Source organism: Rhinopithecus roxellana, chromosome 8 (assembly GCF_007565055.1).
Source record: "Rhinopithecus roxellana isolate Shanxi Qingling chromosome 8, ASM756505v1, whole genome shotgun sequence".
Lineage (NCBI taxonomy): Eukaryota > Metazoa > Chordata > Mammalia > Primates > Cercopithecidae > Rhinopithecus > Rhinopithecus roxellana.
In genome coordinates this window covers 4706668-5215288 of record NC_044556.1, presented here as the reverse complement: position 1 = coordinate 5215288, position 508621 = coordinate 4706668, and the positions used below count along the sequence as shown (strand labels likewise).

Genomic DNA, 508621 nt, shown 5'->3' with positions numbered 1-508621 from the left:
TGCCTCCCAATGTGCTGGGATTGTAGGTGTGATCCACCGCACCCGGCAGGGGGCACAGCTGTTAACAGGACAGCCCAAGTTCCCCCCTCCCCCACTTGGATCCCCCAGTCTACTAGGAGATGTCAACTGTGCAAGTGGTCAGCTCTGGGCATTATGCCCACAGGGTCCTGGTGGCATCTGGAGGGTACCAGGGTAGCACACCATGCCTGTTCTCTTTCCCTGGTGTGACCTATTTGGAGGATGAGGAGCCAACAGGTGGCAGTTTGGGGACCTGATTGCCTGAACCATGGGCCTTGCTCTAGTACCTGATTGTGATGTGATAAAAGGCTTACGACCAGGGCAGGGAGCAGCTGCTGGGCAGCCTTAGACAACCATCAAGCAGCCAGGACAGAGAGGGGCAGAGCAAGTCAGTGTTGGCGCCCCTGCCTCAGACCCCTATCATCTTGGGGAACAGTAGCCCAGAGGTTCAGGAAGATGTTAACTTAAATGTTCAGGGTGCCCCAGTCTGTTCAGCATGGCTGAAATCCACACTCCGTATGCTTCCTTGAAGAAACTGTTATCTTTACTCAATGGCTTCGTGGCTGTAAGTATGTCACAATCCAGGCCCCTGGTTTGTTGCAGCCCTTCCTCCACGGTCAGCTCCCTGAAAGACAGAAATAAGTTGATCCAAATTGGCATCGAGATCTGTGGTTCCCTAGAGAAGCAGGGGGGATGTAGGGCAGACGGAGGAGGACGAGCAGGGAGCTTTGGGACCTGCCATCAACCCAGAGCTGGTGAAATCCAGCACAGATGAGTGTGATCTGGGGGAGCCCAGGTGGGTGATGGAAGAGCTTGGCTCCAGGTCAAATCCTGCAGCTGACCAAGTTGTTTGGGAAGGCCAGGAGAAAAGGTTATTTTCTGAATCTTTTAAATTTGTCAAGACATTTTTTTCCTTACCACACAAGTAACCTGAAATGTACATTGCTAAGGAATTGCCAGGCCGGGCATGGTGGCTTACACCTGTAATCCCAACACTTCGGGAGGCCAAGGCTGGCGGATCACGAGGTCAGGAGTTCGAGACCAGCCTTGGCCAATATGGGGAAACCCTGTCTCTACTAAAAATACCAAAAAAAATTAGATGGGCGTGGTGGCACACACCTGTAATCCCAGCTACTCAGGAGGCTGAGGCATGAGAAACACTTGAACCTGGGTGGCAGAGGTTGGCAGTGAGCCAAGATTGCGCCATTGCACTCCAGCTTGGGCAACACAGAGAGACTCCGTCTTGATAAAAAAAAAAAAAAAAAAAAAAAAAAAAAAAAGAAGTAATTGTCTTCATTGTAGCATAGTCTAAGGAAAACCTGCCAGGAAAGAGAAGGAAATGAAATAGCACTCCTCCTCTTCACTTGTATTGTAACATTTTAAAGAGAATTAAGGCCGGGTGTGGTGACTCAAGCCTGTAATCCCAACACTTTGGGAGGCCAAGATGGGCAGATCCCTTGAGCCAGGAGCTCAAGATGACTATAGTGAGATCCCCATCTCTATTTAAAATAAATAAATAAATAAAGTGTTACTGGAACATGGCCATGCTCACTTATATGCAGATTGTGAACAGCTGCTTTTGGGCTACACCAACAGAACCGCATAGTTTCAACAGACACCCTAAGGCCTGCAGAGTCCACAACATCTGGGTTTTTCAGAAAAAAAAAAAAAAAAAAAATTACTAATCCCTGTCCTATGACATTATTTATTTTATTTTATTTTTTATTTTATTTTATTTTGAGTCGGAGTCTTGCTCTGTCACGCAGGCTGGAGTGCAGTGGCATGATCTCAGCTCACTGCAACCTCTCCCTCCCGGGTTTAAGCGATTCTTCTGCCTCAGTCTCCTGAGTAGCTGGGACTACAGGCGCCCGCCACCATGCCTGGCTAATTTTGTATTGTTAGTAGAGACAGGGTTTCGCCATGTTGGCCAGGCTGGTCTTGAACTCCTGACCTCAGGTGATCTGCCTGCTTCGGCCTCCCAAAGTGCTGGGATTATAGGCGTGAGCCACTGGCCTATTTTATTTTTTGAGACAGGGTCTTGATCTGTCATTCAGGTTAGAGTACAGTGGCACAGTCATAAGTCGCTGGAGCCTCGACCTCATGGGCTAAAGTGATCCTCCCACTGCAGACACCTGAGTAGCTGAGACTACAGGCACGCACTACCATGCCCAGCTTTTTTTTTTTTTTTTTTTTTTTTTTTTTTTGTGCGATGGGGAGAGGGTACAGATGAGGTCCTACCAACCTGGTCTTGAACTTCTGGGCTTCCAAAGTGCTGGGATTACAGGCATGAGCCACTGCACTCACCCAGTTCTATTTGTACACAACTAACAGATTACTTTTCTTCCTTTCTGATTTCTGTTCTAAAGATGTCTGGCATCCTCCTCGTCGGCCTGGGCATTGGTGGTAAATGTGGAGGGGCCTCCCTGACGAGTGTCCTCGGGCTGTCCTCCGCATATCTCCTTCACGTTGGCAACCTGTGCCTGGTGATGGGATGTGTCACGGTACTGCTTAGCTGTGCCGGGTGGTATGGAGTGGCTAAAGAGAGAAGAGGCATGCTCTTATTTGTAAGTTGGATCTGCACACAGACCCCAAAACTGCCTCCCCACACATACAAATCTTTTTTTTTTTTTTTTTTTTTTTGAGACAGAGTCTCGCTTTGTCACCCAGGCTGGATGCAGTGGCACGATCTCAGCTCACTGCAACCTCTGCCTCCCAGGTTCAAGTGATTCTTCTGCCTCAGTCTCCCAAGTAGCTGGGATTACAGGCGCCCACCACCATGCCCTGCTAAGTTTTGTATTTTTAGTAGAGACAGGGTTTCGCCATGTTGGCCAGGCTGGTCTTGAACTCCTGACCTCGTGATCTGCCCGCCTCGGCCTCCCTAAGTGCTGGGATTACAAGTGTGAGCCACTGCGCCTGGTCTTGAATTGTTTCAAACTAGAGAGGCCAGGGTGGCCTGGGGTGGAGGATCGGGGGAACAGAGACAGCCCCTCCCCTGCAGGGTACAAGGTCAGGAGGAGGCTGAGCAGGCTCCCAGACCCTCTCTCCCACTGTGTGTCTTTTAGTGCATCCTGTCAATGGTTATTGTCCTCATCGTGGAAGTCACAGCTGCCACAGTGGTCCTTCTTTTCTTTCCAATTGTAAGTACAGCCCTGCTCCTCCCACGTAGCATTAGAAAGATAAAGAACCAAAGCCGGGCGTGGTGGCTCATGCCTGTAATCCCAGCACTTTGGGAGGCTGAGTCGGGTGGATCACCTGAGGTCATGAGTTCGAGACCATCCTGGCCAACATGGTGAAACCCTGTCTCTACTAAAAATACAAAAAATTAGCCGGGCGTGGTGGTGGGCGCCTGTAGTCCCAGCTACTCGGGAGGCTGAGGCAGGAGAATGGCGTGAACCCGGGAGGCGGAGCTTGTAGTGAGCTGAGATTGTGCCACTGCTCCAGCCCGAGCAAAAGAGCAAGACCCCGTCTCAAAAAAAAAAAAAAAAGATACAGAACCAATAGAAGTCCGCCTCTCCCTGCCAGGCACCCACGATCAATTGTGGGGACCCATTGATGAAGGGGCCCATCACACGTGCCACTTTCAATGGAGTGAGAAGCTGAAATCCTCAGCCTGCCTTTCCAAGGCCTCACAAAGCCTGTCGAGTTCATTTAGTTCATCTCTCTTGGGTTTGGTGGCAGGAGAAGGGGAGATGATCAGAAGTGTTTGCATATTGACTGGGGTTTGAAATGTATTCAAAATAGAGAGACAATTTAGCAAAATCCATCCAAATGACAAAAGCTTCAGCAGTTTGACCTGGCCGTCCCATCTCTGGGAATTATTCAAGGGCTCACTTGCTGGTGTGCAGAACCACATTCATGCCAGGGCATGTGAAAGATTGCAAGGAGGGCCAGGCGCGGTGGCTCACGCTTGTAATCCCAGCACTCTGGGAGACCGAGGCAAGTGGATCACAAGGTCAGGAGATCGAGACCAGCCTGGCCAACACGGTGAAACCCCGTCTGTACTAAAAATGCAAAAAAACTAGCCAGGCGTGGTGGTGCATGCCTGTAATCCCAGCTACTCAGGAGGCTGAGGCAGGAGAATCGCTTGAACCCAGGAGCCAGAGGTTGCAGTGAGGTGAGATTGTGCCATTGCCCTCCAGCCTGGACAAGAGTGAAACTCTGTCTCAAAAAAAAAAAAAAAAAAAAAGAAAGAAAGAAAAAAGAAAGATTGCAAAGAACCTAGTGAGTATGAATAAGGGTTTAGGTGAGTTAAAATACATCCATACAGTGGAATACTGTACATCAGGTACAGGGAAGGAGGCGGCTCTCTGGGCACCAGATGGAATGCTCTCCAGGGTAGATTGCTGTCTTCATTGGCATCCTCCCCAGAGGCTGACCCTGAAACAAGAATTCAAAGGCATGTGGTTTGTTTGGGAGGTGATCCCAGAAAACACCTGCAGGGGACATAGCAAATGAGGCAGGCAAGGGAAGACAGCCCACAAAAGGGGATGCTGGGCACAGCATAGAACATGCACCTAAGTTATTCCACTCAAGTGGAGAGGGAGTTGGGATGTTGATCCACCAACTCCCACCAGCCATTGATGGAGGTCTGCTCCCAGGGGGCACGTGGGCTCAGAGGCCAGAGAATCCTCACTTGCTGGCACTAGGGAGCCAGACCAGTGGGCACAGAACTGACAAGGGCCACAGAGTTATGAGCAGCTCACCAAGAGCCCCTGGTACTCCTGTCGAGAACAGCCAGATGCAGAAAAATGAGTGCAGCATAAACCAAGGAGGAAGAATAGTGAAAATATACTTTGCTTTGACACACATAGAAGAACATCTCTTTGGGGACACAGGAAACAGTTAACAGTCATTGGCATGGAGTGGGAGGAAATTTTTGGCTGGGAGGAAGAGGTGGGAGAGAGACTTTTCATGGTCTACCCTTCTGTGCATTGTCAATTTCGAACCACGTGCCTCTATCATCACTTTGCGAAAGGATTTTTTAAACCTTTATTTAAAAAACAGAAAATTAAATGTGCCCCTTTTGTGCAGAGAGAGATTCCGTGGAGATGCTATTCAATTCTTTAATGGAGTTACAGCCACATCGTGGGTGCAGCAGGGTGTGGGCGATTCCAAAGAGGAGATGATTCAAATTCGTGTGTGACGGGTACAGAGAGAGACGCTTGGCTCCAGACCCACGCGTCTCCCTGTTTCCCTCTCTTGGGCGGGGTGGGGGCACAGTAGCCTCCGTGTGTCTTCCTCTAGCACAGACCCATGAGCTGAGGGTAGGAAAAATGAAGGCAGCACGGGGAAGCCCCCACCTCCCACTCTATCCTCAAGAACCTCTGCCAATGAACGGGCCACTCTTGCTAGTTGGGGTACTGACCGCTTCCTGTCCCATCTGTGAGGTTCGAGATGTGGTCTTGGAGCACACCTTCGTGACCCTGAGGAACAATTACAGAGGTTACAACGAGCCAGACGACTATTCTACACAGTGGAACTTGGTCATGGAGAAGGTGAGGCTCACTTAAAAAAAAAAAAAAAGCGTGGTAAAAGGTACACAACATGAGCGGGCAAAGTGGCTCACACCTGTACTCCCAGCACTTTGGGAGGCCGAGGTGGGAGGATCACCTGAGGCCAGAAGTTTGAGACCAGCCTGACCAACATGGGGAAACCCCGTCTCTACTAAAAATACAAAAATTACCTCCATGTGGTGGCAGGCATCTGTAGTCCCAGCTACTCAGCAGGCTGAGGCAGGAGAATCGCTTGAACCTGGGAGGCGGAGGTTGCAGTGAGTTGAGATCGCACCACTGCATTCCAGCCTGGGCAACAGAGGGAGTCTCTTTAAAAAAAAAAAAAAAGAAAAAAAGAGCCAGTCATAGTGGCGCCTGCTTGTGGTCCCAGCTACTCAGGAGGCTGAGGTGGGAGGATTGCTTGAGTCCAGGAAGTCAAGGCTGCAGCGAGCTATGATGGCGCCACTGCACTCCAGCCTGGGTGACAGAGCGAGACTCTGTTTCAAAAAAGAAAAAAGATTTAAAAAAAGATACACAAATGAAATGTATCGTTTAACAATTTTTTTTTTTTTTTTTTTTTTGAGTTGGAGTCTCCTTCTGTCACCTAGGCTGGAGTGCAGTGGTGCAATCTCAGCTCGCTGCAACCTCCACCTCCCGGGTTCAAGCAGTTCTCCTGTCTTAGCCTCTCAAGTCGCTGGGATTAGAGGCACCCACCACCACACCTGGCTAATTTTTGTTTTTTTAGTAGAGACGGGGCTTCACCATATTGGTCAGGCTGGTCTTGAACTCCTGGCCTCAGGTGATCCGCCCGCTTCGGCATCCCAGATTTCTGGGATTACAGGCATAAGCCACTGTGCCCGGCCTAAAATTTTTAGTAGAGATCTTTCAGCATGTTGCCCAGGCTGGTCTTGAACTCCTGGGCTCAAGGGATCTGCCTGCCTAGTCTTCCTAAAGTGCTAAGATTTTAACTGTGAACCACCGTGCCCAGCCCTATTTATTAAAAAAAAAAAAAAAAAAGCCAGGCGCGGTGGCTCAAGCCTGTAATCCCAGCACTTTGGGAGGCCGAGACGGGCGGATCACGAGGTCAGGAGATCGAGACCATCCTGGCTAACACGGTGAAACCCCGTCTCTACTAAAAAATACAAAAAACTAGCTGGGCGAGGTGGCGGGCGCCTGTAGTCCCAGCTACTCCGGAGGCTGAGGCAGGAGAATGGCGTAAACCCGGGAGGCAGAGCTTGCAGTGAGCTGAGATCCGGCCACTGCACTCCAGCCCGGGCGAGAGGGAGACTCCGTCTCAAAAAAAAAAAAAAAAAAAAAAAAGTTTTGCTCGCTATGTTGCCCAGGCTGGTCTTGAACTCCTGACCTGAAGTGATCTTCCCGAATTGGCCTCTCAAAGTGTTGGCATTATAGGCATGAGTCACCGCAACTGGCTGATGCCTTTCTGCATGCTGGTTTTGGCTTCCCAAGCTTGTGATGGTACAGAATGTCTCTCTTTCATTCATTCATACAGTCCTCCCACGAATATTTATTCAGTATCTGTTATGAGTCAGGCACTGTTTAGGGTTTTTGTTAGGGCACAAAAAGATCCTTGTCGGTGCTGGGCACAGTGGCTCACGCCTGTAATCCCAGCACTTTGGGAGGCTGAGGCGGGTGGATCACCTGAGGTTAGCAGTTCGAGACCAGCCTGGCCAACATAGCGAAACCCCATCTCTACTAAAAATACAAAAATTAGTTGGGCATGGTGGTGCATGCCTGTAATCCCAGCTACTCGGGAGGCTGAGGCAGGAGAATTGCTTGAACCCGGGAGGTGGAGGATAGCTGAGATTACAGGCGTGCACCACCATACCTGGCTAATTTTTGTATTTCTAGTAGAGACAGGATTTCACCATGTTGGCCCCATCTCTACTAAAAATTCAAAAATTAGCCAGGCGTGGGGGCATGCGCCTGTAATCCCAGCTTCTCAGGAGGCTGAGGCAGGAGAATCACTGAGGAGTTCAGCTTTTTTTGTTTTTAGAGACAGGGTCTTGCTCTGTTGTCCAGGCTGGAATGTAGTGGTGTGATCATAGCTCACTGCAGCCTTGATCTCCCGGGCTCAAGCGATCCTCCAGCCTCAGCCTCCTGAGTAGCTGGGACTACAGGCCATCTGCCACCATGCCTGGCTAATTTTTGTATTTTTTGCCGAGATGGGGTCTCACCCTGTTGCCCAGGCTAGGAGTTCAGCTTTTACCCTGAGTGAGATGGGAGCCAGGGAGGGTTCTGAGCTGTGATAGGATGTTTGTAAGAGGACATTTAGCACAGTCTCTGGAATATTGTGACCACACTGGACAGTAGCCATGGTAACCATGATTTCTGATGTGTTTATTATATTATTATTTTAAAGAGACTCTCCAAGTATTTCTTCTCTCTATAGCTAAAGTGCTGTGGGGTGAATAACTACACAGATTTTTCTGGCTCTTCCTTCGAAATGACAACGGGCCACACCTACCCCAGGGGTTGCTGTAAATCCATCGGAACTGTGACCTGTGATGGACGCAATGTGTCTACAAACGTCATCCACCAGAAGGTAACTGGAGATTTTGTGTGTTGCCTTGACAGACCCCTGAGGGCTGGTGACTTTATTTTTATCTTATTTTGAGACAGAATTTCACTCTTGTTGCCCAGGCTGGAGTGCAATGGTGCAGTCTCGGCTCACTGCAACCTCCACCTCACAGGTTCAAGTGATTCTCCCGCCTCAACCTCCCAAGTAGCTGGGATCAAAGGCATGTGCCACCAACACACCTGGCTAATTTTGTATTTTTAGTAGAAATGGGGTTTTACCATGTTGGCCAGGCTGGTCTCGAACCTCAGGTGATCCACCCACCTCGGCCTCCCAAAGCGCTGGGATTACAGGCATGAGCCACTGCACCCAGCCTTTTTATTTATTTATTTGTTTATTTTGCGATGGGGTCTCACTGTGTCTCCCAGGTTGGAGTGCAGTGGTGCCATCTTGGCTCACTGCAACCTCCGCCTCCTGGGTTCAAGCGAGTCTCCTGCCTCAGTCTCCCAAGTAGCTGGGATTACAGGTATGTGCCACCACGCCTGGCTGATTTTTGTATTTTTAGTAGAGATGGGGTTTCATCATGTTGGCCAGGCTGGTCTCAGCTCAAGTGAACTCCTGAGCTCAAGTGATCCTCCCACCTCGGCCTCCCAAAGTGCTGGGATTACAGGCATGAGCCACCACACCTGGCCTTATTTTTAGTTTTTAGAGATAGGGTCTCACTCTGTTGCCCAGGCAGGAGTGCAGTGGTGTGATCATGGCTCAATACAGCCTCAAACTCCTGGGCTCAAGTGATCCTCCTGCCTCAGTCTCCCAAGTAGCTGGGATCACAGGCACGTGCCACCATGCCTGGCTAATTTTTTAAAATTTTTATTAGAGGCCGGGCGCGGTGGCTCAAGCCTGTAATCCCAGCACTTTGGGAGGCCGAGACGGGCGGATCACGAGGTCAGGAGATCGAGACCATCCTGGCTAACACGGTGAAACCCCGTCTCTACTAAAAAATACAAAAAACTAGCCGGGCGAGGTGGCGGGCGCCTGTAGTCCCAGCTACTCGGGAGGCTGAGGCAGGAGAATGGCGTGAACCCGGGAGGCGGAGCTTGCAGTGAGCCGAGATCCGGCCACAGCACTCCAGCCTGGGCGACAGAGCGAGACTCCGTCTCAAAAAAAAAAAAAAAAAAAAAAAAAAAAAAAATTTTATTAGAGACGGGGTCTTAGTATGTTGCCTAGGCTGGTCTCAAACTCCTGACCTCAAGTGATCCTCCTGCCTCAGCCTCTCAAAATGCTGGGATTACAGGCATGAACCACCACACCCAGCCTGCTAACTTTAATAAAAATGGCTTCTTTGGGGGGACCTCTGCAAAGCGGGTCAGGGAGAAAGAAATCAGCTCCTATTGAGTGTTCAGCTTATTTTGACAACACAGCTCAGGGACTTACGGTTACCTTCTCTTAGAAACTGAGGCTTGGGGAGGGGACATCACTAGGTCAAGATCACAGAGCTTTGGCAGAGTTGGAATTTGAAGCCACATTGGCCTGAGTCCATTGCCAGCACCACACTACCTGCCCTCCAGAGACCTTAAATGGAGCAGTAACCATGAAAAGTGATCATCCTAGCGGGAGAGAGGGCCAGCCACGTGATGGAACACTCACTTTGTCAGTTTTGTCCCATCATGTCCCTTGAGGTGGGGAACTACTCTTGTCTCATTTTGCAGATGAGGAAATTGAGGCACAGAGAGTTTCTTGTGTCCAGGGAGTGGTGAGCTGGGTTTCAAGCCCCACCCCAGTTACCCCTTAACTTCTGCCATGAGTAATGAGCACAGAGATCTTCTGTGAGGGAAGAAATAGAAATCAGAGCTGCGGCAACATAGCAAAGTCCCCACCACAACAACAACAAAAATTTTTTTTGAGACGCAGTCTAGCTCTATCACCCAGGTTGGAGTGCAGTGGCGCAATCTCAGCTCACTGCAGCCTCTGCCTCCTGGGTTCAAGCGATTCTCCTGCCTCAGCCTCCCGAGTGGCTGGGATTACAGGCTTGTGACACCACGGCCGGTTAATTTTTGCATTTTTAGTAGAGACAGGATTTTACCATGTTGGTCAGGCTGGTCTTGAACTCCTGACCTCAGGTGATCCACCCACCTCGGCCTCCCAAAGTGCTAGGATTACAGGCATGATCCACCCTGCCTGGCCAAACACATTTTTTTATATTAGCTGAGTGTGGTGGCACATGCCTAAAGTCCCAGCTATTCTGGTGGTTGAGGCGAGAGGATCACTGAAGTCCAGTTGTTCAAGACCACCCTTGGCAACATAGCAAGATGCCGTTTTTACAAAAAATTTAAAAATCAGCTGGGCATGGTGGTGTGAACCTGTAGTCCCAGCTAACTGGGAGGCTGAGGCAGGAGGATCGATTGAGCCCAGGAGGTCAAGGCAACAGTGAGCCGTGACTGTGCCGCTGCACTCCAACCCGGGCCACAGAGCAAGACCCTTCTCTAAAATAGAAAAAAAAAAAAGAAGAAGAAATACGAATCATTCATTCCTTCATTTGCACTGAATGGCTCCTGCAAGGAAATAGGCCCTGTGGAAAATCAGCCAGGCTGAGTCCCAGGCAGGGGCCTCAGAGACAGACACGGGCCAGACACTGGCCCACTGGGGCCTGCACAAACTGCCTGTCACCTCCTAACCTTTCCCCCTTGCTCACTCTGTTCCGGCCGTGCTGGCCTCCTTGCTACTGCTCAGAAACACCAGGCACATGCCTGCCTCACGACCTTTGCACAGGCTGTACCTCTGCCTAGAATGCTCTTCTTTCACGTCTTCCTAACTCTCAAGTCTTTACTCAATTGGCACTTTCTCCGTGAGGCTGTTCTGACTTCCCATCTATAAAAGGATCCCTCATCCCAACGATCATGCTCTGTCTTCATATCCCGTTTCTGTGTCTTTCTAGCATTTATCACCACTTTACAGTATTATCACTACGCTTGCCATTAGCTGTTCTCCCCATTCAAAGGGCAGCCCCCTGAGGGCAGGAATTTTGTCTGTTTTATACATTGCTCGGTTGCCACTGTCCAATTCAGTGCCAGGCACTCAAATATCTATTATGTGGCTAAGTGTGATGGCTCATGCCTGTAATCCCAGCACTTTAGGAGGCCAAGGCAGGAGGATCACTTGAGGCCTTGAGGCCAGGAGTTCAAGACCAGCCTGAACAACATAGCAAGACCCCCATCTTCATAAAAAATTTACAAATCAACTGGGTGTGGCATTGTGCGCCTGTAATTTCTGCTGCTTGGGAGGCTGACGCAGGAGGACCGCTTGAGCCCAGGAGTTCGAGGCTGCAGTGAGCTATGGTCATGCCACTGCATCTGCATCTAATCTGAGTGACAGGACAAGACCTGATTTAAGAAAGAAAAAAAAAAACCTATTATGTGAAAGGGGGCACTGCACAGTGACAACAGCAAGTGCAATGTGGCCCAAGCCTCCAGAGGTGAGATGTGCCAGGGGCCTAGAAGAGGGAGCAACTCTAGAAGTGCAGGAAGGAGGCCGGGTGCGGTGGCTCACGCCTGTAATCCCAGCACTTTGGGAGAATGAGGTGTGTGGATCACCTGAGGTCAGGAGTTCACCAACATGGTGAAACCCCATCTCTACTACAAATACAAAAATTAGCCAGGCGTGGTGGTGGGAGCCTGTAACTCCAGCTACTTGGGAGGCTGAGGCAGGAGAATTGCTTGAACCCGGGAGGTGGAGGTTGCTGTGAGCCAAGATCGTGCCATTGCGCTCCAACCTGGGCAACAAGAGTGAAACTCCGTCTCAAAAATAAAATAGTGCAGGAAGGAGAGAGGATGCCCTGCCTGTGCACTTTGCCTGGTCTCCTAATATCTCTGAGCCTCAGTTTCCTCATCAGTAAAGTGGAGGAAAGAAGAGTACCCAAATCATGGGGTTATAGTGAGAAATGAGTAAGAAAATATGTGGACCAAGAAGCCACTGAATACATGTCAGCTGTTCTGTTCATATGTAAAGAGCACTTAAAAATAACTAACAGTTATTGAATGCTGGCTACATGTCAGGCCACTGCAATGTACTTCATGTAGATTCCTTCTTTCATATTTATATATTCATTTAGAGACAGGTTCTTGCTCTGTCATCCAGGCTGAGTACAGTGGTGCAAACATGGCTCACTGCAGCCTTGACCTCCCAGGCTCAAACGACCCTCCCGTCTCAGCCCCCAATAATCTGGGACTACAGGCACACACCACCACAACGGCTAATTTTTGTATTTTTTGTAGAGACGGGGTTTCACTATGTTGTCCAGGCCAATCTCGAACTCCTGGGCTCAGGGAAGCTGTTAGCCTCGGCCTCTCAGAGTGCTGGGATTACAGGCGTGAGCCATCGTGCCTGGCCTTATTTATTATTTATTTAGAGATGGAGTCTTGCTCTGTCGACAGGCTGGAGTGCAGTGGCACAATCTTGACTCATGGCAACCTCCGATTCCCTGGTTCAAGTGATTCTCCTGCCTCAGCCTCCCGAGTAGCTGGGATTACAGGCGCCGCCACCTTGCCTGGCTATATATATATATATATATATATATTTTTTTTTTTTTTTTGAGACGGAGTCTCGCTCTGTTGCCCAGGCTGGAGTGCAGTGGCCGGATCTCAGCTCACTGCAAGCTCCGCCTCCCGGGTTCACGCCATTCTCCTGCCTCAGCCTTCCGAGTAGCTGGGACTACAGGCGCCCGCCACCTCGCCCGGCTAGTTTTTTGTATTTTTTAGTAGAGACGGGGTTTCACCGTGTTAGCCAGGATGGTCTCGATCTCCTGACCTCGTGATCCGCCCGTCTCGGCCTCCCAAAGTGCTGGGATTACAGGCTTGAGCCACCGCGCCCGGCCGCCTGGCTATATTTTTGTATTTTTTGTAGAGATGGGGTTTCACCATGTTGGCCAGTATGGTCTTGATCTCCTGACCTCATTATCCGCCTGCCTCCGCCTCCCAAAGTGCTAGGATCATAGGCATGAGCTACCGCGCCCAGCCTATTTATTTTTGAGACAGGATGTTGCTCTGTCCCCTGGGCTGGCGTGCAGTGGCATGATCATGGCTCACTGAAGCCTCAACCGGCTGGGCTCAAGCGATCCTCCTGCCCCAATCTCTCAAGTAGCTGGGACTACAGCCGCACGCCAGGCTGATATTTAAATTTTTTATAGAGAGGAAGTCCCACTATGTTACTCAGACTGGTCTTGCACTCCTGGGCTCAAGTGATCCTCCCGTCTTGGCTTCCCAAAATGCTGGGATTATAGACATGAGCTACCATGGCTGGCCTTTGATTCTTTTACTCCTCACAAAGTTCATGTAAGGCAGATCCAGTGGGTACCATTTATAGATGGGAAAATGGAGGTACAGAGAGGTATAGTGACTTCTCCAAGGTCATACAGCTAGTAATAATCAAGGATGTCCAACCACACTTAATCGTCACACTGGAACATTAGCACAGAGAAGTAGAAGGGAATCATCGTTACGTTCTGTTGGGGGAATGAGGAGGACAGGGAAGATGCTAGGGTGGCAGGGGGCGGGTGGCAGTCAAATGAGATGGAGGGAAGGCCCTCATGGCTCTCTCCCCTTCACCTCAAAGAATCTGGGAGGCATCTGGGTGGCCCAGGGAGTTGGGGTTGATGGGGATTTGCAATCCATGAGCCCCTAACCAGTTCCTGCTTGTTTTGGCATTTGTTTCCTCAGGGCTGTTTCCATAAACTCCTCAAAATCACCAAGACTCAGAGCTTCACCCTGAGTGGGGGCTCTCTGGGAGCTGCAGCTATACAGGTAAGACCCGGCCTCCCTAGGGGATACTGAGCTGTTTTATTAAGGACCTACTGTATGCCAAACACTGTTCTGGTCACTGGGACACAGCAGTGAGCAAAATACAAAACTTAAAAAAGAAAAGAAAAGAAATAAACTCAACAAAGAAGAGCAAACTAAACCCAAATCAAGCAGAAGGAAGATACTAGAGTGAAAATAAATGAAATGGAGAAAATCAATAAAACCAAAATTTGATTCTTTTTTTTTTTTGAGGCGGAGTCTCGCTCTGCCGCCCAGGCTGGAGTGCAGTGGCGGGATCTCAGCTCACTGCAAGCTCCGCCTCCCGGGTTTATGCCATTCTCCTGCCTCAGCCTCCCGTGTAGCTGGGACTACAAGCGCCCGCCAACTCGCCCGGCTAGTTTTTTTTTTTTTTTTTTTTTTCTTTTTCTTTTTGAGACAGAGTCTCGCTCTGCCGCCCAGGCTGGAGTGCAGTGGCCGGATCTCAGCTCACTGCAAGCTCCGCCTCCCGGGTTGACGCCATTCTCCTGCCTCAGCCTCCCGAGTAGCTGGGACTACAGGCGCCCGCCTCGTCGCCCGGCTAGTTTTTCGTATTTTTTAGTAGAGACGGGGTTTCACCATGTTAGCCAGGATGGTCTCGATCTTCTGACCTCGTGATCCGCCCGTCTCGGCCTCCCAAAGTGCTGGGATTACAGGCTTGAGCCACCGCCCCCGGCCTGTTTTTTGTATTTTTTAGTAGAGACGGGGTTTCGCCGTGTTAGCCAGGATGGTCTCGATCTCCTGACCTCGTGATCCACCTGTCTCGGCCTCCCAAAGTGCTGGGATTACAGGCTTGAGCCACTGCGCCCGGTCCAAAATTTGATTCTTTGAAAAGATAAAACAGGTAGGGCATAATGACTCAGCCTGTAATTCTAGCACTTTGGGAGGCTGAGGCAGGAGGACTGCTTGAACCCAGGAGTTCGAAATCAGCCTGGACAACATAGTGAGACCACCCATTTCTACAAAAACAAAAATTAAAAAATTATCCAGGTGTGGTGGCACATTCTTGTAGTCCCAGCTACTTGGGGGGCTGAGGCAGGGGGATCACTTGAGCCTGGGATATCAAGGCTAGTGAGGCATGATTGTGTCACTGCACTCCATCCTGAGTGACAGAGTGAGATCATGTCACAAAAAAAAAAAGATAAAATTGATAGAACTTGAGTAGACTGACGGGGGAAAAAAAGGGAAAGATTACTCAAATTACTAAATTAGGAATGAAAGAGAGACATCACTACTGACCTTACAGAAATAAAGCAACTATAAGGGAAAAGTGTGAACCTGTATGCCAATAAATGAACCTAGATGAAACAAATTCCTAAACACAAACTACCAAAACTGACTCAAGAAGAAATAGAGTATCTAAATAGATCTACAACAAGTAATGAGTATCTAAATAGATCTACAACAAGTAATGTGACCAACACGGTGAAACACTGTCTCTACTAAAAATATAAAAATTAGCTGGGCGTGGTGATGCACACCTGTAATCCCAGTTACTCGGGAGGCTGAGGCAGGAGAATCACTTGAATCTGGGAGGTGGCGTTTACAGTGAGCCAAGATTGCACCACTGCACTTCAGCCTTGGTGACAGAGCAATACTCCAGTCTCAAAAAAAAAAAAAAAAAGAAAAAATTATTATATCTTAATAAAAAGACAAGTAACCCAACTAAAATGGACAAAGGATTTGAATAGAAATTTTTATCCAAAGAAGGCATACAGATGGCCAGTAATCATGAAAAAATGCTCTACCACCATCAGTCATTAGGGAAATGCAAACAAAAACACTTTATTCCCACTAGGAAGGCTGAAATAAGAAAGACAATAATAAGTGTTGACAAGGATGTGGAGATATTTGAACACTTACACATTGTTGGTGAGACTGTAAAATGGTGAAGCCGGCCGGGCGCGGTGGCTCAAGCCTGTAATCCCAGCACTTTGGGAGGCCGAGACGGGTGGATCGCGAGGTCAGGAGATCGAGACCAACCTAGCTAACACGGCGAAACCCCGTCTCTACTAAAAAATACAAAAAAATTAGTCGGGCGAGGTGATGGGCGCCTGTAGTCCCAGCTACTCGGGAGGCTGAGACAGGAGAATGGCGTGAACCCGGGAGGCGGAGCTTGCAGTGAGCTGAGATCACGACACTGCACTCCAGCCTGGGCAACAGAGCGAGACTCCGTCTCAAAAAAAAAAAAAAAAAAAAAATGGTGAAGCCACTTCCTAAAATGTTAAACATAGAATTATTATTTGTACCAGTAATTTCTCTCTTATGTTTATAATCCAAGATAATTGAAGACATGTATCCATACAAAAACTTTTATGTGAATGCTCATAGCAGGATTATTCATAATAATCAAAAAGTAGATAAAAAGTTATGTGGCAGTGGAGTCTGGGGAATATGGTCTGTAGGGTTCCAGGGAGGGCCAAAGTGGAGAGGATGGGCCAGGCACGGTAGTTCACGCCTGTAATCCCAGCACTTCGGGAGGCCGAGGTGACTGGATCACCTGAGGTCAGGAGCTCGAGACCAGCCTGACCAACATGGTGAAACCCCGTCTCCACTGAAAATACAGAAATTAGCCGAGCGTGGTGCTGGGTACCTGTAATGCCAGCTACTTGGGAGGCTGAGGCAGGAGAATTGCTTGAACCTGGGAGGTGGAGGTTGCAATGAGCCAAGATAGTGCCACTGCACTCCAACCTGGGCAACAGAGTGAGACTCCTTCTTAAATAAATAAATAAATAAATAAATAAATGGAGATGAATGCACTGTAACCACAGTGGCTCCAACTTAGCCTAGGCGGTTCTTCAGCCATCTGTAAAACCCTGCCCCTCACCTTTCTGGAACAGGATGCTCCCCTTGCCCCCGTAACTCCAGTATGATTCTGGTTTGGAGATCTCTAGCATTGGATCCATGTTTCTCTCTTCACCCATTTCAGTTGCCAGGAATTCTTGCCACTTTGCTGCTGTTTATCAAGTTGGGCTAACACCTAGGCCTAGAGAAGATGAGACACCTGGGCCCACCTGGCTGCTGGAGAGTCAGTCTCAGTTTTATTTGTCTGTGGCACTTACTGCTTCTGGAGGGGAGACTGTTAATAAAAGATTTGGGAAACACCTGTCCAGCCTGACTCCTTTCTCCTTACTTTCATTTTTGGCAATGATTTTACCTCAAAATACCTGAATGAGAGGCTATGTCTTTTCTCAAACAACTTTCCTGTTTTGTAAATTATTATTGGGGTGTGTATGTGTGTGTGTTTTCTCGAGAGAGTCTTGCTGTGTTGCCAGGCTGGAGTTCAATGGCACGATCTTGGCTCACTGTAACCTCCTCTGGGGTTCAAGCAATTCTCCTGCCTCAGTCTCCCAAGTAGCTGGGATTACAGGTACTTGCTACCATGCCCAGCTAATTTTTTGTAGGTTTAGTAGAGATGGGGTTTCACCATGTTGGCCAGGCTGGTCTTGAACTCCTGAGCCCAGGTGATCCACCTGCCTCAGCCTCACAAAGTGCTGGGATTACAGGCATGAGCCACTGCACCCAGCCAGTTTTGTAAATTATTCTGTGAAACATCTAGAACTTTCACAAAAGCCAAGAACATTCATCCAATGAAACATACACATATCACCCAGGTTCAACAATGCAAACATTTACATATTTGCTTTGTAAATCCCCTTTTTACCCTTGATAAAGTATTTTTCCATTTTTTAAAAATTGTATATATTTATAGGGTACAATGTGACATTTTGATATCTGCACACAATGTGGAATGATTAAATCAAGCTAATTAACATATCTATCAGCTCACTTATTTTTTTGTGGTGGTACATCTGTAACCCCAGCACTTTGGGAGGCCAAGGTAGGAGGATCACTTGAGCCCAGGAGTTTGCCCAGGAGTTTGAGACCAGCCTGGGCAACATAGCAAGACCCCCCCCGCCCTTTTTTTTTTTTGTGTGTGTGTTAACATGGAGACTTGTTCTGTCGCTCAGGCTGGAGTGCAGTGGTGTGATCTCAGCCTATTGCAACCTCCCCACATTCTGGGTTCAAGCAATTCTCCTGCTTCAGGCTCCCGTGTAGTTGGGATTACAGGCATCTGCCACCACACCCGGCTGATTTTTTGTATTTTCAGTAGAGATGAGGTTTCATCAGGCTGGTCTCAAACTCCTGACCTCAAGTGATCCGCCCGCCTCGGCCTCCCAAAGCGCTGGGAATACAGGCATGAGCCACTGTGCCTGGCCTGACTCCATCTCTACAAGATAACAACAACAAGAAAACCCTCCAAAAAACAAACCCCAGACAATGTCATTTCTTCCCTTCGTATTTCAGTACACGTCTCTAATAATATGTTCATTTGCATTCACAACCATAACACCATCATCACATCTAGGATCATTAACATTGCTTGTTTGGCCTCCCTTAATACCTAGGCCATCGTTGAGTTTACCTAATAGGCTCAAAAACTTTTTTTTTAACGGGACAGGGCCTCACTGTGTCACCCATGCTGGAGTGCAGTGATATGATTGTTGCTCAGGGTAACCTCTAACTTCTGGGCTCAAGGGAGTCTCCCACGTCAGCTTTCCGAGTACACGGGACTACAGGCATGCGCCGCCATGCCCAGCTAATTTTTCTTTTTTCCTTTTTTTTGAGACGGAGTCTCGCTTTGTTGCCCAGGCTGGAGTGCAGTGGCGTGATCTCGGCTCACTGCAAGCTCCGCCTTCTGGGTTCACGCCATTCTCCTGCCTCAGCTTCCCGAGTAGCTGGGACTACAGCACCTGCCACCACGCCCGGCTAATTTTTTTGTCTTTTTTAGTAGAGATAGGGTTTCACCGTGTTAGCCAGGATGGTCTCAATCTCCTGACCTTGTGATCCGCCTACCTCAGCCTCCCAAAGTGCTGGGATTACAGGCGTGAGCCACCGCACTGGGCCTCTTTTTTCCTTTTTTTTTGGAGATGGAGTTTCGCTCTTGTCCAGGCTTCAGTGCAAGGGCACGATCTTGGCTCACCTCAACCTCTGCCTCCCAGGTTCCAGTGACTCTCCTGCCTCAGCCTCTTGCCTAGCTGGGATTACAGGCATGCACCACCATGCCCAGCTAATTTTTGTATTTTTAGTAAAGACAGGGTTTCACCATGTTGGCCAGGATGGTCTTGAACTCCTGACCTCAGGTGATCCGCCTGCCTCGGCCTCCCATGGTGCTGGGATTATAGGCATGAGCTACTGTGCCCGGCCTATAAACAGCCATCTTATTCTTAGTGTCATTAACTCCAAACACAATGAAGACAGCTGCATACTGCTCATCTATCAACTCAAAATCCTTATATTCCACGAAAGAGCATTGTTCATTGGATCAAAAGAGATAGCTCTTAATGAGTTCTGTTTCCAGAAGTGTACGCTTATTAATGTCCACATGCTCATTGCACGTAGAAAGTTGAATCTGCCCTTGTTTATTCACCATGGGAAAAGAATTTTTTCCTGGACAGTATTTTTCCAAATATAGTTCAAAAGTTATGGCAAGAGATGGCTATAAGTGGAGCCTGTGCTGCTTGGGGGGTGATGGTCCTTGCAATAGCTTTTCCTGGAGTATACCTCCCCCTTTCCTGCAGAAACTTGCTCCCCAGCTTTTTATTTTTCCCAGCTTTTTATTTCACTCTGTCACCCAGGCTGGAGTATAATGGCACGATCTCGGCTCACTGCAGCCTCCGCCTCCCGGGTTCAAGCAATTCTCCTGCCTCAGCCTCCCAAGTAGCTGGGATTACAGGTGCCCGCCACCACGCCCAGCTAATTTTTGCACTGTTAGTGGAGATGGGGTTTCACCACGTTGGCCGGGCTGGTCTCCAACTCCTGCCTTCAGGTGTTTTTTTTTTTTGTTTTTTTTTTGTTTTTTTTTTTTTTGAGACGGAGTCTCGCACTGTCGCCCAGGCTGGAGTGCAGTGGCTGGATCTCAGCTCACTGCAAGCTCCGCCTCCCGGGTTCCCGCCATTCTCCTGCCTCAGCCTCCCGAGTAGCTGGGACTACAGGCGCCCGTCACCTCGCCCGGCTAGTTTTTTGTATTTTTTTAGTAGAGACGGGGTTTCACCGTGTTAACCAGGATGGTCTCGATCTCCTGACCTCGTGATCCGCCCGTCTCGGCCTCCCAAAGTGCTGGGATTACAGGCTTGAGCCACCGCGCCCGGCCACCATTTTGGTTTTTATTATGGCATCTGCCAGGAATCTGCATTCCTAACAAGTTCCAGGTGATGCCGATGCTGCTGGTCCAGGGAACACACTTTGAGAACCACTGCTGTGGGTTCTTCCTCCTACTACTCTTTAACCTCACCTTCCTTTGACTTGTTGTAGAAAGAATGTGAAATGCTGCTGGGCGCGGTGGCTCACGCCGGTAATTCTAGCACTTTGGGAGGCCAACGCCGGTGGATCACCTGAGGTCAGGAGTTTGAGGCCAGCCTGGCCAACATGGTGATACCCCGTATCTACTAAAAATATAAAATTTAGCCAGGCATGGTGGTGGGTATGGGTAATCCCAGCTACTCAGGAAGCTGAGGCAGGAGAATTGCTTGAACCCAGGATGTGGAGTTTGCAGTGAGCTGAGATCGCATCACTACACTCTAGCCTGGGCGACAGAACAATACACCGTCTCAAAAAAAATAATAATAATAATTGTGAAGTGCTTGAGGAGTGCCACATGTTCTGGGTTCACTGCTTCTTTGTGGTTTCAGTTATTTACCCTGTTCCTCTTGCCCCCATATTTCCTGAAAAGCATGAGTTACTGGCACTGGCTGTAGATTAGAATCACCTGAAAGCTTTAACAAACTACCTAAGCCTGAACCACAGATCCTGATCTTCTAATGTAATTGAACTGGGCTGTGACGTGGGTCTGGGGATGATCCTAGTAGTTTTTAAGATATACTCATGGTCACAGCTGAGCATCAGTGAACTCAGGGGTTCATTCAATGACCATAGCATCCTGAATCAATTCTTTCAGTAGAGGTTGCGAAATGGTGGTTTATCTAATTCCCCCCACCCCCCCCCTTTTTTTTTTGAGACAGAGTCTCACTCTGTTGCCCAGGCTGGAGCGCAGTGGCACGATCTCAGGTCACTGCAACCTCTGCCTCCTGGTTTCAAGCGATTCTTCTGCCTCAGCCTCCTGAGTAGCTGGAGTTACAGGTGCCTTCCACCACACATGGCTAATTTTTGTATTTTTAGTAGAGATGGGGTTTTGCCACGTTGGCCAGGCTGGTCTCGAACTCCTGACCTCAAGTGATCCTCCCACCTCAGCCTCCCAAAGTGCTGAGAATACAGGCTTGAGCTACTGCGCCCGGCCAGAAATAAACTTTTTTACCCACACTTCTGACACCAAATATGTGGGGTTTTCCACACTAAGTAATTTTCTAATTCTCTGTGGACACCCGCTGGGTGTCCTACAATTCAATTCTGACATCAATTACCCAGAGTTGGCGTGTGACCCCATAGATTTAAGGGCTGAGTCCCACAAAACTGAGCTGCCCTCATTTCAGATGTATCAAGTATCGAGTTCCCAGGTTACCCATACTTCAGTCCAACGTGGCTACAAAGGCAGGGGGGTTCTCACAAGCCCCCTCCCTTTCAGGTTTGATAATTTGCTAGAATGACTCACGGATCTCAGGAACGTGTTTTACTTACTGCTCCTGGTTTATTATAAAGGAGACAACTCAGGCTGGGCATGGTGGCTTGAGCCTGTAATCCCAGCACTTTGGGAGGCTGAGGCGGGTGGATCACGAGGTCAGGAGTTTGAGACCAGCCTGGACAATATGGTGAAACCCCGTCTCTACTAAAAATGCAAAAATTAGCCAGGCATGGTGGCTCACGCCCTGTAGTCCCAGCTACTCGGGAGGCTGAGGCAGAAGAATGGCTTGAACGTGGAGGCGGAGGTTGTAGTGAGCCGAGATCACACCACTACACTCCAGCCTGGGTGACAGAGCGAGACTCCATCTCAAAAAAAAAAAAAGGAGACAACTCAGGAACAACCAAATGGAAGTGATGAAGAGGCCAATGTGTGGGGGATGGTGTGCAGCGCTTCCACAGCCCTTTAGGGGTGGGGGGGCACCACCCTTCCAGCACCTCCATGTGTTCATCAACTCAGAAGCTCTCCAAACCTGTCATTTAGGAATTTTTTTTTTTTTTTGAGACGGAGTCTCACTCTGTTGCCCAGGCTGGAGCACAGTGGTGCGATCTCAGCTCACTGCAAGCTCTGCCTCCTGGGTTCAGGCCATTCTCCTACCTCAGTCTCACAAGTAGCTGGGACTACAGGCGCCCGCCACCACGCCCGGCTAATTTTTTTTGTTGTGTTTTCAGTGGAGATGGTGGGGGGTGTCTCATCGTGTTAGCCAGAATGGTCTCGATCTCCTGACCTCGTGATCCACCCGCCTCGGCCTCCCAAGGTGCTGGGATTACAGGCGTGAGCCACCACACCTGGCCAGGATTTTTTTTTTTTTTTTTTGAGGTGGAGTTTTGCTCTTGTCATCCAGGTTGGAGCACAATGGCACGATCTCGGCTCACTGCAACCTCCGTCCCCCACATTCAAGCTATTTTCCGGCCTCAGCTTCCTGAGTAGCTGGGATAGGAGGCACGTGCCACAACATCTGGCTATTTTTTATATATTTAGTGGAGAAGGGGTTTTGTCATGTTGGCCAGGCTGGTCCTGAACTCCTGACCTCAAGCGATCCGCCTGCCTTGGCACCCCAAAGTGCTGGCATGACAGGCATGAGCCACTGCACCTGGCCAATCCCAGCACTTTGGGAGGCCAAGGTGGGATGATGGCTGGAAGCCAGGAGTTCAAGACCAGCCTGGGCAACACAGCAAGATCCCATCTCTCAATCAGCCAGACGTGGTGGTGCTTGCCTGTAGTTCCAGAAACTCAGGAGGCTGAAGTAGGAGGGTCCTTTGAGTCCAGGAGTTCGAGGCTGCAGCGAGCCATGATTGTGCCGCTGCACTCCAGTCAAGGCAATACAGCAAGACAAAGGAGTAGAGGAGAGGGGAGGGGAGAAGGAAAGGAAGAGAGAGAGAGAGAGAGAGAGAGAGAGAGAGAGAGAGAGAGCGAGCGAGAGAGAGAGAAGAAAGAAAGAGAAAAATGAAATGCTGGGGAGGGAGGTTGCAGTACTAAATCAGGGGAGGGGGCAGTGAGAAAGTGAGATTTGCACAGTAGCCCATAAGAGGAAGTTAGGGGCCGGGCGCCTTGGCTCAAGCCTGTAATCCCAGCACTTTGGGAGACCGAGATGGGCAGATCACGAGGTCAGGAGATCAAGACCATCCTGGCTGACCCAGTGAAACCCCGTCTCTACGAAAAAATACAAAAAACTAGCCGGGCGAGGTGGCAGGCGCCTGTAGTCCCAGCTACTCCGGAGGCTGAGGCAGGAGAATGGCATAAACCCGGGAGGCGGAGCTTGCAGTGAGCTGAGATCCGGCCACTGCACTCCAGCCTGGGTGACAGAGCGAGACTCCGTCTCAAAAAAAAAAAAAAAAAAAAAAGGAAAGAGGTTTAATTAACTCACAGTTCAGCATGGCTGGGGAGGCCTCAGGAAACTTACAATTATAACGGAAGCCAGACACCTTCTTCACAAGGTGGCAGGACGGAGAAGAGCCGCGAGAAGGCGGAAGAACCCCTTATAAAACCATCAGATATCGCGAGAACTCACTTGCTATCGGGAGAACAGCATGGGGGAACCAACCCCATGACTCAATGACCTCCACCTGGTCTCTCCCTTGAAACGTGGGGTTTATGGGGATTACAATTCAAGGTGAGATTTGGGTGGGGACACAAAGCCAAAACATATCAACTGTGACTACCTGGGGTAAGGGCCATCCAGGCAGAGGCAGGGGGAGCATCCTGTGCAAAGGCCTTGGGGCAGGGGCCTGGTATGTTCAGATAGCAAATACGCCAATGTGGCTGGAGGGGAGCAAGAGTGGGGAGGCAAGTGGAGAGATGGAGGAGGGTGGGGAAGTGATGAGTCAGATCATGCAGGGTCCTGGGGGGCCACAGGAAGGACTTCGGCATTTACTCCAAGTAAGGCGGGAGCCATTGAATGTTCTAAGCAGAGGAGGGCTGTGCTCTGACTCAGGTGTTCACAGGGGCCCTCTTGCTGCTGTGGGGAGAATTGACCTTTTTACCAGAAGTAGCTGAGGGAAAGTGTCCTCCCTACCTCCCATATAACAGAGCTTTCCAAGGTCAAGGTGGTGGCCGTGGGGCCTAGTGAGAGGCAGCCCCAGGCCCGGTGAGCTTTCTGCTGTGTCTTGAAGGGCGCTTGACTGACATCTGCTTAGTTGCAAATCAACCCCCCTTTCCCAGAAATGCACTTCACTAATGGAAATAAAAGCACCGACTACATTTTGGGCATGACGAATTTAATTTTTTCTTGTGGAGAAAAAGAGTACATCTTTCCAAACTGGACATCAAGGAATTGCTACACAGAAGAACCACATCCAGGATAGAAAGGACCAGCCAGAGCTCGTTCAGTAGTGTATTTCAGAATCGTCAGGGAGGAGCCAGTAGCGGAATTATCGTGTTAACACTGAGACCACATTTCACCCTTTGCTTTTCTAAATGAAGTAGGCGAGAAAGATGCTAAAATGTGATCTTGGGAGGAGTCCCCCAGTCCCCGCAAAAAGGAGGAGAAAAAAAAAAAAAAAAAAAACGGAACTCCAAACCGCTGTGGTCATGGCAATTTCCCATCAACACTGCCCATGTAAACACAAGCTGCTAAAAGTGAATGTTAAGAAGGAAGGCACTGGTTAGTGGGTGATCCTGACTTCAATCCCCTGGAGCTGGAGAGGGATTTTCCCACGGCCTTTGGTTTAATGTGTCTGTAAACTCAGAAAACCTCCGTTCCCCTGAGGTAATCTGCAAAAACATCAGTTTTCAGTCCCCAGGGACCATTTCCAATTAAACCTCACCCCCAAAATCATTCAATGTAACATTTGCCTGATTTTGAGAAGAAACAAATATTCCCATATTATTCCCAGTCTTTGAAAGAATACAGAAGCAGCTCTCTTGGCTGCTACTTGAAGTTGAACTCTTGAAAAATCTTATGTAAACAGAAAGCTTAGGCCAGGTCAGGAGTAAGAGGCAGTCAAAGCTGTTTCTTGTCACGCAGGCGATTTTAAGTTAGCTCCGCCCTATTCAAGACAATCTCATCCATTCCTTTCTTTGACAGCAGTTTAGAGACAATTGGCCAACAAAACCAGCCTGGCCAACAAGGTGAAACCCTATCTCTACCAAAAATGCAAAATTTAGCCAGGCGTGGTGGCAGGTGCCTATAGTCCCAGCTACTCAGGAGGCTGAGACAGGAGAATCGCTTGAATCCAGGAGGTGGAAGTTGCAGTGAGCCGAGATCATGCCACTACCCTCCAGCCTGGGCGACAGAGCAACTCTCCATCTTCCAAACAAACAAACAAACAAAAACCTCAGCAGGCCATATTGCATCTTAAGAAGTCTTTTTGAAGCTGCTTTAGTTTGACTTTAGTGTTAAACCAACTAAAAATTTTTGACTCCCGCCCACATACTCAGATACCCTCACTTTGTGTGTTTATAGGATTTGTCCATTTCACCTCAGTCATCTAATTTGCTAGTATAAAGATACCCTCGGCTGGGTGTGATGGTTCACGCCTGTAATCCCAGTGCTTTGGGAGGCCAAAGGAAATGGATCACTTGAAATCAGTTTGAGACCAGCCTCACCAACATGGTGAAACCCTTTCTCTACTAAAAATACAAAAATTAGCCGGGTATGGTGGCATGTGCCTGTAATTCCAGCTACTTGGGAGGCTGAGGCAGGAGAATCGCTTGAACCCTGGAGATGGAGGTTGCAGTGAGCTGAGATTGTGCCATGGCACTCCAGCCTGGGCAATAGAGCAAGACTCTGTCTCAACAACAACAAAAAAGATACCCTCACTCCAAAGTTCTAAGGGTAGCCTCTGGTATGAAGTAACTGGGGCTCCCTAGAAATAAATCTAAACTTGAACCAGTCTTTTCCCCTCACACATACCCCAGGGAAGAGTCTGAGCTCATGAAAGCTGCAGGAAGTCATTTTGGCTGCAGGGGCTGGGAGAGCAGACACAGCCTCTGAAACAGAGTCAGGGAGGTGGGAACATAAAACATCCGCTTAGCCATCCTAACAGTGCTGGTCCTGTTAAGGGGTGTTGGTTGGTGTTTGGGAGCTAAGAAAAGGTGCTGCGCCCCTGGAGTTTGGAATCTGATGGGCAGAAAGTGCCTCTTAACTGGAGGTCAAGATGTAAATCTTCAAACTGCACACATAACCTCTGAGCAGAAGCCCCCAGAGGTGGGGACCCCAGCTTCAGGGACTCCCCGGCACTGATCACAGCCCATCCCCGCCATTCACATAAGGGCCTGCCGCTCTCAGGCTATCTACAAAGTACAAGCGGTGACAGCAAGTTACTCAGTCCTACCTCCTCACCCCTTCTGCCCAACCCCCAGCATCCCTTAGAAGTGACCCCTAGTTTGAGACTGTGGTGAGCTGTGATTGCACCACTGCACTCCAGCCTGGGTGACAGAGCGAGACCATCTCAAAAAGAAAAAAAAAGAAGTGACTCCTCCATTAGCAAAAACTGTTGGCCGGGTGCGGTGGCTCAAGCCTGTAATCCCAGCACTTTGGGAGGCCGAGACGGGCAGATCACGAGGTCAGGAGATCGAGACCATCCTGGCTAACACAGTGAAACCCCGTCTCTACTAAAAAAAAAAAAAAATACAAAAAACTAGCCAGGCGAGGTGGCAGGCGCCTGTAGTCCCAGCTACTTGGGAGGCAGAGGCAGAAGAATGGCATAAACTCGGGAAGCGGAGCTTGCAGTGAGCTGAGATCTGGCCACTGCACTCCAGCCTGGGCAACAGAGTGAGACTCTGTCTCAAAAAAAAAAAAAAAATGTTACATCCCTGGGCCCTGCCGCTGACAAGGACTGGAAATGGGCATTGGGTGTGGAAGGGCCTCCCTCAAGTCGGAGGAGCCCAGGTGCATACATCAGAAAGTTGCCGACAACTGCCTGCGGTGGCTGAGAACGTTGCTTCATTTCCTTTTCTAGCAGGATGTATGATTGGGCAAGAACTTGCTTAAAACACAACCAGCTAAACAGGGCCTAGGAGGGAGGGCCCAGGCTCCTGGCTCTGAGGTGAATTAACTTCTGGCCGAAAGCCCAGAGTCGGAGTGCTAGGGGTTGGGCGAATCTCTGCCCTGTCTAATGTGGTCCATAGTTCCAGAATTCAATTCAGGATCAGAGATGCGGTGACACAGCAAAAACAGTGGCAGGGTCGTGGGTGATGTGGCTCTTGGGGGAAGTTTGGAAGGCACTTCTGGGGTCCCTGAAGCTGGGGTGTTGAGGGGATCTGAGTCCTTGTCCCTTCTACAATGGGGAAAGGCCGCTTTAATGCTGCTTTTTGTAAGTAGAGGGTCTGCAGGGGTCAAAACCACCATCCCACCTTGGAATCCAGAAGGTTCATGGGGGCAGGCTCAGAGACCAGCCTGCAGGACCTGAGAAAGAGGCGCCGCCTTCCCTGGATGAACTCCAAGAACCCACACTGTGCGAGGAAGAAGATGAACCATCTTCCACCAGCTTGGAAATATCAGTCCTGCCCAACCCAGAAGAGACCTGGAAAATGGTTCTAAGCTAGAAGGCACCACGGATGCCCTCCATCAGACAGAGTGGGACGTGTCGCCCATGGCCACCCTCCTTAACACACCCTGGAAAGCAGCAAGCTCATGCACGTCAATGTCCCCGGGCCCCTGTCTGCCATGCAGAGCTGAGTCCCCATGGTCTGTAGCCTCTCACCGGGGCTGCCTGAGCAACCTGGCAGCCACGGCGACATCGTGAAAGAGCGAGCCATGCAGGAGTCGGGGGGCAGTTGACAGAAGGGAAGGGAGTGCCCTGAGCTTGGAGATAACCATTGTGGCTCATGCCTCAATCACAGTCCCTGCCGAGGCAGGAGAGGGGTGGGTAGGGGGTTGGGGGCCATCTCTAGCAGCTGCAGCTGCTGGGCTGGGGGGCTGGAGCATCCCCCACGGCCGGGCCTTTCCCGTTGCTGCCTGAGCTGGAGCTGGGTTCCAGGGACTCGTTCATCTTCTCGCAGATGACATCCACCAGGCGCTCGAAGACCTGCTTCACATTGATGTTCTCCTTGGCGCTGGCTTCAAAGAACTCGAAACCTGGATGAATGTTAAGGTGGGAACACTTGTAAGACCCCCGAGGGGCAGAGTCTCAGCTGTGGCATCACAGAAACCTGGCTTCTAAGCCTAGTTCTGCTCTTTATCCTGCTTTGGGACCTTGGCCGTGTGCCTTTGCTGCTCCAAGCCTCAGTTTGCTCATCTGTAAAATGGGAACAATGATCCCATCAATGATAAAAATCTGTGGCAGGCCAGGCGCAGGGGCTTATGCCTGTAATCCTAGCACTAAGAGAAGCTACGGTGGGAGGATCACTTGAGGCCAGGAGTTCAAGACCAGCCTGGGCAACAGAGCAAGGCCCTGTCTCCACAATAAATTTTTTTAAAAAGTAGACAGGCGGCCAGGTGAGGTGGCTCACGCCTGTAATCCCAGCACTTTGGGAGGCCGAGGCGGGCGAATCATTTGAGGTCAGGAGTTCAAGACCAGCCTGACCAACATGATGAAAACCCGTCTCTATGAAAAATACAAAAATTTAGCTGGACGTGGTAGCACGCGTCTGTAATCCCAGCTACTCGGGAGGCTGAGGCAGGAGAATTGCTCGAATCTGGGAGGCAGAGGTTACAGTGAGCTGAGATCACGCCACTGCGCTCCAGCCTGGGCGACAGAGTGAGACTCTATTTAAAATAAATAAAAAATAGATGGGCATGGTGGTGTTTACCTGCAGTCTCAGCTACTCGGAAGGCTGAGGCAGGAGAAGGGTTTGAGCCCAGGAGGTCAAGGCTGCAGTGAGCCATGATCACTTCACTGCACACCAGCCTGGGTGATGGAGCAAGACCCTGTCTCAAAAACAACAAAACGAAACCCCGCGGCTACAGCCACGGTCTGGACCATCGTAAGAATCTCTCTGTCACAAGGCAGTGGCTGCAAGAGTGTAGGTGGGAGGGTACATGAAGAGGTCTGCTGCCCAGCGGCCATGGCAGTACCCACAGGTGGCTGTAGCTCGCCTTCCACCCAATCTCTGCTGTACAGAAAGGCATGGTCAGGAGACCCATCAAGTCACATTTTTCACTGCCTTTTTTTTTTTTTTTTTTTTTTTTAAAGAGAAACTGTCTCTTTCTATTGCCCAGGCCAGAGCGTAGTGGTGTGAACATGGCTCATTGCAGCCTCAACCTTCTGGGCTCAAGCAATCCTCCCGCTTTGGCCCCCTGGGGCTACAGGTGCACCCCACCACACCCGGCTAATTTAAAAATTTTTTATTTTGTAGAGGTGGGGGTCTCACTATGTTGTGCAGGCTGGTCTTGAACTGCTGGCCTGGAGCAATCCTCCCGCCTAGGCCTCCCAAAGTGCTGGGTTTATCAGCGTGAGCCACCACGCTGAGCCTCCTGCATCCTTTTAAGGCTGCCTGAGGGTCTGCCTGAGAGGAGCTGTCCCTGAATCTCCAGGCAGCCCCACCTGCCACATCACTAAGGTAAGCCAGGAATTCAGACAAAAGCCTGCCACATTACACGTGGCCAAGGGTTAAGTGGGTCTGTCTTCTCTGTGTGTCATACTGCACTATAAAAATGGAATCATAATGAGTTAGGTATGTAATTATCTGTGTATTATCTATCTCCGCTACTAGAAAGCCAGCTCCAGGCAGGCAGGATTTCCGCCCATGGCTGCACCCAGTGCCTGAAATGGAGAGGGTGCTTAGAAACTGTCTGCTGAATGGTTGAATGAATGAGTGGGTAAATGAATGAAGAGCAGTGGCAGGACATTAACTTCGATCTCCTACTGTGAGCCTAGAGATATCAAAGCCATCCCACTGTCTTCCTGGGCAGACTTGGTGTTTCCTTATCCACATGTGGCCTTGCCTCATACAATCTGTGTTCTTTATTTTTCTTTTTGTTGAGATGGAGTTTCGCTCTTGTTGCCCAGGCTGGAGTACAATGGTGTGATCTCGGCTCACGGCAACCTCCGCCTCCCGGGTTCAAGCGATTCTCCTGCTTCAGCCTCCCAGGGAGCTGGGACTGCAGGTGTGCACCACCATGCCCGGCTAATTTTTGTATTTTCAGTAGAGACGGGTTTCACCATTTTGGCCAGGCTGGTATCGAACTCCTGACCTCAGATGATCTGCCCGCCTCAGCTTCCCAAAGTGCTGGGATTATGGGCATGAACCACCGCGCCCGGCTTATTTTTCTGATATTAACCAGGCTTGGTGGTATGCGCCTGTAGTCCCAACTACTCAGGAGGCCAAGGCAGGAGAATTACTTGAACCCAGGAGTTCAAGACCAGCCTGGGTATCACAGGGAGACCCTGTCTCTAAAATAAATAAAAAGTTTAAAAAGGAAAAAAAAAATTTTTTTTTGATGTTATTCAATAAGAGAAATTTACTGTAGAAACTAGAAACTACAGAAAAGTATTGAGACAGCCTATAATCTCAGTACTTTGGGAGACTGAGGCAGGTGGATCACCTGAGCTCAGAAGTTTGAGACCAGCCTGGGCAATACAGCAAGACCCAGTCTCTAAAGAAAATATAAAAATTAAGGCCAGGCGCGGTGGCTCAAGCCTGTAATCCCAGCACTTTGGGAGGCCGAGACGGGCGGATCACGAGGTCAGGAGATCTAGACCATCCTGGCTAACACGGTGAAACCCCGTCTCTACTAAAAAATACAAAAAACTAGCCAGGCAAGGTGGCGGGCACCTGTAGTCCCAGCTACTCGGGAGGCTGAGGCAGGAGAATGGCGTAAACCCAGGAGGCAGAGTTTGCAGTAAGCCGAGATCACGCCACTGCACTCCAGCCTGGGTGACAGAGCGAGACTCTGTCTCAAAAAAAAAAAAAAATTAAGGCCGGGCATGGTGGTTCACGCCTGTAATACCAGCATTTTGGGAGGCCAAGATGAGCAGATCACTTGAGGTCTGGCAATCGAGACTAGGCTGGTCAACGTGATGAAACCCCGTCTCTACTAAAATGCAAAAATTAGCGGGCTATGGTGGTGCACACCTGTGATCCCAGCTACTGAGGAGACTGAAGCAGGAGGATCACTTGAACCTGGGAGGTGGAGGTTGCAGTGAGCCGAGATTACGCCATTGCACTCCAGCCTGGGTGACAGAACAAGATGCTATCTCAAAAAAAAAAAAAAAAAAAGTTGGCCGCACGCAGTGGCTCATGCCTGTAATCCCAGCATTTTGGGAGGCCGAGGCGGGCAGATCACGAGGTCAGGAGATTGAGACCATCCTGGCTAACATGGTGAAATCCCATCTCCACTAAAAATACAAAAAATTAGCCGGGCGTGGTGGTGGGCATCTATAGTCCCAGCTATTCGGGAGGCTGAGGCAGGAGAATTGCTTGAACCTGGGAGGTGGAGGTTGCAGTGAGCTGAGATTGTGCCATTGCATTCCAGTCTGGGCAACAAGGGCGAAACTCCATCTCAAAAAAAAAGAAAAGAAAAAAAAAATTGGGATCAAATCCTGTCTCCTGCTTTGTACTCCAATCTTGTGTGTGTGTGTGTGTGTGTGTGTGTGTGTGTGTGTGTGTGATACAGGCTCACTCCATCACCCAGGCTGGAGTGCAGTGGCGCGACTTCGGCTCATTGCCACCTCTGCCTCCCAGGTTCAAATGATTCTCATACCTCAGCTTTCCAAGTAGCTGGGATTATAGGCACGTGCCACCACACCCAGCTAATTTTTGTATTTTTGGTAGAGATGGGGTTTTACCATGTTGGCCAGGCTGGTCTCGAACTCCTGACATCAAGTGATCTGCCCACCTCAGCCTCCCAAAGTGCTGGGATTATAGGCGTGAGCCACCGAACCCGGCCTGTACTCCAATATTTTAAACATAATAACAGAAAGTGAGAATCTCCCTTTACCCTGAGACCCCAGATATAATCTGTAAGTAGGTGTGGGAAACACTTCCAAGTATTTCAGCCCATGGTGGACATAACTAATTTTACCACTTCCAGGCTAACTGGGGATCCAGGACCCTGCCCCACAGAACAAAGACCCAGTTTCTCCAACAAAGCAATGGCAAGAATAAAAGGCAAAAGGGATAGTTCAGAGGTCAGCAAACCTCCTCTGTGAAGGGCCAAATGGTAAATTTTTTTTTTGTTTTTTTGAGATGGAGTCTCGCTCTGTCACCCAGGCTGGAGTACAGTGGCGCGATCTCAGCTCACTGCAAGCTCCGCCTCCCGGGTTCAAGCGATTCTCCTGCCTCAGCCTCCTGAGTAGCTGAGATTACAGGTGTGTACCACCACACCCGGCTAATTTTTTTGTATTTTTAGTACAGATGGGGTTTCACCATGTTGACCAGGGTGGTCTCGATCTTCTGACCTTGTGATATACCCGCCTTGGCCTCCCAAAGTGCTAGGATTACAGGCGTGAGCCACTGTGCCTGTCAAAAAAGATTTTTTTTTTTAATTAGGCAGGTGTGGTGGAGTACACCTGGAGTCCCAGGTACTTGGGAGGCTGAGATGGGAAGATCGCTTGAGCCCAGGAGATGGAGGCTGCATTGAGCTATGATCGTGCCACTGCACTCCAGCCTGAGCACCAGACAGGGACCTTGTCTCAACAAAATAAAAAATAAATTAAAAAAATAAATGGTTGGGAGGTCGAGGCGGCTGGATCACCCGAGGTCAGGAGTTCCAGACCAGCCTGGCCAGTATGGTGAAACCCCATCTCTACTAAAGATACAAAAATTAGCCAGGCGTGGTGGTGTGCGCCTGTAATCCCAGCTACTCAGGAGGCTGAGGTAGGAGAATCGCTTGAACTGGTGAGGTGGAGGTTGTAGTGAGCCAAAATCGCACCACTGCACTCCAGCCTGGGCGATAAGAGCGAGACTCCATGTAAAAAAATTTTTTTAAGAAAAGGGTATGGCTGTGTCTCAGAAAAACTTCATTTATAGATACAAATTTGAATGTCATATAAATTTCCCATGTCATATTATTTTTTTTTAACCACTTAAAAATGTAAAAACCAACCAGGTGCCATGGCTCATGCCTGTCATCCCAACACGTTGGGAGGCTGAGGCAGACCAATTGCTTGAGCCTGGGAGTTCAAGACCAGCCTGTGCAATATAGTGAGACCTCGTCTCTACAAAAAATAAAAATAAAAAATTAGCCAGTGTGCTGGCTTACACTAGTAGTCCCAGTTACTTGAAAGGCTGAGGCAGCAGAATTGCTTGAGCCCAGGAGTACGAGGCTACAGGGAGCCTTGAACTTATTTTGTAGAGTTGGGGTCTCACTATGTTGCCCAAGCTGGTTTCCAACTCCTGGGCTCAAGCAATCCTCCCTCCTCAGCCTCCTAAAGTGGTGGGATCACACCACTATACTCCAGCCTGGGTGAAAGAGTGAGGCTCTGTCTCTATTAATTAAAAAACAATAAAAACAAAATGGCTGGAGTTGCATAGCGAAGTGTTTACAGATACAAGGGTTCAATGTCAAGGGTTTCTCAATTTTCTAGGAAAAAAAGGAAAAGTATTTTGGGGGAATAGATGATTCAAGATTGAATAAATGTTGAGATCTAATTAAGCTGAATAATGTTTTATGAAAGTCTATTTTACATTCCTTTCTACTTGTGAATGTATTTGAAATTTTTTTAGATGGAGTTTCACTCTTGTTACCCAGGCTGGAGTGCAATGGCGTGATCTCAGCTCACGCAACCTCTGCCTCCTGGGTTCAAGTGATTCTCCTCCCTCAGCCTCCCAAGTAGCTGAGATTACAGGCGTGCGCCACCACGACTGGTAATTTTGTATTTTTAGTAGAGATGAGGTTTCACCATGTTGGTCAGGTTGTTCTCAAACTCCTGACCTCAGGCGATCTGCCTGCCTCAGCCTCCCAAAGTGCTGGGATTACAGGTATTAGCCACCACACCTGGCCAAACATTTCTTATTTAATTTTTTTTTTTTTTTTTTGAGATAAGGTCTTGCTCCGTCGCCCAGGCTGGCATACAGTGGTGCAATCTTGGTTCAATGCAACCTCCATCTCCCAGGCTCAAGCGATCCTCCCACCTCAGCCTCCTGAGTAGCTGAGACTACAGGTGTGCGCCACCCTGCCTAGCTAATTTTTGCATTTTTTTGTAGAGATGGGGTTTGCCATGTTTCCCAGACTGGTCTCAAATTCCTGGGCTCGAGTGATGTACCCACCTTGCCCTCCCAATGTGCCGGGAGTATTTGAACATTTTTATCACAAAAAGTTATTATTTTCTTCCTTTTTTCAGACAGGGTCTCACTATATTGCCCAAGCTGGTCTCAAATTCTTGGCCTCAAGCAATCCTCCCAATTCAGTCTCTAGAGTAGCTGGGATTACAAGCACATGCCACCATTCCTGGCAAAAGTTATTTTTTTAAAAAAAGGTGTAGGCCAGGCCTATAGAAACCAACCAGGTGCAGTGGCTTCATCTCAAAAAAAAAAAAAAAAAGGTGTTAAGAACATCTATTAATCAAGCTGACAGATTTCTTGCCACATGTGTCCAAAGAAATATATGTAAAGATGATTGCTGCAGCTGCATTTGTCAGAGGAAAAGGCTAGAAATAATCTCCATGGCTGTCAACAGAGGAAAAGGTTAAGGAAACATGAAATGGAATAGTACACAGCCATGCAAAAGAATGAGCCAGTTCTAGGGCTGATGGAAAAAGATTTCTAGGATATATTATTTAGTAGAAAAATTGAAAGTGCAGAAAAGGGTACAGACAGCAGGGAACATCTGTGTAAAACAAAAAAAGTAGCCAATGTATTGTCAATGCCTGTGGGTGCTCAGGATATTTCTGGCAAGAGATACAAGAACCAGAGAAGCTGGGAGACCAGAACTGGAGGTGGGGAGTGAGTTACTGCCTTAGTCTCTTCCTGTGCCTTCTGAATTTTGCACATAGGGTGCTGGCTTGGATGGGGCTTATGGGAAAGCTGGGGTTAAAAGCTGATTGCAAGCATCAATTACTTTCTTTCTTCTTCTTCTTCTTTTTTTTTTTTTTTTTTTGAGACAGAGTCTCCCTCCATCGTCCAGGCTGGACTGCAGAGGCGCAGTATCGGCTCACTGCAGCCTCCACCTCCCAGGTTCAAGTGATTCTTCTGCCTCAGCCTCCCAAGTAGCTGGGATTACAGGCGTCTGCCACCAAGCCCAGCTAATTTTTGTGTATTTTTAGTAGAGACAGGGTTTCGCCATGTTGGCCAGGCTGGTCTAGAACTCCTGGCCTCAGGTGATCTGCCCGCCTCAATATCCCAAAGTGCTGGGATTTCAGGTATGAGCCACGACGCCCGGCCACAAATAAAGTTTTATTGGCAAACAGTCACACCTATTCATTTATGCATTGTCTGTGGCTGCTGTCATGCAGAGTTGAGTAGTTGCCACAGAGACGGTATGGTCAAAAATATTTACTATCTGGCCCTTTAAGAAAAGGTTTGCTGACCCCTGGACTAAAGGAAGAAATCTTATCTACTATTCTGCTGTTTGGTCTTTCTGCTTAGCCAGAGACCTTGCCATATCAAAACATAAAGAACAGCCGGGCACCGTGGCTCATGCCTGTAATCCCAACACTTCGGGAGGCTGAGGCAGGTAGATCACCTGTCAGGGGTTCAAGACCAGCCTGGCCAACATGGCGAAACATCATCTCTACTGAAAATACAAAAATGAGTCAGGTGTGGTGTGCGCACCTGTAATCCCAGATACTCAGGAGGCTGAGGCAGGAGAATCACTTGAATGCAGGAGGTAGAGGTTGCAGCGAGCCAAGATCATGCCACTGCACTCCAGCCTGGGTGACACAGTAAGATTCCATCTCAAAGAAAAACAAAAACAAACCATAAAGAGCCGCGGTGGCTCATGCCTATAATCTCAGCACTTTGGGAGGCCGAGGCGGGCGGATCACGAGGTCAGGAGATCGAGACCATCCTGCCTAACACGGTGAAACCCCGTCTCTACTGGGCGCCTGTAATCCCAGCTGCTCAGGAGGCTGAGGCGGGAGAATGGCGTGAACCCAGGAGGTGGAGCGTGCAGTGAGCTGAGATCGTGCCACTACACTCCAGCCTGGGCGACAGACAGAGATTCTGTCTCAGGAAAAAAAAAAAAAAGAACATCCCCTTGGCCGGGCGGGGGGGTGGCTCCTGCCTGCAATCCTAGCACTTTGGGAAGCTGAGGAGGGAGGATCACTTGAAGCCAAGAGTTCGAGGCCAGCCTGGGCAACATAGCAAGACCATGCCTCTACACAAAATTTAAAAAAGGCCGGGCATGGTGGCTCACACTTGTAAATCCCAGCACTCTGAGAGGCTGAGGCAGGCGGATCATGAGGTCAGGAGATCGAGACCATCCTGGCTAACACGGTGAAACCCTGTCTTTACTAAAAATACAAAAAATTAGCTGGGCATGGTGGCATACGCCTGTAGTCCCAGCTACTTGGGAGGCTGAAGCAGGAGAATTGCTTGAACCTGGGAGGTGGAGGCTGCAGTGAGCTGATATTGCACCGCTGCACTCCAGTCTGGGTGACAGAGTGAGTCTCAACAAAATAAACCTGGGAGGCGGAGCTTGCTGTGATCTGAGATTGCGCCACTGCACTCCAGCCTGGGCAACAGAGCGAGACTCCATTTCAAAAAAAAAAAAAAGTAAAAAAAAATAATAAAAATAAATAAATAAATAAATAAATAAATAACATCCCCATCCTTTTCCACGGCTGCATAGTATTCTACCATGTGAATATACTTTATGTCCACTTGGTTCTCCAACTGTGAGACACTTGGCGGGGATCTGTAGGTTTCACTCCTACTAATACTACTGCTACACTCCACACACCACATCCCACATGGGTGAGGATATCTCTAGGATCAATTTCCAGAAATGGTTTTGCTGGGAGTTCCTGTGCATGGATACCCTGCAATTAAACGGGACATGTGGCATACACATGGGTATTTTCCTGGGCAGATCCTCAAAGGGTCAGTGACTGGGTTGGACCCTGAATCTGAGGATGGGGATGAGGGTTTGGTTCTGGGAGACCCAGGGCCTGTGGCCCAGGCTAGGTACTAACCAAGGTCATCGGCGAGCCTCCGGCCATCCTCGGCAGGCACGACACGTTCGTCCTCCAGGTCACACTTGTTTCCCACCAGGATGACCTGGGCGTTGTCCCAGGAGTACGTCTTGATTTGCGTGGCCCTGCAGAGTTACCAGTTGTGAGCCATGAGCCGGGGGGGTTAGGGATAAGAGGAGAGGGCAAAGATCAGGGGTCTGTGGTCAGCAACCACTCACCAGTCCTGCACGGCGGCAAAGGATTCCTGATTGGCGACGTCATACATGAGCAGGAAGCCCATGGCTCCCCGGTAGTAGGCTGTGGTGATGGTGCGGTAGCGCTCCTGGCCCGCTGTGTCCTGGACAAATGGCAGTGACAGTTGGCTGGGAACTACCTGTTTCCCAGTCCACCCCTGTCTGAGAGGGCCACTGCCCTGTGTTCACAGCACCAGTCTTATGGGGGAGACACAGACCTGCTTGTATAACCTCCGGTCTGATGGAGAATACACAGACCCTGCCCTCACAACCCCAGTCTGACAGGGGAGGCATGGATTCATTATTAAGGGACCTCCCCAGTCTGATGAGGGAGAGACTTGGGCTTGCTTGCCCTTGAGGGGTTCCAAGTCTCAGGGTTCAGTGGCCTCTCATAGATTTATGAGCCCCTTTGACCTCGTCTCTAAGAACCAACTTAACAACTGCAAATAAGAACCAACTGGGCCAGATGGTACCATCTTGACAGGACACCTTGGTACTCTCGCTACCATGATGATTGCTACCAGTGGCTAAGTTGGGAGAGGGGGCTGGGTGTGGCTCTGCAGACCAGGCCGGTTCAATGGGGGTCCCAGGGGTCCCCTCTAAGAGATGGTACCCAAAACTCTTTCCCATTGGTCACCAGCACCTGGGATCTTTCTCTTTCTCTTTATTTCTTTCTTTCTTTTCTTTCTTTCCTTCTCTCTCTTTCTTTTCTTTCTTTCCTTCTCTCTCTCTCTCTCTTTCTTTCTAGATGGGGTCATGCCCTGTCATCCACGCTGGAGTGCAGTGGTGCAATCATAGTTCACTGCAGCCTCGAACTCCTGGGCTCAAGCAATCCTCTCGCCTCAGCCTCCTAAATAGCTGAGACTACAGGCTGAAGCTACCAGGCTGGGCTAACGTTTAAAGTTTTGGTAAAGATGAGATCTCGCTGTGTTGTCCAGGCTGGTCTGGAACTGCCAGGTTCAAGTGATCCTCCACCTTGGCCTCCCAAAGTGTTGGGATTACAGGCATGAGCCACCACGCTTAGTGTCACAAGTACTTCAAACGTGTCTTAGGTTAGTATCATCTCCACAATCAGACCCCCAGGAATAATACTGTCTCCCACCAGGCACGGTGGCTCACGCCTCTAATCCCAGCACTCTGGGAGGCCAAGGCGGGTGGATCACGAGGTCAGGAGTTCAAGACCAGCCTGGCCAACAAGGTGAAACCCCGTCTCTATTAAAAGTATAAAAAAGTAGCCGAGTGTGGTGGCGTGCACCTGTAATCCCAGCTATTCGGGAGACTGAGGCAGGAGAATCGCTTGAACCCAGGGGGCAGAGGTTGCAGTGAGCCGAGATCGTGCCATTGTACTCCAGCCTGGGCGACAAAGCAAGACTCCGTCTCCAGGGAGAAAAAAAGATATATATATACTGTCTCCCTCAGAGTCCCCCCAACCAGGGCAGGGCATGTCCCCTCACCCTGAAAAATTCGCCTAGTAGATAATTCCTCTGTACTCTTCACAACTACCCCAAGTGCACATCCCAATTCTGGGCTATTTCCCTTCACTTGAGAACCCTCCCCACAGTCAGAAGAACTGTCCAATGAGGCTGGGTGCCGTGGCTCATGCCTGTAATCCAGCACTTTGGGAGGCCAAGGCCGGTGGATCACTTGAGGTCAGGAGTTTGAGACCAGCCTGGTCAACATGGTGAAACCCCACCTCTATTAAAAATACGAAAATTAGCCGGGCGTGGTGGTGGGCACCTGTAATCCCAGCTTCTCGGGAGGTTAAGGCAAGAGAATTGCTCGAACCCAGGAGATGGAGGTTGCAGTGAGCAGAGATCGCGTCACTGCCCTCCAGCCTGGGCAACAGAGTGAGACTCTCCATCTCAAAAAAAAAAAAAAAAAAAAAAAAGAACCCTCCAGTGAACTTTCCTGAAGGGACCCCACCCCCAACCCACAGCTAGCCTCCCAGTCTACCCAGATCTGCAGCTTGATCCTCTTGTCATGGCGGTAGACGGTCTTGACCTTGAAGTCAATGCCCACGGTGCTGACGAAGGCGGGTGTGAAGGAGTCGTCCGCATATCGGAACAGGAAGGAAGTCTTGCCCACGCTGCTGTTGCCGATCAGTAGTAGTTTGAACATATAGTCGAAGTTCTGATCTGCTGCATCCCGTGGGCCTGCCGGGGGGTCTCCAGCTGATGCCATCTTGGCACTAGCCTCCCGGGACAGGGCGACCTGAAATCCTCAGGGAGAGGAGACGGGCGTCCTGCATGGGAATCAAACACCAACAACAGCTCCTGTGGATTCAAATCTCAGCTCGGCCACTTGGAGGCCAAGTGATGCTGGATGTATTGCTTGCCCCCTCTAGACCTCAATGTCCTCTTCTGCAAAATGGGATGTTTCTCATAGTCCCTTCCTGAACGAGTAGTTAGTTGTGAGCCTAAAATGAGTTTCTTTCTTCTCTTTTTTTAGAGACAAGATCTTGCTCTGTTGCCTGAGGCTGGAGTGCAGTGGCGTGATCATAGCTCACTGCAGTCTTGACCTCCTGGGCTCAAGCGATCCTCCTGCCTCAGCCTCCCAAGTAGCTGGGACTACAGACATGCCACCACATCAGGCTAATTAAGAAAAAAAAAAAATGTAGAGATGGGGTCTCACTATGTTGCCCATGCTGGTTTCAAACTCCTCTGCTCAAGCAGTCCTCCTGCCTCAGCCTTCCAATGTGCTAGGATTACAGGCATGAGCCACCGCGCCCGACCTAAAATGTGTTTCTTTATTCATTCAACAAATGCTTACTCTCTGCCAGGCCCTGTTCTCTGTGGAGATCCAGCTATGAATAGCACAAGAAAAAGTCCATCCTCGGGGGGTCACGTTCCTTCCAGTGGGAAGGTATTAACACACATAACGGTCATCAGACAGTGCCTGGTATACAGCTAGGACACAAAAAAAGTGACTGCTGTTTAATCTTCACACCCTGTGGCGTAACTGAGTCTTTATTGGGGTGGAGGGTGGGGAGACCTTTCCTGTCTGGAAACCCAGAGGCCTAGCAAAGGGTTCCAGTGCAAGGCCGAGGGTAAGGGGCTCTGGCCACTGCAGAACTAGATTCTGGAGAAGGCGCAGGTGTGGACTTCGCCCCCGCATGTCCACCTGGTGTGGCCCAGGTGTAAGCTGGAGTGGGGAGGGGAGGGGAGGACCTGCCAGCTGGATAAGCTGGAGAGAGCCCCCGACTAAGGGTTGGGTGTTGACTTTGGCAGGTGTCAGCCACTGGGGCGCCTGCCCTCCCCTAACTCATGCCAAATACAGCCCCTTCCCTGAGTTCCAAGGGGAAGGGGTTTTCTACAGGGCCCAGGTTTAAAGTCCAGTTCTACCCCCTAAATGGGTACTGCCATTTTCTATTTGTCAAAGGGGCCGGGCCTGTCTCCTGCCCAAGGCTGACTCACTCCAGCCCCAGTCCACGGAGGCAGGATTGAGAGTCCTTATATCCAAGGAAACCATCCCAGTCACTTAATTAACACAACCCCACCACCACGACCACTGCCGCCCACCCCTGATCTTTCTAGGCAATCTGTTGCACAGCTAGGCTCCTTGAATCTGCCCACACTCCAACATGCTGCTTCATCCCGGCCCATGATGCTCCCTCAACCCTCATAACCTCTCCCAGGCCTCAGTTTCCCCAGCCGTCTATGGCCGCTGCAGGAACCGCACAGAGAGGCTGCAGAAGGCCTGGATGCAGGCAGGGCAGAGGCAGAGAAAGTCCTGGCACAGCTATTTCTCAATCGCCTTTGGGGCTTTTTTCCATTTTAAACGAGGACCCAACCGGCCCCACCCCGTGTTCCAGGAGAACGAGTTTAAGGAGGGGAAGAGAAGAGGCAGGAAACCTTTCCCCACGCAGGGCAGGGCCGCAAGGCTGGGGCCCCCACCTCCCCCAGCCTCAGCTCACCTGTGTGTCAGTCGGTCCCGCCTCTTTCTAACCATCTGCCGACCCTCCCTCAAGCCTGGCCCTGGAGGGCTCGCCTCTGTCCCCCTTCACTATATTCGGGGCGCCCGAGCCAATGCAGGTGGACTCAGGAGCTTCCCCCATCACCATATGGTCCCAACGCCTGTCCCCAGCTGGGCTCTCTGCCCCGCCCGCGCCCCATCAGCGCTTCCCAAGTGCCCAGCTGGGTGGGGGCGAGGGCGGAGGCGTTCCCCGCAGCCCCGCCTTTGTTCCCCAGGCCCCCTACCCTCCTCCCAAACCCCTGTACCCCACAGACCTGCTCGAATGCGGAGGGGCGGGGCAGGCTGCGCTCCTTCCCAGGGGTGACCTCGCGTAAGGGGCGCCGCCCGTAGGGATTCCGCCTTTGAACTCGCTGCGGCCTGGCCCTGGCCGCGACCCCGGCCCCGCAGCCGCCGAAGCCAGCAGCCTGCAGCCACCCGGATCCCGCGCGGGCTCCGCCCAGGAGGCGGAGGAGGGGCCGTTCCCGGAGCGGGGGATGGGGGAGGACGGAGCCGGGCCGAGTCTTGGGCGGGGCTTACAGAAAGCGGGTGGGAGGGGCTGGAAGCTGCACCAAGCATCTAGAACCCGTCCTAGCCAAGCAACAGCTCATTTTCCCAACTGCGTGTAAAGAGCTCCTACTATACGCATGGCTGTTAAAAGCACGGAGTCTGGGGCCTGGTTCGAGTCCCAGCTCCACCACGTTCTAGTCTTGTGGCTTTGGACGCGTTACTTAACCTCTTTGAGCCTCAGTTTCCACATCTGTCAAGTAGCTCATAGCAAGAGTACCCAACCTCACAGAGTTGTGGGAGGATTCTGATCTGAGTTAGTATTTGTCAAGTGCAACGCCGGCCTTAAAGTAGACTAGGCCAGGCGTGGTGGCCTGTAATAACAGCAGTTTGGGAGGCCGAGGCAGGAGAATCACTTGAGGCCAGGAGTTTGAGACCAGCCTGAGCATCGTAAGGAGACCTCATCTCTACTAAAAATAACAAAAATTAGCCAGGTGTGGTGGCATGCGTCTGGAACCCCAGCTACTCGGGAGGCTGAGGCGGGAGGATTGCTGGAGAGATGGAGGCTGCAGTGAGCCTTGATTGCACCACAGCATTCCAGCCTGGGCAACAGAGCAAGACCCTGTTTCAAATAAATAAAAATAAATGAGGGCTGGGTGCGGTGGCTTATGCCTGTAATCCCAGCACTTTGGGAGGCCGAGGCAGGCGGATCACTTGAGGTCAGGAGTTTGAGATCAGCCTGGCCAACATGGTGAAACCTCATCTCTACTAAAAAAAAAAAAAAAAAAAAAAAATACAAATATTAGGGGCTGGGCACGGTGGCTCACACCTGTAATCCCAGCACTTTGGGAGGCTGAGGTGGTGGTCAGATCACCCGAGGTCAGGAGTTCAAGACTAGCCTGGCCAACATGGAGAAACCCTGTCTCTACTAAAAAATACAAAATTAGCTGGGCATGGTGGCGCATGCCTGTAATTCTAGTTACTTGGGGGGCTGAGGCAGGAGAATCGCTTGAACCCGGAAGGCGGAGGTTGCGGTGAGCCGAGATCGTGCCACTGCACTCTAGCCTAAACAACAGAGCAAGACTCTGTCTCAAAAAATAATAATAATTAAAAAATAAATGAGGTTGGGCACGGTGTCTGATGCCTGTAATCCTGGGAGGCTGAGGCAGGAGGATTGCTTTATCTCAGGAGTTCAAGGCCAGCCTAGGCAACATAGAGGTCCCGACTCTACAAAAAAAATTTGAAAATTAGCTGTCCACAAAAAGAAAAAAAATTAGCTGGCCATGGGGGCACATACAGGTAGTCTTAGCTAAGAGTAACCAACCTCGCATAGGGGGCGCCGCCTGCAGGGGTTCTGCCTTTGAACTCGCTGCAGCCTGGCCCTGGCCGCGACCCCGGCCTGCAGCCAGCGAACCAGCAGCCTGCAGCCACCTGGATTCTGCGCAGGCTCCGCCCAGGAAGTGGAGGAGGCTGAGGCAGAAGGATTGCTTGAGCCTGGGAGAGAGCCTTCAGTAGGTTATGATTGTGCCACTGCACTCCAGCCTGGGTGACAGGGCGAGACTTTATCTCTAAATAAAGTTAAAGTGGGTTGGATCCCTTTGTGAAATACCCAGGCTTTGCTGATGTTGGAGTCCCAGCAACTCCACCTTACTCAATTTGCTGAACTTCTCTGAGCCCCTACTGCCTCATGGGAACAAAAGTAGCTGCCTCAAGAGCTTGCCACATGGATTAATGGGGATGAAGTGCATTAGTTAGGAAGAGCTGGGTTATGCTTAGTAACAAGCACCCCCAAAGACTTCATGGCCTAAGGTTTGGTTCCCATGATGGTTGTTTTGTGAAGGGAAAATGAAGCAAATTATGCACTGTTTTGTAACACTTCTCCTTGGAAGGGACACATGCCACCTCTGCTCACATTTCATTGGCCAAAGCAAGTCACATGGCCATCCCCAATGTCAGTAGGGTGGGAAATATGATTGTCCTCTAGGATCAGAACCATCTAGACCTGGTGGCATGTGCCTGTAGTCCCAGCTACTTTGGAGGCTGAGGTGGGAGGATTGCTTGAGTCCAGGAGTTGGAGGCTGCAGTGAGGTATCATCATGCCACTTCACTCCAGCTTGAGTGACAGCGCCAGACCCTGTCAAAAACAAAACAAAACAGGCTGGGCGCAGTGGCTCACGCCTGTAATCTCAGCCCTTTGGGAGGTCGAAGTGGGCAGATGGCCTGAGGTTGTGAATTCAAAGCCAGCCTGGCCAGCATGGTGAATGAAACTCCGTCTCTACTAAAAATACAAAAATTAGCTGGGTGTGGTGGCAGGTGTCTGTAATCCCAGCTACTCTGGAAGCTGAGGCAGAATAATCGCTTGAATCTGGGAGGCGGAGGTTGCAGTGAGCCGAGATCGCGCCATTGCACTCCAATCTGGGCAACAGAGTGAGACTCTCAAAAAAAAAAGACAAAACAGCCGGGCGCGGTGGCTCATGCCTGTAATCCTAGCACTTTGAGAGGCCAAGGTGGGCGGATCACCTGAGGTTGGGAGTTCAAGACCAGCCTTACCAACATGGAGAAACCCAGTCTCTAGTAAAAATACGAAAAATTAGCCAGGCGTGGTGGCACATGCCTGTAATCCCAGCTACTCAGGAGGCTGAGGCAGGAGAATCACTTGAACCCAGAGGCAGAGGTTGCAGTGAGCTGAGATCGTACCATTGCACTCCAGCCTGGGCAACAAGAGTGAAACTCCATCTCAAAACAAAACAAAACAAATGATACATGATATGTCAGTGGTTAACAACATGTCTGGTATACAGCAGGTGCTCAATAAGTGGGCATCATTATAGGAGAGGCTTACAGGCTAAAATGGCCGACACTCCAAATCATGATGCTTCATGAATGGGGAAACTGAGGCCCCTGGCTCTACCCTTGCCTCCCCCTCCCCCTGCTTCTCATGGAGGTGGGGGTAAAAAAAAGACAGCAGCCATTTCTGAAGAAGCATTTATTAGCATGCAGGGCCCATGCTAGAGGCTCCTTATTTCCAGGGCAAGGCCGGCGAGACAGAGCCCATTGCTCAGGACGCAGCCCAGATTGCAAAGAGAGGACAGCCCATGGTAGCGGAAGAAATTCTGGCGGAGAGCACTGTATTTGGGGTCCTTCTCTCGCAGCTGGCGGTAGGGATCGGGACCCTGGTGGCTGCCTGGTACCTCCCCACCCAGGCCTCGCTCCTTCTCCACAGTTTGCAGGGCCCACATGGCAGCTGTGGTGCGGGGCTCCAGCCAGCGGGCGTTGACAGTGGCCAGCATGAGGCTCAGGAACAGCAGGTAGAGCTGGCAGGGACAGCAGAAGAGAAGGTGAGCCATGCCTGGGAGGCCAGACGGGCCCTAGGGAGGGCCTTTCTGTATCCTCAACAGCACAGGGGTGGGGGTGGGGACAGCACTGGATCAAAAAGCCTGCCTCCCCCTCTTTCCTTGAACCCAGATTGAGGGACCCAAAGCAGAGTTCCAGCTCTTCTACTCTGAAACTGGTAGCTCTGAAGGAAAAGCTCTATCCCCACCTCCTCTATTCCCCCCAAAACCTCCCGAGCCTCCTCTCTTCTGATACTCAGACTGGAAGTCCCCAGGCCAGGATCTCTTTCCTCAGTGGCCACAGCCCAGACCCCAGAAGCTGACATTGGACCCACAGAGAGTGAATAAAAAGTCTTTGAGTGGCTGGGCACAGTGGCTCATGCCTATAGTCCCAGCGCTTTGGGAGGCTGAGGTGAGTGGATCACTTGAGGCCAGGAGTTCAAGACCAGTCTGGGCAACATGGGCAAAACCCCATCTCTACTAAAAATACAAAAATGAGCCAGGTGTGAGGGCTGTCCCCCTGTAATCCCAACTACTCAGGAGGCTGAGGCATGAGAATTGCTTGAACCCGGGAGGGAGAGGTTGCAGTGAGCCGAGATTGCACCACTGCACTGCAACCTGGATGACAGAACAAGACCCTGTCTCAAAAACAAAACAAAATAAAAAGTCTTTGAAGGCAGGCATGGTGGCTCAAGCCTGTAATCTGTAATCCCCGTGCTTTTAGAGATAGGGGTGGGAGCATCACTTGAGGCCAGGAGTTCAAGACCAGCCTGAACAACAACACAGCAAGACCCTCATCTCTTTTTTTTTTTCAGACTGAGTTTCACTCTTGTTGCCCAGGTTGGAGTGCAATGGCGTGACCTCGGTTCACTGCAATCTCCGCTTCCCGGGTTCAAGTGATTTTCCTGCCTCAGCTTCCCAAATAGCTGGGATTACAGGTGCACGCCATCCAGCTAATTTTTGTAGTTTACTTAGTAAAGACAGGGTTTCACCATGTTGGCCAGGATGGTCTCGATCTCCTGACCTCGTGATCCGCCCACCTCGGCCTCCCAAAGTGCTGGGATTACAGGCATAAGCCACCGCACCCAGTCTCCCTATTTTTTTAAATTAAGAAAAATGTTTTTGCCATTCTCAGATTGCTATAATTCCATCTCCATTTTTTAAAGTATTTTTTAAGTAACTTCTGAGCCTGTTTCATTAAAATAAATAAATCAAAGAAAGAAAAGGGCCGGGCGCGGTGGCTCAAGCCTATAATCCCAGCACTTTGGGAGGCCGAGACGGGCGGATCACAAGGTCAGGAGATCGAGACCATCCTGGCTAACACAGTGAAACCCCGTCTCTACTAAAAATACAAAAAAACTAGCCGGGCGAGGTGGCGGGCTCCTGTAGTCCCAGCTACTTGGGAGGCTGAGGCAGGAGAATGGCCTAAACCCGGGAGGCGGAGCTTGCAGTGAGCTGAGATCCGGCCACTGCACTCCAGTCCGGGCGACAGAGCGAGACTCCGCCTCAAAAAAAAAAAAAAAAAAGAAAGAAAAAAAAAATCTGTGAAGTTCTAATTACCCATAATCCCCTCCTGTCTCTATGAGATTATTCTTGAAACACCTGTCAGATCTCACTTTCCCACATCTATGGAACATAACGCAGGCAAGGGAAGGCCAGAGTAGAGAAATCTGAGATGCAGAGATAGTTTCTTGCCTTGTGGCCAGAAAAATGTGTGGAAGGCGGTAGGAAACCGTAAATTCCCGGTTGGGCTGGTTTTTAAACAATAAACTGGGGTCAATGTACCAGCTAAGCTGAGTCACCACAGCTTGGCAGCAGGCCCAGCCAGCGGGAGGAGAGGGAACAGCAGCTAGCGGGGAGATGCTGGGGGATAGACAGGGCTGCTGGGGACTGTTGTACAGGCTGTGCACTGCTCAAAGGTATCCAGAGCCCAGCTTTGTATCTACCAGGAAGAAGGGGCTCCCCTCCTCTCCCCTCCCTTCCTCTCCCTTCTCCTTTCCTCTCCTCTCCTTTCCTTTTTTTTTTTTTTTGGAGACAGAGTCTTGCTTTGTCACCCAGGCTGGATTGCAGTGGCGTGATCTTGGCTTGCTGCAACCTCTGCCTCCCAGGTTCAAGCAATTCTCCTGCCTCAGCCTCCTGAGTAGCTGGGATTACAGGTGCACACCACCATGCCTGGCTAATTTTTTTGTATTTTTAGTAGAGATAGGGTTTCACCATGTTGGTCAGGCTGGTCTTGAACTCCTGACCTTGTGATCCACCCACCTCGGCCTCCCAAAGTGCTGGGATTACAGGTGTGAGCCACCATGCCTGGACTTTTTTTTTTTTTTCCTGGAAAAGGTGTAGCCATAGGCGCTTATTGGGGTCCTGGGAATAAGTCTCCAGAGGGCAGTGGCACTCAAAGTCACGTACCTGGCTGGCCTCCCAGAATGTGAGCTGAGCCCAGGCATGCTGTGAAGCCAAGATGCAGAGGTTGATGAAAGCACAGCCCATGGAGATGTGGAAGTAGAAGGGGAAGAGTTTGCTCTGCACTAGTCCGAAGGTATGTCGGGGAAGGCCTCGGAAAAGCAGGAAGCCTGCAGGGTATGGGGACCACAGTGGTGTTAGAGCACTTACTGCCCTCTTATTTCTGTCCCCACCCCAGGTACCCATAACATCCAAGCTGAGGGTCCCTACCTGAGACGAAGGTCACCCACATTTGCATGCCCCAGGCACCTGACAAGACCAGTAGATGGACCATCTTAATCAGGCCTCCTAGGTTCCCGCCTTCCTCCATCTTGCAGTCCTGGGAAGGAGGCACCGGGTGGCTCAGAACTTTACCTTTGCCTCGTGCGTGGCCTTCAGACCCTGTGAACCCGCTCGGGGACAGGGTTACGGCCAATCCAGCAGAGATTCTGGCAAAGCAGCTCAGGAATGAGAGTGAGAAAGGCCCAAAGCAGTCAAGGCCCAAAAACAACCCTCGACCCCATCTCTCCAAATGTCAGCCCTCAAGATCTCAGGCTCTCTGGACCTCAATCTCCATGACAGTTCAGAGGCCCCCAAATTTCAGCCCCAGCAGCTCCAGCTCATAGCCCTAGGTCTTCAGAGATCACTCCACTAATTCCCAAACATCACCCCAGGGACCCAGTTCTGACATCCAAGACCACTCTTCTCATAAAATAATCCCGGATATTAGGTGAAGATCCCGAAAACCCCGAGGAAACCCCAAATCTCATCCCGAGGACACCGATCCCACCATTAGGAACCAAGACCTCAACCCGCAGCACCCGGATTCCGAGAACAGAGACGTCGGGGCCAAATGGGCTGAATTCGGTACCTCACTCCCACGCCCCCGGGTGGACAGCGACCCTCCTCCGCCGCGTCCCCTCGTGGGTTTCCCCCAAGAATTCGTCCCGCCTCCCAGCTGAGCCCGAAACCAATCGGATCGTAGATCTGCACCTTTCTATCCCGCCCTCTTGGGTATTGACTAATCGTAGAATCACCCCCTGGGATCCCACCCCCTCCACGGGCTTTTATCCAATTACACCGCGGCTACTAAGCGCTGCTGAAGCGTGAAGGCGCCAATGAGGCCTTCAGCTACTCTGGCAGGGGCGGAACTAAAATGCCGGCCACACCCCTCTCTGTGACTCCTTCAGCCTCTGAGCGTTTTAATGCGATGGTGTCCCCGCGGGATCAAACTTCACCGTCACGGCTGAGGACTGGCTTCGTGGTCCCTGATGGGAGAGCATGAACAGGTGGTATGTGGTAGGTGGGGTTCTGGAGCCTGGCGGGTGCAGAATTCACAACCCAGGGGGCGGAGCCAGGATGATGACCCCGCCCCCTTCCCTAAATAATTCTCCCAGGAGGGACGCGGAAGCAACAACCGGATGGGACCGGGAGAGAGGAGGCACGACTGGGGACCTAAGCTGGCTCCCAAATGCCTCTCCTTTTCCCCTGCAAGCCTCCCAGGCTTCCTATGGTCCCTAAGTCCCAGGTTCTCAGCGTGACATTCCAGAGCAGACACAACTTCCCATTACTCTATACCAGGCACTGGCATGGATTAATTTATTTAATCACAACATCCCAGTAAGGTGAATATTATGACATCTCGTTTTTATAGTTGGGGACACTGAGGCAGGGAGCGGTTCAGTAACGAGACCAGTATTACACAGCTTGAAGGGACAGAGCTAGGATCTGAACCTAGGCCATCTAGCTGGAGAGTTTCCCTGCTTAACCATCATACTCTGCTGCCCCTGGAAGTGAGGACCTTCCTGAGGCAGTGACTCTCAGAGGGGCAGCTTAGGACATTTCAGGCAGAAGAAAAACGTGTGCATCACGGGGTGTGTGTCAAGATCTAGTGAATGCTTAGGGGATGCCCGGCACTCAATTAGGTGCTCAGAAAATAGGAGCCTAAAAAAGGATTAAGGAAGATTTTACCGAAGATATGCTGAATAGTTTTTTGTTTGTTTGTGTTTGAGACAGAGTCTCACTCTGTTGCCCAGGCTGGAGTGCAGTGGTGTAATCTCGGCTCACTGCAACCTCCGCCTCCGAGGTTCAAGCGACTCTCTTGCCTCAGCCTCCCAAGTAGCTGAGATTACAGGCATGCGCCACCACACCTGGCTAATTTTGTATTTTTAGTAGAGATGGGGTTTCACCATATTGGTCAGGCTGGTCTTGAACTCCTGACTTCAGGTGATCCACCTGCCTTGGCCTCCCAAAGTGCTAGGATTACAGGTGTGAGCCACCACGCCCAGCCTAAGTAGAGTTTTGAAGAGCGTGTAGGAGTCTTCCAGGTCAACTGAATCAGGCAGAGGGCCTGGCAAGGGCGACAGAAGAGAAAAGTCTAGAGGATTTGGGGGAAGAGACTGAGTGTGACTCAGGGCAAGGTGCCTTTCACCTGGAAATTCCTCCAGGCAGACCTGCCCCAGATATCTCCATCTGTGCCATATCTGGCTATACTAGAGGGGGAGGGGAGTCGGAAGTGAGACCCAGAGCTCAGCTGTCTCCTGTTCCCAGCCGTTCCCAGCCTCTTCTAGCACAGGCCTGGGCCCCAATTCAGCTAACATCTATTGAATAGATATGCCCTGCCTCTCCTGCTCACACTCTATGGCTGGCATTCACCTGTGGGGCCAGGTCCAAGTTCCTGGCTTGGCCATGGATACTTTACTGGAGCTGCTCTGCTAACCTCCTGCTGCTTCCTCTTGGATCTCGATTCAGCCATCATGAATTTACCAGCATAGAGCATGTGGTTCCACACCTCCAAGCTTTTGCACATGCTGTTGCCTGCCAGGAAAGCCCTTCCTTTAAGCCAATGTCAAGGTCCCTTTTTTCTTTGAACTCTTCTGAGGCCTGATTTTTTTCTTTGAGGCCTTCTGGGTCCTTCTCACTGCCCAGCCCAAACCTTGGGGGCTGGGATAATCTTTTTTTGTTGTTTTTTATTTCTGGAGACCGAGTCTCCCTCTGTTGCCGAGGCTGGAGTGCAGTGGTGTAATCTCGGCTCACTGCAACCTCCACCTCCCGGGTTCAAGTGATTCTCCTGCCTCAGCCTCCTGAGTAGCTGGGATTACAGGCGCCCATCGCCACGCCCAGCTAGTTTTTGTATTTTTAGTAGAAACGTGGTTTCACCATGTTGGCCACACTGGTCTTGAACTCCTGACCTCAAGTTGTCCTCCCGCCTTGGCCTCCCAAAGTCCTGGGATGACAGGCATGAGCCACCACTGCTGGCTGCGCCTAGCCTTGGGATCATCTTTCATCCAGCTTTGGCTCCTACCATAACTGAGAAGCCTTGAGTTTAGGGCTGAGGCCTCTCTGGCATGTCAGGGAGGATCTGGGGGCACTGGGGACATGGGGAGTTATCTCAAAGCAGCCCCTGCTTCCCTACTCACAGTGACCCTCTTTTGGCCGGCCTACCCCGGGACCCTGACTACTCTGTGTCCTGCCTCTGCTCACCTCCCTCACCCTCCAGCGTGTGTTTGCCTCCTAACGTGAAGTGTGACAAGTACTGGGGTTCGTTGGGGGACTGCCATAGGGCTGGGGACACTGGGAGGGGCTGGGAATGTGAGGAGTGCCCTGCATTGTCCCTCAAGGAAGCCCTTACCCCTAGGCTCTTCCTCGGACAAGGCTCTGGAGCGTACAGCTCACTGGTCCAGGACCCCAGAGCCAGAGACCTTGGGATGTCCTGCTTCTGGGGACACAGTGAAGAGTGCAGACTGCAGGCCAGGGTGGGGCTCGGGGCCTCCGCCACATGACGCTGCCCCCTCCCGCAATCCAGACCTGCAGAAGGAGTGCTGTAATGACCAGGACGTTTTGAAGAGGCATCACAACATAGCTAAGGTCACCCCCACCCAGGAAACCCCTTAAATGCCAAAAACCACTGTAATCTACTGCTGTGGGGCTTAGGGAAGGGGCTGTAGGGCAGAGGGACCCCCATGAACACACCCACTGTGTTTCTTCAGCACCTAGAACAGCGCCCGGCACTCAGCAGGCCCTCACTAAGCAAGTCTTGAATGGAGGAAGGAATGGATGGAAAGAAAGAGTGTGGCTGTGTGTCTTCCATGGAGATTTGACTGTGATTGTCTCTCAGCCACATAAGTGCACTTCTGAGCGTGTGTAGCCCAAGGGGGAGGTGCATGAATATGCCCGGAGTGGAGCTTTGCTTGTACTTGTGGTTTGGGACACCCAGAACTGAGGACATCCAACTTTTGTCCAGCCCTCCAAACTGGGTTGAGGTTAGCAAGGAGGCAGCTCAGGGACAAATTTCTACTCCCATCTCATCTCTCTTCCCTAGAAGCCCTTGGAGACCAGCTCCTCCAAAGTCAAAGGTGAGAAATCTCCTTTCCAACGAAACTGTATGGGGAAGATCTGCTGGTTTCCACCTCTACCCTCTGCCCCAGCATCAGCTGACCCCCTGCCATGGTCAGCCATTCACTCCTGCCCAAGACTGAGTGGGCCCCTGTTCCATATCTTACACCCTGTTCCTACAGCTACTCTGAGCCTCTGCTGACCTCTGCCCTGCCCTTGCCCCAGACCCTACCCCTTACAGCCCTGGTTCACCCTGTCCTCTGCCCACAGCCAAGACCATTGTGATGATTCCCGACTCCCAGAAGCTCCTGCGATGTGAACTTGAGTCACTCAAGAGCCAGCTACAGGCCCAGACCAAGGTGAACCACCTTGGCCCTGCCCCCAGCAACCTCTCTTTCTCCTTGCCCTCCCCTCCTTCCTCCCACCCCAAGGCTGACCTCTTTCCCCCAGGCTTTCGAGTTCCTGAACCACTCAGTGACCATGTTGGAGAAGGAGAGCTGCTTGCAGCAAATCAAGATTCAGCAGCTTGAAGGTGAGGACTGGCCAGAAATCAAGGTCAGGCTAGGCCAGGCATGGTGGCTCACGCCTGTAATCCCAGCATTTGCGGAGGCCAAAGAGGGTGAATCACTTGAGGTCAGGAGTTTGAGACCAGCCTGGGCAACATGGTGAAACCCCATATCTACTTAAAAAAAAAAAAAAAGAGGCCCGGTGCGGTGGCTCAAGCCTGCAATCCCAGCACTTTGGGAGGCCGAGACGGGCGGATCACGAGGTCAGGAGATGGAGACCATCGTGGCTAACACGGTGAAACCCCGTTTCTACTGAAAAATACAAAAAAACTAGCTGGGCGAGGTGGCGGGCGCCTGTAGTCCCAGCTACTCAGGGGGCTGAGGCAGGAGAATGGTGTAAACCCGGGAGGCAGAGCTTGCAGTGAGCTGAGATTCGGCCACTGCACTCCAGCCTGGGCGACAGAGCGAGACTCTATCTCAAAAAAAAAAAAAGAAAGAAAGAAAGAAAAAAGGCCGAGTGTGGTCACTCACGGCTGTAATCCCAGCACTTTGGGAGGCCAAGACAGAAGGACCACCTGAGGTCAGGAGTTCGAGACCAGACTGACCAATATGGTGAAACCCCATCTCTACTAAAAATACAAAAATTAGCCAGGCATGGTGGCGTGCACCTGTAGTCCCAGCCACTTAAGAGGCTGAGAAAGGAGAATTGCTTTCTGGGAGGCGGAGGTTGCAGTAAGCCGAAATGACATCACACCACTGCACTCCAGCCTGGGAGACAAAGCAAGACTCCGTCTCAAAAAAAAAAAAAAAAAAGTCAGGCTGGAAGCTGGTCCTGTTGGGATCAGCTGGGCCAGGCCAGGGTGAGAGAAATTGGGAGAGTCTGGGTTCTGGGTCAAGATTAGGACAAGCTGGGTTCTGGGTGGGATCAGGGCTCAGTCAGGGTCCCACACTGTCTGCAGAGGTGCTGAGCCCCACAGGCCGCCAGGGAGAGAAGGAGAGGCACAAGAGGGGCATGGAGCAGGGCCAGCAGGAGCTGTATGGGGCCCTGGCCCAAGGCCTGCAGGGGCTGGAGAAGACCCTGCGTGACACTGAGGAGGTGCAGCGGGCCCGCACCACTCGCTGCCTGCAGCTGCTGGCCCAGGAGATCCAGGACAGGTGGGGGATGGCGGGAGGGCAGCCTGGAGTCCATGGGAGGGAAGGGAGACCCAGAACTGGGGAATGGAGGCAGGATGGGAGAAATGGCAGATGCCTGGGGGAGGGGAACTGAGGGATGGTGGAAAGCCTGAGGAACAAGAAGAGGGGATGAGGCCGGGTGTGGTGGTTCATGCCTGTAATCCCAGCACTTTGGGAAGCTAAGATGGGCGGATCACTTGAGGTCAGGAGTTCGAGACCAGCCTGGCCAACATGGTGAAACCCCATCTCTACTAAAAATACAAAAATTAGTCGGGCATGGTGGCGGGTGCCTGTAATTCCAGATACTTGGGAAGCTGAAGCAGGAGAATCACTGGAACCCAGGAGGCAGAGGTTGCAGTGAGCCGAGATCGCACCACTGCACTCCAGCCTGGGCGCCTGGGCAGCAGAGCAAGACTCTGTCTCAAAAAAAAAAAAAAAAAAAAGGAGAGGAGGAGAGGCTCAGGGGAGACAGGTGGCTTGTGGGGGCGGGGGAGTGGGAAACTGAGAGGCCAGAAGGCAGAGCAGACAGAAAGCTGGAGGTGGGATGGAAAAAGAGGCCAGGGGGGCCGGGCGCAGTGGCTCAAGCCTGTAATCCCAGCACTTTGGGAGGCTGAGACGGGCGGATCACGAGGTCAGGAGATCGAGACCATCCTGGCTAGCACGGTGAAACCCTGTCTCTACTAAAAAATACAAAAAACAGGCCGGGCAAGGTGGCGGGCGCCTATAGTCCCAGCTACTCGGGAGGCTGAGGCAGGAGAATGGCGTAAACCCGGGAGGCGGAGCTTGCAGTGAGCTGAGATCCAGCCACTGCACTCCAGCCTGGGCGACATAGCCAGACTCCGTCTCAAAAAAAGAAAAAAAAAAGGCCAGGGGATCAGAAGGGGGGATGGCAGGAAAGACTGAGAGGACAGGAGGCTGGTGGTGTAGAAAGTTGGGGACAGGAGGTGGGGGGGGTGGAGGCCAGGTGATAGGAGGCTGAGTGGGGTGGGAGAGGCTAAGAGAATGGGAGGCTGGGGATCAGAAGGAGAGGATGGGGATGAGGGTAGGGGGATTGTAGAAGGGGAGGGAAAAAGGGCAGGGAGGTGTGAGAGGGGACAGAACTTGGGAGGATAGGTGGAGGGAGGGACAGATAGGGGCATGGGAGGTCAGGGGCCAGGCAGGGAGTGCAGGTCTAGGCTGCACTGTCCCCTCAGCAAGAAGTTCCTGTGGGAGGAGCTGGAACTGGTGCGGGAGGAGGTGACCTTCATCTATCAGAAGCTCCGTGAGTGCCTGGAGCCCACATCCGGTGGCGGGTGGGTGGTGGGGTTCCTTCTTCAGCCCCTGTCCCCCTGAGCCCCCTCCCTCCACCACAGAGGCACAGGAGGATGAGATCTCAGAGAACCTGGTGAACATTCAGAAAATGCAGAAAACGCAGGTGAAATGCCGCAAAGTGAGTGCAGAAGATGGGGACCCTGGGGAGGAGTGGGAGACAGAGGGATGGGGATTTCAGCCAGCTTCCACCATGAGATTGGAGCCTGGGTCAAATCTCAGCTCTGCCACTCACTGCTGTGTGACTGTGGGCAAGTCACTTGATCTCTCTGAGCCTCAGTTTCCTCATCTATATAATGGGTGTAATAATAACTCATCTTGGCTGGGCGCAGTGGCTCATGCATGTAATCCCAGCACTTTGGGAGACTGAAGTGGGTGGCTCACCCGAGGTCAGAAGTTCGAGACCAGCCTGGCCAACATGATGAAACCCTGTCTCTAACAAAAATACAAAAATTATCCGGGTATGGTGGCGTGTGCCTGTAATCCCAGCTACTCAGGAGACTGAGGATGGAGAATCGCTTGAACCCAAGAGGCGGAGGTTACAGTGAGCCAAAATCATGCCATTGCACTCCACCCTGGGCAAAAAGAGCGAAACTCCATCTTAAAAAAAAAGAAAAAGAAAAAGAAAATTCATCCTGTTGGGTGCTGTGGCTCATGCCTGTTATCTCAGCACTTTGGGAGGCTGAGGTGGGTGGACTGCTTGAGCCCAGAAGTTGAAGACCAGCCTAGGCAACATGGCAAAACCCTGTCTCTACAAAAAAACAAAACAAAACAAAACAAAACAAAAACAAAAACCAAACAAAACAATGAAACAAGAGGACGTGGTGGCACACGCCTGTAGACCTGGCTACTCAGAAGGCTGAGGTAGGGGGATCGCTCGAGCCTTAGAGGTTCAGGGTGCATTGAGCCCTGATAGTACCACTGCACTCCAGCCTGGGCGACAGAGTGAGACCCTGTCTCAAAAAAAGACAAAAAACAAAAACAAAACCAAAAAACCCCACTCATCCCTACCTGATCAGGTGTCTGTATTAGCTGAGTATTATGCACTTGAATGCAGCCTGGCATATAATAAGTGCTATAGAGCAGTCACCTTTTACTATTGTCATCATTATTTATTTTGTTTTGTTTTTTGAGATGGAGTTTCGTGCTTGTCACCCAGGCTGGAGTGCAATGGTGCGATCTCAACTCACTGCAACCTCCGCCTCCCAGGTTCAAGCAATTTTCTTGCCTCAGCCTCCTGAGTAGCTGGGATTACAGGCGCCTACCACCACACCCAGCAAACTTTTTGTATTTTTAGTAGAGATGGGGCTTCACCATGTTAGCCAGGATGGTCTCAATCTCCTGACCTCGTGATCTGCCTGCCTCAGCCTCCCAAAGTGCTGGGATTGCAGGCATGAGCCACTGTGCCCGGCGCTATTGTCATTATTATTATGATTGCTGTTCTCTCATCCCTCCCCACCCCAGATCCTGACTAAGATGAAGCAGCAGGGTCATGAGACAACTGCCTGGCCGGAGACTGAAGAGATACCGCAGGGAGCCAGTGGCTGCTGGAAGGATGACCTCCAGAAGGAACTGAGTGATATATGGTGATGCTCAGCCGTCAGTCTGACCCCCAACCCTCATCTGAACCTCTTTCTCCAGCGGGATCTGGCAGTGACCACCAGAATCTGGAGCCCACCTGAGTCCAGACCTCCCTCACCCCCTAGGACTCACCCCCACCACGGCCCCCAACCTTAGTCCTACTGCTGTCCACACCCTGAGCAGTCTGGAGTCTCCCAGGGCCCCCAGCTCCTCATCTTCCTGCAGGTCTGCCGTGCACGTGCTGCAGAACTCCATAGACGGCCTCACCATGTGCTCGGGGGCCCGTCCCAAGGCCTCGAGCCTCAGGGGTGAGGGAGACTGAGAATTGCTCAAGGGTGGGAGGTCATTGTCTAGCTTCACTCAGGGTGACTATGTTCAGAGAGCCTATTTGGGAGTCACATCTGTTGGGTGTTATTTTATGGCCACATTAAGTAGTATTCTGAGGTCACATTAAGGAGTCACTGGAGGTTTCATCCAGGAGTCATTCATGGTCACATTCAGAGTCACTTGGATCTTATAGGAGTCCACGGGGACTCCATGCAGTGGCTCATGCCTGTAATCCTAATATTTTGGGAGACCAAGGTGGGAGGATTACTTGAGTCTAGGAGTTTGAGACCAGCCTGGGCAACACAGTGAGACCCCATCTCTCCAAAAAATGTAAAAACTAGCTGGGTGATGGTGCACCTGAAGCTGAGCACGCCTATAGTCTCAGCTACTCAGGAGGCCGAGAAAGAAGGACCGCTTGAGCCTGGGAGGTCGAGGCTGCAGTGAGCCATAATCGCACCACTGCACTGCAGCCTGGGCAACAGAGCGAGACCCCATCTCAAAAAAAAGTGTCAGTCAGGTAAAATTCAAGGGTCATTGAAGTCATAATTTGGTGTCACATTAGATCACATTCAAGGGACTTGGGGGTCATGGTTTAAGTATCATTGAGGTATACTATGAAGGGACACAGGGCCTATGTTTGGGGGTTACTCAAGGGTCACATTCAGGGTACCTATCCCTCCTGCAGGCCACAAGGGGCACCGGTGCCTGAGCCCTCCACTCCCCTCCTGGGACTCTGACTCCGACTCTGACCAGGACCTCTCCCAGCCACCTTTCAGCAAGAGCTGTCGCTCCTTCCCACCCGGTGCAGATCCTCCCCAGTCCCCGCCTCCACCCATTTCCCTCCTGACCTGCCCTTGACTCCCACGGTATAGACCCTTGGAACAGGCCCAGATCCCGATCTGGGCATGCGATCCCTGACCTGCAGCCCCGGAGTCCCCTGGACCTGGCCAGGCCCTGACCCACCCTCTCTCTCCACAGCTTGAGCAGCCGGGACTGCTCTCCCTGAAGACCCCTCCAGAGAGAAAATAAACTAGCTGAAACCCTCCTCTAGCCCGGACTGTTAGTCCTGCTGCTTCCTGTGCCTAGGAATCCCCCTGCCTTCCCAGTTTACTCCTCATTGGTCGGGGGGAGGGCTGTAAAGACCCCAGGGGTCATTCGGGATGTGTGGGCTTGGAATCAGGGGACATTTGAAGCCAGATTTAATATATGATAAGGCAAGGAGTCATTCTGTCCAGATACGAGCGGCCAGACAGACTTCCACACTGGCCACAGAGACTTCCTTTCTGGGGGGCCCTGGCGAATGGGGAAACTGAGGCCCAGCGAGGGAGGTGCGCGGCCCAGGGACATGCTCTGAAGCCCCGCCCTCCTATTACTCTCGGAGCCCCGCCCACCCCAGGGTCCTCCCTCTCTACTTCCATTCTTGGTTCCTTCCCCTAATCGATGCTAACATGCCCCGCCCCCAAGATCACGGAGGCCCCGCCCCATCCCGCTAATGAGGCCCCGCCCTACGGAGGCTATGCAAGTGAGACGCCCGGAGGCCCCGCCCCTCCCTCCACCTCGGAGTCTGCGCGGCGCGGCCCGGCCCGGCCGACCGCGTCTGGGTCTCCGCGTCTGCCAGCCTGGCCGGCAGTCCGTCTGTCCATCCTGCCGCGCCGGGGCAGTCTAGGCGGAGCGGGGGCTCAGGCGGCGGTGGCCTCGACGCGGTGAGAGGAGGGGCTGGGGGCGCCCGTCATCCCCTCCCGTGGGCTTCCCACCCTCGGTGTCGGTCCCCGATTCCTGAGGGTCGGGTCCCTCTGGGTCCAGCGCGGGGAGGGGTGGGGGAGGGGAGGCGGCGAGCTGGGGGAGGGGACGGGACTGGGGGAGGGGACCCCTGGCCGAGGAGCCCAGCACTGGTGGTGAGGGTGGCTGTGGGTAACTGTGATTGTGTATGGTTGTCATTGTGTGTGTGTGGTTGTGTAACTGCCATCGTGTGGCTGTATGACTGGGATTGTGTGGCTTCGGGAGGTCCGCGGGTGTGTGTCACTGTCATTGTGCGGCTGTCGTTGTGGGTGTCACTCTGATGGTTTGTGTGTGTGTGTCTGGCTGTGCTGTGGCTGCCATTGGCCCCCTGTGTGGCTGCTGTCTCTGTGTGTGACTGTCTTGGTGTGTTCGTGTGGCTGTGTGCATAGGACTGTCATCGTGTGGCTGCTGTTGTGTGTTCATTCTGATGGTGTGTATGTGTGTGTGGCTGTGGTCGTGCGCCTTGTGCCTTTCTCGTGTGGCGTGAGTCTGTGTCATGGTCCATGGATGTGGCCATGTGGTTGTGGATGGCACCGTGTCTCTCCCCTGTGACTGTCGGTGTGAATAAGAGACTGTGTGTGTGTGGCTGTCGCTGAGTGCCTTGTAATTGGGGGTGTGACGCTGTGATGGGTTCTGTGACCCCCATTGTGTGCGGTGACTCTTTTCTGTGACTCTTAAGTGTGTTGCAGGCCTGACTGTGGGTCCCTGACTCTACAGTGAGGCGTGGGGGCTTGTGTGGGACTGTGATGTGTATAGGGTCTCCTGATATGTCCCTCTCTGGCCCTGGGTGGGAGTGGTATCTGGGTGTCTCTGACAGGCTGTGAGCCCACTGTGTGTGAGTATGCACTGACGTGTATCATGTGTGTTGGACACCTGTCTGAACAAGGGGGCCCCTCTTGTTCACTGCAAAGTGGCGCCCAGCACAGTGCCTGGAAGTGGGCAGGTGCTGGGTCTTCACTGTGGGATGGGTGAACACTATGCCATGGTTTTGTGTGTGTGTGTGTGGGGGGGGTGCCAGGATGGAGGCTGCAGCTGGGTTGTGCTTCCTAGGGGTGACAGCATGGGTGACTATGGGTATCTGGCGACCATCACCCCATATCACACTGCAGAATGAGCGTCGTGGTTGGGGTGCTGGACCCAGAGTGCCTACCCTCGCCTGCCTGGGCCTCGGTTTCCACATCTGCACAATGGGGGTGACCATCCCTGCCCTGCTGGCCACCAGTAGCGGCTGTGAGTCTTCGGGCGTGGATGCAGCCTGGGGGAAGCCATAGGGCGCTTTCACAGGTGAGATGGGGCTGGGAGAATGGGTGTAAGCAGGTGTGACTGTGTTGATCCCTGAAGCGCTGGGGACTGGGGATAGCCTTGGGGGAGGGAAGAGGAGAACTGGGAGGCAGACCGGCTGGGAAGAGGGGGAAGGAGGGAGAGGCAGCTGGCAGAGAAGGAGGGCTTGGCTATCAGCCCAACCAGACACGAACACCACAGCCCATGGGGACAGAGAGAGGGGCTCCTGTGGAGGCCATGGAGGAAGAGACTCAGGGGAAGGGTCTGGTAGGGATGGGGAGCCCCTCGGGAAACAGGATGGGGTCCCCTAAAAACTAGTGGGGACCCTTCTAAGTGCCATGGGGGAGGGGTTCCCATGATGCTGGGGAGTCTCTTCTAAAGGCCCACCTCCTAAAAGGCATTGGGTCAGAGCCTCCCATGTAGGCTGTTAGAGGAAGGGGACCCCTGTAGAATATCGGGGAGTGGTATCAGGGGAGGCAGGTGTCCCCAGTAGGGTCAGGACCAACAGGGCGGGACCTGGATTGCAGAGGCGTGGCCAGAAGGCTCAAGGGGCAGAGTCAGGGCTTGCCCAGGTCTTCAGGGCCAGGGGTGTGGCCAAAGGACTCAGGGATGAAGCCAGGGTCCCGATGACCTGAGACTTCCCCTAGGCACACCCCGGGACTCCCACTCCCTCCCCACCTCTGCAGGCCTGGCCTTCACCATGGCGGGAGGGAGACCGCATCTGAAGAGGAGTTTCTCCATCATCCCCTGCTTTGTCTTCGTGGAGGTGAGGACCCCCGTACCTCTCCCAGAGAGGGCGTGCCTACCTCTGTCTCTGTCCAACCTCAGTCTCCCTATCTGTACTCACTTTTCCATCGCTGGGATCTCCCTTGCTGTCCCCTTTCTCTTGAGAAGTGGTTATGAGCTTGGATTGAGAAGTGCCACTCCCCGGGGTCCAATCCCTCTCTGCCCCATCCACACTGCAGGGTGGTGGACACCACAGGTACCCTCCTGAGCCTCAGTTTCCTCATTCATAGAATGGGCATCAGCAGAGTCCCAACTCCTAGGGCTGTTTTTTTTTTTTTTTTTTTTGAGATGGAGTTTCGGTCTTGTTGTCCAGGCTGGAGTGCAACGGCGCGATCTCGGCTCACCGCAACCTCCACCTTCCAGGTTCAAGCAATTCTCCTGCCTCAGCCTTCCCAAGTAGCTGGGATTATAGGCATGCGCCACCAAGCCCAGCTAATTTTGTATTTTTAGTAGAGATGGGGTTTCTCCGTGTGGGTCAGGCTGGTCTTGAACTCCAGACCTCAGGTGATCCACCCACCTCGGCCTCCCAAAGTGCTGGGATTACAGGCATGAGCCACCGAGCCCAGCCTTTTTTTTTTTTTTTTTTTTTTTTTTTTCAGATAGAGTCTCACTCTGTCACCTAGGCTGGAGTGCAGTGGCATAATCTCGGCTTACTGCAACCTCCACCTCCTGGGCTCAAGCAGTTCTACCTCAGCCTCCCGAGTAGCTGAGACTACAGGCGTGTGCCATCATGCCCAGCTAATTTTTTTTTTTTTTTTTTTTTGAGATGGAGTGTCGCCTGTTGTCCAGGCTGGAGTGCAGTGACGCAATCGCAGCTCACTGCAGCCTCCACCTCCCGGGTTCAAGCCATTCTTCTGCCTCAGCATCCCGAGTAGCTGGAACCACAGGTGCATGCCACCACGCCTGGCTAATTTTTGTAGGTTTTAGTAGAAATGGGGTTTCAGCCATATTGGCCAGGCTGATCTTGAACTCCTGACCTTGTGATCCAGCCGCCTCAGTCTCCCAAAGTGCTGGGATTACAGGCGTGAGCCACCGCGCCCAGCCTATGCCCAGCTAATTTTTGTACTTTTTGGTAGAGATGGGATTTCGACATGTTGGCCAGGATTGTCTAGAACTCCTGACCTCAAGCAATCCTCCTGCCTCAGCCTCCCAAAGTGCTGGGATTACAGGTGTGAGCCACCACGTCCGGGCTCCTAGGGCTGTTCTAAAGATAAAATGTATTAATTCATGGGCAAAGCTTGGCACGACCCCCTGCCCACAGTGAGGGTTAGACCTGTGGTAGCTGCTGGTACCCCTACTCCTCTGATTTCTTCCCTTGTGGGAGGGTCTCCCCACCTCCCACTGTCTGTCTGTCTCTCATCTGAGCCTTGGCCCTAGTCTCACTCTCCCCATGTCCATCTCTTCTCTCACTCTCTCTACAACTCCCTTCCCTTTTCCTCTCCCTTCTTTCTCCTCTTGCTTTTTTTCTCCTCTTCTCCCCTCCTTTCCTGGTTTCCCTCTCTCTCTCTCTTTTTCTTTTCATTCCTTCCTTCTCTCCCTCTCTCTCTCTCTTTCTCTCTTTTGAGATGGAGTCTTGCTCTGCTGCCCAGGCTGGAGTGCAGTGGCATGATCTTGGCTCACTGCAACCTCCGCCTCCCGGGTTCAAGTGATTCTCCTGCCCCAGCCTCCTGAGTAGCTGGGATTACAGGTGTCCACCACCACGCCTGGCTAATTGTTGTATTTTTAGTAGAGACAGGGTTTTGTCATGTTGGCCAGGCTGGTCTCAAACTCGTGATCTCAGGTCATCCACCTGCCTCAGCCTCCCAAAGTGCTGGGATTACAAGCATGAACCACTGTTTCTTTATTTTCTTTTTTTCTTTCTTTCTGTCTTTCGGCCATCCCTTTTCCTTTCTTTATTTTTTCTGAGACAGGGTCTCCCTCTGTCACCCAGGCTGGAGTGCAGTGATGCCATCATGGCTCACTGCAGCCTTAACCCTCTGGGCTGAGGCAGTCTTCCTTCCTCAGCCTCCCAAGTAGCTGGGACAATAGTTGTGCAGAGATGAGGTCATGCTGTGTTGCCCAGGCTGATCTCAAACTCCTGAGCTCAAGCGATCCTCCTGCGTCGGCCTCCCAAAATGCTGGAATTACAGGCATGAGCTGCTCGCTGCACACGGCCTCTGTGTTTCTATCTCCTTCTCCTTCTGTTTCTCCTAAGCCCTGACCCTTCTCTCACCTCCTTTCCCCATTTCTCTCAGTCTCTCTCCCCCTTGTCTCTGTCTCTCTCCATCTTCTAGTTTCTGTCTCTAACCCATGTCTCTCCATCTCTGTATCTCTGCCTCTGTGGCCTCAGCTGGAGCCCTGACCCTCTCTCTTCTCTCTCCACCACCTCTCCCCGCCCTGGCTTGGTGGCAGTCGGTGCTGCTGGGCATCGTGATCCTGCTTGCTTACCGCTTGGAGTTCACGGACACCTTCCCTGTGCACACCCAGGGATTCTTCTGCTATGACAGTACCTACGCCAAGCCCTACCCAGGGCCTGAGGCTGCCAGCCGAGTGCCTCCTGCGCTCATCTACGCACTGGTCACTGCTGGGCCCACCCTCACGGTGAGACAGTGAAGACTTCCTAGGAGGCAGGTGGGCCAGGTGAGGGTGGGTGAGGGGATGGGCTGGAAGGCCAGGAAGACTCCACCTTGGTCTTACCCACAGATCCTGCTGGGGGAGCTGGCGCGTGCCTTTTTCCCCGCACCACCTTCAGCCGTCCCGGTCATCGGGGAGAGCACCATCGTGTCCGGGGCCTGCTGTCGCTTCAGCCCCCCGCTGCGGAGGCTGGTCCGCTTCCTGGGTGAGAGATATGGCCTGGGGTCAGTCCCATGGTAATGGTCGGGAGGTGGGTATAGAAGGAAAGAGTCATGGGCCTGACAGTCATCATAATTCCAGGCCGGGCGCGGTGGCTCACGTCTGTAATCTCAGCACTTTGGGAGGCCAAGGTGGGCGATCACCTGAGGTCAGGAGTTCAGGACCAGCCTGATCAACATGGCGGAACCCTGTCTCTACTAAAAACACAAACAATTAGCTGGGCGTGGTGGCGGGTGCCTGTAATCCTTGAACCCAGGAGGCAGAGGTTGCAGTGAGCCAAGACTGCACCAGCCTGGGCAACAAGAGCGAAACTCCGTCTCAAAAAAAAAAAAAAAAAATTCCAGGGAAAAGCTGGGCATGGTGGTGCATACCTGTAATCTCAGCTACTTGGGAGGCTGAGGCAGAGACTCAGCTACTTGGGAGACTGAACAAGACCCCACCTCTTTAAAAAAAAAAAAAAAAAAAAAAAGAGAGAGAGAGAGAGAATTCCAGCAGGGAAGGAAGAGGACCTGGAATTACCATGGTGGGGATGTTAGGAAGCAACAAGGGACTTAGGCTCAGGCCAGATGTAACGGAGGTTCTAGGGATATGGGTGGGGCCTAACCCAACCATGATGGCAACTGTAGGAAGAGGGTCCCAGAATGCCACAAGGAGAGTCTCAGGCACAAAAGAGAGACACAGGCACAGGACAAACACCCTGGGGCCCCTGGGTAGGGAGATGAGACCCTGACTGTGCTTTAAATGGGGTCCCAGCCTCAAGTGGTGGCTGTGGGAAAGGGGGAGGGGCAGAGCTTACCTATAATGGTGGTCCCAGGGGCAGACGGTGGGAGACCCAGCTCTAACTTACTAGTGGCCCCAGGAGGAGAGTGATGAACTCAGTAGTAGCCAGTTTAAGGGCAGGCAGGAAGCGCCCCAGGTATGCCATTAGGGTTTTCCCTAGCCGTCCTAGGCATGGGGTGGATCCTGATGTAATGGTGTTGGGTTGGCTGGGAAGTCCAAGCCCAGCTATAATGGGGCTCCAAGGGAGGACCCACCCCTGACATAGTGGTAATCCTAGAAAGACAGGGGCCAGATAATGAGGGTCTCTGGGGGCAGGAGGTCTCAGAGAGGCTTCATGGTGGTCCTTAAGGAAGGGGGATGTTGGCACAACTACGGGGTCCCAAGTGTGCTTTAATGACAGTCACAGGAAAAGGGAACTAAAAGGCCCAATGGAACCAGTGGGAGCATCAGGGCCCGCCGCATGAACCCCTTTCACTATCCCACCCCTAGGGGTCTACTCCTTCGGCCTCTTCACCACAACCATCTTCGCCAACGCGGGGCAGGTGGTGACCGGCAATCCCACGCCACACTTCCTGTCCGTGTGCCGCCCCAACTACACGGCCCTGGGCTGCCTGCCACCTTCTCCGGATCGGCCAGGTCCCGACCGCTTTGTCACTGACCAGGGTGCCTGCGCTGGCAGCCCCAGCCTCGTGGCCGCCGCGCGCCGCGCCTTCCCCTGCAAGGACGCGGCCCTCTGCGCCTACGCAGTCACCTACACGGCGGTGAGCCTCGGGAGCTTCGGGGTTGGAAATGGGTGTGCGGGCTGGACAGCGCCCAGTGGCCTGGAAGCCGCCAAAGCTGGATCCTCTGCTCTTCCACGCCCCTGGTGCTGTTGGAAGCTCTTGCTCCACGCAGCGGCCTGTTGGAAACTCTAGTTCCTCCTCCCAGATCCTAGCCACGCCCCCAGCCAGAGCCTATCGCTGTCCATTGCCTCCGGCCCTTGCTCTCTGGCCACGCCTCCTGAGCCAGTAAAGCGAGAGAAGCTATTGGCTCCACCCTATGGGATCAGGACACTATCCCTGATGTGCAAGACTCGGAACCCCTAGAGCCTAGCCAGGCCCCCAGGATGCTACAGGCGCTAGATATTAGCTGGGAGACTGGGTAGATGGGATGGCCTCCTGGAGCCCTTGCCCCTCTCCTTGGGACCTTGTTCTCTCCCGTTGTAGCCCTGGCCACACTCTTTGCTCTTAACTGCTCTGGGATTTCTAACTCTGTCCTCTGCTTTTTCCTGCTCACACTGTTGCTTCAACTCTTTTTTCTGGCATCCGGGTTTATGCTCCCACCCTGTCAGTAGTCCCCTGGGGGTCAGGGGCTCCACCTCCTACAGCTCCTGGACCTGCCCCCTTAGCCCTGACTCCACCCTCTGGTTCTGTGGCCACGCCCTAACCCAGGAAGTGTCTGTCCTCATCTGCGACTCCGGACCAGGGACATCTGGGCCCCAGACCTTGTCCTCTGCTCTTGGGAGCTCTGGCCACACCTAGCCCTGCAGGTGGTGCCCATGAGACTCCAAGACCTCAATCCCTGACCCCTACCCCCCTTTGACGTTTTAGTCACGCCCCCTGGAAAAGCCCACTGGGGAGTCCATGACTCCATCCCTGGAACCCCTGGCCACATCCTCCAGCCCCAACGCTCTGGCCATGCATTCTAGCTCAGAAAGGAGCGTCCACTTGGGTTCAGCGACTTGCCTCCACTTGTCCCCTGACCAGTCTGACTCCCCGCAGATGTACGTGACTCTCGTGTTCCGCGTGAAGGGCTCCCGCCTGGTCAAACCCTCGCTCTGCCTGGCCCTGCTGTGTCCGGCCTTCCTGGTGGGCGTGGTCCGCGTGGCTGAGTACCGAAACCACTGGTCCGACGTGCTGGCTGGCTTCCTGACAGGGGCGGCCATCGCCACCTTTTTGGTGAGTCCCCTCCTCAACCTTCCCAGCATGGAACCTTCCCATCAGCTCTCTGACCCAAGAAGCAGGACCACATGATGGAGAAGGGTGTGGACTGTGTGACCTTGGGCCAGTCCCTTAACCTGACCCTTCCTGGATATTCTCATCTGTGAAATGAGATACCAGGATCAGGGTGAGTCAAGGCCTTGAATGCAAATTTTAAGAGGGTGCCCAAACACTTAGTAATCAAGATTAATAATATTTTAACAAAACATTTTAAAAAATCAAAGTTAATACAAAACTATCATAATGTACAGAATATAAAAATTCTAAATAAAGACGAATCAAGACTGGGTGCAGTGGCTCACGCCTATAATCCCAGCACTTTGGGAAGCTGAGGTGGGTGGATCACTTGAGGCCAAGAGTTCGAGACCAGCCTGGTCAACATGGTGAAACCCCATCTCTACTAAAAATACAAAAATTAGCCAGGTGTAGTGGTGCAAGCCTGTAGTCCCAGCTACTCGGGAGGCTGAAGCAGAAGAATTGCTTGAACCCAGGGGATGGAGGTTGCAGTGAGCCGAGATCGTGCCACTTCACTCCAGCCTGGGTGAAAGAGTGAAAATCTGCCTCAAAAAATAGCTGGCAATGGTGGTGCACACCTGTAGTCCCAGCTACTCGGAAGGCTGAGGCAGGAGAGTCGCTTGAACCCAGGAGGTGGAGTTTGCAGTGAGCTGAGATCACACCACTGCACTCCAGCCTGGGTGACAGAGTTTGACTCTGTCTCAAAAAAAAAAAATAAATAAATAAAAATAAAAAAAAATTAAACCCTGCCCCTGTACAACTTGGTCTTACCTGCTTTACCCTAGTCCAGGCTCTGTGGGATAAATAATAATTGCACCTACCTCATAGTAAGATGGAACCAACAGTGCCTAGCACATACTATGCATTAGCTGTTTTTGAAAACCTGAGCCTCAGTTTCCTTATTGGAAAATGGGGATGGTATTTCCATAGCTCCTATGTGACTGACCCCAGGCCTCAACACTGTCCTCTGCCTCTGTTCCAGGTCACCTGCGTTGTGCACAACTTTCAGAGCCGGCCACCCTCTGGCCGAAGGCTCTCTCCCTGGGAGGACCTGGGCCAAGCCCCCACCGTGGACAGCCCCCTCGAAAAGTTAAGTGTGGCCCAGGTAAGGGGGGCCGGGGGCTGCTCCCGGCTGGAGAGGGTGGTGGGTGGAGGGGGCCAAGGAGGCAGGAAGGAAGTCAGGCAAGAGGTGGGGGTCTCAGAACCATGGGGAAGTGGAGGGATCACCCATCTCTGTGGACACAGGTCCTGGGGGGACAGCCCCAAAGAATGAAAGGGAGCACCCCCGTCTTCTTCCCAAGGGGACACGGTTAATCATGAGAACTGTGGTTGTCTTTTCCATGGGGTTCTTCACCTGATGAGCTCCTTGTGGCTGTGGCCGGTAGGGCCCAGGGGGCCACTAGCCCCTTCCCTCTGTCTCTTTGTCTCAGGAACCCGAGGTCTGCAGGCCGCATTCGACACCGGCACGGCTCACCCCATCCAGTGAGTGTTGGGGGAGTGGGGGCTAAACAGGGGGACTTCCAGGTGGGCAGCTACTGCCCCAGAGGTCTCACCTAGGTTTTTATGCTGCCTCCCAAGTTTTCTGATCCCCTGATATCTGGCTTCTGACCACCAGAGTCGCAGAACTGCGCCCGCCGTGGCCACCTGATCCCCAGCTGTGTGTCCTCCAGGGCCCCAGCCATGTGTTCGTCGCCCCGTGTGCCCCGCCCTCGATTGAGGTCTGAGCCGACGCCCTTGCCCCTGCCCCTACCCCTGCCAGCGCCCACCCCCAGCCAGGGCCCCTCGCCTTCCTCCCCTGGACCTGGGGGGCCAGGCGGGGGTGGTGGACGTGGCCGGAAGCTGCTGCTGCCCACACCCCTGCTGCGGGACCTGTACACCCTGAGTGGACTCTATCCCTCCCCCTTCCACCGGGACAACTTTAGCCCTTACCTGTTTGCCAGCCGTGACCACCTGCTGTGAGGCCCGACCACCCACCCAGAATCTGCCCAGTCCCCACTTCTTCCCTGCCACGCGTGTGTGTGCGTGTGCCACGTGAGTGCCAAAGTCCCCTGCCCCCCAAGCCAGCCAGACCCAGACATTAGAAGATGGCTGGAAGGACATTTGGGAGACACCTGCCTCTCTGGCCCTCTGAGATATCCAGATGGGCACAAATGGAAGGTGGGCCCTTGCCCCTACTATTGCCCTTTTAAGGGCCAGAGCTTGACCCCATTGGCCATTGCCTGGCTAATGAGAACCCTTGGTTCTCAGAATTTTAACCAAAAGGAGTTGGCTCCAGCCAATGGGAGCTTTCCCCTCACTTCTTAGAATCCTCCTGCAAGAGGGCAACTCCAGCCAGTGTTGAGCGACTGAACAGCCAATAGGAGCCCTTGGTTTCCAGAATTTCTAGAGTGGGTGGGCATGATTCCAGTCAATGGGGGACCGCCCGTGTCTAAGCATGTGCAAAGGAGAGGAGGGAGATGAGGTCATTGTTTGTCATTGAGTCTTCTCTCAGAATCAGCGAGCCCAGCTGTAGGGTGGGGGGCAGGCTCCCCCATGGCAGGGTCCTTGGGGTACCCCTTCTCCTCTTAGCCCCTCCCTGTGTGCGGCCTCTCCACCTCTCACCCACTCCCTCCTAATCCCCTACTTAAGTAGGGCTCGCCCCACTTCAGAGGTTTTGGGGTTCAGGGTGCTGTGTCTCCCCTTGCCTGTGCCCAGGTCATCCCAAACCCTTCTGTTATTTATTAGGGCTGCGGGAAGGGTTTTTTCTTTTTTCTTGGAACCTGCCCCTGTTCTTCACACTGCCCCCCATGCCTCAGCCTCATACAGATGTGCCATCATGGGGAGCATGGGTGGAGCAGAGGGGCTCCCTCACCCCCGGCAGGCAAAGGCAGTGGGTAGAGGAGGCACTGCCCCCCTTTCCTGCCCCCTCCTCATCTTTAATAAAGACCTGGCTTCTCATCTTTAATAAAGACCTGTTTGTAACAGAAGTTTGGCCACCTGCCTTCCTCCCTCGGGTGGTGGGGGGGTGCGGAGGACTTTCATCGTGGGTCTATGGATGTCTGTGGAGCTGGGTGTGGGTGTACTGCTGCAGTGTATCTAAGGACGATTGTGGAGAGGCAGTGCGGTTTCATGGGGCTCGAGACTTGGGCTGAAATCCTGGCTCAGCATTCTGGGCTCTGTGGCCTCAGGAAAGTTCATTCACCTCTCTGTGCCCTTGTTTCTTCATCTGTCAAAGGCAAACAGTCGCTCAAGCCACCAAGGCACACAAACCCACATCAGGAGCCATACATGCCCCGTGTGTCTCAGACCAGGGCACAGAGGGCACAAGGAATGGGGTGAGGATACCCTGGGGGTCCTGAGAGGGATGGGGGATGCTGAGGGGCACTAAGAACCTCCAAGCTGAACACCTGGATGCATGGATGAGAGCAGGGGTGCGGAGTATGAGATTACACCAAGACCCAACCCCTCTGAGAACTCAGCAGATAGATACTGGGGATGTTCAAAGAGTCAGGGAGAGGGAGCCACAGGACCCCTCCTGCAATCGGGGCTCTGAGGGTCTTCAGATAGGGCATTTGGGACCTAGAGTCACCCAGGAACCAGGAAAAGGGAGTCTGTTTCCCTTCTCTCATTAATTAATTCATTCATTCAGCAACACTGTAGAACCCCTACTGTGTGCCAGATGGTCTTAGTCTGTTCCAGCTGCCATAACAAAATACCGGAGACAGGATGGCTTATTTATTAAATTATTTAAAAATAAATGTCTCTACTACTATTAAATTTATCTAATTATTAAAAAATACGTTTCTTATTTATTATTTATTTTGAGATGGAATCTCACTCTGTTGCCCAGGCTGGAGTGCAGTGACGCAACCTCGGCTCACTGCAACCTCCACCTCCCGGCTTCAAGTGATTCTCCTGCCTCACTCAGCCTCCTGAGTAGCTGGGACTACAGGTGCACACCACCACACCTGGCTAATTTTTTGTATTTTTAGTAGAGATGGGGTTTCACAGTGTTAGCCAGGATGGTCTCGATCTCCTGACCTTGTGATCCGCCTGCCTTGGCCTCTCAAAGTGTTGGGATTACAGGCGTGAGCCACTGTGCCCGGCCTTATTTTTATTTTGTGTGTGTGTTTGTGTTTCTTGTGTTTTGAGATGGAGTTTTGCTCTGTCGCCAGGCTGGAGTACAGTGGTACGATCTCGGTTCACACAACCCCCGCCTCCTGAGTTCAAGCAATTCTTGTGCCTCCACCTCCCTAGTTGCTGGGACTACCGGCGCCTGCCACCACACCTGGCTAATTTTTGTATTTTTGGTAGACAAATACTTTATGGGGTTTGACCATATTGGCCAGGCTGGTCTCGAACTCCTGACCTTGTGATCCGCCCACCTCGGCCTTCCAAAGTGCTGGGATTATAGGCATGAGCCACCACGCCTGGCCTATTTTTTTTTAATAGAGATGGGGTTGTGCCATGTTGCCGCAGCTGATCTTGAACTCCTGGGCTCAAGTGGTTCACCCACCTCAACCTCCCAAAGTGCTGGGATTACAGGCATAAGCTACCACCCTAGGTCTAACAGAAGTTTATTGCTCAGAGTTCTGGAGGCTGGGAAGTCCAAGATCAAGGCCCCAGCAGATTCGGTGGCCGGTGAGGGCCTGCTTCCTCATGGACTCACTCTAGTCTCACATGGCAGAAGGTGGAGAAGTTCTCTGGGGCCTCTTTTATAAGAGCACTAATCCCATTCATGAGGACTCCACCCTCATGACCTAATCACCTTTAAAAGGCCCCCCACTGGCCGGGCGTGGTGTCTCACGCCTGTAATCCCAGCACTTTGGGAGGCCGAGACAGGAGGATCACGAGGTCAGGAGATCAAGACCATCCTGGCTAACACGGTGAAACCCCGTCTTTACTAAAAAATACAAAAAACCAGCTGGGCGAGGTGGCAGGTGCCTGTAGTCCCAGCTACTCGAGAGGCTGAGGCAGGAGAATGGCGTGAACCCAGGAGGTGGAGCTTGCAGTGAGCTGAGATCCGGCCACTGCACTCCAGCCTGGGCGACAGAGCGAGACTCCGTCTCAGAAAAAAAAAAAAAAAGAAAGAAAAAAGGCCCCCCACCTCCTATCACTGTGGGTTAGGATTTCAACATATGAACTGGGGGACAGGGTACAAACTTTCAGACCGAAGCATAAGTGTTGTTTAGTTAGGCATAGGGTGGGGGTTGGGGGGATGGGAGGTTACAGCAGTGAACAGAACAGACACAAACCTCTGCTGTCATAGATGAGAGTATTCTAATATGTAAGACAATAAACAAGGTAAATGGGGCCTGGTCTCTACACCTGTCATCCCAATGCTTTGGGAGGCCAAGGCTGGAGGATTGCTTGAGCTTAGGAGTTGGAGAACGACCTGGGCAACATAGTGAGACCCCCGTCTGTACAAAAATATATATATATTTTAAAATTAGTTGGGCATGGTGGCACATATCTATAGTCCCGGCTATGCGGGAGGCTGAGGTGGGAGTCACTTGAGCCCAGGAAGTCGAGACTGTGGTGAGCCGTGATCATGCCACTGCACTGTAGCCTGGGTGACAGAGCGAGACCATGTCTCAAAATAAATAAATACGCAAGTTAATAAATATAAAAATAAATGAGCTAAGTACAGATTCACAATTCCAAATTTTTATAGAAGTCTGAAAACCAGGCCAGGCGCAGTTGCTCACACCTGTAATCCCAGCACTTTGGGAGGCTGAGGCGAGTGGATCACCTGAGGTCGGGAGTTCAAGACCAGCCAGGCCAACATGGTGAAACCCTGTCTCTACTAAAAATACAAAAATTAGCTGGGTGTGGTGACACACGTCTGTAATCCCAGCTACTTGGGAGGCTGAGACAGGAGAATCACTTGAACCTGGGAGGCGGAGGTTGCAGTGAGCCAAGATTGCACCACTGCACTCCAGCCTGGGTGACACAGTGAGACCCCATTTCAAAAAAGAAAAAGAAGTCTGAAAACCAAAATCCTTTCATAACTCATTTATGGCGAAACCTAACCTGAACTGACCTGAGATTATGTGTAGCTTTTATTTATTTCACTTGATGTGAATATTCTTGTGTTTTGCTGAAGATAAAGTGATTTGAGGATGTTAGTCCTGGTCCCACTGGGGGTATGAAACACATAATATTTACAGCCTATTACTTTTTTAAAATCTGAAAAATCCTGAATTTCCAACTCCAGGATCATGGATTTAGCTAAGGGATCTCTGATATCTTAGATATTGATATGTGATAAGGAGAACACTCAAGCTAAGGAAGGCGATGTGACAACTGTGGGATAGGGACATGGTTTGCAATTTTTTTTTAAGGGATAGGGAGGGTCTTGCTCTGTTTGTTGCTCAGGCTGAGCGACGGGTGGAGTGTAGTGGCACGATCCTAGCTCACACTACAGTCTTAAACTTCTGGGATCCAGTGATCCAGTGATCCCCCCAAGTAGCTGGGACTACAGGCACATAACACCATGCCTGCTAGTTTTTAAAATTTTTAGTAGAGACAATGTCTTGCTATGTTCCCCAGGCTGGTCTTGAACTTCTGGGCTCAAGTGATCCTCCCACTTCGGCCTCCCAAAATGCTGGGATTACAGGTGTGAGCCGCCATGACTGGGCTATGGTTTGCAATTTAAAAAAAAAGTGATCAAGGAAGTTCTCTCTGAGACGACACTGGGAGGAAGGGAGCCATGCAAATATGTGGTGGGGAGACCTCCAGGCAAAGAAGGTCTTTGCAGAGCAAGTGTGAAAGGCTTGAGGCGGGAATGTGCCTTCTGTGTTCAGGAAACAGCAAAGTGGCCTTTGTAGCAATTGGCAAAGGGTGAGCGAAGAGGAGACAGAAGAGGAGGTTGGGGAGATGGTGGGGAAGTTTGGGAGATGGTGGAGCTTATCGTGGGCCACTGGGGGATAAGATGAGAGCATCAGAGAGCTGATGGCAGAGGAAAGACTGCATCATGAGGCCCCCTGATTGACTGACCAAGGCTCCTGTTTCCAGAGCTTATACACCTGAGACCCGTGGTCTCTCCTGACGCACAGCTGTCTCCACTGGGGCCAGGAAGAAAGCAAAGCTTCAGCACAACGGACAGCGCCACCACCCAAACCAGCAGGCCCTGTCCGTGATGCTGCCCTGGAGCGCCGGCCAAGAATGGTAAAAGTGGGGGAAGAATCAGGTCCCATTCAGGAGGGTGGTGACAGCAGCCCTGGCCTTGCACCAACTCCCATACTGGGATAGATGATCTTAGGTAGAGAACACAGGCTGGCTTGTACCTGTTTGGGATTGGCTGGGCGTCGTGGCTCACCCCATAAATGCGGCACTTTGGGAGGCCGAGCCGGGCGGATCACTTGAGGTCAGGGGTTTAAGACCAGCCTGGCTAACATGGTGAAACACTGTTACTACTAAAGATACAAAAAATTAGTCGGGTGTGGTGGCACGCGCCTGTAATCCCAGCTACTCAGGAGGCTGAGGCAGGAGAATCGCTTGAACCCAGGAGGCAGAGGTTGCAGTGAGCTGAGATCATGCCATTGCACTCCAGCTTGGAAAACAAAAGCAAAACTCCATCTCAAAAAAAAAAAAAAAACGAAAGGCTGGGTGCAGTGGCTCACACCTGTAATCCCAACACTACAGGAGGTGTCTAGGTAGGAAGATTGCTTGAACCCAGGAGTTTGAGATCAGCCTAGGCAATGTAGCAAGACCCCCATCTTGAACAAATAAAGCGTTTAGGCCAGGCGCGGTGGCTCACGCCTGTAATCCCAGCACTTAGGGAGGCTGAGGCGGCAGGTCACCTGCGGTCAGGAGTTCAAGACCAGATTGGCCAACATGGTGAAACCCCGTCTCTACTAAAAATACAAAAATTAGCCAGGAGTGGCAGCGTGCGCCTGTAATCCCAGTTACTCAGGAGGCTGAGGCTGGAGAATCACCTGAACCTGGGAGGCAGAGGTTGCAGTGAGCTGAGATCGTACCATTGGACTCCAGCCTGGGTGACAGAGCGAGACACGGTCTCAAAAAATACAAACATAAAAATAAAAAATAACAGCAACAAAAATCAAAAGCCTTCTCAACATGTCCCTGTGGGTCTCACAGCATCTCAATCTCAAGTTGACCAAAACAGAGCTCTGATTTAGAATGTCACAGCACAACTATCCCAGTCACAGAGCCCTCTCCTGTCTCCTCATGACTCGACTAAAAGCCAACTTTCTGCCAATGCCTCAGGGCCCTTAAACTTTCTCCACCTGGAATGTTCTTCCACTGCATATTTGCACAATTCACTCCCTGACCTCTCTCAGGCCTTTTCTCAAACGTCACCTTCCCAGCCTGATCCAACCACCCTATTCAAAATTGAAAAAACAACTGGCCTTCCTTCTAAATTCCCTTCATTGTGCAAATTTCTTTTCTTTTCTTTTCTTTTTTCGAGATGGAGTCTTGCTCTGTCACCCAGGCTGGAGTGCAATGGTGCGATCTCAGCTCACTGCAACCTCCGCCTCCCGGGTTCAAGCGATTCTCCTGCCTCAGCCTCCTGAGTAGCTGTGATTACAGGCGCCTGCCACTACACCCAGCTAGTTTTTGTATTTTTAGTAGAGATGGGGTTTCACCATGTTGGTCAGGCTGGTCTCAAACTCCCGACATCAGGTGATCTGCCCGCCTCAGCCTCCCAAAGTGCTGGGATTACAGGGGTGAGTCACCGCGCCCAGCCCCTTGTGCAAAAGTCTTTTTGTGCAAATGCCCCTTTGTGCAAATGCTTGTCATGTGCTCACACAGTGTTTAAATTCCTCATGATGCTTAGTGGGTCTTTATAGGTCTCCCTCACTTGAATGTCGGCTCCACCAGGACAGAGATTGGTCTGTTGTCTGCTCACTGTGGGGTCTACACTTACTAGAATAGGCCCTGATGCATAGTACATGCTCAATAAATGTTTGCTAAATGAATGAACTTATTGCTTGAGAATGCCAGTAAACTAAGGATAGGCACAGAGTGACACCAAGTCACCTAGTTCCTACCCTGTAGCCCCGGGTCCAACCCTACCTGCAGACAGGTACATTCCTCCATGATTCTCCTCTATGGTAAATCTTCTTCTGTCAAGATGTGAAGATAGGCTGGGCACAGTGGCTCACGCCTGTAATCCTAGCACTCTGGGAGGCCAAGACAGGTGGATCACCTGAGATCAGGAGTTTGAGACTAGCCTGGCCAACATAGTGACACCCCGTCTCTACTAAAAGAAATACAAAAAAAAAAAAAAAAAAAAAATTAGCGGGCATAGTGGCGTGTACCTGTAATCCAAGCTAGCTGGAAGGCTGAAGCAGGACAACTGCTGGAACCTGGGAGGTGGAAGCTGCAGTGAGCCAAGATCGCACCACTGCACTCCAGCCTGGGTGACAGAGTGAGACTCCCTCTAGAAAAAAAAATATATATATATGAAGACAAAATTCAGTGAAAGAAGGACTGTGTGCATGAGAGATTTGCCAAATGTCTGCATCTCTGCTGAATATTCTCAACTCGGCCGACATTCATGAGCACCTAGTGTGTACCAGGTGCCATACTAGAAACTGAGGAGCTAGCAGTGACCAAAAATAAAGACCCTATCCTCATGGAGCTAGTGGGGAGAGATGCCATCAGATAAATGGATAACATTAGAAGTGAACGTTATTTAGAGAAAAATAAAGACGGCTGGGCACAGTGGCTCACGCCTGTTAATTCTAGCACTTTGGGAGGTCAAACGTTTGAGATCAGCCTTGCCAACATGGAGAAATCCCATTTCTACTAAAAATACCAAAACTAGCCGGGGGTCGTGGCATGCACCTGTAATCCCAGCTGCTCAGGAGGCTGAGGCAGGAGAATTGCTTGAACCCAGGAGGTGGAGATTGCAGTGAGCTGAGATCACGCCATTGCACTCCAACCTGGGTGACAGAGCAAGGCTCCATCTCGAAAAAACAAACCAACACAACAACAATAGCTACAAAAACAAATAATCAGTTAAAGAGTGAAATGTGTGTAATTTGGGGCAGGCAGTCCAGGAAAGCCTCTCTGAGTCTCTGAGTAGATGATATTTTGACTAAAGACCTAAAAAGAGTGCAGGGAAAAAAAAGTCGGCTGGGCACAGTGGCTCACACCTGTAATCCCAGCACTTTGGGAGGCCAAGGCTGGCAGATCACCTGAGGTCAGAAGTTCGAGACCAGCCTGACCAACATGGAGAAACCCTGTCTCTACTAAAAATACAAAATCAGCCGTGCGTGGTGGTGCATGCCTGTAATCCCAGCTACTTGGGAGGCTGAGGCAGAAGAATCACTTGAACCTGGAAGACGGAGGTTGCAATGAGCCAAGATCATGCCATTGCACTCCAGCCTGGGCAACAAGAGCAAAACTCCATCTCAAGAAAGAAAAAAAAAAAGCCAGAAGGATATCTGGAAGCTGACTGCTACACACACAAGATCATCAAGTACAAAGGACTTGTGGTGAGGCTGCATTCAGCATGCTCCCATGTATGTAACTGGACTCTGTGATGTGGGTGTTACTACTGACTATTTGTGTATTTTTGTTTTGTTTTGTTTTTGTTGAGATAGGGTGTTGCTCTGTTGCCCAGGCTGGAGTGCAGTGGCACAATCACTGCTCACTGCAGCTTTGACTTCCCTGGGCTCAAGCAATCCTCCTGCCTCAGACTCCCGAGTAGCTAGGACTACAGGTGCACGCCACCACACCTGGCTAAATTTTTTTTTTTTTTTTTTTTTTTGAGACAGAGTCTTGCTCTGTCGCCCAGGCTGGAGTGCAGTGGCACGATCTCGGCTCACTGCAAACTCTGCCTCCTGGGTTCATGCCATTCTTCTGCCTCAACCTCCCAAGTAGCTGGGACTACAGGTGCCACCACCATGCTTGGCTAATTTTTTTTCTATTTTTAGTAGAGATGGGGTTTCACTGTGTAAGCCAGGATGGTCTTGATCTCCTGACCTCGTGATCTGCCCACCTAAGCCTCCCAAAGTGCTGGGATTACAGGCATGAGCCACCGCACCTGGTGAAATTAAAAATTAGCGCCTGGCTAGTTTTTAAGTATTTTGTAGAGATGGGGTCTCACTACATTGCCCAGGCTGGTCTTGAACTCTTGGCCTCAAGCAATCCTCCTGCCTTGGCCTCCCAAAGCACTGGGACTACAGACATGAGCCACCATACCAGGCCTGTTTGTGCATCTGGAGTGTTGAAATGTGAGGTGAATCATGGCTTGTGTATCTGCTGGGGGATGGGGACTAAGGTGGGATGTTTGACAGCGCAGTGTATCGGTGTGCTTCACTGTGTGTGTCTACGTGTGTAGTGGCAATGTCATAGTTACGTGTTTTGCAAGAGAAAGGGTGTGGGGGATGAATGTGGGACAGAGGTTGTATGGGATGCTTTGTGTCAGGATAGGGCAAGGTTGGAGCATGTGGATGATGGAGATTCTGAAAATAGAATATATTCAGAGATGCCGTGGTGTGTGTGTGTTTGTGTGTGTGTGTGTAGAGGGGTGTGAGGGTGCCCAGCTCTGTGAGTGGGTGTGTTGGGGGATGTCGTGGAGCTGTTTTCTGGTCCCAGAGGGAGAGAGAAAGCCCAGGAAATCTCACTTTCTCCCTGCCCCTGGGTCTCCAGGCAACGGCACCACTTTGGAGTTACCAGGAGACAAGGTTGCCAGGGCAACACAGGCGTGAGTGGCAGCTCTGGGACGAAGTCTGGGTGAGAAGATCCAGCCAGGGATCATGATCATTCACTTTGTTCCTTCCTTTCTCCCTGTTTCTTATCAATCCCACCTCCCTTCCTTCATTGTCTTACCGAGCCTGTATTTGAGAACCTACAAATGTGCTAGGTGCTATTCTGGGTACTGAAGAACAGAAGTGAATAAGACAAACAATGTCCCTGCTGTATCTCTCCTTCAGTGTTTCAGCTCCTGTCTCTTTGTCTCTCCTGCTCCCTTCTTTGTCCTGCGGTCCTGCCTTCCCCCCGTACCACAAGGAAGGCCCCAGAACCCCTTAGCCAGTGAGGAAGTTGAGAGCATTCATCTCACAGACTTTCGGGGATGGCTGTTGATGTTTTGCACACGAGTGTCCCTGAGCCTGTGTCCCCAGACACACACTCCTGCCCATACTCAGGTGCACAGAAAGACAAGCACACAGCTCATCCCCCTCTTCAATTCTCAGTTGTCATTTGATGACATCAGCAAAACCACACACAAATACATGCCGATCACAATACTCCTCTGAGATATCATAAGCCCCATTTTACAGGAGGGCACACTGAGGCTAGGAGACTTTAAAGAATATGTCACTCATTCTGGCCTACTCCTCAACTCTTAATCCTTATATTTGTCTCATTAGCTGACAATAACAGTATTCGTGCTGGTTCCCCCAGCAGCCTCCCTCAAGGAAGGGCCTCATTTCCCTATTTCCCTCGAATGCATCCTTTCCTCCGCATAGGTTCTAACCCTTTGCCCATTCACCAGAGGAATCGAGTTTTGATGGACAGATTCCTAGACCAATAGAGAAACTAAGTGAACTGTACCGAAGCCGCCTCGGCTTGGGCGGGACTAAGACTGGGAAGAAGCCGCCAATTGGACTGAGCTACGCGGCGAATGGCGGAGACGCTGAGGCGGGTGCTGACCAGGGACGGTGCGGCCTGGTCCGGGGAGGAGAACACGCCTGTCGCCGGACCGCCTTTGCTGCTGCTGGGCGCACCAGGATCTGGAAAAACAACGCTGCTATTTGCAGCGGCCCTAGAGGCGGCGGGGGAGGGCCAAGGCCCAGTCCTCTTCCTGACACGGAGGCCTCTACAAAGCCTGCCCCGCGGGACCGGAACGACTCGAGATCCAATGCGACTCCAGGTAACTGTGCGGTGGGAACGGAGGCGTTCTAGCCAATGGTGGAGTAGATCCGGGACTATTGAGTGACAGGTAGACAGGCCAATGGAGGGGACGGTGGAAGGGCGGGCCAGGGCAGCCACGATGGGGCGAAGTCAGCCAGGCGCAGTGAGGGGTGGCAACACGCGGAGCTTAGTTAAGATTGAAGTGAGAGCCCATCCAATGATGGGCGGTGTTAGCAAGAGGCGGTGCCCAGAGGGTGAAGTCAGGCCCACCAAGGGGCGGGGCCAAGGTTGGGTCCATTCAGGACCAGAGTTGGCTCCTCTTGGTGTCAAGGATGAGGTCAGACCGAGAGTGCTGGGGGAGGGTTTTCCGTGGGAAAATTGCCCTAGAGATTTGGCCAAAAACAAGCAAAAATGGCTTGCCCTCAACTAATACTCGGCAGTGATGAGTGCTGGAAAAAGGGACGAATACAAGAATATTTAACCACTCTGAGCTGGTCCATCCTGGAACCAAGGAAAGTATGCAAGGAGGCAGGGTTACTCTTGCGAGGAGTCTGGCTTCTTGTGCTGAATCCGGCCCTTTCCTTCTGTTTCTCCTTCTAGAAGATCCGCTTCCAGTACCCACCCTCAACCCGAGAGCTTTTCCGGCTCCTGTGCTCTGCCCATGAAGCCTCGGGGCCAGCCCCCTCCCTTCTGCTGCTCGACGGCCTAGAAGAGTACCTAGCGGAAGACCCAGAGCCCCAGGAAGCTGCCTACCTCATTGCCTTACTTCTAGACACAGCTGCCCACTTCAGCCACCGGCTTGGGCCTGGCCGGGACTGTGGGCTCATGGTGGCCCTCCAGACCAAGGAGGAGGCAGATAGTGGGGACGTCCTGCTCCTGGCACTGCTCCAGCGGTATTTTCCTGCCCAGTGCTGGCTGCAGCCAGATGCACCAGGTCCAGGAGAGCACGGCCTCCGAGCCTGCCTGGAGCCAGGCGGGCTGGGCCCCAGAACAGAGTGGTGGGTGACTTTCCGATCAGATGGAGAAATGATGATTGCTCCATGGCCCACCCAGGCTGGTGACCACAGCTCAGGCAAGGGTTCAAGCTCTGGAGGCCAGCCGTGAGCTTTGGTGTGTGACCACCTCTCTGTGCTTCAGTTGCCCATGGCTACTTACCTCAGGGACATATGCAGATCCAAAGACCTAAACAATGTAAAGTGCTTTTTCTCTTTTAAAAGTATAGCATTATCTTGTATATATTGTACCCAATCAATATATTGTTTAGTTTTGTTGCTTTAAACTTTATAAAAAGAGCTTCAGGCCAGGCGTGGTGGCTTACGCCTGTAATCCCAGCACTTTGGGAGGCTGAGGCAGGCAGGTCACCAGAGGTCAGGAGTTGAAGACCAGCCTGCCCAACATGATGAAACCCTGTATCAACTAAAAATACAAAAAAAAAAATAGCTGGGTGTGGTGGCAGGTGCCTGTAATCCTAGCTACTCGGGAGGCTTAGGCAGGAGAATAGCTTGCACCCAGGAGGCGGAGGTTGCAGTGAGCTGAGATTGTGCCATTACACTCCAGCCTGGGCAACAAAGTGAGACTCCATCTCAAAAAAAAAAAAAATTTCATGATAAACATAATCTTCTGAGACTTCCTTTTTGCACTCAACGTTGTTACTAAGACTCAGCTACATTTTTTTAGTTCATTCGTTTTTCCATATTGCATATAATTCCATGGGTGACTATACCCTGATTTCTTCATCAGATTGCCTTATTTACTGCTGTGAACATTCTTGCACACATGTCCTGGCAGGTGTGTGTGTTTTCAGGGGCTGAGACAGGTGGATCACCTGAGGTCAGGAGTTCGAGACCAGCCCGGCCAACGTGGTGAAACCCTGTCTCTACTAAAAATACAAAATTTAGCCAGATGTGGTGGCTGGCACCTATAATCCCAGCTACTCGGCAGCCTGAGACAGGAGAATTGCTTGAACCCAGGAGGCAGAGGTTGCAGTGAGCTGAGATCGAGCTACTGCACTCCAGCCTGGGTGATGGAGATGAGACTCCGTCTCAAAAAAAAAAAAAAAAAAAAAAAAAAAAAATCAGCCAGGCTTGGTGGTGCACGCCAGTAGTCCCAGCTACTCGAAAGCTGAGGCAGGAGGATCACCTAAGCCCAGGAGGTCAAGGCTGCAGTGGACCATGTTTGAGGTACTGGGCTCCAGCCTATGTAACAGACCCTGTCTGTAGTTAAACCAAAACTCCCATTGAGTTACTTGTTGACACCAAGTGTCATCAGAGTACTTTCTTAGAACATGGCCTGATTCAGAATTATTGTTATTGTTGTTAGTTGCAGAGACTAGCTAGAGGCCCGTTAAACAGCTTTGCTCTTCCTGGGTGGAGAACTAAACTAAGTTTCCCAGCCTTTCATGTGACTGGGGTCATGTGACTCTTCCCAGCCAATGAGGTGTGAGAAGAGAAGAGGAAGTCCATTTCCGGGCCAGATCCCTCAAATGGCCCATTGAGGGTCATTGCTACCCTTTTTCTTCCCTTGCTGACTGGCAGTTTGTAGAATAGGGGATCCATCTAAGTACCCTAAGAGAAGGTGGAGCTACAGACTGGAAGAGTCTTATCCTCTGACTCATCCCATGGATGGCTGCCCATTTGAGCTAAGTTAGGAGAGAGAAATCACTTAGTATGGTAAGCCACTAAGATTTAGGAGCTGTTTAGCATACTATTTTATATTATGATTAGTATTCAGATTGCAGGTTCAGCTTCTGAATAAGCTTAAGAACTTTAACTTCTACCCCATGGCCTATGCCCAGGGGAAGATGGGACTTACAGGGTGTTTGTAAAAATCATGGTAGAAAAACTTGCATACATATGTATATAAAGATAGACAGATTTTTAAAAAAAAACTATACATATTTAAAGATACTGCAAGGTTGTGATTTCCTGAGCAGGATGGATTGGGCAGACAAAGTCAGCAATGCCCCTACTCCTGAGAGAGGCCTCGCCCTCCCTGTTCAGTAAGTCTTGAGTCTGCAACTGGCTCTCGGAGTCATATTGGATCCCCGATCATCTGCAGCCTGGTGTCCTAAGAGCAAGCCAGATAGCTAGGGGGTAGAGGCTCAGCGGCTGGGATAAGGCTGTTCTCATAAGGGTTGGAGTAGGGGCTGTCGGATAAGCCCCCTTGGGCTCCCTGGGAGTCCCCTGAGCTGTAGTCAGTTGAGATGCCAGAGTCAGATACGACAAGGTACAGGTACTTTAGGTGGGGTGGGGTAGGGGGCAGCTCAGGGGACAGTGCCCATGGACGCAAGAGCTGGGAGCTGGGGTCCAGGATGGTGTACTCGAAGCTGGCAGCAGAGGCTCCCTCTGGGCTAGGCTTCGAGGCCAAAGCAGATGAGCAGGAGGATGCTTCTGAGCCTTCATCCATGGCCACTGTGTCCACACTGCCAGCAGGCCCTGGGAGGTCCTCACTGGGCGGGTTCCGGGGCAGCAACCATTTGTCCAGCACCAGATAGGTATCCTGGGCATGCCCACTGCCCACCGGCTCCAGCAGGGGGCCCTCATCATCTGTCCCCGGCTCCACTGCCTGCATCGTCCCCCAGCAGCGCTCTGAGAGGACTTCCAGGGAGGCAGGTGGGTCCTCTGTGAAGGGGGTGCAGGGGCTCCACCACAGGCAGCCGTCGTTCTGGTACAGCCACAGCTGAAGAAATAGCACCAACCTGCTCAGAGAGGCCTGCAGTTTGGCTGCAAGAAGCAGGGAAGCCCAGGCACTGAGAGGACAACCAGGTCACCTACCTGGAAGTTACCCTTGTGGGTGGTGAAGAGGCCTTCAAACTCGCTCTCTGGGCTCGGGATGCCAGGCCAGATCTTCTGCTTCAGAGCCCTGTTGAAGCCCATAGAAACAGTTATATAGACATGACTCATTGAACACTCACCAATACCCCCTCCACTCCCAGTCATAGGGGCACAGATACTCCTGGTCCCTGTGATCACAATGGAGGCAGAGGAGTGCATCAGGGCTGGGGGACAGGGTGTTTTTCTTTTTTTCTTTTTTCTTTTTTTTGAGACGGAGTCTCGCTCTGTCGCCCAGGCTGGAATGCAGTGGCCGGATCTCAGCTCACTGCAACCTCCGCCTCCCGGGTTTACGCCATTCTCCTGCCTCAGCCTCCGGGTAGCTGGGACTATAGGCGCCCACCACCACGCCCGGCTAGTTTTTTGTATTTTTTTAGTAGAGACGGGGTTTCAGCATGTTAGCCAGGATGGTCTCGATCTCCTGACCTCGTGATCCGCCCGTCTCGGCCTCCCAAAGTGCTGGGATTACAGGCTTGAGCCACCGCGCCCGGCCGGGACAGGGGTTTTGACTGAAGCATCAGCAAGGCCCTACAAAAGGGTAACTGGAACAGGGTATTGAAGGCAGGAGTTGAAGGCCACCCTGGGAAACATAGTGAGACCCCTCCCCCCCCCAAAAAAAATCAAAAAACCAAAACCCTGGCCCAGACTTTTCCAGGAGGTCCATGATGTCACTTCATAGATAAATATTATGTTGTTATGTTACCTTCTGGAGTAATGAGAGAAGGCATTCAGAATAAAATCCAAGCTGGGCACGGTCGCTCACGCCTATAATCCCAGCGCTTTGAGAGGCTGATGTGAGCAGATCACCTGAGGTCAGGAGTTTGAGACCAGCCTGGTCAACATGGTAGAATCTCGTCTCTACTAAAACTACAAAATTAGTAGGGCATGCACGCCTGTAATCCCAGCTACTCAGGCAGTTGAGGCAGGAGAATCGCTTGAACCAGGAGGTGGAGATTGCAGTGAGCCAAGACTGCTGCACTGCACTCCAGCCTGGGCAACAAGAGTGACTCTGTCTCAAAAACAACAACACAAAAAGACATCCAAACTCCTCCCCACAACCCTGCAGAAGGCCCTGCATTATATGACCCCTGTCACCTCCCTCATCTCAACATCTGCCACACCCCCTTACATACTGCTCTAGCCATGTGGCAATTCATTTTTTTTTTTTTTGAGACAGGAGTTTCACTCATGCTGCCCAGGCTGGAGTGCAATGGTGCAATCTCGGCCCACCCACAACCTCCACATCCCAGGTTCAAGCGTTTCTCCCACCTCAGCCTCCTGAGTAGCTGGAATTACAGGCGTAATGTGCCACCACGCTTGGCTAATTTTGTATTTTTAGTAGAGACAGGGTTTCTCCATGTTGGTCAGGCTGGTTGCAAACTCCGAACCTCAGGTGATCCGTCTGCCTCGGCATCCCAAAGTGCTGGGATTACAGGCGTGAGTCACCGCACCTGGCCCTGCGGCCCTGCCATGTGGCAATTCTTGAAGCTGGCTGAATGTTCCAATCTCATTCCCACCTCAGGGCCTTTGCCCTTGCCATTTCTTCTCCCCACTTTTCAAGCAGCTGCTTCCTTCCAACCTTCAGGTTTCCACTCTGATGTCACCTCCTCCTGGAGGCCTTCCCTGATCATCCTGTCATGTCCCCACATCCTGTTTGTTTCTGTGATATCACTCATTATAATTTATCATCAGATATTTCTTGGGTCCCTTGTTTGTTGACTTGAGATCCACAAGGTCAGAGACTTGTGGTCAGGCTCTGGCTTGTTCTCCATTCTCTCTCCAGTGCCTGGCACATGTTTGGCACTCAGTATGTATTTTCCAACCAAGTAAAGGAACAGGGCCATGAAAGACAACTAGAAGATTGCTTAGCGGACAAGGCAGGAAGGGTATTTCAGACACAGGGAACAGGATGGGCAAAAGCTTGGGGGTGTGAAACCACCTGGTGTGTGCTTGGAATTACAAATACCTCAGAATGGTTGGTCTGATCATAGTGTCTGAGGAGCTACACTGCAGGGGTGGGAGGCATTCAGGGGCTTAAATTCTTTCACCAAATTCATCTGGTTGATTTTACAAAGGTGATGACATTGGGGAAAGGAACTAGCAAAGGGACCCAAGAAATGGCAGCCCCTGATGCAGAAGGAAAATCAGGTGAAAGTCCCCAAGAGCAGAAAATGTTAAGGAACAGTCTGGGTCTAGTCTGGCATGCATCCCAGCCCTGCCACTGACGTGACTCCTTACTGCATGACCTTGGGCAAGTGCGTGTCTCTCTTAGCCTAGGTTTCCATAGTGAAAGAGGACCCTTGGCGAGGAGGAGTCTGGGCCTAGCGCCCGAATGGGGAGCTCACCGGCGGTGGGAGAGCAGGGCGAGCACGGTCAGCAGCACCAGGATGAGCACGAGGATGAGGGAGAGCGTCAGGATGAGGGGGTCCAGGTCTGAGAGGCGGGGAGGAAGTTAGGGCGGTGGGCTTGCCCGGTGGTTCGCCCCGGCTCCTCCTACACCCCTTCCTGGGGCCTCACCGCTAGGCGTCAGCAGCGACACAGGCTCGGACCAGGCGCTCCAGAAGCCGCCGAAGCTCGGCTCAGCCATGCGCGCGCGGACGGCGAAGGTGTAGCGCGTCCGGCCCCTGAGGTTGCTCAGCACACATTCGGTGCGGCCCTCCAGGATCTCCACCTGGGGGCGGAACCAGGGCGAGGGAGGCGAGTCAGACAAAAATAGAGCACGTGGGGGCGGGCCTTGGTGGAACCGAGCCAATCAGGGGAAGGAAAAACGGTACCATAGAATCGCAATGGGACCAATAAGAGTAGGGGGAGGAGCCCAAGAAAACTCGGGGCCCATCAGAGAGAGACTCTGGTACCAAGGGGCGGGACCCGGGCAATTTAATAACTAGCCTAGCACGCGGAGAGGGAGCCGGGCGCTAAAGGGGTCTAGGGTTACGGGCCAGAGGGAGAAGGGGTTGGGGTTCAGCAGACTTGCGAGGACATTAGGAAAGGGGGCGTGTCTCAGCACCAGGGTAATGGGATGTGGGATGTCACGGACCGGCCCTGGAGGCGGCACTGGGTGCGACCTCGAGAGGCGTGGCTGAGCAGTAGTCAGTGGAGCTTTGGGGGCTGGGCCGTAGGAGCTGGCCTCACCCTCTGCACGCTCCCTGCGCCGTTGCCGGCCGAGACGTCCACCTCGTAGCGGATGTGGGACGTCATGGGTGCCTCAGGCGGCGGGAGCCAGCGCAACACTATGTGGCCGCCCTCGTCAGCCAGCCGCGCCACCAGCCCCACGGGGGCGTCCAGGAGCACTGCAGGCATGGGGGTTGGTCAGGTGGGCGAGGACTGAGACCCCTCTTCTCCGACCACTCCTCCATTCCCAGAGCACTTACCTACTTCATTGATGTGGATGATACGGTGATATCGCGGAGCGCCGGAGGCTGCTGTGACGCGCAACTCTAGGGGCACGAAGCTCGACGTGTCGGCTGTAGGCAGCGAACACCAGAAGCGCACCGCACCACGAGCCGTGGGAGCCTGGTGCAGGCGACAAAGCTTCCATGGCTCATCCCTGTGCGCCCAGGGACCCGGGAGGGAAGGGAGCAAGTTGGGAGTGTGGATCGGGGAGTTTGCGTTCCCCGGCCTGTGGGGGACTGTGTGTGTTTATGTCTCGCCTTGTGTGTGACAAGGTCTTCCTTTGTCGCCCAGGCTGGAGTGCAGTGGCGCTATCATGGCTCACTGCAGCCTCAAATTCCGGGGCTTAAGGAATCTTCCCACCTCAGCTTTCCAAGCATTTGAGACCACAGACACGCGCCACCACACCGGTTTTTTGTTTGTTTGTTTGTTTTTGTTTTTTTGTTTTTTTTTGAGACGGAGAGTTTCACTGTCGTTGCCCAGGCTAGAGTGCAATGGCGCCATCTCGGCTCATCGCAACCTCCGCCTCCCGGGTTCAAGCGATCCTCCTGCCTCAGACTCCCAAGTAGCTGGGATTACAGGCGTGCACCACCACGCCCACCTAATTTTGTATTTTTAGTAGAGACAGGGTTTCTCCATGTTGGTCAGGCTGGTCTCAAACTCCCGACCTCAGGTGATCCGCCCGCCTCAGCCTCCCAAAGTGCTGGGATTACAGGCGTGAGCCACCGCGCCCAGTCTTTTTTTTTTTTTTTTTTAGATGAAGTCTCGCTATGTCGCCCAGGTTGGAGTGCAGTGGCGCGATCTTGGCTCACTGCAATCTCCGCCTCCCGGGTTCAAGCGATTCTCCTGCCTCAGCCTCCCGAGTAGCTGGAACTACAGGCGCCCGCCACTACGCCCGGCTAATTTTTTGTATTTTTAGTAGAGACGGGGTTTCACCGTGTTAGCCAGGATGGTCTCGATCTCCTGACCTCGTGATCCGCCCGCCTCGGCCTCCCTACGTGCTGGGATTACAGGCTTGGGCCACCGCGCCCGGCCTTTTTTTTTTTTTTTTTTAAGAGACTGGGATCTCGCTGTGTTGCCCTTTCTGGTCTTGAACTCCTGGGCTCAAGCAATTCTCCCCCCTCGACCTCCCAAAGAGTTGGGATTACGGTCATGAGTCATTGCTGGTCTCCTTTTGGATACTACCTCGAGAGGGCGTCCCAGCGCGGATGTAGTAAAGCCTAACCCTCGAGTTGGAGGCGTTGTTATCCCAGCCTGATGTTTGCGGTCGCGCTCCAGCGGTGATCGCGGGAGTGTTCGCGCCCGGGCCCATAGGGTGCGTGCCAGAACTGGACCCGCAGGGTTCCCTCCAGTGACCACGACTGGAGGCGCCTTCGGGCCTCAAACAGCCGGGGACGTCCGAGGCTACGACCTCCAAGGAGCTCTGCCCCACCCACTCCCTCCGCCCGAGGAGGCGCCCGCCGGATCGGACTCACTCGAGCTGGTAGGAGAAGTTGTAGTTGTCTGGGCCCACCCCAGCACTCGCCGCTTCCTCCCAGAAACACACCAAGTCCTCCAACCGCTCGGTGAAGCACAGAAGCTCTTCGGGTCCGCGGGCCGCCAGCAAGGCCGCTGGGGAGGGGCGACAAAGGAAGGGCATGGGGGTCTGAGCTCTGTCCTCGGAAGACAGCCCCCTCCTCTTCCCTCCAGCAGCCTGGGTGGACCCGATAAGAAAAAAGCCCCGCCCTGACATCTTCCCAAGCGGGGCCCTTGGAGGGGTCCGCAGAGGTGGTGCCCCCCTAATTCCCAGAGACAAGTTGCTCGCCTTACAGTCCCCCGCCGTCACCACTCGCGCACACCTGCCCACCCTGCGGGCAGTTGAGCTGGTCGCGGAGTTCAAGACCTTGAGCTCGGGGCTGCCAGCCCCGCCCCAGCCTAGGACTTGCGCGCGGCTGGGGGTGTGTGCGGAGAGGCGGGCCCCCTATCGGCCCCGGCAGGCTCCCCGCCGACCGATAGCGCCAACCGTGTACCCCGCCTCCCTCCCTCCACCGGGCCGGGCAAGTGATCTGGCGCCCTCACGCAAACCGTGTTTACAGTAACCTGTGGCTTGGCTCCTCTAACTCGGACCTGGGCTTTATCCTGCCTCCCCTAGGGAGGGTCGGCTGGGTGCCCACACCCCAGGGACCTTAGCACCAAGCCTGCGCCCTTAGGATTTAGCATGTCCCAGACTCCCTGAAAAGGTAAAACGGGAACCGTAAGCCTACTGTAGTTCTTCCCCAGGAGACGATCAGGAGTCTTGAATCCTAACATGTCCCACCCCACCCCCGCCGATTCAGGACCCAGTCTAAGGGTTCAGATGCCAGCTTGGCCCCCAGGACCCGGTCTGAAAGTCCAGAAATAGGCATAGCCCCCAGGACCTAGGCTGGGAGTTCAGGGCCCAGCATGGTCCTGCAGGCTCCAGTGTAGGGGTCCACACGCAGCTCATCCTTACCTTTGCTCTCGAACTTGGGGTCCGGGAGGTTGGGCGGGGGCGCCCAGGCGGCCCCAGCGAGCAGGAGACAAAGGGAGCCGACCTGGGGCCACAAGGACGCCCCAAGGTGGTCCATGATACAGCCCCCGCCACGGGGAGCCCAGGGCTCCTGCCCCTCCGTCCCCCGCCCCTGGCACAGTCCACAGCTGGGTCAGCAGCTGCCTCCGCCGGACGCAGCTGACCAGGCCCTTCCCTACCAGGCGCCTCTAAGTGGCAGATCCCCGAGGGGGCGGGGCCAACACAGCCTGGGTAGAGATAAGTTCTGGCGGGAGGGGGCAGGGGCCCTTCCCGGGCCCAGAAGCCGCTTGGGTGCAGGGGAGGGAGTTGGGCTGCAACAGCTCCCGTTCTGGCTTCAGACACACTTTTTTTTTTGCTATGTGGCCCTGGACAGGTGACTTACTTTACCTGAGCTTCAGACTTCTCACCTGTAAAATCTAGCCTGGCACATAGCAAACATTCCAAAAAATGTATCTACTGATTTTATCGCAGAAATCAACATCTCTTTCCAGCCTGGAAATAAATAAAAATTATTTTCTCTTTCTCTCTCTCTCTCTTTTTTTTTTTTTCTTTGAGACGGAGTCTCGCTCTGTCGCCCAGGCTGGAGTGCAGTGGCCGGATCTCAGCTCACTGCAAGCTCCGCCTCCCGGATTCACGCCATTCTCCTGCCTCAGCCTCCCGAGTAGCTGGGACTACAGGCGCCCGCCACCTCGCCCGGCTAGTTTTTTGTATTTTTTAGTAGAGACGGGGTTTCACCGTGTTCGCCAGGATGGTCTCGATCTCCTGACCTCGTGATCCACCCGTCTCGGCCTCCCAAAGTGCTGGGATTACAGGCTTAAGCCACCAAGCCCGGCCTCTTTCTTTCTTTCTTTCTTTCTTTCTTTCTTTCTTTCTTTCTTTCTTTCTTTCTTTCTTTCTTTCTTTCTTTCTTTCTTTCTTTCTTTCTTTCTTTCCTTTCTTTTCTTCCTTTCTTTCGTTCCTTTCTTTCTTTATTTCCTTCTTTCTCTCTCCTTCCTTCCTTCCTTTCTTCCTTCCTTCCCTTCCTCCCTCCCTCCTTCCTTCCTTCCTTTCTTTCCTTCTCTCTCCTTCCTTCCTTCGTTCTTTGCTTCTTTCTCTTTCCTTCCTTCTTTCCTCCGGCCTCCTTCCTTTTCCTTTTCCTCCTTCTTTCTTTTTTTTTCTTTTCTTTCTTTCTTTCCTTCTTTCTTCTTTCTTTCTTTCTTTCTTTCTTTCTTTCCTTTCTTTTCTTTCTCCTTTCCTTCCCTTCCGTCCTTCCTTCCTTCCTTCCCTCCTTCCTTCCTCCTTCCTTCCTTGCCTTCCTGTCCTTCCTTCCTTCCTTTCTTTTTCTCCCCTTTCCTGCCTTCCCGTTCCTTCCTTCCTTCCATTCCTTCCTTCCTTCTCCTTCCTTCCTTCCTTCCTTCCTTCCTTTTCTCTCTCTCACTCTGCCTCAGTCAGGGTGTTGCTCTGTCACCCAGGCTGCAGTGCAGTGGCACAATCATAGCTCACTGCAGCCTCTGTACTGAAGCAATCTTCCCACAACACCTGGCTCATTTTTAAAATTCTTTGTAGAGATGGGATCCCACTATGTTGTCCAGGCTCGTCTTGAAATCCTGGGCTTAAGCAATCCTCCAGCCTCCATCTCTCAACTACTGGGATTACCAGCATGAGCCACTGAAGCCGACCAATAATAATCCTTATAACGACCAGCAGTTGAGTGTTTGCACAGTGCTAGGCCATGCTCCTGGACAGTATGTATAATATGTGAGATTTTCATTTATGAATTTTTGGGAAAAAAATTTTACCACCCACATTTTTATTCTCTTGGGCTGGGCCCGGTGGCTCACGCCTATAATCCCAGCACTTTGGGAGGCCAATACAGGCAAATCACTTGAGATCAGGAGTTCGAGACTAGCCTGGCCAACATAGTGAAATCCCATCTCTTCTAAAAATACAAAAATTAGCCAGGCATGGTGGTGTGAGCCTGTAACCCCAGCTACTCGGGAGGCTGAGGCAGGAGAACTGCTTGAATCTGGGAGATGAAGATTGCAGTGAGACAAGATCGCGCCACTGCACTCCAGCCTGGGCAACAAACAGAGTGAGACTCTGCTCAAAAATTAATAATTGGCTGGGCGCAGTGGCTCACGCCTGTAATCCCCACACTTTGGGAGGCTGAGGCAGGTGGATCATGAGGTCAGGAGTTCGAGACCAGCCTGGCCAACATGGTGAAACCCCGTCTTTACTGAAAATACAAAAATTAGCCAGACGTAGGCTGGGTGCGGTGGCTCACGCCTGTAATCCCAGCACTTTGGGAGATCGAGGAGGGCAGATCATGAGGTCAAGAGATCGAGACCATCCTGGCCAACATGGTGAAACCCCGTCTCTACCAAAAATACAAAAATTAGCTGGGCGTGGTGGTCCATGCCTGTAAATCCCAGCTACTTGGGAGGCTGAGGCAGGAGAATCGCTTGAACCCAGGAGCCAGAGGTTTCAGTGGGCTGAGATGGTGCCATTGCACTCCAGCCTGGCGCCTGGCAACAGAGCAGGACTCCGTCTCAAAAAAAAAAAAATTAGCCTGGCATGATGTCATGCGCCTGTAATCCCAGCTACTCAGGAGGCTGAGGCAGGAGAATCACTTGAAACTGGAAGGCAGAGGTTGCAGTGAGCTGAGACTCCAGCCTGGGCAACAAGATCGAAATCCTGTCTCAAAAAAATAAATAAAAATAAAAAAATAAAAATGAAATAAAATAGCAATACTCCCACCCTGTTGCTAATAAGAAGGTGGGTTTTTTTTGTTTTTGTTTGCAGCCAATGTGCTTATTGTCACCTGACATGCATTTGATGTTTTGTTATTGATTTGCTGCTACTTACTACTCCATGAAAGCAGGCATTTTTTTTTTTTTAAGATGGTGTCGGCCGGGCGCGGTGGCTCAAGCCTGTAATCCCAGCACTTTGGGAGGCCGAGACGGGCGGATCACGAGGTCAGGAGATCGAGACCATCCTGGCTAACATGGTGAAACCCCGTCTCTACTAAAAAAACACAAAAGCTAGCCGGGCGAGGTGGCTGGCGCCTGTAGTCCCAGCTACTCGGGAGGCTGAGGCAGGAGAATGGCTTAAACCCGGGAGGCGGAGCTTGCAGTGAGCTGAGATCCGGCCACTGCACTCCAGCCTGGGCGACAGAGCGAGACTCCGTCTCAAAAAAAAAAAAAAAAAAAAATGGTGTCTCCCTCTGTCGCCCAGGTTGGGGTGCAATGATGCAATCTTGGCTCACTGCAGCCTTCGCCTCCCGGATTCAAGCGATTCTCCTTCCTCAGCCTCCAGAGTAGTTGGGACTACAGGTGTGTCCCACCACATCCAGCTAATTTTTTGTATTTTTAGTTGAAACGGGGTTTTGCTGTGTTGGCCAGACTTGTCTTGAACTCCTGACCTCAAGTGATTCCCCCCACCTCAGCCTCCCAAAGTGCTGGGATTACTGGCATGAGCCACTGAACCCAGCCAGGCAGGGATTTTTGCGTGTGTGTGGAGTCTCGCTCTTGTTGCCCAGGCTGGAGTGCAATGGCAGGATCTCGGTTCACTGCAACTCCCCGCCTCCCGGGTTCAAGTGATTCTCCTGCCTCCATCTCCCAGGTAGCTGGAATTACAGGCGCTTGCCACCACACCCAGTTATTTTTTATTTATTTATTTATTTATTTATTTATTTATTTTGGAGACGGAGTCTCGCTCTGTCACCCAGGCTCGAGTGCAGTGGCGCGATCTCCACCCACTGCCAGCTCTGCCTCCCGGGTTTACGCCATTCTCCTGCCTCAGCCTTCCGAATAACTGGGACTACAGGCACCCGCCACCACGCCCGGCTAGTTTTTTTGTATTTTTAGTAGAGACGGAGTTTCACCGTGTTCGCCAGGATGGTCTCGATCTCCTGACCTCGTGATCTGCACACCTCAGCCTCCCAAAGTGCTGGGATTACAGGCTTCAGCCACCGCGCCCGGCCTCGGGCAGGGATTTTTTTTTTACCCTTTTGTTATTTGCTGTATCCCCAGCATATAGAACAGGGCCTGGCACACAGTAGAAGCTCAAGAAATATTTTGTGGAGTTAAAGACTAGAGATGTAGAGAAAATCAAGCTGAGGGAGGTAGAGAAACAGCTGATCTCATGTTAGCCACTGGTACAACTGTGCCTGAGCAACCCTGTGCTTTTTTTTTTTTTTCTTTTGTTTGAGACAAGAGTCTCCCTCAGTCGCCCAGGCTGGAGTGCAGTGGCGCCATCTCGGCTGACTGCAAGCTCCGCCTCCTGGGTTCTAGTCATTCTCCTGCCTCAGCCTCCCCAGTAACTGGGACTACAGGCGCCCGCCACTTCGCCTGGCTAATTTTTTTTGTATTTTTAGTAGAGACGGGGTTTCACCGTGTTCGCCTGGATGGTCTCGATCTCCTGACCTGGTGATCCACCCATCTCAGCCTCCCAAAGTGTTGGGATTACAGGCGTGAGCCACCGCGCCCGGCCACCCCTGCGCTTTTAAAGAACGGAAGTCAATGCAAATCTCTTCCTCAGGAAATTGATATTTAGATTGTGCATGTATGTGAGAGGGAGGTAGAATAAACAAGACAGACACCTGTTTCATAACTTTGGTCACAATAAGTTATTATGAATGACAAACCGGCCCCAGAGTTAAATGCATGTTTACTGGAGTTCAATCAATATTTGAACACCAACCAGTTACCATGGAACCTTGAGTACGCTACTTAACCCTCCCTTGTCTCAGTTATTCATGTATAAAATGTGGAAGATAGCCTGGCTGACATGGTGAGACCTCGTCTCTATAAAACATGTTTGTTTGTTTGTTTGTTTGTTTGTTTGTTTTTTAAGTAAGCCAGATGAGGTGGTGCACGTCTGTGGTCCTAGCTACTCGGGAGGCTGAGGTGGGAGGATCACTTGAGCCCAGAAGGTGGAGGCTGCAGTGAACCATGTTCAAGCCACTGCACTCCAGCCTGGGTGACAGAGTGAGACCCCATCTCTACAAAACATTTTTTTGTTTGTTTTTTGTTTTGTTTTGTTTTTGAGAGATGGAGTGTTTCTCTGTGGCCCAGGCTGGAGTGCAATGGCACCATCTCGACTCACTGCAACCTCTGTTTCCCGGGTTCAAGCGATTCTCCTGCCTCAGCTTCCTGAGTAGCTGGGACTACAGATGTGTGCCACCATGCCCAGCTAATTTTTATATTTGTTTAGTAGAAACAGGGTTTCACTATATGTTGCCCAGGCTGGTCTCGAACTCCTGACCTCAAGTGATGCGCCTGCCTTGGCCTCCCAAAGTGTTGGAGTGTTGGGATTACAGGCATGAGCCATTGTGCCCAGCCAACTTTTTTCTTTCTTTTTTTTTTTTTTTTTTTTTTTTTGAGACAGAGTCTCGTTCAGCTGCCCAGGCTGGAGTGCAGTGGTGTGACCTCAGCTCACTGGAACCACCGTCTCCCGGGTTCAAGTGATTCTGCCATCTCAGCATCCTGAGTAGCTGGGATTATAGGCATCCGCCATCGTGCCTGGCTAATTTTTGTATTTTAGTAGAGACGGGGGTTTCTCCATGTTGGTCCGGCTGGTCTTGAACTTCTGACCTCCGGTGATCCACCTGCTTCAGCCTTCAAAAGTGCTAGAATTCAGGCGTGAGCGATCGCACCCGGCCAACTTTGTTTTTAAGTTAGCCAGGAGAGGTGGCATGCGTCTGTGGTCTCAGCTACTTGGGGGGCTGAGGTGGGACGATCAATTGAGCCCAAGAAGTGGAGGCTACAGTGAACCATGTTCACACCACGGCACTCCAGTCTGGGTGACAGAGTGAGACCCCGTCTCAAAAAAAAAAAAAAAAAAGTGGATGATAAGTGTCTCTTCCGGCCCAGACATGGTGGTTCATGCCTGTAATTCCAGCACTTTGGGAGGCCGAGGCAGGAGAATCGATTGAAGATAGTAGTTTGAGACCTGCCTGGGCAACATAGCAAGACCCTGAGTCTACAAAAAAGAAGGAAAATTCGCCTGGTGTGGTGGTATGCACCTGTAGTCCCAGCTACTCAGGAGGTTGAGTGGGATCACCTGAGTCCAGGAGTTCCCGGCTGCAGTGAGCTATGATCGCACCACTGCACTCCAGTCTGGTTGACAGAGCAAGACACTGTCTCTATAAATAAATAAATAGATAGATAAATAGATAAATAAATAAAATGTATAAAGTGAAAATAGTGTGTACTCCATAGAGCTATGGTGAGGATTAAATTAGATTGTGTCAAGTTCTTAAAACAGATCTTGATATACAATAAGCATCCAGTAAGTATAGCAATTTGCTTAAACTAGTTCAAGAAGGATGCTAAACTAACATCCAAATGGTCTTAAGAGGCTGGGTGTGGTGGCTCATGCCTGTAATCCCAACACTTTGGGAGGCAGAGGAAAAATATACCCATTTGGGCAAAAAATATCCAAATGGTCTTAAGGTCTTTTGTTTCTTTTCTTTTTCTTTTTTCCTTTCTTTCTTTTTTTTTTTTTTTTTTTGAATGGACTCTCGCTTTGTCACCCAGGCTGGAGTACAGTGGTGCAATCTCGGCTCACTGCAACCTCCGACTCCTGGGTCCAAGCGATTCTCTCCTGCCTCTGTCTCCCGAGTAGCTGGGATTACAGGTATGCGCCACCACGCCTGGCTAATTTTTGTATTTTTAGTAGAGACGGGATTTCACCATGTTGGTCAGGTGGTCTCGAACTACTGACCTCGTGATCCACCTGACTGGGCCTCCCAAAGTGCTGGGATTACAGGCATGAGCCACTGTGCCTGGCCGGTCTTAAGGTCTTAATACTCACAGAAGACCAAAATTTTAAAAAGCCTGTTGGCCGGGCGCGGTGGCTCAAGCCTGTAATCCCAGCACTTTGGGAGGCCGAGACGGGCGGATCACGAGGTCAGGAGATCGAGACCATCCTGGCTAACACAGTGAAACCCCGTCTCTGCTAAAAAATACAAAAAAAAAAACTAGCCGGGCGAGGTGGTGGGCGCCTGTAGTCCCAGCTACTCGGGAGGCTGAGGCAGGAGAATGGCGTAAACCCGGGAGGCGGACCTTGCAGTGAGCTGAGATCCGGCCACTGCACTCCAGCCTGGGCGACAGAGCGAGACTCCGTCTCAAAAAAAAAAAAAAAAAAAAAAAAAAGCCTGTAAAGGAGCGGCCAGGCACGGTGACTCACGCCTGGAATCCCAGCACTTTGGGAGGGAAAGGCGGGCAAATCACGAGACCCGGAGTTTGAGACCAGCCTGACCAAAATGGTGAAATCTTGTCTCTACTAAAAATACAAAGATTAGCCAGGCATGGTGGCACGCTCCTGTAATCCCAGCTACTCAAAAGGCTGAGGCAAGAGAATCGCTTGAACCCGGGAGGCGGAGGTTGCAATGAGCCGAGATCTTGCCATTGCGCTCCAGCCTGGGTAACAGACCAAGACTCCGTCTCAAATAAATAAATAAATAAATAAATAAATAAATAAATAAATAAGGAGCATGTTGTGTGCTAGTAATTGGTCTTTCATCAGACCTTATATGATACTTAAATTTATCTCTCTCTTCTCCCAACCCTCATAATTCCTGGGCATTCCCCATTATTGCTCCACGGATAATGTTTGAAAACCTAGCGCTTATTTTTTGCCTATTCACCAGAACTCCCCCTTCTCCTCGTAACAGCCCCACATTTAACGTCCACTTATGGACTCTCCCAGGCTCCACCCATGGACTCTCCCAGGCTCCACCCCTGCAATTCAAAGTTTCTCTGCCCGCTGAAAGGGTGGGCACAGGACCCGGGCCTGGCTAATCAGCACACCACATTCCCCTGAACACAGTGATTGGTTTAGGGGTGGACACATGACGCAAATTGGCCCAATGGGCGCCTGCTGTGGGACTTCTTGCTGGAGGTGATGGAAAGGAGGGGCTCTGCTTGCATGGGATGGGGGAGCTGTAGGGATATAAGCCTATTCCTCCACAAGCCTGCCTTGGAGTAGAGCTATATATATATATACATATGTGTGTGTGTGTGTGTGTGTGTGCCTTTTTTTTTTTTGTAGAGACAGAATCTTGCCCTGTCTCCCAGGCTGGAGTGCAGTGGTGTGATCTCGGCTCACTGCAACCTCAGCCTCCCGAGTAGCTGGGATTACAGGCACATGCCACCACACCCAGCTACAAGGAAAATTATATTAAATAAAATATGATTTGGGCTACTGTAACAGCAACTTTAATAATAGTGGCTTAAGTAAGATAAAAATTTATTTCTCTCTTATGTAACACTTCAAGTATCAGCAATCCAATATGGCAACTCCCTGGTCTCATAGGCCCAGGCTCCTTCTAGCTTGTTGCTTAACTATTCAGAGGATGTGAACCACCTAATCCAAAATGATCCACTCCACATCTTCATTCTGACCAGCAGGAGGGAGGAAAGGGAGAAAAGAAGGACACCCGCTTCCCTTTAAGGGCAGGCTCTGAAATTTGTTCACATCCTTTCCCTTTATATCTCATTGGCCAAGACTTAGCCAAAGGCCAGATATGACTACACCTTGCTGCAGAGGAGGTGGGGAATATGGCTTTTACTTTGGGAGGCCAGCTAAAAATCAGTGGTTCCATTACCATAGAAGAAGGTGATTAAATTTGGGGGGACAATGGACTATCTCATTCTCAGAGCAAATCAGAGCAAAGAGACAGCAAGAAAACCCTGATGACATCTTTTGAGTGCCTGGATGCAACTGTGCCTGAAGCCCTACTCATTGGACATTTCAGTTGCATGAGCCACAAATTTCCTTTTTTGCACATGCCTGTTTGAATTGGATTTTTGGTCACTTGCAACAGAAATAACTCTGATTAGTGCAATGAGATGTAAAGCCCCTAGTTGATGTCCTGTGCTGAGTAGGGGGTCATAAGTGGGCATTATTATTGTTGCTGTTACTATGTTGCAGTTGGCCCTACAGCTCATTCCATCACTGCCCTCTCTATCCTACTCCAATGCTGATAGAGAGATCACCCCTCTCTTTTCATCCTCACAATCTTTTTCTTTTTCTTTTCTTTTCTTTTCTTTTCTTTTCTTTTTTCAGACAGAATTTTGTTCTTGTTGCCCAGGCTGGAGTGCAATGGAGTGATCTCGACTCACTGCAACCTCTGCCTGCCTGGTTCAGGCGATTATCCTGCCTTAGCCTACCGAGTAGCTGGGATTACAAGAGTCTGCCACCACACCCGGCTAATTTTTTGTATATTTAGTAAAGATGGGGTTTCACCATGTTGACCAGGCTGGTTTTGGACTCCTGGCCTCAAGAAATCCACCTGTCTTGCCCTCCCAAAGTGCTAGAGCAACTGCACCCAGCCTTTGTTTTTTTTTTTTTTTTCTTCAGATAGAGTCCCACTGTCACCCAGGCTGGAGTGCAATGGCACGATCTTGGTTCACTGTACCTCCACCTTCTGGGTTCAAGCAATTCTCCTGCCTCAGCCTCCTGAGTAGCTGGGATTACAGGTGCCCACCACCATGCCCAACTAATTTTTATGTTTTTTAGTAGAGACAGGGTTTTACCATGTTGGCCAGGCTGACCTTGACCTCCTGACCTCAAGTGATCCGCCCACCTCGGCCTCCCAAAATGATGGGATTACAGGTGTGAGTAACCACACCTGGCCCTTTTTTTTTTCCTTTTGAAACAGGATCTCGCTCTGTTACCCAGGCTGGAGTGCAGTGGCGTAATCTCGGCTCACTGCAACCTCCACCTCTAGGGCTCAAGTGATCCTCATGCTTCAGCCTCCAGAGTAGCTGGGACTACAGGTGCAGGATACCAAACCTGGCTAAATGTTTGTACTTTTTTGTAGAGATGGGAGTCTCACCATGTTGCCCAGGCTAGTCTCGAACTTCTGGGTTCAAAATCCTTCCACCTTAGCCTCCCAAATTGCTGGGATTACAGATGTGGGTCACCACACCCAAACTCTTTTTTTCTTCTTTGCGCAGAGGGGTTATCTGTGACAGGAAGAGGAAGAAGGTGGGGGCAAGTGAAAGGCCCATCCTCACAGCCCCTATTGACTCATGGGTAATGATGTCCTTTTGTTTCTAATTCTGATGGAATTTCAGTGAGTCACTCTCCCATGTATACAGCAGAAAAGAGGCATATCGGCCGGGCGCGGTGGCTCAGGCCTGTAATCCCAGCACTTTGGGAGGCCGAGACGGGCGGATCACAAGGTCAGGAGATCGAGACCATCCTGGCTAACACAGTGAAACCCCGTCTCTACTAAAAATACAAAAAACTAGCCGGGCGAGGTGGCGGGCGCCTGTAGTCCCAGCTACTCGGGAGGCTGAGGCAGGAGAATGGCGTAAACCCGGGAGGCGGAGCTTGCAGTGAGCTGAGATCCGGCCACTGCACTCCAGCCCCGGCGACAGAGTGAGACTCTGCCTCAAAAAAAAAAAAAAAAAAGAAAAGAGGCATATCGGCCGGGCGCGGTGGCTCACGCCTGTAATCCCAGCACTTTGGGAGGCCGAGGAGGGCAGATCACAAGGTCAGGAGATCGAGACCATCCTGGCTAACACAGTGAAACCCCGTCTCTACTAAAAAATACAAAAAAAAAAAATTAGCCAAGCACGGTGGCAGGCACCTGTAGTCCCAGCTACTCGGGAGGCTGAGGCAGGAGAATGGCGTGAACCTGGGAGGCAGAGTTTGCAGTGAGTGGAGATCATGCCACTGCACTCCAGCCTGGGCAACAGAGTAAGACTCTGTCTCAAAAAAAAAGAAAAAAAAGAGGCATATCACCCCAAAAATGTTGGAGAAGGAAGTCCTAAACCATCTTTGTGTGATAAGATCCTTTATTTATTTATTTATTTATTTATTGAGACATGATCTCACTCTATTGCCCAGGCTGGTCTCGAACTCCTGAACTTAAGTGATCCTCTTATCTCCACCTCCCAAAGTACTGGGATTACCCTCCTGAGCCACTGTGTCCGGCCAGACAGGGTCCTCTCTGGCATCTGGGTTCAGTGTCATACCCGACCCAACACCTTTCTTAGGGCTCTTAGTTTTTGTTTTTGAGACAGGGTCTCCCTCTGTCCTCCAGGCTGGAGTGCAACAGCCCAGTTACTACTCATTGCAGCTTCAACCTCCCGGGGCTCTGGTGATTCTCCCACCTCAGCCTCCCAAGTAGGTGGTATTACAGTCTCGTACCACCATGCTCAGCACATTTTTTGTTTGTTTGTTTTTGAGATAGGATCTTGCTCTGTCACCCAGGCTGGAGTGCAGTGGCGCTATCTCCACTCACTGCAGCCTCCACCTTCCGGGTTCAAGCAATTCTCTTGCCTCAGCCTCCACAGTAGCTGGGATTACAGGCACATGACACATCCCCGGCTAATTTTTTTGTACTTTTAGTAGAAGACAGGGTTTTACCATGTTGGCCAGGCTGGTCTCGAACTCCTGACCTCAGGCGATCCGCCTGCCTCGGCCTCCCAAAGCGCTGGGATTACAGGCGTGAGTCACTGCACCCAGCCAAATTTTTGTATTTTTTGTAGAGACAGGATCTTGTTATGTTGCCCAGGCTGGTCTTGGTTCTTAGGTTTTACTCTCTCTTTGTTTGTGTGTGTGTCTGTATGTGAGTGTGTCTGTGTGTCTGTGTGTATGTGGTAGTTTTCCTTTATCTTGATAAAGGGTGAACGTGGCACACAGGCGCAAAATAAACAAGACTGACACCTGTTTCATAACTCTGGTCACTATTTTCATCTGCATCTGTCACTTCTGATGCGTCTCAAACATTTGTAACATTCCTCTGGGGAGGGATCTGACGTACCCATGCCCCACCCCTTTCTATATTTATGAGATTGAGCTGTCCACCAGCCACCCATGGGCTGATGTCTTTGAAATATGGATCTAGTACCAACAGGGTCATGAAAAGAGATGGGGTCCAATGGGCTACAGTTGGGGGGTGGTCCTGGGATACAGAGTATAGTAGCCTCTATTGAGGGATGGCAGCTTTCTAGGAGAGGAGTCACAAGCTCGCCTGGGCTTGTGTCTTGGGGGGAGGACACAGCTGCCTCAAGTTGGGGAGACAGACAGAGTGTGCCGGGTCCCCTCTTTCCGCCGTAGCATGAAGTCTCCAGGGGCGGCTGGACTCATGGCATAGAAGACGTTGGCATTGTCAGGAATCAGGAGCTCTGGTCAGGAGTGGAGACGGTGGTAATAGGCCCTCACAACCTTGTGTCACCCTCACAGAGGACCCGGGAACCTCCTACCACTCACCCTCGAACCTGAACAGCTGTGGGTCCCTCTGCAGCTACTGCCAAGCAAGCTCATTCTGCTCTCACTGAATGAGAGACATGAACCTGGACAACTTATCACTTGAAAACCTGCACCACCTCAAGCCTTCCCTTATCATAAGCCTGGGCAACCTCCTAACATTCTCCCCCTCATCACCGACAAGGCAACCTGCAGTAAAAGTTGGGCAAACTGGCGGGGCGCGGTGCCTCACGCCTGTAATCCTAACACTTTGGGAGGCCGAGGTGGGTGGATCACTGAAAGTCAGGAATTCGAGACCAGTCTGGCCAACATGGTGAAACCCCATCTCTACTAAAAACACCAAAAAAATGAGCTGGGTGTGGTGGCGCGTGCCCGTCATCCCAGCTACTCAGAAGGCTGAGGCAGGAGAATCACTTGAACCCGGGAGGTGGAGGTTGCGGTGAGCTGAGATCCTGCCATTGCATTCCAGCCTGGGCGACAGAGCAAAACTCCATCTCAAAAAAAAAGAAAAAAGAAAAAAAAAAAAAGCGACAACTTGCAGTAAAAATTTGGGCAAACTTAGACCACCTTAGACCACCCCCCCAAGACAACTTCCTGCTCACCCCACCCCTCCCCCACAACCACTTCCAGCCCATCTCATGTTGCTGTCACCTTGAACAATTTCCCACTTCCAGCCTGCACGAGTTGTGGCCTCACACTCAGCACCTGAACAACCTGAAGCATCCTGTCCTAATAGCCAGCCAACCTCATGCCATGTACTTCAGCGTGAATACTCTCAATCCCTTGCTTCTCCCTGTCAGACAAGACAATCTCATGCTTCCTTGCTATCCATTTGGCTCTCTCCCATCCCAAGTTCAGATAACTTCAGGGTTCCGGGGGTGAACAGACCTACTTCCTCACAAATCCAAGGCCAGATGCCCTTTAGTCTCCCATCCCTACAGGTTGAGCCTGAACAACCTCACCATGATGCTACAAACTTAAGATCAGACAAACTTCTACACTCCCTTCTCTCACTTGACCCTAGACATTTTTTTTTTTTTTTTTTGAGACAGAGTCTCGCTGTCTCGCCAGGCTGGAGTGCAGTGGCGTGATCTCGGCTCACTCCAACCTCCGCCTCCCGGGTTCAAGCAATTCTCGTGCCTCAGCCACCCGAGTAGGTGTGTGCCACCACACCCAGCTAATTTTTGTATTTTTAGTAGAGACAGGGTTTCACCATGTTGGCCAGGCTGGTCTCAATCTCTTGACCTTGTGATCTGCCCGCCTCGACCTCCCAAAGTGTTGAGATTACAGGCATGAGCCACACCGTGCCCGGCCTTTTTTTTTTTTTTTTTTTTAATAGAGACAGGGTCTTGCTCTGTCGCCCAGACTGGTGTGATCTCAGTTCACTGCAGCCTCCACCTCCTAGGCTCAAGTGATCCTCCCACCTCAGCCTCCCCAGTAGTTGGGACTACAGGCACATGCCACCATGCTCAGCTAATTTATGTAAGTGTGTGTGTATATATATACATATTTTTTTTTCTTTCTTTCTTTTTTTTTTTTTTTTGAGACAAAGTCTTGCTCTGTCGCCAGGCTGGAGTGCAGTGGTGCGATCTTGGCTCACTGCAACCTCCACCTCCTGGGTTCAAGCAATCCTTCTGCCTCAGCCTCTCAAGTAGCTGGGACTACAGGCACTTGCCACCAAGCCTAGCTAATTTTTTTTCGTATTTTTAGTAGAGACAGGGCTTTACCATGTTGGCCAGGTTGGTCTCGAACTCCTGACCTCAAGTGATCCACCCGCTTTGGCCTCCCAAAGTGTTGGGATTATAGGCGTGAGCCACCGCACCCAGCCAATTTCTGTACTTTTTTATAGATGGAGTCTCATCATGTTGCCCAGGCTTGTCTCAAACTCCTGAGCTCAGACAATCCACCCACCTTGGTCACCCAAAGTGTTGGGATTACAGTTGTAAGCCACCATGCCCAGCCCATCCTACAAATTTAAGGCTAGACAACCTTCTACACTTGCTTCTGTCACTTGTCCGTGGTCAATCTTTTTTTTTTTTTTTTTTTTTTGAGACCAAGTCTCACTCTGTTGCCCAGGATGGAGTGCAATGGCGCAATCTTGGCTCACTGCAACCTCCGCCTCCCAGGTTCAAGTGATTCTCTTGCCTCAGCCTCCCGAGTAGCTGGGATTACAGGCGCCTCCCGAGTAGCTGGGATTACAGGCGCCTGAACCATGCCCAGCTATTTTTTTGTTTTGTTTTTAGTAGAGACAGGGTTTCACCATGTTGGCCAGGCTGGTCTCAAACTCCTGACCTCGTGATCCACCTGCCTTGGCCTCCCAAAGTGCTGGGATTACAGGCCTGAGTCACCACACCGGGCTCTTTTTTTTTGGAGGGGGGGACAGAGTCTCACTCTGTTGCCCAGGCTGAAGTGCAGTGCTATGATCTCTGCTCACTGCAACCTCCGCCTTGCAGGTTCAAGCAATTATTCTTCTGCCTCAGCCTCCCAAGTAGCTGGGACTACAGGAGTGTGCCACTACACCCGACTAATTTTTGTATGTTTCTTGGAGACAGGGTTTCACCACATTCATCAGGCTGGTCTCAAACTCCAGACCTCAAGTGATCCGCCCAGCTTGACCTTCCAAAGTGCTGGGATTACAGACATGAGCCACCACGCCTGGCCGGACCCTGGACAATCTTACTGTCTTTTAAATTCTAGGAAGACGACCTTTGGTGCCTTTCTCTCACACTGAGCCAAGACAATCTCATGACCCTACATCATTGAGGTACAGATATTTTATGTCCTCTTACCCCCCTCTGATTATCTTACCCCTACTCTCTGCCTGAACCACCTCACAGCCCTGTGAACCCAGGTAACCTTGGGCTCCATCCTTGAGCCTGGTCAGTCTGCTCCCCTCCCTGCTGCCCCCAATCCTGAGCTCCAAGCCATCCCTGCTCACCCCTGTCCCCAGGAAGGACTTGAAAGAGCTGATAATCACGGGCCCAGGGCTGGGGTACATTGTGCTTCTGCAAGGCTCGCCGGACCACGCTGGGGGCTTTGTCCTGACTGGTCAGCTGGAAGAAAGGGGTGGGAGGTGAGGCGAGGGCCCCGGCCCCAAGGGCAGGGTAGCCCCTAGCAGACCCCCAGCCCAGCCCCTCACCAAGATGCTTCGATACAGGTTCCCGTGGTCATTGTCAATGCTGATGCGGATGACGCGGGCCTCCGAGCTCTGCTGCGCCGGGAGCGGGATTCGAGGGCTGCCCAGAGGCAAAGGCCCGGGTCTGGGCAGGTCCGGGCTCAGGGGCAGCTGCAGGCAGTAAGGGATGGAGGCTACAACTTGGCTCATCTGCAGATGCTGAGGGCTAGGAAAGCATGAACTTCTGAGCCACCACTGGTGTATTCAATAGCCCCACATTTAAAATCTCAAGAAAACATTGGCTGGGTGCAGTGGCTCACGCCTGTAATCCCAGCACCTTGGGAGGTCGAGGCGGGCGGATCATCTGAGGTCAGGAGTTCAAGACCAGCCTGGCCAACATGGTGAAACTCCGTCTCTACTAAAAATACAAAAATTAGTGGGGCTTGGTGGCGCATGCCTGTAATCCCAGCTACTCCGGAGGCTGAGGCAGGAGAATCACTTGAACTTGGGAGGCAAAGGTTGTAGTGGGCCAAGATCACGCCACTGCACTCCAGCCTGGGTGACAGAGCGAGACTCCATCTCAAAAATAAATAAATAAATAAATAAATAAATAAAATAATAAAATAAAATAAAATCTCAAGAAAACATAGTACTTCCCCCTACGCATGCAGAGCCTGGGACATGCAACTAGGGTACATTCACAAGCCTTCATATACACCACCCTACCATATACAGACTTTGGTTCCCTATTACAGAAACAGACGTGAATGGTGTTCATATACACACAACCCATGCTCATACACAAGAAATCCTGTGTACACACATATGCTGACAGTGGTTGGACACTCATAGCCCGTGCCAATGAACAACCCCACACATGATCTCGTGAATACTCAGGCCCACATTTCCTCTTCTGGTATGCAGATTCTTTTTCTTTTTTTGAGACAGAGTCTCTCTCTGTCACCCAGGCTGGAGTGCAGTGGCTCGATCTTGGCTCACTGCAAGCTCCATGTCCCAGGTTCACACTATTCTCTTGCCTCAGCCTCCGGAGTAGCTGGGACTACAGGCGTTCGCCGCCACGCCCAGCTAATTTTTTCTATTTTTTAGTAGAGATGGGGCCGGGCGCGGTGGCTCAAGCCTGTAATCCCAGCACTTTGGGAGGCCGAGACGGGCGGATCACGAGGTCAGGAGATCGAGACCATCCTGGCTAATACGGTGAAACCCCGTCTCTACTAAAAAAATACAAAAAACTAGCCGGGCGACGAGGCGGGCGCCTGTAGTCCCAGCTACTCGGGAGGCTGAGACAGGAGAATGGCGTGAACCCGGGAGGCGGAGCTTGCAGTGAGCTGAGAGCTGGCCACTGCACTCCAGCCTGGGTGGCAGAGCAAGACTCCGTCTCAAAAAAAAAAAAAAAAAAAAAAAAAAGAGATGGGGTTTCACCATGTTAGCCAGGATGGTCTCGAGCTCCTGACCTCGTGATCCGCCCGCCTCGGCCTCCCAAAGTGCTGGGATTACAAGTGTGAGCCACCGCACCCAGCCAATTTTTATATTTTCAGTAGAGACGGGGTTTCACCATGTTGGCCAGGATGGTCTCGATCTCTTGACCTCGTAATCCGCACACCTTGGCCTCCCAAAGTGCTTGGATTACAGACTTGAGCCACTGCGTCCAGCCTCTTTTTCTTTATAAACAGTGTCTCTCTCTGTCATGCAGGTTAGAGTGCCGTGGCATGATCGTAGCTCACTGCAGCCTCAAACTTCTGGGCTCAAGCGATCCTTCCACCTCAGCGTAGCAGGGACTACACCCAGCTAATTTTTTTGACTTTTAATAGAGACAGGATCTCACCATGTTGCCCAGGCTGGTCTTGAACTCCTGGCCTCAAGCAATCCTCCCACCTTGGCCTCCCAAAGTGCCGGGATCACAGGCAATAGCCACCATGTCTGGCATGGTATGCAGATTCTTAGGGACATACATGTCCTCAAAAAAGTGTAGGCTGGGTGTGGTGGCTCACGCCTGTAATCTCAACACTTTGGAAGGCCAAGGTGAGTGCATTGTTTGAGCTCAGGAGTTCGAAACCCGCCTGGGCAACATGGCGAGACCTCATCTCTACTAAAGACAAAAAATAGCAGGGCGTGGTGGTGCACACCTGTGGTCCTAGCTACTTAGGAGGCTGAGGTGGAAGGATCGCTTGAGCCTGGGGGAGGGGTGGGAGTTGCGGTGAGCTGAGATTGCACCACTGCACTTCAGCTTGGGTGACAGAGCGAGAAGGCCCTGTTTCAAATAAAAAGAGGGTGTGATGTGATTGCATCCTAGATGCCCCATGGGTAAGCAGTTACACAGGTCCAGATCTGAGTACGAGTCAGATTGATCAGTGATCACCCAAACAGGGCCATGCAGATGCACGCAATGCCCTGGATGGATAACCCAGGTGTTCAGTGTGTCTCCTGTATACACTCCTGGCCCCACAATCCTGTGTGTACACATATGCATGCACACACACGCACACACACACAGAGCCTGTGTGCCCACAGGCCCGTATGCACACACAAGCTGTCTTGGTACCTTGGTGCTGGGGCCCTGGGGCCCTGGAGAGGCCGGGGGACTGCCAGCAGGAGCATCTCTGCTTCTGGGACTTGAGGGGGGAGACCCTGGGGACACACTGGGGGAGATGCAGAGGCCAAGGTGGGATGGCTGTGCTGACTCCTGATCCCACGGTCCCTGGTCCCATCGCCAAGCAGAATGCTCACCTGGAGGTGGGGGATGAGGGGTTCCTGGGACTCCAACTAGGGAATGAGCTTTTCTCTCGGGAAAGCTTCCTAAGGATGGGGACAGGGGACGAAGCTAAGGCAGGAGCAGCCCCTGCTGATATCTGCCCACATCACTCCCCACACACACACCCCGGAACTCACGCACTGAGACGCTTGGTGAGGCTGATCCGCCGTTGGATTTGTGGGGAGCTGGGGCAGGAGGCAGCTGGTGGCTCAATGACCCGGGAGAGACGGTAGCTGAGGGGGTCAACATGTGGATGAGGTGGTGGGGGCAGGAAATACAGGGGATGAAGAGATAAGAGTTAGAAGCAGTTGGGAGGTGGGTTTGGGGTGTAAGAGGGAGCAACCAGAGGTGGCATCCCACATGTCAGGGTCAGGGTGGTAAATGAGGGTATTGAGCACCAAGGTCTTATCAGAGATGGGACAGGATGGCTGGTCAAGAGGTCACAAAGATATTCACAGGGTGGCACTAAGGAATCAAATTGGGTCAGGATTAAAGTCAGGGTCAGGACCAGGCGTGGTGGCTCACGCCTGTAATCCTAGCACTTTGGGAGGCCAAGGCGAGAGGATTGCTTTGGGTCAGGAGTTTGAAACCAGCCTGGCCAATATAGTGAAATCCCATCTGTACTAAAAATGCAAAAAATTAGCTAGGTGCAGCTACTCGGGAGGATGAGGCAGGAGAATTGCTTGAACCTGGGAGGCGGAGGCTGCAGTGAGCCGAGATCGTGCCACTGCACTCCAGCCTGGGCAACAGAGTGAGAGTCTGTTTCAAAAATAAATAAATAAAATAAAAAAGTAAAGTCAGGGTCAGACTGGGGTCCGGTCGCCACTGGGGTCAATGGTTAGGGTCACAGTTATATAGAAAGAAAGTACACAGTTGTGATAGTCAAGTTGGACAAATAAACATGAAAGTTGGAGTCAGTTACTCAGAACTGAGGGTCAAGGGTTGGGGTCAGAGAGTCAGATTCAGATGAGGGGTCATGGGTCAGATAGGACCAAACATGGGGAAGTCAACACTTGGGACAGTTGAGTTGAATGACCAGCTGAATGCTAAAGTTGAGGTTAGAAGATCAGATGGGGTCGGCTGGGCGCGGTGGCTCAAGCCTGTAATCCCAGCACTTTGGGAGGCCGAGAGGGCGGATCACGAGGACAGGAGATTGAGACCATCCTGGCTAACACGATGAAACCCCGTCTCTACTAAAAAAATACAAAAAACTAGCTGGTCGAGGTGGCAGCCGACTGTAGTCCCAGCTACTCAGGAGGCTGAGGCAGGAGAATGGCGTGAACCCCGGAGGCGGAGCTTGTAGTGAGCTGAGATCAGGCCACTGCACTCCAGCCTGGGCCACAGAGCGAGACTCCGTCTCAAAAAAAAAAAAAAAGAAAATCAGATGGGGTCAAAATTGAGGTCAGAGATCAATTGTGACTTTTTTTTTTTTTTTTTGAGACGGAGTCTCGCTCTGTCGCGCAGGCTAGAGTGCAGTGGCCGGATCTCAGCTCACTGCAAGCTCCGCCTCCCGGGTTTAAGCCATTCTCCTGCCTCAGCCTTCCGAGTAGCTGGGACTACAGGCACCGCCACCACGCCCGGCTAGTTTTTTGTATTTTTTAGTAGAGACGGGGTTTCACCGTGTTAGCCAGGATGGTCTCGATCTCCTGACCTCGTGATCCGCCCGTCTCGGCCTCCCAAAGTGCTGGGATTACAGGCTTGAGCCACCGCGCCCGGACTTTTTTTTTTTTTTTGAGACAGGGTCTTACTCTGTTACCTAGACTGGAGCTGCAGTGGTGTGATTTTGGCTCACTCCAATCTCTGCTTCCCAGGCTCCAGCGATCCTCCCACTTCAGCCTCCCAAAGTAGCTGGGACCAATGGCACTCAACACCACGTTCAGCTAATTTTTGTATTTTTTTGTAGAGATGGGGTTTTGACATGTTGCCCAGGCTGGTCTCAAACTCCTGGGCTCAAGTGATCCACCCACCTTGGCCTCCCAAGTGCTGGGATTACACGTGTGAACCACTAGGCCCAGTCTAGTTGATTCAGCTGGAGATACTGCAAGGTCACAGGTTGTAGGGGGGTCAGGGCTCAAGAGGGGGTCTTGGGAGGAGCTGGAGGTGTGTACGGAGTGGGTGGAATCCAGTTCGTGACCCAGGATCGGCTGGGGTGGGGCCAGAACAGGCTACAGGGTGGTCACCTCTGTTCCTCACTGAGCTGGCGCTGGGCATGCAGGGCAGCCAGGATGGGCGGGTGGGGGCTCAGGGTGTAGCTCTGACAGCGCCTCTGCAACTGCTGGATGCGGGCCAGGATCTCCCACTCCTGGGGGATGAGCCTCTGAGACGCTACCCTGCCCCACCCCCACCCCACCCTCAGGCACCACCCCCACACCCACTGTAGCCTCCACTCACCTTCCTCCTCTTCTCAAAGTTAATGAGATCCCCCTGGGGGCAAAGTATGTCTGAATTATAGCACCCAGGGTCAAGGGTCAAGGTCAGGGGCTGGGATGTCAGGTGCCCCACTGTGGGGCGGGGTCAGGAGTACAGGTAGGATCAAGGGTGGATATCGAGGCAAGTGGAGCTGGGGTCAGGGGTCAAGGGTCAGGGATCAGACCTCCAACATATCCGGCAGGGCTGTGTCCAGCATAACCAGGTCCGTGAGGAAGGTGCCAAGGTAGGGGACAGGGCCTGGCGGTGGTTTCTGCGGCCCCCAAAGCTCCAGTCACTCAGGGCCACAACTGACCCCATCAATCTCCATGCCCCTCCCTGAAGGTCCCACTTGTCCCCATCCCAAACTGTAATCACTCACCGAGGGCAGGCTGCCTGGGGTGTTGTCCTCTTTTTGGGATCCCTCAGTGGCCTCCTCCTGGGGGAAGAGAAAAACTGAGCAGGCCTGGGGTCCCCTCGGACAATTCCTCAGGGATGATGCCTGCAGACCCATTGTATATACCCTTTGTGCTTTGAGTAATCAAAAGCCAGTGGTAGGCCAGGCGTGATGGCTCATGCCTATAATCCCAGCACTGTGGGAGGCCAAGGCAAGCAGATCATGTGAGGTCAGGAGTTCGAGACCACCCTGGCCAATATAGTGAAACCCCATCTCTACTAAAAATACAAAAATTAGCCAGGTTTGGTGGCTCACGCCTGTAGTCCCAGCTACTTGGGAGGCTGAGGCAGAAGGATAGCTTGAACCTGGGAAGCAGAGGCTGCAGTGAGCCGAGATAGTGCCACTGCACTCCAGCCTGGGCGACAGAGTGAGACTCCCTCTCAAAAAAAAAAAACTATTTTTTAAAGGCCGGACATGGTGGCTCACGCCTGTAATCCCAGCACTTTTGAAGGCTGAGGCTGGTGGATCACATGAAGTAAGGAGTTTGAGACCAGCCTGGCTAATAGAGTGAAACCCTGTTTCTACTAAAAATACAAAAAACTAGCTGGGCGTGGTAGCTTGTTTCTGTAATCCCAGCTACTCGGGAAGCTGAGGCAGGAGAATCGTTTGAACCCGGGAGGCGGAGGTTGCAGTGAGCCGAGATCGCACCATTGCACTCCAACTTGGGCAACAAGACCAAAACATCTCAAAAAAAAAAAAAAAAAAAAAAGCCAGTGGTGAAGGCCCACTCGAGAAGCCAGATCGCCTTGGGTGGAGCAGGGAGAGAGCTCCCCCATGAGAGGTGGGGCTTGTGGGGTGGTGGCCCCCAGGGCTGGCCTTAACAAGGAGAGAATCTTTGTCTGCAGCTGGATGGCACAGGCCTGCCAAGGATCTCCTGGGTATCCTGAATTTGCTGCTGTTTATTTACTTTTTATTTTATTTTATTTTGAGATAGAGTCTCACTTTGTCACTCAGGCTGGAGTGTAGTGGCATGATCTTGGCTCACTGGAGCCTTGACAGCCCAAGTTCAAGCGATTCCTCCCACCTCAGCCTCCTGAGTAGCTGGGACTACAGGTGTGCACCACCAACGCCCAGCTAATTTTTGTATTTTTTGCAGAGATGGGGTTTTGCCATGTTGCCCAGGTTGGTCTTGAACTCCTGGGCTCAAGTGATCCTCTCGCCTCGGCCTCCCAAAGTGCTGGGATTATAGGCGTGAGCCACAGAGCTCAGCTCATGTGTTGTTCTAGGTGCTGGGTAGCTAACAGTGAACAAAAAATATAAAATTTGGCTGGGAGCGATGGCTCACGCCTGTAATGCCAACACTTCGGGAAGCCAAGGCAGGTGGATCACCTCAGGTTAGGGATTCAAGACCAGCCTGGCCAACATGACAAAACCCCTTCTCTACCAAATACAAAAATTAGCCAGGCGTGGTGGCAGGTGCCTGTAATCCTAGCTACTTGGGAGGCTGAAGCAGAGAGAATTGCTTGATCCTGGGAGGTGGAGGTTGCAGTGAGCCAAGATCGTGCCACTGCATTCCAGTCTGGGTGACGGAGTGAGACTCCGTCTCAATACAAACAAACAAAAAAACAAACAAACAAAAAACACAATGACGACAACAACAACAAAAAACCAGATGTGTGGTTTTGGGGATGATGGAGGCTGGGAAGGCCTCTCAGAGGCAGGGACATTTGATCAGAGACCAGAAGGAGGTGAGGGAGCAAGTTGCATGCAAACCTTGTGGGGTGGAGAATGTTCCAGGCCCAAGCATCTATTCTAGATTCACTGTAAAAACCACTGCATGAGTGCAATGAGAATCTAAATCTTGCCTACAAATAAGCCAGACTTTTGGACACACATTTTTTGGTTTTGCTTATCAAGGTAAAGTCCTCAGAACATTTTTTTTTTTTGTTCCCACCCTGTGCTATGACTCTGGCCTTAAGTAACCTTTTCTTTGTGATTTCTTGTGTTTTGCTGAGTGAATAAATAGGGCAGTCACTGACTGTGAACTGTAACGCAGGAAGGAAAGGAAAGAAAAACGTGCAACCCGTCAGGGACAAGGGTAAGGTCATTGCTGAGCAGTAGGGAAGGACAGAGTGTCCTGACCACAGCAGGGCGATTCTCCTTGCCTGGCCCCAAGTCCCTCCCCCAACTTCCCGGGCCTAAAATCTCCGGGGTCTGCATCCATCTCTACCTGGAAAAGAATCTCTCTGCTGCTAAGGTGGTTGTTCTCATCGGAGAAAATCTGCGAAAGTTTCCTGAAAGTAGATAGCGGTTCCCTGGGAGGACAGGAAAAGGGTGGTCAGGGGTCAGTGGCTTGGAAGGGTCAGACCTGGGATGGGGTAGGGAAGAGGTCCCGCCCCAGCTCACCGGCTTACGGCCCCCCAGCTGCGCTTGAGCCGGTAGATGGGGTTAGATTGCAGGGCGGACAGGATGGCGCGCAAGGAGGAGAGGTTCCGCAGTTCTCGACAGCGCTGCCGGGCGGTGGGGACGCAGGTCAGACCCAGGCAGTATCCACCTTTCATCCTGAAACTTCTTCTTTTTTTTTTTTTTTTAGAGATAGGGTCTATGGCCCAGGCTGGAGTGCAGTGGCTCGATCATAACTCACTGGCAGCCTGCAACTCCTGGGCTTAAGCGATCCACATGCCTCAGCCTCCTGCCTCAGTAGCTGGGACTACAGGCGCGTGCCATCATGTACGGCTAATTTTTATTTTATTATTATTTATTTATTTATTTATTTTTTAGACAGAGTCTCGCTTTAGCTCCCAGGCTGGAATGCAATGGCCCGATCTCGGCTCACTGCAACCTCCGCCTCCCAGGTTCAAGCGATTATCCTGCCTCAGCCTCCCAAGTAGCTGGGATTACAGAGGCACACCACCACACCAGGCGAATTTTTTTTTTGTAAGTCTAATTTTTTGTTTGTTTGTTTGTTTGGTTTTGTTTTTTGTTTTTTTTATTTTCTAATTTTTTTTTTTTTTCTTTTTTTTTTGAGACGGGGTCTCGCTCTGTCCAGGCTGGAGTTCAGTCTCCGCTCACTGCAAGCTCCGCCTCCCGGGTTCGCGCCAGTCTAAGTCTCAGCCTCCAGAGTAGCTGGGACCACATGAGCCCGCCACCACACCCGGTTAATTTTTTTGTATTTTTTAGTAGAGACGGGGTTTCACCGTGTTAGCCAGGATGATCTCGATCTCCTGACCTCGTGATCTGCCCGCCTCGGCCTCCCAAAGTGCTGGGATTACAGGCGTGAGCCACTGCGCCAGGCCTGTAAGTCTAATTTTTATTTTTTATTTTTTATTTTTTTTTAAAGAAACATTGGTCTCACTGTGTTGCCTAGTCTGGTCTCAGACTCTAGGGTTCAAGCGATCCTCCCTCTCCCCGAAGGGTTGGGATTACAGGAGTGAGTCACTGCGCCCGGCCTGATCCCATGACTTGTGACGCCAGATCGGACCCCTGGGTCTTGTCTCACATCGGACAAGCTACCAAGACTCCCACTGATGCCCTAGGAGTCTCTTCCTCCCTCCTCCCTCCTCCCTCGGGCTCCAGCCCCTCCCCCAGCTGCCCCTCCAGCTCCTACCTCCGACCTTGACTTCTCGGGTCCGGGCTCCCTACTTCTCCCAGCTCCCTTGGGACCTAGTCGTGCCCGCAGCCTATCTGCAGGACCCAGACCCTCCTCCCTGAACCCAAGTCTCACCCTAGGTATCAACTTTCCACCCCCTTTCCTCCCTCGCCTAGACACGCCCTCTCTCCGGAGCCCTCATTTCTTCTCCTTGCCCCAGGGCCCGCCCCTGCATCCCCTCCCCGCGCCCCCAACACACCTGGGCGATGCGGATCCACTTCTCCAGCCGCTGCGCCCTCTGCGGGGCGGTCAAGCCCGGCGCTCCGAGCACGGAACCCAGCACACAGCCGGTCACTGTGTTGAACTGGGCCACGGTGGCGCGCACAGTGGGGGAGGCGCCTGCAGCCCCGGGCCGGTCCCTCTGCGACCACACGGAGCCCAGGCACTCGTAGGGCCTCACCTTCGAGAAGAGCTCCTGGGCCAGGGGAGGGGTGTGGGATTGTTGCTTAGCAGAACCTGTCGCCTCACTGTGGCTCATCCCGAGCCCAGTCCGGGATCCTCACCAAGTCCATGAGGGTCAGCTGCTCGGCCACCTCCTCCACGCTGAAGTCCAGGAGCTGGGGAGCTTGAGGCATGAGTCCTTCCTCTTCCTCCGCGCAGGGCTCTGCAGAGTCTGGGTCAGAAGTTTGGGCAACTCTGGGAGGTCCTGATCGTTAGAAAGGGTTACAAACTCTTAAGTTTGAATCCAAGACTGGCTGTGTGACCTTGGGCAAGTCCCTGTCCCTCTCTGAACCTCACTTTCCTCATTTGTAAAACGGAGACTCTCTGAACTTTTTTTTTTTTTTTTTTTTTTTTTTTTTTTTTTTTTTCCTGTTACAGTCTTACTCTGTTGCCCAGGCTGGAGTGCCATGGCACAATCTCAGCTCACTGCAACCGCCGCCTGCTGGGTTCAAGTGATTCTCCTGCCTCAGTCTTCAGAGTAGCTGGGATTACAGGCATGTGCCACCATGCCCGGCTAATTTTAGCATTTTTAATAGAGACGAGCTTTCACCATGTTGGCCAGACTGGTCTCAAATTCCTGACCTCAAGTGATCTGTCCGCCTGGGCCTCCCAAAGTGCTGGGATTACAGGTGTGAGCCACCGCGCCCGACCCTGAATGTTTTTAAGGATGTAACAGCAACAGTAATGCTCACTAAGTAGCTAGTGTGGGTTTATTCAGTAACTCACCACACCAGTCCAGTGAGGGAGGTACTGTTATTTATCCAGCTTTTACAGTTAAGGAAAGGGAGGCAAAAAAAAAAAAAAAAAAAAAAAAAAAATTGTCACACCTTCGGTGAATGGTAGGCCAGGGATTTGAAGCCAGGTACTCAAAGGCCAGAGAAGAAAATAAAGCTTTGTAATTTTGAATATGTATTAGGATAAGATTAATCTGACCTCTTTTTTTGGAAAGAGGTGATATGACTTCCTGGTTCAGGGAAGGCTATTGTCAGAAAGTCTCAAACTCAAATGCAAACTTGTCCACTAGTTTGCTGTGTAAAGCATGTATTTTAACCTTTCTGTGTCTTTTTTTTTTTTTTTTAATGGATGGATTCTGACTCTGTCCCCCAGGCTGGAGTGCAATGGTGCGATCTTGGCTCACTGCAACCTCTGCCTCTGGGGTTCAACCAATTCTCCTGCCTCAGTCTCCCAAGTAGCTGGGATTACAGGCAAGAGCCACCACGCCCAGCTAACTTTTGTATTTTTGTAGAGACAGGGTTTCACCATGTTGGCCAGGTTGGTCTTGAACTCCTGAACTCTTGAACTCCTGCCTGCCTCGGCCTCCCAAAGGTGCTGGGATTGCAGGGGTGAGCTGTGTCTTCTTTTTGAAACAGGCTCTCACTTTGAAACAGGGTCACACAAGCTGGAGTACAGTGGTGTGATCACAGTTCACCGCAGCCTCAACCTTTTGGGGTCCAGTGATCCTCCTGCCTCAGCCTCCTGAGTTGCTGGGACTACAGGCACACCACCATGCCCAGCTAATTTTTTATTTTTTGTACAGACAGGGTCTCATTATGTTGCCAGGCTGGTCTCAAACACCTGAGCTCAAGCGATCCTCCCTCTTGGCTTCCAAAAGTTTTGAGATTGTGGGCGTGAGCCAGTGCACCTGGCTGTGGATTTCATTTTTGTTTTTGTTTAAGATCATGCATACCAGATTGCTATAAAGTGCTCAACAAGTATGAATAATTTTACTTTAGTGGATTTTGATGGTGGCGCCCCCTAAGGGAAACTTTGGAAGCTGGGATCTTGAATTGTGCCCTCCAGACATTTGTGTCTTTGAATAACCTGTTAGTGGCTGGTACCAAGGTAGTGACTTTTCTCAGTTGAGTGTTCACAGGTGCAGATCGAACTCCTTGTTCTACTCTTTCCCCCCTTCTCACTACTGCACTTGACTTGTCTTTGAGAAAGGTAGAAGGAGCCTGGCACAGTGGCTCACGCCTGTAATCCCAGCACTTTGGGAGGCTGAGACGGGCGGATCACAAGGTCAGGAGATCGAGACCATCCTGGCTAACACAGTGAAACCTCGTCTCTACTGAAAAATAGAAAAAATTAGCCAGGCGTGGTGGCGGGCACCTGTAGTCCCAGCTACCCGGGAGGCTGAGGCAGGAGAATGGCCCAGAAGGCGGAGCTTGCCGTGAGCCGAGAACATGCCACTGCACTCCAACCTGGGTGACAGAGCGAGACTCCATCTCAAAAAACAAAACAACAACAAAAAAAACACAAACAAAAGAAAAACTTGTTTGCAATAATCTGCACCTACCTACAACCTGACTATTTTGTTCATAAACACAAATTTATTTGGCTCCAAGAATGCAAGGACCATGAAAGTCTGGGCTTTGTTTTGTTTGCAAATTGCAAATGCTGTTCACAAGTTTGGAAAATGACGTCCCCAGCACCTATGTTGCTGTCTTTGCCTCACCAGTGTCCTCCCCTGCATTAGTTGGTGCTTTTTGCTGTCAGTACAACAGCACTGTGACACTACACTGTGACAGGCAAGGACAGGCAAAGACATGGGACAACCTCATCATGTGTCCCAGAGGGGCATACCCAAGCATTACCCACTGAACACATGGTTTATTGCTGTGTAAATTACTCATTTTCCTCCTCCTTTGTACTAGTTATGGCATCATACTATGATTTTATTTATTTATTTTGTGACGGAGTCTTGCTCTGTCGCCCAGGCTGGAGTGCAGTGGCTCGATCTCCACTCACAGCAACCTCTGCCTCCAGGGTTCAAGCGATTCTCCTGCCTCAGCCTCCCGAGTAGCTGACACTACAGGAGGTGCCACTATACCCAGCTAATTTTTTTTTTTTTTTTTAAGTAGTGATGGGGTTTCACCATGTTGGCCAGACTGGTCTCGAACTCCTGACCTCAGGTTATCCCCCTGCCTCAGCTTCCCAAAGTGCTGGGATTACAGGTATGAGCCACCGCATCCTGCCCCACCCAATACTATTATTTTAAAATAATCTTTGTAAATCTGTGTAATTACCTCTTTCCTCTTGAATTAGGACAGGTGGCATTGCAAAATATTAGTTTTTAAAAGTGGGTACTGGGCTGGGCACACCTATAATCCCAGCACTTTTGGAGGTTGAGGTAGGAGGATGGCTTGAGAGCAGGAGTTTGAGACCAGCCTGGGCAGCATAGTGAGACCCCATCTCTACAGAAAAAATTTTTTTAAAGTTGCGCATCCTGATGCACACCTGTAGTCTCACCTACTCAAGAGGCTTAGAGGGGAGGATCTCTTGAGCCCAGGAGGTCAAGGCTTCAGTGAGCTGTGATCATGCCATGGCATTCCAACCTGGGTGACAGAGCAAGAAACTCTCTCCCCCCTCAAGAAAAAGTGGTCACTGGAAAAAAATGCCCCTACATCTAATCAAACCTTTAAATGTTACAGCAATAATGGGGATAGAGAAACATGCTACATGACACTATGAGGAAGCGAACAGGTAAGTCCAAAAGAATGTGAGGCGTACCTCTGGACAAATGACCCATTTTTTTTGCCCTCTAACGGTTTCAAACAAGAGGCAATGGGGATCTGTTACAGAATAAAAGAGACTTAAGAACAAACAACCAGTCAGGGGCGGTGACTCATGTCTGTAATCCTGACACTTTGGGAGGTGGAGATGGGCACATCTCTAGAGGTTAGGAGTTCGAGACCAGCCCGGCCAACATGGTGAAACCCCCTCACTACTAAAAATACAAAAATTAGCTGGGCGTGATGGTGGGCACCTGTAATCTCAGCTACTCAGGCGGCTGAGGCAGGAGAATCACTTGAACCCAGGAGGCAGAGGTTGCAGTGAGCCAAGATCACGCCATTGTACACCAGCCTGGACGACAGAGTGAGACTCCATCTCAAAAAAAAAAAAAAGAAAAAGAGAGAGAAGCAAACAACCAAATGCCTTGAGTAGATCTTCTTTGGATTTCAATTTGAAGAAACAACTACTCCTCCTTCCCGCAGCTCTGTCGCCTAGACTGGAGTGTAGGGACGTGCTCACAGCTCACGGCAGCCTTGATTTTCCGGGGTCAAGAGATCCTTCCACCTCAGCATCCTAAGTAGCTGGGACTATAGGCACGTGCCACAACACCTGGCCAGAAACAACTGTCAAAAAAATGTAGGGCTGGGCATGGTGGTAGGCACCTGTGGTCCCAGCTACTCAGGAAGCTGAGGTGGGAGGGTCAAGAGTTCAAGCCCACCCCAGGCAAAATAGGAAGACCCAGTGTCCAAAAAAACAGGTTCAGGGGCAAGTGGGGGATTTGAATATTTGAATATGGACTGGGTATTTTTTCTTTTTTTGAAGCAGGATCTCGCTCTGTTACCTAGGCTGGACTACAGTGGCACAATCACGGCTCACTGCAGCCTTGACCCTCCCAAGTTAAAATGATCCTCTTGCCTCAGCCTCCCAAGCAGCTGGGACTATAGGCAGTCACCACCATGCTCTGCTAATTATTTGTAGACACAAAGTTTCAACATGTTGCCCAGGCTGGTCTCAATCTCCTGGGCTCAAGCCATCCATCTGCCTTGGCCTCCCAAAGTGCTGGGATTGCCAGCAGGAGCCTCTGCTTTCAGCTTGGACTGGGTATTTTTTTATATCAAATATTTCTGATTTTGTTTTAAAATTATAAACATGAAGGTTACTAAAAAATTAAAAATAAAAGGGCCGGGCGCCATGGCTCATGCCTGTAATCCCAACAATTTGGGAGGCCGAGGTGGGCAGATCACCTGAGGTCAGGAGTTCGAGACCAGCCTGACAAACATGGAGAAACTCCCCCCTCAACTAAAAATACAAAATTAGCCAGGAGTGGTGCTGCGTGCATGTAATCCCAGCTACTAGGGAGGCTGAGGCAGGAGAATCACTTGAATCCAGGAGGCGGAGGTTGAGGTGAGCTGAGATCCTGCCATTGCACTCTAGCCTGGGCAGCAAGAGTGAAACTCCATCTCAAAAAAAAAAAAAAAAAGCAAGCCTGTTGTCAGACGTGTGTTCCCAAAACATTTATGTGTGAACTGACATAAGCCTGGGATTTGTTTTAAAATCATCCTGAAAATATTTTTTTTGTGAAATTGATTATCGTTGATGATAGGCGATGGATGTCTGAATGTTCATCATACTATTCTCTCTACTTTTGTATATGTCTGAAATTTTCCATAGCAAAAAGTGAACCCAAAATAAAGTTCTTAAAATAAAATAGATGAGCATGGTGGTCATCTACTTTCTTCTAAACTACATGGTGCAAGTGTAGTCTTAGCTACTCAGGAGGCTCACTTGAGCCCAGGAGTTCAAGTCCAGCCTGGGCAACACAGCAAGACCCTGTATCTAAAAATAAAATTCATAGTAGGGTGCGGTGGCTCACACCTGTCATCCCAGCACTTTGGGAGACCAAGGCGAGCAGATCACGAGGTCAGGAGATCGAGACCATCCTGGCTAGCATGGTAAAACCCCATCTCTACTAAAACTACAAAAAATTAGCCGGATGTGGTGACACACACCTGTAGTGGGAGGCTGAGGAAGGAGAATCACTTGAACCCAGGAGGCAGAGGTTGCAGTAAGCCAAGATCGCAGCATTGCCCTCCAGCCTGGGCGACAGAGCAAGACTCTGTCTCAAAATAAAATAAAAATAACGGCCGGGCGCGGTGGCTCACGCCTGTAATCCCAGCACTTTGGGAGGCCGAGGCAGGCGAATCACGAGGTCAGGAGATCGAGACCACGGTGAAACCCCGTCTCTATTAAAAATACAAAAAATTAGCCGGGCACAGTAGAGGGCGCCTGTAGTCCCAGCTACTCAGGAGGCTGAGGCAGGAGAATGGCGTGAACCCGGGAGGCGGAGCTTGCAGTGAGCCGAGATTGCGTCACTGCACTCCAGCATGGGCGACAGAGCGAGACTCCACCTCAAAAAAATAAATAAATAAATAAAAATAAATAAATAAAATAAAATAAAAAAGTGTGTCCCAGAGCCTAGCACGTAGAAGGTTTTAAACAAGTGTTAATTTTCTCCTCTGACCTCAAGGAAACTACGGCAGCACTTTCCATAGAATTCTCTGCAATGGTGGAAAAATTCTCTAGCTGCTCTGTCCAGTGTGGTGGCTAAATACTCAAAATGTGGGTAGTGGGATTGAAGACTTGAATTTTTGACTTTGCTTGACTGGATTTTGAAAAAAAAAAAAAAAAAGTGGGCCAGGCATGGTAGCGCACGCCTGTAATCCCAGCACTTTGGGAGACCAAGGTGGGTGGATCACCTGAGGTCAGGAGTTCGAGACCACACTGACCAACATAGTGAAACGCTGTCTCTAATAAAAAGACAAAATTAGCTGGTGTGGTGGCAGGTGCCTATAATTTCAGCTACTTGGGAGGCTGAGGGAGGAGAATCTCTTGTATCCAGGAGGCACTGTTGCAGTGTGCTGAGATGGCGCCACTGCACTCCAGCCTGGGCGACAGAGCGAGACTCCGTCTCAAAAATCAAAAAAAAAAAAAAAAAGGCCGGCATGGTGGCTCATGCCTGTAATCCCAGCAATTTGGGATGCCGAGGCGGGCGGATCACGAGGTCAGGAGATTGAGGCCATCCTGGCTAACACAGTGAAACCCCGTCTCTACTAAAAATGCAAAAATTAGCTGGGCGTGGTGGCACACATCTGTAATCCCAGCTACTCAGGAGGCTGAGGCAGGAGTATCACTTTAACCCGGGAGGTGGAGGTTGCAGTAAGCCGAGATCATGCCACTGCACTCCAGCTTGGGCAACAAGAGCGAAACTCCGTCTCAAAAAAAAAAAAAAAGGTAGGGTCAGGCACAATGGCTCACACTTACAATCCCAGCACCCTGAGAGGTTGAGGCCAGAGGATTGCTTAAGCCCAGGAGTTCGAGACCAGCCTGGGCAAAATGGCAAGACCCCATCTCTAAAAAGAAAAGACCTGAATTTTATTTAATTTTAATTAATTTAAATAGCGACAGGGGCTAGTGGTCACCACACTGGACTACGGAGCTCTAATGACTTGGAATCAGCTGGAGAAATCATATATACACACACACACACACACACACACATATACACACACACACACACATATATATATACACACACACACACATATATATACACACACACACATATATATACACACACACGTGTGTGTATATATATATATGCCTTTATATATATAAATAACTGAGACTTTGTCACCAGGGATGGAGAAGTAGCTGCTACTTTGTAAATTGAACAAGAATGTGGCCACTATAATCTGGAGATTAAGCGACGGGGATTAAGGATAGAGATGCTTTTGTGATGCGGATCAGATCAAACACAGATGGGTGAAAGATGATACTTCCTAAGCAGGATGCAATTATTCAGCAAACTAATCTGTGTTGTTCCTGCCCCTGGGGACAGAGCTGGGAGCAAGAACAACAGGTCCTCCTCTCACGCACTCACAGTCTATGAGATGAGCGAAAGCCAATAATCAAGTAAGGAGGCTGCGCATGCACAATGGCTTATGGCTGTAATCCCAGCATTTTGGGAGGCCAAGGCAGGCGGATCACTTGAGTTTAGGAGTTTGAGACCAGCCTGGGCAACATGGCACAATCTCACCTCTACAAAATAATTAGCTGGGCATGGTGACATGCGCCTATGGTCCTAGCTACACAGGAGGCTGAGACAGGAGAATGACTTGAGCCCAGGAGGTGGAGGTTGCAGTGAGCGGAGATCGTGCCACTGCACTCCAGCCTGGGTAACAGTGCGAGACTGTGTCTCAAAAAAAAAAAAAAAAAAAAAATTGAAAAAAGAATTTCAAAAATAAGAAAAATTTTACAGGCTGGGTATAGTGGCTTGCGCCTGTAATGCCAGCACTTTGGGAGGCCCAGAAGGGAGGATCGCTTGAGCCCAGGATGTTGAGCCTGCAGTGAACCATGATGGAGACATGCACTCCAGCCTGGGCAACAGAGCAAGACCCTGACTCAAAAAATAATAATAATAATTAAAGACAAGTATCAAGGCAATGGTATGCAGCTAGAAACACAGGCATCCTGACCCAATGGCACGAAGGAGGGAAAAGTATTAGACATGTGCTAATACTTCAGACAAAGATTTTTTTTTTTTTTTTAAGATGGAGTTTCGCTCCTGTTGCCTAGGCTGGATTGCAGTGGTGTGATCTCAGCTCACTGCAATCTCCGCCTCCCGGGTTCAAGCGATTATTCTGCCTCAGCCTCCTGAGTAGTTGGGATTACGGGCATGCGCCACCACGCCCGGCTAATTTTGTATTTTTAGTGGGGACGGGGTTTCTCCATGTTTGTCAGACTGGTCTCGAACTCCTGACCTCAGGTGATACGCCCGCCTCGGCCTCCCAAACTGCGGGATTACAGGCGTGAGCCACCACGCCTGGACGACAAAGAATTATTTTTTTTTTTTATTTTTTTTTTTTTGAGACGGAGTCTCGCTCTGTCGCCCAGGCTGGAGTGCAGTGGCGCGATCTCGGCTCACTGCAAGCTCCGCCTCTCGGGTTCACGCCATTCTCCTGCCTCAGCCTCCAGAGTAGCTGGGACTACAGGCGCCCGCCACCGCGCCCGGCTAATTTTTTGTATTTTTAGTAGAGACGGGGTTTCACCATGGTCTCGATCTCCTGACCTTGTGATCCGCCCGTCTCGGCCTCCCAAAGTGCTGGGATTACAGGCGTGAGCCACCGCGCCCGGCCAACGACAAAGAATTATTATCCCCATTGTACAGATGAGGAAATTGAGACTTAGAGTTAAAAACCTTGCTTAAGTTTTGCAGCTCTGAGAGGGGAGAGAAAGTCTGTATGGGAAGAAGCAGGCAAGAAAGGCCTTCTCAGAACACGACTGGATCCAAAAACCCCTCACCTGTCCACACCTGAGGTGATTCCTCTTCCTGCTCTCGTTTAGCCTCCTCCAAAAAATCTTCCAGAAGCTTCTCTGCTTTTCGAGCCTCAGCGCTCCCTGGGGCCGCCCAGCCCAGAAAGGTTCGGACACTGCCCAGGTCCGAGTGGGCAGGGGGGTCTCGGAAATCCTGAGGGTGGTCCTGCAGCCAGGAGCCCAGCACTGACACCACAGCCCTGGCCAGAGAGGCAGGGTCTCAGAACTGGGTCCAGAGTAGGGGACCTAGAATGTGACTCCTGTAATGTTTTTTTTTGAGACAGAGTCTCACTGTGTCACCAAGGCTGCAGTGCAGTGGCCTGATCTTGACTCACTGCAACCTCAGCCTCCCGAGTAGCTGGGACTACAGGGGGGTAGCACCACGCCCAGCTAATTTTTTTTTTTTTTTTTTTTTTTTTTGTATTTTTAGTAGAGACAGGGTTTTGCCATGTTGGCCAGGCTGGTCTCTAACTCCTGACCTCCAATGATCCACCTGCCTCTGCCTTCCAAAGTGCTGGGATTACAGGAGTGAACCACCAAGCCTGGCTTGACTCCCAGTCTTTTATTACCCAACCTGCAATTTTCAAAACCCCAGGCCAACTGCTAACCTTTGACCTCCAGGATTTCTCTCCCAGCACTCCCCTATCTGGATGAAGGACCCACCTCAGGTTCTTGTTGAAGCTCAGATCTTGTATCGCTGTCTTCTTGATCTCTACCCTGGGAAGAAGTTCCCCAGCAGGTGAAGAAGGGGGAAGCTAGAGGGGCTTAGGAAGAGGGCTCTGGATTTGGGAGGTGTTTCCTGGTTCCACACCTGAGGAGGTGGAGGGGGGTGCCCAATTGGGGGTCTAGGGTGGGGAACATGGAGGTTCTGGTTCACTACTGACCCAGGAGGTGGGGGCGGCGGCATTGGTGGCAGCAGAAAGCCCAGCAGGTGGGCAGTGGGTACAAAGGTCCGGTAGGTGGCCAGGAAGGCGGGCACAAAGCTGGGGTCCTGCTCATGGTCTCCAGACACCAACTCTCCCACCAGCCGCTCCAGGCGCGCCGCCCTCAGCACCCTCACCTTGCTGGTTCGATAGTGGAGGAAGGTGTTAGCAATGGGGCTGGGGGCCTGCAGGAGGGGAGAGGCGGCCATGAGAGAGCAGGAGTGGTCCTCGCAGCACCCCTTCTCTAATCACATTCATCACTATCACCACTCTTTTTCTTTTCTTTTCTTTTTTTTTTTGAAATGGAGTCTCGCTCTGTCGCCTAGGCTGGAGTGCAGTGGTGCGATCTCGGCTCACTGCAATCTCCGCCTCCCAGGTTCACGCCATTCTCCTGCCTCAGCCTCCGGAGTAGCTGGGACTACAGGCATCCGCCACCACACCCAGCTAATTTTTGTATTTTTAGTAGAGACGGGTTTTCACCGTGTTAGCCAGGATGGTGTCGATGTCCTGACCTTGTGATCCGCCTGCCTCAGCCTCCCAAAGTGCTGGGTATACAGGTGTGAGCCACTGCCCCTGGCTTTTTTTTTTTTTTTTTTTTTTTTTGAGACAGCGTTTCACTCTGTTACCCAGGTAGGAGTGCAGTGGCACCATCTTGGGTCACTTCAACTTCTGCCTCCTGGGTTCAGACAGTCCTCCTGCCTCAGCCTCCAAGCTGAAACTACATGTGCACACCACCATGCCCAGCTAATTTTTATAGACAGGGTTTCACCATGTTGGTCAGACTGGTCTCGAACTCCTGACTTCAAGTAATCTGCCCACCTTGGCCTCTCAAAGTCTCCCAAAGGGCTGGCATTACAGGCGTGAACCACAGTGCCCAGCCCCTAGCACCACTATTTTTTTTTTTTTAGACAGAATCTTGCTCTGTCACCTAGGCTGGAGTGCAGTGGCGTGATCTTGGCTCACTGAAACCTCTGCCTCCTGGGTTCAAGTAATTGTCTGCCTCAGCCTCCCAAGTAGCTGGGATTACAGGCACCCACACCACGCCCAGCTAATTTTTTTGTATTTTTAGTAGAGACGATGTTTCACCATCTTGGCCAGGTTGGTCTTGAACTCCTGACCTCATGATCCACCCGCCTCGGCCTCCCAAAGTGCTGGGATTACAGGCGTGAGCCACCATGCCCAGCCCCTAGCATCACTCTTTCATGTGATTCCTCTGACTGCCAGCTTCTTGGAGTTATTGTTTCGGTTTGTTTTTTTTAGAGACAGGGTCTTGTTTTGTTGCCCAGGCTGGGGTGCAGTGGCACAATCATAGCTCACTGCACCCTCCAACTCCTAGACTCAAGTGGTCCTCCTGCCCCAGCCTCCTGAGTAGCTGGGCCACTGCTGGGCATCACCACGCACAGCTAAATTTTTGATTTTTATTTTTATATATAGAGAATCTTGCTGTGTTGTCCAGGCTGGTCTCGAATTCCTGGCCTCCTGCCTTGGTCTCTCAAAGCTCAGGGATTACAGGTGTGTGCCCCACACCCTGCCCACTTGAAGTTACTATTCCTCCCCATCCACAAATATCTCCTGCAACCTGCCCTGGAAACCCTCCCTCTCCCATGCCCTGTCGTCTACTCCCTCCCCCCGCCCCCACACATACACTCTAGTTCACCCCGGGCTTCCCTCAGCCCTCCTGTCGCGCTTCACTGGCTGCCCCACCCGCCCTCACCCAGCCACTTCTAAACCAACCCCTTTCCACCTTCCAGCCCCGGCCCTCTAAACCTGCCTTTCCTAACCCTGTCGTCCAGTTCTGTCCTTACCAAGTTGTCCCCAGGCTCCTCTCGGGAACTGCGCGGCCATCACCTGGCCCCATCGGATTTCCTGGATCTTCCCCCACTTACCTGGCCGCCCCCAGGCCTCCTTCTACCTGGTCGCCTCACCTGGTCGCCTCTGAGCCCCTCCCTTCCTTCCACCCACTGCATCTGGCGGCTTGTGCTCGGCTCTCCAGCTCCGCCCTCACCTGGTCGCTTCCGGCCCCGCGCCACCCACCAAACCCCCTCCTCACCTGGCTGCCCCCGGTGCCCTCCGCCGGGCTCAAGCGCTGACTGCGCTGTCGCCGCAGGGAGACACTGTACACCGCGCCGTCCTCGGTCTCTTCACCCCAGTCCTGCAGCGGTGCCTAGACGCAGAGGCGGACTCAGGGCACCAAAGGGGCACAGGTCCTGGGGCCTCGGCCTCCTTGGCGGCTTGGACTCGGGCTGAGTCTTGCTGCTCCATCCCCACGCCCCTTCCCAGCCAGAAGCTGCGAGACTTGGGCTGGGGTCCCAGGCTAGTACCCTCCTAGCCGCGGGTCCCCTCCTCCCAGGTCGTTAGGACATGTGGTAGCATTTGGGGATGTCCCAGGGCCCCTCCTCATAGAACCTGTCTCTAGCCCTTTCTGCCGACTGCGCTCAGAGACTCGCGCCCCTATCCCTAAGAGGAAGTAGTCGCTTCACTGGGTCAAGGGCCGTGAGTCCGCAGGAGGGGACTCCAGGGCAAGTTCAGATGGGAGCAGATAGCGTCCGACGGGAGGGCACTTGGAGTTTCTGGACCTGCGGGTCACCAGGAATGCGGGGTCCGGGGATCCCTTGTTCCCTTACCAGGGCCAGCTCTTTGCCTGCTGTGCGCTCCATGGCCGGCACCCGTCCCTCTCAGTGGCTCCGCTGAGTGAAACGGAAGGGCCGGCGGGTGGCGGGCAGTGGCCGGGCGCTGGGGCCAGAGGGGCGGGGCGGCCGAGCTGCTGGGGCTGGGCGGGGCAGGCCCGACCCAGCTTCTGGGTGCCTCCAGCTGGACCCCGCGCGAGCCCAGGAGAGGTCCTGGCTCTTCCGCTGGGTGCCTATCAATCTGTACCCAGGAGAAAGCACACATCTATCCCCAAGAGATCTTTTTGGTACCCCCGGATGTGGGGGAGTTCCTGTATGGGGGCAGGTGAGTGTTCCCAGACCAGAGTCCTCTGTCCTCCAGTGGAAGAGGTTAGCTTGACCAAGTGTGAGGGCATCTTCCACTTTTTACTATTATTGTTATTATTTTGGAATGGAGTTTCGTTCTGTCACCCAGGCTGGAGTACAGTGGCTTGATCTCAGCTCACTGCAACCTCCATCTCCCAGGTTCAAACAATTCTCTTGCCTCAGCCTCCCAAGTAGCTGGGATTACAGATGTGTGCCACCATGCCCGGCTAATTTTTGTATTTTTTGTAGAGACGGGGTTTTGCCATGCTTGCCAGGCTCAATCCTGGCCTCAAGAAATTCACCCGCTTCAGCCTTCCTTCCAAAATGCCGGGATTACAGGCGTGAACCATGGCGCCCAGCCTTATTAATTTTTAGAGACAGGGTCTCACTCCTGGTGCTGAGGCTGGAGTGTAGTGGCTTGATCTTGGCTCACTGCAACCTCCACCTCCTGTGTTCAGTCTATTCTCCTGCCTCAGTCTCCCAAGTAGCTGGGACTACAGGCACGTGCCACCATGCTCAGCTTTTTTTTTTTTTTTTTTTTTTTTTTTTGGTAAGAACTGGTTTTCACCATCTTCCCAGGCTATTCTGGAACCCTTGGGCTCAATCGATACACCCAGCTCAGCCTCCCAAAGTGCTGGGAATACAGGTATGGGCCACTGCACCCCGCTCTTATTTTATTTATTGAGACAGGGTCCGGCTCTGTGGCCCAGGCTGGAGTGCAGTAGCATGATCATAGCTCACTGCAGCCTAAGCTCCTGGACTCAAGTGATCCTCCCAATTCAGCCTCCCCAAATACTGGGATTACAGGCGTAAAACCACTACATGTGGCCATCTCCCATTTTTAAGCTCCATCTGCGTCACCAGCTGATGGGAGTCATCATGACCCAGGTTGGAGGACGCGGAGTCTGTGGCCCTGGATTTTCAGGGACAGCCATCTCTTGGGTGGTGCAGGGTCAAAAAGAGATGAATGCCAGGGGCATGGTCAGTAACCTTTATTGCGCAACTCTGAGGCCGGGGCAGACCCGACTGGGGAGATTTACTGTGGGAACGTCTGGCCTGGCCCCTTCCTCCCCTCCGGGCGCCGCTGGCCGCCTCCGCTCCCTGTCCAGGCCGCGTTCAGCCCTTGAAGGGGCCCCATGGGGCCTGCGCTAGACCCGGAGGGATCGGGGGCACCGATGGGGGCCGCCAGGTGGGTGTCAGGGCGACTCTAGGACCTCCGAGAGCGACGGTGCTTCTTGTGGCTTTCGATTAATTTCTGGGAACGGATCTTTAGCGATGCGCGGGTCACTACCTCGTTGTCCTCCTCCTCACTCTCTTCATCTACGGGGGGTGGGGGGGATGAGCAGGGAGCGATGAGGGATCCAGGTCCCCGTCCCTGGCACCCCTTCCCTTTATCACCCCACTCTACCCCCACCTTGGCCCTGAGCAGGGTATGGGACAACCTCCTGCTCCCCAACTTGGGGCCCTAACCGCACCCCTTCATCCCCCCACCCATACTGACCAAAAAACTTGTCCTTGGGAGTGGCAAGGGGCAGGGCGATGCGGGTGTTGTATTCGGGCAGCCTTCCCTCTAAGCTGGCGAGGAACTAAGCGGGGATGGGAAGTGAGAGAGGAAGGTGGGAGGGGCCAGGGGCCACCGAGAAATCACGTTCCCCTTCCTCCCTACCCCATTCCGAGATATGCCCTCGTTCCAACTGGAGACCATTGCCCACTTCCATCCTTCCTTCAGCAGGCACCTTGATACCCAGCTTCACCTCCTCATCACTCAGGTCCGCCCCTGGTCTCTGGGGCGCTGCATAGGCCTCTCCCCATCCCGATCCCCCAGCCGCGTCCTCTAGCCTCCCGGGACCCGCCGGCACCTCGTCTGGTTTCTTCCCTCGTGGCTCGGGCTCATCCCTAGCTCGTCAAACCTCACCCATTGTGTCCCCGAGACCCCTTCCTGGCTATCAGCTTGCACTCTGGTCTCTCGAAGTGGCCCCCAGTTCCCTGGTTTTCCGACTCAGCCCCACTACTCCTAGATCTCTGGAGCTCTGCCCCAGGGCTGCAGGGCACCTCGCGGTCAGCGATGTGGCGCAGCATCTCTTGCACGTCGTGGCTCCCGAGCTGCGCCTGCAGTTTCAGCAGCTTTTCCTCCACGAGGCCCAGCAGGCTTGGCAGATAGTTATCTGCCTGGGGATCCAGCTCCTTTCCCGCAAAGCGGCCGTCCTCCTTGGCCAAGGTAGAGCCAGGTCAGCCGAGAGGGGTGGGGCCTATTGGAAGGCTCCACCCAGGGGCGGGGCTTTTCTCTCGGGAGCTGGGCCTAGGAGGTAAGGGCCCACCTACAGGGGCCATCCTAGCCATTGTGGGCGGGGACTTAGATCAAGGCCAGGTCTGTGATGGGGGAGTCTCTGAACTCTAGCTCTATATGAAAAGGTTTCGGGGAGGCCTCTTGGGAACAGTAAGGATTCGAGGGAGACCATTGTGGGATGGCCTCCTGAAGAAATGGGCCTCTGCTGCGGGCAGGATAGGGCTTCTGTCTCGGGGTGCTCCAGAATTGCAGATAGGTTTTCGGGGATAGGGTGGTTTTCGGGGACAGGGTGGGACTTCTTTCCCTTGGAGGCGGAGCTTGAGACGGGACAGGGGCTCTGAAGTCTTGGGCTTCCTTGGGGAGTGAGAGCTTCCCCAGGGAGGTGGGGCGGGGACTCTGAGGAATGGGGTGGGGCTTCCCCTGTGGGCGGGGACTCTGACGTCCGGGACAGAGGATGTGGTAGGCCATGTTTTCCAGGGCAGGCGGGTGTGGCAGGAACCCCCGCTTCGTGGCTGCGCCTCTTCGGTCCCGTGTGGGCCTGGTGGGGCTTCCCCCGGGCGGGGCCTACCACAGTGATGTGGACCAGCTTGCTGGCCAGGTGCTCCAGGCTGTCCTTGGCCACTTGCATCGCCCGCAAGGCGCGCTCCAGCTGGTCCTGGGCCTCGGCGTGCCGCCGCTCCTCCTTCTCGAGACGCTCCTGCGCCTCGGCTTGCAGTTTCTGCTGGCTGCAGGGAGCCGGGAGGTCACCCCGGGGGCTCAGCCCGCCCCGTCGCCCTCCCCAGGGCCCTGGCGCCTCACCTCACCAGCGTGGCCTCCCCCGAGTACTTGAGGTCTTCCAGCTCCCGCTGAAGTTGTTGCTTCTCCTGCTTCAGCCTCACCAACGTCTGCTCATTCTCGCTCTTGAGCGTCTCCAACTGCGCGAAGGTGTTGCCCTGGGCCACGAACCGCCGCACCAACGACTGTGGGCCACCCAGCCCCAGTCAGAGCCAGGGGCCTAGAGAGGCGCAGGGGCGCTCCACCTCCTCTCCCCCACCCTGCGTCCCGTCGCACGCAGGATAGGTGGCCTGAGCTGGCGCCTTTTGCACAGCAATGTATGGGGACACTGTGGGTTGGACTCAGGGTGGCTTCAAGGGTGAGCAGCCCTGGATATATCGTTTTTGCGGGGCCCTTTCTGGCCTATATAAGGAATTTGAGTCAGCTCAAATTCAGGGGCAGCTGGACAGGCGAGCATAGCTTCTTTCCAAAAATCAACCTGCCATCAATTTCTGGCCGTGAATCTCGCCTGATCCCACAGGAAATACCTCCCTTCTTCGGAGCTATCTGCTCACAAGGCCCACATCTGGAAAGGGGCTGCCCCTCGGTGCCCCAGATGACCCCATAGGTGTCCTCCAATAGGTGGGAGTCCCGGAACTCCTCAGGGGTCGGCCCCATGGGGGGAGCAGCAGGTTGGCGGGCACCCAGAGGGAAGAAACAGGGTTGGGGTCCAGTGTTCACTGGCGGGAACCAGGACCCAAAGGGGACACATTGGTCTTAGAATAATGCAAAGAAGACGCTGTAAAGTGAGGGACCCGGCGCAGGGACCCCACTTGCCAGGATCTGAGCGGTCTACTGGGTCACAGACCAAGTTACAGACACTGGAGACAGAACAAGAGAGGAAACTCTCAGTTCTCCTAGAGCTGGCATGGCAAAGGAATTAGCACAGTTCAAGAGAGAACGGAAGGCGAGTGTAGAAATGACAACGAGTGTGGACAGCTCCTGGGGGTTTTGCTGTGAAGGGCAGCAGAAAAACTGAACGGTAGCTGGAGGGGGAAGGGATGTTTTTCAAGAAAGGAGTAGGTTTGTGAGCTGAAGAACTGACCTGGCAGAGAGGGGAGGCAGGGTGTGTCGGTTTCACCAGCCTGGGCACCCCTGGGGCCCAAGGCGGGGAGGGCTGCGGGCAGAACTCACGTGTGTCTCGGCAGTGCCAGTGGCGTCCTTGACCTTGCCAAAGATCACCTCCATCTGGTACATGCTCCAGCGCTGCCGCAGCTCCTCCTCCTTGGCATGCAGGCTGTCCTGGGTAGTGTCCTCAGACTGTAGCAGTAGGTGCTCGCGGTGCGTCTGCTCGTGGGTTGAGGTCAGAGCCAGGGTCAGCCCGTTTTGGGCGGGGGCTGGGGAGGGGGATCCAGACTGGTGCCTGGGAGGGAACAGGGCTCAAACTGGAGGGAAGGGAGAGGGCAAAAGCTTGGGGCCAGATAAAGGCACCCGGGCAGAAAGTGGGACAAGGTCGAGCGCGGTGGTGGCGGCTGTGGTTCACGCCTTTCATTCCAGTACTTCAGGAGGCTGAGGCCAGAGGATCGTTTGAGCCCAGAGGTTCGCGACCAGCTTGGGCAACATGGGGAAACCCCATTTCTACAAAAAATGCAAAAATTAGCAGGGCGTGGTGGGGCGCCTGTAGTCCCAGCTACTTGCGAGGCTGAGGTGAGAGGATCGTTTGAGCCCAGGAGGTCGAGGCTGCAGTGAGCTATAATTAGTCTGAGCGACAGAGTGAGATCCTGTCTCCAAAAAAACAAACAAACAAAAACACACACACACACACACACACATATATATATATATATGCACACACACACATACAAAACTACCAAAAAAAAAATACAAAAAACCCTTGGCCGGGCAAGGTGGCTCACGCCTGTAATCCCAGCACTTTAAGAGGCCGAGGCGGGCGGATCACAAGGTCAGGAAATCGAGACCATCCTGGCTAACACGGTGAAAACCCGTCTCTACTAAAAATACAAAAAAAATGAGCCAGGCGTGGTGGCGGGCGCCTGTAGTCCCAGCTGCTGGGAAGGCTGAGGCAGGAGAACGGCGTGAACCCGGGAAGCGGAGCTTGCCGTGAGCCGAGATCGCGCCACCGCGCTCCAGCCTAGGAGACAGAGCGAGACTTCGTCTCAAAAAAAAAAAAAAAAACCTTTGTGAGGGCTGGATGAGTGGCAGCCTCAGGGCAGGTGCAGGGGCGGGGCCAAGAGTGGGGGGCGGGGCCTTAAGCAAGGGTTGGGTTAGAGGCAGGGTCAGATTTAGGACAGGCAGTCTAGTCAGTTCGGAAAGGATGTGTAGGAGTCACTGAGCAAGGGGAAGGCTGGAGGCCATATCAGCCAAAATGGTGCTGTCGCGTAGGAGGGGAGGGGAGGAGAGGCGGGGTCAGAGATGTGGGAGGAGTCTTTGTACTAAGCGGGGGTGGAGTCAGAGAGGGGGCGGAGTTAGGAGAAACTTAGGAAGCAGGAGAAGGCCTAGGATGAGGTAGAGCCAGGGCATGGCTGGTTTGTGCCGGGCAGGGCTGGAGTCACAGGCGCGCACCCCTGGGTGCGCCCACCTTGCGCTCCATGCGCTCGTTCTCCAGTTTCTTCTCCTCGGCACGCTTCTTGCACTCACTTATGTAGCGTTCTCGCTTCTTGCGCTCTCGAACCAAGGTCTCCTCCAGGTACTGCAGCTGGTTCTGGAGGGCAGGCAGGGGAGCAGGGAGACCAGCTGGCACCTATCGCTGCCCACCGCAGGGTGCTGGGAGACAGATGGAGGCAGGGGCGTTGGGGAAGCTCAGGGACAGCTGAGATCAGATTCTCAAGCTGGGAGACCGTGGCAGCTGGGCAGGATGGCCGAGAGCAAAGGGGGTGGCACCTTGGCAATGTCCCGGGCATTGAGGGCCTCTTGGTTCACCAAGTGCAGTGCCTCCAGCTCATGTTTGGTCCTCACCACCTCAGCCTCCATGGAGTCCAGCCGGTTCTCCAAGTTAAGACTCTCGTCCTGGGGCGTGGTGGGGAGGGGTTGGGAAGATGGGGCAGGCCTGTGACTGCTGTCCCTAGCTAAGCCTGCCCTCCCTGCTTGCCATCTCACCTGAGCCCTCCTAGTCCCTACCATTAGATAGGCCTTGAGCTGCAGGTACACGCTAGTAATGTGCTCGGCCTCCTGCGCCTTCATCCGGGCCTTCTCCAGGCGGTTCTCCAGGTTCCGCATGGTCTGGAGAGCAGCAGGGCTGGGCTGAGGGCCCTCCGCACTCAGTCCCTCCCACACGACCCTCTGCCCTGCAGGCCTCACCCGCCCCTACCTTGGCCACCTCCGTGTGGCTGTCTTGCGCCTCCGCCATCTCCAGAAGGCGCAGGCTGTGCTGCAGCTGGAGCTCCTCCAGCCGCCTCTTCCGCAACACCACCTGGTACCGCAGGGCGTTCTGCTGCTTCACCTTCTCCCTCAGCTGGTGGTCTAGGTGCTCCAGGGCCTGCTGCAAGGAGGGGAGCGAAAGCAGGGGCCTGAACACACACCTAGCCCTTCTTCTCTTCCTTCTTCCTTATTGTGGCTTCCAGGACTCCTCTCTCCCGTTTTCTACCCACCTCCCTGGCCACTCCTTCTGTGCTGTTTTTGGAGAGAGAGCACCAGGGTCTTCTCTCTGTCTATATCCACCACATTGGTGATCTTACACTGGCTCAGGGTTCTACAAATTTAAAAAATTTTTTTTTCTTTCTGTTTTCTTTTCTTTTTTCTTTTCTTTTGATGAAGTCTTGCTCTGTTGTCCAGGCTGGAATACTGTGGTGCAATCTCGGCACACTGCAACCTCCTCCTCCTGGGTTCACGCCATTCTCCTGCCTCAGCTTCCCAAGTAGCTGAGATTACAGGCTCCCACCAGCACACCTGGCTAATTTTTGCTTTGTTTTGTTTTGTTTCGAAAAGAAGTTTCACTCTGTTGCCCAGGCTGAAGTGTACTGGCACGATCTCGGCTCACTGCAACCTCCGTCTCGCAGGTTGAAGCAATTCTCCTGCCTCAGCCTTCCAAGTAGCTGGGATTACAGGCATGTGCCACCACACCCGGCTAATTTTTGTATTTTGGGTAGAGACAGGGTTTCACCATGTTGGCCAGGCTGGTCTCGAACGCCTGACTTCAGGTGATCCACCTGCCTTGGCCTCCCAAAGTGCTGGGATTACAGATGTAAGCCACCTCACCCGGCCGACTTCTGGCCATTTTTTTCTTTTAAAAAAATTGTTTAGGCCAGGCGCAGTGGCTAACACCTGTAATCCCAGGACTTTGGGAGGTCAAGGCAGGCGGATCACGAGGTCAGGAGATCGAGACCATCCTGGCTAACACAGTGAAACCCGATCTCTACTAAAAATACAAAAAATTAGCTGGGCATGATGGCGGGCACCTGTAGTCCCAGCTACTTGGGAGGCTGAGGCAGGAGAATGGCGTGAACCTGGCGGGGGAGCTTGCAGTGAGCTGAGATCACGCCACTGCACTCCAGCCTGGGCAACAGAGTGAGACTCCGTCTCAAAAAAAACCAAAAAACAAACAAAAAAATTTATACAGGCAGGGTCTCGCTATGTTGCCCAGGCTGATGTCGAATTCCTGGGCCCAAACCATCCTCCTTCCTGGGCCTCCCAAAGTGCTGAGACTACATGCATGAGCCACTGCACCCAGCCCAGTTTTATTTTGTTTTGTTTTTTGAGATGGGGTCTCACCCTGTCACTCAGGCTGGAGTGCAGTGACTCGATCACGGCTCACTGCAACCTCTGCCCCTTGAGCTAAAGTGATCCTTCCTCCTCAGCATCCTCAGTAGCTGGGACCACAGACACATGCCACAACACCTGGCTACATTTTTGTATTTTTGGTAGAGACAGGGTTTCATCATGTTGCCCAGACTGGTCATGAACTTCTGAGCTCAAGTAGTCCACCCACTTCGCCCTCCCAAAGTGCTGGGATTACAGGCGTGAGCCACCATGCCCAGCCTTTTAATTTTTAAAATTATTTTTTAAGACAAGGCCTTGCTTTGTCACCCAGACTGGAGTGCAGTGGCACGAACATGACTCACTGCAGCCTCGACCTCGCCAGTTCAGGTGATCCTCCCACCTCAGCCTGGCGAGTAGCTGGGACTAGAGTCCTGCACCACCACATTTGGCTAATCTTTTGTATTTGTTGTAGAGTCAAAGTTTCACTATGTTGCCAGGCTGGTCTTGAACTCTTGGCCTCAAGCGATCCTCCAGCCTTGGCCTCCCAAAGCCCTGGCATTACAGGCATGAGCCACCATGCCTAGACTGTGTTTTATTTTTTATTTTTTATTTATTTATTTATTTTGAGACAGAGTTTTGGTCCTGTTGCCCAGGCTGGAGTGCAGTGGCATGATCTCGGCTCACTACAACCTCCACCTCCTGGGTTCAAGTGATTCTCCTGCCTCAGCCTCCCGAGTAGCTGGCATTACAGGCATGCACCACCATGCTCAGCTAATTTTTTGTATTTTTAATAGAGACGGGGTTTTGCCATGTTGGCCAGGCTGGTCTCGAACGCCCAACCTCAGGTGATCCACCTGCCTCGGCCTCCCAAAGTTCTGGGATTACAGGAATGAGCCACCACGCCTGGCCTTTATTTTGATTTTTTATCTTTTGTTTTTGTTTTTGTTTTTTTGAGACGGAGTCTCACGCTGTTGCCAGGCTAGACTGCAGTGGCACCAATCTCAGCTCACCGCAAGCTCCGCCTCCTGGGTTCAAGCCATTCTCCTGCCTCAGCCTCCTGAGTAGCTGGGACTACAGGCGCCCGCCACCACGCCCGGCTAATTTTTTGTATTTTTAGTACAGACGGGGTTTCACCGTGTTAGCCAGGTTGGTCTCGATCTCCTGACCTCGTGATCCGCCCGCCTTGGCCTCCCAAAGTGCTGGGATTACAGGCGTGAGCCACTGTGCCCGGCCAAATTTTTTATTTTTAAAAAATTTTATTTATTTATTTATTTTTTGAGATGGAGTTTTGCTCTTGTTGCCCAGACTGGAGTGTAATGGCGTCATCTCAGCTCACCACAACCTCCACCTCCCAGATTCAAGCGATTCTCCTGCCTCAGCCTCCCGAGTAGCAGGGATTACAAGCATGCGCCACCATGCCCAGCTGAGTTTTGTATTTTCAGTAGAGACGGGGTTTCTCCATGTTGGTCAGGTTGGTCAGGTTGGTCTCAAACTCCCGACTTCAGGTGATCCGCCTGCCTCGGCCTCCCAAAGTGTTGTGATTACAGACGTGAGCCACTGCGCCTGGCTGTGATTTTTTTTTTTTAAACCTGTTTTCCCTATTAGAATATGAGCGACTTTTAGAAGTGGAGACTTGGTCTGCTTTTTCACTGCATTTACTACCATGCCAGGATGCCAGATACAAGGACAGTTAGTAATAAAGATTTAATTGAATGAGCATACGAATGGCAGCTGCTGTGCAGGAAGGATTGGAGAGGGTGAGCCTGGAGTTCATAGGTGAGGGGACCCAGGCTGGAAATGAAGGAGGAGGTGGGGTGAGGGTGGGCAAACCTGGCCTGTCCTGTTCTTCAGGTATGGCTTCTCCCACTTCCATTCGTGAATCACTGCCTGGACAACTTTCTCATCTCCCTGCAAGGAGGGAAGTCCAGTCACCTTTCAGCATGCCTCTTCCACCTGAGGCCAGGTGCTACCTCCTTCCCCCACCCCCGCCACAGGAACCCTCCACCCACCCCTGCGCCCCTTACCTTGAGCAGGTCCAGCAGCTTTAGTTCCAGTGCCTTAGTCTCCTCGCGGAGCTGACTGATGGTCTCCTGGTTCTTCTTGATGTTCCACTGAGAGCTCTCAAAAAAAGCCTTCCGGTCACCCTCTGGCAGGCAGGTGAAGTGGACAGACACACAGTTACTGGGTGGGTGGGTGGGTGGCTGCAATATCCCAGAGGGAAGACCTTTTTTGCAATCATCCACTTTTATTTTTTGACACGGAGTTTCGCTCTTGTTGCCCAGGCTGGAGTGCAATGATGCAATCTCGGCTCATCACAGCCCCTGCCTCCCGGGTTCAAGAGATTCTCCTGCCTCAGCCTCCCAAGTAGCTGGGATTACAGGCATGCGTCACCACACCTGCATAATTTTGCATTTTCAGTAGAGACGGGGTTTCACCATGTTGGTCAGGCTGGTCTCGAACTCCCAACCTCAGGTGATCTGCCCGCCTCAGCCTCCCAAAGTGCTGCAATCACAGGTGTGAGCCACCATGCCCGGCCTCATCAACTTAATATTGTAAGAATGCAGTCGTCGATCAGCCTGAGCCTGGCCAACATGGTAAAACCCCGTCTCTACTAGAAATACAAAAATTAGCCAGGTGTGAGGCTGGGCACAATGGCTCTTTCCTGTAATCCCAGCACTTTGGGAGGTAGAGGCGGGCGGATCACCTGAGGTCATCTGCCTGAGTTCAAGATCAGCCTGGCCAACATGGTGAAACCCCGCCTCTACAAAAATTAGCTGGGCATGATGGCAGGTGCCTGTAATCCCAGCTACAGGAGGCTGAGGCACGAGAATCACTTGACCTCTGGAGGTGGAGGCTGCAGTGAGCCGAGATCCTGCCACTGCACTCCAGCCTGGGCAACAGAGCAAGACTCCATCTCAAAACAAACAAACAAACAAAACCCCTGTCCCTGGGTATACTCAGATAAGTGGTTCCAGGATCCGAGTATACCAAAATCCTTCCATACTTAAGTCCTGCAGTCAGCCCTGTGGAAACTGCAGATACAAACGGTTGTCCCTCTGTATACTCAGGTTTTGCATCCCATGACTGTTGTATTTTCTTTTCTTTTGTTTTTTGGGAGTGGGTCTTGCTCTGTCACCCAGGCTGAAGTGCAGTGGTGCTATCATTGCTCACTGAAGCCTCAACCTCCTGGGCTCAAGCAGTCCTCCTGTCTCAGCCTCCCAAGTAGCTAGGACTAGAGGCATGTGCCACCACATCCGGCTACTTTATTTTTTGTAGAGTCAAAAGTCTCACTATGTTGCCCAGGCTGGTCTCGAACTCCTGGCCTCTAGCAGTCCTCCTGCCTCAGCCTCCCAAAGTGCTAGGATTACAGGCATGAACCACCATGCCCGGCCTGCTCATCTCAATTTTTTTAAACTTGAAAGGATGAATGATATACGTTAACACATGGTGTTCAAGGATCAACTGTACTTCACTTTGAGCATTTATTATGTTTTGGATGCTGGACTAAGAGGTTTCCAAATGCCATATATCATGTGCCAGTAGGTATCCATATGCATAGGCATATCATACGCCTTGCACAGATGAGAAGACAGAGGCCTGGGCTGATTAAATTGCTTAAGGTCACAAGCAACCATGCAAGATTACCCTTTTTTTTTTTTTTTTGAGATGGAGTCTTGCTCTGTCGCCCAGGCTGGAGTGCAGTGGTGCGATCTTGGCTCACTGCAGGCTCCGCCTCCCGGGTTCACACCATTCTCCTGCCTCAGCCTCCTCAGCAGCTGGGACTACAGGTGCAGGCTGCCACGCCCGGCAATTTTTGTATTTTTAGTAGAGATGGGGTTTCACCATGTTAGCCAGGATGGTCTCGATTTCCTGACCTCGTGATCCGCCCGCCTTGGCCCCCCAAAGTGCTGGGATTACAGGTGTGAGCCACGGCGCCCAGCCTTTTTTTTTTTTTTTTTTTTTTTTTTTTTTTTAAGACAGAATCTCACTCTGTCACCCAGGCTGGAGTGCAGTGGCGCAATCCTGGCTAACTGCAACCTCCACCTCCTGGGTTCAAGCCCCTCTCCTGCCTCAGCCTTCCAAGTAGCTGTGATTATAGGCGTGCGCCACCACACCCGGCTAATTTTTGTCCTTTTGGTAGAGACAGGGTTTCACTATGTTGGCCAGGTTTGTCTCAAACTCCTGACCTCAAGTGATCCATCCACCTCGGCCTCCCAAAGTGCTGGAATTATAGGAGTGAGCCACCGCGCCCAGCCATGATTATCTCTTAATAATATCAACAAAAACAATAATAATGGCTTACACACAAGGATTCTGCAACCTCAGGATGACCAACTGGGCCAAATAATTATTTGCTATGGGGAGCTCTCCTGCGTTTTGTAGTTGGGCAGCACCTTCACCTCCGCCCGCTAGATGCCAGTGGAAGACACACACCCACAACAGACACGCATGCCACCACGCCTGGCTATTTTTTCATATATATATTTTTTTGAGACAGAGTCTCGCTCTGTCGCCCAGGCTGGAGTGCAGTGGCACCATCTCGGCTCACTGCAAGCTCTGCCTCCCGAGTTCACGCCATTCTCCTGCCTCAGCCTCCCAGTTAGCTGGGACTACAGGCGCCTGCCACCGCGCCCGGCTAATTTTTTGTATTTTTTAGTAGAGACGGCGTTTCACTGTGTTAGCCAGGATGGTCTCGATCTCCTGACCTCGTGATCCGCCCGCCTCGGCCTCCCAGAGTGCTGGGATTACTGGCGTGACCCACCGCGCCCAGCCTCATATTTTTAGTAGAGATGGAGTTTCACCGTGTTGGCCATGCTGGTCTCAATGTCTTAGGACATTGCCAAATGGCCACTGTGGGGCGAAATAACCCTTTTCTAACAAGAACCATTGGTTTACACCTTATGGTACTTTGCTATGTGCCAGGCACTGTTCTAAGTACTTTACACATTTCAGGTACCTATGTTGTACCGTTACTATCCCCATTTCACACATGGAGAAACTGAGAACAATTAGGTTACTCTTAGTCCCCCAAGGCTGACAACTATTATGCAGAGTCAGGATTCCAACCCAGAAAATCTGGCTCTAAAATCTATGCTCAGGCCAGGTGCGGTGGCCCATGCCTGTAACCCCAGCATTTTGGGAGGCTGAGGAGGAAGGACTTCTCGAACCCAGGAGTTCGAGACCAGCCTGGGCAGCATAGTGAGACCCCATCTCCACAAAAAGTAAGAAAATTAGCCAAGCACAGTGATGTATGCCTGTAGTCCCAGCTACTCAGGAGGCTGAGGTGGAAGGATCGCTTGAGCCCAGCTATTATCGAACCACTGCACTCCAGCCTGAACAGCAGAGCAAGAAGCAAGAACCTGTCAGAAAGAAAGAAGGCTGGGCGTAGTGGCTCAAACATGTAATCCCAGCACTTTGGGAGGCCAAGGCCGGTGGATCACTTGAGATCAGGAGTTCGAAACCAGCCTGGCCAACATGGTGAAACCCTGTCTCCATTAAAAATATAAAAATTAGGTGTGGTGGCACGCACCTGTAGTCCCAGCTAGTCAGGAGGCTGGGGCAGGAGAATTGCTTGAACCTGGGAGGCAGAGATTGCAGTGAGCTGAGATCATGCCACTGCTCTCCAGCCTAGGCGACAGAGCAAGACCCTGTCTTAAAAAAAAAAAAAAAAAAAAAAAAAAAGGCCGGGTGCAGTGACTCACACCTGTAATCCCAGCCAGCACTTTGGGAAGCTGAGGTGGGCGGATCACGAGGTCAAGAGATTGAGACCACCCTGGCCAATATGGTGAAACCCCTCTGTACTAAAAATACAAAAATTAGCTGGGCATGGTGGCGGGCGCCTGTAGTCCCAGTTACTCGGGAGGCTGAGGCAGGAGAATCGCTTGAACCTGGGAGGCGGAGTTTGCAGTGAGCCCAGATCGTTCCACTGCACTCCCGCCTGGCAACAGAGTGAGATTCTGCCAAAAAAAAAAGAGAGAGAGAGAGAAAAGAAATTACAGGAAAGTATGAAGTACAGTTCACTCGGTTCTGAACTCATGAGAAGTTTTAAGAGAGAGAGGAGGAAAAACATGAATCAAGTATTAGTTTTTGCCCAGAAACTGTTCACCTAGATTCATGCTGGAGAAATACCTTTGTCACACCATGCCTGGTCAGAAGATTGGATGGGCACTGTTGACCCCTGACCCTCTGTACCCTCTGGAGCCATCTTACCTAACAGTTGTATCTTTTTATGTAACTCAGCCACCTGAGAGTGCACAGAGGGCTTCCCGGCACCTCTGTGGAAGGATCCTCCCTTGGAACGGCCGGGGGGCCAAGCCTGGGCTGCTCCCTTGCCTCGGAGGTGGCTGGGTTTGCCCGAAGCCTCCCTGCCCTTGACCTTGGAAGAGGGCGTCGAAACCTGGTCCTGAGGAGGCAGGGCGTTGGCGGAGGCCGCCCTGCACAGGGGAGATGTCATGATAGGGTTGGGGCCGAAGGCCCCTAGGGGTTACGGAGACAACTAGGAGTCAGTCGCTCCTGTCAGGGATCCGTCAGCTCGGATTCCTAGGGCTCTGAAAAATGTACTTTCTGACCGCTAGGTGGTTGCTCTCCGCATCTCTCGGTTGCTAGGTAACCGCCTCCCGTCTCCCTCCAGTGTTTCCATGGAGACCACCCGCGTTCCGTGGCTGACACTGCGTTCTCATTGGCTGAGGCTGCATAGCGGGGCGGTCCCAACAGAGGGGCGGGGCAGAGCGGCGCTACAGGACAGAGGGTCTGGGCACTTTGGGGTCACGTGCTCATCCCGTTTCCTTACCCCCGCCCCCCTCAACCTTATCCTGCCCCTGGGGGTTCGTGGGCATTTTTCAGGAACTTTCTTTGCGGCTTGAGAAGCCGCCACTCCCAAGATGGAGGTACGTTGCGCCGCCATTAAGAGCTAGCCCTCAGAACCATCCTCTCTAAGGCTTCACAGTCCTGCCCAAGATGGCCGTCTCGGCTCTGGCACCGCCCCTACTCCTGTCTCTCCCAACATGGCGACCCTGACTCCCCGTTCCCGGTGCGGGACGTACGACCGGAAGTGACGGGTCTAGACATTTCCGCTTTCTTTCTGCAGCAGGAACCGTGGTTGCCGGACAAGAGGGGTGCGGTGGATACTGACCTTTGCTCCGGCCTCGTGTAGGTGTGAACGAGCGGGTGGGAGGGCACCTCAATTTCCTGCAGGGGGCAACCGGAGGGTGCATGTGTGGGTGTGGACGGCGGAAACTGTTAACCCCTTTGGCCTGTTGGCGGGAATTGGGTCACAATTGGGCACAGGGAGCGGAGGTTTTGAGATCTTGAGATCCTCGCCATTGATTTGAGCAAAGTGAGACTGGCCAGGATTGGGGAGATCGCTGCTTCTCCCCCCCATATTGGAAACAAAGTGAGGCCTCATTGCCTGGAAGCGATGAAGGAATCCAATTGGCTGGAAGTAGCCCTCTCCCATTGACCGGGATCCCCTTTCTTCCTGCAGCGTGTAGACACAGCGCATCTTCCCGCTGTCGGCTTCCTCCCCCAGAACCTGTTTCGGGCCTCAGAGCCTCTGGTGAGATGCTGCTGCCGCTCCTGCTGCTGCTACCCATGTGCTGGGCCGTGGAGGTCAAGAGACCCCGGGGCGTCTCTCTCACCAGTGAGTCCTCCTGTTCACCCTTCCCGCCAGGCTGGAGGTGGGAGGGGCCAGCATTCGGCCTTGGGGATAGGCATTTACAGCCTTTTGCCTCAGTTTCCCGGTAGTGCTCCGCTGGTAGGGGTGGGAGGACAGAGGTGGTATTTGGTGGAGAAGGCGCTTTGCTGCCCTGGGCTGAGCTTTCTGCATCCCACAGATCATCACTTCTACGATGAGTCCAAGCCTTTTACCTGCCTGGACGGTTCGGCCACCATCCCATTCGATCAGGTCAACGATGACTATTGCGACTGCAAAGATGGCTCTGACGAGCCAGGTGAGCTTTTTCTCTGTTCATCCATCAGACGTTTATTGAACAGTGTTCAGTGCCAGGCCCTGTCTCTGTGACCAAGATACTCCCTCTGCTGGCTCCCCCTTGAGTGGGCAGAAACAAGCCCGGAAGTCAGTGGTCAGTGGTCAGTCTTATGGCCCTGGGCAGCTGGAGGAGCCCAGAGTCCTCCTATTCCCAAGCCTAGGGGTCAGAAAAGGTTTCTCCAAGGAGGAGGTGAGGTTTCAGTTGAACCCCGAGGGTGCTGCAGATTGAGGGGCCAACATGGGCAACCCCTGGAAGTGGGAGACAGGGTGGAGCCAAGAGCAATCCGGCAGGAGACAGAGGTGAAGGGAAACCCTGGCTTTTTGGTTTTTTGTTTTTTGAAGAGACAGGGCCCTGCTGTGTTGCTGAGGCTGGAGTACAGTGGCATGATTGTAGCTCACTGCAGCCTAGAACTCTTGGGCTCAAGTCATCCTCCTGCCTTGGCCTCCCAAGGTGCTGGGGTTACAGGTGCAAGCCACCGTACCTGGATGAGGCCCTGTTTTGTTTTGGATTTTCTTTGAGATGGAGTTTCACTCTTATCGCCCAGGCTGGAGTGCAGTAGCACGATCTTGGCTCACTGCAACCTCCGCCTCCCGGGTTCAAACGATTCTCCTGCCTCAGCCTCCTGAGTAGCTGGGATTACAGGCATACACCACCACGCCCGGCTAATTTTTCGTATTTTTAGTAGAGACAGGGTTTCACCATGTTGGCCAGGCTGGTCTCAAACTCATCACCTCAGGTGATCCACCCGTCTTGGCCTCCCAAAGTGCTGAAATTACAGGCGTGAGCCAGAGCGCCAGGCAGAGACCCTGTTTTGAAGGACCTCAGTGAGAAGAGGCAGGAGGCAGCGCTGGAAAGCTTTGTTTCAAGCCCGGGGTGTGCCGGGTACAGCTCTTCCCTTCCTTTGGTCCTTATCTTTCTTGTGCCCTCTGTGTGCATGGTGGGTCGGGGGCTCTTGTCTATGGATGGATGGGACATGTCTGGCCCTCACCTGACTGAAAACCTTCCCTCCCTTCTTCCTCACAGGCACGGCTGCCTGTCCTAACGGCAGCTTCCACTGCACCAACACTGGCTATAAGCCCCTGTATATCCCCTCCAACCGGGTCAACGATGGTGTTTGTGGTAAGTGAGGATGCACCAGGATTCTGGAAAGGTGGTAGAGGGAGGGAGGGAGGAGGCACTGCCAGGTCTGATCTCGGCTTCTGCTTCTGCCGCAGACTGCTGCGATGGAACAGACGAGTACAACAGCGGCATCGTCTGTGAGAACACCTGCAAGTATGTGGGTGACAGTACCCCTCCCATCACCCCACCTCACGACTTTGCCTGGCTCCACTCAGTGAATCAGGCCCGCTCTCTCTCTGCTTTTCTGTATCGGGTGCTCTGTCTGTGCCAGGTGCCTTGTAAATCCTAATCCCTACCTTTCCCTCTAGTCTGGAAGCAGGTAGGATTGTTTCCTGATTCAACAGATGGGGGAACTCCAGTTTAGAAAGGGAAATGACTTCCCCAGGGTCACATAGGAGAGAGCAGAGCCGGCACTTGGACTCTTAACTTTCCATTGTCACGACCTGCAGCGGGCCCTGAAAACCTACACACCCACAGGCAAGTAAAGTATACAACAGAAGGAGGCTGGGCATGGTGGTGTCACGCCTGTAATCCCAGCACTTTGGGAGGCTGAGGCAGGCAGTTCACGACGTTAGGAGATCCAAACCACGGTGAAACCCCGTCTCTACTAAAAATACAAAAAAATTAGCCGGGCGTGGTGGCGGGCACCTGTAGTCCCAGCTACTCGGGAGGCTGAGGCAGGAGAATGGCATGAACCTGGGAGGCGGAGCTTGCAGTGAGCTGAGATCGCGCCACTGCACTCCAGCCTGGGTGACAGAGCGAGACTCTGTCTCACACACACACATACAAAAGTATACAACAGAAGGAGGCTGAGTATGAGGCAGTACGGAGGGATGGGGATTGTGGCATCTAGAGGAACAGTTATTCTCAATTCCTGCCAACTGATCCTTTTGTAGTTCATAAGCACAATGATTTATTTTTATTTATTTATTTTTGAGACAGGGTCTCACTCTGTCGCCCAGGCCGGGGTACAGTGGCGTGATGTCAGCTCACTGCAACCTCTGCCCTCTGGGTTCAAGCAGTTCTCATGCCTCAGCCTCCCAAGTAGCTGGGAATACAGGTGTGCCCCACCATGCCTGGCTAACTTTTGTATTTTTAGTAGAGATGGGGTTTCACCATGTTGGCCAGGCTGGCCTCGAACGCCTGACCTCAGGTGATCTGCCCACCTCAGCTTCCCGCTGAGGTGCTAAGCCACCGCGTTTGGCCACGATGATTAGTTTTTTATGCACGTGTGAGAGATGTGCCTCCCTTAAACCATGTTGTGACCTTGGCACATTACCTGTGTGACATGAAAAACTAAAGATTAAGACCCGTTTCATGGTGGCTCATGCTTATAATCCCAGCGTTTGGGAGGCCAAGACAGGAAGATTGCTTGAGCCCAGGAGTTTCAGACCAGCCTGGGCAAAACAGCGAGACCCTATCTCTATAAGAAGTAAAAAAAAATAAATAAATAAAAAGTAAAAATAAAAATTGGAAATTATAATTTAAAAAATTACTGGTTGGGCATATGGCTCACACCTGTAATCCCAGCACTTTGGGAGGCTGAGGCGAGAGGATCACCTGAGCCCAGGAGTTTAAGACCAGCCTGGGCAACACAGTGAGACCCATCTCTCTGAAAAAAAAATTTTTTTTGAGACAGAGTCTAACTCTGTTGTCCAGGCTGGATGGAGTGCAGTGGCGCGATCTCGGCTCACTGCAGCCTCCGCCTCCCGGGTTCAAGCGATTCTTCTGCCTCAGCCTCCTGAGTAGCTGGGACTACAGGCACCCCCGTCACCACATCCGGCTAATTTTTGTATTTTTAGTAGAGACGGTGTTTCATCATATTGGCCAGGCTGGTCTCGAACTCCTGACCTCGTGATCCACCTGCCTTGGCCTCCCAAAGTGCTGGGATTACAGGCGTGAGCCACCGCGCCAGGCTGAAAATTTTTTTAAAAATTAGCTGGGTATGTTGGTGTGTGTCTGTAGTTCTGGGTGCTCAGGAGGCTGAGGCAGGAGGATTGCTTGGGCCTGGGAAGCGGAGGTTGCAGTGCGCTAAAAAGTCAAAAAAAACCGAAGTCCTATCAGTCGTTGGCAGGTGGTGTAAACTCTCTGGATTCCACATCTGTTAAGTAGAAGGTGGATTGAACACAACCAACAGACTTTGTTTTTTTTTTTTGAGACAGAGTCTCGCTCTGTGACCCAGGCTGGAGTGCAGTGGTGTGATCTCCGCTCACTGCAAGCTCTGCCTTCTGGGTTCATGCCATTCTCCTGCCTCAGCCTCCCCAGTAGCTGGGACCACAGGAGCCCGCCACTATGCCTGGCTAATTTTGTGTGTGTGTGTATTGTTAGTGGAGATGGGGTTTCACCGTGTTAGCCAGGATAGTCTCGATCTCCTGACCTTGTGATCCGCCCGCCTCGGCCTCCCGAAGTGCCAGGATTACAGACGTGAGCCACCGTACCCAGCCAACCAACACACTTAATAACCAGATTGTCTTTTTGTCTGGGAGTCGTGATTTCTGTTGTTTCTGTCTTCTGTGGTTTTTTTGTTTGTTTGTTTTAATTATATGTAAAGACAGGGTCTTTATATGTTGTCCAGGCTGGTTGCGAACTCCTGGGCTCAAGTGATCCTCCTGCCTTGGCCTCTGAAAGTGCTGGGATTACAGGCATGAACCACCGCACCCGGCCGGTCTCCTGTCTCTTGAGAGTTGATATCTAGTTCTACCTCCTGGCACTCCCTAGTCCCTTCCCTGACCCCAGGGGCCTACAGACGCCACTGTCCCTCTTTCAAGGACAGGAATGAAGGATGCTGATGTTGAGAGAACCTGGGAGACTGGGAGGAGGGTTTGCTGTCATCTTTCCCAGCATGTCTTGGTGGGGGCCACAGCTGGATTGAGCTATTTTGGAAGAGACAGACGTGGTGGACCCTAAGTGCCCCGCTGGTGGTGCCTGTGTGTCCCCCCACCGCAGAGAGAAGGGCCGTAAGGAGAGGGAGTCCCTTCAGCAGATGGCCGAGGTCACCCGCGAGGGGTTCCGCCTGAAGAAGATCCTTATTGAGGACTGGAAGAAGGCGCGGGAGGAGAAGCAGGTAAGCAGCCCGCAGGGGCTGCCGCAGGGTGATCTGGGCCTCGAGGCCTCGTAGCATGGGCCTGCAAGGCTGGGGAGGGGTTTGCCCCGACTACTGTTCTGGGGCAAGTGACTGCCTTTCTGAGCTTTGCTTTCTCAGTCGTGTGCTAGGCGTTTCATCATTGGCTAAGTATAATAGTTCCTAAATGGAAGGCTGTCGGCTTTATCAGGGCCTTGGACATCAGACTAAAGCAGGCTAGAAGGGCCTCGCTGGGGACGGGAGGGTTACTTCTCTGCATCCTGGATCTGTGGTGCCATTTCCTGTAAGATGGGCTGATGTTAACAAGATAACGTCAGCCGGTAGCAGCTGGATTAATTCCATAGGGTGGGTTCTTTGGGGTCCCTAGGCATGTGTCTCTCCCTGCCTTGCCTGTGTACTGGACGGGAGGCTGGAAACCGACCTGGATCTGCCTCAAGGGATTCATTGCTAGCGGGGGGGACAGCCAGCCAGGGCTGCTGGACAAAGGGAAATGTAGGGTGGAGACTTCTTGCCCAGTTCCTCTCCCTCTCTGTCGTGGGGGCAGGAGGCAAGGAAGGCTTCTTGGAGGAGGCGGCCTCTATCTCAGATGAAATCTGTTGGGTAATTTGGAGTTAGCCAGGTAGAGTGTCCAGGCTGAAGGAACAGCATGTTTGAAGAACCGGAGGCAGAAGAGCGTTTGGAGGTCTGCATGTTGTCCGGGCAACTGGATCTTAGTAAGATAGGGATGGGGCAAATGGGGCTGGAGAATCAGCCAGGGGCCTGATTACGTGGGGCCTTGCGGGCTACATTGAGGCATTTGGGCTTCTCTCCGGAGGGCTGCAGGGAAGCCCAGCTTGGGAGAGAGACCCATCTTGGTGTGTATTTTGCGACATCCCCCTGCTGCCCTGTGGAGTAGAGGCGGGGAAGTAGTAGTCAGTGAGGAGGAGGCAGAACCGAGGAGAGCCGGTCTCTTGCCTTCTGCCCACCCAGAAAAAGCTCATTGAGCTCCAGGCTGGGAAGAAGTCTCTGGAAGACCAGGTGGAGATGCTGCGGACAGTGAAGGAAGAAGCCGAGAAGCCAGAGAAAGAGGCCAAAGAGCAGCACCAGAAGCTGTGGGAAGGTACGGCATACAGTGGCCAGAGGACTCCCCTTCAGTTCCTGGGTGGGAGGCGTCTGGGCCTGGGAGCCTCTCGCTCATTATCTGCTGTCAGTTTCAGCAGATTTTTGATCATGGTGCCCATGGCCTTGTGTGCCTTGAGGTTCGCTTGGATTGTGGCATATGTCAGGAGCCTCCTTTTTAAAAATTGTTTAAATAATTTTTTTTTTTTTGAGACAGTGTCTCCCTCTGCCACCCAGGCTGGAATACAGTGGCGTGATCTCAGCTCACTGCAACCTCTGCCTCCTAGGTTCAAGCAATTCTTGTGCCTCAGCCTCCTGAGTAGCTGGAATTACAGGCACGTGCCACCACATTTAGCTAATTGTTTTGTATTTTTAGTAGAGACGGGGCTTCACAATGTTGGCCAGGCTGGTCCCGAACTCCTCACCTCAAGTGATCCACCTGCCTCAGCCTCCCAAAGTGCTGGGATTACAGGCGTGAGCCACCACGTCTGGCCGCTTACATCCTTTTAACATCAATGTAGATTTTGTTATTTGACTTTAGCAGGACTTAACTTAATCCAGTGACCATTTTTCCTATCAAGTGTTTGGTATTTGTCTTCACTAATTGTAAGAGCTTTTTCTTGGCGGGGCGCAGTGGCTCACGCCTGTAATCCCAGCACTTTGGGAGGCCGAGGCCGGCAGATCACCTGAGGTCAGGAGTTCGAGACCAGTCTGGCCAACATGGTGAAACCCTGTCTCTACTAAAAGGAAAAAATACAACCGGGCGCCGTCACTCACGCCTGTAATCCCAGCACTTTGGGAGGCCGAGGCGTGCGGATCACGAGATCAGGAGATTGAGACCATCCTGGCTAACACGGTGAAACTCTGTCTCTACTAAAAGAAATAGAAAAAAATTAGCCAGGCGTGGTGGCAGGCGCCTGTAGTCCCAGCTACTCGGGAGGCTGAGGCAGGAGAATGGCGTGAACCTGGGAGGCAGAGCTTGCAGTGAGCCTAGATCGCGCCACTGCACTCCAGCCTGGGCAACAGAGCGAGACTCCATCTCAAGAAAAAAAAGAAAAAAATACAGCCAGGTGCAGTGGCTCACGCCTATAATCCCAGCACTTTGGGAGGCTGTGGCAGGCGGATCACGAGGTCAGGAGATTGAGACCATCCTGACCAACATTGTGGAACCCATCTCTACTAAAAATACAAAAATTAGTTGGACATGGTCGTGCATGCCTGTAATCCCAGCTACTTGGGAGGCTGAGGCAGGAGAATCCCTTGAACTAGGAAGTTGGAGGTTTCAGTGAGCCGAGATTCCGCCCCTGTATTCCAGCCTGGCAACAGAGTGAGACTCAGTCTCAAAACAAACAAACCAAAAATTAGCTGGGCATGGTGGTGTCTGCCTGTGGTCCCAGCTACTCGGAAAGCCGAGGCAGGAGAAGCACTGGAACCCGGGAGATAGAGGTTGCAGTGAGCTGAGATCTCGCCCCTGCATTCCAGCCTGGGTGACAGACCAAGACTTCATCTAAAATAATAATAATAATAAAAGAGCTTTATCTATCTGGGGTTTGTCCTTTTGTCTGCAACTGAAGATTTTTTTTAATTTATTTATTTTTGAGATGGAGTCTCACTCTGTTGCCTAGGCTGGAGTGCCAATGGCATGATCTCGGCTCACTGCAACCTCCACCTCCTGGATTCAAGTGATTCTCCTGCCTAGGCTTCCTGAGTAGCTGGGATTACAGGCACCTGCCACCACAGCCAGCTAATTTTTGTATTCTTAGTAGAAATGGGGTTTTACTATGTTGGCCAGGCTGGTCTCGAACTCCTGACCTCAGGTGGCCTGCTTTGACCTCCCAAAGTGTTGGGATTACAGGCATGAGCCACGACGCCCAGCTCTGTCTGCAACTGAAGATATGATTTCCCTTCTTTATTTGTTTTTGGTGCTAGGGCCTGGTGTTTTTTTTGGCAAGGCCACATTGCACGTAGAGCGGGAATTCACTGGCTCTGTCTGCCCCTGAACCTTTGCCATGCTGCGAGCTTCCTTTCACGTGGGTGTGGGCAAGCTCAGGCCTAATTTTCCTCAGGACGTGTTCTCAGTGTGCAGCTGTGGAATCATAGGGAAGCGCCGTGTTTTGACCCAGATTCCCAACGGGTGGCGTGGCTGAGCCAGGGCTCCGAGGACAGATGGCCTGGTTTGGGCCCCAGGCTACACCTCTCCCTGGCTGGGTGATGATGCCCAGGTCCCTTCACCCATGGAAAGGTCAGGGACCCCTCAGGCCCTTGTCTATGAGACTCAGAACAGTGTCAGCCGGGTCTGCCGGGACGTGTGGCATCTCCTGGGGTGACCCAGGAGAGGAAATACCCGCTGTTTTTATTCTGTTCGTAGAGGACCAAGCTGGAGCTTGGTATACAGTGGGAAGTGAATCCTGGTATACAGTAGGCAGTTAATCATTGGAGCCACTGTTGTGGCTGCTTTCCCCTCTGCTTAGGTTAGATAGAGTAGCGACAGACAAAGGAGGGACTTTTGGGACAGAGGCTCGGTCCCCTTCTGTCCGGCTGGCCGCTCTTCCTGGGACTGGCCCTGGGGATCCCCAAGATGCCCCCAGGACCGGACTCCCTCCCTGTATCCTCTCTGTATCCTCCCCATCTCCCAGCGTCCTTGGCCATGAAGTCTCATTCCTGCCAGCCCTGCCCCTGACATGCCTCTGCCAGGTGCTAAACCTAAAGTCTCAGTGGCCTCTCTCCTCTCCCCAACCCCATCTCCCACCTCTGACCGTCTGCGCACCCCATCCACGTCTCCCCAGAATCTTCCTCTGCTCTGTGCTTCTTCCTCGGCCCCCAGCCTGGGCCATCCCTTGTTGTCACCTGACTTCCGCCCTCGCCCCCACCTCTGTCCCAGCAGTGGCCTGACAGGGCCGCCCTCTGCCACCTGGCTTCCCACCTCCTTGCTCCAGCCCCACGGGTGGCCCTCCTGCCCCTGCACTCCCCACCCTGCCCCAGTCGCCCCCAGCACAACCAGGCTTCAGCCAGTCACCTTGCTCCTCGTCTGTCCTCCCCCGGTAAGGGCAGGGACCTTTGTCTCCTCCACAGTCGTGTCCCCAGGGTCCAGCATGGGGGCCAGGCACATAGTAGGCGCTTAGTGGCAAATGACCCTGTGGGGTGTGGGGGTTGGTGGGAGCCAGTGGGTGGGCAGGGGGTGACAGAGGTGGCTTCTTTACAGAGCAGCTGGCTGCTGCCAAGGACCAACGGGAGCAGGAGCTGGCGGCTGATGCCTTCCAGGAGCTGGATGACGACATGGACGGGACGTGAGTGTCCCCAAGTTGGAGCTGTGCACCCTTCCGTGGGCCTGGGTTTCCCTTCCCGCCACCCTCGCCTCTAGAAACCAGCCAGAGCTCCCGCTGGGTTCCCCCGGCGTGGGGTCCAGGCTGATCCCAAGCCCCGCGTGACCCCGCCTCTTACTCATGGATGGCTGGGTCCAGGATGCCCTGGGCGAGGAGATAGGGGGACCACTGTCTCCCCAGGAGCTGGGCACAGACCCTCAGCTTCAGGAAGTGTGGCTAGGCGTCCAGTGATCGGATTGCTTTTCCCAGCCCCACTCTACGCTCTGGGTAGAATCCTGGCTGTGCCTCTGAACTTGCTGGGTTACCTGGTGGAGGGTGGACTTCTGGGGGTGAGGGACACACAGGGAGCCTAGGAGATGTGGGGTGCCAAGGAGCAGGGGGCTTCAGAGGGACCAAATGGGCAGAATGGGCAAGGGTGGGGGTGGGCTTTGCTAGGTGGGGGACCAAGGTAGATGGCTTCAGTGTGCCGGGTTCTGAGGGTGGAAGGAGGTGCCACCTGGGTGAGTTGGGAGAGAGGTCATCAGGGATTTGGGGGTCCAGGATCTCCCAGTCCCACCCCTTCCTTTGAGCCCCTCTGGGGTCATGGAATCCTGAGGAAGGGGCAGGAGGGTGGGGGCCCTGCACCTTGAGTTCCTGAAGCAAGTTCAGGGTAGGCCCTGGCAGGGAAGAGCAGGTGGGCCATGTGGTGCCCCCAGCGGAGAGCCATTGGGGCCTCACCCTCCAGTCTGTTTCTGCCACACCCCCACAGGGTCTCGGTGACTGAGCTGCAGACTCATCCGGAGCTGGACACAGATGGGGACGGGGCGTTGTCGGAAGCAGAAGCTCAGGTACCTTGGCTGCCCCTTGGCTGAGAACTCTGGAAGCAGGGCCCCAGGGTGACCTCAGGGCACAGGAGGGGGACCAAGGAAAGCTCCCTGCTGGCCTGGAACGCCTCCTCTGGGTGAGCTGGGATGGATGGCAGCCACTCAGGGCTGCTTCCCACCTGGCAGGACCCGGGATGGAGCCAGGTCAGGCTGGAGCCTGTTTCCCCCGCCTGCCCCTACTCTCCCTGCTGTTTGAGTACCCAGTCCCCTTTCTCCCCTATCCTGCCCTATTTCCCTCCTCCCCCATTCCCCTCCTCCCCCACCCCCATCTTCCACAGTCCGTCTCCTTTCCTATTCCCCTCCTTCCCTGTGGCCACTGGCTTTTTGCTTCCCTTCTCTGCCCTCCCCTGAGTTTCTCCCTGTCCCTCTGCAGCCTTGGCCTCGGCCTCTCCCTTGGAGGGCCTGGCCCTCCCTGATCCTGGGCTCTCTCTTCCTCCGTCTGTACGTCCGTTGTCCATCCATCCGTCTCTCTGCCTCTCTCTTTCTGTCTCAGTGCCCCCAACCACTCCAGCCCGTGGCCCCCTCCTCCCCTCCCGTGGGCCTGTGCTGCCCCCTCCTGGCTGCAGTGCCTCAGTGGTGTGGCCCCGGCCTGGTCATAAGGGCCCAGCCCTCCCGTGCCTGGCACCACAGTGCGGGTGCCTGGGGTGGCCGGGAAAGGGGACACGTGGCAGCCTAGATCTTGACACCACCCCCAACACACACAGGCCCTCCTCAGTGGGGACACACAGACAGACGCCACCTCTTTCTTCGACCGCGTCTGGGCCGCCATCAGGGACAAGTACCGGTCCGAGGTCAGTGGAGAGAAAGGGAGGGGACTTGGTCCTCCTTCAACACTGGCCCCACCCCGCCTCACAAAGGAGCTGCCTCCGGTTCTGGCACCCGGCCACCCTGGCCAGCTGGGCGGCCCCAGCACCCCCCACCGAGGCCCCCCCACCCCAGCTGTCAGTCCTCCCTGCAGGCCCGGCAGGAGGGGCAGAGATGCCGAGGCTGCCCCTTGGGCTGTGGTGTGAGCCTGAGGGTGTGGGTGGACCCTGAGTCCACAGCACCGACCATGCTGCTCACCCGCCAGGCACTGCCCACTGACCTTCCAGCACCTTCTGCCCCTGACTTGACGGAGCCCAAGGAGGAGCAGCCACCAGTGCCCTCGCCACCCACAGAAGAGGAGGAGGAGGAGGAGGAAGAAGAGGAGGCTGAAGAAGAAGAGGAGGAGGAGGAGGATTCCGAGGTGCAGGGGGAGCAGCCCAAGGTCCGTGTTTGGGGGAGAAGGGGAGACAGAGAGGGTGGGGGAGGGGCTGCTCACTGACCCTGCCCCTTCCCCAGGAGGCCCTACTGCCACTGGCACCCCCGCAGCCGGCCAGCCCTGCCGAGGAAGACAAAATGCCACCGTACGACGAGCAGACACAGGCCTTCATCGATGGTGAGGGCGGGCGGGGGCCAGGCTCCTCGGGTGGGCCCAGCGTTTCCTGCCGTGGTGGCGTAGATCAGGGGAGATCCTGAGCTGAGCCCCTGCTCTGACTCGGCCAGCACAAGCCCCAGTATCTTGGGGAGTCCAGGAAGGGGGCCTAGGGTAAGCCAGTCCCACCCTCTCCAACCCCAAGGGGCCCTTCTGCCTCCCCAAGGGCCGCAGCTTGTTTGTGTCGCTCCTGGCGGGCCCCAGGAGCCCTGGCCCCAGTCCCTCCGGAGCCTCAAGTCTGGGCAGCAAGTCGGGGCTGTTCCGTAGCTGGTGAGGCCCTCAGGTCTGTCTGGGCAAAGCCCTTGGCCAGAGCAAAATCAGCATAGAGGAGGACACAGCCGCATCCGTGGAACCCCGTTCCCCATCCTCCTGGGTGGGGGTGAGGACATCTCTGACCTCCAGCCCTTCCCCCAGCTGCCCAGGAGGCCCGCAACAAGTTCGAGGAGGCCGAGCGGTCGCTGAAGGACATGGAGGAGTCCATCAGGTAGCGGGGGCTGAGGAAGCGGGACGCCCGTCCCACAGTGCCTGCTCCCTGGCTCCCAGGGGAGCCAGTCATGGGGAATCACTGAGGCAACCGCAGGCAGGGCCTGGCCCCTGCAGGGAGGGTTCCCCGGAGGTGGCAGGGAGGACAGCCTGGGCACCACAGCTCACCCAGGCCCTCCTGTGTCTGTTGTCCTGGGGCAGGCACTGGCGTCCCCAGCTGCCCTTTAACTGCTCCGCCTCCACTTCCAGGAACCTGGAGCAAGAGATTTCTTTTGACTTTGGCCCCAACGGGGAGTTTGCCTACCTGTACAGCCAGTGCTACGAGCTCACCACCAATGAGTGCGTCCCAGGGGTGCAGGGGCCCCCACCGGCAGGGTGGGAGGCGGGTGGCCCCGGAAGCGGCACCGGCAGAGTTTCCTGATGGTTGGGGAACCACCTGCAGGGTGGGGCCTGAGAGTGCTGCCCTCCATATTGAGGGGGAGCAGAAGCCAGGGACCAGGCTTAGGGTTGGTGATTGGAGTTGGAGGTGCCCTGTGTACGGGGACAGGAGGAGGTAGGGAGGGGCTGTGGGAGGAGGCTGGGATCCCTGCGTCCCCCCACCCATATTCGCTGGTCCTCCCTAGATACGTCTACCGCCTCTGCCCCTTCAAGCTTGTCTCGCAGAAACCCAAACTTGGGGGCTCTCCCACCAGCCTCGGGTGAGTGTCATGGGCTGGCCCCTTCCTTGTGCCTCCTCCTGGTGCCCGACACTGGCCCAGCCCTGAGCACCCTGTGTCTCTTGCAGCACCTGGGGCTCCTGGGCTGGCCCCGAGCACGACAGGTTCAGTGCCATGAAGTATGAGCAAGGCACGGGCTGCTGGCAGGGCCCCAACCGCTCCACCACCGTGAGTGCCTGCAGGGCGGGGAGCCGGGGCGGGGAGACCCAGGCCTGGCCCAGCCGAACCCTCCTGAGCGCCCGTCTGCCCATCCCCAGGTGCGCCTCCTATGCGGGAAAGAGACCATGGTGACCAGCACCACGGAGCCCAGTCGCTGCGAGTACCTCATGGAGCTGATGACGCCGGCCGCCTGCCTGGAGCCACCGCCTGAGGCACCCACCGAAGACGACCATGACGAGCTCTAGCTGGATGGGCGCAGAGGTGGGCGGGGAGGTGGAGTCTCGGCCTGCCCCAGCAAGGGGAGGCAGCGGGCCCTGAGGAAGCTGGACCCACATGGCCACTCTGTCAACCAACCTGTGTGCCCGTGTCCCGTGCTTTTTTTTTTTTCTTTTTTTGTGAGGTGGAGTCTCACTCTTTTGCCCAGGCTGGAGTGCAGTGATGCAATCTCAGCTCACTGCAACCTCCACGTCCCGGGTTCAAAAAATTCTCCTGTCTCAGCCTTCTAAGTAGTTGGGACTACAGGCACGCACCACCACGCCTGGTTAATTTTTGTATTTTTAGTAGACAGGGTTTCATCATGTTGACCAGGATGGTCTCGAACTCCTGACCTCAGATGATCCACCTGCCTCGGCCTCCCAAAGTGCTGGGGTTACAGGCATGAGCCACCGTGCCCGGCCATCCCCTGCCCTTTTTTTTTTTTTTTTTTTTTGCTGGAGTTTCACTCTTGTTGCCAAGGCTGGAATGTGGAGTGTAGTGGCGCCATCTCGGCTCACTGCAACCTCCACCTCCTGGGTGCAAACAATTCTCCTGCCTCAGCCTCCTGAGTATCTGGGACTATAGGCGCCAGCCACCACACCCAGCTAATTTTTTTGTATTTTTAGTAGAGACGGGGTTTCACTGTGTTAGCCAGGTTGGTCTCGATCTCCTGACCTCGTGATCCGCCCTCCTCGGCCTCCCAAAGTGCTGGGATTACAGGCATGAGCTACCGTGTCCAGCCATCCTCTGCTTTTTAAAAGAAGGTTTTGTTTTGTTTTGTTTTGTTTTTTACTTTTGAAAACAAATAGGCCAGGCATGGTGGCTCACATCTCTAATCCCAGCACTTTGGGAGGCTGAGGCGGGCGGATCACCTGAGGTCAGGAGTTTGAGACCAGCCTGACCAACATGGTGAAACCCCGTCTCTACTAAAAATACAAAAAAAATGAGCTGGGTGTGGTGGGTGCCTGTAGTCCCAGCTGCTCGAGAAGCTGAAGCACAAGAATCACTTGAACCAGGGGGGTGGAGGTTGGAGGTGGAGCCGAGATCATGCTTAGTGCACTCTTCAGCCTGGGTTACAGAGTGAGACTCTCTTAAAAAAAAAAAAAAAAAAAAAAAAAAAGGCCGGGCGCGGTGGCTCAAGCCTGTAATCCCAGCACTTTGGGAGGCCGAGGCGGGTGGATCACGAGGTCAGGAGATCGAGACACTCCTGGCTAACACGGTGAAACCCCGTCTCTACTAAAAATACAAAAAAAAACTAGCCGGGCGCGGTGGCGGGCGCCTGTAGTCCCAGCTACTCGGAGGCTGAGGCGGGAGAATGGCGGGAACCCGGGAGGCGGAGCTTGCAGTGAGCCGAGATCGCGCCACTGCACTCCAGCCTGGGCGACACAGCGAGACTCCGTCTCAAAAAAAAAAAAAAAAAAAAGAGAGAGAAAATGAACAAGGTCTCCAGGCTGGTCAACTCTTGGCCTCAAGTGATCTTCCCACCTCAGCCTCCCAAGCAGCCGGGACCACAGGCGAACACCACCGCGCCCGGCTGTCCCCAGCTTTCTAATCTGGTCTTTCTCCTGCCCCAGAACCTCAAGAAGGCATGAAGCCCCTGCAGTGCCGTCCGCCCGCCCCGCTGTCCGGGGCTGCCTGTGGCTCTGTTGCCCTCCTCTGTGGGGGCAGGACCTTTGTGGGGCTTCGTGCCCTGTTCTGGGGCCCAGGCGGGGCTGGTCCACATTCCCAGGCCCCAGCGGCCTCCAAAGATGGGTAAAGAAGCTTGCCCTCCCTGGGCCCCCCACCTTGGTGACTCACCCCACCACCCCAGCCCTGTCCCTGCCACTCCTCCTGGTGGGGACCAGTGAATGACTTGACCTGTGACCTCAGTACAATAAATGTGATCCCCCACCCAAACTTGCCTGTGTTTGTCTTGCTTTGCTGGGGTGTGGACCGGGGTGTGGGCAGGGGTTGAGCGCAGGGGATGCTGCTGTCTGCAGATCCTGCCCAGGCCTCCTGCCATGTGGGGCTCACTCCTGAAGATACCAGATGGATGAACCCTGGACCCCTTCCGTCTGAGCATCCATCCCGGCCCGTGTCCCACCCTCCCTGGGTCTCATCTGTGCTCTGTGGAGGCCAGGGGTTCCCTCCTGGGGCCAAAGCCCCGGCTGCAGACAGACCCAGGCCCAGAGAAGGACAGGGGCCCGGGTACCACCGCACAGGGTGCTCCTGCATGCTCCCCGCGCAGCTGTGCAGAGATGACCCAAGGCCTTAAGATTCTGAACTTTTATTTTCTGGCATGAAAAGTACAAATAATTAAACAATTCCATGTAAAAGTCTGTTACCGCGGCCAGGCCTGTGATCCCGGTAATAAATAGTCTAAACGCAACGCGAAGTGTTCTGGTTGGGTTTTTTTTTTTTTTTGTCTTTTTTTTTTTTTTTTTTTTTTTTTTTTTTTTTTTTTTAGTTTTTTATCACCTCCAACATGGACTCTGTCGTGATTTGAAACCTTCCGAATAAATAACAGGATGAAGGGAGGGGTGGAGGGGCTGAGCCCCCTCCCCCCTGGCCTGGCCCCTGCCCCCCAGGGACGTGGAAGACCCGAGTCCCCCTCCCCTGGGAGCCCTGGCCTGGCCCCCTGCGGGGAGGTGCTGGCCTCCAGGGAGGGGGCCTGGCTGGGCTGAGTTTTGTGTTTTAGAAAAAGAAGTCCCCTCCCAGTCTTGGGGGCAGCAGGGGCCTAGGCCTCGGTGCGGGGGAGGGGTGTGTGGGGAGGTGCCCCCTCTCTGGAGCCTGGCCCCCCCCAGGGTGGGGGACAAACCCAGCCCTTATTGCTCGGACGCCCTGCTGCAAGCTTCCCACGCAGACATGCGTGTTCCCGAATGCAGAGGGCGGAGGGGAGAGAGCCCCAAGGGACAGCAGGGGAGAGGGGTCCCTGCCCTGCTGGAGGGGAGGGGGGAGAGGGCAGGGAGGACTTAAAACCACAAGAATAAATAGGTTTGTGTATCAAGAACAAGCTAGGGATTTCACCAGCTAAATAGGACTGAAAAAATTCTCAAGACAAGAGCAAAAAGAATCCCATGGATGACCTGGACGTCGCTGGCCGTGGGGACTGCCCCGCAGAGCACACGCCCCCGCGTGCCACTCGGCTACCATTACTGTTATTAATAATTATTATTACTTTAATGATTCCACTTCCCCTTTTATAAATAAATTAGGCATAACCATGTCTCGGCAAAACTTAAAGAAACAAAGAGAACATTGTCGTTCCTTTGACTTGCAAACCGGATGAAGTAACAGAAATATACACGGATGTCCTTACAGGGCAACGAGGAGAATAAATAGTTAACATAGCAATAAGTTAAAACTACAAGAAGCTAAATTCAGCAAAAAAGTACAAGAAAGTTAACTGGTGCCAGTTTATGTCTTTTTTTTTTCCCTTTTTTTTTTTTTTAAATCTCTTCTGTGTGTTTTCTTTTTTTGTTGCTTTTTTTTTCCTCTTCTGTTTGTGTTTTTTTGTCGCTTTTTTGATTTTTTTTCTTTTTTGTTCCTTGCAGCAGAAGCTCCACAGACGTTTAATAACAACACCGGGAGGGGTGGGGGAGAGAGAGCTGGACAGTCAGATGGGGGGCGCCATAGCCAGACACCAAACGTGGGGACACCGGGGGAAGGCAACTTAACTATAGCTATAAGTCGGGGTTTTGCAATTCTCAGTTCCGATGGGGCCACTGAGGCGGGTGGGGAGCGGTGCGAGGGCTCCCAGGGGCTCCGGCCTGTGGCTTCTGTTGGAATTTTTTTTTTTAAAGAAAGAAAACTAGGGCGATGCAATGTCCAGACAGAAGCCGGGGGCCGGGGCTCGAGGTCAGGGGCTGTGTCCACTGCAATCTGGAAAGACGAAAAACCCAACAAACCGAAAGGGGGTAGGTAGGTGACAAGTGGACGGGAAAGGAGTGTGGGGCTGGGCCCTTGGGCCCGTCCACCCCACCCTGGGCCTGGCGGGGAGTGCCGGGGGGGCTTGCTGCTGGGTAGGCCCAGTCCTGGTGGGGGAGGCTCAGGACTGGGCCTCTCCCTCAGCTGCGTGGGTCAAGGCCTTGGCCCAGAGGGAGGCTGAGCCCCGGGGACAGGGGTGTCCTTTGGCCTCAAGTGTTGTGGGGGGGGCTGCCTCCAGCCCACCGTGCGCCAAGGTGGAACGAGGTATCGTGTGTCTCAATGCATGTGCGCTGCGTGTGCACGCCTGTGTTTGTGGGCGCCAAGGAGACCACTGGGGGTCCAGGAGAGATCTCTGCAGAGAACCTGGGGGCCAGGGCAAAGGGGCCAAGAGGGTGAGGGAGCATCTGGGGCAGGGTCTGGGGTGGGACCTCCTGCCTGGGCCTATGGGATGCTATGGGCATATGTCTGCGTGTTCCTGGGTGGTGTCTGTGTCTCTCTGTGTTCTCTGTGACCTGGTGTCCAAATTTGATATCCAAATATCTATCGCTACATTCACGTGTGCACGTGGACAGGTGGATGGATTCGTGTGCCCACATCTGTGGTCTGTGTCCACATGGACGTAGCCCCGACTTCTGTCTCTTTCTGTTTATCCCTGTCCACGTGTCTGAGTGTGGCCAACTAGTCCCTTAACGTGTCTGGGGCATGTCGCTGTGTCTGTCTGCGTCTGTCCGTGCGTCCCCGTGGTGTGAGTGTCTGCGTGGTTGTTCCTCTGTGTGGCCCCGTGGGCTGCCAGCCCCTAAGCCCTGCTCCCTGGGCCCCTGCCCCCCACCCCTGCCCCAGTTGGTAAACATAGCCTGCCAAAATATTTTCTTTTTTTTTTTGTCTTTTTTTGTGTTTTTTTTTTTTTCAAGTTCAAGAATCCCCAGTAAAAATTCTCCACGAGGTCTTTTTCCCTTTTTACAAAAATAGAGTTTTTCTTCCCCTCCCACCCCCCCTTTTTTTTTTCATTTGTTTCTGCTTCCAGCCCCACTGCCTGCTCCCCGCATTCCACCAGGGGGCACTGGGCTGGGGGTGCCCACACCCCTCCTCACGATTCGCTTTTTTGGGGATTTTTAAACCTGTTCCTCCTACCCCAGGCCCCACCTAGGTACTGGGGAGGCCTGGGCAAAGGGGTCTGGGAGGGCACCCCCTGAAGCCCCGCAAGCCATCCCATCGGGGGTGGTCGAGGGTGGGGGTGGGGGCACATCTCTGCATTCTTTTTAGCTGAAAAAAGAAACAAAAACCTTCACCATGAACCAAACCAAGACGAGAGAGTGAACAGCCCAGCCTGGGGTGGGGGCAGGAGGATGGGGCGGGGGATCCCCGGGCACCCCCCCATTTCCCTGCAGACCCTCCCACCCCGGAGTGCTCACCCTGTGGCTTCCGCAGGGACGTGGGGCCCTCGCGTCATCCGTGGGGCTGCCTGTGCTGTCTCTCTTGGGCCCCTTCTCTCTCGCTCTCGCTCTCTCTCTCTCTCTCTCTCTCTCTCTCTCTCTCTCTCTCTCTTTCTCTCTCTGCTGCCCGGGGAGGGGGTGGGAGGGCAGGCGGGGCGGGCTCACGCCTTGTGCTGTTTGCTGGTCTTGAAGGAGACCTGTAGCACGCGCTCGCCCAGGCGATAGCCGTTCAGGCTGGCGATGGCCATGGCCGCCTCGTCATAGTTGGTCATGGTCACGAAGCCGAACCCCTTGCATTTGTTGGTGGTGAAATCGCGGATGACCTTGACGTTGGTGACCGCCCCAAAGGGCCCGAACAGCTGCCACAGCACGCTCTCGTCCGCCTCCGGTGACAGGTTGTACACGAAGATGCACCAGCCAGCGCCTGCCGCGCCCCCCGACAGGCCCACGCCCGCCAGGCCACTCATACCGTCGATGGCGATCGGGGAGAACCTGGCGATGAGCGACAGGGGACTACTTTGGGGGTCACGCGGGCTCTGCCCTGACCCCCCGCATGCTTCCGACCCCGTTGTGACCCCTCACGCCTTCATGACCCCTGACTGTGCCATGACCTTAGAACGGTGACCCCTGAATGCAATTGTGTTTTTTTTTAAGAGACAAGGTCTCACTCTGTCACCCAGGCTGGAGTGCAGTGGTGTAATCATGGCTCACTGCAGCTTTGACCTCCTGGGCTCAAGCAATCCTCCCACCTCAGACTCCTGAGTAGCTGGGACTACAGGCAGGCACCCTCACACCCAGCTAATTTTTTTTATGATTTGTAGAGACACAGCCTCACTATGTTGCTTAGACTGGTCTCGAACTCTCAGGCTCAAGCAATCCTCCTGCCTTGGCCTCCCAAGTAGCTGGGACTACAGGTACACCACCATGCCCCACTATATATATATATATATATATATATATATATACACACATACATACACACACACACACACACATACACACACACACATATATATATGTTTTTTGTTTTTTTTTTTTTTGAGACAGAGTGTTACTTTGTCACCCAGGCTGGAGTGCAGTGGTGCGATCTTGGCTCACTGCAACTTCTACCTCCTGGGTTCAAGTGATTCTCCTGCCTCAGCCTCCCTAGTAGCACGCGCCACCATGTCCAGCTAATTTTATATTTTTAGTAGAGACGAGGTTTCTCCATGTTGATCAGGCTGGTCTCGAACTCCCGACCTCAGGTGATCTGCCCGCCTCGACCTCCCAAAGTGCTGGGATTACAGGCGTGAGCCACCGTGCCCGGCCATGCCCTGCTAATTTTTAAAATTTTTTGTAGAGGTGGGGTCTTGCTGCATTGGCCAGGCTGGTCTCGAACTCCTGGGCTCAAGCAATCCTACTGCCTTGGAGTTCCAAAGTGTTGAGATTACAGGTGTGAGCCACTGCACCCGGCTTTCCTTTTCAAATCATGTATTTATTATCATCAGCTCCATCTTCCCTGCAAGAGTTTGTTCCAGCCCCTGAACAACACCCAGTAAGCACTTGGGAGGTGTCTGTTGAATGAATTCATGAAAGGACAGAATTGGCTCCACTCACATTCCTCGATGGCAATCCGGTCCTTGGATTAAACCCCTCAGCTGGGAGAGGAGGACCCAAGGGCCTGAACCATTCAATCCTGACCACGAGGAACAAACTACTCTCTCCTTCTGGCCCTCTTTGCACAGGCTGTTCCCACTGCCACAAACTCCCTTTCCACTCTGCCTGTGTGTGGATGTTGCTTCACATGTGAGGGGGATCTCTGCTGCTGGGTCTCCGTCACCCCTTCTTTATTTTTTTTGAGACGGAGTCTCACTCTGTCGCCCAGGCTGGAGTAAAGTGGCATGATCTTGGCTCACTGCAACCTCTGCTCCCCCGGTTCAAGCAGTTCTCTGCCTCAGCCTCCCCACCACCACGCCCGGCTAAATTTTTGTATTTTTAGTAGAAACGGGGTTTCACCATCTTGGCCAGGCTGGTCTTGAACTCCTGACCTCGTGCTCCACTCACCTCGGCCTCCCAAAGTCCTGGGATTACAGGCAAGAGCCACTGCGCCCGGCCTCTGTTACCCTTTCTACTGCACAGCCCTCATCACTATTCATTTCTGTCTCCTCCCCTGCTAGACTGAGACTGAGATCTTCTTTTACATTTTTAAATTTCTTTTTTTTTTTGAGATGGAGTTTTGCTCTTGTTGCCCAGGCTGGAGTGCAGTGGCACGATTTCGACTCACCGCAACCTCCTCCTTCCATGTTCAAGCGATTCTCCTGCTTCAGCCTCCTGAGTAGCTGGGATTACAGGCATGAGCCACCATGCCCGGCCACATTTTTTAATTTTTGGAGACAAGGTCTCGCTCTGTCACCCAGGCTGGAGTGCAGTGGCACTATCACAGTTCACTGCAGCCTCCAACTCCTGGGCTCAAGCGATCCTCCCGCCTCAGCCTCCTGAGTAGCCTGAACTACAGGCATGTGCCACCACACCAGGCTAATCCTTTAAAAAAAAAAACTGTAGAGAGGGATCTCACTATGTTGCCCAGGCTGGTCTCGAACTCCTGGCCTCAAGTGCTCTTTGCCCCTCAGCCTCTCAAAACACTGGGAGCACAGGCGAGAACCACCATGCCTGGCTTCGATGTCACATCTCTCAATGGCCATGCTACTCCAAGACCCAGGCAAAAAAGACTAAGCCTGAAGCCCTCAGGATGAGCTGGGGAGGGGTGCATCAGGGGCATGGATGGTGAGGGGTGGGGACAGCGGGGCGGGAGCACTGTTACCTCTTGACGCCGTAGGCCATGTTGAGCAAATTGTCCAGCCTGTGGAGGCAGAGGAGGTGGTCAGAGGTGGCTTCCAGTCATGCCCCCCTGCTGTGACACCGTCGGCCTGCCCTCCCCACCCCCACCCAACAGGCCTGCAGCAGAGCCCTGCCCCCGCCTGCCTGCTCCCTGCCCGCCCGGCTAGACACCGCCTGGCACGGAACCGTGGTCACTCAGGCACCGCCTCTCGCCTGCCCCGCCACTGCCCAGCCTGCACTGCCCTCCTCATCCATCCTCCCCCTCCTGGCCGGCGTGTCCCCTCTGGGCCCAGGCGCTGGGCCTTTGCCTAACAAAGGCAACAGTAACTACCACAGCCAACATTCTCACAGCACTTGAAGGGGTGGGTAACTTGCCCCGATCACCCAGGGGCCCACAAGGGGCTTCCATTGTCTCCCCTTGGAGTGACTACGAGCTTGGACTCCAGGTCCTGGGTTCGAGTCTCTGTTCTGTTTGGGCCGGGCAAACCCCAACACCTCTCTGTGCCTTACAGTCCCCGTCCATAAAACAGGGACAACACAAGCTCTGTTCTCATCGGATTGCAGAAGAATGAGGGTGTCTAGCACACAGCAAAGACTCATGAAATATTTGGTATTATTACAGATGGGGAAACTGAGGCACAGAGAGATACAGTCACGAACCTGAAAGAAAAAGGGGCCACCAGAGCTGGAACCCAGTCAGATGACGCCAAAATCTTTTTTTTTTTTTTTTCTCCCAAGACGCAGTCTTACTCTGTCGCCCAGGCTGGAGTGCAGTGGCAGATCTCGGCTCACTGCAAGCTCCGCCTCCTGGGTTCACGCCATTCTCCTGTCTCAGCCTCCCGAGTAGCCGGGACTGCAGGCACCCGCCACCACGCCCGGCTAATTTTTTGTGTGTTTTTAGTAGAGACGGGGTTTCACCGTGTTAGCCAGGATAGTCTCGATCTCCTGACCTCGTGATCCACCCGCCTCGGCCTCCCAAAGTGCTGGGATTACAGGCTTGAGCCACTGGGCCCCGCCAACGCCAAAATCTTTAACATCAAGAATGCCAATTGTTGTGGCCAGCATACACTGAGTGCCTGCTGTATACGAGCGGCTGGACTTGGCACTTGACAGATAGGCTCCTTGGCCCCCATGTGTGCGCGCCCTCCCGGCATCCCTCCCCTTGGCAGGAATGGGGTTCATAGAGGGCACCTGCACGCTTGGGGGCACCGGGCCTGGGGCCGTCTGGGTGGGTGGCAGGGGGCTCACCGGAAACGCTGTGTCTGATGGTGTAGGGGGCCTGCGTAGCGCCGGGCGGACGACTGGTAGAGGTGGGTGAGCAGCGCCTGCCCTGTCTTCTGACTCGGGTTGTTCGCGAACTTGACTGTGATGGGCTCAGCTGCGCCCAGCGGCTTCTGCCCATTCAGTCCTTTGATAGCCTCCTCAGCCTCAATCCTCTTGTCGAAGCGGATGAATCCCACACCCCGAGAGACACCTGCCGGGGGCGGAAACGTCCATCACGGCGACCCTGTCCCCTCCTGTGTAACCCCACTCTTCCCTTCCCTGCTTCATGCCCTGACATCTCGGTCGGTTTCTCCACGTTGATCCCACCTGACTGCCTTTGCCCAGCACCCCCACCAGGTGCACCCTCCCTGACTGCCTGACCTGTGACCTGGTCCACCAGGATGCGGGACGTGATGATGCGGCCGTACTGGGAGAAGAGCTGCTCCATCTCTTTCTGGCTCATGGTCTTGGGGAGCCCGCTGACGTACAGGTTGGCATCCCGGATGGATGCTGAACTGGGTCTGGCATAGGACACCTGGGTGAGGGGGTCAGACAGACAGGGGTGAGGCAGAGACCCATTTCACAGATGGAGAGAGTGAGGCCACATCTAAACCATCACGGAGTTGGCGGAAGTGACCCATCCGTCACTCGATAAGTATCTCTAGAGTTGTCACCATGGGTGGGGCTGAGTCGGATATGGGAGAGGGGACACAGCAGTGGCTATAACAACTTGGCACTGCCGGGCGCGGTGGCCCAAGCCTGTAATCCCAGCACTTTGGGAGGCTGAGACGGGGGGATCACAAGGTCAGGAGATCGAGACCATCCTGGCCAATACGGTGAAACCCCGTCTCTACTAAAGAATACAAAAAAAACTAGCCGGGCGACGAGGCGGACGCCTGTAGTCCCAGCTACTTGGGAGGCGGAGGCAGGAGAATGGCGTAAACCTGTGAGGCGGAGCTTGCAGTGAGCTGAGATCCCGCCACCGCACTCCAGCCTGGGCGACAGAGCCAGACTCTGTCTCAAAAAAAAAAAAAAAAAAAACTTGGCACTGCCTGTATAGAATGATGGGGACCTGCCACCTGGGGAGGACATGTCTCCCTGGGGTGACATGTGACCCCAAGGGGCTCCTTGAATACCCAGCTCACATCACTATCACATGCTTGATAGTCCATTAACAAACATTGACTTTTTTTCTTTTTAAAGACAAGATCTCACTTTTTAACCCAGGCTGGAATGCAATGGCGTGATCTCAGCTCACTGCAGCCTCGACCTCTTGGGCTCAAGCAATCCTCCCGCCTAAGCCCCCCAAGTAGCTGAGACTATAGGCACCCACCATCACTCCTGGCCAGCCTTTTTTTTTTCTTTTGAGATGGAGTTTCGCTCTGTCGCCCAGGCTGGAGTGCAATGGCACCATCTCGGCTCACTGCAACCTATGCCTCCCGGGTTCAAGCGATTCTCCTGATTCAGCCTCATGAGTAGCTGAGATTACAGGCATGCACCACTATGCCCAGCTAATTTTTTTAATTTTTTTTTTTTTTTTTTGAGATGGAGTGTCGCTCTGTCACCAGGCTGGAGTGCAGTGGCGTGATCTCTACTCACTGTAGCCGGTTCAAGCAACTCTCCTGCCTCAGCCTCCTGGCTAGCTGAGACTACAGGCATGCCACCACCACGCCTAGTTAATTTTTTTTTTTTTTTTTTTGTATTTTTAGTAGAGACGAGGTTTCACCATGTTGGCCAGGATGGTCTTGATTTCTTGACCTTGTGATCCACTCATCTTGGCCTCCCAAAGTGCTGGGATTACAGGTGTGAGCCACCGCGCCTGGCCTAATTTTTGTAATTTTAGCAGAGATTTGGGGGGGGGGGTCTCACCATGTTTGTCAGGCTGGTCTCGAACTCCTGACCTCATGATCTGCCTGCCTCAGCCTCCCAAAGTGCTGGGATTACAGGCATGAGCCACCTCCCCCAGCCTCAGCTAATTTTCAAAAAAAAAAAATTTTTTTTTTTTTTTTTTGTAGCGACATGATCTCACTATGTTATCCAGGCTGGTCTTGAACTTCTGGCCTCAAGCAATTCTCCCATCTCGGCCTCCCAAAATGCTGGGATTATAGATATGAGCCACCATGCCTGGCCTATTTTTATTTTATCGAAAGGGGAATCTTGCTATGCTGCCCAGGCTAGGATGCAGTGATTATTCACAGGTGCAATCATACTGCACTGCAGCCTCCGACTCCTAGACTCAATCCATCCTCCCACCTCAGCCTCCCAAGTAGCTGGGACTACAGGCATGCACCACCACACCCAGCCACTCTTCCCACTCCTATGAAGAGTGGACCTAAGACACTGGCCCCTTCTCTTCCCAGCTACACTGGGCCCCCCAGGGACACTCAGATCTTTAGTCATCAGCTCCATCCAATAACTCCCAAATGTCCTCAGTCTGCACCGCTGGTGGCACCTGTGTCCAGGTGCCCCACATGAGGGGGTCAAGGGCACTTCATACACAGCATGGGTACTTCCAGCTCCTGCCCACCTCCAAACTGCCCTGACTCACTAATGGCAGCTCTGTCCTCCTAAGTGCTTGTGTCCCCAGGTTCAGATTATTCTCGACACCTGTTCTTCACATGCACATTCAACCCACTATAAATCCTGTAGGCTCCACCTTCCTCCTTATCCAGAATCCACACACTTCACCCCACTGCCACTGTCCCACCCTGGCCCAGCCTCCACTACTGATCACCTGAACCAGCGTAGCAGTCTCCATGCTGGCCCTCCTGCTCCCATCCCCCACTGTCTGTTCCCCCTACAGCAGCCAGAGGGCGCCCGTGAACACCTGAGCCAGGTCACATCCCCCGTCTGCTCAGAACTCTCTATGGCTCCCACCTTCCTCAGCAGGAAAGCCCAAGTCCTTTCCTTGGACCACAAAGCCCTGCACATTCTTCACCATCACACCCTTGCCCTCATCTTCCCCGACTTTCTGCCGCAATTACTGTGTTCCAGCAACTTGAACTTACCCCATTTTTCCCAAACACACCAGGCATGTCTCAGCCTCAGGGCCCTGGCATTGCCTGTTCTCTCTGTCTGGAACATTCTTCCCCTTCTTCTTTCTTTGGGTCTCAGTTGAAACATCCTCCCTGTCCTCTCTCATCTAAATTTGTCCTCCCCTCACCACCCCTATTACTTTCTCAAAGCACTTCTCTCAACTAGGAATTAGACATATTTTAGCACTACTATCTGAATCACATTATTAATTATAGTCCCACCCAACAATGAAATTCTCTGCAGGTGTTTAAAAAAGTGGTGGTTCAGGTGCAGTGGCTCATGCCTATAATCCCAGTGCTCTGGAAGTTCAAGGCGGGAGGATCAAGGGAGCCCAGGAGTTTGAGACCAGCCTGGACAATATAGCAAGACCCTCCTCCACCCCCAACAATCTCTACAAAAAAAAAAAAAAATTAGCTGAGTGTGGTGGCACACACCTGTGGTCCCAGCTACTCGGGAGGCTGAGGCTGGAGGATCACTTGAACCCAGGAGTTCAAGGCTGCAGTGAGCTATGATCACAACACTGCACTACAGCCTGGGCTACAGAGCAAGACCCTGTCTCTAAAAAAAAAAAAAAGAAAAAGATGGACATGTATATTTATCTCCCAGAGATGGTGGTGAGTGGTGAGTATGGTAAAATAGGGGACAGAAAAGTCTATTTACAAAGCAGGGAATATTGTGTGACCTTGTTTCATTGTATGTTTATCAATGTCCTGGAAGCATGGCCCAGAAGTCCACCTCTCAGATGTTCAGTGGGTGACCTGAGGACGAGGCTGGGGCGTGGTCATGAGCAATTCTCCCCCTTATCTATTTTTCCTCCCTCCCTCCCTCCCTCCCTCCCTTCCTTCCTTCCTGCTTCCCTCCCTCCCTCCTTCTTTCCTCCCTCCCTCCCTCCTTCCCTTCCTTCCTTTCCTCTTTCTTTTTCTTGTGAAGTGAGGTTTTTGTTTGTTTTGAGATGGGGTCTCGCTCTGTTGCCCAGGCTGGAGTACAGTGGCGCAATCATGGTTCACCGCAGCCTTGACCTCCCAGGCTCCAGCAATCCTCCCACCTCGGCCTCCCAAAGTGCTGGGACTACAGGTGTGAGCCTTTGTGCCCAGTCTCTATTTTCTATTTCTTCTAATTAACCTCTTGATAGATAGGGGTCTTTGTCAAGGGTCTGGCTTTTGTTTGGGACAGTGAGTTGAGACAGTGAGTTGTGAGAGTGTATGCCTCCATTTGAAATAACTAACTAAAAAATGAACAAAATAGATAAAGTAGTTTGAGTGCGAATGGGGGGGCGGGGTTCTGATTAATGCAATTTTGTGCACCTGGGGTTCTCCAGAAAAAAAAAAGACAGTCACATCAGCTGCTGTCATGTCTGTAATAGTGATTTTTAAAATCACAGCCATGGCAGGAATGGTGGCTCACGTCTGTAACCCCAGCACTTTGTGAGGCTGAGGTGGGCGGATTACTTGAAGTCAAGAGTTAGAGACCACCTTGGCCAACACGGTGAAATCCCATCTCTAGTAAAAATGCAAAAATCAGGCCGGGCGCGGTGGCTCAAGCCTGTAATCCCAGCACTTTGGGAGGCCGAGACGGGTGGATCATGAGGTCAGGAGATCGAGACCATCCTGGCTAACACGGTGAAACCCCGTCTCTACTAAAGAATACAAAAAGATAGCCGGGCGAGGTGGCGGGCGCCTGTAGTCCCAGCTACTCGGGAGGTTGAGGCAGGAGAATGGCGTGAACCTGGGAGGCGGAGCTTGCAGTGAGCTGAGATCCGGCCACTGCACTCCAGCCTGGGTGACAGAGCCAGACTCCATCTCAAAAAAAAAAAAACTGCAAAAATTAGTTGGTCATGGTGGCAGGCACCTGTAATCCCAGTTACTCAGGAGGCTGAAGCAGGAGAATCACTTGAACCCAAAACGCGGAGTTGCAGTGAGCCAAGATCGCTCCACTGTACTCCAGCCTGGGTAACAGAGCGAGATTCCATCTCAAAAAAAAAATAATAATAATTAAGAAATAAATCATGTCCATGCCGGGCGCGGTGGCTCACGCCTGTAATCCCAGCACTTTAGGAGGCTGAGGCGGGTGGATGACCTGAGGTCGGAAGTTCGAGACCAGCCTGACCAACATGGTGAAACCCCGTCTCTACTAAAAAAAAAAAAAAAAAAAAAAATTAGTCATGCATGGTGGCCGGGCGCCTGTAGTCTCAGCTCCGTGGAAGGCTGAGGCAGGAGAATTGCTTGAACCTAGGAGGTGGAGGTTGCAGTGAGCCGAGATTGCACCAGTGCACTCCAGCCTGGGTGACAGAGCGAGGCGCCATCTGAAGAAAGAAAAGAAGAAGAGAAGAAGAAGAAAGAAAGAAGAAAGAAAGAAAGAAGCAGAAGGACGAAGAAGGAAGGAAGGAGGACGAAGGAACGTCACTAGTACGGCACTGACTGAATGAACGCCTGAGTAAGAACGTCCTTCTGGCCCCTCCCCTACCCTCCCCTCCCTCCCCTCCCCGCCCTCCCTCCCGCCCCTCCCCGAAAGAAAAGAAACCCAAAGAAAAAAAAAAAAAAAAGCACAGAAAAAGAAGGCCGGCGCGGTGGCTCAAGCCTGTGATCCCAGCCCTTTGGGAGGCCGAGGCGGGTGGATCACGAGGTCAGGAGATCGAGACCCTCCTGGCTACACACGGTGAAACCCCGTCTCTACTAAAAATACAAAAAACTAGCCGGGCGCGGTGGCGGGCGCCTGTAGTCCCAGCTACTCGGAGGCTGAGGCGGGGAGAATGGCGGGAACCCGGGAGGCTGAGCTTGCAGTGAGCCGAGATCGCGCCACTGCACTCCAGCCTGGGCGGACACGCGAGACTCCCGTCCTAAAAAAAAAAAAAAAAAAAAAAAAAAAGAAAAGACAAGACAAAGAAGAGAAAGAAAGGAAAGGAAGAAAGGACGAAAGGAAGAAAGAAAGAAAGAAGGAAGGAAGGAAAGAAAAAGAAAGGAAGGAAGGAAGGAAGGAAGAAAGAAAGGAAAGAGAAAGAAAGAAAGGAAGGAAGGAAGGAAGGAAGGAAGGAAGGAAGAAAGGAAAGGGAAAGAAAGAAAGGAAAGAAGGAAGGAAGGAAGGAAGGAAGGAAGGAAGGAAGGAAGGAAGGAAGGAAGGAAGAATGTCCATATATTTGACAGTTTTCTCTTCTTTTTTTCTCTCCCACGGGTCTAGGAGCTGTGAGGGTACTTGCTGATAAATCAGATTTGGGTTGAGGGATTAGATTTGGGGGTAAGATCCTGGATGGGTATTGGAGGTCCAGCACCATCCAAGACACAGAGGAGGTTTTCACAGGCCCTTTCCCATCCTTCCATGACATGGGTTTCCCAAGGGCAAGAAGGGACCAAATTCCACCCACACTCAAATCTGGGATGGGGCCCGGCCCGTGGCACGTAGCTGGAGATATTTTGGGCAGCTGCCAGAGCGCCCAGGCCGGACTGACCACGTAACACCATCACACAGCAAAAACACCCAGGGACAGACAGAAGGCCATGCAGTGCCACCCCGCTGCACAGCCTCAGAGATGAAACAAGCTGGAGGGTGACACAGGCCACTGTCACATTCTCAGCAACGTTCAGGAGGGAGTCTCAGAGATTACAGTGAAGGTTGTAGAACCACATACCCATCACACTGCAGCACAAGCACACGATGTCACACCCAATCCCGCAGAGCAGGGCACAGGTAGACACACCCACACATCACTATGACACACAAACATCCTGCCAGAGCCAGACACATCACTGAGGCCCCACCAGGTCACAGCCGGAGTCACAGTGTCACATGCACCTGTCAAATAATAAGCACCTCATCCTGGGCCGGGTGCAGTGGCTCATGCCTGTAATCCCAGCACTTTGGGAGGCTGAGGTGGGTGGATCACGAGGTCAGGAGTTCAAGACCATCCTGACCAACATGGAGAAACCTCGTCTCTACTAAAAATACAAAATTAGCCAGGTGTGGTGGTGGGTGCCTGTAATCCCAGCTACTCGGGAGGCTGAGGCAGGAGAATCGCTTGAGCCTGGGAGGCGGAGGTTGCAGTGAGCCCAGATAGTGCCATTGCACTCCAGCCTGGGTGAGAGAGGGAGACTCTGTCTCAAAACAAAACAAAACAAAGCAAAAACACCTTATCCTACAGACACATAGGGATCTACCCGAAGTCTTAAATACACAGATCCACTTGACAGCAGCCACTCTATTTTTTCTTTTTTTTTCTTTTTGAGACAGGGTCTTGCTCTGTTGCCCAGGCTGGAGTGCAGTGATGCAAACATGACTCACTGTAGCCTCAGCCTCCTCAGCTTCAGTGATCCTCCCCGCTCAGCATCTCAGGTAGTTGGGACTACAGGTGCAAGATGCCACACCCAGTTAATTAAAAAAAATTTTTTTTTAGAACAGGGTTTTGTCACGCTGCCCAGGTTAGTCTCAAACTCTCGGGCTCAAGTGATCCTCCTGCCTTGGCCTCCCAAAGTGCTGGTATTACCGGTGTGGACCAGTGCGCCTGACCACAGCCACTCTCATAGACACTGTGTCCCACAACCATTGTATCACAGCCAGAGCCACAGTGAGTCACGGGACACCTGGATCATAAACATTGTGTCTCACAGCTCAAGATGACACACACACACACACATACACCACACATATACACACACATACACACACCACACATAAACACACATACACACACCACACACACACATGCACACACATACACCACACACATACACATATACCATACACACACAACACACACCACACACACATACACCACACACAAACATATACACACACCACACACACACACCACACACACACCATACACACACACACCACACACACCACACACACACATACACACACACCACACACATACACCACACACACACACCACACACATACACCACACACACACCACACACACACACACCACACACATACACACCACACACACCACACACACATACACACCACACACACATACACACACCACACACACATACACCACACACACACCATACACACACGCCATACACACCACACACACATACACACACACCATACACACACCACACACACATACACACACCACACACCACACACACGTACACACATACCATACACGCACACCACGCACATATACACCACACATACACACACACACCATACACACACACTACACACACACATACACCACACACACACCATACACACACACCACACACATACACCACACACACACCATACACACACACCACACACACATACACCACACACACACATACACCACACGCATACACCACACACACACATACACCACACACACATACACCACACACACATACACACACCACACACACGCGTACACACATACACGTGCACACGCTCACACACATATACACATACACACATACACACGCACGCAAATTCTGCATCTCAATGTCACTGGGGTCTGGGGTCCTCATGCCCTGGGGCTTCTGGGTCTATTTGGCCATGAAGGGACCCATTGGTGCACAACTTCGCTCCCCCACCCCAATTCCCAACCCCCCGCATCAGGAAAGGGAAGAGATTCCTGCACCTCTGTTCTCATGCGGAACTGGGGGCCAGATGGGCCACCCCCCCACCCTGGCTTCCTCCAGGGTCCAGGAGCAGATTTGCAGGGCAGAGCCCAAACACCACCATGCGAACCCAGAGAGGGGGGTTTCCATGACGACTCCCCCCCAGGGGACCTGGGCTTGTAGGGTCCCAGCTGCGGCTGCTGAGAAGGGAGGTTGTGGGGGAGGGGCGTTGCACAAAGATGGGGGATGGGCCGCCCCAATCCCGCCCTCCCAGACCCTAATTAGGCTCCAGATGGCAGATGGGCCCCCACCCCCAATTCCATGACAAAAGCAGGGAGGGGACTGCTCACCGGACCCTGGTCACTCTGCCCTACAGGGCCTGGCTGACTCCCTGAGCCTCTAGAGATCCTGGAGCCAGTACTGTCCCCATTGACAGGTGAGGAAACTGAGGTTTAGAGCGGGAAGGTCATTGCCCCCACCCCAGCTGGGAAGCCTTGGAGGGGAGATTTGAGCCCCTCTGGGGATGAGTCCTGAAAGGCAGTGGACATGGATGTGTAGGGGCGGGTAGGTGGCAGTAGGGGGTTGGGGACAGTCAGTTGGGGTGGGCAGTCGTGGAGGGATTGGAGAAGGAGGCACCAACCTTGATGGTCTTCGTCTGTAATTTGAGGCCGTTGAGGGTGTTGATGGCTTTGTCTGCATCATTGGGATCAGAATAGTTCACAAACCCGTAGCCAAGGCTCTGCCCTGTGGGCAGAACCAGAAGGATGACCTTCCCACCCAGCCTTGGCACCTGCCAGTGTCCCCCCCAAACTCAGGCCTGAGAGACTGTCCCCTCCCCACCAAGATCCCATCTTCCTGTTTTCAGATGACACCTTCGATGCTAGAGTCCCACCTGCCTCTATCGCTCCTGAGACCTTCACCTAGGGGGCACACCCGTCTCCCCAGCAGACCTCACATCCCTAGACCACTTCCTGCCTCGATTACCCCTGAGACACTTCAGCAAGGGCCCCACCTGCCCCCATCACCTCTGTATTTCTGAGGCTGCCACCTCTGCTCCTTACTGCCCCACAACCTCAGCAAGGGCCCCGCCTGCCCCCATCACCTCTGTATTTCTGAGGCTGCCACCTCTGCTCCCTACTGCCCCACAACCTCAGCAAGGGCCCCGCCTGCCCCCATCACCTCTGTATTTCTGAGGCTGCCACCTCTGCTCCCCCCCGCCCCGCAACTCCAGCAGCCACACCTGTGATCTTGTCCCGAACCAACTTGCAGGACTCGATGTCGCCAATGCTGCCGAAAAGACTCTTGAATTCATCCTGGGTCATGTTCTGGGGCAGGTAGTTGACGATGAGGTTGGTCTTGCTGTCGTCAGTGGCTCCATTTGTACCAAGGAGTGGCCCGTTGGGCAGGGCCGGGCCGGCCGGGCCCCCCCCCACCTGAGACTCCATGGCCCCCAGTATCTGCTGGAGATAACAGGTCACATCCGCTCACCGCCCAGTCCCCACACCAGGGACCTGCGGGAATGAGTGGCTCGGCGGTGATGAATTAGCTATGTCTTATAGGGGCTTCGTCATGGGAAGGGGTCACTTTATTATTCTAAGGATCGCAATAATGATGGGACTCCATATATTGGAATAAGCACCGAGGGAAACGAAAAAGCACCTGATGTCTTTTACTGCAAGAAATCCCTTATATAACTACTATACATGCAAACAGAGGCCTAAAATCAACCTGTGCATTTACAGAATAATAAACGCTTTCACACCGGAAACGCTTTCATGCCGGGCGCAGTGGCTCACGCCGGTAATCCCAGCACTTTGGGAAGCCGAGGAGGGCAGATCGCCTGAGGTCGGGAGTTCAAAACTGGCCTGACCAACGTGGAGAAACCCCGTCTCTACTAAAAATACAAAATTAGCCGGGCATGGTGGCACACACCTGTAATCCCAGCTACTCTGAGGCTGAGGCAGGAGAATTGCTTGAACCCGGGAGGCAGAGGTTGCGGTGAGCCGAGATCACACCATTGCACTCCAGCCTGAGCAACAAGAGTGAAATTCTGTCTCAAAAATAAAATAAAATAAATGCTTTCGCTTTCAGAAAAGGAAGTCTAACACTTTTAGTAGCTTTCTTTGTTGTTGTTATTGTTGCTTGGTGGTTGGCTGCTCTGTCACCCAGGCTGGAGTGCAGTGGTGCGATCTTGGCGTGCTGCAACCTCCGTCTCTTGGGTTCAAGCAATTCTCCTGCCTCAGCCTCCTGAGTAGCTGGGATTACAGGCGCATGCCACGATGCACAGCTAATTTTTGTATTTGTAGTAGAAATGGGGTTTTGGCATGTTGGCCAGGCTGGTTTCGAACTCCTGACCTCAGGTGATCCACCCACCTCCGCCTCCCAAAGTGCTGGGATTATAGGTGTGAACCACCACATCTGGCCCCATTTTTAGTAGCTTATTTTTAGAAAAAGGGTCTTGCTCTGTCACTCAGGCTGGAGTGCAGTGGTGCCATCAAGGCTCTCTGCATCCTTGACCTTCCAGGCTCAAGCAATCCTCCCACCTCAGCCTCCTGAGTAGCTGGAACTATAGGTGCATGCCACCATGTCCAGTTAATCTTAAAATTATTTGTAGAGATGGGGTCTGACTATGTGGCCCAGGCCAGTCTCAAACTCTTGGGCTCCAGTAATCCTCCCACCTTGGCCTCCCAAAGTGCTGGGACTGCAGGTGTGAGCTACTATGCCTGGCCCTTTTAGTAGCATTGAAGCCTCATAAGCCCTTCCCTAAACATATTTATTTCCCTCCTCCCACCAAAGGTAATTCCTATCCCAAATGTGCTAATTATGTCTTTTACTTCATGCATAAGATTCTTACTAGTCATTTACCTGCCTCCATCTCCCCTTGCCACCCCCAGTTTTCCCACTGAGCTATTTTGTTCTTTTGCTTTTATTGTATAACATAAAACACCTTCAAATAATGACCATTTTATTTTCTCATCTTCAGTCTATACCTGTTATCTATTTTTCTTGTCATTTTAGGGGCTACAGTGTGATAGTGGCTTCTTCATTCCTGATTTTTTTTTTTTTTTTTTTAAGACAGAGTTTCCCTGTGTCACCCAGACTGGAGTGTAATGGCACCATCTTGGCTCACTGCAACCTCCGCCTCCCAGATTCAAGCGATTCTCCTGCCTCAGCCTTCCAAGTAGCTGGGACTACAGGTGCCCACCACTACGCCCGGCTAATTTTTTTTGTATTTTTAGTAGAGATAGGGTTTCACTATGTTGGCCAGGCTGGCCATGCTGGTCTTGAACTCCTGACCTTGTGATCTGCCCGCCTCAGCCTCCCAAAGTGCTGGGATTACAGGCGTGAGCCACCGCGCCCGGCCTTTTATTCCTGATGTTAAGGGAAGTGCTTTAAACATTTTGCAGCTAAACATGATCTTTGCTATGGGTTTTTTTCCAGATGGCCTTTACCGGGTTAAGAACATTTTGTTTTATTCCTAGATCCTAAGACTTTTTTAAAAAAGGATGTTGAATTTTGCTGACATTTTTTTACATCAGTTGAAATCAGTTTTTAGCTTTAATTAATTAATTAATTTTTGAGATAAGGTCTTGCTCTGTCGTCCAGGTTAAAGTGCAGTAGGGCAATCTTGGTTCACTGCAACCTCTGCCTTGCAGGCTCAAGCGATCCTCCCACCTCAGCCTCCCCAGTACCTGGGGCTACAGGTATGTGCCTCCAAGCCTGGCTAATTTTTTTTTCTTTTTTTCTTTTTTTTTTTTTTGAGACGGAGTCTCGCTCTGTCGCCCAGGCTGGAGTGCAGTGGCCGGATCTCAGCTCACTGCAAGCTCTGCCTCCCGGGTTTACGCCATTCTCCTGCCTCAGCCTCCCGAGTAGCTGGGACTACAGGCACCCACCACCTCGCCCGGCTAGTTTTTTGTATTTTTTAGTAGAGATGAGGTTTCACCGGGTTAGCCAGGATGGTCTCGATCTCCTGACCTCGTGATCCGCCCGTCTCGGCCTCCCAAAGTGCTGGGATTACAGGCCTGAGTCACCGCGCCCGGCCCCCAATTTTTTTTTCTTTGTACTTTCAGTAGAGATGGGGTTTTGGCATATTGCCCAGGCTGGTCTCGAACTCCTGGGCTCAAGCAATCCTCCTGTTTTGGCTTCCCAAAGTGTTGGGATTACAGGTGTGAGCCACCGCACACAGCCCATTTTTTAGCTTTAATACATTAATGTCATGAATTATGTTAATTGATGGAGTTTCGCTCTTGTTGCCCAGGCTGGAGTGCAATGGTGCAATCTCGGCTCACCACAACCTCTGCCTCCCAGGTCCAAGCGATTTTCCAGCCTCAGCCTCCCAAGTAGCTGGGATTACAGGCATGGGCCATCACGCCCGGCTAATTTTGTATTTTTAGTAGAGGTGGGGTTTCTCCATGTTGGTCAGGCTGGTCTGGAATTCCTGACCTCAGGTGATCCACCCGCCTCGAACTCCCAAAGTGCTGGGATTATAGGCGTGAGCCACCGCGCCTGGCCATTAATTGATTTTCTAATATTAAACCAATCTTCATGGGATAAACCAAACTTGGTCATGGATATTGTAGTTTTGTTTATATACATTGCTTGATTTAATTTGCTGAATTTTTTGGTGGTTTAGAACTTTTTACATATATGTTCAGGAGGATATGCTATTTATTTAATTCACACAAAGACTCTAAAATGGTAGGAGCTGGTTGGGTACAGTGGCTCATGTCTGTAATTCCAGCATTTTGGGAGGCCAAGGTGGGCGGACTGCTTGAGCTCAGGAGCTGGAGACCAGCCTGGGAAACATGGCAAAACCCTGTCTCTACTAAAAATTTAAAAACTAGCTGAATGTGGTGGTGTGTGCCTGTAGTCCAAGATACTTGGGAGGCTGAGGTGGAAGGATCACCTGAGGTCGGGAGGTCAAGGATGCAGTAAACCGTGATCACATCACTGCACTCCTGCCTGGGCGACAGAGTGAGACCCTGTCTCAAAAATAAATAAATAATGGCCGGGCGCGGTGGCTCAAGCCTGTAATCCCAGCACTTTGGGAGGCCGAGACGGGCGGATCACGGGGTCAGGAGATCGAGACCATCCTGGCTAACACAGTGAAACCCCGTCTCTACTAAAAATACAAAAACTAGCCGGGCGAGGTGGCGGGCGCCTGTAGTCCCAGCTACTCGGGAGGCTGAGGCGGGAGAATGGCGCAAACCCGGGAGGCGGAGCTTGCAGTGAGCTGAGATCCGGCCACTGCACTCCAGTCCGGGCGACAGAGCGAGACTCCGCCTCAAAAAAAAAAAAAATAAATAAATAAAAAATAAATAAATAAATAAATAAATAAATAAATAATGTTGGGTGTGGTGGCTCAAGCCTGTAATCCCAGCAGTTTGGGAGGGTGAGGTGGGAGGATCACTGGAGGTCAGGAGTTCAATACCAGCCTGGCCAACATGGTGAAATCCTATCTCTACTAAAAATACAACAATTAGCCAGGTGTGGTGGCACACACCTGTAATCCCAGCTACTCGGGAGGCTGAGGTATAAGAATTGCTTGAACCCAGGAAGCGGAGCCTGCAGTGAGCCAAGATCATGCCATTGTACTCCAGGCTGGGTGACAGAGCGAGACTCCATCTAAAAATAATAGTAATAAATAAATAAATAAGGCCAGGCGCAGTGGTTTACACCCATAATCTCAGCACTTTCGGAGGCCGAGGCAGGCAGATCATCTGGGGTTGGGAGTTCGAGACCAGCCTGACCAACATGGAGAAATCCCGTCTCTACTAAAAACACACACACAAAAAAATTAGCCAGGCATGGTAGCGCATGCCCGTAATCCCAGCTACTCAGGAGGCTGAGGAGAATCGCTTGAAACCTGGGAGGCAGAGGTTGCAGTGAGCTGAGATCCCGCCATTGTACTCCAGCCTGGGCAACAAGAGCGAAACTCCATTTCAAAAAATAAAATAAAATAAAATAAAATAAAATAAAATAAAATAAAATAAAGTAATTAATTAAATTAAATATTAAATGGTATAGGCTAATTTTGCTATGATGGATGGAGAATCTGAGGCTCAAAGATGTTAAGGAACGTGCTGAAGTCATATAGGTTATCTGCTGTGGCACTGGCAATGAAATGCAGACCCTCCGAATGTGAAGACCACTCTACAATTTTCTTTTCTTTTTTTAGAGACAGGGTCTTGCTCTGTTACCCAGGCTGGAGTGCAGTGGCATGATCGTAGTTCACTGCAGCCTTACACTCCTGGGTTCAAGCATTCTTCCTGCCTCAGTATCCCAAGTAGCTAGGACTACAGGTGGGCGCCACCATGACTGGCTAAGTTTTAAAAATTTTTTTGGGCCGGAGGCAGTGACTCATGCCTGTAATCCCAGCACTTTGGGAGGCCGAGGCAGGCGGATCATGAGGTCAGGAGTTCGAGACCAGCCTGACCCACATTGTGAAACCCCCGTCTCTACTAAAAATACAAAAATTAGCCGGGTGTGGTGGCGCGTGCCTGTAATCCCAGCTACTCAGGAGGCTGAGGCAGGAGAAGTGCTTGAACCCAGGAGGCGGAGCTTGCAGTGAGCCGAGATCGCGCCATTGCACTCCAGCCTGGGCGACAGAGCGAGACTCTGTCTAAAAAAAAAAGAAATTTTTTTTTTTTTTGGTAGAGATGGGGTGTCACTATGTTGCCCAGGCTGGTCTCAAACTCACGGCCTCAAGCAATCCTCATGCCTCAGGCTCCCAAAGTGTTGGGATTACCAGCATGAGCCACTGAACCTGGCCCAGTTTTCTTACTGTAACAGTCAGCCAGGCAGGTACCGGCTCTGACAACTCACTATGTGTCTTTGGATATGCCTGCTAGGGCCTCTGTTTCACTTTGCTGAAAATTCGAAACAACTGACAAGGGTTATATGAAGGGCTGTGTAGAGGAGAATTTTAAAACCACTTCAGAGTTCAGCAGGAAACGGTGTTGGGATTTGACTGACCTTATCTGTCAGGGACATAAGAAAGTCAAGTAGCCAGCATTTCCTTACATCTTCTCCAGTGGCACAGTTGGCACATAGATTTGCCCTCACTTGAAAACTCGAACTGGGCCAGGCGTGGTGGGTCCCAGCTATAATCCCAGCACTTTGGGAGGCTGAGGCGGGTGGATCATCTGAGGTCAGGAGTTGGAGACCAGCCTGGCCAACATAGCGAAACTGTCTCTACTAAAAATACAAAATTAGCCCGGTATGGTAGTGGATGCCTGTCATCCCAGCTACTCAGGAAGCTGAGGCAGGAGAATTGCTTGAACGCAGGAGGCGGAGGTTGCAGTGAGCCAAGATCGCACACTGCACTCCATCCTGGGCAAGAGCAAGACTCCGTCTCAAAAACAAACAAACATACTGATTGGTAGTGTCTTCCTGGAGGAATGAATTAAGAATTCAGAAACCACATTCAGGCCAGGCGTGCTGGCTCATGCCTGTAATCCCAGTACTTTGGGAGGCCGAGGTGGGAGGATTGTTTGAGTTCAGGAGTTCAAGCCCAGCCTGGGCAACATAGTGAGATCTTGTCTCTAAAAGAAATTTAAAAATGAGCTAGTCATGGTGGCTTGCACCTGTGGTCCCAGGTACTCAGGATGGTGAGACAGGAGGATCACTTGAGCCCAGGAGGTAGAGGTTGCAGTAAGCCATGATGGCACCACTGTACTCCAGCCTGGGCAACACAGTGAGACCCTGTCTAACACATACAAAAAGAAGGAGAAGGAGAAGAAGCTGGGCACGGTGGCTCATGCTTGTAATCTCAGCACTTTGGGAGACCAAGGAGGGTGGGTAGCCAGAGGTCAGGAGTTTGAGACCATCCTGGCCAAACATGGTGAAACCTTGTCTCTACTAAAAATACAAAAATTAGCCAGGCGGGGTGGTGGGCGGTTGTAATCCCAGCTATTTGGGAGGCTGAGGCAGGAGAATCGCTTGAACCCGGGAGGTGGAGATTGCAGTGAGCTGAGATCGCACCACTGCACTCCAGTCTGGGTGACAGTGTCTCAAAAAGAAAGGAAAAGGAAAAGGAAAAGGAAAGAAAAAGGAAAAGGAAAAGGAAAGGAAAGGAAAGGAAAGGAAAGGAAAGGAAATAAAGGGAAAGGAAAAAAAAGGAAAGGAAAGGGAAAAGGAAAGAAAAAGAAAATAAATCACATACAGTTTCAGTAGGAAAGATCACTGTGATTGATTAGCAATGTCTGCTGTGGCCACAGAACTAGAAACAGCTAGCAGGTACACATTGTCTCAGCTATCCCAGACTCAAGCTCCAGTATCTTAATTGTTCCCAAATATTGGCTACTACTGTGTGGCAGGCACTGTGCAAAGCACTCTACATGCAAGTTTTCTGTTCTTATTCATAACAATCCTAAAAAGAGAAGTTTTCCTCCCCCATTTCACCCCCACTTAATACATGAGGAAACTGAGATATTTTAAAAATTGCCAAAGATCATGCAGCATATAAATGGTGGTGGAACGGATTTGCATATGAGTTTTTCTGATCCAGAGTGTGCATTTCCAACTTCCACTGCCAACCAAGAACGGTGCCAGCTCTAACATTTCCCAGCTGTGCGTCCTCAGATAGACTACTTAGTGCTTCTGAGCCTCTGCTCCATTTTGCTCCAAATTACAGTCACACTGGCCTGGGGTACGAGCTAAAGTCATATGCTGGAAAGCATCTGGAATTGGTTAGTTATGTCTGTCACAGGCATGATCATGGGAATTAAAAGCAGGCTTGTCACATCCATCATCCCTGCCTCATAATACATTTACATTATTTATTATTATTATTATTATTAGAGACGGGGTCTCGCTCTATCACCCAGGCTGGGATGCAGTGGTATGATCATGGCTCATTTCAGCCTAAGCCTCCAGGACTGAAGTGATCCTTACATCTCAGCCTCCTGAGAAGCTGGGACTACAGGCATGTGCCACCGTGCCTGGCTAATTTTTTTAAATTTTTTTGTAGAGATGGAGTCTTGCTATGTTACTCATGCTGATCTCAAACTCCTGGCCTCAAGTGATCCTCCCACCTTAGTTTCCCAAAGTACTAAGAATTCAGTTGTAGCCAGGCACGGTGGCTCACACCTGCAATCCCAGCACTTTGGGAGGCTGAGGCAGGCAGATCATGAGGTCAGGAGTTCGAGATCAGCCTTGCTAACATGGTGAAACCCTGTCTCTACTAAAAATACAAAAAAATCAGCTGGGCAGGTGGCGGGTGCCTGTAATCCCAGCTTTGAGGGAGGCTGAGGCAGGAGAATTGCTTGGGAGGCAGAGGTTGCAGTGAGCCAGGACCATGCCGTTGCACTCCAGCATTGCACTCCAGCCTGGGCAACAGAGTGAGACTCTGTCTCAAAAAAAAAAAAAAAAAAAGAATTCAGTTGTGAGTCACCATGCCTGGCCTATTATACTTTTATTTAAAGATGGGGTCTTGCTATGTTGCCCAGTCTGGAGTGCAGTGGTTAGTCACAGGTGCAATCATAGTGCACTGCAGCCTCCAACTCCTGGACTCCAGCAATCCTCTCATCTCAGCATCTCAAGTAGCTATGACTACAGGCATGTACCATTGCACGGGGCAATACTGTTATTTTAATGAGCATTCCACGACACTGAGGATCTACTGAGTGCCAGGCACTGTGTGAAATACTTCGAGGCATATTTTCAGTTACTCTCCCAACAATCTTTTTTTTTTTTTTTTTTTTTTTTTGAGATGGAGTCTCACTCTGTCGCCGGGGCTGGAGTGCAGTGGCCGGATCTCAGCTCACTGCAAGCTCCGCCTCCCGGGTTCACGCCATTCTCCTGCCTCAGCCTCCGGAGTAGCTGGGACTACAGGCGCCCGCCACCTCGCCCGGCTAGTTTTTTTGTATTTTTTAGTAGAGACGGGGTTTCACAGTGTGAGCCAGGATGGTCTCGATCTCCTGACCTCGTGATCCGCCCGTCTTGGCCTCCCAAAGTGCTGGGATTACAGGCTTGAGCCACCGCGCCCGGCCTCTCCCAACAATCTTAAAAGACTGAGAACACGTTCTCAATTTTACAGGTGACAAAAGTGAAGTCAGAGACATTAGGTGGTATGAATAGGGAACTTCATTTCAGACTTCAGTCCTGGATATGTTTGCAGAGTGGTTTTTCATCATTATGGCCAATGCCTTGTCTGGCTATGTTGCCCAGGCTGACCCTGAACTCTCAGGCTCAAGTGATTCTCCCACCTCAGCCTCCCCAGTAGCTAGGACTACAAGTGCAATTCATCACGCCCAGCTAATTTTTTATTTTTTGTAGAGATGGGATCTTGCTATGTTGCCCAGGCTGTTCTCAAACTGCTGGTCTCAAGGGATCCTCCTGCCTCGGCCTTCCAAAGTGTTGGGAGTACAGGCGTGAGTCACTGCACCTGGTCACCATTTCCTTTTTTTTTTTTTTTTTTTTGAGACAGAGTCTTGCTCTGTCACCCAGGCTGGAGTGTAGTGGCACAATCTTGGCTCACTGTAACCTCCACCTCCCAGGTTCAAGCGATTCTCCTGCCTCAGCCTCTGAAGTAGCTGGGACCACAGGTGCACGCCACCATGCACAGCTAATTTTTTGTATTTTTAGTAGAGACAGGGTTTCTCCATGTTAGCCAGGCTGATCTCCAACTCCTGACCTCAGGTGACCCGCCTGTCTTGGCCTCCCAAAGTACTGGTATTAAAGGCATGAGCCACCACACCTGGCCCATTTACTCTTATAAAACAGATGGCACAGAAGGTCAGCTCCCCGGCATCTCCAATTGGCTGAGTTGCTCCTGGGAGGGCTGCCTGGAGGACTACTCTGAAGACACATCCGACCTCAAAAGGAACATGCATTGGGTTGATTAGCAATGCCTGCACGGCACCTGTGGTGATGCACTAACGTGCACTGCACAGCTCTGCATTCCCATCTCCTAACGTTAATACTTAACTGATCGCGTAACCATGTATTGAGGTGCCTGTTGTGTGCCAGGAAAAATTCGTCATGTGAAACTTCCAGGTGGTTCTCCTGCTGTTGAACATGATGAGATTCCTTTCTCCATTTAATACACGAGGAAAGAGTCTCCACAAAGGGATAGGGTGACTGGGGAGGCTGAGACAGGGAGATCACTTGAGCCTAGGAGTTTGAGGGCAGCCTGGGCAACACAGTAAGATCTTGTTTCTACCAAAAAATTTCTGAAAAAATTAGCTGAGTGTGGTGGTGCGTGCCTGTAGTCCCAGCTACTTGGGAGGTTGAGGTGAGAGGATCAACTTGAGCCCAGAAGTTTGAGGATGCAGGGAGCGTGATCATGCCGCTACACTCCAGCCTGGGCGAGAGGATGAGACCCTGACTCTTAAGGAAAAAATTAAAAAATTAAAAAAAAAAAAGGAAGGAATAGGAACAGGGTTGCACAGGCGGCAAATGGTGAAACAAGAATTCAGGCCAGGCACAGTGGCTCACGCCTGTAATCCCAACATTTTGGGAGGCCTAGGTGGGAGGATCAAGTGAGGTCAGGAGTTCGAGACCAGCCTGGCTGACAGGTTGAAATCTCATCTCTACTAACAATGCAAAAATTAGCCAGGTGTGGTGGGTGCCTGTAATCTCAGCTACTCAGGAGGCTGAGGCAGGAGAATCACTTGAACCTGGGAGGTGGAGGTTGCAATGAGCTGAGATTTCATCCCTGTGATCTAGCCCGGGCGACAGAGGGAGACTCTGCTTCAAAAATTAAAAAAAAAAAAAAAAAAAAAAAAAAAAGAATTCAGTTCCAGGGTTTGGACTTTAGAGCCCACTCTCCTAACAAAAAGACCAGTAATATAATAACAAAATAATAACTGCAAAGCGAAGCTGGGTATCTGCTCTCTGCCATGGCCCTGGGCATCATGACATTTAAACCCACTCCATCGGTTGAGTCTATTAATTCAATTCAACAAATATTTACTGAGGGCTACACATGCCAGACTCCACCCTCCTCATGTTGTCCTCTGACAGTTAGGTCACCTCTCTATGCCTCTCTGTTCCTCCTTAAGGAAGGTATGGCACAGAGGTCTCACATGTATGGAGATGGATTCTGAATTTGCATCCTGGTTCATTAAGGGTTTTGTGGGGTTTTTCTTTTCCTTTTTTACTTTTGAGACAGGGTCTTGCTCTGTTGCCCAGTCTAGAGTGTAGCGGTGCGATCATGGCTCACCGAAGCCTTAACTTCCTTCTGCCTCAACCTCCCAAGTAGCTAGAACTATAGGCTTGCACCACTCAGCCGGCTAATTTTTCTCTTTTTCTGTAGAGATGGGGTTTTGCCATGTTGCCCAGGCTGTGATCCTCCTCCCTTAGCCTCCCAAAGTGCTGAGATTACAGGTGTGAGCCACCATGCCTGGCCCTGGAGATAGATTCTGAATTCACATTTAAGCTCATTGAGGTAAGAGTTCTATGTTGAGTTGATGATATTTGCTATAAGAGCACAATAAGCAGTTGTCAGTACACAAACAACTGCATCTGGACGTGTTAGATCCCTTTTTTTTTTTTTTTTTTTTTGAGATGGAGTCTTGCTCTGTTGCCCAGCCAGGAGTGCAATGGCATGATCTTGGTTCAGCGCAACCTTGGCCTCCCAGGTTCAAGCAATTCTCCTGCCTCAGTCAGGTAGCTGGGACCACAGGTGTGCACCATCACATCTAACTAACTTTTTGTATTTGTAGTAGAGATGGGTTTTCGCCATATTGGCCAGGCTGGTCTCAAACTCCTGACCTCGTGTGATCCACCCATCTTGGGCTCCCAAAGTGCTGGGATTACAGGCATGAGCCACCGCGCTAGATCCCTATTTTTGAACTCCACTGAGCATGTGCCAAGTTTTCACTGACCTCCCACAACCACAGTGAACGGTAAGAAGGGTCTGCTCCATTTCTCAGATGGGGACACTGAGGGTTAGTCACAGGGACCTATGACTTGTCCAGGGTGACAGGAAGAGGTGGAGGGGATGGTGTCAACATCTGACTCCTGATCCAATGACCCCAGAGCCGAAAGAGTTACCGGTTGACCCCCTCCCATGGTGTTCCCAACTTGAAGGGAGTGAAGAGGTGACTGGGTGGGTCAGACCTGGGTTCTTGAGGCCCAGCCTGCTAATCTGGCCACCACCCCTTCTCCCTCCCATCTGTGCCAGAGCTTAGCAGGACCAGTGTCGCGTTTCCTCTGCAGCTGAGCCGGCTGAGCTGATAATGGGGATCAGATTGATGCAGGCCACACCCGCCCTGCCCCAGCCTGCATTAAGTGCACAGCCTGGGATGGTGGCTACATGGGCATCAAAGGGACTTCGGCGACTGGCCCCAGACAGAGATGAGGGGGGTGGCAAAGTCAGGGAGGAGGAGGGCAGATCAAAGATGGAGGGTTAGGGAAGCTTCCCATTCTCTCCAGTGCTTCTTGTAAGTCTCCCAGCCTTTTGGTTTCTCGCTCCCTCTTTCTTCCTCTGTTTCCCTCTCTTCTCCACTGTCCTGCCCTCTCTCTGAACCGTTCTGTGTCCCTGACCTCATCACTCTCTCTTCCTCTTTTCCACCATTGCACATACATCTGATGTACGGGGGGTTTTTGCAGTGAACACACCTGAGGCCACTTGTTTCTTAAAACTTCCTGTGTCTGATCCCCATGGCCTCCAGCTGCGCTCCCTGGCCCCAGTCACAGTGACAGATGCCTGGATACCGGCGACAATAGGGCATTGAGTGGCTATGCATGGTGAGGCTGGGCTACCACGTGGTGCTGACTGAGCCTCCTACTTCTGGGCCCTTCTTCAGTGCAGGGTCCTTAATTTATCACCTCTCTTCCTCCCATCCTGTCCCCATGATACATCTCTGCCCAAGCGCTCGCTCACTGGAGAACCTAGGTCCTCAAGGCCCTTGTGTGACCTCTGACCACACCCTCTTTCCCTTTGTGCATTAGTTCCCTTTTCAAATGAGAGAACGGATCAGAGGACGCCTAGGAGGTGCTGGACTGTTGCGGGAGTTCTGAGGTCCTCATGAGGCCACACTCCAGTTCCCAGACCTGGGTGAGCAGCACGAGGCCCAGAGAGGGAAAGGAACTGGCCTGAGGTCACACAGCAGGTGAGCCAGGCCTCGGGGACCTCATTTCTCAGACCCAGGTGGGCGGGTCCCAGGGTCCAGGAGGGGAGAGGCCCAGGCATGGAGGGAGCGCCAATCATGTCCCCACCTCCACTGCTAGCCACGTCTCGAAAAGGGGCCCGAAAGAGACACAGTGCACAGAGACACACACGCAGAGACGGAGAGATAGGAAGAGTGGAAAAGGGAGGCCCGGGCGCCGGGACCAGACAAAGGACGCGCGGCGGCGCGGGGAGCGGAGTCGCGCGGCAGGGGCGGGGGTGGAGCCGGGGTGGGGCTATAACTGTCCAGCCCCGCCCCCGGGATACGCCCGGGCTGCCGAGTGGGAATCCGAGGGCTCGGGCGAGGCCGGGCCCCCGGGGCCATGGGGGCGGGGCCTAGATGGGCGTGCCAGGGCGTGGCCAGGCAGGGCGTGGCCGGGCGGGAGGGGCCGCGCGCTCGGGAGCTGACCAGCTCCGTGGCTGCTGAAAGCACCGAGCGCGGGGCTAGCGGTGCGGGCCGGCAGGCGGGCGGGCCGCGCTCAAGGTCACCTCGCGGCCCAGAGCCTTGACGAGGTGGGGAGCCTGGATCTGGCCTAGGGAGACTGTCTCGGCCTCCTACCCCATCTCCCGGGGGGCGGGGACCCGGGAGCCTAGAGGTGCCCCCCCAATCCGTGGGCCCTCCTCTCCCCTCCCCCTCCCCGCAGCCCGAGGCGCCCGCGCGAGGCTGCGGCCCGCGAAGAAGCGCTGAGAAACAAAGGGACGCTGCAGCGGCGGCGGCGGGCCCGCGGGGCCTCCGGGCGCGCCCCCTCCTCTCCCCTCCCCGCTTGCCGCAAGGTCGACGGGCTCGAGGACGAGACGCCCGCCTCCCGGGTGCGGCCGAGGCCCGGGGCGCGCGATCCGACGCCACCCGCTTTCCCAGGGCTCTTGGGGATGCCTTGTCGCTTTGGCTTGGCCCAGCACCAGTGATCGGGCCCTGCGTTTGCCTGGGCGGCCTGCGGGGTCTGGGCCTGGATGGAGGAAGCATCCTTAGCCGCCGCGGCCCCTCCCCCATCAGGCCTGCGGGAGAGGGGGCAATCCCGCCTCCAGGGCGGCGTCGGACGCCCCCCGAATCACAGCCAGGCTCCCTAAGGCCCCTCAGGCCAAGCTCTAAGCGCCCTCAGCACTCTGGGCGCGGCCCTGCCCACTCTCAGGCCCCGACGCTCGGTCCTACCCCCCCAACCCGGGCCTAGCTAGGCCTGGTCCTACCCCCCCCTCCGCCGCACCCGCCCAATCTCCGCGGAGCCTGGGCCCAACTCCTCCTCGTCCCGATTCCCTTTCGGCGACAGGGGAATACCTACAGTGACCATTCTTGTGTGCCCGGCGGGCGCGGTCCGTGTTGAGGGGGGCTCCGGGGGTCGTGCACTCCTAGAGGGGCGCCTGATGCTCACGCCGGGGTCCCGCCCGGGCGGCCTCTGGTGCGGCCGCTGCAGATGTGGTGATGAAGGCGGCGGCTCCCTCGAGGGCCAGGGACGGGCCCGAACCCGGGGATGCGCGCGCGGATGGCCGGGCCCCGGGGTGGCCTGCGGGCGGCAGGGGATGGAAGGAGGGAGCGGGCGCGGGGTTGAGGACGCCCCCTGCGCGGCCCCGCGGGGCCCGGGGAGGTTGCGCTTCCCGACAGAGATCGCGGCGCTCTGCTTTTCGCCGCCGCCCCTCGGTCGGCCCTGTCCGGTCCCGTGTGTTCAAGTCCTCTCCCCTCGCCCACCCTCCCTCCCTCCCTCCGGCCCGCGCTGCGCGCTCCGCGCTCTGGACCGCGCCGCCGCCGCCCCCAGCCCTTTATAGCAGCAGCTGCCAGCGCCGGCGTCGCTCATTGGCCGCGGCGACCGAGCTCCGCCTCCTCGCGGCTCCCGACGGCGCGGCAGGTGGAAGTGAGCGCGCGCTGGTAGGGACTCTGAATCCCCCAAAAAGCGCATCCTAGGTGATTGGGTTGCCAGATTCGGGCCCTCCTTCCCTCGAAGCCCTTGTTTCCTACCTTGGCACCCCTTCTTGGGCTGGCTTTCGGGCCAGGAGACGGGCTCCCTTCCTTCGTCCAGCTCCTAGAGCTGGAGGAGCCAAGACAGCAAAGAGGTATTAGTGGCCCGAATATGCGACCTTCCAGAGGTGCTGTCAACCGGGGGGACTGGAAAGGGACCAGGAACCAATATTTTAGTAGGCAGAGGTCTGGGTCCCCAGATTTGGAGGCACGAGGTGTAGACCACCTCAAGACCACGGGGGAAGGTGGCTACTGTGGCCCTAGTCTTCTGCAGAAGGAGACTGGGACGCTGTTGATTTTAGTGATCTGGGTCCTTCTAGGGTTCAAAAGGTAAGAACTAGCACTCCCCAGTGCAAGGGAACTCCGCACTGCTCCGAAGGGGGTGAAAAGGTTTGGGGCTCAGTGTTCTGGACAATCATCGCTGGAGCCATGCAGCTCCGGGAAACCACGGATCCTTCTCGGACCCCACAAAACTGGGGTGAGTGGATCTGCCACATAAATGTCCTGGCTTTCTGGGCTCCTGATTGGTCCTCCTGACAGTGGAGTCATGCTCGCTCTCAGCTAGGGGGAACCTGGCCTCTCTCTAAGGCGTTGGGGCTGGCGCAACCTCCTTTGGTGCGCGGGTGCAGGTGCATGTTTACGTCGGGGCACGGGAACTAGCACACACTGGGGCGGGGTCGCCGGGGCGTGAGGCTTCAGCACCACAGACAGCAATCCGACAGTTCGGTCGAGGGCGCTGCCAGCAAGATAGCCCGGACCCCCTAACTGAAGAGCGGCAGTCCCCACCCTATCGTCGTTCCTGCACGCCCTTTAGGCTCCAGACTGTCAGAGAGCGCCACCAGCGAGGAGAGCCTAATTTGCCCAATCAGGGGCGGCCCCTGAGATAACCAATTACTGGAAGATGCCCTAGAGATTAAGCCAATGGGAGCGCGCGCACCAGAGGATGCTGCCACGCCTGGGGAGGGCAGGCCAATCACTGTGACCCGCGCAATAGGGGCGGTGGCGGTGCGGGTCCCCGGGTGGCCCCTCATGGGCTCGCCGGGGCGACCTGACTGCGGACACTAGGGGCCCCAAGCGATGGTCTGTTCTCCACCCCATGTTCCTCCCGGTTTCTGTCATCGGAAGCTGTGCTGGAAGGGAGGCTGCTCCTGGGCGCGCGGACCCAACTGCAGTTCCCATGGAAACCTGCCGGCTCCGGCTGTGCGGGGAGAGTGGAGGGGACCTGCCTCAGCTGGGAGGGAGCTCGCGGGGGCGGCCTCAGCAGCCGGACTCGCTCATCCTCGCCGATTCTTCTGTCCCCGGCTGGGGTAGCCCCCCGGTCCGCAGCAGAAACTGAGGCGTAGCTGGGGCCCCGCCCCATCCCGAGCTGGTGAGGAGCCGGCGGGGCCAATCTGCGCGTGGCGCCACAGGGCTCCCCCGGGCACGTGCCTGAGCTCGCGGCTGCGGTCCCCAGGGTCACGTGGCTGCGGCCACCGGCGCCTACGCGCCTCGCACGCCACCTAGCGGCCACGCCTCGAACCCCGCCCCTCTCTCTAGCTGCCTGCAGGAGGCGGCGGCCTCAGCATCCTCCTCCGGGAAATGGGGCCAGGGCAGCCGCCGCCAACTCCCCTTCCCCCCGCGGCTTCCTGTTTTAGGAACACGCCGAGCTGGTTCTACCGGGGCTTTGGCACTGGCTGTTCCTCTGGCCTGAGAATTTCCTCCCCCAGCTTTCTTCAAGGATAGATCTTTGTCATTCTGGCCTATGCGCAAATGCCACCTCCTCAAAGGCCCTCCCTGACCACCGACCTAAACAGCATCCCCAGAAAACAACGCATCACTCTCTCTTTTGCATGGCGCTTGTCGCTAACTGCAGATGTTTCTCATTTTAGGGGTTTCCTGAACACCTCCCCATCTCATCCCGGAAGCTCACTGAGGGTGGGACATGGGTGCTCCATAAAACAGGAGGAGTGGGCATTAGGGTCCTGAGTTCTGGGAGATGCCCAGAGACCCCAGACCCCCAAGTCCCACCCCATCCTGTGGGAGCAGGGGCTGTGCGGGGCTGCCGGGCCCAGGGACATCCCTCGTTCCCGGCCTCGCTCAGGAAGGGATCAAGCAGGCTGGAGACAGAGAGGGACCTGGCATCCCAAATCATTCAGGCCTAGGGGAAGGGCATCTCCTTTCTCGCTCTTTAATCTCACTCTGCTCTCTTGACACAGTTCCAGCAATGCAGCCCCAGGTACCAGCTCCGAGAAGGATGCAGTGGGGCGGGGTGGGGAACCTGCCCAGGGGGCCCAGCCCTGGGACGGGGCGGGGGCGCCTCCTTCCGGCCCGCGGTCCGGGCGCCCCTCGCAGCTGTCCAGGCCACAGCAAGCCCGGGAGTGGTGTCTGAGCGGACGAATAAATAGGGGTGGTCAGTCGTCAGGTGGGGTCAGGTGGGCTTGTGATCCGGGTGGCTTTTGAGCGCGTGGAACTTCACGCTGTCCAGCTTCTCGAAGCGCTTCCCGCAGCGATCACACGTGAAGTTATACTGCACCTCCGCAGTGTGCTTCTTCATGTGCCAGTTGAGGGACGCCCGCTGCCGGCACTGGTAGCCACAGATCTCGCACCTGCCAGGAGCCCGTGGCGGCACGGGGCGGGATCAGAGTGGGCGGAGCGGGGCCCTACAAGGCCGACACAAGGCCGAGCGCAGGTGGAACTGGGCCCAGGCACTGCGTGGGGGCGAAGCCGCCCCTGGGACCTGCTGGGATCCCCTCCCCACCCAATCCTCTAGCGGCATGGGGCGGCCTGTCACTCACTGCAGGGGGGTCTCGCCGGTGTGCGTGCGCCGATGTACCTCCAGGTGGTTCTTCCTCTTGAAGGACTTGCCGCAGGTCTCGCAGGTGAATTCACGGACACCTGGGGGTGGTGGGGACCGAGGCTGAGGATGGTGGGCTATAGGGCTGCAGACTGTGCTGCTAGAAGGAGCATCGGGCTGTCTCCTTGGATCTCCCAGGACTGCAGGTGCAGGCCGACCGAACCCTACGACCTTCCCATGCAATTACCCAGAAACGCAATCAAGCAGAGCTGAGATCGAACTTGGGTCCCTGAGGGGCATAGGGTGCAAACTGCCAAGCCAACATGGGTTTGAATTTGTCGTGTGTGCGTGTGTGTGTGTGTGTGTGTGTGTGTGTATTTTAAGATGGAGTTTCGTTCTTGTTGCCCAGGCTGGAGTGCAATGGCCCAATCTCGGCAACCTCTGCCTCCCGGGTTCAAGCAATTCTTCTGCCTCAGCTTCCCGAGTAGCTGGGATTACAGGCATGCGCCACCCACCATGCCCAACTAATTTTGCATATTTAGTAGAGACGGGGTTTCTCCACGTTGGTCAGGCTGGTCTCGAATTCCTGACCTCAGGTGATCTGCCTGCCTCGGCCCCCAAAGGGCTGGGATTACCACCGTGCCCAGTCTTGTCCCCGATATTTGAACTTTGGGTGATTTTGCATAAAAAAAAAATCTTCTGCCCGGCGCGGTGGCTCACACCTATAATCCCAGCACTTTAGGAGGCCAAGGAGGGCAGATTGCCTGAGGTCAGGAGTTGGAGACCAGCCTGGCTAACATGGCGAAACCCTGTCTCTACTAAAAAAATATATACAAAAATTGGCTGGTGTGGTGGTGGGCGCCTGTAATCCCAGATACTTGGGAGGCTGGGGCAGAAGAATTGCTTGAACCTGGGAGACACAGGCTGCAGTGAGCCGATCAGACTCCAGCCTGGGCAACAGAGTGAGACTCCATTGCAAAAAATAACCACACACACAAAGAAAAAAAAAATAAAAAAACAAAAAACCAAACTTCTGATCTCCTGTGATATCAGCAGCTCTGGCCCTCAGCACCATGCCCTATCGCTGGACATAGGCACCATGGCTCTCCACTGTGTCCCTAGCCCAGGCAAAAGACCTGCATCTCTGCCACAAGTGGAAACCGAAGCCCAGTCCCAAGCCAGCTGCTCCTCTCTGCCCAGCTCTCCTTCCTGCTGCTGCTTGGGTGGGTACTGGTCTGGCCTGTGGCCCCAGGTGCTACTATAGGTTCCAATCCGGAAGAGCAGTGGTGGTGTCAGCTGCTCCTTAAGTCTTGCATGAGACCTGCTCATGGGGTCATGGGGCATGGGGTCGTGGGAATAGGAGGGAAGAAAGCCGGCCCCGCCCAATTCCTGTGATTGATTGGTAATAGTCCCTGTCGCTGTGGCTCACATAGTTACAGCTTACTGAGGACAGGGAGGAAGCTCCTGGGGTGTAGCCCTGTGCCTGGAGACCCAGCACTGGGCTTTGACCCGCCAGCCCTGGCCCAGGCTCCCAGCCCCATGTCCCTGTGTTCCCTGCTCATGCAGCCAGCTGGCCCAGGGCCTGACCTGAATGGATGATCATGTGCCGCCGTAGGTGGTTGGATAAATAGAACTTCTTGCCACAGCCAGGATGAGGGCACACTTTGGTCTTTCCTTTCCGATGCACAAGATTGACATGGTTCTGGGGACGAGACGGGCAGGAGTGGGTCCCACAGGCCCACGGAAGGGGCTCTGGGAGGCGGGGAGAGATGAGGGCAGCTGGAAGGCAGGTTGGAGCTGGCCTCCCCAGGAGAAGGGAAGAGGGGTACCCTTGCCCAGCTCAGAGATTCCCAGGGGCACAACTGGGGTCAAAAGACAGCTTTTCTATTTTTTGAGAAGGAGCCTTGCTCTGTCGCCCAGTCTGGAGTGCCGTGGTGCAATCTCGGCGCACTGCAAGCTCTACCTCCCAGGTTCATGCCATTCTCTTGCCTCAGCCTCCTGAGTAGCTGGGACTACAGGCACCTGCCACCACACTGTTTTTTTTTTTTTTTTTTTTTTTTTTTTTGTATTTTTCAGTAGAGATGGGGTTTCACTGTGTTAGCCAGGATGGACTCGATCTCCTGACCTCGTGATCTGCCCGCCTCAGCCTCCCAAAGTGCTGGGATTACAGGTGTGAGCCACCATGCCCGGCCAAGGGCAGTTTTATTGAACACCTACTATATGCTAGGCTCTGGACTGGGATATCTGTCAACTCTGTGAAGGGCCCAGCTGTTAGCCCAATTAATCGATGGGGAAACTGAGGTTCAAGGCTCAGTGGTTTGGCCAGGGTCTTACAGGTGGCCAGTGGCAGGACTGGGATTGGATTTGAGGGCTGTCAGCCCCCATGGGCCTGGAACAGGCAGCCCCAATTGATTCATTCCTTTGTTCTTTCCCTGTTTAACATACTAGAGCAACCCTGGCTCCAGCTTGCAGGCCTGGCTTGCACTAGATGCTTAACACATGCTCAATCAAAGCATAGCACGGCACATTCAAAGGCCTCTTGTTGCATCCTCCCACACCAGGTGTGGGGTATGACAAGTCCCTGTCTTTGCCTTCAGGGGCACCTCGTCAAATTCCAAGGGGCAAACTAGAGGTAGGACATCCTGGCGGTGCCATGGCCTGGGCCTTGTGGGCCTGGCCCAGGCTGCTCCGGGTGGCGGCCTCACCTGGAAGCTGCTGAGGGCCACGTAGACTTGGCTGCAGCCCTCATATGGGCAGTGGAACATCTCGAGCAGGCCGTCAGCGTCCATCACCCGCGACCGCTTGCTCCGCCGCCTCCTGGAGGGGAAGGGGCCATGAAATCAGGGCTCCCACACCAAGCAGGCTGGGGGACTGTGGGCCGCTCCTAGCCCTCGCCCTCACCCTTGCCCACCCTGGCACCCACTTCTCAGGCTCCTTGGGGATTTCATAGATGATGGCTGACATGTCGCTGCCATCCAGCTCCTCCCCGTCTGCCTCTGCCTCGGGCTCTGCGCTTTCAGGCACCGACGTTGCCAGTTCCGGGGCTACTGGCTCCTCCTTCTCCTCCTTCTTGAGCAAGCACAGGTCCTCCTTCTCTACGGGGTGGACACAGGGTGGTGTCCGCAGGGGACGAAGGCTGCCAAGGTGCCCACTTCGAGGGCCACTTCTTACCCGGCCCCTCCCAGGCCCAACCACCCCTGGCCACAGGCCATGGCAAGTCCCCCAGACCTTTCTTGGTCTCGATGCCTGCTACTGCAGTGGCGTCCGTGGTGCTAGGCTGGCTACCCTCGGGCTCTGTCTGGGTGTAGGCCGCCACACCCTCCATCATGGCACAGGGCCCCTCCTCGCCCAGGCCACCGCCGGGGGCACCGCTGCCCGCTGCCATGTTGAGGTGAATGCCCTCGGCCGTGAGAGCGTCGTAGCCAGGGCCCGCGATGATGATCACCTGTGAGCCTGGCACCATGCCTGGCATGGGGCAGCTGGCCACCACCTCACCCAGGGTCTCCTGGGGCACGTTCTCAAAGAGGGCGCCGGGGCCCGCACCCACTTGCACGGGCACCGGCACGCACACCACCGTCTCCAGGGCTTCGGGCCCACTGCCTGCCGGGTTGGGGCACAGCGGGGTACCCTGCTCAGCCAGGCTCTCCACATGGTGGACGTCAAAGGGGATGTGTACACCCTCCTGAGTGATGAGCCCGCTGCTGCCCACTGGGCTGGTGGGTGTCACCGCCGCTGCCGCTGCTGCAGCCTTGACTGGCTGGCCTTCAGGGGGCTCCTCAGAGTCAGAGCCAGAGCCAGAGCTGGACGAGTCAGAGCTGCCGGCCACCAGCCCATTGCCCACTGTGGGGACAGAAGAAAGGGAATGGTTATGATAGCTGCAGCCACTGGTATTTGTTTATTTAGTTTTTACTTTATTTTTCTCTTTTCTTTCTTTTTTTTTTTGAGACACAGTCTTACTCTGTCACACAGGCTGGAGTGCAGTGGTGCGATCTCAGCTCACTGCAACCTTGGCACCCCGGTTCCAGTGATTCTCCTGCCTCAGCCTCCCAAGTAGCTGGGACTACAGGCGTGTGCCACCACACCCGGCTAATTTTTGTATTTTTTGTAGAGACGGGGTTTCACCATGTTGGCCAGGCTGGTCTTGAACTCCTGACCTCAAGTCGTACGCCCACCTCAACCTCCCAAAGTGATGGAATGACAGTGGTGAGCCACCGTGCCTGGCCGAATTTTTATTTTTTTCTGTTTTGAGATGGAGTCTCGCTCTGCCACCCAGGCTGGAGTGCAGTGGCGCAATCTCGGCTCACAGCAAGCTCTACCTCCCAGGTTCACACCATTCTCTTGCCTCAGCCTCCCGGGTAGCTGGGACTATAGGCGCCCGCCACCACGCCTCGCTAATTTTTTGTATTTTTAGTAGAGATGCGGTTTCACCGTGTTAGCCGGGATGGTCTCGATCTCCCGACCTTGTGATCCGCCCGCCTCGGCCTCCCAAAGTGCTGGGATTACAGGGGTGAGCCACTGAGCCCGGCCTGAATTTTTCTTTTCTTTCTTTTTTTTTTGAGACAGAGTTTTGTTCTGTCACCCAGGTTGAGTACAATGGTGTGATCTTGGCTCACTGCAACCTCTGCCTCCTGGGTTCAAGCGATTCTCCTACCTCAGCCTCCCAAGTAGCTGGGATTACAGGCACGCACCACCACACCTGCCTAATTTTTGTATTTTTAGTACAGACGGGATTCCCCATTTTGGCCAGGCAAGTCTCGAACTTCTGACCTCAGGTGATCCGCCCACCTGGGCCTCCTAAAGTGCTGGAATTACAGACATGAGACACCTCGTGCGGCCCCGATTTTTCCAAGTAGAGATCAGGTCTTGTTACGCTACCCAGGCTGGCCCTGAACTCCTGGGGTCTAGTGATCCTCCCACCTCAGTCTCTCAAAGTGTTGGGATTACAGGTGTAAGCCACCATGCCCGGCCAGCAGTTGGTATTTGTTGCGGGCTCTTCAGGGACTGGACACTGTGACCCTCTCACTGCCTAAAACAGCAATCACTTCTCAATCCCCACTGTCTCTACCTGTTCCAAGATGACTGACCCAGCTGACTACCCCTACTCCAAGGCACACTCTCCTCTCTTAGCCCCCAGACCCACACTCTGGTGTCTTGGGCCCTCCCTGGTGGCTCCTTCCAAGTTTATTTGGTTCTTGCAGGCCTGCAAGGCTCGGCCCGGTGCCTCTCCTCAGTGCTCACCTTACCCCCAGGCTTGCCCAGGCTGATGGGGTTAAAGGCCACCCTCCGATTCTCAATGCCAACTGAATGTCCAATAATTCAATCCAATCTGACATTATCTTCCTGGAGTGGGCATCAAATCCTCCAACTTAAAGGCTCAGTCCCGCAAGACCGCCTGACTTCAGATGTCAGCTGCAAGTCCCGGGCTACCCTGTATGTCTGACCAATGGGCTATAAATTGGGGGTTTCTATGACTCCATCCTCAGGTTTGATAATTTGTTAGAACAACTCACAGAACTCAGAAAATGGCTCTACCTATGATTGCAGCTTTATTATAAAGGATTCAACTCAGAGACAGCCAAAGGGAAGAGAGGCACAGGGCAAGATACGGGGGGATGGTGAGTGCTTCCATGCCCTCTCCCGGGGCACCACCGTCCCAGCATCTCAATGTGTTCACCAGTCTGGAACTGTTCAAGAGGGTTTTTTTTTGTTGTTGCTGTTGTTTGTTTTTTTGAGACACAGCCTTGCTCTGTTGTGTAAGCTGTAGTGAAGTGGTGCAATCTCAGCTCACTGCAACCTCTGCCTCCCGGGTTTAAGTGATTCTTCTGCCTCAGCCTCCAGAGTAGCTGGGACTACAGGCATGCGCCACCACGCCAGGCTAATTTATTTATTTTTTATTTTTTTGTATTTTTAGCAGAGATGGGGTTTCATCAAGTTGGCCAGGCTGGTCTGGAACGCCTGACCTCAGGTGATCTGCCCGGCTCGGCCTCCCAAAGTGCTGGGATTACAGGCATGAGCCACTGCGCCCGGCTAAGTATGTATTCTTATTATCACTACAACCACCCATGGCCTGGTGACTCCATATGCAGTTTCTGCCTAGACCTCCATGTCGAGCTCCAGATTCTTCCATCTCACTGGCCCCCTAAGAGGGTCTCACAGGCCTCTCAAACTCAGATCTGCAACACTGAGCTCTGTATCTTCCCTCCCACAAGGCCTGCATTGCTCACAGGTGTCCCTGACTCAGCGGATGGCAGCTCAGTCTCTCCAGTGGCTCAGGCCAAAGTCCTGGGGCTCTTCTTGACTTCTCTCTCTCTCACACCCACTTCCAATCTGTCAGCAAAACCTGTTGGTGCTGCATCCAAACTACATCCACCTGCAGCCTGACTGCTTCTCCCACTTCCCCTGCAGATGCTAGTCACGGCCCCACCAGCCTCCTGCCAGGGCCAGGGCAGTCCCTTCTGTTGGGTCCCCGGCTCCTGAGAACCTGCTCTTTACCTCCTGTAAAAAAGGCAGGTTAGCTGCTCACTAAATCCCTCTGTTCCTGGCACCAGCACTGACTACACTTCCCAGCATCCCTTGCGGGTAGGTGTGGCCATGTGGCTGAGACCCTGCCAATGGAATGCAAGTGAACAGGTGCTCCCAAGGTTGAGCCTCCACTTTTCTCCCCGCCAGCCAGCCAGGATCCAGAAGGAGGCTGGAGCCATAGAAAGGAAAGAACCTGGGTCCACGGATGAAAGGCAGTCTGCAAGATGGAAGCACCAGGCTTTGTGTATGGGAAACAAACTACTATGCCAGGTCACAAGAGCGGGGGTGTGTCTGTTTCAGGAGGTGTTCCATCACCTCCTGCCCTCGCCTCCTCTCCTAATGTCCTTAGAGACACTAGATAGGTTCCTGCCTCAAGGCCTTTGCACTTGCCATTCCCTCGGCTTGAATCCTCTTTTTTTTTTGAGATAGAGTCTTGCTCTGTCACCCAGGCTGAAGTGCAATGGCGCGATCTCGGCTCACTGCAAGTTCTACCTCCTGGGTTCACGCCATTCTCCTGCCTCAGCCTCGCAAGTAGGTAGGACCACAGGCGCCCGCCACCACGCCCGGCTAATTTTTTGTATTTTTAGTAAAGATGGGGTTTCACCATGTTAGCCAGGATGGTCTTGATCCCCTGACCTCGTGATCCACCTGCCTCAGCCTCTCAAACTGCCGGGACTGCAGACGTGAGCCACTGCGCCTGGCTGGCTTGAATCCTCTTCTGTCTGACATCTGAGAGGGCTCCTCCCTCCCCTCCATCAGACCCTTCATTAAAGAGTATTTTTTCAGGGGGAATTTCCTGACCATTCTGCCTCAAATAGTTCCTTTTTCCCTCCTTTATTTTTTCCCAAAGCCCGTACCACCTTACAGTGCACTCTATATTTTATTTTATTTTTGAGATGGGAGTTTCACTCTTGTCGCCCAGGCTGGAGTGCAATGGTGCAATCTCAGCTCACTGCAACCTCCACCTCCCTGGTTCAAGTGATTCTCCTGCCTCAGTCTCTTGAGTAGCTGGGATTACAGGCATGCCTGACCATGCCCCGCCAATTTTTGTATTTTTAGTAGAGACGATGTTTTACCATGTTGGACAGGCTGGTCTCAAACTCCTGACCTCAAGTGATCCACTCGCCTCAGCCTCCCAAAGTGCTGGGATTACAGGCGTGAGCCACCACACCTGGCCTATATTGTAATTAATTAATTTTTTTTTTTAGACAGTGTCTCCCTCTGTCACCTAGGCTGGAGTGCAGTGGCACAGTCATAGCTCACTGCAGCCTCGGGCTCCTAGGCTCAAGCGATCCTCCTGCTTCAGCCTCCTAAAGCACTGGGAGAGGTGCACCACTATGCCCAGCTAACTTTTTAATTTTTTTGCTAGAGATGGGGTCTCACTATGTTGCCCAGGCTGTTCTCTAAGTCCTGGCCTCAAGCAATCCTAACTTGGCTTCCCAAAGCACTGGGATTACAGGCTTGAGCCACTGCGCCCGGACTATGCTCTATATTTTTACTGGTTTATCCTGCTTACAATCCACTTCCCCTCTAGAATGTAAACTCTGTAAGGCTGTGGGGTCCCTGTGCAGAGCCCGCCACGCTGAGAAGGTTGCCTGGTGCGCAGTGAGGGTTCGTTCCAATAAATGAATGAATCTCCATTCCCCGATCTTGGCTCATTGCAGCCCCTGCCTCCCAGGTTCAAGTGATTTTCATGCTTCTGCCTCCCAAGTAGCTGGAAGTACAGGCATGCACCACCACACCTGTCTAATTTTTTGTATTTTTAGTAGAGACTGGGTTTTGCCATGTTGCCCAGGCTGGTCTCGAACTTCTAGCCTCAAGTGATCCATCTGCCTTGGCCTCCCAAAGTGCTGGGCTGGCATTACAGGTGTAAGCCACTGTACCTGGCCCTTGGGAGCGTTTTGGTTGTTTTTGTTTGTTTGTTTGTTTGTTTTAGACAGAGTCTTGCTCTGTTGCCCAGGCTGGAATGCAGTGGCACGATCTTGGCTCACTGCAACCTCCGCCTCCTGGGTTTCAGTGATTCTTCTGCCTCACCCTCCCAAGTAGCTAGGATTGCAGGCTTGCGCCACCATGCCCAGCTCATTTGTGTATTTTTAGTAGAAATGGGGTTTCACCATGTTGGCCAGGCTGGTCTTGATCTCCTGGGCTCAAGTGATCCACCTGCCTGGCCTCCCAAAGTGCTGAGATTGGCTGGGTGTGGTGGCTCACGCCTGTAATCCCAGCACTTTGGGAGGCCAAGGCAGACAGATCACAAGGTCGAGAGATCGAGACCATCCTGGCCAACGTGGTGAAACCCTGCCTCTACTAAAAATACAAAAATTAGCTGGAAGTGGTGGTGTATGCCTGTAGTCCCAGCTACTCAGGAGGCTGAGGCAGAAGAATCGCTTGAATCTGGGAGGCGGAGGTTGCAGTGAGAAGAGATTGCCCCACTGCACTCCAGCCTGGGCAACAGAGCGAGACTTCGTCTCAAAAACAAAACAAAACCAAAGTGCTGAGATTACAGGTGTGAGCCACTGCGCCCAGCCTTTGTTTTGGGTCTTTAGTGAGTAAATATGTATAAGGGCTTAGGACAGCAGGAGACTGAAAGTAGGCACCCTGTAAGTTTCCTATTATTATCATCTCAGTGCCATTCAGGGCAGTGAGATGCCCACTCTTGATGGACCTGGGGTGGCAGCAGGGTTGGCGGTAAGGAGGATCAGCCCCTCTTTTTAAATAATTTTCCCTTGTCCTGTATTCTGCAGGGTGGTCAAACCCCCAGCACCATCCTGAAGGAGGGGCAGTCGCCTAATGAGCGGAGGGAAGGGCCAGAGCAAGCGTCTGCATCCACCTGACTGCAGCGTCTGCTAAGTCTGGCTGACTCCAGACTTCTCCCCAGGTAATGACAGCACCAACAGAAATAGTCATGGGCAAGGCACAATGGCATATGCCTGTAATCCCAGCACTTTGGGAGGCCAAGGCAGGAAGATTACTAGATCCCAGGAGTTTGAGACCAGCCTGGGCAACACAGTGAGATCCCGTCTCTACAAAAAATTTAAAAATTAGCTGGCTGTGGTGGTGTGTGATTGTGTTACCAGCTACTCAGGAGGCCAGGGTGGGAGGAACACTTGACCCAGGAGTTGGAGGCTGCAGTGAGCTATGACTGCACCACTGCACTCCAGCCTGGGAAACAGAGTGAGACCCTGTCTCTAAAAAAGTAAATAAAAATAAAAAATTAGCCAGGTACAGTGGCTGACACCAGTAATCCCAGCACCAAGGGAGGCCGAGGCAGGAGGATCACTTCAGGCCGGGAGTTCAAGACCAGCATTGCTAAAGTGGTGAAAATCCATCTCTACTAAAAATACAAAAATTAGCTGGGCATGGTGGCTCACGCCTGTAATTCCAGCTACTGGGGAGGCTGAGGTGAGAGAATTGCTTGAACCCAGGAGGCAGAGGTTGCAGTGAGCCAAGGTCTTACCACTGCACTCCAGCTTGGGAGACAGAGAGAGACTCTGTCTCAAAAAAATAAAATAAAATAAGGCTGGGTGCAGTGGCTCATGCCTGTAATCCCAGAACTCTGGGAGGCCAAGGTGGGTGGATCACCTGAGGTCAGGAGTCTGAGACCAGCCTGGCCAACATGGTGAAACCCCATGTCTACTAAAAATACAAAAATTAGCTGGGTGTGGTAGCAGGTGTCTGTAATCCCAGCTACTCGGGAGGCTGAGGAAGGAGAATCGGTGGAACCTGAGGGTTGGAGGTTGCAGTGAGCTGAGATCACGCCATTGCACTCTAGCCTGGACGACAAGAGTGAGTTGGGGCATAAGGAAGCTGCTCTGGGCACCACGCACACCCCAGCCTGACCCATCACCAAATGGGCCAGTCAGATCACTCCTGGGGCTTAGGGTTCCTTGACTGCAAAGTGGGGCTGATGACAAGGCCATGCAGAAGATTCATGGTGGCTCTGGGCAGGGCCAGGAGTGGCACACAGTGAGGGGGGCAGTAAAAGGCAGAGGAGGGCGGAATGCAGGTCCCAGATCACGGGACGGGGCAGCCGAGGGGCCACTGCACGCTGGGAGCCTGGCCAACACTTGGTGGGACGGTCGTTGGCGGGGGCGCCCACCCGGAACACCTCTCACCCCCGGCTTCCCCTCGGCCAGCTGGGATGCCACCTGCTCCGAGATGCCAGCCAGCGCAGGCTCAGCCCCGGTGACTGCCCCACCCTCAGCCCTGACAGGACGCCTGGCAGTGTGCCCCACACTCCTTCTCCAGCCAATGCCAAACCCCTGAGGCTGCCGGCAGCCCCCTCACCACTCACCGGGGCCAACTGGGCCTCCCTCACTGAGTGCCTGCCCCATGGGATGGGAAGGAGAGAGGCAGGGACTGTGAGGGTGGGGATGGAGGAGGAGAAAGGGGAACGGAAGGAAACAAGAAAGAGAGGGAGGGAGGAGGAAACAAAGAAAATGAAAGATCAAGGAAGGAGACAGGCAGCTCAAGGGAGGAGAAATGGGGAACAGGAGGGGAGCAGAATGGAGGGGAGGCAAGAAGTGAAGCCTGGAAAGGCAGAAGGTGAGAGAACGCAACTGGGAGCCGGAGAAAATCAAAAAGGAGGTAGCGGCCAGCTTAGCCAGGGCTCAGGAGAGCATCACAGCCTATGGAGCCATAAGGCCTGGGTGGTTTAGGCGGCCGTTTCACCGTGGGGGCCGAGCCCTGCCCCAGCAGGCCTGCCCCCGCCCCAGCTGCCAAGCCAGGGCTCCTGGGCCCTCAGCCAGCCCTGCTCGGGACTGGCCTTGGGCACAGATGGGCAAACTGCTCCGTAAAGAGGGACTGCCTCCCCGTTCAGGCTCTGTAAGGACTCAGAGGGCAAGGCCACGAAGGGCTCGGCCTGGCCCAACGTGTCGCTGCTCTGTCCCAGTGCCAGAGCCACTGTGGCCACTATTCTGTCTGTGATGCTAGCCTAGGGCTAGTAAGAAGCCCCCAGACATGGGCGGCCCCCGATGTGCCCTCGCCCCACAGACCCACCTTTGTCACTGTCTGGGTCTGAGTCGCTGAGGGGCTTCAGGGGCGAGTGCAGGTCCTGGAAGTAGCGGTGGCCAGCTTCGCACTGCCACACGGCCGTGGTATACAGGCCGAAAGTGGGGTCTAGCTCCACCAGGTGCGGTTCGTATGGGCAGCGGTGCTTGTGGTCCTCGTACCAGATCACCACGTTCTTCAGGCAGTTCACGTTGCGTCGCCGCCCTGTGGACCAGGGCCGAGGGGTGGGTGTAAGGGACGGGGCTCAGCCCATGGTGACATGGCTGCCTGAACCACCGGGGCCTTATGGGTCCCATGGGTTGGGAGGCCCTCCTGAGTGCCATCCAGGCCTGCACCCAGTTTAGAGGGGGAAACTGAGGCTCAGAGAGGAGAAGCACCCCCTGTAGGTAATGCGGACTGTTCTATTGGCCAAGTCATGTAAACAGTGGAGCCTGGCGCACAGTAGGTGCATAATAATTGTTAGCTACTTATTATTGTTCTCATCTTCATCAAACGCCTAGATCAGTGCAGTCCTCAGGCCCAGGACTCCCAGGCTCCCACCCTAACGAGCCCCTGCAGCCGCAAGAGGGCGCCTGTGAACGCCCGAGTCAAGTCTGTTCCCTCCTCTGCTCAGAATCCACCATGAGGGCCAGGCGCAGTGACTCACACCTGCAATCCTAGCACTTTGGGAGGCAGAGGCGGGTGGATCACTTAAGGCCAGGAGTTTGAAACCAGCCTGGCTAACATGGAGAAAACCCATCTTTACTAAAAATACGAAAATTAGCCAGGCATGGTGGTGCATGCCTTTCATCCCAGCTACTTGGGAAGCTGAGGTAGGAGGATCACTTGAGCCCAGGAGGTGGAGGATGCAGTGAGCCGAGGTTGCGACACTGCTCTCCAGCCTGGGCGACACAGCAAGACCACCTCCCTCAGGGTAAAAGCCAAAGTCTTCCCTTCGGCCCACAGGGCCCAATGTGACTTGTCACCTCCTGGCCCTCACCCGCTTGGTGACTCCACTCCACTCCACTCCACTCCAGCCACACAGCCTCCTCGCTGTTCCTGGAGCGGGCTAGGTGTGGGCCACTCAGGGCCTTGGCACGGGCTGTGCCTGCTTCCTCCAGATAACTGTCTTGCTCCCTCCCCACTTCACTCAGGTCTCCCCCAAATGCACCCTCTCCGAGAGGCCGCTCCCTGCCCAGTCACTCTAGCCAACCTTAGCTTGCTGTCCGTTTTCTCCAGGTAGTACCTAGATGCCATCTGTGGCCATTTGTTTACATGTGCCCTGTCTGTCTCTCCCACCAGAATGTCAGCTCCTCAAGAGCAGGAACATTGCTGTTTTGTTCCTCCTGTACCCCCAGTGCCCCCACAGGGCCTGGTACACAGCAGGTACTCCAGGAACATTTGCTGGATGAAAGAACGCTGTATAAAGGGTGGGCACGGTGGAGCCGGACCACCTGGGTTTGAATCCTGGCTCTGCCCCTTCCAAGCTGGGTAGCTCCGGGCAAGTGACTCAGCTTCTCTGAGTCCCAGGGGCCTCCTCTGGGCTGGGGAGAATAAGGGATTCCCATCCCGGAGGGCTGCCAGGCAGGAGGGAGGGAGTGAAGACATGTCCAGGACACAGAACAAGGCTGGGCACACAGTGAGTGCTGGGAAATGGTATCTGACTTGTGTGATGGTCCTGGTCCCTCGGCCAAGTGCGAGGACAGCATGTCCCCCACTCCTGTGGGCCGGGAGATGAAGAGGGGCCCAGAAGAGGTGTTTGGGTCTAGGGAATGCGCCCAGAGTCTCCAACCATGAGGGCAACAGAGTCAGCACCCACAGCCACCTCTCCAGCCCAGCCCTTTCCCTCCTCATTGCGCTCCTCATCCCTTGAGGATTCAGGGTGAAGGTCCTGGCTCCCCCCGCCTCTGAAGAATCCTAAGAAGGGGAGGGGCTCACTGCCACCAGCTGGCCTTCACCCTGCTGGACATGGCCTGCGACCCCTAACTCCAGGGCTCAGAGCTGTGCAGACCCTGGCTGTTCAGACTCCCACCGACTGGTGGCCAGCAAGACAGGAGGGGCAAGCTCCAGACCTCCCCTCTAACCACCAGTGCCTGGCTCCCCCTGCCCTTAGGGCTCTGCACAAGCTGTTCCCTCTGCTCGGCTCTCCCCTGGCTGACTCCCATGCCGGGAGCAAAAGACTGAGGGAGCCAAGGACACTGCCTGAGACATGAGACACGTGGACCTGGGTTTGAAGTCTGGCTCTGCCGGTTCCAACTGTGCTGCCCAGGGCAGCGACCTGGCCTCTCTGGGCCTCGATTTCCATATTCCCACCACTCCCAACTCTCCCCACCTCCCCCAGGCTGAGCCTCCACTTACTTTTCTTCCGCTTTGGCTTTTTGGGGACCTGCTCCCAAGGCTTCCTGCAACAGAGAGAGGCAGTGAGGGTGAACGCGGGGCCAGCGCTGGGTCTGTCTGACCCGTAAGTAATGACAGTGACTACAGCCACCGAAACGAAATCTCAACTTTTTTTGTTTTTGAGATGGAGTCTCACTCTGCTGCCCAGGCTGGAGTGCAGTGGTAAGATCTCAACTCATTGCAGTCTCTGCCTCCCAGGTTCCAGCGATTCTCCTGCCTAAGCCTCTCAAGTAGCTGGAATTACTATAGGTGCATGCCACCACACCCGGCTCATTTTTGTATTTTTAGTAGAGATGGGGTTTCACCATGTTGACAAGGTTGGTCTCGAACTCCTGACCTCAGGTGATCTGCCCACCTTGGCTTCCCAAAGTGCTGGTATTACTTTGGGAGTAATACCAAGGTATTACTTGGCTGGTGAGCGGCCACGCCTGGCCTGAACTTTTTTTTTGTTTTTTTTTTGAGACAAGGTCTTGCTCTGTCACCCAGGCTGGAGTGCAGTGGCGCAATCTCAGTTCACTGCAATCTCTACCTCCCGGGTTCAAGCGATTCTCCTGCCTCAGCCTCCTGAGTAGCTGGGATTACAGGCTAATTTTTTTTTTTTTTTTTTTTTTTTTTTTGAGACGGAGTCTCGCTCTGTTGCCCAGGCTGGAGTGCAGTGGCCGGATCTCAGCTCACTGCAAGCTCCACCTCCCGGGTTTATGCCATTCTCCTGCCTCAGCCTCCCGAGTAGCTGGGACTACAGGCGCCCACCACCTCGCCGGGCTAGTTTTTTTTGTGTTTTTTTTAGTAGAGATGGGGTTTCACCGTGTTAGCCAGGATGGTCTCGATCTCCTGACCTCGTGATCCACCCGTTTCGGCCTCCCAAAGTGCTGGAATTACAGGCTTGAGCCACCGCGCCCGGCCAATTTTTGTATTTTTAGTAGAGACAGGGTTTCACCGTGTTGGTCAGGCTGGCCTTGAACTACTGACCTTGTGATCTGCCTGCCTCAGCCTCCCAAAGTGCTGGGATTACAGGCGTGAGCCACCGCTTTTTGAAGGAGTCTCGCTCTGTCACCCAGGCTGGGGTGCGGTTGTGCGATCTCGGCTCACTGCAGCCTCCGCCTCCCACATTCAAGCGATTCTTGTGCTTCCAGAGTAGCTGGGATTACAGGCATGCACCACTATGCCCAGCTAATATGTGTGTGTGTGTATGTGTGTCTGACCTCAGGTGATCCGCCCATCTCAGCCTCCAAAGTGTTGGGATTACAGGCATGAGCCACTGCGCCCAGCCTGGAATCTGAACTTTTATGTACCTGTCCCCAACTCCAGCACTGTGTCACCAGGCCCCTCACTTGGACTCTCTCCCCTACTGCCACCAGCTCTGGGAGAGGCCTCTAGCATCATCACCACCTCAAGAAGCAGGAAAAACAGGCTTGGAGGGGTGAGGCCACCTGCGCCCTGGGTCCCACAGTCAGGGAGTAGAGAAGTAACAAAGTGGGTATGAAAAGTTGGTGTGGAAGCAGAATTCCAAGATGGCCCCCACAGTTCCCCTGGGATATATGCCCTGTATGATCCTCTTCCCCTAAGCAGGGCAGGCCTGTGAGTAGGACTGGATATCAAGCCTTGGTTAGGTGACTGTGAGTTAATCAAAAGGAAGCATATCTTGCAGGGCACAGTGGCTAAAACCTGTAGTCCCAACTACTTGAGAGGCTGAGAGTGGTCTTGGCCCACAGCCAGCAAGAGAGTGGGTACTGTCTGGGTGTGGTGTCTCACACCTGTAATCCTAGCACTTTGGGAGGCTGAGGCAGGAGGACTGCTTGAAGCCAGGGGTTCAAGACCAGCCTGGGCAACATAGCAAGACCCCATCTCTATTTATACATTAAAAAAAAAAAAAAGGCCAGGCTCGGTGGCTCATGCCTGTAATTCCAGCACTTTAGGAGGCTAAGGCGGGTGGATCGCTTGAGGCCAGAAGTTGGAGACCAGTCTGGGTAGCATAACCTGTCTCCACAAAAAATATAGAAATTACCCAGGTGGTGGCATGCGCCTGTAGTCGCAGTTACTCAGGAGGTTGAGGTGGGAGGATCACCGGAGCCCGGGGAGGTCAAGGCTGCAGTGAGCCACGATCATGCCACTGCACTCCAGCCTGGGCAACAGAGTAAAACCGTGTCTCAAAAACAAAGAAACAAACAAAAACAAACAAAAAACGATCTTCATCATGGTACAGCCCTATCACTTGATCATCCATAAGCAAATGGTACAATGATCATTATGATTATCAGTATCATCATAGAGCCCGGGTCCCCTGGCCTCCCTGCTGTGGCCCAGATCTGCTCTTGCCACAAACATCTTGACAACCAGTCTAGTGTCTCTTACCAGCAAAACTGTCCACCCCCTCTGACTCCTGCCCAGCCCTGTAACAATTCTCGGTACCATAACCATCTGGTTCCCAGGACTGTACCTTGGGGCTCTTCCATCCTTCCTGCCCCAGGCTCTGCCCCTGCCTCCAGCTCTGCTCTTCCAGGTCCCATCCCATGTGACTCTATCCCTTCCCACGCTCCACCCTGCCCTGCACATGGCCACACTGGCTGTGGAGACTCCCACCCAACCCAATACCCAAGTCTGGCTCTGTCACCAAGGTTGGAGTGGAGTAGCGCTATCTCAGTTCACTGCAACCTCTGCCTCCTGGGTTCAAGTGATTCTCCTGCCTCAGCCTCCTGAGTAGCTGGGATTACAGACGCCTGCCACCATGCCCAGCTAATTTTTGTATTTTTAGTAGAGATGGGATTTTGCCATGTTGGCCAGAGTAGTCTTGAACTCCTGACCTCAAGTGATCTGCCCGCCTCAGCCTCCAAAAATGCTGGGATTACAAGTGTAAGCCACCATGCCCGGCCCCAAAACCAAGTCCTAATGTCCACAGCCACCTCCACCCACTCACTGCTGGAGGCTGGGAGTGTCACATTGCAGTGGGGACAGTCGTGGGTATCAGCCAGACCCAAGTTCAAGACTCAGCTCTGCTATCAATTGCCTGTGTGACCTCAAGCAGGTCTTGTCCCCTCTGAGCCTCAGTCTCCCTGTCTGTGAAGTGGAAATAGTAGTAGTGCCTCCCACACAGGATCACCATGGGGAGCAAGCGAGGTCATGTGTAACCTGGTGAGCGCCACTTTCCAACCCCAATGCAGGGCTCTCTCCCTCAAACTGCCTACCTCTCCTGTCCACTTCTCCAGCTTCTGCCACTTCTCTGTGACTCCCAGCAGAGGCCACTGGCACCAAGGACCACAGCTACTGGGGCTACTCAGGACCTGGCTTTGCTGTTGCCTGCCATTTCCTTTCAGTCTTCAGTCATTCCCACCAGCATCTAGATATGCCATGATTTCTCCCGTCTTGGATTAAAATCATTTTGATACCCACCTTCCCCACCAGCCCCTTCCCCATATCTTTTTTTTTTCTTTTTGAGACAGGGTCTCGTGGTATTGCCCCAGCTGGAGTGCAGTGGCGCCATCAAAGCTCACTGAAGCCTCAACCTCCAGTGCTCAACTGATCCTCTTGCCTCAGCCTCCTGAGTAGCTGGGACCACAGGCATGCACCACTGTGCCTGGCTAACTTTTGTATTTTTTGTAGAGATCGAGTTTCGCCATGTTGCCCAAGCTGGTCTCAAACTCCTGGGCTCAAGCGATCCTCCTGCTTCAGTCTCCCAAAGTGCTGGGATTACAGGCATGAGCTACCGCACCCAGCCTCCTTCCTCATTTCCCCCCTTTGCCACGGTTGTCTACACTCGCTGTCTCCATATCCTCTCCTCTGTCTCACTGGAACTCCTCCAGTCAGGGCTTTTCTCCATCACGTAAGACACTCTCCCATTACGGTCACCAGTGATGGCCGCTTCACTTGGCCCAACAGCACTGGACATGATAGACGCTTCCTTTGGCCTCCTGGGTGCTGCCACTGCCCAGTGCTCCACTGGCACTGGGGCTGCTGCTTCTCCCTCACCTCCCTTACCAAGGAGAGCAAATGCCACACTCAGGCCTGCATTTTCTGTCTGAAAGTATCCCTTTAGTAATTTTTTTTTTCTTTTGAGATGGAGCCTCGCTCTCCCGCCCAGGCTGGAGGAGTGCGATGGCGTGATCTCGGCTCACTGCAACCTCTGCCTCCCGGGTTCAAGCGATTCTCCTGCCTCAGCCTCCCGTGTAGCTGGGACTATAGGCATGTGCCACCAGGCCCAGTGAATTTTTGTATTTTTAGTAGAGACAGGGTTTCAATATGCTGGCCAGGCTGGTCTCGAACTCCTGACTTCATGGTCTGCCCACCTCAGTCTCTCAAAGTGCTGGGATTACAGGTGTGAGCCACCGTGCCTGGCCGAATTTTATTTTATTTTTTGAGACAGAGTCTTGCTCTGTTGTCCAGGCTGGAGTGCAGTGGCGCCATCTTGGCTCACTGAAACCTCTGTCTCCCAGGTTCAAGCGATTCTCCTGCCTTAGTTTTCCGAGTAGCTGGGACTACAGGTGTGCGCCACCACGCCCAGCTAATTTTTGTATTTTTAGTAGAGACATGGTTTCAATATGATGGCCAGGCTGGTCTCGAACTCCTGACTTCTCGATCTGCCCACCTTGGCCTCCCGAAGTGCTGGGACTATAGGCATGAGCCATTGTGCCTGGCCTATTTTTATTTTACTTTTTGAGACAGAATCTTGTTCTGTTGCCCAGGCTGGAGTGTAGTTGTATGATCTCAGCTCACTGCAACCTCTACCTCCCGGGTTCAAGCAATTCTCCTGCCTCAGCCTCTCAAGTAGCTGGGATTACAGGTGTGCACCACCGCACCCGGCTAATTTTTGTATTTTCAGTAGAGACAGGGTTTCACCCTATTGGTCAGACTGGTCTCAAACTCCTGACTTCAAGTGATCCACCTGCCTCGGCCTCCCAAAGTGCTGGGATTACAGGTGTGAGCTACCACGCCCTGTCCTCCTTTTTTTTCTTTTTAATTGTTGTCAGGAGTAGCGTGAACCTCCTTGGACTCATCATCAGCTTTACCAGTTGTTAACTCTTGGCCAACCTTGTATCACAATGTGTACCCCATCCATTCTTCAAGCCACACACATCCTAGAGACAGTTCCTTTTTTTTTTTTTTTTTTTGAGACAGAGTCTTGCTCTGTCGCCCAGGCTGGAGTGCAGTGGCCGGATCTCAGCTCACTGCAAGCTCCACCTCCGGGGTTTACGCCATTCTCCTGCCTCAGCTTCCTGAGTAGCTGGGACTACAGGTGCCCGCCACCTCGCCCGGCTAGATTTTTTGTATTTTTTTAGTAGAGACGGGGCTTTACCGTGTTAGCCAGGATGGTCTCCATCTCCTGACCTCATGATCCGCCCGTCTCAGCCTCCCAAAGTGCTGGGCTTACAGGCTTGAGCCACTGCGCCTGGCCGAGACAGTTCCTTCTAAAATATAAACCAGGCTGGGTGTGGTGGTATGTGACTTGTATTCCCAGTTACTCTGGAGGCTGAGGTGGGAGAATCTCTTGAGCCCAGGAGTTCAAGACCAGCCTGAGCAACATAGCAAGACTGCGTCTCAAAAATAAATAAATAAATAAATAAATAAATAAATAAATAAATAAGAAAATAAAAGGCCGGGCACCATGGCTCATGCCTGTAATCCCAGCACTTTGGGAGGCCGAGGTAGCCAGACCACTTGAGGTCAGGAGTTCGAGACCTGCCTGGCCAACATGGCGAAACCCTGTCTCTAATAAAAATAGAAAAATTAGCCAGGCATAGGGGCGCACACCTGTAGTCCCAGCTACTTGGGAGGCTGAGGCAGGAGAATCGCTTGAACCCAGGAGGCAGAGATTGCAGTGAGCTGAGACTGTGCCACTGCACTCCAGCCTGGGCGACAGAGCAAGACTCCATCTCAAAAAAAATAAAATAAAATAAGGGGGGGGCAGGGGAAATAAAGGCAGACCATACCACTTCTTTCTCCGTACAAAATCTTGCACTTAAGAAAAGGCTCCCACCTCACTGGGAGGAAAAACTGGAGTCCTCTCCACGGCCCTGGATGACCTTTCCTGTCACCAATCTGTCCTTGTCTTCCCTTCTCCCCCTCACTCATTGCAGTCCAGCCATACAACCCTCTTCAGTGTTCCTGGCACACAACAGGGTCCTGCCTCAGGGCCTTTGCCTTTGCTATTCCCTCCGCCTCAACTCTTTCCCAGAGATCTGCATGGCTCCTCCTAGGTTCCTTCAGGTCTTCACTGAAATGCTATCTTCTGAATGTGACCACCTTCACTCCCTATTTTAAATTCCAACTCACACTCTTCATTCACTTTTGTTTTTTCCATAGCCCCTATCTCTCTCTCATGGACTATATAACTTCCTTAAGTTTCTAGTCTGTAGTAAACAGCCTTTTGCCAGGTATGGTGGCTCATGACTGTAATCCCAGCACTTTGGGAGGCTGAGGAGAGAGGATCCCTTGAGCCGCGGAGTTTGAGACCAGCCTGGACAACATAGTGAGACCCCTATCTCCATAAAAAATAAAAAAATCAGCCAGGCGAGGTGGCTCACCTGCAGTCCCAGCTACTCAGGTGACTGAGTAAGGAGAATTCCTTGAGCCTGGGAGGTTGAGGCTGCTGTGAGCTATGAACATGCCACTGTACTCTGGCCTGGGTGACACAGTGAGACCCTGTCTCAAGAACAAACAAACAGGGCTGGGCACAGTGGCTTACACCTGTAATCCCAGCACTTTGGGAGGCTGAGGCCGGAGAATCACTTAAGCCTAGGAGTTTGAGATCAGCCTGGGCAACATAGGGAAACCTCTGTCTCCACAAAAAATACAAAAATTAGCCAGGTGGGGTGACGTGCACCTGTGGTCCCAACTACTCAGGAGGCGGAGGTAAGAGGATCACTTGAACCCACGAGGTTGAAGCTGCAGTGAGCCGTGATCATGCCACTGCACTCCAGTCTGGGCGAGAGAGTGAGACCCTGTCTCAAAAAGAAAAACGAGGGCCGGGCGCGGTGGCTCATGTCTGTAATCCCAGCACTTTGGGAGGCTGAGGCAGGTGGATCACAAGGTCAGGAGACCGAGACCATCCTGGCTAACATGGTGAAACCCCGTCTCTACTAAAAATACAAAAAATTAGCCGGGCGTGGTGGCGGGCGCCTGTAGTCCCGGGAGGCTGAGGCAGGAGAATGGCATGAACCCGGGAGGCGGAGCTTGCAGTGAGCGGAGATCCTGCCACTGCACTCCAGCCTGGGCGACAGAGCAAGACTCTGTCTCAAAAAAAGAAAAAAAAAGGAAAACGAACAAAAAAAATCCCAGGCCTTTGAACAAGCCATCCCCTCTGCCCACCAGAATGTCTGTTCCACGAGGCAGGTATCTTTGCGCTCCCAGCATTTCCAGTCCTGTTCTTGAGCATATAAATCAGCCTGCTGCCCTGGGAAAGGGGTGGGTATAATTCAGCAGGACCTGTTTGATTCTTGACTCTCAGAATCTCCCCCCAGAGAAACATGCGAACATGTGCACCTGAAAACCAGGGCAGAACAAGGATTTCCTTGCAGCACTGCTTGTGATAGGGAATAAATATCATCCTTGTAAAAGTTAATACTCAGGGAACCCACTACCTGCCAGGCACTGTTCTAAGCTCTTTGCCTATTTTAACTCAATCATCCCATCAACGTATAAGGCAGGAAGGGAAAAACTCCATCCACACCGCTCCTTCTCAAGATAGATAATTTACTTTACAAAGACAGGCTTCTCTGCCCTCCACCTGCCCAGCTACCTAGCGGTTTCCTCTTCATCCGAGTATCCCTGGGCTGAGTTGCTTCACAGAAATAGGTTTAGGGGAGTGAAGTCCAGGTTGTGAAGAGTCCCCTGGGTGTGCTGGATCTAGGGTTGCGGGAATGGGGCCATACGGAGTCCCAGATGGGGCACCAGAACTTCAGGAAGGGCAGGGCTGAGTGCCCCACAGTGTCCCGAGTCCCAGGCCAGGTGGGGAATTAAGCGGGGGAGGATGAGACCGGTGAGGGGGCGGGGCTGCCCCTCCAGGGACTGGGTAGTTACAAGGCCTGGAGGTGGGGCCAGTCCCAGGATTGGGCCGCCAGAGTTCTAGCGGGCGGAGCCCAGCGCTCAGAAGGCGGGTAGAGGGGCTGGGTGCATCCTAGGATTGGGCAGTCGAAACGATGGGGGGCGGGGCCACAGGCCAGGCGCGTCCCGGCCTGGCAGTGGAAGACCCAGGCCGGCGGTCCGGCTCCTGGGCGGGGCTCGCAGGTGCCGGGGGCAGGGCCTCAAAGCGGAGGGGGCGGGGCAAAGCCCGGCGGGGGCTGGGGGCATCTCCTCCCTCCCTCCTTTGGGGCCAGGCCCCCTCACCCGTGGCGGCCGCTCCGCTGGCCGCGCTCCAGAGAGATGAGGTAGGCGGCGAGCTTGGCGTCGCTCCAGCCGCTGCGGCGCCGCAGGTCCACCCAGGGCCCGTGCGCCTCGCCCAGGTACACGCGCCGCACGTCGTACTTCTTCCGGGACTCGAGCCGCCGCCGGGCCCGGTCCGACTCCGTGAGTCGCGGCCGGCCCCGCGCCTTTCGGCCCGCTGCGCCCTCGTCGGCTGCTGCCTCCCCGCCCGCGCCCGCCTCAGCCTCCGCCTCCGCCTCGGGCTCCGGCGCCCGCTCCGCCATCCCCCCCACCTTGGTTACCAGCCTCCCCCGTTGTTAGGAGCCGGACCGGAAGTGGCGCGCATCTTCAGCGCCGCCGAGAAATTTCTCACGGTCTCGCTGCCCTGGGGCGCCAAAAGGAGACTAAGAACGGAAACTGCGCATGTGCACAACCAACAGCGCCCCCACCCCTTTTTGATTAAACTTTCTAACTTCGCTTGAAGGGGGAGAACCAGAAGAGCTTGCAGACCCTGGGGGGTCTCGCCTGCCCATCGCTGGCAGCCTGAGATCCTGGGGAGGGGATGCCACACTGCCAGAGAGGAGGGAAGGGAGCCCCAAGCAGGAAAACATTTATTTGCTGTACACTCAAAGGGCATCTCATGCCTTCAGTCCACCGCCTCCTCGGGCCACAGCCTGTGCCCTCACGCCGGCTCAGACTCAGCTCTGGCCCTGCTGCTGTCGCTGCAGGCTGTCGTCTTCCTCGCGGTCCTCGGGCGGGAGCGGTTCCTCCAGCCCTGCAGAGGATGTGTGGAGCTCCCCAGTGGCCCCGGTCAGGCGGAAGACCACCGGGATCTGGGCCAGGGTTGGATTGGTCTTCTGCAGGCCCTGGATCCACTTGGCCAGCGTCGCCTGATCATGGGCACCCGCCATGCACATGGCGAAGACAGGGCCTTCCTCCACTGTTGGAAGAGATACACCCTCAAGGTTTGCACAGTGGGGGCTGCAGCGGCTAACCCATGCCTACACCTTTTTGAGGTGTTTTACACTCCCACTTTCTTCTTTTTTTTTTTTTTTTGAGACGGAGTCTTGCTCTGCCGCCCAGGCTGGAGTGCAGTGGCCGGCTCTCAGCTCACTGCAAGCTCCGCCTCCCGGGTTCATGCCATTCTCCTGTCTCAGCCTCCCGAGTAGCTGGGACTACAGGCGCCCGCCTCGTCACCCGGCTAGTTTTTTGTATTTTTAGTAGAGACGGGGTTTCACCGTGTTAGCCAGGATGGTCTCGATCTCCTGACCTCGTGATCCGCCCGTCTCGGCCTCCCAAAGTGCTGGGATTACAGGCTTGAGCCACCGCGCCCGGCCTCCACTTTCTTTTTTGTTTGAGATGGAGTCTCGCTGTGTCGCCCAGGCCGGAGTGCAGTGGCGAGATCTCGGCTCACTGCAACGTCCGCCTCCCAGGTTCAAGTGATTCTCCTGCCTTGGCCTCCAGAGGGGCTGGGATTACAGGCGCACAGCACCACGCCTGGCTAATTTTTAAATTTTTATTAGAGATGGGGTTGCACTATGTTGGCCAGACTGGTCTCAAATTCCTGACCTCAAATGATCCACCGTCTCAGCCTCCCAAAGTGCTGGGATTACAGGCTTGAGCCACTGCACCCAGCTTCCTTCCACTTTCTTGTGCCTCCAAACTTTGCACAAGCTAGCCCTGCTGCCTAGGCTGCCCACTCCACACTTCACCCAGGCGATGCCTCCTGGGTCTTCTAGATTCTGCCAGGAAGCCCTCCTGACCTCCCACTCAAGGCATGCTCCTCTCCTAAGCTCCCCAAAGTGTAATTTGCCTGTTCCCTTACTGACTCAAGGGACTAGGTTTGTCCTGGTGACACCCACTAGCCAGCACAGAGGTGTGCAGGGAAGGAATGACCAAGGGCCGACAGGGCTGAGTGGCCTGAGGTCTGGAGCCCCTGAGGCAAATTAGAGTGTGTGGCGGGAGGACGAGGGGGTAAGTGGACTGCAACTCAGCCTGGGCCTACTCCTTGACCCCAGAGGCCGCCCCTCATCCTGGGTGGTGTTTGGAATGTTTGGAAGTCCTGCCTGTCCAGGTTTTTGCCTTCTTCTTTTTTTTTTTTTTTTTTTTTAAGACACAGGGTCTATGACGTAGGCCGGAGTGCAATGGCTCAATCATAGTTCATTGCAACCTTAGCTCCCGGGCTCAAGTGATCCTCCCACCTCAGCCTGTCAGAGGGCTGAGATTACAGGCACACCCACCGCACCTGGCCCGATTTCTACCTTCATTGATGTCAAACTCGTAGTCGTCCCAGGCACTCCTCGAATACTCCAGGTCCAGCTGCATCGGGTAATAGAGGTTCCACTCCTCTGGCGTCTCTTCCACTTCCTACTCCAAGGAGGGGAGTGCAGGCAAGGAGGGTCAGAGGCCGGGGCTCTTGCAGTCTCCCTCCCCCAGCCTCTCCCATGCACCCTCAGGGTGGTGCCAGCCCCACTCCCCAGCCCCGACACGTGCTTTGCTTTAAGCCCTCACCCTCTCCTCCGGGGGCAGCAAGTCAGCTCTGAGGATGTGGTAATACACACACTTGTTTCGGAGCCACAGGGAGAAGGGGCCCTCGACAAAGATGGGCCGGGCAGGGTTGTGGCGGGCCAGGGCAGCCTGCTGATCGGGACTCTGGATTCCTGGTGTGGAGATATACATGCCCTGTGCCCTGTGAGGGACTCTGCCCAAAGGCTCAGGGAGCCCAGCTTAGGTCCAGCAGGGCCTGGGTCAGGTTAGAGACCTGGCCTCCCCTATGCTTGCGGACTTACCTACGATGTGGGGCTGGGGGGGATCTGCTGCACCTGTTGAGTCTTTGGGTGAAGGAACCTGCGAGGGAAAGCAGGGATGTAATCTTGTAACCCCCAATCCCCTACACAGGAACTGGACACAGAGAAACAGAAAGGGGCGTATCAGCGAATTTAGGACACCTTTCCTGGATCTGGTACAGGGTCCTCCAACCTGTCCCCTTGTCCCTTTGTCCCATTTGGCAATAGCCACCAACCTTTAGGATGCTCACCCTGAGGGAACCACCCTGGAGCCAGCCCACGTGTCAAAATCCTGACTCTGGGCCGGGCGCGGTGGCTCAAGCCTATAATCCCAGCACTTTGGGAGGCCGAGGCGGGCGGATCACAAGGTCAGGAGATCGAGACCATCCTGGCTAACACGGTGAAACCCCGTCTCTACTAAAAAATACAAAAAACTAGCCGGGCGAGGTGGCGGGCGCCTGTAGTTCCAGCTGCTCGGGAGGCTGAGGCAGGAGAATGGCGTGAACCCGGGAGGCGGAGCTTGCAGTGAGCTGAGATCTGGCCAGTGCACTCCAGCTTGGGTGACAGAGCGAGACTCCGTCTCAAAAAAAAAAAAAAAAAAATCCTGACTCTGTCACAAGCTGTGTGACCTCGGCCAAGTCACTGTGCCTGCGTGCCTCAGTTTCTTCAGATGCACAATAGGGATGATAATAGCACTTAATTCCGATTTTTTTTTTCTTTTATAGAGATGTGGTCTCCCTCTCTGTCATCCATGCTGGAGTACGGTGGCACGACCATAGTTCACTGTAGGCCTGAACTCCTGGGCTCAAGTGATCTTCCCACCTCAGTTTCCCAAGTAGCTGGGTCTAAAGGTGGACACCACTATGCCCAGCTAATTTAATTTTTTTAACTTTTTTATTTTTGAGATGGAGTTTTTCTCTTGTTGCTCAGGCTGGGGTTCAGTGGTGTGATCTTGACTCACTATAGCCTCCGCCTCCTGGGTTCAAGCGATTCTCCTGCCTCAGCCTCCCGAGTACCTGGGACTACAGGCACCTGCCACAACGCCCGGTTAATTTTTTGTATTTTTAGTAGAGAGAGGGTTTTGCTATGTTGGCCTGGCTGGTCTCAAACTCCTGGCCTCAGGTGATCCGCCTGCCTTGGCCTCCCAAAGCACTAGGATTATGGGCATGAACGTAACTTTTGGTGGTTGTAAAATGTGTAGAACAGGCCGGGCGCGGTGGCTCAAGCCTGTAATCCCAGCACTTTGGGAGGCCGAGACGGGCGGATCACGAGGTCAGGAGATCGAGACCATCCTGGCTAACACGGTGAAACCCCGTCTCTACTAAAAATACAAAAAAAAAAAAAAACTAGCCGGGCGAGGTGGCGGGCGCCTGTAGTCCCAGCTACTCAGGAGGCTGAGGCAGGAGAATAGCGTAAACCCGGGAGGCGGAGCTTGCAGTGAGCCGAGATCCGGCCACTGCACTCCAGCCTGGGCGACAGAGCGAGACTCCGTCTCAACAAAAAAAAAAAAAAAAAAAACAAACAAACAAACAAACAAAAATGCGTAGAACAGTCCCTGGCAAATAATAAGTGCTCAGTGCTTGTGAATTACAAGAAGAAAAATAACTTCACATATACAGAATATCCCAGGAAGGAGACACTAGAAGCAAATGACAGCTTTCACCTCTGTGGAGGACAGGGTGGGAAGGAATGCCTTTTTGCATCTTTTAAAATTCTATAACCTGAACATAATTCAAAAACACTAGACGATTTTTTTTTTTTTTTTTTTGAGACGGAGTTTTGCTCTTGTTGCCCAGGCTGGAGTGCAATGGCGTGATCTCAGCTCACCACAATCTCCACCTCCTGGGTTCAAGCGATTCTCCTGCCTCAGTCTCCCGAGTAGCTGGGATTTACAGGCATGCGCCACCACACCCAGCTAATTTTGTATTTTTAGTAGAGATGGGGTTTCTCCATGTTGCTCAGGCTGTTCTTAAACTCCTGACCTCAGGTGATCTGCCTGCCTCGGCCTCCCAAAGTGCTGGGATTACAGGCGTGAGCCACCGCACCCCAACAAATTTTTTTTTTTTTTTTTTTTTTTTTTTTTTTTGAGACGGAGTCTCGCTCTGTTGCCCAGGCTGGAGTGCAGTGGCCAGATCTCAGCTCACTGCAAGCTCCACCTCCCGGGTTCACGCCATTCTCCTGCCTCAGCCTCCCCAGTAGCTGGGACTACAGGCGCCCGCCACCTCGCCCGGCTAGTTTTTTGTATTTTTTAGTAGAGACAGGGTTTCACCGTGTTAGCCAGGATGGTCTCGATCTCCTGACCTCGTGATCCGCCCGTCTCGGCCTCCCAAAGTGCTGGGATTACAGGCTTGAGCCACCGCGCCCGGCCAAATTTTTATTTTTAACAAAATACACCTGCTTTTGAACCAAAACAGTGGACAGCTGTTAGAACATATATCATTCATCCTTTCAAGTTAAAAAAATTGAGATGGGCAGGACGGGCACGGTGGCTCACATCTGTAATCCCAGCACTTTGAGAGGCCGAGGCTGGTGGATCACTTGAGGGCAGGAGTTCGAGACCAGCCTGGCCAACATGGTGAAACCCCAACTCTACTAAAAATACAAAAATTAGCTGGGAGTGGTGGCACACGCCTGTAGTCCCTGCTACACGGGAGGCTGAGGAACAAGAATTGCTTGAACCTGGGAGGTGGTGGTTGTAGTGAGCCAAGACTGTGCCACTGCACTCCAGCATGGGTGACAGAACAAGGCTCTGTCTCAAAAAAAAAAAAAAAATTGAGATGGATCAGTGACTTCTAGTTGTTTTAAGTGACATTTGCAAAAGGCAAGGTACATGTATGTAATCCCCTGCTACTAAAGAAACTTTTTTTTTTTTTTTTGAGATGGAGTTTTATTCTTATTGTCCAGACTGGAGTGCAATGGCACGATCTTGGCTCACTGCAACCTCCACCTCCTGGGTTCAAGCGATTCTCCTGCCTCAGCCTCACAAGTAGCTGGGATTACAGGCATGCGCCACCACGCCTGGATAATTCTTTTTGTATTTTTAGTAGAGACGGGGTCTCTCCATATTGGTCAGAACTCCCAACCTCAGGTGATCCGCCTGCCTCAGCCTCCCAAAGTGCTGGGATTACAGGCGTGAGCCACTGTGCCTGGCCAAGAAACTTCTTTTTTTAAACAGACAAGATCTTGCTCCATCACCCAGTCTGGTGTACAGTGGTATGATCACGGCTCACCACAGCCTTGAATTCCTGAGTTTAAGCCATCCTCCTGCCTCAGCCTCCTGAGTAGCTGGGGCTACAGGTGTGCACCACCACTCCCAGCTAATTTTCATATTTTTTTTGGTAGAGATGAGGTCTTGGCATGTTGCCCAGGCTGGTCTCAAACTTCTGGGCTCAAGCAATCCATCTGCATCAGCCTCCCAAAGTGCTGGGATTACAGGCATGAGCCACTGTGCCTGGCTGTATTTTACTCCATGAGATGGGGGTGAAGGATATTTAAATACAAAGGATATAGATGCAAAAAAAAAAAAAAAAGAGAGAGAGAGAGAAAGAGATCTGCAAATGTACAGAACCTCTCTGGAAGGAGACATGGAAATAAATAGCCACCTCTGGGGAAGGAGACGGGGGTGGGGAGGGTGCGAGGCCTGGGTAGAAGCAGAGGACTCATCACCGTGTGCTTTTACATGCTGTTTGGCTTTTTAGTGCATTGCTTTGCAAAATGAAGAAATGAACTAAAAACAACCCTTCCTCCCACATTCTACTGCTGGTCTCAAGGCGTCTCTCACCTGGACCCACAACCCTGGTCCCCTAGCCCCTCTCCCCACCCAATATCATCCACATAGCCGCTAGGAGACATGTTTCCAATTGCAGATTCTTCCAGAAGCATGATTCCAACCCCATCCCTCTTTTTTTTTTTTTTTTTTTGAGACGGAGTCTCGCTCTATCGCTCAGGCTGGAGTGCAGTGGCACTATCTTGGCTGACTGCAAACTCCGCCTCCCAGGTTCATGCCATTCTTCTGCCTCAGCCTCCCAAGTAGCCTCCCAAGTAGCCTCCCAAATAGCTGGGACTTGGGAGGCTACCATGCCTGGCCAATTTTTTTGTATTTTTAGTAGGGACAGGGTTTCACTCTGTTAGCCAGGATGGTCTTGCTCTCCTGACTTCATGATCCGCCCACCTCGGCCTCCCAAAGTGCTGGGATTACAGGCGTGAGCCACTGCGCGCAGCCCATCCCTCTTCTTAAATCCCCGCCCCTCGCCCCTGGCATGGCTCTCCCCACCAACCAGGAGGTTTGAGATCAAGCTCTTTAATCAGGTGCCCCCACTCACTGCACCCCATTCCCTGGTACATACTGCTCCCTCTGCCCAGAGTCCTCTGCTCTCCTTACCTCCCCCAGGAAGCCCTACCTGCCCACTCAGAGCTCCCACAGCACCCCAGGCTTCTCCATCTCAGAACCACTGGCTCTTAAGGAAACTGTTATCCATCCAGGACCAGAGGACAAGTGCTGTGAGGGGCTCTCTTTGGATCCCTTGTGTGATCTGGCATGAGTGGGGGCTCCCAGGACACTGAGATGGGGGTGTTACTCTACTCAGTCATTCAACAAGCCGCTACCAAGTGTCAGCTTTGCACCAAATCCTGTGCTCAGCCTTGGGAGACAGGAGGGAGACTGAGTCATGATGAATAAGGATCCAAGCCCAGCACCGTGAAGGGGTGGTGCCTTGGCCAGGGAGGTCAGGAAGGGCATCCTGATTAGGAATAGTGGAGCTGAGACCGGAATAACATGAAGTCCACGGGGAACAGTGTTCCTGGCAGAAGGAACAGAGAACGCAAAGGCCTGTGGTGGGAATTGGCACAGAAAAGAAGGAAGATGTCTAGAATGTAGCAAGTGTTGGGAGAAGGATGGGAGGGTGCTATGGTCTGAATGTTTATGGCTCCCTGAAATTCATGTTGCAATGTATCTCCAATGCAATAGGATTAAGAGGTCAGGCCTTTGAGAAGAGAGGCAATTAGATCATAAGGGCTCTGCTCTCATGAATGAGATTAGTCCCCTTATAAAAGAGGTCTGGGCCGGGCGTGGTGGCTCATGCATGTAATCCCAGCACTTTGGGAGGCTGAGGTGGGCAGATCATGAGGTCAGGAGATCGAGACCAGCCTGGCCAACATGGTGAAACCCTGTCTCTACTAAAAATACAAAAATTAGCTGGGCGTGGTGGTGCATGCTTGTAGTCCCAGCTACTCGGGTGACTGAGGCAGGAGAATTACTTGAACCAGGGAGTCAGAGTTGCAGTGAGCCAAGGTGGCACCACAGCACTCCAGCCTGGCAACAGAGCGAGACTCCATCTCAAAAAAGAAAACAAATGTCTGAGGGGGTCAGGCATGGTGGCTCATGCTTGCAATCCCAGCACTTTGGGAGGCTAAGGCGGGTGGATTGCTTGAGCTCACGAGTTTGAGACCAGCCTGGGCAACATGGTGGAACCCCATCTCTACAAGAAATACAAAAATTAGCTGGGTGTGGTGGTGTACGACTATGGTCCCAGCTACTCAGGAGGCTGAGGTGAAATGATGGCTTCAGCCCGGGAGGTGGAATTTGCAGTGAGCCAAGATAGTGCCACTGCGCTCCAGCCTGGGCAACAGAGCCAGACCTTGTCTCAAAAAAAAATAGAGGTCTGAGGGGCTTGTTTGCCTCTTATACTATGTGAGGACACAGCAAGAAGGTGTCATCCTTGAAGCAGAGAGCAAACCCTGACCAGACCTAGATCTGGTGACACCTTGATCTTGAACTTCCCAGCCTCTAGAACTGTCAGCAATAAATTTTTGTTGTTCATAAATGACCCAAGCTAACAGATTTTGTTAGAGCAGCCTGAAAGGACTGAAACAGAGGTTACTCAAGCTGTGCCAGCAGTAAGGACCATGGGAACCTACCAGAGGACTCAGCCAGAGAATCAGAACTTAATTCACGGCCAGGCACGGTGCCTCATGCCTGTAATCCCAGCACTTTGGGAGGCCAAGGCAGGAGGATTGCTTGAGCCCAGGAGTTCAAGACCAGCCTGGGCAATATAGTGAGACCCTGTCTCTGTAAAAAATACAGTTTTTTCAATTAGCCAGGCGTGGTGGTGTGTGACTGGAGTCCCACCTACTCAGGACGCTGAGGTGGAAAGATCGCTTGAGCCTGGGAGGCAGAGGCTGCAGTGAGCCGAGTTAGTACCACTGCACTCCAGCCTGGGCAACAGAGCAAGACCCTGTCTCAAAAAAGAACTTGATTCACCACAATCACTAGAGTGAGAGAAGGGGAGCCCGGAGGAGGAATGGTGGGAGCCTGACCTGGGGTGGCAGCTGAGGCTGTGGACAAGGGCGGATACCTGGTAGACGGTGACCCTTGCACTAAGGTCAGGCTCCATGTGCCTCAGGCCAAACGTGGCCAGCTCCACAGGGTCCTGGGACAGGTCCCGGGGCACTGGGAAGGGGTTGATGTTCATGAATCGAGGGAACCACAGCTTCAGGCGCAGCAACTTGAGCATGGGGTAGCTTTTGCGTCCAAATATCTGAATCAGCAGGAACTCCGTCTCCTTGTTGGGCATCACACCTGTGCTGGGCAGATGCAGGCAGAACCTCAGAGACGGAGGGGGACGGAGGGAAGGGGAGAGAAGAGAACATTGAAGTCAGGGAATTGATCACAGACAGGGAGAAAAGAATCAGAGAGAATTAGAAAGTAAAAGGCTCATGCCTGTAATCCCAGCACACTGAGAGGCCAAGGGGAGAGGATCACTTGAGCCCAGGAGTTTGAGACCAGCCTGGGCAACACAGCGAGACCCTACTTCTAAAAGAAAGATAGAAGAGAGGAAGGAAGGAAGGGATGGAGGGAGGGAGAGAGGGAGGAAGGGAGGGTGAGAGGGAGGGAGGGAGGGGAGTAAGGAAGGAAGGAAGGAAGGCAGGAAGGAAGGAAGGAAGGAAAAAGGAAAACTCAGAGGAAAGAAAGAAAGAGAGATGAGTGATGAAAAGAGGGATTGGGAGAGGGAGGGGAGCCAGAGAGACAGAGACGGAGCCATGGAGGAAGGAGGGGCTGAGATCCAGGAGAGGTGCTGCCAGCTATCAGTGTAGCCCACTCCCCACCCCGCGCTAGCCTCCTGGCCTCACCGTGGCTCTCCATCTGCTCCAGGACGGCAATCCCACACTCCTGCTGCCGAGGGTAGTGGACGAAGATGCGCTGGATGATGTTGCGAGGCCGGAAGACCTCTTTGGGGAAGATGTCGAGCAGCTGGTTGTACACAGCCAGGTCCCGCTCGACACCATACTCCCGCATCTTGCGCAGGGCCAGGTAGATGAAGTCAACATGGCCCCGCTTACGCACGCTGTGCTCCCCAAATTTCTGCACCGCCTGCAGGAAGCTGGCCTTGTCCCGTTCCCCAGATGGCGCCTGCCCAAACAGGTCCTCATAGGGCACCAGAGCCTTGGTGGGCCTCTGCCGGGGTTCCGGTGGGCTGGAAACCAGGGACTGTTCAGAGCTATGGGCGGCTGCGCTGCAGTGGAGGCCCTGAGGGAGCTGGTGAGGGACCTGGGGAGGGAGGAGAACTGCTGGAATCTGACACCTCCCAGTGTCTATGGGGGCGCCAGGCTGGCTTTCCTGGGAGAGGTCCCAGTGGCCTCCCTGAGGACTTGGAGGTATGGAACTGTAGTTACAAACCCAAGATTTGAGGCCATTACAAAGTGCAATAAAACACAATGCTGGCACAGTAGGGAGGGAACAGGTACTGTTAGCCATGGCTATGGGGAGCTGGTAAAAACTGCCACGGAGGCAACTTGGTAATATTCACAGTGATGACACACACACGCCCAATTTTTTTTTTTTGAGACAGGGTCTGGCTCTGTGGCCTAGGCTGGAATGTAGTCGTGATACTAGGGCTTACTGCAGCTTTGAACTCCTGGGCTCAAGCAGTTCTCCCCCTCTGGCTGTCCAGTAGCTGGAACTACAGGTGTACACCACCGCACCTGGCTAATTTTTCCATTTTCAGCAGAGATGGGAGTTGCGCTGTTTTGCCCAGGCTGGTCTTGAACACCTGGCTTCAACTGATCATTCCGTCTCCACCTCCCAAAGTGTTGGGATTACAGACATGAGCCACTGTGCCTGGTGGCCCTTTTTGCTTTTAATTTTTCTTTTTTTTTTAGACAGAGTCTCATTCCGTCACCCATGCTGAAGCGCAGTGGTATGACCTCAGCTCACGGCAACCTCCGCCTCCCATGTTCAAGCGATTCTCATGCCTTTGCCTCACAAGTAAGCTGGACTACAGACGTGTTCCACCACACCCTGCTAATTTTTGTATTTTTAGTAAAGATGGGGTTTCATCATGTTGGCCAGGCTGGTCTCAAACTCCAGGCCTCAAGTGATCCACTTGCCTTGGCCAAGTCTTTTTTTTTTTTTTTTTTTTTTTAGAGGGAGTCTTGTTCTGTTGCCCAGGCTGGAGTGCAGTGGCGCAATCTCAACTCACTGCAAGCTCCGCCTCCCGGGTTCACACCATTCTCCTGCCTCAGCCTCCCGAGTAGCTGGAACTACAGGCGTCCGCCACCACGCCTGGCGAATTTTTTTGTATTTTTAGTAGAGACGGGGTTTCACCATGTTAGGATGGTCTTGATCTCCTGACCTCGTGATTCGCCCACCTTGGCCTCCCAAAGTGCTGGGATTACAGGCGTGAGCCACTGCACCTGACCTAGCCTTCCCAAGTTTTGCGATTATAGGCATGAGCCACCGCACCCAGCCCCCTTCTTTTTCTTTTTTTTTCTTGAGATAGAGTTTCACTCTTATCACCCAGGCTGGAGTGCAATGGCGCCATCTCAGCTCACTGCAACCTCTGCCTTCTGGGTTCAAGCGAATCTCCTGCCTCAGCCTCCCAAGTAGCTAGGATTACAGGTGTCTGCCACCATGCCCAGCTGATTTTTGTGTTGTGTTTGTTTTCCTGAGACAGAGTCTCGCTCTGTTGTCAGGCTAGAGTGCAGTGGCATGATCTCGGCTCACTACAACCTCTGACTCACTGGTTCAAGCGATTCTTCTGCCTCAGCCTCCGAAGCAGCTGGGATTACAGGCACATGCCACCACGCCCAGCTAATTTTTTGTATTTTTAGTAGAGACGTGGTTTCACATGTTGGCCAGGCTGGTCTTGAATTCCTGACCTCATGATCCGCTCACCTTGGCCTCCCAAAGTGCTGGGATTACAGATGTGAGCCACCGCGCCTGGCCTAATTTTTGTATTTTTAGTAGAGACGGGGTTTCACCATCTTGGCCAGGATGGTCTCGAATTCCTGACCTAAGGTGATCCACGCACTGCAGCCTCCCAAAGCGCTGGGACCCTTTTTCCTTTAAGAGATGGAGTCTAGCTATGTTGCCCAGGCGAGGAGTGCAGTGGCTATTCACAGGCATGAGTCAACTGGTCAGCACAGGAGTTTTGACCTGCTGTTTCCAACCTGGGTCAGTTCACACTTCCTTAGGCAACGTGGTGGTCCTCCAAGTTCCAGGAGGTCACAATATTCATGAAAAACTTAGTGCAGGACACTCCATCAGCATAGTGCACAACAGCCCAGAACTCCTGGGCTCAAGTGATCCTCCCACCTCAGCCTCCAGAGTAGCCAAACTCTGGTTCTAGATGACACAGTAACAAATTTCTTATTTTAAATTGAATTTTTAAATTAGAAGGGTTACATATAAGGCATCTAAAAAATATACAGCTAGTTAGCAAGGCTGCACTGTGCTTTGACTACACCACTGCATTGCAGCCTGGGCAACATCTCTCTATGGAAAAAATAAAAAAATAAGCTGGGCATGGTGGTGTATACCTGTAGTCCCCGCTACTCAGGAGGCTGAAGCGGGAGGATTGCTTGAGCCCAGGAGTTCCAGGCTGCAGTGAACTACGATTGTGTCACTGCACTCCAGCCTGAATGAGAGAGTGAAACCTTATCTCTAAAAAATAAGTGAATGTGTGTGTGTTTACACAGACACACACACACACACACACACACACACACACACACACACACACACACACATATATATAGCTAACAAGTTAAGAGCCAATATTAGTCCAGGCTTGGTGGCTCACACTTATAATCCTAGCACTTTGGGAGGCTGAGGTGGGCAGATCACCTGAGGTCAGGAGTTCGAGACCAGCCTGGGCAATCTGCTGAAACCTCATCTCTACAAAAAACTACAAAAATTAGCCAGGCATGGTGGTATATGTATGTAGTCCCAGCTACTGTGGAGGCTGAAGTAGGCAGATCAACTGAGACAGGGAGCCTGACGTTGCAGTGAGCCAAGATCACGCCACTGCACTCCAGCCTGGGCGACAGAGTGAGATCCTGTCTCAAAAGAGACAATATTTACCGAGTATTCTTCCACTGTAGACACAGTTGAGCACTTTATAAATGTAAGGCCCTAGGTGGGGGGGGTACTCTTACTGCGCTCATTTTACAGATGAGAAAAACCAAGGCTCAGGAAAATGAAGTGGGATGCACAATGTTACACAGCTGCAAAGCACGCAAGCTGAGAATGGAGTCAGTGCCCTTAGTCCCCCTACTCTGCGGTTCCCAACAGCCATCCCATATCCTTCTTTGATAAGGCAATGTTAAAAAAAACAAAAAACAAAAAAAAAGGCATTCATTTAAAGTAAAATTTCAGGCTGGGTGCAGTGGCTTGTGCCTGTAATCCCAGCACTTTGAGAGGTGGGTGGATCACTTGAGGTCAGGAGTTCGAGACCAGCCTGGCCAACGTGGTGAAACCCCATCTCTATCAAAAATACAAAAATGAGCCGGGCGTGGTGCTGCGCACCTGTAATCCCAGCTACTCAGGAGGCTGAGGCAGGAAAATCACTTGAACCCGGGAGGCAGAGGTTGCAATGAGCTGAGATCGCACCACTGCACTCCAGCCTGGGTGACAGAGGGAGACTCCATCTCAAAAAAAAAAAACCTGGCCGGGCGCGGTGGCTCAAGCCTGTAATCCCAGCACTTTGGGAGGCCGAGACGGGCAGATCACGAGGTCAGGGTATCGAGACCATCCTGGCTAACATGGTGAAACCCCGTCTCTACTAAAAATACAAAAAAAACTAGCCGGGCGAGGTGGCGGGCGCCCGTAGTCTCAGCTACTCGGGAGGCTGAGGCAGGAGAATGGCGTGAACCCGGGAGGCGGAGCTTGCAGTGAGCTGAGATCCGGCCACTGCACTCCAGCCTGGGCGACAGAGCGAGACTCCGTCTCAAAAAAAAAAAAAAAACCTGAAATTTCAGTCAATTAATACTATAGGTGGTGTAGTATTATACCACTCTGGGGTAAAAATCAGAAAGGAAGCTCTAAAATGCCTAACGAGGGGGAAACACTGCAACGGAGGTAATGTAAATGAAATGCATAGCACGGGGCCGGGCACAGAGTAAGCGCTCAATACGGGAACTATTAATATTCCCACCATCATCGTTATTGCTATCTATGGCTGTCAATCTGCTTTCGCCATCTGGTCACTATGGATACGGGAAGGAAATTCAGTTTTCTGCCCCATCTCCACAAGCAGATGCAGGAGGACCTGCCCACAGTCACTACACAAATCCACCGAGCTCATACATCCTTATTTTCAAAGTCAATCCCCTCACCCACGTGGACACTAGCATCTCTTAAATTAGGCACAGTGGCTCACACCTATAATCCTAGCACTTTGGGAAGCCAAAGTGGAAGGACTGAGGGCCCAGAGGTTCAAGACCAGTCTGGACAACACAGCAAGACCACATGTTTAAAAAAATTAGCAGCCGGGTATGGTGGCTCATGTCTGTAATCCCAGCACTTTGGGAGGCTGAGGCGGGCGAATCACCTGAGATCAGCAGTTTGAGACCAGCCTGGCCAACACAGTGAAACCCTGTCTCCACTAAAATTACAAAAATTAGCTGGGCGTGGTGACACATGCCTGTAATCGCAGCTACTCAGGAGGCTGAGGCAGGAGAATCACTTGAACCCAGGAGGCAGAGGTTGCAGTGTGCCAAGACCGCGCCACTATACTCCAGCCTTGGCGACAAGAGCAAAACTCCATCTCAAAAAAAAAAAAAAATAGCTGGGCGTGGTGGCTCAAATCTGTGGTCCCAGCTACTCAGGGGGCTGAGGTGGGAGGCTCATTTGAGCCCAGGAGTTTGAGGCTGCAGTGAGCCCTGATTCCAGGGCTGGAATGTACTCCAGCCTGGGTGACAGAGCAAGACCTTGTTTCAAAAAAATAAATAAATTAGGGACTTTTGGCCAGGCATGGTGGCTCACGCCTGTAATCCCAGCACTTTGGGAGGCTGATGCAGGTGGATCGTATCGCTTGAGCCCAGAGTTCAAGACCAGCCTGCCCAACACGGTGAAACCCCATCTGTATAAAAATATACAAAAATTAGCTGGGCATGGTAGTATGTGCCTATAGTCCCCACTACTTGGGAGGATGAGGCGGGGGTATTGCTTGAACCTGGCAGGTCAAGATTACAGTGAGCTGTAATCACACTACTGCACTCCAGCCTCGGCTACAGAGCGAGACACCATCTCAAAGAACAAACACACGAACACACATACATACGTAAATTAGGGACTTTTAATGGGACCTCAGCACTGATAGGCCAGCCCAGACTCACCAAGCTGACTTCACAGAGTGGATTCTGAAGGGGTTGGGAGCAAATCCCAAGCTTACCTCCCTCTACCCAAAAGACTGCCTGGCTGGTGCTTACCTGAGAGATGGAAGTTCCTGTAAGTGCGGCCCCACAGATGCCTCCCCAGGCCCTACAGAGGCCTCGGGCCAGTAGGGTGGCCTGGACCCAGCTCATGCCTCTCCTTGTCAGACAATCACCTGGCCCAAAGAGAAGATTCACCATTAGTCTGGCAACTTACCCACTAACAGATGCAAGGGCCCCGTAGGGTTGAGGGCACACTCCAGATTATGTGGTCAACTCACCAGCCCCGATGTTTACCTTACCCAAGAAATGGGCTCAGATGACTCAAAGATTTTGTTCATGGAACAGCACCACCAACTCCGCTGCCCCAGGGGTGTGATCAAAGCTCAGTACAGCCTCCAACTCCTGGGCTCAAGTGATCCTCCAGCCCCAGAGCGTCGAGAAGCTGGGACTACAGACGCGTGCCACCATGCCCAGCTAATTTGAAAATAGTTTGCAGAGACCCAGGGTCTTGCTGTGTTACCCAGGCTGGTCTTGAACTCCTGGCTTCAAGTGATCCTCCCACCACTGTCTCCCAAAGTGCTGGGATCACGGGTGTGAGCCACCACTCCTAGCCACTACAATCTAATTTTATAAAATGTGTGGCACTCCAACAAGAATCCCTGTATCTGGCCAGGTGCAGTGGCTCACGCCTATAATTCCAACACTTGGGGAGGCTGAGGCAGGCAGATCACCTGAAGTCGGGAGTTTGAGACCAGCCTGACCAACATGGAGAAACCCCATCGCTACTAAAAATACAAAAAATCAGCCGAGCATGGTGGTGCATGCCTGTAATTCCAGCTACTTGGGAGGCTGAGGTAGGAGAATCGCTTGAACCCGGGAGGCAGAGGTTGCAGTGAGCTGAGATGATGCCATTGCACCCCAGCCTGGGGAAAAACAGCGAAACTCCATCTCCAAAAGAAAGAAAGAAAGAAAGAAACCCTGTACCCATTAGCATTTAATTGCCCTTCACTCCCAATACCAGGAAACCACTCATCCACTGGCTCTATAGATCTCCCTATGCTGGGCTTTCATACAAATGGAATCACAAGTGCTCCTTTATGACTGGTTTCCTTCACTTGACACGCTTTGTTTTATTTTGGTTTTGGTTTTCTTTGAGATGGAGTCTCGCTGTGTCACCCAGGCTGGAGTGCAGTATCTCTGCTCACTGCAACCTCCGCCTCCCAGGTTCAAGCGATTCCTATGCCTCAGCATCCCGAGTAGCTGGGATTACAGGCACATGCCACCGCGCCCAGCTGATTTTTGTATTTTTAGTAGAGATGGGGTTTATCATGTTGGCCGGGCTGATCTTGAACTCCTGACCTCAAGTGATCCGCCAGCCTCAGCCTCCCCAAGTGCTGAGATTACAGGCGTGAGCCACCGCGCCTGGCCCACTGACGTGTTTTCAAGGTTCCTGCATCGATTTTTTTTTTAATTTATTTTTTTTAGACAGGATCTTGCTTTGTTTCCCAGGCTGGAGTGCAGTGGCACAATCTTGGCTCACTGCAACCTGCTTCCCAGGCCCATGATTCTCCTGCCTCAGCTTCCTGAGTAGCTGGGACTACAGGTGTATGCCACTGCACCCAACTAATTTATAGATTTTTTTGTAGAGATGGGGTTTCGCCATGTTGCCAAGCTGGTCTCAAACTCCTGACGTTGTGATCCACCTGCCTCGGCCTCCCAAAGTGCTGAGATTACAGTCGTGAGCCACCGCACTCGGCCTTTTTTTTTGTTTCTTGTTTTTTTTTTTTTTTTGAGATGGAGTTTCACTCTTGTTGCCCAGGCTGAAGTGCAATGGCACGATCTCGGCTCACCACAACCTCTGCCTCCCGGGTTCAAGCGATTCTCCTGCCTCAACCTCCTGAGTAGCTGGGATTACAGGCATCCACCACCACCCCCAGCTAGTTTTTGTATTTTTAGTAGAGGTGGGGTTTCTCCCTGTTGGCCAGGCTGGTCCTGAACTCCCAACCTCAGGTAATCCACCCACCTTGGCCTCCCAAAGTGCTAGGATTACAGTCGTGCCCGGCCAATTCCATTCTTTTTGGAATGGAATATAACCAGGTTTTGTAAGGCTATAACCATATTTTATTTATGCATTCATCAATTGATGGACATTTGGAGTTGTTTGCCAAATGTTTTTGACTGTTATAACTACTACTGCCATGAACATTCGTGTAGAAGTTTTATGTGAACATATGTTTATACTTCTCTTGGGTATATACTTAGGAGTCGAACTGCTGAGACATATGGTAACTACATGTTTAACAGTTTGAGGAACTGCCAGACTGTTTTTGGGGCTGACTGCACCATTTCATATTCCCATCGACAATGTACAGTTGACCCTTCTTCAACAGAGGTTTGAACACCGTGAGTCCATTTATACGTGGATTTTTTTTTTCCTCAGTAAAAGTTATGGCTGCATGTGGTGGCTCACGCCTGTAATCCCAGCACTTTGGGAGGTCAAGGCAGGCAGATCACCTGAGGCCAGGAGTTCAAGAGCAGCCTGGCCAACATGGGAGAGACCCCCATCTCTACTAAAAAAAAAAAAAAATACAAAAATTAGCCTGGCATGGGGGCACGCTCCTGCAGTCCCCAGCTACTCAGGAGGCTGAGGCAGGAGAATCGCTTGAACCCAGGAGGCAGAGGCTGCAGGGGGCCGAGATTGTGCCACTGCACTCCAGCCTGGGCAACAGAGCAAGACTCCGTCTGAAAAATAAAAATAAGACCAGGTGTGGTGGCTCACGCCTGTAATCCCAGCACTTTGGGAGGCTAGGCAGGAGAATCACTTGAGGTAAGGAGTTCAAGACCAGCGTGGCCAACGTGGCAAAACCCCATCTCTACCAAAAATACAAAAATTAGCCAGGCTCCTTTTGCGGGTGGCGGCAAGTGTGGAGAGGATGCCGTGAAGACCTCGGGCACACTACAAGAGTACAAGGTGGTGGGTCGCTGCCTGCCCACCCCCAAATGCCATACACCGCCCCTCTACCACATGCAAATCTTTGTGCCTAATCATGTCATCGCCAAGTCCCGCTCTGGTACTTCATATCTCAGTTAAAGAGATGAAGAAGTCTTCAGGGGAGATAGTCTACTGTGGGCAGGCGTTTGAGAAGCGCCCCCTGCGGGTGAACAACTTCGGCATCTGGCTGCGCTATGACTCCCGGAGCGGCACCCACAACATGTGCCGGGAATACGGGAAGCTGACCATCAGGGGCGCTGTCACCCACTGCTACCGAGACATGGGCGCCTGGCACCGCACCTGGGCCCACTCCATCCAGATCATGAAGGTGGAGGAGATCGCAGCCAGCAAGTGCCACCGGCACACGACTCCAAGATCAGGTTCCCGCTGTCCCACAGGGTCCTGCGCCTTCAGCACAAGCCACGCGTCACCACCAAGAGGCCCAACACCTTCTTCTAGGTGTAGGGCCCTCGCCCATGTGTGCCCCAGATAAACTCAGGAACGCCCCAGTAAAAAAAAAAAAAAAAAAAAAAAAAAAAAAAAATTCAGACATGGTGGTGCGCGCCTGTAATCGCCACTACTCAGGAGGCAGAGCCGGGAGAATTGCTTGCGCCTGGGAGGCGATGTTACAGTGAGCTGAGATTGCACCACTGCACTCCAGCCTGGGTGACCGTGTGAGACTCTGTTTCAAAAAAACTAATTAAATTTAACTAAAGTTACAACTTTAAACACCGGGGGGCTAGTAAAAAAGAAAGTTACAGCTGAATGTGCCTGCCTCTCCATCTACCTCCTCCACCTCTTCTGTGTCGGCCACCCGTAAGACAGCAAGACCAACCCCTCCTCTTCTTCCCCCTCCTCCTCAGCTTACTCAATGTGAAGACGATAAAAATGAAAACCTTTATCATGATCCACTTCCACCTAATGAATAGTAAATTAAATGTGTTTTCTCTTCCTGATTTTCTTAATAACATTTTCTTTTCTCCAGCTTATTGTAAGATTATAGTAGGCCGGGCGCGGTGGCTCAAGCCTGTAATCCCAGCACTTTGGGAGGCCGAGACGGGCGGATCACGAGGTCAGGAGATCGAGACCATCCTGGCTAACATGGTGAAACCCCGTCTCTACTAAAAATACAAAAAACTAGCCGGGCGAGGTGGCGGGCGCCTGTAGTACCAGCTACTTGGGAGGCTGAGGCAGGAGAATGGCCTGAACCCGGGAGGCAGAGCTTGCAGTGAGCCGAGATCATGCCACTGCACTCCAGCCTGGGCAACAGGGCAAGACTCTGTCTCAAAAAAAAAAAAAAAAAAAAAAAAAAAAAAAAAAATATATATATATATATATATATATATACACACACACACACACACACACACACACACATATATATAATTTAAAAATATGTTAATCGCTCTTTCCCTGCTGCCACCAAGTCGCACGGAGGCGGAGGCTTGGGTGAGTTCAAGATTCAGCTTCACCTGTAACCCACCGCCATGGCGAGGAAGGCATTGCTGCTGGAGGTGTAATGGACGTTAATACTGATTTACAAGAGGTGCTGAAGACTGCCTTCATCCACGATGGCCTAGCATGTGGAATCCGCGAAGCTGCCAAAGCCTTAGACAAGTGCCAAGCCCATCTTAGTGTGCCTGCATCCAACTATGTATGTTGGATACATAGTTGTATCTATGTATGTCAAGTTGGTGGAGGCCCTTTGTGCTGAATCTAATTAAGGTTGATGACAGCATGAAACTAAGGGAATGGGTAGGCCTCTGTAAAATTAAGAGAGGGGAAACCCCGTAAAGTGGTTGGTTGCAGTTATATAGTAGTTAAGGACTATGGCAAAGAGTCTCAGGCCAAGGATGTCATCGAAGAGTACTTCAAATGCAAGAAATGAAGAAATAAATCTTTGGCTCACATTTTAAAAAATGTTAATCGACTGTTTATGTAATCCCTGAGGCCTCTGGACAACAGTGGGCTATTAGTAGTTAAGATACTTTGTTTTGAGACAGGATCTCACTCTGTTGCCCAGGCTGGAGTACAGTGGTATGATCAAGGCTCACTGCAGACTTGACCTCCCAACTCAAGCAATCCTCCCACCACTGCCTTCTGAGTAGCTGGGACTACAGGTGTGTGCCACCACACCCAACTAATTTTTAAAATTTTGATAGAGGCGGGGTTGCCCTCTATTTTCCAGGTTGATCTCAAACTCCTGGGCTCAAGCAATCCTCCCAACTTGGCCTCCCAAAGTGCTGGAATTACAGAGGTGAGCCACTGCACCTGGCTGGATTTTTGGGGAGTCAAAAGTTATATGTAGCCTGGCACGGTGGCTCACGCCTGTAATCCCACCACTTTGGGAAGCCAACATGGGAGGATCACCTGAGCCTAGGAGTTCAGGACCAGCCTGGGTAACATAGTGAGACCCTATCTCTCCAAAAAGAAAAAAAATTAACCAGGCATAGTGGTGCACGCATATGGTTCCAGCTACTTGGGAGACTGAGGCAGGAGGATCGCTTGAGCCCAGCAGTTCAAGGTTGCAGTGAGCTATAATCACACCACTGCATTCTGGCCTGAGTGACAGAGCAAAATCTCATTTTTTAAAAAACAAAACAGAACAAATTGTGTGAAAGGTCAGCACCCCTAACCATCAAGTTGTTCAAGAGTCAAATGTGGATGAGCTCCAATTTCTCCATATCCTCACCAAAACCTGTTTTGTCTATTTTTCTTTTTTTTTTTTTTGAGATGGAGTCTCGCTCTGTTGCCCAGGCTGGAGTGCAGTGGTGTGATCTCAGCTCACTGAAACCTCCACCTCCAGGGTTCAAGAGATTTTTCTGCCTTAGCCTCCTGAGTAGCTGGGACTACAGGCATGCGTCGCCACGCCTGGCTAATTTTTTTTTTTTTTTTTTTGAAATGGAGTCTCGCCCTGTTGCCCAGGCTGGAGTGCAATGGCACAATCTCGGCTTGCTGCTACCTCTGCCTCCCGGGTTCAAGCCATTCTCCTGCCCCAGTCTGCCGAGTAGCTGGGATTACAGGCGCACACCACCACACCCAGCTAACTTTCTGTATCTTTAGTAGAAATGGGGTTTCTCCATATTGGCCAGGCTGGTCTCGAACTCCTGACATCAAGTGATCCCCTCAACTCAGCCTCCCAAAGTGCTGGGACTGCAGGCGTGAGCCATCGTGCCCAGCTGTTTTGTCTATTTTTTTTTCCAATAGGTTTTTGGGGAATGGGTAGTGGTTACAAGAACAAGTTTTTTACTGGTGATTTCTGAGATTGTGGTGTACACATCACCTGAGCAGTTGAGCAGTGTATACACTGCACCCAATCTGTAGTCTTTTTTTTTTTTTTTTTTTTTTTTTGAGACAGAGTCTCACTCTGTCGCCCAGGCTGGAGTGCAGTGGCACAATCTCAGCTCACTGCAACCTCCGCCTCCTGGGTTAAAGTGATTATCCTGGCTCAGCCTCCTGAGTAGCTGGCATTACAGGCATGCACCACCATGCCTGGCTAATTTTTGTATTTTTAGTAGAGACAGGGTTTTACCAAGTTCATAAGGCTGGTCTTGAACTCCTGACCTCGTGATCCGCCTGCCCTGGCCTCCCAAAGTGCTGGGATTATAGGCATGAGCCACTGTGTACAGCCAAGTTGTAAGAGTTCTTTATATATATATATGTGTGTGTGTATATATATATATATATATATTTTTTTTTTTTTTTTTGAGACATGGTCTTGTTTTGTTGCTCAGGCTGGAGTACAGTGGTGTAATCTCAGCTCACTGCAGCCTTGACCTCCCAGACACAAGCGATCCTCCCACCTCAGCCTCCTAAGCAGCTGGGATTACAGGGATGAGCCACCACACCCAAGTAATTTTTGTATTTTCTGTACAGATGGGGTCTTTCTTTCTTTCTTTTTTTTTTTTTTTTTGAGACAGAGTCTCGCTCTGTCGCCCAGGCTGGAGTGCAGTGGCGCGATCTCGGCTCACTGCAAGCTCCGCCTCCCAGGTTCACGCCATTCTCCTGCCTCAGCCTCCCAAGTAACTGGGACTACAGGTGCCCGCCACATCGCCCGGCTAGTTTTTTTTGTATTTTTTTAGTAGAGACGGGGTTTCACCATGTTAGCCAGGATGGTCTTGATCTCCTGACCTCGTGATCCGCCCATCTTGGCCTCCCAAAGTGCTGGGATTACAGGCTTGAGCCACCGCACCCGGCCCAGATGGGGTCTTTCTATGTTGCCCAGGCTGGTCTCAAACTCCTGGCCTCAAGCAGTCTTCTCATCTTGGCCTCCCAAAGTGCTGGATTACAGGTGCGAGCCACTACCATGGCCTTTATATATTCTGGATGGACATTATACCCTTATGACTTGCAAATATTTTCCTCCATTCTGAGAGCTGTCTATTCACTTTATCATTTGTAGCATAAAATTTTAAATTTTGATGAAGTCTAACTTACCCTTTTCCTTTTAATAGCTGTGCTTTTTTTTTTTTTTTTTTTGGTATTATATCTAAAAACAACCATTGCCTAGCCCAAGGTCAAGAGATTTACATCAACGTTTTCTTCTTTTTTTTTTTTTTTTTGAGATGGAGTCTCATTCTGTCACCCAGGCTGGAGTGCAGTGCTGCGATCTCGGCTCACTGCAACCTCCGCCTCCCGGGTTCAAGCAATTCTCCTGTCTCAGCCTCCCGAGTAGCTGGGATTACAGGCACTTACCACTATGCCTGGCTAATTTTTGTATTTTTAGTAGAGACGGGGTTTCACCATGTCGGTCAGGCTCCTGACCTCATGATCCGCCCACCTCAGCCTCCCAAAGTGCTGGGATTACAGGTGTCAGCCACCGCACCCAGTCTACAATGTTTTCTTCTAAGAGTTTTTGTTTTGTTTTGTTTTTGAGACGGAGTTTCGCTCTTGTTGCCCAGGCTGGAGTGCAATGGCGTGATCTTAGCTCATTGTAACCTCTGCCTCCCAGGTTCAGGCGATTCTCTCGCCTCAGCCTCCAAGTAGCTGGGATTATAGGTGCCCACCACCATGCCCAGCTATTTTTTTTTTTCTTTTTTGTATTTTTAGTAGAGACAGGGTTTCACCATGTTAACCAGGCTGGTCTTGAACTCCTGACCTCAGGTGATCCACCCGCCTTGGCATCCCAAATGCTGGGATTACAGGCATGAGCCACTGTACCCGGCCTCTTCTAAGAGTTTTACATTTTTACATTCAGGTCTATGATCCACTTTGAATTAATTATGGTGCATGGTGTGTGGAAGGGGATCGCATAATGTGGACATACAGTTGAATTTGTTAAAGACTATTCTTTCCCTATTTTATTGTCTTGACACCCTTGCTAAAAACCAATTGACCACAAATGTAAAGGTTTATTTCTGGGTTTACAATTCTATTGTATTGATCTACATGTCGACACTTATGCCACTATCACATTGTTTTGTTTTTGTTTTTGAGAGGGAGTGTCACCCAGACTGGAGTGCAGTGGTGCAATCTTGGCTCACTGCAACCTCTGAACCAGGTTCAAGTGGTTTTCCTGCCTCAGCCTCCCAAGTAGCTGGGATTACAGGCGCCCACCACCACACCCGGCTCATTTTTGTATTTTTAGTGGAGAAGGGGTTTCGCCATGTTGGCCAGGCTGGTCTTGAACTCCTGGACTCAAGGGATCTGTCTACCTCGGCCTCCCAAAATGCTGAGATTACAGGCGTGACCTACCATGCCCTGCCTACCACATTGTTTTTGATAACTGTAGCTTTGTGGTAAGTTTTGAAATGAGAAAGTCTTCCAACTTTGTTCTTTTTTTTTTTTTTTTTTTCAAAATTGTTTTGGCTGTTCTCACTTCCCCACAATTTCATATGAATTTTAGAATCAGCTGTTAATTTCTACAAAAAAATCCAGCTGGGATCCAAACAGGGATGGTGTTGAATCTGTAGATCAATTTGGGAATTATTGCTATCTACTGATCCATGAACATGGGATGTCTACTTGTTTGGTTCTTCTTTTTTTTTTAGACAGAGTCTCTGTCGCCCAGGCTGGAGTGCAGTGGCGTGATCTCAGCTCACTGCAACCTCTGTCTCCCTGGATTCTGCCTGCCTCAGCCTCCAGAGTAGCTGGGATTACAGTCACCTGCTATCACGCCCAGCTAATTTTTTTTTTTTTTTTTTTTTTTTTGTATTTTTAGTAGAGATGGGGTTTCACCATGTTGACCAGATTGGTCTCGAACTCCTGACTTCAGGTGATCCGCCCACCTCAGCCTCCTAAAGTGATGGGATTACAGGCGTGAGGCACCATACCCAGCCTAATAGTTCTTTAATTTCTCTCAAAGTTTTGTAGTTTTCAGTGTATTCTGCCATTACTTTTAATGGCAAAAACCGCAATTACTTTTGCACTAAAATAATGTAAGTCTTTTACTTCTTTTGCTAAATTTATTTGGGCCAGGCGCAGTGGCTCATGTCGGTAATCCCAGCACTTTGGGAGGCCGAGGCAGGCAGATCACCTGAGGTCAGGAGTTTGAGACCAGCCTGGCCAATATGGTGAAACCCCATTTCTACTAAAGATAAAAAAAATTAGCTGGGTGTGGTGGCAGGCGCCTGTAATCCCAGTACTCAAGAGGCTGGGGCAGGAGAATGGCTTGAACCCAAGAGGCAGAGGTAGCAGCGAGCCAAGATTATGCCATTGCACTCCAGCCTGGGCAGCAGGGCAAGACTCCATCTCCAAAAAAAAATATGTATACATTATATACATTTCCTTTATTCCTTTTTTTTTTTTTTTTGAGACGGAGTCTCACTCTGTCCCCCAGGCTGGAGTGCAGTGGCGCGATCTCGGCTCACTGCAAGCTCTGCCTCCCCGGTTCACGCCATTCTCCTGCCTCAGCCTCCCGGGTAGCTGGGACTACAGGCGCCTGCCACCTTGCCTGGCTAATTTTTTGTATTTTTAGTAGCGACGGGGTTTCACCGTGGTCTCGATCTCCTGACCTTGTGATCCACCCGCCTCGGCCTCCCAAAGTGCTGGGATTACAAGTGTGAGCCACCGCGCCCGGCCACGCCTAATTTTTGTATTCTTAGTAGAGATGGGATTTCCCCATGTTGGCCAGGCTCTTCTCGAACTCTTTACCTCATGATCCACCCACCTTGGCCTCCCAAAGTGCTGGGATTACAGTTTTGAGAGCAACTGCGCCAGGCCCAAATCTGCATTTTAACGAGTCCCTGGTATCTCCTATGAGCATTAAAGTTTGAGAAGTGGCATCTGTGTGCTGTTGGCTCCCCAATGTTCACCTCAATCCCTGGGCCCCAGCCTTTATACCTAACTGCTACTTTGCCGTTTCAAACATAATTTGCTCCAAACTGATATCCTTGCTTAAACTTGATCCTCTCTACCCTAGCCAATCGCACCACTACTACTTGTCATTCAGGCTACAAATCTAGGAGTCATTTCTGAGTCCACTATGTCCCTCACTCTTCCATTCAATCCATCAACTAGTCTGGGTGACTACTTCCAAATCCATCCCAAATGCACCTCTTTCTGTCTGAAGCCACCATCTCAATCTATGACTTAGATACCTATCAAGCCTCCCACATCTGCCCTACCCGCCTCCAGTCAGTTCTCCCCACTATGGCCAGAGGGAGCTTTTTTTTTTGCGGGGGAGACAGAGTCTCATTCTGTTGCCCAGGCTGGAGTGCAGTGGCATGATCTCAGCTCAGTGCAACCTCCGCCTCCCCAGTTCAAGTTGATTCTCATGCCTAGGCCTCTCAAGTAGCTGAGACTACAGGTGTGTACCACCACACCCAGCTAATTTTTTGTATTTTAGTAGGGATGGTGTTTCATCATGTTGCCCAGGGTGGTCTTGAACTCCTGAGCTCAAGCAATCCACCCATCTTGGCCTCCCAAAGTGTTAGGATTACAGGCATGAGCCACTGTACCCAGCCAGAGGGAGATTTTAAACTAAACTTAGGTCAAGCGTGGTGGCTCACGCCTGTAATCCCAGCACTTTGGGAGGCCGAGTTGGGTGGATCACGAGGTCAGGAGTTCAAGACCAGCTTGGCTGAGATGGTGAAACCCCATCTCTACTAAAAATACAAAAATTAGCCAGGTGTGGTGGTAGGCGCCTGTAATCCCAGTTGCTCCGGAGGCTGAGGCAGGAGAATCCCTTGAACCTGGGAGGTGGAGGTTGCAATGAGCCAAGATTGTGCCATTGCACTCCAGCCTGGGTGACAGAGCGAGACTCCATCTCTAAATAAATAAACAAACAAACGAAAATTAGTGATTTCTGCCTAAAATCGCTAACGGTACATCACACTTAAAATCAGGGACTGGGCACACTGGCTCATGCCTGTAATCCCAACACTTTGGAAGACCAAGGTAGGAGGATCACTTGAGCCCAGGAATTCAAGACCAGCCTGGGCAACATAGCGAGACCCCATCTCCACAAAAAAATTAAAAATTATCCAGGCATGGTGGCGAATGCCTGTCATCTCAGGTACTCAGGAGACTGAGGCTGGAGGATCCTTTAAGGTCAGTAGTTAGAGGTTGCAGTGAACCATGATTGCACTTGTGAATAGCAACTGCACTCTAGCCTGGGAAACATACTGAGATCCTGTTTCTAAAAATAAATAGGCAGGGAGCAGTGGCTCATGCCTATAATCCTAGTGCTTTGGAAGGCCAAGTAGGGAGGATCACTGCAGCCCAGGAGTTCAAGACCAGCCTGGACAACATAGCAGGACACGATCTCTACAAAAATTGTTTTAAAAAATTAGCTGGACCTGGTGGTGTGCACCTGTAGTCCCAGCTACTGGGAAAGCTGAGGCAGGAAAATCACTTGAGCCATGGAGTTTGAGGCTGCAGTGAGCTATGATCGCACCACTGCACTCCAGGCTTGGCGAACAAGTGAAATCCTGTCTTTAAAAAATATATATAAATAAATAAAATCAGACAGGGTCTACCCTCTCAACTCAACTCCTACCACTGGTAGCTTCAGCTACACTGTTTCTGAAATAAACTAAGTTTAACCCATCTCAGAACCTTTGTACTCGCTTTTCTCTCTGTCTAGAGCTTTCTTTCTCCAGATCTGCCCACAGCTGTCTCTGGTCATTTCAATGAAAGGTCTTCTTTGACCACCTCCCATTCCCCATATTTTTCTAAAAGCCCTCATCAACCTATTAATCTTTGGTTGTTTGTTTCTGAGACAAGGTCCTGCTCTGTCCCCCAGGCTGGAGTGCAGTGGCACAATCACGGCTCACTACAGCCTTGACCTCCTGGGCTCAAGCAATCCTCCCACCTCAGCTTTCCGAGTAGCCAGGACTACAGGCGTGCACCACAATGCCCGCATAATTTTTTGTAGAGAACAGGGCCCTGCTATGTTGCCAAGGCTGGTCTCGAACTCCTAGGCTCAAGCGAAATTCCCGACACCATTAACGCATTTTTAGTAACTTATCAGTATCTGAAATCACCTGTTTCGTTTGTGATTTGTTCAAAGTCTGGTTCCCCCAGGAGATGAGGGATTTTTATCTGTCTTTCTCACTGCTGTGTCTCCAGCACCCAGGACAGTGCCTGGTATACAGTAGATGCCTAACAAGTATCAACCGAACAGAAACAAGCGCTCAATTTCAACAAAACACCTATAAATCTGAACCCCGAGGTACACTGTACGTACAGCAGCTCTGAAACCGGCTGCCAGGATTCTGGGTCTCTTGGGGGAAACAGGCAGACGTAGATTCCAATTCCTGCCCGGTTGCCGACTTGTGGCGTGACCTCTGGCGAGGACTTTAATCTGGGTCAGTTGTTTCATCTGCAAAACCGGAGACTGGGGGCGTAAGGCGGCTGGCACAAGAGGGGCGGCCTTTCCCAGCGCGTCCCCGCCCCCACTACGAAAGGTCACGGCGCCCTGGCCCTGCAGCTGGGTCCCTCCGGGGCTGCCCTCTCGTGCTGCCGGGTCCTGAAGGGTCCGCTTAGAGCCCAGCAGTTCGCGCTCGCCTACCCGCGCGCGACCTACCTACTCACGCGGCCAGCCGCGGACTCCAGGCCAGCTCTGTCTTGATGCTGGGCGCCGCCATATTGGCCCAGAGAGCGTCCGGGTCAGGGAGCGCCAGGGACGCAGCTAATCAAGAAAGCCGGTGTAATAGGTCCCGCCCACAACGCGAGGTGCGCCAATAGGAAGGCGGAAGGGCCTTGGACCCGCCTCATAACGAGCTAGGCCCCGCTTCTAATGAGTCAAGTCTCACTCCAGGCCTGGGAACCTCGAAATGGCCTGGAAGGCTGGACTTGGGAGTCTGTGAATCCAGCCGCAGGCCCCCGGGGCTGAAATGAGAAAATGAATTTAAAAAAAAAAAAAGGGCCGGGCGCGGTGGCTCAAGCCTGTAATCCCAGCACTTTGGGAGGCCGAGGAGGGCGGATCACCTGAGGTCAGGAGTTTGAGACCAGCCTGGTGAACACGGTGAAAGCCCGTCTCTACTGAAAATACAAAGTTAGCAGGGCATGGTGGTGGGCTCCTGTAATCCCAGCTACTCAGGAAGCTGAGGCAGGAGAATCGCTTGAACGGGGGAGACGGAGGTTGCAATGAGCCAGGATCACTCCACTGCACTCCAGCCTCAGCAACAGAGCGAGACTCTGTATCAAAAAATAAATAAATAGGCCGGGCGCGGTGGCTCACGCCTGTAATCCGAGCACTTTGGGAGGCCGAGGCGGGTGGATCATGAGGTCAGGAGATCGAGAACATCCTGGCGAACACGGTGAAACCCCGTCTCTACTGAAAATACAAAAAAATTAGCCAGGCGTGGTGGCGGGCGTCTGTAGTCCCAGCTTCTAGGGAGGCTGAGGCAGGAGAATGGCGTTAACCCGGGAGGTGGCGGAGCTTGCAGTGAGCGGAGATCGCGCCACTGCACTCCAGCCTGGGCAACAGAGCAAGACTCCGTCTCAAAATAAATAAATTAATTAAATAAATAAAAATAAAAATTAGTGGGTCCTGGTGGTGAGCTCCTGTGATTCCAGCTACTCAGGAGGCTGAGGCACGAGAATTGCTTGAAGCCAAGAGGTGGAGGTTGCAGTGAGCCAAGATTGTGCCACTGCACTCCGGCCTGGGCGACAGAGTGAGACTCCGTCTCAATAGATAGATAGATAGATAGATAGATAGATAGATAGATAGATAGATAGATAGGAAGGTCTCAATGAGACGGCCTTTGAGTAAAGGCCGGAGGAAGTGAGTGAGCCTTCTGGATATCTGGGGAACGCTTTTGGCACTGGGAACAACAGCAAAGACTCTGTGTGGTTGGAATGGAGTAACTTAGGAGGAAATGTGATAAAACGAGGTGAGAGGGCCGGGCGCGGTGGCTCAAGCCTGTAATCCCAGCACTTTGGGAGGCCGAGACGGGCGGATCACGAGGTCAGGAGATCGAGACCATCCTGGCTAACATGGTGAAACCCCGTCTCTACTAAAAAATACAAAAAACTAGCCGGGCGACGTGGCGGGCGCCTGTAGTCCCAGCTGCTTGGGAGGCTGAGGCAGGAGAATGGTGTAAACCCAGGAGGCGGAGCTTGCAGTGAGCTGAGACCCGGCCACTGCACTCCAGCCTGGGCGGCAGAGCGAGACTCCGTCTCAAAAAAAAAAAAAAAAAAAAAAAAACGAGGTGAGATTGAGTAATGGGGGCTCCTGGTCTCCCCCAGAAAGCGCCAGATTTAGGCTGTTAATAACTAAGGTGGATAAGCACATAAAATGGGCTATTGGCAATAGCAGTGGCCCCGGGAAAGGAAGGCTATCTGTCCTCATAAGCCCATTTCTGCAGTTCCTCAGCTTCTGTGGTGCAGTGAGCTGGCACGGGGACTAGGATGCAAGAACCTGCTCTTAGGATGCCTCAAGGACTCTGCGCAGCCACAGGACAGCCACCTCACCAGAACTCCTGTGATTGGACGATCTGAGAAGACCTGTAGCCAATCAGCTGCTTGGCTGGAGCACTCCTCCTTGACACGTTGACAGGCACGTGAGTAGCGGCTGGGAGCGCTACTGCCCTCTGCCAGGCTCCCGCAGCTACAAGCAGGCAGAGTCAGCTCTGCTTAGCAGGGGAGTGGGTAAGATGGTGGGGTCGCTGACCTGACTGTGGCCTTCAGAGTCACTGGTGTCTTCTTGAGGTACTCATGGCTTTTATTTATTTTTATTTTTTATTTTTTATTTTGAGACGGAGTCTCGCTCTGTCACCCAGGCTGGAGTACAGTGGCGCGATCTCGGCTCACTGCAAGCTCCGCCTCCCGGGTTCACGCCATTCTCCTGCCTCAGCCTCCCGAGTAGCTGGGACTACAGACGCCCGCCACCTCGCCCGGCTAGTTTTTTTTTTTTTTGTATTTTTTAGTAGAGACGGGGTTTCACCGGGTTAGCCAGGATGGTCTCGATCTCCTGACCTCGTGATCCCTCTGTCTCGGCCTCCCAAAGTGCTGGGATTACAGGCTTGAGTCACCGCGCCCGGCCGGCTTTTATTTTCTTATTTGTCTTTTCAGAACTAGTCTTTTTATTATTTTTTATTTTATTATATTTTATTTATTTATTTTTTGGAGACAGAGTCTGGCTCTGTCGCCCAGGCTGGAGTGCAGTGGTGCAATCTTGGCTAATTGCAACCTCCGCCTCCCACGTTCAAGCAAGTCTCCTGCCTCAGCCTCCCGAGTAGCTGGGACTACAGGCGCGTGCCACCATACCAGGCTGATTTTTGTATTTTTAGTAGAGATGGAGTTTCACCATGTTGCCTAGGTTGGTCTCGAACTCCTGGGCTCAAGTGGTCCTCCCGCTTCAGCCTCCCAAAGCGCTGGGATTACAGGCACTAGCCACCGTGCCCAGTCATTATTTATTTATTTATTTTTTGAGATGCAGTCTCGCTCTGTCGCCCAGGCTGGAATGCAGTGACACAATCTCAGCTCACTGCAAGCTCCGCCTCCTGGGTTCACGCCATTCTCCTGGCTCAGCCTCCCGAGTAACTGGGACTACAGGTGCCCGCCACCACGCCCGGCTAATTTTTTTGTATTTTTAGTAGAGACGGGTTTTCACCATGTTAGCCAGGATGGTCTGATCTCTTGACCTCGTGATCCGCCAGCCTCGGCCTCCCAAAGTGCTGGGATTACAGGCGTGGGCACCGCGCCCGGCCTATTATTATTATTTTTAAATAGAGATGGGGGTCTTACCACGTTACCAAGGCTTGTCTCAAACTTCTGGCATACAGCGGTCCACCCATCTTGGCCTCCTAAAGTGCCGGGATTACAGGCATGTGCCACTACACCAGGCCGGTAGTCTTTTAAAAACAGGTATGCACAGGACATGCATGGTGGCTCACGCCTGTAATCCCAACACTTTGGGAGGCCAAGGCGGAAGGATCACAAGGTCAGGAGATCGAGACCATCCTGGCTAACATGGTGAAATCCTGTCTCTACTAAAACAAAACACAAAAAATTAGCCGGGCATGGTGGCGGGCTCCTGTAGTCCCAGCCACTCTGGAGGCTAAGACAGGCGAATCACTTGAACCCAGGAGGCAGAGCTTGCAGTGAGCTGAGATCGCGAAACTGTACTCCAGCCTGGGCAACAGAGCAAGACTCTGTCTCAAAACAAAACAAAACAAAACAAACAAAAAACAAGTATGTACATACTTTATGTCCTGTATGTATTAACACAGAACACCATATGTGAGGCCCTGGTGCAGAGTCTTTAACATGCAGTCCCAGAAAGAACCGTATAAAAAGTAGCAGCTTCACAGTGGAAGATCCTAGCAGACACCACCTTAACCAAGGGACCAACATTAATATCACCAGCAATGACTCATGATGATATCATGAAGTCCTTGGTATGACGCAATTAGAAGGGTACATCATCACCTCTCTGGTATTCTTCCTGGTAATGCAAACACCTCAGTTTATTCAAGACAAACCAAACTCAAAGACAATCTACAAAATAACTGACCAGCACTCTTCAAAAGTGTCAAGGTCCTGAAAGACCCAGGGACTATTATAGACTGTAGGAATGTATGGAGACATGACAATTAAATGCAATGAGGGCCAGGCACAGTGGCACTGTAGTCCTAGCTATTTAGGAGGCTGAGACAGGAGGATCGCTTGAGCCCAGGAGTTCAAGTCCAGCCTGGGCATCATAGTGAGACCTCATCTCCAAGATAGATAGATAGATAGATAGATAGATAGATAGATAGATAGATAGATAGATAGATAGAAATAAATGCAATGGGCCAGGTGCAGTGGCTCACACCTCTAATCCCAGCACTTTGAGAGGCCAAGGCGGACAGATCACAAGGTCAGAAGTTCAAGACCAGCCTGACCAACATGGTGAAACCCCCTGCCTCAGCCTCCCAAGTAGCTGGGATTATAGGCTCCCACCATCACGCCCAGTTAATTTTTGTATTTTTTGTAGAGATGGGGTTTCACCACGTTGGCCAGGCTGGTCTCGAACTCCTGACCTCAGGTGATTCACCCGCCTCAGCCTCCCAAAGTGTTGGGATTACAGGCATGAATCACCACGCCCAGCTGGAGTCCCCACTCTTAACCACAGCGCTACAGTGTCTTCATTTAGTTGAAACAACGTGCTATATGTTTTGACTTCAACTTTGTCTATCTCCATTGTCCCCGGTTGATGGGATTTATACAGTGATTTATTATGACAAGGCCACTGCAATAAATGTCCCTGCACATATGTCATTCTTCACACCTACACTTGTACTTCTGAGGAATATTCTAAAATAGAGGATATACTTGTTCAGAAGGTAAGGACATTTGTCATTTTGAAAACTATCAACAAATTGCCCACACTCATCAACAGTGTTCCCACAGCCTCCCCTGCATTGCATGTTGTCAAGCATTCTTTTCTTTTCTTATTTATTTATTTTTTTCACCCAAACTAAAATGCAGTGACATGGCTGGGCGCAGTGCTGTAATCCCAGAACTTTGGGAGGCTGAGGCAGGCAGATCACCTGAGGTCAGCAGTTCAAGACCAGTCTGGCCAATATGGTGAAACCCCGTCTCTACTAAAAATACAAAAATTAGCCAGGTATGGTGGCAGGCACCTGTAATCCCAGCTGCTCAGGAGGCTGAGGCAGAATTGCTTGAACCTGGGAGGTGCAAGTTGCATTGAGCTGAGATCATGCCACTGCACTCCAGCCTGGGTGACAGAGCGAGATTCTGTCTCGGAAAAAAAAAAAAAATGTAGTGTCATGATAATAGCTCACTGCAGCCTCCAATTCCTGGGCTCAAGCAATCCTCCTGCCTTGGCCTCCCAAAGTGCACTTTTTTAAAATGCTCTTTTCTTTTTTTCTTTTTTCTTTCTTTTTTTTTTTTTTTTTTTTTTTGTAGAGGCAGGGTCCTGCCATGTCTCTCAGGATGGTCTTGAATTTCTGGACTCAAGCAATCCACCCATCTTGGCCTCCCAAAGTGCTGGGATTACAGACTTGAGCCACTGTACCCAGATTGTAAGTGAACAACTCCCTCCCTGTCAACTCACGCACAGTCAGTCTGGGGATGAGAGATGCTATTATTTTACAGCAGGTGGTCAGGGAAGGCCTCTCTGAGAGGTGATATTAGAGCAGAGACTGAATGAAATTGGGGAGAGGCCATGCAGGCATCTTGCAGAAATGTGTTCCAGGTGGCAGGAACTGCTAGTGCAAAGACCCTGTGGTGGGAACGTGTTTGGGGACTCAAGAAACACATCTGTAGCCTGGCGTGGTAGCGGGTGCCTGTAATCTCAGCTACTTGGGAGGCTGAGGCTCCAGAATTGCTTGAAACTGGGAGGTGGAGGTTGCAGTGAGCTGAGATCATGCCACCCAGCCTGATTGACAGAGCGGGACTTTGACTCAAAAAAAAAAAAGGAGGAGAAGAAGAAAGAAGAAGGAGAAGGGAGAAGAGAAGAGAAGGGAGAAAGGGAAGAAGGAGAAGGAGAAGAAGAGGAAGAGGAAGTGGACACAGAAACAGAAGCAGCAGCAGCAGCAGCACATCTGAAAGGATGTAGAAGAAAAGGTAGGAGCACTGTTACCCTAGTAGGGTGGCTTAGCTTCTCTGAACCTTGAGTTTCCCATCTATAAAATGGACCTGTGAGTTTCCACCCTGAGGTGATGGTGAGGATGAAAAGAGATTGTGACTGGCATGGAGTGAGTGTTCCCATAACAGAAGACTTTAGGAACAAGCGCCTCTGCCAGATTGCTGGAGAGGAAAGCTTGGTGAGCAGGGGGCTCGCAGAGCAGGCTAAGATAGACTGGTGCAGAGCAGGGTTTTGACTTTCCCCAAAACAAACAGACAAACACTTGTGGGTGTGGATTTTATTTTCATTTTTATATTTTTTGAGTCAGAGTCTCACTCCTGTGGCCCAGGCTGAAGTGCAGTGGTGTGATCTTGGCTCACTGCAACCTCTGCCTGCCATGCCAGGTTCAAGCGATTCTCCTGCCTCAGCCTCCCAAGGAGCTGGGATTACAGGCATGTACCACCATGCCCGGCTAATTTTGTATTTTTAGTAGAGATGGAGTTTCACCATGTTGGCCAGGCTGGTCTCGAACTACTGACCTCAGGTGATCCACCCGCCTCAGCCTCTCAAAGTGCTGGGATTACAGGCACCAGCCACCGCACCTGGCCGGGTGTGAGTTTTAAACGGTTCTGAGCAACAGGAAGGTTTTAGGGGGTCCCCTAAAGTTGAGGAGAGGCATGGCTTTCCTACAATGACTGTCTTAGACCCTTCGGGAAACCCTGCCTCTTACAAGATCCCACACTTCTCATTTAGATGGTAAACTGAGCCACAGAGGGGCTAGAGCCTGGAAAACGCCAGAAAGGAGCGAATAACCGATGACACTCGGCAATCAGTGATGGGGGTGTCTACTGGGATTGGGGCCTCGGTATGGGATCGGCCCCCTCTAATGCCTCTACCCCCATCTACCAGACAGAGACTCGAAGAGAGAGACGCGAAGACAGAGACAATATAGTGACAGCCACATGAAGAGAAACAGAATTACTCAAAGCCCAGGAACAAAAAGAGACACAGAGACAAAGGCAGAGATAGAAAAAGGCTCGGCGACCCAGAGACAGAGATACAGAGACACAGATCTACTACAATCAGAGTGACATGGCAGTCCCAGAAAGGGCTGCCCCCTGGGGGTACCCGGGTCGGCCCCGTTGGGGTGCACGCCAAGAGCTCCCCCACCCCTCCCCCGTCGTGCCTGGGCCGTGACTTCAGAGCTCGTGCAGATTCTATAAATGGCCAAGAGGCCGCGGGACGTGGGGCGGGGCCGAGTGAGTCATCGCGTGACGTCACCGCCGCCTGGACCTAGCCAGGCCCCGCCCCCCCTTCCCGGGCCGCCAGGGGGCGCCGGCCTCAGGTCCTCACATGCGCAGTAGCCACCTGCGGCCCCCCGAGCGCCGCTCAGTTTGGGAGGGATCAGGGAATCTGCGCGTTCGAATCCCGCCCCTGCCAACCTCGAGCTGTGTGACCCGGCCATTCGGCGTTACCTCTCTGTGCCTCGTATAGACTCACCTCATAGGGCTGTCGTGAGGAATGAGTTAACAGCCTCAAAGCGCTTAGTACGTAGTAGGTGCTAATTGTTAGCTCATTTTATGTACTTTCTGTTTTTCCTTTCTTTCTTTCTTTTTTTCTTTAATAGAGAGGAGGTCTCGCTATGTTGCCCAAGCTGGTCTCGAACTCCTGGGCTCCAGTGATCCTCCCACCTTGGCCTCGTATTTTCGTGTATATTTGACATATCGTGACATGCCATCAACTGGCACGTTGCCTTAGCTCAGTGGTTTGCAAACAGGGATGATCTGCTTCCCCCCCGACCCCAACCAGGGGACATTTGGCAATGTGTGTAGACATTTCTTCTTTTCATTTTTCTTTTTTAGAGACCATGGTCTTTCTATGTTGGCCAGATGGGTCTCAAACTCCTGGGCTCAAGCAATCCTCCCATCTCAGCTCCTTAGTAGCTGGGACCACAGACTCCTGCCTCAGTGCCTCAACATTTCTGTTTATTGGGACCAAGAGAGTGCTACTGGCATCTAGCAGGTAGAGGCCAGGGATGCTGCTTGAAGTCTTTTTTTTTTTTTTTTTTTTTTGAGACGGAGTCTCGCTCTGTCGCCCAGGTTGGAGTGCAGTGGCGCGATCTGGGCTCACCGCAAGCTCCGCCTCCCGGGTTCACGCCATTCTCCTGCCTCAGCCTCCCCAGTAGCTGGGACTACAGGCGCCCGCCACCTCGCCCGGCTAGTTTTTTGTATTTTTTTTAGTAGAGATGGGGTTTCACCGTGTTAGCCAGGATGGTCTCGATCTCCTGACCTCGTGATCCGCCCATCTCGGCCTCCCAAAGTGCTGGGATTACAGGCTTGAGCCACCACGCCCGGCCTGAAGTCTTACAATGAATGCCCAGGACAGCCCCCCAACCATGAAGAATTATCCAGCCTCAGCTGTCCACAGCGTGGAGGTTGAGAAACCCCACCTTAGCCTCATAGTTGAGGTTCATGGAGCATGGTCTCAAATTCTCCTCAGCCCCTGGCCTGCTGTGTGACACTGAAAAAGTGATTCCAAGCCCTATGCCTCAGTTTCCCCACCTATAAAGCAAAGTACTTGTGTTAATAATAACAGCGTCAGCTGGTCACAGTGGCTCACACCTGTAATCCCAGCACTTTGCAAGGCCGAGGAGGGCAGATCAACTGAGGTCAGGAGTTCAAGACCAGCCTGGCTAACGTGGCAAAACCCCATCTCTACTAAAAATACAAAAAATAGCCAGGCGTGGTGGCAGGCACCTGTCATCCTAGCTACTTGGGAGGCTGAGGCAGGAGAATTGCCTGAAGCCAGGAGGTGGAGGTTGCAGTGGGCCGAGATTGTGTCACTGCACTCCAGCCTGGAGAATAGAGTGAGACTCTGTCTCCAAATAATAATAATAATAATAACAGTGTCCACCTCTGAAGGTGTCATGATAATTGAGTGGATATATGTACAGAGCTTGGAACAGAGCCTGACGTAAGGGCCATGTCATCTGGCATATTGCAGCCATGTCATTAGCATGTGACCAATAAATTGCATATCCTTAACGTATCATTAGTGTGTGGCAGGTTGCAGACATGTCATCCAAGTGTCACAAACATGGCCTTGCCAGGTGGGGCATGATGTGGGCATAGCATCCACTCCTGTGGTCCAGGGGTTAGATCTCGCTAGGTAGGGTTGCTTGAGGAGGACATAGTTCATGGCCTGGGACTTGCCAACAAAGTCACCCTGTGGTTCAAGTGACACACAAGTGGATGGGGAGGGTAAGACCCAGGATGTCTGCTCCCCCAGGTCCTTTTGAGGGGCTGAAGGAGACAGAACTAGGGTGCTGGACCCTCAGCATAAAGAATGCTATGGGCTGGGCATGGTGACTGATGCCTGTAAATCCCAGCATTTTGGGAGGCCAAGGCGGGCAGATTGCTTGAGCCCAGAAATTTGAGACCAGCCTGGGCAACATAGCAAGACCCTATCTCTAAAAATAAAATAAAATTAGCCAGGTTGGTGGCACAAGTCTGTAATTCTAACTACTTGGATGGGCTGAGATGGGAGGATCACTTGAGCCTGGGAGGTCAAGGCTGCAGTGAGCTGTGATTGTGCCACTGCACTCCAGCTGAGAGGACAGAGTGAAACCTTGCCTTAAAAAAAAGAATGCTATGGCCCGAGTCCCTCTGCTGTGCCGGGCACTGTGCTGGGAATGTAAGAGACATATTCTTCTGATCTTTACAACTCTCTCATGAGGCAGGCACTATCATTACCCCATTTTACAGATGTGGCCATACAGTCCTAGAGAGGAGAAGGGGCTTACCTAAGGCTATAGACTGTTGGTATCTGGAGATAAACCCGGGATGGTGCTCACTAAACTATCATGGATGTCAGTCCTGCCTCAAGACTCCAGAGAGATAAAGAGACCTCAGAGACAAAGAGACTCAGACCCAGCCAGAGGCCCAATGGACAGCGGGAGGGGTGGGTGGAAGAAGGCTGGTCTCTGTCTGACCAAGCCCCCCCAGAATAACGTAGGCTGCCCCCCTAGGTGGAAACAATGACACAATCAGCTCCCAATACCAAGGGCCTGACATCACAAGGGGGGGGAAGGCAGCAGAGGTTGGGGGGTGTGCCCCGCCCCTTGGCAAGCCCCTACAGCCAATGGAACGGCCTTGGAAGAGACCCGGGCCGCCTCCGGAGCTTCAAAAACGTGTGAGGAGGGAAGAGGGTGCAGACGGAACTTCAGCTGCTGCCTTGGTCCTCAGCTTCAGTACCGCCACTACCCCCCCGCCAGAGCCCACCGGCCAGCATGTCCTCTGCTCACTTCAACCGAGGCCCTGCCTATGGGCTGTCAGCCGAGGTTAAGAACAAGGTAGGGCTGGAGGGCCTCCCTGACCTGGCCCACACGTCCTGCCAGGCCAGAGCCCAGAGCTTGGAGTCCCTTGAACCCCCTCCTGCCTATCCTATGTGACTTGGAAACTGAGAGGGAAAAAGGGAGTGATATGGGATAGGGGCTGCCTGTCTCCCCCTGAACATCCCAGAGCCGCCAGCTATGGTTGGGGGTGGAATAGGGGGGCACACAGCCACACATAAACAGAGGGGGTCAGTCCATTGCAAAGATACCCACCTGATCAGTCTTCTTTTAACCCTTTGTGTTCTTGGGGGGAACAACATAGGGGGAAGATATGTTGATTCTTCCATATCCCCCAGCCTCACAAAGAAATTGGGGAGCGCTTGAGAGCTGGGGTTCCTGAGAGGTGACGCCGGGAAAGTGTGGGAGATCCTGAAGGCAGAGGGGGACGGTGGAGGGCAGGAAGCGGGCCTCAGAAGTGCGGCAGGGGTCTCCTAACTGTGGAGCTAGGAAGTTACCTGGACGCCACCTTCATGCTATGGATGGGTAAACAGGTTCGGAGAGGAGAGGCAAATAGCTGGGATCCCAGGTAAAGCAGGTACAGCGCTCGGACCCTGGAGTCACCCCCCATATACCAGGATGGTCTCAGCTTCTTCCAGCTGGAGAACTTGAAGTTTCCAGCTCACTAGAATCGTCCCAACAGCACTGCCGAGGGAGGAGTTCCTGCCCCATTTGACAGAGAGGAACACTGAGACTCAGGGTGGCTTTTCCCAGGGTCCTATGGTGAGGAAGTGGGGGACTAGGTTGGAACCTGGGTCGGGGGATCCTCGGGGCTGGAGGAGGGGGCTGGTTGGGGGGCGGGTTCTCTGGCGGGAGACAGATCCCAGCGCCGCCCTCCTCCCCCCAGCGCCGGCCCCAGAGCCGCGCAGAGCCGCCGCGCCTTATAAGGCGGCCTCGGGGAGCCCAGGCCACGCTATATAAGGGCCGGTTTGCTTTATAAAGCCGGGCTGGTGGTGTGGGGGGCGGCAGAGCCGGGACCAGGTGAGGGGGCCGCCCCTCCCACCTCCCCCCACCCACCCGGGAGAAGAAAGGGCAGCCCGGTCCCCTAGGGGCTGGGAGTCTGGCTGGACTGTGGCGGAGGGTTCTGGAGAAATGGGAGTGGGGGAGGGGGGTACGGTGGAGAGAGGGAAAAGCCGGGGGGAGAGGCAGACAGAGATACTGGGAGCCTGAGACACCCTAGGGACAGACGTGGGAGGGCGAGCCAAGAGCGAGATAAGACCTAGACAGGGATGGAGGGGCAGAGAAGGGAGACAGAGCCCCACCCCCGACCCCAGGCAGGAAACCTGGAGACAGAGAAAGACCTAGAGAGGCAGAGATGCAAGACCCAAGAGCCCCGCCCCTGGCCAGACGGGAATAGCCACCCAGAGAGATGGGGACCCCAAAACTGGGCCAAGGAAAGACACCGCTGGGGAAGAGAGAGACAGAGGAGTCGTGGGGGATAAGGGGGAGAGAGACATACAGACGTGCAAGGGGTGGGGTCTAAAACAGAGGCAAGCCTCTACCCCTAACCCGAGACAGAGCCCTGGAGCCGAAGACCTGGGGGACATGGAGAGACAGAGATGTATGACCAGCACTCCTCTGCAAGCCAGCACCCAGGGGCACCTCCTTAGACTTCCTTCTTCCCTTCCTGAGGTGCCCCTTCTTCCAACAGGGGACGCAGAGGGGGCAGGGCTAGAGGAAGAGAAGCCCCAAGTTTGGCCTGGACGTAAAACCAGGGGACCGGGTGCCACCCCTCTAGCTCAGAGGATCCAGCTCCCCACACCCCACCCCTTGTCTACATTCCCTGGTGCCAAACCTCAGAATGCCCGGAATGGCCCCCTGGGCAGGTGCCACCTCAGCCCTGGCTCTCAGCCCTCCCCAGCCCCCACCTTCCCAACTGGGTGATCTGGGGCAAAATTGCCTTAGTTGGGAAGAACGAGGGAGATCAGGCTCTAGGAGGCTGGGATAGGACCCAGGGAGCCCAGGCTGCCCTCACTGCATCCTCACCCCTTTCTCTGTGCCCCCCGCCCCAGCTGGCCCAGAAGTACGACCACCAGCGGGAGCAGGAGCTGAGAGAGTGGATCGAGGGGGTGACAGGCCGTCGCATCGGCAACAACTTCATGGACGGCCTCAAAGACGGCATCATTCTTTGCGAGTGAGTGAGGCTCTCAAAGCCCAGACCCTGCACCCCCGGCAACTCCATGCAGCCCCCTCAACCCCCAAAACAACCATGATCCTGGAACTGAGTTGAACACTTTCTATTGGATACCTTTGGGGTGGCCAGTAATCACTGCGCCCATTTAACAGGCACAGAAAACAGGCTCAGTTAGGTGAAATGCATTATACCAGGTCCCACGCTGTTTCAAAGGAAATGACTCCAGAATCTTAACCACCATGCTATACAGGGTAGACCCATCTATGGCCGCCAGAGTCCCCAGAAAGAGCAGTCACAGCTAAAAGGCAGCAGTCAACAGCCGTTCATGGCTGGCTTGGTGACATAAGGAGAGATGTGCGGCAATAACTAAAGTAGGCCCTGGTTTTCTTTCTGGATTTCGTTTTGTTTTGTTTTTTTGAGATACAGTCTTGTTCTGCTGCCCAGGCTGCAGTGCAGAGGCATGATCTTGGCTCACTGCAACCTCTGCCTCCTGGGTTCAAGTGATTCTCCTGCCTCAGCCTCCCCAGTAGCTGGGATTACAGGCACACACCACCATGCCTGGCTAATTTTCAAATTTTTTTTTTTTAGTAGAGATGGGGTTTCACCATGTTGGCCAGGATGGTTTTGAACTCCTGACCTCAACTGATCCACCTACCTCGGCCTCCCAAAGTGCTGGGATTACAGGCACGCGCTACCACACCCAGCTAATTTTTGTATTTTTGTTTTTTTAGTAGAGACAGGGTTTCGCCATGTTGACCAGGCTGGTCTCGAACTCCTGACCTCAAGTGATCCACCTGCCTCAGCCTCCCAAAGTGCTGAGATTACAGGCATGAGCCACCTCGCCCAACCTTCTTTTTTTTTTTTTTTTTTTTTTTTTGAGATGGAGTCTTGCTGTGTCACCCAGGCTGGAGTGCAGTGGCACAATCTCAGCTCACTGCAACCTCTGCTCTCCGGGTTCAAGTGATTCTCATGCCTCAGCCTCCTGAGCAGCTGGGATTACAGGCACCCACCACCTCGCCCGGCTAACTTTTGTATTTTTAGTAGAGATGGGATTTTGCCATGTTGGCCTGGCTGGTCTCGAACTCCTGACCTCAAGTGATCTGCCCACCTTAGCCTCCCAAAGTGCTGGGATTACAGGCATGAACCACCGCACCCTGCTGGCCCTGGTTTTCTCCTCTCCTCAAAACCTCATCGCTGAGGGAGGTGAAAACCCTAACAGCTCCCAAGCCCCAGTTCCACTGCAATCTTAATGCTTGGTAGGGCCCTAAACCCAATCTGGGCCCGATCTGCATTTGAGTCTGACACAGGGCAGAGTGACTGTGAGTGCGATCAGGAAGACTTTGAAGGTGCAGCCTCATCAAGTCCTAGATGCTGGGAAGAAGAGGTGTCAGGGGTGTTTTACCTTGTTCCATTCCCATTCACTAGGAACAAAGAATTGGCGGGTGGGGAGGTGGGCACACTGGTGTCCCAGCTCAGACAGAGGACTGCTCAGATGTCAAACAGTGCAGTCCCAGCTTGGGCAACATAGTGAGATCCCATCTCTACAAAAAAATTTTGTTTTGATTAGCTGGGCATGGTGGCATGCACCTGTGGTCCCAGCTACACAGGAGGCTGAGGTGGGAGGATCGCTTGAGCCCTGGAGGTCTAGGCTGCAGTGAGCTATGATCACGCCACTGCACTCCAGCCTGGGTGACGGTGAAACCCTGTCTCAAAAAAAAAAAAAAAAAAAGACTTAATGTAAATGACGAGTTGATGGGTGCAGCAAACCAACATGGCACTTGTATACCTATGTATCAAACCTGCACGTTGTGCACATGTACCCTAAAACTTAAAGTATAAAAAAAAAAAAAGTGGGCCGCGTGCGGTGGCTCACGCCTGTAATCCCAGCACTTTGGGAGGCCGAGGCGGGCGGATCATGAGATCAGGAGATCGAGACCATACTGGCTAACATGGTGAAACCCCATCTCTTTTTTTTTTTTTTTTTTTTGAGACGGAGTCTCGCTCTGTCGCCCAGGCTGGAGTGCAGTGGCTGGATCTCAGCTCACTGCAAGCTCCGCCTCCCGGGTTTACGCCATTCTCCTGCCTCAGCCTCCCAAGTAGCTGGGACTACAGGCGCCCGCCAACTCTCCCGGCTAGTTTTTTGTATTTTGTAGTAGAGACGGGGTTTCGCCGTGTTAGCTAGGTTGGTCTCGATCTCCTGACCTCGCGATCCACCCGTCTCGGCCTCCCAAAGTGCTGGGATTACAGGCTTGAGCCACCGCGCCCGGCCTGTGAAACCCCATCTCTACTAAAAACACAAAAAATTAGCTGGGCGTGTTGGCGGGTGCTTGTAGTCCCAGCTACTCAGGAGGCTGAGGCAGGAAAATGGCGTGAACCCGGGAGGCAGAGCTTGCAGTGAGCCGAGATCGCACGACTGCACTCCAGCCTGGGTGACAGGGCAAGGCTCCCGTCTCAAAAAAAAAAAAAACAAAAGTGTAGTGCAGTCACCCACGCAGTCAGTCATTCACTCATTCATTCATTCATTCATGCAAGAAGCATTTATGAGTTCCTGCTGTGTGCCAGGCTCTGGTCTAGGCATTGGGAACTTCGAACAGAACAGACTCGACTGAGAGCTCAAAGACTTTTAGTCCTAGTTGAAGAGATCAATCAAATCATTGATCAGATAATCACAGACTTGTCTGTTCTGGGGAAAATTCAAGCGGAAGGGAAGCTGGGAGGGTCAGGTGTATCAGACGTCTGCGGGTGGAGGGTGTGCAGTTTCCTAGAGTGTGGTCTGGGAGGCCTCTCTCTGAAGAGGTGACAATTGAACAGAACCTTGGATGAAGTGAGGGAGGACTCAGGGGACCTGAGAGAAGAGTGAGCAAAGCAGAGGGGGGCCACCAGTGCAGAGGCCTGAGATAGGAGCGTGCTTGGGGTGTTCCAAGAAACAAAGAGGAAGCTGGTGTGACGAGCACCAAATGATTGAGTAGAAGTGGAGATGAAGTCGCAGAGTGAACTGAGAGTCAGATGGTGGAGAGTCTTTTATTTCATTTATTTATTTATTTAGAGACAGAGTCTTGCTCTGGTGCCCGGGCTGGAGTACAGTGGAGCAATCAGAGCTCACTACAGCCTCCACTTCCTAGGCTCAATTGATCCTCTCACCCCAGCCTCTTCAGTCCTAGCCTTCTCAGTAGCTGGGACTACAGGCGCACATCACCAAGCCCGCTGAAGTTTTCGGGATTTTCTTTTTGTAGAGACGTGGGTCTCACCATGTTGCCCAGGCTGATCTCAAACTCCTAGGCTCAAATCATCCTCCTGTCTCGGCCTCCCAAAGCACTGGGATTACAGGTGTGAGCCACTGCACCCAGTTCTACAGAGGGCCTTTTAGTCATGCAGAGGACTTAGGATTTCATTCTGAAGAAATGAAATCCTCCAGGGAGACTCCTGGAGGATTTGGAACTGGAAAGTAATTTGAACTGTTTAAAAATGGCCATTCTGGGCCAGGTGTGGTGACTCACACCTGTAATCCCAGCACTTTGGGAGGCTGAGGTGGGGGTATCACTTGAGGTCAGGAGTTCAAAACCAACCTGACCAACATAGTGAAACCCCGTCTCTACTAAAAATACAAAAATTAGGCCGGGCACGGTGGCTCACGCCTATAATCCCAGCACTTTGGGAGGCCAAGACAGGCGGATCACGAGGTCAGGAGATCGAGACCATCCTGGCCAACACGGTGAAACCCCGTCTCTACTAAAAATACAAAAAATTAGTCAGGCACGGTGGTGGGCGCCTGTAGTCCCAGCTATTTGGGAGGCTGAGGCAGGAGAATGTTGTGAACCCGGAAGGCAGAGCTTGCAGTGAGCCGAGATCGCGCCACTGCACTCCAGCCTGGGCGACAGAGTGAGACTCTGCCTCAAAAAAAAAAAAAAAGTACAAAAATTAGAGCGTGGTGGTGGGCACCTGTAATTCCAACTGCTTGGGAGGCTGAAGCAGGAAAATTGCTTGAACCCAGGAGACAGAGGTTGCAGTGAGCTGAGATCGCGCCACTGCACTCCAGCCTGGGCGACAGAGCAAGACTCCGTCTCGGAAAAAAAAAAAAATCTGGCTGCTGGATGAAGAAGGGTGGGTCTGTAGGGGACGAAGTGGAAGTTGGGAGCCCATTACAAGAGGCCAGGAAACAGACTCTGGTGGCTGAGACCCAGGTGGAGGTGGCAGGGAGCCGTGAGTGGGCTTCTGGACTCATTAAAAGGCAGAGCCAAAGAACTTTCGAGGGACTGGATATGAGGCTGAGAGAAGGAGAAAGCAGGAGTTGGGGGCAAGTCCAAGGGCTCTGGCTGAGCACCTAGAAGTGGGCACTGCTAGGCAGGGAAGGTGGAGGGAGGGGGGAGTCTGGAGGAGGAAGCTGCATGTCAGGAGTCTGGAGCAGGGTGAGTTTGATTTGAGACACCCAGATACCCATGGAGAGAGCTGGATGAGATGGCGAGAAACACAGGCTGCAGGGAAATGAGGGAGTTGCTGGCATACGGAGGTACCTAAAGTCAAGAGACTGAATGAGGCCAGGTGCTGTCGCTCATGCGTGTAATCCCAGTATTTTGGGAGGCCGAGGCAGGAGGATCACTTGAGCCCAGGAGTTCGAGACCAGCTTGGGCTATACAGTGAAACCCCATCTCTACAAAAAAAAGATAGCTAGGCATGGTGGTGCACACCTGTGATCCCAGCTACCCGGAAGACTGTGGGAGGATTGCTGGAGCCTGGGAAGTTGAGGCTGCAGTGAGCTGTGATTGCACCACTGCAGTCCAGCCTGGGCGACAGAGCCAGACCCTGCATTTAAAAAAAAAAAAAAAAAAAAAAAAAGACGGCCGGGCGCGGTGGCTCAAGCCTGTAATCCCAGCACTTTGGGAAGCCGAGACGGGCGGATCACGAGGTCAGGAGATCGAGACCATCCTGGCTAACACGGTGAAACCCCGTCTCTACTAAAAATACAAAAACTAGCCGGGCGAGGTGGCGGGCGCCTGTAGTCCCAGCTACTTGGGAGGCTGAGGCAGGAGAATGGCGTAAACCCAGGAGGCGAAGCTTGCAGTGAGCTGAGATCTGGCCACTGCACTCCAGTCCGGGCGACAGAGCGAGATTCCGCCTCAAAAAAAAAAAAATAAAAAAAGATGAGATCATTAAAGGAGTGAATCAGAGAAGAGGCCCCTGCTGTCTACAAGAGAAAAGGATGCTGAGACACGCCTGCCAGAGAGGCTTGGGAGATCCTGGAGATTCAGACACACCTTGGATAAGCAGGCTTTCTGACTGGGACCTGAGTCTAGCTCCTTGGCATCAGCGTCCCATTTGTGTGTGTGCTTGAGTGGTTTGGAGGGGCTGCAGCTGAGAGCTGACTGCAGGGAGAAGTGACACTAGGGTATGGCATGGCCCCTTGTGGTCATCCTGTCACCCTCCTCCTGCTGGGCTGGGCTAGAGAGGGGGAGTGGGGGACACCTTTCTTTTTTTTTTTTTTTGGAAACGGAGTCTCGCTCTGTCGCCAGGCTGGAGTGCAGTGTTGCAATCTCAGCTTACTGCAACCTCCGCCTCCCGGGTTCAAGTGATTCTCTTGCCTCAGCCTCCTTAGTAGCTGGGATTACAAGCATGCATCACCACGCCCGGCTAATTTTTGTATTTTTAGTAGAGATGGGTTTCACCATGTTAGCCAGGATAGTCTCACTCTCCTGACCTCGTGATCCGCCCGCCTTGGCCTCCCAAAGCGCTGGGATTACAGGCGTGAGCCACCGCGCCCAGCCCTGGGGGAGACACCTTTCTTACTTCCTCCCCACTCTTCTCAGATTCATCAATAAGCTGCAGCCAGGGTCTGTGAAGAAGATCAATGAGTCAACCCAAAATTGGCACCAGGTGAGCCCAGACCCAATCTCTTCCATCCTTTCCCACAAGCCCCTCAGACCTCCACCCTCCCCCCAGTGACCACAACCTGCCCCCCTCTAGCTGGAGAACATCGGCAACTTCATCAAGGCCATCACCAAGTATGGGGTGAAGCCCCACGACATCTTTGAGGCCAACGACCTGTTTGAGAACACCAACCATACACAGGTGCAGTCCACCCTTCTGGCCTTGGCCAGCATGGTGAGTGTGGGTGCAGGCTGGGCAGGGGGCGGTGGGCAGCACGTGTGGCCACTTGTGCTGCTGAGCCCAGTGAAGGTGGCTGGTGGGCAGGGATGGGGATGGGGGAGCAGGTGCTGTCAACAGCATCCAAGGGGGCCGGGCGCAGTGGCTCACACCTGTAATCCCAGCACTTTGGGAGGCCGAGGTGAGCGGATTGCTTGAGGTTGGGAGTTTGAGACCAGCCTGGTTTCACCAACATGGTGAAATCCCATCTCTACTAAAAATACAAAAATTAGCTGGGCGTGGTGGCGCACGCCTGTAATCCCAGTTACTTGGGAGGCTGAGGCAGGAGAATCGCTTGAACCTGGAAGGCAGAGGCTGCAGTGAGCCGAGATTGTGTCACTGCCCAGGCTGGGTGACAGAGTAAGACTCCGTCTCGAAAAAAAACAGTGTCCAAGGGGACTGTGCAGCCTGGAGACCCCCTCGTCAGTCCCTGCTTTCCCTGCCCCACCCAGGCCAAGACGAAAGGAAACAAGGTGAATGTGGGGGTGAAGTACGCAGAGAAGCAGGAGCGGAAATTCGAGCCGGAGAAGCTAAGAGAAGGGCGGAACATCATCGGGTTGCAGGTACTGCCCTGTCCTCACTGAGCAGAGGTTATAGAAGCCAGGAGCGCATCCTGGTGTCTGAAGGCTTTTGGGGACAGGATGTTTGGCATTAACTATACTATAGGTCGGTAATGTGCTTATCCACACCCTCCATTCACAAACTCACTCTGCCAACAACCCTAGCAGAGAGGTGCTTGTTCTCACCATACCCTTTCCACAGATGAGAAAACTGAGGCTTGGAGAAGCTGTCTCTCTTTTGCCCAGATCTGCCAGCTGATGTGTGACAGGCTGGGACTTGAATGCTAGAAGTCAGTCATGTGATAGGTCCACTCCAGGCCTCAGTTTCCAGTCTCAAAATGGTGCCTCAGGCGGGGTGCAGTGGCTCACACCTGTAATTCCAGCACTTTGGGAGGCTGAGGCAGGAGGATTACTTGAGGTCAGGTGTTCCAGACCAGCCTGGGCACCACCATCTCTACAACAAATTTAAGAGTTTAGCCAAATGTAGTGGTGTCTGCCTGTGGTCCCAGTTACTTGGGAGGCTGAAGCGGGACAATCACTTGAGCACAGGAGTTCAAGGTTACAATGATTGCATCATTGGACTCCAGCCTGGGTGACAGAGTGAGACCCTGTCTCTAAAAAATGAAAATGGGCTGGGTGTGGTGGCTCACACCTGTAATCCCAGCACTTTGCGAGGCCAAGGCGGAAGGATGCCTTGAAGTCAGGAGTTCGAGGCCAGCTTGGCCAACATGGTGAAACCCTGTCTCTACCAAAAATATAAAAATTAGCCAGCGTGGCGGTGCATGCCTGTAGTCCCAGCTACCCGGGAGGCTGAGGCAGGAAAATTGCTTGAACTTGGGAACAAATGAGATGCTGTCTCAAATAAAATAAAATAAAACAAAAAAAAAGAACAAAGTAAAATATAAAAATAAAATAAAAAATGGGCTGGGTGCAGTGGCTTACCCCTGTAATCCCAGCACATTGGGAGGTTGAGGCGGCTGGATCACCTGAGGTCAGGAATTCGAAACCAGCCTGGCCAACATGGTGAAACCCCATTTCTACCAAAAATACAAAAAATTATCCGGGCATAGTGATGCCCACCTGTGATCCTGGCTACTCCGGAGGCTGAGGCAGAATTGCTTGAACCTGGGAGATGGAGGGTGCAGTGAGCTGAGATCGTGCCACTGCACTCTAGCCTGGGCAACAGAGCAAGACTCCGTCTCAAAAAAATATATATATATATATTTAAAAAATGTTGCCGGGCGCAGTGGCTCAAGTCTGTAATCCCAGCATTTTGGGAGGCCGAGATGGGCAGATCACGAGGTCAGGAGATCAAGACCATCCTGGCTAACATGGTGAAACCCCATCTCAACTAAAAAAATACCAAAAACTAGCCAGGCGTGGTAGTGGGTGCCTATAGTCCCAGCTACTCAGGAGGCTGAGGCAGGAGAATGGCATAAACCCGGGAGGCGGAGCTTGCAGTGAGCTGAGATCCGGCCACTGCACTCCAGCCTGGGCGACAGAGCAAGACTCCGTCTCAAAAAAAAAAAAAAATGTTAAAGCAGTGCCTCACCCTCTCACATCAGCTACGCCTCATAGCCCATGATGAGGCCCGTAATTATTGGTGTGATTCTCCTTCTGGCTTCCTAGATGGGCACCAACAAGTTTGCCAGCCAGCAGGGCATGACGGCCTACGGCACCCGGCGCCACCTCTACGACCCCAAGCTGGGCACAGACCAGCCTCTGGACCAGGCGACCATCAGCCTGCAGATGGGCACCAACAAAGGAGCCAGCCAGGTGAGTGGGGGCCCCCAGGGCACGCCGTCAAGGCCCGGGACACTGGTCACCCCATGGCCTGACTACATCACCCTTCACAGGCTGGCATGACCGCGCCAGGGACCAAGCGGCAGATCTTCGAGCCGGGGCTGGGCATGGAGCACTGCGACACGCTCAATGTCAGCCTGCAGATGGGCAGCAACAAGGGCGCCTCGCAGCGGGGCATGACGGTGTATGGGCTGCCACGCCAGGTCTATGACCCCAAGTACTGTCTGACGCCCGAGTACCCGGAGCTGGGCGAGCCCGCCCACAACCACCACGCACATAACTACTACAATTCCGCCTAGGGCCACGAGGCCTTCCCTGTTTTCCCCCCAAGGGAGGCTGCTGCTGCTCTTGGCTGGATCCAGCCAGATCCAGCCGACCCCCTCTCCCTGCATGGCATCCTCCAGCCCCTGTAGAACTCAACCTCGACAGGGTTAGAGTTTGGAGAGAGCAGACTGGGAGACTGGGGGGCCCACTAGGGGGAAGGGGACCCTCCGGTCTCTAGTGCTACAGGGTCCAACATAGAGCCGGGTGTCCCCAACAGCGCCCAAAGGACGCACTGAGCAAAGCTATTCTAGCTGTCCCCCCACTCCCTCACAAGTGGGTACCCCCAGGACCAGAAGCTCCCCCAGCAAAGCCCCCAGAGCCCAGGCTCGGCCTGCCCCCACCCATCCCCGTAGTGGGAGCAAACTGCATGCCCAGAGACCCAGCGGACACACGCAGTTTGGTTTGCAGCGACTGGCGTACTGTGTGGATGTGACAGCAGCGTTTGTAACGCGAGCACTTTCTTTTTTTTTTCTATTTCACTGGAGCACAATAAAGGCTGTAAAATCTCCTGAGGCCTCAGAGCTGCTCTGTTTTGGATACGCTCCGTATCCCGCACACACATCTGCACAGACACACATGCCCACACACACCCTAAGATGCACATACACACTCACACGCACCCTAAGACACACACCTCACTGTAGCCACTCAAAGACACAGGAGAGGCACGCCATCACACCCACATGCAAAGTCCACACACCACACACACTTCCCCCTTTCACACACAGATACACACACACATGCAGTACACACTCCTCACAACATGTAAAAAAGGCATAGCCAGCCGGGTACCGTGGCTCACGCCGGTAATCCCAGCACTTTGGGAGGCTGAGGTGGGAGGATCGCTTGAGGTCAGGAGTTCAAGACCAGATTGGCCAACATGGTGAAACCCTGTTTCTACTAAAAATACAAAAATTGACAGGGCTTGGTGGCGCATGACCGTAGTCCCAGCTACTTGGGAGGCTGAGGTAGGAGAATTGCTTGAGCCCTGGAGGTCTAGGCTGTAGTGAGCCAAGATGGCGCCACTGCACTCCAGCCTGGGCAACAGAGCAAGACTCCGTCTCAAAAAAAAAAAAAATATATATATATATATATATACATATATGGCACAGTCAGAAAGTCAATGCACACACACATATACACACACACAACCCACACTGCTCTCCCAGAGGCTTGTGGATGGTGGTGACAAAGAGCCTGAGTACTGGGACAGGCTGGATGGCATGTGAATCACAGAGCAACTGCCTGGGTGACCTCAGGCAATCACTTTCCCTCCCCAGACCTGTTTTCCCATCAAAATAATGGGGACAGTGAGCCTCATGTGGTCATGAAATGACACCCCTAGATGGGGTGATACTCTACATGTTTAATCGCTGGTAAAGACCAGGTATCAATAGAGAAAGGATGACAAGTAGGGGTCCTGGTGGGCCCTGTGGGCAGGGTGAACCCTTTAGCCCCAGACTGTGAGGAGGAGAAAGGGGACACGGAGAGGCGCACTTCTGAGCCAGGGCAATGGCCCTTTACCGACTAGCACAGGGCACCATAGGGCACGGTTAATTTTGTGCACCCCGCCCACTCTCAGCCCTCTTAAGGCTAAGCCTGCCAACCTGGGACCCTAAAAGGCTGTGTCCAGGGCCTCAACCTCCTCATGTTTCAGAGGGGACCCTGTTATCCCCGGGAGGAGGGAGAGGTCCGCAACCATCAGGATTCTGAGGAGGAGAGGAGGCACGGAGCTGTCTTCTCCCCAGGGAGGGCAGGGGTTGAGGCTGGAACGTGGAGACCTGTGGAGGCAGACACCAGAAGACCCGCGCACAGATGCACGCAGCCCCTGGGGCCTCGTAAACCAGATTCCAGGCGCTCTTGGCTTGGCTACCACAAGTCCTGCTCCCCCAGGGCCGGCGCGGGGAAGCTATGCTGAGGAGGATCCGGGCCTGGCCCAGGGCCCTGCCTCCTCGGGAAAACAGCACCATATTAGCACTTAGCCTCTGAGACTGGGGGTGGGCAAGCGGCAGGAAGGGCCCCGGGTGCCAGAGGAACAAGCCCCCTTTCTGCTGGATCCCAGAGGGCCACCACCCTAAACCTAGGTGCCTGTCTACCACTCTGCCCATGTCTGTTGGCTCCTGCCAGGGCTAGAGGACCTTACCTGGGATCTTGGAGGCGGCAGGATCACCAGGGAAGACATGTCACGGCAGAGTGGGCCTGGGGGCAGCGCACAGGCCAGATGCAGCAGCCCAGTCTGGCAGCCAGGGCTTCCGGGCCAGCTGTGTCTCCCCCGGCTGTTCACATTCGTCAGTACCCTGGGTGGGCCCCAGAGCTGCTCAAACCATGTCTGGCATTTCCATCCTCAGCATGGCTCCAGGAAGAAGGTGCTTTCATCCCCTGCACTGTAGCAACAAGGACTCTGAAGCACAGGTCACCTGCCCCCTGGGCTCATGAGGCCAGGTGGAGGGTCTGGCACTGCCCCAGGTTGCTGGGTGTTGTGGTCCATGTCACCGGTGTGACCGAGGGGACATCAGCCCTCAGGTCCTCCCCATCAGCCACGCACATCCCGCCCCCACACCAGCCTTCTGAGAGTCCTCACCACCCTTGGACAAAGGTCCCTTTCATGTTTCCCTTCCCAGTGTCCCTCTTCCACCCACTACCTCCAGGATGGCCTGTGAGCTGGTCCCTCAGCCTGGACTCTGGGCTCACAAGAAGTCAGACTGTAAGTTGTAGAGCCTGGTTTCCTGGGTTCAGATCCCCCGTGCCACTTTCTGGCTGTAGGGTCTTGGGCCAGTGACCTCCTTTACCTCTAGCTTCAGTTTCCTCATCTTTGAACCTGGGGTTAGCTTGGCACCTGCCCCACAGGGTGGCTGTCAGGACACTGGGGTGATGCAGGCAAGGCCAGAGGTCAGCGTCTGGCTAGAGGTGGCCCTACAATGTCACCGCCTCAGCCTGCCCCTCCCAGAAGCCTCCTCTGACCACCTGTTCTGTCTCACTTACCCCATTTCCTAATGTGAATGCTGTAAACACCTGGCCAGATGTCTGTCTGCCTGCTCCACCACCCTGAATGCTTACTGACTGAACAAAATGCTGGGCGGTGTGAAGGGCTGGTCATATGCGCCACCAGGCCACCTCCCAAACGCTGGAACCTCTCCTTCTTCTGACGACGAGGCAGACGCAGAACCCAAGACATCACAGACACAGACAGCAAGGGATGTGCGCTGGCTGCTTTATTTAAGGGCTTGTGATTGACAGCTGTCCCCACCCCAGCCCTTGCTTCCTCTACAAAAGCAACTGAACACGAAACTGGGCTTCCTTGTTAGCATGGGGAGGGGGGCGGCTCCCTGTCAGGGCCCAGCCCAGGGACCTGGGGAACGGTGGCTTTGAATCCCAGGCCACGGGCACTAGAAGGTGGAGAAGGAGGGCGGGAAGTCCAGTTGAGATGGGCACGGTGCTGGTGAGGAGGCTGGAGAGGTCCAGTTCCAGCCTCTACTGGGCTTCCCTTGTCCAGGATATCAGGAAACAGCCCCCTACTTCCGCCGGGGGGAGCCAGAGCCCCAAAGATGGGGGGCCAGGGGCTGAAGAAGGGAACACAGCAAAGGCTTTTGGAGCCAAGCGAGGTCAGTTCAGGCCCCTCAGGCCCACGAACCCGCCACCACCGTGTATCTATGAGCACACACTCACGGCCACCCCAGTGACACGTGCAGCCACACACACACCCACATCCACTCCACACTCGCACACACACCCACTCACACCCACGACCACTCTACACACGCACACAGAGGGCTGTGACAGCCCAGGACCCACACCCTGGACCCCTGGAATGTCTCTGGACCAGAACCCAACAGCTGGGTCCACAGTAGGTGGGGCTGCTCAGGGGGTGGGTCCTCTGTGTTGCTACTGATTGGCTGCCTCACAGGCATCTATCCAATCACTGTACACATCCACAGGTTCTGACAGATCTGAGCCGCTTAGGTCAAGGGTGATCACTGGCATTGGAACCCTGCCCTCCACCTTCTCACCCCACATAAATCAGTAGGTGGCACCTGTTCCTCTGGACGGCCTTGGCCCTGCACCAGGGCACACAGTGGGTCAGAGGAGCAGGGTCCGGACTCCAGCCCCCTCCCCATCCTCTGGAAAAAGCCCAGGTTTCTAAGGATACACGTTATGGGCGTCTGGAATTCCTCTAGGCACACAGTACAAGAGATGACTCCAGTGTTGCGGGCACGGTCCCTGAAACAGACCAAGAGAAGGGACTGGTGGGCAATGTGCCCGGGGCCGGTGGGTGATGATGCCTTCACCAAGGGAGGCAAGGGGCAGGACAGAGAACAGCGGGGAGGAGGTGGCGGGGAGGATGGATCCCTCGCCCCGTTCCCCACGCACATTTTCACATCACAGGATTTCTCGTGGTTGCAGAAGGGGCAGGTGAACTGGGTCTCGAGGGTGCCCGTCATCTTCTTCTTGGGAGGCGGCTTTCGTTTTGACTTTCTGCGCCCCATGTCTGCAGGTGGATGAGCCTGTGGGGAGTGGCAGATGTCAGTGGTTTGAGGAAACCACACAGCCCCCCAGCTCAATGCTCTAGAAAGCAGGCCGGAAAGAGGGTCTGGGACTTGCACTATGGTCCCGGGGCCTCTGCCCTTGAGCGACGAGGCCCTCAGTCCTGATACAGGAGGAAAATCCCCTGTCCCACTCCGGATGGAAGGGGTGAGAGGAGGCTCTAACCTCGTCTCTCTCACTTACTGCATGACCTGGGCAGGTTACTTAAGCTCTATGTGCCACAGTTTCCTCATTATAAAACAGAGACAAGGCCAGGCATGGTGGCTCACACCTGTAATTCCAGACAGCACTTTGGGAAGCTAAGATGAGAGGACCACTTGACGCCAGGAGCTGGATACCAGCCTGGGCAACAGAGTGAGGCCTCATCTCTAAAAAAAAAAAAAAAAGAAATTAAAAATTAGCCAGGCATGGTGGTGCAAGCCTGTAGTCCCAGCTACTTGGGAGGCTGAGATGGGAGGATCGCTTGAGCCCAGGAGTTCCAGGTTTCAGTGAGTTATGATCCAGGCACTGCACTCCAGCCTAGGCAACAGGATGAAACCCTGCATCAAAAAAAAAAAAAAAAGGAAAAAAGATCGGGTATGGCGACTCAAGCTTGTAATCCCAGCACTTTGGGAGGCTGAGGCGGGTGGATCACGAGGTTAGGAGTTCGAGACTAGCCTGACCACCATGGTGAAACCCCATCTCTACTAAAAATACAAAAATTAGCTGGGCATAGTGGCGGGCACCTATAACCCCAGCTACTCAGGAGGCTGAGGCAGGAGAATCACTTGAGCCCAAGAGGCAGAGACTGCAGTGAGCCGAGATCACACCACTGCACTCCAGCCTGGGTGACAGCATGAGACTCCGTCTCAAAAAAAAAAAAGATTGAAATAAGGTTGCGGGGCCGGGCGCGGTGGCTCAAGCCTGTAATCCCAGCACTTTGGGAGGCCGAGACGGGCGGATCACGAGGTCAGGAGATCGAGACCATCCTGGCTAACACGGTGAAACCCCGTCTCTACTAAAAAATACAAAAAAAACTAGCCGGGCGAGGTGGTGGGCGCCTGTAGTCCCAGCTACTCCGGAGGCTGAGGCAGGAGAATAGCGTGAACCCGGGAGGCGGAGCTTGCAGTGAGCTGAGATCCGGCCACTACACTCCAGCCTCCGTCTCAAAAAAAAAAAAAAAAAAAAGAAAGAAATAAGGTTGCTATCGCAGAGGAGACTTGTGAGGCTGACACCAGGAATGGTAAGTTAAGTACTTAGCATGGAGCTGGCCCATCATCGCTGGTGCCAATACAAGGAAGCCACTGTTCCTGGGGAGGGTGGCCCAAGAGACTCCAAGACAAGGCAGCTGTTCAGGGCCAGGTGGAACCTAAGAGCCTATGAGCTGGTGATTTTATACTGGCTGCTCCTCTTGTCAAGGGACATGTAAGTACCATCCACGAAGAGTGACACTCAGGGCATCTGATGGCCTCCATCCAGATGACAGACTGCAGGGCAGAGAAGGGGGAACAAGCACCTCCGAGTAGAGGAACACTGTGTGAAGGCTCAGGGGCAGCTGTCTGTCCCCTGGCAGGTGGAGGAGAGAGGAGGGACAGGTGGGAGGGTTCTGGGTATTTGGATGGATCCTGGGAGCTACAAGGAGTGAAAGGGTAAAGTCACCCTGGGCTTTTGAGGGACTGCGGTGTGAGTCACAATCTGCATGAAGACAAAGGCACAGCAAGGACAGGGTTGTTCGGGTAGAGATGGCAGAGGGCAAGAGAGACAGAGGAGACATGGCAGCGGAGCAAGTGAGTATGATGAGAGGAGGAAAGTCCAGGATGACTCCCAGGTTTGTGGTGGGGACACAGTGGCTAGGGGGAGAAGGTGGCATCATTCTCTGATGTGTAACACAGAGGAAGGACAGGGTTTTGGAGAAAATGATGGGGTTGGGTGGCAGAGGGATATCTAGGAACAGATGTCCACGAGGCAGGTGGGTGGGGAAAACAGCAGCAGTTACCACCGAGCCCAACTCCCCTGCTAGGCACGGTGGTCAGGGCACTGTGCTTGCCATCCCTGAGCCTCCTATGGCGCCTCCTCCAACACACACAGACACACACACACACACACAGACACACACACACACACAGACACACGACTGCTGGTTCTAGCATCGCTCCTCTGTGGCAGGGGAGGTCAGCAGTCTGCCACGATCTTCCAGAATAAACAATGGAGTTTCATTCATTATTTGCTGATCACTTCCTATGTAACACCCCCAACTCTTTTTGTTTGTTTATTTGTTTGTTTTTGAGACGGAGCCTCACTCTGTCTCCCAGGCTGGAGTACAGTGGCACGATCTCGACTCACTGCAACCTCCGCCTCCTGGGTTCAGACGATTCTCCTGCCTCAGCCTCCCGAGTAGCTGGGACTACAGGTGTGTGCAGTACCACGTGTGGCTAATTTTTTGTATTTTTAGTAGAGACGGGGTTTCACCGTGTTAGCCAGGATGGTCTCGATCTCCTGACCTCGTGATCCGCCCACCTTAGCCTCCCAAAGTGCTGGGATTACAGGCGTGAGCCACCGTGCCTGGCCAACACCCCCAGCTCTTCACTGTGATGCTTCCAATTCACTGAGTAAACAGAAGCAATCCAAAGGCAGCTCCTAGGACCAACTCATTCAGCCACCCGCCCACCCTCTTTATTTATTTAAGAGATGAGGTCTCGCTCTGTTGCCCAGGCTGGAGTGCAGTGGCATGATCACAGCTTGCTGAAGCCTCAATCCTCTGGCCTCAGCCTACCCAGTAGCTGGGACAACAGGCGTGCGCCACCACTCCCAGCTTCAGCATGCCTCCTTTCCTATGGAAGTACGTTCCTGCAAAAACAATTTGTTCGTTCTGCCCTGGCTCCCATCCCCTTTTCTTTGAGCAGCATCAAATTTTCCAGCTCCACTGGATCTCTCTCACACAGTTGTTATTACCTCTCTCCTCATTTAACAAGGGGGAAAAAGAGAAAGTCTCTTCATCCTCTTCCAGCTATGATGCATTTCTTTGCAGGCTGTTTTAGTGTACAGCCATTTGCATTCCTGTCCATCTCTCTACACCCCTTGCCTCCAAACTTAGGTCACTGGTGGCTCCATACTGCAAATCCTAATGACAGTCTTCCGATTTGAGGGATCCTTCCTCCCCTGAAAGCACATGTGGCTCTCAGGACCCCATGTGCTCCCTGTCCTCTGCCTCACTGGTGGCTCCTGCTAGTCTCCTATGCTCCTGCCTCTCTGCCAACTTGCTCTCATGAAGAGAGCACATGAGTTTGGGCCAGGCGTGGTGGCTCACGTCTGTAATCCCAGCATTTTGGGAGGCCGAGGTGGGCAGATCACTTGAGGTTAGGAGTTGGAGACCAGCCTGGCCAACATGGTGAAACCCCATTTCTACGAAAAATACAAAAATTAGCTGGGCATGGTGGCACACGTCTGTAATTCCAGCTACTAGAGAGTCTGAGGTAGGAGAATCGCTTGAACCTGGGGGGTGGAGGTTTCAGTGAGCTGAGATCGTGCCACTGCACTCCAGCCTGGGCAACAGAGCAAGACTCCATCTAAAAAAAAAAGGCTGGGTGCACTGGCTCACGCCCACAATCCCAGCACTTTGGGAGGTCAAGGTGGGCAGATCACGAGGTCAGGAGTTCGAGACCAGCCTGACCAACATGGAGAAACCCCATCTCTCCTAAAAATACAAAATTAGTCAGGCGTAGTGGTGCATACCTGTAATCCCAGCTACTTGGGAGGCTGAGGCAGGAGAACCACTTGAACCCAGGAGGCAGAGGTTGCAGTGAGCTGAGGCACTCCAGCCTGGGCAATAGAGCAAAGAGCCCATGATTTTAATTATTGGATCCTCTCTTTTCTGGCTATACTCACCTACATGAAGATTTCACCCAGTCTTAGGTGCCTGCTGTACACTGAGGACACCTGCTTCTCCAGCCTTGAGTCTGTCCTCTGAATTGCAGACTCTGATCTATCTGCCTCAGCCACTCCTCCACCTGATGTCTAACTTCCACCTAATACTAAACATAACATGTCAAAAACCAAGTCCCTGACACTCCAACCTGCTCTTCCACAGTCTTCCTCATCTCAACTCACAGCAATTTCATCTTTCCGGATAATCAAATCAAAAACGGATTTGGCTCACGCCTGTAATCCCAACACTTTGGGAGGCCGAGACAGGCGGATCACGAGGTCAGGAGATAGAGACCATCCTGGCTAACACGGTGAAACCCCGTCTCTACTAAAAATACAAAAAATTAGCCGGGTGTGGTGGCGGGCGCCTGTAGTCCCAGCTACAAGGGAGGCTGAGACAGGAGAATGGTGTGAACCTGGGAGGCGGAGCTTGCAGTGAGCGGAGATCGCACCACTGCACTCCAGCCTGGGCGACAGAGCGAGACTCTCCTCTCAAAAAAGAAACAAAGGAAAAAAAAAACAAACCTTGGATTCATCCTCAATGCCTTTTTCTCTCACACATCCCTTAGGCGATCCTCCCCCTGCCCCTCTACCTCTGAAATACAAATTAGCCGCGGCACCATGCCCAGTTAATTTTTGTATTTTTTGTAGAGACGGGCACCCACCACGTTGCCCAGGCTGGTCTGGAACTCCTGGGCTCAAGCGATACTCCCGCCTCGGCCTCCCAAAGTGCTGGCATTACATGCATGAGCCATCGTGCTCAGCAATAACCACTATTGAATACATCAATCAATCAGTTTGCTTGTAACTCTATCACTTTGGGAGGTCACGCCTGTAATCTCATCACTTTGGGAGGCCCAGGTGGGAAGATTGCTTGAAGCCAGGAGTTCCAGACCAGCCTGGGCAACATAGTGAGACCTCTCATCTCTACAAAATTACAAAAATTAGCCCCGAGTCTGTAGTCCTAGCTACTCAGGAAGCTAAAGTGGGAAGCTTGCGCCCAGGAGGTCGAGGCTGCAATGAGCTATGATCGCGCCACTGTACTCCAGCTGGGGAGAGAAAGCAAGACTCTGTCTCAAAAAAAAAAAAAAAAAAAAAAAAAAAGTCGAAACAAAATCTACGGATGAGCCCCAGGAGCTCATTTTGCCCAGGGACTACAGTCCCCCCATCCCATGAATGGGGTCTGGCGTGCACAAGGGCTGCAGAGGCCTCGGCCTGTCCCGTGACAACGTTAAGTCCAAGCGCGCCAAAAGGGGATGGCAGAGGAGTCATCCCCCGAATCTGCTGGGACCCAAGAGGTGGAGGGTTGGCTGTTCCTCCAGACTCACTAAGGCTTCGGCATCGCCTCCCGACGGCCGCCGGGAGGAGCCAGGCGTCCCGGTTGTCGCGCTGGGAAGGATGGGATCCGGGGAAGTCAGTCTCCCCGACCTGCCTTCCCCCAAGTTCGAGGTCCCAGGAGCCTCCTCCAGGACCCCGTAAACGCACGGAGTAGAGGAACTCCCAGTCCTGCCCGGCCCCAACGCCCACTCGCACGAGCCGCACCGGCACTCACCTCTAGCTGCGAAGGCTCCCTTCACCCGGGAGACAGTGACTTCCGACTCCTGCCGGAAGCGGAAACCCCTCTCCTCCTTTCAGGTCCTCGCCACCACTAGCCGGGACAGCCCCGCAAACAGGCCTTGCCTCCTTCGCCGGGGCCCTGAGCGCACGCGTACTCAAATAGGAGCGCTTCTGCGCAAGCGTCAGTGCGTATTTGCCTGTGGCTATGCGCGTTGCAAGTACTTCTGGTCAGCTCCCAAGAATGGCAAGTGAGGAATATGAAATACCCTTATGGCTCAATCAGGGTGAAGGGGAAGATTGTAAGCATGGGAGACGCTCTACTCAAACTAAAAAGTTCAGGTTCTGATCCAGCAGATGAAGAGGGAGGTCTGAGAGGCTGCGGTGCTAACTCGCTCCCAGGTGACTTCCATGCTGTTGATCCGCAGACCATATTTTGAGTGCCCAGATTGTAATAGATGAAGTTGAGTGGACAGGCTGGGGTCGGATTCCATGTAGCCTCGTGGGCCGTGTTAAGGACTTTTATTTATTTTTATTTTATTTTATTTTATTTTATTTATTTTATTTTATTTTTTTGAAACGGAGTCTCACTCTGTCGCCCATACTGGAGTGCAGTGGCTCGATTTTGGCTCACTGCAAGCTCCGCCTCCCAGGTTCAAGTGGTTCTCCTACCTCAGCCTCCCGAGTAGCTGGGATTATAGGCGCCGGTCACCGCGCCACGCTTATTTGTGTAGTTTATTTTTTTGTGCTTTTTTTTTTTTTTTTTTTTGGTTGAGATGGGGGGGGGTCTCACCCTCTTGGCCAGGCTGGTCTTGAACTCCTGACCTCGTGATCCACCCGCTTCGGCCTCCCAAAGTGCTGGGATTACAGGCGTGAGCCACCGCGCCCGGCCAAGGACTTTTATTGGTTTTTGTTTTTGTTTTTGTTTTTTTCTGAGACAAGGTCTTGCTCTGTCGCCCAGGCTGGAGTGCAGTTGCACGTTCTCGGCTCACTGCAACCTTAGCCTCCCGAGTTCAAGCGATCTTCCTGCCTCAACCTCTTGAGTAGCTGTGATTACAGCTGTGCACCACCATGCCTGGCTAATTTTTGTATTTTTAGTAGAGACGTGGTTTCACCATGTTGTTCAGGTTGGTCTCGAACTCCTGACCTCAACTGATCCACCCACCTCGGCCTCCCAAATTGTTGGGATTACAGGTGCGAGCCACTACGCCCGGCCTGAAAAAGATATTTCAAGATGGAGAGAGAGAGGGATTAGCAGTGTCACATGTCCCCGAGTTGAAGAAGATGAGGAAAGAGAATTGACAGTTGAGTTTGGCAAGGGTCTGGTCCCTGGGGACCTTGATAAGCGGTGTTGCATTACAGTGTTCAGGAAAATAATTTGTAATGAAATGTTTCAAATACAGATGCTCCTTGACTTACAATGGAGTTACATCCTGATAAACCTATCGTAATAAAGTTGAAAAATCTTAGAACCGTCAAGTCAGGGACTGTCTGTAGAGGGATCTGTAGGATATCCCCTAGGGGGCAGTGTTACCCTGGGAACTGTCAAGTGTAACCAGTAGACCTGCCCTCCTGTGAGACCCTTTTTCAGTGCTGGCGCAAACTAGAATACACACAGGATGGAATCATACTAAACAGTTACTATGCAACTTGCTATTTCCACTTAACCATCTATACATGTATACCTAACTCCTGTTTTTAGTAGCTACAGAATTCATAGTGCAACTCTGCCATAGTATAATCAACCGTTATCCTACTGATGGACAATTCCTGGACCTTCCTGAGTTTTGCCACTGTGATGATGCAGTAAAGGTCCCTGAATCAATATCCCTAAGACTGGATCTTTAGTGAAGCATAGTTTTCAAAAAAACAGTATTTGTGAGTACAGAGTCTTACCCTGGTAATCCCAGCACTTTGGGAGGCCGAGGCGGGAGAACTGCTTGAGCCCAGGAGTTTGAGGCTAGCATGGGCAACATAGTGAAATCCTGTCTCTAAAAATAAAATAAAATAAAATAACAATAAATGATGGCGGGGCATGGTGGCTCACACCTGTAATCCCAGCACTTTTTTGTTTTTGCTTTTTTTTTTTTTTTTTTGAGACGGAGTCTCGCTCTGTGGCCCAGACTGGAGTGCAGTGGCATGATCTCGGCTCACTGCAATCTCCACCTCCAGATTCAAGCAATTCTCCTGCCTCAGTCTCCTGAGTACCTAGGGTTACAGGCGTGCGCCAACATGCCCAGCTAATTTTTGTATTTTTAGTACAGATGGGGTTTCACCATGTTGGCCAGGCTGCTCTTGAACTCCTGACTTCATGATTTGCCTGCCTTGGCCTCCCAAATTTCTGGGATTACAGGCATGAACCACTGTACCTGGCACATCCCAGCACTTTGGGAGGCCAAGACGGGGGATAACCTGAGATCAGGAGTTCAAGACTAGCCTGATCAACATGGTGAAACCTTGTCTCTACTAAAAATACAAAAATTAGCTGGACATGATGGCAGGCATCTGTAATCCCAGCCACTCAGGAGACTGAGGCAGGAGAATCACTTGAACCTGGGAGGCAGAGGTTGCAGTGAGTCAAGTTCACGCCACTGCACTCCAGCCTGGGCAACAAGAGCAAAACTCTGTCTCAAAAAAAAAAAAAAAAAGACATTTGAGTCACAGGATGTGTATATCTTTCATTTTGTTAATGATTGCCACATTAGTTTTCTCTTTTTCTGTCCTTTCGTCCCTTCCCTCTCTTACTGCCCTCCTTCCCAGCTTTGTTGGGATGTAATTGACTGAACACAAACTGCTCATATTTAAACCATGCCTGGCCGAAATTGCATGTTTTGACATACAGGTATATCATTAAAACATGACCATAATCAAGACAATTATTTCCATCACCCTAAGAAACTTCCTCTTACCAGTGGCCGAACATGATGGCTCATGCCTGTAATCCCAGCACTTTGGGAGGCCGAGGTGTGCGAATCACGTGAAGACAGCAGTTTGAGACCAGCCTGGGCAACACGGTGAAACCCCTTGTAGGCTCTACTACAAGTACAAAAATTAGCCAGACATAGTGGTACATGCCTGTAGTCCCAGCTACTCGGGAGGCTGAGGCTGGAGAATTGCTTGAACCCGGGAGGCGGAGGTTGCAGTAAGCCAAGACTGTGGCACTGTACTCCAGCCTAGGTGACAGATCAAGACTCAGTCTTAGAAAAAAAAAAAGAAAAAAAAAAGAAATTTTCTCTTGCCCTTTTGTGCTGTGGCCCCTACTCCAGCCCCTGGCCCTAACTGATTTGTTTGTGGTTCCTATAACTTTGTCTTTTTCAGAAAGTCATATAAGCTGACTCATACAATATGTAGCCTTTTGAGTTGGGCTTCTTTCCCCAGCATATGATGTTTGAAATTCACTCGTTTTCCCAGCACTTTGGGAGGCCAAGGCAGGTGGATTGCTTGAGGTCAGAAGTTCAAGACCAGCCTGGCCAGCATGGTAAAACCCCGTCTCTACTAAAAATACAAAAAATTAGCCAGGCCCGTTGGTGTGTGCCTGTAATCCCAGCTACTTGGGAGGCTGAGGCAGGAGAATCACTTGAACCCAGGAGACAGAGGTTGCAGTGAGCCGGGATCATGCTACTGCACTCCAGCCTGGGTGACAGAGCCAGACTCCGTCTCAAAAAAAAAAAAAAGGAAAAAAAGAAAGTCACTCGTGTTGTTGGATGTGTCAGTGGTTTGTTTCTTTTTTGTTTTCTTTTAAGATGGGGTCTCCCTCTGTCAACCAGGCTGGAGTACACTGGCACCATCACAATTCACTGTAGCCTCAACTTCCCAGGCTCCAGCAATCCTCCCACCTCAGCTTCCCGAGTAGCTGTGATTACACCTGTGCACCACCACGCCCAGCCAATTTTTGTATTTTTTTAAAGACAAGGTTTTGCCATGTTGCCCAGGCTGGTCTCGAACTCCTGGGCTCAAGCAATCCACCTGCCTTGGCCTCTCAAAGTGCTTGGATTATAGGCATGAGCCACGGTGCCTGGCCTTGTTTCTTTATATTATTCACTTGTTTTCTGTTATATGAATGTCCCACACTTTGTTTATCTTTTCACCTGTCAGTGACTTGTTTTTTCATTGTTGCTGGTGTTGAGCAATTATTAGAGCTGCCATGAACCATCTCTTTCATTTTGAGGGTGGCAGATAACGCCACTCCAAAATATGCCACTTTGGTATATGGATTGTTTTGAGCTAAGGGTACTTGAAAAACAGCAGGTGCAGGAAAAGCACTCTGACCTCCCTCTTTTCTCTGGCAAAGGAGATAAACCCCCCCATATGGAAGATGCCCTCCCCATCTGAAAGTAAAATTCTTTTTTTTTTTATTTTTTAAGACAGGGTCTCATCCTGTTGCAGGCTGGAGTGAAGTGGTATAATCTCGGCTCACTGCAGCCTCCACCTCCAAGTCTTTTGTTGTTGTTGTTGTTGTTGTTGAGACAGAGTCATAGCCCAGGCTGGAGTGCAGTGACCCGATCTTAGCTCACTGCAAGCTCTGCTTCCCGGGCTCACACCATTTTCCTGCCTCAGCCTCCGGAGTAGCTGAGACCACAGGTGCCCGCCACCACGCCCGGTTAAATTTTTGTATTTTTTTTTTTTAGTAGAGACGGGGTTTCACTGTGTTAGCCAGGATGGTCTCAATCTGACCACGTGATCTGCCCACCTTGGCCTCCCAAAGTGCTGGGATTATAGGCGTAAGCCACTACGCCTGGCTCCACCTCCTAGTCTCAAGCAATCTTCTCACCTCATCCCCAAAGTAGCTGGGATCATAGGCGCACACCACCATGCCCAGCTAATTTTTTGTAGTTTTGGTAGACACAGGATTTCACTAAGTTGCTCAGGCTGGTCTCCAACTCCTGAGCTCAAGTGATCTGCCTGCCTCTGCCTCCCAAAGTACTGGGATTACAGGCCTGAGCCACTGCGCGCAGCCCTAGAGCATAAAATTCTTATCACCAGAAGACAGGGAGTCAAAGCTGAGGAAAAAATGTACAAACAAACCTTGTTAAACCCTTATTTTTCTAGTTATTTTTTCCACCATTAACTGCCCTAGCCCAAACCCCTTTGTCTTGTCACATTTTCATAATTTACTACCCTTTTAAAACTTTATTTATAATATTTATTTATAATTTTAACATTTATTTATGTATTTATTTAGAGATGGGGTCTTACTCTGCTGCCCAGGCTGGAGTACAGTGGCACAATCATAGCTGGCTGCAGCCTCAAACTCCTGGGCTCAAGCGAGCCTCCCACGTCAGCCTCCTGAGTACCTGGGACTACAAATGCATGCCATCCAGCTAATCTTATTTTTTGTTGTTTTAGAGACGGGGTCTCCCTGTGTTGTCCAGGCTGTTCTCAAACTCCTGGGCCCAAGCAATCCTCCCACCTTGGCCTCCCAAAATGTTGGGATTACTAGTGTAAGCCACCACACCCATCTATAATTTACTACTCTTTTTTTTTTTTTTTTTTTTTTTTTGAGATGGAGTCTGGCTCTGTTGCTCAGGCTGGAGTCCAGTGGTGCGATCTCAGCTCACTGCAATCTTCGCCTCCCAGGTTCAAGTGATTCTCCTGCCTCAGCCTCCCGAATAGCTGGAATTACAGGTATGTACCACCATGCCTGACTAATTTTTGTATTTTTAGTAGAGACAGGCTTTCTCCATGTTGATCAGGCTGGTCTCAAGCTCCCGACCTCAGGTGATCTGCCCGCCTTGGCCTCCCAAAGTATTGGGATTACAGGCGTGAGCCAGCGCGCTGCGCTCATCCATAATTTTCTACTGTTTGTCCAATACAGTAAATAAGTGTTTGACTCTAACTGCCTCTTTGGGTCTTCAGTTCCTTTTCAGGGCTCCTGTGTACCCTAGAACTTATGTTAAATACATTTCTGTGCTTTTCTTTTATTAATTGATCAAATGTTAGTTTAATTCTTAGGCCCAGCCAGAGATCTAAGAGGGTAAGGGAGAAATCTTGCCTTCCCTCCACAGGTCTTTGTGTGGATGTTCATTTTCATCTTTCCCTGTGATTGCTTGCTTGCTTGATTGATTTTGAGACAGGGTCTCACTCTGTGTACAGTGTACAGTGGCATGATCATGACTCACTGCAGCCTTGACCTCCCAGGTTCAAGTGATCCTCAGCCCCTGCCCCACCCTTTCAACCCCACCCTCTCAACCCCCTGAGTATCTGGAACTACAGATAAGCACCTCCATGCCTGTTTAAATTTTTTTTTTTTTTTTTTTTTTTTTTGAGATGGAGTTTCGCTCTTGTTGCCTAGGCTGGAGTGCAATGGTGCTATCTCGGCTCACAGCAACCCTGCCTCCCGGGATCAAGTGATTCTCCTGCCTCAGCCTCTGGAGTAGATGGGATTACAGGCATGCACCACCACACCTGGCTAATTTTGTATTTTTTGTAGAGACGGGGTTTCTCCATGTTGGTCAGGCTGGTCTCGAACTCCAGACCTCAGGTGATCCACCCGCCTCGGCCTCCCAAAGTGCTGGGATTACAGGTGTGAGCCACCGTGCCTGGCTAATTTTTCTTTTTTTTGGGGGTGGGTAGAGATGGGGTTTACTATGTTGCTCAGGCTGGTCTTGAACTCCTAGGCTCAAGCAATCCGCCCACCTTGGCCTCCCAGAGTGCTGGAATTACAGGCATGAGCCACCACATCCTACCTCCCTGAAATATATAATTCCTTCAGACTTTATATTTGTGTATGGTCTAAGGTAGGGTTCAGGTTTTGTCTCATTCCAGTGCAAACTGACAAGGCAAATAACACCTCCTTTCCCCTGAAGTTGCCATGCCACCTTGAACCTGTATTATGTTCTTATATAAATCTTCCTGAATTTGTTCTTGGATTCCCTCTCGGTATTTTCCTGAGTCAATGCTGTGTTGTTTTTGTATTTGTTTCTACTTTCTCTCTTGATATTTTCCTGAGCCAATGTGTTTTTTGTTTGTTTGTTTTTTGCTTTTTTATTTTAGAGACAGGATCTCACTCCGTCATCCAGGCTCAGGCTGGAATGCCGTGGCGTGAGCATTGCTCACTGTAGCCTCCAGCTCCTGGGTTCAAGGGATCTTCCCACCTCAGCCTCCTGAATAGCTGGAACTACAGGCGTACACTTCCACGCCTGGTTAATTTAAGTATTTTTTTTTTTTTTTGAGGCGGAGTCTCGCTCTGTCGCCCGGACTGGAGTGCAGTGGCCAGATCTCAGCTCACTGCAAGCTCCGCCTCCCGGGTTTACGCCATTCTCCTGCCTCAGCCTCCCGAGTAGCTGGGACTACAGGCGCCCGCCACCTCGCCCGGCTAGTTTTTGTATTTTTAGTAGAGACGGGGTTTCACCGTGTTAGCCAGGATGGTCTCGATCTCCTGACCTCGTGATCCGCCCGTCTCGGCCTCCCAAAGTGCTGGGATTACAGGCTTGAGCCACCGCGCCCGGCCAATTTAAGTATTTTTTTTAAGAGATAGGGCCTTGCTGTGTTGCCCAGGCTGGTCTTGAATTCCTGGCCTCAAGTGATCCTCACATCTCAGCCTTCCAAAGTGCTGGAATTACAGGTATGAGCCACCACACCTTACCCTGAGTCAATGTCAGTGTCTTTTTTTTTTTTGAGACAATGTCTTGCTCTGTCACCCAAGCTGGAGTGCAGTGGTGCAATCTCAGCTTACTACAGTCTCTGCCTCCAGGGTTCAGGTGATGATTCTCATGCCTCAGCAGCCTCCCGAGTAGCTGGGATTACGGGCACCCACCACCACACCTGGCTAATTTTTGTATTTTTAGTAGAGACGGGGTTTCGCTACGTTGGCCAGGCTGGTCTCGAACTCCTGACCCCAGGTGATCCAACCGCCTCAGCCTCCCAAAGTCCTGGGATTACAGGCATGAGCCACCACATCTGACCCTGAGCCAGTGTCTTAACTGTTTTGATGACAGTATGTTTTGCTGTTTGGTAAGGCAGGTATCTCACCTTCTTATTCATGATTCTTGGCCTGAGATGCTGTTTAGGAAGTGCACATGGCCTGAGTGTCAAGTGACAGACAGCCTACTGGCTGCATGAGAATCCCAGCCTCTAGTTTGACAAGTGGAGCGGCAAGATGATAGTATCTGTGACAGCTGAAATCAGGAGTGGTTGGTTGCTCAGGAGGTTTGAGAAGAGATGAAACCCTGCCACTTGCCTGAGGGACTCTCCTGTCTTGTTTCTTGCAGGTTAAAAGAGGCATCTTTCAAAAAATGGCTGAATCTGGTGTGGTGGCTATGCCTGTAATCCCAGCATTTTGGGAGACCGAAGTGAGAGGATCACTTGAGGCCAGGAGTTCAAGACCAGTTTGGGCAACCTAGGGAGACTCCATCTCTTTTTTTTTTTTTTTTTGAGATGGAGTTTTGCCCTGTCGCCCAGGCTGGAGTGCAGTGGAACAATCTCGGCTCACTGCAAGCTCTGCCTCCTGGGTTCATGCCATTCTCCTGCCTCAGCCTCCCAAATAGCTGGGACTACCGGCACCCGCCACCACATCCAGCTAAATTTTTTTTGTGTGTGTATTTTTAGTAGAGATGGGATTTCACTGTGTTAGCCAGGATGGTCTCGATCTCCCGACCTCGTGATCCGCCCACCTCAGCCTCCCAAACTACTGGGATTACAGATGTGAGCCACTGCACCTGGCCCGGGCTGGAATGCAGTGGCCGGATCTCAGCTCACTGCAAGCTCCGCTTCCTGGGTTTACGCCATTCTCCCGCCTCAGCCTCCCGAGTAGCTGGGACTACAGGCGCCCACCACCTCGCCCGGCTAGTTTTTTGTATTTTTTTTTAGTAGAGATGGGGTTTCACCGTGTTAGCCAGGATGGTCTCGATCTCCTGACCTCGTGATCTGCCCGTCTTGGCCTCCCAAAGTGCTGGGATTACGGATTACAGGCTTGAGCCACCGTGCCCGGCCTGTTTTTTTTTTTTTTTTTTTGGAGACAGAATCTCAGTCTATTGCCCAGACTGGAGTGCAGTCATGCGATCTCGACTTACTGCAACTTCCACCTCCCAGGTTCAAGCAGTTCTCCCACCTTAGGCTCCCAAGTATCTACGGTTACAGGTGCGCACCACAGCGCCTGGCTAAGTTTTGTATTTTTTTGTAGAGGAGGGTTTTCACCATGTTGACCAGGCTAGTCTCGAACTCCTGACTTCAGGTGATCCGCCCGCCTTGGCCTTCCAAAGTGCTGGGATTACAAGCATGATACACCATGCCTGGCCCCCATTTCTTAAAATAGATAAATTAGGCTGGGTGCAGTGGTTCATGGCTGTAATCCCAGCACTTTGGGAAGCAAGGTGGGCAGATTCCTTGAGCCCAGGAGTTTAAGGCCAACGTGGACAAAGTGATAAAACCCTGTCTCTACAAAAAATACAAAAATTGGCTGGGCGCAGTGGCTCACATCTACTACAATACACTTCTGATCCTGGCCCATGAGGCAGGTGCCAGAATCATCCTTGTTTCTCAGAGGATATTACAGAAGCTCAGACAGGTTTTTGTGGGTTTTTTTTTTTTTTTTTGTACAATATTTATCTTAGATCGGACGGATTAACCACTGTGATCAAGGTCATTTCTAGGAAGTAGCAGTCCCTCAATCTTAACCACAACAGTCTAGGGAGGTCACAGCCATCCTGTCACTTCTCACTGACTCAGAGGCACCAGGCAGGCAGGAGTCTGAATCAGAGGTCACCATCAGAGCCCAAAGACCCCGTTCCCACGCCCCAGAGCACAGAAAGAAGAAGTGACACATCCAATGTCACACAAAGACTGAGTGGCAGGGGAGGAGGGATTGTAACTCAGGCTCCCTCCTCTACATCAGCCAGATACTTCTACCGAGCACCAAGGACCAAAGCTCTGTGCCAGGCAACTGGGAACTCAAGGACACTGGGAGGAATAAATCTGGGTGGGCGCTGGCCCTCAGGCAACTTCTGTCTTGCCGAGGAGACAATACCAGTCAGCACTCAGCCATCTTAATTAATTATTTTATTTTATTTTTTTCTTTTCTCTTTTTTTCTTTTTCTTTTCTTTCGAGACAGGGTCTCACTCTGTTGCCCAGGCTGTCAGGCTGGAGTACAGTTGTGCTATCACAGCTCACTGCAACTTCCGTCTCCTGGGCTCAAGCAATCCTCCCACGTAAGCATCCTGCACAGCTGGGACTACAGGCACACACCACCACACCCGGCTAATTGTCTTTTTTTTTTTTTTCTTTTTTAGATGGTGTCTTTCTCTGTCACCCAGGCTGGAGTGCAGTGGTACGACCTCAGCCCACTGCAACCTCCACCTTCTGGGTTCAAGCCGTTCTCCTGTCTCAGCCTCCTGAGTAGCTGGAATTACAGGTGCCCACCACCATGCTGGCTAATTTTTGTATTTTTAGTGGAGACAGCATTTTGCCATGTTGACCAGGCTGGTCTCGAACTCCTGATCTCAAGTGATCTGCCCGCCTCAGCCTCCCAAAGTGTTGGGATTACGGGTGTGAGCCACCACACCTGGCCAGGATTGCATTCTGGAAGGATAACTGCTTAATTATAACAGTGGGCCAGACATGATGGCTCACACATGTAATCCTGCATTTTGGGAGGCTAAGGAAGAAGGATCCCTTGAGGTCAGGAGTTTGAGACCAGCCTAGGCAACATAGCAAGATCCTGTCTCTACAAAACACGCACATACACAAAATTAGCCAAGAGTGGTGGAATGAAGCTGTGGTCCCAGCCACTCAGGAGGCATAGGCAAGAGGATAGCTTGAGCCCAGGAGGTGGAGACTGCAATGAGCTACGATTGCACCATTGCACTCCAGGCTGGGCAACAGAGTGAGACGCTGTTTCAAAAAAAACCAAAATATTATAACAGTAACACATATACCTTCTAACAAATTCAACAATATTGACATCTATAAAGTAGCAAATGATACCAAGATACACACACACACACACACACACACACACACACACACACACACACACACAAAGTAACAAATGAGCCAGGTGCAGTGACTCATGCCTATAATCTCAGCACTCTGGGAGGCCGAGGCAGGTGGATCACCTGAGGTCGGGAGTTCAAGATCAGCCTGACCAACATGGAGAAACCCTGTCTCTACTAAAAAATACAAAATTAGGTGTGGTGCACACACCTGTAATCCCAGCTACTCAGGAGGCTGAGGCAGGAGAATCGCTTGAATCCTGGAGGCAGAGGTTGCTGTGAGCCAAGATTGCGCCACTGCACTCCAGCCTGGACAACAAGGGCAAAACTCCGTCTCAAAAAAAAAAAAAAAAAAGTAAAATATCAAATGAAAGGTGATAATTTCACCAAGTGCCTCTCCTCAGAAGTAACGTCAGTTACTTTTTTTTTTTTTTTTTTTTTTTGAGACAGAGTCTCCCAAACTGGAGTGCAGTGGCGTGATCACAGCTCACTGCAGCATCCCCTTCCCAGACTAGAACGATTCTTCTGCCTCAGCCTCCCAAGTAGCTGGGATTATAGGCGTGTATCACCAGGCCTGACTAATTCTTTTGTATTTTTTAGTAGAGGTGGGTTTTTGCCATGTTGGCCAGGCCGGTCTTGAACTCCTGTCCTCAAGTGATCTGCCTGCCCCCACCTCCTAAAGTGCTGGGATTACAAGTGTGAGCCACTGCGCTCAGCCCTGTTACATTTTGTCCAGGTTCATTTCACTCTGCTAGACAAGCAGCTGGAGCCAAATAATTGGGTCCCTGCCATGTAGCAGTTGCAAGTGGCGGTTGAGGGTGGGCCAAAGGAAGGGTTCCTGTGCCTTGCCTAGTGCTGGCGACTTGGGTTGCCTCGGGGTGGGTATTACCTAACTCTCCCTCAGAGGGGAACTGTGTTCCCCTGCAGCTGTCACATCAGGTCTAGCACTCCATTTTCAGTGTTTATGAAAGAAACAGGCCCTGAGATAATTTTTTTTTTTTTTTTTTTTTTTTTTTACTGAAACAGAGTCTCACTCTATTTCCCAGGCTGGAGTGCAGTGGTGTGACCTCGGCTCACTGCAACCTCCGCCTCCTGGGTTCAAGTGATTCTCCTGCCTCAGCCTCCTGAGTAGCTGGGATTACAGGCACGTGCCACCACACCCAGCTAATTTTTTTTTATTTTTAGTAGAGACAGGGTTTCACTATGTTGGCCAGGCTGGTCTCCAACTCCTGACCTCAGGTGATCTGCCTGCCTCGGCCTCCCAAAGTGCTGGGATTACAGGTGTGACCCACTGGGCCTGGCCCTGAGATAATTCTGCTTCTAGAAGTTTTCTTACATATTACTTTTACACCATTGGTCCAGGGACCACCACTGCAGCCTTGTTGGTAAGAGGGAAATAATTATTATTTAATCTATTTATTTAGAGACAGAGTCTCACTCTGTTGCTCAGTCTGGAGTGCAGTGGCACGATATCAGCTCACTGCCAACCTCCGCCTCCTGGGTTCAAGTGATTCTCCTGCCTCAGCCTCCTGAGTAGCTGGGATTACAGGCACGTGCCACCACACCCAGATAATTTTTTTTTATTTTTAGTAGAGACAGGGTTTCACCATGTTGGCCAGGCTGGTCTCCAACTCCTAACCTCAGGTGATCTGCCTGCCTCGGCCTCCCAAAGTGCTGGGATTACAGGTGTGACCCACTGGGCCTGGCCCTGAGCTAATTCTGCTTCTAGAAGTTTTCTTACACATTACTTTTACAGCATTTGTCCAGGGACCACCACTGCAGCCTTGTTGGTAAGAGGGAAATAATTATTATTTAATTTATTTATTTAGAGACAGAGTCTCACTCTGTTGCTCAGTCTGGAGTGCAGTGGCACGATATCAGCTCACTGCCAACCTCCACCTCCTGGATTCAAGCAATTCTCCTGTCTCAACCTCCCAAGTAGCTGGGACTACAAGCACATGCCACCATGCCCAGCTAATGTTTGTATTTTTAGCAGAGTTGGGGTTTCACCATATTGGTCAGGCTGGTCTCAAACTCCTGACCTCAGTTGATCCACCTGCCTCACCCTCTCAAAGTGTTGGGATTACAGGCGTGAGCCACCGTGCCCGGCCTAAAAGGAAAGATGTAAAAAGACCACAGCTGGGCGCCATGGCTCACACTTGTAATCCCAGCACTTTGGGAGGCTGAAGTGGGTGGATCACGAGGTCAGGAGTTCAAGACCAGCCTGGCCAAGATGGTGAAATTGCATCTCTACTAAAAATACAAAAATTAGCCAGGTGTGGTGGTGGGCTCCTGTAATCCCAGCTACTTGGGAGGCTGAGGCAGAGAATTGCTTGAACCCAGGAGGTGGAGGGTGCAGTGAGCCAAGATCTCGCCACTGCACTCCAGCTTGGGGGACAGAGCGAGACTCCATCTCAAAAAAAAAAAAAAAAAAAAAAGACCTCAACGAGGCTGAGTGCTTTGGCTGATGCCTGCAATCCCAGCACTTTGGGAGGCTGAGGCAGGAGGATCACTTGACCCTGGAAATTTGAGGCTGCAGTGAGCTGTGATCCCACCATTGCACTCTAGTCTGAGTGACAGAGCAAGATTCTGTCTCTCAAAACAACCCCCAAAACCAATAAAATCCTGCAAGGGGCACTAGCAGGGAGCCAGTGACAGGCAGAAGCCTCGTGGCTGTCAAAAAGAAGGGCGGTCTTGCTCCTTTTTCCTGGGAATCCGGCAAACATGTCTGCCACATAGGTAATGCATGGGCAAGGTCATTTGTTATGGCATTGAGGACTGCAAAATCGTTGGAAGTGTTACAAGAAAGGGGTCTCGATCCAGACCCCAAGAGAGCGTTCTTGGATCTTATGCAAGAAAGAATTCAGGACTGGGCGTGGTGGCTCAAGCCTGTAATCCCAGCACTTTGGGAGGCCAAGGCAGGTGAATCACCTGAAGTCAGGAGTTGAAGACCAGCCTGGCCAACATGGTGCAACCCCGTCTCTACTAAAAATACAAAATTAGCCAGGCGTGGTGGTGGGGGCCTGTAATCCCAGCTACTTGGGAGGCTGAGGCAGGAGAATTGCTTAATCAGTTGAACCCAGGAGGTGGAGGTTGCAGTGAGCTGAGATTGCACCCCTGTACTCCAGCCTGGGTAACAGAGTGAGACTCCATCTTGAAAAAGAAAAAAAAAAAGTGGAGTCCAGTAACAGGAACGCATGCAGAACTATGTGTATATTGTGTTGCTTTTAGTGTAAAAAATGGGAACGTGTTTGCAGTGGCATGCACCTTGGGAGGATGAGGTGGGAGGATCACTTGAGCCCAGGAGCTCAAGACCAACCTGGGCAACATAGCAAAACTCTGTCTCTGAAAAACAGTCTGGAAGCAATAGCTCATGCCTGTAATCCCAACACTTTGGGAGGCTGAGGCAGGAGGATTGCTCGAGCCCAGGAATACAAAACTGGTCTGGGCAACAGAACAAGACTCCCATCTCTACAAAAAAAATTTAAAAATTAGGAGTGGTGGTGCGTGCCTGTAGTCCTAGCTACTTGAGAGGCTAGGGCAGGAGGATTGCTTGAGCCCAGGAGTTTGAGGCTGCAGGGAGCTATGATTGCACCACTGCACTCCAGCCTGGACAATATAGCAAGACCCCTCTCCGTAAAGAAATAAAATAATAGGCTGGGCATGGTGGCTCATGCCTGTAATCCCAGCACTTTGGGAGGCCGAAGCAGGTGGGTCACGAGGTCAGGAGATTGAGAACATCCTGGCCAACATGGTGAAACCCCATCTCTACTAAAAATACAAAAAATTAGCCAGGCGTGGTAGCAGAGGCCTGTAGTCCCAGCTACTTGGGAGGCTGAGGCAGGAGAATGGCTTGAACCCAGGAGGTGGAGCTTGCAGTGAGCCAAGACCACGCCACTGCCCTCCAGCCTGGGCGACAGAGCAAGACTCCGTGGGTGTGGTGGCGTGTGCCTGTAATCCCAGCTACTCGGGAGGCTGAGGCAGGAGAATCGCTTGAACCTGGGAGTCGGAGGTTGCAGTGAGCCGAGATCGTGCCACTGTGCTCCAGCCTGGTGACAGAGTATAAGACTCCATCTCAAAAAAAAGAGAAAGAAAATAATAAAGGGAATGTTATGATTTTGGAGGCGTAGACTATATAGAGAAAGAAAATGATGAATATTAGTTGCCCATGGGGAGGAAGAAGACTTGCTTTATGTTGTACCCTTTTTTCTGCTTGAATTTTATTCAATTAATTAATTTATTTGAGACAGAGTCTCGCTCTATCGCCCAGGCTGGAGTACAGTGGCACAATCTCAGCTCACTGCAACCTCTGCCCTCACCCCCCCATCCCCCTCACCCCCAAACCCTTGGGGCTCAAGCGATTCTCTTGCCTCAGCTTCCCAAGTAGCTGGGATTACAGACATGTGTCACCACGCCTAGATACGTTTTGTATTTTTAGTAGAGATGGGGTTTCACCATGTTGGCCAGGCTGGTCTCAAACTTCTGACCTCAAGTGATCCGCCCACCTAGGCCTTGCAAAGTGCTGGTATTATAGGCAAGAGACATCGTGCCTGGCCCATTTTATTTATTTATTTATTTATTTATTTATTTATTTATTTATTTATTTATTTATTGAGACAGATTCTTGCTCCGTCACCCAGGCTGGAGTGCAGTGACATAATCTCAGCTTACTGCAACCTCTGCCTCCTGGGTTCAAGCAATTCTCCTGCCTCAGCCTCCTGAGTAGCTAGGACCATAGGCGCCTGCCACCACAACTGGTCAATTTTTTTTTTTTTTTTTTTTTTTTTAGACAGAGTTTCACTCTTGTTGCCCAGGCTGGAGTGCAGTGGCGCAATCTTGACTCACTGCAACCTCCACCTCCCAGGTGCAAGTGATTCTTCTGCCTCAGCCTCCCGAGTAGCTGGGACTACAGGTACATGCCTGTAAGCCTAAGTTTTTGTATTTTTAGTAGAGATGGGGTTTCACTATGCTGGCCAGGCTGATCTCGAACTCCTGACTTCAAATAATCCACCTGCTTTGGCCTCCCAAAGTGCTGGGATTACAGATGTGAACCCCCGAGGCTGGCCTCTGCTTGGATTTTAAAATCACATCCATGGATAAGGCAACTTGGTTATGGATGGGGTAAGAGATGGAGGCAAGGAACAGCAGCTCAGGGGAGCCCAGCCACTCTAACCAGGAGAATATAACACGCCAGTGGCACTGGTTCAGCCTTGGCAACTATTCTTTTATTGAACATCAGTGACAGAAAAATGCTTGATTTAGGAGGAAGCTTTCCCTTACTCCCCCACTGCATCCCGGAACTCAGCAAAGGTGAGCCAGCCACAGAGCGTAACACTGTGGCTGGGACACATGTCCATGTCTGTTTCACATACGTGGGCATCTGTGCCACAAGGGTCATGTGGCACCACAGTTCATCAGCTGTAATTCCCCTTCCTGCCCTGCTGCAGCGCCACAGGTCAGAGGAAAAGCCTGCCTGTGAGTAGGGTCCCGGCAGGGCCCACCCACCAACAGTGGGGATCGGGCCTCAGAGCTGGGCAGTCATGGGAGTTCAGGGCCTGGCTCGCCTCGGTAGGCTGGTCTTAAAGAGGGACTTGCCCGAGGCTTCGATGTAAGTGACAGTCATCTCTTTGGAGCTGATCTCCACATAGGCAAAGCCACCCAGTGAGTCTTCAGCCCCATAGTGGAAGCGGAGATAGCCGTTGGGGACCTTGCGCTGGTGCCGCTTCGAGGGGTCCATGAAATTCCCAGCCCCGCTCAGCACATAGCCCACGCCGTTCTCATCTTGCAGGTACTGAGGATGGAGGACAAGGGGTCAGTGGAGACCTAGCTTTGAGCAGGGGCCTGCCTAAGGTCCAGGGCTCGATTTGACCCTAACCACAGAGTCACCTTGAGGTATGTAACCCCTCCTGGCTTCAGTTTCCCAACTGTTAGGAGTGTATTAATCCTATTTCATAGGTAGAGCAATTAGTAAGAAATTGGTGACCAGGTGTGGTGGCTCATGCCTGTGATCCCAGCACTTTGGGAGGCTGAGGTGGGTGGATTGCTTGAGCCCAGGAATTTGAGACCAGCCTGGGCAACATAGTGAGACCTTGCCTCTACAAAAAAATTCACAAGGACCGGGCGCGGTGGTTCACACCTGTAATCCTAGCACTTTGGGAGGCCAAGGCGGGCAGATCACTTGAAGTCAGGAGTTCGAGACCAGCCTGGCCAACATGGTGAAACCCCGTCTCTACTAAAATATAAAAATTAACAGGGTGTGGTGGCGCATGCATGTAATCCCAGCTACTCGGGAGACTGAGACAAGAGAATCACTTGAACCCAGGAGGCGGAGGTTGCAGTGAGTTGAGATCGTGCCACTGCACTCCCTCTCAAGAAAAAAAAAAAGCCAAAATTAGCTGCACGTGGTGGCACACGCCTGTAGTGTCAGCTACTCTGGAGGCTGAGGTGTGAGGATCACCTGAGCCCGGGAGATTGAAGCTGCAGAAAGCCCTGATTGCCCTGTTTGCACCACTGCACTCTAGCCTGGGTGAAAAACAGTGAGACCTTGTCTCAAAAAAAAAAAAAAAAAGAAAGAAAGAAATTGGCAAGTCAAAGATATTATTCTGGCTTTGGAGTGTTTTCCTGGTTAGACAGCAAGATTTGAGGGACAGTCTAGACATTCTGAAGGCCACAGGAGCCCCTCAAACAATGGGAGGACCCCAGCCATGTGGACATCAGCTGGGATGGGGGCCCCCTCACCCAGCTCCCATCCTGCCCACAGGACCCTCACCTGCAGATTGTGATCGTGGCCGCACAGGTAGGCGGTGACCCTGTATGTGGCCAGCAGTGGCCGTAGCTGCTTGACCAGGCAGTGGGTAGGCCCGTGCTCGGCTATGGACCACACAGGGTAATGGCCGGCCACCAGCACGTAGTCCTCCCTGGCCGCCGCCAGCTGTTTCTTGAGCCAGGACAGCTGTGTGCGGGCCAGCTTCACATCTCGGGGCCTGTCAGGCTGCTGACTGAGGAAGTCATCTGAGTTGCCACATAGTGTCACTGTGTCCAGCATAAAAATGGCCACAGACACATTGGTCCGTGGGATCTTGAAGCGCAGGCGGTAGAAAGGGCTGGGGAAGTTCCTGCGGAGGGGATAGAGGTCGTGGGTTCACATCTTGGGCGCGGAAGTCCCAGGGTCAGCTCAAGCCACAGGGCCCCTGTGTCCCCGCTGTGTGAGGATCTGGGGGAGGCAGGGCTGAGGGTGGCTCACCAGCGCTTGGAGATCTTAGAGTAGGCAATCTGGGCAGAGACGTTGCCGAGGTGGTCATGGTTTCCAGCCAGCACGTACCAGGGCACGTTGCGAAGGGAGCGGTCAGAGAATACGTCCTCAAAGGTCTCCTGTAGCAAACAGATAGGGCAGACCCCTTCCCTGGGGTCATTGGCTACCCTGATCCTCCTACCAAGTCAGGGGCCAGGGGTAAGGGAGACATTGAATGTTCCCGGCGCCCAAAGGTGCCCCATCACCTTCCCTCTGCCCTCTCCAAAGGAAGGTCACTAGGTAAGGTGGCTTCTCCCCACTGTCCGCCCCCACCTCCTGCCCCACTCTGTTGGGCACAGACCTGGAACCTCTTGTCATTGACGTCTTGTACACCAGTGAAGTAAAAATTGTCCCCTAGAGACAGGATGAAGTCTGCACCCAGGATCTGCACGGTCCGAGCAATCTCCTTGGCATTGGCCATTTCCCGGGCCGTGTGGAATGGGGCATTGGGGACCCCTCCCCAGTCGCCAACGGCTACAAAGCGCAGGGCAGGGGTGGCACCGTCAGCCAGGGAGGGTAGCAACAAGGCTTGCAGGAAGAGCAGCGCCATCCACATGTCCATCTGGGAGAAGAGAAACAAGCATAGGTGGCCTGGGCTGTGACAAGGGCAGGGAGGCCTTCAGACCCCCGCCTGCCCTGAGATAGAGGGAGACCGCTTGCTGCAGGCTGCCCCTGTGGGAACCCCTTGGTGCCCTAGTTCTCAGGACATGGCTGCACAAGCTGGCTTAGGGTAGGGGGGGTGATCTGTGAGAGGGCGAGCTGCACCAAGATGGCCTCGCAGGCCCATTTCACCCTCCTTCCACCTAGCCTGCCCAGCACTCACCCTGGGGGAGACACAGGCCAGTCGCTGGAGGCTCTGAGAGGCTGGTGGGCTCCAGGGCAGAACTGCTGGTCCCTGAGCCTTTATTCCCTGGGGAGGAAGTGGATCATTAGTGAGGATGATGCAGTTTCTCCGAGGGCTGTCCCGGGAGCCCTCCCCTTGGGTCATGTGAGCCCTGGACTTCCCTGGAGCAGGACACGGGATTGGGGTGGGGGTGGGAGGATCTGGGCACACGTGTGCAGCAGCCTCGGCCCACACAGCCTCCGGGTCGACCTGCAGGGGCCTGTTTGTGCTGTGGGCTTGACATGTCCTGGGTATCTCTGTGTGTCTGTGTATCTGAGTGTCAGTATGTGTGTGTTCGCTTGAGAGGCTGTGGCTGCGATTACCCAAGACACATCTGCACCTTCTTTCTCTGAGTAAGGGCTTGCCTGTGTATGTCTGGGTGTGTCTTGCTTCCTGTGTGCAGCTAAGCATACCTACCTGGGCCTCGGCTCTGTACCTGACCGGGTTGCTGCAAACGTGTACGCGGAGCCTGTGTGGCCTGTCTGCGATGCACGCCTGTGTTCTCACGTGGCACTGGGTGGGAATCCCTATGGATGGAGTTTTGTGTGTGTCCATGTGTGTGCCTGGCTCGCGTCTCTAGGGTGAGCTGCGTGTCTGGTGTGGGATGTGTGTTTGACATCTGAATGCGGCACTCTGTGTGTGTCCCTGTCCTCCCCCTGCCCTCGCTCCACCCCACAGATAAACACCAACGGGCCTCCCTTTTCCAGGAAGTCCTGCCCACACCCTCCCCTCCCCCTAGACTCCCATTCCTGCAGGAGGAACCAGGCAGGAGGCAGCTAGCTGGTGACAGCGCGCGTGACCGTAGACCTCTGACCCTCATGGTCTAGGCAGCTGTCTGCAGGCCCTCCACGGGACTGCAGCCTCGGAGAGCAGGAGGCTCTGCACCTGCGGCCGGTCAGACCTGCTCCTCACCTCCCTGCCTGCCTCCTCCGTGCTGGGCGCCACTGAGACACGTCTGCGAACGTTCACGAGTTCCTTCAGTCCCTGCGAGGGCGGACGGGAGAGAGAGCCCTCATTCAACGCCGAGGCCACTGGCTCAGAGATCTCCCCGGGTCACCCTGCGAAGTATTTGTTACCCCCTATCCCCAGCCTTGCAGCAGCGACCAAGGGGAAGGAAGTGGGTGATGAGGGCAGGCGGAGACCCCTCCCACGGGGCTGCGCGTATCTCACCTGCCATCGGCTGGGCGGGCGCTGCTGCCGGTGCCCAGCTGCAGATCCGCAGGCGATCGCATTCCTGGACGGCCCCAGCTTTAAGCAGGTAGCGGCCGATTCGTCCGGCTCGAGGGCTCGGGGCTGGCCCAGGTGAGCCCCGGCGGGGAGGGCCGGCGCCTCGGCCTTCCCGCCCCGGAACCCTGCACCGCCCAGAGCCGCCACGCCTCCTTGCTGTGGGTTCCGCATCTGTAAAATGGGCCGAGGAACCCCGGAGGTCGGCTCAGACCCACCGACTGCAGCTGCAGCTGGGCCAGAAGGGGTGGCCAGGGGAGCCGATTTCATCCTTTTCCTCCCTCCATGCCAACCAGGAGCCTGCATCTGCCTGGGACCCTTTGGGGGTACCCATGAGCCCACAGCCCCAGGGCCACAGCACTGGGTGGGGTTTCAGCCAGCCCTGGGGCCAAGCTCTTGTAAGGTCTGTCATCATCTTCAGCCTCAGTCTCCTGGTTATTTATTTATTTATTTATTTTTGAGACAGTGTCTTGTTCTGTCGCCCAGGCTGGAGTGCAGTGGGCTATCTCAGCTCACTGCAAGCTCCGCCTCCCAGGTTCACACCATTCTCCTGCCTCAGCCTCCTGAATACCTGGGACTACAGGCGCCCGCCACCATGCCCTGCTAATTTTTTGTATTTTTAGTAGAGACGGGGTTTCACCATGTTAGCCAGGATGGTCTCGATCTGCTGACCTCGTGATCCACCCGCCTCGGCCTCCCTAAGTGCTGGGATTACAGGCTTGGGCCACCGCGCCCGGCCTTTTTTTTTTTTTTTTTTGAGACAGTTTTGTTCTTGTTGCCCAGGCTGGAGTGCAGTGGCGCAATCTCCACTCACCACAACCTCCGCCTCCCGGGTACAAGCGATTCTCCTGCCTCAGCCTCCCAAGTAGCTGTGATTACAAGCTTGCGCCACCACACCCAGCTAATTTTGTATTTTTAGTAGAGACAGGGTTTCTCCATGTTGGCCAGGCTGGTTTCCAACTCCCGACCTCAGGTGATCTGCCCACCTCAGCCTCCCAAAGTGCTGGGATTACAGGCAAGAGCCACTGTGTCCAGCTGGTCTCCTGTTTTTTTAAAAAGTTATTATTGGCCGGGCGCGGTGGCTCAAGCCTGTAATCCCAGCACTTTGGGAGGCCGAGACGGGTGGATCACGAGGTCAGGAGATCGAGACCATCCTGGCTAACACGGTGAAACCCCGTCTCTACTAAAAAATACAAAAAACTAGCTGGGCGAGGTGGTGGGCGCCTGTAGTCCCAGCTACTTGGGAGGCTGAGGCAGGAGAATGGCGTGAACCTGGGAGGCGGAGCTTGCAGTGAGCTGAAATCCGGCCACTGCACTCCAGCCTGGGCAACAGAGCAAGACTCCGTCTCAAAAAAAAAAAAAAAAGTTATTATTTAGCTGGGTGATGGCTCACGCCTGTAATCCCAGCACTTTGGGAGGCCGAGGTGAGCAGATCACCTGAGGTCAAGTGTTCCAGACTAGCCTGGGCAACATGGCGAAACCTCATCTCTACTAAAAAGACAAAAATTAGCCGGAGGTGCTCGCTTGAATCCAGGAGACAGAGGTTGCGGTGAACTGAGATCGTGCTACTGCACTCCAACCCAGGAAGAGGAAGGAGGTTGCACTGAGCCGAGATCATGCCACTCCAGCCCGGGCAACAGAGCAAGACCCTGTCCCTAAAAAACAGAAAGAAAAAAAAAATCTGAAGCAATTATGACCAAATGTTAACATCTGTTTCTTCACGTGGTGGGTACAGGCATGCTTTGGAAGCTTCTGTGCTTCCTGTATTTTGAGATCACACAAAATTATGTTTATTATCTTATTGTGCTACATGATCTTTGTAGAAAAGTTGGTAAATTCTGGAATGCACAAAGAAAAAGATTATAATAGGCCGGGCGCGGTGGCTCACGCCTGTAATCCCAGCACTTTGGGAGGCTGAGGCGGGTGGATCACGAGGTCAGGAGGTTGACACCATCCTGGCTAACATGGTGAAACCCTGTCTCTACTGAAAATACAAAAAATTAGCTGGGTGTGGTGGCGAGCGCCTGTAGTCCCAGCTACTTGGGAGACTGAAGCAGGAAAATGACCTGAATCCGGGAGGCGGAGCTTGCAGTGAGCCGAGATGGCTCCACTGTACTGCAGCCTGGGCGACAGAGCAAGACTCTGTCTTAAAAAAACAAAAAAAACCGCCAGGCGCGGTGCCTCAAGCCTGTAATCCCAGCACTTTGGGAGGCCGAGACGGGCGGATCATGAGGTCAGGAGATTGAGACCATCCTGGCTAACACGGTGGAACCCCATCTCTACTAAAAAATACAAAAAACTAGCTGGGCGAGGTGGTGGGCGCCTGTAGTCCCAGCTACTCAGGAGGCTGAGGCAGGAGAATGGCGTAAACCCGGGAAGCGGAGCTTGCAGTGAGCTGAGATCCGGCCACTGCACTCCAGCCTGGGCAACAGAGCGAGACTCCGTCTCAAAAAAAAAAAAAAACAAAAAAAAAAACAAAAAAAAACGATTATAATAGCCAGAAATACCCCTGCCCAGAGAGACAGTATCCATTAATTTTTCTCTGTCTATGTTTGTCTTCAGAAAAATGGGATACTATTGGCACTATTCTATAACTTTTTAATTTGTATTAGCACTTTCTATAGTTTTTAAATTGATAAAGCTGGCCAAGCGTGGTGGCTCAGGCCTGTAAACCCAGCCAACGTGGGAGGATCGCTTGAGCCCAGGAGTCAGGACCAGCCTGGGCAACATGGCGAGACCACATCACTATAAAAAACATAACAAAATTAGCCAGGCATGGTGGTGCACACCTGTGGTTCCAGCTACTCAGGAAGCTGAGATGGAGGATTGGTTGAGCCTGGGAGTGTGAGACTGCAATGAGCTACGATTGTACCACTGGCCTTCAGCCTGGGCAACACAGCTAGACTCTTGTCTCAGAGAGAGAGAGAGCACATAATGAAAAAAATAAACCTGATCTTGTATAGAGCATGTAATAAAACCTGTGGGTTCTTGGCCATCTCTTCTGGTCACCTCCAGGGTCCTGAATAAGCTCTTCTCTATTCACCCAGGAGAACTCTCTTCTGCTGATTTTCTGTGGGGCTAGATCAGGATGTGACTCAAAATCTCCCTCCACCTCCACCCTTGCGTATTTTCCCAACATCAGTGTCAATCTCAGATGTCAACAACCCCACGAGTGAGTTCCTCCTTTTGCCAATACATCCAGGTCCTGTTCTCCGCTGCCGTCCCTACCCAATCCCTTTCCTTCCTTCCTCCTGCCAATCCTGCTCTCCCTGTTTCTTGCTCCTCTGACCTCCTCCGCATTGCTTGACTGTCTCAGATACACTCTGGTCTCAGGGTCTTGGCACTTTCTCTTCTGCCGACCTGGAGGGGTCTTCCTTGGTCAGATACTGAGGTCACCCATTGTGTTCAAGTTCCTTTAATTTATCTGAAAAGAGGCTGGGAATGGTGGCTCCTGCCTGTAATCCCAGCACTTTGGGAGTCCAAGCCAGGTGGATCACTTGAGGCCAGGAGTTCGAGACCAGCCTGGCCAACATGGTGAAACCCTATCTCTACAAAAATACAAAAATTAGCCAGGTGTGGTGGCACAAACCTGTGGTCCCAGCTACTCAGGAGGTTGAGGCAGGAGAATTGCTTGAACCTGGGAGGCGGAGGCTTCAGTGAACCAAGATTGTGCCACTGCACTCTAGCCTGGGTGACAGAGTGAGACTCTGTCTCAAAAAAAAAAAAAAAAAAGAAAAAGATAATTTATCTGAACTTATCTGGAATGCACCACCCTGCCCCCATTATTGTCTGACTCTCCTGTTGCTGTAGTTTTCTCTGCAGCACTTACCACTGCTTGAGAAAACTACCCACTTGTTTCTCTTGCTTTCAATTTATGTTGCTTTCAGTCTGTCTTCCGTTAATGAAAGCTTTGTTTTTTTATTTTTCTTTTTTTGAAACAGAGTCACCAGGCTGGAGAGCAGTGATGTGATCATGGCTCACGCAGACTCACCTTCTGGGCTCAAGTGATCCTCCCACACCTCTCAGCCTCCTGAGGATTGAGACTACAGGCACACACCACCACACCCAGCTAATTTTTGTATTTTTTGTAGAGACAGGGATTTGTCACCTTGCCCAGGCTGCTCTTGAACTCCTGAGTTCAAGCAATCCTCCCACCTCAGCCCCGCAAAGTGCTGGGATTACAGGAGTGAGTCACTGCACCTGGCCTGTTTATTTAAAAAATTAACATTCACTCTCAGTTTATTGGCTAAGTTTAGAAGTAGTATCGGAAAGTCTAAGAGAACTTCTTGTTCTCCTTTTATTTGTATGTTTGCAGTGTAGATCTTTAAAAACTGCTAAGGACTTCTCAAGGTGTTTGTTTGGTGGAGACATTGAAAAAGATTCAATAGGCTGGGTGCGGTGGCTCAGTCTGTAATCCCAGCACTTTGGGAAGCCGAGGCGGGCAGATCATGAGGTCAGGAGATCGAGACCATCCTGGCTAACACGGTGAAACCGTCTCTACCAAAAATACGAAAAATTCCCTAGGTGTGGTGGCACGTACCTGTAGTCCCAGCTACTTGGGAGGCTGAGGCAGGAGAATCACTTGAACCCGGGAGGCAGAGGTTGCTGTGAGCTGAGATCGCACTACTGCACTCTAGCCTGGGTGACAGAGCAAGACTCTCTCAAAAAAAAAAAAAAAAAAAATTAAAAGATTAAAGAATAAGTTGGCACAGTGGCTCACACCTGTCATCCCAACACTTTTTGTCGAGACTTTATCTCTTAAAAAAAAAATTAGCTGGGCGTGGTTGTGTGTACCTGTAGCCCAGCTACTCGGGAGGCTGAGGTGGGAGGATTGCTCAGGAAGTCGAGGCTGCAGTGAACCATGATTGCACCACTGCACTCCAGTTTGGGCGACAGCTGAGACACTATCTCTAAATAATAATAATTATTATTATTATAGTAGTAAAAGTACAGAATAAAATGCATCACACTTGTAAAATGTTAATTTTAATCCACTAAACTTATAAACAGACCCAAATATGCATCTAATGACCTCTTTTTTTGGGGGGGGGGACAGAGTCTTGCTTTGTCACCCAGGCAGACTGGAGTGCAGTGGCATGATCTTGGCTCACTGCAAGCTCCGCCTCCCAGGTTCATGCCATTCTCCTGCCTCAGCCTCCTGAGTAGCTGAGACTACAGGCGCCCACCACTACGCCTGGCTAATTTTTTGTATTTTTTTGGTAGAGATGGAGTTTCACTGTATTAGCCAGGATGGTCTCGATCTCCTGACCTCGTGATCTGTCTGCTTCGGCCTCCCAGAGTGCTGGGATTACAGGCATGAGCCAGTGACCTCTTAAAGTGATATTTCTTTTTCTTTTTTTTGAGATGGAGTGTCACTCCCTCTGTCAGCACCGAGGGTGGACTGCAGTGGTGTGATCTTCAGCTCACCACAACCTCTGTCTCCCGGGTTCAAGAGATTGTCCTGCCTCAGCCTCCCGAGTAGCTGGGATTACAGGTGTGTGCCACCATGCCCAGCTAATTTTTTTTGTATTTTTAGTAGAGATGGGGGGTTTCACCATGTTGGCCAGGATGGTCTGGAACTCCTGACCTCAAGTGATCCATCTGCCTTGGCATCCTAAAGTACTGGGATTACAGGCCTGAGGCCAAGCCCCGAATTAATTTTTTGATGTTTCACTGTGCCAGGTGTATAAGTAACATGTTAGTTGTGATTGTAACTAAATAAAGGCTTAAGGGAAACTGTGTTTCTAAATTTCTAAATTGACTACACATTTACAAAGGAACCCACAAAGATGGATTTTTGGGCCAGGGGCAGTGACTCACACCTGTAATCCCAGCACTTTGGGAGGCCAAGGAGGGCGGATTGCCTGAGCCCAGGAGTTCAAGACCAGCCTGGGCAACAAGGTGAAATCCTGTCTCTACTAAAATACAAAAAAATTAGCTGGGCGTGGCAGCAGGCACCTGTAATACCAGCTACTTGGGAGGCTGAGGCAGGAGAATCGCTTGAACCCAGGAGGCAGAGGTTGCAGTGAGCTGAGATTGTGCCACCGTACTCCAGCCTGGGCGACAGAGTGAGACTCGATTTCAAAAAAAAAAAAAAAAAGATGGATTTTTTGGGGCCCCAAGCCTTCAAAATTCCAAATGCTGTCATGAGTTAGTTTGATTTGAGGAACCAAAAATTGGCCTTTGTGGCTGCAGCAGAGTTAGCAAGGGGGAATTGAGTCCGGAAGGTTGAGGGCAAGGAAGAGAGAAGGGAGTGGGTGGGGCAGGTTGCGTGAGCTCTTGGGGGCTGTAAGGAAGGGAGCTTTTATCTGGGTGAGGTGGGAGCCACAGAGGGTTCTAATCAGAGGGACAGATCTGACTTAGATTTTGCATAATGTCCCCCAGCTGTGGGCTGTGGGGCATGGGCTGCTGAATAGGTGGTTTAGGTGGGCAAAGATTAATCACGGTGTCCCCCACCCTTTAAAAATTAAAAGACAGGGCCGGGCGCAATGGCTCACAGCTGTAATCCCAGCACTTTGGGAGGCAGAGGTGGGCGGATCCCCTGAGGTCAGGCGTTTGAGACCAGCCTGACCAACAAGGGAAAACCCTGTCTCTACTAAAAATACAAAAAAATTAGCTGGGCGTGGTGGCAGGCGCCTGTAATCCCACCTATTCAGGAGGCTGAGGCAGGAGAATCGCTTGAACTCGGGAGGCGGAGGTTGCAGTGAGCCAAGATCGTGCCACTGCACTCCGGCCTGGGCGACAAGAGCAAGACCATCTCAAATAATAATAATAATAATAATAATAATAGACCGAGTGCAATGGCTCACACCTGTAATCCCAGCACTTTGGGAGGTTGAGGTGCGTGGATCACGAGGTCAGGAGTTCAAGACCAGCCTTGTCAACATGGTGAACTCTATCTCTACTGAAAATACAAAAATTAGCTGGGCATGGTGGCTCGTTCCTGTAATCTCAGCTGCTCAGGAGGCTGAGGCAGGAGAATCGCTTGAACCGGGACCGAGGAGGTGGAGGTGAGGTTGCAGTGAGCCGAGATTGTGCCACTGCACTCCAGCCTGGGCTACAGAGCGAGACTCCATCTCAAATAATAATAATAATAAATTCATAATAGTAATCAATTAAAATTAAAAGACAGGCTTGGCATGGTGTCTCACACCTGCAATCACAACACTTTGGGAAGCTAAGGCGGGAGGATCACTCGAGCCCAGGAGTTTGAAACAGCCTGGGTGACATAGTGATTCCCCATCTGAATTTTTTTTTTTAAAGATTAAAAACGCAGAGCCTCTCTGCTCCTCCCATTTGACAGACAGCCACATCTTTTCATGCAGTGAAAAAGGCATGTCCCTGAGACACCGTGGTGAAAGTGAAGGCAGGAGTAAATGGATTTGGCCATATTGGGTGTCTGGTCACCAGGCACCAGAGCTGCTTTTAACTCTGGCAGAATGGATGTTGTCACCTCAATGACCACTTCATTGACCTCAACTACATGGTCCACATGTTCCAATATGATTCCACCCATGGCAAGTTCCACGGCACCATCAAGGCTGAGAAGTGGGCTGGGTGTGGTGGCTCATGCCTGTAATCTCAGCTACTTAGGAGGCTGAGGTGGAAGGATCACTTGAGACCAGGAGTTCACGACCAGCCTAGGCAACATAGGGAGATCCTCTCTCTCTTAAAAAAAAAAAAAAAAAAAAGAAGACTAAGAGAAGGGAAACTTGTCATCAATAGGAAATGGGAATCTCATCCCCCTCTTCCAGAAGCCAGATCCCAGCAAAATCAAATTGGGTGATGATGCTGGCGCTGGTTTTTTCATGGAGTCCACCACCAGCATCTTCACTACCATGGAGAAGGCTGGGGCTCGCTTAGAGGGGGCAGCCAAAAGGATCATCATCTCTGCCCCCTCTGCCCATGCCCCCATGTTTGTGATGGACGTGAACCATGAGAGGTACAAAAACCCCATGATTGTCAGCAATGCCTCCTGCACAACCAGCTGCTTACCACACGGCCAAGGTCATCCATGACAACGTTTTCTTGGTTTGGTTTCTTTCTTTCTTTCTTTCTTTCTTTCTTTCTTTCTTTCTTTCTTTCTTTCTTTCTTTCTTTCTTTCTTTCTTTCTTTCTTTCTCTCTCTCTCTCTCTCTCTCTCTCTTTTTTTAAATAGGGATGGAGGCCAAGTGCATTGACTCATGCCTGTAATCCCAACACTTTGGGAAGCTGAGGTGAGAGGATCACTTGAGCCTAGGAGTTCAAGACCAGCCTGGGCAACATAGCAAGACTCTGTCTCTACAAAAAGTTGAAAAAAAAAAAATTATCCAGGCATGGTGGGGTACGTTTCAGCTACTAGAGAGGATGAGGTGGGAGGGTAGCTTGAGCTTGGGAGGTTGAGGCTGCAGTGAGCCGAGATCGTGCCACTGCACTCTAGCCTGAGTGATGGAGTGAGACCCTATTTCTTTTTCTTTTTTTTTTTTTTTTTCGAGATGGAGTCTCGCTGTGTCGCCCAGGCTAGAGTGCAGTGGCATGGTCTCAGCTCACTGCAAGCTCCGCCTCCTGCAGTGAGACCCTATTTCATAAATAGAGATAGGGGTCTCACTTTGTTGCCCAGGCTGGTCTTAAACTCCTGGACTCAAGCGATCCTCCCACCTTGGCCTCCCAAAGTGCTGAGATTACAGGCTGAGCCACTGACTCTGGTCATCCATGACAAGTTTGGCATCATGGAGGGGCTCGTGACCACAGTTCCTCTGGGAAATTGGCATGAGAAACATCATCTCTGCATCTACTGGTGCGGCCAAGGCTGTGGGCAAATTCCTGCACTGAACAGGAAGCTCACTGGCACAGCCTTCCAAAGAGTCCCTGCCACCAATGTGTTGGTGGTTGACCCGATCTGCTGTCTGGAGAAACCTGCCAAATATGATGACCTCAAGAAGGTGGTGAAGCAGGCATTGGGGGGCCCCCTCAAGGGCATCCCAGGCTACACTAAGGACAAGATTGTCTCCTCCGTTTTATTTTTAAATTATATATATATTTTGATATGGAGTCTCGCTCTGTTGCCCAAGCTGGAGTGCAGTGGCACGATCTTGGCTCACTGCAACCTCCACCTCCCAGTTCAAGCGATCGATTCTCCTGCCTCAGCCTCCTGAGTAGCTGGGATTACAGGTGCACACCACCACGCCCAGCTAATTTTTTGTATTTTTAGTAGAGACAGGGTTTCACTATGTTGGCCAGGCTGGTCTTGAAATCCTGACTTCAAGTCATCCACCTGCCTCGGCCTCCCAAAATGCTGGGATTACAGGTGTGAGCCACTGCGCCCGGCCGTCTCCTCCAACTTGAACAGTGACACTCACCCTTCTACCTTCTGTGCTGGGGCTGGCATTGCCCTTGATGACACTTTGTCAAGTTCATTTCCTGGCGTGACAATGAATTTGGCTTCAGCAACAAGGTGGTGGTCCACACTGTCTCCAAGGACTAAGACCCTCAGACCAGAAGCCCCAGTGAGAGTATGAGAGGAAGACAGAGGCCTTCAGCTGCTCAGCAGTCCCTGCTGCACTCAGCCCCCTGCCACACTGAGAATTTCCCCAAGACACAGTTTCCGTGCCAGACCCCCTGAAGAACAGGGAGGGGCGTATCAGTAAAGCAAGAAAGTCCTCTGTACTCAGCCAAAAAAAAAAAAAAAAATTACTCATGCCTGTAATCCCAGCATTTCGGGAGGCTCAGGTGGGAGGATTGCTTGAGCCTAGGAGTTTGAGACTAACCTGGGCAATATAGTGAGACCTCATCTCTATTACAGACAGATGATAGATGGATGGATAGAAGATAGACAGATTAGATAGATAGATGATAGATAGATAGGTAGGTAGGTAGGTAGGTAGGTAGGTAGATAGATAGATAGATAGATAGATAGATAGATAGATAGATAGATAGATAGATAGATAGATAGATATAGAAAAATTAAGTGGGTGCCTTGGGCAGGGAAGTCCCTAGGGATGCTCTGCTGTTCCCGCAGCCTGAGCGCCTTTTTCAGACGCTTTTACCTGTCCACTGCTGCCCCTGCGTGGTCACAGCCTGAACTGCAGCACCGTCGGCAGACCCAGTGTTCCCTTCTGTAGAACAAATTAATGCTCCTTCCAGTCCCTCTTGCTACTAGGCCTGTGCAGAGCATGGACAGATTCTACAGCGGATCCACCCAGAGACTGCCCCAGAGAAACTCCCAGGGGTGGGATGGGATGAGTGAGGTACGCTGGGATTGGAATGTTTGTAAGATAGCATGATAACATGAGGAGCAGCTGGATTCCCAAGAAATTGCAATTTCCTCACTCACACAGACTAAGGGACTGATTTCCAGTCTGGAGAATGGGAGGGCAGGATGAGCTGTGGAGGCTCAGGCTGGTGGTTTGGAGGCTGGCATGATGTAAATGTAGCTGTTCACTGTTGTAGTTTGCCGCCACCAATTGAGTCTGGCTAGGTTCCAGGTGGGTCAATAATCTCAAATGGGGCCGGGCTCAGTGGCTCACACCTGTAATCCTAGCACTTTGGGAGGCCGAGGCCGGCGGATCACTTGAGGCCAGGAGTTCAAGACTAGCCTGGCCAACATGGTGAAACCTCGTCTCTACCAAAAATATAAAAAATTAGCCGGGTGTGGTGGTGTGCGCCTCTAAGCCCAGCTACTCGGGAGGCTGAGGCAGGAGAATCGCTTGAACCCAGGAGGTAGAGGTTGCAGTGAGCCAAGATTATGCCACTGCACTCCAGCCTGGGCGACAGAGCGAGAATCTGTCAAAAAAAAAAAAAAAAATCCCAAATGGGGAGAGGTGAGGTGGGGTCTGTCATGCCAAGGAGTTGGTCTTTATATTACCTACCTCCCATCTCTTTCCTCAATCATTTGAACGTTTGATAATTTGAATGTTTGATCCTCATGATCAAACATTCCCCTGTTACCCTATAGACCCCTTCATGCTCCCCCAACCCCTCCCCACATCCTCTCCGATATCCACCAGCTCTAGCCCCCAGGGTAAAAACATCCATCTGTCTCCACCATCAAGTGAAAGCAAATAGTGACTTCCTTGCCTCAGCCATTGCTGAGCCAGTTGCAAGGCAAGCAGGAAACCCCACCCAAGCCCCACCTAACCCCTGGCCTCCTTTTCATCCAAGCCGGTGCCCACTGATCCCGTGTCTGCCTGCCTGTTATCCACTCCAGCTCCTGGTCCCTCTATCCTGGGTACCGCGGAACTGCTTGGGAGTAGCAGGCTAAGAAGTTCCTGTGCCCCTCCTGCGGCAAGGCTGTGGGAGAGCACAGGAGGATGGGGGCGCCGGCTGGAGTAAGCCATAGCCAGGGCAGGAAGGAGCCCTACACAGATCTCCCTCAGCTGTGAACTCCACAATGACCCACCTCACAGTCAACAACACCAATGGACACTCATTTCTCTGCTCCTGTTATTACTAGGCACCCATTTCTCTCCACCCAAGGCTTTGTTCACCATCCTCAATTATTCATGTATTATTTTTTTGAGATGGAGTCCAGACTGGAGTGCAGTAGCACAATCTCGGCTCACTGTAGCCTCCGCCTCCCGGGTTCAAGCGATTCCCCTGCCTCAGTCTCCTGAGTAGCTGGGATTACAGGCATGTGCCACCACGCCTGGCTACTTTTTGTATTTTTAGTAGAGATGGGGTTTCACCATGTTTGCCAGCCTGGTCTCAAACTCTTGACCTCAGGTGATCTGCCCGCTTTGGCTTCCCAAAATGCTGGGATAACAGATGTGAGCCACTGCGCCCAGCCAGTACCCCCAATTATTTCAGTATTCATGGTCCGTAGGAAGGTATATATATGTTTTGTTGATGTTGTTGTTGTTTATGTTTTGCTTTGTTTTTTGTATTTTTAGTAGAGATGGGATTTTGCCATGTTGGCCAGGCTGGTCTCAAACTCCTGACCTCAGGTGATCCTCCTGCCTTGGCCTCCCAAAGTGCTGGGATTACAGCTGTAAGCCACCATGCTGGGCCATGAATACATATGTTTTATTGAGTTCTTTTTTTCTTCTTTTTTTTTTTTTGAGATAGGGTCTCACACTGTTGCCCAGGCTAGATTGCAGTGGCACCATCTGCTCACTGCAACCTCGACCTCCCAGGCTCAAGCGATCCTTGTACCTCAGCCTCCACAGTAGCTGGGACTACAGGCGTGCACCACCATACCCAGCTAATTTTTATATTTTTTTGTAGAGACAGGGTTTGGCCATGTTGCCCAGGCTTCTTGTTTTTCAATGAATGTATTTACAGCTATACATTTTTCCTTCTAGGACTGCTTTCTCTGCATTCCATACATTTTGATATGTTGGATTTTCATATTTGTCTCAAGGTTGTTTTTCTTTTTTATTTTATTTATTTTTATTTTTATTTTTTTGAGACAGTTTTGCTCTTGTTGCTCAGTCTGGAATATAATGGCGTGGTCTCAGCTCACTGCAACCTCTGCCTCCCGGGTTCAAGCAATTCTCCTGCCTCAGCCTCCTGAGTAGCTGGGATTACAGGTGCCCGCCACCACAGAGGGCTAATTTTTGTATCTTTAGTAGAGACGGGGTTTCACCACCATGTTGGCCAGGCTGGTCTCAAACTCCTGACCTCAGGTGATCGGCCTCCCAAAGTGCCGGGATTACAGGTATGAGCCAATGTGCCCGGCCTCAATAGGCTCAAGCAATCCTCCTATCTCAACTTCCTGAGTATGTGGGACTATAGGTATGGGCCACCATCCCCGGCTAATTTTTTAAAAAAATTTTTGTACAGACAAGGTCTTACTATGTTGCCTGAGCTCTTGAATTCCTGAGCTCAAGTGATCCTCTCGCCTCAGCCTCCCAAAGTGCTGGGATTACAGGCATGGGCCACTGTTCCCAGCAAAGGTTTAAATGATACCAATTTAACTTCAATAGCATAGAAATATTCTATTCTATTAATTGAGAACTAGTCTTGCTATGTTGCCCAAGCTTAGATTTGAACTCCTGGGCTCAAGTAATCCTCCTTTTTCAGCCTCCCGAGTAGTTGAGACTACATGCATGTGCCATTATGCCTGGCTATAGTATAAACATACTCTATTTCCTTTTTTCTTTTTCTTTCTGTTTTTTTTTTTTTTTTGAGACGGAGTCTTGCTCTGTCACCCAGGCTGGAGTGCAGTGGCATGATCTTGGCTCACTGCAACCTCTGCCTCCTGGATTCAAGCCATTCTCGTGCCTCAGCTCCTGAGTAGCTGGAATTACAGGCATGTGTCACTATGCCCAGCTACTTTTTGTATTTTTAGTAGAGACAGTTTCACTATGTTGGCCAGGCTGGCCTCGAACTCCTGACCTCAGGTGATCCACCTACCTAGGTCTCCCAAAGTGTTGGGATTACAGGCGTGAGCCATGGCACCCAGCCTCAAATCTTATGTCTGTATATTAACATTTGTATGGAAATGTTTTTCTGTTCAGCACCTGTTTATGCCTATACAGACAATCTTCACTTTTCCCCACACTGCGATCAATGATCACTCTTCTTTGGTGTCAGCATCTCCCTGGAAGGCCACCCTTGTACTTTGTGTTTTAATAAACTATTTTCTTGTTTTTTTAGATGGAGTCTTGCTCTGTCACCCAGGCTGGAGTGCAGTGGCGTGATCTCGGCTCACGGCAAGCTCCGCCTCCCAGGTTCACACCATTCTCCTGCCTCAGCCTCCCCAGCAGCTGGGACTACAGGCGCATGCCGCCATGCTCAGCTAATTTTTTTGTATTTTTAGTAGAGACGGGGTTTCACCATGTTAGCCAGGATGGTCTCGATCTCCTGACCTCGTGATCTGCCTGCCTCAGTCTCCCAAAGTGCTGGGATTACAGGCATGAGCCACCTCGCCCTGCCTTTTTTTTTTTTTTTTTTTTTAAGACAAGGCCTCACTCTGTCACCCAGGTTGGAGTGTAGTGGTGCCATCATAGCTTACTGCTCGACTTCCTGAGATCAAGTGATCCTCCTGTCCTAGCCCTCCCGAGTAGCTGGGACTACAGGTGCACGCCATCATGCACAGCTTATTAAAAACAATATATTTTTTTGAGAGACAGGCTTTCACTACATGGTCCAGGCTGGTCTCGAACTCCTGGGCTCAAGCCATCCTCCAGCCTTGGCCTCCCGAAGTGCTGGGATTATAGGTATGAGCCACTGTGCCTGGCCTTGAATAAACTATTTTAACTGGATCTTCAGCTTTTTGATTATTATTATTATTATTTTTTTTTTTTTTTGAGGCGGAGTCTCGCTCTGTCGCCCGGACTGGAGTGCAGTGGCCGGATCTCAGCTCACTGCAAGCTCCGCCTCCTGGGTTTATGCCATTCTCCTGCCTCAGCCTCCCGAGGAGCTGGGACTACAGGCGCCCGCCACCTCGCCCGGCTAGTTTTTGTATTTTTTTTAGTAGAGACGGGGTTTCACCGTGTTAGCCAGGATGGTCTCGATCTCCTGACCTCGTGATCCGCCCGTCTCGGCCTCCCAAAGTGCTGGGATTACAGGCTTGAGCCACCGCGCCCGGCCTGATTATTTTTCTGAGAAAGGGAAAAAAATAAAAGGCATCAGCTCTTTGTATCCCCCTGGAAGTCAAGGAGGTTAAGGGCCTTCTAACAATGAGGGAAGATGTGGCAATAATGGACACCCACCTCTTCGCACCTCTCTGATCAGCAGCAGCAATAAGGAACCAGAGCACTGATTCTCAATATTTGAAAGACAGGGTCCTTTTTTGCCCACCCTGGGCCCCAGAACATGCATGCAAGGTGCTGTTGGGACTCAGCTGCATGGCATGGAGCTGAAAGCATGGAATGGGTTACTACTACTGAACTAAGAGTTGAAATGGACTGAAACTAACCACGACTTATGACCTATTTTTTTTCCTCTGGAAATTGCAAGGTTTTGATAGACTCCACGGTTCCAAAATAGCTACCTCAGTTAGATCCTGCTGGCACAATCATTTTCTAGGTGAGAAGACAGATTTCTTTCTTTCCTTCCCCCCTCCCCTCCCCTTCTTTTTTCTTTTCTTTCTGATGGAGTTTCGTTCTTGTTGCCCAGACAGGAGTGCAATTGTGCCATTTTGGCTCACTGCAACCTCTGCTTCCCGAGTTCAAGCGATTCTCCTGCCTTAGCGTCCCAAGTAGCTAGGATTACAGGCATGTGCCACCATGCTTGGCTAATTTTGTATTTTTAGTAGAGACAGGGTTTCACCACGTTGGTGAGGCTGGTCTCAAACTCCCGACCTCAGGTGATCCACCTGCCTCAGCCTCCCAAAGTGCTGGATTACAGGTGTGAGCCACTGCACCCAGCCTAACCTGCCTTTTTATACTAATACATTACTTTGGGTCTCATCCTACATCACTTCCTCAGAGAGTATCCTTCCTCTCACCTCAGTTACTTCTACTTTTTTTTCCACGTATAGATGTTTTCTCAGGGACCGGAGGGTATGGGAGGAAGCCTTGGCAGGCCTCATCCCAAATCCCCGTTTCCCCGAACATCAGGCCCTCCCTCCTCTTCCTGTCCTCCCTGGCCTAGCCTGGGCTCCCTCCTGTTCTGAAGCAAGGCGATTGCTCCATTTCACAGTGAGTGTGCAGTTCCCTGCACATACTGGTGGCTTTGTGTCCAGAAGGAGTTAGAAGGAAGAGCTCAGGAAGTGCCGGAAGACGACAGTGCCTACTCTGGCAAGCTAGAAGCAAGCTCTGCATTAAATGCAAATATTGGCCTGGCGGTGGCTCACATCTGTAATCCCAGCACTTGGGGAGGCTGGGGCGGGAAGATCACTTGAGCCCAGGAATTCAAGACCAGCCTGGTCAACATAGTGAGACCCCATCTACCCACCCCCTGCGGCCCACACACACACCACCGCCACCAACAAAAATAAAATTAGCAGAGTGTGGTGGGGCGTGCCTTTGGTCCCGGCTGCTAGGAAGGCTGAGGCAGGAGGATCGCTTGAGCCCGGGAGGTTGGGGCTGGAGTGAGCCGAGATCATGCCACTGCAGTCCAGCCTGGGTGACAGAGCAAGACCCTGAAAGAAAAAAAAAAAAAAGAAGGGACGGAGGGAGACAGGGAGGGAGGGAGGGAGGGAGGGAGGGAGGAAGGGACGGGGAAAGGAAGGCAGGAAGGCAGGAAACAAACCAAAACAAGGCCAGGCGCGGTGGCTCAGGCCTGTAATCCCAGCACTTTGGGAGGCCGAGGCGGGCGTATCACTTGAGGTCAGGAGTTGGAGACCAGCCTGGGTAACATGGCGAAACCCCATCTCTACTAAAAATACAAAAAATATAAAAATTAGCCGGGCGTGGTGGCGGGGTGCCTGCAATCCAGCTATTCTGGAGGCTGAGGCACGAGAATTGCTTGAACCCGGGAGGCAGAGATTGCAGTGAGCTGAGATCGCACCAATGCACTACAGCCTGGGCGACAAGAGCAAAACTCCGTCTCAAAAAAAAAAAAAAAAACAACAAAACAAACAAACTCTCAAATATCCCTCGGGCTGGGTGTAGGGAGGAAACTCGGCCTGAGAAGGGCAGTGGCTAGAGCCAGTCAACACTGCTCCGCGCAGCCACGTTTCCATGGCTTCGTACGTCACTCAGGCCTTAGGGGGCGGGTCATGGAGCCCTATCCAATCAGGGGCGCTGGGGCGGGGCCCTGCCAACTGTCCATTCAGATGCGCCTGAGAGAGGAGGGCAGGGCCTGCGCCTCCCCACGGAGCCTTTGTTTCTGGCGTCAGCCCCCGCCCGGGCTCGCTTCTCCCTTTCTCCGAGAGGCCCAAGGTGTCTCCGCCGCAGCCTCTGGCGCACCGTGACCTGTACAGGTCGCGGGAGTCGTAGGGAAGGCGCTGGGAGACCTGGAAGCCGAGAAATGGTGCGTGTGAGGGGCTAGGCGTCCCCAGACCGGGGGGGAGGGGCTGGTTGGAACCGGCCGGAACCGGCTGTGGAGGGACCCAGGCCTCCCTGCGGGACTCCGGGGTCTGGGACCCGAGTTCCCTGGCGCACCTGGGCTCCCGGTCCCCTCGGCCGCAAGGTGGGGCTGGCCAAGAGCTGGGACCCCGGGCGTCCTGTCCCGTCCCTGCGCGACGCCTGCGGCCCTGCAGCCCCGCGTCTCCCCAGATGGTGCGGGGGCCGCGGGAGGGTCATGGGGGGAATCCCGCCTCGGGTGTGGGGTTCGTGTGGCAGGAGCTGCGGTCTGTGGCCGCCCCCCCGTCCCTCCTTTCTCCCTTTAAAAATTAAGAGTTTATTTGAGCAAACAGCGGTTCATCGGTGGAGAAGCTCTCGGTCGTGGTTTGTCGCTTGGTGATCCTTTGGAGGGGATGGAAGGAAGGGCTGTAAGGTGCAGGAGGAAGCGAACCAAACTCAGTACTTGGTTGGTGACAGTTATGTAGTCGCCTTATTTGCTCTACCAGTTGGACATTTTCTGCTTATATAGTCAGAGGTGGATTGGTGGTTGTGGTTTATTAACCCTGAATTTCATTTCCCTATAAACTGCTAATTTATAAGAATTTCATTTGAGACTGGAGCGTGGTGGCTCACACCTGTAATCTGAGCGCTTTTGGAGGCCAAGACAGGAGGATTGCTTGGGCCCAGGAATTGAAGACCACCCTCGCAATATAGCGAGACCCCATCTCTATTAAATTTTTTTAAATGAACATATTCAGACTGAGACCAAAAAACTACTAAAATTTTTAAAAATATAAAATCAAATAAAAGAATTTCATTTGATTTAGATTTTTGTTTCCTTGGGTAGGAAACCAGGACACCACAGCCACAGCCTTCTAATTGCCTCCTAATTATTTTAACACTCCCCAGGGGGACAGGGTCCCAAATCCTTGACCTTGTTCCCCTAGCCTGACTCCTTTAGGGCTTGTAAATAATTCTTGATACCACTTCTTTCACCATATTCCCAAAAGCTAACTCCAGTCACGACATGGTCAATTCTTTGTCCTTTATTGCACATTTCAAACTAATTAATTTGTATTTTTTTTTTCGAGGAGCAATTGATTGGCCTTTTAAAAATATTCGTTTTCTGTTTCTGAACATTTCACAGGAGAGGAAAGCAGAGAATACATGTATGAGACCCTGCTGTAAGAAAACCTTTGTGCCTCTTCTCCTTTTCTCTCTCCTAGGCACAGGGATGTTCTCAGAATGTCTTTTGGTTGGCCTGGTGCCATGGCTCACGTCTGTAATCCCAACACTTTGGGAGGCCAAGGCGGGAGAATCACCTGAGGCCAGGAGTTTGAGACCAGCCTGAGCAACATAGTGAGACCTGGACCCTAAAATAAAAAAGAAAAAACAAAAAACAGTGTCTTGGGTTGGGGTTCCCCTTTGGAAACTTTAAACTGTGATGTGTCTTCAGAGCATCCTCCTTTCCTGGTCCTGGGCTTCAGGGCTGTTTGGGCTGACACAGGATGCCCACAGAAGCCAGATGTCTTCAAGGGTCTAGTGAATATCAGCCTGCTGAGTCTCCTCCCACTGGACAGCCTGAAGTATGGGTTGGGGCCTCTTAGTGGAGGAGCTGGGTGTCCTGGGGTCGGAGGAGTCTCCTGATCTCCCATCTCTCTCAAAGCTCACCCCTGGGACACTCAGCTTTTTCTTCCCCTAATTCCAGATTCCATTCCTTGTGGGACACATTGGTGTCCAGCCAAATGGACGATGGTATTGAGGGGAAAACCAGATAGGATTCTTGCCCTCTGGATTCTTTTAGACTAGGGAAGTGAGGAAACTTATCCCAAGGACAGGAAAACCCGTCCCATTGAGGTGATCCAAGAACCTGAGAAGCAAAATGTACTTTCGGCAGACGGGGGACACAATGCAATGTCTCCTGGAAGGGTGCTCACTGAGCCCTTCAGTGAGCAGGTTAGGGGGTGGGCGATATCCCAGGTAGTAGAATGACCTGACCTAGGCCAGGCGCAGTGGCTCACGCCTGTAATCCCAGCACTTTGGGAGGCTGCAGTGGGCGGATCACTTGAGGCCTTGAGTTCGAGACCAGCCTGGCCAACATGGCGAAACCCTGTCTGCTAAAAATACAAAAATTAGCTGGGTGTGGTGGCGGCTGCTTCTAATCTCAGCTACTGGGGAGACTGAGGCACGAGAATCACTTGAACCGGGGAGGCAGAGGCTGCAGTGAGCCGAGATCATGTCACTGCACCCCAGCCTGGGTGACACACTGAGACTCCTTCTCAAAAAAAAAAAGAATGACCTGAAACTTGAGTCAGATATACCTCTGTTCCAGGTTAGCACAGTGCCTTCCTGGGTTTGTCTCCTGCAAAAGATTTGTTCACTTATTGCAGTTTTAGTTTAGTTTTTTTTTTTTTAAGTAACTATAAATGTATTTCATCTGTAGAGCTTGAAATATAAGACAGTTTCCCAAAGAGGCAAGAAGGAAGTGGGTTTCAGAAAACATTAAATATCTAGTCTTATCTTTGTTAAAAATTACTACTTACGGCCGGGCGTGGTGGCTCATGCGTGTAATCCCAGCACTTTGGGAGACCGAGGCGGGCAGATCATGAGGTCAGGAGATCGAGACCATTCTGGCTAACACGGTAAAATCCCGTCTCTACTAAAAATACAAAAACATTAGCTGGGCGTGGTGGCGGACGCCTGTAGTCCCAGCTACTCGGGAGGCTGAGGCAGGAGAATAGCGTGAACCTAGGAGGTGGAGCTTGCAGTGAGCCGAGATCGCGACACTGCACTCCGGCCTGGATGACAAAGCAAGACTCCGTCTCAAAAAAAAAAAAAAAAAAAAAAAAAAAAATTACTTTTTTCTTTCCCAAAGCAAGTGTAGTAAGTTTCTCAAGTATGTTATCTTTTTGGGGTGGGGAGCGGGGTGGAGGTGGTGATTTCAAATAGAATTCCAGGGCTTAGTGCTGGGAATACTACTAAGGAAAAGAAAGAGAGAAAAACTCTCTTCTATCATGACTGCAGAAAAATGAGTACATTTCCACAAGTAAGTGTAGTAAATAAATTGGTGAATTACAGAGATTCACCAAAACATCAATTCCTCTGCAGTGTGGCAAACTTGTGACAGTGGATAACTGTTCTCTTCCTTTTTGTAGGCATCAGAGTTTAATGCAAAGTCCTAATAGGACAGGACTTGGCAACTCCTAAAAGTGTTCAAATATGATTCAATACATGATTTATTACCATAGAAAGAATAAATAACATTTATTGTCTGAAGAGGATGGATACTTTTACTTTTTCTGTTAAGGTGTGAAATTTAAGTGCCTCACAATTTCCTTCCCTGCTATAAGCAGTGAATTTGAATGATTTTGCTGGATTCTTCAAACCCTAGGTATTGATTTTCTCATTGAAAATTAAGTGCATAACCTTGACTGGGAAACAGAGACAGCAGACCAGTGACTTCAAACTAAGGCCAATCTCGAGCTTTCAAAGAGAGGACATTATAGGCCCAGTTGTTCTTGCTGGGGAGCCTCCCCTGCAGTGTCCCAGCTGCTCACAACTGACCTTGGGTGGAGCCCTTTATACTGAGAGAAGCTCAGAGCCCCGGAAAGCTGGGGATTCATAGGCAGAGGGGGTTGAGGTGATGCCCTTCTGAGAATGTACTTGCTATTATCTTGGGTCTGTTTCTAGACATTTCTAATGAAACAAATCTGGATTTAGGTAAGGAGTGTTGTTTTTTTTCTTTCTTTCTTTTTTTTTTTTTTTGTGACAGGGTCTCAGTCTATCTCAGGCTGGAGTGCAGTGGTGCAATCATAGCTCACTGTAGCCTCGATCTCCTGGACTCAAGGAATTCTCTCACCTCAGCCTCCCAAGTAGCTGGGACTACAGGCACATGCTGTGATGCCTGGCTTATTTTTTTTAAAAAGTTTTTTTAATAGAGACAGGATGAGGCCGGGCGCGGTGGCTCAAGCCTGTAATCCCAGCACTTTGGGAGGCCGAGACGGGCGGATCACGAGGTCAGGAGATCGAGACCATCCTGGCTAACACGGTGAAACCCCGTCTCTACTAAAAATACAAAAACTAGCCGGGCGAGGTGGCGGGCGCCTGTAGTCCCAGCTACTCAGGAGGCTGAGGCAGGAGAATGGCGTAAACCCGGGAGGCGGAGCTTGCAGTGAGCTGAGATCTGGCCGCTGCACTCCAGTCCGGGCAACAGAGCGAGACTCCGCCTCAAAAAAAAAAAAAAAAAATAGAGGATGTTGTGTTGCCCAGGCTGGTCTCTAACTCCTGGCCTCAAGCAGTCTTACCACCTTAGCCTCCCAAAGTGCCAGGATTACGGCGGGCGGGACTGGGGGGCGTACCGCCACACCAACCAGGACTTTAGAAGACTTTCTTCCAAAGGAGAATTGAAAGGGAAGAAGGCACCAAGTATAAAATCTGCAAGTGGCCAGGCACAGTGGCTCACCCCTGTAATCCCAACACTTTGAGAGGACGAGGCGGGCGGATCACGAAGTCAGGAGACCGAGACCATCCTGGCTAACACAATGAAACCCCGTCTCTACTAAAAATACAAAAAAATTAGTCGGGTGTAGCGGCCGGTGCCAGTAGTGCCAGCTACTCTGGGACTGAGGCTGAGGCAGAAGAATGGCGTGAACCCAGGAGGCGGAGCTTGCAGTCAGCCAAGATCGCGCCACTGCACTCCAGCCTGGGCGACAGAGCGAGACTCCGTCTCAAAAAAAAAAAAAAATCTGCAAGCATCTCAGCCTGGGCTCAGTGGCTCACGCCTGTAATCCCAGCACTTTGGGAGGCCAAGGCTGGCGGATCACAAGGTCAGGAGTATGAGACCAGCCTGACCAACATGATGAAACCCTGTCTCTATTAAAAAATACAAAAATTAGCCAGGTGTGTTGGCGCATGCCTGTAATCTCAGCTACTCAGGAGGCTGAGGCAGGAGAATGGCTTGAACCCGGGAGGCGGAGGTTGCAGTGAACCAAGATTACGCCACTGCACTCTAGCCTGGGCGATGGACAGAGCGAGACGCTGTCTCAAAATAAATAAATAAATAAAAATAAATAAATCTGCAAGCATCTCCAAGTTTAGACAGAAAAGAATTTTCTTTCATAGGAAGGAACAAATGATGAGAAAGAAGGTGGGAGGTGGAAGGCAGGATGCAGGGTGCACAGTCCCACCTAGATCTTGAAGGCAGTCTGTTCTTAGGAGGGTCATCAGAGGGATTGTATATAGGCTCAGGCTGAGAGCAGGTCAAAGTTCAGGGGCGGGAGGAAGGAGAGAAACTTAACCAAAGTTTGGTTAACAGGTACTTTGTTCTGACTGATCACTGAAGACAAAGCTATTCAGCTAATCAATTATGAGGAAAAGAAAGGGAATTTCTAGTCTGTGTGTGGCTTTGCCATGGGTAAAAAAGAAGTGTCATCTAAGTCATAATGAGAAGAGTGTTTCTTTGTGTAAGCTACTCCTGCAGAATACAAAAGATGGGGGAATTTCTTTAACCATAGCTATTTCCAGGATTACCTACCTACCCAATTTTCCGCCACCATTTTCCCTTACATCCTTCCCTTCCGTTTGGCCATTTCTGATTTCTATGCAGTTGCTGAGAAGTATGGGTGATCCCTGGGGCTTGTGACTGGCATCTGCAGTGGGGCAGTGTTATCGTCTGGGCCCTGAACCTATGGGGTCCCTGTTAACTCTGGGTAGTGTCAGAATTGATTTGTTGAATGCTTTGTTGGTGTTGGAGAATTGGAGATTTAGTTGGTGTTCAGCAAACACCACACATTTGGTGTCAAAAATGGCATATGAAAAAAGACACTACAGATCAGAACCTTCACCTGACTGGGTAAGTGTTGGCTGTGAGAACCGAGACCCTGGAGGAGGGAGCATTTCCACACTGGGGAGAGGACAGTAGTGTGTGTGAAACACCGATGGACTCACCACCCAGATTCATAAATGGGTGTTGGGCATTTCTGGTATGTCCTGATCTCATGTCCCTTCTGTACTCCCAGGTGACCAGGTCCTCATTTTTAAAAGGCGGTTCTTAATAGTTTTACCATCTATTTATCATTAGGCTGAATTTTGCTTGGCTTTTCCTCTCTTGAGTTTTTAGTAAGTTATTACCATTAATATTATGACAAAAAGGGTTTTTTGTGGTTTCTTTGCCTGTTTGTTGCATGCATACTGGTTTCTGCATTTAGTTTGGGGGTTAGGATTTCAGCCAATGAAATTTAATTTTGGGCAGGGGATGGTGGTAGAATACAAACATTCAGTCTGTTAACAACCCTAACTGTATCTGTATTTTGTACAACATCTTGGCTAGTCTTAGCCTTTTTTTTTTTTTGAGTCTCACTCTGTAGCCCAGGCTGGAGTGCAGTGGTGCTCTTGGCTCACTGCAACCTCCGCCTCCGGGCTGAAGCGATTCTCCCACCTCAGCCTCCCAACCAGCTAGGACTACAGGTGCACAGTATCACACCAGCTAATTTTTGTATTTTTTTTTTTTTTTTTTTGTAGAGATGGGGTTTTGCCATGCTGTCCAAGCTGGTCTTAAACTCCTGGGCTCAAGCAATTCACCCGGCTCTGCCTCCCACAGTGTTGGGATTATAGGTGTGAGCCACTATGCCTGGCCTTATTTTTGTCTGTTTTTTGTGCAAGTAATATCATCCTGTATGTTATATTGTATGCCATCTATCTATTTCACATAGACATGAATCTTCCATGAAATGGTATTTTATTCACTATTTTACTTAATAAACTTTATTATTTAGACCAGTTGCAGTTTGACAGAAAAATTGAACAGATAATATGTAGCGTTTCCATATTCTCCTCCACAGGTCATTGTTTTCCCCTACTTTTTTTTTTTTCTTTTCTTTTTTTTTTAAGAGACAAAGTCTTGCTCTGTCACCCAGGCTTGAGTGCAGTGGTGCAATCACTGCTCACTGTGGGCTAGACCTCCAGGGCTCAAGTGATCCTGCCACCTCAGCCTCCCAAGTAGCTGGGACCACAGGTGTGCACCACCACACCTGGCTAATTTTTTTTTTTTTTTTGTAGATGGGGTCTTACTATGTTGTCCAGGCTGATCTCTAATTCCCGGGCTTAGTGATTCTCCCACCTTGGCCTCCCAAAGTACATAAATATGGTATCATTTATCATATATATCATACAATTGATGAATCAATATATCATATATGATGATGATCAGAATTGGTGAGCCAATATGTTACTAACTAAAGTTCAGACTTCATCAAAATTGGTAATTTTTGTTCTTCGAAGGACACCAAGAACTTGAACAGATAATTCACGAAGTGGAAGAACAACTTGCAAATCCTGTATCTGGTGGGGAATCGTATTCAGAAGCAGCCTGAGTCTCAGTCCCTCCATCACACTCCATCAGGTTGGGGGCTGAATTGGCAGCCACGACTCCCAGGTATCCTGTCCCATCACTGTAGGAGGCAGTCTACCTCCTGGACCTCTCTGGACAGTTGTGTACCTGCAATCCTGGATCTCACCCCGATCATGGGGTGACAACAGGGAGTGGCCATCCAGAGAGAAATCTGAGCCTGGTGTTTTGGGTTTGTGGGTGGGAGGTACTCTCAGGACAACCTCCCCCTCCATGGAGTCAGACTTGGGTGGGCCCGGCAGAATGGCATGTGTGGTTCCCAGCTCCTTCATCCCCAGTGGGAGGGAGCCTGTCATCCCCTATGCATTCCAGATATATGAAGCAGGGTCTCAAGTTTACAGCCTTGTTCCCTGTTAAAGAGAGATTGCACTGGAAACTTGTTAGGAATGTCAAGGAAGAGTTTATTCAGCACAATTGCAGCGAGTCATGACAGCTGTAATAGGGGAGGGAGATTGAACTCAACCTTGAATGCAGCAAGAATATTACTGGATTTATAGCCAATGGACAAGGTGAGGGAGAGAATGGAACCTGGTTGGGTCTCATAGGTGGTGGAAAAAGAACTTGATTGGATATTAAGGTAGGAGGAGTCTCTATAAACTACTTTAGATGGATTCTTGCTGAAACCGACTTCTGCAGGCCAGTGCCAAGGCCTAGTCAAAAAGAGGGCTCTGAGGAGCTTGACTCAAGTTTGGTGAAGGAAGGAGTACTTGAGACCTCTTCAGCCTAGTTTTTCTTTTCTTGTTTTTTTTGAGATGGAATCTTGCTCTGTCGCCCAGGCTGGAGTGCAGTGGTGCGATCACGGCTCTCTGCAACCTCCACCTCCCAGGTTCAAGCAGTTCTCTGCCTCAGCCTCCCAAATAGCTGGGATTACAGGCACCCACCACCACACCTGGCTGATTTTTTTGTATTTTTAGTAGAGACAAGGTTTCACCATCTTGGCCAGGGTGGTCTTGAACTCCTGACCTCGTGAGCCACTGCATCTGGCCTCTTCAGCCTAGTTTTTCCCAGGGCTCTGTATTAGTCTGTTTTCATGCTGCTAATAAAGACATACCCAAGAGTGGCTAATTTATAAAGGAAAGAGGTTTCATTGACAGGTCAGTATGGCTGGGGAGGCCTCAGGAAACTTAAAATTATGGTGGAAGGGGAAGCAAATATGTCCTTCACATGGCAGCAGCAAGGAGAAGTGCAGAGTAAAGGTTGGGGAAGCCTATTATAAAACCAGATCTCATGAGAACTCACTGTTATGAGAACAACATGGAGGTAACCACCCCAATGATTAAATTATCTCCCACTTGCTCCCTCCCATGACACGCAGGGATTAGGGGAACTATAAGAGGACATTTGGGTGGGGACACAGCCAAATCATATCATTCCACCCCCAGCCCCTCCCAAATCTCGTCCTCACATTACAAAACAATCATGCCCTCCCAACGGTCCCCCAAAGTCTTAAATCATTGCAACCATTAGCTCAAAAGTACAAGTCCAAACTCATCTGAGACAAGGCAAGTCCCTTCTGCCTATGAGCCTGTAAAATCAAAAACAAGTTAGTTACTTCCTAGATACAGTCAGGGTACAGGCATTGGGTAAATACACCCATTCCAAATGGGAGAAATTGGCCAAAATAAAGGGGTAGAGGCCCTATGCAAGTCTAAAATCCAGTAGGGCAGTAATTAAATCTTAAAGCTTTGAAATAATATCCTTTGACTCCATGTCTCACATCCAGGTCACGCTGATGCAAGAGGTGGGCTCCTTCAACCTTGGGCACCTCTGCCCCTGTGGCTTTGCAAAGTACAACCCCCCACTCCTTGCTGCTTTCACGGCTGGCATTGAGTGTCTGTGACTTTTCCAGGTGCACGGTGCAAGCTCTCAATGGATCGACCATTCTGGGGTCTGGAGGACGGATGGTGGCCCTCTCCTCACAGCTCTACTAGGCAGTGCCACAGTGGGGACTCTGTGTCCCGGGCTCCGACTCCCATATTTCTCTTCTGCACTGCCCTAGCAGAGGTTCTCCATGAGGGCTCTGCCCCTGCAACACAGCTCTGCCTGGACATCCAGGCATTTCTACACATCCTCTGAGATCTAGGCAGAGGTTCCCAAACCTCAATTCTTGCCTTCTGTGCACCCACAGGACCAACACCACATGGAAGCTGCAGAGGCTTGGGGCTTGCACCCTCTGAAGCCATGACCTGAATTGTACTTTGCCTCCTTTTAGCAATGACTGGAGTGGCTGGGCACAGGGCACCAAGTGCCTATGGTGCATATAGCAAGGGACCCTGAACCAGGCCCAGGAAACCAACCATTTTTTCCTCTTAGGATTCTGGGCCTGTGAAGGGAGGGGCTGCCATGAAGGTCTCTGATGTGTCCTGGAGACATTTTCTCCATTGTCTTGGCAATTAACATTTGGCTCTTCATTACTTATGCAAATTTCTGTAGCTGGCTTGAATTTCTCCCCAGAAAATGGGTTTTTCTTTTCTTTGTTTTTTTTTTTTGAAACAGAGTTTTGCTCTTGTTGCCCAGGCTGGAGTGCAATGGCGCGATCTTGGCTCGCTACAGCCTCCACCTCCTGGGATCAAGCGATTCTCCTGCCTCAGCCTCCCGAGTAACTGGGATTACAGGCATGTGCCACCACAGCCAGCTAATTCTGTATATTTAGTAGAGAAGAGGTTTCTCCATGTTGGTCAGGCTGCTCCCAAACTCCGGATCTCAGGTGATCCGCCTGCCTAGGCCTCCCAAAGTGCTGGATTACAGGCATGAGCCACCACGCCCGGCTGGGTTTTTCTTTTCTGTTCCATTGTCAGGCTGCAATTTTTCCAAACTTTAATGTTCTGTCACCTCTTGAATGCTTTGCCGCTTAGCAGTTTCTTCCTCCAGGTACTGTAAGTCATCTCTCACAAGTTCAGAGTTCCACAGATCTCTAGGGCAGGGGCAAAATGCCGCCAGCCTCTGCTAAAACATAACAAGAGTCACCTTTGCTTCCAGTTGCCGACAAGTTTCTCATCTCCATCTGAGACCACCTCAGCCTGGACTTTATTGTCCATATCACTGTCAGCATTTTGGTCAGAGCTATTCAAGAAGTCTTTAGGAAGTTGAGACTTTCCCACATCTTCCTGTCTCTTGAGCCCTCCAAGTCTCTAGGACATTCCAAACTTTCCCACATTTTCCTGTCTTCTTCTGAGCCCTCTAAACTGTTCCAACCCCTCCCTGCCTGTTCCCCAGTTCCAAAGTTGCTTCCACATTTTCAGGTATCTTTATGGGAGCGTACCCCACTACCCAGTAGCAATTTACTGTATTAGTCCATTTTCACACTGCAAATAAATACATACCTAAGACTGGATAATTTATAAAGGAAAAAGGTTTAATTGACGTACAGTTTAGCATGGCTGGGAAGGCCTCAGAAAACTTAATCATGATGGAAGGGAAAGCAAACGTGTCCTTCACATGGTGGTAGCAAGGAGAAGTGCAGAGCGAAGAGGGGGAAAAGCCACTTATGAAACCATCAGATCTTGTGAGAACTCACTATCATGAGAACAGCATGGAGGTAACTGCCCCCATGATTAAATTACCTCTTACTGGGTCCCTTCCATAACATGTGGGGATTATGGGAACTACAATTTAAGATGAGATTTGGGTGGGGACACAGCCAAACCATATCAGGCTCAAAATAAGTTCCTAAGTTTCTGGTTTCCCTTGCCACAATCCCAAATGTCAACTTCCCCTCTCCAATTGACATGATCTTCAGTTATGTCTCCCCTATGCTAGATTTGAAGCAGTTGTAATATTTTAGTTGTTTATAATTTTCCATAGAATAATAAATAGCCATTTTAAAGATTTTCTGTCAGTGTATATTTTACATGAGACAAAAGCTATTCAAGTGGTGAGTAACTATTTGAAATTACATTGTGTAAAATGTGTGTCCCTAATGATCTGTGGTGTTAAGCATCTTTGTATGTGCTTATTGGCCATTTGTGTATATCCTGGATAAATGTCCATTCAAGTTCTTTGCCCATTCATTATTTATTTATATTTTCACTTTTTTTTTTTTATAAGAGCTGTGATGCTCAGGCTGGATTTGAACTCCTGGGCTTGAGATCCTTCTGCCTCAGGCTCCTGAGTAGCTGGGATTACAGGTGTGTTCCAGCATGCCCAGCCAATTTTGCCCATTTTCTAATCAATGTGTTTTTTGCTGGTTTGTTACAACAGCTTTTTTTTTTTTTTTTTTTTTTTTTTTTTTTGAGACAGGGTCTTGCTTCGCTGCCCAGGCTGGAGTGCAGTGGTGCCATCTCGGCACACTGCAGTCTCCGCCTCCTGAGTTCAAGCCATCCTCCTGCCTCAGCCTTCTGAGTAGCTGAGTCTAGAGGGCATGCCACCATGCTCAGCTCATATTTGTATTTTTTGTAGAGACAGGGTTTTGCCATGTTGTCCAGGCTGGTCTTGAACTCTTGAGCTCAAGCTGTCTGCCCACCTCAGCCTCCCAAAATGCTGGGATTATAGACATGAGCCACCATATCCAACGATTTGTTATTATTAATTGTGGTTATAAAAATAATTAAAAATCTACCATCTTAAGCATTTTTGTGTACAGCTTAGTAGTGTTAACTGTTCTCACCTTGTGCAACCAAACTCCAACAATTTTTCCCATTCTCTCAAATTTATTTTTTCTTTCTTCAAGGTGGTTAATTTTATCTTCAAGTTAGCTGATTCTTATTTTGCTTGCTTGAATTTGCCGTTGAACACCTATAGGGAAATTTTCATTTTAGTTGTGCTTTGCATCTTCCAGATCCATACTTTCAGTGTAGTCTTTTAAAAAATAATTTATGTGTGTGTGTATATATATGTGTGTGTGTGTGTATATATATATGTATATATATATATTTTTTTTCTCCCCCCAAGACTGAGTCTTGTCCTGTCACCCAGAGCTGGAGTGCAATGGTATGATCTCAGCTCACTGCAACCTCCGCCTCCTGGGTTCAAGCAGTCCTCCTGCCTCAGCCTCCCAAGTAGCTGGGATTACAGGCGCCTACCACCATGCCTGGCTAATTTTTTTGTATTTTTAGTAGAGACGGGGTTTCACCATGTTAGCCAGACTGGCCTTGAACTCCTGACCTTGTGATCCACCCACCTTGGTCTCCCAAACTGCTGGAACTGCAGGCATGAGCCACTGTACCTGTAATTTTTTGTTGATATTATTGTATGCATCCTTTTCCTAGTTTTCTTTATTTCTTTCTCCATGGTTGTCTTTACTACTTTGAGCATAGTTAAGGCAGTTGCTTAAAGTCTTTGTCTAGTGAATTCAATAACGGGATTCTCAGAGATGGTTTATCTCAATTTTTTCCCATTGATGAACCATGTTTTTCTGTCTTCTTTGTGATTTTGTTTTTGTTGAAAAGTGGGATTTGAATTTTTTTCTTTCTTTTTTTTTTTTTTTTTGGAGACGGAATCTCGTTCTGTTGCCCAGGCTGGAGTGCAGTGGCACAATCTCAGCCTCCGCCTCCCGGGTTCAAGCAATTCTTTTGAATTCTTTTGTATTATTTTTGAATTCAATTCTTTTGAATTCTTTTGAACCCAGAAAAGGTCTTTTCTGGAAATGCGTTCTTTCCTGGGCATGAAGGGAGCATTCTCAATTCCCCAGCATACCTGGGTTTTTTGAGTATCCTGATTTCTGAAAGAAATTTTTCTCCTCGACTTTTCTTCCCAGGCTTTAGATGGTCTATCATATGTCTCAGCCATAATCTGTTGGCCCAGGTAGCTTCAGGGTTTTTGTTTAGTTTATGACATTTCAAGCAATTACTGCCAATTTTTTTTTTTTTTTTTGAGACGGAGTGTTGCTCTGTCGCCCAAGCTGGAGTGCAGTGGCGCAATCGCGGCTCACTGCAAGTTCCACCTCCCGGGTTCACACCATTCTCATGCCTCAGCCTCCCGAGTAGCTGGGACTACAGGTGCCCACCACCACGCCCAGCTAATTTTGTGTATTTTTTTTTTTTTTTTTTTTGAGACGGAGTCTCGCTCTGTTGCCCAGGCTGGACTGCAGTGGCCGGATCTCAGCTCACTGCAAGCTCCGCCTCCCGGGTTTACGCCATTCTTCTGCCTCAGTCTCCAGAGTAGCTGGGACTACAGGCGCCCGCCACCTCGCCCGGCTAGTTTTTTGTATTTTTTTTAGTAGAGACGGGGTTTCACCGTGTTAGCCAGGATGGTCTCCATCTCCTGACCTCGTGATCCGCCCGTCTCGGCCTCCCAAAGTGCTGGGATTACAGGCTTGAGCCACTGTGCCCGGCCAATTTTGTGTATTTTTTTAGTAGAGACGGGATTTCACTGTGTTAGCCAGGCTGGCCCCGAACTCCTGACCTTGTGATCCGCCTGTCTCGGCCTCCCAAAGTCCCAAAGTGCTGGGATTACAGGTGTGAGCCACTGTGCCTGGCCAGTTGCTACCAGTTTTTTTTTTTTTTTTTTTTTTTTTTGAGACGGAGTCTCGCTCTGTGGCCGAGGCTGGAGTGCAGTGGCCGGATCTCAGCTCACTGCAAGCTCCGCCTGCCGGGTTCACACCATTCTCCCGTCTCAGTCTCCCAAGTAGCTGGGACTACAGGCGCCCGCCATCTCGCCCGGCTAGTTTTTTGTATTTTTAGTAGAGACGGGGTTTCACCGTGTTAGCCAGGATGGTCTCGATCTCCTGACCTCGTGATCCACCCGTCTCGGCCTCCCAAAGTGCTGGGATTACAGGCTTGAGCCACCGCGCCCGGCCTTGCTACCAGTTCTTAACCCTGCTTGGCTTTCGTGTGCCAGTTGGCAACTTGTGTATTTCATAGAGAGATGGCTATTCAAATTCTTTGCCTATTTAAAAATCTATTTGTTTGGGTTTTTGAAAATAATTTTTAATTGTAAAAAAATGCATAACAGAAAATTAATCCATAATTAGGTGTACAGTTCAGTAGTGTTAATTATACTTATGTAACTATTCTGCAGAAAATTTTCATCTTGCAAAAGTTAAAATTTATAGCCATTGAACAGCCACTTCCTTTCCCCCCTCCTTGCACTGGTGGCAACTACCATCCACGTCCTGCTTTTATGTGTTTGACAACCTCACAGGAGTTATTGAAGAACCATATAATACATAATTTTTGACTGGCTTATTTCACTTAGCATAATGTGCTGAAACATCCATTTTATCCATTTTATAGCATGTGACAGATGTCTTTTTTTTTTTTTTTTTTTTTTTTTTGAGATAGAGTCTCACTGTGTCACCCAGGCTGGAGTGCAGTGGCACGATCATAGCTCACTGCAGCTTCAACCTTCAGGGATTAAGGGATCCTCCCACCTTAGCCTCCTGAGTAGCTCGGACTGCAGGCATACACCCCCACCACCAAATAAAAATTTTTAATTTTTTTTGTAGACACAGACTCTCACTGTATTGCCTAGGCTGGTCTTGAACTTTTGGGCTCACACAGTTCTCCTGCCTTGGCCTCTCAGTGTTGGGGTTACAGGCATCAGCCACTGCCTGTCCTAGATAAAAATACTAAACAATATCTCAAGTCGGGCATGGTATCTCATGCCTGTAATCTCAGCACTTTGGGAGGCTGAGCCGGGAGGATCACTTGAACCCTTGAGCTCAGGGGTTTGAGACCAGCCTGAGCCACATAGTGAGACTCCATCTCTACAAAAGATAAAAAATATAGCGAGTTGTGGTGGTGCATGCCCCTAGTCCCAGCTACTTGGGAGGCTGAGGTGGGAGGATTGTGTAAGCCCTGGGAGGTCCAGGCTGCAGTGAGCTGAGATCACACCACTGCACTCCAGCATGGGCAACAGAGCAAGACCCTGTCTCAAAAAAAAAAAACTCATTGTATGTATTGTTAAATACAATTTATGGGAGGCCATTGTTCTGGACTAAGCGTCTGCACTAGGCCCAAACAGCCTAGACGAGAATGGCGTCTCATGGAGGGTGCCATGTAATCATACGAAACTTTAAAATAGGCCAGTTTTCCAAAACACCAGGGATTCATAGCAGCCAATCAGAAGGGTCCCAGCTAACCTGAGTCAACATGATAAGGAAGTCACCTCTGCTTTAGTCCTATAAGGAAAATAATTTTGAAATGATACAACTCTTTGTTGTTGTTGTTGTTTTTGTTTTGAGATGGAGTCCGCTGTGTCGCCCAGGCTGGAATGCAGTGGCGTGATCTCGGCTCACTGAAACGCTGCCTTCTGGGTTCAAGCGATTCTCCTGCCTCAGCCAACCCCAGTAGCTGGGACTACAGGCACGTGCTACCATGCCTGGCTAATTTTTTGTATTTTTAGTAGAGATGGGGTTTCACCGTGTTAGCCAGGATGGTCTTAATCTCCTGACCTTGTGATCTGCCCGCCTCGGCCTCCCAAAGTGCTGGGGTTACAGGCATGAGCCTCTGCTTCCAGCCCTTTTTTTTTTTTTTTTTTTTTTTTTGAGACGGAGTCTCGCTCTGTCGCCCAGGCTGGAGTGCAGTGGCCGGATCTCAGCTCACTGCAAGCTCCGCCTCCCGGGTCCACGCCATTCTCCTGCCTCAGCCTCCCGAGTAGCTGGGACTACAGGCGCCGCCATCTCGCCCGGCTAATTTTTTGTATTTTTTAAGTGGAGACGGGGTTTCACTGTGTTAGCCAGGATGGTCTCGACCTCCTGACCTTGTGATCCGCCCGCCTCGGCCTCCCAAAGTGCTGGGATTACAGGCTTGAGCCACCGCGCCCGGCCTTTTTTTTTTTTTTTTGAGATGGAGTCTCGCTCTGCCGCCCAGGCTGGAGTGCAGTAGCCGGATCTCAGCTCACTGCAAGCTCCGCCTCCTGGGTTTACGCCATTCTCCTGCCTCAGCCTCCCGAGTAGCTGGGACTACAGGCGCCCGCCACGTCGCCTGGCTAGTTTTTTTTTTTTTTTTTTTTTGAGACGGAGTCTCGCTCTGTCGCCCGGGCTGGAGTGCAGTGGTCAGATCTCAGCTCACTGCAAGCTCCGCCTCCCGGGTTTACGCCATTCTCCTGCCTCAGCCTCCCGAGTAGCTGGGACTACAGGCACCCGCCACTTCGCCCGGCTAGATTTTTTGTATTTTTTTTAGTAGAGACGGGGTTTCACCGTGTTAGCCAGGATGGTCTCCATCTCCTGACCTCGTGATCCGCCCGTCTCGGCCTCCCAAAGTGCTGGGATTACAGGCTTGAGCCACCGCGCCCGGCCTTTTTTTGTATTTTTTTAGTAGAGACGGGGTTTCACCGTGTTAGCCAGGATGGTCTCCATCTCCTGACCTCGTGATCCGCCCGTCTCGGCCTCCCAAAGTGCTGGGATTACAGGCTTGAGCCACCGCGCCCGGCCCCCTTTTTATTTTTATTTCTGCTTTCTTCATCCCTTTTCTGCCTGTAAAGCCCACCTCCTCTACTCAATTTGAAGAAAGCAAAGAATTTTCATTTGAATAACGTGAACTCTTTCAAATTAGGCCCAGAAGCATTCAAATGAGATAGCAATCACGTTCTACCGCCTCAGAGCTAGGTATTCATCCCTTGGAACTGCTTGCTATTGCTACAACTAGCTATAAATTAACCTAATGCCACACAGACATCATATCCTAGACCTTATAGCATAACGGTGTATATAGCCAGTCATTAATGAATATTATTTCTGTAAACCAGTGGGAATTCCTGACAACTTTGTATCAGCCCACTCCCTTTGTCCCCTTTTTGCCTTTAAAAATCCACGCGTGGCGTGGCCGTGTGGCCGGGCATAGTGGCTCACATCTATAATTCCAGCACTATGGGAGGCTGAGGCGGGAGGATTGCTTGAGCCCAGGAGTTTGAGACCAGCTCAGGCAACATAGTGACCCTGTCTCTACAAAGCAATAAAACAGACCGGGTGCGGTGGCTCATGCCTGTAATCCCAGCACTTTGGGAGGCCAAGACAGGCACATCATGAGGTCAGGAGATAAGAGAACATCCTGGCCAACATGGTGAAACCCATCTCTACTAAAAGTACAAAAATTAGCTGGACATGGTGGTGTGTGCCTGTCATCCCTGCTACTCGGGAGGCTGAGGCAGGAGAATCGCTTGAACCCAGGAGGTAGAGGTTGCAGTGAGCCAACATTGCGCCATGGCACTCCAGCCTGGCAACAGAGCGAGACTCTTTCGCAAAAAATAAAAATAAAACAGTAGTCAGATGTGGTAGTGTGCACCTGTAGTCCCAGCTACTATGGAGGCTGAGGTGCAAGGATCATCTGAGCCTAGGGAGGTCGAGGTTGCAGTAAGTCGTGATTACACCACTGCACTCCAGCCTGGGTGACCGAGTGAATATTAGCCTGGATGACCAAGTGAGCATAGTACCTGATAGGTTTCTTTTCCACCCTCACCCTCTTCCAACCCTCCCACTTCAAGCAGGCCCCAGTGTCTGTTGTTCTCATCTTTGTACCCATGCCAGCACCATGGGTACAAAGCGAGACTCTGTCTAAAACAACAACAACAACAACACCTCGTGTAACTGCTGCTAATTAGAGTATATGTTCAGGGCAACTTGAATCTGTACTCCTGGGTTGCAGTCCTCAGCTCTGGCCCCAGTAGACTGTCCATTTATATTGATTTTACCTAAGTTTCTTCCTTTTAGATCAACAAACTTATGGAGTGCCTTTCTGTTTCACAGATGGGATGCTTCTTGATTCATGACTCCCTAATAATAGCCAATTAGATCACTGAACTCTTTGTTGAAATGTTTTCTTTCTTTTTTGAGACTGAGTCTTGCTCTGTTGCCCAGGCTGGAGTACAGTGGCGTGATCTCAGCTCACTGTAACCTCCACCTCCCAGGTTCAAGTGATTCTCCTGCCTCAGCCTCCGGAGTAGCTGGGACTTCAAGTGTGTGCCACCACACTTCACTAGCTTTTGTATTTTTAGTAGAAAAAACATGGTTTTACCATGTTGGCCGGGCTGGTCTTCAACTCCTGACCTCAAGTGGTCTGTCTGCCTTGGCCTCCCAAAGTGCTGGGATTACAGATGTGAGCTACTGTGCCTGACCCCAAATTCTTGACCTTCTTGCCAACACTTGTTCTTTGGAGTGGTTAATTTTTGTTGTGAGTCATAGGAGTTCTTTATATGTTCTTGATACTAACACCTTGCCAGATATATGATTTGCTGATACTTTTTACAATTCCCTGGTTGCCTTTTCCCAGTGTTGATAGTGTCTTCTGACACACAGAATTATTTATTATTTATTTATTTATTTATTTAGAGACAGGGTCTTTCTCTGTCGCCTAGGCTGGAGTGCAGTGATGATGTGATCCCAGCTCACTGCAGTGTCAACCTCCTGGACTCAAGGAATCCTCTTCCCCCAGCTGCCTGGCCCACACAAGTTTTTAATTTTGGTGAAATAAAATTTGTCTTTTTTTTTTTATTGAGACGGAGTCTTGCTCTGTTGCCCAGGCTGGAGTGCCGTGGTGCAATGTCAGCTAACTACAAGCTCCGACTCCCGGATTCACGCCATTCTCCTGCCTCAGCCTCCAGAGTAGCTGGGACTACAGGCGCCCGCCACCACGCCCAACTAATTTTTTGTGTTTTTAGTAGAGACGAGGTTTCACTGTGTTAGCCAGGATGGTCTCGATCTCCCAACCTCATGATCCACCCACCTCAGCCTCCCAGAGTGCTGGGATTACAGGCGTGAACCACCGCGCCTGGCCAAAATTTGTGTTTTTTTTATTTTGCGAACCATGTTCTGGTGTTTTATCCAAGAAATCAATGCCAAACCCAATGGAAACTTTTGTCCTGTGTTTTTGTTTAAAAAGGAAAATTAGAACACAGTTAAAAGATCCAGTTGGCTTTTATTTGCAATTCATGAATTAGTATACCATCCCATTCTATAAAATAGAATAAGAGCTCCCGTTGGGCATGACAGAAGGGTTGTTTGTGTAAGGAACAAGGGACACAGAACAGGAACAAAGCAGATTGGTTAACATTGGGTTACTTTTATTGAAAGGGTAAAGCAGAGGGGATGGCCTTATTATGCCAGCTGAGATTGACTGGGCCCTTTCCTATTGGTTGCTGTGAGTCTCCTGTTTTGGGGAAAAAATGGGTATGTTTGAGGATCTACCTGCTTCTTTAAACATTTTAGTTTGATCTTGTGTCACTTAGCATGAGTGACTCCATTTTTGTTTGGTCTCATTTCTTGGGGCCTAGTATAGAATCTTAGTCCAAAAAAACGGCCTGCATTTTTTTTTTTTTTTTTTTTTTTTGAGACAGAGTCTCGCTCTGTCGCCCATTCTGGAATGCAGTGGCGCAATCTCGGCTCACTGCAAGCTCCGCCTCCCGGGTTCACGCCATTCTCCTGCCTCAGCCTCCCGAGGCGCCCACCACCACGCCCAGCTAATTTTTTTGTATTTTCAGTAGAGACAGGGTTTCACCGTGTTAACCAAGATGGTCTGGATCTCCTGACCTCAGGTGATCTGTCCACCTCGGCCTCTCAAAGTGCTGAGATTACAGGCGTGAGCCATTGCGCCCGGCCCCAACTGCATTTTTTCACGTGTAGGTATCCAGTTTTTCCAGAACCATTTTTTTTTTTCAACTTTTATTTTAGGTTGAGGGAGTACCTGTGCAAGTTGGTTACATGGGTAAATTGTGTGTTACTGGGGGTTGTTGTATTTCATCACGCAGGTAGTGAGCATAGTACCTGATAGGTCTCTTTTCTACCTTCACCCTCTTCCAACCCTCCCACTTCAGGTAGGCCCCAGTGTCTGCTGTTCTCATCTTTGTACCCATGCCAGCACCATTCTTTGAAAAGTATTTTTTTTCCTATAATGAATCTGGGCACACTTGCCAAAAGTCATTTTACCATTTATGTATGTGTACCTCCCCTCACCTCCTCCCCACCCCTCCCATCTCCCCTTCCCTCCCCCTCCCATCTCCCTTCCCCTCTCCATGTCCCTTCCCCTCTCCCCTCCCCTCCCATCTCCCTCCCCTCTCCCCCCTCCCCTCCTCTCCCCTCTCCCCTCTCACCTCTCCTCTATTCTCCTTTCCTTTCCTTTTTCCTTTCCTGACGTAGGGTCTCACTTGGTTTCCCAGCCTGGTTTTGACCACTTGGCCTCAATCCATCCTCTGGTCTTTGGCCTCCCAAAGTGCTGGGATTACAGGCGTGAGCCACCACTCCCGACCTTACCTCTTTTTTTTAAAACGACTAATGTAAAAAAATATTTAGTAGACAAGAGATCTCGCTATGTTGTCCAGGCCAGTCTTGAACTCCTGAGCTCAAGTGATCTTCCTGCCTCCATCTCCCAAGGTGTTGGGATTACAGGCGTGAGCCACCACACCTGGCCAGATTTTTACTTACTTTTTTTTTTGTTTTTTTTTTCGAGATGGAGTCTCACACTGTTGCCTGGGCTGGAGTGCACGGGCGTGATCTCAGCTCACTACAACCTCTGCCTTGCGGGTTCAAGCAATTCTCCTGCCTCAGCCTCCCGAGTAGCTGGGATTACAGGCACCCACCACCACGCCTGACTAATTTTTTTTTTTTTTTTGTATTTTTAGTAGAGACAGGGTTTCATTATGTTGGCCAGGCTAGTCTCGAACTCCTGACCTCAGGTGATCCACCTGCCTCAGCCTTCCTAAGTGCTGGGATTACAGGCGTGAGCCACCGTGCGCAGCCAGATTTTTACTTCTTAAATTTATCCACACTTAGCCTTCAGTAATTCATCAGTTAGGTTTTCCTACCCTGTACTGCTTCCCACAGAGATTTTGCTATGGGAGTCTGTTCTAGTAAGTTATGACTCTTATCAGTTAGGTTGGCGGGATCCTGTCTAAAATCCAGTACCCAGATACTGTCAAAGCTCAAACTGCACAAGCGTTTCTAAAGATACACAGTCATCAGGGTGGCTAATGTTCACTTTTTTCTGCACACTAGTTACTACATGTTTGTTACAACAGGTGCTACAGACCCACCTTACAGAGAGACATTAGGGGTGGCCCAGGCAGTACATACTTCTCCCACCAGACAGGCATGTTCCTGTTCTGCTGTTGCCAGTTCAGTTCTAGCAGCAGAATTGCTTTGTGGAAGGAAGTAAGTCTAGACAGAGGGTAAGTTTGATGACTGTGGAATCTTGAAATAAATGTTTGGAGAGCACAGCATCCTGAGAACTTGGGAATAAAGTCTAGGCCCCCAGTGCTGTCAGTCTCAACCTTCCTCCTCCACACATGTGGGATGTTTCAGGACTCAGTGGCCTTTGAGGATGTGGCTGTGAACTTCACCCAGGATGAGTGGGCTTTGCTGGATCCTTCCCAGAAGAATCTCTACAGAGATGTGATGCGGGAAACCTTCAGGAACCTGGCTTCTATAGGTAAGGGTGACAATATTCCTTCACTTAGTAAACTAGAGAACAAGTGTTTCTAGCTCCTTAACTCTTTGGGGAATAAACCAGGCATGGGTGCAGGGAATTGTGAATATAGAATCTAATATGTTTTTCATAATTTTGTACTAATTCATAATGACTTTTGTGGGTCTACATTTCAGGAAAACAATGGGAAGACCAGAACATTGAAGACCCATTCAAAATTCCCAGGAGAAATATAAGGTAATTTGCACTCACAAAAGAAAGCTCTGTTCCTTGAGAGCATTTCATATTGTTAGGATTTTTTTTTTTTTTTTTGAGATGAAGTGTCACTGTGTTGCCAGGCTGGAGTGCAGTGGTGCAATCTCAGCTCATTGCAACCTTCGCCTCCGAGGTTCAAGCGATTCTCTTGCCTCAGCCTCTTGAGTAGCTAGGACTACAAGCACGTGCCACCATACCCAGCTAATTTTTTGTATTTTTAGTAGACACGGAGTTTCACCATGTTGGCCAGGATGGTCTTGATCTCTTGACCTTGTGATCTGCCCGCCTCGGCCTCCCAAAGTGCTGGGATTACAGATGTGAGCCACCGTGCCCGGTAGGCATTTTTAAAAACAAGCAAACAACATATAAGCCCAGTTTCAAACTGATTTGTTTTTAGAAAATCTTCTCTAAGCCAGGCATGGTGGCTCATGCCTGTAATCCCAGCACTTTGGGAGGCTGAGGTGGGCGGATCACAAGGTCAGGAGATTGAGACCATCCTGCCTAACACTGTGAAACCCCGTCTCTATTAAAAATACAAAAAAAAAGTTAGCCGGGCATGGTGGCGGGCGCCTGTAGTCCCAGCTACTAGGGAGGCTGAGGCAGGAGAATGGTGTGAACCTGAGAGGTGGAGCTTGCAGTGAGCCGAGATCACGCCACTGCACTCCAGCCTGGGTGACAGAGGGAAACTCCATCTCAAAAAAGAAAAGAAAATCTTTTCCAAAAACATAGTTAAGTGTAACACAGATGTTCAGTGTTTGCAAAATATTTCACTTGTAGACAGTATTAAGAAACCTCATATGAATATGAATATCTTTTTTTTTTTTTTTTTTTTGAGAGGGAATTTCACAACTCATTGCCCAGGCTGGAGTGCGAGGGTGCCATCTTGGCTCACTGCAACCTCCGCCTCCTGGGTTCAAGCAGTTCTGCCTGAGTCTCCCGAGTAGCTGGGACTACAGGCACCCGCCACCACGCCTGGCTAATTTTTTGTATTTTTAGTAGAGATCGGGTTTCACCATGTTGGCCAGGCTGGTCTCGAACTCCTGACCTCAGGTGATCCACCTGCCTTAGCCTCCCAAAGTGTTGGGATTACAGATGTGAGCCACCACACCTGGCCACGAATATCATTTTCTTTTCTTTATTTTTGAGACAGAGTTTTGCTCTTTTTACCCAGGCTGGAGTACAATGGTATGATGTCAGCTCACTGCACCTCTGCCTCCTGGATTCAAGGAGTTCTCTTGCCTTAGCCTCCTGAGTAGCTGGGATTACAGGCATGCTCCACCATGCCCAGCTAATTTTTTTTTTTGTATTTTTAGTAGAGACAGGGTTTCTCCATGTTGGTCAGGCTGGTCTTGAACTCCCGACCTCAGGTGATCTGCCTTTCTTGGCCTCCCAAAGTGCTGAGATTACAGGCATGAGCCACTGCGCCTGGCCATGAATATCATTTTTTGATAATAGGTATGGTTGTGACCTATTGCAGACCATTTAGTACATTCATGTTCAAACAATTGAGACAGGCATAAAATGTACACTTTCCCTGATAATGTTAAAAATGTGAGTCCAAGGCCAGGCACGGTGGCTCACACCTGTAATCCCAGCACTTTGGGAGGCAGAGGTGAGAAGATCCCTTGAGCCTTGGAGTTCAGGGTTCACACCTGGTCAACATAGTGAGATTCTGTCTGTGTTTTAAAAAAGTGAATATAAGTCTAGTACCTATTAATGAATATAAAATCATTTATAAACAAAACATTAATAATGTGCTTCTCATTTTTCCCACAAGTCATATTCCAGAGAGACTCTGTGAAAGTAAAGAAGGTAGTCAAGGTGAAGAAACCTTCAGCCTGATTCCACATGGTATTCTGAACAAGAAAACTCCTGGAGTAAAAGCATGTGAACGCAGTGTGTGTGGAGAAGTTGGCATGGGTCCTTCATCCCTTAATAGGCACATCAGAGATCACACTGGACGTGGACCAAATGAATATCAGGAATATGGAAAGAAGTCATATACACGTAACCAGTGTGGACGAGCCTTGAGTTATCATCGCTCTTTTCCAGTACGTGAAAGGACGCATCCTGGAGGAAAGCCCTATGATTGTAAGGAATGTGGAGAAACCTTTATTTCTCTTGTAAGCATTCGAAGACACATGTTAACGCATAGGGGAGGTGTACCTTACAAATGTAAGGTGTGTGGGAAAGCCTTTGATTATCCCAGTTTATTTCGTATACATGAAAGAAGTCACACTGGAGAAAAACCTTATGAATGCAAGCAATGTGGGAAAGCCTTCAGTTGTTCCAGTTACATTAGAATCCATGAAAGGACTCACACTGGAGATAAACCCTATGAATGCAAGCAATGTGGGAAAGCTTTCAGTTGTTCCAAGTACATTCGAATCCATGAACGAACTCACACAGGAGAGAAACCCTACGAATGTAAACAGTGTGGTAAAGCCTTTAGGTGTGCCAGTTCTGTTCGAAGTCACGAAAGGACTCACACCGGAGAGAAACTTTTTGAATGTAAGGAATGTGGGAAGGCTTTGACTTGTCTCGCGAGTGTTCGAAGACACATGATAAAGCACACTGGCAACGGACCTTATAAATGTAAGGTGTGTGGGAAAGCCTTTGATTTCCCCAGTTCATTTCGAATCCATGAAAGGACCCACACTGGAGAGAAACCCTATGACTGTAAGCAATGTGGGAAAGCCTTCAGTTGTTCCAGTTCGTTTCGAAAACATGAAAGGATTCACACTGGAGAGAAACCCTATAAATGTACAAAATGTGGGAAAGCCTTCAGTCGTTCCAGTTACTTCCGAATCCATGAAAGGACGCACACTGGAGAGAAACCCTATGAATGTAAACAATGTGGGAAAGCCTTCAGTCGATCCACTTACTTTCGAGTACATGAAAGAATTCATACTGGAGAGAAACCCTATGAGAACCCCAACCCTAACCCTTCATTTGTCCCAGTTCTTTCATGAGCATGAAAGGAGTCACATAGAGAAACCCCATGAAAGTAAGAAATTAGGGAAAGCCTTCAGTCCTTTCTGTTTCTTTCAACTACATGAAAGGATTCACAGTGGAGAAAGACCCTGTAAGAGAATTGGCTTTAAATTATGAGAGACTTGCGATAGGACAGTAAAACCTAGAGTTGGAGTTGGATCTCTGGGTTGTGTCATGTCAGTGTTGGTAGGTTAGGAACTAGATTTCCCAGAATCCATTCCATTTGTGATTCCATGATACAATTCACCAGTAACCTATCTTACATGAGGTTTGGAAGGAAGTTAAGACGGCTTTAGTCATGGTTTGGAAGCACCATACAAGGAGACAGCAATGTGAATACAGGCTGTATGGACACCTGCATCCATCCCATTTTCCTGCTACTTTGGGTTGCCAATCAAGAGTATCCTCAAAACGACTTGACTTTAATTTTCTCAGAGGTGATAGGTTTCCACACAGGTCTCCGGAAGCCCCATGTTGAATATCCATCCACACTTTGGTTTTCCTTCAGACATTATCATGTGTGAACTAGGCAACTAATTCAGACTGTCCTGGTTGGGAATATTCTCTGATGCTCTGACTCCCCTGGTCTGTAGACTGAATTAGCAGAAGGTCTAATTTGTGTGGTAAGCACCTTTGTTCTTACCAGTAGTGACTGTATTCTTGATTGAGCCTGACAGCTACCATGCTGCTGTCAAAACCAGCCAGAGGGGAGCTTGTTCTTCTGCTGTACTGTGCAGTGACTGGCCTCACCCAGGACTTTGATGTGAGAATAAGCACCTTCCTCTATCAGGAAATTTCAAGTGTTTCCTATTATTCATAGCTCAATGTAATGCCTCAGTTCATTTTCAGTTGTTTGATTATATGTGACTAATATGTATTTTTTATTCAAACAAGACTTCTGTACATGTTCCCTAGAAACAGTTTATTAGCTGTCTTCAGTCTTGGATTACATCAAGTTTATAATTTTGGCAAATTATTTGTTAAGACACTGTGAAGTCAGTGTTAACCATGTGCATACAACTTAAGGAATTTTTTCCTCCTCATGTAAATTTTACTTTTCATGCTTATATAGTTTCAACTTTTATCTTCATAGTAATTTCTCATCTACTCATAATTCCAAAAGTTAAGTCATGCTGTTTTGTGTGCTCTCTTGCTAAAGACCACAGAGACCATACCTGTTGTCAAAGAGGGTGTAATAAATTGTAATAATAATTATGACCACAAACCATAAAGGGTTGTGTGATGTATCAGTAAGAGGCTGCTCAGAAGAATTTCTTACAGGTTTTGTGCTTGTTTTAGGTTGACTGATTTCTTTCTTTCTTTTTTTTTTTTTTTTTGATAAGGAGTCTTGCTCTGTCGCCTAGGCTGGAGTGCAGTGGCACGATCTCAACTCACTGCAACCTCCACCTCCCAGGTTCAAGCAATTCTCCTGCCTCAGCTTCCTGAGTAGCTGGGATTTCAGGTGCACACAACCATGCCCAGCTAATTTTTGTATTTTTAGTAGTGACGGGGTTTCACCATGTTGATCAAGCTGGTCTCGAACTCCTGACCTCGTGATCCGCCTGCCTCGGCCTCCCAAAGTGCTGGGATTACAGGCATGAGCCACCGCGCCCGGCCAGGTTGATTGATTTCTATTCAAGGAAGCAAGATGATTCTCTGTATTTGATGCAGTCATGAGGTAAACTTAATTCTAAACTTGGCATCATAATTATTCTCATCCAGAAGGAAAAGGAATGGAGTGGAGGTAAACGTAATTCATTAGAAATACCACTCAGTCATATTAGTGAGAAGAGGTGAATTTTTGTCATGTTTACGATTTGGAACATGCTCTCTTTCACCAGTTTTAAAGACATGGTCACAGAATGCCCTTTTTTTGTCTTGGTTCATCATAGCCACCAAGGAGCATGGTCTCACATTGCCGGTGTCTGACGTGTTTGTCTCCAACAGTGCAAGACTTGGCCTTGCAGTGAGGGGAGGCTGGCTCCTGGACTTGTGGACCTGTTTTGCCTTCCTTATTCTGTGAACACTGAAGTAGTTCCTGTGATGTACTGGACACTGTTTTCCATTATGTATCTCAGTTAAAATATGTAAATTTACTTCTTAGCAAGCTGTACAGTACTTTTAAAAAGCTCCTGTATGAGTCTAATGAGAATAATATATTTATGCAAATTATCTGAATGCAAGCCTAGGAAGGAGCAAAGTCAGCATCAATATTCCAGCCAAGCCTTTCTTCCTCAGATAATATGCTTTTTTTGTTTTGTTTTTGTTTTTTTAGACGGAGTTTCACTCTTATCACCCAGGCTGGAGTGAAGTGATGCAATCTCAGCTGACTGCAACCTCCACCTCCTGGGTTCAAGTGATTCTCCTGCCTCAGCCTCCCGAGTAGCTGGGATTACAGGTGCCCACTGCCACACCTGGCTAATTTTTTTCATATTTTTAGTACAGACAGGGTTTCACCATGTTAGCCAGGCTGATCTCAAACTCCTGACATCAGGTGATCTGCCCGCCTCAGCCCCCTAAAGTGCTGGAATGGATTACAGGTGTGAGCCACTGTTCCTGGCATATATGCCTTTGCTTCTAATTTATCAATAGGCCTCTTATGCCGGCACAATAGATTAAAAAGCAACATGCAAAAGTCAGCTTTTTGGCCGGGCGCGGTGGCTCAAGCCTGTAATCCCAGCACTTTGGGAGGCCGAGACGGGCAGATCACGAGGTCAGGAGATCAAGACCATCCTGGCTAACATGGTGAAACCCCGTCTCTACTAAAAATACAAAAAACTAGCTGGGCGACCTGGTGGGCGCCTGTAGTCCCAGCTACTCGGGAGGCTGAGGCAGGAGAATGGCGTGAACCCGGGAGGCGGAGCTTGCAGTGAGCTGAGATCCGGCCACTGCACTCCAGCCCGAGCGACAGAGCAAGACTCCGTCTCAAAAAAAAAAAAAAAAAAAGTCAGCTTTTTGTCTGTACACTTCCATGGAGCAATCCAGTCACTTCATTGAAGGTGTCCAGCAAGCACTTGTTGAGAAAATCCTTGTTAAAACTTCTCAGAGTCAAAAGCCCAGGTATCACAGGATGGAGTAGCAATCAGTGACCAAACCATGACTGTATGTGGAGATGACATATTCAGCTCCAGATAATGTATTCACATGAGTGAAGGGTAGAGTCATTGCCTGTCAGATTCTACAGTCATTTGGATTAGAGAGGGCAATACGGAGTTAGGTGCTACTGAATCCAACCTTCTCCTTCTCCCTTGAAGGCAACACCTACAGTGATAGTGTGGGCCACAGAGTAGAAACCCCACTGTCAACGTGACTCCAAATGTGATTTTGCCCAGGATGCAGGTGTTGTGTTGGGATGGCCAGCGAAGGTAGAGGACATAGGAAGCACAGGTTGAGGGAGATGAACAGGACACAGCTGAGCCTGATTATTGGCCTTGACTGTGGGAGTATCTTGATGCTTCACAAACACGCCAGAGAGGACATCGTAGCACAGGCTCAAAGAGTGCTCAGAAACCAGAAGGCTACCACTTTTTTTTTTTTTTTTTTTTTTTTTTGAGACGGAGTCTCGCTCTGTCGCCCAAGCTGGAGTGCAGTGGCCAGATCTCAGCTCACTGCAAGCTCCGCCTCCCGGGTTCACGCCATTCTCCTGCCTCAGCCTCCCGAGTAGCTGGGACTACAGGCGCCCGCCACCTCGCCCGGCTAGTTTTTTGTAGTTTTTAGTAGAGACGGGGTTTCACCGTGTTAGCCAGGATGGTCTTGATCTCCTGACCTCGTGATCCGCCCGCCTCGGCCTCCCAAAGTGCTGGGATTACAGGCTTGAGCCACCGCGCCCGGCCTTTTTTTTTGTTTTTTTTTTTTTTTTTTTTTTTTTTGGCTACCACTTTTGGAAGGCAGTGATGGAGCTTTCTGTTTGAGTCCTGCTCTGTTGACAGCATACACTGTCCTTCATCTGATTAGAAAAGCAATGCTGGCCGGGCGCAGTGGCTCATGCCTCTAATCCCAGCACTTTGGGAGGCTGAGGCAGGCAGATCACCTGAGGTCAGGAGTTCAAGACCAGCCTGACCTGCCTTGGACCTACTGGACTGAACAAAGTGGGATGAACACAGGAATAAAAGACAAAACACAAAAAAGTATATTTGGAAGAAGGGGTCAGGGGGCACCTTGCCTCTAGTGGACAAGGGCCCCAAGCTTTACACAGCCCTCCGTATTTATTAGGCAAAAGAGATAGTGAGAAAAGCAGGTAATTGTCAGTTGGGGTTCACAGCAGGCTTGCAGACTGCATCCTTTGGACAATAGGTGCTAGATTTCTCAAGTAGATAACTTCAAGGAGCCGGGTGCCAGGGAGTGATGTCCCTCAGCAAACCTTTTGGTGGCAGGGCAGTGTGAGCTTGCCCACATCCTGCATTCATGATAAACAGTTTGCTATTTGATCATATATACTCCAGTGGAATGCTGAGTTGGTCATGTCCTGCGGGCCTTCGGCTCCCTGCATATCCCCCTTTTTGTTTATGTATTAATTGAAAGAATGTAAGGTCAGGCTGGGCAGCTCTCATCCAATTGGCGGTCCATCCGATTTTACAGAAAACAGCATTAGAACTGTGTCATGATTCTGTTAGGCCTTCTCTCTGTGTTTGCACTCAGACCCAGCTGGCTCATGGCTCGTACTGAAGGGACCAGGCCCATGATTGGCCACCGTGGGTTCCTCCAGTCTCCTGTTCCATGGTCACACACACCTTGAGGGCACCCACACGGTTTGTCCATCTCCTGTAGAAACACAAGCATACCCTCTTCCCCACGTCAATAAATCCACTGGACTTCTCCATTATCCTTCTTCTGGGGATTTCCATAACACTTTTGGAAGAACTTTCCTCTTTTCCTCTAACACTTGCCAATGTCTTTCTGCTGGAGTCTTACCTTCCGTACCAAGAGTCAGAAAATTTAAAGTAAATAAGACTAAATGTAGTTTTGATTGAGATGGTAGTTGGCCTCCTATACCCCCTTTTTGTTTTTTTCAACATGCGTTGTAATGTTTGATGTGCCTGCTCTATAATGCCTTGTTCTCTAGGATTATAAGGAATTTCTGTTTTATGGGTTATAGCCCAAAGCTGTAAGAAATTTTGAAAAGCATGACTAGTATAAGCAGGTCCATCGTTTTTAATTGTTTAGGTATTCCCATATGAGCAAATGATGACAGACAATGTCACCGTACATGACCAGCTGTGTCACCTGTTTGGCATGTAGCATGCAGCATATGAGAATAAGTGAAATAAATTAAGCAGTTCTGGGTCTAGTGTACTTTTAGCTGTAGCAGTTTCTATGCGACTGGCTACATTTACAACATAAGCTGAATCACAGACAATGTTGACAGGATCTGAAGCTGCGAGCTGTAAAACCTGAATGACTGCAGTTAGCTCTGAGTGTTGAGCTGAAACCCCAGAGGTCATTATTGTTTTAGGACCTTTTTGGAATAACAAATACTGGAGAATTCCAGGAGCTGACTTTTCTACATGTCCTGCTCTTTTACCAACAGATGAAGTTGATCTAGCTTCTTTTGTGTTAGGGGCCACTGATCCACCCACACAGGTTGGTCACTGAGCCATTCTAATGGTAAGGCAGTGGACGAAGGAGAAATATCAAATATCAATGACCCCTGTCAGAAGTCCTAACGCTTTTCTATCTGTTTTTCCAGTTACTGATATTGGGTTAGGATTTCATTGTAGAAATTTCCCTAAACCTTTTTCACTCTGATATCCCATGTTCTTCAACATTTTAAATCCTGGGTTATCAAAGTTTTCATTTGTAAGTCTCCTATCCCATGCTGTAAGTCTCAACCCCATAAATTGATGGCTATATTTGCAACAGAAGGCTGCAAAGTCCAGCGCGAGCTGAAGGTTGTAAAAGTTCTTTAATAAATAAACAGAGTAACCTGATAGGCTGGGCGTGGTGGCTCATGCCTGTAATCCCAGCACTTTGGGAGGCCGAGGAGGGCAGATCACGAGGTCAGGAGATCGAGACCATCCTGGCTAACATGGTGAAACCCCTGTCTCTACTAAAAATACAAAAAATTAGGTATGGTGGTGGGTGCCTGTAGTCCCAGCTACTCGGGTGGCTGAGGCAGGAGAATGGTGTAAACCCAGGAGATGGAGCTTGCAGTGATCCCAGTTCGCACCACTGCACTCCAGCCTGGGCGACAGAGCAAGACTCTGTCTTAAATAAATAAAAAATAAATAAACAAACAGGGTAACCTTAGCTCTTTGAGTGCTAGTAAACTCACATTGAGTGATTGAATTATGTGGTCTCTACTAGCCTGCTGCTTTTCCATGTTTACTAGACCCATCAGTAAACAGTGTTAAAGCATTAGGTATGGGGGAGTGCAATACCGCTTCGAATTGCCTTTTACTTAAAGGAATCCTGATGATATCAGGGTCATAACTTAGCATTTGACTGCATTAATCATTAAGATTGCTAGCTGAAATAAATAATACCTTTTTTTTTTTTTTTTTTTTTTTTTTTTTTTTTGAGAGGGAATCTGGCTCTGTCTCCCAGGCTGGAGTGCAGTGGCTGGATCTCAGCTCACTGCAAGCTCCGCCTCCCAGGTTCACGCCATTCTCCTGCCTCAGCCTCCGGAGTAGCTGGGACTACAGGCGCCCGCCACCTCGCCCGGCTAGTTTTTTGTATTTTTAGTAGAGACGGGGTTTCACCGTGTTAGCCAGGATGGTCTCGATATCCTCAACTCGTGATCCGCCCGTCTCGGCCTCCCAAAGTGCTGGGATTACAGGCTTGAGCCACCGCGCCCGGCCAAATAATACGTTTAAAAAGAAAATCTGAATGCATCTCTAGAAGCAGAGACTTAAATGATATACTTTAACCATATGCTTAAAACCACAGGTGGAACAGCTTAAATCTTGTAATTGAGTTTTCGGGCTGACCAAGTTTATGGACTTTAATCTGGCAGTCTTGAAAACGGTGACTCACTGGCTGGGGAACTCAATTTAGGACTCTTAGCAAGTATACATCACAGATTATCTGTAATCAGTGGGTTAAGACAGTCATTCATGTTTTCACTACACTTACAACTTTTCTTCACTTTCTGAGAAGGACATAACATTTTTACCTTCTAACTTAACAAATATCATTTAATTAGGTTTAAAGTTCTCCTCTAAAGGGTAATGTGTGGTTTTACATGACTAGCTTTTAATTACTCATTAACTCCTGCGCCCTCCAATCTCTTTCCCTTCAGAGGTTACTGTTTTACTTAAATTGAATTTGGAAAACTACCGTCAGGGGTCGGAGAGAGGTAACAGTGGCCATTATTAGAAAAGAGGTTTTTCAAATTCTTACTTAAATCTTAGCAGACAATCATAGTCTGGGACGTACGTAACACAGGAAATTTTGCTACAGGCTGCCCACAGACCAGAGGGCGGCGGTGCAGGTCCTGGGCGGCAGCCGCATTGTACTTGGGTAGGCTTTGCACTGTCTGAGCGGCTCCCTCCCTCCTTTGCCCGGGGCGATGCTGCCTGCCTGGGCGGACCTTGTCCGGCTTGGTCGCCAGGAGCTTTTCTGCCGCTGAGTCTTTTCTTCCGCCCACCTCCTGCTTGGCTGCGCTGTTTCGCTTCTAATGCGTTTTTTCTTATCTTTTGATAATCGGCTTGCCTTGCCGATTTTGCATTACTGAGCAGGTTAAGAGCTCTCCTAAGGCTGCCTGCTTAAGACAGGGACTGATAGCTGTAGCGTATTCTCTGTCCTTTTTTCCTATCTATTGGAAGAGGAGGCTTAGGTAAGACCTCTGTTTCCTCTTTGTTATTTTGGCCCAGTGATATTGGGGCTGAGGGAAGAGAAGGTGATAAGGCAGGTGACATTTTCTCCCCCTTCCTTTTTTTGGTCTCTTCTGTGTGTAACTGAGCCAGGGCTGCCCTAATTAAAGCCCATAACATTAAGGATTTTACTGGGACCTGATGACTTTGCACCTGATGTTGTTTAAGATTTCTCCCCACTTGTTCCCAGAGTTCTAAGTCTAGCGTTCCTTCTTCCGGGAACCATGGGCTTTGTACTCCGTTACTGACCACACTAGTTTTTAATTCCTTCCACAACTTAAATTCTAGTGGGGTGTGTTCATGAATAAACTGCTGTGGATTATTTGAATCGGTCCTTACGGAAATAGGAAAAGCACAAGGTCCTAAGGGCGTCCTTGGCGCGATCTCCGCTCACTGCAAGCTATGGCAGCACAGAGTACAATTCTTTGTATTGGGGTCTCTATTTCTGCCACCAAAGGAGGCGGTACAGATGTTTCTGCAATTGGAGGAGGCGATATAGGCCAATTTTTATCCTCCCTCACCTGGTTTTTATTTTCCATTGGAGCTGTGGGTGGGACAACAGATTCTTTGAGATATTTAGACCCAGCCTGCTGTCCCGCAGAATAATAAGGAGATAATGGCAGAAGTACAGTATGAACTAAACTCCAAGCGGAGAAAACTGAAAAATCAACTTTAAAACCTTTTTGATGAGCCTGTTTTAACCCTTCTCCTGCTGTGTCCTAATTTTCCACTTCAAGAGTGCCTGCCTGTGGAAACCATGGATAACCATTCGTGGCTTCTGCGGGAGGTTAGTTAGTGCCTGAGAATTAACCTGAGCTCCAGACTGTCTCAACAGAACTTTAAACAAGTGCACATAATGTTTGTTTTCAGTAGACAGATTCTTCCCCTTGTTACCCTGATTCGGAAAACTTCCCGTTCCCAGTACTTTTTTTTTTGTTTTGTTTTGTTTTGTTTTTTTGAGACAGAGTCTCGCTCTGTCGCCCAGGCTGGAGTGCAGTGCCACGATCTCAGCTCACTGCAAGCTCTGCCTCCCGGGTTCACGCCATTCTCCTGCCTCAGCCTCCGGAGCAGATGGGACTACAGGCGCCCGCCTTTTTTTTTTTTTTTTTTTTTTTTTAAGACGCAGTCTAGGCAGGGCGCGGTGGTTCACATCTGTAATCCCAGCACTTTGGGAGGCCGAGGCGGGCGGATCACGAGGTCAGGATATCGAGACCACGGTGAAACTCCATCTCTACTAAAAAAAATACAAAAAAGTAGCCGGGCACGGTGGCGGGCACCTGTAGTCCCAGCTACTCGGGAGGCTGAGGCAGGAGAATGGCGTGAACCCGGGAGGCAGAGCTTGCAGTGAGCCGAGATCGCGTCACAGCACTCCAGCCTGGGCGACACAGCAAGACTCTGTCTCAAAAAAAAAAAAAAAAAAAAAAGACGGAGTCTCGCTTTGTCGCCAGGCTGGAATGCTGTGGCCATGATCTCGGCTCACTTCAACATCCGCCTCCAGGGTTGAAGTGATTCTCCTGCCTCAGCCTCCTGAGTAGCTGGGATTACAGGCACGTGCCACCACACCCAGCCAACTTTTGTATTTTTAGCAGTGATGGGGTTTCACCATGTTGGCCAAGATGGCCTCCATCTCTTGACCTCGTGATCCACCTGCCTCGGCCTACCAAATGCTGGCGTTACAGGCATGAGCCACCGTGCCCGGCCTATCCTAGCATTTTTGGAGAGGGAGGTGGGAAGATTGCTGGAGGCCAAGACTTCAAGTTCACCGTGGGCAACATGGTGAAGAAGAAATTATTGTGTAGAGAAGAAATTTTAAAAAATTTATTCAATTAATGGTATTTTAATGTCATTCTATCAATTGATATTAGGTAATTATTAGGTGTGACTGATATTCTGGTTGTTTATAAAATTACCTCAAATTCTGAGGTATGAAAACTGTCAGGGCCAGGTGTGGTGGTTCACACCTGCAATCCCAGCACTTTGGGAGGCTGAGGTGGGATCACCTGAGGTTGGGAGTTTGAGACCAGCCTGGCCAACACGGTGAAATCCCATCTCCACTAAAGATACAAAAAATTAACCCAGCATGGTGGCACGCGCCTGTAATCCCAGCTACTGGGGAGGCTGAGGCAGGAGAATCGCTTGAACTTGGGAGGCGGAGGTTGCAGTGAGCTGATATCGTGCCACTGCACAACAGCCTGGGGAACAAGAGTGAGACTCTGTCTCAAAAAAAAAAAAAGAAAAGAAAAGAAAACTGCCTTTTATTTATTTTTAATTTTTTGTATCTTTATTTTTGAGACAGGGTCTCACTCTGTTACCCAGGCTGGAGTGCAGTGGCTCAATCACTCCTCACTGCAACCCCAAGTAATTCTGGGCTCAAGTGATTCTCCTGCCTCAATCACCCTAGTAGCTGGGACCACAGGCACGTGCCACTATGCCTGGCTATTATTTAACTTAATTATTTTGGGGGGAGGGGAATGGAGTCTTGTACTGTCACCTAGGCTGGAGTGCAGAGGCGCGATCTTGGCTCACTGCAACCTCTGCCTCCTGGGTTCAAGCGATTCTCCTGCCTCAGCCTCCCAAGTAGCTAGAATAGCAAACGGTCACCACCATGCCTGGCTAAGTTTTGTTTTGTATTTTTAGTAGAGATGGGGTTTCACCATGTTGGCCAGACTGGTCTCTAACTGCTGACTTCAGGTATCCACCCACCTCAACCACCCAAAGTGGTGGGATTATAGGCATGTGTCACCGCACCTGGCCCCACCCGTGTTTTTAACTGAAATTTTCATACTCATACACGTAACTCCACGTTCTCCTCTATTCACAGGCCCTGGTAATCTCTATTCTACTTTATCCCTTTATGAATTTGACTGTTCTAGACACCTCATGTAAGTGAAAGCATACGATATTTATTCTTGTGTCTCTGGCTTATTTAACTTAGCATAATGTTTTCAAGTTGCATGCATGTGTTGACATGTGTCGTGTCAGTAATTCATTGCTTTCTTGTGCCTGAATATATTCTATTGTAGGAATAAACCACACTTTGCACATCCTTTTTTTTTTTTTTTGAGACGGAATTTTGCTCTGTTGCCCAGACTGGAGTGCAGTGGTGTGATCTCGGCTCACTGCAAGCTCCGCCTCCCAGGTTCACGCCATTCTCCTGACTCAGCCTCCCGAGTAGCTGGGACTACAGGTGCCCACCACCACATCCAGCTAATTTTTTGTATTTTTAGTAGAAACGGGGTTTCACCATGTTAGTCAGGATGGTCTCAATCTCCTGACCTCGTGATCCACCCACCTTGCCCTCCCAAAGTGCTGGGATTACAGGCCTGAGCCACCACACCAGGCCTCATCCATTTGTATGTTGATAAACATGTGGGTTTTTTCCACAATAATATTTTGGCTCTTATGACTAAGGCTCCTATGAAATTGGTGTACATGTGTCTCTGTGTGTTGTGCTTTTGATCTCTTTTTTTTTTTGAAACGGAGTCTGTCGCCCGGGCTGGAGTGCAGTGGCTGGATCTCAGCTCACTGCAAGCTCCACCTCCTGGGTTCACGCCATTCTCCTGCCTCAGCCTCCCGAGTAGCTGGGACTACAGGCGCCCGCCACCTCACCCTGCTGGTTTTTTGTATTTTTTTAGTAGAGACGGAGTTTCACCGGGTTAGCCAGGATGGTCTCGATCTCCTGACCTCGTGATCCGCCCGCCTCGGCCTCCCAAAGTACTGGGATTACAGGCTTGAGCCACCGCGCCCGGCCAGATCTTTTAGGATATATAGCTAGGAGTTGAATAGCTGGGTCACAGGGGAATTCTAAGTTCACCTTTTTTTTAGGTACAGCCATACTGTTTTACACAGTGGCTGCATTTACATTCTCTACAGCAATGCACAAGGATTCCCATTTCTCTATGTCCTCATCCACACTTATTACAATTTTTTTTTTTTTTTTTGCGACAGAGTCTCACTCTGTCTCCCACGCTGGAGTGCAGTGGCACAATCACAGCACACTGCAGCCTTGACTTGCCTAGCTCAAGTGATCATCCCACCTCAGCTCCTCAGATAACTGGAACTATAGGTGCTCAGATGGGACTACAGGTCTGACCCCTGCTTTCCATCATGGCCTGAACTAGATTTCTAGATTTTCAGGTTTACTTTGGGATGCCCTTTGCCTAGAGGGGAATCCTTCAGTTTAGGAGAGAGGGGTGGCCTTTACATTTTATTTTTGGTTTACACATAGAATAGTTGGAGTGGGACGTGATTTGATATATGTAGAAAATCTGTCAAAGTCAGAGACCCATTGGATTACCTTATGGAGAAAAGGTTTATGAATTTGACAATTTATGTCAGTCAGTACCTTAAACTGACTCCAGGTGAGTTTCCTGCTGGTGAAAACGAAGGTCTGGGGCTGGGCGCGGTGGCCTCATCTCTACAAAAACATAAACTTAGCCAGGCATGATGGCGGCTGCCTATAGTCCCAGCTACTTGGGAGACTGAGGCGGGAGAATTCCTTGAACCCGGGAGATGGAGGTTGCAGTGAGCGGAGATCACGCTATTGCACTCTAGTCTGGGTGACAGAGTGAGACTCCGTCTCAAAAAAAAAAAAAAAAAAGGAAAAGAAAAGAAAATGAAGGTCTGGAAGGAGAGAGAGAGTGTTGCCACACTATGCAGAGGGGACAGGAAGGCATGTTGGGAGCCTAGAGTTAAATCCTTCGGGGTTCTGGCCTCATCACCAGGTTGTGATCGGCTCTGGGGCTCTATTTCAGCAATCAGAATCTGGCTCCCAAGTTAAGAATCTGTTTAACCTCCTGAATAGGGGGTTTCCTGCTGAACTGTAGCTGAAACACTGCTTCTCTGAGCTAGTTCATATTTTTGCTTTTCTTCTGTTTTGATTCCTTTATAGAATATTGCTGCCATATAATTCCAGTTTTTCCACACATTTAACAATTTTATTCCATTGTTGCCGTGTTTTTATTTTCTTGGTGAAAACGAGTAGACTCCTGGGAGCGGTGGCTCAGGCCTGTAATCCCAGCACTTTGGGAGGCCGAGGGGGGCGGATCACGAGGTCAGGAGATTGAGACCATTCTGGCCAACATGGTGAAACCCCGTCTCTACTAAAAATACAAAAATTAGCTGGGTGTGGTGGTGCGTGCCTGTAATCCCAGCTACTTAGGAGGCTGAGGCACGAGAATCTCTTGAACTCAGGAGGCGGAGGTTGCAGTGAGCCGAGATCGCGCCACTGCACTCCAGCCTGGCGGCAGAGAGAGACTATGTAAAAAAAAAAAAAAAAAAAAAAAAAAAAAAAAAAAAAAAAAAAAAAAAAAAAAGACTGAGAAATCAGAAATTAGGTGGGAGAAAGGCTTGGCCATGCAGCCAGCAGCCTCATCCCAAATTCGTGATCCCTGGAGGACATCAGATCCCCTCTCCTACTGCAATGTGGCCTCGGCTCCCCTCCTGCTCAGAGGCCAGGGGATGACTTCACTGGACAGTGAGTCTGGAATTCCCTGCACACAGTGTGACCCCCAGTCCAGGAGGAAGAAGCAGGAAGGGCTCGCAGACTACTGGCAGGGAATTCTTCTTAAATGCAAATATTCCCTGGGAGGGGTCGGGTCACTGCCCAGGGAGCAACACCCCCACCCCGCCCGCCCGCCCGCCTCCCCGCCCGGTGCCAAGGGCTGTGTCTGGAACCAGTTCATCTGGCTCCACTCAGCACTGGGAGATCACTTCTTCTGTCACTCCTTATTAAGGGGGCGGGACCTGGAGCACTATCCAATCAGAGCCGCCGGGCGGGGCCGTGAGAACTGTCAATCAGGCGCCTAGTCGGCTGGAGGATGCGAGCTTGAAAAAAGCCCGCGGCGTCTTCTCTGCCTGCTGCGCTTGGCTCTCTGCTCGGTCGCGCTGGGAGCTGTACTGGCAGCGGGAGGTAGAGTTAGGAACGGGACACCGCGAAAGCCGGGAAATGGTGAGTGTCCGAGGCTGGGGTTCCCGAGACGGGGTACGGCTGGTTGTAACCGGCCGGAACCGGCTGTGGCGGGACCCAGACCTCGCCGCCGTTGTCTCTGGGGTCTGAGGACCCGAGTGTCCTGGCGCAGCTCGGTCCTCGGTCCCCTCGGCGTCAGTGTGGGTCTGGGCCTGCAGCCGGGACCCTGGGCGTCCTGTCCGGTCCCAGCGCGGCAACTGCGGCCCCGGCTCCGGAGCCCTCTTCTGGGCAGCTCCGCGTCCGCAGCCCCGCGTCTCCCCAGATTGTGCGGGGACGCGGGAGGGTCATGGGGGGAATCCGCCTCGGGTGGTGTGGGGTTCGTGTGGAAGGAGCAGCGGTCTGTGGGGTCCCCAGTTCCTCCTTTGTCTCCAAGCAGCTCGGGTTTTTACTGAGATATCCAGATATATAAGAAGCAGGGTCTCAAATCTGCAACTGTGATTCCCTGGCCTAGCGTCTCCTAGGGCTGCCAGCAAATCCCTGGATTTCCAGATCCCGCTCCGCGTTTTAGAGCTGGCCTCCTCTCTTCAGTTCACCACAACAATGTCAACTCTTCGTCCCCCAGGCTTTGTTTCAAACACAGCCGTATATATATACTGTGTGTGTATATGTGTGTGTGTGTGTGTGTGTGTGTATATATATATATATATATATATTTTTTTTTTTTTTTTTCGAGACGGAGTCCCGCTCCGTCGCCAAGGCTGGAGTGCAGTGGCACAGGCACAATCTCGGCTCACTGAAACCCCCGCCTCCCGGGTTCAAGCGATTTTCCAGTCTCAGCCTCCCAAGTAGCTGCGATTACAGGCGCCCGCCACCACGGGCGGCTAGTTTATGTATTTTTAGTAGAGAAGGGCTTTCACCGTGTTGGCCAGGCTGGTCTCAAACTCCTAACCTCAGGTGATCCACCCTCCTCAGACTCCCAAAGTGCTGGGATGACAGGCATGAGCCACTGCAACCGGCCTCACACGTTATATATATATGTGTGTGTGTGTGTGTGTGTGTGTGTATTTTGTTTTTGGTGGAGACGGAGTCCCACTCTGTTGCCCAGGCTGGAGTGCAGTGGCATAATGTTGGCTCACTGCAGTCTCTGCCTCGCAGACTCATTCTCCTGCCTCAGCCTTCCGAGTAGCCGGGACTACAGGCGCGTGCCACCATGCCCGGCTAATTTTTCTATTTTAGTAGAAACGGGGTTTCACCATGTTGGCAGGCTGGGCTCGAACTCCTGATCTCAGGTGATCCGCCCGTCTAGGCCTCCCAAAGTGCTGGGATTACAGGTGTGAGTCATGGTGCCTGGCCACACACAATAGTTTAATGGGCTTTTATTTTATTTTATTTTTTTAAGAGGGCAAAATGTGGCTCTTTTTGTAAAGATTTGTTTTGTGTTTGTGAACATTTCACATTTGAGGAAGTCGAGAAAAACCACCTGACACTCTGCTGTAAACAGTCTTTATGCCTCTCCTCCTTTTATCTACCCGAGGCACGGACACCTTCTGAGAATGTCTTTGGGTTGAGGTTTATCTTCGGAAACTTTACAGGGCATGTGTCCTCAACTCACCCTCCATCTTATCCTGGTCCTGGGTTTCGGAACTGCCTGGGGCTGACCGAAGATGCCCACAGCTGCCACGTTTCTTGGAGGGTGGGTCACTCCTCCCAGAGGACAACCTGAGGCTTGGAGTTGGGGCTTCCCAGGAGAGGAGCTGGGTGCCCTGGGGTGGGAGGAGTTGTCTGGTATTCCCCTCCCTAAAAAGCTAATCCTGGGCCAGGAACCATCTCTCACGCCTGTAATCCCACCACTTTGGGAAGCCGAGGCGGGTGGATCTTTTGAGTCCAGGAGTTCGAGACCAACCTAGGCAACATGGCGAAACCCTGTCTCCACTAAAAATACCAAAAAAACCTAGCTGGGCATGCATGGTGGTGCGTGCCTCTAGTCCCACCTCCTGGGGAGGCTGAGGTGGGAGGATCACCTGAGCCAGGGAGGTCAAAGCGGCAGTCAGCCATGATCGCACTACTGCACTCCGGCCTGGGCAACTGGAGTGAGACCCAGTCTCAAAAAAAAAAAAAAAAAAAGCTCTAATCCCCTAGGACACTCAGCTTTTCTTCCCCAACCCTAGATACCATTCCTTGGGGACACTTGGCTCATCAGCCAATTGGATGGTGGTATTGAGGGGACAGGACAGAAATGATTCCTGTTTTCCGGATGCTCCCAGAATAGTGAAGGGAGAAAACTATTCCTAAAAACAGGAAAACCCGGCCGGGCGCGGTGGCTCAAGCCTGTAATCCCAGCACTTTGGGAGGCCGAGACGGGCGGATCACGAGGTCAGGAGATCAAGACCATCCTGGCTAACACTGTGAAACCCCGTCTCTACTAAAAAATACAAAAAACTAGCCGGGCGAGGTGGCGGGTGCCTGTAGTCCCAGCTACTCGGGAGGCTGAGGCAGGAGAATGGCGTGAACCCGGGAGGCGGAGCTTGCAGTGAGCTGAGATCCGGCCACTGCACTCCAGCCCGGGCGACATAGTGAGACTCCGTCTCAAAAAAAAAAAAAAAAAAAAAAAAAACAGGAAAACCCTCCCCGCTGAGATGGTGCAAGAACATGAAAAGCAAAATGCACTTTAGGAACACAGGGGACACACACAGTGTGTCTTCTCCTGGGAGGGTGGTCACTGAGCACTTCAGTGAGCAGGATGGGGATGGCGGGATATCGCTGGTGACAGGATGATACGATGTGACACTGGAGTCAGACTTGTCTGTGTTCTCGGTCCTTACTGTCTCTCTTTGGGCTCGTCATCTTACAAAGACTGGCTCACCTATTTCAGCTTCAGATTAATTCTCTACTTTCTGGAAGCTTTTCAACTATCTTTCAGTTGTCAATTTCTAGTTTAAATCTAATATGATTTGATTGCATACTTTATAGCATTTCTATTCAATTTGTTAAGGCATATTTTATGCTTCCAGTGTAGTTTACTTTGGTGAATATTTCATGTGAGCTTGAGAGGAGTGTGTACTCTGCTGGTGTTGAATGAAGGATTCTATAAATACATATCAATTAAATGCAGTCGATTAATTGATACAGTTTGGCTGTGTCCCCACCCAAATCTCATTTTGAACTGTAGTTCCCATAATCCCCACCTGTTGTGGAAGGGACCTGGTGGAGATAATTAAATTATGGGGGTGGTTTTCCCCATCCTGTTCTGGTGACAGTGAGTTGTTTCTCACGAGATCTGATGGTTTTGTAAGGGGCTTCCTTCTTCGCTGGGCACTGGTTCTTCTCCTTCCTGCCACCATGTGAAGAAGGATGTGTTTGCTTCCCCTTCCACCATGATTATAAGTTTCCTAAAGCATGTCTTTATTAGCTGCATGAGAATGGACTAATACATTATTGATGCTGTTGAGTTTAGCTATATCATTAGTGATTTTTTTTTGCTGTATTGACCTATTATTTATTGATAGAGGTGAACTGTTGGCTTCCAACTATAATTTTGGATTTGTATATTTTGTCTTACAGTTTTATGTTTTTGTCTTGTATCTTGATGTTATATTGTGTGGGCATAGATATAGATAATAAAGATTGTAATACCTTACATCTTTATTTTATTTTTTTCTTTTTGAGACAGATCCCTATCTGTCTGCCAGGCTGGAGTGCAGTGGCACAATCACAGCTCACTGCAGCTTCAACCTCCCAGTGCCCAGGCTCAAGTGATCCTCCAGCCTCAGCCTCCTGAGTAGCTGGTACTACATGCGTGCACCATGATGCCTAGCTAATTTTTGTATTTTTTTTTTTGTTTGTTTGTAGAGACAAGGCTTCGCTGTGTTGCCCAGGCTGGCCTCAAGCTCCTGGACTCAAGCAGTCTGCTCACCTTGGCCTCCCAAAGTGCTGGGATTATAGGTGTGAGCCACTGCGCCTGCTCCTGTTATGTCTTCTTGCAGGATTGACCTCTTCACTGTTACAAAATCTCTTTTACAAGACAATTATGGCCGGGCGTGGTAGCTCACACCTGTAATCCCAGCACTTTGGGAGGCCAAGGCAGGTGGATCACCTGAGGTCAGGAGATCGAGACCAGCCTGGCCAACATGGCGAAACCCCATCTCTACTAAAAATACAGAAAATAGCCAAGCGTGGTGGCAGGTGCCTGTAATCTCAGATACCTGGGAGGCTCAGGCAGGAGAATCGCTTGAACCCAGGAGGCAGAGGTTGCAGTGAGCCGAGACTGCGCCATTGCACTCCAGCCTGGGCAACAGAGTGAGACTCCATCTCAAAAAAAAAAAAAGAAAAAAAAGCAAGCCCAAGGAAATTATGAGGAAAATTTCTTGCCATTTTCCTTGATCTAAAATGTGATTTGTCTGAATTTTATAAAACTATTGCACATTTCTTTTGATTAGTGTTAGAATGGCTATTTTTTTTTTAAGAATGGCTTATCTTTTTACATACCCTTTTATTTAATCTATTCATATCTTTTTGTTTGAGATGATTTTGTTGTACACATTACTGAGACTTGTTTAATCTACTGTGTCAATCTCTGTCTCTTTTTTGTGTATATAAATAACAGACATTTAAGTGGTAATTGATGTAATTGTATTAATATATATATGTTCTCTGTTTGTTGTACTTGGTTTTTTTTTCCTTCTTTCTTTCTTTCTTTTTTTTTTTTTTGAGACGGAGTTTCGCTCTTGTTGTCCAGGCTGGAGTGCATTGGTGTGATCTCAGCTCACTGCAACCTCTGCCTCCCACGTTCAAGTGATTCTCCTGCCTCATCCTCCCGAGTAACTGGGATTTCAGGCATGCGCCACCACACCCAGCTACTTTTGTATTTTTTAGTAGAGACGAAGTTTCTCCATGTTGGTTAGGCTGGTCACAAACTCCCGACCTCAGGTGATCCGTCCACCTCGACTTTCCAAAGTGGTGGGATTACAGGTGTGCGCCCACTGCGCCTGGCCTTGTTTTCTATTTTTAAAACTTTCTCTTTTTCTACCTTCTGTAGTTTTTGCTTGCTTGTTTGTTTTTTTGAGATAGAGTCTCGCTGTGTTGCCCAGGCTGGAGTGTAGTGGCATGATCTCATCTCACTGCAACCTTCGCCTCCTCCTGGGTTCAAACCATTCTCATGCCTCAGTCTCCCGAGTAGCTGGTATTACAGGCATGCACCACCATGCCCAGCTAATTTTTTGTGTATTTATTTATTGGAGACAGAGTTTTGCCCTGTTGCCCAGGCTGGAGTACAGTGGCATGATATCGGCTCACCACAACCTCCGCCTCCCGGGTTCAAGTGATTTTCCTGCCTCAGCCTCCCAAGTAGCTGGGATTACAGGCATGTGCCACCATGCCCAGCTAATTTTGTATTTTTAGTTGAGATGGGTTTCTCCATGTTGGTCAGTCTGGTCTCGAACTCCTGACCTCAGGTAATCCACCTGCCTCAGCCTCCCAAAGTGCTGGGATTACAGGTGTGAGCCACTGTGCCCGGTAGTAACTTTTTCAAAGTATGTTTACAGAGACTTACACCCTGTCCTCTGTAGTCCATGAAGCCTCTGTTCCTTTAACTTGTGTTCATCTAGTGTTTCTTTTTTTTTTTTTTTTTGAGACGGAGTCTCGCTCTGTCGCCCAAGCTGGAGTGTAGTGGCCGGATCTCAGCTCACTGCAAGCTCCGCCTTCCGGGTTTACGCCATTCTCCTGCCTCAGCCTCCCGAGTAGCTGGGACTACAGGCACCCGCCACCTCGCCCGGCTAGATTTTTGTATTTTTTTAGTAGAGACGGGGTTTCACCGGGTTAGCCAGGATGGTCTTGATCTCCTGACCTCGTGATCCTCCCGTCTCGGCCTCCCAAAGTGCTGGGATTACAGGCTTGAGCCACTGCGCCCGGCCCATTTAGTGTTTTGAGAGAGAGGTTTCCTGAATGCTAGGAGCTAAAATAAAACAGACCCGGCCAGGTGTGGTGGCTCACGCCTGTAATCCCAGTGCTTTGGGAGGACAAGATGGGTGGATCACCTGAGGTCAGGAGTTCGAGGCCAGCCTGGCCAACATGGTGAAACCCTGTCTCTACTAAAAGTACAAAAATTAGCCGGGCATTGTGGTGGGACCCTGTAATCCCAGCTACTGGGGAAACTGAGGCCAGAGAATTGCTTGAACCTGGCAGGCGGAGGTTGTGGTGAGCCGAGATCGTACCACTGCACTCTAGCCTGGGCAGCAAGAGCAGAACTTCGTCTCAAAAACACAAACAAACAAACAAACAAAAATAAAAGAGACCCAAACCTGACCGCTTCCAGGCTTTGTGGATGGCTTTCTCTTGCAGCATTCCTTGAACACTCAGACAGACTGTGTTTTTTTTTTTTTGAGATGGAGTCTTGCTCTGTGGCCAGGGCTGGAGTGCAGTGGCCGGATCTCAGCTCACTGCAAGCTCCGCCTCCTGGGTTTACACCATTCTCCTGCCTCAGCCTCCCGAGTAGCTGGGACTACAGGCGCCCGCCACCTCACCCGGCTAGTTTTTTGTATTTTTAGTAGAGATGGGGTTTCACCGTGTTAGCCAGGATGGTCTCGATCTGCTGACCTCGTGATCCGCCTGTCTCGGCGTCCCAAAGTGCTGGGATTACAGGCTTGAGCCACCGCAACTGGCCGGTGTGTTGAATATTATAGTTTCAAAATCCTTCATGTATGTTAGGTAAGCTGTCACTTTCTGGTTTAGAAGATTTTTAGCGTTTTTAGACATTTGTTACCTCCATTCGTTTTGTTTAAGTAGCTTTTATTGACTACTAAGAGGTCTGTTTTAATGATTTAGGGAATGTTATAAATATTCATGAGAGACGACACCTTGGTGACATGAAGTTCTTTTTTTTTTTTTTTTTTTTTGAGGTGGAGTCTTGCCCTTGTTGCCCAGGTTGGAGTGCAATGGCGCGGTCTCAGCTCACTGCAACCTTTGCCTCCCAAGTTTGAACGATTCTCCTGCCTCAGCCTCCTGAGTAGCTGGGATTACAGGCACCTGCCATCAGGCTCGGCAAATTTTTGTATTTGTAGTAGAGACGGGGTTTCACCATGTTGTCCAGGCTGGTCTCAAACTCCTGGCCTGGTGATCTGCCCGCCTCAGCCTCCCAAAGTGCTGGGATTACAGGTGTGTGAGCCACTGCGCCCGGCTGACATGCAGTTCTTTAGAAGAACGTGTACAATTTTTCCATCTTTCATTCTCCTTTGATGTTACCTAATAAAATATTTAAATATTTCCTTTAGGATGATGAAATACATTTCATTGACCTTATGTTACACTTCATCAAATTTAGTTTACAGTAAACCAGTTGCCAGCTTCCAGATGTTCTCTTATTGTAATCACATAGAATGGGCTAAATCCCCCAAGTAACAAGTGTTGATAGAACATGTGAAATGTTACGTACCGAGGTCTCTCATTAGACGCTTAGTGCCCAGAGTGTTTTTTCATGGCCATCTTAGTCTGTTTTATGTTAGTTAGAATAGACTACCTGAAATTGGGTTATATACAAGAAATGATATTTGTTTCATACAATTCTGGAGTTTGGGACATCTAAGGGCACGGTGGCGCATCTGGTGAAAGCCTTCTTGCTGATGGGGACTCTTCACCATCTGAGGTAATGGAGGGAGGGTATTCCTAGGGGAGGGGGTGATTGTACTAGCTTAGGGGTCTCTTCCTCTTCTTCTGAGGCCACCAGTCTTACTCCCAGGATATCTCAATAACTCATTAACCCTTTCATCCATCAATGAATGAACCCATTCATGAGGCAGAGCCCTCATGACACAGTCAGCTCTTCAAGGCCCTACTTTGCAATACCGACACCTCGGGGATGAAGCTTCAGTGTGAGTTTTGGAGGGGACAAACATTGAAACCTAGCAGTGGCCGATCAGGTGTGCCTCTCTCTGCTGATTATGTCACAAAATTTCAAACTCCCAGAAGCAAGATGGAAATTAAACAAATACCATTTTATTTATTTATTTACTTATTTAGATATTTTTCAATTTAATTTGAGACAGGGTCTCGCTCTGTCACCCAGAATGGAGTTCACTGTCACACTCATAGCTCACTGCAGCCTCAACGTCCTGGACTCAAGCAATCCTCCCAGCTCAGCTTCCCTAGTAGCTGGGACTATAGGCGTGTGCCATTATGCCCGGATAATTTTTGTATGTTTTGTAGAGATGGGGTTTCACCATGTTGCTCAGGCTTGTCTTGAACTCCTGAGCTCAAGCAGTCCACTCATCTCAGCCTCCCAAAGTACTGGCATTACAGGCGTGAGCCACTATGCCCAGTGGCAAATATTACATTGTTTGAATAAATAGTTTAGGCACACAGCTCCTTTTCTTTGTTAGGTTGGTGCAACTCTCCTTAAATCTAGCTCCGAGATACCATCATAGTCCAACTTGCTAAATATAAACATGCGTAGGGATCTGTTGTCTCAGAACTGCTAATATTGGTCTCTTGCAGACAACACATACTAGGACTTTGTCATGAGAGTTAGTATAGACCCACTAGACAGAAAGACACTAGAGGTGATCCGGGCAGCGTATCTCACTCCCTGAAATCACGAATGAGAGGCTTGTCCATATTGGCTGTTACTTTACTGAATATGTTTCAATTCTAGCATCAGAATTGCTGCGCTGGAGAAAGTGAGTGTAGACAGAGGATAAAAGTCTGATGACCAAGTCATTGAATAAATGTTTGGAGTCTATAGCATTGTGTGAACTTCCTCTAAAGTGAGTGTAGATTCCTAGTGCTGTCAGTCTGAGCCTTCCTCCTCTGCCATGTGGGATGTTTCAGGACTCAATGATCTTTGAGGATGTGGCTGTGAACTTCACCCAGGAGGAGTGGGCTTTGCTGGATCCTTCACAGAAGAATCTCTACAGAGATGTGATGCGGGAAATCATCAGGAACCTAATGTCTGTAGGTAAGGATGACAGCATTTCTTCACTTAGTCAATTACAGAACAAGTATTTCTTGGTCATCGACAATGCTCAATGATTTGGAACATGGTAGGGAATACAGTAGACTGGCTAGGTGCAGTGGCTGACGCCTGCAATCTTAGCACTTTGGGAGGCCAAGGTGAGCGGATCACTTGAGGTCAGGAGTTCGAGACCAGCCTGGCCAACATTATGAAACCCTGTCTCTACTAAAAATACAAAAATTAACCATGCGTGGTAGTGTATGCCTGTAGTCTCAGCTACTCAGGAGGCTGAGGTGGGAGAACTACTTGAACCTGGTCGGCAGAGGTTGCAGTGAGCCAAGATTGTGCCACTGCACTCCAGTCTGGGCCACAGAGCAAGACTCCATCTGGAAAAAAAAAATACAGTAGACCCTTGAACAAAGTGGGTGTCAGAGACTCTTAACCTCTGCACAGCTGATGATCTGGGATCTGGTTTTAACTTTTGACTTTATAAAAAGTTAAATGTTGGCCGGATGCGGTGGCTCACACCTGTAATCCCAGCACTTTGGGAGGCCGAGGCAGGCGGATCCCTTGAGGTCAAGAGTTCGAGACCAGCCTGGCCAACATGGTGAAACCCCATCTCTATCTCTACTAAAAATACAAAAAAATTAGCTGAGCATGGTGTCAGACGCCTGTAATCCCAGCTACTCAGGAGGCCGAGACAGGAGAATTGCTTCAGCCTGGGAGGTGGAGGTTGCAGTGAGCTGAGATCATGCCACTGCACTCCAGCCTGGGCAATGAGAGTGAAACTCTGTCTCAAATTTTAAAAAAAGCTAAACGTTAATAGCCTATTGTTGACTGGAAGCTTTATCAATAACATAACCAGTCAATTAATACATATTTTGTGTGTTGGTGTGTAAGTGTATATGAGGACAGTGTCTCACTTTGTTACTCAGGCTGGAGTGTAGGGACATGGTCATAGCTCACTACAACTTAGAACTCCTGGGGTTAAGCAATCCTCCTGCCTCAGACTCTTGAGTAGCTAGGATTGCAGGCAAGTACCACCATGCTGGGCTGATTTTTAAATGATTTTTTGTGGAGATGGGGGTCTTGCTGTGTTGCCCAGGCTGGTCTCAAACTCAGCCTCAAGCAGTGTTGCGGGAACTCAGGGACCCTGAATGGAGGGACAGGCTGAAGCTGCGGCAGAAGAACATAAATTGTGAAGATTTCATGGACATTTATTAGTTCCCCAAATTAATACTTTTATAATTTCTTTTTTTTTTTTTTTTTTTTTTGAGACAGAGTCTCGCTCTGTCGCATGGGCTGGAGTGCAGTGGCCAGATCTCAGCTCACTGCAAGCTCCGCCTCCCAGGTTTACGCCATTCTCCTGCCTCAGCCTCCCGAGTAGCTGGGACTACAGGCGCCCGCCACTTCGCCTGGCTAGTTTTTTGTATTTTTTAGTAGAGACGGGGTTTCACCATGTTAGCCAGGATGGTCTCGATCTCCTGACCTCGTGATTCGCCCGTCTCGGCCACCCAAAGTGCTGGGATTACAGGCTTGAGCCACCGCTCGGCCAACAATACATTTGTAATTTCTTATGCCTGTCTTTACTGCAATCTCTGAACATAAATTGTGAAGATTTCATGGACACTTATCACTTCCCCAATCAATGCCCTTGTGATTTCCTATGCCTGTTTTTAATCTCTTGATCCTGTCATCTTCATAAGCTGAGGAGGATGTATGTCATCTCAGGACCCTGTGATGATTGCATTAACTGCACAAATCGTTTGTAGAGCATGTGAACTATATGAAATCTGGGCACCTTGAAAAAAGGAACAGGATAACAGCAATGTTAAGGGAACAAGGGAGATGGCCTTGGACTCTTGACTACCAGTGAGCCGGACGGAACAGAGCCATATTTCTCTTCTTTCAAAAGCAAATAGGAGAAATATCCCTGAATTCTTTTTCTCAGGAACATCGCTGAGAAAGAGAATGCGCCCTGAGGGTAGGTCTATAAACAGCCCCCTTGGAGGTGGCTGTTGCTTAGGGTCGAAGCTGAAGGGATAAAATAAGCCCCAGTCTCCTGTAGTGCTCCCAGGCTTATTAGGACAAGGAAATTCCTGTCTAATAAATTTTGGTCAGACAGGCTGTCTGCTCTCAAACCCTGTCTCCTGATAAGATGTTATCAATGACAATGCCTGCCGAAACTTCATTAGCAATTTTAATTTCACCCCATCCTGTGGTCCTGTGATCTCACCCTGCCTCCACTTGCTTTGTGATATTCTATTACCTTGTGAAGCATGTGATCTCTGTGACCCACACCCTATTGGTACAATCCCTCCCCTTTTGAAAATCGCTGATAAAAACTTGCTGGTTTTATAGCTCGGAGAGCATCACAGAACCTGCTGACATGTGATGTCTCCCCCGGACACCCAGCTTTAAAATTTCTCTCTTTTGTACTCTTTCCCTTAATTTCTCAGACCAGCCAAGATGCTTAGGGAAATAGAAAAGAACCCACGTTAACTATCAGGGGTGCATTCCCCCAATAAAGCAGTCCTCCTACCTCATCCCTAAGTGCTGGGATTATAGGTATAAACCACCATGCCTGGTCTGTTTGGTCTATTATATGTGGTATTCTTACAATAAAGTAAGCTAGAGAAAAGAAATGTTATAAAGAAAATCATGGCCGGGTGCAGTGGCTCAAGCCTGTAATCCCAGCACTTTGGGAGGCCGAGGCGGGTGGATCACGAGGTCAGGAGATCGAGACCATCCTGGCTAACATGGTGAAACCCCGTCTCTACTAAAAAATAGAAAAAACTAGCTGGGCGAGGTGGCGGGTGCCTGTAGTCCCAGCTACTCAGGAGGCTGAGGCAGGAGAATGTCGTAAACCCGGGAGGCGGAGCTTGCAGTGAGCTGAGATCCGGCCACTGCACTCCAGCCTGGGGGACAGAGTGAGACTCCGTCTCAAAAAAAAAGAAAAAAAAAAAAAAGAAAGTCATAAGGAATTGAAAACATATTGACTGCTGATTAAGTGGATCATCCTAAAGGAATCCTTTCCATTGTTTTCACATTGAGTAGCCTGAAGAGGAGAGGTTGGTCTTGTTCTCTCAGAGGTAGCAGAGGTTGAGAAAAGTTTGCATATGAGGAGACCTGTGCCATTCAAGCCCATTTTGTTCAAGGGTCAATAATACTTTGGTGAATAAGTCAGGCATGGCCATAGTGTCCCATGAACATAGAATCTAAAAATGTTTCTATAGTTTTGTAATCACTTACCATGACTTTTATGGCTCTACATTTTAGGAATAAAATGGGAAGACCGGAATTTTGAAGATCAGTACAAAAATTCTGGGAGAAATCCAAGGTAATTTGCACTTACAACATGAAGCTGTATCCCTTGAGATAATGTTAGAATGATAGGAAATTATGTTTATTTACTTATGTATTCATTTATTTGAGACAGGGCTTACTCTGTCACAGAGGTTAGAGTGCAGTGGCATGATCATAGCTCACTGCAGCCTTGAACCCCCGGACTCAAGTCATCCTCCTTTCTTGGCCTCCCAGAATGCTAGGATTACAGGCATGAGCCACTGTGCCAATGGAAATTTAAAGAACAAGCAAACACAGTGAAGCAGCCCAGCTTCAAATTTGTTAATTTTTAGAATGTTTTCTCCAAAAATATATACATAAATGTGACATAGACATTCATTGTTTGCAAAATAGTTACCTTGGAAACAGTATTAAGAAACCCCATAGTGGCCAGATGTGGTGGCTCATGCTTGTAATCCCAGTACTTTGGAAGTCTGAATGGGAAGATTGCTTGAGCCCAGGAGTTTAAGACTGCACGGGCAATGCAGTGAGAATTCATCGCTACAAGAAATAAAAAATTAGCCAAGCGTGGTGGCGCATGCCTGTAGGCCCAGCTACTTGGGAGGCTGAGGTGGAAGGGTTGCCTGATCCTGGAAGGTGGAGGCTGCAGCAAACTGTGGTCATACCACTGCATTCCAGCCTGGGCAACAGAGTGAGACCCTGTTTCAGGAAAAAAAGAAAAAGAAAAAAGAGAAAGGAAACCACCTAGTAACATCACTGTTTTGATAATAGCTATAATAGAGCCCCTTTGCAGAGAATTCAGTCCACTCACTGTCAGACAATTCAGACAGGGCATAAAGCCTACATTTCTCATGATAATTTAAAATATGCAAATCAAATGCTTGCTAATGTAAAATTATCAACAAATCCTTTGTAATGTGCTTCTTATTTTTTATAGAAATCATATGGCAGAGAGACTCTGTGAATGTAAAGATGGTCAATATGGAGAAACTTTCAGCCTGATTCCAGATGGTATAATGAACAAGAAGACTCTTCCTGGGGTAAAACCATGTGAAAACAATGTGTGTGGAGAAGGCAACATGGATCATTCATCTCTGAATTGCTACATCAGAGCTGACACTGGACACAAACCATATGAGTGTCAGGAACATGGAGAGAAGCCACATAAATGGAAGCAGTGTGTAAAAACCTTCAGCTGCCTCCCTTCCTTCCAAACACATGAAAAGCCTGACAGTGGAGAGAAACCCTATGATTGCAAGGAATGGGAAAAAACCTTCGTTTGTCTCCAAACTGTTCAAAGATACAGGGTAATGCACAGTGGAGATGGACCTTATAAATGTAAGTTTTGTGGGAAAGGCTTTGATAATCTCAGTTTATATCTCACACATGAAAGATCTCATACTGGACAGAAGCCATATGAATGTAATGAATGTGGGAAAGCCTTTGGTCTTCCCAGCTCCTTTCATAGACATGAAAGAACACACACCGGGGAGAAACCATATGAATGTAAGCAATGTGGGAAAGCCTTTCGTTGTTCTAGTTCCATTAAAAAACATGAAAGAATCCACTCTGGAGAGAAGCCCTATGAATGCAAGCAATGTGGGAAAGCCTTCGCTTCTTCCAGTTCCTTTCAATACCATGAAAGGACTCACACTGGAGAGAAACCCTATGAATGTAAGCAATGTGGGAAAGCCTTTAATTGTTCTAGTTCCATTAGAAAACATGCAAGAATTCACACTGGAGAGAAACCCTATATGTGTAAACAATGTGGTAAAGCTTTTAGATTTCCCAGTTCTATTAAAAATCATAAAAAGACTCACACTGGAGAGAAACCCTATGAATGTCAGGAATGTGGGAAAGCCTTCAGATATTCCAGTTCACTTCGAGTACATAAAAGAATTCACACTGGAGAGAAGCCATATGAATGTGAGGACTGTGGGAAAGCCTTCAGTCATCCCACGACCTTTCACAGGCATAAAATTACCCACACTGCAGAGAAACCTTATGAATGTCAGGCATGTGGGAAAGCCTTCCGTTATCCCGTTGCTTTTTGTAGACATAAAATTACCCATGCTGCGGAGAAACTTTGAGTGTAAGGAATGTGGGAAGGCCTTCTGTTATCACAGTTCCCTTCAAAGACATGAAAGGACTCACAGCAGAGAAAAGTTGTATGGATATAAAAATGTAAAGCCAGCGGGGTGTGGTGGCTGACGCCTGTAATCCCAGCACTTTGGGAGGCCAAGGCGGGTGGATCATGAGGTCAAGAGATTGAGACCATCACGGCCAACATGGTAAAACCCCACCTCTACTAAAAATAAAAAAATTAGCTGGGTGTGGTGGCACACACCTGTAGTCCCAGCTACTTGGGAGGCTGAGGCAGGAGAATTGCTTGAACCTGGGAGGTGGAGGCTGCAGTGAGCCGAGATCGTGCCACTGCACTCCAGCCAGGTGATAGAGCGAGACTCTGTCTCAAAAAAAAAAAAAAAAAAAGGTAAAGCCTTCCACCATTCCAGTATGTTCCGAAACCATGAAAGAACTCACACTTGATAAAAACAATGATGTTAGGAACATGGGAAGCCTTTCCTTTCTCTCTCAATCGTTTGAAGGCACATGGTGTGACACGCTGGCAATAGACCTCATAACAGTAAGGAACATGGAAAATGATTCTTGTTTTCCATGCTCCTTGTTTATTTTAGATGCATGAAAGAATTTACTCTGGAGAGAAACTATGAATGTAAAGAATGTGGTAAAGCCTTGTATAGTTTCTGTTTCTCTGCAATACTAGCAGGTCCTGGTATTCTCAGGGGATTAGTTGCAGGCACCACCCCCCCTTCAGAATATCTAAATCTGAAGATGCTCAAGTGCTTTATATAAAATGCTGTATTTTCCTAGAACCTAAGCACATTCTCTTGTACACTTTAAATCATCTCTAGGTTAACTATAATGTCTAATGCATTGTAAATGGTATGAAAATAATTATTTCATTGTGTTATTTAGGGAATGCTGACAAGAAAAAACATCTGTAGATGTTTAATACAGATAACCGTCACAGGCCCACCTCCATAGTATATGTCAGCTACAACGAAACATTTTCTTTTTTTTTAAAAAAGTTATAGATTTGGCCGGGCACGGTGGCTCAAGCCTGTAATCCCAGCACTTTGGGAGGCCGAGACAGGCGGATCACGAGGTCAGGAGATCGAGACCATCCGGGCTAACACAGTGAAACCCCGTCTCTACTAAAAAATACAAAAAACTAGCTGGGCGAGGTGACGGGCGCCTGTAGTCCCAGCTACTCGGAAGGCTGAGGCAGGAGAATGGTGTAAGCCCGGGAGGCGGAGCTTGTAGTGAGCTGAGATCCGGCCACTGCACTCCAGCCTGGGCGACAGAGCGAGACTCTGTCTAAAAAAAAAAAAAAAAGTTATGGATTGGTTTCATTTAGTGGCCTGAAAACACGTGTTAACATTCTCCAAATCCCTGGTTCTTCTCTCTTGATAACCCTCATATGATGATTGCTCTGTGGTTCCTAAAGCTGCAGTGTTTTCAGGTGCTGAGGTATGTGGCAGTGTAGATAAGTCAGAGGATATCATTTTGACTTGAATTTTCTGTCAGGACATCAGGAAGATCATCTGCCGGAAGAACTAACATCTGATTGCAGATGTTGCCTCTTTGGTGGAAGGTCAATAACACAAATGTTGGATCTGTGGTGTTTGAGGGCTGAAAATATTTAAGCATTGAAGTTTCAGTCTTTTTTTTTTTTTTTTTTTTTTGAGGTAGAGTCTCTGTTGCTCAGGCTGGAGTGCAGTGGCGCGATCTCAGCTCACTGCAACCTCTGCCTCCTGGGTTCAAGCGATTCTCCTGGCTCAGCCTCCTGAGTAGCTGGGATTACAGGCGCGCACCACCATCCCCTGCTAATTTTTGTATTTGTAGCAGAGACAGGGTTTCACCATGTTGGCCAGGCTGGTCTTGAACTCCTGACCTGAGATGATCTGCCTGCCTTGGCCTCCCGAAGTGCTGGGATTATAGGTGTAAGCCACTGCACCTCGCTGAAGTTTCAGTCTTCATAATCGCAGATGCTTTAGTTGGAAACATTGTTATAGGAAAAGCTGTTTTTTCTTTCTCTTTGAATCATCAAACACATCTTGCAATGGTTTTGGCCATGTTATCTCTGGTGACCTGGAAGTGACTTTGATATTAAGCTTCAGAGTATGCTGAAACAAGTCAAGACTTTTGGTGCTGTTGGGATGGTATGAATGTATTTTGCATGTGAGGTCATAAATTTAGGGGGCAGGTAGAAAATTATTGCTTTATTTGTCCCCTGAAATTCATATTTTATTTTTGAGACAGCGTTTTGCTCTTGTTGCCTAGGCTGGAGTGCAATGGCACAATATTGGCTCAATGCAACCTCCACCTCCTGGGTTCAAGCAATTCTCCTGCCTCAGCCTCCCAAGTAGCTGAGATTGCAGGCATGCACCACCACACCCTGGGTAATTTTTTGTATTTTGTAGAGATAGGGTTTCACCTTGTTGATCAGGCTGATCTCAAACTTCTGACCTCAGGTGATCCACGCACCTTGGCCTCCCAACGTGCTGGGATTACAGGAATGCGCCACCGTGCCCGGCCCTGAAATTCGTATTTTGAAACCTTACCCCTAATGTATGGAATGAGGAGATTAGGATGCCTGGGAGGTAATTAGGATTCGTTGGGATCATGAGGGTGGAGTCCTCAGGAATGGGGCTATAAGGTTCCTTAGAGAGCTTGCATTTGCTGTCTATTATGTGAGGACACAATGAGATGAAAGCCTTGTTTGAACAAGGAAGCTTGCCCTTACCACGCACTGAATCTACTATCACTTTGATCTTGGAGTTCACAATCTCCTATATACTGAGGAGCAAATGTTAGGTGTTTAATATGCCCAGCTTATGGCATTTTGTTTTAGGAGCCCCTGGTGGCTAAAGCACAACCCCATTAAAAGATAGGTCAAGGAGCTGAATAGACATTTCTCTAATGAGGATATACAAATAGACAATAATTACACGAAGAAGATGTTCAGCATCACTCATGGTTTAGGGAAATGCAAATCAAGAGCAAAATGACATGTATATCCCCTCACCCTCATTAGTTTGCTTCTGTCCAAGAACAAAATAACATGCTGGCAATGATGTGGAATAATGAGGACCCTTGTATGCTATCGGTGGAAGCAACTCTCTTGTATATTGACAGATGGATGATTAAGCAAAAGGTAGTATATGCATAGGATAGAATATTACTCTGCCTTCAAAAGGAAGGGCAGCCTGAGAGATGCTACAACATTGATGGACTTTGAGCACATTATGCTAAGTGAAATAGTCCATTCATATAAAGACATACTTTATAAGGTCGAGTCACTTGATTTCTTACAACCTTTCTCCGACATGGGCTCCGTAAACTCCAGACCCAGAATGTTTTTGCTTATATGAGGTACTCAGAGGAGTCAAATTCATAAAGTATAATGGTGATTGTGTGGAATCCGGGGAAGTGGGTAATGGAGACTCATGATTTAATGGCATAAAGTTTCAGTATTGCAAGATGAAAAGGGTTCTGGAGATGGATGGTGGTGATGGCTGCACACCAATATGACTGTACTGAAAGCCAGTAATTCTACACTTGAAAATTAAGATGGGCCAGGTGCAGTGGCTCACGCTTGTAATCCCAGCACTTCGGGAGGCCGAGGAGGGTGGATCACCTGAGGTCAGGAGTTGGAGACCAGCCTGGCCAAAATGGCAAAACCCCGTTTCTACTAAAAATACAAAAATGAGCTGGGCATGGTGGTGCATGCCTGTAATCCCAGCTACTCAGGAGGCTGAGGCAGGAGAATCACTTGAACCTGGGAGGCCGAGGTTGCAGTGAGCTGAGATTGTGCCACTGCATTCCAGCCTGGGAGACAGAGTGAGACTCTGTCTCAATAACAAAATTGTTCAGATGATAAATTGTATTTTTCCTGTATTTTAGTACCATTAAAATGTGTGGGATTGGTCAGAGTGGTGGGGAAAAACTGTAGGGAAAGGATGCAAACCTTCTGAGAGGTTGGAAGGTTCTGCAGAGCCCTGGGGGAGAATAGCTGAAGACAGCTCTTCTATAACCCTGAGGCAGAGGGCATGGAGTAAGTACAAGAGAGTGTGGGGGAATTTATCTTAAACAGGCTCATTTACTTGTGTTGACCAGGAACTGACCTTTGATGTCCCTGTGCCTGATGTTCCCTGATAGGGGAACAATAAGTGTTAATTACGTACAGGTTGTGTTGGCTGCAGGTTTTCGGCATTGTGCCTGGACTGAATAAAAGCAAGCAGCCCCAGCGTCTTGGGGCTGCTTTCTGGCCACTAGAGCCAGGCAGTCACCTAGTTGCTGTTACAGTGCATACCTGTGTCTGAGTACTCATTTCATCCGTCGGCCGGGGTTTTCAGGACAGACCCGGCAGGTGGTGCCCCGTGTGAGGAATGCTGCAACAGATTGCCACGGATCCCTCAAAAATGAAAGTGAAGTAAGTGACTGTGCAGTAAGTAATTGGTGCCTGCTGAGGGTTTCCAAGTTCAAGGGGATTTTCAAGCTAGGGTTTCATAATGGGACAACAGTTATCAGCTCAACAGCAATAGTATATAAAGTATTGAAACAGCTGCTCTCTGGCCACTGGAGCTAGGTAGTGACCTAGCTGTTCTTACACTGCATTCCTGTGTCTGAGTACTCATTTCATCTGTTGGCCAGGGTCTGTGGGACAGACCCAGCATTAAAAGAGTAGGAAGCAGAGTAATACAAAGACCCCAGTGGACCACCAACATACCAAGCAGTCCTTGGTTCAATCCCTCCTTAACACTGTTTTTCCATTTTTCTTGTCCATGGAGGACTTGTTTCCACACGCTTGCTTTGACTCTGATGTCACCTTTAGATTTGATTCTCAGGTGTAGCTCACTTACTGCCTCACCCTTTCCCTCCTGATCTGGTTGTTGATGGCTGCTGTGAGACCTTGGTTGTTGCTTTTTTAGTTTAAAAGGATTCAAATGAGACATGCAGCAAAGGAGATGCAGTATATGGCAATTTATTGCAAACAAAAAAGAGTATTTTGAAAGTTAAATGCAGAACAGACAGTATGCCCTGAGAGAGAGAGAGAGAGAGAGAGGATTCGGGGCAGGCTGCCCATAAGGATGAGACAGCAAACAGTGGCACTAAGGAGACGTTTTTTTTAAGTTTAATACTTAGACTTTGGCTCTTTTGAGTGTTTTCAAGTCTGCTGTGGAGGACGGGGTAGGGGGAAGGGGGATATGCCCTGAGAGGCAACAGATTCCAGAACATTCCAGACACAGCCCTTCAGAGGCTGGCTAGTATTAAGGAAAGTGGTTAGGTTTGTGAGGTGTAACAGTGAATGCTTGTGGCTTTTCCACAGTATGTGCACTCAAGCCAGCTTGACTTGGAGGAATGCCATTCAACACTCTTAAAATGGCACCATCCAGCCCTGGAGGTAACTGTGAAACAGGGTTTGTGCCTCCTCCATCATCCTCAGGGCACTGTGTGTTTCAGGATACTCTGTGGCACTGCTTTCTTTCTTTTCTTTCCTTTTTTTTTTTTTTTTTTTTTTTTTGCTTGGACGGAGTCTTGCCTCTTGCCCAGGCTGGAGTGCAGTGGCACGATCTCGGCTCACTGCAAGCTTCGCCTCCTGGGTTCACGCCATTCTCCTGCCTCAGCCTCCTGAGTAGCTGGGACTACAGGCACCTGCCACCACGCCTGGCTAATTCCTTTTTGCATTTTTAGTAGAGACGAGGTTTCACCATGTTAGCCAGGATGGTCTCGATCTCCTGACCTCGTGATCCACCCATCTCGGCCTCCCAAAGTGCTGGGATTATAGGCGTGAGCCATGGCGCCCGGCCCCCCCTTTTTTTTTTGAGATGGAGTCTCGCTCTGTCGTCCAGGTTGGAATGCAGTGGTGAGATCTTGACTCACTGCAAGCTCTGCCTCCCGGGTTCAAGTGGTTCTTTTTCCTCAGCCTCCCAAGTAGCTGGGACTACAGTTGTACGCCACCATGCCCGTCTAATTTTTTTTTATTATTAGTAGAGACGAGGTTTCACCATGTTGGCTAGGCTGGTCTTGAACTCCTGACCTTGTGATCCACTCACCTCAGCCTCCCAAAGTGCTAGGATTATAGGTGTGAGCCACCACGCCTGGCCGGGAGACTCCTTTTATGGGAATCTTACATGACTATTCATAAGGGGCTGGGAAGAGGTGTTACTAGTAAGCACACTCTGGGTGGTCTTTTGGGTGCCTATGCACAGTAGCTGCACATTCTTGTTCATACATCTCATCTCATTAGCATCTTAAATCGCCACCCAGGGGTGTGGTTCTTACTATTATAATGAGCAAAGGGTCAATCTGAAGACAGGTAAAATCGAAATACACATGCTCCCTACAGGGGAAATTCCCTGCTGGAGAGAGCTTTGCTTGAATGAGCTTGACTACGGTGCAAATGCTGAGGCTTATTGTGTTGACCGTAGGATTGCCAAGTCTCCAGGCCATGGTTACTTCCTTGGCTACCTATCCTGTCTCATGGTCCTCCCTCACTTCACACCCATGATGTATGCTAACACCCTTTGGTTATCTGTTTAGAAGGGATATTTTTTGTTTGTTTGTTTGAGACAGAGTTTCACTCTGTTGCCAGGCTGGAGTACAGCGGCATGATCTCAGCTCACTGCAACCTCTGCCTTCCGTGTTCAAGCAATTCTCCTGCCTCAGCCTACCAAGTAGCTGGGACTACAGGCATGTGCCACCATGCCCAGCTAATTTTTGTATTTTTAGTAGAGACCGGGTTTCACCGTGTTGGCCAGGATGGTGTCGATCTCCTGACCTCACGATCTGCTTGTCTCAGCCTCCCAAAGTGCTGGGATTACAGGCGTGAGCCACCGCGCCCAGCCTAGAAGTTATGATTTTAACTTTCCCTGCAGAACACTCATAAACATAAGCTAAGGATTGCAACGTTTTGTTCACAAACAAATCTTCCAGACTGTGAGAGTTGAGCAAGATAAATGGAGAATAATAATAATGCGATACAGATTTTCCTAACTATAAAAAATTGAGGAAACATACTAGAAAATGTGGAATGATTGCTCTATAATTCTGCCTGGGCTGGAGGTTCAAGAAATGGACAGAAGGGGTCACTACATGCACAGGAAAGAATTTCCTGATTTCTTTTTTTTTTTTTTTTTCTGAGACGGAGTCTCGCTCTGTTGCCCAGGCTGGAGTGCAGTGGTGCAATCTCAGCTCACTGCAAGCTCCGCCTCCCGGGTTTACGCCATTCTCCTGTCTCAGCCTCCCATGTAGCTGGGACTACAGGCGCCCGCCACCTCGCCCGGCTAGTTTCTTGTATTTTTTTTTTTAGTAGAGACGGGGTTTCACCGTGTTAGCCAGGATGGTCTCGATCTCCTGACCTCGTGATCCGCCTATCTTGGCCTCCCAAAGTGCTGGGATTACAGGCTTGAGCCACCGCGCCCGGCCAGAATTTCCTGATTTCAATAGTAGAGCTGATGTCAAAGGAGAAATATGTGCTGTAACATGGGAACTTCAAAGTAGGATGAATGAAGGAAATCTTACCCCCCTAATAATATGGAATTTATGCAGAATCAATTTTTACTTCAGAAGGTCAGTAAATTCTGCTTTCATCCAATGTCTTTACATGTAGAATTATTTTTCATTATCATCGTTCTTACCTTTTGTAGTGATTACTCTGTTGTTTATCAAGTAAATGATAACTCATGACCATCAGCATCGCTTTTCTTGTGATATATGTCTAATTTTCAGTGATGTACAAAAATATCAACTACAGCTTTCATCGTTTTGCATTCTTGAGGTATTTTATTACATGTGTAACAACTCTTGGGATTCCACACATAACAATACATTATTAGGATTATTACTTTGCCATTGGTAGTCACTGGGTTTGTCCACTTCCTGTATGGTGTTATTTGCAAAAGAAATACACACATACTACATTTTTATATGTTGTAAGTCCAACAACCTATCAACCGATGATTTCACAGGTGAAGAAATACACATTTAGTCTGCCTTTTATACTTACAATATTCTTTAATAGTCATCTTTGTTTTCTTCTTTTTGCCATCATTTGATGTCAGACTGAATAACTTTCTTTGGTCTTTCTTGTAGGACTTGCGTGCTGGAAATAAGTTCTCTTAGTATGTATGCTTAAACCTGGGAAAGTCTTTGTTTTGACTTCTGATCTGAATGTGAACTTTGGTGGATATAGAAATGTTCTATTATATATGTTTCAGAGTAGAGGAATAGCACCTAAAGCAAATATGTCTGTTTCACCCAAACACTTATCATTACACTAATCTATATAAGTTAATGTCAAAAAACCATGAGCAATAGGAATAGGATGGAAGAAGGAAATAGTGTGATTGAAGATGAAACTGTTGTTTGGGAAAGGAAACAGAAAACAACTGGAAAACTTTTTAAACTGGGGAAGGAGGCAATTTGCTCTTTATGGAGCAAACATACGATTGAATTAAAATCACATTTCTTGAAAATGTATATTAATTTCTGAGAATAGGACTAACACCATATGCCGTATCTGTGTAAAGGTATGAGTATTTCCTGATGAAATGACTGGCATGTCACCTCTATAGGTTTATATACAACTTTGATGGATTGAAGGCTCCTCATCCCAACCCTCACTGTAGAGAAATGGTTTCAATGTAAGTAATTCAGGAATCTGATCCAAATTAACTCTTGTATAATGTTCCAGAAAAATTCACAACATCGAAGAAATGTTATAAAATTTATACTTTTTTTTTTTTTTCTGACAGAGGGTTTCACTCTGTTGCCCACGCTGGAGTGCAGTGGTGTGATCTCAGCTCATTGCAGCCTCAACTTAGTAGACTCCAGAAAGCCTCTTGCCTCAGCCTCCCAAATAGCAGGGACTACACACATGGGCCACCACACATGACTCATTTTTTAATTAAAAAAAAATTTTTTTTGTAGAGACAGGGTCTCACTACGTTGTCCAGTCCGGGCTGCCTCAAACTCCTGAGCTCAAGCAATCCTCCAACCTCAGCCTCCCAAAGTGCTGGGATTATAGGCCATTGCTCCTGGCTTATTTTTTAATTTAATTTAATTTAATTTTGTTTTATTTTTGAGATGGAGTCTTGCTCTGTCGCCCAGGCTGGAGTGTAGTGGTGCCATCTCAGCTCACTGCAAGCTCCGCCTCCTGGGTTCACGCCATCCTCCTGCCTCAGCCTCCCAGTAGCTGGGACTACAGGCGCCTGCCACCACACCCAGATAATTTTTGTACTTTTAGTAAAGACAAGGTTTCACCATGTTGACCAGGCTGGTCTTGAACTCATGACCTCAGGTGATCTGCCCACCTCGGCCTCCCAAAGTGTTGGGATTACAGGCGTGAGCCACCGCACCCAGGCTATTTTTAATTTTTTTAGTCATGGTTTAGCTAGATCACTAAAGCTGTTCTAAAACTCGTGGACTCAAAAGATCTCTCCCGCCTTAGCCTCCCTGTCGGGTAGCTGGGACCACAGGTACTTGCCAACTGGCCCAGCCTTTTATTATCAGTGCCTAATGCTTAAGGAGGATGTGGGCTACTTTTTACTTTCAGATAAAAAACATTGAGGTGAGATAATTGTTAATTTTTTTTACACAAAGATTCATAACTTGAATAGTTTCTCGCCTAAAGTGTTTAATTAAAATATTTTTTCATTTTGTAGTCTCTTGGATCTTGGAGTTGATTGAAGTGTATTTTTAATAGACAGGTAGATTCACTTTCATATGGTTTTAAAATTATTGGGTATATAAGGGGCATTTTGTATTTGCTGTGACTTTCCTACTGGCCAGTGTGCCAGGTACCGGATATGCTCCCGAACTGCAGGCAGGCCCGTCTCTTTCCTGTGAGAGTCACAACCGACTCTTGGCGGAAGCGGAAACCCTTTCCTCCGTCACGTTTCGCCCCTCCATGCCGGAAGCAGGCCTGCTAGCCTGTGAGCATGTTTCGTCGAATCTGGGTTGGGCGGCTTGGTCGCAGTGTGCCTGTGTTAGGACTGCAGCGCATTCATCGCGGCGCCCACAGCCACTCCAGTTCTCTGGTGGTTCCCGCACGCCAGGAGCTGTGGGCCAGGCCATCAGGCCATACAAGTGCTGCCAAAGCGGCCTCGCCTTGGGCTGCATCATCTCGGGGATGTTTCACTTGTGTCTTCTCCCAGTTTCAGCCCCAGCCCCTTGAACCCAGCGGGTCTCCACATCGTACTCTGATCAGTATCACACAGGTGAGGAATATGAAATACTCGATAAAGTGGAGGCTAGTAAGTCGTTCTTTTTCAAACTTTAACAAGAAACTACAGATCTTTTTAAAAGATTCTGATCCAGCAGGCCATTGGGGAAGGCCTGATGCTCTGCATTTCTGACTCAGTGTAGTCCATGTAGTAGTCCATGTGTAGTCCATGCTGCTGGTCCGCGGACCGCAGTTAAGAGTGCTGAGATAATAATAGACCTGGTTAGGCAGGCAGGCAGGGAACTGATCCCATGGAGCCTGGTGGGCCATATTGAGGACTTTTACCGGATTTCGAGCAGAGAAGCAATGTGTGGGTTGTGTTTTAAGAAGCTACAGAACAAGTTCTGCCGAGGTGGAAGCAAAGGCAGGTTACCCGCTCCTCCTCTTTTGCCTCCCTGTCTGTTCCCTTGTCGCGGGTGAGCTATGACTATCTGGGCCAGTGGTGCGACGGGGGTAAAAGAATTTACCAAGACAGTTGTAGGTAAAGGAAGGCAGGTTTATTAGATGAAGTGTGAAAATTTGTTGCAAGGAGGCAACAGGCAGGCCAGCAGAAGAGAAGCTGAATGCAGGAAAACACTTGCTGAGGATTTTATAGACTGGAACTTGGGCTGATGGATAACTCCAAGGCAGCAGGGAGCTAATTTGCATTTTTCTGGCGGCTGTGGTGTTTGATAAATTGAGGCTTTTGATAAGCAGGAAGTTTGTGAGTTACGTATGTTGTATGAGCAGGAGGGCCCTGTGTCCTGGGCCGTAAAGAAAGCAGGCCTATAGCTTATCTTCCTCTTTTTGTTTATATGTCCTGGACCATGAAGGAAGGCAGATTTGTAGCTTATTTACTTTATCTCTTTGCTTTCTGCTGCTGTCGCCAGCCTGATTTTTTTTCTCCCCTAATTAGGACTCTATGTGCCTGATTGCTTTTTTCTGCCTTCCTTACTTGCAGCTCCCAAGGTCATGTGTCCGTGAGAGCGGCACGGAGGTTGTCGCCTCCTAACTCAGCCCCAAGATACACAAAAAAGGGACTGGAGGGGGCTAAGGCTTCAAAAAAGGGTGGGCCTTGAGTAAGATGTTGCAGCTGGTCCAGCACCCTCGCGCCCCATTGCCCGGGCCTTGGCAGTCCAGAATTGAGTAAAACATACCTAGATAACCCTCCACTGGTAAACTTGGAGGAAGATCCATCCTGTAGGAGATGAGAGCCTGGGAAAGGACATCACTATGGAGGGACCTGAAGTTGTGGTGGAGGTCAGTGGATGGGGTTTTGGAAGTGGCTTGGGGAGACCGGGAGATGAGTTTAAAGACCTCAGGTGCCGGTGGGTAAAGTTCTGACAAAGGAACCAGTAAGAAATAGGAGTCAGGTGATGAAACGGATCAGGACTGGGGAGAAAAAACAAGGACCCAACCTGGTGATCTAGATTAAACAATTATTCTGGGCAGGCAGGGGCAAGAAAGAGATAATGATCTGGAAAAAGAAATCACCGGTGTGGGAGGGATACCAGCTGAGAAGAGTTGGTCCGAGGCTCTTAGTCTACACTTCACATCCTGGGAGGTGCACCTGGTAGGCAACTAGGAGAGAAGGAGGGCCTGACGTCCAGTAAGGGAATCAGAATGTGAATGCAGTATTGCTGTGGGGAAGGAACCCAGGCCATCTGGAGCCACCTAAGTGAAAACAAGGGTCAGTGCCTAGGGATGGAAGGATCTGAATGGAAACTCACTTAAGGCCAGGTGGGGTGACCTGAGTAGCAAACAGGTAAAAGTTAGGGAGGAGGATCTGATTTGGATGAGGCCGCTCGCTGTGATGTCTATGAAGCTATCATTCCAGCTGCTGCTCACCTGGGAGCAGTTGGTCAGTACAGTCAGCTGCATGTGCCATCTTGTGTATGAAGGTAGTAGTGAGGGCTGCCCTTCATGCCTGCCTTGATCACCGGCGGGAGACAGAGGACGTGGAAGTATGGGCTCTTTGGGGGGGATGGTGCCTATGAGGAAGGTCTGATCCCAAACTAGAGAATGGGAGTGTGGGCTGTATCATGGATTGTCAGGCCAGGGGTCTGGAGGATATCATGTCCTAAATGCAGATATTTTCTGGGCTGGTAGCAGGGACCTGAGACCCAGCCTGGTGAGGCTCCAGCTGAATCAATAACACTGGCTCAGGAGAGTTGGTGTGGGATCTGTTAGACCAAGGGGTCTGGCTTCCTTACCTCCCACTCTACCTCTGTAGAAATGTCCGTCTCTAGCATCATGTCAAAGCAACTGATGACTTCCCTACCCCAGGCATCGCTGAGCTAAATTGGGTGGCAGGAAGGTGATCACCACCCAAGTACTTTTTTTTTTTTTTTTTTTTTTTTAGACGGAGTCTTGCTCAGTTGCCCAGGCTGGAGTGCAGTGGCTCCATATTGGCTCACTACAAGCTCTGCCTCCCGGGTTCACGCCATTCTCCTGCCTCAGCCTCCCAAGTAGCTGGGACCACAGGCGCCTGCCACCACGCCTGGCTAATTTTTTTGTATTTTTAGTAGAGACAGGGTTTCACCATGTTAGCCAGGATGGTCTCGATCTCCTGACCTCGTGATCCACCTGCCTCAGCCTCTCAAAGTGCTGGGATTACAGGCGTGAGCCACCGTGCCTGGCCCACCCAAGTACTATCTTATCCCTTCTCTCCTTTTCATCCCAGCCTGTGCCCACTAATCATTTGGTTACTGGTCCCATTATCCACTCCAGCTCCTGGTACCTCTCTCCCGGGTACAGCTGAACCACCTGGGAAGAGCAGGCTAAGAAATTCTGGTGCCCCTCCTGCAGCAAGGCTATCAGTGGGCACAAGAGGATCGGGGGATGGGCTGGAGTAAGTCCTACCCAGAGCAGGAGGGAGCCCCACACAGTTCTCCCTCAGCTGTTAACTTCCCAGAGACCCACCTCACAGTCGAGAGCACCAATGGGCACTCCTCCCTCCGCTTCCCTTATTGGGGCTCCAGTTTCTTTCCACCCCAGGCATTGTTCACTATCCCTAATTATTTCAATTCCCACGACTCACAGGAAGAAATAGGCATATTGTACTGAGATTTTTCTTTTTTTTTTTTTTTTTTTGAGACGGAGTCTCACTCTGTCGCCCAGGCTGGAGTGCAGTGGCCTGATCTCAGCTCACTACAAGCTCCGCCTCCCGGGTTCACGCCATTCTCCTGCCTCAGCCTCCCCAGTAGCTGGGACTACAGGCGCCTGCCACCTCGCCCGGCTAGTTTTTTGTATTTTTAGTAGAGACGGGGTTTCACCGTGTTCGCCAGGATGGTCTCGATCTCCTGACCTCGTGATCCACCCGTCTCGGCCTCCCAAAGTGCTGGGATTACACGCTTGAGCCACTGCGCCCGGCCCTGATTTTTCTAAATGACATAAAAATATGTATTCATGAAACAGTCTCTTCAAGATAAGGATCCCATCCCTACTGTTTCCTCTCTCTCAGCCACCCCGATGGAATCTTGCAGTTTGTACTGTTCTGTCAGGCTCCTTTCATTCAGCATAATTGAGCTTCATCTGATAGTGTTTTGTTTTGTTTTGTTTTGTTTTGTTTTGTTTTTGAGACGGAGTCTCCCTCTGTCGCCCAGGCTAGAGTGCAGTGGCGCGATCTCAGCTCACCGCGAGCTCCGCCTCCTGGGTTCACGCCATTCTCCTGCCTCAGCCTCCCAAGTAGCTGGGACTACAGGCGCCCGCCACCTCACCCAGCTCATTTTTTTTTTTTTTTTTTTTTTTTTTGTATTTTTAGTAGAGATGGGGTTTCACCATGTTAGCCAGGATGGTCTCTACCTCCTGACCTTGTGATCTACCCGCCTTGGCCTCCCAAAGTGCTGGGATTACAGGCATGAGTCACCACACCTGGCCATCCAATAATTTTTTATGATACATGAATACTATTCCATTTTCCAGAGGAAGGAAAATTTATTTCTCTAGCTATTGATGGATATTTGGGTTAATTTCAGTTTTTGGCTATTAAGAATTAAACATGAATATTCACATACCAGTGTTTGTAAGAATGTATCATATTTCTTTTTTATTTGAGACAGAGTCTCGCTCTGTCACCAGGCAGCAGTGTAGTGGTGTGATCTTGGCTCACTGCAACCTCTGCCTCCCAGGTTCAAGCCATTCTCCTGCCATCATCCCAGCACTTTGGGAGGCCGAAGTGGGTGGATCACCTGAGGTCAGGAGTTCGAGACCATCCTGACCAACATGGAGAAACCCCGTCTCTACTAAAAATACAGAATTAGCCGGGGCATGGTGGCACATGCCTATAATCCCAGCTACTCAGGAGGCTGAGGTAGGAGAATCGCTTGAAGCTGGAAGGCGGAGGTTGCAGTGAGCCGAGATCGCACCATTGCACTCCAGCCTGGGCAACAAGAGCAAAACTTCATTAAAAAAAAAAAATCCTTAGCAGTCTCATGCCTGTAATCCCAGTGTAGCAGGATGAGCCACAGACAAAACTCCTCAGACACTGAGTTAAAGTAGGAAGGGGTTTATTCGGCCGGGGGCATCGGCGAGACTCCTGTCAAGAGCCAAGCTCTCTGGGTGATCAATTCCTGTTCCTTTTAAGGGCTCACAACTCTAAGGGGGTGCGTGTGAGAGGGCTGTGATTGAGTGTACGTGACTGGGGGCTGCATGCACCGGTAATTAGATGGGAACAAAACAGGACAGGGATTTTCACAGTGCTTTTCTATACAATGTCTGTAATCTGTAGATAACATAACCGATTATGTCGGGGGTTGATGTTGACCAGGCCTAGGGTGTGGTGCTGGGCTGTCTGCTTGTGGATTTTATTTCTGCCTTTTAATTTTTACTTTTTCTTTCTCTGGAGGCAGAAATTGGGCATAAGACAATATGAGGGGTGGTCTCCTCCCTTACCAGTACTTTGTAAGGCCACGGCAGGCAGATCACTTGAGGTCAGGAGTTTGAGACCAGCCTGGCCAACATGGTGAAACCCCATCTCTACTAAAAATAGAAAAATTAACCAGGCGTGATGGTGTGCTTATAGTCCCAGCTACTTGGGATGCTGTGGTGGGAGAATCACTTGATCCTGGGAGGTGGAGGTTGCAGTGAGCCGAGATCGTGCCACTGTACTCCAGCCTGGGTGACAGAGACTGTCTCCAAAGAAAAAAAAAAAAAAAATCCTTAGCAGTATCCTTCACAAAGCAGATTTTTATTTTAATGCAGTTTAATTTCTCAATTTTTAATGGATTCTGCATCTTTGTCATGTATGCAATTGTAACGTAACCCAAGGTCAAATAATGTCACCCACATTTTCTTTACATTTTACAGTTTAGATTATACATTCAGTTTTGTGATCCATTTTGAGTTAATGTTTGTATATAGTGCAAGACATAGATCTACAGTCCTTATGTTTTTGCATATGCATATTCTGTTTTTTAGCATTATTGAAAAGAGAATTTTTGACTGAATTGTTCACTTAGATGAAAAAACTACTGGACCACATATGTGTAGAAATGTAACTGGAACATTTATTGTGTTCCATGGATATATTCGTCTACTTGGCAAAGACATTGTCTTAATTGGGATTGCTAAATTTTCTGTTTTTTTTTTTTTTTTCCAGAAGTGTTTGGCTATTTGTTTGGTTATTTCAGGTACTTTTCATCTTTTGTTTTTTTTTGAGATGGAGTTCCACTCTAGTTGTCCAGGCTGGAGTGCAGTGGCGCGATCTTAGCTCACCGCAACCTCCGCCTCCCGGGTTCAAGCGATTCCCCTGCCTCAGCATCCCGAGTAGCTGGGATTACAGGCACGCGCCATTGTGTCTAGCTAATTAGAAAAAAAAATTATGTGGAGATGGGGACTTGCTATATTGCCCAGGCTGGTCTTGAATTCCTTGCCTTGAGCAATCCTGTCACTCTGGCCTCCCAGAGTGTTGGGATTACGGGCGTGAATCACTGCACCTGGCCTCATGGTCTCTTGATTACTGTAGTTTTCTAGGAATTTTTGTAATCAGGAAGTATGAGTCCTCCAACTTTGGTTCTTTTTCAAGGTTGTTTGGATATTAAATGTCCCTAGACATTTCAAATGAATTTTAGAATGGGTCTTTGTATTTCCGTATAAAAGGCTGTTTGGATTTTGAGAGGGACTGCCTTGACTCTGTAGATAGATTTGGTTAGTATTCTCATCTTAACAATAGTAAGTCTTGGAATTCATAAACATGTGATGTCTTTCCATTTATTTATGTCTTTTCACATTTGTTTCAGCAACATTTTGTTGGTTTCAGTGTGCAGGTTATTGGCCTCTGAAATGTAAGTATTTTACTCTTTTTGATACCTTTTTAATTTTTATTGTTAGCTCTTTTTCAGATTGTTCATTGTTAATTCATAGAAATGCAACTGATGTTTGTGTGTTGATTTTGAATTCTGTGACGTTGCTGAATTCATTTTTGTGCTCTAGTGTTTTTGCCTTGTGGAGTCTTGAGGGTTTTCTCTATATAGGATCATGTAATCTGTACATACAAATAATTTTATACTTCCTTTCCAAATTGGATGTCTTTGGCTTGTTTTTCTTCATTTATTTCCCTTGCAACTCCCAATACTGTATTGAATAGAAGTGGTAAAAGTGGGAATTCTTGTCTTTTTCATGATATTAGGGGTAAAGCTTTCAGTTTTTCACCATTGACCAGGTTACCTGTAGGGTTTTCATATATGCCTTTATCCTCTTAGGGAAGTTTCCTTACATTCCTGGTTTATTGAGTGTATTTTATTTAAAATCAAGACAGTATTCAATTTTGTCAAATTATCTTTTTGCACCAATTGAGATGATAAATGTGTTTTTTCCTGGTTTCATAAATGGTGCATTACTACATTGCTACATGTTGAAACATCTTTGCCTTATAGGAACACATCCTCCATTTATAATCCTTTTCATAATCCTGCTGAATTCAGTTTGCTAGTATGTTGTTAATGATTTATGTTTCAATATTCATAAAGGATATTGGTCTGTAGCTTCTTACAGTGTCTTTGGCACTGCTTTCCTTTTTCTTTTTCGAGACAGTATTGCTCTGTCGCCCAGGCTGGAGTGCAGTGGCATGATCTTGGCTCACTGCAACCTCCAGCCTCCCAGGTTCAAGCAATTCTCCTGCCGCAGCCTTCTGAATAGCTGGGACTACAGGGGCGTGCCACTACACCCTGCTAATTTTTGTATTTTTAGTAGAGATGGGGTTTCACCGTGTTAGTCAGGCTGGTCTGGGGCTCCTGACCTCGTGATCCACCCACCTCAGCCTCCCAAAGTGCTGGGATTACAGGTGTGAGCCACCACGCCTGGCCCATCTTTGGCACTTTCATATCAAAGTGAGGCTGGCCACGTGAATGAAATGAATAGAAAATGTTCCCTCTTTTTCAATTTTATCTTTTCCAAAAACTAAGTTTTGGTATCACTAATATTCTCTATTGTTTTTCTGTTCTCTATTTCATTTATCTCTGCTCTAATCTTTATTACTTACCTCTCTGTACTACCCTTTAAAAAAAAAAGGGAGATGAAGTCTTGCTATGTTGCCCAGGCTAACGTGCAGTGGCTATTCACAGATGCAGTCATGGCGCACTACAGCCTGGAACTCTTGGGCTCAAGTGATCTTCCTGCTTCAGCCTTCTCAGTAGCTGGGACTATAGGCATATACCACCGTACCCAGCTTTTTCACTACCTTTTAAAAAAAAAAAGCTTACTCTTTTTCTAGTCCTGTAAGTTATACAGTTAGATTATTTATTGGAGTTTTTTTTTTTTTTTTTTTTTTTTTTTTTTTTTTTTGAGACGGAGTCTCGCTCTGTCGCCCAGGCTGGAGTGCAGTGGCCGGATCTCAGCTCACTGCAAGCTCCGCCTCCCGGGTTCACGCCATTCTCCTGCCTCAGCCTCCCGAGTAGCTGGGACTACAGGCGCCCGCCACCTCGCCCGGCTAGATTTTTGTATTTTTTGGTAGAGACGGGGTTTCACCGTGTTAGCCAGGATGGTCTCCATCTCCTGACCTCATGATCCGCCCGTCTCGGCCTCCCAAAGTGCTGGGATTACAGGCTTGAGCCACCGCGCCCAGCCTGGAGATCTTTATTCATTTTCAATGAAGGCATTCTCACTATAAAATTTTCTCTTGGCACTGCCATTGCTGCACCTCAAAAGTTTTGGTGTGTTTGGTTTCTGTTTTCATTGGTCTCCAGGTATTTTCTATTTTCTCTTGTGATTTCTTATTTGACCCATTGGTTGTTGAAGAGTGAATTACTTTCTGCATATTTGTGAATTTGCCTTCGCATATTGACTTCTAGTTTTATTTTAGTGTGTTAGGAAAAAGATACCTTTTATGATTTCAGGTTTTTAAATCGTATGAAGATTTGTGTCTTAATTATGGTCTGTGCTGGAGCATGTTCCGTGTGCACTTCAGCAGAATGTGTATTCTGCTGTTACTATGTAGAGTAGTTGTTTCAAGTTGTTTCATTGTGTTGTTCAAGTTCTTTATTTTCTTATGGATCTTACGTCTGGTTGTTCTATTCATTTTTGAAATTGGAGTAGGAAGTCTCAAACTCTTATTGTAGAACTGACATTTCCTTTTCTTTCTTTTTTTTTAGACAGAGTCTCGCTCTGTCACCAGGCTGGAGTATAGTGGCATGATCTTGGCTCACTGCAACCTCTGCCTCCTGGGTTCAAGTGATTCTCATGCCTCAGCCTCCCGGTAGCTGGTATTACAGGCATGTGCCACCACACCCAGCTAATTTTTGTATTTTTAGTAGAGACAGAGTTTCACCATGTTGGCCAGGCTGGTCTCGAACTCCCGACCTCAGGTGATCCGCCTGCCTCGACCTCCCAAAGTGCTGGGATTACAGGCGTGAGCCACTGCACCTGGCCTTCCTTTTCAATTTTTAAAATGTTTGCTTCATCTATTTTGGGACTCTGTTACTTAGTGCAATTATATTTATAACTTACATATTCTGTATGATTTCAGCCTTTTATAAATGGTGTTCTTCTTTGTGTCTTTTTAACAGTTTTTGACTTAGTCTATTTTGTATGACAATTGTATAGCCACCCCTGCTCTCTCTAGGTTACTATTTGCATGGAATATCTTTTTCTTTCATTCTCTTTCAACTGACTTGGGTATTGAGATCTACAATGAATGTGCTGTAGACAGGATACAATTTGATTGTATTTTAAAAATTCATTCTCCCTACCTCTGTCTTTTTGTTTGGCAAGTTTATTCCATTTCCATTTAATGTAATTACTGATAACGAAGGCATTATGTCTGCCATTGTACTATTTGTGTTCTGTATGACTGATAGCTTTGTTTCTCATAAAAATACGAGGGATTCCTTATGTTTTCAAAATCAATGTCTAGTTTCTTGGCTTTTGATTGGAAACTTTAATTTATTAACACTTAGTCTTAAAGGAGGGAGCATATCCACACTCTGCAGAGGGGACAGGAGGGCAAGTTGAATGAACCACCTTGCCCAGCTAATTTTTGTATGTTTAGTAGAGACGGGGTTTCACCATATTGGCCAGGCCGGTCCCAGACTCCTGACCTCAGGTGATCCATCTGCATGGGCCTCCCAAAGTGCTGGGATTACAGGTGTGAGCCACCGCGCTCAGCTTCTGGGGACCCATTTCAACCGTCTGGCACCCATGGTTGGGAATATGTTTAACCTCCTGAATTGGGGTTTTCCTGCTGAACTGCGTCTGAAAAACTGCTTCTCTGAGCTAGCTCATGGTTTTGCTTTTCCTCTCTATTGATTCTTTTATAGAATATTGCTGCCATATAAGTCCAGCTTTTCCATGAATTTAATAGTTTTATCCTGTTGTCGATGTGTTTTTATTTTCTTGAAAATAAGCAGATCGGGACGGACGCGGTGGCTCACGCCTGTAATCCCAGCACTTTCAGAGGGCGAGGCGCACAGATCACGAGCTCAGGAGATCGAGACCATCCTGGCTAACAAGGTGTAACCCCGTCTTTACTAAAAATACAAAAGATTAGCCGGGCGTGGTGGTGGACGCCTTATAGTTCCAGCTACCCGGGAGGCTGAGGCCGGAGAATGGTGTGAACCCCGGAGGCGGAGCTTGCAGTGAGCCGAGAATGAGCCACTGCACTCCAGCCTCTGTGACAGAGCAACACTCTGTCTCCAAAAAAAAAAAAAGAAAAGAAAAAGAAAAAGCAGATTGAGGGATCAGGTGGGAGAAAGGCTTGGCCATGTCGCCAGCAGCCTCATGCCAAATTCCTGATCCCTGGAGGACATCAGACACCCCTCCTCCGGCTCTGAGGCCAGGAGATGGCGCCACTGGACAGTGAGTCTGGGATTCCTAGCACCCACTTCTGATTGCCCGTCCAGCAGAAAGAATCAGGAAGGGCCATTGAGTACAATCAATCAGGAAATTCTGCTTAAGAGCAAATTTCTCCCCAGGAGGGGTCGGGTCACTGCCCTGGGAGGAAGCCGCCTGCCAAGGGCTGTGTCTGGAACCTTTTCATCCGGCTCCACTCAGCAGAGAGATCGCCTCTTCTGTTATTCGGTCTCCAGGGGGCAGGACCTGCAGCCCTAACCAATCATGGCCACCGGGTAGGGTCCTGAGAACTGTGGATCAGGCGCTGCTGGGAGGTGGGTGCGCGACGTCTTCGCCCCTCTAAACGCGGCTCCTACTCTGTAACTAACAGACACCCACAGACGTGTCTGTAGCATCCTCTGTAACACTGGGACCCGTACTGGCAGCAGGAGCCGTAGGGAGGACCCTGGGACACCTGGAAGCCAGGAAATGGTGAGTGTACGGGCCGAAGGTCCCGAGACTAGGATGAGACTGGTTGGAACCGGCAGGAATAGGCTGTGGCGGGACCTGGGCCTCTTCGTGGGTGACTCCGGGATCTGGGACCCATGTCCCCCTGGTCCTGGTTCCTCTCAGGCCCGAGGATGGGGCTGCGACGGCAGCCGGGACCCCGAGCCGTCCCGGGACCCCGAGCCGTCCCGTCCGGTCCGGTCCCTGCACAATGGCCTGCGGCCCCGGCCCCAGCGCCCTCTCTGGTCAGCTCCGTGCCCGCTGCCCCGCGTCTCCCCAGATTGTATGGGGGCCGTGGGAGGGTCACGGGGGGAATCCTGCCTCGAGTATGGGTTCGTGTGAGAGGAGCGGTAGGCTGTGGGGTCCCCAGTTCTCCCTTTCTCACCAGGGGCTTTGAATTTTATCTGAGTTTCCCAAATATACGCTAAGCAGGGTCTCAAATCCGCGACTGTGGTCCCTAGGCTACCTTCTAAGGCTGGCAGCAGATTTGGGATTTCCTGATCCCTCTCCGCATTTCATAACACGGATTTCCTTTATTCAGTTCACAACAATATCACTTCTTCGTCCTCCAGGCTATGTTTCAAACACAGGCAGTATTTTAATTGTCATTTTTTAGAGGGCAGTATATAGCTCTTTTAAAAATATTTGCTTTGGCCGGGCGCGGTGGCTCACGCCTGTAATCCCAGCACTTTGGGAGGCCGAGACGTGCGGACCACAAGGTCAGGAGATCGAGACCATCCTGGCTAACAAGGTGAAACCCCGTCTCTACTAAAAATACAAAAATTTAGCCTGGCATGGTGGCCTGTAGTCCCAGCTACTGGGGAGGCTGAGGCAGGAGAATGCAAGCTCTGCCTCCTGGGTTCACGCCAGTGAGCCGAGATCAAGCCACTGCACTCCAGCCTGGGCAACAGAGCGAGATTCCTGTCTCAAAAAAAAAAAAATTTTGCAGGCCGGGCGCAGTGGCTCAAGCCTGTAATCCCAGCACTTTGGGAGGCCGAGACGGGCGGATCACGAGGTCAGGAGATCGAGACCATCCTGGCTAACACGGTGAAACCCCGTCTCTACTAAAAAATACAAAAAACTAGCTGGGCGAGGTGGCAGGCGTCTGTAGTCCCAGCTACTCGGGAGGCTGAGGCAGGAGAATGGCGTAAACCCGGGAGGCGGAGTTTGCAGTGAGCCGAGATCGCGCCACTGCACTCCAGCCTGGGCGACAGAGTGAGACTCCGTCTCAAAAAAAAAAAAGAAAAGAAAATTCCTTTGCCCCTGTGGCTTTGCAGGGTTTAGCCCCATAGCTGCTGTCATGGGCTAGCATTGAGTGCCTGTGGCTTTTCCAGGTGCAGGGTCCTAACTGTTGGTAGATCTACCATTCTGGGGTCTGGAAGATGGTCCTCTTCTCAAAGTTCCACTAGGTAGTACCCCAGCAGGGACTCTGGGGGCTCCAGCCCCATGCTTCTCCCCCATACTGCCCTGGTAGAGGTTCTCCATGAGGACTCTGCCCCTGCAGCAGGCTTCTGCCTGGACATCCAGGCTTTTCCATACATCCTCTGAAATCTAGGTGGAGGCACCCAAGCCTCAACCTTTGCATTCTGCACACCTGCAGGCTTAACACCACATGGAAGCCACCAAGGCTTATGGCTTGCACCCTCTAATGCAGTGGCCCAAGCTGTATCTGGGGGCCTTTGAGCCAAGGCTGGATCTGGAGCAGCTGGGATTTAGGGTAGTGGTGTTGTGAAGCCGTGCAGGGCAGTGGGACCCTGGGTCTGGCTCACAAACCATTCCTCTCTGCTAGGCTTCTGGGCCTGTGATGGGAGGGGCTTCCATGAAGGTCTCTGAAATACTTTAAAGGCTTTTTCCCCAGTGTCTTAGCTGTTAACACTTGGCTCCTTTTTGCTTATGCAAATTTCTACAGCCTGCCTGATTCCTTCCCTGAAAATGTGCTTTCTTTTCTACCACATGGCCAGGCTGCACATTTTCTAAACTTTTTACTCCGCTTCGCCCCTTTAAATAGAAGTCCCAGTTTTGCGGCGTTTCTTTGAGCATAGGCTGTTAGAAGCAGCCAGGTCCTATCTTGAATGCTTTACTGCTTTCAAATTTCTTCCACTAGATACCCTAAGTTATCATTCTTAAGTTCAAAAGTTTCACAGATCCTGGCTGGGCACAGGGCTCACACCTGTAACCTAGCACTTTGGGAGGCTGAGGCGGGCGGATCACCTGAGGTCAGAAGTTTGAGACTAGCCTGGCCAACATGGTTAAAACCCTGTCTGTACTAAAAGTTCAAAACTTAGTTAGGTGTGGTGGCGCATGCCTGTAATCCCAGCTACCAGGGAGGCTGAGGCAGGAGAAGTGCTGGAACCCAGGAGGCGGAGGCTGCAGTGAGCCGAGATTGTGCCACTGCACTCCAGCCTGGGCAGCAGAGTCGCCACTCAGTCACAAAAAAAAAAAAAAGTCCACAGATCCCTAGGGCAGAGGCACAGTGCAGCCAAGCTCTTTGCTGAGGCAAAGCAAAAGTGGCCTCTGCTTCGGTTCCCAACAAACACTTGTAAGTATTGTCCTCTCCATCTGAGACTGCCTCGGCGTGAACTTGATTGTCTGTATCACTATCAGCATTTTGGTCACAACCATTCAGCAAGCCTCTAGAAAGTCCCCAAACTCCCTCATCTTCCTGTTGTCTTCTGAGCCCTCCACACTCTTCCAACCTCTGCCTGTTAAGTTCCAAAGCCAATTCCACATTTTCAGATATCTTGATAGCAATGCCCTACTTCTTAGTACCAATTTTCTTGTATTACTCCATTCTTGCAGTATGATAAAGAAATACCTGAGACTGGATAATTTATAAAGAAAAGAGGTTGAGGCCAGGCGTGGTGGCTCAAGCCTGTAATCCCAGCACTTTGGGAGGCCGAGACGGGCGGATCACGAGGTCAGGAGTTCGAGACTATCCTGGCTAACACGGTGAAACCCCATCTCTACTAAAAAATTAAAAAAAAAATTAGCCAGGGGAGGTGGCAGGCGTCTGTAGTCCCAGCTACTCGGGAGGCTGAGGCAGGAGAATGGCGTAAACCCGGGAGGTGGAGCTTGCAGTGAGCTGAGATCTGGCCACTGCACTCCAGCCTGGGCGACAGAGCAAGACTCAGTCTCAAAAAAAAAAAAAAAAAAAAAAGGTTGAATTGGCCCATGATTCTGCAGACTGTATAGGAAGCATGGTACAGGAAGGATGACATCTGCTCAGCTTCTGGGGAGGCCTCAGGAAACTGACAATCATGGTGGAAGGCAAAGGGGGAGCCGCACTTCACATGGCCAGAGGAGGAACAAGAGAGAGCAGGGCAAGGTGCCACAGACTTTTAAATGACCAGTTCTCACAAGAACTTACTATCACAAGAACAGTACCACAGGGATTGTGCTGAACCATTCATGAAGTACCACCATCCAATCACCTCCCACCAGGCCCCACCTCCAATATTGGGAATTAGAATTTGACATGAGATGTGGGTGGAGATTCAAATCCAAACCGTGTCCTTTTGCTTTTTTCTGTTTTCTGTTTACAGGGTAGATTTTTCTCCATCCCTTTACTTCGAGCCTACGGGTGTCACTGCGTCTGAGATGGGTCTCTTGAAGACAGCATACCATTGGATCTTGCTTCTTTATCCAGGTTGCCACTGTGCCTCTTAATTGGGGTATTTAGCCTGCTTACAGTCAAGGTTAGTATTTATTTATATGTGTAGACTTGATCCTGTCATGTTGTTAGCTGGTTATTATGCAGACTTGTTTGTGTAGTTGTTTTACAGTGTCACTGGTCTGTGAACCTAAGTGTGCTTTTGTGGTGGCTGGTAATGGTCTTTTCTTTCCATATTTAGCACTCCCTTCAGGACTTCTTGTACAGATGTTCTCTTTTATTGTAATCGCACAGGATGGGCTCTGTCCCCCAAATAACATGTGGTGATGAAACATGTGAAATGTTATCTGCCAGGGTCACTCATTACAGACTCTGTGCCCAGAGTATTTTATCATGGCTCTGTTTTCTGTTAGTTGTAATAGAATACCTGAAATCTGGCTGGGCATGGTGGCTCATGCCTGTAATCCCAACACTTTGGGAGGCTGAGGCAGGTGGATCATTTGAGGCCAGGAGTTTGTGAACAGCCCAGCCAACGTGGTGGAACCCCGTCTCTACTGAAATACAAAAACAAAGCTGGCATGGTGGTACATGCCTGTAATCCCAGCTACTTGGGAGGCTGAGGCAGGAGAATTACTTGAACTGGGAGGTTGAGGCTGCAGTGAGCCAAGCTTGCCCCACTGCATTCCAGCCTGTGCAACACAGCAAGACTGTTTCAAAACAAACAAAAAACACCCCTGAATTTGGGTTAATATATAAAAAATACCTATTTTGTACAATTCTCAAAGTTTGGAAATCCAAGGGCAAATGGGGTACATCTGGTGAAAGCTTCTTGCTCTTTACTATCTGAGGCAGTGGAGATCACTAGGCAAGGGGGCTGATTGTGCTAACTCTGGTCTGTTTCTCTTCTTACAAGGCCACAAGTCTTATTTGTAGGATAACCCATTAATTCATTACCTCTTCAGTTCATCAGTGGATTAATCCATTCATGAGGCAGAGTCCTCATGACCTCTTCAAGGCCCTGCTTTCAGTACTGACACATTGGGGACCAAATTGCATTATGAGTTTTGGAAGGGGAAATTATTCACAGCTAGCAAGGGCTGATTAGGTACACTGCTTCAGCTGAAAATCTCAAACTCTGAGGGAAAATGGGAATTAGGCAAATACCATATTGTTTGCATAAGTAGTTAAGGCACACACAACCCCATGTTATGTTGGTGCAGGTCTTCCTAAATCTAGCCCCTAGATACCATTAAAAGTTCAACTTTCTAAATAAACATGTAAGACTATGCAGTTATGTTTGGGACTTTCTCATGAGAGGTAGTACTGACCCACTATACAGAGAGACACTAGAGGTGATCCAGGCAGCATATCTCAGTCTCTGAAATCACCAGTGAGAGGCGTGTCCCTGTTGGCTGTTACTTTACTGAATATATTCAGTAGCATCAGAATTGCTGTGATGGAGAAAGTGAGTGTAGACAGAAGAGGCTGACCAAGTCAATGAATAAATGTTTGGAGTCTATAGCATTGTGTGAACTTCCTCTAAAGTGAGTGTAGATTCCTAGTGCTGTCAGTCTGAACCTTCCTCCTCTGCATATGTGGGATGTTTCAGAACTCAGTGACCTTTGAGGATGTGGCTGTGAACTTCACATAGCAGGAGTGGGCTTTGCTGGGTCCTTCCCAGAAGAATCTCTACAGAGATGTGATGCGGGAAACCTTCAGGAACCTGATGTCTGTAGGTAAGGATGACATCATTTCTTCACTTAGTCAATTACAGAACAAGTGTTTCCTGGTCATCTCCACTGCTCAATGATTTGGAACATGGTAGGCAATACAGTAGACCCTTGAACAAAGTGGGGGCTAGAGACTCTGATCATTCACACAGTCAATCAGATGCCTGTGAATTTAGAGTCCCTAAAAAGTTAACTACTAATAGACTACTGTAGACCAGAGCTTTATTGATAACAAAGTCTATTAACACATATTTTATGTTTGATATATATCTATATACATATATATGGCCAGGTGTGGGGGCTCACACCTGTAATTCCAGTACTTTGGGAGGCTGAGGCGGGAGGATTGCTTGAGTTCACGATTTTGAGACCAGCTGTAGCAATGAAGTGATAATCCTATCTGTATAAAAAATTAAAAAATTAGCCAGGCATGGTGGCACACCTGTGTTCCTAGCTATTCAGAAGGCTGAGGCAGTCGGTTTGCTTGAATCAGGAAGGTTGAGCTTGTGGTAAACCATGATTGCACCACTACACTTTAGCCTGGGCAACAGAGTGAGTCCCTGTATGAAAAAAATAAAAACTAATAAATGTGTGTGGCTGGGCGCAGTGGCTCAAGCCTGTAATCCCAGCACTTTGGAAGGCCAAGGCAGGTGAATCACTTGAGGTCAGGCGTTCAAGACCAGCCTGGTCACCACGATGAAACCCCATCTCTATTAAAAATACAAAACTTAGCTGGGTGTGGTGGTAGGCACCTGTAATCCCAGCTACTTGGGAGGCTGAGACATGAAAATCACTTGAACCTGGGAGGGGGAGGTTGCAGTGAGCCAAGATCACACCACTGCACTCCAGCCTAGGTGACAGAGTGAGACGTTGTCTCAAAAAAAAAAAAAAAAAAAAAAGTGTGTGTCTGTATATATATATATATATGTTTAAGACAGTGTCTCTTAGACATAGACTTGCTAGGTCTACAGGCGAGTGCCACCATCCCCGGCTGCTTTTTGTACAAATTTTTTTGTAAGGTAGAGGGGTCTTGAACTCCTGGCCTCAAGCTTTCCCCCTCCCTAGCATCCCAAATTGCAGGGATTACAGGCATGAGCTACCATGCCAAGCCTGTTTGGTATATTGTATGTACTGTATTCTTACAATAAAATTTTTCTTTGGAAAAGGTTATCAAAAAAAATTAGAAGAGAAGATATATTGACTTTAGTAAGTAAAAGTGGATTATCAAGATGTTCTTCCTTGTCTTCACATTGAGTAACCTGAGCAAAAGGAGGGCTTGGTCTTGCTCTTAGGGATGGCAAGAGCTGATGAAAATGTGCATGAGTGGACTGTGCAGTTCAAACCCATGTTGGCCAAGGTTCAACTAAACTTTGGTGAATAAATCAGCCATGAACATAGAATCTAATAATTTTTCTATAATTTTGTAATAACTTACGACTTTTATGGGTCTAAATTTTATTCCTAAAATGTAAAGACCAGATCACTGAAGATCAGTACAGTAATTCCAGAAGAGCGGCCGGGCGCGGTGGCTCAAGCCTGTAATCCCAGCACTTTGGGAGGCCGAGGCGGGCGGATCACGAGGTCAGGAGATCGAGACCATCCTGGCTAACATGGTGAAACCCCGTCTCTACTAAAAATACAAAAAAGAAAAACTAGCCGGGCATGGTGGCAGGCACCTGTAATCCCAGCTAGTCGGGAGGCTGAGGCAGGAGAAAGGCGTGGGCCCGGGAGACAGAGCTTGCAGTGAGCTGAGATCGTGCCACTGCACTCCAGACTGGGCGACAAAGCAAGACTCTCTCTCAAAAAAAAAATAATAATAATAATTCTAGAAGAAATATAAGGTAATATGCACTTACAACCTAGAGCTATGTCCCTTAAGATATTGTTAGAATGGACCAGGTGCGGTGGCTCACACCTGTAATCCCGGCACTTTGGGAGGCTGAGGCGGGTGGATCACGAGGTCAGGTGATCGAGACCATCCTGGTTAACATAGTGAAACCCTGTCTCTACTAAAAATACAAAAAATTAGCCGGTGTGGTGGCGGGCGCCTGTAGTCCCAGCTACTCAGGAGGCTGAGGCAGGAGAATGGCTTGAACCCAGAGGCAGAGGTTGCAGTGAGCCAATATTGCGCCACTGTACTCCAGCCTGAGTAACAGAGCAAGACTCTGTCTCAAAAAAGAAAAAAAAAAAAATTGTTAGAATGACAAAAAAAATTTAAAAGCAAGCAAAGAAAATGAAGCAGCCCATCTTCAAATTCATTCATTTTTAGAAAAATTTTTCCAGGCTGGGCATGGTGGCTCACACCTGTAATCCCAGCACTTTGGAAGGTCAAGGGAGGCAGACTGCTTGAGCCCAGGAGTTCAAGACCAGCCTGGGCAACATGGTGAAACCCCGTCTGTACAAAAATATAAAAGTTAGCCAGGCATGGTGGCATGCGCCTGAGGTCCCAGGTACTAGGAATGTTAAGGTGGGAGGATGACTTGGACCCAGGAAGTCAAGGGTGTGATGAATCGTGAACATTCCACTGCACTTCAGCCTGGGTGACAGAGTGAGACCCTGTCTCCAAAAAATTTTTTTTCCAAAAAAATATATATTTACACAAGATATAAATATCCAGTGTTTTCAAAATAGTTGCCTTGGAACCAGTGTTAACATTGATGTTCATCGTCAATTTCTTTTGATAATAAGTGTAATGCAGCCCTTTTGCAGAGTATTCAGTCCATTGACATTTACACTGTTCATACAGGCTAGAAAACCTACACTTTCCATCATAATGTAAAATATGTAAATCAAATACATACTAATGAATATAAAATCATTTATAAATCAACCCTTTGTATTGTGCTTCTGATTTCTCACAGCAGTCCTATGGTAGAGAGAGTCTGTGAAGGTAAAGAAAGATGGTCAATGTGAAGAAATCTTCAGCCTTATTCCACATGGTATAGTGAAGAAGACTTTTACTGGAGTCAAACCATGTGAAAGCAGTGTGTGTGGAGAAGGCAATCTGGATCATTCATCTCTTAATTGCTGCATCAGAGCTGACACTGGACACAAATCATGTGAGTGTCAGGAACACAGAAGCCACATAAGCAGTGTGTGAAAACCTTCAGCTTTTGCCACTCCTTTCAAACACGTGAAAAGCCTCACACTGGAAAGAAACTCCATGATTGTAGGAAATGTGGAAAAACCTTCATTCTGTTCAAACCTTTCGAAGAAACCTGGTAATTCACAATGAAGATGAACCTTATAAATGTGAGTTTTGTGGGAAGGCTTTTGATAATCTACATTTATATCTTACACATGAAAGAACTCACACTGGAGAGAAACCTCATGAATGTAAACGATGTGGTAAATCCTTTGGTTATGCCGCTACCCTTTGAGTGCACGGAAGGACTCACACTGGAGAGAAGCCATATGAATGTAATAAATGTGGGAAAGCCTTCCGTTGTCCCAGTTCCTTTCATAGACATATAAGGTTTCTCTCCAGTGAGAGTCCTTTCAGGTGTAAACAACGTGGGAAAACCTCCAAGTGTTCCAATTACATTCAAATGCATGAAAGAACTCACACTGGAGAAAAACCCTATGCATGTCAGCAAGGTGGGAAAGTGTTATCTCATCTCACTAGCTTTCAAAGACACATGGTAATGCACACTGAAGATGGACCTCATAAATGTGAAATATGTGGGAAAACCTTTTACTCACCCTATTCATTTAGAAGACATGAAAGGACTCAAACTGGAGAGAAACCCTGTGAATGTAAGCCATGTGGGAGAGCCTTCGGTTGGTTCCAGTTCCATTCGAAAACATGTAAGAATTCACACCGGAGAGAAACCCTCTATATGTAAACAATGTGGCAAAGCCTTTAGATATCCCAGTTCTGTTCGAAATCATGAAAAGACTTACACTGGTGAAAAACCCTATGAATGTAAGCAATGTGGGAAAGCCTTTAGTTATTCCGGTTACTTTCGAATACATGAAATAATTCGCACTGGAGAGCAGGTGTATACATGTAAGGAATACAGAAAAACATTCCCTGATCCCAGTGCCTTTCATAAACATAAAAGTACCCACACTTCATGAATGTAAGGAATGTGGGAAAGCATTTGATTGAATTAGTTCCTTTCATAGTCATGAAGGGATTCACACTGGAGAGAAACCCTATGAATGCAGAACATGTGGAAAAGCCTTCAGTAGTTCTAAGTACTTAAAAATACATGGAACTCACACTGGAGACAAGTCCTATGCATGTAAAGAATGTGGGAAAGTATTTTATTGCCTCAGTCCCCTTCAAAGACATGAAAGGACTCACATCAGAGAAAAGTTGGATGAATGTAAAAAATGTGATAAAGCCTTCCATTCTTCCAGTACTGTTAACAAACCATGAAAAAACTCACATTTAAGAAAAACACAGTGTTATTCAGAATATGGGAAACCTTTATCTTCCAGTCTTTTGAAGGCACATGGTGTGACCCACTGGTGACAGACCTTATGACTGTAAGGAGTGTGGAAAAGTATGTATTAGTCCTTGTGTGTTTTAGATTCATGAAAGAATTTACTCTGGAAGGAAACTAGGAATGTGGTAAAGCCTTGTGTAGTTTCAGTTTTCTCTTGAATAAAGTCATTTCCTGGTAGTCTCAGGGATTGGTTCCAGCACCCCTTGAGAATGTATAATTTTGCTCAAGTGCTTTATATAAAACAGTGTATTTGCTTATAACCTAGGCACATCCTCCCGTATCCTTTAAATCATCTCTAGATTACTTGTAATACCTAATGTATTATAAATGCTATGAAAACTTATTGTATTGTTTAGGGAAGTATGACAAAAAACATCTGTACATATTCAGTACAGACACAACCACCCTATGGCTACCTACCTAGTACATAACATTTTGCTAAAACACAGTGATGGATTGGTTTCTTTTCTTTTTTTTCTTTTTTTTTTTGCCGAGGATTGGTTTCATTAAATGACTTGAAAGACTGTATTAACATTCTCTAAAACCCTGGTTATTTTCTCCTGGTAGCCCACACATGATGACGATTAGGATGCTCTGTGGTGCCTAAAGTTGCACTGTGTCAAGGTGCCAAGATATGGGGTGGTGTCGATAAGCAATGAGATATCAAATTAACTAGAATCATCTGACAGGGCATTAGAAGTATCATCTAGGTTGGAAGTACCAAGTTCTGACTGCAGATGTTGACTCTGGTGAATAATGCAAATGTTGGAACTATGGAATTTGAAGGTCAAAGATATTTAAGCATTGATGGTCCGACAGATTCTAGTTGGGGACATTCTCAAGGATGTGATTTACCCAGAGGTATTAACCCCAGTGGAGGAGCTAGATTAGTGTTTCTGGGGTCATGGTTAAAACTAGGTTCTACTTGGAATGGATATCTGACCAGAAATCTTTGTTTTGGGACAGTCTTGCTCTGTCGCCCAACAGTGGAGTGCAGTGGCGCGATCTCAGCTCACTACAAGCTCCGCCTCCCAGGTTCACGCCATTCTCCTGCCTCAGCCTCCCGAGTAGCTGGGACTACAGATGCCTGCCACCACGCCCAGGTAGGTTTTTTTGTTTTTGTTTTTTGTTTTTTTTGTATTTTTAGTAGAGACGGAGTTTCACCATGTTAGCCAGGATGGTCTCGCTCTCCTGACCTCGTGATCCACCCGCCTCGGCCTCCCAAAGTACTGGGATTACAGGTGTGAGCCACCGCGCCTGGCCCAGAAATCTTTCTTGTATCATTAGTAGAGTTGCCCACTTCATCACCGAAGCCATCAGGACACAAGAGAAGTCCTAGGTTCCCTTGCCCACATAGCCGTAGACAACCACATTGGGCCTGTCTCCCTACTTCACAAGGTTGTGTCTGTGCTAACACTTGCTTCTGCATCTGGGTAAATCTAGTCGGGCTCAACTGGGAACATATAAGATCTTAAAACCAGCCAAATTTCTGAGCCCTCCTGTCTAGACTTCCTGGGTTACATTTCCAATTTCCAGATATTTTCAGCTGCCTCTGCCCCCAGTATAGGATTTCTTCTCCATTCTGCCCTACAAGTCTCAATGATCCTCCTCATATTTAAAATATGCATTTGGCTTCTCTTTAAAATTGTTCTAGCTTGTTTCAACAGATGCCTCCAAGAGACCCCCGCTAGGATCTTGGTGACCTAATCCTTGAGATTTTAAACTCACTCCAGCTGGAGACTGAAACCAACCTAACCCAAGAGGCTTTGGCTAAAATTTAATAGGTACCTGAGAACCTGTTATAAGTAAATGGCTAGTTGCCCAATTGGCCACTGCCCTGCCACTAGGATCCCTGAATGGGATGGACCCAGAGCAGGTCACTGGTACCATGACAGAACACACAAACTTATGAATGCTGTCTGTGGACAGGTTAGAGCCAGTCCTTCGGAGGGGCTAACTGGGCCTACATTTTAAAAAGAGCTAAGCAGGCCGGGCGCAGTGGCTCAAGCCTGTAATCCCAGCACTTTGGGAGGCCGAGACCATCCTGGATAACACGGTGAAACCCCGTCTCTACTAAAAAAAAAAAATACAAAAAAACTAGCCAGGCGAGGTGGCAGGCGCCTGTAGTCCCAGCTATTTGGGAGGCTGAGGCAGGAGAAGGACGTGAACCCGGGAGGCGGAGCTTGCAGTGAGCTGAGATCCGGCCACTGCACTCCAGCCTGGGCGACAGAGCGAGACTCCATCTCAAAAAAAAAAAAAAAAAGAGCTAAGCAGCCACTTGTTAACTAGAGGTCACATGTACTATGAGTTTTCTGAAAACCCACACCTTTTTAACTTTGGGGGCTCACCTGAACTAACCAGAGCTCAGCTATATCAACCAATCAGAGCTAAGTGAGTTTCAAGTTTCAAACCTTCATTTGCATAAAAGCACTTGACTGGGAACCTGAATGGAAACTTTTGCTATAAAACCTAAGCTTTCCCTGCTGGGTGCAGTGGCTCATGCCTGTAATTCCAGCACTTGAGGAGGCCGAGGCTGGTGGATCACTAGGTCAGGAGATTGAGACCATCCTGGCTAACACGGTGAAACCCCGTCCCTACTAAAAATACAGAAAATCGCGTCACTGCACTCCAGCCTGGGCGACAGAGCAAGGCTCTATCTCAAAACAAAACAAAACAAAACAAAAAAACCTAAGCTTTCCCTTGTTCTCTGGAACAAATAATATTTAGGTTGCAAGCTCCTTATACCTTTTCCCCAGAAGTATGTAGAAATGACTCCTTCTAAAATGTGATCTTGATACCAGAGTGCACGCTCTTGGCTTACTGCAACCTCTGCCTCCCGAGTAGCTAGAATTACAGGTGTGCACCACCACGCCCGGCTAATTTTTTGTCGTTTAGTAGAGATGGGGTTTCACCATGTTGGCCAGGATGGTCTCAAGCTCCTGACCTCATGATCCACCCGCCTCAGCCTCCCAAAGTGCTGGGATTACAGCTTGAGCCACCGTGCCCGGCTGATACCAGGGAACTCCCAGAGCAAAGCACTAAGTACTTTCATTCCTCTAAGGTCTATGACTCTAATCAGCAGAAAGTAGAGCAGTCATCACTCCTTTTCCTTCAAGATTTAGGAATGGACATAAAAGGAGGGATTTGTAACTACGACAGATTATGTGGTACAACTTCTATATAATGAAATTGAGTTTTCAGTTGCCATGGACCCAACACTGAAGGTCACATAATCTGAGCATGTCCAGATGAACCAAATGTGTAACCACGGATGGAACCTGTATGCTCGGACTGAGGTGTGGAGATTAAAGTAAAAGGAGATACCAGGCTGGGCGCATTAGCTCACACCTGTAATCCCAGCACTTTGGGAGGCTGAGGTGGGTGGATTGCCTGAGCTCAGGAGTTCGAGACCACCCAGAGCAACATGGCGAAACCCTGTCTCTACAAAAGATACAAAACAATTAACCGGGTGTGGTGGTGCATGCCTGTAGTCCCAGCTACTTGGGAGGCTGAGGCAGGAGAATTGCTTGAGCCCCAGAGGTGAGGGTTGCAGTGAGTGAGATTGTGCCACTGCACTCCAGCTTGGGCTACAGAGTGAGATTCTGTCTCCAAAAAAAAAAAAAACACATGGCAGAATCCATGATCTAATCAGGTTGGGCCCTGGTATCATCCTGGTATCATCCCATGGCAGGATCCAATCGAGTCACATCAACCTGGCCATCAGATTATTGCAAGATCCAGTGAGTTCATGTCTTATTACCCTACGCTTATAAAACTTGGCAAAGCCCCCAGTTCAGGGAGACAGATTTGAGCATTTCTTTCTTCCTTCTTGCCAGTCAAACTTGTAAGTAAAGCTTTTCTTTCTTCAAAAGCTGGTGCCATGCAATATACTGGCTTGTGTGTACATCTGGAAGTAAGCCAATTCATTGCTTGCTAACATAACAAAGAATCAGCAACTGTGAAAATGAAACAATTAAAATTATCCAGTCTGAGCCGGGCATGGTGGCTCATGCCTGTAATCCCAGCACTTTGGAAGGCCCGGGGTGGCGGGGGGGTGGTGGATCACCTGAGGTCGGGAGTTCGAGACCAGCCTGACCAACATGGAGAAACCTGTCTCTACTAAAAATACAAAATTAGCCGGGCATGGTGGCACATGCCTCTAATCCCAGCTACTCGGGAGGCTGAGGCAGAAGAATTGGTTGAACCCAGGAGGTGGAGGTTGCAGTGAACCGAGATTGCACCATTGCACTCCAGCCCGGGCAACAAGAATGAAACTCCATCTCAAAAAAAAAAAAAAAAAAAAAAAAAAATTACCAGTCTGTGGAAAACAAAGAGGAAAGAAATTCAGAGAATATGTTACTAGTATACCTGCCTTGCCAGTCATGTTAAAGTTCTTCAGAGCAAAGGAAAATGATACAAGTTGGGAAATCAGATGTTTCAAAAACAAAACTTGTTAGAAAACAATTAAATGAAGGCACAAAAATGACTTTCTTTTCTTCTCCCTCATAAATGTTTGTTCAAATGAATATCAACAATGTATTAGGTGGTTATAGCTTCTAACAGGTCAGATGCTTGACAGTGATGTTATACGGGATTGGAAAGAAGAATTCAGAACACTCTAACATATTAGCACTACCCCAGAAACCAGTATAGTGTTACTTGAAAATGAAAGTCCATTAGTTGCAAAATGTAAACTGCAAACTATGGAATTCACTAATAAAATTTAAGAAAAAATGTAAACTTACTATACTAATAGAAGCAAGCAAATGGAATACAGAATGCTCAATTCAAAGAAGGCAGAAAAATAGAGCAAGTAGACAGAATATATATGAACGTATTAATCTAATTATGTCTATTACCACTTTGAATTTTTTTTTTTTTGAGATGGAGTCTCACTCTGCCCAGGCTGGAGTGCAGTGGCATGATCTCAGCTCACTGCAAGCTCCACCTCCCAGGTTCATGCCATCCTCCTGCTTCAGCCTCCCGAGTAGCTGGGACTACAGGCGCCCACCACCGCGCCCAGCTAATTTTTTTTTTTTTTTTTTTTTTTGTATTTTTAGTAGAGACGGAGTTTCACTGTGTTAGCCAGGATGGTCTCGATCTCCTGACCTCGTGATCTGCCCACCTCAGCCTCCCAAAGTGCTGGGATTACAGGCGTGAGCCACCGCGCCCGGCCTGAATGTGTATTATCTATATACACCAGTAAAAAAGACAGGGCACTGGCAGAGTAGAATAAAAAAGAAGGCCCAGCAATGGTGTGAAAGATAACCATTTTAAACAAAAAGACACATATACATTAAATAGAAAGGTATGGAGAAATATATGCCATTCTAGCCCTAATCAAAAGTATGGAACAGCTATATTAAATTCAGATAAATTAGGTTTTTTTGTTTGTTTTTTTGAGACAGGGTCTCTGGCACTCAGGCTGGGGTGCAGTGGTGTGATTATAGCTCACCGCAACCTGTGCCTCCTGAGCTCAAGCAATCCTACCTCAGCTGGGACTACAGGCATGTGCCGCCATGCCTGGCTACTTTTTGTCTTTATTTTTTGTAGAGACAGGGTCTCGCCATGTTGCTCAGCTGGTCTTGAACTCCTGGGTTAAGTGATCCACCCATCTTGGCCTCCCAAGTGCTGGGATTACAGGCCTGAGCCACCATGCCCAGCCCAAAACACGTTTTAGATCAAGGAAAATTACAAGGGACGGAAGGTTTGATAATGATAAAGAGGTCAATCCTACCTTGACATACAAGACATTAGTATCTATGCCCATAAAACAGAGCACCAAAATACATAAGCCGAAAACTCATGAAACCACATGGCAAGGCCGGGCACAGTGGCTCATTCCTGTAATCCCAGCACTTTGGGAGGCCAAGGCGGGTGGATCAACTGAGATCAAGTGTTTGAGACCAGCCTAACCAACATGGTGAAACCCTGTCTCTACTAAAAATACAAAACTTAGCCGGGTGTGGTGGCGTGCACCTGTAGTCCCAGCTACTCGGGAGGCTAAAACAGGAGGCCATGGAATATTCACAAAGGCAGACCACATAGCATAAAATAATAACAAATTTTAAAAAATCAAATCCCATCAAGTATGAAATCAAACCATATTAGCATTAAACTAGAAATCAGTAACAGAAGCATAGTTTAAAAGCCTCCAGAAAGTAAAGATTTAAACCACAAACTTTTTTTTTTTTTTTGAGACGGAGTCTTGCTCTGTCTCCCAGGCTGGAGTGCAGTGGCTGGATCTCAGCTCACTGCAAGCTCCGCCTCCCGGGTTTACACCATTCTCCTGCCTCAGCCTCCCGAGTAGCTGGGACTACAGGCGCCCGCCACCTCGCCCGGCTAGTTTTTTTGTATTTTTAGTAGAGACGGGGGTTTCACCGTGTTAGCCAGGATGGTCTTGATCTCCTGACCTCGTGATCCGCCCGTCTCGGCCTCCCAAAGTGCTGGGATTACAGGCTTGAGCCACCGTGCCCGGCCTCTTTTTTTTTTTTTTTTTGATGGAGTTTTGCTCTTGTTGCCCCAGCTGGAGTGCAATGGCGCGATCTTGGCTCACTGCATCCTCTGCCTCCCGGGTTCATGTGATTCTCCTGTCTCACCCTCCAGAGTAGCTGGGATCACAGGTGCACACCACCATACCTGGCTAATTTTTTTGTATTTTTAGTAGAGACAGGGTTTCACTGTCTTGGCCAGGCTGGTCTCGAACCCCTGACCTTGTGATCCGCCCGCTTCAGCCTCCCAAAGTGCTGGGATTACAGGTGTGAGCCATTGTGCCTGGCCTTTTTTTTTTTTTCTTTTTGAGATGAAGTCTTGCACTGTTATCCAGGCTGGAGTGCAGTGTGCAGTCTTGGTTCACTTCAGTCTCTGCCTCCTGGGTTCAAGCAATTCTCCTGCCTCAGCCTCCCAAGTAGCTGGGAGTACAGGCCTGCACCACCAGGCCCAGCTAATTTTTGTATTTTTAGTAGAGATGGGGTTTCACCATGTTGGCCAGGCTGGTCCCGAACTCCTGACCTCAAGTGATCTGCCCCCCTCGGCCTCACAAAGTGCTGGCATTACAGGTGTGAGCCACCGTGCCTGGCTTTGAAAGGAGCTTGTTGGGGATAACAAAACTAGGGACAAAGACCGAACACAGTTTTTATTATATCACAGACTCAAACTCTCATATTCATAAACCCTTTGTCCAGCAGGCAGAACCAAAAAGTGTTTTTCTCTAAATAGGCTCCTGACAGAACTTCTCATTTTATGCAACTTACACTCTGATTAAACCAAGTCAGTGAATGCAAAATGAAGCTGCTGCTGCTGCTGAATTTTATCCAAGCCCTATAATCGTAGTAAATAGCTATGATTAAAGATATTATTCCAACTTCCCCACCAACCAGTCCAGGGTGTTCTGGACAAGCAGCCAAATGCATTGTGATAAACTCTACAATACTTAGACTATACCCATTTTTTACCTATAACAAGCCAGATAATCACTGACCAAATTCTCATTCTTTGTCTCATAAATAACCAAAACAGCTGTGACTTCACTAATCCAGTCTGAACAATATACTGTAAAGTAAACGTTGCTTAAATTTCTCTCCTTCCTCCAGACCCTTGAACTCTGAAGTACCCTCAGCCTGAGCCAGCACACAGCCTCTCCTTCACGACCCTGCGAAGAACAGGCTGAATGCAGGGTAAAACACGCTCTGATCTAGGATGTGATTTTCACTCTCCATCCTGCCCTCCCCCTCCCACCTTGTTTGCTCTTCTGTTGGAAAGAAAAAACACTTTTCTGCCCAATCTTTGAGATGTTTGCTTATCTTATGCTTGGGGCTTCTCCCTTTCCCTCTTTGCATTCCTTTCGAATGAAGTCATTTCTTCTAAATCCCTGTTTATTATCCCTGAGAATGTCTAGCAACAGCCTCGCATCAGTAACAAATACAGCCTCAGACAGGGCATCACCCCAACTGCTCTGCCTGTGGAATTTCAGCCCTTTTCAGTACAAAGGGCTTCTCTCATGGTCAGAGTGATCAGGCTGGGACACCTGCAGAGGCTTCCAGAAGAACCAACTGAACTAGGCCTTCAGTGATCTTTTTTGTGCTCACAACTGGCCTTAGCTTGGAGTCACTGGCCTCAGGCCTCTGCCCCTCAAGGCTGCTCATTTACCCTTTTATGCCTTACATGGATATTTAAAAACAAAATATCATCTGGGCATGGTGGCTCACACCTGTAATCCCAGTGCTTTGGGAGGCTGATGTGGGAGGATCATTTGAGGCCAGGAGTTCAGTGGGCAACACAGTGACCAGTGTGGGCAACATAGTGAGATCTCATTTCTACAAATAAAAATCAGCCACACATAGGGGTATATGCCTGTAGTCTCAGCTATTTGGGTGGCTGAGGTAGCAGGATTGCTTGAGCCCAGGAGTTTGAGGCTACAGTGGGCCACGATTACTCCTGCCTGGGTGACAGAGGGAGACCCTGTCTCAAAACAAACAAACAAACAAACAAAAAACCAATGCTTGATGAATGCAGCAAAATCACTCCAATTCAGTGTTTGTGTTTATAGGAGGGAAGGAAATTGTAAGGCACTTATATTTTATAGCTCAATAGGAAAAGCGTAAGTAACTACCCATTTCAGACAAATATTTAATTTCTACTTCCATAATAAATTGTTTAGTAAACTAATATTATTTCAGTTCCTTAGGCTGTTGCAAATTTCTCTCCCATAGAATTTAGCATTAATCTGTCAGGTGCACATAAAAGGAACCAAAAAAGTTAACCCATTGTCCCAAATTCTCTACCCTATAAAGGAGAGGAACCGAAGTTTTGATGAGTCTTTATAATTCATTGATGTACCTCCGACACTTTCTCATGAAAATACATTCATTTTTTTTTCTGCAGCCATAATGGAAAACAGGTTTTCTCAAATTCTTTTCCCTCCTAGTATTGTCTCTGCTAAGCCCTCAAATTTCATTTGAAATCATCAAATAAAAAAACAGACCTGAGAAATTTACTACACAGCCTCTGGGGGAAAAAAAAGGTAAGATTTTTAAAAAATGAAGACCAGGCGCAGTGGCTCATGCCTGTAATCCCAGCACTTTGAGAGGCCAAGGTGGGAGGATCACCTGAGGTCAGGAGTTCGAGACTAGCCTGGCCAACATGGTGAAACCTCGTCTCTACTAAAAATGCAAAAATTAGCCAGGTGTGATGGCAGACACCTGTCATCCCAGCTACTCAGGAGGCTGAGGCAGGAGGATTATTTGAACCCAGGAGGCGGAGGTTGCAGTAAGCCAAGATCGCGCCACTGCACTCCAGCTTGAGCGACAAGAGTGAAACTCCATCTCAAAAAAAAAAAAAGAGTAATATACGAATAAATATATAATTTGTTTCCTGAAATCCAACTCTTTCCTCTTTTCCCTCAGTCTCTAATGATAGGATATATTTTATAGTTAATAAAAAAGTAAATCTGAAATGCGTTTACAGATTTATTCAAGGTGACAAATCCATGGAGGGACAATGCTGATTGAAAACAGACAAGTCTGACTCAAGTATCAGGTCAGGTTCTCCTATCACCTGAGATATACCCCTTCCCATGCTGCTCACCGAAGTGCTGAGTGACCGCCTTCCCAGGAGACAGTGCACTGTGTGCTTTTGAGGTTCTTGTACCACATCATTGGGGTGGGTTTTCCTTTCCTTAGGGTTAGTTTTTACCCTTCACTATGTGGCAGGCCAGGTCTCACTAACACAGGCCTGCATAACAACTGTTTCAGCACTGACTGAGTGGTTAACTTAAATGTTAAAAGTTGAGACAGCCAATGCCTCTAAACAAAGGCTGGAATGTAACAAAAACCCACCAAGAGTTTTGCCTAGGCCTTTCCTGGGCCTTGAAGCATGACAAGATAAGGAAAGAATTCTTAATGGGACCCGTTTAGGATTCAACAAACTTTAGTGGGGGTCTGAAGAAACTCCCCAAACCTCCATGATTTAGCAGGAGACAAGATAAGGGTAATCACCCCAGCACCTGGACCCATTTAGATTAAATGAATTTACTGAGGTTTCAGAGGAAGGAAGGTCCTCAGGACTCAGATCTTAGTTATAGATTAGAAGAAGTTAATCACTTATGTGTTTAGATGAATGCACACTTACATGTAGACATATGGCTTACAAGGTATATAAGCCCTGGAAAACTTGGTAATTTTGAGTTGGGCCGGTGATAATTTCCAGGTCTTCTCCCTATAACTGGTTACAGAAATAAAAATTCTCTTCTTCCCCAGTTCATTTGAATTTGTTATTGGCCTTTGAGAATAACCAGCCCCACTGTTTGGTCTGGGAACAACTAACTAGGCGAAGAGAATCCAAAGAACAGAGATCATTTCAATCCTTTCCCTTCAATACCAGCAACTGAGTGGCTGACCAGGCGTGTGTCTCCATGAAATGGAAACTACACTTGGGGTGAGAAGAGCTGTGTCCCAAGGGCTTTGCTTGTGGTATGAAGGGTAAACCAGGAGACTCCTCCCATCCCAGGGCTTCCAGCTTCTGCCCTAGGACCCCTCACCCCTACATCTCCAGCTCTCCCTATGGGAGAAGTGACCAGGAACTGATATTCGTGAAACCCTCCTAGACAAAGCTGCTGTGTGCACCTTATGCCAGCCCCAGGCAGTTCTGAAATACACCACCACGAAAAGATAGAGGATGGGCTGAGGACCCATCACCCTGTAAAATTTTCAAAGGGGAACCTCAACCCCAAGACATTCTAATAAAGTGCCTGTGCCTAGAGAAGATAAAAGGAAGAGAGGCATAAACTTAAGAGCCATAAACAATGGCTCTTTTTAAAAGTGTTTTCCCTTATGTTCATGAACATTCCATGTGTGAAGAAAGCAGAGGATAACCAATTAACACTCTGTTTAAAAAAAAAAAAAAAAAGTTTAGGTTGGGTGTGGTGGCTCCCAAGGTGTAATCCCAGCACTTTGGGCGATCACAGCGGGCGGATCATGAGGTCAGGAGTTTGAGACCAGCCCGACCAACATGGTGAAACCCCGTCTCTACTGAAAATACAAAAATTAGCTGGGAGTGGTGGTGCGCACCTGTAATCCCAGCTACTCAGGAGGCTGAGGCAGGAGAATCGCTTGAACCCGGGAGGCGGAGGTTGTAGCGAGCCGAGGTGGCGCCACTGTACTCCAGCCTGGGCAAGAAGAGCGAAACTCCGTCTCAAAAAAAAAAAGTTTATTTGCCAAGGTTAAGGACGCATCCGTGACGCAGCCTCAGGAGGTCCTAACCACACGTGTCCAAGGTGGTTGGGGTACAGCTTGCTTTTATGTTAATACATTTTGGGGAGACATAATACATCAGTCAATACATGTAAGAGGTACATTGGGTCCGTGTGGAAACGAGGGACAACACAAAGTGGGGGGGAGGAGCTGGTTCCCAGGGCACAGGTAGATTTTCCCTTAAGTGGTTGTGGAGACCAAAGTTTCATCAAGCAGATGAAGCCTTCAGGTGGTAGACTTCAGAGAGAATAGCTTGTAAATGCCTCTTATCAGACTTAAGTTCTGTGTTGATGTTAATACTGATAGGCTTTTCCTGAATTCCAAAAGAGAGGCGAGTATAATGGGACACCTCCAGCTGAAACGGTTTGACTGTGTCCCCACCCAAATCGCATCTGTAATTGTAATCCTTTCGATTTAGGCTATTGCGCCATAGAGCCCGCTTGCAGAAATTGTAATCCTATTTGTAATCCCCATGTGTAGAGGGAGGGACCTGCTGGGCGGTGATTGGATCATGGGGGTGGTTTCCCCCATGCTGTTCTCCTGATAGAGAGTTCTCACGAGATCTGGTTGCTGGATAAGTGTCTGGGCTCCCCGCTTCTCTCTCTCCCTCCTGCCACCATGTAAGACTCTTCCCCTTCTGCTATGATTGTAAGTTTCCTAAGGCCATGTGGAACTGTGAATCAATTAAAACCTTTTTAAAATAATAAATTGGCCGGGCGCGGTGGCTCACGCCTGTAATCCCAGCACTTTGGGAGGCCGAGACGGGCGGATCACGAGGTCAGGAGATCGAGACCATCCTGGCTAACACGGTGAAACCCCGTCTCTACTAAAAATACAAAAAAAAAAAAAAAAACTAGCCGGGCGAGGTGGCAGGCGCCTATAGTCCCAGCTACTCGGGAGGCTGAGGCAGGAGAATGGCGTGAACCCGGGAGGCGGAGCTTGCAGTGAGCTGAGATCTGGCCACTGCACTCCATCCTGGGCGATAGAGCGAGACTCCGTCTCTAAATAAATAAATAAATAAATAAATAAATAAATAAATAAATAAACCCAGTCTCAGGTAGTATCTTTCTAGCAGTGTGAGAACAGACTAATACACGGACCACCCTTCCATGATGGCCTGAACAAGTTTTTTTCAGGTTAATTTTGTAGCGCCCTTCGCCGGGAGGAGGGATCTGTTCAAAATGATTGGGGGACTTAGAATTTTATATTTGCTTTAAAGAAGGAATAAAGAACTGGGGACCCCAGACCGTAGCTCCTTCCACGCACGAACCCCACACACGAGTCGGAATTTCCCCCCATGATCCTCCCGTGGCCCCCGCATTATCTGGGGAGACGCGGGGCTGCGGGCGCGGAGCTGCTCAGAGACGGCTCAGGGGCCGGGGCCACAGTCACCGCGAAGGAACGGGACAGGACGCCCGGGGTCCCGGCTGCCGGCCCAGCCCCGCTCTGCGGCCGAGGGGACTGAGGGCCGAGCTGCGCCAGGGGGATTTCCGGTCCACAGAGTCCGGAGTCGCCGGCTGGGAGCCCGGGGTCCCGCCACGGCCAGTTCCAACCAGCCCCTCCTCCCGTCTCGGGATCCCCGGCCCCTCACGCTCACCATTTTCCGAATTCCTCCGTGTCCCGGGGTCCTCTCTGCGGCTCCCACGACCACTGCAGGTCCTTGTGTGACAGAGGCTGCCACAGACTCTCCAGAATGCCTCTCAGCGACAGAGACAGGAGCCCAGCGAAGTGGCGTGAAGATGCCAAGGGCTTTTTCAACCTCGCAACCGCCTCCTTGCAGGGCACCTGATTGACGGTTCCCGCGACTCCGCCCCGCGGCTCTGATTGGATGGTGCGACAGATCCCGCCCCCTGGCGACTGAGTGACAGAAGAAGCGATTTCACGCTGGGGAGTGGAGATCGATGAACGAGTTCCAGACACAGCCCTTGGCAGGGCGGGCTTCTTCCCTTCGCTGTGCCCTGACCCCTCCCAGGGGACATCTGCATTTAAGCAGAATCCCCCGTCTGTACTCAGTGGGACCTTCCTGCTTTTTCCTCCTAGACTGGGGGTCACGAGTGTGTGCAGGGAAACCCAGACACATTGTCCAGTGGAGCCATTCCCTGGCCTCGGAGTAGGAAGGGAGCCGAGGCCACACGGGCCACACTGCAGCAAGAATAAGGGCTTAGGCTGGTCGTGATAGCTCACGGCCGTAATCCTAACAGTTTGGGAGGCCGTGGCCGGCTCATTGCTTGAGCCCGGGAGTTCGAGATCATCCCGGGCAACATAGTGAGAGCCGGTCTCTACAAAAAATACAAAAATTAGCCGGGAATGGTGGCCTGTACCTGTAGTCCCATCTACTCGGGAGGCTGAGGTGGGAGAATCACTTGAGCCTGGGAGGTCAAGGCTGCAGTGAGTCAAGATCGTGCCACTGCACCCCAGCCTGGGCGACAGAACAAGACACTGACTCAAAATAAATAAATAAATAAAAATAAGGGCCCGATGTGTTCCAGGGATCAGGAATTTTGGATGAGGCTGTTGGCTGCATGGCCAAGACTTTCTCCCACCTTATCTCTCAATCTACTCATTTTCAGCCAAGGAAACAAAAACATGCCAACAACGGAATAAAATTATTAGATGTATGGAAAAAGTGGAATCACATAGTAGCAATATTTTATAAGGAAATCGAAAGAGAAGAAAAGCAAACACTTGAACTAGTCGAGATAAGTAGCCTGCTGCACCTACAGTTCACAAACCCGCAGTCAGAAGGTGATACACGTTCCCAAGCTTGTGAGTCAAACTTTGCTGAAACAGCCCCAGAGTGGATCACATCCTGGTTATGAGGCGGGAGTACTTAAGGATTTAACTCTAGGAACTCAACGTGGCCTCCTGCCCCTTCTCCAGAGTGTGGAAATGCTCCCTCCTTCAAGATCTTCATTTTCTCTCTTTCTTTTTTTTTTTTTTTTGAAACGGAGTCTCGCTCTGTCGCCCAGGCTGGAAGGCAGTGGCGCAATTTCGGCTCACTGCAACGTCGGCCTCCCGGATTCAAGCAATTCTCCTGCCTCAGCCTCCCGAGTAGCTGGGACTTCAGGTGCACGCCGCCATGCCCGGCTAATTTTTTGTATTTTAGTAGAGACGGGGTTTCACCGTGTTGCCCAGGCTGGTTGCAAACTCCTGAGCTCAGGAAATCCGCCCATCTCGGCCTCCCAAAGTGCTGAGATTACAGGTGTGAGCCACTGCTCCCGGCCCACTAATTTTTATATTTTTAGTAGAGACGAGGTTTCGCCATGTTGGCCAGGCTGGTCTTGAAATGCTGACATCAGGTGATCCATCCACCTCAGCCTCTCAAAATGCTGGGATTAACAGGTATGAGCCATCCTGCCTGGCCAAGATTTTCCTTTTCACCAGCAGGAAACTCTCATCTAAAAATCAGTTTAATGCATGGACCCATATTAACTGTCAAATTCATAACTCCTTTTCCAGAAGGCAATCTAATGAGTCTTTAAGTCTGACCTTCACAAGTTTTTGTCCTATATACAAATTACAGCCTGCCTCCTGTGACTCTGTGCATGCCCAAGGCAAAACACTTGAATGTACTGAGATCTTCAGTATTTACAAAAGAAGATGGTCAGATTAAAATATTCTGTCTATGCCCTCAATAAGCAGGTAGTAGAACAGGTTAGAGAGGGCAACATCAAATAAAATGGACATGGAACTTACCCATGATATCACAGTCTATCCTGGAGGATTTTTGTTGTTGTTTTGTTTTGTTTTGCTGTGCAGACAGGGTCTCACTGTGTCACCACGGCTGGAGGGCAGTGAGTGGTGTGCTCCCAGCTCACTGCAGCCTCAAGCTCCTGGGTTCAAGCCATCCTCCTACCTCGGCCTCCCAAGTAGCTGGAACTATAGGCGTGCACCACCATGCTTGGCTAATTTTAAAATTTTTTTGAGGTAGACAGGGGTCTCACCATGTTGCCCAGGCTGGTCTTGAACCCCTGGGCTCAAGCAACCCTGCCCCCTCAGCCTCCCAAAGTGCTGGGAATACAGGTGTGAGCCACCGTGCCTGACGATTGTTTCTAAAAAGCAATTTACTTCAAAGGCTTTAGAGAGCCACAGGTGGGTTCACCTGGGGCCAGTTAGACTGTTTGAAAAGCTATTTTTGCAATAATGTGCAGCTGTCTAGGAAATGGCCCCAAAGTACCCAGAGTTACAATCTCAATAAGGACACAACCCTCAAGCTGCATCTACATGTGGTTTTCCCGCTTTCCAGGGCACTGCGGCGTCTCAGAATCCAGTCCTTTAGCTGTTCTGAGCAGCTGGAGGCCATCCGCAGGGGTAGGCAGGCTGCCCAGGAAGCCCCAAAGGGAGCTCCATTCTCCTCCCTTTGTAGGCTCAAGATTGCTCTCAGCTTAAAGTCACTGGCCTCAGGCTCTGCTGCCCACTCCAGGTTTGTAGGGCTCAGAAAACAATGCTCCTCAAAAAAGGCCTGGGAAGCAAAAGTTTTTCTCTAACCTTCTCTTGCCCTCCTATCTCTCAGTCCCATTCCCTACCAAGGGTAGCCATAGAAGCTAGAATCCCTCTTCCCCAAGAGCAGTCATAAAACACAAACAGATAACTTTCCCTGTGCCTTCCTTTGGAAAAACTGGTCAAAAAGAATGTATCTGACCTACCTTATTTGACTGTAGGTCATAATACTGTCATTTAAGAGAGGATTCTGGCTGGGCGCGGTGGCTCACACCTGTAATCCCAGTACTTCGGGAGGCCGAGGCAGGTGGATCACAAGGTCAGGAGATCAAGAGCATCCTGGCCAACATGGTGAAACCCCATCTCTACTAAAACACAAAAAATTATCTGGACATGGTGGCACGTGCCTGTAATCTCAGCTATTTGGGAGGCTGAGGCAGGGGAATTGCTTGAACCCAGGAAGCAGAGGTTGCAGTGAGCCGAGATCGCACCACTGTGTCTCAAAAAAAAAAAAAAAAAAAAAGGATTCTGTCTTATACCTACAAGGAAGGAATGCTACTCAGACCAAGAAAAATCTAGACAGACAGGTCTTGCTGGGTTTCCTCCCTCAGTCTATCAGCATTCAATCATAACTTTTTTGTTCAATCAGATTTCTACATAGCTCTTCACACATTGTTCAAACCCAAGCACAAAAATGTACAACTTTCCCTGTCTCTCTGAGTCTTCATTCTGAAGGCTTCTGTGTATATACATTAAATAAAATGTGTATGCCTTTTCTCCAGTTAATCAGTCTTTTGTGAGCTGATTTTTCAGTGCAGCATGAGAGGGTAAAGGAGAACTTTCCCCATGGCCCCTACAAGGTTATTCACCTGCGTTTCACTAACACTGGTTAGTTAAATGAGACAAAGACCCTCAATCCCACTGTTTGAATACGAAGCCAACAGACTCCTGGGTTTTCTCCTATGTTTATATATAAAGTAGGGGAAGAAAACTCTAAGGTATTTTATATGGGTTTAAAAAAAAATGAAAAAAAACCTGGAAATGGCTGGCTGTGGTGGTTCAAGCCTGTCATCCCAGCACTTTGGGAGGCTGAGGCGGATAGATCATTTGAGGCTAGATGTTCAAGACCAACCTGGTCAACATAGTGAACCCTTATTTCTACTAAAAATACAAAAATTAGCCGGGCATGGTGGCCCATGTCTGTAGTCCCAGCTACTAGGGAGGCTGAGGCATGAGGATTGCTTGAACCCGGGAGGCAGAGGTTGCAGTGAGCCAAGATTGTGCCACTGCACTCCAGCCGGGGTGACAGAGCAAGGCTCTGTCTCAAAAAATAAAAATAAAAAAAATTTAAAACCTGGATATAATTATTCCTTTGAGAAAACTAACATGCTAACAAACTTATTTTCATCTTAACAGTTATGTAAAACAACGAATCAGGCTGGGCATGGTGGCTCACGCCTGTAATCCCAGCACTTTGGGAGGCCAAGGTGGACAGATCACTTGAAGTCAGGAGTTCAAGACCAGCCTCGTCAACATGGTGAAACGCTGTCTGTACTAAAAATACAAAAATTAGCAGGGTGTGGTGGTGCATGCCTGTAATCCCAGCTGCTTGGGAGGCTGAGGCACAAGAATCACTTGAACCTGGGGAGGTGGAGGTTGTAGTGAGCCGAGATGGAGCCACTGCACTCCAGCCTGGGTGACAGAGCAAGACTGTCACAAAACAAACAGACACAAAAACACACACACGCACACACTAATCAAAAGTGAACTCTCCCCTTTTCCCTCTGTTTCAGCAGCTCCCTGACCTTCACAGTTCATGGTTGTCATCATGTGCTTTGTACCCGGTGATGGACATGTCCAGTTTATCCATTTGAAACTCTCAACCCCACTCCGTCACCACTGACCCATCCAATAATTTCTGCAGCTAAATTCTAAGCATTGAATAAATACCTCTTCCCTTTAACCAGTCCAGCTGGCCCAGGTTGAATACACCTGTGGCTCTCTCATTTCCCTCAATTTCTTTCTTTTTTTTTTTTTTTTTTTTTGAGACGGAGTCTTGCTCTGTCACCCAGGCTGGAGTGCAGTGGCCAGATCTCAGCTCACTGCAAGCTCCGCCTCCCGGGCTCACACCATTCTCCTGCCTCAGCCTCCCGAGTAGCTGGGACTACAGGCGCCCACCACCTCGCCTGGCTAATTTTTTGTATTTTTAGTAGAGACGGGGTTTCACCGTGTTAGCCAGGATGGTCTTGATCTCCTGACCTCGTGATCTGCCCGTCTCAGCCTCCCAAAGTGCTGGGATTACAGGCTTGAGCCACCGCGCCCGGCTTCCCTCAATTTCAATTATTTATTCGAAACTATCTTCCAGGATTGACTGTGATATCTTGTATGATGGACCACATTTATTTTATTTGCTTCTGTTCTTCCTAACTCATGTCACCACCTGTTCATTGAGGGCACAGACAGAATATTCTAAGCTGACTATATCACCTGCTGTAAATTCTGGAGGTCCCAGCACAACCCTGAGAAATCCACAGCCCAGAGAGGATGTTAATGCCATCCTTACCACAAGAGGGAGCTTCTTATTTTTCACTTCCGGAAAATGACTAGTAACAGAATTTTGGAGGAGTTTTGCATAGAGCAATATAGATGATAGAAGTAAAGGTAACACCATTCAATTTTGTTTCATTTTCTTTCTTTCTTTTTTTTTTCTTTGAGACAGGGTCTCACTCTATTGCCCAGGCAGGAGTGCAGTATGACGATCACATCTCATTGCAGCCTCAACCTCCTGGGCTCAAGCGATCCTCCTGCATCAACCTCCAGTTAGCTGGGACCACAGGTGTGTACCACCATGCCTGGCTTACTTTTTAAAAAGTTGTTTGTAGAGGTGGGGGTCTCACTATGTTGCCCAGGTGGTCTTGAACTCTGGGCTCCAGTGGTCCTCCTGCCTTGGCCTCCCAAAGTGTGAGGATTACAGGTGTGAGCCATTGTGGCCAACCTGGTTTCATTTTTAAGATTTAACTTTTCCTAGGTTAAAAAAGCAAATAAAGCCAGGCACAGTGGCTCACCTCTGTAATTCTAGCACTTTGGGAGGTCGAAGCTGGAAGATCACTTGAGCCAAGGAGTTTGAGACCAGCCTGACCAGCATGGTGAAACTCTGTCTCTACTAAAAATACAAAATTGGCCAGGTGTGGTGGTGCATGTCTGTAATCCCAGCTACTTGGGAGGCTGAGGTAGGAGAATCGCTTGAACCCGGGAGTCAGAGGTTGCAGTGAGCCAAGATTGCACCACTGCACTCCGGCTGACAGAGTGAGACTCCATCTCAAAAAAAAAAAAAAAAAAGCAAGCTGTCTCAGCCAGGTGTGGTGGTTCACAGCTGTAATCCCAGCACTTTGGGAGGCTGAGGTGGGCAGATCGCCTGGGGTCAGGAGTTTGTGACCAGCCTGACCAACGTGGAGAAACCTCATTTCTACTAAAAATACAAAATTGGCCAGGTATGGTGGTGCATGCCTGTAATCCCAGCTACTTGGGAGGCTGAGGCAGGAGAATCGCTTGAACCCGGGAGGCTGAGGTTGTGGTGAACCGAGATCGTGCCACTGCACTCCAGCCTGGGCAACAAGAGCGAAACTCTGTCAAAAAAAAAAAAAAAAAAAAAAAAAAGCTGTCTCCCCACCTAGACAACCATTGCATTGACAGAATCATCCGATGTAGCAATGTTATAACTGTGTAGTCTACTGAAACTTTGCAACTTCCATAAAAAGGATTAGACAGTAAACTATGGCTAATTGTAGTCATTTTATCACTTAGCATAATACAAGCTAGCCTTCCTACCCTTATCCCTGTTGCAGGCAGCTGCGCATGAGTGTTTTCCTCTAATTTGGCCTCAGGATCTCTCTCAGAAGTGTGGCTATAAACTTCAGTGCTGCATTGACGGGCCTCCAGGACACTTGGTTGTAGATATTTACAGTGTCACTTTCATGGGGTCTAATGTTTAAGTGTTAACCCAGACCAAATGTCCTTCACAGGAAACTTGACTATACTGGCAGATGCCCTTACGGTTCTACCTCTGCCAAATTAATCTCTACCAAGATAGCCACTCTCTATAGAGCCCTGACCTGGTAATAAGCTGGACGTAAGTGTGGCAGTCAGGTGAGATGTGCGAGACAGCATCAGGCAGGCCAATATATGCACTGTGGGAGTTTCAGAAGAAGAAGAGACAAAGAAAGGTCAGGGGAGACTATTTGGAGAACTAATAGCTGAAAATATTTCAAATTAGATAAAAGCCATGAATGCAGACACACAAGAAGCTCAACGAACTCCAGGTAGGATGAACGCAAAGAGAAGGACATGAAGACACATTATACTCAAATTGTCAAAGCCAAACACAAAGGGAGAACCTTGAAGGCAGCAAGGAAGAAGTGAATCATCACATATAAATGATATTTCATAAGATCATCAGCAGATTTCTCATCAGAAGTGTTGAAGGCCAGAGGTAGTGGGCTGATGCATTCAAGGTACTTAAAAAAAAAAAAAAAATAGCCATGGTGGCACATTGCTGTAGTCCCAGCTATTCAGGAGTCTGAAGTGGGAGGGTTAGTTGAGGCCCAAGAGTTCAAGGCCAGCCTAGGCAACATGGCAAGACTCCATCTCAGAAACAAAGACAGTCAAGAATCCAGTATCTGGCAACATCGTCTTTCAAACGTGAGGAGGAAATGAAGGCATGCTCACATGAGCAAAAACTGAGGTAGTTTTGTTCTTTTTGTTTTTGCCATTAGATGTATCCTGTGAGAAACGCAAAAGCCTTCTACAGGTTGAAATAGAAGAACACTGGACGATATCTGGAAGGCGCACGCCCAAATAAAGATCTCAGCAGCAACAAACGAATGGGCAATTATAAATGCGAATATTACTGGACAATAATTGTGAACTCCAGTTTTTGTCTTCTACATAATTGAAGACACAAATCCATTAAAATGATTAGTCTAAAAGCTAGCATTTTAGACTTGGCTTTTGAACTCTATATTTTGTTTTTTTACACAGTTTAAGAGACTGCTAAAAAAGAAACTAGGCTGGGTGCGGTGGCTCATGCCTGCAATCCCAACTCTGTGGGAGGCTGAGGCGGGCAGATCACGAGGTCAGGAAATCGAGAGCATCCTGGCCAAAATGGAGAAATCCCATCTCTACTAAAAAAAGAAATAAAATACAGAAATTAGTTGGGCGTGGTGGTGCACACCTGTAATCTCAGCTACTAGGGAGGCTGAGGCAAGAGAATCGCTTGAACCTCCAAGGCAGAGACTGGAGACAGAGTGAGACTCTGTCTCAAAAAAAAAACACACACACACAAAAAAAGAAAGAAACGAATGCACCGAAAATATGTTTGCATTTTCAAATACATAAAGTATGAAGATGTCAATTTATGACATCAAACTGAAAGGGGTCTGAACAGGCATGCCATGGAGCATTGTATTTTTATGCTATTGATGTTTAATTGGCATAAATTTAGAGTGTTATAACCTTAGGATGGTAAACGCAATCCCCATGGTAATGAACAGAGCAGTATTGTATACACAAAAGGCAACAATAAAGAAATTTAAATGTTTCACTACAAAAAGCAATTAAAAAGCAAAATAATGGAGAAAATGCGTGAAATGAGAAGAAAAAGGCTACAAGGCATATTGAAAACAAATAGGAAAATGACAAAACCAAGTCCTTATCAGGAATTACTTTATCTATTCATTTTGAGACAGAGTCTTGCTCTGTCGTTCAGGTTGGAGTGCAGTGGTACGATCTCGGCTCACTGCAACCTCTGCCTCCTGGGTTCAAGTGATTCTCATACCTCCCAAGTAGCTGGGATTACAGGCATGTGTCACCGCGCCCGGCCAATTTATTTGTATTTTTAGTAGATACAGGGTTTCGCCATGTTGGCCAGGCTGGTCTGGAACTCCTGACCTCAAGGGACCCGCTCGCTTCGGCTTCCCCAAGTGCTGGGATTACAGGCATGAGCCACAGTGCCTGGCAATGTGAGTTAATTTTAATGTATAATGTGAGAAAGGGTTCTCAGTTCATCTTTCTGCAGGTCAGTATCCCATTTTCCCAGTACGTTGTTGAAAACCCATTCCCTATTAAAGTATCTCGGCCCATTTGTTGAAAATCAATGAGCCATAAACAAAGAGTGTCTTAGTCCATTTGTGCTGCTATCATGGAATACCACAGACTGGGTAATTTATAAAGAATAGAAATTGATTTTCTCACAGTTCAGAAGGCTTAGAAATCCAAGAAGGCACTGGCATCTGGATTCAGCAATGCGCATTCTCACAGGGCGGAAGACAGGAGGGCAAAAGAGAGCAAATTGCATTCACCAAAGCCTGTATAATGGCATTTATCTATTCATGAGGGCAGAGTCTCATGACCTAAACACCAAAAGGCCCCACCTCCCGATAGTGTTGCAATGGGAATTAAGTTCTGACTTTTTTTTTTTTTTTTTTTGAGACAGAGTTTCGCTCTTATTGCCCAGGCTGGAGTGCAATGGCGCCATCTCAGCTCACCGCAACCTCCGCCTCCCGGGTTCAAGCAATTCTCCTGCCTCAGCCTCCTGAGTAGCTGGGATTACAGGCATGCACCGCCACGCCCGGCTAATTTTGCATTTTTAGTAGAGACGGGATTTCTCCATGTTGGTCAGGCTGGTCTCCCTGACCTCAGGTGATCTGCTCGCCTCGGCCTCCCAAAGTGCTGGGATTACAGGCATGAGCCACCGCGCCCGGCCAAGTTCTGACTTACAAATTTTAGAGGGAACACAAATATTGAAACCATAGCAAAGGGACTCTTGATTCTGTCTTGCTGGTCTATATAGCTGACAATTTGCCAGTAAATCCGGTTACTTTACTACCCACCCTGATGATGGAGCACCCCATTCCATTCCACATGATAGTCATGCAGGTATAGAAATAGTTTTAAAGCCACAAGAGCATCCCTTAGACAACCTAGATGTACTTCTATTTTAGGATACATCCTGTAAATTAAATTTTCTGAAAAACATAAAAATGGGTCACAGTCTTCACTCACTGTTAAATCAGCCCAAGGCCTGAACCCATAGCTCTTAGGAAAGCTTGCATATTGGGCAGAGAAGAAAACTGCCACAGACAGTAACCTTCCCCACCTGTAATCTCAGCTCCTCAGGAGGCTGAGGCAAGGGGATTCTTAAACCAGGAGTTGGAGGCCAGTTTGAGCCACATGGCCAGATTCCACCACAAAAAGAAAAAAGAAAAAGAAAACAGCTACAATTTATACTGACACCAGACATGCTTTGGGAGTCTTTCATGCAGTGGACACAGTCTCAAACCCTGAAGGATTTACAACTTATTCTGGTTACCTATTACCTATCACCTATCACCTATTACCAATGGACATGTAATTCATGCACTATTACAGGTTATTCATCTTCCTACCAAAGTGGCTACTGTTCACTGTTCAGTCCATATTAAGGAGATTTATCCTATGTCTTTCAGGAATGATAAGGCTTAAATACTGCTAAACAGAAAGACAGAAATGTACCTCTTTGTCCTTTCTCCCCCCAATTTATAAGCCTGCCTTTTTTCTTTTCTTTTCTTTTTTTTTTTTTGAGGTGGGGTCTTGCTCTGTCACCCAGGCTGGAGGGCAGTGGTATGATCACAGATCACTGCAGCCTCGATCTTCCAGGCTCAGGTGATCCTCCAACTTCAGCCTCCAAAGTAGCTGAGACCACAGACATGTGCCACCATGCCCAAATAATTTATTTTTTTATTTTTTGTAAAGATTGTCTTCAACTCTGGTTGATATGACTATCAAGTAAATGTCCGATAATCTGAAGGAGACCAATAGGTACAAAAGGGAGACAAGCAATTATTGGAGAGATTATATACCTGTCTCATGATTAAAATTGTAATAACTTGCCATTATTAACGAAAATCGGATTATACCAAACACACTCCCTGTAGCCCCTTTCTTTTTTTTCTTTTTCTTTTTCTTTTTTTTTTTTTTGAGATGGAGTTTCACTCTTATTGCCCAGGCTGGAGTGCAATGGCATGATCTTGGCTCACTGCAACCTCCGCCTCCCGGGTTCAAGCAATCCTCCTGCCTCAGCCTCCTGAGTAGCTGGGACTACAGGCACCCGTCACCACACCTGGCTAATTTTTGTATTTTTATTAGAGATGGGGTTTCACCATATTGGCCAGGCTGGTCTCAAACTCCTGACCTCATGATCTGCCCACCTCGGCCTCACAAAGTGCTGGGATTACAGGTGTGAGCCACTGGACCTGGCTGAGCACTCATCTCCTGTTATAATTTGCTCCTAACTCTGAAAACAGGTGGCCTGTTCTGGACTCAGGGCTTCAAATAACCTCCACATGATAATATTCTCAATATTCCATCCAGATCTTCCTCGCAAGCTCCAGACTCCCAGGTCCAGTGGTCCACTCAACATCTTCCCTCGTTTGGCTCAAATATATCATGGCTGAACATGAAGCATAACCCTTGACTTCCCCTCCTATCAACTCCCCTGAGTCTTGTTCCTCTGAGTGAGAGGCAGCACCCAGGGGCTCTGAACAGTAGGATGTATCCTGGACTCTCCTTTCTCTTTTCACTTCATCAGAAGTTGTATAGGAGCTACCTCTGCCTGATTCACTCCTACTCAGGCTTCCGGTTTTATTTTGAGCATCAGTCCCCACACCAGGGAAGCCCCCACTAACCTCTCAGACTCATTTGGGAACCGCCTCCATTGTCTTATGCTCTCAGATCCACACACCCTTCTCTACTGCACTGAACACGATCAGCACTGGTCCTTTATCTTTATGTCCAGACTCTACTAAATAGTGGGAATGGTGGGGCCTTTCTCTACCATCCCACCCGGCTCCAAAAACACTGCTCAGGTTCATATCTAGATTTCTAAATACACAACCTTCTGTTAACATCCACTAACACTACCCAAGTCCAGGCCAGCACAACCTATCTTGCAACTACTAGTATGGTTTTCTTCTTTTTTTTTTTTTTTTATTGAGACGGAGTCTCGCTCTGTCACCCAGGCTGGAGTGCAGTGGCCGGATCTCAGCTCACTGCAAGCTCTGCCTCCCGGGTTTACGCCATTCTCCTGCCTCAGCCTCCGGAGTAGCTGGGACTACAGGCGCCCGCCACCTCGCCCGGCTAGTTTTGTATTTTTAGTAGAGACGGGGTTTCGCCGTGTTAGCCAGGATGGTCTTGATCTCCTGACCTCATGATCCGCCCGTCTCGGCCTCCCAAAGTGCTGGGATTACAGGCTTGAGCCACCGCGCCCGGCCTACTAGTATGGTTTTCAAACTGGTCTTCCAGCTCCCCTCTACCATCTTTTTTTCCCACCTAACAGAAGGAGTAAGCTGCTTCAAATGCTCATGAAAATTGCTGCTTTGCTCAAAATCCAGTAACTGTCTATCACATGGTGACAAGATCCCATGTGATCTGGCCCCTGCCTATCTATTGAAGCCCGTCTGTTATTACCTTGGCACTCTATAGGTGGTCCAAGGAACAACAATATAGATGACACCTGGAAGCAAGTTAGGAATGCAGACTTCCTTTCTTCCTTTCTTTCTGTCTTTCTTCCTTCCTTTCTTCTTCTTTTTTTTGAAATGGACCTTCGTTCTTGTTGCCCAAGCTGGAGGGCAATGACGCGATCTCGGCTCACTGCAACCTCTGCCTCTCGGATTCAAGCAATTCTCCTGCCTCAGCCTCCTGAGTAGCTGGGATTACAGACATGCACCACCACGCCTGGCTAATTTTTGTATTTTTAGTAGAGATGGGGTTTCACCATGTTGGCCAGACTGGTTTCGAACTCCTGACCTCAGGCAATCCACCCGCCTCAGCCTCCCAAAGTGCTGGGATTAGAAGCGCGAGCCACTGTGCCTGGCCAGGAATGCAGACTTTTATGCCCTACTCTTAACTTGCTGAATCAGAAGCTGAATTTGAAGATCCGTATTTCCTGTGAAAGTTTGAGAAGTGAGTCTCATAAGCTTCCCCCTCAGCCTGATTCAGCCCTAAGGGTATTGCATATTCCTCACCACTGAGATATTTGAATCAACAGAATGTCTGAGGTGGTGGAGACCCAGGAGGGCTGCAAAATGCTTGGGCTGGAACTGGGAGAGGATATTACAAAGACGGTCCCAAGAAGACCATGCGGCCAAGGGCGAGGCTGCCTTTCCAGCACTGCCATGGCATGTCCCACCACTCCTGACGTACAGGAATGGCCACTCATGGGAACTGATTGGGAGTGACTGTGTGCTCAGTCAGCAACACACTGAGGCTGGAGTGCTTGTAGCAGGACAAGCCACAGACAAAACCCCTAAGACATAGAGTTAAAGAAGGAAGGGCTTTATTCGACCAGGAGCATCGACAAGACTCACATCTTAAAAACCGAACTCCCCAAGTGAGCAATTCCTGTCCCTCTTAAGGGCTGACAACTCTAAGGGGGTCTGCATGAGAGGGTTGTGATCGATTGAGCAAGCAGGGGGTACGTGACTGGGGGCTGCACGCACCAGTAATGAGGACAGAACAGAACAGGACGGGGATTTTCACAGTACTTTTCTAGACAATGTCTGAAATCTATAGATAAAATAACCGATTAGGTCAGAGGTCGATCTTTAACTACCAGGCCCAGGGTGCGGCGCCGGGCTGTCTGCCAGTGGATTTCCTTTCTGCCTTTTAGTTTTTACTTCTTCTTTCTTTGGAGGTAGAAATTGGGCATAAGACAATATGAGGGGTGGTCTCCTCCCTAATGCTCACACCCTGAGGCTGCGGTGCTCGCACCCTGAGGCTGGAGTGCTCACACACTGAGGCTGGAGTGCTCGCACACTGAGGCTGCAGTGCTCGCACACTGAAGCTGGGATGCTCGCACCCTGAGGCTGGAGTGCTCGCATACTGAAGCTGGAGTGCTCGCACACTGAGGTTGGAGTGCTCACACCCGGCGACCGATGTGCTCACACCCTGAGGCTGGAGTGCTTGCACCCCTCGACCAATGTGCTCACCCTGGGATTCAGGGAACCATGTACACAGGCAAGCAGGAAAAACACGAGGATCCTGCAAGGGGATGGGCAGAACGTGATGGAGGAGAGAGGTTTCTGCTTCCTCCGAGGGCCAAAAGTCACTGTCTGACATGAGAACGACAGGCTCTAACACAGTTCGGGGGTGGGATGGGGGCGGATATCCAGTACCTGCCACACAAGGCCAGTAGTAAAGTCACAACAAATACCAGAATGTCATGTTTCAAAGGTTCTTTAGATAAGCATTGATTTTAAAACCATGTAAGAATTAAACTTGTTGCCAGGCACCATGACCCATGCTTGCAATCACAACGCTTTGGGAGACTGAGGCGGGAAGATGGCTCAAGGCTAGGAGTTCAAGACAGCCTGAGCAAGATAGCGAGACCCCATTTCTACAAAAAAAAAAAAAAAAAAAAAAAAAAAAAAAAAATAGCTGAGTTTGGTACCATGCACCAGTAGTCTTAACTACTTAAGACTGAGGCAGGAGGATGTCACGAGCCCAGGTGTTCAAGGCTGCTGTGAGCTATGATCACACCACTGCACTCCAGCCTGGATGACAGAATAAGATGCTATCTCTAAAAATAATAATAAAAAAAGAAATAAATCTACTTGTCTATTACACATAAACTTCAAGCAACTCAAGGATCCAAGAGAATACAAAATGGAAAGAAAAATTTTATTAACTGACTTTACCAAAACAAACCCACCACCTATTCAACTTATGAAAGCTCTTTTTTAAATCAACTTTTATTTTAGATTCAAGGAGTACACATGCAGGTTTGTCACTTGGGCATTTTGTGTGATGCTGAGGTTTAAAGTATGATTGATTCCATCACCCAGGTAGTGAGCATAGTATCCCATCACCCAGGTAGTGAGCATAGTATCCAACAGGTAGTTTTTCAGCCTTTCACTTCCCTCCCTCCCCCATCTACTAGTCCCCAGTATGTATTGTTCCCATCTTTATGTTCACGTTTACTCAATGTTTAATTCCCATTTATTATTATTTTTTTGAGATGGAGTCTCGCCCTGTCGCCCAGGCTGGAGTGCAATGGCACGATCTTGGATCACTGCGACTTCCACCTCCCGGGTTCAAACGATTCTCTTGCCTTAGCCTCCCGAGTAGCTGGGATTACAGGAGCCTGCCACCATACCCAGCTAATTTTTGCATTTTTATTAGAGACGGGGTTTCACCATGTTGGCCAGGCTGGGTCTTGAACTCCTGACCTCGTGATCTGCCTGCTTCGGACTCCCAAAGTGCTGGGATTACAGGCGTGAGCCACTGCACCCGGCTGTTTAACTCCCATTTCTAAGTGAGAATATGTGGTACTTGGTTTTCTGTTCCTGTGTTAATTTGTTTAGGATAACAGCCTCCAGCTGCATCCATGCTGCACCAAAGGACATGATTTTCTTCTTTTTTTTTTTTTTTCCGAGACAGAGTCTCGCTCTGTCGCCCAGGTTGGAGGGCAGTGGTACGATCTCAGCTCACTGTAACTTCTACCTCCCAGGTTCAAGCAATTCTCCCGCCTCAGCCTCCCAAGTAGCTGGGACCACAGAGATGCACCACTACGCTGGGCTAACTTTTGTATTTTTAATAGAGACGGGGTTTCACCATGTTGGCCAGGCTGGTCTCGAACTCCTGACCTCAGGTGATACATGCCTCCCAAAGTGCTGGGATTACAGGCATGAGCCACTGCACCTGGCTTTTTTTTTTTTTTTTTTTTTTTAAATGGCTGCGATGAACCTTTGTGTAAAGAAAATTTACAAAGATACCTCACATTAATTTATTAATATAAGACTTAGGAATCCGGCCGGGCGCGGTGGCTCAAGCCTGTAATCCCAGCACTTTGGGAGGCCGAGACGGGCGGATCACGAGGTCAGAAGATCGAGACCATCCTGGCTAACATGGTGAAACCCCGTCTCTACTAAAAAATACAAAAAACTAGCCGGGTGAGGTGGCGGGCGCCTGTAGTCCCAGCTACTCAGGAGGCTGAGGCAGGAGAATGGCGTAAACCCGGGAGGCGGAGCTTGCAGTGAGCTGAGATCCGGCCACTGCACTCCAGCCCGGGTGACAGAGCGAGACTCCGTCTCAAAAAAAAAAAAAAAAAAAAAAGACTTAGGAATCCATAGTGAAGATCCACTTTGTCAATGAGTGACTGAGAAAGATAATATTTATGTATTTTATAACATCTCTTTGATGTGGCAACTTTTCTGGAATATTATACATGAATTAATTTGGTTAAAGCTTTCCTGAATTACTTATGTACATTTACCTCCAGCTGGGTGAAGATGAGGAGCCTTCAACCCAACACAGTTGTAGACATATATCCATGGAGGTGACAAGCAGGTCATTTCATCAGGAAACTCTCACACTTGTCAGCACATAGATGCTGCACATGGAATTAGTTCTATTCCTCAGAAATTTATATATATTTGTAAGAAATGTGATTTTAATTCAATAGTATATAGTTTATGTTATTGTGTACACAGCATATGTTTATTCCGTAAGCAGGAACTTGACTCCATTATCAGGTTTCATACTTTTCCAGGTGTTTTGTTTTTAGTTTCCTGGGCAAATAGTGCTATCACCTCCAATCACAATACTTGCTTCTTCCGTCTGGTTCTTCATAGTGATTTTTTTTTTTTTTTTTTTTTTTGAGACTGAGTCTTGTACTATCACCCAGGCTGGAGTGTAGTGGTACAATCTCAGCTCACTGCAACCTCTGCCTCCTGGGTTCAAGTGATTTTCCCACTTCAGCCTTCTGAGTAGCTGGGATTACGGGCACCCACCACCACACCCGGCTAGTTTTTGTATTTTTAGTAGATGTGGGGTTGCGCCATGTTGGCCAGGTTGGTCTTGAACTCCTGACCTCAAGTGATCCACCCGCCTCGGCCTCCCGACATAATGATCATTTTTTGACAGTAAGTAATATAGACTACTGTAATAATAAATGACTTGGGTGAAATAGACATATTTGCTTTCTTTTTTTTTTTTTTGAGACAGAGTCTCACTCTGTCACCCAGGCTGGAGTGCAGTGGTGCAATCTCGGCTCACTGCAAACTCCACCTTCCGGGTTCACCCCATTCTCCTGCCTCAGCCTCCCGAGTAGCTGGGACTACTGGCGCCCGCCACCACGCCTGGCTAAATTTTTTGTATTTTTAGTAGAGAGGGAGTTTCACCGTGTTAGCCAGGATGGTCTCCATCTCCTGACCTCGTGATCCGCCCACCTCAGCCTTCCAAAGTGCTGGGATTACAGGCGTGAGCCACCGTGCCTGGCTATATTTGCTTTCATTAGATTCTGTTCCTCCTTTCACTGGGAAACCTCTCACCTACCAGTTCCTCATCATGCTGTGCTTTGAAACATACCTTAATGAAGAATCCTATATCCAAAAAATTCATCTTCAAAATGGAAGACAAAAGAAAAATTATCCCAGGCTTAAAATATACATATATATATAAAGAGAATGTGTTCCTACTACACCAGCCCTACAAGAAAGATCAAACGAAGGTCTTCAATTTGAAATAAAAACATGTCAAAATCTACAGGGAAAAACAAAGAGCACCATTAGAGATTAAGTAAGCGGAAAAGACAAACGGTACGTGTATTTTTTCATCTTTCTTCTCGTTAAAGATTTAAAAGGCAACTGCGTAAAATAATTAGTAGTTAATGGATTGTGGGGCCTGCAATATAGAAGAATGTAACATGTACATTATATTTACAAATGAAACCATAAAAAAGTGAGCTAACTAAATGACTACCATAGCAAAGTAGAAAGAATGTACTGTTGGATGTGTAAACCTAAGGGTTGTTAACACGTGCAACAAAATACCTCAGAAAGGCAAAAATATAATAGGGATTTAGGCTGGGCGCGGTGGCTCACCCCTGTAATCCCAGCACTTTGGGAGGTCAAGGCGGGCAGATCATGAGGTCAGGAGATCGAGACCATCCTGGCTAACACAGTGAAACCCCATCTCTACTAAAAATACAAAAAATTAGCGGGGTGTGGTGGTGGGAGCCTGTAGTCCCAGCTACTCGGGAGGTTGAGGCAGGAGAATGGCGTGAACTCGGGAGGTGGAGGTTGCAGTAAGCTGAGATCACGCCACTGCACTCCAGCCCGGGCAAGAGAGTGAGACTCCATCTCAAAAAAAAAAAAAAAAAATCAATCAATAAAATAGGGCTTTAGAGGATAAATATGTTTGTATATCACTGGAATTTATCCATAGATCACTGGAAAATTGACCCTGATTGTGGTAAGTTATTTACATGATAAACACTTGAGTAAACATGACAGAACCTCAAGTCATCCTACATTGTAAAGACATATTGGATGAAAGCAGAATTTACTGTCCTTCCTAAATTAAAAATGAACTCTACATACATTCTATAACATTATGAGGATAAGATTTCCCTCATTCATCCAACCTGGAAATTTCCATGTTATATTACATATTTCCCCTTCACCATTCACTCTACAATTAGAATCAGAAAATTGTTTCTTGTGCAGGTCGTGATCTCTGTATATCCATTTCTTGAACTTCTAGCCCAGGTACAAAATTACATTTCAATGATCCCTTATGTTGCATTATATGTTCTCAATTTTTTATAGTTAGGAAATTATTTTCTACTTTATTGTTATTCTTAGTTTGTGCTGCTTAATTTTTCTCATATTTTGGAAGACTCAATCATGAATAAAACTTTTTAATGGCTCAACTTCAGCTTATGAATATTATGCAGAGGAAATTAAGACAGTCCCTTCTAAACAGACAATAGGAAGGTGTTAGCATCATCCATGGGTCCAAAGTCAGTATGGTGCAAATTGCGAGCAAAGCTGTGTGGCAGTAGGTGACCTAAGCCTGGAGATCAAATCTAAAGGTTGCCTGACAGTCAAAGGGACTGCATGGGAACAGGTTTTTCACGGACAGAAGAAAATGAACAAAGTGCTCAGGACAAGGAAACATGTGACCAAGTGCTGCTTGGTATCTTGATAATCTAAGTCTCTGCACTATTGTGACTTTTTCCCGTGACTTTATTTATGGTGCAAAAATACACATACAATAAAATTTACTCTCTCTTTTTTTTTTTTTTTTTGAGACGGGGTCTCACTCTGTCACCAAGTTGGAATGCAATGGCACGATCTCGGTTCACTGCAACCTCTGCCTCCTGGGTTCAAGCGATTCTCCTGCCTCGGCCTCCGGAGTAGCTGGGACTGTAGGCATGCGCCACCACACCCAGCTGATTTTTGTATTTCTAGTAGAGACGGGGTTTCACCATGTTGGCCAGGATGGTCTCGATCTCCTGACCTTGTGATCCCCCTGCCTCGGCCTTCCAAAGTGCTGGGATTACAGGGATGAGCCACTGTGCCTGGCCAAAATTTACCCTCTTAACCCTATTCATGAGGGCCCTACCCTCATGGTCTCATTTCATCCTAATGACCTCCCAGAGATCCCATCTCCTCATTCCATATATTAGAGAGTAGGCTTTCAATGTATGAATTTCAGGGGACAAATAAACTCAATAATATTGTACTCACCACCCCAATTTATTTCCTCACATGCGGAATCATCATTTATTCCATCCTAATACCACCAAAAGTCTTGACTCATTCTATCATTAACTCTGAAGCCTAAAATCAAAGTCTCATTTAAATAGCATCTGAATCAGATAGAGGTGAGAGTTGAGGTCACATTCATGCTGAGCCAACATTCTTCTCCAGATGTAAAATCAAATCAGTTGTGTGCTTATAAAATATAATGGTGGAACAGTTATAAGATAAACAATGCTATTCCAAAGGGGAGCAATATAACGGGTGGAAGACTGACAGTTCCCAAGCAAGTCCAAAACCTAGAAAGGTAAACTTCATAAAATCTTAAGGCTAAATAATAATCCCTTTTCATTCGGTACTCCGCCCTCAAGGAATTGGGACACAGCGATTGTGTCCCAGCAACTCTGTTGGACAAGGGTCAAACCCAAATAGCGTTTGATGGCACCGCATCCACACTTCTGGGTTTAGCTCATCTTGTTTGTGGACACTCCAAAATGTCCCCTACTGTTTATACTCAGGAGGCAGCCTTCATGACCTCTAAATAGCTATGGGGATCCTTCTTCTCTTGTCTCTAAGAATACCACACATTCAGCACTATGGATGATTCCTGTAAAATAACACAGGTTCAACAACTTTCATTCCTTTCTTCCTGTGACCTTCACTTTCAGTTCAAAGGGGCTATTTGACTGCTGAGGTGGCTAAGTCCATGCTTGGCAAACATACCACTTTCCTATCAAAAGGTCTTGGACACACCCTTGGTGCGCTCTTCCCAACATGCCTTTTCATCTTTGCAATAATCCTTTGCTAAACATTTTCATTTCAATTTCTTCTTGCTTAATATTTCCATCTCCAACATTTTTCTCTACTCACATTTTATTTATTTATTTATTTGAGACAGCCTGTCGCCCAGGCTGGAGTGCACGGATGTGATCTCGGCTCACTGCAACCTCCACCACCCGAGTTCAAGCGATCTCCTGCCTTAGCCTCCTGAGCAGCTGGGATTACAGGCATGCGCCACCACACCTGGCTAATTTTTGTATTTTTAGTAGAGACAGGGTTTTACCACGTTGGCCAGGCTGAACTTGAACTCCTAACCTTAAGTGATCTGCCTGCCTCAGCCTCCCAAAGTGCCGGGATTACAGGTGTGAGCCACCGCGCCTGGTCTCTCCTCACATTTTAGTATATGCAGTCAAGAGGAACCAAGTTGTTTTTTTCAACACTTCCAAGAAATATTGTCAGCTCAATATCAAGTTTCATCACTTCTTAGTTCTACTTTCTCCAAAACAGCACTGAAGTACAGTGGCAAAGTACAAGTTCTTTGCCACTTTCTACAATGATTCATCTTTTCTGTATTATGCAATAATATTATCCTCAATTCTGAGACCACATCAGTATTGCCTTTATTGTCCATATATCCACCAAAATTTTGTACATGATTTTTTATGTGCCCTAGTAAGATGAAAACTTGCTTTATGCCTCTTTTTATTTTTATGTTTTAGAGATGGGGTCTTGCCACACTGCCTAGGCTAGACTTGAACTCCTGGGCTCAAGCGATCCTCCTTCCTCATCCTCCCAAAGTGCTGGCATCATAGGCATGAGCCACCATACCCGGCCTGCCTGTCCTCTTTTGTGAGCTCTTACCAGTGTCCAAAGACAAAATTACAACGAATTTAGGTACTGGCAGACTTAGTGTCTGATGAGGGCCTATTTTCTGATTCACAGATAGCTTTGTTTGTTTGTTTTTTGAGACAGTCTCACTCTGTCACCCAGGCTGCAGTGCAGTGGCATGATCATGGCTCACTGCAGCCTCGGCTTCCCTGGGCTTGGGTGTCCTCCCACCTCAGCCTCCCGAGTAGCTGGAACTACAGGTGTGTGCCACCATGCCCAGCTCATTTTTGTATTCTTTGTAGAAATGGGACTTTATCATGTTGCCCAGGCTGGTCTTGAACTCCTGGGCTCAAGTGATCTGCCCACCTCAGCCTCCCAGAGTGCTTGGATTACAGGCATGAACCACCATGCCTAGCCTCATAGATAGCTATCTTAATGTATCCCCCAAGGCAGTAGAGCAAAAAAGCAAGCTGTTGGGAGGATTCACAATAGGTAACCGATTGCATTATTGAGGCTCCACTTTCATGATCTAACCTAGTGTGTATTATATTCCGAAGAAGACATTCCCTAATTCTGCCACGTTAGGGAAACGGATTAGAATGAGTGAATTTTATGGGGACACATTTATTCCATAACAGGTGGTCTGCTTTTTGCTGTTGACTTTTCAGAGCTCTCTCAGCAGTCTGCATATTAATTTCTTTTCAGATACATGAATGGAAATGCTTTCTCTCATTCTACGGGTTGTCTATTTTCATGCCAAAATTTTTTAAATTCCATACATTTCCATTTATTTTTTCTCTTACGGGTCATATCCAGAAAATCATTGGAAAATCCAGGTTCATAAAGCTTTTGCCTTATAACTTTTTTTTTTTTTTTTTTTTTGAGACGGAGTCTCACTCTGTCACCAGGCTGGAGAGCAGTGGCACGATCTCAGCTCACTGCAACCTCCACCTCCTGGGTTCAAGCGATTCTCCTGCCTCAACCTCCCAAGTATCTGGGATTACAGGCATGCGCTACCATGCCCAGCTAATTTTGTATTTTTAATAGAGACGGTGTGGTCAGGCTGGTTTTGAACTCCTGAACTCAGGTGATCTGCCAGCCTTGGCCTCCCAAAGTGCTGGGATTACAGACGTGAGCCACCGTGCCTGGCCAGGGAAGGGGACATTTTCATTCTGTTGCATACGGATGTGCATTTTCCCCCAGCATCATTCTATGGAAACACGATCTTATCCTCCATTGTATCATCATAGTATGCGTGTCAAAAATTGTTGGACTCACCAGGCAAACATGTATTTCTGTCCTGTGTATTTTGTCACAATGGTCTATTTCTGTGTCAGTATGCTGACACTAGATTTTTTTTATTAGTATAAATTTGCTCTAAGTTTTGAAATCAGGAAGTGTCAGTCTACCAACTTTGCTCTTGTTTTTCAATTCTTGTTTTGTCTGTTCAGAGTCCCTTGAGATGCCATATGTTAAAAAATGGAAAAATGGGTCCTAAAAACTAATCAAGTGGTCAAAGCTATCCCTAAAAAGGCTAGCAGGGAGCAAAAAGTGCTATTTCTTAATGAGAAAATAAAAATCTTAGCGAGGCCGGGCACGGTGGCTCAAGCCTGTAATCCCAGCACTTTGGGAGGCTGAGACAGGCAGATCACGAGGTCAGGAGATCGAGACCATCCTGGCTAACATGGTGAAACCCCGTCTCTACTAAAACTAGCCGGGCATGGTGGTGGGCGTCTGTAGTCCCAGCTACTTGGGAGGCTGAGGCAGGAGAATGGCGTCAACCCGGGAGGCGGAGCTTGCAGTGAGCTGAGATCTGGCCACTGTACTCCAGCCTGGGCGACAGAGCGAGACTCCGTCTCAAAAAAAAAAAAAAAAAAAAAAATCTTAGAGAGATGTTTTGAAAAATGCCATGTCACTTTTGAAAGTGGGCCACATGGTAAGAACAAACTAAGCATTCACACACTAAAGCAGAAAGAAGCTGCAATTCTTGGAAGTCTGAGAGCTGCCTCTATAATGGGAAAAACGACCCCTCTGCTTCATGATAAACTGTGTGTAAAGACTGAGAAAGCATTAAGTGTGTGGCTAGAGGACACATCGCTAAACAACATCCCTTTTAATAATAAAATAAAGTGTGAAAAAACAGCCTCTATGAATACTACTGTGAGAAGGTAGAGGAGAGCAAGAAAAAGGCGTTTCAGGCCAGTATTGTCTGGCTGCGCTAGCTACATAAAGCACCAGAGCCTCAAAAACTTAAAGACCACAGGAGAATTGACACTGGCTTATATGAAATATCAGCATTCCCAACAGAGCTCACAAAACTCATAAAAAGAAAGTCTACCTTCCAAAGCAAGTCCTCCATTGCAATGAATTGGGTAAGCCCTAGAAAAAGAAAGAGGTCCAGTGGTACCTACATCCATGACTGCCAAGGAGGCCCTGGGGTTCAGGGCTTGGAAAGATCACCTACTCTGGTGCAGTGTGGCAATGTGGCAGGTCACAAGAACAAGCCAGGCCTTGGCTCCTGAGCAAATAATCCCTAGGTCCTTTAGAACAAAAGCAAAACTTGCCTGCCTCCATTCTGGCAAAAATACAGGAAGGCTTGGGTGATGGCCATCTTGTCCTTGGAATGCTTCTACCAAGGCTTCATCCTGATGTGAAGAAATACCTTGAAGAGGCTGGGCATGGTGGCTCACGCCTGTAATCCCAGCACTTTGGGAGGCTAAGGTGGGTGGATCACTTGAGGTGAGGAGTTCAAGACCAGCCTGACCAATATGATGAAACCCTGTCTCTACTAAAAATACAAAAATTAGCCAGGTGTGGTGGCACATGCCTGTAATCCCAGCTACTCAGGAGGCTGAGGCAGGAGAATTGCATGAACCTGGGAGATGGAGGCTGCAGTGAGTCAAGATTGTGCCACTGCATTCCAACCTGGGTGACAAAGCAAGACTTCATCTCAAAAAAAAAAAAAAGGAATACCTTGAAGAGGCCAGGCACGGTGGCTCACACCTGTAATCCCAGCACTTTGGGAGGCCGAGGTGGGTGGATCACGAGGTCAAGAGATCAAGACCATCCTGGCCAACATAGTGAAACTCCATCTCTACTAAAAAAAAAAAAAAAAAAAAATATATATATATATATATACACACACACACAAATTAGCTGGGCTTGGTGGCGTGTGCCTGTAGTCTCAGTTACTCGGGAGGCTGAGGCAGGAGAATTGCTTGAACCCGGGAGGCAGAGGTTGCAATGAGCCGAGATCGCACCACTGCACTTCAGCCTGGTGACAGAGCGAGATTCCATCTCCAAAAAAGAGAGAAATGCCTTGAAGAGAAGGGACTGCCACTCAAGGTCCTTCTCATAATTGACAATGCTCCTGGTCATCTCCAATCTCTGCTTTGCCACTAAGAATGTGGAAGTGATGTCCCTGCTCCTAACACTACATCACAGTGACAGCTACTTAATTAAGGCATAATCAAGTAGATTAAGGTGACTTATACTCACCTGACCTTCGGGAGGATTCATGCCATCCTGATGCTAACTCTGACTGTACCATAGTGGATTTATGAAAGCACTTCACAATTGCACATGCAACAGTTCTTACTGCAGAGGCTATAGATGCCCCAAAGCTCAAGAACCCCAAAGCAAGCTGGAAGCCATTATGGAGTGAGGGAGTCAATGATTTCAGGGGCTTCCCCACTATTGATGCAATAGTTAGGAATATCTTTTATTTTTTATGTTTTATTTTTTTTGAGATGGAGTCTCGCTCTCTTGCCCAGGCTGGAGTGCAATGGTGTGATCTCGGCTCACTGCAACCTCCATCTCCTGGGTTCAAGTGATTCTCCTGTCTCAGCCTCCTGAGTGGCTGAGATTACAGGTGCATGCCACCACACCTGGCTAATTTTTGTATTTTTAGTAAAGACAGGGTTTCATCATATTGCTCAGGCTGGTCTCGAACTCCTGACCTCAGGTGACCCACCCTCCTTGGCCTCCCAAAGTGTTGGGATTACAGGCATGAGCCATCGCGCCTGGCCAAGAATATCTTAAATATTGCAAGGGAAGTTGGTAAGAAAGGCTATCTCTGACAGGACTGAAGACGATGTTGAGGAACACAGAGAAGAGCATAAATTCTTACAACAAGGAACTCAAAGATGTGCTGAAATGCTGTATAGACTGATGATGATAACGATGACTTAAAAGAGGTAGGACCACAGATTTGGACACTTGAAACATGTGCAGTTTTTCAATAGGCAAAAGTATTAAGAAAGTTCATCATCCTCAAGTAAGATCCTTTGATGGAACTAAGCCTCCATGTCACCCACGGAATAACATGCCAACAAACAGTGCAAGATTTTTTTGATGACTCAAAAAAAAAAAAAGAAAAGACAAACTAGCTTCCTACACTTCTCACTAAGCACCTGCAAACGTAAACACAGAACCGTCCATGGTTAAGGATCTGCAGCACTGAAGCTGAACAGATCTTGACAGTAGTATTATTTGACCTCCTCCAACAAGTCAACATCTGCATCAGAACCTAGTTCTTTCAACACTGATGATCATCCTGACATTCTGTCAAGATTCAACTTAGCCTGGTGTCTCACTGCTTACCTACAATGCTACAACACGTGACAGTGTTAGGCACCATCCAGCAATCATCATCATCATCATCATTATACTTGGGTTATCAAGAGAGAGGCAGGATTTTGATGAGTGTTAACATGCTCGTTCAGGTCACAAAACAAAAGCAATCTGTGAATGTTAAAACAAAGAAATTTTAATGTTCTGGGTGACATATACTCTGTAGGTGGGCCTGCAATGGTTGTGTCTGCATTGAACACGTGGAGACTATTTTTCTTGTCATGATTCTCTAAACAATACAATCAAACAACTATTTACATAGCTTTTACAACGCATGAGGTATTAAAAGTAATCTAGAGATGACTTACACAGTATACAGGAGGATGTGCATAGGTTACATGCAAATATGCCATATAACAAAGGACTTGGCATCTGTGGATTTAGGGGGTGCTGGAACCAATCCCCTGCAATATATTGGGGGATAACTGTATTTAAAAAATTGAAACTGCTTAAGGCTTTATCCCGTGTTTACATTCATAGGGTCTATCTCCAAAGTGAGTTCTTTCAAGTTTCTGAAATTAAATAAAAGTACTGAATGTTTTCCCACATTCCATACATTTACAGAGTATCTTTCCAGTGAGTCCTTTTATGTCTATGCAAGGAACGGAGAGAACTCAGTGCTTTCCCACATTCCTTACATTCATACAGCTTCTCTCCAGTGTGAGTTTTTTCATGTCCTCGAAGGAAACGGGAACGAGTGAAGGCTTTACCACATTGGAGACATTCATAGGGTTTCTCTCCAGTGTGAATTCTTTCATGTCTTAGAAGGCAAGTGAGCCAAGAAAATGCTTTCCCACATTCCTTACATTCATACGGTTTCTCTCCAGAGTGAATCCTTTCGTGGACTTTTAAGTTACTGAAATGACTGAAGGCTTTCCTACATGTTTTACACTCATAAGGTTTTTCTACTGTGTGGATCCTTTTATGCTGAGAAAGGTATTTGAAACAACTGAATGCTTTCCCACATTCCTTACACTCATACGGCTTCTCTCCAGTGTGAGTTGTCTCATGATTTTGAAAGGAAGAGAGATCACTAAAGGCTTTCCCACATTTACATTTATACGGTTTCACTCCAGTGTGAGTTGCTTCATGTCTTCGAAGGGAACCGGAAAGACTGAAAGCTTTACCACATTGTTTACATTGATAGGGTTTCTCTCCAGTGTGAGTCCTTTCGTGTCTTTGAAATAAACTGGGACAACCGAAGGCTTTCCCACATACCTTGCATTTCTGGGGTCCATCTCCTGTGTGTGTTATCATGTGACTTCGAAAGCTCGAGCTATGAGATAAAACTTTCCCACACTGCTTACATTCATAGAGCTTCTCTCCAGTGTGAGTCGTTTCATGATTTCGAACCGAACTAGGACAATCAAAGCCTTTCCCACATATCTTACATTTATGAGGTCCATCTCCAGTGTGCCTTATCATGTGTCTTCGAAAGCTTGTGTGATGATAAAACGTTTTCCCACATTGCTGACATGCGTAGGGTTGTTCTCCCGTGTGAGTCCTTTCGTGGAGTCGAGTGTAATAGTAACAGCTGAAGGCTTTCCCACATTGTGTACATTTATAGGGTTTCTCTCCGGTGTGAGTTCTTTCATGTCTTAGATAGGTACTGTAATCAGGAAAGGCTTTGGAACACTGTTTACATTCATACGCTTTCTCTCCCGTGTGGATTCTCTCATGTCTTAGATAGGAACTGTAAAAAGGAAAGGCTTTAGAACACTGCTTACATTCATACGGTTTCTCTCCAGTGTGCGTTCTTTCGTGCAAATGAAATAAACTAGGCCAAACAAAGGCTTTCCCACACAACTTACATTTATAAGGCCCATCTCCATGGTGTGCCGCCATGTGTCTGCGAAGGTTTCCAAGAGAACTAAAGGTTTTTGCGCATTCTTTACAATCGAAGGGCTTCTTTCCGGTGGGAGGCCTTTCATGTGTTTGAAAGGAGTGCTGATGACTGATGGTTTTCCCATGTTGTTTATGTGTATATGGCTTCTCTCCATATTCCTGATGCTCACATGATTTGTGTCCAGTGTCAACTCTGATGTTGCAATTAAGAGATGAATGACCCATGGCGACTTCTCCACACTCACTGCTGTCACATGGATTTCCTCGAGGAGTGTTCTTGTTCACAATACTATCTGGAATCTGGCCAAAAGTTTCTCCACATTGACTATCATCTTTAATTTCACATGTATGACTTCTGCAACGAATAGGAAATACATTACTAAAGGTTTGTTTACAAGTGATTTTATGTGTATTGAAGTACTAGATTTACATTTTTAACATTATCATGCAAAGTACAAGCTTCATCCCGTTTGAATGTGAAGTGACAGTGCTGTGTAAGATGGTCCCATGACAGCTATTAGCAAAACAGTGATATTCACATGGAGATTCTTTCTTTCTTTCTTTCTTTTTTTTTTTTGAAACGGAGCTTTGCACTTGTTGCCCAGGCTGGAGTGCAATGGCGCAATCTCAGCTCACCACAACCTCTGCCTCCCAGGTTCAAGCAATTCTCCTGCCTCAGCCTCCCAAGTAACTAGGATTACAGGCATGTGCCACCACGCCTGGCTAATTTTGTATTTTTAGTAGAGAAGGGGTTTCTCCATGTTGGCCAGGCTGGTCTTGAACTCCCAACCTCGGATGATCCACCCACCTCAGCCCCCCAAAGTGCTGGGATTACAGGCGTGAGCCACTGCTCCTGGCCCACATGGAGATTCTTAATTCCACTTCCAAGGGAACTATTTTGCAAAGACTGAATAACTATGTCACATTTAACTATATGTTCCTGGGGAAAAGTTTTTTTTTATAGAGATGGGGATCTCACTATGTTGCCCAGGCTGATCTCAAACTCCTAGACTCAAGTAATCCTCCCACCTTGGCCTCCCAAAGTGCTGGGATTACATGTGTGAGCCACTGTGCTTGGTCAGAAAAAGAATTATTAGAATGAATAAATTTAAGCTGGGCTTGTTTATTTTCTCTGCTTGTTTTTAAAGTTTTCTTATCATTCTATGAACCACTACAGGGACATAGCTTTCTTTTGTGAGCACAAATTACCTTAGATTTCTCCTGGGATTTTGGCACTGATCTCCAATGTTCTGGTCCTCCCATTTCGTTTCTAAAAGGTAGACCCAGGAAAATCATAAAAATTTTTACAAAATTGTAGAAAAACTCTTAAGATTTTACATGTACTGCAATCATGCATGATTCATTCACCAAAGTACACGTGACTCTTCAACAACACGGGTTTGAACTGCACAGCTCCACTTATACATGAATGTTCTTCAGTCTCTGCTACCCCTGGGATGGCAAGACCACTCCCTCCTCTTCCTCAGCCCACTCAATGTGAAGACAAGGGTGAGAACCTTTATGATGATCTACTTCCACTTAATGAATAGTAAATATAGTTGCTCTTCTTTTTTTTTTTTGAGACAGAGTCTCTCTGTCGCTGAGGCTGGAGTGCAGTGGCACAATCGCAGCTCACTGCAAGCTCTGCCTCCCGGGTTCACGCCATTCTCCTGCCTCAGCCTCCCGAGTAGCTGGGACTACAGGCACCCACCACCACGCCTGGCTGATTTTTTTTGTAATTTAGTAGAAACGGGGTTTCACCGTGTTAGCCAGGATGGTCTCGATCTCCTGACCTCGTAATCCACCCGCCTCGGCCTCCCAAGGTGCTGGGATTACAGGCGTGAGCCACTGCGTCCGGCCACTTTCTCTTCTTATGATTCTCATCAACATTTTCCTTCCCTAGCTCACTTTATTGTGAGAGTACAGTAAATAATACATGTGACATACAATATGTGGATTAATCTAATGTTTATGTTATCGATAAGTGGGCCAGTCAACAATAGGTTATTAGTGGTTAAGTTGTGGGGGACAAAAAAAGTTATGAAAGGATGTAAGTCTGTTTGAGGGGCTGGCACTTCTAAACCCTGTGTTGTTCAAGGGCCAACCATATGCCCTTTCCATATTTCAAATCATGAACAGGGTTGATGACCAGGAAACAAATGTCTCCAATTGACTGAGTGAAGAGATGATGTCATCCTTACCTATACAGTCCAGGTTCCTAATGGTTTCCTGCATGACATTTCTGTAGAGACTCTTCTGTGATGGACCCAGCAAAGCCCACTCCTCTTGTGTGAAGTTCACAGCCACATCTTCAAAGGCCACTGAGTCCTGAAACATCCCACATGTGCAGAGGAGGAAGGTTGAGACAGACAGCACTGAGAATCCATACTCACTGCATAAACTTTGCATGATGCTGTGGTTTCCAAGCATTTATTCAATGACATAGTAAACCCACTCTTATTCTGTCTACACTCACTTTTCCCCACAAAACCATTGTGATGCTTTAGTTGAATGTGTTTGGTAAAGTAATAGTCGAATAGGAACCTGCCTCTTGTTGGTGAGTTAAGTGAGTGAGTCTTATTGCCTGCGTCACCCCGATGTCTATTTCTACAGTGGTTTGTGTAGTTCTTGTCATGACAACGTATAACTACCTATTGTGTAGAAGAATTACCACTTCCAGTCCTGAAACTGCATATCCTGACAAAGGCTCATTTGCAAATTTGGATCTTTCATGGTGTCTAGGCACTGGACTAAGAACGGGGTCCCACCAACGTAACTAAAGCAGAGGCTGAGTGTACCTAAACTGTTTATGCAAAATATAGGGGCCAGGCATGGTGACTCAGGCCTGCAATCCCAACACTTTGGGAGGCCAAAGTGGAAGGATCACTTAAGAACAGGAGTTTAGACCGGGCGCGGTGGCTCAAGCCTGTAATCCCAGCACTTTGGGAGGCCGAGACGGGCGGATCACAAGGTCAGGAAATCGAGACCATCCTGGCTAACCCGGTGAAACCCCGTCTCTGCTAAAAAAATACAAAAAACTAGCCGGGCGAGGTGGTGGGCGCCTGTAGTCCCAGCTACTCGGGAGGCTGAGGCAGGAGAATGGTGTGAACCCGGGAGGCGGAGCTTGCAGTGAGCTGAGATCCGGCCACTGCACTCCAGCCCGGGCGACAGAGCGAGACTCCGTCTCAAAAAAAAAAAAAAAAGAAAAGAAAAGAACAGGAGTTTAGGACCAGCACGGGTAACATAGTGAGCCCTTTTCTTTTTTCTTTTTTTTTTTTTTTTTGAGACGGAGTCTCGCTCTGTCGCTCGGGCTGGAGTGCAGTGGCTGGATCTCCGCTCACTGCAAGCTCCGCCTCCCGGGTTCACACCATTCTCCTGCCTCAGCCTCCCGAGTAGCTGGGACTACAGGCGCCCGGCACCTCACCCGGCTAGTTTTTTGTATTTTTTTAGCAGAGACGGGGTTTCACCGGGTTAGCCAGGATGGTCTCGATTTCCTGACCTTGTGATCCGCCCGTCTCGGCCTCCCAAAGTGCTGGGATTACAGGCTTGAGCCACCGCGCCCGGCCTGTGAGCCCTTTTCTTAACAAAAAATAAAACTAGGTCTGACTCAGTGGCTCATGCCTGTAATCCCAGCACTTTGGGAGGCCAAGACAGGTGCATCACTTAAGCCCAGGAGTTCGAGACCAGCCTGGGCAACATGGTGAGACCTTGTCTCTACAAATAATAATAATAATAATAAAAATACCAAGATGTGGTGGCGCATGCCTGTAGTCCCAGATATCCAGGATGCTGAGGTGAGAGCATCACCCAAGCCCAGGAGGCTGGCGCTGCAGTGAGCCGTGATCATGCCACTATACTCCAGCTTAAGAAACAGAGTGAGATCCTGTCTCAAAAAATATAATAAAAGTAAAAATATATATGTATGTAATATGTATTTTAACTCTTATTCCCCCTCTGAGAGTCTGGAAGTTTGTTATAGGGTCAGCAGAGAGAGAATACCTGTTAGCCACTGCTAGGTGTGAATGCTTGTGCTCTCCAAAACTCATGCTGAAACTTCATCCTCAATATGACAATAATGAAATGTGGGGCTTTAAGAGTTGATTGGGACTGGATGCGGTGGCTCACACCTGTAATCCCAGCACTTTGGGAGGTCAGGAGATTGAGACCATCCTAGCTAATACAGTGAAACTCCATCTCTACTAAAAATACAAAATATTAGCTGGGTGTGGTAAAGGGCACCTGTAGTCCCAGCTACTCGGGAGGCTGAGGCAGGAGAATGGCGTGAACCTGGGAGGCGGAGCTTGCAGTGAGCCAAGATCGTGCCACTGCACTCCAGCCTGGGTGACAGAGCAAGACTCTGTCTCAAAAAAAAAAAAAAAAAAAGAGTTGATTGGATCTTGAGGGTTTGGACCTCAGGAATGTACTAATCCATTCATAGATTAATGGCTTAATGAATAAATGGGATATCTCAGGAGCAGGCCTAGTGTCCTTATGAGAAGAGGAAGAGACCTGAACTAAACACTGGGCCCCTGGCCATGCAATATCCTGTGCCACCTAGGGACTCTGCAGAGTCCCCATCAGCAAGGAGGCTCTTACCAGATGCCAAGCCTTGATCTTGGGCCTCCTAGCCTCCAGAAGTATAAAAAACAGTGTTATTTATAAATTACCCAGGCTCAGGTAATCCTGTTATAAGTAACAAAATCAGACTAAGACAGTTATGAGAAAACACTCTGAACACTGGATCGCTACTGAGGGACCCTAGTAGCTAACGTTTCACATGTTTGGTTGCAATGGGATATTGGGATATTCAGCCCATCCTATGCAATTACACTAAGAGAGAACATTTGGAAACTGGCAACTGGTTTCCTCTAGACCAAACATAGTTAAGCACGATAAAAAGACTATTAAAAAATATCTCGCAGGCCGGGCATGGTGGCTCACACCTGTAATCCTAGCACTTTGTGAGGCCGGATGGGCGGATCACCTGAGGTCAGAAATTCAAGACCAGCTGGCCAAGACGGCGAAACTCCGTCTCTACTAAAAAGTACAAAAATTAGGCAGGCATTGTGGCGGGCGCCTGTAATCCCAGCTACTTGGGAGGCTGAGGCAGACAGAATTGCTTGAATTACAGAATTGCAGACAGGTTGCAGTAAACTGAGATCGCGCCACTGGACTCCAGCCTGGGGAAAACAGCAAGACTCTGTCTCAAAAAACAAAAACAAAAGGAACTCACTATCTTAATGGAAAAATTACAAATTTAGCATTGGATAATGACAAAGGAGAAGGAAAGACAGGGAAAGACTTGCACATATTCTAAGAAAAAACTCAATGTCACCTCTCATGATTATCTATAATATTCCCTAAATTCCTAAAGAGACTTTTAGTAGTCAACAAAGATTATATTGCCAAACCTAATAAAAGTCACCAATGTCTGAAAAGGTTAAAAACCTTCTAACCAGCCGGGTGCAGTGGCTCACGCCTGTAATCCCAGCACTTTGGGAGGCCTAGGCGGGTGGACCACAAGGTCAGGAGATCGAGACCATCCTGGCCAACATGGTGAAATCCTGTCTCTGCTAAAAATACCAAAAAACTTAGCTGGGTGTGGTGGTGTGCGGGCGTGTAATCCCAGCTACTGAGGAGGCTGGGGCAAGAGAATTGCTTGAACCTGGGAGGCGGACACTGCAATAAGCCAAGATCGCGCCACTGCAGTCCAGCCTGGTGACAGAGCAAGACTCCGTCTCAAAAACAAACAAACAAACAAAGAAACAAAAAGAAACCCCCAAAAAACCCTTCTAACCAAGAAAGTTATAGCTTTCCAAAAACAGATCAAGGATTTTGAAACTATAACATTTGGCATCCCATACTATTAACAGGGAGATAAACAGACAGAAAAAGGAAAGCAAAAAATTGTAGAAGAGCTTCGTGGAGTTTTTATCTGTCCTTGGCCCAATCCCTCCTCACATCAGAGCCAATGTTGAAGACAGCAGACCAACTTCTCAGTGTGGATCTCTAGAGGCAGCAGATCAGGTCTTATTTGCAAAGTATTCCCTTTGTATTTTCCAATCGGTATGGGGACTATCCAAAGGTCTGAAAGGAGGTTCTCTTTTCTACTTCATCAGTAATGGAACCCAATCAGGGTCAAAAACGTGTCAAGAACTGCTTCAAAATGTTGCAAAATACACAAAAAGCCTGCAATCTCCTGGAACAACAGATTACAGTTAAGACGACACACAGCAGACCTACTAAATCGTGGGAAGAAAAGCTGGAGATAAAATTTCCTTCAGAAATTAAGGTACTGAAGGCCAGGCACGATGGCTCATGCCTGTAATCTCAGCATTTTGGGAGCCCAAGGCGGGTGGATCACCTGAGGTAAGGGTTCAAAACCAGCCTGGCCAAGATGGCGAAACCCTGTCTCTACTAAAAATACAAAAAACATTGGCCAGGCGCGGTGGCTCACGTCTGTAATCCCAGCACTTTGGGAAGCTGAGGTGGGTGGATCACGAGGTCAGGAGATCGAGACCATCCTGGCTAACACGGTGAAACCCCTAATACAAAAACAAAATTAGCCAGGTATGGTAGCGGGCGCCTATAGTCCCAGTTACTCAGGAGGCTGAGGCAGGACAATGGCGTGAACCCGCGAAGCAGAGCTTGCAGTGAGCCAAGATTGTGCCACTGCATTCCAGCTTGGGTGTGGTGGTGAGCTCCTTGTAATCTCAGTTACTCAGGAGGCTGAGGCAGAGAGAATTGCTTAAAACCCAGTAGGCGGAAGTTGCAGTGAGCTGAAATCGCACCACTGCACTCCAGCCTGGGCAACAGAGTGAGACTCCATCTCGGAAAAAAAAAAAGAAATTAAGGTACTGAAAAGCACCCAGTTATATTAGGGAATATTTTTGTTATACCTACCTGATCTAACAGATACAAATTTGTTTGAAATAATTCTAGCAATGTATTGGGCAGTAACAGGTTTCAATAGGGCAAATGAATGACAGTGATGTTATATTGGATGGGAGGAAGGAATTTGGAACAGTAAGTAATACCAGTGCTACTCTCAAAGCCAGTATAGCATTATTTGAAACTGAAGATCCATTAGTTGTAAATGGTGTACTACAAACTCTAGGGAATTCACTAAGAAAATTTAAGAAATAATAGACTTATGGCCGGGTGCAGTGGCTCATGCCTGTAATCCCAGCACTTTGGGAGGCGAGGCAAGTGGATCACGAGGTCAGGAGATCAAGACTAGCCTGACCAATATGGTGAAACCCCGTCTCTACTAAAAATACAAAAATTAGCCGGGCATGGTGGCATCCCTGTAATCCCAGCTATTGGGAGGCTGAGGCAGGAGAATCGCTTGAACCTGGGAGGCAGAGGTTGTAGTGAGCCGAGATCGTGCCATTGTATTCCAGCCTGGGTGACAAAAGCAAAACTCCGTCTCAAAAAAAAAAAAAAAAGAATCACACAGAATGCTCAGTTAAAATGAAAGCAGAAAAAGTGAAGAAGTTGAAAAAATAGTCAAGTATAAGAATAGAAAACAATAACATGTATACATATTACCAATTATGTCAATACCACTTTGAATGCATATTAGCTATATATACCAGTTAAAAAGACATGGACTGGCTGAATAGAATGAAAAAAACAAGGCTAGGCCGGGCACGGTGGCTCAAGCCTGTAATCCCAGCACTTTGGGAGGCCGAGGCGGGCGGATCACGAGGTCAGGAGATCGAGACCATCCTGGCGAACACGGTGAAACCCCGTCTCTACTAAAAAATACAAAAAACCAGCTGGGCGAGGTGGCGGGCGCCTGTAGTCCCAGCTACTCCGGAGGCTGAGGCAGGAGAATGGCGTCAACCCGGGAGGCGGAGCTTGCAGTGAGCTGAGATGCGGCCACTGCACTCCAGCCCGGGTGACAGAGCGAGACTCCGTCTCAAAAAAAAAAAAAAAAAGAAAAAAAGAAAAAAACAAGGCTGGTCGGCACGGTGGCTCATGCCTGTAAGCCCTGCATTTTGGAATGCTGAGGCGGGTGCATTGCTTGAGGCCAGGAGTTTGAGACCAGCCTGGCCAACGTGGTGAAATCCCATCTTTACTAAAAATACAAAAAAAATTAGCCTGGCGTGGTGATGCATGCCTATAATCTCAGCTACTCGGGAGGCTGAGGCATGAGATTCACTTGAACCCAGGAGGCGGAGGCTGCAGTAAGGTGAGATTGTGCCACTGCACTCCAGCCTGGGCAAGACAGCAAGACTCTGTCTCTAAAAAAACCCAACAAATAAAACAAGATTCAGTAATGTGTACATGAAAACCATTTTAAACTGAAAGACACACATACATGAAATATAAAGGTATGGAGCAATATATGCCATTCTTGTCCTAATCAAAAGAAATATGGAATAGCTATTTTAAATTCAGATAAATCACGTTTTAGGTCAAGGAAAGATACAAGGGATGAAGAGATTTCATAAAGATAAAGAAGTCAATTCTACAAGAAGACATAATAATCCTTAATATCTATGCTTATAAAACAAATCATCAAAATACATAAGGCAAAATTTATAAAACCACGTGGCAAAATACACATGCCCTAGATGGCTTCCCAGTACCTACTGGCATTCAATGCTTGCTAACCTCTTCTTTCTGGGATCTCTAAGTAATATATAGTTCCTGTTATTTCTTGCATTTTGTTGAGTTGCTTTCTCTGTGTCTTACCTGACCAATATACCTGAATCTAATTTCTACCCAGTCAGGGCTTTCTTTGTAAGATTATTTTGGCAGTGGCTACCTTGGTAATAATAAAATAAAAACAGGTCAGACAATGGGCCATAAGGTGTCTACCAGGAAAAACAATTAGGTCACCTGGCCAGATAAAGAAGTACTATCCTACAGGTTACGTTTGGAAATTAACCTGTTTGGGGAGGTCTTATGATTTAGGGCTTACATCTTGTCCCTGAGTAAAGAATCTTTTTTTTTTTTGAGACAGAGTTTCACTCTTGTTGCCCAGGTTGGAGTGCAATGGCGTGATCTCAGCTCACTGCAACCTCTGTCTCCTGGGTTCAAGTGATTCTTCTGCCTCAGCCTCCCAAGTAGCTGGGATTACAGGCCTGTGTCACCCTGCCCAGCTAATTTTGTATTTTTAGTAGAGACAGGGTCTCACCATGTTGGTCAGGGTGGTCTTGAACTCCCGACCTCAGGTGATCCACCCGCCTCAGCCTCCCAAAGTGCTGGGATTACAGGCGTGAGCCACCACACCCGGCCGTTTTCTTATGTAAGTAGGTCCTAAAGGAAGGAACCGAGAAATTCAACTCTGAAAATTAAGAAGAGTTGTGTGTGACTTACGCCTGTCATCCCTACACTCTGGGAGGTTGGGACAGGAGGACTGCTTGAGTTTGAGACCAGCCTAGGCAACATGGCAAAACCTCATCTCTACAAAAAAATTTAAAAATTAGCCAGGGATGGTAGCATGTGCCTGCCGTTCCAGCTACATAGGAGACTAAGGCAGGAGGATTGTTTGAGCCCGGGAATCTGAGGCTCCAGTGAGCCATGATCCTGGAACTGCATTCCAGCCTGGGTGACAGTGCAAGACCCTGACTTAAAAATTAATTAATTAATTAATGAGAAAATGGCTGAAAATTATTTCACAGAAGATGAAAGACCATATAGAAAAAATGCTCAGCACCAATGCTAATCAGTAAAAGCAACATATAATCACATGGAGATAAACATTTGTAAGGAATAAACACACATGCACACATGGTCTGCCAGTTAATCCATACATGCCAACAGGTTTTCCTAGTACATTTAAATTTATCCATAATCTACAACCCAGCACATTTCCCCCCATATGTACAAAATTTATAAAGTGTTATCATTTGGGGACAAAAACAAAGATGACATTGTCAACAAAGTCCAACAAAAATGAAACAATTCAAATCCTATGAGCTGTGGAATATGAGAGTGAAGTGGGTGACCCACGCCTCAGGCAGCAGCATGTATCAAGCAGACTGAGGCAAAGAAACTAAAAAAAAACCGGCCAGGCGTGGTGGCTCACTCTGCAATCCCAGCATTTTGGAAGGCTGAGGCAGGCGGATCACCTGAGGTCGGGAGTTCGAGACCAGCCTGACAAACATGGAGAAACCCTGTCTCTACTAAAAATACAAAATTAGCCAGGTGTGGTGGTGCATGCCTGTAATCCCAGTTTCTCAGGAGGCTGAGGCAGGAGAATCACTTGAACCCGGGAGGCAGAGGTTGCCATGAGCCGAGATTGCACCATTGCACTTCAGCCTGGGCAACAACAAGAGCAAAACTCCATCTCAAAAAAACAAAAAAAACCTTTTCAGCATCATATTAATGGAATATTAAGTGTAATATTAATTAACTGAAAACTCAGAAGAAAGAAAACTATGCATCTGGATTCATACATGTATAAACATATAATGAATAATAGACAGTCAGTTTAAGGCTTTGACCTGTGGTGGCTCTGACTTATAACAAAGGTGTGCTGTTCGCTGAACACCAACCAATTCTCCAGCAACAACTGGGTGTCCGATAATTCAATTCTTACCCTACCCAGAATTAACACAGATCCCTTAAGTTTCTTACTAGAGGGTTCAGTCTCACAACAGGCCCCCACTGCAGATGTCATTTATAAGCCCCAGGAACTAACCTTTTAACCAACTGTGTATAAATACAACAGCACCATCCTCCAGTTCAATAATTGGCTAAAGGCTGGGCACAGTGGCTCACGCCTGCAATCCCAGCATTTTGGGAGGCCAAGGCAGGTGGATCACCTGAGGTCAGGAGTTCGAGACCAGCCTGGCCAACATGGAGAAACCCCACCTCTACAAAAAAGGCAAAATTAGCCAGGCATGGTGGTGCATGCCTGTAGTCCCAGCTACTTGGGAGGCTGAGGCAGGAGGATCGCTTGAATCCGGGAGGCGGAGGTTGCAGTGAGCCGAGATTGCGCCACTGCACTCCAGCCTGGAGAGAGAGTGAGACTCCATCTCAAAAAAAAAGAAAAGAAAAAAAGAAACAACTACCAAATTTTTTTAGGCTGGGCATGGTGACTCACACCTGTATTCTCAGCACTTTGGGAGGCCAAGGTAGGAGAATCACCTGAGGTTGGGAGTTCAAGACCAGCCTGGGCAACATGGCAAAACCCTGTCTCTACAAAAAATACAAAAATTAGCTGGGCATGGTGGTGCACGCTTGTAGTCCCAGCTACTTGGGGGGTTGAGGCAGGAAGATTGTTTGAGCCCAGGAGACGGAGGTTGCAGTGAGCTGAGATCATGCCACTGCACTCCAGCCTAGATGGCAGAGCAAGACTCTGTCTCAAAAATAAAAAAAGATCAAATATTTTTAAAAATTATATCACAGACCCAAATAAACTCTCAGATTCATAAACTCGTCATCCAGCAGGCAGAACCAAAAGGAGTCTTTCTCTAAGTCAGCCCCAACAGACTTTTTAAATTTATACAATACTCTGATTAAACAAACACAGTGAATGTAAAACCAGACTTCTAATAATGTTGAATTTAACCCCAGCTCTGTAATCTCGGTTAATAGCTAGAATTAAATAAATCACCTCAGACCAGGTTAGGTGGCTCACACCTGTTATCTCAGTACTTTGGGAGGCCGAGGCAGCTGGATCACTTGAGCCCACGAGTTTAAGACCAGCCTGGGCAATACGGCGAAACCCCATCTCTATGAAAAATACAAAAATTAGCTGGGCCTCATGGCGCATGCCTGTAGTTCCAGCTACTCAGGCTGAGATGGGAGGATTGCTTGAGCCTGGGAGGCAAGGTGGAGGTTGCAGTGAGCTGAGATCATGCCACTGCACTCTAGCCTGGGAAACAGAGTGAGACTCTGCCTCAAAAAATAAAAAGAAAAGAAAAGAAAAGAAAAGAAATCACCTCAGCCTTCTACCACCTAAGTCCTGTGTGTTCTGAATAAGCAGCTGAATGCAATGTAACACCCTCTGCATTGCTTCGACTATGTCCCCCTTTTAACCTATAACAAGACCAGACAAAAACCCCACCAAATTCCCACTTTTGCCTCAGAAATGATTAGCCGAACAATTTTGTCTTCACTAAACAGCCTGCACAAAATTAATGTAGAGCAAACCTTCCTTAAGTTTCTCTCCCTGCTGGACTTAGTCTGAGCCGGCACACAATTCCTCTTTTTAGTTAATCAATTTATTTATTTATTTTGAGATGGAGTCTTGCTCTGTCACCCAGGCTGGAGAGACGGGGTTGTGCCAAGTTGGCCAGGCTGGTCTCGAACTCCCGACTTCAGGTGATCCACCCGCCTTGGCCTCCCAAAGTGTTGGGATTACAGGTGTGAGCCATGTGCCCGGCCACAATCCCTCCTTTTTAACCTCTCCTAGGAACTGACTGAAGTCAAGGTGAAACATTCTCTGATGTAGGATCTGATTTCATCTTCCATCCTGCTCTCTCTCCTACCTTCTTTCTAACATTGTTTGCTCTTCACTTTGAAAAGCAACTTTTCTGGCTGTGTGTGGGGGCTCACGCCTGTAATCCCACCACTTTGGGAGGCTGAGGCGGGCTGATCACTTGAGGTCAGAAGATTGAGACCATCCTGGCTAACACGGTGAAGCCCCATCTCTACTAAAAATACAAAAATTAGCTGGGCACGGTGGTGGGCACCTGTAATCCTCGCTACTCAGGAGGCTGAGGCAGGAGAATCACTTGAACCTGGGAGGTGGAGGTTGCAGTGAACTGAGATCGCACCACTGCACCCAGCCTGGGTAACAGAGCAAGATCCCGTCTCAAAAAAGAAAAAGGAAAGCAATTTTCTGCCTAAGCTTTGAGATCCTTGCAGATCTTATAGTTGGTAGTTTTCTCCTTTTGCAATATGCTTTTAGAATGAAGTCACTTCTTGCCCAAATCCAGATTCATTTTACTTGAGAATGTCTAGCAACATCCCCATAACAGTAACAAAGACTACCTCAGACAGGGCATCACCCCAAATGTCTCTGCCTGTGGATCTCCAATTTTCCAGTGCTTTGTAGCTTCTCTCAGTATAAAGGGCTCCTCCCATGTTTGGAATGAACAGGTTGGGACACCTGCCAGGGAGGTTCCCCAGGAAGAACCAACTCAACTGGGTCTTCAATGACCTCCCTTTGCAGGCTCCAGATTGACCTTAGCTCAGAGTCAGTGGACTCAGGCTTCTCCACCCCAGTCAAGGCTACTCACTTACCCTTACCTGCCTTACACCGGTATTTAAAAAAAAACATACCCATGTGTGATGAGTTCAGCAAAATCACTCCAATCCAGCGTTTATATTTATAGGAGGGAAGAAAACCACAATGCATCTATATTTTATAGCTCAATAGAAAAAGCACAAGTATCTATCCATTTCAGAAAACAAATGTCATTAATTTATCATTTTCCATAATAATAAATCATTTAATAAATGAATAATGAGATTTGAGTTCTTTAGCTGTTGGAAAGTCCTGTCCCACAGGATTTAGCATTAATCTGTCAAGTCCACATAACAGGAACAGAATAGAGTTATCCACTGTCTCAGATTCTCCACTCTACAAAGGACAGGAACTAACATTTTGGTAAATCTTTATAATTCATCAATATATCCACCACACTTCCTTGCAAAAATGTATTCATTTTTCTGCAGTCATAAAGGAAAAGAGTTTTTCCCAATTTCTTTTCAATGCTAGGCCCTGAAATTCCATTTGAAATCATCCAATAAAAAAACAGACCTGAGGCCAGGCGTGGTGGCTCACTGCTGTAATCCCAGCACTTTGGGACGCCAAGGCAGGTGGAACACTTGAGGTCAGGAGTTCGAGACCAGCCTGGCCAACATGGTGAAACTCTGTCTCTACTAAAAATATTCAAAAAATTAGCTGGGTGTGGTAGCGTACGTCTGTAATCCTAGCTACTCAGGAAGCCAAGGTGGGAGGATTGCTTGAACCCAGGAGGTTGAGGCTGCAGTGAGCAGAGATCGCGCCACTGCACTCCAGCCTGGGCAACAGAGTGAGACTCCGTCTCAAAAAAAAAGTAAATAAAAGTTTAAAAAAGAAATAAAATATAGGACTAAATATGTAATTAGTTTTCTGAAACCCAACTTGTTCTTGCCGTTTTGAACATACTTTACCTTCTTTATTGAGCTCTAATGATAAAATGCATTTAGCAGTTAATAAAAAGCTGAAGCTGAAATGAGTGAACAAATCTTTTCAAGATTACAAATGCAGGGAGGGGCTGACTGGAACACAGACAAATCTGACTCAAGTGTCAGGTCAGGTCCTCCTATCACTTGGGACATCTTCCACCCCCATGAACTGCTGAGTAATTACCCTCCCAGGAGAAGCTCCCTCAATACCGCCAACCAGCTGGCTCACCAGCCACGTGTCCCCAAGGAATGGAAACTGGGGTTGGGGAAGAAAAACTGAATGTGTTAAGGGCTTCGCTTTTTGAGGAACAGTATACCAGGGAACTCCTCCCACCCCAAGGCATCCGGCCGCTCCCCTATAAGGTCCCACCCCCCACCTCAGGCTGTCCTCTGGGAGAAGTTACTCAAAGCTGATATTCACTAGACACTACCAAAGACTTAGCAGCTATGAGCATCTTGGAGCAGCACCAAACAGTTCTGTAACCCAGGACCAGGACACCACAGAGACTGGGCTGAGGACAGATCACCCTATGCCATTTGCAAAGAGGAACCTCAACTGAAAATATTCGGGTATCTCTATGTAGACAAGATAAAGGACAGTCACACATACACTTTTTTTTTTTTTTTTTGCACTGGAGTCAAGAGGTCATTCTTTGCTTCCTCACATGTGAAATGTTCACAAACCCAAAACAAATCTTAAAGAGCCATACTTGCTATGTGAAAAGAAAGTGACAATTAAAATAATGCCTCTGTTTGAAATATTGCCTAAGGGACAAAGAGTTCATAAAGTTGCTGTGAATTTAGAGAAAGTTAGCTGGGGAAGGCTCTGAAACGAAGGGATTTGCTGCCAGCCCTAGGAGGAGTTAGGATGGGGGACAGGGTGGTGGATTTGAGACCCTGCTGCCCACATCTGTGGAAGACTCGGAGGGGAACCGGTCACCCTTGGGAAGAAAAAAGGGACCGAGGAATCCACAGACCACAGCTCCTCTTCCCAAGCACAAAGCTCACACACACGAGTCTGGATTCTGCCTGGTGACCCTCCGTTGTCACCGTGCAGCCTCCTTACCGGGTTCACAGGAACTGCGAGCCAGGCTGGAGGCGAGATTGCAGTTAGATATTAACCAGGTGCTCTCAGCCCCGCTGCCTCACGGGGCCGCCTCCCTGAGAGTCAGGTCACAGCAGACGCTGACCGCCGGCTTCCCCACTGTGCCTGGGATAAGATCTCTGAGAGTTGCTCAAGAGTCGCCTGAGTTCTTTCTCGGATCCTGAATTGCAGCGGAAAGGCTGGCGCCAAGCAGGCTGAAGACCCCACGAGGGAGCCCACTCAGCAGGAGAATAAGGTTTCTTCACCTCCAGTCCCAGGAGTCACCCCTCACTTCCCCACCAACCAGCGACCCCACACCCCAGCCGCCCCTGTCCACACCCCCAAACACCCCATCCCCGAACCTCTCAGGGACGCGGATCTGGGGTTTCCTCCCCTCTCCCCCTATTAAACTTTCTGATGTAGCCTTCGGCGTCTCGGTGCAGTGACTCGGGCCGCGAACCTGTGCCGGTTACAGCCGCACAATCTGGGCAGACGCGGAGCTGCGGGCGCGGAGCTGCCCAGAGAGGGCGCCGGGGCCGGGGCCGCAGTGGCCGCGCAGGGACCGGACAGGACGCCCGGGGTCCCGGCTGCCGCCCCAGCCCCATCTTGCGGCCGAGGGGACCAAGGGCCGAGCTGCGCCAGGGGCACTCTGGTTTGCAGACCCCGGAGTCGCCCACGACGAGGCCCGGGTCCCCTCACGGTCGGTTCCGGCCAGTTCCAACCTGCCCCTTCTTTGCCTCGGGACGCCGGGCCCCGCACACTCACCATTTCCCGGCTTCTTGGTGTCCAGGTGTCCAAGTGTCCTCCCTATAAGCTAGCGTCCAGTGTGGGTCCCGGCGCGACAGACGCTGACACAGACCTTCAGGGCGTCTCTCTCTCAGCGACAGACCCAGGACTCAGAGCGCAGGGGCGTGGAAAAGACTCCGCGGGCTCTTTGAACGTCGCACCCTCCTCCCTGCAGCGTGCCTGATTGACAGTTCTCACACCCCCCGCCCCCTCGGCCCTGATTGGATAGTGCTCCAGATCCCGCCCCTTGGTGACTGATTGACAGAAGAAGCGATCTCACAGTGCTGAGTGGAGCCGGATGAACAGGTTCCAGACACTGCCCTTGGCAAGGCGGGCTTCCTCCCAACGCAGTGACCTGACCCCTCCCGAAGTGACGTTTGCATTTTAGAATTTCCTGATTGTACTCAGTGGGTTCTTCCTGCTTTTTTCTCCTGGACAGGGATTCACAAGTGTGTGCAGGGAATTCGAGGCTCCGTGTCCAGTGGGGCCATTCCCGGACCTCGGAGCAGGAGGGGATCCCACGGCACACAGGCCACCCTGGAGCAGGAGGGAGGGCCTGATGTCCTCCAGGGATCAGGAATTTGGGATGAGGCTGTTGGCGACGTGGTCAAGCCGTTCCCTCACCTTATCTCACAATCTACTCATTTTCAGCCCAGAAGATAAAAACACGACAACAAAATAAAATTGTTAAGTATGTGGAAAAACTGGAATTATATGGCAGCAATATTTTCTAAAGAATCAAAAGAGAAGAAAAGCAAAAACTTTGAACTAGCTCAGAGAAGCAGCCTATTGCACCGACAGTTCACAAGCAGACCCCCTTTCAGGAGGTCAAACGTATCCCCAAGCTGGGAAGCCAGACAATGATTCCTAAAATGGAGCCCCGGGGTGGATCAGAAGCTGGTGATACGGGAGGGAAATTGAGAATTTAACTCTGAGATCTCAAAATACCTGTCCCTTCTGGACAGCGTGGAAATTCTCCCTCCTTATGCCATTAAATGTTAATAAATTAAACGCTTCAATCAAAAGCCAAGACATTAGACTTTGAATTTGAAAACACTAGCCTTTCTCCATATATTTATGAAGTAAGAATACTAGACTTAAAAGCGTTATGGCCGGGCGTGGTGGCTGACGCTTGTAATCCCAGCACTTTGGGAGGCCGAGGCGGGTGGATTACCTGAGGTCGGGAGTTTGAGACCAGCCTGACAAACACGGTGAAACCCCGTTTCTACTGAAAATACAAAATTAGTCGGGTGGCCCATGCCTGTAATCACAACTACTCAGGAGGCTGAGGCAGGAGAAGCCAAGAGGCGGAGGTTGCGGTGAGCCGAGATCGTGCCATTGCACTCCAGCCTGGGCAACAAGAGCGAAACTCCGTCTCAAAAAGAAAAAAAAAAAAGGATCACGAGGTCAGGAGTCCGAGACCATCCTGACTAACATGGTGAAACCCCGTCTCTACTAAAAATACAAAGATTAGCTGGGCATGGTGGCGCGCGCCTTTAACCCCGGCTACTCAGGAAGCTGTGGCAGGAGAATCGCTTGAACCCGGGAGGCAGAGGTTTCAGTGAGCCAACATCACACCACTGCACTCCAGCCTGGGCGACAGAGCGAGAAAAAAAACAAAACAAAAACAAAACTCCATCTCAAAAAAAAAAAAAAAAAAAAAAAAAAAGAATTGTTATAAACTAGAAGCTGGTACCCATGGCTAAATAGAAAGGAGCTGAACATGAGATGTCAATAGATGAAATGAAATCTTCAATCAACTTCTAGAAACTATAGCATTTTCTGCCTGGACAAATGGACATGTTTAGAAAATGAATGAAAAAAATGATGTATCGGCCAGGTGCGGTGGCTCACGCCTGTAATTCCAGCACTTTGGGAGGCCAAGGCGGGCAGATCATGAGGTCAGGAGATCGAGACCATCCTGGCTAACACGGTGAAACCCCCGTCTCTACTAAAAATACAAAAAATTAGCCGGGCGCGGTTGCACGCGCCTGTAATCCCAGCTGCTCAGGAGGCTGAGTCAGGAGAATCGCTTGAACCCGGTAGGCGGAGGTTGTGGTGAGCCGAGATCACGCCCCTGCACTCCAGCCAGGAAGACAGCAAGACTCCGTCTCAAAAAAAAAAAAAAAAAAAAAAATTAAGCGCACACACACACGCACATACACACACACTCCCAGTCTATTATGCTAGAAACTGCTTTCTGAAGGATAAACTACCATTCTATGAAATGCTCCACCCCTCACTCCTCACATTAACTGCTCCTGGAACAATGTTCTATTTATTTGTTTCCACACATGTTAAAAGAGAGCACAATGTATCAAACTAACTGATTGTCAGGGGTTTATATACAGATTTTGTATATTTTTACAAATGGCAACAAGTAAGTAGTTGATTTCTGCAATGATTTAAATACATATAAAAGCTTTCAGACAAAAATAGCTGTTCACAATACCATGATGAAGGAAAGATCAACAATCGTGAGACCCACTCTCCCCAACCCCCAACAGGGAGAAAGGATAAAAGAAATCCTAAGAGAAGCTAGAAAGCTCAAAATTTGTGTGTGCAAGTTTAAACACAATATAGAAATTATTGCTGTTAGTTTCCTCACAGTCAGTTCTATGGCAACACTATGCTTTTCTGAGTTAGGATGTTTATTTCTGAGTTTTTTTGTTTTTTTGTTTTTTTTTTTTTGAGATGGAGTCTTGCTCTGTCGCCCAGGCTGGAGTGCAGTGGCCCAATCTCGGCTCACTGCAAGCTCTGCCTCCCAGGTTCACGCCATTCTCCTGCCTCAGCCTCCCGAGTAGCTGGGACTATAGGCACCCACCACAGCGCCCAGCTAATTTTTTGTATTTTTAGTAGGGACGGGGTTTCATCGTGGTCTCAATCTCCTGACCTTGTGATCCGCCTGCCTTGGCCTTCCAAAGTGCTGGGATAACAGGCGTGAGCCACCATGCCCAGCTGAGTTTTTTTTTTTTAAAGAAAATGAAACACAACTCCTTCCCCAACCCTCTGTCACCAAGATCCTCTAATATCTGCTGCTGAATTTATATATATTTTTACCATTTCAGTGTGAGTTAACTTTAATGCATGCTGTCAGGAGCTCAGTTCATGTTTCTGAAGGTCAATATTCAACTTCTCTAGTAACTCGTTGAAAAGACTTTCCCCTTTAATTTATCTTGGCCTATATGTTGAAAATTAATTAACTATCCATGAAGAGTGTCTTAGTCCGTTTGTGCTGCTATAATGAAATACTGCCAAATGGGCAATTTATAGAGAATATTAATTAGTTTTCTCATAGTTCTGGATGCTGGGAATTCCAAGATAAAGGTGCTGGCACCTAGGGAAGGCCCTCTTACTGCGTCTTCTGGAGGGAAGGAACACTGCATCCTCACAGGGCAGAAGACAGAAGGGCAAGAGAGGGCAAACCCCATCCATCAAACCCGTTATAGTGGCATTAGTCTATTCATGAGGGCTCTGCCAAAAGACCAAAAGTCCCCACCTCCCAAAACTGTGGTGCTGGGGATTGAGTTCTAACCTGTGAATTTTGAGGGAACACAAACATTCAAATGCTAGCAAAGGGGGTTATTTCCAGACTCTCAGCTCTGTCATATTGATTTATTTCTGACATCTTCCCAGTAAATCTGGCCACTATACTACCTTGACCTGATGTTGGAGAGCCCCACCCCATTTCACATGACTGTCATGCACAGATAGAAATGGTCCTAAAGCCACAGGAAGATCTCCTAGACACCTCTGTGAATGACCTAGACTTACTCTCATTTTGAGAAGGTCCCTCTTAACACAAATGTGGGGAAAACATAGTAACTGGTTTTGTCATAATTTCTCCACATGAAACAATTGAGGCATACTCTTTACTCACTGCAAAATCAGCCTGCGCCTCTAGCTCATTGCTCTTACTAGATCTTGCATGTTGGCAAAGGGGAAACTACTACCATTGACACTGATTCCAGATATGCTTTGAGAGTATTTTTTGCTGTTGGCACAATCTGAAAATCCTTTGCATTTACAACTTGTTCTGGTACACCCATTGCCAATGAACATACATAACTGGGACACTATTAGAGGTTGTTCACCTCTCTACTAAAATGGCTATTGTTCACTTTCTAGCCCATGCTAAGGAGACTTCTACTACATCTCTGGGCATTACAAGACTGCTAAACAGAGTGGGGCGCGATGGCTCACACCTGTAATCCCAACGCTTTGGGAGGCTGAGGCAGGTGGATCACCTGAGGTCAAGAGCTCAAGACCAGCCTGTCCAACATGGAGAAACCCCATCTCTACCAAAAATACAAAATTAGCTGGGCATGATGGTGCATGCCTGTAATCCCAGCTACTTGGGAGGCTGAGGCAGGAGAATCACTTGAACCCGGGAGGCAGAGGATGCGGTGAGCTGAGATCGCACCATTGCACTCCAGCCTGGGCAACAGGAGCAAAACTCCATCTCAAAAACAAAGAAAAAAAAAAAAAAAAAACAAGAAAAGACTGCTAAACAGGAAGCCAAAAATGGCACCTTATCTCTGCTGAATTTACAAACCTGCCATTATCCTTGATTTATATTATCAAGTAAAAACTCAATAATCGGAAAAACATCAATAGGTATGAAGGGGAGACAACTATTGCACAGATTATACATTAGGCCAATCACACAGTAGCTCCTTTCTTTTCTTTCTTTCTTTCTTTTTTTTTTTTTTTTTTGAGACAGAGTCTCCCTTGGTCGTCCAGGCTGGAGTGCAGTGGCCGGATCTCAGCTCACTGCAAGCTCCGCCTCCCGGGTTTACGCCATTCTCCTGCCTCAGCCTCCCAAGTAGCTGGGACTACAGGCGCCCACCACCAAGCCCGGCTAATTTTTTTGTATTTTTTAGTAGAAACAGGGTTTCACCGTGTTAGCCAGGATGGTCTTGATCTCCTGACCTCGTGATCTGCCTGTCTCAGCCTCCCAAAGTGCTGGGATTACAGGCTTGAGCCACTGCGTCCAGACTGTAGCTCCTTTCTTTTGATGCTTTGCCTTGTGCTAATCTTCCACTGGGTTGGACATAGACGCAGATGATGGATACTTAATAATCTAAAAGGTAACTGGCTGGCTGCCTTGGCATGCACAAAATTTATGACCCAACTATATGTTGCATGAAACCAACATATCTCAGAGAATACTCCAATGTCCATGCTGCCCCTCACAGTATTCCAAATGGATTAGTTTCTCTCCAGCTTGAGGCCATTCCCATTGTTTGGAGATTGTCTGCATGTTTAATGGATGGGCTCAGTGCTGTACAGCTACACATGCTCATATGTGAATGGTGAAGTAATTGATAACTGAAATTATTTCTCAGTTTGGCATTCCTTCGTAGGCTGAATCAGACCATGGAAGTAATTTTATAGCTGATATAAAACACATTCTTCCAAAAACTATGGAGGACTTACTAAAATTTTACACCATCCTTAATCATTAGGACAAATGTAAAAATCTAAACATACAGGGCAAGAGGGGCTTTAGGGTAGTATCTGTCAGAACACTGGACATCAATGGCCAGAAGAACAAAATATGAACTGACATCTTGCGGGGCAGAACTTTATGATGTACCCCTGCCTGCCATCAAAGTAAGAGCCATCATCATTCAAAATGAGAACCATGTTTTATATATAAGAGCCATGAATTCATGTAAGCCATGTCAAACTTGACATGTATCAGCATTTCAAGGACAATTGGAAGGCCATTTCTACAGGTAACCACCAAGAAGGATCATCGGAGCCAATTCCCAGGCTCCAGAGATAAATGGTATCACAAAATATAGACAAAAACAAACAAAATGACCTGATTCAAGATAAACAAAGGACTTGAAATAAAGCTGTTCAGCTGGGCGCAGTGGCTCACACCTGTAATCCCAGCACTTTGGGAGGCTGAGGCGGGCAGATCACCTGAAGTCGGGAGTTTGAGACCAGCCTGACCAACATGGAGAAACCCTGTCTCTGCTAAAAATACAAAAATTAGCCAGGCGTGGTGGTACATGCCTGTAATCCCAGCTACTCAGGAAGCTGAGGCAGGAGAATTGCTTGAACCCGGGAAGCGGAGGTTGCGGTAAGCCGACATCATGCCACTGAACTCCAGCCTGGGCAATAAGAGTGAAACTCTGTCTCAAAAAATTAATTAATCAATTAATTAATTAATTAACGAAGTTGTTCAAAGAAAATATATAAAAGACAATTATGTACACGAAATGATGCTCACCATCATTGGTCATTAAGGAAATGTAAATCAAAACCACAATGAAATTACAATTCACACCCATTAGCATGGCTATTATACAGCCAATGTGGGAGAGGATGGAAGAAATGACAACCCTTGTACATTGCTGGGGAGAATGTTAAATACTGTAGTCACTGTGTAAAACAGTATAAGTATTCCTGAAAAAGGTGAACTTAGAATTTCTCTGTAAGCCAGCCATTCAACTCCTAAGTACACATCCAAAGAAATAGAAATCAGAAACACACACAGACACACGTACCCCAATTTCATGGCAGCCTTATTCACAATTCCCAAAACAGTATTGTGGATATAACCCACATGTTCATCAGCCTCTGAGTGAAGAAGCAAAGTGTGGTTTACCCACAAAATAGAATATTCAGGCATAAAAAACTGAACCACTGGTACGTTCTGCGACATGGAAGAACCTTGAAAACATTTTGCTAACTGAAATAAGTCAGACACATAAGGAGAAATATTGTAGACTTTTACTTATGAAGTACCTAGAATAGTCAAATTCATGGAGCAAGAAAGTAGAAGAGAGATTATCAGGGCTTGACAATAAGGCAGAATGAGTTCTTTTATTTACTGGGTAATGAGTTTCTGTGTGGCGTGATGAAAAGTTCTGGAGATAGCTGCGGTGGTCACACTACGTCATAAATGTATTTAATGCTACTGAATTGCATACGCGGTAGCTCATGCCTGCAATCCCAGCACTTCAGGAGGCCGAGGTGGGCAGATCACGAGGTCAGGAGATTGAGACCATCCTGGCCAACATGGTGAAACCCCATCTCTACTAAAAATACAAAAATTAGCTGGGCATGGTGGCAGGCGCCTGTAATCCCAGCTACTTGGGAGGCTGAGGCAGGAGAATTGCTTGAACCTGGGAGGCGGAAGTTGCAGTAAGTCGAGATGGCGCCACTGTACTCCAGCCTGGTGACGGAGTGAGACTCCCTCTAAAAAAAAAAATTCAATGGCAAATTTTATGTTACTATGTGTTACTTCAACACAATTTATAAACGAAAGATGACACAATTCCAGTTATTAGAGAGGAACATAACTATATCTGGGATGAAAACATACACTGGATAGGGCTGTGCATATTGGTGTCTACCTGTAGCTACTCTGGAGTCTGAGGTGGCAAGATCACTTGAACCTAGGAATTAAAATCCAACTGTGGCAACATAGCCAGACCCCACCTCTAAAGAGAATAATAATAAAATAATAATAATACACTGGCTGAAGCCACACATTGTGGCTCATTCCTGTAATTCCAGCTACTTGGGAGGATGCTGTGGGAGGATCCCGTCAGGCCAGGAGTTCAAGACCTGCCTGGGCCACATAGTGAGGCCTTGTCTCTAATAAATTTTGAAACGTAGTACAGTGTGCTGTTGCATGCCTGTTGTCCCAGCAACGTGAAGGCTGAAGTGGGAGGATCACCTGAGCCCAGGAATTTGATGCTTCAGTGAGCCGTTATCACACCACTGTATACCAACCTGGGTGAGAAAGCAAGACCATGACACACACACACAAAAAAAAAAAGGAAGAGAGAGAGAGAGAGAATAGCGGTAGAAAATATTTAAAATGAAACACCCACCAAAAAAAAAAGTGACCAAAAACTATGAACAGAACATCAATGAACTGTGTGGTGGTGACGACACAGCTACAAGTAACTTTTTTTTTTTTTTTTTTGAGATGGACTCTCACTCTATCACACAGCTCACTGCAACCTCTGCCTTCTGAGTTCAAGCAATTCTCTGCCTCAGCCTCCTGAGTAGCTGGGATGACAGGTGCCCACCACCACACCTGGCTAATTTTTGTATTTTTGGTAGAGACAGGGTTTCACCATCTTGGCCAGGCTGGTCTTAAACTCTTGACCTCATGATCCACCTGCCTTGGCCTCCCAAAGTGCTGGAATTACAGGCGTGAGCCACCACACCTGATCAACAAGTAACTTTTAAAAAACAATCAGAGGCTGGGTGTGGTGGCTTACACCTGTAATCCCAGCACTTTGGGAGGCCAAAGCAGGTGTATCACCTGAGGTCAGGAGATCGAGACCAGCCTGACTGACATGGTTAAACCCCATCTCTACTAAAAATACAAAATTAGCTGGGCGTGGTGGCACATGCCTGTAATCCCAGCTATTTGGGAGGCTGAGGCAGAAGAATCGCTTGAACCCAGGAGGTGGAGGTTGCAGTGAGCTAAGATCGCACCATTGCACTCCAGCCTGGGCAACGAGAGCGAAACTCTGTCTCAAAAAAAAAAAAAAAAATTAGAATATCAATAAGTTGTAAGATGGGACAACTACAAAGACTCCTGAAAAAGCAGGAGGAAACATAGAATAAAAACTTCTGTTAAAAAAAATCAGCCACGGCCAGGTGCAGTGGCGCATGCCTCTAATCCCAGCACTTTGGGAGGCCGAGGATAAGAGATCACTTTAGGCCAGGAGTTCAATACCAGCCTGGCCAACATGGCGAAACCCCATCTCTACTAAAAAATACAAAAATTAGCCAGGTGTGGTGGCGTATGCCTGTAATCCCAGCTACTCCGGAGGCTGAGGCACGAGAATCTCTTAAACCTGAGATATGGAGGCTGCCAGTGAGCTGAGATTGTGCCACTGTACTCCAGCCTGGGTGACAGAATGAGACCCTGTCTCAAAAATAAATAAATAAATAAAAAATAAACAAAAATAAATCAGCCATACATTTTCCAAATTAGACGAAAACTATAAACCTTGAAATACAAAAAGCTCAACAAACCACAAGCACAAAATGTATGAAAAAATCTACACCAAGGCACATCATCATCAAACTGCTGAAAGTCAGGGATAATGAAAAATTTTTTAAACCACTGGAGAAAAATAGACACCTTAACCACAGAGATGCAAAAATTGATTACATACTTATTATCAGAAACAATGCGGTCGGGCACGGTGGCTCAAGCCTGTAATCCCAGCACTTTGGGAGGCCGAGACAGGTGAATCATGAGGTCAGGAGATCGAGAGCATCCTAGCTAACACGGTGAAACCCCGTCTCTACCAAAAATACAAAAAACTAGCCGGGCGAGGTGGCGGGCGCCTGTAGTCCCAGCTACTCGGGAGGCTGAGGCAGGAGAATGGCTTAAACCCGGGAGGCGGAGCTTGCAGTGAGCTGAGATCCGGCCACTGCACTCCAGCCTGGGAGACAGAGCGAGACTCTGTCTCAAAAAAAAAGAAAAGAAAAAAAAAAAAGAAACAATGCAAACTAGAAGACAATGGAGAAAAATGTTTAAGAAACTAAAAAACCAAATATGCCAACCAAGAATTCTATGTTCAGCAAATACCTTTCCAAATAAAGGGAAAATAAATACTTTATTCAGTCATGGTAACAGTGTTTGTAATCAGCATACTTGCTGATTGTCAATTGAATTCCCGGGGCAGAAGAAAAATGTTACCAGATGGAAATCTGTGAAGAATGAAAAGCACCAGAAATGCTAACTACTTGAGTAGATACAAAGGAGTTTGTCTATTTTTAAAATAAAAGATCATTGAATCTGCAAAGATCATTGAATCTGAAAAAAAAAAAAAAACAAAAACTAAAGTTGGGGGTAAGAAAATGAAAGACAAATAGCAATTTATTATGGCGTTACACAATCAATATGGAAAGGAGATGCAATCGGCAAACAAATAGCCAAACAATTCTAAGCAAAACAAACGAACAACAAAAAAACTGGAGGACTTAATAAAGCTGAATCAAGATAACGTGGCTTTGGCACAAAGACAGGTGAATACATTGATGGAATAGAATAATCATACCAGAACTATACTCACACATGTGATCCAGTGGTTTAGGATAAAGATTCAATATAATATTGTAGAGTTACACTATGAATTATGAATCTATTTAAAAGAGGTACGTGTGTATGTATATGAAATGTTAAATGAAAATAGCAAGGTGTGTAGTAACATGTATACAAATGATCCCATCTTATGTGAATTCTAGTTTGAATCAACACCAAGAAGTGGTCTGGCTGGGCGCAGTGGTTCACGCCTGTGATTCCAGCACTTTGGGAGGCCCGAGGTGGGTGGATCACCTGAGGCCGGGAGTTCGAGACCAGCCTGGCCAACATAGAGAAACTCCGTCTCTACTAAAAATACAAAAAAATTAGCTAGGCATGGTGGCATGTGCCTGTAATCCCAGTCACTCGGGACACTGAGGCAGGAGAATTGCTTGAACCCGGGAGGTGGAGGTTGCTGTGAGCCAAGATGGTGCCATTGCACTTCAGCCTGGGCAACAAGAGCAAAACTCCGTCTCAAAAAAAAAAAAAAAAAAAGAAGCGGTCTCACAGAAGGGCAGTTGCAGTGATTACACCTGGCAGTTCCAAGGGTAACACTGCCCCCTAGGCAACATCTTACCATTTATTTGGAGTACATTTCAATATAAGGTATTCTCATGAATACTTTCATGAAACAGCTCTCCAAGGCCGGCAGTGACCAAGCACTTGCCAAACTCTACAGTTAACCTGCATTCCTTATCTTATTCAAACGCTCAGTGACCTGTGACACAGTTGACCACTATCCCCAGCTTGAAATGCCTTCTGCAAGCTTCCAGGAGAGGACACCCACCTATTCTCCCTCCCACCTCACTGGCCTGCCCAGTCTTTTGCAGGCTCTTCCTCTTGCTACACTCAGAGGTGGACAGCCTCTGGTCTCCTTCTGAATCCTTTTCTTCAGCTATATTTTGTCCCTCACCCTGAAACCAGGTGATCTCTTCTGGAACCAGGGCTTTAAATGGTCTCCATATGCTAAGGACTTTGATTTTTTTTTTTTTTTTTTTTTTTTGAGATGGAGTCTCGCTTTGTGGCCCAGGCTGGAGTGCAGTGGCATGATCTCGGCTCACTGCAAGCTCTGCCTCCTGGGTTCACGCCATTCTCCTGCCTCAGCCTCCTGAGTAGCTGGGACTACAGGTGCCCGCCACCTCGCCCGGCTAATTTTTTGGTATTTTTAGTAGAGATGGGGTTTCACTGTATTAGCCAGGATGGTCTCGATCTCCTAACCTCGTGATCTGCCTGCCTCGGCCTCCCAAAGTGCTGGGATTACAGGCGTGAACCACCGCGCCCGGCCACTAAGGACTTTCAAAGTGGCGTCCAGAACTTTCTCTCAGGTTCCAGACTCCTAGGCCTGCACAACACCTCCCTCATTTGGCTCAAACTTATTATGGTCAGACATAAACATAACCCTTAACTTCCCCTCCAGTAATCTTCCTTGAGTCTTCCTCCTCTGAGTAAGAGGCAGCATTCAGGGGCTCTGGAAAATAAAATTTATCCTTGACTCTCCTTCACTACATCAGAAGTCCTGTAAAACCTATCTCTGCCTGTTTAATTATGATTCTTTTTTTTTTTTTTTTTTAAACGGAGTCTCGCTCTGTCACCCAGGCTGGAGTGCAGTGGCATGATCTCGGCTCACTGCAATCTCCACCTCCGGGGTTCACGCCATTCTCCTGCCTCAGCCTCCTGAGTACCTGGGACTACAGGCATCCACCACCACGCCCGGCTAGTATTTTGGATTTTTAGTAGAGACGGGTTTCACCGTGTTGGCCAGGCTGGTCTCGATCTCCTGACCTCGTGATCCACCTGTCTCGGCCTCCCAAAGTGCTGGGATTACAGGCGTGAGCCACCATGCCCGGCCATAGTAGTGTATATATTTATGAGTCACATGAGAGATTCTGAAACAGGCATGCAAAGTCCAAGAACCACATTATGGGGAATGGTGTGTCCATCAACTCAAGTATTTATCCTTTGGGTTACAAACAATCCAATTTTATGCTATTAATTATTTTAAAGTGTATAACCAGATTATTGTTAACTATACTCATCCTGTTATGTTATCAAATAGTAGGTATTACTTAATCTTTCTATTTTTGTGCCCATTAACCATCCCCACCTCTCCATCACCACCCCACTACTCTTCCCAGCCTTTAGTAACCATCCTTCTACTTTCTATCTCCACGAGTTCAATTGTTTTGAATTTTAGATCCACAAATAAGTGAGAATATGCAATGTTTGTATTTTTGTGTCTGGCTTATTTCATGTAACATAATGATCTCCAGTCACATCCATCTGTTGCAAATGACAGGATCTCATTCTGTTTTTAAGGGAAAATAAATTTATTAAGAAAGTAAAGGAATAAAACAATGGCCACTCCATAGGAAGAGCAGTCTCCTTCTTTTTTATGGTTGAAAAATACTCCATTGTGTATGTATGTCGTATTTTCTTTATTCATCTGTTTATGGACACTTAGGTTCCAAATATTAGCTATTATGAACAGTGCTGCAACAAACATGAGAGTGCAGATGTCTCTTGAATATACTGATTTCCTTTCTTTTGGGTATATATCCAGCAGTGGGATTGCTGGATCATATAGTAGCTCTATTTTTCATTTTTTGAGGAACCTCAAAAATGTTCTCCATAGTGGTTGTACTAATTTACATTCCCACCAACAGTCCATGATGTTTCCCTTTTCTACATCCTCTCTATCATTTCTTATTGCTTGTCTTATTATTGTTTTTTTTAATTTTTTTTTTTTGAGATAGAGTCTCACCCTGTCGCCCAGGCTGGAGTGCAGTGGCACGATCTCGGCTCACTGCGAGCTCCGCCTCCGGGGTTCACAGCATTCTCCTGCCTGGGCCTCCTGAGTAGCTGGGACTACAGGCACCCACCACGCCTGGCTAATTTTTTGTATTTTAAGTAGAGACGGGTTTCACCGTGTTAGCCAGGATGATCTCGACCTGATTTCATGATCCCAAAATGCTGGGATTACAGGCGTAGACCACTACACCTGTCTTGTCTTTTGAATATAAGCCATTTTAACTGGAGTGAGATGATATTACACTGTAGTTTTGATTTGGATTTCTCTAAAGACCAGTGTTGTTGAGTACCTTTTCATATGCCTATTTACCATTTGTATGTCTTCTTTCGAAAATGTCAGGCTGGGCACGGTGGCTCACACCTGTAATCCTAGCACTTTGGGAGGCCTAGGTGGGTGGATCACCTGAGATCAGGAGTTCAAGACCAGCCTGACCAATATGGTGAAACCCCGTCTCTACTATGTATGTTGGCATACAGAAATGCTACTGACTTCTGTATGTTGATTTTTTTATCCCACAACTTTACTAAATGTGTTCACAGTTCTGACAGTTTTTTGTAGTCTTTGGGTTTTTTGAAATATAAGAACATATCATCTGCAAACAAAGATAACTGGATTTCTTCTTTCCAATTTGGATGCCCTTGATTTCTTTCTTTCTGTCTTTCTTGTTGTCTGCTCCAGCTAAGACTTTCAGTAGTTTGTTGAATAACAGCAATGAAAGTGGGGATCTTTGTCATGTTCTAGATTTTAGAGAAGACTCAGTTTTTCCCCCATTCAGTATGATACTAGCTGTGGGTCTGTCATATATGGCTTTTATTATGTTGAGCTATGTTCCTTCTATACCGAATGTTTTGAGGGCTTTTATCATTAAGGGATGTGTAATTTTATCAAATGCTTTTTCAGTATCAATTGAAATGATTATTTGTTTTTTTTGTCCTGCATTCTGTTGGTATGATGTATCCCATTGATTGATTTCAGTATGTCAAACCAACCTTGCATCCCAAGGATAAATCTCACTTGGTCATGATGAATAATCTTTTTCATGTATTGTAGAATTCAGTTTGCTAGTATTTTATTGAGGATTTTTGCAGCAATCTCATCAGAGATATTGACCTGTAGTTTCTTTTTCTGATGTTTTTTCTAGTTTTTGTGTCAGAGTAATGCTGGCCTTATAGGATGGACTTGGAAGAATTTCCTTCATCTCTATTTTTTTGGAAATAGTTTGAGTATGATTGATATTAGTTCTTCTTTAAATGTTTGGTAGAATTCACCAGCGGAACCACTGGCTTTGTTTTCCTGGGAGAATTTTTATTACAGCTTCGATCTCATTACTTGTTATTGGTTTGTTAAGGTTTTGGGCTTCTTCATGGTTCAATCTTGGTAGGTTGTATGTGTCTAGGAATTTGTCCATTTCTTCTAGATTTTCCAATTTATTGGCATGTAGCTGCTATAGTAGCCACTAATGATCCTTTGAGTATCTGTGGTGTCAGTTGTAATGTCTCCTTTTTCATATCTTATTTTATTTATTTGGATCTTCTCTCTTTTTTCTTAGTCTGGCTAAAAATTTGTAAATTTTGTTTAACTTTTCGAAAAACTAACATTTTGTTTTATTGACCTTTTGTGCTGTTTTCATTTCAATTTCATTTATTTCTGCTTTGGTATTTATTATTTATTTTGTTCTACTGATTTTGGATTTGGTTTGCTCTTGCTTTTCTAGTTCGTTAAGATGCATTTTATTTATTTGAAGTTTCTCTTTTTTGACTTATAGCTTATAAACTTATAGCTATAAACTTCTCTGTCAGTACCGCTTTTGCCATATCTTATAGGTTTTGGTATGTTGTATTTCCATTAGGACTTTTTTCTAGAAAGTTTTCAAATTTTCTTCTTAAAGTCTTTTTTGACTCACTGATCATTCAGGAGCATATTCTTAATTTCCATTTATTTGTATAGTCTCCAAAATGCCTCTTTTTTTTTTTTTTTTTTTTTTGAGATGGAGTCTTGCTCTGTCGCCCAGGCTGGAGTGCAGTGGCTGGATCTCAGCTCACTGCAAGCTCCACCTCCCAGGTTTACGCCATTCTCCTGCCTCAGCCTCCTGAGTAGCTGGGACTACAGGCGCCGCCATCTCGCCTGGCTAGTTTTTGTATTTTTTAGCAGAGACGGGGTTTCACTGTGTTCACCCGGATGGTCTCGAACTCCTGACCTTGTGATCCGCCCGTCTCGGCCTCCCAAAGTGCTGGGATTACAGGCTTGAGCCACCGCGCCCGGCCTCATTATTGATTTTTAGTTCTATTCCATTGTGGCCAGAGAAGATGTTTGATACTATTTAAATTTTTTGAATGTTTTAAGACTTGTTTTTTGACCTAACATATGGTCTATTTTTTTTAGAATACTCCATATGCTGAGGGAAATAATGTGTATTTTGCAGCCATTTGATGAAATGTTCTGTAAACATCTATTAGGTCCATTTGGTCTACAGTGCAGACTAATTCTGATGTTTCTTTGTGGATTTTCTGTTTAGAAGATCCGTCCAATATTGAAAGTGAGGAGTTGAAGTCTCCACTATTGTTGTATTGGTGTCTATCTCTCTCTTTAACTCTAATAATATTTGCCTTATATATCTGGGTGCTCCAGTGTTGGGTGCATATGTATTTAAAATTGTTATATCCTCTTGATAAATTGATCCCTTTATCATTATATCATAATCTTCTTTGTCTCTTGTTATAGTTTTTGTCTTTAAATCTATTTTATCTGATATAAGTATATCTACTCTTGTTCTTTTTTGCTTCCATTGGCATGTCATATCTATCTTTTTCCATCACTTGATTTTCAGTCTATATGTGTCTTTATAGGTGAAGCATGTTTCTTGTAGGCAACAGATCATTGAATTTTGCTTTTTTATCCATTTAGTCAGTCTATGTCTTTTTATTGGAGAATTTAGTCCATTAACATTCAATGTTATTTTTTATAAGTAAGGACTTACTCCTATTTTTTCATTTGTTTTCTAGTCTTCTCTTTCTTCTTTCCTTTCTTCCTGTCTTCCTTTTTGTGAAGGTAATTTTTTTCTAATGGTAGAATTTAATTTCTTGCTTTTTGTTTTTTATGTATCTGTTTTACATTTTTTAAAATTTAAGGTTACCATTAGGCTTGCAAACCCTATCTTAGAACCCATTATTTTAAACTGATGACAACTTAACAGTGATTGTGTAAACAAACAAGAGAAACTTGAAAACTCTACACTTTGTCCCTAAAACTTTTTGTTGTTTCTATTTATATCTACTGTACTGTCCATGTCTTAAAAAATTATAGTTATTGTTTTTTGAATGATTCATCTTTTAGTTTTTCTACTTAAGATTCGGTCACACACCACAATTACAGTATTATAATACTAACATTTTGTGTTTTTCTATGTACTTACTACTACCAGGGACTTTTTTTTTTACCTTCAGAGGATTTCTTATTGCTCATTAACATCCTTTTCTTTCTAACTGAAAAACTCTCTTTAGTATTTCTGGTGGGACAGTCTGGTATTCATGAAATCCCTTAGCTTTCGTTTGTCTTGGAAAGCCTTTATTTCTCCTTCATGTTTGAAGGATATTTTTACCAGATATACTACTTTAGGGTAGAAGTGTTTTCCTTCAGCACATTTAAAATATAGCCATGCCACTGTCTCCTGCCCTGTAAGTTTTCCCTTAAAAAGTCCTCTGCCAGACATTGGCATTCCACCGTGTTTCGTTTGTTTCTTTTCTCTTGATGCTTTTAGGATCCTTTCTTTATACTTGACCTTTGGGAGTTTGATTATTAGATGCCTTGAGGTATTCTTCCTTGGGCTAAATCTGCTTGGTGTTCTACAACCTTCTTGTACTTGGATATTGATACCTTTCTCTAGGTTTGGGAAGTTCTCTGTTATTATCTCTTTGAATAAACTTTCTACCCCTATCTCTTTCTCAACCTCCTCTTTAAGGCTAATAACTCCTAGATTTGCCTTTTTGAGGCCATTTCCTAGATCTCATAGGTGTGCTTCATTCTTTTTTATTCTTTCGTTTGTCTCCTCTGACAATATTTTCAAGTAGCCTATCTTCAAACTCACTAATTCTTTCTTCTGCTTGATTAATTCTGCTGTTAAGAGGCTATGATACATTCTTCAATATGTCAATTGCATTTTTCAGCTCAAGATTTCTGCTTTAGGCTGGGCGCGGTGGCTCAAGCCTGTAATCCCAGCACTTTGGGAGGCCGAGACGGGTGGATCACGAGGTCAGGAGATCGAGACCATCCTGGCTAATACGGTGAAACCCCGTCTCTACTAAAAAATACAAAAAACTAGCTGGGCGAGGTGGCGGGCGCCTGTAGTCCCAGCTACTCGGGAGGCTGAGGCAGGAGAATGGCGTAAACCCGGGAGGCGGAGCTTGCAGTGAGCTGAGATCCGGCCACTGCACTCCAGCCCGGGCAACAGAGTGAGACTCCGTCTCAAAAAAAAAAAAAAAAAAAAGATTTCTGCTTGATTCTTTTTAATTATTTTAATCTTCAGCTCAAGATTCCTGCTTGATTCTTTTTTTTTTTTTCAAAACAGAGTCTCACTCTGTTGCTTAGGCTGGAGTGCAGTGGCATGATCCTGGCTCACTGCAACCTCCGCCTCCCAGGTTCAAGCAATTCTCCTGCCTCAGCCTCCCAAGTAGCTGGGATTACAGGCACACGCCACCACACCTGGGTAATTTTTGTATTTTTTAGTAGAGACGGGGTTTCACCATGTTGGCCAGGCTGGTCTTGAACTCCTCACCTCAGGTGATCCATCTGCCTTGGACTCCCAAAGTTCTGGCATTACAGTGAGCCACTGTGCCTGGCCTGCTTGATTCTTTTTAATTATTTCAATATTTTTGTTAAATTCACCTCATAGGGTTCTGAATTCCCTCTTTGTGTTATCTTGATTTCACTGTGTTCCTTAAAACAGCTACTTTGAATTCTCTCTCTGAAAGGTCACATATTTCTGTGTCTCTAGGATTGGCCCCTGATGTCTTATTTAGTTCACTTGGTAAGGTCATGGTCATGTTTTCCTGGATGGTTTTTTGTTTTGTTTTGTTTTGAGATGGAGTCTTGCTCTGTTGCCAGATTGGAGTGCAGTGGGGTGATCTCGGCTCATTGCAACCTCCGCCTCCCAGGTTCAAGCAATTCTCCTGCCTCAGCCTCCTGAGTAGCTGGGATTACAGGTGCATGCCACCACGACCGTCTAATTTTTGTATTTTTAGTAGAGACTGAGTTTCACCATGTTGGCCAGGCTGGTCTTGAACTCCTGACCTCATGATCTGCCCACCTCGGCCTCCCAAAGTGCTGGGATTACAGGCATGAGCCACTGCGCCTGGCTCCCGGATGGTCTTGATGCTTGTGGATGTTCATTGCTGTCTGGGTGTTGAAGCACTAGATATTTATTGTAGTCTTTGCAGTCTGGGCTTGTTTGGACCCGTCCTTTTGGGAAGGCTTTCTAGGTATTCAAAGGGACTTGGCTGTTTTTGTCTAAACTATTTCTGTTTTGTGGGGTACTCCACGCCTAGTTACACCTGGTTTTTGCAGACTCACAGTGGTACCACCTTGCTGGTCTTAGATAAGATCCAGATGAATTCCCTGGATTACCAGGCAGGGTCTTTTGTTCTCTTCCCTTACTTTCTCCCAAATAAATGGAGTCTCTTTGTGCTGAGACGATTGCAGCTGGGGGTGGGGGTGACACAAGTGCCTCATGTTCGCCAGCACGGGGACTGTGTTGGGTCACATCTGAAGCCAGCACAGCACTGAGTCTCACCCAAAGCCCACTGTAACCTCTATCTGGCTAAAGCCTATGTTTGCTCAAGGCCCTAGGGATCTGCAATCAGCAGACAGGGAAGCCAGGCAGGTTTGTGTCCTTTCCTTCAGGGCACCAAGTTCCCCCAGTCCCTGACTGGGTCCAGAGATGGCATACAGGAGCCAGGGACTGGAGTCAAAAATCTTAGAAACCTACCTGATGCCCTATTCTACTGTGGCTAAGCTGGCACTCAAACCATGAGACAAAGTCTTCCCACTCTTCTCTCCCCTTTCCACAGGCAGAGAAGCCTCTCCCACCATGGTCACCAACATCACAACCCATGGGTAATCTTGCCAGGCTGCTACTGATACTCACTTAAGACTTAAGGGTTCTTCAGTCAGCCTGTGGCAAATGCTGCCAGCCTGGAACTCACCCTTCAGAGCAGTGGACTCCCCTCTGGCTCAGGGTAAGTCAAGACATGCCATGCAAGAGCCCAGGCCTGGTATTGGAGACCCCAGGAGCCCGCTTGGTGCTCTACCCCACTATGGCTGAGCTGGTACCTAAGGTGCAGGTCTAAGTACCCTCTACTTTTCTCTGTTTTTCTCAACAGAAAGATTATCTTACTGTATTTCCCAGAGCTGGGAATGTGCTGGGTCTCACCTGAAGCCAGCACACCTCAGAGTCTCGTCCAGGCCCACAGCATACTACCTGGGTGTTACTACTGGTGGTTCAGGGCTCAAGGGTTCTTTAGACAGCAGGTGATGAATCTTGCCAGGTCAAGGTCCTTCCCTTCAAGGCAGTGGGTTCACATCTGACCAAGGGTGTGTCTAGATATGTTGCCCAGGAGCCAGGGCCTGGAAAGGGGCTCTGCTGACTCTGCCCAGTTCCCTATTGTACTGTGCCTGAGGTGGTACCCAAGATGCAAGACAAAGTCCTCTTTAGTCTTCCCTCTCCTCTCCTCAAATTGAAGGGAGGACTCACTTTTGTTGCTGTGAGCTGTGCTGCCTGAGGTTGGGGGACAGGTGGTGCAAGCACTCCCTTAGCCACCCAGCTGATGTCTCACTAGGTCATGAGCCCCTCCCCACTCATGTCCACTGGCTCTGAGCCCAGCACAGCACTAGGACTTGCCTAGGAATTGCAGTCCTTATTGCCTAACCTGCCTTTTAAGTTTATTCAGATACCTCAGAGCCCTTTAGGGCACAGTGACGAGGCTTGCAAAAACTCAAGTTCCAAGTGCTGGGATGAGTAATTCCCCTCTGGCTAGGGTTGGTCTGAATGCTTCCTCTGTGGGTGGGCATCAGCTATTTAGCCTGGTTTTGCTTTCCATTGTGACAGGACAGCACTGAGTCAAATGCAGGGTCTCCTAACTACTGCATCTCCTTCACCAAGCACACAGATTCTCCAAGGCACATGGCCACTGCCAGGGGATGGGGAGGAGTGGTGACAGCGATTCAAGACTGTCTTTTCTAATTTCTTCAGTTCCACTTTCAGTGATACAAAGTTAAAAACAGGTGCTGTGATTGCTCACCTGATTTTTTTGTTCTTAGGAAGGTGATTTTTGTGTGTGCGTAAACAGTTGTTACATTTGATGTTCCAGTAGGGGGCACATTTAGTGAAGGTTTCTATTCGGCCATCTTGCTCCATCCTCCCTCTGGTTTTACCATTTTGCATTCCCACCAGTAGCACACAAGAGTTTTGGTTAATTCACATAGTTGCCAGCATTTGTTATTTTGTTTTTCTTAGGTAGTGGCAAAATAATGAAGGTGAGGGTGTATGGATGTCATTGCGGTTTTGATTTGCATTTCCCTAACCATGAGTGATGTTGAACTTCTTTATGTGATTATCACCTATTTGTATATTTCATTAGAGGAATGTCTATTCAATTCCCTAACACATTTTTCAATGTAATTGTATTTTACCCAGCATGCACTGCTGAAACAAAATACCAACTACTGAGGGTATTAACCCACTAACTTTTTTTTTTTTTTTTTGAGATGGAGTCTTGCTCTGTTGCCCAGGCTGGAGTGCAATGGCACAATCTCGGTTCACTGCAACCTCTTCCTCCTAGGTTCATGGCATTCTCCTGCCTCAGCCTCCCGAGTAGCTGGGACTATAGGCGCCTGCCACCACGCCCAGCTAAATTTTTGTATTTGTAGTAGAGACAGGGTCTCACCATGTTAGCCAGGATGGTCTCGATCTTCTGACCTCATGATCCGCCTTCCCCGGCCTCCCGAAGTGCTGGGATTACAGGCGTGAGCCACTGTGCCCGGCCGACTGAACCCACTAACTTTTAATTCTCACTGTACAAGATGCTATTAAGTAAGTCCAAGGTCAAAGTAGTGGCAGATTCAGTGCCTGGTAAGGGTCTGCTTCATGGTACAAGCAAGGCTGTCATCTCATTGAGTTCTCACATGGTGAAGAGCAAAAGAAAGCTACTTAGGGAAACGTATAAGCCCATTCATAAAGGACTACCCTCATGATCTCATCTAATTCTAACTACTTCCCTGAGATCCCATATCTTCATTCCATACATTAGGAAGTAGGGCTTCAATATTTCAATTTCAGGAGACAAACTCAGTAACTTTCTACCCTGCCTTCCCAAATTTATATCCCTACATGTAAAATACATTTATTTCATTTCAACAGCATCAAAAGTCTTGAGTCAGTCCACAATGAGCTGTAAAGCCTAAACTCAAACTCAATTAAATATCAACTGAATCAGATATGGGTGAGAGTTGAGGTAACATTCATCCTGAGGCAACATTCTTTTCCAAATGTGAGCCTTAGGAAACAAACGGGTTGTGTGGCCTAGTGTTGAGACAGGCTTAGGAAAACACTTCTATTTCAAATAAGAGAAATATGAGAGGAGGAAGTGGTGACAGTTCCCAAGCAAGACAAAACCCGGAAGGTAACTTTCATATAAGAATAATCTTCTTTGACTCAATATTCTGGATAAGAAATTGGTGGGAAAGGCTGTCTGACATGATCGAGGATGACACTGAAAAATTTACACAAAAGCAAAGACAAATGTTTACTAACAAGAAACTCAAAAGATCTGCTGAAATCCTCTACGATGGCAACAATAATGACATTATGATGATACAGAAGATTTAGAAGGTGCAGAGCCATTGATTGGGACCTGAAAACATTGCAGCAGTTTTTCAACAGGCAGAGGTGTTAAAGATATTACCCTCAAGTAAGACCCCTCAGTGGAGCAAAGTCTCCACCTCACCGGAGTAATCACAACATGCCTACAAACACATTAGATGACGCAAGGAAATAAAGGAATAAGATTCCTATAACAATGTTTCTAGCTAAGCATTTGCAAATATGAAGACTGAACCCTCAGTACTTACAGATCTTCAGCCCTCAAGCCAAACAGATCCTGACTGTATTATTTAGCCTCCTCCAAAGAGTCAACATCTGCAGTCGGAACCTTGTCCTTGTAACATTGATGATTGTTCTAATGTTCTGTCAGAAGATTCCATTTAACCTGATCTCTCACTACTTACCTACAATACCACATGTCTAGTCACCTCAACAAATCACAATGTTAGGCACCATACAGTGATCATCATCACTGTCATTATACCTGGGTAATCAAGAGAGACAAACTAGGATTTTGCTGAATATTAACATACTATTTCAGGTTAATTCTCAAAAGGAATCTGTGTGTATTGAAGGAAATTGTAACTTTCTGGCTGATATGTACTATTTAGGGAGACTTGTGATGGTTGCTCCTCTACTGAATAAGTATAGACTTTTTCTCACTATAATTCCCTAAACAATATAACTATTTACATAGTATTTACAATGCATGAATTATTATAAATAATCTAAAAATGATTTACAGTGTACAGGAGGATGTGCATGGGTTACATGCAAATATATCATTTTTATTTTTATTTTTTTATTTTATTTTTTATTTTTATTATTTTTTTTTTTCTGAGACGGAGTCTCGCTGTATTACCCAGGCTGGAGTACAGTAGTGCGATCTTGGCTCACTGCAAGCTCCGCCTCCCAGGTTCACGCCATTCTCCTGCCTCAGCCTCCCGAGTAGCTGGGACTACAGGCGCCCGCCACCTCGCCCGGCTAGCTTTTCGTATTTTTTTTTTTAGTAGAGATGGGGTTTCACCGTGTTAGCCAGGATGGTCTCGATCTCCTGACCTCGTGATCCGCCCGTCTCAGCCTCCCAAAGTGCTGGGATTACAGGCTTGAGCCACCAAGCCCGGCCTTTTAATGATTTCAAAAAGAACATACATCCCTAAAGGCTTTCGCACATCTACATTTACAGGGTTTCTCCCCAATGTGCGTCCTTTTATGGCTTTGTAGAAAACTGGAAGAATCAAGGGCTTTCTCACATACCTTGCATTTCTGAGCTCCATCTCCAGTGTGTGTTTTCACGTGTCTTTGAAAGCTTGTACATGAAAGAATGCTTTCCCACATTGCTTGCATTGATAGGGTTTCTCCTCAGTGTGCGTTCTTTCATGTCTTTGAACTAAACTGAGATAATGAAAGCTTTTCCCACATATCTTACATTTACGATTTCTATTTCCAGTGTATGTTCTCATGTATCTTTGAAAGCCTCTGAGATGATAAAATGCTTTTACACATTGCTGACATTCATAGGGTTGTTTTCCAGTATGAGTCTTTTCATGTATTTGACCGTAACAGGAACAACTGAAGGCTTTCCCACATTGTTTGCATTTATAATGTTTCTCTCCAGGGTAAGTTCTTTCATGTCTTTGAAATGGTCTGTGAAAATTGAAGCCTTTCCCACATATCTTACATTTATGAGGCCTACCTCCACTGTGCAAAGCTTCTGAGATGATTAAATGCTTTCTCACATTCCTTTTAGTCACTAAGTTTCTTTCCAGGGTTAGGCCTTTAATGTATTCAAAGGAAGTGGCAGTAACTGGAGGCTTTCTCACATTGTTTATGTGTACGTGGCTTCTCTCCATATTCCTGATACTTATGTGGCTTGTGTTGAGCATGAGCTCTATGGTAGCAATTACGATGAATGACCCATGCTGACTTCTCCACACACACTGCTTTCACATGGTTTTGCTCAAGGGAGACTTTTTTTTTTTTTTTGAGATGGGGTTTCTTTCTTGTTGCCCAGGCTGGAGTGCAATGGCCGATCTTGGCTCACTGCAACCTCCGCTTCCCAGGTTCAAGTGATTCTCCTGCCTCAGCCTCCCGCGTAGCTGGGATTACAGGCATGTGCCACCATGCCCAGCTAATTTTGTACTTTTAGTAGAGACGGGGTTTCTCCATGTTGGTCAGGCTGGTCTGGAACTCCCGACCTCAGGTGATCCACTCGCCTCGGCGTTATCAGGGCTGGTAGATCTTGAGGCTTGGTTAAACAGAAAGAGAAGGGTAAAGCAGAGCTTTAAGCAGCTGGGCTAAGGATTCAAGGAATTCTCCAGCTCAGATCCATCCACAGAGACTGAGAGAGGTCAATTTTTTGCTTGTTTCATTTTTTCTTTTTCTTTTGTTCCTGGCATTGTCAGAACACTGGGTGAATATAAGCTAAAGGAACAGAGACTTCAATGACTACACTGGACAAGCAATACGGTCTCTATAAATACACTTTTGAAAGTTACCAAACAAATAAACAATTACAGCCTTCAGCAAACATAAATAGCATAAAAAGGAAGGGGGAGAATTTGATTTACAGAGTTACTCTTATTATAATATTCAAATGTCTACTTTTAACCTTTATTTTAGGTTCCAGGGTACATAGGCAGTTTTTTTTATATAGATAAACTTGTGTCATGGGAGTTCGGTGTACAGATTATTTCATCACCCGGGTACTAAGCATGATACCTGATAGTTATTTTTTTCTGATCCTTTTCCTCCTCCCACCCTTAAGTAGGCCCCAGTGTCTGTTGTTCCTCTCTTTGTGTTCACATATTCCCATTATGTAACTCCCACTTATAAGTGAGTACATGTGATATTTGGTTTTCTGTTCCTGTGTTAGTTAAGGATAATAGCCTCCAGCTCCATCCATGTTTCTGCAAAGACATGATCTTGTTCTTTTTTATGGCTGCATGGTATTTCTTGGTGTATATGTGCCAAATGTTTTTTTTTTCAGTCTATTGTTAATAGGCATTTAGGTTGATTTCATATATTTGCTATTGTGAATACTGCTGCAATGAACATAGGTGTGCATGTGTCTTTATGGTAAAATAATTCATATCCTTTGGGTATATACCTAGTAATTGGATTGCTAGTTCAAATGGTAATTCAGTTTTTAGTGCTTTGAGGAATCACCACTCTGCTTTCCACAATGGTTGAACCAACTTAAACTCCCACCAGCAGAGTATAGCATTCCCTTTTCTCCACAACCTTGCCAGCATCTGTTACTTTTTGACTTTTTATTAATAGTCATTCTGATTGGTGTGAAATGGTATCTCATTGTGGTTTTGATGTGCATTTCTCTAATGATTAGTGATACTGGGCATTTTTTTTTTTTCATTTGCTTGTTGGTTACATGCATGTCTTCTTTTGAAAAGTGTCTTTAATCCATCTTGAGTTGATTTTTGCATATGATTTAAGAAAGGGGTTCAGTTTCAATCTTTTGCATATGGCTAGCCAGTTATCCCAGCACCATTGATGAATACTTCCCCACTGCTTGTTTTTGTCAGCTTTGTGAAAGATCAGATGGTTGTAGGTGTGCAGCATTATTTCTGGGCTCTCTATTCTGTTCCATTGGTAATGTGTCAGTTTTTGTAAAAGTACCATGCTGTTTTGATTACTGTAGCCCTGTAGTATATAGTTTGAAGTCTGGTAGCATGATGCCTCCAGCTTGTTCTTTTTGCTTAGAATTGCCTTGATTATTTGGGAATTTTTAAGTTATTTTTTCTCAAGAACCAACTTTTGCATTTGCTGATCTTTTTTTTTTTTTTTTAATCTCAATTTTCTTCAGTTTAGCTCTGATTTTGGTCATTTTAGCTCTGATTTTGGTCATTTCTTGTCTTCTGCTAGCTTTGGAATTGGTTTGCTCTTGCTTCTCTAGTTCTAGTTGTGATCTTTTACAACTTCCTCTAGTTCTTCTAGTTCAGATCTTTCTTTTTGATTTGGGCAGTTAGTGCTATAAATTTCCATCTTAACACTTCTTTAGCTATGTCTCAGAGATTCTGGTATGTTGTATCTTTCTTCTCCGTTTCGAAGAATTTCTTTTTTTTTTTTTTTTTTTGAGGCGGAGTCTCGCTCTGTCGCCCAGGCTGGAGTGCAGTGACGCAATATCGGCTCACTGCAAGCTCCGCCTCCCGGGTTCATGCCATTCTCCTGCCTCAGCCTCCTGAGTAGCTGGGACTGCAGGCGCCCGCCACCGCGCCCGGCTAATTTTTGTATTTTTAATAGAGACGGGGTTTCACCGTGGTCTCGATCTCCTGACCTTGTGATTCGCCCGCCTTGGCCTCCCAAAGTGCTGGGATTACAGGCGTGAGCCACCGCGCCCGGCCTCGAAGAATTTCTTAATTTTGGTATTAATTTCTTTATTTACTCAGAAGTCATTCCGAACCAGGTCATTTAATTTTCACATAATTGTATGGTTTGGGGAGATTTTCTTAGTCTTGATTTCTATTTTTATTGCGCTGTGGTCTGAGAGTGCAGCTGGTATGATTTTGTTTGCTTGTTTTTTTAATTTGCTGAGGGTTATTTTATGTCTGATTTTAGAGTATGTGCCATTTGGTGAGGAGAAGAATATATAATCTGCTGGTTTTGGGTGGAGAGTTCTGTAGATGTCTATTAGGTCCATTTGGTCAGGTGTTGGTGGAAGGCTAAGGAGGAACAAAGGCAAATGTTACATGGTGGCAGGCAAGAGAGCATGTACAGGGAAACTGTCCTTTATAAAGCCATCAGATTTCATGAGACTTATTCACTATCACAAGAACAGTGTGGGAAAACCATCCCCATGATTCAATTAACTCCCACTGGATCACTCCCATGACATCTGGGGATTATGGGAGCTACAATTCAAAGTGAGATTTGGGTGAATAAATCTCATGAGATCTGATGGCTTTATAAAGGGCAGTTCCCCTGCACATGCTATCTTGCCTGCCACAGTGTAACATTTGTTTTTGCTCCTCCTTCACCTTCCACCATAATTGTGAGGCCTCCACAGCCATGCTGAACTGTGAGTCAATTAAATCTCTTTTTCTTCGTATCGCCATGGGTGCCAGCTCCCAGTTCATAATGCCTTTTTTTGTTTATTTTTAAATAGAGATGGGGGTTTCACCACATTGCCCAGGCTGGTCTTGAGCTCCTGAGCTCAAGCAAACCACCCACCCCAGCGTCCCAAAGTGGTTGGATTACAGGCATGAGTCATGGTGCCTGGCCTCATAATGCTTTTCTATCTGGTATTCTTCATAAAAATATGAAGATGAATGTTTTCAAATTCAAAGTCTAATGTCTCAGCCTTTGATTGAAGCATTTAATTCAATAACATTTAAAGGCTTGATGGAAGGAGCATTTCCACACTGTGTTTAGGAGACAGGAGGGCAAATTGAACTCCCAGAGTTAAATCCATTAGTGCCCCTGACTCATCCCCAGGTTCTGATCCACCTCAGGGCTCCATTTCAGGAATTATCATCTGGTCTCCAAGCTTTGGAATATGTTTGGCCTCCTGAAGGGGGTTGACTTGTGAACTGTGGATGCACCAGGCTGCTTATCTGAGCTAGTTCAAGTTTTTGCTTTATAAAATATTGCCGCCACATAATTCCAGTTTTTCCACACATTTAACAATTTTATTTTGTTTTTATTTTTATTATTATTTTTTTTCGAGATGGAGTCTCCCTCTGTCTCCCCCACTCTCTCACTGCAGCCTCTGCCTTCCGGGTTCAAGCGAGTCTCCTGTCCCAGCCTCCTGAGTAGCTGGGACTACAGGCGTGTGCTGCCACATATGGCTAATTTTTGTATTTTAGAGACAGAGCCACCATGTTGGCTAGACTGGTCTCGAATTTCTGACCTCAGGTGATCCACCTGCCTCGGCCTCCCAAAGTGCTGGGATTACAGGTGTGAGCCACCAAGCCCGGCCTTGTTGGGGTGTTTTTATCTTCTGCACTGAAAATTAGTAGATTGAGAGATAAGGTGGAAGAAAGGCTTAGCCTGTGCAGCCAACAGCCTTATCCCAAACTCCTGATTCCTGGAGGACATCAGGCCCTCCCTCCTGCTGCAGTGTGGCCTGGGCTCCCTTCCTGCTCTCAAATCAGGGGATAGCTCAACTGGACAGTGAGTCTGGAATTTCCTGCACAGACTTGTGGGTCCCTGTCCAGGAGGAAGTAGGAGAAAGGTCCCATTGAGTACAATCAGGACATATTGCCTAAATGCAAATGTCCCTTGGGAGGGGGTCAGGTCACAGCGCAGGGAGGAAGCTAGTCCTCTCAAAGCCTGTGTCTGGAATCTGTTTATCAGGCTCCACTCCGCAGCTGAGATCGCTTCTTCCGTTACTCAGTCCCCGGGGGAGGGACCTGGCGCACTATCCAATCAGGGCCGCAGGGCGGGTTCGTGGGAACTGTCAATCAGGCGCGCTGCCCGGAGGAGGGTGCAAGGTTCAAAGAACCCGCCGAGTCTTCTCCACGCCCCCGCACTGGGCTCCGGGTTCTGTCACTGAGAGACGCCCTGGAACGTCTGTGGCAGCTTCTGTCTCGCTGGGACCCGTACCGACAGCGGGAGGCAGAGGGAGGAACCTGGACACCGGAAGCCGGGAAATGGTGAGTGTGTGAGGTCTGGTGTCCCGACGCGTGAGAGGAGAGACTGGTTGGAACCGGTCGGAACCGGCTGTGGTGGCACCAGGGCTTCCCCGCTGGCGACACCCCGGCGCAGCTCGGCCCTCGGTCCCCTCGGCCGCAGGATGGAGCTGGGGCGGCAGCCGGGACCCCGGGCGTCCTGTCCCGTCTCTGCGCGGCCACTGCGGCCCTGGCCCTGGCGGCCTTTCTGGGCAACTACGCGCCCGCAGCCCCGCGTCTCCCCGGATTGTGCGGCTGTAACCGGCACAGGTTTGCGGCCCAAGTAACTGCGCCGAGACGCTGAGGGCTGCAGCAGAAACAGTTGAATGGGGGGAGAGGGGAGGACACCCCAGATCTGCCTTCCTGAGAGGTTTGGGGATGGGGTGTTTAGGGGTGTGGACGAGGGCGGCTGGGGCGTGGGGTCGCTGGATGGTGGGGAAGTGAGGGGGTGACTCCTGGGACGGGAGGTGAAACCGCTTTCTTCTGCTGAGTGGGCTCCCTCGTGGGGTCTTCAGCCTGCTTGGCGCCAGCCTTTCCACTGGAATTCAGGATCTGAGAAAGAACTCAGGCGACTCTTGAGCAACTCTCAGAGATCTTATCCCAGGCACAGTGGGGAAGCCGGCGGTCAGCGTCTGCTGTGACCTGACTCTCAGGGAGGCGACCCCGTGAGGCAGCGGGGCTGAGGGCACCTGGTTAATATCTAACTGCAATCTCGCCTCCAGCCTGGCTCGCAGTTCCTGTGAACCCGGTGAGGAGGCTGCACGGTGACGACAGGTCACCAGGCCGACTCGTGTGTGGGGTTTGTGTGTGGGAGGAGCTGTGGTCTCTTTGGTCCTCAGTCCCTTCTTTCTTCCCAAGGGCGACCGCTTCCCCTCCGAGTCTTCCAGAGATGTGGGCAGCAGGGTCTCAAGTCCACCACTGTGTTCTCTCATCCTAACTCCTCCTAGGGCGGACAGAAAATCCCTTGGCTTCCAGAGCCTTCCTCAGGCTTTCTCTTCTCAATTCGCAGCAACTTTATGAACTCCTTGTCCCCCAGTTTATATTTCAAACAGAGGCTAGTATTTTAATTGTCATTTTGTTTATACATAGCAATATATGGCTCTTTGTAAAAGGTTTTGTGTTTATGAACATTTCACATGCGAAGAAGCAGAGAAAAACCACGACACTTGGCTGTAAAAAAATGAATATTAATAAATAAAATTTTTGTTACTGCCCTCCCTTCATCATCCCTAGACAGAGACACCTTTTGAGAATGTGTTTGGATTAAGGTTCCTCTTTGGAAACGTTACAGGGTGATGAGTCCCCAGCCCATCCTCTATGGTTTCCTGGTCCTGGGTTTCAGAACTGCCTGGGGCTATCCCAAGATGCCCACAACTGCCAAGTCTCTTACAGTGTCAAGTGAATATCAGTCCCTGTGTCACTCCTTCCAGGGGACACCCTGAGGTGGAGATGGTGGGACCTTGTAGGGAAGTAGCGTGATGCCCTGTAGTAGGAGTCTCCTGGTATACCCTTCCTCAAGAAGCTACTTCCTTAGAACACTCAGCTTTTTCTTCCCCCATCCCTTTCTTGGGGATATATAGCTGGTCAACCAATTGGATGGTAGTATTAAGGGGACAGGACTGAAATGATTCTTCCCTTCTGATGCTGTCACACTAATGAAGGGAGAAAACTATCCCTAAGGACAGGAAAACCAACCCCACTGAGGTGGTGCAAGAACCTGAAAAGCTAACAATGTAGTGTCTCCTGGGATCGTGGTTACTGAGCACTTTGGTGAGCAGCATGGGGATGGAGGATGTTCCAGGTGATAGGAGGACCTGACTTGGCACACTCTGCACCCATAGGGAGGTGGTGAAAGGAGATGATGGTATAAGGGATGCATATGGATCAACCAAATTGAAGAACTGGGAGAAGATAGAGAACTAGAAACTGTGTCAAGGGCCATAAAACCCCTTTTTTGGTATGATAAACATAAAACCACATTCAAAATGGAAGCTGAGGTAACAAACTGAGTAAAAATTAATGAAAACCGGAAAGTCTATAGTTAGTTGATCATTGTATATGGAGATGCTGGGCAGAAGATGGATTATTCTCCTGTAGATAACCATTTGTCTCTATCATTTCTGTTGAAGTGTCCCTCATTTGTATCACTGCCTGGCAATACCTGCTGTGTCATAGGTTCTTGTACCTTAAGTAGATGCTCTTGTTCCAGAATTTGCTATTTTTCATTGATTTATGTGTCCATCAGTCTGCTAATATCATACTCTCCTGATTACTATAGTCTTCAAAGCCTTGATGTGTGGTAGAGAAAGACCCTTCCTAACTTAGTCCTTTGGGCTGCTATAACAAATTACCATAGACTGCATGCCTTAAACAACAGATATTCATTTCTCAAAGCTATAAAGACTGGGAATTCAGTTTCAAACAGCAGATCAATTGTCTAATAAGGGCATCTTTCTCTTTCTTTTCTTTTCTTTTCTTTTTTTTGAGATGGAGTATTACTCTGTCACCCAGGCTGGAGTGCAGTGGCATGATCTCAGCTCACTGCAACCTCCACCTTCTGGGTTCAAGTGATTCTCCTGCCTCAGCTTCCCAGGTAGCTGGGACTACAGGCACATGCCACCATGCCCAGCTAATTTTTTGTATTTTTAGTAGAGACGGTGTTTCACTGTGTTAGGCAGGATGGTCTCGATCTCCTGACCTCATGATCTGCCCACCTTGGCCTCCGAAAGTGCTGGGATTACAGGGGTGAGCCACCGCGCCCTGCCTGGGCCTCTTTCTTGATTTGCAGATGGCATTCTTCCCTTTATGCCCTCACATGGTGGAGATATGTCTGTAATGTCTATCTAGTTTTGTGTATTAAGGCAGTTGTATTAGTCCATTTTCACACTGCTATAAAGAACTACCATAAAAGAAGTTTAATTGACTTACAGTTCCTCATGGCTGGGGAGGCCTCAGGAAACTTACAATCATGGCGGAAGAGGAAGCAGGCACTTCTTACATGGTGGCAGGCAAGACAGCATGTGAAGTAGGAACTGTCAAACACTTATAAAACCATCAGATTTCATGAGAACCCACTGTCAGCATGCAGGAAATCGCCCCCGTGATCCAATCACCTCCCACAGGTCCCTCCCTTGATACATGGGGATTATGGGATTACAGTTCAAGATTAGATTTTGGTGGTGACACAGAGCCAAACCATATTATCAGTGTTGGCCTTACAACATGAATTAGAAATTGTCCCCTCTGCTTCTATTTTCTGAAGGAGATTATAGAGAATTTGTGTCATTTCTTCCCTAAGTGTTTTCCAGAATTCAACAGTGAAACCATGCTGGCCTGTTCCTTTTTCTTAGGACTTTTTGTTTGATTGTTTGCTTGAAATGGAGTTTTGCTTTGTTGTCTAGGCTGAAGTGCAGTGGCATGATCTCACTGCAACTTCTGCCTCCTGGGCTGAAGTGATCCTCCCACCTCAGCCTCCTGAGTGGCTGGAACTACAGGCACGTGCCACCACATCCTGCTAATTTTTTTGTGTTTTCTGTAGAGATGGGGTTTCACCATGTTGCCCAGGCTGGTCTTGAACTCCTGGGCTCAAGCAGTCTGCCGATCTTGGCCTCCCAAAGTGCTGGCATTACACGTGTGAGCCACCATGCCTAGCCTACCAGTGCACCCAGTCTGGCCTGGGACTTTTAATATTTATTAATTCGATTTCTTTAATAGTTATAAGACTTTTCATATTATTTAGTTCTCCTTTTGTGAGAACTAATTTTGGTAGCTTGTGTCATTCAAGGAATTGGTGCATTCCGTGTAATTTTTCAACTATGTGGGCATGCAGCAGTTGTTCCTAATACTCCTTTGCGGTCCTTTAATGAACACAAGATTAGTAATCATAACCCCCCTTTCTTCTGAGTTAGCTTGGCTATGGGCTTACTCATTTTATTGATCTTTTGAAGGAACCAGCTTTTGGATTGTTGATGTTTTCTACTTATTTCTTGCTTGCTATTTCATTAATATCTTCTCTTCGTTGTTATTTCCCTCTGCTTGATTTACATGTATCTTACTAAACTTTCTTTAGTTTCCTGAAGTGGAAGGTTTTTAAGCATTGGTTTTATATCTTTTCTCTCTAGAGATTGCATTCAATTCTTTTTTTTTTTTTTTTTTTTTTTTTTGAGACAGAGTCTGGCTCTGTTGCTCACGTTGGAATGCAGTGGCGTGATCTCGGCTCACTGCAAGCTCTGCCTGCCGGGTTCACACCATTCTCCTGCCTCAGCCTCTGGAGTACCTGGGACTACAGGTGCCTGCCACCATGCTTGACTAATTTTTTTTTTTTAAGTAGAGGTGGGGTTTCACTGTGTTAGCCAGGACGGTCTCAATCTTCTGACCTCGTGATCCACTCACGTCGGCCTCCCAAAGTGCTGGGATTACAGGCGTGAGCCACCGCGCCCAGCCTGCATTCAAATCTTTAAGTTTCCTTCTAAGTACTGCCTTTGCTACATTCTAAAAATTTTGCTATGATATACTCTTTTTTATCAACATTGCAGTATTTACATTTGCTTGAGAATTCTCTTTGACATTTTTATATTTATTTATTTATTTATTTATTAATTATTATTATTATTATTTTTTGAGACGGAGGCTCGCTCTGCCGCCCAGGCTGGAGTGCAGTGGCCGGATCTCAGCTCACTGCAAGCTCCGCCTCCTGGGTTTACGCCATTCTCCTGCCTCAGCCTCCCTAATAGCTGGGACTATAGGCACCCTCCACCTCGCCCAGTTAGTTTTTTTGTATTTTTTTTAGTAGAGAAGGGGTTTCACCGTGTTAGCCAGGATGGTCTCGATCTTCTGACCTCGTGATCCGCCTGTCTCGGCCTCCCAAAGTGCTGGGATTACAGGCTTGAGCCACCGCGCCCGGCCCTGGGATTACAGGCTTGAGCCACCGCGCCCGGCCCTCTTTGACATTTTTAAAGTTGAGAGGTTTGTAACTTCAATCTCCAGGTTTTTTAGGCTTTTCAAGTATGTTTCTGTTATTTATTGCTACGTTAATTATAATACAGTTTGATTGCATACTTTATAGAATTTCTGTTTTTATTTTTATTATTTTTTAATTTATTTATTTATTATTATTTTTTTTTTGAGGCGGAGTCTCGCTCGGTCGCCCGGACTGGAGTGCAGTGGCCGGATCTCAGCTCACTGCAAGCTCCGCCTCCCGGGTTTACGCCATTCTCCTGCCTCAGCCTCCCGAGTAGCTGGGACTATAGGCGCCCGCCACCTCGCCCGGCTAGTTTTTGTATTTTTAGTAGAGACGGGGTTTCACCGTGTTAGCCAGGATGGTCTCGATCTCCTGACCTCGTGATCCGCCCGTCTCGGCCTCCCAAAGTGCTGGGATTACAGGCTTGAGCCACCGCACCCGGCCAGAATTTCTGTTTTTAAAAAGTTGTTCAAGTGTGTTTTATGGTTCAGAATATGGTCTATCTTGGTGTATACATCATGTGGGCTTGAAAATAATGTGTAGCCTGCTGGTGTACAATGAAGATATAAATACACATCAATTAAGTCTAGTTAATTAATAGTATTCTTGAGTTTAGGTGTATCATTAGTGATTTTCTGCCAAACTGATCTATCAATTATTGAAAGAGGTGAGTTGTTTTCCTCCAACTATAGTTGTAGATTTGTGTATTCTGCCTTGTGGTTTTATAAGTTTTTGCCTTATGTATTTTCATGATCTGTGTTTATGGGCATAGATGTTAAGGATTATTATGTCTTGTAGGATTGACCTCTTTATCATTATGAAATATCTCCATCGCATGTAATTTTCTTTGACCTAAAATCTTATTGATCTGAAATTAGTATCGCTGTTCCATATTTTTTTTGATTAGGGCTAGAATGGCATATATTTATCCATACCTTTCTGTTTAATGTATCTGTGTCTTTCTGTTTAAAATAGTTTTCTTGTGCACATTGATGGGCCTTCTTTTTCATTATGCTCTGCCAGTCCCTGCCTTTTTTACTGTTGAATATAGGTAATATATATTCTATGTTATAACTGGTATAATTGGATGAATATCACATATATGTTATTGTTTTCTATTTATTGTACATTATCTGTTTTTTCAACTTTCTCCTTTCTGCCTTCTTTCATTTTGATTGAGCATGTATATGATTCCATTTGCTTGCTTCTATGAGTAGAGTAAATCTATTTGTTTCTTAAATTTTACTAGTGAATTCACTAGAGTTTGTAGAATACCATTCACAACTAATGAGCCTGTAGTGTCAAATAACACTATACCGGCTTCAGGGGTAGTGCTGGTATAACAAACTATTCTGAATTCCTCTATTGTATTGCCCCATACATTGCTGATATTATTATGTTGAACAAACCTGTATCTATTATATTAGATCAGATAGGTATAAGAAAACTAAAGAATTTCAAATGTCTTCATGTAATTCTCAGACTCTGTGTGTGTGTGTGATCCAAATTTCTAATCTATATAATTTTTCTTCTCTCCAATGAACTTCTTTTAACATTACTGGCAAGGCAGTTATATCGATCATACGTTCTATCAATTTCATTCCTTTTTCTTTTTTTCTCCTCAGTCTAAATAACTTCAATTGTTCTATCTTCATTTTAGCTGATTTTTTACTTTGGTTGCTCACATCTGTTGAACATCTATAGAGAAATTTTCATTTTAGATGTTGTCCTTTGCAGTTGCATAAATTAAATATGGTCCAATTTCTAATTTTGTATTGATATGATTTTATCCATACATCCTTTTTCTGGTTTTCTTTTAGTTCTTCGTTCATAATTGCCTTTACCTCATTGAATATATGTAAGACAGTTGCTTTAAAGTTTTTATTCAGTAAGTCTAATGTCTGAGGTTCTCAGAGATGGTTTATCTAAATTAAATTTTTTCCATTGATGAACTGTATTTTCATGCTCCTTTACAGTCTTTGTGGACTTTTTGTGTTGTAAAGCAGACATTTGAATGTTATAATCCGGAAATCAGATTCCTCTTCACTGTTTGCCCTTCTGGTTTGTGGAAGGTTTTAATTATTCGTTTGTTTAGTAACATTTTCAGAGTGTGTTTGCAGAGACTGAATTCTCTGTCCAATGTAGTCATTGAAGTCTCTGTTCCCTTAGCTTGTGTTCATCCAGTATTCTGATAGATTTCCTGAATGCTAGCAGCTAAAAGTAAAAAAGATATGCCAAACAAAAACCTGACCTCTTCCAGTGTTTGTGGATGGGTCTGTGATGTAGTTTAGTATTTGAACACTTAGCCAGACTGCTTAAAACTCTGCTTTAGCCTTCCCTTTCTGTTTTACCAAACCGAGAGATGATGCAGAGCTGAAAATGAGGGCCTCCCCAGGTCTTTTGTGAAAATGTGTTCTTTCCAGTGCATGCATTTCCAGTGCATGCATTCTCAATTCCCCAAAACACTTAAGTGCTTTTGAATGCCCTTTTTTTTTTTTTTTTTTTTTTGAGACGGAATCTTGCTTTATCGCCTAGGCTGGAGTTCACTGGCTCGATCTCGGCTCACTGCAACTTCCAATTCCCAGGTTCAAGCAATTCTCGTCCCTAAGCCTCTGGAGTAGCTGGAACTACAGGTGCCCGCCACCATGCCTGACTAATTTTTGTGTTCTTAGTAGAGACGGGGGTTTCAACATGTTGGCCAGGCTGGTCTCGAACTCCTGACCTCAGGTGATCCTCCCGCCTCGGCCTCCCAAAGTGCTGGGATTACAAACGTGAGCCACCGCGCTGAGCTTGAATGCCCTAATTTCTGGGGGAAATTGTTCTCTTCCTTTTTATTCCCAGGACTTAGATGTTCTACCATTTGTCTTAATCATAATTTGTTGTCCCAGTTGTTTGAAGGTTTTTATGTTTTTTGCAACATTTTGAAGCAGTTCCTGCCAAGCTTGACCTAATTAGGCTCCATCATTGATGAAATAAAAAAGAGAGCTTTCTTTCAGACCTTTGAATGGTCCACAGATGGATTGAAAAATACAAAGGGGCAATAACGTATACATAAGATCTGATCTCCTCTCTCTGGGGGGATCCACATTGGAAATTTGGTCTTCTGTCTTCCAGACTGGCTCTGATGTGAGGAGCGGTTGGGACAAGGACAAACAAAACTCCACAAAGCTTTTCTACTATTTGTCATCTTCCTTATTCTATTTGTTTATCTCTATGTTAATAGTACAGGATGCTGAATATAGTATATTCACAATACTTTATCTGTTTTTGGAAAGCTGTTGCTTTCTTGATTAGAAGGATTTTAGCATTTTTAGACGTTTGTGACTTCTATTAGATTTGGTCATGTAATTTTTAATGATGACAAAAAGGTCTGTTTAGTGATTTAGGGAATATTATAGATATTCATGAGAGGTGACACAGAGTTTTTTCCTAAGAACATATGCAATCTTTGCCCTTCTTTTCTTCTTCTTTGACATTACTTAATAAAGTTTAACATTTTTCCATTGGGATGGTAAAATATTCTGATTAGTCTTTTGTCATGTTAAACTACATTTGTTCTGTAGGAAACCATTTGCTAGCTTCCAAATGTTCTCTCTTAGTGTAGTCACATAGCACAGGCTAAATTCCCCAAGGCACGAGGGTCACTCATTACAGATACAGTGACCAGAGTGTTTTTCCCTTTTTTTAAATTTTTTTGAGACGGAGCTTCGCTCTTGTTGCCCAGGCTGGAGTGCAATGGCGCGATCTCGGCTCACCGCAACCTTCACCTCTCAGGTTCAAGCAATTCTCCTGCCTCAGCCTCCTGAGTAGCTGGGATTATAGGCATGCGCCACCACGCCTGGCTAATTTTTTGTATTTTAAGTAGAGGCGGCTTTTCTCCATGTTGGTCAGACTAGTCTTGAACTCCCAACCTGAGGTTATCTGCCTGCCTCGGCCTCCCTAAGCCTTCCTAAGTGCAGGGATTACAGGCGTGCGCCACTGTGCCTGGCCTCAGAGTGTTTTTTTCGTGGCTGTCTTAGTCTGTTTTTTGTTGCTTATAACAGAATACTTTAACCTGGGTAATTTATAAGAAATGATATTTATTTTTTACACTTCTGGAGGGTGGGAAGCCCAGCATCAAGGTTAGGCATCTGGTGAGAGCCTTCTTGCTGGTAACTCTCTTTTGCACAATAGGTAGTAGGACTTTGTCATGACAAGAACTGCAGACCCACTGTAGAAATAGAAATTAGGAGTGATTCAGGCGATAAGACTCACTTTCTTAACTCACCAACAAGAGGCGTGTTCCTATTCAACTGTTACTTTATAAAACATGTTCAATTCTATCATCAGAATTGTTGTGTGGGATAAAATGGTATAAAGAGAGAATAAGAATGGGTTTACCATGTCCTTGAATAAATGTTTGGAAACCACAGCATCTTGTGAAGGTTATGAAGTCAATCTAGATTCCCAGTGCCTTCAGTTTTAATCTTCCTCCTGTGCACATGTGGAATGTTTCAGGACTCAGTGGCATTTGAGGATGTGGCTATAAACTTCACCTGTGAGGAGTGGGCTTTGCTGGGTCCATCACAGAAGAGTCTCTACAGAGATGTGATGCAGGAAACCATCAGAAACTTGGACTGTATAGGTAAGGATGACATCATGCCTTCACTTAGTCAATTAGAGACATTTGTTTCTTGGTCATCAATGCTGTTCAATGATTTGAAATATGGAAAGGGGATAGAATTGGCCCTTGAACCAGCCACCCAAGCAGTCATACATCTTATTCTCCCCCACAACTTAACCACTAGTAGCCTACTGTTTACTGGCAGCATTATTGGTAACATAAACAATTAAAACATGTATTTTATGTCATATGTATTACATGCTATATATTCTCACAGTACAGTAAGCTAGAAAAAGAAAATATTCATTAGGAAACTATAGGGAAGTAGAACATTATTTAGTATTCATAGAAAGTTTCCATTCTATTTTTTTTGTTGTTGTTTTTTTTGTTTTTTGAGACAGAGTCTCACTGTATTGGCAGGCTGGAGTGCAGTGGCACGATCTTGGCTCACTGCAACCTCTGCCTCCTGGATTCAAGCAATTCTCCTGCCTCAGGCTCCCGAGTAGCTGGGACTACTGGTGCCCGCCACCATGCCCAGCTAATTTTTGTATTTTTAGTAGAGATGGGGTTTCACCATGTTGGCCAGGATGGTCTCGATCTCTTGACTTCATGATCCACCCGCCTCGGCCTCCCAAAGGTCTGGGATTACAGGTGTGAGCCACCATGCCTGGCCCATTCTAACTGTCTTTACATTGAGTATACTGAATAAGAGGAGGGGTTGGTCTTGCTGTCTCAAGAGTAGCAGAGACTGAAGAAATTTATCTGTAAATGGACCTGTGCAGTTCAAACCTGTGTTGTTGAAGAGTCAACTGTAGTTTGGTGTGTGAATAATGCATGATTGCAGTGTACATAAAATCTTGCAGTCTTTCTATAATTTTGTAATAATTTATAGTCATTTTTCTGGTTCTAACTTTCAGGAATGATATGGCAAAATCACAATATAGAAGAAGATCAGTACAAAGATCTCAGGAGAAATCTAAGGTAATTTGCACCCACAAGAGAAAGCTGTGTCCTTGGAGTGATTCGTAGTATGCCAGAAATTTTATTTTATTTTGTTTGTTTTAGAAACAGTGTCTCACTTTGTTGCTCAGGCTGGAGTACAGTGGTATGATCATAGCTTGCTGTATAGCCTCAGACTCCTGTGCTCAATGGTCCTCCCATTTCAGCCTTCCGAGTAGCTAGGGTTACAGGCATGTACCACCACATGTGGCTACATATTTTGTTTTTGTAGAACTAGGGTCTTGCTATGTTTAACCAGGCTCATCTCAAGCTCCTGTCCTTAAGCATTCCTCCTGCCTTGGCCTCTCAAAAGGCAGGTATTGCAGGCATGAGCCACTGTGACCAGCCCAAAATTTTAAAAAGAAGCATGGAAAATTAACAAGCCCACCTTAAATTTATTTATTCTTAGAAAATTTTCTTCAAAAACGTATACTTAAATGTGACATAGCTATTCAGTGCTTGCAAAATAGTTATCTTGGAAACAGTATTAAGAATTCCCATAGGAATGTCACTGTCTTCAAAACAGCTGGGGTTGAGTTATCTTGCACATCGTTCTGTCCATTCATGTTCAAACAGGGCATGAAACCTACTATTTGCATGATAATGTTAGAAATGTAAATCCAGGCCAGGTGGGATGGCTCACACCTGTAATCCCAACTATTTGGGAAGCTGAGGCAGGAAGACTGCTTGAGCCCAGGTGTTCAAGCAGTCTGGGCAACGTGGCAAGACCCCCTTTCTACAAAAAATACAAAAATTAGCTAGGCATGGTGGCCTGTGCTTGTGGTTTCAGTTACTTGGGAGGCTGAGACAGGAAGGTTGCTTGAGCCCAGCAGGTCAAGACTGCAGTAAACCCTGTTCACATCACTATACTCCAGCCTGGGCAACAGAGCAAAACCCAGTTTCAAAAAGAGAAAGAAAGAAAAAGAAAGGCTGGGTATGGTTGCTCACCCTTGTAATCCCAGCACTATAGAAGGTCAAGGTGGGCAGATTGCTTGAGCTCAGGAGTTCAAGATTAGCCTGGGCAACATGGTGAAACCTCATCTCTACAAAAAATACAAAAATCTAATCCCAGCACTTTGGGAGGCGGGGGTGGGTAGATCACGAGGTCAGGAGATTGAAACCATCCTGGCTAACATGGTGAAACCCCATCTCTACTGAAAATACAAAAAATTAGATGGGCATGGTGGCGGGCGCCTGTAGTCCCAGCTACTTGGGAGGCTGAGGCAGGAGAATGGTGTGAACCTGGGAGGCGGAGCTTGCAGTGAGCCAAGATTGTGCCACTGCATTCCAGCCTGGGCAACAGAGCGAGACTCTGTCTCAAAAAAAAAAAAAAAAATCAGCCAGACGTGGTGGCATTTGCCTGTAGTCCCAGCTATTTGAGAGGCTGAGGTGGGAGGATGGTTTGAGTCCGGGAGGTGGAGGTTGCAGTGAGCTGAGATCACACCACTGCACTCCAGCCTGGGCAGCAGAATGAGACCCTGTCTAAAAAAAAAAAAAAAAGAAAAGAAATGTAAATCCAATACTTATTAATACAAAATCATTTATAAACAAACCTTTACTAATATACTTCTTATTTTTTACAGATGTCATATGGTAGAGAGATCCTGTGAAATTAAAGATAATAGTCAATGTGGAGGACCCTTTACCCAGATTCAAGACAGTATTGTGAACGAGAAAATACCTGGAGTAGATCCATGGGAAAGCAATGCGTGTGCAGAAGTCCTCATGGGTCGTTCATCTCTTAATTGCTACATTAGAGTTGACAGTGAACACAAACCATGTGAGTATCAAGAATATGGAGAGAAGCCATATACACATACACAATGTGGGACAGCTTTCAGTTATCAGCCCTCCTTTCAAATACGTGAAAGGCCTCAGCATGGAAAGAAACTCTATGATTGTAAGGAATGTGCAACCTTCAGTTCTCTTGAAAACCTCCGAAAGACATATGGCAGCACACCATGGAGATGGACGTTGTATGTGTAAGTTGTGTGGAAATGCCTTTATTTGGCCTAGTTTATTTCATATGCTTGGAAGAACTCACACTGAAGAGAAACCATATGAATATGAGCAGTGTTCTACAGCGTTTCCTGCTTATAGTTCCTCTCTAAGACATGAAAGAACACACAGTGGAGAGAAACCCTATCAATGTAATCTATGTGGGAACGCCTTCAGTTGTTCCTGTTACACTCAACTATATGAAATGAGTCACACTGGAGAACAATCCTATGAATGTCAGCAATGTGGGAAAACATTTTATCATCTTGAAAGCTTTCAAAGACACATGATAATGCACACTGGAGATGGACCTCATAAATGTAAGATATGTGGAAAAGGCTTTCTTTCTCCCAGTTCAGTTCGAAGACATAAAAGAACTCACACTGGAGAGAAACCCTATGAATGTAAGTATTGTGGGAAGGCATTCTCTGATTGCACAGGTTTTCGAAGACACATGATAACGCACACTGGAGATGGACCTCATAAATGCAAGGTATGTGGGAAAGCCTTTGATTCTCCCAGTTTATGTCGAAGGCATGAAAAAACTCATACTGGGGAGAAACCCTATAAATGTGAATGTGGGAAAGCCTTTAGTGATTTCTATTACTTTCGAAATCATGAAACTACTCACACTGGAGAGAAGCCATATAAATGTAAACAATGTGGAAAAGCCTTCATTTGTTGCACCTACCTTCAAATACATGAAAGAATTCACACGGGGGAGAGACCCTATAAATGTAAACAATGTGGAAAAGCCTTCAGGTCTTCCAATTACATTCGAGTACATGAAAAGACTCACACTGGAGAAAAGCCCTATGAATGTAAGCAGTGTGGAAAAGCACTTTCTCATCTGAAGAGCTTTCAGAGACACATGATAATGCACACTGGAGACGGACCTCATAAATGTCAGATATGTGGGAAAAGCTTTGATTCTCCCAGTTCATTTCGAAGACATGAAAGAATTCACACTGGGGAGAGACCCTATAAGTGTAAACTATGTGGGAAAGGCTTCAGGTCTTCCAGTTACATTCAACTACATGAAAGGACTCACACTGGAGAGAAACCCTATGGTTGTCAGCAATGTGGGAAAGCATTATCTGATCTCTCAAGCTTTCGAAGACACATGATAACACATACTGGAAATGGACCTCATAAATGTAAGATATGTGGGAAAGGCTTTGATTATCCCAGTTCAGTGCAAAGACATGAAAGAACTCACACTGGAGAGAAACCCTATGAATGCAAGGAATGTGGGAAGGCCTTCAGTCATTCAAGTTACTTACGGATACATGAAAGAGTTCATACTGGAGAGAAGCCGTATAAATGTAAGGAATGTGGGAAACCATTCCATTGTCCCAGTGCGTTTCATAAACATGAAAGGACCCACAGTGTAGAGAAACCCTATAAGTGTAAAGAAGAAGGGGAAACATTTCATTGTATCAGTTCCTTTCATAAGCATGAAGGGACCCACTAGAGAAAACCCCTGTGAGTGTTGAACATGTGGGAAAGCCTTAAGTACTTTCAGCTTCTTACAAATACACAAAAGGACTCACACTGAAAAAAGTTGTATGATTGTAAAAATGTACTAAAACCTTCCATTTTTTTCAGTACCTTTTGAAAACATGACCAAACTCATGCTTCAAAAAAATATATATAATGAATATGAGGAATATGAAAAAGACTTTCTTTCGCTAGCAAACTTTCAAAGGTGGATATTATGACATACTAGCAGTGGACCTTACTACTGTAAGGAACGTAGAAATGCATTTACTAGTCCTAATTCATTTCAGTTACATGAAAGATTTCAAATTGCAGAGAACCACTATGAATGTAAACCATGTGGTAAAGCATTTAGTAGCTTCAGTTTTTTTTGAATACAGTCCTCCTTAGTTTCTGAGGTGAATTGATTCCAACACCCTCGGGAATACCTATATTCAGAGATATTCAAGTCCCTGATTTTAAACAGCATGTTTGCATATAACCTAGGCACATTCTTCTGTATATTTTAAATCATTTCTAGATTACTTATAATACACAATGCATTGTAAATTCTATATAAGTTGCTTTTGTATTGTTTAGGGAATCATGACAAGAAACAAGTCTACATGTTCAGTACAAACACAGCTGTCATTGTCCTAAGTACATGTACATGTCAGCAACAATGTCAGGATCTGTGGAGTTTGCAAGTATAAGATCTTTAAGTGTTGAAGGTTCCATCTCTATAATTGCAGCTGCTTTAGCTACAAATACTATAGGAAGCTGTTCCTTCTTTTTCTTTACATCACCAAACTTTCCAGTGGTTATAGGCATTTTGTTATCCTTCAAGTGACCTGGAGCCTTTGTTGTATTATAGGATTGTACCTGAAGATCACATTCTTTAACAATCGTACCTACTGAATCTATAAAACTACTAGAAGAAAACATTTTGAAAATACTTCAGGACATTGGTTTAGGCAAAGATTTTATGGCTAATACCTCAAAGCACAGACGACAAAGACAAAAATAGACAAATGAGACTATATTATACTAGAAAGTAGCTGTGCAAAGTAAAGGGAACAATGAGTGCAGAGAAAACCTGATGATTATGAGAAAATATTTGCAAACTATGTGACAAGGGACTAATACCCAAATATACAAGGAACTCAAACATCTCAACAGCAAAAAATATAAATAATCCCATTAAAAGTGGGAAAAGGACATGAACAGACAGTTCTCAAAAGAAGACATGCAAATGGCCAAAAAGTATATGGAAATATGTGCAACATCACTAATGGTTAGGAAAATGCAAATTGAAACCACAATGAGATACCCTACTTAGAACTGTTTTTACTAAAAAAGATAAAAAACAACAAATGCTGATGAGAATGTGGAGAAAAGAAAACTTTCACTGTTGGTCAAAGTGTAAGTTAGTACAACCACTGTGAAAAGCAGTATGTAGATTTCTCAACAACCTAAAAATAGAACCACGATATGATCCAGCAAACCCAGTATATCCACAGGAAAAGCAATCAATATATCAAAGAGATACTTACACTTGCATATTTATCACAGCACTATTCACAATAACAAAGATATGGAATCAATCTAAGCATCCATCAGTGGACACATGGATAAAGAAAATGTGGTTTATGTACACAGTGGAATACTATTTGGCCATAAAAAAAGAATAAAATGCCATTGCTAACAACATGGATGGAGCTTGAGGTCATTATCGTAAGTGAAATAAGCCAGGCACAGAAAGACAAATACCACATGTTCTCACTTATATGTGGGAGGTGAAAAACTTGATCTCATGGAGATAGGGAGTAGAATAGCAGGTATCAGAGGCTGAGAAGGGGAAATGAAGAGAAGTTGGTGAATACGTGCAAATTTCCATTTACATCAAAGGAATAAGTTCGAAAGCAGACTAGAGTGAACTATAGTTAGCAATAATATATTGCATTGCATATGTCAAAGTAGTTGGAAGAGAGGACTTGAAATGTTACCAACACATAGAAATGATAAATACTCAAGAGATCATGGATACCCCAAATACCCTGACTTGACCATTACACAGTCTATGCATGCAACAAATACTCACATGTACCTTATATATATGTAAAATATGTATCAATAAAAGAAAATATATAAAATAGTTTTAAAATAACACTATTGTTAGGTGCGTGTGGGCTGAGAAACAGCCTGAGGTGTAAACTTAAGTTCTTCTCGGGTCTTTTCTTAGTTGCACCTGTCCCTGGGCATGTGTGGTAACTTTCTGATTTTCTCTGTATGGTTATTTTTGCACAACCTAATTTTCAGTGGTTCTCAAAAAGAGAGGAATAAAAACATTATGGGAAAAATAAAAGGCACCAGCCTGGAAGTCACTTCAGATGGAGGGCAAGGGCCTCTGGAAAATGGAGAGAGATGCAGCAGCAACAATCACCATCCACTTCTTTGTCTGTAACTCTGATCAGAAGCAGCAATTATCAAGCAGTGCACAGATCCCTAGTATTTGGAAGACAGGTCCTTTTTGTCCACCTTGGCCTCCCCAGAACTGCATGCAAACTGCTGTTAGAACTTATGCGTAGCTACCTGTCATGGAGCTGAGGAGGGGGAATGAGTCAGGGCTGCTGACTCAAGAGTTGAAATTGACCAAAATTAACCAAATTTTATTAGCCAATTTCCCTGGAAGCTGCAAGCTTTTAGTAGTATCCACAGTTTCAAAATAGCTACATCAGTTGGATTCTGCTAACGCACATCCAGTTGGGGATACAGATTCTTCATGCTTTTTATTCTGCCATCTTCCCTGAATCCTCTAACCTGACTTTTTATGCTAATACATTACTTCAGGTCCCATCCCACATGTCACCTCCTCAGCAGGTCTTTCTGTCACCTCAGTTACTCCTTTCCACATGTACATTTTTTTCAATGCACTTTTCAGAATCAGGGAAATCCAATCTACGTTTACAGACTTTACTACTTTCTTATCAACCTATGAAAAGTCAAATCATATAAATGAACCAAAGTGAATAGTGTCACTGTTACTTTTATGAAGTATTATCCCATAGATTAAAAAAAAAAAAAAAGCTGGGCATAGTGGCTCATGCCTGTAATCCCAGCATTTTGGGAGGCCGAGGAGGGTGGATCAACTGAGGTCAGAAGTTCAAGACCAGCCTGGTCAACATGCTGAAACCCCGTCTCTACTAAATATACAAAAATTAGCCGGGTGTGGTGGTGGGTGCCTGTAATCCCAGCTACTCGGGAGGCTGAGGCAGGAGAATTGCTTGAACCCCGGTGGTGGAAGTTGCAGTGAGCCAAGATCGCGCCATTGTGCTCCAGCCTGGGCAACAAGAGCGAAACTTCGTCTCAAAACAAAGAAAAGAAAACTGCTTTGCATCGATTTGCAGAAAAAGAAAGGCAATGAACTCCCTCTTGTGGTGAGGAGGCATTAACATCCACACATACTCCTCTAGGCTGTGGATTTCTGAGTTGTGCTGAGATCTCCAGAATTTAGAGCAAGTGATGGTCAGTTTAAAATATTCTGTGCCTTCAATGAACAGGTGGTGTAGCAGGTTAGAGAGAAGAGAAGCAAGTAAAATGGATGAGGTCCTCACTTAGGATATCACAATCTCTCCTGGAAGACGATTTCAAATGAATAAATCAAGGAACATGAGAGAGCCACAAGGGGGTTCAACCTGAGTCCAGTTAGACTCCTTCAGAGGGAAAGCTATTTCCACAATACTTTGGATTTAGCTGCGGAAATGATTGGATGGGTCGGTGGTGGTGGAGTGGGGTTGAGACCGTTTAAAATAGGTGACCTAAACGTGTGAAACCTCAGACACAGAGCCCTTGGTGTTAACCATGATCTGCTGAAAGTCAGAAAGAATGAAGCAGAGGGAATTGTCGGAAGCTCACATTTGATTAGCTCTTTTATATATAACAGTGTGTTGATGTAGAAATTATTCATTGACATCTTTTTCTCAAACTAATAATTATTTTGAAGTTTTTTTCCACCGTGTAAACATAACCAACTCCTAGGAGCTTCCATGTGTATACTTAAATGTATAATATGTGTAAAGGTTCTATCAGACTTAAATCATCCATTTATCACACTTTAAACACCTATGAATGACCAGCCTGGGCAACATACCAAGACCTCATTTCTACCAAAAAAGTTTATTTCTAATGATCCAGGCATAGTGTCATGCACTTGTAGTCCTAGCTGCTCCAGAGGATGAGGTGGGAGGATTGCTTGAGCCTAGGAGGTTGAGGCTGCAGTGATCCGTGATGGCATCACTGCACTCCAGCCTGGGTGACACAGTGAGACCCTGTCTCAAATAAAAGAAAATGTCAGATAAGATGAATGTCATTGCTTAAACTCTTCCACACAGAAGAATTTATCAAGATGGTCTTCAGAGGTAATATCGTGAGGAAGCAGTGCAGTGCAATGAGGAAAAACAACAAAAAACAGTTGAAGGGGGCAGAAGACCTCGGTTCTACTCTTTATTTTCCCTAGATGTGAAACAACCTTGGGCAAGTCACTGCGCCTCTTTGAGCCTATTGCTTCATCTGTGAAAAGCTGAGATAATTAATATATCATAGATAATGTAGTGTTCTCAGTAGAAACTGAAACAGCAGCGTGAGATCAAACTCAGCAATATTCCTACAACAAAATAAGTAAATACTTGAAACAGAAAAAAAAGCCAATAAATAAAGCCAATAAATAGCCTCTTTTTTTTTTTTTTTTTTTTTTTTTTTTTTTTTTTTTTGAGACGGAGTCTCACTCTGTCGCCCAGGCTGGGGTGCAGTGGCCGGATCTCAGCTCACTGCAAGCTCCGCCTCCCAGGTTTCCGCCGTTCTCCTGCCTCAGCCTTCCGCTTAGCTGGGACTACAGGCGCCCGCCACCTCGCCCGGCTAGTTTTTTGTATTTTGTAGTAGAGACGGGGTTTCACCGTGTTCGCCAGATGGTCTCGAGCTCCTGACCTCGTGATCCGCCCGTCTGGGCCTTCCAAAGTGCTGGGATTACAGGCTTGAGCTACCGCGCCCGGCCAATAAATAGCCTCTTATTTCTTGATAACCAGATTCGTGCCTGCCTTACAAAAAAGAGTTTTCAGAACTTTTTGGTTTGTAGAACTGAAGAAAAGGGACTGTAGACTCATGGAAGTGTCTAATGTCAGAAAGTCAGATTTGTCAGAGATGAATTTCTGAAATTAAAACATTTTATTTGGGAAGAAATACTTGTCATTCAGGACATACACACAGACCGAGTGGTCTTTGGTATGTCTGAAAAACAGAGAACATTGGAGGTTTCACGAAAAGGAGAAGTGTTACATATGGTTCTTCAAGAAAGTTCATTGGCACTAGTAAGGTTTTTGGGAGTTGGAAAGTTCTGATCGGTAAGTGATGGCAATGAGTAAAACTATTCTTAAAATCATAGCAAGTTGTTTCAGTAGCTATTAGATAAAACTGGCTTCAGGGCCGGGCGCGGTGGCTCAAGCCTGTAATCCCAGCACTTTGGGAGGCCGAGACGGGCGGATCATGAGGTCAGGAGATCGAGACCATCCTGGCTAATACGGTGAAACCCCGTCTCTACTAAAAAATACAAAAAACTAGCCGGGCGACGAGGCGGGCGCCTGTAGTCCCAGCTACTCGGGAGGCTGAGACAGGAGAATGGCGTAAACCCGGGAGGCGGAGCTTGCAGTGAGCTGAGAGCCGGCCACTGCACTCCAGCCTGGGCGGCAGAGCAAGACTCCGTCTCAAAAAAAAAAAAAAAAAAACTGGCTTCAGGATACAACTGGCTGTTTCAGCAGCTTAGCAGGGAATGACATGCTTGGAGCACTGGTATGTGCCCTGAATGCTTTTCCCCTTTGGCCTGTTGACTCTTATAGTTGAGTTTGGCAAGAATTTATATGATCAACATTCAGTTTGCTAATTCACAACAAAACTATTTTCTGCCACTCCATGACTAATGTTTTTAAATAGCCTTTGGCCTTTGGCTTGAACTTACCAAAGGACTTTTCAAACTAAACAATGTCCACTCTTTTTTTTTTTTTTTTTTTTTTTTTTTTTTTGACGGTCTCGCTCTGTCGCTGAGGCTGGAGTGCAGTTGTGCAATCATGGTTCATTGAGGCCTTGACTTCCTAGGCTCAGGTGATCCTCCTGCCTCAGCTTCCTGAGTAGCTGAGACCACGGGTGCATGCCACCATGCCCAACTAATTTTTATAGAGACAAGGTTTTGCAGTGTTGCCCAGGCTGGTCTCAAACTGCTGGGCTCAAGCAATCCACCTACCTTAGCCTCCCAAAGTGCTAGGATTACAGGCATGAGCCAAACATTTAAAGAACTAATACCAATCCTACTCAAATTATTCTGAAAAATAGAGGAGGAGGCCAGGTGCGGTGGCTCACACCTGTAATCCCAGCACTTTGGGAGGCTGAGGCAGGCAGATCATGAGGTCAGGAGTTCGAGACCAGCCTGACCAACATGGTGAAACCCTGTCTCTACTAAAAATACAAAAATTAGCCGGGTGTGGTGGCACGTGCCTGTAATCCCAGCTACTCAGCAGGCTGAGGCAGGAGAATCACTTGAACCAGGGAGGCAGAGGTTGCAGTGAGCTGAGATCACACCGCTGCACTGCAGCCTGGGTGAGAGAGCAAGACTCAGCCTTAAGAAAAAAATAATAAAGAAGGAAGGAATACTTTCAAACTCATTCTATGAGGCCAGTATTACCCAGATACCAAAACCAGGCAAAGACACATTAAGAAAACTATAGGTCAATATCCCTGATGAATATTCATGCAAACATCCTCAACAAAATACTAGCAACCTAATTAAACAACACATCAAAAAGATAATTTATCATGACCAAGTGGGATTTATCCCAGGGATGCAAGGATAGTTTAACATATGCAAATCAATCAATGCAATGCAAATCATCATATCAACAGAATGAAGGACAAAAACTATATGATCATTTTAATAATGCTGAAAATGCATTTTATAAAATTCAGCATCCCTTCGTGATAAAAAAACCTTCAAAAATCCGAGTATACAAAGAACATACCTCAATATAATAAGAAGCCATATATGCAGACCCACAACTAGAATACTGAATGGAGAAAAACAGCCTTAAAATCTGGAACAGGACAAAGATGCCCACTGTCACAACTGTTATTCAACATAGTACTTGAAGTCCTAGTGGGAGCAATCAGACAAGAGAAAGAAAGAAAGGGCATCCAAACTGGAAAGAAATAAGTCAAATTATTCTTCTTTGCAGATTACATGATCGTATATTTGGGAAAAACCTAAAGACTTCACAAAAAACTTAGAACTGGCCAGGTGCGGTGGCTCAAGCCTGTAATCCCAGCACTTTGGGAGGCCGAGACGGGCGGATCACGAGGTTGGGAGATCGAGACCATCCTGGCTAACACAGTGAAACCCCGTCTCTACTAAAAAAATACAAAAAACTAGCCGGGCGAGGTGGTGGGCACCTGTGGTCCCAGCTACTTGGGAGGCTGAGGCAGGAGAATGGCGTAAAGCCAGGAGACGGAGCTTGCAGTGAGCTGAGATCCGGCCACTGCATTCCAGCCTGGGCGACAGAGCGAGACTCCGTCTCAACAACAACAACAAAAAAACAAAAAAAAAAACTTTGAACCAATAAATTCAGTAAAGTTGCAGGGTACTAAATCAACATGTAAAAATCAGTAGCATTCTCTTCAAGATCACTGAGAGAAAAAAATAAAAATTAAAATAAAAGCCAACGATCAATAGCATTTCTATATGCTAACAGTGAACAATCAAAAAGAAATCAAGAAAGTCCTGTTTATAATAGCTACAAATAAAATAAAATATCTAGGAATTAATTTAACCTAAGAAGTAAGTGAAAGATCTCTACAATGAAAACCATAGGCCAGGCGCGGTGGCTCAAGCCTGTAATCTCAGCACTTTGGGAGGCCGAGACGGGCGGATCACGAGGTCAGGAGATCGAGACCATCCTGGCTAACCCGGTGAAACCCCGTCTCTACTAAAAATACAAAAAACTAGCCGGGCGAGGTGGCAGGCGCCTGTAGTCCCAGCTACTCAGGAGGCTGAGGCAGGAGAATGGCGTGAACCCGGGAGGCGGAGCTTGCAGTGAGCTGAGATCCGGCCACTGCACTCCAGCCCGGGCGACAGAGCAAGACTCCGTCTCAAAAAAAAAAAAAAAAAAAAAAAAAAAAAAAAAAAAAAAACTATAAATCTTTGATGCAAGAAATTGAAAAGGACAAAAAATGGAAACATATTCCGTGTTCATGGATTGGAAGAACAAATATGGTTAAAAATGTGCCTACTACTGAAAGCAACCTACAGATTAAAAGAAATTCCTATCAAAATACCAAGGACATTCTTCACAGAAATAGAAAAAAAATCCTGAAATTTATATGGAACCACAAAAGAGCTGGAATAGCCAACACTATCCTGATCAAAAAGAACAAAACTGGAGGAATCGCATTACTTGACTTCAGATTATACTACAGACCTATAGTAACCAGAACAGCATGGTCCTGGCATAAAAACAAATACATAGACCACCGGAACAGAATAGAGAACCTAGAAATAAATCTATACATTTATAATGAACTCATTTTTGACAAAAGTGCCAAGAATATTTATTGGGGAAAGGACAGTCTTTTTAGTAAATGGTGCTGGGAAAACTGAATATTCATATGCAGGAAAAAGAACCTAGACCCCTATCTGTCACCATATACAAAAATCAAATCAAAATGATTAAAGATTTAAACCCAAGACCTCAAACTATGAAACTACTGAAATAAAACATTGAAAAATGTCTCCAGGACATTTCAGTAGGCAAAGATTTCTTAGGTAATACCCCACAAGCATAGGCAACAAAAGCAAAAATGGACAAATAGGAATCACAAGAAGTTAAAAAGGAAACAACACAGTAAAGGAAACTGTCAACAAAGAGACAACCCATAGAATGTGAGAAAACATTTGCAAACTATCCATCTGACAACAGATTAATATCCAGGATATATAAGGAGTTCAAACAACTCTATAGAAAAAAAATCTAATAATCTGATTTTAAAATGGGCAAAAGATCCGAATAGACATTTCTTAAAAGAAGACATACAAATGGCAAACAGACATAAAAAAAAGTGCTCAACATCACTGATCATCAGAGAAATGCAAATCAAAACTACAAGGAGATATCACCTTACCTGAATTAAAATAGCTTTTACCCAAAAGACAGGCAGTAACAAATGCTGGTGAGGATGTAGGGAAAAAGGAACCCTTGTACACTGTTAGCGGGAATGTAAATTATTACAACCACTATGGAGAACAGTTTGGAAGTTTCTCATAAAACTAGAAATAGAGCTGCCATACACTCCAGCAATCCCACAGCTGGGTGGGATTGGAAATCAGTATATCAAAGAGAAGGAAAGGAAATCAATACATCAAAGAGATATCTGCACTCCCATATTTATTTATTACAATAGCAAACACATGGAATCAATCTAAGTGTCCATCAATGATGACTGGATAAAGAAAATGTGTTATATATACACAATAGAATATTCAGCCACAAAAAGAATGAAATTATGTCATTTGCAACAACATGGATGTAACTGAAGGTCATTATGTTAAGTGAAATAAGCCAAGTGCAGAAAGACAAACTTCACATGTTCTCACTTATTTGTGGGAGCTAAAAATTTCGACAATTGAACTCATTGAGATAGAGTAGAAGCATGATTATCAAAGGCTGGGAAGGGTAGAGGGGGTGGGGAATGGGAATGGTTAATGGGTACACAAAAGAAAGAGCAAAATGAGTAAGACCTAGTATTTGTTAGCACAACAGGGTAACTATAGTAAAAAATAATTTAGTTTTACGTTTTAAAATAACTAAAAATATAATTGGATTGTTTGTAACACAAAGGGTAAATACTTGAGGTGATGACCCCATTTACCCTGATGTGATTATTATGCACTGCATGACTCTTTCGAAATATCTCATGTAACCTATAAATATATACACTTACTATGTACCCACAAAATTAAAAATAAAACAAGAAAGGAAGAGAAAATAATTTAAATTTTATTCATATAAATTTATGTAAGGCCAGGCATGGTGGCTCACCCCTGTAATCCTAGCAGTTTGGGAGGCCAACGTGGGTGGATTGCCTGAGCTCAGGAGTTCGAGATTAGCCTGGGCAACACGGTGAAACCCTGTCTCTACTAAAATAAAAAAAATTAGCCGGGTGTGGCGCCTGTAGTCCCAGCTACTTGGGAGGCTGAGGCAAGAGACTCGCTTGAACCTGGGCAGCAGAGGTTGCAGTGAGTCGAGACCCCGCCACTGCACTCCAGCCTGGGCAACAGAGCGAGACTCCATCTCCAAAAAAAAAAAAAAAAAAATGTGTAGTACTAGTGTAATTTTGTAACATGGATATATTTGCATAGTGGTGAAGATAGGGCTTTTAGTGTATCCATCACTGGGAAAAAGTACATTGTATTCATTAAGTAATTTCTCTGTCCCCTCCCTTCGCACTCCCCACCCTTCTAATTCTCCACTGTCTATTATTTCACACTCTATGTTTATGTGTACACATTACTTAGCTCCCACTTATATGTGAGAACATACAGTATTTGTCTTTCTGTGTCTGAGTTGTTTCACTTAAGATTGGGCCTCCACTTCTATTCATGTTGCTGCAAAAGATATAATTTTATTCGTTTTATGGCTGAATAGTATTCTATTGTGTATATATAACACATTTTCTTTATCCAGTCATCTATTCATGGACACTTAGGTGGATTCCATATGCTTGCTATTGTGAATAGTGCTGTGATAAACATACAAGTATAGGTATGTTTTTGAAATAATTATTTCTTGTTTTTTGGGTAGATACCCAATAGTGGGATTGCCGGATCAAAGGGTAGTTCTATTTTTAGTTCTTTGAGAAATCTCTATACTGTTTTCCATAAAGATTGTACTAATTTACATCCCACCAACAGCATATAAACATTCCATTTTCTCTGCATCCTCACCAACATCTGTTATTTTTTTTTTTCCTCTTTTTAATTATAGTCATTCTGACTGGTGTAAGATGATATCTCATTTTGACTTTAATTTGCATTTCTCTGATGATTAGGGATGCTGAGCGTATTTTCATATGCTTGTTAACTATTTGTACGTCTTCTTTTGAAAAATGTCAGCTGGGCATGGTGGCTCACGCCTGTATTACCCACACTTTGGGAGGCCAAGGCAGGAGAATTGCTTGAGGCCAGGAGTTTGGGACTAGCCTGGGCAACATAGTGAGACTCTGTCTCTCTCTCTCTTTTTTTTTTTTTTTGAGATAGAGTCTCACTCTGTTGCCCAGGCTGGAGTGCAGTGGAAGGATCCCGGCTCACTGCAACCTCCGGCTCCTGGGTTCAAGCGATTCTCCTGCCTCAGCCTCCTGAGTAGCTGCGCTTACAGGTGCATGCCATCATGCCTGGCTAATTTTTGTATTTTTAGTAGAGACAGGGTTTCACCATGTTGGTCAGGCTTTACTCGAACTCCTGATCTCATGATCTGCCTACCTCAGCCTCCCAAATTGCTGGGATTACAGGTGTGAGCCACCACACGTGGCCCAACCCTGTCTCTTAAAAAAAAAAAAAAAAATTAACTGGGTGTCATGACATGTGCCTGTAATCCCAGCTACTCAGAAGGCTGAGGCAGGTGGGTCTCTTGAGCCCAGGAATTTGAGTGGGTAATATTGTATCACTGAATTCTAGCTTGGGTGACAGAATGAGACACTGTCTCTGAAAAAAGAAAAGAAAAGAAAGAGAAGAAAAAGAAAGAGAGAGAGAGAGAAAGGAAAGGAAAGGAAAAGAAGGAGGAAGGAAGGAAGGGGGAGGGAGGGAGAAAGGAAAGGAAGGAAAAATGTCTATTTATGTCCTTAGACCACTTTTTACCTTTTTTTTTTTTTTTTTTTTTTTTTTTTTTTTGAGACAGACTCTCACCCAGGCTGGAGTGCAGTGGTGTGATCTCAGCTCACTGCAACCTCTGTCTCCCAGGTTCAAGTGATTCTCCTGCCTCAGCCTCTTGAGTAGCTGGGATTATAGGCACCTGCCACCACACCCGGTTGAGTTTTGTATTTTTGGTAGAGACGGGGTTTCACCATGTTGGCCAGACCGGTCTTGAAGTCCTGACTTCAGGTGATCCACCTACCTCAGCCTCTCAAAGTGCTGGGATTACAGGTGTGAGCCACCACGCCCAGCCTTTACCTTTCCTTAATGGGGTTGTTTTTGTTGTTGTTGAGTTGTTTTGAGTTCCTTGTGTATTCTGGATATTAGTATTTTGTTAATGTGTGGTTTGCAATTAATTTCTCCCATTCTTCAGGTTGTTTGTTCACTTTATTGATTATTTATTTTGCTGTGCAGAAGCTTTTCCATTTACTTAAGTCACATTTGTCTATTTTGTTATTGTTGCCTGTGCTTTTGAGGTCTTAATCAGGCATTTTTTGCCTAGAGCAATGTTCAGAAGAGAGTTCCTTAGATTTCCTTCTAGTATTTGTATAGTTTTGGGATTTACATTTAAGTACATTTTGAACTGACTTTTATATATGGAGAGAGATCAGGATCCAGCTTCATTCTTTTCCATATGACAATCCAATGTTCCCAGCACCATTTATTGAAAAGGGTGTCCTTACCCCAATGCATGTTCTTGTTGACTTTGTAAAAAACCAGTTGGATGTAAATATGTGGATTTAGTTCTAGGTTCTCTATTCTGTTTCATTTATCTCTGTGTATGTTTTTATGCCAGTACCATGCTGATTTGATTGCAATAGCCTTGTAGTATAACTTGAAGTTAGGTAATGTGTTGTTGTCAGAGGCGTTCAAACCAGAGCGACTCCATTTTGAAGGCTAGGAAATTGAGGCTGGGAATTGCTGGTCTTCATTCCTAGAAAGTTAGGCATACCTAGCCTCTAGATGTATACAGTTAAGGGAACAAATTAATAATGTTTATTAAACAGACCCGGACTTTGTGGTGTCCAGATATCCCAATATCTGGAGAACAAAGGCATTTCTAATTTTGCTTTAAAGATAATAACATCGATTCTTGCAAAATATAGTAATTAAGAAAATTAATCCTTTATTATGAACCCTTGTAGCAGAACACATCTCCCCATATATGCAAGCGTTGTACCTAGGGTGGATATGTTCCTTCTCTTACTTACAGAAACGTCCACCTCTTTCTATGGAGTAGCTGTTTTTTCACCACTTTACTTTACTTTTTTTTTTTTTTTTTTGAGAAGGAGTCTCGCTCTGTCACCCAGGCTGGAGTGCAGTGGCCAGATCTCAGCTCACTGCAAACTCTGCCTCCCGGGTTTACGCCATTCTCCTGCCTCAGCCTCCCGAGTAGCTGGAATTACAGGCGCCCGCCACCTCGCCCGGCTAGTTTTTTGAATTTTTTTAGTAGAGACGGGGTTTCACCGTGTTAGCCAGGATGGTCTCGATCTCCTGACCTCGTGATCCACCCGCCTCGGCCTCCCAAAGTGCTGGGATTACAGGCTTGAGCCACCCCGCGCCCGGCCTACTTTTTTTTTTTTGAGACGGAGTCTCCCTCTGTCGCCCAGGCTGGAGTGCAGTGGCCGGATCTCAGCTCACTGCAAGCTCACCTCAGCCTCCCGAGTAGCTGGGACTACAGGTGCCCGCCACCTCGCCCGGCTAGTTTTTTGTATTTTTTGGTAGAGACGGGGTTTCACCGTGTTAGCCAGGATGGTCTTGATCTCCTGACCGCGTGATCCGCCTGTCTTGGCCTCCCAAAGTGCTGGGATTACAGGCTTGAGCCACCGCGCCCGGCCCCCTTTACTTTCTTAATAAACTTGCTTTGACTTTCCACTGCAGACACGCCTTGAACTCTTTCTTGCAGGAAATTAAAAAACCCTCTCTTGGGGTCTGGATTCGGACCCCTGTCCTATAACATTGCCTCCAACTTTGTTCTTTTTGTTTAGGATTGCTTTGGTTATTCGGGCTCTTTTTTGATTCAATATGAATTTTAGGATTGTTTTCCCTAATTACGTGAAAACTAACGTTGGTATTTTGATAAGGATTGCATTGACTCTGTAGATGGCTTTGGGAAGTGTAGTCATTTTATTGATATTAATTCTCTCTGAATAATTAATGAAATTAATTCTTCTGATATTCCTCCATAAGAATATCTTAAGTTCTTTCCATAAGCATGAAATGTTTTTTTCCATTTGCTTGTATCATCTGCAATTCCTTAATCACTGTTTTATAGATTTTTTCTTCTTGTAGAGGCCTTTCACCTCCTTGGTGCAATATATTCCTAGGTGGGGCGGGGGTGTTATTTGGTTGCTATCGTAAGTGGTTTTGCTTTCTCGATTTGGTTCACAGATAGATTGTTATTGGTGTGTAGAAACACTGCTAACTTTTGTACATTGACTTTGTATCCTGAAACTCCTGAATTAATTTATCTAATCTAAGAGATTTTTGGTGGAGTCTTAAGGATTTTCTAGATGTAAGATTATATATAACTGAACAGGAATAATTTTATTTCCTCTTTTCCAATTTGCATGTCTTTTATTTCTTTCTCTTGCCTGATTGCTCTGACCAGGACTTCCAGTACTAGGGTTGAATAAGAGTCGTGAAAGTAGGCATCCTTATCTTGTTCTACTTTTTATCTTGCAACTATTTTCCCATGCAGTATGATGTTGGCTGTGTGTTTATCATGTGTGGCTTTTGTTATTTTGAGATATGTTCATTTTATACCTAGTTTTTTGAATTTTTATCATGAAGGATGCTGAATTTTATCAAGTGTGTTTTCTAAATCTATTGAGGTGATCATATGGTTTTTATACTTCATTCTGTTTTTGTGATGTGTTACATATATTAACTTGTGTATGTTGGACCATTTTTGCATTCCTGGTATACAACCTACTTGATCATGCTGTATTATCTTTTTAAGCGCTGTTGGATTCAGTTTGCTAGGGTTTTGTTGAGGATTTTCACATCTGTGTTCATCAGGGCTATTGGTCTGCAGTTTTGTTGTTGTGTCCTCGTCTGTTTTTGGTATTAGGATGATACTGGCCTCATAGAATGAGTTAGGGAGATTTCCCTCCTCTGTGATTTTTAGGAACAGTTTCAGGAATATTAGTATAGCTCTTTTTGTATGTTTCGTAGGATTTTTTCCATGTTAATTTTTAAATTTTTATTTTTTTGCTTAGAGATGGGGTCTTGTTATATTGGCCAGGGTGGTCTCAAACTCCTGACCTCAAGCAATCCTCTTGTCTCAGGCTGCACAGTGCTATGATTACAGGCATGAGCCACCA

The 508621-nt window shown here is 49.4% G+C and overlaps 20 protein-coding genes, 1 long non-coding RNA gene, 1 other non-coding gene and 3 pseudogenes across 55 annotated transcripts; 13 read left to right on the top strand and 12 right to left on the bottom strand.

The window, feature by feature from the left end:
• Window positions 1-514: 514 nt before the first annotated feature.
• On the top strand, window positions 515-16851 carry TSPAN16 (tetraspanin 16). The gene is made up of 7 exons (XM_010373719.2): window positions 515-583; window positions 2385-2582; window positions 3081-3155; window positions 5406-5513; window positions 7921-8073; window positions 13758-13841; window positions 16804-16851. The coding sequence occupies exons 1-7, from the start codon at window positions 515-517 to the stop codon at window positions 16849-16851; spliced, it is 735 nt and encodes a 244-aa protein (XP_010372021.2).
• Window positions 16852-26874: 10023 nt separating this feature from the next.
• On the bottom strand, window positions 26875-41648 carry RAB3D (RAB3D, member RAS oncogene family). Of its 2 annotated transcripts, none has more exons than XM_010373721.2 (5): window positions 41428-41648; window positions 39155-39443; window positions 37187-37305; window positions 36969-37093; window positions 26875-28030 (listed from the first exon to the last, which is right to left on the bottom strand). In XM_010373721.2, exons 2-5 carry the CDS (start codon window positions 39380-39382, stop codon window positions 27843-27845), a joined length of 660 nt encoding a protein of 219 aa, XP_010372023.1. In that variant the 5' UTR covers window positions 39383-39443; window positions 41428-41648; the 3' UTR covers window positions 26875-27842. The 2 variants fall into 2 exon arrangements, with proteins under 2 accessions (XP_010372023.1, XP_010372024.1); XM_010373722.2 differs by having other exon boundaries at window positions 26880-28030; window positions 39155-39474; window positions 41428-41613.
• A 2977-nt stretch (window positions 41649-44625) lies between these two features.
• TMEM205 (transmembrane protein 205) lies at window positions 44626-48401 on the bottom strand. Of its 3 annotated transcripts, none has more exons than XM_010373709.2 (4): window positions 48221-48383; window positions 47662-47770; window positions 47398-47561; window positions 44626-44970 (listed from the first exon to the last, which is right to left on the bottom strand). In XM_010373709.2, exons 1-4 carry the CDS (start codon window positions 48221-48223, stop codon window positions 44665-44667), a joined length of 582 nt encoding a protein of 193 aa, XP_010372011.2. In that variant the 5' UTR covers window positions 48224-48383; the 3' UTR covers window positions 44626-44664. The 3 variants fall into 3 exon arrangements, with proteins under 3 accessions (XP_010372011.2, XP_010372013.1, XP_010372014.1); XM_010373711.2 differs by having other exon boundaries at window positions 44628-44970; window positions 48302-48401; XM_010373712.2 differs by having other exon boundaries at window positions 44628-44970; window positions 48237-48340.
• Window positions 48402-48596: 195 nt separating this feature from the next.
• On the top strand, window positions 48597-57710 carry CCDC159 (coiled-coil domain containing 159). 9 transcript variants are annotated; one of them, XM_030935681.1, is made up of 13 exons: window positions 48614-48722; window positions 50852-50970; window positions 51068-51297; window positions 51752-51785; window positions 52036-52124; window positions 52216-52297; window positions 53231-53426; window positions 54638-54705; window positions 54797-54873; window positions 56217-56338; window positions 56559-56641; window positions 57346-57462; window positions 57639-57710. In XM_030935681.1, exons 1-13 carry the CDS (start codon window positions 48712-48714, stop codon window positions 57641-57643), a joined length of 1233 nt encoding a protein of 410 aa, XP_030791541.1. In that variant the 5' UTR covers window positions 48614-48711; the 3' UTR covers window positions 57644-57710. The 9 variants fall into 9 exon arrangements, with proteins under 9 accessions (XP_030791542.1, XP_030791545.1, XP_030791541.1 ...); XM_030935677.1 differs by having other exon boundaries at window positions 48615-48722; window positions 57346-57526; window positions 57639-57677; XM_030935676.1 differs by having other exon boundaries at window positions 48617-48722; window positions 57346-57710.
• Window positions 57711-58176: 466 nt separating this feature from the next.
• On the top strand, window positions 58177-69078 carry PLPPR2 (phospholipid phosphatase related 2). Of its 3 annotated transcripts, none has more exons than XM_010373707.2 (10): window positions 58177-58363; window positions 59549-59723; window positions 60407-60486; window positions 62973-63086; window positions 63189-63324; window positions 64608-64879; window positions 65879-66055; window positions 67095-67217; window positions 67543-67594; window positions 67728-69078. In XM_010373707.2, the coding sequence occupies exons 3-10, from the start codon at window positions 60421-60423 to the stop codon at window positions 68069-68071; spliced, it is 1284 nt and encodes a 427-aa protein (XP_010372009.1). In that variant the 5' UTR covers window positions 58177-58363; window positions 59549-59723; window positions 60407-60420; the 3' UTR covers window positions 68072-69078. The 3 variants fall into 3 exon arrangements, with proteins under 3 accessions (XP_010372009.1, XP_010372010.1, XP_010372008.1); XM_010373708.2 differs by having other exon boundaries at window positions 62898-63086; window positions 67095-67201; XM_010373706.2 differs by having other exon boundaries at window positions 62898-63086.
• A 9580-nt stretch (window positions 69079-78658) lies between these two features.
• On the top strand, window positions 78659-80177 carry SWSAP1 (SWIM-type zinc finger 7 associated protein 1). The gene is made up of 2 exons (XM_010373705.2): window positions 78659-78944; window positions 79526-80177. Exons 1-2 carry the CDS (start codon window positions 78696-78698, stop codon window positions 80027-80029), a joined length of 753 nt encoding a protein of 250 aa, XP_010372007.2. The 5' UTR covers window positions 78659-78695; the 3' UTR covers window positions 80030-80177.
• A 1035-nt stretch (window positions 80178-81212) lies between these two features.
• EPOR (erythropoietin receptor) lies at window positions 81213-88899 on the bottom strand. The gene is made up of 8 exons (XM_010373704.2): window positions 88616-88899; window positions 87621-87756; window positions 86127-86302; window positions 85888-86045; window positions 85273-85426; window positions 85101-85188; window positions 82699-82786; window positions 81213-82603 (listed from the first exon to the last, which is right to left on the bottom strand). The coding sequence occupies exons 1-8, from the start codon at window positions 88728-88730 to the stop codon at window positions 81992-81994; spliced, it is 1527 nt and encodes a 508-aa protein (XP_010372006.2). The 5' UTR covers window positions 88731-88899; the 3' UTR covers window positions 81213-81991.
• An 11436-nt stretch (window positions 88900-100335) lies between these two features.
• RGL3 (ral guanine nucleotide dissociation stimulator like 3) lies at window positions 100336-126186 on the bottom strand. Of its 6 annotated transcripts, none has more exons than XR_004059033.1 (19): window positions 126091-126186; window positions 125517-125630; window positions 123428-123651; window positions 123207-123260; window positions 122532-122743; window positions 113720-113862; window positions 113416-113631; window positions 111974-112077; window positions 111798-111882; window positions 109553-109609; window positions 109358-109444; window positions 109156-109188; window positions 108945-109066; window positions 106902-106997; window positions 106740-106808; window positions 106555-106651; window positions 104019-104220; window positions 103818-103932; window positions 100336-100797 (listed from the first exon to the last, which is right to left on the bottom strand). XR_004059033.1 is itself a non-coding variant. In XM_010373699.2 (19 exons), the coding sequence occupies exons 1-19, from the start codon at window positions 126121-126123 to the stop codon at window positions 100679-100681; spliced, it is 2127 nt and encodes a 708-aa protein (XP_010372001.2). In that variant the 5' UTR covers window positions 126124-126186; the 3' UTR covers window positions 100336-100678. The 6 variants fall into 6 exon arrangements, 5 of the variants coding, with proteins under 5 accessions (XP_010372001.2, XP_030793097.1, XP_010372004.1 ...); XM_010373699.2 differs by having other exon boundaries at window positions 104019-104165; XM_030937237.1 differs by having other exon boundaries at window positions 104019-104165; window positions 123207-123255; window positions 126091-126155.
• Window positions 126187-127415: 1229 nt separating this feature from the next.
• CCDC151 (coiled-coil domain containing 151) lies at window positions 127416-141413 on the bottom strand. 3 transcript variants are annotated; one of them, XM_030936828.1, is made up of 13 exons: window positions 141327-141413; window positions 136219-136340; window positions 136025-136102; window positions 132807-132974; window positions 132617-132718; window positions 132380-132505; window positions 132078-132200; window positions 130673-130825; window positions 129524-129684; window positions 129294-129450; window positions 128491-128646; window positions 127940-128024; window positions 127416-127758 (listed from the first exon to the last, which is right to left on the bottom strand). In XM_030936828.1, exons 1-13 carry the CDS (start codon window positions 141406-141408, stop codon window positions 127646-127648), a joined length of 1626 nt encoding a protein of 541 aa, XP_030792688.1. In that variant the 5' UTR covers window positions 141409-141413; the 3' UTR covers window positions 127416-127645. The 3 variants fall into 3 exon arrangements, with proteins under 3 accessions (XP_030792688.1, XP_010371996.2, XP_030792689.1); XM_010373694.2 differs by lacking the exon at window positions 141327-141413 and adding an exon at window positions 140405-140752; XM_030936829.1 differs by lacking the exons at window positions 132617-132718; window positions 136025-136102; window positions 141327-141413 and adding an exon at window positions 140405-140752.
• Window positions 140888-156629, top strand: PRKCSH (protein kinase C substrate 80K-H). 4 transcript variants are annotated; one of them, XM_010373695.1, is made up of 18 exons: window positions 140888-141343; window positions 141678-141833; window positions 142027-142143; window positions 143206-143301; window positions 143397-143454; window positions 146248-146365; window positions 147353-147482; window positions 150684-150768; window positions 151553-151631; window positions 152372-152458; window positions 152737-152913; window positions 152988-153084; window positions 153535-153604; window positions 153853-153942; window positions 154227-154301; window positions 154388-154487; window positions 154577-154739; window positions 156308-156629. In XM_010373695.1, exons 2-17 carry the CDS (start codon window positions 141755-141757, stop codon window positions 154721-154723), a joined length of 1605 nt encoding a protein of 534 aa, XP_010371997.1. In that variant the 5' UTR covers window positions 140888-141343; window positions 141678-141754; the 3' UTR covers window positions 154724-154739; window positions 156308-156629. The 4 variants fall into 4 exon arrangements, with proteins under 4 accessions (XP_010371997.1, XP_010371998.1, XP_010372000.1 ...); XM_010373696.1 differs by having other exon boundaries at window positions 140888-141347; XM_010373698.2 differs by having other exon boundaries at window positions 141088-141343; window positions 152737-152892.
• Window positions 144491-144590, top strand: LOC115899492. Its single transcript, XR_004059188.1, has one exon. It is a non-coding gene; the product is annotated as a small nucleolar RNA U13 (small nucleolar RNA).
• A 1894-nt stretch (window positions 156630-158523) lies between the features above and the next one.
• LOC104670440 lies at window positions 158524-159385 on the bottom strand (annotated as a pseudogene).
• An 848-nt stretch (window positions 159386-160233) lies between these two features.
• On the bottom strand, window positions 160234-188243 carry ELAVL3 (ELAV like RNA binding protein 3). The gene is made up of 7 exons (XM_030936120.1): window positions 188131-188243; window positions 173978-174194; window positions 173378-173481; window positions 164534-164687; window positions 164138-164363; window positions 162873-162911; window positions 160234-160564 (listed from the first exon to the last, which is right to left on the bottom strand). Exons 1-7 carry the CDS (start codon window positions 188137-188139, stop codon window positions 160234-160236), a joined length of 1080 nt encoding a protein of 359 aa, XP_030791980.1. The 5' UTR covers window positions 188140-188243.
• Window positions 188244-190933: 2690 nt separating this feature from the next.
• Window positions 190934-214230, bottom strand: ZNF653 (zinc finger protein 653). 2 transcript variants are annotated; one of them, XM_030936365.1, is made up of 9 exons: window positions 213796-214230; window positions 205441-205484; window positions 203092-203307; window positions 194803-195414; window positions 194498-194669; window positions 194280-194391; window positions 193162-193276; window positions 191614-191675; window positions 190934-191386 (listed from the first exon to the last, which is right to left on the bottom strand). In XM_030936365.1, the coding sequence occupies exons 1-9, from the start codon at window positions 214092-214094 to the stop codon at window positions 191303-191305; spliced, it is 1716 nt and encodes a 571-aa protein (XP_030792225.1). In that variant the 5' UTR covers window positions 214095-214230; the 3' UTR covers window positions 190934-191302. The 2 variants fall into 2 exon arrangements, with proteins under 2 accessions (XP_030792225.1, XP_030792224.1); XM_030936364.1 differs by having other exon boundaries at window positions 190955-191386; window positions 191576-191675.
• A 6-nt stretch (window positions 214231-214236) lies between these two features.
• On the bottom strand, window positions 214237-242330 carry ECSIT (ECSIT signaling integrator). 4 transcript variants are annotated; one of them, XM_010361692.2, is made up of 9 exons: window positions 242210-242292; window positions 241871-242005; window positions 229305-229423; window positions 223725-224142; window positions 222950-223173; window positions 216600-216657; window positions 216322-216470; window positions 216072-216177; window positions 214237-214750 (listed from the first exon to the last, which is right to left on the bottom strand). In XM_010361692.2, exons 3-9 carry the CDS (start codon window positions 229398-229400, stop codon window positions 214509-214511), a joined length of 1293 nt encoding a protein of 430 aa, XP_010359994.2. In that variant the 5' UTR covers window positions 229401-229423; window positions 241871-242005; window positions 242210-242292; the 3' UTR covers window positions 214237-214508. The 4 variants fall into 4 exon arrangements, with proteins under 4 accessions (XP_010359994.2, XP_010359993.2, XP_030792226.1 ...); XM_010361691.2 differs by lacking the exon at window positions 241871-242005 and having other exon boundaries at window positions 242210-242330; XM_030936366.1 differs by lacking the exons at window positions 222950-223173; window positions 223725-224142.
• On the top strand, window positions 229537-232755 carry LOC104661157 (annotated as a pseudogene).
• LOC104661123 lies at window positions 232719-234155 on the top strand (annotated as a pseudogene).
• Window positions 242331-252281: 9951 nt separating the features above from the next.
• On the top strand, window positions 252282-264060 carry CNN1 (calponin 1). The gene is made up of 7 exons (XM_030936485.1): window positions 252282-252554; window positions 254606-254727; window positions 260529-260595; window positions 260686-260823; window positions 261318-261428; window positions 263055-263201; window positions 263282-264060. Exons 1-7 carry the CDS (start codon window positions 252492-252494, stop codon window positions 263525-263527), a joined length of 894 nt encoding a protein of 297 aa, XP_030792345.1. The 5' UTR covers window positions 252282-252491; the 3' UTR covers window positions 263528-264060.
• Window positions 264061-266747: 2687 nt separating this feature from the next.
• On the bottom strand, window positions 266748-273687 carry ELOF1 (elongation factor 1 homolog). Of its 2 annotated transcripts, none has more exons than XM_030936483.1 (4): window positions 273550-273687; window positions 267921-268054; window positions 267700-267770; window positions 266748-267499 (listed from the first exon to the last, which is right to left on the bottom strand). In XM_030936483.1, exons 2-4 carry the CDS (start codon window positions 268034-268036, stop codon window positions 267435-267437), a joined length of 252 nt encoding a protein of 83 aa, XP_030792343.1. In that variant the 5' UTR covers window positions 268037-268054; window positions 273550-273687; the 3' UTR covers window positions 266748-267434. The 2 variants fall into 2 exon arrangements, with proteins under 2 accessions (XP_030792343.1, XP_030792344.1); XM_030936484.1 differs by lacking the exon at window positions 273550-273687 and adding an exon at window positions 273326-273525.
• Window positions 273688-289683: 15996 nt separating this feature from the next.
• ACP5 (acid phosphatase 5, tartrate resistant) lies at window positions 289684-293993 on the bottom strand. 3 transcript variants are annotated; one of them, XM_010361686.2, is made up of 8 exons: window positions 293825-293960; window positions 293567-293638; window positions 293072-293181; window positions 292595-292681; window positions 292073-292333; window positions 291724-291851; window positions 291250-291595; window positions 289684-290271 (listed from the first exon to the last, which is right to left on the bottom strand). In XM_010361686.2, the coding sequence occupies exons 1-8, from the start codon at window positions 293829-293831 to the stop codon at window positions 290029-290031; spliced, it is 1254 nt and encodes a 417-aa protein (XP_010359988.2). In that variant the 5' UTR covers window positions 293832-293960; the 3' UTR covers window positions 289684-290028. The 3 variants fall into 3 exon arrangements, with proteins under 3 accessions (XP_010359988.2, XP_010359990.2, XP_030792549.1); XM_010361688.2 differs by lacking the exon at window positions 293072-293181 and having other exon boundaries at window positions 293825-293993; XM_030936689.1 differs by lacking the exons at window positions 293072-293181; window positions 293567-293638 and having other exon boundaries at window positions 293825-293993.
• Window positions 293994-310512: 16519 nt separating this feature from the next.
• ZNF627 (zinc finger protein 627) lies at window positions 310513-336925 on the top strand. 4 transcript variants are annotated; one of them, XM_030936827.1, is made up of 5 exons: window positions 310546-310717; window positions 318028-318181; window positions 332325-332451; window positions 332625-332685; window positions 334481-336925. In XM_030936827.1, exons 3-5 carry the CDS (start codon window positions 332418-332420, stop codon window positions 335673-335675), a joined length of 1290 nt encoding a protein of 429 aa, XP_030792687.1. In that variant the 5' UTR covers window positions 310546-310717; window positions 318028-318181; window positions 332325-332417; the 3' UTR covers window positions 335676-336925. The 4 variants fall into 4 exon arrangements, 3 of the variants coding, with proteins under 3 accessions (XP_010359987.1, XP_030792687.1, XP_030792686.1); XM_010361685.1 differs by lacking the exon at window positions 318028-318181 and having other exon boundaries at window positions 310513-310717; XM_030936826.1 differs by lacking the exons at window positions 310546-310717; window positions 318028-318181 and adding an exon at window positions 331929-332174.
• Window positions 336926-348863: 11938 nt separating this feature from the next.
• LOC104661155 (zinc finger protein 627-like) lies at window positions 348864-363753 on the top strand. Its single transcript, XM_010361719.2, has 5 exons — window positions 348864-348984; window positions 349244-349458; window positions 358234-358360; window positions 361637-361697; window positions 362601-363753. Exons 1-5 carry the CDS (start codon window positions 348864-348866, stop codon window positions 363751-363753), a joined length of 1677 nt encoding a protein of 558 aa, XP_010360021.2.
• A 20775-nt stretch (window positions 363754-384528) lies between these two features.
• Window positions 384529-393396, top strand: LOC104661118. Its single transcript, XR_747804.1, has 3 exons — window positions 384529-384707; window positions 389942-390068; window positions 392924-393396. It is a non-coding gene; the product is annotated as an uncharacterized LOC104661118 (long non-coding RNA).
• A 39740-nt stretch (window positions 393397-433136) lies between these two features.
• On the bottom strand, window positions 433137-451062 carry ZNF823 (zinc finger protein 823). The gene is made up of 4 exons (XM_030937130.1): window positions 450856-451062; window positions 437069-437195; window positions 436077-436137; window positions 433137-435222 (listed from the first exon to the last, which is right to left on the bottom strand). The coding sequence occupies exons 1-4, from the start codon at window positions 450856-450858 to the stop codon at window positions 433581-433583; spliced, it is 1833 nt and encodes a 610-aa protein (XP_030792990.1). The 5' UTR covers window positions 450859-451062; the 3' UTR covers window positions 433137-433580.
• Window positions 451063-479052: 27990 nt separating this feature from the next.
• Window positions 479053-495464, top strand: ZNF441 (zinc finger protein 441). Its single transcript, XM_010361683.2, is given in 5 exon segments — window positions 479053-479243; window positions 488716-488842; window positions 489739-489802; window positions 491404-491761; window positions 491763-495464. Coding segments are annotated over 5 exon segments (2082 nt in total). The 5' UTR covers window positions 479053-479240; the 3' UTR covers window positions 493293-495464.
• Window positions 495465-508621: the final 13157 nt, after the last annotated feature.

Excerpts from the sequence above, each read along its gene's own strand:
- TSPAN16 (XM_010373719.2), top strand. The coding sequence starts at position 515 with ATGGCTGAAATCCACACTCCGTATGCTTCCTTGAAGAAACTGTTATCT. Across the intron at positions 584-2,384 it reads TACTCAATGGCTTCGTGGCT|ATGTCTGGCATCCTCCTCGT; the intron begins GTAAGTATGTCA and ends TCTGTTCTAAAG. Across the intron at positions 3,156-5,405 it reads TCCTTCTTTTCTTTCCAATT|GTTCGAGATGTGGTCTTGGA; the intron begins GTAAGTACAGCC and ends CCCATCTGTGAG.
- RAB3D (XM_010373721.2), bottom strand. The coding sequence starts at position 39,382 with ATGGCATCAGCTGGAGACCCCCCGGCAGGCCCACGGGATGCAGCAGAT. Across the intron at positions 37,306-39,154 it reads GGATCAAGCTGCAGATCTGG|GACACAGCGGGCCAGGAGCG; the intron begins GTAGACTGGGAG and ends CCATTTGTCCAG. Across the intron at positions 37,094-37,186 it reads TTTGCCGCCGTGCAGGACTG|GGCCACGCAAATCAAGACGT; the intron begins GTGAGTGGTTGC and ends GTAACTCTGCAG.
- TMEM205 (XM_010373709.2), bottom strand. Across the intron at positions 47,562-47,661 it reads GTGGGTGACCTTCGTCTCAG|GCTTCCTGCTTTTCCGAGGC; the intron begins GTAGGGACCCTC and ends CATACCCTGCAG. Across the intron at positions 44,971-47,397 it reads CATTCTGGGAGGCCAGCCAG|CTCTACCTGCTGTTCCTGAG; the intron begins GTACGTGACTTT and ends TGTCCCTGCCAG.
- CCDC159 (XM_030935676.1), top strand. Across the intron at positions 51,786-52,035 it reads CAGCTCCTCCAAAGTCAAAG|CCAAGACCATTGTGATGATT; the intron begins GTGAGAAATCTC and ends CTCTGCCCACAG. Across the intron at positions 52,125-52,215 it reads AGCTACAGGCCCAGACCAAG|GCTTTCGAGTTCCTGAACCA; the intron begins GTGAACCACCTT and ends TCTTTCCCCCAG.
- PLPPR2 (XM_010373706.2), top strand. The coding sequence starts at position 60,421 with ATGGCGGGAGGGAGACCGCATCTGAAGAGGAGTTTCTCCATCATCCCC. Across the intron at positions 63,087-63,188 it reads CTGCTGGGCCCACCCTCACG|ATCCTGCTGGGGGAGCTGGC; the intron begins GTGAGACAGTGA and ends TCTTACCCACAG. Across the intron at positions 66,056-67,094 it reads CGGCCATCGCCACCTTTTTG|GTCACCTGCGTTGTGCACAA; the intron begins GTGAGTCCCCTC and ends CCTCTGTTCCAG.
- SWSAP1 (XM_010373705.2), top strand. The coding sequence starts at position 78,696 with ATGGCGGAGACGCTGAGGCGGGTGCTGACCAGGGACGGTGCGGCCTGG. Across the intron at positions 78,945-79,525 it reads GAGATCCAATGCGACTCCAG|AAGATCCGCTTCCAGTACCC; the intron begins GTAACTGTGCGG and ends TTCTCCTTCTAG.
- EPOR (XM_010373704.2), bottom strand. The coding sequence starts at position 88,730 with ATGGACCACCTTGGGGCGTCCTTGTGGCCCCAGGTCGGCTCCCTTTGT. Across the intron at positions 86,303-87,620 it reads AACTTCTCCTACCAGCTCGA|GGATGAGCCATGGAAGCTTT; the intron begins GTGAGTCCGATC and ends CTGGGCGCACAG. Across the intron at positions 82,604-82,698 it reads CCCACAAGGGTAACTTCCAG|CTGTGGCTGTACCAGAACGA; the intron begins GTAGGTGACCTG and ends CTATTTCTTCAG.
- RGL3 (XM_010373699.2), bottom strand. The coding sequence starts at position 126,123 with ATGGAGCGCACAGCAGGCAAAGAGCTGGCCCTG. Across the intron at positions 112,078-113,415 it reads AGTGGATCCGCATCGCCCAG|CGCTGTCGAGAACTGCGGAA; the intron begins GTGTGTTGGGGG and ends ACCGCCCGGCAG. Across the intron at positions 106,998-108,944 it reads CAGCTCAGTGAGGAACAGAG|CTACCGTCTCTCCCGGGTCA; the intron begins GTGACCACCCTG and ends TGACCCCCTCAG.
- CCDC151 (XM_010373694.2), bottom strand. The coding sequence starts at position 140,648 with ATGACATCTCCCCTGTGCAGGGCGGCCTCCGCCAACGCCCTGCCTCCT. Across the intron at positions 132,201-132,379 it reads ATGCCCGGGACATTGCCAAG|AACCAGCTGCAGTACCTGGA; the intron begins GTGCCACCCCCT and ends CCTGCCCTCCAG. Across the intron at positions 130,826-132,077 it reads ACGAGCGCATGGAGCGCAAG|ACGCACCGCGAGCACCTACT; the intron begins GTGGGCGCACCC and ends ACCCACGAGCAG.
- PRKCSH (XM_010373695.1), top strand. The coding sequence starts at position 141,755 with ATGCTGCTGCCGCTCCTGCTGCTGCTACCCATGTGCTGGGCCGTGGAG. Across the intron at positions 146,366-147,352 it reads AGGCGCGGGAGGAGAAGCAG|AAAAAGCTCATTGAGCTCCA; the intron begins GTAAGCAGCCCG and ends CTGCCCACCCAG. Across the intron at positions 150,769-151,552 it reads GATGACGACATGGACGGGAC|GGTCTCGGTGACTGAGCTGC; the intron begins GTGAGTGTCCCC and ends ACACCCCCACAG.
- ELAVL3 (XM_030936120.1), bottom strand. Across the intron at positions 164,364-164,533 it reads CCTGGTGGACCAGGTCACAG|GTGTCTCTCGGGGTGTGGGA; the intron begins GTCAGGCAGTCA and ends CGCCCCCGGCAG. Across the intron at positions 160,565-162,872 it reads ATGGCCTACGGCGTCAAGAG|GTTCTCCCCGATCGCCATCG; the intron begins GTAACAGTGCTC and ends GCTCATCGCCAG.
- ZNF653 (XM_030936364.1), bottom strand. The coding sequence starts at position 214,094 with ATGGCGGAGCGGGCGCCGGAGCCCGAGGCGGAGGCGGAGGCTGAGGCG. Across the intron at positions 194,392-194,497 it reads ATCCCCAAGGAGCCTGAGAA|GAGGCGGCGGAGCAAGCGGT; the intron begins GTGGGTGCCAGG and ends CTTCCCCTCCAG. Across the intron at positions 193,277-194,279 it reads TGGCCCTCAGCAGCTTCCAG|AACCATGTCAATCTTGTGCA; the intron begins GTGAGGCCGCCA and ends TCTCGTCCCCAG.
- ECSIT (XM_010361691.2), bottom strand. The coding sequence starts at position 229,400 with ATGAGCTGGGTCCAGGCCACCCTACTGGCCCGAGGCCTCTGTAGGGCC. Across the intron at positions 216,471-216,599 it reads CCCCCAGCCCCACATCGTAG|GAATCCAGAGTCCCGATCAG; the intron begins GTAAGTCCGCAA and ends TCTCCACACCAG. Across the intron at positions 216,178-216,321 it reads TGCTGCCCCCGGAGGAGAGG|GAAGTGGAAGAGACGCCAGA; the intron begins GTGAGGGCTTAA and ends TCCTTGGAGTAG.
- CNN1 (XM_030936485.1), top strand. The coding sequence starts at position 252,492 with ATGTCCTCTGCTCACTTCAACCGAGGCCCTGCCTATGGGCTGTCAGCC. Across the intron at positions 260,596-260,685 it reads CAACCCAAAATTGGCACCAG|CTGGAGAACATCGGCAACTT; the intron begins GTGAGCCCAGAC and ends GCCCCCCTCTAG. Across the intron at positions 260,824-261,317 it reads TTCTGGCCTTGGCCAGCATG|GCCAAGACGAAAGGAAACAA; the intron begins GTGAGTGTGGGT and ends TGCCCCACCCAG.
- ELOF1 (XM_030936483.1), bottom strand. The coding sequence starts at position 268,036 with ATGGGGCGCAGAAAGTCAAAACGAAAGCCGCCTCCCAAGAAGAAGATG. Across the intron at positions 267,771-267,920 it reads AAATCCTGTGATGTGAAAAT|GGACCGTGCCCGCAACACTG; the intron begins GTGCGTGGGGAA and ends GGTCTGTTTCAG. Across the intron at positions 267,500-267,699 it reads ATTCCAGACGCCCATAACGT|ATCTGTCAGAACCTGTGGAT; the intron begins GTATCCTTAGAA and ends TAAGCGGCTCAG.
- ACP5 (XM_010361686.2), bottom strand. Across the intron at positions 293,182-293,566 it reads CGGAGGAGGCAGGCAGGGAG|GGATTCCCACCCAGTGCCAC; the intron begins GTGAGGAGCAGG and ends CTCCATCCATAG. Across the intron at positions 292,334-292,594 it reads TGGCCTGTGTCTCCCCCAGG|ATGGACATGTGGATGGCGCT; the intron begins GTGAGTGCTGGG and ends CTCTTCTCCCAG.
- ZNF627 (XM_030936826.1), top strand. The coding sequence starts at position 332,115 with ATGTTCCTGTTCTGCTGTTGCCAGTTCAGTTCTAGCAGCAGAATTGCT. Across the intron at positions 332,452-332,624 it reads CAGGAACCTGGCTTCTATAG|GAAAACAATGGGAAGACCAG; the intron begins GTAAGGGTGACA and ends TCTACATTTCAG. Across the intron at positions 332,686-334,480 it reads ATTCCCAGGAGAAATATAAG|TCATATTCCAGAGAGACTCT; the intron begins GTAATTTGCACT and ends TTTTCCCACAAG.
- LOC104661155 (XM_010361719.2), top strand. The coding sequence starts at position 348,864 with ATGCAGCCAGCAGCCTCATCCCAAATTCGTGATCCCTGGAGGACATCA. Across the intron at positions 348,985-349,243 it reads GGGGATGACTTCACTGGACA|GGGGCGGGACCTGGAGCACT; the intron begins GTGAGTCTGGAA and ends CTCCTTATTAAG. Across the intron at positions 361,698-362,600 it reads AATTCTGGGAGAAATCCAAG|AAATCATATGGCAGAGAGAC; the intron begins GTAATTTGCACT and ends TATTTTTTATAG.
- ZNF823 (XM_030937130.1), bottom strand. Across the intron at positions 436,138-437,068 it reads TAGGAACCTGGACTGTATAG|AAACGAAATGGGAGGACCAG; the intron begins GTAAGGATGACA and ends TCTACCTTTTAG. Across the intron at positions 435,223-436,076 it reads AATCCCAGGAGAAATCTAAG|AAGTCATACATGTGAAATTA; the intron begins GTAATTTGTGCT and ends TATTCGTTGCAG.